Source organism: Tauraco erythrolophus, chromosome 9 (assembly GCF_009769465.1).
Source record: "Tauraco erythrolophus isolate bTauEry1 chromosome 9, bTauEry1.pri, whole genome shotgun sequence".
Lineage (NCBI taxonomy): Eukaryota > Metazoa > Chordata > Aves > Musophagiformes > Musophagidae > Tauraco > Tauraco erythrolophus.
This window is the reverse complement of record NC_141473.1, coordinates 38,168,806-38,673,757: the sequence shown is the minus strand read 5'-3', so window position 1 is coordinate 38,673,757 and position 504,952 is coordinate 38,168,806. Positions and strand designations below refer to the sequence as shown.

Below are 504,952 nucleotides of genomic sequence, written 5' to 3'. Positions count from 1 at the left end.
AAAATAAAAGCCACTGCCATTAGCAGTGAAAAACCCTCCACATCAAACTCTCCTCGTATATGGCTGTTGTAAATCTGACCACACAGATTTTTATCACCGTGTTTGCTGGAACCTGAGCTCATTTGTTTATGTCATCATGGAGGTGGGCAGGTGCAGAAGATGCTCATAATTACTATTAACCACATTCCTAGACCCAAACTTTGTGTCCCAGCTGGAAACACACGCCGCCACTGGACTGCAAAAGGGGAGGGCGGATAACGCGGGGCTGAAAGCGTGTTGTGCACAAAAATTTACGAAAAGAAGCTGAATTGCCCTTGGGGTGGAGCGTGGCCCAGCCCCTTTGTCCCTCTAATGCCATGATTTATGGCAGTAGCTGGTGTGGGATTTCATAGTGACACGGGAACCGCACGAGCTCCTGGCTTGAAACTCAAAAAAAACAGGCACAGCAGAGGGTCAGCTGCTAAGAGACCTTTTTCCCTGGGATGACAAATACTGCCATTTCCTGAAGCCAAGAGGTCAACCAGCCATTTATTCTGAATAGTTCTAGGGAAAGGAAGAAAGATCAGCCTGTCCTGCAGCACAGACACCAACAGCACAGTAGGGGACAGAGCACTTACGTGTAGGAAGGTCAGGTTGATGTCCTCCGTCATGAAGACTTCTGCAGTTTACACACTACAGCTGTTCTGTGCTTCACTCTTTCAAACAGTGGAGCTCGAACTTAATTTGTGGTCATCAGGACCCTGCAAAAGAGCACAGCAAGGGCTGGTTAGAAGCCTTGCTCCTCTTGCCTGTGGGACGGAGCTTTTTGGGGTGTCCGCGGGCTGCCTTCCAGCCGCTTGGCCTGGGGATGCCACATTTTTGCCCCAGGCTGGTAATGGCTGAAGCGGGGCTGCCCCTTTGCGAGCAGGTGTGAGCCAGGCCACCAAGCTGGTATTGCCAAGCTGGCAGCGCAGGGGCTTGGCACAGGGGCCTGCTGGGGCGAGATGCAGCTCCCAGCCTCCCTTTCTGAGACGAGAGGGGCTGCCCTGCGTTCCGTGTGGCCTGGGGCACCGGCGAAGGATCGGGAAGGCCTGGGTGGCCTTTGCCTCCTCCCATGGAGGAAGGGAAGGATTGTGGTTCAGCCCTGTGCTACCCCGACCAGTGCTTACGCACCGTGGCTTCCCCCACCGTCCTACCTGGGTATCTGGGGCTCTTCCCGCACCTGGAGCACAACCATGGGGGATCACGACCATGGGAGGAACCCGGCTGGATAAGAACCACAGCGGTTGCAGCTAAACATGGCAGGGTTTAGGGGTCAGGGACAGGGAAAAAAGAGATGTGAATTGCTGCAGAGCAGGACAAGCTGAAGAGACAGGAAAGGGTCTATCCACACCTACGGATGGGGGAAGGCAGCGCAAGGCTGAAGTGATCTATCCAGGGACTCCTGGAGAGACCGGGCCAGACCACGAACTTGAGTGCAGCCCCCTCTAAGGGAAAGGGTCATTAACCACCCACCCATCCTCCTCCAGCTGCCGGACTCCGACCTGACTCCGTGAGGGACATTTCATCATGGAGCTGTGTATCTCGTTCCGATAATCAGTGACTCTCACCTGGCTCCCAAACCAACCACAGGCTGCTGACTGACCTTAACCATAAAGCTGCTTCCTTCCTCTGCTTAGGCCGTGCTTAAACATCGAGCAGCAACTCCTTGAGCCAGCCAAAACCAATACAAAAAGAGCTTAGTCCCTCAATCCTCTGTCCTCCCCCACGTCCCCAGCAGAACACCAAGGGAAGGACCCTGGCAAAGCACGCGACCGCGCGTCTCTGCCCGTGACAGCGTGCTCTGAAACAGAAAGGCTTCCCTCCCAGGAGCCGAGCCCAGGACGCAATCAGTTTGCTTCGGCGCGGCTGATAACGCGAAGCCAAGAAGGTTTCCGGCTTCATCTGGGCCAGGGTTTACGGCCGGCAGCGTGTGGGGACGCGGGCACACGCGCCGCGCCGCCGCGGGACGGGTGTCTGCCCCACGCCTGTAGCCAGCTGCTTCCCGTTCCACAGGAGCTGCCAACAGTCTGACGGTGCCGTTAGGAGTGAGTGACTCATCACAGCCCGAGGGCTGCTCTATATTTGAGCATTACGGAGTCAAACATGAATGCGTGGAGTCAGGAGCTGCTCATCCTGAGGTCAAGATGAGGGTTCAGAAACCAGTTGTCAAAGAGTTGGCCATCGTGGCAAACACCACCTGCGTCTCCCAGATCTTTAGAGAGAGAAAAACTGGCACGGGCGGGGGGTATTTGCAACCGCAGTGCGGCAGAGCAAGGTCAGACGACCTGCAGGTACCTTCTGCGCACGTCCGCTCCGGGAAGCCCTCGCTTGTGCCGCTGCTGAGCCCGAGCAGCGACCGTCCGAGACGACTCTGCCTGTGCGGGAGGCGGTGCGCAGTGCCCATTAGGTTTACTCAATCCCACATTTTTCCTGGTCTGCAGATCTTGAAGTTTGGGCCCGACCAAGCTATTTGCAGCTGGACTGAAGACGCCTCGGGAGACTGGTGTGGGGAGGGGTGGAAGGAAGCAGGAGGAAGGAAAGAGGGTGGCTCATCCCCTGGGGAAGGGAGAAGGGGCTGCCACGTTTCGGGAAAGCAGTTAGACTGCTTTTTGATTCACAAACTTTTGCTTCGGGACAACAAGTAACGAACTAGCAGGAAAGTTTCCGACTTCTCTTTTCCCAGGCTCTGCACTTTGCCAGCTGCTCCCCCCTGCCCTGCCCAGCTTTCCTGACTAATTCTGATTGATTTTGCAAAGAGCCAGGGCTCCGCGCTCTGCCCAGGCTGCGTGTCCTGTGTGGCGCGGACGGCTCACGGAACAGTCACTGCGTTCTGTATCCCCTGCAGCCCTGCCGGCGTTTCTTCCCTCTGCCCAGTGTTCAGCAGCACATGGATCAGCCACCAGGGACTAAGGGATGACAAAGAAAGCTGCGTTCTGGAATTGCCTCCAGAGCAGCCCTAAAAGGCTCCGCATAAAAGCACGGCACCAAGCACAGCCACCCAGGGGCTCTACGCAGTCTTTCCAAGCTATTCCTGAATTGCCATTTCGCTCTTTTTTATGTGAAGTTCTCCCAGGGTGGGGAGCACTGGGACTGCAACCAGTGTGTCCGGCAGGGCAATGATTCAGCCACCAGAGACACGAACGGCTCTGCTCCGTGCAAAACACAGCGTGGGACTGTTGAACCTGGTTTTCCCTTTACTAGCGCTTCTTGGAAATTGACAACAAGTTCCAGGGACAGTGGCCCATTTCCACCTGTGACTGACAGATCAGTCCCCAGCACAGTCTGAACAGCAGGACAGGCCCAAGCCCTCCAGTCCTGCCCTGCGGCGTTCCCATAGGGGAGTCCTCACTTCACGAGCATCCCCACTGTTTTGTGCCAGTGATGACACTGTTCAAAACAGGCTCATCAGAGACAGGGACTTGCTGGTTCCCAGATTCCAGGGAACAGACCATCTAGTAGCAATCTGGCACCTCTAGCTCAACCCAAAACATCACCCTAATTTCTCACCAGGCATTGCAGTACTGCCCCTCCTCGTCTGCAGGTTGGACACTCCCTTCCCAATGCTCTGCCTCTCTCTTTGGGCTCATCTCCCAAAAGACAACAATGGTTTGAGGTTCCTGTGGGACCTTCTGCACACCTTGTAGGTTCCCTTGCCCAACAGGTCGGCCTAGCTTCCTCCCACGGGCTGGCACAGTGGGGCAGCTTGGGCTACGTAACAGCGTTCAGGGAGGCACCACACAAGCACCAGCTGTGGCTGTACAACCGAATCACCTCCGCTGCTGACTCCAGGAAACCTCACGCCTCCTTCTGAGGAGCACTGAGCACGAATGCAGCCAGCGGTGGGCACCGAGATGCAACAAGAAGGCAGCAGCTGGCTCCAGCTCCACATCGTTTCACAGGAAAGAGACTAACTACCTCGGTTTGCTCTTCGTACCCGCTTTTTCTCTGACTTACCTGTCTGAGAAGTCAAGACTTGGCTGTGGTCCCTCCTCCTTATCCCACGTCTGGATGCAGAAACATGCAGGCAAACAGGTGCTGCAGGGCTCCGGCACTTCAGAAGTAGCAATGCAGTGGGGCCGAGTTTCCTGCAAAACAATAAAATGTCAGAATTTGCACTTAGTTTGCCGTATATTTGAAAGACCCACTGCCCGCCTCCCCCTTGTCCTCTGGAGAGTCCCCGCTCCAGCCCGGCCACTCCGACAGGAATGACTGCTGATGTTGGCCGCTGGAGCCCAGAGAGATCAGCCGATCTGCCCATCCGCTGCAGAGCGGCTGTTTCTGAGAGGCAGTGCTGTGCTGGCACACATCCGAAAAGCTTTTCGAGCGCAGTCGGAGCCTTCAGGATCTTCAGGAGATCTTACAGAGATCTTCTGTACGTACGATCTGTACGATCTTCAGGAGACCCATCAAAGGCAAACATTCATCTACGTCATCGATCCTGTAACTGGAGGGGACATGCCAAGGGATTGCCCTGAATGCAGCGTTTCTAAACCCAAACTACCTGCTGGATCAAATCCTTCGAGGCCCAACAGCACCCTCTAGCCATAGCAGAGCAGGACACGGCGCGCTCTGCCACCCTGTTGTCCTGGGCAGCCCATTCTGGGCGTGCAGGCATGGAAAGCCCCTTCACACGACAAGCGTGTCAGCCCTGTGGTCGCACAGCTTTTGCCAGGAGCAATCCCCCAGAGCAGCCAGGCTGGGTGGATGCCTCGTCCCACCCTGTTTCGTGCCCAGGAGGCCTACAAAAAGGTGAGGGGGTGCTCCTTGGTCTGCTGCTGATCTATTACTCTCAGTGCCTGAGCAGCTGAAGTTTTGGACAAAGAGATACTCTGCATCTCCCCACAGGTTGGGGAGAGAGTGGGGCAGCCCACGCAGTGCCTCGGTGGGGCAGGCAGAGGGTCTCCTGTGTGCCACACAACCTGGGCAGACAGACTCCGCTCAGCACCCCGGGGAGCAGTCCCTTTTGGGGAAGCTGAAGCCCTGGTGCCGCGGGGGCTGAGCCTGTTCCAGTGGCATTGTGCAAACTCAACCCCTGGCGTTTCTCTGCGAGACGAACTCGGTCCAAATCTCCGTGGTGCACTTTGCTCTCTGATTGCGGTGACCTCATGCCGGCTCCCTCAGCAGCGTTTAAAGTCCAGGGGAGAGGGGTGCTTACCTGCCTCCCACACGCAACAGCTCGCTCCCACTCTTCCCTGCCTGCACATCTGCCTGGACGAGGGCTCCGGGGCCTGGATCTGGAGCAGCATGCGGCTGCTTTTTGAGGCAGCGGTTCTGTGCCTGACCCTGGCCTTAGGGAAATCCACCGAGGAAACAACGCAGGAGAACACTGTCCACCAAGCTTCCCAAGCAGAGTCATCCAGTTCAGACTGGGGCATCGGGGCCATCCGGGACAGCTTCGAAACGGTTAACGGCTACTTCGACTCCTTCTTGGAACTGCTTGGGGGAAAAAACGGTGTTTGTCAGTACAGATGTCGATATGGTAAGCGAACTTCACTCCTGCTGGCTTCCTTTCTCCTTGTCCTTTCCCCTCTTACCCTCTCGTGTGGAAATTCACAGCACTCTTTCCCTGAGACCACCACAGCTCCTATCCATGACCTGACCCCTGCTGCGCTCGGCACAGAAAAGTCACTGCAGAGAGTCACAACTTCTCTACCAGCGTCAGCACAGGGACGCTGGACCCTCATCTTTCCCTCTCACTGAGAACAGCCTGATCTTGTAGCCACTGTGCTGTGTGCAAGGGAACAAGAGGAGAGGACGCAGGTTTTACAGGAAGGGCATATAGGTTAACCAGGCTTCCCAGCTGCCTGGACCCCTGGAGAGAAGGACCAGGGTAGGCAGCAAGGCCCCGGAGGGGAGGACGAGCAGCCCGTGCAGACCTGACTCAGAAGGGGTTGTTGGCATTGCCAGCGGTGCAATCTCAGCAACCTTCGGAGTGTTGCAGTTGCAGTTTCGAGTTGGCTAACACTGCAGGCTGGAGGAGGGGAGATAACAGGAAGGTAAACGAGACCTGCTGTCACCATGGAGGAACCTTTAGTACTCAAGGCGGAATGAGGCAGCTGCTGCTTGCCTTGGACTTTAGAGTGATCTACCAAAAAGGAAGAATTTGGTTTGTCCTGGGGACAGGACAGAGGGGGTGACACCCCAGGGAGAGCCAGGCAGGAGGAGCACAGGCAGGGGGTGGAGACAGGGCACACAGATGCGCAGTGGGGCAGGTCCCTGTGGTGTAGGTCTGTGGGGCGCTGGGCTGGTGGAGGCACAGGCAGCACCAGCCATCAGCAAGGTACCTGCTGAAACAACCTGTTTGGGATCAGCAAGGAGGCTTCCCACAGTCTGTGCCCCTCCCCACCCTCCTACAACTGTTCCCTCTGCAATAACTATCCTCTGCCACCTCAGCCCGCCCATCCACAACTGCCCACCAGCCCTTTTCCCCTCAACTTCATCCCACATCCCTAGTGGCCACCTGGGCAAGATGCTTGCGAGCACAGAGGCGACTTCAACCCCCCTCCTTCCCCGAGCGTTGTTTCTCACAGACACAGGCTCCACGCTTTGCAGAGATCCCACTGACTCAGTTTCAGTCTGCATGCATCCTGTTTCTTCCAGAACGCAGGCTGCTTGCTGCACCTCTCCAGCCTGTGGGGGGTTGCCTGTAACGCTCCCTCACAGATGCAGCCAGAGGGAAGTGCCCCCTGCTCCTCCCAGGCCAGCGGCAAGGGTGCCGGGGAAACAGATGCTGCAGGGCTGGGACCTGAGCTCCTTGTCAGGGTGAGAGGGCAGATGGGCCACACTTGGCCAAAGTGGGGGCATATGGAGAGTCTAAAAACAGCCTTAAAGCTGTTGGCATTTTTTTTGTTTTGTTTTTAAATAATGTGTGTATACTTGTCCTCCCAATCCTGCCAGCTCTGCTCCCCAGGCCTCCTGCTCACAGCAAACCGGGAGCAGCAAATCGGGTACCTCAGCCCCACAGATGCGCAGGAAGCCAGATATCTCAGCCCATCACCTCAGCCCCACCGTGGCTCTGGTCCCTCAGCCCTGCAGCTTCAGTGCCTCAGCCCGGGGCCCCGTGGCAGTCCCCAGCCAGGGCTGCTGCTCTGCAGCAGCTCCGAAGGGCCACAGCTGCTCTGCGGGGCCCACTGGTGCTGCCATCGGTGGAGACGTGCACCCCAGGGGCACAGTGTCTGGAGGAGAAGACCTCCATGCATACTGTAGCATTGCCCCAGCACGCAGGATGAGGCTGTTTGCCCATCAGGCAGCACGACCCCAAGCCCACGGTGCGGCAGCCCCATGCCGTGTGTGACAACCTCACTTTAGGTCCACGTGGTGCTCCAAATCGAGAGCAGAAAGGGACCTGCCCTTAACGTAGGGACTGACAACCCTGCTAGCAGCCATAACGTGGCTGGTACTGCAGCGTGCCTGAGGCAAGGTTTGGGAGGGCTGATATTCAGACCTTGTTTCAGGGCGACTCGGGACTCACCAAGTCTTGGAGAAGTCGTCGCTCTTTGGCACATCCCGAGGCTCGGGCTCTCCCTGGCCCTGTGCTCTGGGCAAGGGGAATAACGTCTCCAACAGAGCAGGCAAATGCTCCCCGCGAGCGTCCTGCGTCTTACTGGAGAAATGCTTTACCTAGAAAGGGAAACAAACAGGCACATCTTCAGCTCTGTTCTTGCCCTCTGCTGAACAGCTCATTAATCACTGGCTGAAGGCAGAAACTATTGAAACGCTGCCCACGCGCCTCCAAGGGTCTTGCTGGACCCTTCCAAGACCATTTGTCCATGCTGCTCTCTAGCACAGACATCGCGAACTGCAGGAGGAGGGGATGCAGAGACAGTCCTCAACCAGTGAGACCTGGCCTGTGCCTAGAAGAATGAACACAAACCATCTTTACCATCTTGCTGCTGAATCAGGGCCTGATTGCTTTTTCCCCAGGCAAGAAGCAAAAATTATGCCTTCTACTTTCTTTCATTTCAGCCAAGAAACGCTGATAATAGCTTATTTTGCCACGATAAAGGTCAGGACTCACCTGTGATTGCCTCATCCATCTTCGGCTGAGCACGAAGGACTTGGCTGTTCTGGCTGTAAGACTCCCAATTTTTCAGCAGCTAGTGAGGTCTGAAAACGTGATGGATTACACCCTTAAATCAGGACATTAGGGTTATGCTAGCATTTACTGGCAAATATCTCCTCCTTACAAAATCTCTCTGGGCATCTCAGTGGGGGGAAACAGCCTGAATTGGGAGTAAATCCCTGGATTTATTGGGAGTGAATCCCTTCAGCTGTCTGGCCAGGCAGGACTTCAATATTTTGCCCAACATTTGGTCCTAAGGGGTTTAAGATGAGAAGGCACATCCAGGCTGTGGGGATAGAGCCTTCAAAGTCGGGCTTTCCAAAAAGCACTAAAAGGCCGTGGTAAGTATGGGACACATCTGCCCAAAGCCTGCTTGCCTGGGGCAGAGGAATAACAATGGACAACTCAAAACAGCAAAAACCCTCAAGACCATCTTTCACACAGAAATATACTCACTTCCCCCTGCCAAGGTACCAGTACTGCAGTGTCTGAGACCTCCTGCATCACCAGAAGCTGTTCTAGCCAGCTGGCTGTTTTCCAATCTCTAGGCATAGCCACAACAGCCTGGAGACATCGAAATGCATCAGGGAAACTCATTTCCCATTAGAAACTCAACTTCAGTCCTCCTCTAAGGCCATGCCAACAAGGCAGCACCCTGAAATATATCTTCTTCCAAAGAACAGGCTTCCTCCGCACTGCTGTGCTTCTACACATCAGCGTTGCTCTTCAGCTGGGCAGGTCCTGCTGTGCCTGCAGCTGTCTGCTGGTATCCCTGCCCAGCTGCCCTGCAGCAAGCAGGCAGACCACAGCAGGTCCCGGGTGAAACAGAGTTTGCAAAACAGCCTGTGTGATCCACCAACTCCCTTCCCCACCACGGACATGCCGACAAGGATGGGAGAGCAATAAACGATAACGAGAGCACTGAGTCGATGCTCACGTAGAGTCGGGAACGCCTGTTAATTCTGCCTTGCTTTTGTTTTCCTGTTAGCGAGAAATGTGGGAGAGAGGTTAACTGTGGTGTCTTGGACTTTATCTCGCTGAGAAAAAGGGCACTTTACAAATGATTAAGCTTTGTTTTTCGGAGAGGAGGGAGGCAGGTTTCCTACAAGGGCTCATCTTGAAGGCAGTTCAATGTTTTTTTGATCACCACAATTCTCATGCGAGATTTTTTTTTTTTCCTCAGGACAACTTTCTAAGACATTGTAATAGCTGTAACTTCAGCTTAATGGAAGGTTTTCCTTGGAAATTCAGTTATCTCCATATCCCCAGACAGTCTCGCTCCTACCCTGACTTGCCACCTTATCCCACTAATCAACAAAGTGCTGCAGGAACATAACTTATCCTCAATATTACAAGCAAGTCATTAAAATTTGACTCCATCCTGCGAAATCCACCTTGGATTTCGAACTTCCCTCTGCCTCCTACCTCAGTTCAGAAACATTTGAATTCTGAGTCCCAATTCTCACCCTCTTCTAAAAGAGCAGCCAAGCTGTGCATCACACCGAGTCCTGCGTGCAGCCCTCCTCTCGTTCTATTGCTTGGGAGCCTTGGGTTACAGATCCAGCCCATGTACGGACGTAATTCCTTCTTTCTTCCTTTGGTGGCATAACCACCAAAAGAGGGTAACGTGCACCGTGTCATCAACTCAGAAATCACCTGGCATACCTCAGCGGACTTACGTTTGGGTGCGGAGATAATCCTGTAAGGATGGTGTTCTGCCACCAGCTGATTTGTGCTCTTTGTCTGCTGTAACTTGGCTCTGCCAGCTCAAAATAACAACGCCTTCCGCACCGGAAAATTACATCTGCAGCATGAAGCAGATCTGACCTATTCGAAAGGGGCCAAAAAGGTAGAAACACAGTAAAAACAGCTGTACTGAGAAATACCTTCCCACACAAATGCCATCACCTGGTGGCAGTGTCAACTAGAGTGCTTTTTATTGGCTTGCAGACAGCTGAATCCTTGGCGTGTGCTACGTGTCGGCAGGGTTGGAGAAAACTGGCTACTGGCGTCTTGCAGCTGGACAGGATTTCAGTTTGTTGTTTGTTTGTTGCAAATCTGTTGTTTAAACAAAACCGCTCTGGAAATTTTTAATTTAGAAGGTGCTGGGAACATTCCTACATCAGAGCTTTTGAGGCATTTGGCTGCGAGGTCTTCTTAAGAGCACGGTACATTTATGGCTCTATTAACCACTGGTACCTGAGGTACCTTGACAGATGAGAATTGGGTCTGTGAGGCAAGGTTTCGGTAGCAAGGGAGCTACGGGGTGGCTTCTGTAAGAAGCTGCTAGAAGCTTCCCCCATGTCTGACAGAGCCAATGCCAGCTGGCTCCCGGATGGACCCGTCACTGGCCGAGGCTGAGCCCATCAGCCATGGTGGTAGCACCTCCGGGATAAAATATTTAAGAAGTGGAAAAACACCTGTGCAACAGCAATTGCAGCCAGAGAGAGGAGTGAGAACATGTGAGAGAAACATCTCTGCAGACACACAGGGGTCAGTGAAGAAGGAGGGGGAGAAGGTGCTCCAGGTGCTGGAGTACTGATTGCCTTGCAGCCTGTGGTGAAGACCATGGTGAGGCAGGCTGTCCCGCTGTCCCTCTGCATCCCATGGAGGTCCACAGTGGAGCAGAGATCCACCTGCAGCCCATGGAGAACCCCACGCCAGAGCAGGTGGATGCCAGAAGGAGGCTGTGACCCCATGGGAAGCCCGTGCTGGAGCAGGCTCCAGGTAGGACTTGTGGCCCTGTGGAGAAAGGAGCCCACACTGGAGCAGGTTTGCTGCTAGGACTTGTGATCCCATGGGGGACACTGAAACAGTAAAACCTAAAGGACTGCACCCCATGGGATGGACCCACGCTGGAGCAGTTCATGAAGAGCTGCAGCGCATGGGAAGGACTCATGTTGGAGAAGTTCATGGAGGACTGTGTCCCATGGGAGGGACCCCAGGCTGAAGCAGGGGAAGGGTGTGAGGAGTCCTCCCCCTGAGGAGGAAGGAGCAGCAGAGACAACGTGTGATGAACTGACCACAACCCCCATTCCCCATCCCCCTGCACCGCTGGTGGGGAAGAGGCAGAGAATTCAGGAATGAGGTTTAGCCTGGGAAGAAGGGTGGGGTGGGGGAAGGTGTTTTTAAGATTTGGTTTTATTTCTCATTATCCTCCTCCGATTTGATCAGTAATAAATTAAACGAATTTCCCCAAGTCAAGTCTGTTTTGCCATGACAGTAATTGGTGAGTGGTCCCTCCCTGTCTTTATCTCGACCCACCAGCCTTGCGTTATATTTTCTTTCCTCTGTCCAGCTGAGGAGGGGAGCGATAGAGCAGCTTTGGTGGGCACCTGGTGCCCAGCCAGGGTCAACCCACCACAACAGAAAAAAGTGGAAAAGTGTCTTAAGTGATTATCGGTGCTGACAAGAAGAAAGCAGTAGAAATCGAGTTTAAAAGAACCCAACCCTGCCTGAAGGGCTAAATTAGATCTATTTTACGTCTATATAAATTCTCTAGTTGTGCTCAGGGAAGCAGAAACTTAACCCTAGAGCTGACAGACTCACAGAGGGCTCAACTCACACTTTTTTTTTGAGCAGCCACACAGGTTATAAAGTTTTCCCAGAGCAGTGTTCAAATGTCTTGTTTTAACACCTCACTCCGCATTTGAGACCCCCCCCTTTTATAAACCCAGCTGGGACTGAAACAGAAATGGAGGGACAGTACAGAGAAAGCCAACTCCATGAGAGGTGGTCTCCACAACTTCTCCAGAGGACAATCCTCTCCCACCTTTAAACAAGCTCCTTGCACGGTGGGGTTAAGGCACACAAGCAACCTGGCAACTCGTCCTCCCCAAACAGGTGCCCACCTCTCACACCCAGAGCGTTCTGTCAGCCCCAGGACGGGCTGGCAGGCAGAGAGGAGGGTTTGCACACCTTCAAAGCAGAGTAAAACAGATTAAATTGCTGTTGAAGCTACTGTTAGTTGATTGTCTGCTGGACTCTTTCTACATTGTGCAAATAATTATTCACAGAGGAAGTTCTTGCTCCTCTATGCATATTAAGAAGCATAGTAGCAGAGGGCAGAGACAAAGGGATAGAATCTCTTTGTAAAACGTGGCAGTGCATCACCACACACAGAAAACAGGCCGAGATGACCTCCTGCTCCGAGCAAGACCAGACACAAAAGGTCTAGCAGAATTTTGCCAAGATCCATAGCTCACCAACACTCTTAGAGTGAACTGAGGATGGAAAGACATCCCCTTGCTAGGCTAGTAGTTTCTTGGTGGAGTTGAAAACACAGCTGAGAGATCCCAGCTGTGCCAAGCTCTCAGGAAGCACCTAGGAGATTTGAGAGGTCGGAGGCACTAGCTCTAGCATGGAAGGCTGCTCAACTGCAAAAGCCCATGCTGCAAAGAGGGACTTGCCCATTTGTAAGAGCTGGGAAGAGTCCCAGACCTAAGGACTGGACTCAGACCAGCTTAAAACATTTGAGAGGCACTGGGGACCCGGTTCACACCCAACATAATCCTCCAGTAGCCGTGCTAGAGGAGGTACAAGCCAAGCCAGGCTGTAGAGCCTCGACAGGACTGAGCTGAGAGCAGGGCCAGTGTCTTAGCCAGCTCTAGCACTTACCTTTCTCTCTCTGGGTCTCCCGGAGGAGAACGAAGTGTTTGGGAATGCAGACTGAAGGGGAGCTGCCTGTCACGCCTTGCTTTTTGGTGCTACTCTTGGGAAGATTGGCTTTCCTAACATTTTTCCTTTCTTTCTCAGGGAAGGCTCCAATGCCACGACCTCACTACAAACCCCAAGAACCCAACGGCTGCAGCTCCTATTTTCTGGGGCTCAAGGTACCTGAAAGTGTATGTACTGCCACACCCACAATCCCCAAAAGACGCGATTCCCTAATCACAGCAACCGGCTAATAACATCGGGGAGGGGGGAGGCTTAGCCGCGCTACGCGCCGACTGTGTGGTGGCTTCTCCTGGCAGCTGAAGCCAGAGCTCTGGAAAAGGGAGGAAATATCACTCACGTTGCGTTAGGGGACAAGCTATCCGCCTGGGACGGCCGAAAGCCGGAACTGCCTGCCGATGGCAAGGCGAACGCGTCAGTCTGAGCGCTGCCGAGCTTGCTGTCAGTCAGGGAGGCATTAAGATCTCCACTGCTGGTGGCAGCGAAACAGGAATCGTGTAGACAGGAGTTACATTCATGAGGGACTGGCCTGTTGCTCTGGTTGTCTCGTCAGGTACCAAAAGAGAAAGTTTCCTGAGCAGGTTAGCACCAGAAGAAGAAGAGGTATCTGACCAAGCTGAGCACCAGTGGAGAAATATATTTTTATCACGGCCCTGATCGATCCTGTGCCCTTGAGATAGGACAGGGAACACGTTAACACCGGGCAGCTCAGTGACACAGCATAACGTGCAAACAGCAACACTTGAATGCATTCTCCACACCAGGCCCCTCATCCCCTCTCATGCTTTCTGCCTCTGGCAAGCACTGAAATAAACTTGTGGGCTTTAATACTGCACCCACTTGTTATTTTAAAGGCAATTAATGAAATCTTATTGGAATCACCAGGAAAAGCACTCCCAGGAGGCTCTCAGAGCAGGAATTGCTCTTTAGCTCATGCATTACTGCTGCCCGTGAAGTCTCCAGCAATTAAGGCAGATTCCTGCTCTGAAAAACCCTCCCTTTACAGCCCATTTTTCATTTTAGATTAGTTCCTTAAACTACATTTCATTGCAAACCTTGTTGGCGTTTCTGCGGTACCTCCTCCTTATGCAAGCAGTCACGAACGCTGAGCGTGATGGAGAAAAAACTCATCTCCTAAATATTACATGAGGAAGGCCAAAAAGAGGAAGAATTTATAACAGGCTAATGAGTCCAGTCTCTCCAGGAGACAGGCCTTCTGGCCACATCACCCTCACGGTTATCAGCTAAGCGTGCTGTTTACCTCCAAGCGAGGAGAACTCCCCTGACCAAGCTGTACTTGTCCTTGGCCTTGCAAGTACATCCGTGAGAAATAAGGCATTAATAACACTTCTGGCAGATCTATTAGGCCAAGAAGCAGGACTTGTCAGGTTGTGGGAAAACGAGGAAAGAGAAAAGGGGTCTTTGCCACTGCTAGCAAGGACCGGAAGCTTGCCAGTGAGCTCTGACAGATAAGAACTAGCAAAGGGTGATGGAGAGGCTGTTGCCCACCTCTCTACCAGAAGTTAATTCCCCGTGACAGACGAGAGAAGGGAATGTGGTCTATCCTGCATTGAACCTGTGTTTACTGTCACCACTTTCTTTCCACCGTGAGGGAGAAGGATGTTTTCCCTCTTGCTGCCCCAGTTATCCAAGGTAGCTTCTGGAAAAGAAGCTAGCTGGGCTCTGCAAAACCTCACTCAGTTGCAACTGCTTGAGTCTGAGGCCAGGAGGCACCCAAGGGACACTTCTTTTCTCTCTCTCTCTCCCCAGCTAGATCTGGGCATCCCTGCCATGACCAAGTGCTGTAACCAGCTGGACGTTTGTTACGACACCTGTGGGGCCAACAAATATCGCTGCGACGCCAAGTTCCGCTGGTGCCTTCACTCCATCTGCTCCGACCTCAAGCGCAGCCTCGGGTTCGTCTCCAAGGTGGAAGGTAGGCTTCCCGGCTCTCATCCCCTGCAGAGGGAACAAGAGATGGCAGGGAGGGGAGAATGTGGGCAGGGAGCCCTTTCCTTGCCAAAAGAAACAAAAATCTGCAGTAGGGAGCAGCAGCACATCTCTCCTGTGCTTTGTCACAGAGGGGTCAGAGCTGAGTGAGAACACGTGGTTCTGAGATCTGCACAGACACACTTCTGTCCCAAGGCTGGACACCTAAAATTATTTACGTTTGGAAAACATTACAAAACACATGTTGAAAGAATTAAACCAACAAAAAAAACCTGGAAGCAATTCTTTCAACTCTTGGATGCCCTCCCTGAGAGTTCAAACACCTTCATGGGAGATCAAAAACCCTTCCAGAGCCATTAAGCCACACACTGAAACCTGTATGTGGCCAAGGGCCAACAAACTGGGAGAGCCAAGGACAGGAACTCTCCGGGACCTGGCTTACAGATAAGAGATGGCGATGACACCAGGGACACACCACAGCGTGGGTGGTGGCTGAGCCCTTGTGGGGAGATTTAGATTGCTCAGACCCTAACAAAGTTCTAGTGATGTGCCAGCAACTCAAGAGCCACCCTGGTTTTGTCTAATTTTAAAAGCCTCAGTCTGTAAGTTGGAAAAGAACTCTTTGGTAAAGGCTGCGTTTGGTAACCTCTGCGAAGGTTACGCACGTGATAGCCCAAGCCTGCCTCTTGATCCTCTGTGCCAACATCAAGCACCTCTGCGCTGAGTGAGGAGGGGAAACATCCATCCTGCCACTACCAGAGGTCAGTCATGGCAGGAAAGCCTCCCCCAGGCTGCTCCTGCTGGGGCCATTCCAGAGCATCCTCATCCTCTGCAAGGCAGGTACCCACCTCTTGCAGAGGGGCTGTGCAGAGAGAAGGACAGGACAGGCAGAGAGAAGACCCACCAATGGCAGGTGATGCAGGAACATGTAAAGGTATTTACAGGAGCTCTGGTCTGAAAACCTGGCAGAGCCTGTGAGACCAGCCCATTCCCGAAGCCAAATAAAACTGGCAGTGCTGCTGAGCTTCTCTCAGCTGACAGCAGCGAGGCACTCTGCGTTCACGCCCGCTGCCCATGCCCTGGTGTAAGGTACAGTTAGACAGGCATTTGTTTTCCAAATGCGCAGCCTGATTAGGACACACGGGCGAGTCTGCGTGACACCAGTACTAGTGCAGATGGCTTTCTACCTCGTCACAGATAAATGTTCAGAAAGAGTGTCCAAGCCAGCAAGAAAAAACAAAAATGTGGACTGAGATATAAGTGCTACACCCTTATCTACAGGTCCTCGTGTCATCAACCTCTTCCTATCTCTTCAGATTTTCCCCTGCCAATTTTTTAGATGCCTTATTTTTCCCTTCTGCCTGCAGCAGTGAAGCCAACAGACAGGCCCGAAGGAGTGAAGGTGGAGCAGCACCCACGGTCCTTGGCTGAGCCAAGCCACCTCTGCCTGTAGTCAACTAGGACTAGATTCCTCCAACATCTCTGACTTGGTTGCCGCAGAAGGCACAAGCGTTGACAACACAAACGAACCTCTGAGCCATCCTTTCCTCCCCTTGCTGTGCCTCCTCTTGCCTTGTGCTCTATACCTGCTGCTCCCTATCCTCAGAGCTGCTCTAGGGACCTTCTGTCCCATAGTCCTCCTTCACTACCACCATCTCAGCTCTTATCTGGGATCCTTTCCACTGAATCGCAGGGAATTCAGAGAAAGCAGGCAGGAAAAGAGCAGCTGCAACTCCCTTCATGTGGGCACAAACAACCCAGCTACAGCAGTGCCACTTAACCAAAGCCTTGGTCTTCCCACTGACTCACTACAGCCTCTCCAACCCAGCAGAATCCTACAGCAGCAGGAGCAGAGCAAGGTAGCCAGAGAGGATGAGGTAGGAGGAAACAGTCCCAAAAGTAGGGCCTTCCCAAACCTATTATGCACGTAGCAATCAATGTTAGTGCCTGTGAATAAACCCTAAAAGACCTGGTATTAGCCTATTTATTCCTTGACAAGCCGTTTTGGGATTGTTTTCCGGAAAGAGAAGGGGCTGGCAGTCAGGCAGACCGTATCTACAGCTCTGCTGCTGCAACCACAGTAGGATTTTTCAAGCAGGCTGGCAGTTGGCATTGTAACTCCCAAAAAGCAGAAAAGGTTGGTTAGCAGCGTGCTGTGGTTTAACCCCAGCCAGCAATTAAGCCCTGCGCAGCCGCTTGCTCACTCCCCCTCAGTCAGATGGGGGCAGAGAATCGGAAGAGTAAGAAAACCTGTGGGTTGAGATAAAGACACTTAAACAGGTAAAGCAAAAGCCCCATGCACAAGCAAAACAAAACAAGGAATTCCTTCACAACTACCCATCGGCAGGCAGGCATCCAGCCATCTCCAGGAAAGCAGGGCTCCATCGCTCCTAACGGTTACTTGGGAAGACAAACACCATCACTCTGAATGTCCCTCCTTTCTTCTTCTCCCCCAGCTTTATGTGCTGAGCATGATGTCTTAAGGTACGGAATATCCTTTTGGCCAGTTGGGGTCAGCTGTCCCAGCTGTGTCCCCTCCCAACTTCTTCTGCATCCCTAGCCTACTCACTGGTGGGGTGGGGTGAGAAGCAGAAAAGGCCTTTGTGTGATCACTGCTCAGCAGTTACGAAACTATCCCTGTGTTATCAACACTATTTCCAGCATAAATCCAAAACAGAGCCCCACACCAGCTACTATGAAGAAAATGAACTCTATCCCAGCCAAAACCAGCACATAGTGGCTATAGGCAACTGCAGGGAGAGGGAGCTGGGAAAGACAGTGCTGAGGAGATCTTCTGGGAAATTTGCTTGGTAAACAGTGCTCCACATGATCCATCAACTCAAAAAGCCTGAGGGAGGCAAGAAAAGAAGCTGGCTCTAGGGAGGAGAGAAGTTAGTGCAAGATTGGTGCCACCCTAGGGAGAAGAGCCTCTAGTTCAGCAGAAGGGAGCTACTGGATTTATAAAAACGCAATACCCAGAGAGAAAGACAGCCCATGCTTCCAACTGCAAATACCACACAAGTCAGTGCGGGGCTCAGGCTGGAGCGCTTCCATCCAGCCCTCAGACACCCCAGAGTGCCTGTTACTTACCTGCCTGATCTTTCCCTTCTCCACAGCTTGTGAATCCGTCGCAGACGCAGTGTTCAACACCGTCTGGACCCTGGGCTGCCGGCCCTTCATGAACAGCCAAAGGAGCGCCTGCATTTGCAACGAGGAAGAACGAGACGAATTGTGAAGAGCAGCAGATGCCCTGGCCTCCATCAGCCTGCTGCCAAGCCTCCCCTCTCAGATACGACACTTCAGCACTGGGATTTCTGTCAGCCCTCCGGGCCTGGCACGGGACAGGGAGGACCCAGGCCAAGCAACGCTCGTCAACTACAGCCTTTGGGCAGAGGGCTGCGAAAGGGGAGACAGCCTGTGAATACAGGGCAGCGATGCCTGCTGTCCACCACCGATGCACAGTTCGACAGCCCTACCCCCTTTCCAAGTCCATCAGCCTGGATGATCCGATGCCAATTTTCTCTACAGACTGATCTGTGGGATGCAGTGCTGGCTATAAACAAGGGGCTCTACTTGTTTGTTTGCTTTAGACACACGTGTACTAGTTCCCCCCACCCCTTAACCCTCTAATTTGCAGTGCAAGGCATTAGGTTTCTGCACCCCCTGAAAATCCCAGTCCACGGACACACTATTTACATTTTTCCACCACTGGTGACAGACTGAAGAGGGGCAATCTGCTTTCAGTACGTTGCTCGTACCCATCCCTGACATTTTTCATCCCATCATTACACACCCTGACAACCCTGCTCATTTAAATACTTGGTGGATCCACAAACAATTTAAAACATCCAGGGATTTGGTAAGCATGAGAAAAACTTCAAGCGTTTGTGATACAGGCACAATTCATATTCGGGCAGACGGGGACCAAAGCCCATCGTGTCCGAGATGTGAAATCGCAGCATTCTCCCAGAGTCTCAGGAGAGGAAGCTGCTTTTCTTTTGTAACGTCATCCAGATCTATTGAATTATTTTCCTCCTACATCACTTAACAAAGCTTTTCCCTTAGGATCCCTTTTTTTACACCAAATGGCTGGGTATCCACCTCTGCCTTTTGCACGAGGGACACAGGAGGCTCACAGTGGCCTTGGACGAGATATTCAAAATCCTGGAGGCTTTATGTGTCGGGTGGCAGGGCTTACACGCTCCCTCTGCGGGGCAGAGACGCTGCCAGCTGAGGAGCGATCAGCAGCCTGACGGCATTCTTTCCGAAACGTGGTTAATACTTCCATCTGCTATCGGGAGCCTTTATTGCATGCAAAATTAGGATTTAGAAGCGGGATATGGAATTTTAACTACATACAACGTTTGCAGACAGCTTTCATCTGTGTTTCTTGTTGAAAGGAAGTTGCCACTGGGTGCGCGTCCCATGCCACGTAAATACTTCAGCGTCTTCTACAGACTTATTTATGGTTATGTTCTTCCATCTGCTTCAGAAAAGCTAAGGCTACAGAAGGGTGTTCTAACAAGAATGGGAAGAGTCTGTCTTAGTTACTTTTCTTCTAGTTTGTGTTTAAATGCATGCATGGAGCTATAAATGTATTCCTGTTCTTGCCAGTCGTCTTTGCTTTACGGTGAACAGCAATGAGACGTTCATCTGGCCCCAAACAGACTGAAACAACAAGACCCCACCAGTATTAAGCCCAGCAAAACAGAATTGACTGCATGAGGCGCACTGGGATGTTTTCCATTAAGGAGGACCTTGGTTTACGCTGATCAGATGCAATGACATCCTTTCCTAGCTGTGCTAACACCACAGGAGAGCAAATACCGCATTGCCGAGATCCATTGCAGTGTGTGCCTGTCAGAGCACGAGGCTGGACAGACAATCTGATCATCCATCTAAGAAACACCTATTTTGGCAAGGGATGGGAAGGAAGCGTTCCTCATTCCAGACATTTCCCAAACTTTGTATTGCGTTGGTGACATGGTGCCTGTTGCCAGTTTTATATGTGGACACACTCTTATGATTAAATGACAAAATTTAAAGGAAGAAAATAAAGAAATCTATCGTGTCTACGCTCAATAGCCGACTGGCTGGCAAATGACTTGAAGCGTTTTACAGTTCAAGGACTATCGGATTAAGGCCAGGCCGAGCGACTGATGACAGATGATGATACACACTGAAGAAATTGAAGGGTTCTGAAGAAAATCTCTATGTCCACATACTGACACTTTGGAGACACTACTAATATAAATCATAATTTCTTCATTCTTCAGGCCACCATTCATCCCAAAACACTACAAACGGCTGCACGCAGGGCAGCTTCTGAGTAAGTGCATTCGTCACTCCAAAATTAAGCTGTGGTAATCTGAAAAACCCCAATGAGCAGCTCTACAAGGAAACTTTTGAACCTTCAAGTGGTGACAGTGTCTCAAGAAAACCACCAGATAATCCTGCATAGGAGAAAACGAGCACAAGAACTACAGTAAAACTTCTGCATCCAAACTAAAAAATCGCTTCCCCTCCGCACCACTCCTGCTGCTCAGTGGTGTACAGCCATCGAAGCAGCTGATCATGCGACTCTCCAGGCCAGTGCACAAACCTTGGCTCGTCTTTGCTTCCACCCTGCTCTGAACAGAAAGAGGACACTGTACTCACTGATGGCTTCCTCTTGACTTTGTGTATCCGCAGGATTATTTGCAACTCTTGCTGACGTTCAGCCCATTTGGCTCAGATGCCTTCTCCTATAATGGCTCCTCAAACAGCAATCCCCGTTTCTGCCGGGGACATAAGAGCAGGGACTAGGACAGCAGGTAATAGGTGTCTGCTCCCGGACAGACAATGTTCAAACATTCACTTTACATCCTAAGAGAGAACGAGGCGGCACCAACCAGAACACCAACCCCACGCGTCGGGCAGCACTGATCCAGCTCGGACTCCGAACGGCGGCTGGCAGTGCCGGTCGGACCCGTGGGAGCACTGGTGGGGTACGGCGCCTTCTCGCACACGCAGTGCCTGCTTGTGCAGCGCGTTTGGCTCCCACTCTGTGCCACGACAGGTTAAATTAAACAGACCAACAGATCCCCTTGGCTCTCAGAGGAGTTTGGCCTTTGATTTCATGTCCAGGCTGTAATGCCAACAAAGAAAACAGATGGGAAAAAAAAGAGGTAAACTGGAGAGAGGTAAAAGACTTTGAAAAATGGTTTTGTTTTGTGCCTGGGAGGCATCTCCTCCACACCAGAGGAGAAATGGCCACAGGGCAGTGGCAGACAGTAGATCTACTATCCCGCTTGCAGGGTGAACCAAACACCTTCTCAGACTGCTCTATTCACAGGGCCGCACAGACCAGTGTTTCCTCCTCTTTACTCTTACAGATTATTTAACTAAAAAGCTGCAGAGCGGAAAGGCTGCTTCATAGGAATTGTCAGGAAGAACCCAATAATGTGCACAATAACTGAAATAAGCCACGGAATCAACCTCTCCCTCCTCTGCTCCCCCACATCCCTTTCGCACTAACGAAAAACACCAGTTGTGCCTCTCCAGAAGGCACCACCTAATTAATTTCATTTCCCAGCTCTTGTTTCATCAAAACAAGTATATTTACCAGGGGCTGCCTGAACAAAGAACTGACAGCGAGCAATTGCCCGTGTGGTCCTAATGCAGACATGAATCAGCAGAAGCAGGAGACTCACAGCGATGCAAGAAGGAGGCTTTTTCACTTCTTTTTCTTTCACGTATGGTTAGATAAGGCATGAAAAGTGTCTTCCACTAATACCTACTTATCATCATAGAAACATTTTCATTTATTTTAACACATACACGCGCACACGCATATTCCCAAATTGGAAAAGCAGCCATGAAGCCGTTTAGAAAAATCATGAGACTCTCAGCCCATGAAATGCCCATTCCTCACTGGAATCTCAGTCACCAGACAAAGTAAATCTATGAAATGGAATATTGCTGAGGTGATTTGTGACTCCCTTCTAAACGGTCCCTTCAAGCGGACTCCCCATCCATTTGAGAGCAGCAACAAATTTTGACCTTGGCAGCGATTTGGCTGCTTGCATCCAAAGTAGAAAATGAGTAACGCAGGCTATGGGGGGGCTTCCAGTGCACCTCCAAACACACAGGACAGAGCTGCACACTGGGAAGCTTCTTGCAGAAAACCTCATGAACGTACTGCGGTGCCATAGCCAACGGCAGAGACCGATCTTTCCTCTCTCACCCTCCAGCCCCGCCGCTCCTACTTTGCCCTTCACTGCTCCTTGTGCCTCCTTCCTTTCACCCTACATTCCCAATCCTTCACCACACAGCGCTGCTGCTCTTGAATGAAGCCCAGAGGAGCTCGAGCTGATTATCTGTTACCTTTTCTTTGGAAGGAACTTGACGGCCCAAAAGGGATTCCTGACAAGCGTGATGCTGCCACCAGCACCAGTTAATTGTGCCCCCAGCCAGCGGAGACTGCCAACACGCACAGTCACTCCAACAATGCTGACGTGTCTCCTGTCACCAGGCTCACTGGGGACAATCCTGTCTCGACAACGACACACATGACAAACAGTTGCTATAAACACTTAATGTGGGCTCCTCTAATCCCTCTGTCAGAGCCAGGGCCTCTCTAGACCAGGGTAACACGTTAGAACTTTCAAACAAAGACTTGGTAGCGGCACACTTGGGAGGGGGGGTGTTTACAGATGTTTAATGGTCTTTTTCTTACAATCAAGGTGCTAGAGCACTTAAGAAAGGCACCACAATTTTGGTGGGGGGAGAAGAGGGAGAAAAAATGACAATACACTAAATACAAGAGGAGATACTGTTAAACTGCATGCAATTATCAAAAGATACTAAAAGCCCCAAGTTTTATTAAATATCTTTTACTATGTAAAAATAACATCTAAATGTGCCTGTTATAGACTTGAGCTTTAGCTGCCTGTAATGACTACTGTTATACAGCTGCAAGGAATCTTGCACATTAGGAGATATATATATATTTTTTATACATGTTTTTATTAACGGTCATCCAAAACCTCAGCACATCCGAAAGCTTCAGCATCACTCGCAGAACTGCATAACAAACACGTTCAGCTACGATACTATTTGTGTTGTCTGATGACAGAAGGGCTCGAATAACATTTGTTTAGTCAAGGACAAACAGTCCTGTGGAACCCGCAGGCAGATGTAGGGAAAGACAAAGTAACACTTCGGGCCTGCAAAGCAACAGGGTCCCTTCAACTGAAGGTAAAAAGCCGACCAAAAACCGTTCTGCAGCCCGGGTTGCACTCAGAGGGCTGCCTCGTGTGCCCAACATACTTCACAAATCATCATCACGCAGTTAGGGAAACGAGTCCCGAGGCTCACGTGGGGCTTCGCCAAACACCTCTCGTTCCTCAAACGACCACGACAGAAAGCATTGGTAAGGAAGGTCGGTCTCAGGCGGAGATGCTCTTCCAGTGGGTGGGTGTTAGTCGTCAAAGTCGATTCTGATGGGGCCACCTGTCAGGATGTGGTTTGCCACGTGAACAGATTCCTCCTCTTCCTCGGTCTCAGCCGACCTGCGCACCCGTCTCCGGCAGCCCTGGGCGCAGCGCGAGCTCTCGTCCAGCGCCCCGCACACGAGGATGCGGCAATGCAAGAACACTTCCTGGAGGGTGGCGAGACAGTAGGCCAAGTCAACGCGCAGCTCTGGGGACCGGCTCTCGGAGAGCACGAGCGACACGATTCCCACATCACAGCCATTTCTGTCCCCGTGTCAACAAGGTCTTTATCCACCATTGCCATCCACAGCCAAACTGGCTGCTCCATCTGTTTTCTTATGTGCCCAGGAGATGGCACGTTTTCCAGAGTGCCCGGCTGAGATCTCAGAGCATGGTGTCTGTCTGGTAGCCAAGGGCTAGACAGGGAAGATGAAGGCGTGAAATGATCCTCCAGAGGAAGGGATGAAAATGCCAGGAATAAGCTTGGAAGAGCTCACATGGGCTGGTAGGAGCTGCATGGTAGGAAGCAGGCCAAGAACACATGAAGCCTCACAGGGAGATGGACTGAAGCTAATGTGCAAGAGAATTTGAGATGAGCTAAGAAAACATAAAGCCACGAGACTGAGGGGCAAAGAAGGAAAACGCAGGTTGATGAGGGGCTAAGACTGGTAGTTGAGGGCGGAAGGAAAACGCAAAGGGCAGGAAGACAGCTGCCTTTTCTCTCTGCACAGTAAAGGCAGACAGTGACAGGATTGCTCCTCCCTGCCCTCTAAACGACAAGGAGAGCAAGCAAGATCCCTGCGAGCAGCAATTAGAGAAGCAAACATTTGTGAATGTTTGGTCAATGGCGAGGTTTGAAGCAAAATCCATTGCACAAGCCAGCAGGAAGCAGGTTGGAGGCAGCAGTGGCAATCAGACAGCCAAGTGAAATGTCTGAATTTTGAAAGATCTCATCCGTTTTAACCCTATCGAGGGCCTCCAGGAGCCAGAGAGGCAGCTTTATGCCTTTTGGAGCAAGAAGCATTGGCTGAGTGTAACAACAGTGACTGAAAGACCTGACTTTCTTCTAGCTCAGAAAAGGAAAGCTATTTGCATTAGGAAAATGGCATTATCCTTCAACTGTCCTCCCACTACAAAGCTTCTGCCCTAGCGTGCCAGAGCCTGGACGGCTTGGTTTCACATTGAATTAAACAGCATGGTGGCCTTGTATCTGGAAACCTGGTATCTGTACTCACAAGAGCTAGAGAAGACATAATGTTGAAGGGATTCAAAACTATAGGCTGTCTTGTTTTAAGGACAGGACGCTGCATGTGCCTAACTCCCCAGGTTTCTGTTTGGTGACCAAGGCTTCCGAAAGATACGACCATCGGAATAGGCACAGTAGTATCTGCCTTGGGCCAACCGTTCCTCCCCTTTGCGCTCTAATACAGCCAACTCTGTGGCTGAGGCCCTTCAGTCAGACCAGGGCTGATGCAATATCTAAGAGGTGGGTTTTGAGCTTACCTTGTTGTCTTTGCCCACAAACTTGAACACAGGAACCTGGAAATGCTTGGCAAGGTGGTCCTTTGACGTGTACTGTTTCACCGAATCATCAGAAACGCAGCTGAGGGAAGCAGAGGGATAAAGTTTAATGGGTTTCCCAGGAATGGAAAAAGAAAGAGAAAAAACATCCCAGCCTATTTAACCAGAGAAAGGAAAGGAGGGCTTGGCTGTCTCAAGCCATCCATGTTACTTCCTCTTTGGCCACAGGAGAAAATTCGGGAATGATGGGGAAAAACACTAGCGATGATAATAGCATCTCCAGACAACGAGCAGCTCAGCAGCAGAGAGCTGGCAGGACGTGCTCCAGTCCCATCAGCAGAGGGACTGCCAGAGAGCTGCAGGCAAGTTTGTCCTCGTTTCACCTCCCTGTGCAACAGCCTGCAGCGATCAACGGAACTGCGATACGGAATATAAGGTATTATGTGCTTTCTGTACACACATATATATGCACATAAATCACTCTTAAAATGAAGAAGCTGCTGCTCACGTTACTAAAATATCACAGATGACATTTTTTTTAAAAAAATCAAGATCTATTTTGCTTTATGTCATTTACATTTTTCTTCCAGCTGGCCTTGATCGGACATCTCAAATTCACTATAGCTAAAATTCATAATTTCAATTTCTCCATCTCTAGGACTATATAGTCAAGCAAGAGGTAACAGAACTGCAAGAAAATAAAGTATTTTTTATAAAAAGTTACATTTCAAGTGCAACCTATTTATAAACTATTACAGCCTATTTAGATCTTGACAGAGAAACAGCAGGACAAAAAGTTAGGATGACTGGATATTTACTGCTGCCTATTGCAAAGCCTTAGGCGTTCTGAGAGGACCGGATGCTGCTTTTATATTGCAGCTTGTCCCTTCCAGCAAGTTAATTCCAGAAATGTAGACTTTGCGAGACATTAAAAAATAAATTAAAATGGTGGTGGAAGAGACAAGAGGTAACTGTGACAGCGGAAAGTCCTACTCTTACAGGACTGCAGCCGTTCGGCTGACTCGGCTCCGTGGGCGGCAGCCTACCGCAATCCCTCCCGGAATCGCCCTTCTGCTCCGTGCAGCAGAGCAGCGTACGTTCACGGGAGCACTAAGCATGGGTCTGATCCTCCCATTATTTTCACCACCGTGTTTTATTATTTCTGCAGCATTTCTCAGCCAGTGGAGGTCACGGTCTGAAGGGATATCCCTGTCTGCAGCGCTTGCCTAGCGAACTTGCCTGGGAGGCAAACACAAAAAGTCAGCCGAGGGGAGCTAATAAATTAACGCTGCGCATCTAGAAAAACCGACATGGATTCTTCCCCCCTTGAGGCCAAACGCTAGACGTTACTAAGTTGTTTAGGATGAAATTGGTTTTAAAAGTAGCATTCCTGAAGGCATCTGATTGTAAAGAATGACAGTTAAAGACTTTTCATAAGTGATTGGTCAAGCTTCGGGGCCATAAAGTCAACTCATAGGCACGTTCTCGTTTGTGAGCATATAAACTGTGATGCTTTTTGGACTCGGGCTCAAACTGACTCCTAAATCTCAGGTTCTCCAAAGGTTCTCCACACTGGTGGCAAGAAACCTATTGGTTTGGGGCTAGAGAGAGGGAAAATGGAAGAACAGCAAGGAGGAACCAGGGATACATGGAGCCCCTACCATGCCACTAAGTATGCCTGATGGAGAATTGCAACAAATGCGTTGCGGCAAGACAAAAAGAGCTCAGAAAGCTCCTGAGTCACAGGGTCAAGTCCTTTTACACTGTGTGTGGGGCCATACCAAAACCCTGCTTCCCACCTTGGAGAGGTGAGAAGGTGCAGGGAGCACAGGTAGGAAGGGAAAACGAGTCATCCTGGTCAGGATATGGGGAAAACAACCCTTTCCTGTGCATAACGTGCGCAGGTGAGGGGACCAGCAAGTGGCTGTGCCATGAGAGCTGTGCTCTGACCCTCTTACTGGCGGCTTGCAAGGCAGAAAGGAGGTCTTGGAGAATAAAATAACCACCTCAGTCTACAACCGAGGGGCAGCCTGAGGTCTAACAAGATGAGCTTTGCAATGGAACTACCTTAACCGTGTTCATGCTCAGATAAACCACAGCTCCGGACCACATCAGATTACAACGGGTTTCCCTCAGTGACGTGACCTTGCTCCAGACGCCCCAGAGAGCTGCAGTGTTTATCGCCCGTGCAATTGGTCAATGTCTTTTATTTATTTTTGTTCTGACAAAGAGGAAGAACAAGATCAGAAGTGGGAGAGCTGCTTTGGGGCTGGCTGGCTGGGCTGGCAACAGTATAGGGTATTACAGAGACTGTGGGGAGGGATCTGGGAAAATCCTGATTTACAGCATGGTCACACCAGCATAGGGTTGAGGTGTCCCGCAGAAGAATGGTCCCACTGGAGATGACAGGGAATTATCAGGGAGGAAGGCAGGAGTGCGAATTTTCCCATCTCTCAGCATGAGGTATATCCCCTCAAATTTAAACAACACTTCCCTCTGGAAGCTGCGGTTAACTCCTGCAGGTCTGATCCTACAATCAAACTGATTTACAAATCCCATCTTTATTGCCTTGGGCTTTTGGGGCCGAGTTGATGGAAGGAAACTGGGTTATTAGAGAACTGTTTGGAGCAGGGGCAAATCAGCAGTGTATTTGGCTAATTTTACTTTTTAATTGCTGCGAGCACACAGAGAGACAAAGAACTCCAGTTAGCTCAATAGCACCTCATTAGCCTTTGGGCTAATAAGCGGTCCAATTTAAATACAGCACAGCTCACAGAAGCTGGCATGCCTGGGGACACTGGGGCCTGCAGTGAGGGCTGGAGAGCAGAGTGGAGCAGGCAGGAGGAGGCTCCAGCCAGCCGGCTTCAGCCCACTTTTCTCTTCGGTGAAGTTTTAATGCCCTCTGCAGGATAGCAGTACCAAAGGGGCCACTGGTGCCATAAATCCTTCTACTAGTGCTGTGCTGAATTCAAGAGATGACATTTTTTGCCTTCTCCCTTCTCTGTTGGGCTCAGGTTTCGGCTGCTGCTTTGAATCTCATCATTTTCACTCGTGAAAGGAATGTTTGGAGCCTTGACTCTGTGTAAAGGGTTCACAGGAACAGCCGAGCCAGGGAGTCGATAAATCAATCCTTCCACTACAAATCTGCTTATAAACCCCACAAATGTCAGGCACAGAAGAACTGCAGCCTAGGATGGAGGAAGAGCAAGCTAGTGCTGAAATCTTCACCAGAAAGAAATGAAAACACTATCTGTGTGTGCTGTACTCTGCAGGACCCTTTTGCTACAAGACAATCCCATAGGACCTGCCATCACCAGCTGTAACAGTGGATGATTTAGCCTGGCAGCTAAGGAGATAATTGTTGTCCTCATGAGATGGTTTGGCAGACAGAACACAGGACGTGTATGAGCACAGTCCCTTGACTGCTGGGCTATGACGCTTGGGTATGTGTTAGATATTACTGTGTTTGGGCTTTCCTCCTTAGAGGATAGCAGAGTGGTTCCCAATTGTGACATTTCCACAGCATTGTCTGGATAAGCTGCCAGGCACTGCTGGATGCAAACGCTCCACAGCAATGTTGCACTGTGGCACTGTCACATTAAAACCCAAGCAAGTGTCTGAAAACAGGTCACCTCAAGAGCCACAGCAGAGCCCACAGCAATGCTCCCCAAACCTCAGACACAAAACCCATCACAAGGAGGCCTGACAGCGAACCCACAGATCCACCCTGATCCAGCATATCTGGGAAAGATCACTAACCCCAAAAAGCCCCAGAAAATTACAGCCAAACCGAGGGATCCTAAAGCCTGCTGCACTGCCAAGCATCAGAGAGAGAGCAAAGCAAGGGGAGCTCCTGGAGCCCCAAACAGGACCAGCCATGGAGTCTTCTGGCTCATGCTATAAGGCCGTTATGGGAAAATTAGGAAACCTGCTCCAGTCGCTGTGGCGGCTGGATGGCAGTGGCACACAGCCAGCCAGGGGCTGTGCCGATTGGTTTGGCACTCTGCAGGCTGGCAGAGAGGATATCAGGAAGGATATCTTTTCTACTGGAGCCAACTCAATTATCCACAAGGCTAGTTACGGGGAAATGAGTCCTGTAAAGGCTGCACTTGGATTAACCTCTTTCATTGCCTCCTGCTGTTTCTCCCAATCACTTTTGATGGGACAGGTGGTTTCAGCTTGATGGTCTGGCTGCTGGTGATTGCCAGGAACACAGCAGACAGGCTGCTGGGGAGAAGCAATAGTGTTTCCTGCGTCACACAGGCAATGCAACTTAGCCCCACTAATAGCCAGCAAGGGAGGGGACAGTGAACTCACCCATCTTGGATCAGGTAGTACTTCAGGATCTCGTCGATTTTTGAAGTGGGAGTGGCAAAGCAGCTCTCTACCAGTGTCTCTAGTCCATTGACATGTACCAATGGTTCGATCCCAAAGTACAGAGAGTCCCGAAGCTTGAGGGTGGGAAGAGCACCCCTGTAGGGTTCGTCAAAGTCTTTGTCTTTGAAGATCTCAAGAGTGAAGGGAAAGACGCCCTGGTTGCGGCTCATGATTTCCAAGGGTGAGTTCTTGAGGTTGGGCACATAACCTTCGGAGATGGTGTACCGGCGTGGGAACTCACAGGTCACAGGGATCAGCAGCTTGCTGGTGCGGACGATGATGTCCCCGTTGCTTCCTGGAGTCTGCTTTGGCAAGCCAGTCACCACATTGGTGGCAATGATTTTATCGTTTATTACCTGCAGCAAAGAAGGAGTTTAATGGAAAGGAGACATCCTTGAGAAAGACCTCTCTGAGTTCAGGCTAACAGCTGAGTTTACCTTCCTCAGGAAACCCAGACATAAACTAGTCAATAAAAGTGCAGCTTGTGAATTTACATGCTGCAGCCAGAACGGTGTTGATCCCTACCTACAACCTGAGGGCCTCTATCAGTTTGCTGCCAACTTCAATGCACTGTACGTACTCCAGCACGAAGCAGAGGAATTTGCTTCTAATTGCTACTCATCTGCTAAGACGAGCTCTCTGATTCCTGACCAGTTGCCAGTATAACCTTCAAAAGATTATTGGGAGAACCAAGTTCTGTCTCAACAGGAGGGTGAAGAGTGAGACTATTTGCACTTTCTGCACCAGAACTATGGTGAAGCTGCCTCTGTGAAGCGCTGAGTGAGCAGAAAGCAGTTCCCATGATGACAGACTCACAGGCACTGGAGAGGAGTTGGAACAAGCTCTCCTACTTTGGGATTTCCACCCCAGGTCTAGTCTGAGGCCAGCTGCACAGCAACACAGGAAGCTGCTCTGATGGTACAGCTAAATCAAATTTATTCCCCCAGTAAACCATAGCCAAGTCCCCAAATCCGAGAGATCCCACGAGACAGGACAGCAATGCGTATACATACATCTACAACGGTGCCGCAGGACTTCAAGGAGAAATGGATGTTGACGTGAGTGCCATTGGATACTCCTTTGCAGGAAGTGTTGATGAGGGAAAGGTCCAGGCCTCCGACCAGGTCCTTTGGGATGCTCACCTCGATAGAGCTGGACTTGCACAGCACTGGAACTACAAGACAAGTCCCCAGAATTAACAGTTTGCACTAAAAAAACATCAGGGAGTATCAGTATCAGGGCCGTGGGGAAGGGCTATACTAATTACTACTGGAGGAAAGAAAGGGCAATCACACGCTACATTTATGATACTATCCAACCACAGCCATCTCATTATCTATCTTACATTCCCACCCATGCAACACAAACCTCCCGAGCTGCCACTGCCCCAGCTGTCTCCTGGCATAGCGACACCACGGAAGACGATGAAGATGACCACTATACTTGCAGCAGAAACTTAGCTATGCAGTGTTTCCGGCTTACCTAATACCCGGCACACGTTTCATAGATGTCTCTTGCAATGCTATGTCCTGGGAAGAGCCTTTCCCAGATATGGATATCCAATTCACAACACCCCAGGCAAAGTCATTTTATAAGACCCTTTATCAGGCTTTACATCAAACCCAGAACATGTCAAAACAAGGCAGAGTAATTCCATATAGATGCCAAGCTAAAATGGCAGCACCTCAAAATGCCATAATAATATTTTTATAAGCAATAAGCCCAGCTCTGACAAACAAACCTAATTAGCTCACTCATTCCACCTCTCTCCAACCTTTGAATTTTAATACAGAGCTCCATGTGGATTTTTTAAAATTAAAATTCTACTACATAAGAAGTGGAGAAAACATAGAGATTGGACAAAATGAAACAGGAAAGGAGAGGGAATAATCTTCAATAAAAAGTAATTGTTATATATTCCTTGGGTGTACACATATCTATTCAGTTTGATACAGGACAAGTGTACTGGTGCATATATTCTGGTCTCTTCTCAGCCAGAAAAACAAATCCCCTCCAAATTTTCTTTTTATCATATTTTAAAATCACATGACGAAACTTTTTTCAAATATACTAGTTCACCAAGCTTTTTCCTAAAATTGATTACAGTCCCAATCCTTGACATTGATATGATCTGCCTCCCTTTAATTTTGATCAAGTTAATTATATAATCCAGGATTCTGGATCTTGGGTACAAGGCACACTGCTAAAAAATGCCTTTTATCCCTCTTAAAAAAAATCTTCATGGCTCAGCTAAGGTATTTGTGAAAGCTATTGTGTACCTGCAGGGAGTATTTTTTATTAAAAGTTGATCTTTTCAAGGTGATATGCTAAAACATATGCAGTGTGCCCAAATCAACATGCTCCCAGAATGACATTGCTGGCTCTGAACAGAAAATTAAAGAATTAAGAATTACCTTAAGTTTTCCTCCGTCCGCGGTAGAAGATAAGCACGAATGACTGAACATGTCAAATGGCAAAGCTCACGAGGAGACAAAGGGACTTTGAGAACACAGTGCAATGCAGAGATGGATATCCTTTGGAGAACTGATTGGATTTGGGATTTAAAGCTCCACTGTTCTAGTGACGTCTTGATGAATATGAAACTGTAATGCTTTTAGAAAGGTGTAATTCAGGGCAAGAGAGTTTGGATCCCAAATGCAATTCTTCAAACCTCAGGACCAATTTGGTTCAGGCTGTCTCTGTTTCTAAACGTCTTTGATTGGCACAAAGAGGAAGAAAGAGGAGACGCCTATTTAACCTCTGCTCTGGCATTGCAAGAGTTGTCCGTGTGCACTCCACCACCCGGGCACAGAAATAAGTGAAGGAAGCCTGTGAGCAGATCCACTTTTGATTCAAGCCAATTCATCACTATTTAGGAAAAAAAACTCTGGGGAGCTCCTTATACTAACCATCTCAGAGTAACTGGTAATGTAATTCAGACCACCCTAGACATTTGTACACAGAAGAGTAACCAATACTGAAAAAAGTGTTTTGGTTCTACCGATTTAACAGGGTGCTGCAAGCAGAGAGAGTGTGTGCCGCAGCGCAATTCCGCTCTGAGCAGGCCTGACACCCCCCAGACAGATGGCCAGCAGCACCGTTGTAGGGGGAGCTGAAAAGGATCTGGCAATGCAGCCGTGACTACATGCAGACATGTTGTTCCAGGGCAAGTGATGAGGTCCCGACTGCCAGGACTGAGATGCCCAGCAGAAACAGGTCATCCTGGGTGCCAATGAATCCTCTTTTATTCACAACGTCTTGCATCCGTTCAGAGAGCTGCACTCTCCTGGCTTGCTCTCATCATCCATCTCTTGCACCCCTGCCCTGGGCTCAGCTCAGCCTGCGAGGTTCCTGAGAGTCTTTGGTGGTCAAATGCTTCAGTTCTGCTCCCTCACACACTGCAGAGCACCTGGAAGTACTGGGAAAGCTTCTTCATTACCATTTTAAACTCTGCGTTGCACCAATGCCTGCAAGTATCCTCACCATTGGTAGGAAGCTTCTAAGGCAAGTCCAACACTCATTTTGCTGCCTGCTGTTGTTGGCACCGTGTTCCTTGTTCAGCCTGTGGTTCCTTCCTTGGCCTTCCAAAGTACAGCTGCTTGGAGCAGGGGTTATCTTTCTGCACAGACTGCCCAGTCGAACAGGCTCTCTGGTGCTGGGGAGCCCTGAACCCGTGCTACAAACACGAATGAACTACACTGCTGTACCCTGCTTAGCTGCACGCAAGGCTTGAGCACGGGAGAGGGGGGAAAAGCACTTCACCATCACACTTCAGAAAGCGGTGAGGTGCTAGGGTGGTCTGCAAAACTCCAAGCATTTTGTTGGCTGGTATCTTTGTGGGAAAATTGTAGCCGAGGCTGATTTCTGGGGAAGATTATTAACGTTTATTCCGAACGTAGAGACAGTGCAGGGGAGGGTTGACAGGCTGCAGATCCAATTGCTTCAGGCAACTGTGCCTGCCCTGCACTGTTAATTGTACCACTACAAACCTGATTAGATGCCATAAAAAAAAAAAATCATGTGGTACAGTACCAGATATATTCTGTCATATCTGCTCAAAATTGCAGACCACTGCGTGGGGATATGAATTTATGAAATGCAAAGGAACAAGCAGTTTCGCTTTATGAGATGCTGTATCCCGAGCCCCAGCTTGGCACCCGGCAGTGCTCCTGCTCTCATTAGCAGCCTCAGAAGGAGGAGAAACACTGGCTGGGAAATGCATGGCCTTCTAACCCTGCTGGGCCTGCCTCAGGGAGCCAGGCTTGAAGAACATTGCTCTTTTCTGGCCTGTATCCATCAGTCAGACCTTCAATCAAGTATAATTACAGCTCTTGGAAATCCCTGTCTCCTCCTCCCCACCTGGCTCTGCTGGAGCAGTAAGCACCAGTGAACCCTAAGTATGCAGTGCTCACCCCTGAAAACAGTGCCCTGCATTTCTAAAAAGCAGAAATTTCACCAAGTAGAACCATTCCAACTTCCTCTCTGAGGCATACCTGCCCTGTTGGCCACCATGAAGTCTGCATCTGTTTCTCTAAGTGATGTCTGGGCACTTTGTAACACATCAGACTACGGGAGATTCTAAGCACACCAGGTAACACCAGCTCATCGGTATTCTCAAGTGAACTAGCCCGTGACAGGCTCCCTTTTATTGCATTTTAGATCCTGCCCTGGCTATGGCCTGAGTCCAGTCCATTAGCAAATTCCCATGGAAATGTCTGAAAGCAACCACACAAGTTCTTCACAAGCCCACCAAGGCAGAAGAGCACAAGCAGAGAGCTACGAGATCTGTCTCTGCCAGGGCAGTAGTGTCTTCTCCAGCTTTGTGCTGAGCCTGATAGGTCTGAGAAGTGGCCAGGCAAGTCAGATGAGGCCCACCAGAGAGCACTACCTCTGTCTGCCTCTCACATGCCAACACAGCTCTCCTCAACACCCAGTTTTGACTGAGTGTCCCTTCTGCAGAGGATCACAGTAGATACCTTCTCTAGAAGACACACAGGCTCCTCGATGCCTCAGGGGCTCAAGCTAGCTGTGGGACTATGAGACCCAGAAGAATCCTGAGTGCAAGTCCTGGATTGTAAGAAGTTACTGCATGAGGAGCTACAGACCCTCCGCTTAACTCTCACTGCCCTCAGGAACTTCTCCCTGATCCTCTGCTCCCTGCACTCACTGCAGAGAGCTACGTTGACCCCGGGAAGCCTGGATGTATTTGCAAAGGAAATCTTGCTCAGCTCTCACAAACCAAACCAGGGAACATGATTATTCCACGTGCATTCTATAGGTGCAAGCGAGTTGGCACGAAGGACTCCCTGCATCCAGGAAGGGAGTAAAGTTCAGATGGAAGGTCTTCCAAAGATAACACTTCGCTAGCATCTAATGCAGCAGAAGCAACAGTCAATATTCAGATGCTAGCTTGGGCACTTCTCCAAAGGACAGCAGAAACATCTAGTATCAGAACTAGTGACCTGCTTCAAGACATAAGGATGCTGACCGGAATGGCTATCACGGTACTTGGGCAAAAAAAGGCCTTTCTCTTGAACCTCATTCTTGGAAGGGACTGAACCACTTTGGCTGAAATTTTAAAAGCCGGGTTTGGAGCATGGAAAATTTCAGCTCTAATAGCATAAATTTGTCAAAGGCACACACAGCTGAAGCAGAGCAATACAATGGGCGATGTTAAGCAATCTTCTTAATTGTAAGCAAACAGTGCCAAAACCGCCTGCGATGCAAGATGCACCCAGCTGGGCCCCATGTCTCTGTTCTCCTGCCTGGCAAAAAGAGCAATGTCTCCAGACTCAGTTTTGGATGATCTGTCATTAACGACAAACCTCCATTAACCACACTGGAAAGGACTGATTAAGAGAACACAACAAAAACAAGAAGAGTTCCTTCAGACATACTTCTGACTTCCAAGAGACAGAGGCTGCCAGGGAGATTTTGTTGACCTACCTTGGCAAGTGTGGTTATCTTCTGACAGAACAAGTCCTCTCGGACATTCACATTGGTATGTGTCTTCCACTTCAATACAGGTATGGCTGCAGCCTCCGTTGTTATTGTGACAGCCTTCAATTTCTGCAAAAGAAAGGAAAATCAGCACACCCTGCTCCTTGGGCAGCTGTGTGGCAGCTACGCAGGCCCCAACGTATACTCCTGGCTGATGAACGACCAGTATGACCAACACAGAGCTCGAAGGCAACAGCACGGTGAGAGCTTGCTTCCAAGAAAATGAGGTGGAAACCTGTTTTTAATTGCATGACTTCCTGTGTTTGTCATTTCACTGGGAAGTTAACAAGGAATTCTGTGAAAAAGCTTACCAAATTAAATCACATGCTATAACCAGCATACGTAACAAGGCTGAATAGGCAATCTTCAGCTTGGCCCTTTCTGAGACATTCTCCTAAACTACATTTTTATGTTGTTTCTTGCTTCAAAAAGGTGGGGGAACCTCTTAAAACTTCCACCACGTGGAACCATAATCATTTTCTTAGTCACCACCAGAATCAAAGCCCTGAGACTTCCAGGGAAGGCGTCTCGGGGAGAACAGACTAGCAGGTAGCCAGCTCCTATTCCCATCAGGGAACTCCAAAGAGAAGATGATGCGCTCTTTGCCTGTGGGTTTCCCAGCTGTGATGGAGGTGGGTGTACTGGATTCCTGCATCCCCTTTGTAGGCTGAGGATGAAACTCTGCTCGTAGGAGTTTGTTTAGCAATAAATTTTGCTAGTTTGTGAGTTTGGCTACCCTGAGGTGCGTTAGCACAGGGACAGAACGACACAGATTTGTGGTGTAAGGTCAATTCCCCTTCTAATTTTCCCCTTTTCTTAAGCACAGAGGAGACAGGGCAGCACAGCTAACTGGGGGATTTGTCATGTTTTCTCTTACATCTTTTCTGTTCAGGTGAGGCAATTCTCTGAGGAGCTGAATCTTCATGTAAAACATATTCCTAGCCACTACAGCTGCAGGAAGGAGCCTGAAAGGTCATCCAAATACGTTCTAAAGGTTTGAAAACCTAAGGCAAATAAGGCTATTTCTTGTTGCTGTTTTGTATTATAAAGAAAAATACATTTTATTTTCTTTATAATATAAAGAAGAATAAAGAAAAGGCTTTCTATTATAAAGAAAATAACAGAGTATCATGACTTTTTTAAAAAAATAACCTTCACTGCTTGATTTTTTTAGCCCTTTGGGATGAATACGGCTAGATGTTCTCAGTAAAACAAGAGCACATACAATATAAAAAATCATAAATACAAAATCCTTCTCCCTAAGCCTGCCATGAGAAATAACTATGTGGTTTTCTCTGAAATGTAAAGAAAAGAAATCCCATACTCAACCCTACACTTTGCATGGAAAGCACCAGCCTGAACATTCCACATGAGTCACAGTAATGGGTAAAGCATTATAAGGGAAATTTCAAGATACTTTTAACCCTACTCAGCCTCACCAGCTCATGTAATCAAGCTAAATCTCTTGCATTTGTTCTTTTTAGCAACAGCTGTGAGGTGGCTTGCAAGTAAATCACACACTCTAATGGCTCACAAAGCTGAGGGCACATCTTTAGAAATAAAACTCACTAACAAGATTGTAAAAATCCTCAGCAGCAGCGTAAAAACTCGTGAAAAGCACCATCCCTCTTGCAGAAGGTGAAATTAAATGATATATCAAAGGCCCTAGAATACAACTTTGGGAACAGCAGAAACAAACGAGTTTCCAAGCACAGACTGTTTCATCCCTGTCAGAAGAGTGCAGCGCCCAGGAATAAAAACTGCCATGTAGCACAGCTGGTATACGTGACACCCGCCAGCTGGGTCCTGGACGTGGAAGGGACAAAGCCCACAGATCACTTTCAGCCCCACATGACTTAACAAGTCCTTAAGGGACACTCTGCACAGCAGCTTTCCACAAGGAAACACTGTCTTCTGGATGACTGGTGTTTCATTAACAGACCTCAGAGAGGAGATTTTCACAGGAGTAAGATGAAACGTGATTTGGTATCATAGAGGGGGGAAAACAGGGACAAAAACCGCAGCTTGGAGCCATCTGCCAGCAAACCATAAAGAAGGGTGGAGTGCAACCCAAAAATACAACGGCAATTCCCCTCCCTGCACCATGGATGTCTGCCACACAGCAGCTAATGCACGGTTGCATGCAGGCTGCAGACGTATTCAGTTGTGGCAATCCGGTAACTCAAAAGTGAGGTGCATCTGTAGCTGGAATTCTTGTTTGAGGCCCCACAGTATCTGGGAACATACAACTCAGCAGCTTCGTCTGCCAGGGGGCACAGCACTCTTCACAGCTGACCTCAGAAAACATCAGGCAAAAGTCAGATTTTGATGGGTTTTCATATTTCTGCTGTTTGTACATTGTTAGTGACAACGGATCGAACCTACAATTTGGTCTTCAAGCCTCTGCTAAACTTCCAGTCTCAACTCATCAAGGATTTTCAGCCTGGCTGTGCCACCACTGGGAAGTAAGTGTAGCAGCTGCACACAGCAGAGCCCACAACTAACTACTTACAAAAAGCAAACAGTCAAAACGCAGCCCTAATCTCAAATCTGGCTTCTGTTTACAGACTGTCACTCCCTCTCCTCAGTTTCTATCCTGGGAGGCTAAGCAATCCTCATACTCTAGTCTGACGTCGTGACGTTAGCCCATACCTAACGCTAGCTGTCAAAAACCAGCAGCACTAAATCTGCCCCCGCACAACTATCATACAAATCTCCAGAGCTGAATCCCAGCGTCTCCAGCAATAACTAGGTTCTGTCTGGTCTACCACTCTTCCAGATCCACTTCTGCCTCTCCCTCCATGGAGATAAATACAAGCCCATCCTAGCAGAAATGAGCAAGGCAGGGAGAACAACAAGGAGAGTCCTCTCTGCTTGATTAGAAGGATATTTCATTAACGGCACTACTGGCAAGCACAGAAGTGATATGAGTGACATTTAATCCCAGCTGCAAGGAGCCAAAAGAGAACTGGTGCTGCAAGGGAAGCGGAATGATTTATATCATTTCCAGCAGACTGTGATAGCTGAAACCTCACCTTCACAGGTCTTCCCATCACTTCCCAGCGTGCGCCCGATCCCGCACTCACAGCGGTAGGAGTTCTTCAGGTTAACACAAAACTCGCTGCAGCCTCCGTTGTTCTGCTCACATTCATTTTCATCTGCAAAAAAAAAAAAAAAAAGGCACTGTCAGAATGTGCTCCCGGGTAAACACACGGCTGGCAAAAAAGAGCTGCTACACAGAGGCGCTGGCCAGACCATGGACTGGCCTTCCTGGCATCATGACTTGGATCAGAGCAACAGGGATGACTAATCCCACAAAACGATAAAGACCACTATCCACTAGACAGCATGCACACGGCAGCCATTTCAGAGTGAAGATGGACACAGTCCCGCTGGGAAACTTCCAAACTGGTTCCACACACTGAGGGAGTTCATGTTTTCATTTACCTTCTCATCCTAAAGTATTCTCCACTCACGAAGACATTAAAATGGAGTTAACATGACTTAGTAAAACGAGATGAATTCCAGAATCTGTCAAAAATAAACTCTATCTGCTTTTATATCACACCTGCTACTGCGACACGTGGCCAACTATCCTACAGCAATTTTAAAGGATTCAACCTTTATTTCAAAATAAAGACACAGGAACAAAAACCAGCTGTAAACATATAAACAAAGCTGAAATCAAAGCAAAACATTTTAATGAACCCCATGAAAAGTCCTGTCATGAGAAATTTCACCGTTTTGGCTTCTTGCCCCAGCTCGGGCTGCTCCCTGCCCTGGAAAGCTCAGGTGTTCTTGCAGAACAGAAATGTCAGCTTACCATGGTGAGACCTAACCCGGGTGCTGGTGCCACACAGGCCACCACAACCATTAGCTGCTCAAACACGCTGTACCACAGGTGAGACAAAGTGCTCAGTTCTGAGCTACTCTCTCAGAGGACTCAGCTCCTCATGATGGCCCTTCCCTGCTCTGCTCCTCTGCAGCCCTCTGCAGAGCTATGGAACCTACCTTTCCAGCTCAGCAGAAAGAGGAGTGCCTGAACTGGCATCCCCCACTTTCTGAAGCGGACTCTGGATCAAGGTTGCAGAATAATCTTGCAATAGGCCTGGACTGTGGTTTTTATAACCTAAAACAATTCACCCATGAATAGTACCTATGTCACATTCCTGTGCTGGCTGCATTCAGCTCTAGGTTAGAGCCCTCCAGGGTGCTGAGGGTATTTACTGAGGAAAAAGCACAGCAGATGCTTTTGAATCTCTCAGTAAAGCTCTGAAAACTACTCCTAATTTTCTCTATTTTAAAGGCTAAAAGTTCCTCTATATCTATCTGTCTTTTTGGGTTTTTTTTTTGAAAGGTACTTTGTTCTCTGAGATTCTCATTCTTCAACCTGATTTAATCTCTATGTGCAAAAAGTGAATCAAACAGAGAGGAAGGGACAGTCATTGCTATTGCTGAGCCACAAAATTAACGATTTCTCTTAGGCAGGCCAGAATGCTGAGGTTATCAATCAAGGTTCACACAGGGTTCTACCAAAACAGCTTGAAAGTTACCATTCGCTAGATGTCAGAAGCTTAAAAACAAGAAAAAAGAAAAATACTGTTTTAAGGGACAAGTCAGAGACGAGCTCTCTTAGGTATAAGTGGTCCCACACATACACAGTACCTGCAGCTGGTGGTGTCTCCTTCCATAAGTGAGGTGAATTGAATATTTTTAGCCAAAGAATCGGCTGGTACTCTTCTTTGGGAGGCAGGAAGCACATCCAGGAGACACACACACACTTTCCCTTCTAACAATAAAACTAAAGCTGCTTAAAAACAGAGGGTAAAGATGGAAAGGGCTGTTGGCAAAGGCATAGAGATGCTGTTAGGTGGTCTTGGAGCTTGGCTCGGTCAAGGGCTGTACCCAGAAGCTCACCTTGCCAGTCCTCCAAGCTCTGCAACACACAGCAGACCTGTCCCTGCTCTTCTGCACCAGTGAAACCAGCACTTCTGGGACACAGGCTGGTTTTCTGGAGACTGGGTTAGGAGGGGGGCTGAACTGATTTTAATCGTGGCTTAGTCTGACACGGACCCAGGTATTCAAGACTTTAAAGGTAACGCACCGAGTTGGTGGATCCATGACAAAGCCTAAGACCTAATCTAACCCCTAAGTAATTTTGCAAATGAAAACGTAAGTTAAGATCAGCAGTTCTACTCTGGGATTCGAAGCATATGACGTGCTGAGAGAAGTCAGCCTAGCACAGGGAGGCTGACAGAGCTGCTTAGCACAACTGCAGCATCTTCAGCTCCCTTCTTAGGGTGAGCTGGGAAAGGAAGAATATTCCCCATACAGGAAAAGCTCATATAGATTTGTTTGGTTTCTCTCGAAGGCCGGCACAGTTGCTCTCAGATACATTGTTGTGCAATTACTCAGCACAATGGAAAGTCATTAGAAAGATGAGTGAGCCATACAACAAGAGAGGCTGCAGGGAGGTCAACCAGCGTGATTATTGCAGCTGAGGTGTTGTGCCATCTGGTTATCATGAAGAGAAGCAGCAGTGCACAATTCCTGCCTGGCCTAGCCGTGGTGGGATGAAGGCAGCTGCAGCCCATGCAGACAGACTCAGGACTCCTGCCTGCCTCTCTGCTGCAGGAAATCCTCTCCTGCGAGCCTGCCACACATTTATTGAGTGCTGGTGCTTGGCAAGGGCACTTCTGTGACTGAAAGTTTTGCAGAGAAGCAGCCAACAGATGCTTTTAATTAGACGAGAGAGCTAAGTCAGCCACTCAGCCGCAGAGATGTGGAGTAGCTTAAGCAAAGCCCTTCTGTAGAACTGATGTGAGCAAGCGTAAATCTGCAGCAAGGCCAGGCTGCTCTCTCCACAGACTGTAACGACTCTGGCCCTTACCCCAATGTCCACAGGCAGGAGGACTGTGAAGAAAGAAGCCACCCATGCCTGCTTTGTCAGCTATAGTCCGTACGGAAGAAACTCATCTGCCACAGAGCCTGCCGGACTAACTGCTCTCAACTTCTCTATCAAATCAAGCCTCGAAGACAAAGAGGAGACTCCCCACTTCTCCCAAACACTAGTACTAAGGCCTTCCTCCCTCCACATCAACTCTTCCTATCCATCAGTGTGGCTCTGCAGCTTCCCAACGGCCACGCACCTTCCCAGCCCCTTGCATTGCCCCACAGATGATCGTCTTCACAAGGCCTCACAGACCAGGCGGTCATCTCCCAGAGCCACACACACAAGCACAACCATCCTCCTCAGAAGTTCATGGGGATTACCTCACAAATCCCTGAAGCCCACTTCCCCGCTCTGCTCTCACTTGCAGCCCTCTGCCTCCCTACTCGTCATGCTGGTCTCTGCCAGTGCAGCCACCAAGTGCCAGCCCCCCGAACACCACCTTGTCACGCTGCCTAGAACCACTGAGGCCGCACTGTGACCCACAAACCTTTGGCTCTCATCAAACCCCAGGCCCTGGACAACACCCCACAAGGGCAGAAAGTATGGTGAAGCTTAATGCATAGCCCTAGGCCAGCTAGTGAAACTTTTCTTGGAGGAAAGAAGCATTCAACAGTGTGAGAGCAAATCTCTAATGACAGACTTGCACAGCCGCTCCTGAATACCAATGAGGCTGTACTGCGATCCTACAAAGAGACTCTGCTACTGACAGCAAAGCTGCTGCCCTCAGCAGCTGGACCATGCAAGAAAGCAAATGTAGCCTCTGTACACACGTAGCTCCAGGGGCACCAGAATGTATTCAGTCATGGGGCGTCGTATCTCACCCTCTGGGGAGAGATTGGGAACCATTTACAGAATCAAAGACCTGCTCTCTAGGCAGCACGGGAGAAAAACTCCTCTCAGGATACTTCTCCTTAAGCCAATGGATTGAGACATGAGCAATAAAACAAGGGGGAAAGAAAGCATCAGCAACTGACACAGGTTATTTCCACCCTTACCAAGACATGTCTGTCCATCAGGTCCTAGCGTCGTCCCCAGGGAACACGTGCAGTCACTGGTGTCCAGGCAGGAGCCCTGGCAATCCGCCACATCACAGATGTCGTAAAAATCTAGGGCATGACAAGAACGCTGTCAACACAAACCGCTGAGCACGCACCAAAAATACTGTATTTGTACCGTCAGCTTCTCACCCTGTGCCTAGTCCGTCAGTTACAGTCCACTGAAGGTGGTGAGAAACAATCTAGTTTAATTACTGTAAGTCAGAGATGCAAATTTTGGCTTTGGTAGCATGCCAAGACAAACCACAGGGCCCGCAGAGAGCGTTAAATCACCGCGGCCGGGTCAGCTACGGAAGATTTCCGCTAGCTGAACAAAGACTAGAATTCACGTAGGTGAAACCGTCTAATCGATCTCTTACAGATACCATCTGCGCTGCATCACCTGGCACGCTTCTGGGTGAGAAAGCCAGAGACCAGTCACCACCTCTCTCAAGAGTACGGATGCTTGCTGCCTCTTCTGCACCACAGGGATCAAGGGGGGGGTTCAGAACAGTGATCTCAGCAGTTACTTACGCCCACAGTACGCATGGAAGCAAACGCTGGGCTTGGTCAAGCGATACACGTAGTACCCGCCCGGGCACGCCTTGACGTCAATCGTGGTATTCCAAAGGCAGCAGTTCCCATTGAAGCTGGCACAGGCTTGGCGCGGAACGATGCCATCTGACTCTCGCGGGTGGCTGCCGTTCATCCAAATGGGAGCGTGGGTGCCACAGTGGTTCTCTGGGATGCAGAAGGTAGGCATGGCATCGCCAGCCATGCCAGTAAAGCGATACCACTCCCCGTCGATCTGACTGTCGCACGTTGGCTGCCCGTGGGAACCATTTATCCGATGTTCTGTGTTCCTCCAGGGCTCGTTCAGGCTGATGTAGGCAGAGCAGGGGTCCAGGGCTGAGACATGCAAGCGAGAAACAAGAGAGAACATCTGGCAGATATAAAAACAAGTTGTTGACTGATAATTGCAAAGAATAGAAAATTATTTCTTTTTCTAGTCCTGACTTAACAGAATCATTGTGATAGGTAGAGATCCTCAGGGAGAAACAGCGATACCAGCTAATTAATTGCCTTATGGAAAATTCTGACAGCTCGGCTTAAATGTCTTAGAAAAAAAAAAATTAACAGAGCTCTTACAACGTTATGCAACAGTCTGACTTGCTGCTTAGCTGCTGTCAGAGTACAACGGGGGGGGGGGAAAAGCAAACACAAAACCCCCCCAAAATCACCTGAGCTCCAGGGAGTGATTTTGCCATAGGAAATATGTCCTGGGAGCACTGGATCCAGCCTCGGACATCCACCCTTTGGTCAAGTGCTAACTGAGCATCTGCAAGCCCCTCCTGGAGTCACTGGTAATCCTCCCACATGCCTTGGAGAAGAGCACCAGACTTCAAACAGGTTATGCAGCCTCTCTAAAAGTCCATCTGTAGCCCCCATCAGCCCTCGCAGTTGAGTTACCATAACCCTAAGCCAGAGACGACCTTGCAAAGCACCAGGTGTAGCACGAACACCAAGATATGCAACAGGCACACAGAAAGACAAAATTCCATTTCAATTATTAGACCTCCGTATAACCGTAAGCGATCGTTAAGCATAACTTATCAGTTCCTACTCACTTCAAGGTACAATTTTAAACAGCTACGTATAAGAACTGGTATCCCAGGTCACAATGAAGTTGGTCTATAGCCCATCAGGCTGTCTCCAACAAAGATGTATGCTTAGAGAGGTGAGGCAGGAGAAAGAAATCCTGCTGCTTTTACCTGGGGTTTTGTTCTCTGCTCTCTTTCCTACAGCTACATACATTTACGCCAAGGTGAGCTGAAAGAGCAGTAAATTAAATCCTTTCACTCTCTGAAATTCTGCAGCAGGGAAGAGAGAGAGGTGGCAGCCCCCTGTATTTACAAATCTCCTTAGACGTGCCCTGGTCTCCTTCCAAGACACTGTCCCCCACTTCCCTCTCTGCCCAATGCTAACTGCCTCTACGGTTCACAAGTATCTGTTGTGGTTTTGTGCGACATTGCCACCTCCCTGCATCTTAAACAGCTTCCTGAAACATTCTTATTTATTATGTTAAAACCTAGAGAGCATGAAGGTCTGAATCAGGACCTTCTACGGGGAAAAACACTCAACCCTTTACACAGTCATATTCCTTGCAAGCCCACAAACTCTTCTGATCTCTGCAAGAGATCAGATGTTGGTGAGCAAAGTGAGCGTTTGTGAGGGCAAGATGTAAACACGTGGACCTCCTGCTATGTGCATGTTGGTTCATGCAGGGCTCAAGGAGGGTGTCCGTTTTCAGAGGCCTTTCTGAACCTTCTACAAACAATTAAAACCAAAGAATACCATAAGGAGAAAACAAAAAAAACGAAGAACTGAAGTGTTCATTACATTTTCAGTCTTCTCCTAATTAACCCTAATTTGGCAGCTTTCTCACTAGAAGTCCTGATTAAGCACCACTTACCTGTGACTAGCTATATTCCCTATTAAGCAAAATGAATGCTAATACTGCCTTGAGTAAGGAAAATTGATTACCGTTTGCTAGAATTAGGCTAACACAACCAATCATTCTGATTAAATGCATCTCAGACGGGAATACTCTGTACTTTCCACATCACGTTTCTTTTTAAGTTCTAAAATCGCCCTGTTTGTTTTGTTTAAACAACAAGGTGATGCAATTCGGGTGGGGGGAGATGGCAGGAACAGCTGCTGCAAGCAGAGCTGCAAGCTGGCACAGGGAGCACAAGCCTGGGTTATGAAGGGAATCTCTAATTCATGAAACACGCAGATTCACTCCCACCACAACCAGCCCTTAGTTCTGAGCAGCAGAGGGAGAACCACAGGAGGAATCTCTGATGAGATTCACCAGGCAAGCCCTCACGAGGTCTCCATTTCACCTGCCTCTCCTTACCCCCGGACAGCAGCAGGACTGTAAAATCCCATCCTTCAAAAGCTCGCTTAACTTCTTGCGATGAGGAAAGACCGGTCCTGCCTTTGCTTTGTATACAGCTGAAAAAAGCTTCCTCTGGGCTTCCCTCAGCTTAACTCGCTTGGTTTCCACAAAAGGACTCAGCAGGGCCTTAGGGTGAGTCACTGACTAAGATTAAAAGGTTTTTATGTTGTTAAAAGCCAAGCGAGGCGAAGCGAGGAATGCCCTGTCAGCTTCCCAGCTGTGCGGCACCAAAAATACACACGTTCTCATTAGCTTTCATAGAGTATAATTAACTTTATAAAATATCCTTTGTAGACAGACTCTGCAAACACTCATCTAGGGAGATCACATGGTCTCCTAAACATTCTGAAGATAATTTAAAGCCAAAATTTACTGAGATGAACACGGAGCAGCTCAGAGGGAGTTAGCAGAAGGCATTTCAGGGGAATGGGGTAGCACACCCTTCCATCTCTCACTTCTCTGAGAGCTTCAGGCAGGAGCGAAGGGGAGGCAGACAAGCAGAAAAAGCAGACAGCGCTCCTTCAAACGCTGCAGACCCCCACAACCACCCTCGGACTGCCAGGGCTGCCCCAAGCCAACCCCCCTGCAGTCTTTGGCAGCACAGTTTAGGCAAAACTAATCTGAGTTTTAAAGAAAAAACTCCACAAAAATATAGAAGCAACCAATCAGCCTCTCATCTCTTCTCCCCAAACAACAAAAGCATGGGGGTTTTTCCACAAGACATATAACTGTCTCCAGCTCCCTCTGTTTTTCATTTTTCTTGGCTCAATTTTTTTCCCTCCCCAGCACTTCTTGCACAGCCTGAGCGATTCAGCCTGACAAGCATTAGCTATAAAGTAAAGCTTTTCAATTTGTATTCTTGATGATATCGTTAGTTCTCTAGCTGACAAGCTAGCATATCTATCGGATGACAAATCAGGCTCTAGCAAGCATTCCTAAGTCCACCATTCCGCAGAGAGATTAATCCTGTGTGCATTGTGTAACCAGAGGTCTCTGCTCTGGCACAACTAAGCGACGAAACGAGCAGCACTGCATTATGACACTAAATTCAGTCAAGATTTGTCAAAGAAGGGAATGAAAAAGTAGCCTAATATCTATTCATGGAGTCTCTCTTCCAAACAGAGGAAAATCCCACAGTGCCTTGGCAGTAGAGATTCTCCCAATATGTGAGGCTTCATGCTCAGTGACAGAAAGACCTTTCCAACTGGAATTTCACACCACCTTCAAAGAAAAAGGATATATTTCTCACACCTTCCAGTCTTTCACCTAAGAACACTAAAGCTCAGCATGAACCTTAAAGACGGCAAACAGAAATGAGCTTGAAAGCAATGCCTCGTTACTCACCCATCAAAGACACTGGCTGCAACTGGATGACGAAGCACACACAGAAAAACACGTACTGGAACATCCCACTCAGCCAAGGAACAGTTACCACTCAAGCAGCAGAGGCTTGAAAGCCCTTGCACACGCTGGGGCTCTTCCAGCCGTCCTCTCAGTAGAGCTTCTGATGAGCGAGTGTGATAGCTCTCCTGGAAGTTTACCAGAGGAAGAAGCTGAAGGGATGTGGGGTACGGCTCCAGCCTTGACCTCTGCAGAGCAGCTCTGCCCCTTATTGACAACAGAGATGGACTCACTGATCAATCTTCTTTTTTGAACTCGACCCGCTATTGTTTTCTGGCCTGACTGCCCCACAGTGACACCTCTACTATCTTATCCGGAGAAGAATTCTAAGCAGGGGACACCCGGACATCCCGAAGGGATGGAAAAGAAGAACAGATGGGTACTTGTTGTTATCTCTGCTCCTTCCACAAGTCATACGACTTCACGGCTCCCCATAGGCAGAAAACATCAGCTAGAGAGCCTTAGCTGCAGGAAATGGTGGCCAAAGGAGGAGAACTGACCCTTCTGAGCAGAGATTACGGATGAGTGCTTGGAGCAGAGCTACAATGGGAACATCAGTCAAAGTGAAGGACTGGTGTCCCACAGGGAAACAAGCTGTTCCTAGGCTACACAAAGATCCTTTCCACTCTTGGTCACACAACCTGACCATTGCAGTGAGGTTATCAAACAAGGCAAAGACATTTTTCTGCAGTAATCTTATAATTTCTGTCTTTAAAAAAACAAACCAAAACCAGGCCAACAATCAAGAAACTCAACAGTACTGAATTAATTTTCATGCAAAACCGTGTAATTGAGAACCTCTGCCTTTCCAGTTCAAACCAAACCAGGTTGAGTTTAATGCTATGGCTACAGGTAAGATGATTGCACTAGTCCTCAGACTACCAAAATCTGTTCTCTACTAAAGCAAACGAAGCACCACGATTGACAGCTGGAGATACCAAGGACAACATGAATAAGCAGAAAGGAATCTTTCTTCTTATCCCACTAGCTGTAGCTCTTATTATAGAGAAGAGATTCAGAGCGCTGGTTTTTACACATACATACATATATACATCCACAGGTCCCTCCCTGCTTATTAACGATGGTCATACAGTTCTCCAGGAAATCACTTGCCAGCAGAAAGCTCTCCAATAGCAAAGAGTAAGCAGTACACGCACAATCAAGCAAGTGTAGGCATTTCCCATTGTCTTTGCACCCCACATTTCTGCAGCAGCTGGCATAAAGAATAACGTCAAGGCTGACGTGCTCGCTTCAAATCCCAGTAGGAAAACAGGGCTCCGTTATTTTCATACTGGGTTTGCAAGAGACAAGGAGTTGGGTATTTGCCTGCTTTGTATAGGTTGTATGTTACAGAAAGTTCTCAATGGCCTCTCTCTGTCTGAGTGTTTCCCTGGTAGTGAAGTACAACACGCTGCTCTGCCCCCCCCAGCAGAGGAGTCTTTCACTAGTGAATGACTTTAGAAACTCTGTAAATGACAGTCATGGCTCCCACTACCAAAAAAAAAATTAAAAAATTGTGGTTACATTGCGCTGACAGCTGTGCAGTACCAGAAAAGTTTTTTTTAACAACAGGAAAGGAGAAGAAATTCACTATGCAAAGCTAGCATGGCAGATAACCCTTGAAAGGTGATTATATGAATTCCCAGAAGAGAAACTAAAATTGAACAGAGAATAATACAGCATGCCACAGGAAGCTGTATCTTGCCATTTTCATTGAGAGCTTGATTCCCACTTAAGATCTTGGGTAAATAAAACTGACAAGCTTGAATTGAATTGTCTGTTTATGTTAGGAGCGTGTATGTTTCTCTGAACCATTTCATTACCAGCTGCTTTGATTTTTGTAGGTGGTACATTAGGTGTGACACTAGTAATGTTTTGACAGTTAAATGTAAGTGACTGACAACTGACAATTAATGTAAGGAAACAAACTGCATCATAGCAGTTTTGATGCTCAAAGGTCCCAAACCAGTCCCTTTCAAATTCTCCAGAAAGGATTAAAGCAGCAGATGCCCCAGCATTCTCAGAGATGACACTATTCCAAATTACCATAACGCCTAGTTCAAGGAAACAGTCTAAAGCTGAGGAAGATTCAGCGTGCTGCCTCTAAACATTTTTCATAGTGTGGTTTGGGTTGGAAGGGACCTTAAAGTTCATCTAGATTTTTGGGATCCCCAAGAAAAACAAAGACCATCTCAGTCTTCCAGAAGAAGCATCAGCAGAAGCAACTCTTCTATCGCTACTTTGTCTTTGCTTTGCAAATTATTTCAGGTGATGTACATGGCTCCAGTTCCCCAACAAACAATTGCAGCCTGTATTAGAGTAGACCACTGCAAATGGATGCCTCAGGGAGATGAAGCAATTATTCCTGAAAGGAGGAAAAAAAAAACACACCACCACAACAAACAAAAACCCCTCTTGTGAACAGAACCTCTGGGAGAAAGGAGACAATTCCAAGGGTGCTGTAGGGCCTGCACTCTCCAGGCACATCTGGTAAATCTGTTGTGCCTGACCTCCACTTCCCCATGACAAAGATGACTGAGCCTGATCCCCCAAGTAGCAAGAAGAATCAGGATCAAACTCGTATTTCTTAAAAATAGTCATGGGTAATGGGTTAAAAAGGTATCAAGAGGGAAGGCGATATTAAAGTAGAGGGTTGGGATTTTATTTTGGTACCGGAGAGACAGGATCTTCTAAACTGGCTGCTGTCTAGGCCCGGGCATGTCTGTTCTTAGCACAAGAAAGGATGCTAATTTTGCAAGTGGCATCCACGCTTCTCAGTCCTCCCAGAGCTTTGGAGGGCTTTACCATCCTTTAGTAAGGAACTTAAATTCTTCAAAGCATTAGCTTGATTGGAGAGCCTCATAGCATTTGTAACAGACTAAAGAACAAAGATGCTTTGGTGTTGGCTGCAGCTGGCCTTGTCTTTGTCAGAGCCACCTCTCAAGACCCACCAATGTTTGACAAAAGTGAGGTGTGTGAAGAACAGTTCTCCATGTCAGAATAACTCCTGGACCCAGCCTAGAGGGAAGAGGCAGAAGGGCTAATCAGCACTTCCTGCCACTGAGAGAAAGGAGGACCTGACACACACGACAGCACCCCTGTCCACGATTGATTTGAGGATGTACGTTCACAATAAGCTCTGACAGGCTGCTGAGATGGATTGCACGAATGTCAAGGACGTCAGATAGGCCTTGTTTCTGTAAACAACTTGTCCCAGGACACGGTGCCAATGGGAAGGGCTGTTGAGATCAGGGAGGGAACATGAGTTTGGTGAAGTACAAGCAAACTCAACAGAAGAATGAGTAAAACACGGAGACACCACTAAAAATCAGACAAGCACATAACTCCCAGTGAAGAGCAGTGGGTTTTTTCCTTCCCCGGCATGGAACCCTGTGATGCAGAACTGGGTGTTTTAAGAGTGTTTTTCCACAGGTCCTGAAGAACTCAGTGTGTTTTCCATGATCCTCAATTTCTAGATGGAGGAATAAGGGCACAGACACTATATCCACAATGACAAAACTAGTCAAGGGCAGAAACAGGAGTAGGGCCCATCTTTTACAAGTTCACAGAGCCACAACGACACAGCATAACACCAGCTTCTCCCCTCCTTCAGGACTTGGATACACTGCAAGTTTAATCTCCATTCCTGTATATTACTTTTCACCCCTTTAATTTCAGCATGAAACTAAAACTGATTTTTTTTTCAAAAGGGAATAATTGGAATCTCTTGGGAGAGGTAGTGAAATATTCAAGATATAAAAATCTCCTTCCTGCGTGATGATAAAGTCATACAGGAGTTTGCATTCCCAACACACAAAAACCACTGAGGAGGTTCAAAGAAATTGCTCCACTGGCTCAAACACAGGGCAACTTGGCCAGCTTCGCTTGCCTAACATAGTGCCAAGGTCTGACAGTGAAAGGCAGCTTCAGAGCATCTTGCAAACCCTCTTAGAGCCAACATGGAAGTGTAAGAACTTGCACCAAGGTCATCATCATCATGACTGCTTTCCAGGTTGGAAGGGTTACAGGGGAAAAGAAAAAGGGTTGTTTCTTTATTCTTCAGGAAAAAGGAGCCACGAACACCTCCCCTGGAGAGACTTGCAAGGTAGAGCCTCACAGGCATCACAAAAAGGGAACTTCTCCACACAATTTTGAACGTGACGTGTTTATCTGAAAGCTTCCTCACAGAAAGAGAGGGAAGCCCAACAAATAACTAATTGGTAGAAAAAGCAGCATCTGAACACTGCAATGCACACTGCTGCTCATCTTCATCAGGTCGCAAGAATGCAGTGTTACATTAAGATTCAGTTAGCACTGCCTGCTCTCGGAGTGCTGTCAGTGGGACAGGATCCCACCACCTGCCTGGTTTCTAGGCATGAAATAGCTGCTGCAAGAGAGTTTGTCCATGTTGATATACAAGAACATGTATCAGCAGGAGAGCAAACCATGTTCAATGTTAGCATTCATGGGCAAAAAAAGCAGAAGCACTGAGGTTTGAGGTTTGTGGCATGTCACCCACCCCTGGCAGAGACCACGTGTGTGCTGGTGGTGCAAGAGAGGAGCGAGGCTGCAGTCTTCCAGGGATACAGGCTAACAAGATCCACTGGACAGCCCATATTTCAGGGTACAACTGTAGACTCTTCTTTTACTCCTTTTCCCACATTAACAGCATTAAAGCATGTTCAGGAACGATTGTTACAGCATTTTCTTGCTTTCAAAATAGGGATTGCGGTGCTGGATGTCAAAGTCTTCAGTTCTTCTGGTTGCCAAAATGGATGAGCTCTTACGCAGCCGTTCCAAGCTATTTGTCTAGGGAGGGCAGCAGCTCATCAGCACACAGCAGCAGACTAAGGGCTGCTTGGAGGAAGGGGGTTTGTCAGCATTGCTGAACTTAATTTAAAGAGGGATTAAAGGTAAGTCAGCACAGCCAACAGCTTCCAGCCCCTCCTCTCTGACTTTAAAAAAAACCCAAACCTACAAGTGAGGTGGCTGTTTTAAAAACTGGTCAACTATGTATTTTTTTTTTTTTTTAACAGTCAATGGACATGCCAAAAATCTTCTGGCACCAAAAATCTCATCCTAACACCCCATAATGTTAGGACAAAGTACTGCCTGCCGATTCCCAAACTTGATGAACAAACAATATGTCATCATGACAAATCAAACCACAGTCACTCGTAGGCCCAGAAATAAAGTAACAGAAGCTTAAAGCTTCAGTCTTCCTCTGAAACAGTACCTGAACACAATGTAGAAACACACTGACATCACTTGGCACATTTTAGGTTGCTGGGTGTTACATGCCCATGTATATTCTTATCCTGCAACCTGCCACATGTCTCCAGATTTTGGCAACATCCACATGGAGTGACTATGATGGTCAAACAAAGGCTGATCTTTGTCAGACCAAACATCTCTACCTCTACCTCACCACCTCAACTGCTGCTGAGATCCCTGTGTTACGCAGCTAGGCATGGCAGCAAGACCTCCATCCGAGCTTCTTCAGGAAAGCTATTATCTGCATCATCACGGTCTCAGTGATGTAAGGTCAAGGAGAAACAACCTAAACAAAAAGAAACGGAGTAAACTCAGGAGACAGCTGCCACACATACAATATTCTCTTCTCAGCTGGGGAAAATAATGTTATTCAAGAGCCCCAATTCAAAAATTGAATAGTTATTTATTGTTCCAGAAGTACATTGCTCTTTTATACATATTTCATAAATGATACAGGATTTTACATGTGTTCGGTTTTGTTTGTTTTTTGTTTTTTGTTTTTTTTTTTTTTTTAAAGAAGGACTTTTCTCCATGCTCCCTCCCTCATCCCAAACACACATCAAAGATTCAGCTACAGGATTGTGTTCATTTTTTTCCCTTTAAAACGCACCACACAAACAGGATAAAACAGATAAAAATAATCACACAATGTAATTAAATTGAAAGACAGAGGAAAAAGGGAAAGGGGAAAAAAACAACCTAGAAACATGCACCCATTCAGTCCAACATGCCATTGAGTGAGAAGAGGCAGCAATCCCAGCTGTGTTTCCACATCTGCAAGGCACCTGGCATCTAGTTAACACTGATTTGTTTTTTTCTTTCCCATTTTTTTTTTCTTAAAACATGGTTCTCAAAAAAAAAAAAAACAACCCCAGAAGCCTTATTCTATGACACAGTGAGGAGTAGTATTGAGACATCAAAAAAGCAGCCAGTTTTTCTGTGTATAAAGCTTAGTGCCCTTCTCCCACCTTCATCCTGTCTCCACAGTATGTATTTATCAGCAGGATGCCAAAACAGACTGACTTGCTTCGAATGAAGAGATGTTTTATCTGCTTGGAAATCAGTCAGCCCTGGCTAGAAGAGAGGGCAACAGGTTGACTTTCCTTCCTCTATTTTTTGTTAGCTAAGAACAAGAGATGTCATTAGCCACTCGTAAAAAATCCTGACCTGTGGGCACAAAGTTCATTTAAAGCTACTTAAGTATGGGAAAGTGCTAGAGAACTGAAGTAGTTCTGTGTCTTGCACTCTGAGTCCCGGGCTTTCAAAGAGCCCCCGGGCACAGAAAATGCTTTGACCATGTATGAGACCTTTTATCCCATTACAGAAGCAGTCAAATATCAAGTTTAATTATTTCATGTTCCAAAACTGTTCACTTCAGCAGGAGTCATGATTCTGCGACAGTTTCATAAATCCTTTAAACCTTCATAATTTCATAGTCCAGGTGGCTATCAGATTTGGGGTAGGAAGAGGGGAATCTCCCTCCCTTAAGACTGAATATTAAAAAACATCTCATGCAATGCTGCCATTGATTTCTAGAAGGAGCTCAAGGGCATTGGGACACAAAGTTGATATAGTTATTATGGAATAATCCAAAATATCAATTATAAAATGTCCAGAAGAAAACTCAGTTCCTTCTCTTACTTGGCTACAACCAATCTGTGCTACAAATAAGCAAAGGAGAAAGTCAGTGGAGCACATGGGGTGGGCTGGGAAGGGGAAGCTCACGGTTTTCCAGTAGAAAGCAGTCTTGTAGTAACTTTATAAAAGAGACCAGGTCTGATCAGAAGTGTGCGTGTTAATGGCGGTGGAGTGCAAGTTCTGATCACCAGCCATAGGTCCAGGTGGCTTGGATTCTTTGTTCTTTTTTTTTTTTTTCCCCTTTTTTTTTTTTGAGAGAAAGAGAGATCTGAATCAGGTAAAGGAAAATTTAAAAAGCTAAGCAGGCTGCTGGTGTCTTATCAAGAGGCAGACCCTGCAAAGCTGGAAGAAGACACCCCTACACCCCAGCATTATACGCTTTTCATGAACCCCCCCAATCCTGTATCTGTACACAATTGCCATTCAGACAGTTTTTAAATGTGACTATTTGCCAAGCCCTTTTCAGAACTAACATTCCACAGTGTCCCATCTTCGATTTAAGAGATTCCCCCCTTACAGTCCTTTGCCTTGATTAAAGGTAAAAACCCTCCGCCCCCACACCACCTCCCAGCTTCCACCTGCAATGCTTCAATTAAAAAGGCAAGAGCTATGAACAGGTTTTTTGCCGGGGTTCAGAGCCTCTTTGCTGATCAGTCCTTTTCATCAATTTGCTGGATGGGCAGGTGAACCTGCAGTGGGTCTCGAAGCCTCTTAAGGTCCAATTCTGCCTAAAAGGAAAACACACTTTATAAAGAACAAGCTCCCAAATACACCTTCCCCAATACCATTTCCCCTTTGCAGTATGGAAAGCTTTTCTGTATTTTCTTGTTTTTCCTTTCCAGAAACAAAGTGTTCAAAAAGTAAAGCAAAGTCACAGGCTCACATCTGGAAAAACCATTCTCGGCACTTACCCGAAGACACTTGCTCTGTATTTCTCCAAACTTGTCTACATGCAGCCACTTCAAAGAAATATGATAGGGAAGATTTGATCCCTATCAAACTCACAGAAATTTTTTTTTAAAGAAAAAAACAAAACACCAAACAAAACCAACCAAACTAGATTAATGGCAATGGTTGATTCTAGAAAAAAAGCTCCATGAAAATACAGTCACCCAAGGGAATCTGTATCCAATGCAGCATGAGGAAAACCCAGAGGTCTTTCTGGGTTTTTCTCAGGAAACCAAGAGAGCCTAGCCCTGCCCTCCCTCTACTGCTTACGCAGCTCCTTCTCCAAGGCAGGAGGAGAACACATCTTGCCCTGGATATTCTACGCTGCCATTTCCAGAGCCTAGGAATCAACAAAGAATGATACTGGGCAGTGAAAAAGAACATGGCAGCTCTGCTTTTTTTGCTCATGCCATCCTTCTGCAGAAAAGCTCTCAGAAACATGAGAAAAGATCTCTACCCGACTCCTTTATTGAGCAGATCACACAATGTGGGCAGTCTGCCATGAGGGCCTTGTCTCCAGAATATGAGTAATCAGCCCCTATTGCTTCTAACAAAACAGCTAAATTTCTTGAACATTATTTTCCAGGACTGTAACCCAGTGTACTGAAGTGCTATGTCAGGAAGACATGAACTGAATGGGTGCAAGTCTTCATTCCTCACTAAATCCATCTGGTGTGTAGGAGCTGAGAAGAAAGGAAACCTTGAATTAGGCTCCTCTGAGGCATGAAGTGCCTGAAGGAACTCAAGATTTGCCAGCAGTTTCTAAGAGGCCCTTACAGATAGATACAGGCAACTGTTTCATGTTGATTTTCACATCCAGCAGTTCTATTCCTGGGCACATCAAAGCCAATTCAGTGACTGCACTGGGGCTGTGACAAGAAAATGGGCTGAAAACTTAAGATACATCCATTCTTGTTTGAGGTGCATCTATTAATAGCAGCTAAGAACTAGCAAGCAATAATTTCTTTGTCTTATTTCTGGAAAAATTCTTGTTACCTGAGCAATTGCATCCTTGAGTTGATTGTATTTCTCTAGATCAAATCGTGTCTTTTTGGCTCCTTTATGGAAAAATAATAAGTACTGTCTGTCTCTGGCGTCTGGATAAACATATTCCTAAAAAGAAAAAAAGAGAGAAGACAGGAATAAAGCATCAACAGGATGCAACACAGGATACCATTAGCACAGTATGTATTGGGTGTGTTTGGGAAGATGACTAGTTTCTGTTAGGGAAGGCACGAGACCAGACAGCATTGTCTATGCTCACCCAAGTGTGGTGGGGTGACCCCAGCCAGCAGCTGAGCCCCCACCCAGTCACTCACTCAGTCCCCCACAGCTGGATAGGGGAAGAGAATCAAAAGCGCTAAAACCAAGAAACACTTATGAGTCGAGATAAAGACAGTTTAATAAAAGAATTTTAAAAAAAAAAACCAAACATGATTGCAAAAGCAATCAGTCAACATCTCCCACCAACGGACCAATGCCCAGCCAGTCTCCAAGCAAAAGCTACTTTGGAGAAACATCCCCCCAGTTGATGGCTGAACACGACTTTATATGGTATGGAATATCCCTTTGGTCAGTTCACGTCAGCTGTCCCAGCTGCGTCTCCTCTCACACCCTGCCCATCCCCAGCGTATTCCTGGGGGTGAAGTGGAGAGTTGGGGGAAGCAAAGAGAAACAGAGAAGGCCTTGATGCTGTGCAAGCACTGTTCAGCAATAGCAAAAACATTGGTGTGTTATGAAGACTCTTTTGGTCATAAGTGCAAAATGCAGCACTGTACCAGCTGCTATGAAGAACATGAACTCCATCCCAGCCAGACCCAGTACAGTCAGGCATCTGCTTCTCTACTGGTATGTCACACTCCAGCAGTGAGTTACCATGACCTCCCTCCTGTCCTGAATGCACATATCCTTCCATGCGGAGAGAACAAAAACTAACACGTTTCAGGGTTCCAACACTGAAAGTTCGTAGGGAGAAAAGGGAGGAGAGGAAAAAAAAAGCTATAAATACGAGAAGAAAGTTGTTGTAAGATGGCCCTTGCTCTCTTTTTCTTAAGGTCATAAGCATCCAATGGCTAATTAAAGCAACAATAGTTGCTCATGAGTTCATCTCTCAACCAAGCTACGCAGGCGAGAACAAGAATCCAGGGCCACAGCTTTTGCCAGGGATACTCTACTGCAACAAGTCACAGCTTTTTAGAGTGCAGATAACTCGGAGCAGCAGAGCTCTTCACACCAAATCCTACACAGCATCCACAACGCACAGGCCTGCCTGCTGAAGTTAACTCTCCCTTGCACTGGAACATCACACAGCCTCTGTCTGGTACACACCCAACGATCAGGGCTGTCAGGTGGAGGAAAGCTGCATTCAGAGTCAAGCCATCCCTGAAACACTGAGACTTCAAGTCTGGCAGAAGAAGTACTAGTTTATACAGGTGACTTGATTAAAACATCAAATCTGAGTTCAAACACAGCTGAAACTGCAACCACACTTGGCAGAAACTGTAGCAGGAGCCCTGATGGGCATGCGTCCTCAGTCTCTGAAACAACGCAGCTGACAGACTGCTGGGACACCGTGGTGGAACACCCACAGCATCTGTTTTGGTGGTCTTGTGACAGCAGAGACTTTCTGAGCCCTCTCTTCCTCATTATTTAGGTGAGATGTTGAAGTTTGAACAGGCGTGCCGAGACAAACCATGTACTAGAAACCCATACAGAGTTTGTCACAACTACAAGGACGTACAGGAGCACAGCTCTGCTTTGTGCAAAGATTTTCCAACGCTGGAGCAGGCCTGGTTTTTAAAAGGCTGAGCCTGAGAGCCAACAGATCTGGAATTGCACCAAGGGATAAGCATTCAAATAGATCTCCTTCCTCTGGATGAGAGTCCAGATCCACAAAATACCTAAAGCAAAAGCATTTTGAGCACGATCACTAAAGTTTTGTCTCTTCAAAAAGGTCAAGATGTCATGTCAGAGGTGTGCTTCTCTGCAGCTCAGTCAGTACCTCATGCACCCACAGTTTATTGGGGCTGATAAATCACAGCACTTGGAGGCCTCTGGTGCAAGTCAATGTGTGTGAGGCTGCGTGTGTGTGCAGAAGCCATTACCTGTCCGTAGATGCACCTGTACAGCTAAAGCAGTCAATCACAGATCATACATAAGCATTTATGGTTAGACAACCAGGAAACCAGCAACAGCCACCACCAGAAAACCCCACAACCATACACCCACCATCCTGGACCGCAAAAATTAAATCAAGTGGCACCTAGGTTCTGACAGGATAAGGAAGGGGCAAAACAACTTCTAATAGGCACAATTTTGCTTTTTTTTTTTTTTTTCCTAAGGAGTAGAGCTCAAAGTAATTCTTCTATTGAAGTGTCAAAGTCAGCATAACAGGTCCTACCTGGCGAGTCATTACGAAATAAGCATACATTGCCATGGCACTACCATAGGTGATGAAATAGGTGACTGGTTCCATAATGTCCCAAGAATACTCCCACCAGGTTAGGCGGGCCAGAATCCCAAACTGAGTGGCCATGTAGGCCAGGCCTCCCCACAACACCAAGGTTGTCCTCTTCTCTGCTTTCCTGCTGAGCTCCATCCTTACCTGCAGGAGACAGAAGAACATGCCTTGTATTCTCAAAAATAATTACATTACTATAATTAAGAAAGAAAGTAAAAATAGCATTTAACATAAATACAAGGTGTTAAGTGGTTTGAGATCTACAATTTGAGTCTAGGTTTTGCAGACAAATCCAGACTTATTTTCCATCTGTAGCTTACCATCGTCCACATTTTACTCTTACCACACTCTGGATAGCTCACAAAGCTGCTTATTTCTCTATGTTCAGAGATGTTCCGTTGCATTAGCCCCAGTCTTTATTTACTACCAAGCTCATTTCCAATTATATAAAGCAAGGAAATAAAATACTTTCACAGAAACCAGAAACAGACATGGTTGGGTATTCACTTACTGCATCTTCTGCTTCAGTCATCTTAAAACTACTTGGAGCATGCCAGGGACCTAATTAAAACTGTGAAATTAGTTAAAGCTGCATTTGGAGGATAAGTAAAACACAATGAGAAACTTCTCACTTTTTCTAGTGGTGCTAGTTGCTCCTTCAGTTCCTCTAGTCTCCCTATCAGCTCCTTCTCTTTGTTCAGCTGGTGCTCCTCAATGCACAAGGCTGTATACAACTGCTGAACCAACGTCTTGACATCATTCAGTGTCGTTGCATTTTCATGGCTTAAGAGCTCTGGGAAAAAAAAAAAAGAGACTACTTTATATACATTTATCCACATAACTTCTTATATACTTTGCATAAACTGCTATTAAACCTGCACAGAAAATGCATGAAACTATCTTCTCAACAAAGCCGCCTTTGAAAGAGCTCCAGCACTCTAAGACAATGAAATTTCTTCAAAAGGAAAACAGGCTTTACAATTGGATATTCCTCAAATTTGATAAGAACAAGGAAAAGAAATACATACTATTAGCTTGCCAGATATCAACATCTACTCCTGACCCATATTTAAACACAAGACTTAACGAAGACAAACGAACAACTAAACTAGTACGATCCCTCACACCAGCTGTCAAGAAACAGCCAGAATTCAGACTACAGACCATTAGCGACCATAGTTATTGATGATGGCAACTGAAGATCTTGGGTTAGTGGCCCCAGAACATGCAGTCTTATGATAATTATTTTAAGTGCCAATGCCAGGAATGGTTTTCCCAGCACTCTGGGGGCAACCCCCTTCTGTGCTGCCTACAGGGCAATGAAATTCCTCCTCACAGTATTTAGAGACAGTAACAGGGCCACTAACTGAAACTGCCTTTATCCCTGCATTTCAACACAAAAAGGACTCCTAAAGGAAATCATTTGTGAAAGAGCTATGACTAGTGGTATTGTATTACACACTCCATATGGAAAGAAACAAGTTTCAGTTTAAAGAAAAAGAACCTGACATTAGCCAAATAAAGAAATAAATTAAAAAAAATTTTGTAGCATCCTTAGGCTTGTACCTTAGGTTATTTTCTCAAAATATGATTTTACCAACGCATAAAAAGCTATGGACAGCTTAAGTTTTAGCATTAGCAGCTCAAGGGAAAGAAAAGAGTTGTCTGCACCAGGGCACACAGAAAGCACACTATGTCCCTCTTGCAGCTAAAGGGCTCCTGTTTCCCTATGAAGACAAAAAAGTGTTCCTATTCAAGGGACTATCAAAAAGTACTTAGTATTTAAGATTACAGTGTTCTGGCATTTCCGTTTCGAAACACACAAGGTGATTTTGTAAAAATGGAAAAGCAGTAGCTGAGAAGTTGGAACAGAACTCATTTTCCTACAAGCTAACTATAGAAATCTCTTTGGCAAATGAATCGGAGGCAGCAATTCCACGTAACCTAGGTGATCCCAGAGCTCACCTCCCAGCACGCAACGGGTCTATCACACAAAACCACGCTGCCTCACTGACACAGGCTTTGCTCTCTCAAACACTAGGTAAGTGAACGCACAAATTACCTTACCTTGGGACAGCAATTTCTCCAGTGCAGAAACAGACAGCGTGTTTGCATTCTCGTTTAGCTGTATTAAAAGTTACAGACTAGACCAGCTAGGCTTCATACCATCACCTGCTCCCAGGGGCTACCAGTTGGAAGAGATACCTTGTTAAAATCCTCACTCCACCTCTCTAGCTTTTCATGTCTTTTAAGTGTGAAAAATACCTGAGTTAGGACAGAGAGCAGTAGAGTGAAAGAGCAGAGAGTAACTTTTCTCTGTGTGCATGTGATATCCAGTGATTTAGATATCCAGTCTTAATAGGAAGTTTTCTGTTAAGGTGCTTTTAAGGGGATTGGAAAAAAATAATCTCTAGTGGTCAGTCTCACCCACAGACAGGGGAGAAACAGCATCTTACCAACAGTGCACTCCCAAATTCCACAGCCTCCCACATACTAAGGACAAGTAGCTGTACGAAGTTCTCCGAGTCAGACATTTCTTTTTCACTTGCTATTTTAATATAGTGAACAATAAAATGGTAGATCACATTTTTAGTATTTTCCTTGCAAAAAGGTCCTTGGAAGCTAACTACACCTACAGAGGAAGATGGCATGTTCCAGCAGACCTTCCCAGAAGTCAGCTGCCCAGAGTCTCAGACCCAAAAGATACGGTCAGTCTCCTCATTTTTGATAGATCAACTTCCTTTAGCATGTTGTCCTACTCGGGCTGCTCAAGAGGGTAAAAGGAACATTAGCAGTTCCCTCATAGCTTTTGCCTTGTGAATGATTCTGTTCATTATCTTCTGCTTGAAGAGAGCCATAAGAGAGGAAGGCTCAAACACCAGGGAAAACATCCAGATAAGCAGGGGAAGGCGTTTCCACCATCTAACCTCAACTGGACACAAAAGTCAAGTTAAAAAATCTTTCCTAATTTGTTTTCCTGTCGACGGGGCTAAAAATTCCTTTGAGAAAAATACTGCTTGCAAACTTGACATTATTGCCTGCAACAATAACAGAACAAAAAGGCAGACAAAAAAATCCCTCACTATCTGTGAGCCGAGCGAAAATCAGAGCAATATTTCCAAAACCGGTCCTTTTGTTTAAGCCCTCAGAGGTGAGCACAGGCATGTGAGAACCTGCTGCTTTATGAAGCCTGTAAAGTCACCCAGGAGAATGAAAACTCTCATCCCAGTGGATGCAAACACGAAGTTCCTGCCCCTGCCAGTAATTCTGCAGTGCCTCAAAAGCTTCTCGCAACTTTCCACATCCAAAGCCCATTACTTAAAAGGATCTTCTTATTGATTCAAAATAGGTTGGTTTGCCTTCTCAGTTGATTCTTAGTAACGTAACCCTGTAAGAGCACAGTCTCATTTATTTCACTGTTCGTTAGCTAACAAGGTTTCGAGGTTTATTTGCAATATTCAAAGTACCACATTTAAAAGGAAACAACATTAACTGTCAGGTGAGGGAACCATTTATCCTTCCAAATCAGACAATGTAAGTTTCAATCTAATGCCCGTTCTGTATTGCACTACTTCAGAATGAGTTCAATTAAATTACTTTTCAGCAATTATAAGAAAATTCAGAAAAATTTAGAAATCAAAAGAAATTACATTTCTTCATTTATTCCTCTTATGGGGGGTACTGGCTTTGAGCAGAATGAATACCTGCTTTTCATCAATGACTACTCTGATTACTTGGGTATCACTAAATTAGACCACAAGGGCAGGATTAGAAGCTGCAAGGTTTCCTTCATGTTCTTGAACAAGTTAATAAAGCACGCTGCAATTAAACAGGGAACCAAATACTGAAAGTTATTTCTGATGTTCACCGGAACCACGCTGGTTTACCTCTCTTTGGTGGTCTAACATGGTATGTGACATCATTAATGATCAGTTTGAAGTCATCCAGCAGAAGCAAATCTATGCCCGTGGAGGAGGCGACACGTGTGCCATCTACAAGGCAAACACAGATGATTCATTAAACAGTAGAACCAAAGCATCTGAACATGCTGTGGCTGAGCAAGTTGTAATGCCATCCCAAATCCAGCTGTTGGACTTCTCCATTTTCACAAGACAACAGTCCTTATCTAGAGGAACATATATACTGGAAGACCTTACACAGCAAATACCAGCTGAGTTACGTATACAGCTGCTTTTCTAAATTTGTGATACTTGGGGTCATTTTATAAAAAGCAGTTCCCTTCATCCTGCACCCTTGGAATATTTTACTATGTTTTGCAACACAATTCACTTAGAGGAGCTTCACCTCTCCCTGCTGGCATTAGGAATTATTTCTGTCTCTGGAACAACTAACCTAGCAAACCCCTCCCTCTCAGGCCAAGACTTTTAAGGAAATATCCGCTTTGATGGCACTTTCATAAGACATCTAACAACGTCTCAGAGCTTTGCTGGGTAGGAGACACATAGTGATTGGGCAAAACAATCAAGTAAGACAAAGTGAAAAATGGCTGAGTTTTCATAGCTAAGCGAGATACTGTTTCCCTTGTACCACCTTTTATACCCAATTCCTTACAAATTGATTAGAATCTCTACATAGGATGCATAGCTTGCATCTTTCCTACTAAATAGTAGGAAACTCACCAAAACCACCTCTGTTAGAAGTAACGACTATAAGCTAAGCATTAGGAATGTTTTCCTCCTCCTTCACTCTGCAGCCAAATTTCCTTGGCAGAGCCGACTACGCCGAGAGAGCTAACCATATTCTTACTCTAGGAACGGCATTCCTACCTTCTGCTTTTTCAGGAACATGGAAGAATTCGCACCATAACAAACTTTCACTTAAAAAGCAAAAGGCTGGATGAAAAATAGCTGGCAAGCAAGTAAAACAATTAGTTTGTAAACAACAGTACCTGTTGAGTAGATTGCAACCCGATCGATTCCTCGGTCCTCTGCTTGCAGCTGTTGTAAGAACACACCGACAGAGTCTGAGATAGGTTTAAGCGTGAACTGGCACCGCTCACGCCGCGATGGAAGATTCACAGAAATCACTGGTAACCCGTTTTGGTAAACCACCGTCACTTCTACAAAGAAGACAAAAAAAAAGTTTAGCATTAAAAAAAAAATATCATCGGATCATCTTGTAATAGTTCTGTATTTGTCCCATGGAGAAAAAAGGCAAACATGGTTATGAGCTGAACACGAAAGACTTAATAAAAGGTGAACCAAAAATTTAATTAAGGGATACGTCCATCAAAGAAAACCAGAGGGACGTCAGAGGTTTTCACTCCCATTAACTTGGTAGTATCTGCTAAACTTTCTGTGCTTTGTGGAAAAGATATTTACTTTAAGCACAACCCTGTTTATACCAGAGGCAACGTATTTAAAAGCCACAACATGACAGCATAGTATGTTCTGATTATACTTTTTGAGAACCAAAGTATTATGGACTGTGGAAAACAAAACACTGGGCAATTTATCAGGATTTATAGCCCAGAAGACAAAGGCAGACTGTGTATCAGGAAACACAAGGAAGGACCTACTTCAAAAACCTTTTTATTCTCATTTAGTTCTGGTTTCCTCCTCTTTGTCCTAAGGCAACAAATATTTAAGAGAGCAGCCAGGAGTATGAGGTTGTAGGAACAGCTCTCTGAGTTTAAGCTTCAAGGTCAGTTCATCTAAAATTCATGGGATCAATACGCTTTGTACTTCAGAAGATAGACATTGCTGCTTAGGTGTAGATAAAACAACATTTTCCGTTTCTTTAGTGCTGTCGGGAGCTTTTTCAAGCGCATTCTTAAGGATTTCAGTGCACCTTTCTAAAATTTATGGTAGTGACCTGTATGAACTATAAGCTAGTTATTACTTTACTGCCAGAAAGACAGCGCACTCCGTGTGCTTCAGGATAGCCATACATAAAAAAAGAAGTTAAGAGCTCGTATTCCCTAAGCCCTCTACCGAGTCACAAAGTTGAAATTTTCCTCCAGTGCAGTAGTTGCTAAGATATAGCAGCACACCTAAAAATGATTCACTTCACATTGCTACATATATTTTTTACGTAAAAACGTAAGGTCTTTTTTATTGCACAGAGCATTCCCACCCACACTGCACCTGGCTTAGTATTCCCACCTATTGCGGCTTTGGCCAACTACATGAACCACACCATCTTCTTCAACCCATCTAACTCATGCCAAGTCCATTTAAGCAGCTAACATCAAAACCAGCTGGTCAAAGAAGCAGGCAACGCGAGCAGAAAGAGAAGCAAATAAAGGAATTTTAACTACTGAAGGGAACTATTTCTCAGCACACCACTGCTCCGAAAGTTTTGCCACCAACGGCCTTTATACCTCTCCTTTCAGTCGTCTGCTGCCAGATGATGAACTTGTTTATGACAGGATCCTTGGCATATTAGGATAAGCCTTGGGACAATATGCCTTTCTGAACAGGGAGGCTCATGGATTTTGGGAAAGGATGCGCCAAATACACTTTTACGAAGCCAGAAGAGTTCTTCACCTGCCTTCAGGAATTGAATGAAGCATAAAAAGGCTTGTTCCCCTCATCCAGAGGATCACTATCCAGTGCTGACAAAGAAGTCATCTTTAAAGACTAAGTGGAAGCAACCAAGTATGGCCATCTAAAATGACTAAAGCACCCCAAAAGGCCCCAATATTTGGAAGCCTCTAAAAGCCTATTCTCAAGACTCAGACACCTGATGGGATTTTAGTAGCTTTAGTGTTTTGAAGCTTAAAACTCAGGGACACCAGTCGGATATTCACTGTCTAAAATAAAGCAAACTGCCAATTTATTGGGACAGTTAGGATTTCAAGCTCCTTCTCAGCAGCTGTTTTGACACCACCTCTCAGATTTTTGCGTTCTTTCTCTTGAGTATTTGAGCAAGAGAGTGGTAAGAAATAGATTAGCATTAGCTACGCTTGCGATAGCAGGCTCGGATGGAATCATGAACATGTTTAGAAGCTTAAAATAGCCACTTAAGTACTGAATTCATGGGTTCTGTGAGCAGCATATACAATGTTAACTTACGTACTGCTTACATAACCACGAGACAGGAAAAACATTCTTTATTTAAAATGCTACCTTGATTATACAGGCAGCGAGCCAGCTTATCGTAGAGCAGAACAGATAACAGTGTTTGCACCAACACTTTTCCATCTATCCCCATCGGTACAACACATCCACCGCAGCTCCGTGACTGCCAGCTCCGAGGGAAGTGCCTACCAGTACCAGCCCTGCCCCATTTTAGCCCTCGAACTGGTGACCACAGCAATAAACACAACAGGTCGGACTGCACCGAGAGTCATCAGCATTGATAGCACATACGAAACGCTTCTCAAGGATTTCTAAAAGAGCAAATTATTTCCCTTCAGAGGACTGCCTCAGTAAGTCTGCAACTACAGTTGGTTTATGTTTTCCTTGCAAAAAGCTTGTAAAAGTAATTTTCTATAGCCTAGTTCACTGGTGGCGAAAGTCCATAATTCCAATTTGATCCTCTCATCACCTCCCACACAAGTAATGTCTAGTCAGATTTTTACTGCATTGTAGAGGGAAGAGCTCAGAGACAAATAAAAAAAGAAAAAATCCAAAGGACGTGTCGATAACACAAATCTAACTGACAGAAACAGACCGCTCTGGTAAAAGTTGTTAACAAGACGCTGTGATATCATAGAATCATAGTTTGGGTTGGAAGGGACCTTTAAAGGTCATCCAGTCCATCCCCCTGCAGTAACAGGGACATCTTCCACTAGACCAGGTTGCGGAAAGCCCCATCCAACCTGACCTTGAACATTTCAGGGATGGGGCATCTACCACCTCTCTGGGCAACCTGTTCCAGTGTTTCACCACCCTCATTGTAAAAAATTTCTTCCTTAGATCTAATCTAAATCTACCCTCTTTTGGTTTACAAGCATTACCCCTTGTCCTCACGCAACAGGCCCTGCTAAAAAGTTTGTCCCCATCCTTCTTTAGGCCTCCTTTAAGTACTGAGAGGCCACAATAAGGTCTCCCTGGAACCTTCTCTTCTCCAGGCTGAACAATTCCAGCTCTCTCAGCCTTTCACTCATAGGAGAGGTGCTCCAGCCCTCAGATCATTTTTGTGGCCCTTGTCTGGACCTGCTATATGTCCATATGTCTCCTGTGCTAGGACCCCAGAGCTGAACACAGCACTGCAGGTGGGGTCTCACAAGAGCAGAGCAGAGGGGCAGAATCACCTCCCTCAACCTGCTGGCCACACTGCTTTGGATGCAGCCCTATATACAGTTGGTGTTCTGGGCTGCAAGTGCCCACTGCCAGGTCACGTCCAGCTTTTCCTCCACCAGCACTCCCAAGACCTTCTCAGTAGGGCTGCTCTCAATCCCTTCATCCTGCAGCCTGTGTTGATGCTGGGAATTATGCTGACCCATGTGCAGGACCTTGCACTTGGCCTTGTTGAACCTCATGAGGTTCGCACAGGCCCACTTTGGGAGCTTGTCCAGGTCCCTCTGGATGGCACCCTGCCCCTCAGGCGTGTCAACTGCACCACTCATCTTGATGTTGTCTGCAAGCTTGCTGAGGGTGTGCTCAATCCCACTATGTCACTGATAAAGATATTAAACAGTACTGGTCCCAATATAGACCTCTGAAGGACACCACTTGTCACCAATCTCCATCCGGACATTGAGCCATTGACCACTACCCTCTGGATGCGACCGTCCAACCAATTTCTCATCCACTGAACAGTCTACCCATCAAATCCATATCTTCAATTTAGAGACAAGGATGATGTGGGGGACCATATCAAAGGCCTTATGGAAGTCCAGATAGACAACATCTGTAGCTCTTCCCTTGTCCACTCAAGTAGTCACTCCGTTATAGAAGGCCACTAGGTTGGTCAGGCAGGACCTTGGTGATGCATCTCATCAGGTCCCATAGACATATATATTCAGGTTCATCAGGTGGTCACAAACCTGATCTTCTCTTACAGTGGGAGGGACTTCGCTCCTCTAGTCCCTGCCTTGTGGTCTATCCACTCGAGAGGTGTGGGAAGAGAGGTTGCCAGTGAAGACTGAAGCAAAAGGGTTGTTGAGTACCTCAGCCATCTCCTCATCCGTTGTCACCAGTTTGCTAGCCTTGCTCATCAAGGAGGATGCACTTTCTTTGACATTCCTTTTCTGGCTAACACAGCTGTAGAAGTCCTTCTTATTAATCTTCGCATCCCTTGCCCAATTCAGCTCCAGCTGTGCCTTGGCCTTCCTGGCCCCATTCCTACACAGTCAGGCAGCATCCCTACACTCTTCCCAGGATACCTGTCCCTGCTTCCACTGCCTGTGCATTTCCTTGCCCTTTAGCTCGACCGGTAGGTCTCAAGTCAGCCATGTCAATCTCTTGCCTGCCTTGCCCAATTTCTTTACACATGGGGATCAAGAGCTCTTGTGCTCAATGGAAAGCATCCTTAGAGATTTGCCAGCTCTGTTCTGCTCCCTTGTCCCTGAAGGGAAGCTTCCCAGGGGGTCTTATTGATCAATTCCTTGAACAGCTGGAAGTTTGCTTTCCTAAAATTCAGGATCCTGACTTGACTCTTTTGCCTGATCCACATCCCTCAGGACTGCAAACTTCACCAGTGTGCCATCACTGCAGCCCAGGCTGCCTCCTATCTTGATGATACCGATTAGCCCACTTGCATTGGTGACCATCAGGGTCCAGTATCGCATCCCCTCTGGCAGGGCTGTCTTATGTAGCTTAAAAAGCAATCCTCAATGCACTCCAGGAGTCTCCTGGGTTGCCTGCAGCTCACTGTGCTGCTTTTCCATCAGAAGTCCCCCAGCAGGACAAGAGCCTGGCAGTGCAATGCTGCTGCTGGAGTAAGAAGCCTTTGTCAATAGGCTCCCGTTGATCAGGTGGCCTGTAGTGGACACCAACTACAAGGTTTCCTCCATTGCCTCAGTCTCTAATTCTTACCCATAAGCTTTCGACCTGCTTGTGGCTATTCTTCAGAGACAGCTCTTCACACTCTATCCATTTCTTGATGTAGACGGCAACCACTCCGCCCCTCCTCTCTCACTTGTCCCTTCTGAACAGCCTGTAGCCATCAATAGCCAGTCTCCAGTCATGGAATTCGTGCCACCAAGTTTCAGTAATGGCAACTAGGTAGTGGCTTTCTAGCAGCCCAGTGGCTTCCAACCCGTCCTGCCTGTTGCCCATGCTGCGTGCATTGGTGTAGTGGCACTTCAGCTGGGCTGTTGCCCATGTCACCTTCTTAGAAGAACACTCCTTAATTCTTTTTAGGTATTTCATTGGTCTTTCCCTGGTGGCTCTTGCTACCTCAGGAGACTCTGGTTCATCTCTAACACTTCAACTGTGCTGCAGTGTAGCCAGCACCTCTCAGACCAACAGGCTGAGGGCCCTCACTAGCATCCTGTCCCTCTAACCTCAGCACGTCATCCCACAGCTTGTCACGGGCAAGTCTGTTATCCCCCTCTCCCTTCAAGTCTAGTTTAAAGCTCTATCAATGAGCCTCGCTAACTCGTGAGCAAAGACCCTCTTTCTTCCCCCTTTGAGAAAGGTGAATCCCATCTGACACTAGCAAGTCATGTAGTGACTGGTTCCATGTAGGCCATCCCATTATTGAAAAAAACAAAACCATGGCGGTGACACCAGCCACAAAGCCATATTCATAGACTGAATGCCTCTGTTTATTCCAATGTCACTGCCCACAACTGGAAGGAGAGAGGAAAACGTACAGCTATCTGCCTTGCTCTCCTCTGCTCTGACAGCCCTGTGGGTTCCTCGCATGAAGGCAAGGAACACAAGTTACTAAGTGGACAAAGCATTTTGACATTTCACTAATTATAAAGCCAACATCTTGGCTAATCTTCACTGATTAAATCTTAAGCCACTATTTAAGTACATGGGACAAGTAAAAGAAAGTATATGTGTACAAGTGTGTTTCATTTACATTTACAGACACCTACAACCTGGCCAGGGACGCTGCTAAATAAAGCCATGGAGGATTTTAAAAGCTTTACATGCTATATTAAGCATGAGCTTGCTTTGAGGTAGGAATTCCATTTGAGCACCACAAAGTTTTGACTCAACCATATGTGCACCAGTAACAGGTCATTAGTATTTTTTTAAAGGTTTTTGTTCTTGCATAAGAACAACTTAAGCAATATATCAAGGCAAAACAAGGTACAGTTAAAAAAAAAAAAGGTGCGGCCAAAGCAGTCAGTGTTGAACATTTACTACTGGTAAAGGTGAAGTTACTGGAAGAAATAACAAGGGAAATATTCAAGCACGACATGAGGAGAGGTAAAATCAAATCAAGCAAGTAGCTACACACTTAACGCTATCTTCTCAACCTTCCATTTGTCCTCTACGCTTCTACCTAATTAAGCCTTCAGGTTTTCGAGCTCTCCACAGCAGTCACATTCCCCTTGTGTTTGCACAGAGTCACTCTCCCGGCAGGGGAAGCAATCGTGCCGGAGCCCTTTCCTTTATTAGCTTTCAGGTTTTATTAACAAGCCTTAACGGGGAGCGGATCCACTAACTGCTTGTGTCAGTCAGCACAAGTGCTCCAGCCTTCACACACAGCACACAGATGTTAAGCACTCTGGCACGCTGAGATTTATAAAGTACCACCAGTGCGTTCTTCTGCTTCGTGTTATGACAACCTTATCAGAAAAGCTTAATGTCTGAGCCATCCCAGAATTTAAATAAAGGAACGAAATTGCCTTGGCTTCACAACTCATCATTGCAGCAAACAGTGCCTTCAAGCGTTTAAGTACCTGGTATGAACTGTACTTTCGTTACATAAATAAAGTTAAGAGGGCACACAGTACCCTGTGGTAGGCATCACTCACACCTCACAGCTGCATCAGGAAAAAGCCTGGCCAAAAGAATTTGGACAGTTGCACGCAATTACATCTTTCTTTACAAAGCCTGTCTGCTTTTGTTAGGACAGTTGCTAGAAATGTTGACCGTTTCCTTAATTCTTCTTGACTGACTTTGTTCTCTGTCACTTTGTTAGTTCAGGAGCGGATTACCTCCTAGCCAAAAAAGCCTCAACCAGAAAAGGGGGTCACAGGGACCATGATTTAAGTTGGCGAAGTCCGAAGTGAGCCAGGAGTTTCCTCCATGTCAGTACTCACCATCAGAGGGCACTACTGTACTGCAATAGACCACTCTCACGCTCTGCCAAGGAGAAAGCCTCTGATGCACCTAGAAAACACCAAGCACAGCAAAAAGGACAAGTGTTCAGTGCCGCTCGTCTGGCAGAATCACAGCCCAGTGCCCCCTCCCGCCATCACCTGCCCCCATGCCCGCGCCAGGCATTTCCTCCCACCCGCCGCAGAGGTGGCCGCAAGCCGGGAGCGCCTGGCAAGAGCAGCCTCTTCTCTTACCATCTGTCACCCCGTAGGGTTTCCAACCTCGGCCACGTTCACCTCTACACACCTCACTCGACACACATGGTTTGAAGTGAGAACGTGTAGCAGAACAGCTGTGATGATTTTTTTTTTTCTTCCTTAACGTAAAACGTATTTTTAAAGCCACGCCGAGCTAATCACTTTCAACAAATCAGCTTAGATTACTACCTAGACACGGAGAGTAGAAATCACACAGCACCATCACTCTTTAAATGTTAAAAAAAAAAAACACAAAATAATGCTGTTTTAGCATAACAGTGGGGGAGAGTTACAGAGTTGTGGATTAAGAGGTTCATTCTCTCAAGTTGTTTCCTGTGCTGACAGGTTTTGGGTTTTTTCTTGTCCTTGCAGAGAGAGAGAAGCCAAACTATGATACAAGTAGTAAACATACCTGTTTATAGAAGAACGAATAGTTCAAGATAAAAAACAAGAATTGTGATAGCAAGCTAAAAAAAAAAAAAGAAAAAAAGAGTCCAATAAGGAGAAAGCACATAAATGCTTTGTATGTTCTGCAACCTTAGCACGGGACTAATTTTTTCATGAAAACCTACAATCAGACTAATTTTTAAAGTCTGTCTTCCAGGATACATTATGCTAGTTCCATACTAACCCTCTCCCAACACTGAATTTACATTTCTAGCACAAAAGAGTCGAATTGTAAAAAAGAGTAAGGCACAATACCAGCTCTCGTCTGTCTACAGTGGTACATATTTCAGCGACTGGCACTCAGATTTTTCAACAGCTGCAGTCCAATATGGGCATTTCTATAGTCTGGTGTTTTGGGGTTTTTGTCATTATTTTCTTTAATGATTTCTAACACACAGCTGCCAAATCTGCATTTCTATAAAGGTATCTCCTAGGAAGCACTTATTTTTAAAGTAAATTTCTAATGGAAGTTTGCAAACACCACCCAGGCTGTTGATTACTTCTCTGCCAAATTGTCCAGACCTCCATATTTTGCGAGGTTGTTTTCAATAATCTTAAACTTAAAATAACTTTATCTGCCACTTCACTTTTCTTCTGAAGCCTGCTATGCAAAATTGAGGATTTCAACTATAGTAGTCTTGCTTCCAGGCGGTCAGTGCATCGATAGCTCTCCAAATTCACTCTCATTTGAGCTGTATTTACACTCCATTTTTCTCACTCTTGACAAGGAAAATCAGTCAAGTAATTTTCCAGTTTTCCTGCTTACAATTGCATTTTCAGGTTCCCATAGTTGAGTCACACAAGCAGCTAACAGGAAAAGAGAACCAGGCATTAAACAGTCGTAACTGAACTCAAGTGGGAAGTTGCATGTTTTAGCAAAAGCAATGTTGAAAAAAAAAACACCACTATGTGTTGGGAACCAAAAGGTGAATTTGCCTTTTTACATTTGAAAGTCTTCTGGACTGATGAATACCCATGTGCTACTGCTGATTAAACTAGGAACACCCTTCTACCAAGAAAAAGAACAGTTTTAAAACTCAAAAACACCCAAGCAACACATCAATACAGCCTCACATCCTGGACAAATCAAGCTCTTCTGTCTCGGTGTCACTATTATATTATGAAAAATGTCAGGAACTTCAATGATCAGAAGCCATACTACATATGTAAGCCAGTTTTCAGAACCAAATTTTACCTAAGGAGCAGAAACTTCTACAGGAAGTTTTTTTTTTTAAAAAAAAACCCAAACAAACAAACAAAAAAAAAACACAAACAAAAACAACGAAACCTTTTCCTATTTGAAATCAGCAACTTCAACTTTAATCCTTCTAAAAATAGTATCAGACCAGATACAACAGTAAGTTGGCAGAATTTGTAGAGCGAGACACAAAACTCCCTGTCAGAGAGCACTACCACAAAGCACTGTTTACATACTTACTACACCCGATCCCATGGCAGAGCTGGCACTTCTAGGTATGTGCTTTTCACCACTTCACTCTTCCCTTGTACATGGCATTAATCACTTCATTTTTAAAACCCTGCATATCGAGAGCCTGCCTTTCCAACAGGTTTGCACAGCATACCAAAAATTTAGTAGCAGTTTGCAGAAAATCCTAAAACTCTATAAACCCAGCATTATCCCGTTGCAAAATAGCCCTATACCTGAAAGATACCAATCAGCTACCATCTGCAAAGACTTCACACCTTTAGGCCATGAGCATTTGACAGGTATAAGCTAGCTCCAGCAGCCTCCTGCCCTCATGTATGATCACAGGCAAGAACAGGGGAAAAGACGAAGCAGGTTGAAAGCCAGGGCATGTTAGACGACCCATCAAAAAGCTGAGGTGTCCCCAAATTGAGCCTCTTTGACAATTCTTTCACCCTGGTTCAGGTCTGAACCAACTCTGTTTCATCCACCCCACCGCAGCACGCTGCCATTACGTTTCACAGGAAAAGACACTGGTTAAACTACATGTATCTGTCCCTCCTGCAGTTGGGAGCTGCACCTTGGCGACACACGCTGCTGTTAGAAATTTCTTATCTAAGAAAACGGTCTTTACTGGTTAGGAAAAGAAAAAAAAGGAACAAATCAACTCAGTCAGCAGAGACCTAAACGCCATCTCCTGCCATCCGAGGTTAGCGAGAGCTTAAGGACTCATCAATCATTTTTATTCTTGAAGGGTGGCTTTTGTTTTAAAATTGAAATGGAGAGAAATGTCGGAACCCTTTATCAAACGTCTGAAATTCAACAGCTTTATGCAGAAATGTGCCAGAAGGCTGAAGCACAGGACTGAAGCAGTTGTGGGGCGGAGGAGAGGAACTTGTTTCAAGCTTTGCTGGCCAGATCTCACTATCATTTGTCAGCAAACAGTCAGCAGCTCACTGTTTCAGCAAAGCAGCGTGGAATAACTACATCCAGGTTTCAGCTGAGACAGGCTTGTCCACCACTTACAAAATAAGTGATATTTGGAGTGTGAAAAGCACCAAAGTCAGACCACTGAAATGAGAAGCTTTAAGAGCCAAAATAACCATCCGGGTCTCAAGAGAAGAGATGCAGGAATTCACTTGTCATTTTCAAATGAAGGATCCATTCGATCCTCCATTTCCTGTCTTATCCGCAGCAAGATGCATGTTAAGAGGGTCGGAGTTACGCAGTAGCTTCATTCCCAGAATAATTAAGGGAGCAAGAGTAAAAAACCCAGTCTTTTGTCCAAAACTAAGACTTCCACCCGTTTTATCAAGGTCAATATAGACAATGCAAAGGTAAAATAGCAGCATTTCAATACTTCTAGTTCAATTCTACATGGATGACAAAGTTAATCAAAACCCTTCTGGAAAAAAAAAACACAACAGCCTTTTAGCTACCAGCAAGGGCTCTCTGACAGGAAAAGAGGGACCAACATGGCAGAGTTCCTGTTCTGCATTTTATGTAATTACCAACAACAGAATGGTAACAACTTTGGGGCACCGAGTCTCCAAACGCTAATTAAAATTAGAAAAGAAATTGTCCAGAAAAAAAAAATAATCACCCCAAGCATGAAAAAGGTGGATATCTTAACCTAGAACACAAGTAAAACGCTGCTAACTCATTATCTGGAGTACCAGTGACAGTCATGCTGCGGAGCTTTCGCAAAAGACACAGGATTCTTCGTCTAAAAATTTCTTATCATAGAGTGAAATCTTTAAGATATACATCTGCACATGCCCATTGCAACGTCTATTTTACAATTTACTAAGGGGATCCTTGAAATGAGGCTGCCTCCAGCCAGACGTGAAGCAGCTCACCTTTTCCAACAAGCAACAGCTATCTTCCTCTCTATCCCACACTTCCACAGTGTGAAAAACTGGATGTCTGGCTCTAACAGTGGTTATCCCAAAACCTCCAGGCTAGCATCTCAGTGACAAAACTTGCCACAAGCTTCCCTAAGCATTCACAGTAGCCCAAGCCACCCACCTCCAGAGTGAAGAGCGGCATTTATTGATCTTTCCCTCACTTCAGTGCTCCAACTACTTCTACTCCTGTGCTCAAGCCGGTTACATTTTGACCTTTCCAAAACAGTACGTCCATTTTAAGTCATCGGGTCTCTTTTTGTCCTCCCATTTTGCTTCCCCCTCGCACTAGCTGTGGAGATGCAGAGGGAAGATGTGTTCTGACCAGAAATCTGCTGTTCCAAGATCCATGATAAATAACTTATTAAAACCACTACTATTTTTACACCGGGACGTAAACTCCTACTAGATTTAAATAGGTGGGTTGACCGTGCCCAGCTGCCCACCAGCCGTTCTCTCAGCCCTCTCCTGAGGAAGAGGAGAGGAGACGGAGAAATATCATGGAAAAGCTCATGGGTCAGGGTAAAGGCAGGGAGATCATTCACCAACTGTTGTCACAGGCATAAACAGATCCCATTTGGAGAAAGTTCATTTATTGCCAATTAAAGCAGAAAACGGCAAGAAACAGACGGAAATTAACATGCCACCTCACACCTTTTTCCACAAGCCACCTCAGCCCTTCATTCCAACTTCTTCCTCCTCTCCAGAGGCACGGGGAGAAATGGGGTTTCTTCTGGAAACACCCCCACCGCAGCCCATGGAAAGCCCCACGCCGGAGCAGCATGGATGCTCCCTCAGAGGCAGGAGGAGAGCCTCTGCCCCAGCGCCCGCACTTCCTCCTCCTCACGCCTCAGCGCTCCCGACGCTGTTCCTCACCCTTTTTCCCTTCAGTCCTCTCCTTTTTCCAGCGTTTTTCCCCTTCCTTACCTCAGTTTCCCCCAGGGCGCCTCCGAGCAGGGCTGAGGGAACAGGCTGTGCCTCACGCGGGGCTGCCGGAACCGGCTGGAATCAGCGCGGGGCGGAACCCGCCTCTCCTCAGAGACCCCTCAGCCCCGCAGCCACCCCTGGGCGCCCAGTACAGCAGCTCTTAAAGCAAAGCCTGCAAATAAAGTCCTTCTCCTACGAACAACGCAGGGATCTGAGCTCGGACAGGGTGTTTTCAGTCCTCGGACGAGGAAGACTCCCACAGCAGTCCCTCCTGTCGATGGCCGCCCTGGCGCGTGTGGTACCAACAAAAGGGACCTCACTGTGCCAGAGCTCATTTCAGATGCCACCTTCGACATCTTCCCTGGCTTCCTCAGAAACCTCCAAAGAGAGAAAAATGGTGCCAGCCTGGCCCAGAGATCTCTGCCTGCATCTCTCACCCCCTTCTGTGCCACCACCATTCTTTGGAGACATCCAGACACCTTAGCCCACCTTCCAGGATCTCCCTTTGAAAAAAGCATTTTAAAAAAAAAAAAAAAAAAAAAAAAAATCACAATCTTCCTCTGAAATGGAACCCAGAGGCTTATTCAACAAATCCCTAACCCTGTATGAAAGGCCATCTCTGTTTTTTTGCTTTTGAGGAGAGCGTGGCGGGGAAAGCCCTTGTCCCCGGGAGCCACGTTCCTGCAGCGTGGCTGCAAAGGAGCCCTGCGCCCCTCAGCACCATTTTCTCCCCGGTGCACAACAAGTTTCCAACAAGTCCAAGCTGATGCCTTTTTAAACCGTACGCCTTGTCTCCAGGACACCAGCACTTGCCTGATTAAATCCCACTGGCTTGAGTTCATTTCTTGTTCTCTCTGCCAGTACTCACATCCCACTCGAGAGGGCAAGATTTTGCCCCAAAAAGAACATTTTGCACCCGCTGCCTTCACAAGGCAAGGCTTTTGTGGATGAGGGTCAAGAAAACGAGAACCCGTCTGAACCGCAGTGCTGTTCCTCTTTAGTTTTGTTCGTTTTCTTTTTGTGTTTTAAAATCAGGCTGAGGAGATGGACATAAAAAAGGCAATGCCAGTAAGATGTGGGAAGTGTTAATCTTTGCATTTGGAAGCACTTTGTACGACCTACACATTAGCAAATGGTCTTCATTTGTCACCCTTCTCATTCCTGCCTGAATTTTCTCTTCTTCCAGCATTAGTGCAGAGCTCCATCACATCTGCTAGGAGAGGAACATAAACAGGAGGTGAGCTATAAATATTTCCTTTCTCATCCTGCTTCCTTTGCCCATCTGCCTAAAAAGAAACAGGTAATCCACAGTGTCCAGGAAGAGGTGGGGGTAGGAGGAAGGAGACTCATTCTTTGCAGAAAAGGGGAAAAAAAAAAAGAGAGATGAAGCAACTGCTCCTCCTTCTTCATTGCGCCTTTCTCCCAGGCGTTACTGCTGCTGTGGAGATGCTGCAACCATGAGTTTTTTTTAACAGGAACATCACTGCCTTTGATGGCTTTGATAGAGCCTCTTGGAGGCAAGAGAGGGAAAAGGAGGTGATGAAAGGGAAAAAGTTTAACAGACATGTCAAGCACATCGGTCAAGCAGTCTCTACTGCTTTTAACAGGTGCTTCCTTTGCCGCCATCCATGCCAATTTTCTCCCAACGAAACAAAACCCAAACCTTTTCTCAGGCTATATTCTAAATTTTAATCTCAAATGTCAACAAATTAGGGAATTACACTATTCCTACTTTACTTGAAACAGATGACAGTCACCATCCTCTCTCTTTCATCTAAACTTTGCACAGTCCCTTCCTACCTGTAGCAGGCAACCCAAACCAGGCTGGAACGTTTCCCTTGCAGTTTGTGATGCCAGATCACGGTTTCACTATTAAAATACTTTTGTTTTACTGGAGTAGGATGGTTTGAATTCCATTTCTTTAATACAGCCCTCAAGGTTCGTGGAAAAAAGCTAAGAATTTTAATTCCTTTCCATTTTGAAGGTTTGAAAAACTGGAAACCAAACAGAATACCATGATACATTTAAGCCTTTGTCATCTTTGAAGTCTGAGCACAAACACAAGGCAGAGCTGAATTCCTTTCCCTAGTTTCCAGATTCATTACTCAAATCTTCCTGTACTGAGAAGGATGGTAACACTCTTAAATGAAAGAGGCTTCCAACCTGGGTTTAAAAAGCAGCTTGAAGAATTTAGTGAGTTTTGATTCCGTTGATTTCAGGGTGCATGATTTTTGTCTCCCTCAGCCACTCTCAGCAGCTCCTCTGGGCAGCTGATTATTGTTTGGGTTTTTTTTTGTTTTTCTGCCTCTAGCACTTATCAACCCCATTAGGTAATTCTTTTTGTCTTTATTTTAGCCAGTTTAAAAGAAGAGCTCTTACTCCTCTTCTCCCACCTTGCTGCCATACTGCATAAAGAGCTTCCCAGCAAAGAAAAAGCAGCTTATTGACACATCCCTGGCACTTACAACATCAAGAATGAAACAATAAGCAGAGTTATGAAGTGAGATTTCCACAACTGCAGGGAAATTCCTTCTGCCTCGGTGCGTGCTGGGGAGCAGCCAACTTGCATCGGTTTTCCAGGGAAATAAACTCAGAAACAAGGGAACTTTGCTTTCAGCTCTTGAAAAGAACCAGCAGGCTCTTGCAGACTTGGGAGTCAGCGCCAGCATAAGTACAGCTTCAGAGAAGCTGCACGCTCTGAAATACAGAAGTATGACACCTGCAAGCCACAGCAGCCCAGTACATCCCAGTACTGGGGGAGTCCTACACCATCAATTCCCTGCTCATTTTCCTGCAGGAAAGAACACCACCAAAAAAAAAAAATCTCATCTCTTCATCTCTCTATCTAACCTTACCTGGGTTTGGTCCAAAATGGGAACTAGTGGAGCAGAAACATAAGTAGTTATTGCAGAGGAACGCCTCAGTCCGCGAGAGGCGGTTCCTTTGTACCCAAAGTCACATCACTTCAGCCCAAGCCTTGAAGACAAAAAGTAGTTCCTTCTCCCAGATAACAAGCCTTACAGGGAAGAGTGAAAATGTAATTAGATTTAGGATTGAACCTTTATAAAGGCACTTAGTTGGGAAGTTAAGAAGTATTTTAATACCCAGAAGTGCCAGACAAATTTTACAGATATTCTCACATTCACTTCAGGTCTGAAGACCAAAACACAGGTTTGATAAACAGCTACAAACACCCATGGCCAATTAACTTTGGTCAAGTTTCTTCCGTAAGAAATACCAAAGCTTTGGACATTCGGCTTGGTGTGCTGCTTTGCTGTCTACATTCAGTTTGCATCAGTGCTCTACCAGGTGTGATTAGTACACTTAAAAAAAAAAAAAAAAAAAATCAGTCTCATACACGTCTTGTCATAAAGCCCTGGAAAAATCTTCCATTTAATTAAAAGCAGATGCCTCATATTTTTCCCCTCGATATACTAAGTCCCATAAAATTTGTTACTGTGCAACTCTGACTTCTGAATCACTTACGTTCTCTGGAAAGTTGTTGTCATGAGAGCAACAGAAGAAAATGATAAATCAACTAACAAAAACACATGAATATTTTGAAGCCATTAAGGACCACTGTTTGGTTTTGCTATCAGATCATAGATCAAGGAAACTTCTATGCGAACTTAGCATCCCTACATGTTAATGTTTAATATCCTTCAGTTACCAACGTACCTTGTACGTGACTATTTCACAGGACAGGCTCCCACCTCCACCCTGAGAAAGGAAACGGCACAACGCTCACCTACAGCGTGCCACAGGTACATGTTTAGAGAAGGCAACTCAACACAAGTGAAAAGCAGCACTCTGCAGAGGCAGATCTTTATTGACATACTAATGAAGTGCAGTAAAAATATAAACATGCTTATTTTGAACCTGACATCTAAAGAGCACACTAAATTCAATTTTCAAGGTTTCCCAACTAGAAGTTCCTCAGCTCATCTCACCTGGCCTCTCTGCGAGGAGATAGCAAACCGGGGTTGACCTCTTCTGTACAGCACAAGGAATGGCCAAATGGTACACGACAGCATGTTATGTAGTTTCAGAAATGCAAACTTAGCAGGACTTCCCAGGCTCCTCAACACTGTCGTGTTACAGATCCAGCCTGGCTAGAGAGCACAGAGAAGAGCCACTGTGGTCCTGCTCCTCTGAAGATGGCAAATGTTTACCCCTGTGGGACTGCTCCCCGAACCCATCTATTCCCAGCCTTGGCAGCAAATGGGTCTGACCGGAACTTCAGTGCCTGCACTGACCGCTTCATCATCACTGAAGATAAGGAGGAGACCCAGAGATCAAAAGGTTTCTATTTAATTGACCACTGATAAAGGAAGTTACTGTAACAGCATCTCCCAGTAGCACTCACTAGCTCAAAGCGATTCATTCCAGCATCTCCTGCACAGAATTCCTGTGCTACCAAACTGAACAACCTAATTACACTTCAATGCCTGAAAGCACGACAGAGGCACTAACAGCTAGGCAAACTTTCAGGAAAGCTCAAACTGAAGTCAACCATCTCCTCTGACAGCCAGCGCTGTCCTCAGAGCAAGCTCAGCCATGTCCTTCAAAGCTGAGTGCCCAAATGAAGGGCTGCATCTCCCCATCAGGTGCCACTGCACAGCCTGGGGCCGGGCCCTCGTCAGCACCAATTAATTCTGCCACTTCCTGGACCTCCCTCCTCTATCTTAAGGAAACCATTTGGAACTGGGTTTACGGACACATGCACTGTGCACAAACACGCCTTTAGTTTGTATAATGACTAAGTCGATGAAACTAAGTCAAATCACTAGTTAAAGAACCTTAAAAGAAAAACACACCAAAACTTTCCTATACGTTTTCAAACGTTATTAAGTTATCCACTACCAGTATACATGATGAGCCAGGATTACAGAGGACCATTATGAAAGGATTTATCAAACACTTGGTTCCGTTTTGTCTTCTGAATTTAAAAATACTGTTTTCTATTATTTCTGTATCATCCAGACCACGAGGATTGTTTTAGTAGGATTTTAACAGCAATTTTTCAGATTTTTTTTCATCTCAAGTATTTTTCTTTCGTTTTAAAAATCCAGAACATAACACCTACCACGTTTATACCTCTAACCATCTAAAAAATTTTTCCCACAGAAACTGCTGCAGCTTCATCCAAAGAATAAGACCCAAGGAAGATCCAACACAAATCAGTTTTCAACAGCCAGTCCTGAAAAGCCCATTTGAAGTGCTTACCAAATTATAAACTGTAAACCACATCAGATACATTCATGCTACAGAGGGTTTGCAGTTCACACTTCTTTCCAGTATGAACAGAGGCTCAATTCATATGAAGAGACTAACAAGCCTTGGAAACAACACACTATAAAAATGATAATTTTTCTAGTCATTAAGACCATTTAAGAATCAACAGCCCTGGGAAAAGATGATATCCTGGGAGAAAGGGATTTGGAACGGAAAGCAATGGGAGGATCTTTGGCTTGGTCATTTCCTCAAAGCTTTTCCAAATCAATTAAACTGGGTTTAATATATTGTGATAGGTGTTCAGTGGCCTAGAATGCGGCAATTTACAATTTGGCTGTGAATTATAGAAGCTGTCAGATACACCTTTACAGTTTGCATTTTCATTGACAGTCTCAGCTAGTTAATGAAAATTGAATCATTCTTCTCAGGAAAATTAAACATACACATGAAATAGAGCAAGAAAAGCCTTCACAGAAAAAAAACACCACCACACACAAAAAAAAACACGCAAAGGGAGAGGCATCAAGATAAAGACTTCCAAACATACACTTTCAATCCAAGAAAGGAGGCTGGCTCGGCTGGTACAGAACAGGATACTCTCCACAATTCTCTTTCCAAGAACCTTTTTAATGCTTTTTCACTACAGTAAGTAGAGCTGGGAACCAGTAATAAATGCTAATTATTACTTAAAGTTCTTTCAACCTTGAATCCCAGGTTTCTTCTCTACAGGTATAGTCTTAAGAGGCCAGAGAGACCTCATCTGCCACCACACAACTGTACCACCCTCACCCACGGGTCTGCAAGCCTGTGCTAATGCAAGCTGGGTAAAAGCCCCCTCGATTTCCCAGATACACACACCTCCTTCCAGTCATTTCGCCCCCTGCCTTGGTGTCGGATGGGGAGCAAAGAGCCAAAAAATCTTCTCCCTGCAACCACTCAGGACTTGCGAGCAAGCTGCTACAGAACCACCACAGCACACTGGAGACAAGTTACACCTTGACTCCGTCATGCTGTCTGCAGTACAGGGACTTCACATGTGCAAGTGAGAACAGGCTAAATGCCCCACAAGATTTATCAAGACCTTCACTAAGACCAGTCAGTCAGTTTGAGTCATTCATTAATGAGAAAATCTGAAGTTCCCACACAGAAAGGCCATTTCCCACTTTGAGGTATCATCTTAAAGCGGGCCAGAGTTTCCATCTGAGACTTGCTATAGTTTTATTTTGACTGTACTGAGTGAACAAATGATGGAGAGAGCAAGTTTCCACTGCTGACATACTGGTAGGACTCTGCTTTGTGCTCAAAGCACCCCTGTGCTTGTCAAGTCCGCTGGGTTCACAGTTCTGCAAGTCTTGTACTTGCACTGGGCCACAGCTCGCAATCACCTCCAAAACACCTAGCAACAAACTTAGCGGATCCAGACACTAAGGGAGAATGAACCACATTTAGGACTCTCTTAGAATTGGTTTCTTCCATCCCTGCCTGCTTATGCTACTTCACTGATGGGTGAACTGGATCAAAACAACTTGTAAGTGAAACACAATTAACTGCCGCAGCTGCTACTCATGATTATTTCTGACTATCTACTAAAAGCTTGCATGCCCAGAAATACTCCTGTGAGACACTGAACACAGATTCCTCTTGTGAGAGTAATTTTATTTTATTTTCTTTAAATATAGACAAAGCTTATTACTAAAACAAGACAGAAAGCAGCAAGGCACTACTAGTTAAGCGTTCAGGTACGAGGCACAGACACTTCCAACCAAATAGTTTGCATTGGCAGAGACCTGGTCCCCTGATAGCACTCTCGAACTGATTCACAGAGCACACAAAACTTTTAGCTTTCTCAGCACAGCAGCGAAAACCCATTAGCCATTGAGAAAGCATTAAGAGAAGCACTAAAATAGCTGGCTGTAAGCAGCAGAAGTGGCTGTCCAGCTGAAAACTAGGCAATTCCATAAAAGAACTCTAGATTAAAAAAAAAAAAAATCAGTGGGAAAGCAGACCGCTGGTTTAGACACACAAACCAGTAATACTGACATCAAGTTCAGATTAAATATCAAAGGATTGCTAGTTTCTGAGGGGAAAAAAATCATGATGGAAACCGAAAACATGTACAAAACATGTCTTGAAAAGCAGTAGCTGGCAAAACAAGGAACACAGGACATGGCATTGCTACAATGCTGCACGGCAGAGCGGGACACTGCACCAACTGCAAACAGTATTATTTCAGAAATACTAAACCACAGCAAATCCACTCGGCCCGAGTACATCTCACATGGGTGACAAGAGGAGGTAGCACCATTTCTGGGGTGGCATTTGGAACAGCCTTGTACTATTACCAATAAGGAGAGCAAACAAAAACCCTTTTCCCTTGCCCTCTCCCGTAGCAGCTAGTGTTTTTTTCCATTCAAAATGGCAAGAGAGTCATCTCTACATTGTGCTCCTATAATTCAATAAGATAACAATTATCATGGGAAAAAAAAATGCATGGGAAAGAATTAAGACCACATTACAACTGCAAGAGTTTGAATACGGTCTGTGAAATCACACACGGGTGGGTGGTGCCTGGCAGACCCTTCTCCTCTTAGAACAAGTTTCTTTGCCCCATTAGAAACCACGGAAGATTCATTTCAATACATCTACAGACAAGAGGAACAGAATTAAAGTTCACCCGATCTTTTGGTGGCACTGAGAGATTCTCACCTTTTTTTTTTACCTAAGAAGGTATTTATGGAGTTAAGCTGCATTGGCAAGACCAGGAAACCCAGGCCTGTTCCAGCCCTTCTGTATGAGACCACCACCAATTATGAGTTGTCACAAGCCCCGACTTACACCAGGGGGCTGCTGCCATCAGGAACTTGACAAAACCACAGTATTTCAGCTTTTTAATTAATAGCCATGCCAAAGAGTTACAGTAACAGTTCTACGGCTAGAATATGGTCTGTTAGCAGTCACTGGTTCGGAAACATTGGTAAACAAAACCTGTTCTATTTCTTAGTTTAGGTGCAATTTGTTATTAATGTTCATATAGTATATTTAATAAAACAGAAGTTTGACAGACCACCATTACACAGTAATAAGGCTGATCAGTCATAACTGCTGTTCTCTCCTTCTTCCTTGTCTATTGTAGAAAGGAAAGATGGATTTAAATTTAGAGCATTAAATTTAATGAGTTTGACACCATGACTCTTGGGATTACCAAAGGCTTGCCAAAACCTTCACTCCCCAAGACTACTGAAAGTCAGAAGAGCATCGTTTCCAAGACCACCAAACAACCACCACCTTTTTCGTTTTGGGGGTCAGTGGAAAAACTCATTGACAAGTTCATAGGAAAGCATGGGGCAGTCGAGGGGACAACTTCTGGGAGAGGGATTTTTCCCACACGCAGTTATTACTCTAAACTCAGCTAATTTGAAACTCCTGTTTTGGAATCTTGCATCTTCCTTCCAGACAGAAAGTCTTGCCTAAGGAATAAAAGAAGATTAAATACCTGGTTTCAGCAAAGGAGCAAGATGTCTAGGAAAGCATCCTGTCCAAATAATTCCTCTCACCAAAGCGCCAGACCTGTATGCAGTTTCCCTGGACAAAGGCTGCTTCTATGATACTTAAACCCCCTGAATCTCCCAGAAAACACGGCAGGAAATTAGAGCAGCTCCTCATCTCTGCTGGCTGAAAGCCACGAGCATGCAAAGCCAACTGAACTTCACGCCGTGGTGCTGTTACCTCACCCATCCGCATGACGGATGTCATCAGCATCCCCGTCCCTTGCTGTGCACCAGGAAGCTGGCATCAGGAGCCCACGGGGACATTTCTTCCACAGCCACCTCCACGCTACCGAGTCACAAACAAACCCCTGCAGTTCTGGAGGGGTTTACCTTGTGCCCTTTTGGGTACAGGGAGATTTACAGAAAGGTGCTGTGCAACTGCCCCACTGCTCTCCATCTAAAATAATCCAACAGGAGCACCAATGCCTCTGACACTTGCTAGTTTAGGCTGTAACTTACTTCTGGGTAAGAAAAACAAGTGCTCATGGAATTTGTACAAAAGGAAGTTAGAAAGATAAACAGAAATAAAGCCTGTGTAGCCTGAAACAGATTTCCATAAGCTTTCCCACACCATTTTCAGCCCAGCAAGAGGCTTAAAATGCTCATTCTGATCTGGCTAGAGGTAACTCACGCAAGCATCAGGCTCACCTTAATGGGGGGTGGCATGAACTTCCTTTTATGCCCCAAACCTTCCTAGAGTTGCATTTCAATGCAATCCCTTTCCCTGCTTCCCTCCTCCCGCCGTGAGCCAGGATTTTTTTGATTCTCAATGTAATTAGGAGATAATTTTAACTCTGTCACTAGATTGATTGCACTGGTGCTTAACTGCGCTATTAAGCAAATCATTAGCTGACATGTGGTATCTTTTCCATCCGACAGAGCAATGCTCAATTTTAGTGGGAAGGCGGGTGGGGGGGATCCCAGAGAAACAGCCACCACTGATCCTTAGATCCCATAAGCATATGGACAGCTACAGCTGTTAAAGCACTGCTTGGGGAACCATATACACTTGATCCCAAACAACAGAGGCAAGACAAGAGGTCATAACTTTAGTCCAACCTGCTCGGCGTCGTGCATCCAAGGTGACCTGTGAAGGACAACACAGCAGCTAGATGTCAACACCACCAGCAGCACTACTATACTGTCGCGACAAGACATGACATCATGTCGATAGAGGAGAGAAAGGGGGGCTCCCTCGAGCCCTTTGCAATTTGACCAGCCTGTCAGGCTTACACTGACAGTGACACTGAGACAAAATCCCTTATATCCCCTGTACCAATTCTTGAAGTTTCCGGAAACTTCTGGTTTTAGATAGGCAAATTTTATGGCATACATTCTTGACAGGATACAGGTTCGAGGATAGCTGGTGATAAGACTCTGACAGTGAAAATGGGTTTGGAACAATATATATGTATTCCCTGCCCATGGCAGGGGGGGTGGAACTAGATGATCTTTGAGGTCCCTTCCAACCCTAACCGTTCTGTGATTCTAGTCTATGATTCTATAAACAGAACTGGTCAGTGATAGCTGTAAATAGCTAGCAAAATGGTAGTAACTAAGCGCACATAACACTGAGCTCTTACCCAACAGGCGTCCCTATGGGGAAAGAAGAGAGGTCCAGTCCATCAGCTGGTCCCAAATGTTCCAATGAAGGTCCTCCCCCAACATCCTGCTTCTCTTAAGCCATTTTTATACTGTTTTTTTTTACTTTCAGGTGGAGCTTGAGTGACCTTAGGCATACATACCTTTGTTAGGATTGGTGTAAGTTTTCCTCGCTTTGTTTCTGAAGGTATAGACTAGAAGAATTTCAGAACGCACGCTCAGCAAGGGGTGGTCGCAGCCCGGAGGCAGGTAGCTTTTGAGATGGAGGTATGTTTTGGTATTATAACGACATTATAATGAGCAAAGTTCAGCTACAGGACACGATTTCACCATCATTGCTGAGGCAGCAGTTGCGATCCATCTTCCTTGATAGCAGCTATGCTGTTATCTTTTCCAGTCACTCTCTGTTCCTGATAACAGGGATGAGCCCTGGTACCTTTGTACCACTCTACTCTCCGTTTCAAGCATATTGTACATTCTGCTCGGCCAGAGCAGGCCTTTGGGGAAAGTGTTCTTTCATTCCCACCACTTTCTGTTATTTTTCCACATATACATATGAGATGCAACAGCTGAGCAGAAGACCACAAGTTTTCTGTACTTGAGCACTGACAGTGCAAAAACTCTTCCTTCTTCATTTTTACACCGCTGAAGTCTGAGATGTCCTGTGACATGTTCTAGCAAAGGGTATTAGAGCCCATCAGCTTCAGCTTTGAAATGCTGCTTTTACGTGTTTATCACACCACGAGAAAACATAGTGTGTTCGGTCCTTCACCGCTACCCGAGAAAGGCTCTGTGCCTCACACCTATTTGGAAGCAGAATACAAGTCAGTGCAGTGTCTAACAAGAAGCTTATTTCAAAAGCCACAACAGCTGGCTAAGTTCTCTGAAGGGAACCTTTTTCCACCTATTCCACCCGGTGATTCCTTCAAGGATCCTAAATTAAGTAGTTAAGCAAACAGTAAGAAATCATTTAACAAGTCATTGTGCCCAAATTGATTGTCAGAGCATCAGGAAGCCATAAACAGGTGAGTTAAGAACAGCTGTTTTCTCCTAGGTAAAACCTTCTGTCCAAATACAAATTTGCAGCGAGGAACCACCTTGCAAGCGTGTGACACCAAGGCCTTCTGCTGCAGCAGCCACAGCTACTGACTTTGCCAACTACCTGCTTCGGTGACTCATTCCCTCCACACCTTGACTTTGAACCATGAAGTCTTTCTTCCTCGTTGGTGCGAGAACCAAAGGCAGTTACAAAGTCCAGATTCTGCAGCAGTGGATTTTTAACCGCAACAGCCATTAAACATCCTGACCGGGCTGCACCTGGAAATGAGTTATTTCTGAGCTCTGAGTATATTCCCAGTCAGATCCTGTTCGCTCAGCTGAGCTTCCTCAAAACGCGTGTCTACTTTGCTTTGTATCAGATCTCACCTAGTTACTCAGGGTTTGAGCCTCACTGGGCGCGTTGCAGCATAAGCCTAAGGCTACAAAGAAAGAGCGGACATCACAGGCCCACCTTTCTTCAAAACGAGGGCTTGCACCTTCTCGGCCAACGGTGGAAACCCAAGTGAAGCAAACATGTCCACCGGAACACACATACCCGCACAGCGCTCGCACAGCAGCGGGGCTAACCAGCTCTCTGGCTTTACGAACCACTAGACTGACGTCAAGTTTCTCTTTAACCATAGACCACGTGAAGAGCTGGAAACATCAGTTCACTCAAGCAGACAAGTGTCCCTGATTAGCTGCCTTCTGTGCAGTAACTGGCTTTGTCCAGACTCCGGGAACAGTAATAAAAAGCAAAGAGCTTGCTTGTACAGTGAGAGTTGAGATAATAACTGAGGCTTTAAACTCGCGTCCGTGTCTGCTCTTCACAGAAGGTACATTTCACAACAGCCATTTGGGTGACTGGCACCTTTTTCTCTTCTTCTCCTATGTGCTACAGCACCTGGGAACAAAAGGAGTCGGGTACAGAGACCGAGCAAAGATATTTCAGAATCCTTAAAAGGAACCTCACACGACAGGAACCACTGAAGTATTAACGCAATGAATGTTTCTCATACTATTTTACCACATGGCAAGAAAAAACCTCCAGGGTCTCTTGCAAGCCAATCCTGGGAATGCAATTTTTCCCCCCTTTTTGTCACAATAGCAGAGTTTACAGTCCCAGGTCACGGAGAAGCAGCTAACCTGGTGCAGCTGGAAAATCAAATGAAATTCCAGACAGGCTTTTAAACATCTCCTTTACTGACTCAACCTTAAAATACACCACAGACCATCAGTGCTTTGCTGATCATCGCAGCAGCTATCTCACTTAACATGTCAGCCAAGCAGAGGTGCTGGCACTTCACAGGGCAGGGGGTTAGAGCATCTCTGTAGAAGTCACTGTGGCCATCTTAGAAGTGACCACTACAGCCATGAAACAAACTGCATGAACAGAAGAAAGCACGCAAAGCCAACTGGCTTATTTTAAAACCATTGCTGACAGCACATATGCTTTGTGTAGTTACAACAACATTTTGCAAGAGAGGGATAGCATTTCAAGCTTCTGCCACCATCATTTCTGCGGCCATCATCTGGTAGCAGCTTTAATGGCTACCAACAAGAACAAGGTGAGTAGAAAATTCATGAGCTATCAAAGACGGTACTTTTAGGGCAGCTCATGGATGTTCATGCCACTGTAGTAAGTGAACAATTTTGTGGAACCCTACACAAGCTGGAAGAGCAGAGAATTTTGTTGTTGTTTACAAAGAAAAATTAGGGACTTTGAGAAACTCCAAAGCACTATAAACATTCATACATCAAAACAACAAAAAAATCCAAGGATGAGCAAGAGGATTATTTTACTACGAATTCATATTTTGTACTAGCTCTTGTACTCCTCATTTTCTTTTCCTTTAAGGAGGACACCGTTCAGTTTACTGCATGTAGCAAGCAACTGATACAAGACAAGAACTTATGCAGGACAAGGGAGATTTTATTCAATTGATTCATACATAATTAGGACTATAATTTTTCCAGGTTTTTTGTTTTGTTTTGGTGTTTGGCTTTTTTTTTTTTTAAACACAGCTTGCAAACAAGCAGCAAGGGCTTCAGTACAAATAAAAAATCTTCACAGCCTGTGTGGCATACACATCTGCGACAAAGGCGGCTAAAGCTGTAGTGATACTGCAGTTGTGAACAACAGGCCCACTAGTGACCAACATAAAGCAGAGGGTAATTAGGCTTTCGGATCAGTAACCCATTTCTGTGCAAAATAAAACACACTGACAAACACCCTTCAAAGCACCCACACGTGTCTGTTGGCTACAGGCAGTGGAAGGGGGTCAGGTTCCTACGAGCACTGGCTCTGTTGTCACCTTGAACATTTCCATAAGCTCTCCTCAGCCAAAGCTAGCTGAGAAGCAAAGATATTCACGGAGAATTTCCACTGCATCACAAACCCCTAACTAACTGAGTCCTCAAACCCAAAGACATAACCTGCTTTGAACGGCAGTGAGCAAGCATGTCTTGAACTTGACTAGTACAGCACAGTCATCTGGATTTATTCATAATATCTTTTCAGAGCAAATCTAAAATACAAGAAGTGATACATGGTTGGACTATGTCACATATTAGGCAACCTCACACACTACATTTGCAGCTGTTTCATCAGCTGTCACCACTCATCTAGCACTTCTCATGTACAAGAGAAGCTGTCCTTGCCCTGTTTACCAGCTTCTCCCACCCACACTTCTGACCTCAGCATCTACAAAACACAGTTCATGTACTACACGTACCCTGCTAACATGAGCACTTGAGGTACTCCTCCGTACCGACAGGGAGGAATAAAAAAGCTAAAGCTTTCCCTTTGTAACTGCATGGCTCATTAAGAGTTACAGGGTTAGCGTCAAAGTGAAAATACATGCAGTTTTGTCAAAGACTACCAGTTTGGGCATAAAATTTGAGTGGAACGTGCCTCTGCTGGTCAACAGTTTACAGAATAACATATTTAAGAGCTCAGATCACATTGCATAGGGAAAACAAACCCTGCGTTCCTGGAAGAGAAGGCAGGCAGAAGAGGAAAGGGGATTACTTACATGGGGAAATACTAAGTTGCTTTGAAGCAAAAGGCTCAGGTACTTCATTCTGGGGGTTTGTGTTTTTTTTGTTCCCAAATTGTTGAGAGCGTAGAACAGCAGAAAAGAATTTTCCATACAGCTAAATCAGAAATGGTGGCTCAGCTGCAGTTCTCCAGGAGCAAATCCGTGGTGGTGATGTGTACAGCAGGAAGCAGATCCACATCCTCTGTCTCAGCAGCATGAAGCGAGTGTGAGAGACAAGAGTCAAACGCAACTCGAAGCACAATCAGTCACTGAATGCCAGGTACAAACTTGAAGCCTGTTTCTATAGGGCACCGAAAACATTCGTTTGGTCCTCAGCACACACCATTTCAGGGCTTCTCAACAGGTCACACAAAGGTGTGCAAACATCACCCTCACCCTCCTGCACTGAGCACACTGCGTGAACGCCTGAGCGCGCAGCAACTGAACCTGGAACCCATCCTTTGGGAGCAGACCACAGATCACAAATAAGCAGCTTCAGCTTTTCCACTAGCACATTTGCACGTGCTCAGCAAGCCAAAACTTCCCTTTCCAGCAGCCTACCTCCTGACAGCCTTGCCAGTTAATTTATTCGTGTAAATCTTTTCCCCTTCCCAGACATCAGCCATAAAGCATTTTAACATTGTTGAACCATAAGTCAAATTTATCAGAAGAAGGAAACCAATACCTACTTCTACTGTCCAGCTTCCAGTCACCTGGACTTTACTGTGTTATCAGCCCAGTACATCCCACAGCGAATCACCAAACCCCAGTATCGTGCACACTGTGATGTTCTTGACTGGCTTTTGTAACATTCACCCTCCTCAGGTGTCCTTGCCTCTTGTCATTCTACCGCTCATCGCTCTTTATTACAATCCAAGGAAAGTTCCACAACCGTTTCCTTACGGCAGCGAGGCAGAGAAAAATATTTTACTGAACTGTGCAATCTTCATTAGCTTCTTGGCTCACGGACACGAAAGTTATCACTGGCTCAAAGATATCCAAGGATATTTAATTGAGTTAAGATATTTCTGGTGTAGAAACAGGGAAAAAAAAATATTGAAGTGTTTCAATGCTTGGCTAAATTTGCTACAATAGTTGAAAAAGTACTTTCTAAGCAAGTTGATCCATGAGATCACTGCTTTGTCATGTACATTACTTTGATTAATCACAAAACTATTTTCAAGGACTTGCCAAAAAATGGAGAAATAATAAAACAGACACTGCAGAACAGTTCCTCAACACATGCATACATGTATGAACGGCTGCATAAGGAGCCGTTCACGAATCATCTCTGGATTGAAAACATTTTTTTTTTTTTTCCTATTTGAAGTAAATAACGAGTGTAAACTAGCTGTATCACTTCCCAAGGGGCCACTGCCTTACTCTCTGCAACCCTCTGTTGGCACAGCACTTAAACTACTCATTAGGTTCTTCCCAACAAAAGATTTCATGTAGGAAAGAACTAAAGAGGTAAATCAGGTAAAGAGCAAGTGATTTATCCATATACCTGCACATAAGAAGCGTTCTCCTTCCAGTCAATAAGTTTTATTCCTCCTTTGGAACGATCTGACATAGACATCAAGCACAAATAGACTGTCCAACTCAAAGCGAGAAGTACACAGGTCAAAATAAGCTATCCAGTGAAAACCACTGTTTTTATTTTTGTCTTGCTCCCTGTAAAATAAATATCCATTTTATACTAAGGGCGAATTCTCAGAGCTACTCGCCCTTGCTTTATTCCCTGAAATCCCCCACTGACCCTTAGCCATCCTACTACCTGCTGTATGAGGGTAGGCTGCCAGGACATCACTCTTACTTAAATCAAACCCTCCAATATTTATGTATTCTGGTTTATATGACTTAGGTTTAACTTCTGTATATGACACTCCTCGGAGCACAGCTCCTCTGGCCGTTGCACAGGAGGCAACCAATTGCTGTACTAAGCAGGATAAACTGCAGGAACAAACTTCTTAAAACAGTTCTATTGCCAAAAAGCATAGTATATGACTTCTGGTATTAGATAGCCTTCTAGTATCAGGGAATAGATGAGTCATCAGGATAAGATTAAAAGAAACTGTTTTTCTAATATTGCCAGCAAAAAAAAAAAAAAGAAATAGTTTGTGGAAGAGAATTTATAATCCTCAAATGTAAGTTCTTCTCGGTTTGCTTTTCTCTCAAATAGATGCTGTCATTTTGATGCATCAGTTGGTGCTAGATCAATGCAATTCTACACTGCGCGTCTTCGAGAAGTTATTTTCCAAATCTGTCTGGGAATTGTTTAAATATTACGCAGGCTGAAGAAAGAATAAATCAAACCTAACTAAGGAAAACAGAGGTCATTTATCTCGCAAGATGAGAGCAGAGACAATAGGCTATGAATAATGCAAAAGAGGTAAGATACAAAATATTCAGTTCAGTCTATTACCTGCAGCGGGTATAAAATAGTTGATTAAATTGGAGAGCAAAAGCTGTTCGACCCAATTACTGAATAAATATTTTAAAGCAATTTTTCTGTTAAACACTTGGAATTCATCTGCTAGCCTGTGTTTCACCCAAGGGCACTCGAGGAGGGCAGCAGGCTACAAGCCTGTGCTTGCATTAGAGAAAGGCTACAGCCAACAGGATGTTTGGAGCAAAGACTTCCAGAAAAACATGTGCCCTTTCAAAGGCAGCAGTCTGAGAGGGCACACGAGGCAAGGGACAAGCATTCATACGATATTCTGGCAGGCTGCTGGTCATGCTTCTAACAGGTGCTGCCAGGATACAGGTTTAAGGAAAAGCAAAATCACCCAATCCCAAAACAAAAAGCAAAAGCTCTGTTTTTTCCACAGTCACGATTCCACCACCACTCTGTGCCGTACCCTGCACGTTGGCACTGCTGAAAACAAGGCTCACACCAGGATGCGTTCCAGCGCAACGTGCTCACAGCCCTCTTCCCGTAACCAGAGCTGTCAGGGACACGTGCCGAGAACCAGGGGAATTCTCTACTCGCTTCTCCTGGTGAGTTTGCTCTTTGCTGAGGCCATAACCCTCCGCAGCAGTCACCACCCTGTTGCCCAGCCTTCAACTGCAGAGTCGTTTCACCTTGTGGTGTCCACCCATACTGGTTACAAACACCTTGTTAAAATTGGTAGGCCACTTGGCGAGTTGGCCTCAGACACCAGTTGGAGAGAAAGCCTAAAGTGAATAATTGTGCTTGTGAAGGTATGATTTCAGGCCTGCTTTGGGAAAGCATCCTCCTCCTCCACCCTGCCCCAGTTTAGCGGCTGAATAAAATTCGAGCCCGGAGAACAGATATCACAGATCATTTAACCTGCATTTGCCCACCTCATTTAACCTCATCACTGCACTATCCAGCCATTACACGGAGCATAACGAGCACCACAACAGAACTGCCACCCGGCGACACCCAGGTAAATCACTTGAACCAGTTATGATCCATCTTACTTCCACGCAATTTATTTCAGAGAGGGATTGGGCACATAGTTAGCTGAGCGACCTGGAATTCTGGAAAAATATTCTTAATTGTCATTCGAACTGAGAGCGGAGTATTTCTCAGCACCTACAGCACAAAAGAGCAGGACTTGTGCCAAGACAGAGCCCAGCCCGGATCTGCAGGTGACCCCTGCCAGGGCCTCTATGCACTGCCCAGGATGCAATTATGGTTCTACCAAGACTTTAGGTAATTTCCCTGAAAGACCTATACCTGTGAGGAGCTTGACAGTAACTCTCAGTCTGCATTTGGAAAGGGGAGGGAAATAAATATGTTCACTAAAGCTAATCTTTGCTCTAACGAAAAAAGTAAGTTTCAAATTATGACTTCTTAGCTCCATCTTTCCCCCCAGAAACCAGTGCTAAGGAGCAGCAAAAATATATCCAGAAAATGAAAAAACTCCAATCTACATGAATTCAGCTACCTTCAAAGGCAAGATCATGACAATAAAAAGAAAAACATATTTAAGTGTGAAAAAGCACAGAAGGGGAAAGGGATAAAGCTTCAGAGTGGGAGTTTGGGAGCAGCAATTGATGCTTGGGTCAAAGTTTTAGCTGGAGTTCTTAAACACTCAAAAGCAGAACAGTTGGTTATATCCACTTTTAACAAAAGAAAAAGTAAACATTACTGGATTTAATCAAGCCTGGCAAAACCTGCTTACCTATTCTTTGTGGTTGGTTTAGCAACACTGCAACACAAAAATTAGTTTTAAGATATACGACTTCAAATCCAAGAAAATTCAAGAATCTCTAGCTTCAATAAGTCAAGTCATTAAGTAGGAAAACTCATTTAAAATAGACAACCCTAAACATATTCACCATTTCTACTTTGTTTTCCTGAAATGCCACTCACATCCAGTCACATGAGGTTCACCTACACTCGGATGCATCTATCGGACTGTGTAATCATTGCTCCCAGTTCAGCACCACGCTCATTATCTCAGGAAACGCACAGTGTGTAAATAGCTGTGTAGCCCATATACTTTTGGGGATATTCAAACCAAGGAGATCTATTAGGTAAGACATTTTTAGGTAAGACATTTTTATGACTCATTCAAACTGAAGTTGAAATATAAATATCCAAGTCAAACACAGCTACCTTAAGGGTACTTGATAGATCAATACTCCGAGTAGACATCATTCATAGCATTTAGCTTAAGAAACGTGAGGCTACTGCTAACTGTAATAATAAAATACACATAAAAATTTAGCATATGTGGCTTAAGAAAACCCACAACCAGATACTTTTGCAACTTCCAGAAGAAACAGGGGAGGTCTGATGTCTGACTCCCACAGAAATGGAAAAGGAGCAAAAATGAACATAGGTAAACCTATTTGTCTTTTTTAGATATCAAAAAACTAGGCCAATGTGCCTCCTGATTTTTACAGGGAGTTTAACCTGTTTCTTATTAAGTTTTATTTTCATACGGTGGCAAAAACAAATGGAGCTAGAGAAACAGGAAAAACTTTCCTGCACAAGAGAAATGAAAAGCACATGCACCTGGGAAAAAAACAACTTTGGACTATCTGCGTTTCCTGCTGCAGGTACAGAAAATATATTTAACACAGTATATGCAACTCTTGACTTTTATGGCCTGGAAAGTGATCTCAATGAGGAGATATAATCCCTTCTCCCAGTCCGTACTTTAAAAGCAGCTCCCCTTTTAAACATTAACACGTCAAGGTTTACGAGAATACAGTAATTAAAATAGACTTTGGCATACTTCAGATCGTTTATGCTTATTTTACATCAAGAAATAAGTCTGATAAAGTTAACACACGCAAAGATAGATTTGTAGATATTCTTACCACAAAATATTGAAAGCTTAAGACCTGACTTCTGACTTTGATAGTCAATATCTTGCTTTTGGCTTTACCTGCCTTGTGACCAAAAACCAGAGCTGTAACCGCCCAAGACTAAAGGAAGACAAAGATGCTTCGCTCACTCTGGCAGAGAGAGTCTCTTGCAAGTGAGGAAAAAACAGTCATCGCGCATTTAATTGCGCAGAAATCAGCTCCTTCTATTTGGTACCCTCCCGAATTTCAATAAACAAGCTGGCACTTTTCAGTAGACCCATTATCCCATCTATCCCACACTTCAGACAGTGACTCTAAATTTCATCTGTCTGCAAAATCTGCCAGCGATTACGCTACAAGGACGATTCAGGGGGTGTTATCATCATGCTATCTGCACCAGCGTTCAGCATGATCTCAAAGCCAGCCGCTCCATTCATGCTTTGCTCAGAGCAAGCTTCGTGTCACTCCGTGCGTCCAGCGCTTTCTCACTGCTTTCAGCAGTGCTGGAGACCTATAAATAAATAAAGAGCAGGGAATCCCAGTAACCCTTCGGGCTCCATGACTGCCATCTCTGCCAGTGAGGCCGATAACCGAAACGAACGTTTTCGACCCAAGGCTACCTCCTCCCTGCTACCAGCACATGAAGGACGGCAGGAGAAGCCCAAAAGGGAGATGCTTGGTTTCTGCATTAGGATTTTGAGCGAGGTCTTTCTCGGGGGAACGACTCACCGCTCAGATTTCATTCACACCCAATGCCCATCATCGGTTTTATGTCAGTGAGGGCAAGCGGTGCTCGTACAAAGCAGAGGGTTCCCCCATCCCATGCTGTGCCTGGGGGAGATCTTGTCCGAAATGCTCCCAGAGAGCTTATGCCTGTGCTAGGAGCATGGAGGGAAGCACGAGGAGCCTGTGTGCTGCCAGCAGCCCTGCTCACCCAGGCAGCACTGACCCATAGGGGTTCAGGCTTACTCAAATAACCTGTTTTCCTCCCAACTTGGCACTGAACTGACAAATCCATTAAAGTAGTTTTGGATCCTGCCAAGAGACGCCGCTTCAAAAGCTTTACTGTAGTTACAGTGGTCAGTGGGTATAAAGATCCTGGTGAGCGGGCTGAGAAACACAAGCTTTTGAACAAGCCAGGCTTAGGGGTTGTTTTAAACATTAGTTGTCTAATAGCGATTCTAGAGATTGGATCTCACCTTAGAACAGCCTGAGCCACACAAAAAATTCTGAACAGGCTAGCTTCACAAATGACAGAGGTGCTGCTCCCCAAAAAAATGACCAGTCCTTACAGAAGAATGGAAAGGACCCCAGTAACAAGAACAGGCATGTTCCTGCCCAGTGCAATGAGCATCCCATTTACAGTATAGGCGGCTCCAACAGCAGAGCCTAAATAAACCCTGTACCACGATAGTTCAGGCATCTGTTGAGAATCCGTGTATGAACAAGCTGGAATTCCTTAGGGTTTTGTTCCTTTTGGTTTTTAACACAAGTATCTTGCATTCTGGAAAATTAATCCAACTGCTACACTACAGAAAAGTCAGAAGTACAGGGCTGCCTCAGTGTCTCCAAAAGGCTCAGAGCACCGTACGCAAACTGCTGCAGCGAAGCATTCCTTGCGAGTATTTCCTGAGCCAAGCCCGTCAGCAGGTTGGCAAGTTGTTTTTTTTTTTTAATACAAACATAGTTTGCCAAAGAAAACATAGCCAAAGGGCATGAGGATCCAAACAGACTGCCACACCTCAAGATGCCTCCATCCCAAATCCTGGTTTTCTTTCCCCATACTGCTCCCGGATTAAGCAGCGCAGCATCGATGGCTCCGCCGTTAGGAGAAATCACAAAGCTTTCCCCGTGCTGCTGGTGGGTGGCAGTTGTGCCAGCAGCACTCGTCTCGTGCAGCGAGGTCTTCTGCACCTTCCAAACATTAGAGCCCATAACCTCAGGTTGTGCAGCACCACCTAACTCCGCTTTTGGGAAACGCTCGTTTGGTACCGTCATTATTAGATCTGATCCATGATCTTTACTTGCTTAAATTTGCTGCAACCCACAGTTCTTGACATGAATTTCCAAGCTGCGTTTCGTGCGATAAGCGGGTTTGACCCAGACTCGTGCCCGACAGTGCAGCCAATAGGAAATCCAGGGAATCGACACTTGGTCTCCCTCTTGGGGCTGCGTTTTAAACAAGACTAAGCTTTGGCATTGACATATCTCCCGCGTTCCTCTGCGAGTCTCCGCCGCCTGCTTGCCAACGCATTCCCCACCGGCCGTCAGCGCGTGCCATCCATCTCGCACCGCTCTTCAGTGTCTGCAGAGCATCTTGCCTTCAGCGAAGCTTTAGGGAGGAAGTTTCCCTGGGCCAGTCAATGCTAACGTAAACCCAGATTACGTGAACCCTGAGTGTTGTTCGTATAAAAACGCACCTCGATTTACCATCCAGGTGAAGCCTCGTGACTACCGGGGTGCCATCTGTTACGTTACTTCAATTAATGAGAAGCTCAATTAACCCCAGCTCCTGCCCACCATGATGCTCTGATGTCCTCTTGCACGCTCAAGCTCAATCACTTTTCTCTGCAGGGATAGTTGCTAGCTGGACAAGACAATCAATACAACCGGATGCCCCGCCACGCGACCACTGTTTTTCCTGCTTGTGGCATTTCCAACTAGAAGATAAGAAATAGCCCATCATCTCTGCTCACATCTGGGGCTGATGTTTGCCTTCTAAGCAGAAATTAAGGCTAGCATTAGTGGAAGCTTAACCTTATTAAGCGCTGTACCGCTTGTTGGTAGATCTTTATTTGCATCCATCCTTGTTTCCCGATGAAAACCACAGGAGCGTCGCCAAAAGCGGCACCTGAAGCTTTAATGGCTTCAATTGAATAAAGCTAAGAAAAATTAAGACCTCCAATATTGCGTTAACTGTTCAGAAGCATTCTGTTCTCCATGAAGGAAGGACATGAATTCCTTAGATTAGTTTTCTAACTTAACTTCCATAAAAGCACAGTGGTAACTTCTGACCTACGTGGCTGGGTCAGACCTTTGTCTTCCTCATCACTTAAAGACAACCACTGTACTAATTAAGTATAAACATTGATTTCAATAAAAGCTCCACTATTAATTTAGGGGGTTTAAACTCCTCCTGGAGTCCAGGCAATACATCAGCCCTCTATTTAAAGAAAAGCCTATTTGTTCCCATCAACCTCAGCATCACTTTTGTAATAAACCAAAGTTTGCAGCTAAAAATTCATCTTTCTTCAGAAACCTGCATTATTTTCTGCAAGCATTTAAACTTAAAGTTTCCCTTAGGCAGGAGAAGGCTTGACAATGCTGCAATCACCTAATCAAAATTAAATCCATGTTAACCAGCAGAGAAGCAGCCCCTTGAACTTGGTTACAGTTACCCAAAATTAACCCTGCAGCCTTCTCCTCTTCCCCAGTTCAATTTCCCACTGTTCTGTGGGCAGGAGATGCAAGGCATCTATCTTTGAGGAATCAAAGTATGGTTATCTGAAACAGCTACTGAATTTCTATTGAAGTGATCAGTCCTGCCACGTTTCAGCAGTCTCCCAAGGCTCATCTCACCCTCCACATTGCACTCCTGTGCTTTATAACAGCTAGAAAAGGCAGATCTTTGTGTCCAGATGCTGAGACTCGGCGCTTCAGGAAAAAAATAAAATAGGATTTGAAAGACTGCTAAATCTGCTGGCAGCTGAGTAATGCAACTCCTCACTCCTTTCTGTCTGCAGGTGTGTACTAAGGCACCAGCTTGCCATAAGCCTCCGAGAAAAACACAGTTAATGGCGACCCAGCACCGACACACAGAGTCAAGTCATCTCACTGGGCCTCTCCTCCTCACGTCAGCTAGAAGACTGAGATTTTCCAGGAAGATACACACCTCAAGTAATTCCGGCCTCAGAGCCCTTCTTTGACAGTCAGTGCAGAGGTCTGCTCCTGAATGAGAACACAGCTGAAGCTGTTTGTACAACCACCAGATATCCATCAAAGTACCATCAGTTGGCATACATATTACCCTGTCCCAATACAGTCAACCCATGTCCATTGCTTACAGCTGTTTCACACTGACAGCTGCAAGATTTACCCAAGACAAGTTCTCCCGTTTCATCGCAAACTTTCATCTCTAAAGCACACACTTTCTTGAAGCCCTCTGCTACAGAGAGGGGAGAGCGAGGACCATGGTACACATTTCACACCTCCCCAGCCTTCTCAGCTTACAGAGAAGTAATCATGTCCATGCCACTCCAGCTTTAAACCCCAAGCTGCAATGCCATGCCCGTCCTTCTGCCCGCGTAGGGCTGCTCCTGCCAGCACGCCCATCACCTAGCAAACCCTTTGTGTGGTTCAACATACACAAGGTGTTCTACTTTGGGGAAAAGAGCATGCCAGCATGCCAGGTGCGCCCAGGTAACTAGCTTGGGCTTGTGCTTTCAGAAGCCAGATGCCTAGAGGAATCATGTTTTATGGTCTCGAACTCTCACTGTACTTAACAAATTATGAATGCTTTCAGTGTGCCTCCAAGTGACTTGCTTGTAGGATGAGCCAAGGGCATGTTTCTTCTACCTCATCTCCTCTTTCAGGTCACAAGCTGAGAAACACAATTAAAGTCAAACAAGTTAAGAAGTTTTAACAAACTTCAATCTGAAACACCAACACAAAAACAAACCTGTGGGTACCAGCCTTCGCTTCAGCGCAAGACTCACCTAAACCATTCAGCAAAGCTTTTTGTTAAGTAATCCTTTTGATAACAGACTCCAGCAATTATTACACTGTGCGCTGGCAGCATGCACAATGCCAGGCTGGGTGTAAGGCAACAGCCTGGCTTTGGGTTCCTGAGGCCAAGAGCAGACCTTCTTTTATTTGCCATGATTTGGTACCTTGGACAGATATTTGCCCAGTAAAATCCAAGGAGAGATGTAGGACACCCAACCTCCATTTCCTCCCGGCAAGTGGACCACGCAGAATGCATAACACGAACCTCACTCAGCCATTTAAGAGAGAAGGAAGGAAAAAGTCTGTTTTTATAAAAAGAGGTTATCTATTGCTTTCAAAAGGAACCTGTTGAAGACAAATAATGTTTCTTCTGGTAAGGAAAATGTAAAGTGCAGCTTGTATGTAGGCCATACAATAAATCATCCAACCCACATGCCTGCTAGCCAATCACCCAGGTTGGGTACCACACACATTCTTGTCATCTACTGGAGGCAGGAAGCAAAATACTGCAGCTTTTAGCAAAATATAAGAGTATCAGTTCAGTCAGCATGGACTGAAGCACACCACCTTTCATATGTAGCATAGATGAAAGTAAAGTTAAAATAAAGTCACAGTCCTAAGGGCAAAATAGCAGGAAATTGTTCTCCTTCCCTGCTTGTCTGATCCCATCCCAGCAGCCGTAGGCACCATAGATTTTTGAAATGTATTTTTGGCAGCATTTATTTAGAAAAATAATGCCGTGTCTGGAAAACAAGGCTCATTGAAGTTCTTAACAGGATCTTTCTCAGATTCCTAGCTGCAGAGAGCTGACGTTCAACCTGCCGATGGGTTTCTTACTCCTGTCCATAACCAACAGAGAACCAACGCCACACCACCTCACTCCTCCTTGGGAAAGGGAATGAACAACCCTCCTGTCCCAGGGCATCGTTCCTTTGCAGTTTGTGCCCTGGGAAGATGCTCAGGAGACGATCCATGCCATAGTCACCTTGCTTGGTATCTCACAGCTGAGGGAACTAGTTCCAACTTCAGGTACAGAGCAGCCTGCATATAGCCTCGTGTTTGAGGAAAAAAAGCAGGAAGGACTTGGAAAAAGATGCGAGTCGAAATATTCTCACTAACAGGGATTTTACTGGTAAACTCGCACCTCACATCCAAGAACATTTGGCCATCACGTGTAGAAATATGTAGCACCTTTCAGAGAAGCCAATATCCTCAAGGGTACAGCAGTTAAATTCATATTGCAAACCCCTATACACACGCCTAAACTTTCAACGTAACCTTTTTACACATGGTCTATCTGAAAACACAACTGGAAGCTTCCCTACACAAGCCAAACATTTTTTTCTTTAAAAATCAATTTTCCTAGTTTTATTTAAAGGACTGAGTGGATACATAACTTCCAGTGTTCTCATACCGAACTCACTCTAGACTAGGTCAAAACTGAATTGTTTTTTTTTTTGTGCACCCACGCCTTCACCAAAGGCAGTGCGAAACCACATGGGTACTGATGGTTTACGTGAGAACCACCAGGAGTCGTGCGAATGCAGCAGGGTTTGGCAGAGTCACCGAGACCCAGACTGATACTCAGAACACCTGAAAATTCACAGGCAGAGAAACTCAACCGGAACCTCAATATATTCCATACAAGGTTAGTTTGAAAACAGTCTCCCACCAATTCTGACATTTCTAGGGACATCTTTCGATGCAGAGACTATAATTCAGTGTCTGTGTAAGTGATACTGGTTCATTCCTACAAACTCTGTTTGACACTTAGACTACCCGAAACACAAATCTGACATCATATACAATCACGTTCTGTCTGCAGAGAACAGAATTGAAGCCTAGCAAAGCAGAGGGCTACAGAAACATTATCTAATCTCTGCTACACACCACCAGTAACGCACAGGAGAACAGCTGGGAGTGCTGTTAACATGCAGATGGGCAATAATCTAATTAGCAGTGACCTTTTTTTCTGTTGCATTGCCTACAGGTCGAAATATTTGAGCAGCTGTGAAAAGCAAGGTGATGATAACAACGGCTGTCCTGGGAAATCCCTACGTATACTAATTGCTTTAACCAGCCGAGTCACGCAGCAAGGTTCGCGTCTCGAAAATGAAGAATACTCGAATGGTGCAATGAATACAAAGGGATTTCCATTTCATGCGTGCTGCATGGGAAACAAGTTCTCATTATTAAAATGCCTCCCTTGTCCCCCCTGCTCCACAGACCCCCAGAATAATTAACTCTCTGGGACAAGAGCACTCAAGTTGTATTGTTTCTAAATTCACCGATCCAGCCCAACACACTGTTTCAGCCTCCTTATCACATCTGTATTTCCCTCTTTCCAGAGAGGAAAGCTACTCGTTAGCAGCAGGCTGCCTAGTACAAATCTTGCTACTCCAGCAGCAACGTTTTCAACAGCATGCTCTAAAAGCCAACCATAATCCCTTCTTTTTATGTGATTTTTTTTTTTTTTAAAAAAAAGGGGGGAGGGGGGCTCGCTTTAGAGACAAAGGGCACCCCAGAGAACCCGACATGGGAAACGAAGTTAGGGCTTTCCAGCCGACAGAGCGACAACCTTGCCGCAGGAGCATGAAGGTTATTTATTAGCAGAGCGTCAGCAGCAGGGGCTGCCCGCGTCCACCGCCGAGCACGAGACGTGGGCGGGAGACGGGAGATACCCTCGCTGGGTGATGCGGCTCTCCCTGCACGCTACGTGGGAAGGTGGGGGAAGAGCAGCGCGGTACGAGGAATCCCAGCTCTCCTGGCAAACGAGACGCCTTTGCCCAACGGATTTCTGTAAGGCAGAAAGCTTTCTTCTTCCAAAAGCAGCTTTGAAATTGAGTTGAACCAAAGCTCCATCTCCTCTCTTCCCCCCTCTAACCGCTGCCGGTGACCGCTGCGTTGGGGAACTCCCTTTGCTGCAGGGAACTCCCCCGTTCAGCATCAGGAGAGGAAGGCAGTTCCGCAGTCTCGTTTTCGACGCGCTGCTCCCTGCGTGCGCGTCGGGGGTTCCCCTGATGCTCTGGAATTAGAGCCTTATCTCCGCGTCGCGTTTACAGCCACAAGCAACCGCAGGGAGACACGGATGTACGAGAACAGATCAGAATATTTTTGTCATCAACAACCCCCAGTTCTTAGCGTACTACAGCCTGTAATACCAATAGATACATTAATACATCTTTACACTCCTACCTCATCAATTTTCTGTTTGGAAACTGTTTGCTCCCAGAAGTAATTTCATTGCCTGAAGAGGAAAAGCCAGAAAATCCATAGAATACCAGAAAATTGGTGTGTAGAAGAGATAGCGTTGAAAAAGCAGTGGAGTGATTTGAGACTGCAACCAATTACCCACCCGAAACGATGCAGAAATTCTTCACGCAGAAGTAGTTTGCATATTTATATAGCATAGATGGACTTTGAAAAATGAGCCTAAAAACATTAACCCTTCAAGATCCTTCGCATTCACCCGTCTTGCTAAACAAAGAATAATTTTTCTCTGTGAAAGATACATATTTGCCTAAGTCCAAGCATAATCCAGAGTTATATTAATACTGGGTTATTCCTGCAGAAATCATTCTGCCCTTCTACTGCAGCTATTGCTGCAGAATGAAATCTTTTTAATATGCTGCAGTATTTGCTGAAGGTAAGATTTAATTCTTTTTATACTCTGGTGCACCTGTGAAGGTAAAATCTTCTATCTGCATGTAACACTAAGCAGCGGAAGTAATTATGGAGACTACATGAAAGAATTGACACTATTTTGGTTTGTTGGGGTTTTTTTTTTCCACCATTCCAACAGATGTCCTTTCCTTCAAAAAATTTAAATAATCAAGCTTGAGAAATGGGAGTGTTTTTAACTACATTCAGAAATTGGGATTAGTGGGCAGAGTGCTTTAATTGAGACATCAACAGGGTTTTTGGGTGTATAAGCCTAGCATTTAGTTAATCTTTACACTAAATAGAAAGTTCCTGGAGATTTTACTTTCTCTTGAACATTCACACTCCCTCACAAGCCCGTTTCTCCAACAGCAGAACTGAACCAGCGTTACTTTTCTCACAGCTGTTGTCTCACCAGCCACCGGGCTGCCCGAGACCTACATCAAAACCCCCTGGCCAGGGAAAGAGCGATGCCCCAGGCAGCGCGCTCAGCTCCAAGCAGAATGAGTCCTCGGGATTGCATCAGTGGCCATTTTCTATGTAGTAACATACCGTGCTCTGCAATTAATTCATTCTGTACTATTACTTTTAATAATATTTATTTGAGATAGGTATCTGTTTCACCCAAGTGGAGATGCTAAATGTACACAATAAGTAAGGGCTTAAGTTTACGGTATAACTTAAGATTTTCAGCAAATGCAAACCCCTGCACACCACCTGCTTTTTTAGTTTTTTTGAAGCAGATGAATATTCTTAATATCAGGAGCTCGGTTCCACTTGTCAAGCTCAGAGGAACTTCACGTCCTGCCCAAGGTAGCAGCTACACCACACCTGGTACCTGAACTTGCCCACTCAGTTTTGTAGGGTGAAGCAATTTGTTGCGGACGTACCCGGGGTGTTCACGCTCAACCACGCAGCTCGGCATCTCTCTCGGTAAGCTCTGTGCAAGAAGCAGTTGTGATAGGGAACCTGAGTGGTTAAAGGGAAGGGAAGTGAGAATGCAACTTCTCATCCATATTCCAACCACGGCAGAGGGCTACAGGAAGGGCAGGAGTGAAATCAGACCTTACAGGAAGACGCAACATCAACTGTTTGGACTGCGCATTATTTCAATAAACCTATCTGGAAAAAATCAGCCTTCGGTGCTTCAAACGGCTCACCAAACCAAGCAATGCAGTCAAGAAGGTCGTTGCATTTAGAAAGAGTGTTTTTCCTCTGCAATTCCCCTCCAGGCCAGAATCTCCAACTTCAAGGAAGACAGACCTCTATCTTTATCACTTACTGCATTTAAGACAGAAAAGGCTCAAGGAGGAACAAACTCAAAGACCCACACAGAGTCTGTGTGCAGCAAATACAATTCGCACGACTCCTACCCACCCCCAAAAGCTACGTACATAAACCTGTAGGAACTGTCTACATCTAGCACTCACTCTCACCCAAAGTCCACAACTCATTTAAATAAAGTCCAACTTCTCGGACAACAAGCAGCAGTGTCAAGAATGAAACAATTAAGCACAGTTAATGCCTCTCCCTATGCAAAACAAGGAAAACGTAGGCGGTAAAACACCGGGTGTTATGACACACAAAAGTTTCTACCTGTCAAGTACTAAGCAGTATCTCCCTACAGGGATGCTCAGCACCTCGGAGACATGCAGAACACAAAAGGAAAAGCTGCAGACAAAACATAAAACTACATTTTACAACTTAAAATTGGTTGTTTATTAGATACAGGCATATTCTGCTCGTTGTATTTATCCAATATACTGTTATATACTCAGTTTTATGAACACCCAGGGAGAACGGCAGCATGACACTGATAAACGGGTAAAAGTCAGCCACGTTTTGGATACCGCACATGGAAAAAAACCTGGGAGGCAGAAAAGCAGCAGAATACTTCTAATCATTCTTCACAAAAATCAACATGTATCTTTAGTCAGCTGTGGTACCACTATGGTGGTGGAAAATTCATATTCATAGTACCAATGGGTTTAAGAAAAATGCATATGCTGCACGATGACATTATTTCTGTTTACAATAAGTAATTTTACGAGTCAGGAAAAAGCCAACACACTCTTGCCCCAACTCTTTCTCCCAGGCTTTGCTATATGATTTCCCTAAAGACAGCAGCTTGCAGGCTATTACATACCTGGGGGAGCACGTTTGCAATAAAACAGTTCCTCTATGTCAGAGTGATATTCATGCCATGCAAGCACAGGGAAAAACCTCAAATATTTTCCGCTGCTAGCCTCGAGTTCACCATTACACTCCCGTTTTGATAGCAGTGAGCCATGTTTTTAGTTTTTGGAGGTGGCAGAGCTTGTAAGTGCAGACAAAAATAAGCTCGTGTTCACAAGCTCATAGCAAACAGCGAGGCAAAAGTTTTATTGAAGCTGCTCTCAAAACATTCAGTCCTACGCAGCCTGTGAATGAAAACACAGCCCCTCTCTTCCCTCTTAAAGAATGGTGTGGCAAGAAACCTGAGACTCCCGAGCCTCAGGACACGACATTTCAGTTGGCAGATGTGTGAAAATGGGAAACACAGCTACAGACTCTCGCGACATCTAATAAAATATTTTCTTCCTCATTTCTCCAAGACAGTTTATGAAGCAGAAATGGATTTAGAGAATCACTTGCTTCTTCAACTACTAATTTTGATATGCATTTAGAAAATCTACACCAGTAGCGAACAACCTCAACCACCACCATCCTTTTGCTTAGCAAACAGACAGCCACAGGACCTACCATCACGATGCTGTTTATTAGCTTAACAGAGCCAACTCTTCCATGCTTCTCTTCCACTCCCAGAGGTGTTTCCACAGTCCACCAGGCAGAAAACACTGGATTTTTCCATCTGATCTCATGGAGAGGAGAAACCACATTCATTACTCCAGGTCTACACCACTCTCGCTGTAATTGCCTCTGAAGTTGACAATTACATGCCACTGTTTCAAACTGCCGTTTATCCTAAAGTTACAGATTTTTGGGAACAATGTCCAGACAGAAGTATAATGGAGAAAGAGACAAAAAGACCCCGACACCACCTCTACCTGAGCAGGGGGACTCTCGCATACAGGATAACATGCCTCAAGGCTATGCTGCTCCTTCTCCCACTGGCAAATTGAGAGGAAATGAGTGTACTCCACCAGCATGAGAAGGAAAGCATTTTCCCATACAGAGTAGAGCTGAACAGATAGTGTCACTGGAGAAAGATTTCAAACACCCTGAAAGGGCTAAAAAAACCCCAGCTAACACATTTATTAGCGATCTTGCAGGTTTTTGTGAGTTCTTCAGATTGGTTTTTTTTTTTTTTTTGCTCAACTCCAAATTCTGATGAGCAAACAGAAAGACATCTCTTTGTTCCCATCTCCTATGACTATTTTTACATCACACGACTTCCTAGCTTCGCTGTACCAGAAACTCGCAGTGTTTTATTATCCCATCAGGGCATCTGTATTTCAGACAAGCAGCAGTCTCTGAATTGATCTCGCTCCCTGTTGCGAGGCTTAACTAACCTCAGTTCCTTAATGTCAGGGAGAAGACGTATGAAAGCATCACTTCTAATATTAAAGCTATTTTTTTCTATAAAGAAATGAGGGAGTAGACACGTTTTCCATTTGAAGTGATACTTTCCACAGCAATAGGCACCTATTTTGAAAATGAAGGCTGTGAGGAGGAAGTCCCAACGAATTCTCACCAATTCATTTCCATGATGTTCGAGACCCTAGGCATCTTACATCCCTACTGCTAAATAAAGAAAGCCCTACTACCAAGGCTAATTAGTTAGCCAGGGCTAATTGCCAGTGAAAGCTGCTAAGGTTTCAGGTATTAGAGCAACAAAAGTTTCTCAAGTTATTTCACTCATCAAAAGTTGTTTTATCTTCTCCAAGAAAGCATCTGAAATGCAACACGAACATCTTCATGAGAAGGGGCAGGGGAAATGCAGGCATTTATTTCCAGAATACTCAACAGAGCCATCTTCAGGGCTTCATTTACCTGATAAAGTATATTTAAATCCCACCTGCTCATCCTGTAGTGTTTATATACCTCTTCTGCTCTTTAAGGAGATTGTCATTTCCCAACAGACACTCCTATTTCAAGTCAGCAGCCTTTTAAGGCAAAACTACAGGGTGCAAAGGGAAACGGGGATCAGGACTCCACGTGCACAAACAGAGTAGCAGTTTCACCACCTTCCTGTGCAAGCACAGCCATCTCAACTACCATATGTTTTTTGAGCTCCATAGCAGCAAAATTCAGAAGTCAAGTCGCTAAAAAAACCCAAACATCACAGTCAAGAATTTTTCCATCTTTAAAAATAACCCCAAAAGAGCCATTTGGTCAAAGGTCAGGTAATCAAGATAATAGGAACAAGATGACTACGGGATATAAATCGCTCGGATTTTCATAGCTCCTTAGATAGCAACTAACTGTTGCCTGGAGCTGCCACTATTCTTTCAATCAAAACCAAGTCAGCTATAGCTCTGATGTGAAATTTTCTTGGGTAGGCAGTTCAGAAAAAAAACACCCCACACATACACAGAACAAGCTGCTTTTTTTTTTTTTTTAAGTGTTATTTCTGGCATCTTTTTACTATGGCTTTAAATGGAATACCAAAGATACCAAAATATTTCAATCGATAGCTGTGAAAAGGAACACAGCATTCTGCGATACAGCTAAAAGGGAAGAACAAAAGCATGAATTTCTTTGGAAGTATTTACGAGAGAAATCTGTCCAAATTCCACATGAGTAAGTATTCCAGGCGATTAAACCTTCTTGTTAACAAAATTGTAAGTTAACTTGGACAACACTGCTACAAAGCTTGGTTGAACAAATTTTTTTTTTTTTTTTTTTTTTACATCCATCATTACAGAGAGCCTATCTGTATCTAAGTGTCTTTTCCAGGATACTCTTTGGTTTGACTTCCCAACCAGCACACAAGGCAAACCAGAGGCACTTCACAGGAATTAATGGCAGCTGCTGTCAGCTCTTACACAGACATTGTAAGTGAAACCATTTTCAGTGCCTCACAAACCACCTTACAGGCATTTCCAGCCCTCTACAGAAAGGGCTACTTTAATAGTGGTGACTCGCATTAAGAAAGTAAACATCTCCCTACGAGATTTTGGGTTCACTTACAGATGGTCTAAGATATGCAGCCAAAAGATGATCATATACTCAAGAAAAAAATAAAAAGACTGCTCTATAGCCGTAGTCTGTCATATCAGCCAAATCTGAAGGATCAGCTCCAGAGAAAAAAAGAAAAGAAAAATGAAAAGAAGGTTTTCAGCAGCTTTCCTCTTGCATACATCCACAGTTGTCCATACCATACTGCCTGCCTCCTTCTAGGAAGAGACACACCATCTACTCTGCGTGCTCTGACTTGCACATGCACCAGAAGTGGTTTCCATTAGATCTGCCCTGAAAGCACGTTCAACATCTGCTCCGTGCAAGCTGCGTCAGCGTCACTGCAGGCTGTGCCAAGACACTTCCCACCACTGCTCCAACCACCTCTCGGAGCACCCCAGCATCTTCGGATCCAACCCACACGGTTTGGGACAGGCACACACAACACAAGGCAGTGCCCAAACAGTAGCTTTCGAGATATTTATAAAACAAACTACGTAGAACGGGAAACATAAGAACATACTCTGAATTATTTTGGTGTGGGTTTGTAGGCAATTTTTAGCAGCATACTTAACTAGCGTTGTACGTTCACATCAAAACCATCTCAACTTAATTCCCCATCTTGTGATACCCAAGGGATGACTTCCAGAAAATAAAATTCTCTTTTCATGCATTCATGTAGGGCAACTTCACAACATATGACATGATCCCATTACACTGGCTACGGTGTAGGCAACATCTTCAGTTCTTCTACAAAAGCCCAGATTTTAAGGCAATTTTTTCCAGCTCGTGCAGGAATGTTAGTGTTCAGACCAAATGGTAAAGTAACAGTTTTCAGTTCTTGTACTAGCACAAAGAAAACATGCAAGTAAGCCAATGACTCCTGTGCCATCTTACTTGTTCGTCATTACCACCGTTCCCACAAACTGGGCAGTTACACCCTGAGCCATCAGCAGATTCCCAGTGCCCCATGGCTACTGTTTCTCTCCTCCCTTGTAAGCAAAAGCCATTCCTTTTTATGAGGTTGTCCAGCCAAGAAGAAAACTGTTCAGTGCCAAGTGACCTCCGGAAAGCTTGAGAAGATGGTCTTCACTTTGATGGACATGCACTGCCACCCTAGCAAACAGTGAGTCTTCTCAAAGCTTATTAAAATACATGGAAAATAAGAACGCCCACACATTGCGTGACTGTGCCCTAAAGCCAAGGGATTTCAGATTGCTCATCTTACTTGGATATTATTTTGCGGGGGGAGATAGTGTCTATTTGTGCAGTTAAACCTGCCAAGCATCTAGCAACTATCTTATTTCCACCACTTACGTACAAAAATCTCTGGAAGGACAGCAAAAATTCATTTATGGCAGTAAGTTGTTATCATAAACACTGGGGATGCGAAATCTTAGACCAGGAATGCTTTGTTAAGCAGAGCTGAAGTCACAGTCTCCTCCAAAGGGTTTTGTTCCCTGCTTGCACGGCTCACCCAGGGTGACCAGCCTCGCTCTTCCCCATTTCAGCAGCTGAAGAACTGTCTCAATGTTGGAAAAAGAGATGGTGATGTCAGTTTTTGAGTCGATGAATTTGAAGAGTGCTCGACTGCATCATCAACAGCTCCAAGTGTTTTGTGCCTTCGGTCTCAATGTAAGGAGGACACAAGCAGGTTAAAAATAACCTTTTGTGAACTTGTTTCCCTGTTTTTATAACACCTGTGATAGCCAGGAGAGCAGCAGCAGGCTATTCCCACAGGTCAAGCAACCGTTATTCCCTTCTTTTGCTGTACTCTCTCCTTCACACCAGCCATGGAACATGAGGATCAATACCTTTGCACACACAGCAATGTGTACATCTATACATTACAGACCATAAACTGCAGAACACGTTGTATACCACGGTTTGCTCCTAGGCAAAATCTGTCATTACATGAGCAATAGCTCCTTCTCCAGCCTGCTTTCTTTGACTGTTTGATCACTAATAGTCTCACATGATGAGGCAGTGTCAGCAAAACTGCAATTTTAGTTTTCTTTTCATTAAAGCTTAGAAAGCCATCCAAGTCCTTTCCGCACGATATTCTTGGGCTCCCTGTGGCTCAGCTGAACACTGAAAGCCAAGCCGAAAACCATCTAGTACCATTTTGAAAAGTTCCCATCAGAAGGCATTCCCAATTTCCAAAATGACTCACCCATGGCTCTCCAAGCACACTGCTAGCACCGAAAAGCCAGCCATGGTCCAAGACAAACTCCTATAGGGTCAAAGATACTAGAAGCCAAATTTCTATGCTGGGCAGCTGCCTATCCAGTCAAATGACGACTTTTCTTTCAACAGACTTGATTGTATCTCCTATTACAGTCACCTTCTCCCTCTGCAAGGGTTCATATGAAGCTATCTGTCTCAGCTAGTCACCTCCTCCTGAGTATGAAGACATTTCTCCAGAGACAGCGTTCCAAAGAGAATTTTTTTAATTCTATATGATAAGTGCCAACAGCAAATAACACTCCGGAGTAGCAGCATATGGCAAAACATAAAGAAGGCAATTAGCCCACCAGCTTTGTCTTTTACCTATAAGCAGCTTATAAAGAAGTCAGTCTTTACGTCTCCTCTCATAGCAACCAGGACAGGTTATCAGATCCATTGTACTCTGGGCAGTACAGGATAAAAAGCCCTGTCCTGAAGAGCCCACGGTTTAAAGCGATAGTCGATTCCAATATAGCTTCCAAAATACCTACCATGGTTATTTATTCTAAATATACTTGACAGAGCTCGCTTCAGGTAAGCTGTTCCTGTCAACTCTGTTAATTAAGGAATCTACAAACCAGACGACAAGCAGCATTAGTGCCAACCTCACTTGGTATGTCTTTAAGGAGGAGAGTTGTGTCATGCTTTAAGCATTCTCACTGCAGCCACTGAAGAAGGCAACTAATGTTTTAAGAGACAAAAATATTTCCAGATGCGATTCGTGAACCCTGGGGTTTAGAGAAATAATCTGCATGTAACGAAACTCAGAAAAAAAACAGTTTTGGAAACACTACTAGCACTTCATTTTGCATTTAGAGCTCTGAACGGTTACCCTTACTGTGGCAGTGGTGTTTCTTTAAGACAGAAATAGAAAAAAAGGCCTGATTACGCATTTTCTTCAACAAATAACAGAAAATACCTACACAATTCTGTGGAGATTCAAACCCAGGTCACCTAGGTAAGCATCCCACCTACTACAGACACATCACAGAAACAGCTCCTCCAACTAACAGCCATACCTACTTTGCAGAACCGTGCCCCAATAAACCTTAATTTTACTTTACCATCATTACTATCAGCGTTTACGATTAATGACATGCAAAAAGAACTTACTATGCAAGTCATTATGGGGAAAAAAAAATGACAGCGTACGCTTTGGAAAGCAGAGCACATCAGTTCCACTGCTAGCAGAACTGATTGCCTCTAGGTAACCTCATAGGTTTTTACTATGTCCAGTTTTATGTACCTATGCCTAAAATAAATCTTTGCTCACTAATAAAGCTACAGAGAATTATAAGTGTTGGCTGTAAGAAAAGAAAGCAAAAGATTTTTTTTTTCCAGGGGAAGGAGGACAATATACCACTGAAGAATTCATGAGCCAGTTACACATGAAGTTACAGCTGCTGCTCTTCTGTCCTTGCTACTCCACATCCTCAGGGGAGGCAGAGGATTACTGCAGGATGCTTTCCAGAGCTAAATATTACTCAGCATAAGTATTTAACAGCTCGAACATACGCAATCGATAGCTCGACCTCTCTTCTAAGCCTCACTAGCCTTGCACGCTGCCAGGGACACAAGCTGAAACCCCCACATGTCCACAGAGCCCCTTACATCCGTTCAACAGCACCCCATTGCATTGCTTCCCTCTTCCCAGCAACCACTGAAGGCTACATGCACACCCTTCTCCGCTAAAATGGCTGGAAAAGCACTGAGATAAGAAAATTGTTAGACCAGTACAGTGAGGCATCTATTTTTACTGTCAATCTCTTCTTTATTACCTATACATTAAGCACCAGGCATTTTCCTACTCGGCCATCGAGGAGAAACAGCCGAAACAGAGAGTAGGCAGACTTCCAGCAGCACCATTTCAGAGACCAAAGGCTTCTTGTTAGGTATCCTCAAGCCACACGGAGCCAAGAATATAATGCACGAAGCCCATCTTAGCAGCCTTTATGGCAGACAGCTAAAACACTCCCTCCACCATGCTGCGTGCAGTAGTTCTGGAAGAGGGAAACAAGGCTGCAGATTTTTTTCCTCAAGTTACTGACACCATAGGAAGGACATGGCAGGAAAGCAATTTTCTGTTTGGTTAACCAGCATCTAATACCGTTAAAATTTAAAACTTCAGTGATGTCTTTTTCAAACAAGACTCAAGCTTTTTTAGAAGTAATGCTCAGGTTACTTGTTTCCTCCTAATTTCATGGTAGAACGCCCAGGTCCTCACTTTTTAAGTGATTCTTTATAGCCTAAGCTGTTCTGGGTAGCAGCATATAGTCCAAAACGTTAAAGAATAATGACACCATGCCAAAAATGAAATTTGCTAAACCCCAAAATTTTTAGGATGACACCATGAAAAACAAGTCATCTCCCTTTTTCCTCCCAGATTCCAGCAGTGTCAGATCTCCATTTCAGGCAGTCTTCGTACCTCAACTGACCTGCATTTCAAGTGGCAACAAATTCATTCCAAAACAATTCAAGTATCCAAGATCCCAGCTAATTAGATTTTTTTTTTTTCTTCCCCTACGTAGAAAAAAGGCTTTCTTCTTGTCTCTCCGGAAGAACAGATCACATCTAGATTTGACCCCAGGAGTATTCTTCCAGCATATGCTTGTTTCAAAGCAGTAGAGATGAAATAACAAGACGCATTACAGAAAAATCAAACGATATCGCAAGCGGACATTACACCAACAAGGAGACTCTCCTGCATTTCTCACATGGCACATCACAGCTCAGGAGCCCAAGGCAATCAAAGCCCCAGCCTGGAGGTAATGCAAACAGCTGCTAACCCAGATTTGACGTCTTGGATGCAGTATTTGAAGCTGGAAGGCTTTTATAGCTCTTCCACTCCAGTATGCCAACTGGTTTCCTAACAACAAACTCTGAAAGGAGGAGACAAAATAACTGATGCACTAAAGGCATTTCTACAGTCTGTCCATTTTCTCGTAGCATGCAGAGCCCTGTAAAGGAACTACGTATGTTAAGGTCTCAATTTGCTGCACAGCTACATGTCCCAACAGACCTTAAAACAGAATATTAACTCACAGTGTACTAGTATTTGTTCCTCAGCATTCTATATCGCTACTCATGGCTTTCAGAGCACAATTTGTTACTACAGTCACTCAAGGTGTGAAAGCCTCATGGTATTTGCAAACCTATACCATCTTTTTTTTAAAAAAAAAAAAAACACACAATTGAGTTTGGAGACAATCTGTTGACCCCAGTGAAACATTCTGGTATTTTGCCTCACTTTTTATATAGTCATTTTTGTTTTGAACAGCTGCAGACATTTTTCACAGGATTAGAGTGTTACATGCTTCATTTTCGAAAGCATTACACTAAATTAGCCACTGCACATTCAGCAATGCCACTATATCTTAATTTTTGTTCACAGCTGCTGATGCAGCAACAGGTGTGGGGCAGTTCCCAGGCAATACTATCTACTACCACTTGCACAATCCATGAGCTCCCAGAGCCATGATGAGTCTCAAACTAAAACTCCTGCCAGCCCAGCGCATTATTCATCAGAAGACAGATCTTTTTATAGACACATTTTCTGAACAACCAAAATCTCTTGCTCTCAACTCTTCTCCCTGGATCTTTTGCTTGATGATTTTAAGCCAAGATTTACAAAATCATGAAGCTTGACTAAAAATACTTATTACGTGCAGGATTGCATAAGACCTCAAAAGCCACAAGAACGTGCAGTATTCACAAAAATCAGTAGACCATCAAGACAGCAGTTTGTGATGAAACGGGAACCTTCTCTAGACACGCACCCAAGGACACACAGGTGAAGAAGTTCCCCAGTGCTATTCCAATAAGTTCTGCAAACTCACTTATTTAAATGTGTAGAGGCTTACTGATTCAACTCCTCCGCAGAATCTCCAACTTTCCATTGATAACCCAGTAATAAACAAGACCTTGGCAATATTGTCTCTCCTCCCCACCCTTTCCCTGCAGGAAGAAGGCAAGCTTCCAAAGAATAGCATGTCTCCTGTGTCAGTGAGAAGCAGAGCCTAAAGACTAAAGAATCAGCCATCATCTTTGACGCACAGTTCATCCTAAATCATTTGAACAAAAAAACTTCACAGCAGAAGGATTGGGTGAAGCTCACAGGGTGCAAAAAGCCTTTCCCACCCTTTTAATCTGTGCATGGAAGGCCTAAATGACTTCAGAATCCTGTTCTATTACAAAACTGAAAAATAAAGATGTTTCTCCAAGCATGGATTATATACACTCAGTTTAGAAAAAGTTGTGTTATGAGCTGAACAAAATTCATTTCTCTGTTCAGGATAAGAGAATTAAGTTACTCACGTCTGCTCACAAAACAGGAATAACAATCTTCTCCACTTTTTGGGAAATCCTGCCTGACTCTTCATCACTCGATGCTCCAAGCTTTGAAATTATTTAAGTCTGCACGGGAGAATACTACCATAGGAGGAGGGAGGAATAAAAAACAAAAGCAAGGGAGAACAGCCCTTGAAAAAGCTGCCACCTCTCACCAACACAAGACATGCCAACAATTACACAGAAAGGAAGGAAACAGAAGTGTTATCTCTCACAGAGATAAACACTTTCTCCAAAAAGCAACGTACCCTTGCTCTCTAATCAAGAGAGTAGTCATACAGGGAAACAGAAGGATGGAAGCCACGTTTACAGTCCGAACAAGAACTGACAGTCTAGCACAATAGGTATAACATCCAAGGGCCAAGTAAAACTATCTCTAGATTAAGGTACTTGCCAAGCACCAGCATAAATAAAAATCTTGAGAGTCTATAGAGTTACATCTGAGAAAAAGGGTAGGGGGTCAGGGCTACTCTCAAGTCACACAGGTTTCTTCAACACTAACGGGCCAAACCTGCACTCATGCCGTGACGCTGAGCCCAAACAACGTTGCTTCGACAAAGCCAGCGGGGCACACCGAAGGCTGCCCCGCAAACCTCCTGGGTAGGAACCCATGTGAGGCTGCTGACATGCTTCGGACCCGGTGCGCCTTATCATGCCCCTCAAGGTTCAAATCTGCCAAGGAAAAAATAAAGAAAAGTAATCAGACAGTCATTTTGACATGTTCCTAGAAATATCCCGACCTAGTGTGCTATACCAATGCTTTCAAGGCAGCCAGTGGAAGACGCAGTTCCAGGGGAGTTCAAAAAGTCTCAGTCTCCTCCTTTGAAGACCAGAGATATTTACTGTTGATACCCGAGCAGCATTAAGGTGCCACCTCTTGTCTCCAGCAACACTCAAGGATCCTTCCTCACTTCAAACTAGTTAGTGCTGTACAATTGACTCCAGCTTTTAAGATGCCAAAATTCATGAGGACTCTATAATACAGAGTTCTACTAGCAATATCAACCTTGTTTCTCTCCTTAAGACCTTTCTTCAGCAGAACCATTTATTTAAATTCACAACTGGCATTAAACAAGAAGCATCTTCAATGTTGACCATACAAGGGCTCGTTACATGACATAACGGCACACTGTCAAACGACCTGGCAGTCATCAGGCTGTATGGATGTTACCATCGCATTCAGAATGGTGGAAGCAGAGCAACATTAAGATTTTTCAACTAGATTAGACTAGGTTGCAGCACCAACAAAAGCTAGAAGACATCACATCAGAGAAGCAGTGATGACCTGGAAGGAGAGAGGCAGAAAGATGTCACTATTATCACACCCAACACAAAGGCCATAGGAGCAGAGGTCAAGGAAAACAAGTGGGAAAATCATCACTGAGAGACAAGGACATCCACAGAGGGATAGGGTCACCCACAGCAGCCTCTTCCCAGAACTGCAACACGTAAAGGATGGACAGTTCCTCAGAGGAACTCATCACAGCATCTGGCTAGCAAGTTTCTCACCCTCATCCTACTTATTCACCTGCTGAAAGCGCTCCTCCTCGGCAAGTTGTTGATTATGAAGAGACCATACAAGAGCTAAACAAACCTCTCTTTATCTTGCAGATGACTAATCCCCATTTTCAATATAGCAAAAGACAACTCTTGTTGCAGTACAGAGACCAAAGAGACCCAGATTTACTTCAACACAGTAGTCATTATTTGGCACGGCTATAGAGGAACGATAAAGATTGCTGCTAAAACTAAGGCACATTAGCACAGCTCAAACAATTGAGAGGTTTCAGTTGCTGCTGTTTCAGTGAAGTAAACAGATTAAAAATTCTGAGAGTTATTGAAATAAGCATATTGAAGATAACTAACTGTATGTTTTACTGCATGTAGCTACTAACCTGAGCGTTTCACACTTGCCAAACTAGTCCCATGTAAACAGCACCACAGGATTTTCCTAATCACCGTTACTATGAGATGAAACTGGCTTTGGCTCCAATCCTACCTGAGCACATGCATGTACCACTAATTTCTATATTGATTTACACAGAACAAAACACTTCAAAGAACTTAAACACCCCAGCTGAATTTCCTTGTGAAGAAATGAAGTGGAAGTCATTATTAAGACACCCCTAACCCAAGAAACACAGAAAGTGAGAACAAAAAGGAAAGCAAACAGCAGAGCGATATCATGGCTAAATATTATTTGCCTATCACCCTGCAGGCACCTTGCCCCAGCACGCTGCTTCTCAACAGCCATCGATTGCACTGGTGCCACTGCTCTGTGTGGCCACAATCTGTTTGTCCATCCAGGACAGGAAGAGACAGGCTCAGCAACAGTTTGCTGCTTCATTAAGAGCCTAAGCAACAACAGAAAAGAGTCGATCAAGTTAGACTTTGAACTAGACGTTCCACTTCCATGAGCCTCAGTAGCTACACATCTCCCCTGCTCTCACACTAACATGCAAAGGGATAAAGGACTCAAACCGAGGAAGATCTAACTTGCATAAAAGCAGGAGGAAGGTGGCTAGCTAAGATGTGACCTACCAAGTAGTAAAACGTTCTGGAGTACCACCTAAAACAAGAAAATCATTTCAGGCTATTCCTAATAACTGGCAAGAGCCTCCCCACAGCAAGAAATTTATACGCAAATGTCTTTTTGATTCAAAGCTCGGCCATCGATTACATTTCTAACAGACAACACAGGGTCTCTATAAAAACCTCAATATCCAAGACTGCCGAGTAAGTCAGCATTTAGCTCCTCAACCCCAGGACAAGTATATTCCAGTTAGTAAAACCCCTGACAAGTCAGATTAGGATGATATCAGGTTATTAAAAAAAATAATTAACCAAGGGTTTTCTACATGAGGACACAAGCAAAAAAACCAAACCAAGTTACGGTAATTTTGGTTTAGAGCACCTTAACTGAAGAATCACATCAGGCTTAGTATCACTGAAAATTCCAGAGGCCAAAATTCCTCTTCTGATACCACAGTTTAATCCTCACTCGAAATTAATTCAAAGTTACCTTTCACCAAGCAGCCCATTAGAGACAAGTACTTAGATGACCAGCTGAAGCGAGACATGAAAAACTCTTTGCTACACACAACAGGAACTGGACGCTGCGGAACTGAACTGAATCTCGTCTTCAAGAGGTCTTTCCTGCAGGAAACAGAAGCTCAAGTTGCAACATTAGTCATGCCTACAGAAGCACAGGGACAGTTACAGACACACTACTGAAAGGGAAAGCCCAAGCTACGCAGGGACAGTGCTCCAGGCTCTCCGGGAGAGGAAAAAGCCTTCAGGTTCAGCAAACAGGAGAAAATAGGATTTTTTTAAACCTTTTTGATATATCTGAACCATTAATAATGTTATTTCCTCTTATCAGATACCATTTAATCAGCAGGTTTCTCCTGTTTTTTTGGGGTAGACATTCATGTTTTCCAAGAACCACCCCAAATCCCAGGCAAATTACCATTCAGAATGCCGTGTTTGTGTCTACGCACACTTGCTATTTTGAAATCAAGGCTATAAACCTGCAAGCACCTTTTTGTCACTATGGTTATCGGCTCAGAAAAAAGAAACCCCTTCACTGGGAGTTTACGTTAAGGTGAATTTGTCCCAAGAGAAAGCAAGAGTAAGTGTTGGTAGGTCTTCTAATGTTTGTTTTCTTAATCATCTGAGTGTTTCTGAGGCTTCGTGGAAGACGCACCGCATTCTTTTCCAAGTGTTGCAGCCCTCTGGCTACAACGGGAAGAAAGAGCACCCAACACCTTGAAAAACCACTTCAAGCTCAAACACCTAAAGACAACACTGAAGACATCTACACTGCTATTTTGTCAAGCCTCAGGTCTCCCACTGCCTGTCTTCTCTTCAGCTTCACTCGCTTACCTCAAAGGAAAGGTTGCTGAATTAATCCCAAGTAAGGAAGGTTGGATATGTCAGAGCTCCTAATGATGTTCAGATACCTTTAGTGCCAACATCCTCCCAGACACGTTGTCTCACAGCCAAGGGTAGGGGGAGTAATATGCCTAATGAAGATCAGATGAAGGTACTTGTTTTCTTCTTTAGGTAGGCGCGGTTCACCTCCCAACTACCTAAGGCATTACGCCTAGAGGTGCCCAAAGCACTAATGCTTGCCATCTCTCTAGATCTCCTTCTGCAGCGTGTTCATTTTGGCAGTTCCATCCTTTTACCCCAGTGGTCTTATATTTACGGTTTTGGGATAAGCACTGTGTTTTTTTCTGAGCGCAGAGGATCACAAGAGACTTATCAAGGCCCTCACATTCCCATTTTAAGGCTAATTCTGCTGGGGTGGGGTTAGGGCTTGCCGTTGGCAACGCCGTGAAGATCCTTCCCTACAGGAGGCCGAGTTCACATTGGTTTAAAATTAGTGGGGCATTGCAATCAGTAATTGCCTGCAATACCAGCCTCCCTTCAATAAGGGCTGCCTTTGCCAGGAATTTAAATGCAGTCTTTAAACAAACAAGCACTTCGATCTCTGTTCCAGATACGCCATCACACACGCGCTGAAGTGGAGAGACCAGTAGCAACTACTCCAGCTAGCAACATTTCTATCCTGCAGCCCAAGCTGCAAGGTTGAACTTGGCAAAACATTTGCCAAGCACTGAAGAGAGGGGAGAAAAGAAAAAAGAGAGGGAAAAGTATATACATAAATTTGTTACTTTTAAACTTAACTTCCTTGCATGTGGGACATCATTATGTCTTGTAGTGTGACATGCATGGAGGGGGGCTGCTGGGCTCACACCAAAGGATGGGGGCTAAGACCTCAGATCTAGCAAGGGAACAGGAGACTCATGGACAGCAGAAATCCTGGACACAAGAGACCCACACAAGTCCCTTGTTGCCAAATTTGGCCTGGTGAGCTCCAGGACTGCAAAGTACCACTGTGACTTGGCCAGAAAATTCTCAAGTTGCTCACAAAGCAGAAGAGCTCATCGCTGGCTTTGACTTTAACCTTTCAACAGTTCAAAAAACTCCCAAACAGGCTATTCAAGTAGGGCCAAGCAGACAATCACAGGAAATTAATTTTATATTCTGCTAGAGGGAATGAAGTAACTTCTTTCCTGCTGAGAGTATATAATTATTTGGCACCAACTGGCTACATCTCAGAAGCTACGACAGCAGCTGAATAGTCTCTTTTAGTAGGGTAAGCTTAGTTTCCCTTTGTCTCAACTCTATTGGTTTTCCAATCCTACCAACTGCCTGGAAAAATATAAGCTGCTGGGAGGATTTGGGGCCATGATGACCAACGCGACATTCTCTTCCATACAAACAATTTTGTGATGCCTTGACTAGAGTCAGGCTAGGAGAGCCACCAAGGACAGAGCAGGGCAAGAACCATAGCACAGCCCAGGCTGGAAGGGACCTCAGAGACCCTTGAAGCTATTTTCCTGTTAACACTGAGCATAACGGCTCAAAATACATCTAGCAGACTCTGAAAGGAAGAGTATTTGTCCTTATCTAAGGACACAAAACACGGATGGTGACCACAGCTTTTATCTCCTAAAAGCAGTAGGACTAAGTTCTGTGCAGTGAAGCTCAATTGAATCTACACTCAACTGCTTTTATGAAAATTTGTTACACTATAGTAGAAAGGACTTCCATTTTTTTTAAGAAATCTCTTCTAAACACCTCGATGCATTTATTAACAAGGACTACCCAAACTACCACAGTTGACTCAACTGCTAGACCCACCATGGGCAACATCTCACTAGTCCACATATTTTGTTTCTGGGGCAAGTTTCAAGCAAAATTCTGAAACGAAACATTTTCCTTTTCAAGATGCGGACTCAAATAAGGTTTCCTGTCCAATACATTTAGAGATGTCATTGTTTTTCCAAGTTGTCTCTAATGAGTCATTTGAGAGGGAATTTGTTTTGTTTTGTTTTTAGAATCAGAACTGGTTATGGCCTCCCTATAAAGGGGAAAGAGGAATTCAGAGCAAGCAGCTCTGGTGCCAATATGTCAAAAATAACCAACTTGCATAATCTCAAAAACATTCTTATGGAAGCTCTCCTTGAGAAAAAGGCCTTCAATGATCACTGCAGTTTTGACAGCAAGATCCTTATATGGATTCAAACCACACGAAATATTTTATACAGAGTGGTAATTGTAACGCCGATCACTAAGAACGTGTTGAATGAACAGAGGACAGAACCGAAAGATCCACAGAGGCCTTGGGATCACTAACTTTCGAGCTTCATACCAGAGATACCAGGGGATTTTGGCAGAGCTTTTGTTTTTATTTAGACACACACGGTTTTTGTAAGAACGAGCTCCGTGCCAAAAGGGCTCCCAGCCAGGGATGTACCCAGCGCCCGGGAGATCAGCAAGGAGTGACCAAGATGAGAGGTCTCCATTGTTCTTCAGAAGCAGAACACCAACCTCCAGACACATAGGCTGCAGCACACGTGTTTCCTGAGTATTTATAATGGAAGCGAGATAAAGGGGTGTCATTTTTAAGAAGTGACATTAGTGTGAACAGAGTGCTACATCAACGGGAACGCTTATCGCAAAGTTCACCAGGCTGCAGGGTTCCTCGACAGTTTGACAGGGAGCTTGAACTCTTCACCTATTAAAGCCGCTCAGCACATACATCTGCACCTAATCCTTCCTTTCCCTAAAGCCTCACACGCACGACAGGCAAGATGGGTCCTCCCCATGCCTTTACGAGGCTAAGAACCAGCATACGGACACTACACAGAGTGTTGAGGGGAAAGATGCTTCTGGCAACGAACTCTAGAGAGCATCCCTGGTGTTTCCATTTCTCTGCAGCTTTAGGAGGAAGAACACGAACTGAAGACTGGGTGCATTTATTGTATACCAGTTTCCCAGACCTCTAAGGAGGAAGCTGTCTGGAGAACAGAAGAGCACAGAAGGCACTATGAAAACACCCGATGTTGCCCGTACAGTTATGCACAGTAGTCCCTTGTGCACCCCAGGCAGTCCTCACAATGGGAAATAAAACAGCGTTCCTCTCGTTCCAAAGGGCCCAGAGCTCCCATGCCAGACACTGTGTAACCCAACTACCCAGCAAAGGGTTCCTGCAAGGAACACTGAGGCAAAATGAAACCTCAATATATGTTTTGACAGGCTCTTAACACAAGCTAGCAGGAATGTGTTAGAGGAATGTTACTCGTTCAGTGGAGCACTTGTGATCCCGGCGGAAGTGAAAAGCGGTCCACTGCAGTAATACAGACAACCACCCCCACCACTTCCCTGTGAAGCAGTAGCATCCCAGTAGTTACAGCTGGAGCCCATCAGAAGTGTTTAAATACTCCTGGAGTGACATTTTATCAAGGAAAATAGTTTGCTTGAGCAATGCAGTTGAGATGGTTCAAGGCCAACTTAGACGTATTGGTAAGAAACAAGACTATCCACACATCTCACCTCCTCCTTTCCTCAAAAAAAGAGATTACCTAGTCCTTCAATTTCAACAGAAGGCTAAGGGAAGACGACATTCAAGCAGCAAAGACAAATCAAACCTTCATGAAAGCAAGCAGCATCGCATGCAGACACAGTCAGCACAGCTTGCTCAGAGGACAAACCAGTGTCCAAAAACCACAGCAGTCTCCTACCAAACACAGGGCTGAAAACAGCGAGGACGAGTAGAAGCAGCAAGCCAAATATTTGGACAGACTTCTCAAAAGCCTGCAGCTTTCATTTTAAACCAAGAATAGACTTTCATTATGATTTTAAACATTTAATGGGAAAAGGATGCAACTCATTAAATGGTCAAAAATTAGATAATAAAAACAAGTATTCAGACAGACAATCTTTTGCTGGAGTTCTAGATTTCCATCACATTTTTGCACAACACTACGTTAAGCTCTACCAAATCCCAGAGCAAGGCACGTAACGATTCATTTTACTTGCCGACAGTTACATTTGGACATATCCTATCTTCCTAAAACGAGAAATGTAGTAATTTGCATTTCCTTTGTCACCTGTTATTTCAGAGACGAAGCATTAAGCAGGATTAAATTATGTCATTTTTGTCAAAAGTAACATCATGATTATAGCCACAGGGATTCAGAGGAAATCCATTCTTCACAGGATTTGTCTGTGAAAATGATGCTAAGCATTTAAAAATTACCTGCAATATGTAGGTATTTTGCATAAACTTCTGTGCTTAGGTACCAAATTTGCACTGAAGAGCTCCAATAGCACTCGGTAGTCAAATCTGAAAAAGTCTCTCTGCTTGTCTTCTAGGAAAATATTTTTATGTATGGCAACCTAATGCTGCAAAAGAATTCATGCTGTCTCTCAAGAATCTGTCCAAGAATAACACTTGCTCTTTTGCTCCCCTCAAACCTGAAGACCACATCAGTTTAGGAGCCTTTAGGAGCAGTGGAGGAGGAGGAGGGAGAGAGAGGAGCTGATCCACAAGGTTCATGTTAACAGGGATCCTCAAGACTGCAAGCATCTGCAATGTTCTTAGATGTGCCAGGCCTTTTATTTACAGCTGCTGCAGGAAGTCTGGAGAGGGGTAACAGAAATTCTGAAATTTTTAGCTCAGAAACCCAAATAGCAGCTGATCTACAGCAAAAGGCAAAAATTTGTCAGGAGCCTATTCCATCAATAATCAAGGAACAAAACTGAGGGAGCGTAAGCAGCTGTGGTTCAAGTACTATATAGTACTATCATGTCAGTACAACTTTTCTGTCTCTTAGATGAATTCATTACTCAGAAGAGGAGTCTGGATCCATCTGTTCCCATTGGAGTGGAAAATGACTTGGTGAGACCCCTCTACAGCCGTTTATTGCAATGCACATCTGTTCTTCCTCTATTCAGCCTTCCCATCACCCCAGCACAGTAACACCCTCCCCCCACCCCCCCCCCCCCCCGCAACACTAGCAATAAAATATATGCATCAAAAGAAGAGAAAAACACTTTCCAGCTGGCAACTATAGCCTTACCATTTAGTCCACATGAAGTTCTAGGAAAACACATCAAGCACAAGTGTTTGAAATAGCTTTCCTATTTCAAAGGTACTGAAAAAAAAAAAATAAAAATCCCCTCTCCCACGCAAGTCTTCTGGCTACTGCAAAAATCCTGCTGAACCTGAATTAAACTGCAATTTGCAGACAGTCATAGAGCACTGACAAGTCCTGCACTGCTCTCAGGCTGCTGCATCAGCTCTCAAAAAGGGTTCTCCAGCAAGCAGGTCTGTCTTAGCTTCTTGAAGACACCTCTCAGAGCATCCCTCAGCTCCTCTGCCCAACTGCTTGGTTACTTCCAGTATTTATTGCCCATCGCAACATCCTCAGACATGCCACCTTGCCACTAACCACTTCCAAAGAACTGGAGACATCCGAGGAGGGAGGAAAAACAGAAAGATCTGGGAAAGGACAGGTCTCATTGGTAGAGGGGACAAACAAGCAGGCAAATAACCCACCCAGAAGCATCAGTTTCAGAGGTCAAAAATCTGTTACAGTCAGGGCATCCATATCACTGCTCACTCTCTGATTCTCCATGATTTTTTTTAAGCTCTAAAAAAAAAAAACCCACTCAGTCCCTAGATAAAACCATGAAGCTGCAGAATTCGTATTCCATGTACAACCCTGTGTCCAACATCATCTGGCGTTACATTCATGAGAGACAGACTTGTTTGAACAGAGCGAGATTCATATGCTTCATTTGTCACAGTCTGCAAACTAAGCTTAGCACCAAGTTCAAGACAGCTCTGGCTAAGTAGTGACCCTCACCCTAGTCGGGCATCTCTACATGTAGATTTTATCCATAAGATCATATTAATGGTAGGGGAGAAAAAAGAACAGCAGCACTGAAAAACAGGAGACATGGTCATGCATTACTAAAATTGCACCAAAACTCTTACCCAGCCCATGAAGAAGGTATATTTTTGATCTTGTGTTTCAGAAACCCCTCTACTATAGTTTTTATAGACCTTGCTAGAACCACCAACCAAAGCCAAAGACAAAATCCTATGGAAAAGCTTCTCTCAACTCCCATCATCACTACCTACAACCCCACCATCTGCTCATAGTACACAAGGGGAAGTGCCATGAGCTAACACTAACATGAAAAAACAAAAAACAAACCAAACTCAAACCCACATGGGTCTAAACAGCCTCACACTATTCACATACACACAAATCTCTTTATCTGTTGATAAAGGTCTCTGCTTGCTTTTGGTAAATTTGCAAAAGAATAGGGCTACAGAGGGATGAGGCAGGATACATCTCGCCTGCTCACCCTATCCCAGCCAGTAGCCCTAAGGAGATGCCCGGGCACATCTGTGATCACTGCTAGTGTTATAGATGTCTAATCTTGATCCTCATTAAAAATCTACTACAAAATCCATTTCCATTACATTTATTTTTATGTATGTTTTCAGGGGCAGAAAAATAATAATAAAAAAAAAAACCAGACAATGCCTTCCAGGAACTCACATCCTGACCAAGATTAGCAAGATGTACACATACTACCAGTTCTCTCATCCCAAAAGAATAATTTACTCTGGGGTAGTCATAACAAGTGCACAACCACAAGTGTTTACCATTGTTTTCCTCCCTATGTTTATCTGAAGACAGGTTTGGCATTGAAATAAAAGTATGGAGCAAGTGAGAGCAGTTCAATCAGCCATACTAGAGGTATTTAGAATCTGTTTTCCAGAGCACAGCTGCCAAGTTCAGTATGCATTTAGCATTAAAATCTCACAGCAATGCCAAACCCGTCCTTGGCGTATGAAGTTACAGATGAGGTTCTTGCAAGTTGAGCCTTGAAGGAAATGAACTCGACGGAGCCTACAGGAGCTAAGTGAACTTACTTAAAAACCACTCCACCTGCTTCCTGTTCAAAACTTTTCTCTCTCAAGCCATCAGTATGTGAACTATGTTTATCGCCTGGGAAAAAAAAAAATCATAAGTTTTGCTCCAATTTTGAACAGGTCTGGTAAAGCAGAGGGAGAAAAAAAAAAAAACAAGCTGAAACATTCAGCACAGACTAAGTGTCTGTCAAACTGAGCACAGTGCTCACTTTGACCTGAATAAAGCAAAACAGAGTCACAGCTGAAAAAGTGAAAATTTCTTTCCTTTCCTGTACTTATCTCATTGTCCCCTCCAACCCCATCAACTGCATTGGGCACTGTGGTCTGAAACACCTCAGTAAGGAAAGATAACAAGGAAGAAAGAAATAAACTTCCTATGTTTGCAAGTTATACATTATCCATTTCAAATGCAAGTGTTGTGTTACCTGTGCTAAAACCAGACAAACTGAAGAGAAAACCATCGCACATCTAACATCAAAACCCAGTCCAACGTTAGGACAGCACCCTGCAGTCCGGTATCAAGAGCATTTATTTTAATTCAACTCATACTTTCATCTTCCCATCTACTGCCAAAATCTGCCAGAGAAGCAAGGTAGAGAACAGATGATTGTCTAAAGCATGTTTATTTTGGTTTATGGTGGGGTTTTTTTTCGAAAAATCATTCGAAACAAGTTCACTGAATAGAAGTTGTCCCAGGTACTTGACCTGCTACAGAGTATCAGCCAAGTTACTTATTAATCAAGGCAGTCCACTAATCTTCAAGAAATAAATCTACCTTACATGAGACAAAAGCATTAAGTCCAGATATTTGAGAATATTTCTTGCAATTTAAGATAGGAACAGACACAAGGCATAAGGGACAGACTAGTTGTCACCTGGAAGGCTTGTTCTTGAATTCCATCACTAACGTTTGAACTGCTTAGGGAGAAAAGATAGGTCACGGGTTCATAATAAAGATTTTGTGTATTTTTACAGACTGCAATGGTTGCATGAATGGCTTTGCATGTTTCTGCTCAGCCATATATCATAGAGCATAGCAAGAAACTCATAATTATTCAAAACATAAAACTGATATATAAATACAGGCCCAATCTATGATTCCAGGCTACCAACAAAATGTCAGCACGCTCCCTGTGCTTTAACCATTCATGATAAGCAATTAACGGATGTCACAACAGCAAAGGCTGCTGTAAGGCAGTACTGGAGGATGTATGTGGGACACACCGAGTTAATCCTCATAGTATTCAAAGGTTCTACAAATTTGCCAGATAAATACACATCAAATAACACCAAGAATATAAATTCATCCTCCAGCACCGGTCCTCCTGCTCTTGCCGTTTATAGACTCCAGCAGAAGTGATGAAGCTATAAAAGAACTCCCTCATTACCATCTGCTCAGCCTTCGGTACACTGCATATCTTCAAAAGAGGAAAAAAAAAAAGCCACCCCAAGAACGTATATATTGCCAAACTGGCTCTCACTGCCATGCATGACATTCTTCTAACAAAACAGTCCTAACCACATAGTATGCAACTGTGCCCAGACTAAAGCCATAGGAAGGAAGCGAGAGTCAGGCACAGTCACAGCTCAACTAGAAAAGCCAGTTTTAGCTGTCGTTTCATTATTTTTCACCAGAAAAACGTGGACACTCACTTGAAGGCATCCATCAGGTCAAACATTAGGAAGGTGAATAACCTGATTTTCAAGACCCACCGTGCTGTAACCCAAACAGTTTTTCTGCCCAGCAAACACTCCCAGCTCAGAAAACCCTCCATGACTTTCCTCCACTCTGTTGCCCATATTGGAAAAAAAACCTGGGGGTTTGACCGTTCTCAAGAGGAACAGACTAGCACAACCTTTCAGAATTCTGAAGCTTAACAGCCGTCTAAGGCAGTAGGACAACCTGGAGAAAGACAATTATATAGTGGTAACAATTGCCAAAAAGTCTAAATACCTGCAAAAATATGACAAGAACTAAGAGCAAAGACTTCAAATAAAAGCTTGTGCTTAGCTGAAGACCCAGCTGGTTCCCCAGCAAGACAGGAAAGCACACGCTCAAGACGTGGCGAGTGGTTTCCACACGAATGCAGTTATCCAGCAGTAAGCTTGTTTCTGCAACGACAGGGAGGCAATACAGTAACCACTCAGTACTACAGCTCTGACCACTGACCCACCGAGTCACGAGTGTTCACCATCTCATCCTCAGCTTTAAGCTGGCAGGAACTTCTACATGTGGCTACCTTCATGGGAAAATGAGATTAAAAGATTCAGACACTGAACAAATAACAGAGTTGACTGAGTAGTTGTGCTGACCATCCTGTTGACTTCAGTGGGTCTCAAAATACTGCACCACACTGAACAGGGACTTTCTCATTCTACACCGTTCACTGACTCGACCACCCAGCAACAGCACGCTCAGAGCTCTAAAACACAATTCCATGATAAATACGCTTCATTAGACTTAGAAGTTTTCATATACAATTAAACTCTCACCAGAAATATCAGAGGCATGTGATAAAATGAACAGCCTAGTCTCCATACCAACCTCATTCAGAAATGCTACAGCAATTTCCCTCATCAGTAGATAATGAAAACCTATGAAATCACATCATCATAATAATTTATAACCCATTCTATATTACTACTCAAAAATTCATCACTCATCACTAACCTTAAGCAAATACAGATTAATGCCACTTTTCGAACAAATCCCATCTAGTTCCTCCCAAATTGTTTTTGTCAGTCTTCCTAATAAACAGGAGGATACATCCAACGTAATCAAAACCCTACTGGGCTTCCAAATACATGGTGCAATCTTCCAAGTTATTCTCAAAGCACATTAACAGTTCACACCTTTGATGAAACTTTAAGACCAGCATACAGAGAACAGATTTTCTTTTTGCCTTTTACATGTTACATAAAAAGCCTCAGAAGTTCATTGCCATTGAAACACTGAAACTTGAAGCAGTGATGATATTCAACACCTTTCAACATACCTCTAAGCACTGAAACCTTTACTACCCAAGCCTTTCAGGTTTTTACTTTCATGCTGGTAGACAAAAGCATGAAGATCAAAATGGTAAAACACTGAAGAGATTAACAAAGAGATACCAGCAGAGAACAAGTAACATGGCAGTGGTGGAAAGCAAGTGGTGAAGAACCTCATTAGTCAAGCAAGTGTTTAATTAAAGCGTAGAAAGAACAGTACTGCCAAATTCCAAAATGAAATTATTTTTGAACTAGAAGTACACAGCCCCAGAACATAAGCAGTTTAAGACAACTGAAGATTTAGTGCACTGGCATTAAAATAAGAGACAGAAAAGTAAAAGGGAAGCTGTACATTGGGATTCCTTTGAAGTTGTGAGTCCATGTATAAGCTAGATAATATTGGGGCAATGTTACCATCTTCCTCAGTGACCTGCGTGAAGGCAGAGAATTCACTCTCAGCATATTTAAAGATCACATCAAATAAGAGGAACAGCTGATACGCTAAAGGGCAAGGCTATCACCTTGTGCATCTCAGTAGGCCAGATGAACGGGCAAACGAGCAGCTCAGGAGGTTCAAATCCAAACACGGTTACAACCACACGTTGTGCTGCAAGACAAAAGCAAAACTGCTTCCCTCTGCCTGGGGGTTATCAGCCTCACAAGGTCACATCTGGAATAGCACCGTTCAGTTGCACACATCCAAGGCACAACGGAAAAGACTGAAACTGGAAAAAGCCTAGAAGAAGGTCCACCAGCTGGTCATGGGTCTAGAGCATTGGATGAGAGGCTACAGTAGAGGGACATACAAAGAGATGCCAGAAGCTGTTCAGCTTGAAGAGACTGCTACATGATCCAATCCATCTCCTACTACCTAAAGAGGAACGGCAGGCAAGATGGAGCCAGGCTCTTCTGAGGGTTGCATAGCAAAATCTCAAGACACAAATTGTTTTAACAGAATTCTCATTGGAACAAGAGGTGGAAAAATTACCATGAGAGCTGTGCAGCACCAGAAAAAGGAAGCCCAAAGAGGCAGTCAAGTTTCCATCTTCGCAGATTTTTCAGAGCACACCTGGACAAGGCCTTAAGCAACCTGATATAGGATTCAATCTAGCCATGCTTCCAGCAGGTTAAGTCTGCCAACCTGCAGAGGTCCCTTCCAACCAAAACTACCCATTCGTTTTCAACAGCTGTTGAGGTTTACTGCTAACATCTATAGGAAAAAACTTGCAAAATTTGACCTTCTTCCAACTTAAAAACTGACAGAGCCGTGATAAGTATCATTTAAAACTATCTTAACATCCTTCAAGATGACCAAATTCTCTGTTCTAAAGTTCCTAATGCAAAAAACCCCAACAAGTTTGTACTCAGACACTTACACATGGCAAGCAAAAACTCACCATCCATCTACGAAAGCTGCTTTTTACCTAAAAGGTGTGATTAGTTAATAATTTGCTTGCCTATCAGAAGATTAGCCCCACCTGAAGGTCCTAACTGGATGCAATTTCAGCTAAGAATCAGTTGCTTATGGAAACTTTTAAAAACCACAATACAGCCCCCTGATATTTGGATTTATCCTAGTCCTTTTAAACTTCTAATAATCTGCCTGCACATTTTACTTCCGTTTTTATGCTCTCTGACACCCAAATAGCCACACTGCTACTGAAACTTCTTAACATCATTCAAATGCTGTGCCCTCTGCTCAACAGCCACAGCTTCCACGCTCTGCTTGGCAGAAAAAGAAAGAAAAATCCAATTTCATAAGCCCATTTTGAAGAAGGAATATCTACATTCCTAAGTTAAATCACCTGAGAAGTAGAAGTATGTACACCTGCAGTAAGCCATTAACACCACCTCTTGCTAACTCAATCCCAGCGGGTCAACTCATGCAGTTCTTACACCTTGGACTTTTATTGGAATCACTTGGTCAGAAAGTTGCAATAAATCTCACAAGTATCTACTTTAGAGATCTTAATTTTACCAAGCAGCACTAAAACAGAGAGCAGTCCTCATCAGTTCTTGTTATGATGATTAAATCTGTATGTAAATTCATTCACTCTTTCTATCCAAAATTCATGTTCAGCATAAGGCAAGCTGGAGGAACTAGATTTTAGCTTTCTCCTAATACCTACTCCTGCAGAAAAGCAGGAGTAGGTCTTCCTTTGTACTCCTTTTATGCCTGGACAGTATATACTTTCTTAAGGCCCCATACAGACTGGCATGATCTTGTTCCCTTTGGAAAAAAAAAAAACACAGATATATACAACTTCAGATTATTTAGTTGACTTCAATTTTGTCCTGAGAGAATAACTTTAAATTTTTATTAGACTTAACCAAAACATTTGCTAGCAACATTTGTTTAGACTTCCATCTCTAGGAAAATTCAGATAATCATGCCTACACAATTTTATTGAAGAAGTGACTGCAGAATATTTCATCTTGACCTATTTGTTAGCTTAAAAACCAATAATAAAACTGACTTTGTAAACAAGTGGGAGGAATTTATAATTTTAGATCAGATACTGAGGCTTTTGGAACACGAAATACTAAATGTGTTTATCCTGTTTATCAATGGAGGGACTTTGTATTTCTGCAAGAGCTGCAGATGATATTTCTCACTAAACATTCAGGAAACTTCAATCAATCGTGAGGAAGAAAGAAGAGAACGAGGCAAAGTTTTTCTTCCCACAATCCTTCCACACACACAGGCTCACTTGAAAAAGATTTTTTAGCCAAAGTTACTAGATACACGCCAGAAAAAGCCATTATGGATGAGCAACAGAAGCAGGGCATTCACCCAGCTGGTAAACAAGAATGAAAAGGTGACCAGTATGTTCGTAAGCTCCAGTCCAACTGCCTCAGTGGGAACAGACACACGGCTTCAGCCACGGCAAGCCCCAGCAGAAGGAAAAACACAGCTTTCTTAGCCATGGGGATAGTACACCTGTATTTATTTAAACTCCTTGTCTTTTCACTAGGAAGTATAAATCCTAAAGTAAGTCACAAAGAGAGAGCACCAGCTTTTTCTCAAAAATTCACCCAGAACCAGCCCCTCCCTGGCAGCTGCCCCATCCGGAGGGCACGGCTAGGGATTCGCAGCATGCCCTCAGAGAGCTGCCTGTCTTCTCACACTCAGCATGGTCTTAACAGCCAGCTTTCCTTTATTACAAGTTGAGTATAATCCTCTGTACTTACCCTAGCAGATAGGATGCGCATCCAGGTTTTGGCAATTTTTATTTTTTTTTTTAACACCATACTCAGCACACTATCACACAACCCAACTGGCAGATAGAAACTTGTGTTTATTAGTTTTATGTACTTTATCCAACCACTTGCATGCTTGAAAAAGCTGTTCTTTGTCTGGCTAATATAGAAGGCTTACTTAAATCTGGGTACACACGCAACCACCAAGACAACATGTGGGTTGTAAAGCTTCCAAATGTTTTCTCCTGAATTACAGATTTTTCATGAAGTTATTACTACAGTATAAAAAAGGATAAGAGGCTCTGAAAACATTCATGCCGCAGTTTTGAAGTCTGTTATGTACTCCCTTTGAGGTCTGGGGAAAGGCTGGAAGAGAAAACAAGGCTTACAAGGCAAAAACCACTATTTCTCCCCAGACCAGCATCCTGGTGGTAACTGGTACCTTCTTTCTCTACGAAGAATTTATTTCCCCCAACCACTGAGCATTCATAGCACCCCCAGCACCGGTCCAACATGTAAAGATTAGAGGACTTAAAATACCAGATAATTACAACACAACACATTAAGGAACTCGGAGGGCTAATTCAAGCAGAAGCCCAGAACCCTCTAGGCAAAAATAACACACATTACTCACCGCACACTCCATACTGAGGAAGGGAAAGCCGACGTAATGCCAAGCAAGGTGACGGTTTTCTTACAGCCTTTTTGCTCTGCTGCCATCACCCAGACCCACCAGGGGAGCCAGAGCCCCCTCCACAGCTGCTCCTTGTAAGGCTGCTGCAGACACAGCTGTTCCTCATGGACCTCACGGGCACTAAGTCCCTCCAACCACCAATGTGAAGCCCTCGGGACAAGGTGAGACTCATCTCTCTAAAAGCACCAAGGTCAGTCTGCCCTTCTCCACCCAGCTGGTTTTGCTCTGAGCACTCAGAAAAGCTGCTGGAGGAACACAAAAGTCCCCCCCCTTTGGAGAGAAAGGCAAGGCACAACAGGAGGGATCACATTGTGTTCCCTATTTGTACTTGTCTTTTGAAAACAATTCCCTCAATACATTAGCCAAGTTTTTCATGGGTTTAATCTCTATCCTAAGAGGTTGCAGACTTTTGCCATAAAAAATTGAAGCTTCTTAAGAAAAGGTTTACTAGACATGGCATGGAGAAAACATCCAGTTAAACACTACAATGGTAGGAGAGACATACGATTTTGGAAGCGATATAAACTCCCTTCCTTGTAGGTGCCGGAAAAGAGGAATAGCTTCCCAAGCTAGTAGGCAGTTAAGTCCTTCAAGCCTCCTGCGCTCTTCCGAAGCGCACAGATATTGCTGCAGCAGCCACCCTGGCGTAACTACGCTGTGTATGAATCCAGCTCTAACCCCTGCGCTGCCGCAGCCACGTGTACGGATTCAACACCACGAAGGGAATTCGTAAAGCAAAACAATACTAACAGGATATTTGAAGAGGCGAGCGGGTTTTATTGCCACACTGCCGAAGTAGACGTGTCTTAAATTACAAGGACTTGTAAACAACGTGTTCTTGTAGTTTAAGGAAAATGAAGTGCTGATATCACCCCCGAAAACTGCAGTTCTATATCATGTACTATGTATCTATATCTTCATGGTGTATAACTTATAGCATATATATAACACTATTTATAGATGTTAGAGTTTTATTTTTATATATAATGTGTGTATATATATATACATACACACACTATATAAATATATAAACCACTATAACACATCTATAACTTAATGGTAATTACATTCATCTCATTCAGTGGTATTAAATAACGATCCATTTCTGCTTTTCCCTGGCGAGCCACGGGAGATGCATGAAACCCCGTACCAAAGCAGCCTGGTGTCAGGCCGTTTGCCTGCTCCCCTAGTCAGGGATGCTCACCAACACCAGTCTGATGGCTGAAAAACTTGCCTCTTTCCAGCTCACACTTGCAACATGAACTACTCCACAATCCCAAAGGCAGTTCCACAATCAGAACAAACGAACAGTGTAACATCATAGGTCAAACATCCTTCAAGGGGTCCAAGAAGCATGCCGCTTATTTCGGTAATGACTCAAAGGTCACCATTCAAAGGGCAGAGATTCTTAGAAACTAAATATTTACTCACAGAAAACCTGAGAGAATCCCCAACAGCGGCCTCGGGCTTCTCTGAAAAGACCTTTTGCATCCAGACAAGGAAGGATTCATAAAGGTAAATCATCTGACTGCACAGGAACTGCAGAAATTGGTTCCTTCGAGGCCTCTCTGCCGACAGCAACTACCGAGCCAGGGTGGAAATAAGTTACACCAGCCTCTCGCAGGCAGGGTCACCCCGAAGCTCCCGCCTGTTATCTCACACTTAGTTGTCCTGAAAACCTGGAGAAGAGCCAGCTGGTCATTCCACACACTTTTACTGACGGCGGAATACGCCAATCCCGGTTTCTGCTAATGAAAAGCAGGTATGAATGCCTTCACACATCTAAAAGGGAGATCAGAGTCATCCTCCAACCCAAGCATTAACTTTTCCTACAGTAAACAGATACAAATTGGAGCGTACCATAACTGTAACCACAAAACTGGTGAGGTTATGTACTTCCCCAGAAGTTTTAGTCCAACAGTTCCAGCTTCATGAGGGATGCCTTGTGAAACAGTTCTTTGCCAAAACATGCTTTCAAAGAAACCAAGAGAAGGCAAAAAAAATAATCACGATGGCCCTAAAAACTAAAAAAATACAAGTCATTTTCCACTTGCTTGACTGTGGAATCAGCAAAATGTAGAGAAACTTGCACCTAGACTTCCTGCTCTACAAATAGACATGGGGCATTTGCTCTCATCTGAATTTGTAAAACAACAAGAAAGCCAGAAATATTTGATGCTGACCCCCTGCTCGCTGCAAGTGATTTGTTAGCAATACTGATGGCACATCCATTTAGATCGGGATCACAGCAGTCTGCCAGACGCTGTTTTACTGACAGTAATTCCATGCTATTTTTCTAAACTAGGGTAATCTTAACGTGAGTATAGTAAGGTGAGATGTTTCAAAGTCATATTTTAAACTTTGTATTCCAAAAATCAGTTTCAACAAATTCTGAGTGAAAATCGTCCCCAGAAGTTTTAGGCTCCCCAAAAACCTGCCAGTAGCACTGTAAGAATTAGAGTGAAAGTAACAATTCTTTCCTAAAATTACCATCAGGTCTGAACAAGATGCATCAACTAACAATGGTCTAAACCATAGCTGTCTTGGGTTTGGGATTTTATTTTTTTTGCTCTTTCACACGCATTCCTTTCATTAATTTTTAGAAATGTAAGACTGGTAGAAACCAGCATGCAAAGCCAGATTATAGCTTGCAATGGATTAAGTGGGCATTTTATACCACCGTGTACTCTGCTTGGGTTTGTCTGCTTTTTTTAGAAACTATACTTGGTAGAAGACAGAAGAAAAAGGAGAGGAACAAGACAGACACATTTACCATTGGAGCCCATGAAGTTTCAAGTCAGCACATCGTATAAAATAATCTTGCCAGCTACCGATACTCAGCTTTTTCAGCAAGGAAGGCATCAGTCGCAGTCAGTAGCTCTACAGAGAGGCACAGCATCTGAGAAACACCAGAACAAGTGCTGGAAAGAAAGAAGGACTGATGTGCAAGGTGAGACCGTACCTTGTTAGAAGATATGACAGAGGGGACACCCGAAACAGCAGCAGCAAGGGTACCTCCAGTATCACAGGGGCTGGAGGAGCTCTTGGCAATCAAAAGAAATGGTGCTCAGTCAACTAAATAAGTCACAAGGGGCATTGAGGGGCCTGTTTCAGAGATGCAAAAACAATTTTCACTTAAGTAACAGCTTAAGAGAAAAAAAAAAAAAAACAAATGCAATAGTTAATTTTGTTCTATGGGATCCAGGGAGATTCCTTGTCTCCCAACAGATGAAGCAAGGACTGCTGCTCCAAAGGGAGGAGGTCCTGTACTCCAAAGAAAGCAAGGCACTGTAAATTGTAACTACAAAGAGTAATGCTAACATTCATATGGTCCACACCACAATGTACAGGTGATAAAACCTCTTGCCCTACTAGCAGTATCTATAGCTGAGGAACTTGGGATGTTTCCTATGCAATTAATAAGAAAAAATAAACAAGCAGCTTTTAGTAGTAAAGGGAAGCTTCACATTGCTTTGAGACGTGTTTTATTCAACTTTATTATTCTAAAATCTAGAGTATTACCTAAAAGCTGCACTATAAAGCAAATGTTTTAATGAACACCAGCTAAAGCTGACCAAAAAAGCAGATCATTTGCTCTGTCACTCTAGTCACAGGAAGGCATCACAAAGGTGTACCTTCCCGTCTCCTCTCTGCAGGACACAAGGGTCAATATACTACGTTCGACCTTTGAGTTTCATAGCTCAATCCCAATTACCGTGCAGAAGGAGAGACAATTAATGGATGATCAGAGCTGTGGGTAGAAAAGAAGTGTCCAGTCAGAGACTGGTTGTTTTCCTCCTATCAGATTATTTACCTGCAAAAGCCACATCACAATTAAGCCTGCAAACAGCAATTATGACTGTTAAAAGTTAAGATATTTTATCTTGAGTCATGTGTAGGGTTGTGCTCCTTCAGGACTTATTTAAAAAGTGCAACTGATAGCCCCACAATAACTCGGTAGTTTTATTCACACAGCAAGAATGAGGAAAAAAACCCTATTGTGAGACAAAAGCCTTAGCACAGGAAGAAAAACAGAAGTTTATCAGTCTAAGTACACTATTAAGCAAGGGCAAAAAAGTAACACTGCAGCAACAGCACCAGAAAGACCAAGTAGTGGTTAAGAACAGCATCTTTGCACCAAAGTTACCAGAATATAAATCAGGAATACAAAAGAAGTCACTGAAGTGCTTTGATGTGCCATCAAATCCCTCTACTCATAACAATAATAATGATAGATGGCGAAGTGGAATATGAACAGATGACAATAACTCAGCTGCATCCTATTCTTCATCTCCTTTTTTTTCCACCCATCATTTTTTGATTTTCTGCCTGGAACTCTCCTTCTCCTCTAGCTTGGAAAACAACGAGCTTCCCAGTGAGTCAGTGAGATTTATTTATACGGATCAGCAAGTTATCAAGTTGACTTTTAATATTGCTGAACTTGAACTTCGTTAACTGATTTCAAGAAGATGAAGTTATTATACTCACAATGTCCTTTCAATGTGTAATATTTTTCAGTTCTGCAATGCATTACACAGGTATTTTTCACGGTGAGAGCTGGAAGGATTTTACATTCAGGTAATACACAATAAATGGAAATTTGTCTACCAAGGAGTCGCGCAGATTTCCAGTGCTCATCTCATGTTTATGTACCAGCTCTTCACGCATCTCAAACAACCTGCAGCAGAAGTTGGGAGACATGGCAAAGCACCATTGCAGCAGGAGAGAAGATAGCGTAACAACAACAAAAATTACATCGTTCCTTCTATTTTGGCTAGTTCTATTTCTTCAGACAACAGGCAAGCTAGAGGTAGATCTCTTCATTCCTACAACCTCCAGGCTGCAGAGCCTGCTAATGAGGATGGGAAACACCTCGTAACTCAGTGATTACCTTGACTGACAATTAATATTAAGGTGCAAGCTTCATCCCAGCGCGGAGATAAAGTCAGCTGGAGAGCTGACGCTGTAAGCACAGCTCATAAAAAGCAAATTCCAATTGCTTTAGATTAAATACGTTTCAGGCATACTATTTCCAGTGGTGGCAAACCAAGCTGGTCACTAGCAGGTAGGTGTAATTGTCTTCAAATTAAGTGTTTCAGAGAGCTTTTTCCAAGCCAAACTGTGGCCAAAGTAACTCATGCAAAAGTGTTTTAAACTACTTCATGCTTTCAAATGGAGAAAAAAGGGAAACGCTTTAGAGAACTAAATTAACCTAACCTAAAACCAAGATTCATGGGATGCTAGTTAGTACTATGAAAATTGAAAGCATCCTGAACTTGGAAAGTAGAATAACAAAAGATTAAAAGCTTTATTTTATCTTATTTTTTGCTCTGTTTTCTTTAGAAAAGCTTGAAGGAGGCAGAATAGCAGAGCTGGAGTGCATTAAAAAAATTACCAGGCAACAACCAGAGGGTTTTTTTGTGTGTGTGCTCAGTGGAAAGGAGGTAAGGGCTTACTCTACTTTTTAGCCAAGGCAATTCAGTGATGGTAAGACTTGAGTAACCATATGTATCCTTAGTGAGGCACGTTTCCACAGTCAGCTTTCTCAGACACCCATATAGTAGGGTCTCCACGTACTCTCGGGTGTCTCAGAGCGGTACGAAAGCAATTCAGCTTTCTTCATGTCCCTGCAAGCCATGTACTTCCACGTTCCCAAGATAAGAAAACTTGTAAGCGTACATGAGTCAGAATCCAGCTTGAAGCATCGTCAGCTCTAACTTGTGGCTAGAAAAAAAAAAAAATTGCATTCTGAAGGAGGCAAACAGAGCTCTGTGCTGCCGTTAGACTTGCAAACTAACTAGTTGGGGTACACAGCGAACATGAGGATACACCCATTGTTTGCTTGTCACGTGGCAATGCAGATTCCATCTAGTGTGTAAATCCAGCACAAATTATGTAAATACTGCCTTGAAAAGTACTGCGGTGCTTCAACATTGTAATTCCAAGAACAAACAGCCCTCTGGTGCACTCTATTATATAATAATGTCAGGCTAATCATAGCAATTTGGCTTTACGAGTGTTACCAAATCTCCTAAATGAAAGTAAAAACGTGGACCAAAGTGAGTCAATCACACACCTACCTCTCTTCCAAGGACAGACTAAGAAATTAATTACATCTGCCTGATCACAACAACCAACTCCTTAGGAGAAAAGAGTGTTTTAAATCCTGAAAGCAACACTGTTCTAGGCTTAGGTGCTCTTGTTTATTCCTCTCCTCTTCAGTGATACCTGAACAGTTCAGGAGACATCCAGTTCTTAACCTTGAAGGGTAAGACAGTATCAAACTGCAGTCTGATTATTTTTCAGCCTAAGACCAGGAAAAAAAAAACCACAACACCTGAATCTCTCATATGAGCCACCAAGAGCCGTTTTTACTTCCATGCTTGCCCAAGAAGTAGGTTATGAAAACAGCATCTCTGCCAAAGCCGGTGCCCTAGATCCAAAGACCTTGGTGCTCTGCTCAAACTGGAGCTCTGTGTTACCAGCGTGCTTGGGACAGGAGAGAATAGGATGTCCTGCAACAGATATAATGTGTGTATCATTGACCACAAAAGGAAAAAAAGCATAATGCTATAATTATACACCGACATTCAGCACAGGAAAAGGAGCTGCTATGTAGGGAAAAACTGAATGGCGTACAGGAACAGTCAACAGAAACAACCCACTCTTGGAGAAAGATAAAAAACAACATCTGTTCAAAATGCTATTTACAAAACAATTCCTTTCACAAGTGCCTGTGTGGTATTAATGCTTTTCTGCAAGTCCTGTCTTACAGCATCCTCGCCAACTCAGAAGACCGTATCTGCATAGTCTCATCTCCTGCCCTACTCAATCTGGCTAAAAAACGAAGAGGAGTACTTTGTGAAACTGTTTGTTTAAAATTACTCTCTTGAGCACTAAATGCCAAAAGGAAATATGGAAACGGTCACTCCTACACACAAGAGTGACTAGCCGATTCAAAATTGTGATTTATTTTTAATGAGCACATGTGCAAATTTGAGTCATGTTCTTTACCTTCGGATAAAATTGTTCTTAAGATAAAATTAATCATGAGCACCATCGCTCTATTCAGCTTTGTGGTCAGAGAAATCTGTGGCTTTTTGGCTTCAGACCAAAGCTCTGTTTTGGACCGTCAGCTTCTTGTTACTTACCAATTGGACTCGCATCACCCTGCGGAGGAATGGACATTTCGACACATGTAACTTTCTCCCTTCAACACCACTTTTCCAGGTGTCAAAAAAAAACCAAAAACAACAAAATCAACAAAACATCACCACAAAAAACGAACAGGTCCACAGTGAGACTGATTGGAAACGTATCAAAATCTCTCCCCTTTCAGAGCCTCACCTCATCTGTCTGGCTAGTAAATTCTGCGAATAACACAGCATTGTAACGCGCTTTTGAAGAGCACAAGAAGTTCTAGCAACAACCCTTCTAAGAGATGCAAAAAAGCTCTGTTAATGAAGCAGCTTTCCAGGAAAAAAATCACTGCCTCAAAGCAGCAAAGTTACCGCCCATTAACCAGCCTGGTATTTCGCAGCGGGCAGGCTGCAGGTAAACCAGTACGTTCCATCTCACGTGATGCTGCAGCCGCAGTGGAATCTGGAAATCCACGTAAGGCTTACTCCTACCGCCTTCACTTGCCTGGAAACAGTCTCAAGCAACATGCCCTCTGCACCTCAGTCCTTCTGCATGATGCATGGTGCTGACCCCAGCCTAAACGAAAGCCCAACAGCACTCCGTCGAAAGTTCTCCAGGCACTTCACAAAGTACCAAAGCAGCTTATCTGGAAATTGCAACAGGAAGGGAAAATTCTTTCATATATCCCTTTAATTCAGAAGGGAGTGTTTGGAGCTTGTTTCATTACTAGCAACACACATTGCTTGTAATACAACCCTTCCTTCTTAAGATAGGAGACTAGATTTGGTGCTCTTGAATCCCTTACACCCAAGTCCAAGTGAAGAATCCTACTCTCCTCTTAAACACAATATCCCCAAACTCAGAGAAAACCATACAGCACTGTACTAGTGTAATTATCAAATCTACTCAATATTTAGGCAGCGGAATTTCTGTTATCACTGCCTCAGAAACAAGTCCCTTGATAACTGGAATAGCCTTGCAGCAAGCAGCAGTCTCCCTTGGGAGCTCTTCATGCAGCAGATGCTGTTATGCATCACAGACATGCCATCCTCTATCATCCGACAAAACCTTCAACTCCCTCTTCCCCCTCTACAGGAAGCCAAGAGGATTTCCCAAATCACATGATAAATTACAGCATTTTCATTCCAAAAAAGGCACTGCATTTTTTCCCCCCCCGGGAAAGCTCTGTACTTTTTCAGTTCGCTGTTATTTCAGGGAGAAATTACTTTCTTTGCCAACCCTCCCTCTCATCTATCCCCCACGCAAGAACCTCTGCGATGTTTCGGACAGGTTCCAAATTAATTTAAATGACTTTAAAAAGGTTACTGCTGCATTGCATATTGACTGTGTCTGAGTTTTGTCTAGAACCAGCAAAGATGAATGGGACATGGTATATCAATTTGTTTTCAGCTGGAAGCATTAGGTGCATAATGAAAACATAGTAATAATACAGAAAAAGGTCTCTAAAAAAACCATCATCCAGCCCTGCTATTGCTTTCTAACACACAACTTGCCTCACTTGTGCTATCTTGGGTAGCTTATTTTCTCTTAAAAATCTTCATTTGTCAGAGTAGTAATTAAAACTGTTACTTGGCCAGGCAGAAAACTCACTGTCACTTAAGTCCAAACACCCAAAAAAACCCGACCTACGTAAATTACAAAGATGTATTTTTAAAAAATAGTTTAAGTGGAGAGAGTAACTCTACTTCCTTTCACAATAATCCGTCCCAGCTAATTTCTTTAATTTCGAGACATACCTTAGAGTCCACTGCCCTGATTAAACACCACAACCTGCGTTCTGGCAGATGAACATCTGTTTGCTCTTCATTCCACAGATTCCAGCCGCAAACCAAAAAGAAGGCAGCATCATTACAAGTCATTTTTGGCAAAAGAAAAAGAGGCCTTCAAGCAATTATCACCGTGCCTTAACGAGGGGGTCTACAGTACGTAAGTCAAACGACGGGTAGGGGCACAGACCGTAGGAGAGCAGAGCAGCTGACAAGGAATAAACACCATGGTTGAGCAGATACCGCCAATTCACGTTCCAGCTGACAGTGAGCAAGCCCATATGTCAAGGGAGTACCTCCTGCTCATCGGAAGCTATACCTTTTGCAAATCATTGACAAAGCCATGAATTTACAAGGACCATATGTTGGATTTTAACTGAACGGCTCTTAGAGTTGCTCTTCCAGCCGTTTCCAAAACATACAAGTCTCAAACGTAGACACGAGCTATCTCCATTGCTACATCCAAATAAAACTCACTATGCAGCTTAAGGAAACATAGAATCATAGAATGGTTAGGGCTGGAAGGGACCTTCAAAGGTCGATGTTCTTCACAACAAAATAAAACAAGGGAAGCTTTGCCTAGCTCAGTGCTTTTAGACTCTTTTCCAGCAACTGACCTAGAAAATTGGAGGATGAGCTGGAAACTCCCCTCACAATCTGGAAGGCAAGGATGCTGTCTGCCGGCCGCCGACCCTACGGTCACTTCACTCATGAGCTGCTCAGTGAGCTTCCCCTCCTGAAAGGGCATGCGCGTTGATCCAAGAGATCCAGTTATTTTGCATTCCTCCTTCCAACCCATGTATGTCAACTAACTACAGTCCAATACACTAGGAAAGGTGTCCTCACCTGACTCCATACTCCGATGCTCTGCAGCAAGAAGCTCTCTGCAGCACCCATCTGATGGAGCGCTCAGGCACCCTCAGCTCCCGCACACATACGGAGGAACAGATCCTGCTCCGAGGGACATCGCAAAGCCAAGGCTTACCGCTTTTGCCTGGCAACCCTTCTCCCTCACCCCATTTCTACAGCCTCACACCACTTTGAGTCTACGCCAGCTTCGGATAACAGAAGGAGCAGCAAGCTACATAGACATCTCGAGACCTGCGTGATGTAAACAAGCAAAATTGTTACCATAGCATTATTCCAAACTCCTCTCAAAACAGCAATACGTTCCACAAAGGCTTCCTTAAACCCCATAAAACTTCCTAGGCTACGACCTCAGAGTGAATGATTTCATTCCCAGCAGGCAGCAGGACAGAACACAAGACTGACAATCACCCAGAGGGTATTTTACGGTCGTCGCCCTCCCTACTAGACCCTTCCTAAGTTAACCACCCAAGTGAAATTTGAGTTTTAATTATTCCAATAAACAGTCTCAGATACGACAGTTTCCTCGTCGCACAGCTGTCCCTTCGTCTTGGGGAAGCCAACAAAAGCGAATCGCTGAATCAAGCTTCTTCACCGCGTTTTTTTCCTGTCCTGCTTATGCAAGTTGTTCTACATTTCGTAATTCCTCAAGAGTTGCCAAGAATGCAGAAAAAGATAGCGGACACGCTTCGTATTTTACATGAGCTACAAGGCAGGGCATAGGCTTGCCCTGCTGGAAAATAATTCCACGTCCCATTCAAGTGCTGCATATTTCATCTTCATTAAAACGACGTCTCATTTTGATGACCAATCGAGACCTTAATAACAGAAGAAAACCCTTGGCCAAAACTTTAATAGAAAAGGGACAAGTAATTTTCTTTTCATCATTAAATACCCAAGGACAAAACAGTCCTTAAAGCCAGATCACTCTAATCCGCCCTCAAAAAGCAAGTACTGGAGTGTGATCAACAGCACATCAGCAGGATCACAGGTGGTCTCTCACCCAGAGAGCACTTCAGGAATCAGAAGTATTCCTCCTTGGCCAGCAGAGAGCACACAGTTCCATTCAGCAAAATGGTCAAGGACAGCTCCTCATCCCACACAGGGCTACCAGAAGCCACGGAAGCAGAAAGCAGCAGTTGGGATCTCAGGAAGAGTGACCGCCAGCTCACGTTAAAACAAATAAGGAAATAAAAACCAAAAAGTAAACCCACCCAAAATCTAAAGCCACTTCTGCATTTCCATGGATCTATAAACGTGAGAAGGATTTAAATCACAGTTGTAAGTTACAATTCCAATTTGCCTGGTCTGTATACTATTTTACAGAACAGCAAACAAGCGAGTCCTAGCGCAAATCTGAAGTGAAATCATAAAAGTTACGTTTCACTCTCAAGAGTGGGTGGGACTTCATCGCACAGGAAGTTTCATCTTTAAGATTAGTCTAAAAACAGCTTTAGAAAATGAACAGCAACAAAACACGTTAATTATTATTTTCTTTCTTTTTCAGGCTTGACTCTGGTCAGGAGAGCTAGGCTCACCCTGTGTGAGAGCAGCTGAGAAACGCTCCCCACAAGAAAAGAGATCTATCCTGAAATTTTTGTATTATTAACTGGATCAATTTTACCATGACTGTAACTTCCTTTCCCGTCACAGGCCCTTCACACAAAGTCTTGACTATTCCCACGGGCTGAGTTACCAATTAAAAAAAAAAAAAAGTAGTATCATCAAATAATTGTCAAAAAAAACCCCAATATCCACTCCTTTTTGCATTCTCTTTCACATAAAAATAGCCCTGGAAGAGTGTTTTCTGGACAGTACCAAGTAAAGCTTTTTCCTTTTCACTGAAAGAATATCAAAGGCATATCAAAAGTATAATTTTTTTTTTTTTTAAATTCAGCCTCCCTTCAAAACCTATTTTGCTCTGCACGAATGAATATGATCAAGAGAACGTTTCAGCTACAAAACAATACTTGCTGGTCATCCCCCTCTAAGTTTTCCTTCATGTACAAAAAAATCCCAACACAATCTAACCAAAAAAAAAGGTCAAAAGCACAAAATTTTCAACTTAGTACTGGTGTTCCATTGGTCTATAATTAGCTAAGGGCAGATTTCCTCCTCTCATTTGAAGTAAAAATGTTGAAAAAGTTTCCTTTCCTTCTGAATCTTCCAAAATAGCATTGAGCTGCAGCCTTCCCTGGGGCAGAAAATCCGGCGTGAGGCAGCAGACCTCGCTTCGCCTTGCATTTTAATCAATTTAGGCAGCACCAGAATGCACAAGCACTAACAACAGCTACATGAAATCATCATATTTTCACCACCCTTTGCCAGCGTAAGGCGAACAAGGAGTCAGCGGAACACAAGTTGGGAAGGACGCGAGGGAAGAAGCGGGAGAAAACGGAGGTTTGGTGGAGGGACTCGTCTTCACGGTCAAATCAACTCTTCCCAGGGCTTTCTTGACATTGTAAATGTTCTGCTGGGTTGGTATTTATTCATATTGCAGTTCAAGCCACATCTCGACTTCCAAAGTGACACCAGATGGGTCTCTTCCCAGTTTGCGGCATGCATGTCACTGCTCCCATGGATGTCCCAGCTCCTATGGATGTCCCAGCACCGGAAATGTTTGAGGTCAGGGTAGGCAAAAAGTGCAGCCAAAGATCCAGTGAGAATAATTGGTTTATGCTCCTTCAAACCACCGGACAGCCACCAGTCCTTTGTGGTTTTTTTTTTAATCATTCATTCGAAAATTACAATCAGCAGTATGCAAGGTGAGGAAAACAGAAGTTCAGTTAATTAAAGCAGTCTGCCAGTTTCCATCCTCAGCAAAAACACAGACACCACACCAAAACATTCTTCCAAGTCTCACCATCCTTGCAGCCAGTTTTGTGAGCCCCAGGCTCCACCTGTTAAATAAAATTGTTTCAAGAGATGGGCAACAGTAGGGCAATCAACTGTGGCTTGTGACAGCAAGAGTGAGGTGGTTACGGAGACCCACCACTGAAATTATTCTTGCATCACTGAGCAAGAGTTTCTCTGGAAGTTGATGCTGCAACAGTGTCAGCCATAGCATGGGGGGAGAAAAAAAAAGGAAAAAATATCCCCCAATACACGTTGTATCTATGCGGAGTAAAGGAGAGCTTCAGCATCATGTCCATTGCATCTTCCTCCCAAGGCTTCTCGCATCCCAGGACACCTTTCCTTGGAATAGAGTCCTCTCATCTTTGTGGGATACACTCTCTACAGCATCCTTAACACAGAGCTACCTGCACCAAAATCCCACCCTGCTTGGAGGGCTGATCAACACGCGCAATCCCGGCCTTCATCCGGAGCAGAGATAACCCGCAGGTTGCCCAAAACCTACTCGAAATTTGGCTGCGGTTCAATCAGGTTCAGTTTTCCCTTTTTAGGCTTAAAAGTTATCACCAGGAGTCGTTATCCCTGATCCGCTCAGAATTGCCGGGATTAACTACCATAGGAACACCACACACAGCCCAGCCCTCGGTTTTCTACACGTGTTTTTTTCCGGATCTAAACCAGCTGATTACACACCGAGCCAGCACAACCCAACCGCTGGCCACACGCGGTAAGACACGCAGTAACGAGAGACTCTAATCTTTGTAGGAAGAAAACCACGAAGATTAGGCATTCAACGCGCAAAAGCAGAGCGTTTCAAGTCCTTTGTCTACCACCACATGTGTGAAAAATGTTCGTAGCTTACTCCTTTGTGAACCTTTTTCACCAAGGACAACTTCCCAGCGGCGGGGAGCTCTCGCCACTGGCAGCTTACCCTCAACACCCACCGCAGCCAGAACAAGGAGCCAAAGAAAGGGATTTTCTCTCTCCATAAGCAAGTCTCCTCCGAAGAACATCCACTTTAATTCTCTCTCCACACTCCTCCAAGGGCAAGCTGTCCAACAGGCAAACAGCAGCAATTTCTGTATTAAGCATCAGAAATTACTGCAGGACAAGGGCCTTAATTAGTAGGAGGTATCGTGATTTATGGCTGCTGTGCTTCCCACCAGTTTATAACCTAGCAAACACCACCAAACTGAGAAATGCCACCTTATCGCCCACCAAGCACTTGGCTTCATCCTGGTCCCGCTCCCGTTGCTTGAAAAGTCCGTGCGTGGGACTGTGTGTTCGTACCCCACGGCACGCTTCCCAACAGCCCAGCCAGGCTCCTCTCCATCGCTCTACCGGCTTCTCCACCCTTTGCCACTTCTTGAATGTAGGGGCCATGTAGGAAAAGAAACCACACACACACTTTTATTCCACCTCATCTTGCCTGCCGATACCAACTTTTGCATTTCTGGTCTTATCACCAGCAGAAGTTACCTTGGACTGACTAAACCACTGCCTCTTCTCACCTCCCGCCGTCCCACGCGAGATCCCAGCAACGCATCAGATCTCCGTAGCTCCCTCCTAACGAGGAAGCAATTACAGCACCAATTTAAAGCAAACACCAATACTATTGATGTTTTGCTCTATCAACCATACGGCTGTACTCATCTCCAAAGCTGTAGCCATCCACCCACTCCCCCTGACGTTACAACCCCCCCAGCCTACTTCTGCAGCTTCTCCTCTGCGAAGGTGCTTGCTGACTCCCTCCTCTACAAGGCTTCTTTCGCTCTCACGTATGTTCAAGCAAGACTGGGAGAGCGGAAAGAGATGCAGCCTCAGATATTTCTGCTAGAAGTCTATTTATTTAGCTCTGCCATATTCTTCCAACACCACGGATGCTCCAGCCTCCCTTTCTACATGGTTATGCCAACTGACTCTCCTTGCCCTTCACAGTCATCCTGAGAGGCACAACATCATCTCTTTCAGAGAGGGTATTCCCAAGTATCAGCAAACGCTTCCCCCTGCCTGCTTCTTCCCATTCTGAGATCAATAAATGAATTTCTCATTCAAATTTTCTGCATCCTTCTCCTAAGATCTCTCACACTCTGTGAGACTCTTCAGCTAGGACAGAACATGAGGACTCGCTGGGTCCTCCGTAAACCCACATCATTGTGCTGAGATCTTTCCTGACTCTCTCAGCTTTCAAAACTCCTAAGAAAGCTGTGAGAGCATCACTCGAGACCTGCATCTCCCAAAACTACTGTATTCCCATCTCAACCTTCATAAACCCAGGCCAGTTTGGGCCTCCTTACCTTTTCTACTGTTTGATGTTATCACAACCTCGTTCTTTACCCTTTACCCACCTGCAGAGGTTGGTTTGTTTGTTTTGAAGCACTGTCCTCTCAGTAGTCTGGTCAATCGGTCCAGGCTCTTCCAGCATATTTTATATCCCTTTTGAAAGAGCTCATCCGTAAGACCATTTAGCATTTCCGCCCTGTTTCAAGAAAGTCCATTTAATTTATCACCTCTGCTAGGAACCAGCCATCCTGAGAAGTAAGGAAGTGGAATTTATTGTACTAAAATCAACACTGCACAGATACACCTAATATAATCACTCTATTAATTACACTTATATTACACAAACTCTTCCTACCTATTTTCTCCTATCATCTATCAACTCAGGCAGCTTAAACGGTCCAGTCTTGACACAGAGCAGGATCAACTCTTCATCAGCCATAACTGATTGATGCGAGTCCAACCTGTCCTAACCAGCTCCAACAATGAGGATTGACCAGCTTTCCCAGCAAATAATTCAGCACTTTACTGCTCTTACTGTCAGTAAAAAGATTCCCGGTGCCTAACCAAATCCCACTTCTTGAACTGTAAAGCTCATTACTTCTTCTCCTACCCAACACAGATTTTCTGTTTCCTCTTTGCAGCAACCTCCTTTTGATTTTCTCTTTATTACGAAGAGCTCCAGTTCCTATAATTTCTCCTTGGAGATCATTTATTCTAGGATTCGGCAGCTCTCAGGTCTCTACTCTCTCCCACCGGTCCGCATAGTTTCTCGAGTGCAGCGTGATGGAAAATATAACTCATCTTTTCTGTGAGGAGATAAACAGGCATGTTACGGATTCTGTTAAACGGAACGGATAGGATAGTGGGTACCGACCTGCCCTGAGCGAGCTTTCACTCGGCCGCTACGTTCACAGGGACACCTCACCATTCAATGTGGACTGAAACGGCTTGTGTACAACCTCCCTAGAGAAAAGGGGAAAACCCCCAAAACTAATCACTGCAGCACCACGAATGCCCAACAGCCAAGCTGCCAAAAACCCAACAGTATAACCCAGCTGGTACTAAGGCAGAAGAACTTTCTAATCCCATGGGATACGAGCAAAATCCTTTCCCGAGCGCCTGAAGGAGACGGGTTAGACAGTACAATTACTGCTATGCTCAGCCTGGTTAGCCGAATCAAGCGTGAATCTGAGGCTCTGTTAAACCCACCGCAAAGGACAACTTAAATTTTGATAAATAATTTATTCCTTTCTGGGCCAGAGACTGCCAAAAGCGACAACTTAAATGATAACTACAAAAGATGAAAAGGCTCTTCCACACCTGACCAGAATCCAGGCTACCGGTGCCCTCGTTTGCCAGGTTGGCATTTAGAAAGCCTCAAGTCAACGCTGCAGAAGCCACACTTTGCACACGCCAACGACCGCACTGCAAAACATGGGACTGCTGCAACTGAGACACTTGGTACCAACAGAACCTCTGGCATCCCATCGCTGCCAAAACACACCAACACCCTTAGAGAAACCACCAGCACAAACCCTCAGCGGCTCTTTCAGCAGGACTCTGGGGACCCGGCATTGTACCTGCTGTTCCAAAGGAGCTCAGTGCTGCTCCATCACCCAATTAACACCCGATTTCGGGAGTTTCGCAATTAGTCGCTTCAGCAAAACAACAAGTGAGCGACAGGTGCACACCTCCAACGGCACCGGTTTTGCTTTTTGGTGGGTTTTTTTTTTTTTCATAGGCAGCGATAAAACAGATTGTGGCAAAAGCTAGAAGAGTATCCCACGGTTACATGCTGTTCCCTTAGTTTAATACGAAAAAACCTCCCGTATTTTTAGCAAATCTCTCGAGCTCCAAGACACAACCTGCCGCTTTATAGTTGTTCTTTTTTTTTTTTTTTTTCCGCCTTAAGACACGTAGTAAGCAACGCATGTGCTGCCGGTCTTCTCTTTCCTGGCAAAGCCATCGAGCGCGTTGCTTCTGCAGGGGAAGCGAACAAAAACTGCCTTTTTTTTTTCCCAAACCTGTCCTCCCGTCCCCAAGCCGCACCAACCTGGCTAACACCACCTCGAGCGGATTTGGGGAGCCCCCCTAGCCCCGAGTGCCTCTCCCCTGGCTGACCTTGAGGGGGGGTCGACGACAAAAAAAAAAAAAAAAGAGAGAAAAACGATTTAAAACAAAAAGAAAAAGCGAAGATCCGCTGGGCACTTGCGCTCGGCCCTCTCCCGTTCGCGCCCCGGTGCGCCCCCGACACCGAGCCCCGCCGGGGGCCGCCCCCCCCCCCCACCACCACCGAGCCCCGGCTCTCGGCGGCCCCCGCGCGCCACCTGGCGGCCGCGCCCCGCCGCGACTCGACCCCCGCCCCGGGAGCCCGTCCCCGGTTCCGCGGGCAGCGCCGGGGCCGCTCCCGCGCCCTCCGGAAAGAAGCGGGCAGAAAAACCGGCACGGTGCGGGAAGGGGACCGGCTGTTCCCGGGGCAGAGCGGGCCGCGGGAGAGCCGGGGAGCTGCACGCTGCCGGCGCGGGGCCGGGGGGCTCGGCTGCCGCCGCCCGCCCCGCCTCAAGTTTCGCCCCGTGACGGCGCTAAGAAGAACGCGCAGCTGGCGGGGGCCGGGCCGGGGGACACCGCCTCCCGGGGAACGGCGGGGAGCGGGAGCGGGGGCTCCTTCCTTCCCCCCCCCCTCGCGGCTCGCCGGCACCGCGCCCGCCCGCCCCAGCCGGCCGCCGCCTGAAGGGCACGGCTCGCGCCTCACTCACCGTCCGATGTCGCTGCTGCTGCTGCTGCTGTTGGCGGCGCGCCGCCCCAGCGCCGGGAAGCAACCGGCCGCCGTCAAGGCGGCGGGGGCGGCGGCAGAGGAGGAGCGGCAGCGATCTGCCCGCCGGAGCCGCCATCGCGCCGCTGGAGCCGCCTCACGCTGCGGCGGGCGGCGGCGGCGGTGCTGGCGGCTGCTGCTGCCGCCCCGGGCGGGGAGGGGAGGAGGGATGGAGGGAGGGGAGGAGGGAGGGAGAGGGAGCGGCGGGGCGGGGCCGGCGGCGGCGGCGGCCAATCGAAGCGTCGCCTGCGCCGGCCCGGGACGCGTCAAGCCGAGCCGGGGCCGCCAATCGGAACCGCGTGGTCGCCCGCCCGGAGACGCGATTGGCCGCTGCCTTCCCCCCGCTGGGCGGGGCCGCGCTGTGCGGAGGGCAGGGGAACTCCTCAGGCGGGGCGGGGGGGCGGGCTGGGAGGGGCGGGGCCACCGCGGGGGCGGGGCCCGGCCTGGGAGCGCGCGGGGCGGCGAGCGTGGACACGGGTGCGGCGGGGAGATGGGGTGTATGGGGAGGGGGTTGTGGGAGATGGGGAGCAGCGGGGAGAGGGCGAACCAGGGGAAGGGGTGCACCAGGGGAGGTTACACTAGGGTGGAGGGTAATGTGCAGGGAGATGTATGCCAGGGAGAGGGTGCAGGAAGACGGGGTGTACAGGGGGAGGGGGGGCAGGGAGTTGGGGTGTACCAGGGAGAGGATGCAGGGTGACGGGGTGCAGCAACGAAGGCCACAAAGGCACCACCATGGCCCTGAGGATGCACCGTGGGGGAGGCACAGGGATTTGGGGTGCCAGGCCAAACTGGCATCCCACCTCCATGGCAGTTTCAATGAATAGTATAAAAAGTGGGGTGATTTTATATATATGTATATACATATACACACTATATATATGTTACAGAGAGAAAGATGTACACACACGTGGTGGGCCAGGCCAGTGTAGACCTTGCAGCATCGAGGCTAAACAAGCCATATGTGCTCAGCTGTTTCTTTAAAGGCTATTTGCTTGGGTTATTTTTCTTACAAAAGACTTTTCCCTTTGGCCTGGGAGTTGTTACAATACAGCCGGCAGCTCCTTTTTAATTCCTGGGAAGAAAGGAAATGAACCTATCGCTTGTAATACTGGAAGTGGCCCCAGAATTGCTCGTTAGAAAATGGAGCTTTTAAAAAACGTTAATGCACGAGCAGTTCCCGTGTGCAGTGATGCCATCACGGCTGGGACTGAAATGAAATGCCTTGGCTTAAAGGCAGCTGAGATCCTGGATTATTATTATTTTTGAAGTCCAGGAGCCCGGGTCCTCGCTGTGTGGAGCGATCAGGACTTAGCTCCTGGGAGCTAAGGAGGGGGAGGATGCTCGGGGAAAGAAGAGGCACTGGAAATTAATAGGGAGAAAACTATGACGAGGCTGGAGGTTGCTGACATCATCAGGAACATGCGGGCTGAGAGACTCCAGCTATTATTACCGCCCCTGATTCCCACCAAGACCTTCTAAAAATACAGAGGGAAGCACGACCGGATGATGGGGTGTACACAGACTGCTTCAGCTGTCACCCACACCATGGCAACACGCTGGTGCCCTCCTCCTTCCATCCCCACCTCCCTCCAGAGCTGCCTTCCTCAAGTCTTGCCTTCACATCCACGTCAGACACTGGGGGCTTGTTCCCAGCTTTTTCCTCAAGCAACGTCATTTTGGAGCCACACGCTTATCCCTGATCAATCTTCCACCTCAATCCTTGTTTCTGGCTGGGTTTTCCTGCAAGGATGAGTTTCCTTTCTTCTCTTTGTCATTTGGGAAAACGTAATTGAAGCCATCAAGTCCTTGACTATGTCCTGCTGGAAAGATTTATCCGCAGTCTTTCCAGTGTAACGCCTTTAGCACTTCAATAATTATTTGCTTTTTCTTGCAAGATCAGGGATAATTATTGCAGCGGCTGCTCTGAGCTACGCTGCGGGAGGCAAGTAGCAAAACCCATCTCTGAGGGCTTCCCAGGTCAAAAAAAATCAAATGCTGCAGGACAGTGGCTTACTTTCAAGGCACTGATGCTCCCGAGAGGAACGGGACACAGCCTGTCCCGAGGGCAACGCAGTCCAAACATGTGCAAAGACAAACTCAGATCAAACCCTTGATTTGTATTTCTCTCTCCTTTTGCCTTGAAAATTGATGGCAGAAGGAAAAAAACGCTTAAAATAAGGATTTTATTGTGCAGCACGGCTCTCTGCAATGGCACCGGGAGCATCGACACTGGAAGATGCTCCCACGGACGTCTCAGCCGTAGGGCCATTTCGTGGACCGAGCTGGGATGTCCCTCTCTGGGGACACCAGCCTTGCCCTGGTACGGTTTGCAGCATCCCCATGCAATGGGATTAAAAGCCCAAATGGCAAACTGGGGTTAACACAGCCTGGAGGAGCTGGAAAAGGGAGATTAGAAAGGCAGGAAAGGGGCAAGAAGGAGTGCCCAGCATGGGAAGGTCCCAGGGAGGGCAGAGGATGCAGCCAGAGCAGTATTTTGGGGCAGAGCCATCTCTTCGTGCCATAACTTCCCAAGCCAAGGCTTTTTTTTTGGCTGGGTGAGCAGAGGCGTGTTTAGGACGAGCCCATGCTGCCTCCCGTAGGGTTTCCTACGGGGAATCAGCAGCTCCAGGGAAGAGCAGGGACAGGCACATCCAGCAGACCCTGGGTGGCCAGACCTGCCCCAACCACTGTCCCCTGTCCCCTACTTCTCCAGCCGTTCAGATTATACATTTAGATATTTATTTCTATTTAAAGAGGAGCTGGAAGCATTCACCTGAAGTCGTATTTTAGGCAGAATTTAAACATTTCCAGGGAATAATTTGACAGAGTTGGGGGAAGACGGGCTGCGAGCAAAGGCCAAACGCAGCGGAAAGGGCAATAATTCATTAGCAAACCTGTGCTGAGCACGTGGTGCTCATTATGGGTCATAGAAATGGGAATTAAACACGAACCCTGAGATCGATACCCCATGCAGTTAAACGAGCCGGCAGGGAACGGCTTCTCGAGAGTGCAGGGGGCGAAAGGAGGGAGGATATCGGCACCAAAATGAAACCCCGTCTTTTTAGGTCAAATAGCTCTTGGTACCCTGCTAGAAGCAACTTCCCCTCTTGGAAAAGCTAAATAAAATAATGTATTTAACGAGGCTTTCTCCTGATGGTTATCATTACAGCTGGCTGAATATTGGAAAGCTGCTCCTGAGAAGAATTGATGGGGAAAAGCACGGCGGCGTTCACAATTAATATTCTCGCCGTGGGAAAGACTGAAGCGGAAAGGTAAAGCCCCAAACGCCCATCAAACACCCTGACACTGCTGACAGAGGCACAAATGCTGTCCCCCTGCAAATAAATACTCATTTAGGAGAAAGCGAGTGTGTGATGTGTCGGCAAACCCAACGCTTGGGCTCAGACCTGAGCAAGCCCCGAATTAAGCCGGATTAAATAAGCCATCTAGGAAGAAAAAAAAAACCCACAAATGGTCTCTTAGTCCACGGGCTCATCAACTTCCTTTGTGTTATTTAAATTTAGGATTTACCCTATTTTGTTCTATAGGTGTCTGGGGCTGTGATACTTGAAAAATCCTGCGCCCAGAGGTCAACATGTGGATAAACGTGCAGGCGTGTCAGGCGTGGGTGGACGAGGAAATTCGGGAGGATACCGGGTCCAAGTGCATCTTATCTCCTTTTATTTAGAAGCGAGGTTGGTGCTTTCAGACGAACGCAGATAACGCAGGGCAGCCGTGAGATCGGGGGCAGAGTCTACCTGCCGATAAAGGAACGGCACCGGCCGTTTTCCGTAGGCTGAGCTCTGCCACGGCTGCTCGTGGAGCAATAAGGTACGATGGGGAAACACCCCTGGGCTGGGCATGATGGTCCCCGTCCCATCACAGGACCTCGGCCATAAACCCCGAATTGCCCAAACACGCCAGCATTTGCTCGCCATGGCATGTTCTCTTCCCGTCTTCTTTCGGGATCCGGCAGTCTCCCCATGTTCCTGAAGAGCAATCGCCGTCTCTTTATGCCTCTGGAATATAACTTTTTAATGGGGGTTCATTAAAGCCTGAAGAGAGCCAACCTAAGAGGCATCTGGAAGCCACTAAAATTAAAATACCTAAAATTAGCCTCCCCAGCAGCGAATCCTCCCTCTGATCTAGATGCCAAGGCGCACATGACCCAGGCGTGCCTGTCTCATTTTCCCTTCTTGCTGCCATCCCGTTCCCGAGCTGCCGGGCACAGCCCCAGCAGCCGACGCACCCCCCCACTCCCGGAAAAATAACATCCCTCCGCCGGGTTTCCTGGGTGTCTCCCTCAATTCAAAAATCAGCCTCCAAGTTTACGTTTTGGGACTGCCCCATCTGAACAAGGGCTGAAAATATGATGTTCCCCCCATTGCCATGGAACCGTTTGGGATGGGAAATCCTGGCATCGCTGTCCTGGGGAGCAACACTGACTCCCCCAAATCCCAGCCACTGATGACACCCAGCTGCTTTTATTTTTGAGGTGTCTCGTTTCCTTCCCGGCTCCCTTGCCATCCAAAAAAAGTGCGAGGCGCTCAGGCACGCTCTTTCCTGATGTTTAAATCTTATTAGTAGATGAGATTAACTGAAATCACAGCGCTGCTGGGCTGGCACGATGCCCGTGGTGCTGCTTTCCTCTTGGATAAATCCTGCAGAGAAAGGTTTTGCATCTCTGGGCAGCACCCATCGCCGTCGAAAGGCGGGTGCTGTGGGGGATGCACCCCTGATGGACCCCCGTGTTGTCGCAGCGTCTCCCCAAGCCCAGACCAGCCCCGGGGCTTGCGGAGGCTTTTGGTCCCCAGGGAGGTCCATGTCCCATGCATGTGGGGCAAAGCACCTGGAAGGATGAATAAAGCCATGGCTGGCTGCCTGCCTTCCTTCCTTCCCTCCCTCATTCCTTCTTCCTTCCCTCCCTCCTTTCTTCCTTCCCTCCCTCCTTTCTTCCTTCCCCCTCTTCCTCATTCCTCTTCCTTCTTCCCTTCCTTCCCTTCCCTTCCCTTCCCTTCTTCCCTTCCCTTCCTTCCCTTCCCTTCCCTTCCCCTTCCCTTCCCTTCCCTTCCCTTCCCTTCCCTTCCCTTCCCTCCTTCCCTTCCCTTCCCTTCCCTTCCTTCCCTTCCCTTCCCTTCCCTTCCCTTCCCTTCCCTTCCCTTCCTCCCTTCCCTTCCCTTCCCTTCCCTTCCTTCCCTTCCCTTCCTTCCCTTCCCTTCCCTTCCCTTCCCTTCCCTTCCCTTCCCTTCCCTTCCCTTCCCTTCCCTTCCCTTCCCTTCCCTTCCCTTCCCTTCCTCTTCCCTTCCCTTCCCTTCCCTTCCCTTCCCTTCCCTTCCCCTTCCCTTCCCTTCCCTTCCCTTCCCTTCCCTTCCCTTCCTTCCCTTCCCTTCCCTTCCCTTCCCATTCCTCTTCCCTTCCCTTCCCTTTTCTTTTATTTTCTCTTCTTTCCTTTTATCTTTTCCTTCTTTCCCTCTCATTCGGGAAGCAGCGCTGCGGGCAGGATGAAGGATGTGCCGTCACGGCGGCAGCACCGGGGCACAGATACCTCTTCTGTCATGATAAAGGAGGTTTCTTGTGCGTGGGCATCGTCCTGAGCACTTCCCGGCATCCCCAGTACGGGAGAAGTTGTTGCGGTGGAGGTGTTGAGCTGGCAGCTCACTGGAAATATTTCCCCTGGTGTTTTGTCAGTATTACGGTCCTTGGGAAAAATAAACCCTCCCATGAAGATTTGTTTGTAAATTCAATAGCCTGGGGAGGAAACTCAGGCGGGAACAGGATGACATGGTTCATATTGCCCGGCCAGGCCCGCGGGCACAGCTCGGAGCGTGAGGGATTGTTGTAACATGCCATGATTTCTATTTAATGGCTCCTCCAGGCCGTGCCAGCGCGGGCTCTCCTCGCCGTGGGCCTGTAGCCCTGCAGAACGACCCCCCGAGGTATGTTTCTGACAAGACAATCCCGTTGGTTTTTAAGTGAATTATCATCGGAAACACGTGGAAATGCTCATTCAGATATTCCAGGGGAAAAAAAAAACAACAGCAAGAGAAAGCAGCTCAGTTCATACGCTGCTACAGAACTTGCAGTTTAGGCGATCAGCACCCAAAAAATCAAGTTTTCTGCGTTTCTGCAGTGATGGAAGAGCTCTCTTTCTCTTCTCATGCTGGGTTGTAGATCTCTCAGAACATTTGTCAGCGTGGAGGGCACGTCCGTCAGCTGTCTGCTCCAGGCATGGACACAGGCGAGCGGGAAGCCCCTCCAGCATATGGAATGTTTGCCTGAAGGGAGAGAATTACCTATTGCAGAAATAAAACTGGGGAGATTTAATAGGGTATGGCAGAAATGGCCAAGGGCTTGCAACCCCCTCGGACCCTATAGACAGCCTTAGCCCATGGACGTTTTTACGCTGGTGCCTTAAACCTACACATTGGTACCTAAGGTTCTGCATATAGACCCCTCAAAGCCAGTGTATGGATCCTTTCAGGCTCTGTTTTTATAGGCTGCTCAGACCCTCTGTATATACATCCCTGAGAGCTCTTTAGGACCTATATATAGCCCCTAAAGCCCTCTACGTAAGACACTCAGGCCCTTTGGGACCTACAGATATGCTCCTCATACCCTATGCACAAGCCTTATATATGTACATATATGTAGATAAAGATATAAGCCCCTGAGACCCTATGTACAGACCTTTCAGAACTCAGGTATAAGCCCCTGAGATCCCACATATGGGCCTTCAGGCCCTATATACAAGCCCCTCAGACCCTATACGCAGGACCTATAAAATGCTCCTCGTAGGGCATATACGAGCGCTCCAGGACCTGTACGTGCAAGCCGCTGAGACCTGACACACACACACGGCTTTCAGGACCTGTAGATGACCCTGAGACCTTACACACGGGCCTTCCAGGATATCCATAGACTGCTCTGACCCCACACGCCGGCCCAGCCGCCAAAGCCCCGCCCCTCCCGCACAGGCCACGCCCCCTCCCGCTCAGGCCACGCCCCCTCCCGGCGCGCCGCCGCCCGCGGAAGCGCGGCCGTGGTGGGCGGCGCCTGGGTGCGCTCCGGCGGGGCCGAGGTGAGCGCGGGCGGGGCGGCCGGCGCCATCCTGATCCCGTCCGTTCCCCTGCAGCCGCCGGCGGGGCCCGGCACGGTACCTCCGGTCAGCTGGCCCTTTCCCTTCCCTGCGTCCCGGCGGGAGCGGGCGCGGAGGCACGTGCTCACCGGGAAGCGGGCTCGGGGCGGGGGGGGCAGGCCTGAGCGCTGAGCGGAGCCTCCGTTACAGCGTTCAGCTTTTCCTGCCGGGAAGGCCGCAGGAGAAGGAGGGATGCCCCGCGGAGGGGCCTGCGAGGGGCGTTTTGGGGAGCTCCCCCGCGGTGCGGGTCCCCGGTTTCGGTTCGTTGTAGCTGGTGTTTATCTCGCTGAAAAATTCCCGTGCCATTTTTCTTAATAACGGTTTGTTTAAACAGCTTTCACGCCGCCGAACGGCCGGACCGTGTTTGATGGGCACGTTTTGGGGAAAACGTTTCGGGTGAGTTGGGGTTAATAAACTGCCGAGAGTACGGAAAGGCCCGAGCTTTGTCGTGCCGTGGTTTATGTGTGTCTTATTAGCCTTTAGTTTAATTAGCTGCTTGGGAGAGGCGGTAAATCCGAGTCTGTTTGGTGGGTCTGCTCACCGCGGGGTGGGCAGGTCAAACAAAGCAGGGCTTTTTTGCGGGAGCTTTCTCTTCTGCAACTTGAATGCCAGGTCTAACTTGAGTTAAAGTAAAAGTTTGGCTCACTTTTTTTTTTTAATCAGCTGCCTGACCATTTTTTCCCCTCCTGGCTTTATTTGGCGGGCAGTCTGAGCTGCGAGTACCGAGGTTGGTACGTGAGCAAATACGCAGAGCATGACTGCCAGGAGGGAGGCTGTGTGCAGCACGTTGCTGGCAGCAAAGGGTTATCATCTTTATTAAGTTTCTTTCTTGTTTTTAGAACACAGCTCTGCAACTGCTGAGAAGTAATTCCCAACGTTCTTTGTGTGCCTGACCCACAAGCTGGGAGCAAATACGCGTGCGCTACAGGTAAGGATGGTATTGCTGCCTGCTGGAGTGTGCCGTGGCCCTGCTCTCGGGTACTTTTAACTCTGCTGAACTAATTAGCTGGCTGATATTTACCTTTAAGTCAGTCCTATTCGGAATTGTTCTGAAGTCTTCAGCTAGGATTTTTCCTAAACCTGCAGAAAAACAGGTTGCCTTTTTGCGGTGTGAAAAGTTGTGCTGACTTTTCTGTTGGAAGGCTTGAGCAGCACGGTGTGGTTTGGAAGGAGGGGTGAAGCAGGCATGGGAGCGAGCTGTGAAGAAGTCTGCTGCCTGGAGCTGCTTGTCAACCCGATCTCAGTTGTGCTATTTTCATAAAATATGAAAAAACCAAACAACCAAAGCCCAAATGCAACTCACTATTTCTATGCACTCAGTAAAAATGTATTTGAACGTATGGAGGTAACTTAAAACCAAAAAAACCAACCCAAACTAACTAAAGGTGCTTAAACTGTGTGTGCTTGTCCATCTGGAAGAGCAAAGCATTCCTTGGCCAGCCCGAGGGTGGAAGGGGAACGTGTTCTAGCGTCATCACTGCCTGCTGCTCTGGTGGAGGTTGTGGTGGTCACCAGTTTCAGGCAGCAGCTTCTTAAATTTTCTGGTATTCAGTGGTATGTTAGGAAGAGTATAATGTGCGTGTGCAGCAGTGTATCTTAAGCTCATGTAACCCCTGTTTGTTTACTTGTGGAAACAGCTTGTCCTCCAAATGACCCATTTTCTGCAGAAACTTTTGCAACATTTATTATGCTTCCTGAAGTAAAGAAGTTGAAACTTCATGCTCTGGAAGAAAAAGTGTGGTGTGCCTTGCTTACATCATTAATGTCTGCCTACTGGGGGCTCTCTGGAGCTCCCTGTGCCTCATTAGACCTTGTGTAACTTCTCTGTGTAGGTTCCTGTTGTGCCTCTTGGGCTGAGAAGTCAGGTTCCCCGGTAAGCTTGTGGCAGTGTTTTTAGAGGAGAGATTGTGCCATTGTCCTCGGGCAGTTTAACAGGACAAACTGCAAGACTCACCAATCATTTGAAGTCTCAGAAGGCCTTTGAAGCTGTGCTCCGTAAGCCTTAACGTTTTTCAGGTGATGTCTGAGGGAGCCATCAGCTGTGTTTAGATCTAGAATGTGGAAACAACTATTTTTGTGTTTCTTGAGCAAAATAAGTTCTGTAGCAATCACGTTAGATTTATTACGAAAACAAGTTGCTGCGTGCTCTTCCTGCAGTAATGTTCCTTGAAATGCACTGAGCTGGGATATAGGAATACTTGTTTTATTCTTCCAAAACTTCCAGTGGCCTTGCTGGTGCACAGTATTTTAACCCAGTTCAGTGCAGTAGGGCTGAGGATGCTTGTGTACCACGGTAAAAAACTTATTGTTAATTTACCAGATGCTGTGTATTCCTACTGGGAGGTTGCAGGGGTGTTAGTGAAAAAGTGTTGTGGTGTAGGTGTGGCTTTGGGTGGGATGATGCTGTTTGGGATAATTCAGTAGGAAACAGTTACCCAGGGCCTTTGAGAAGAGTATTTTTACTTTTTTTTTTTTTAATCCAGAATGGTTTTAAGAAAGACATGTTGCAGATGGCATGGCTACCTCTTAACGAGAAGGATGGCTATTTTTATCTTTAGGGTGATGTGTTTGACACTTCTAGTAAGAAATACAAGGACTCATAGCAAAATCTGAGTCAAAGTCCACTTTCTCTGCCTAAGCACATACCATCCAAAAGTCTTTGCTAGGCTTGCCTCTTAGTGAAAGATTTAAGATACTATGAAATTTAAAAAAAAAAAGACTGTTCAGATCATTCATTGTTTTACTATGGCTTCTGTAGCATATCTGAAAAATCCTTGGCTAGTAAATTCTGGCTTATCTTTGCTTGCTCCCTTGTCTGTGAGTGCAGTGGCTATTTTTTTTCCCCAAAGAAACCTGCCATGGAGTTTCCTTTTGCGCATTCTGGGTTTATCTCTGTCGAGAGCAGGTTTTAATTGCAGTCCTACCATTGCTTCCAGCTGGCAGTACCACTAAGTGAAGAGATCCGCTTGTCTGGGGTGGCACTACTGTGGATGTGGAGCAGGAGAATAGAGTGGACCAAGGGCACTGATTCTTGTAACTAGGAATTTTGAATAGCCAGGTGTGTGGGATTACACAGCTGAGGGCAGGCCAGCTGCTCCTGCTGTGTAATAGCAGTGAGTGCTTGGCCTTAAATCCTTTGCATAAACAGCCTTTGATTCACTACACAGTTTGCTCTTTGCCCCTGCAGCCTGTGGCAGCTTGTCCCCTTCTTCTACCTGCTGCAAAACGATGCGGTGACTCAAAGTAATGGTTTTCTGGTTGTGTTTTTTAAATAGAAAATACGTTGGCTTCTCTGGTGTTTGTGGTTTTCTGTTAAGTCTCCAGGATCTCTGAATCTCAGATTCTTGAGTTTTTCTGTTAAGAGTTTATAGCTCTTGGAAATGCAACCCAAGATCCTCATGCAGGCAGCAAGAAAGAAGATCATGGTTTGAGGTGAGCAGTGCTGCAGCTGGCGTGTGCTTGAAACAGGAGACCTGTGAATCCACGTAGCTCCAGAGTTTGTAGTGTGTCAGTCTGTGTAGGGTTTGCCTCCCCTCTGTTAATTTTAACCCTAACTGGTGCGCAGAGGTGTTTCTTTACACCTCTTCTTGCAGTCTATAACCATGGGTCACTATTTCCATTAATATAACCACTTTTTTTTTCCTCCTATTGGCTGGAGTTTTAGTGGACTGCAAAGTAACATTCCACCATCCACCGATGGATATTTTGCTTTTTGGTTTTTTGGCTGCAGGGAGGGATGTGGTGGGTGGTAGCGGTCAGGCACCTTGACTCATCTGGTCCTCTGCTTGGAGGGGTGTTTGATCCGGATCAGCACGCGAGCACAGGCGTGCTATCTGCCTGGCCACCTTGGATGGAGCCAAGTGTTTGTTGCCAGCTTGTTCGCGCTGAAAGCGAGCTCCTCGGGTCATGTTCTAAAAACACAAGGTGCTAGCCACGATTATCCGTATTCTTTTTTCTCTCTGAAGTTCAAGCTAATCCAATAATGTGTGCTGGAAAAGCAACTGCAGCGGTTCAGACTTGCTTTTCCTTTCTTGGAGGGAGCCAGCACTCTTCTCTTGAATTCCCAAGAAATTGGCAGCTGGTAGATGAAACACAGATGCTTTAACTTTTTTGTTTATTTCGGTAAGATTTTTATTTAAAATTTCTTTGGATATGTGCCTTCAAAGTGTGGCTCTTTGGGCAGGAGAGGCATTTTCTAAAGAAGCAAGTGGCCGTGGCTGGGTACGTGATGTTTCTGTTGAGAAGACAGAATGAAAAACGGGCAAATTCCTGTACGGTGATATTCAAATTCAAGTTCTCAGTGGGTTCACAGATGTTTTTCTTCCTTGTTGGAGAGGAAAAGTAGTGCAGACTTAACCATGTCACATTCTGAGATGATCCTCTGCCTGTCTACCTCCAAAAATAAATTTTATCTTTTTCTGGAGCTGGATGTCTATCTGCAGATATCTCGAGCCTGTTGAGCTGTCACTTTCACAGCTTAGTGAGGCTTTTGCTTTCTCCTCACACTACTTAGATTTTTCTCTTCCAGCATTATTTTCTTGCGAAACACATGTTTATTCATTAAGAATTAACACCAGTTTTCTTGGAGCCAAGCAAGCCATAAACACCTCTTAAATCTACTTTAACTGCTCCAGGGTTTTTTTTTTTAGTTTGTTATTGTAAGGTACATGCAGGTAGGTGGCCGTGGGCTGGAGAAAGGGCAGAAGCTTCGAGGAGGGTCTTTCCATTCGGTGTGGAAGTTAAGAATTCTCAGGAAAATCACATCCCATCAACAGAGATTGTGCAAGGCAAGTCGAATCGCTCAGGTCATTAAGCAGCCGTATTCCTACAGAATACGTATTTCTACAGAAAAAGGCAGAAGCGTTATGTTTTCTACCCCTCTGCCAACAGTTCTGCGACAAACCTTTGCTCCTCGAATCTGTGTCACTTTATTTCCTCCTGTGAAAATGTAGAGTGCCTGCTCCTGTGGCTGGTGTGCAAAGACAGCCTGATTATTTGGGAATAGTGATTGGAAGACAGAAAATTTCACGATTGGACTGATTGAGGTAGAAGTAGCTCCTGAAACAAGGTCATTATCCTTAATAAGAGGTGAGATAAGTTATTTTTGTGTTGTCTGTTTTTTTTGTTTTTACAGCTCTACTAGTTACCTCTGGCTTCTATGGAGATGCTACTCTAGGGAGTTTTTCAGTGCTGGGAGTTTACTGCAATGTTTTATAGGTAGAAAAGTCCACAGAACAGGCTGCATTTTGGGGAAAAGAGAGGGAAAGGAAAACTTTAACCATGAAAAAGCAGCATTTAGCATTGATTTCTGTGGAGGATTATAGCTGCCCCTTAAAAACCTACTGTGCATTGCTGAAGTGTGTCTGAAGTAGCAGGTGTTTTGTCCTTGCTGAAGGTGCTATTTCCAGTGCCACTGCAACAGATGTTACCAGTATGTTGTGTTTGGGTACACTCGTTTTTCATTTGTTTCTCAAAAGCTGCAGTTGGTGGTGTCTGCATTTGCTCATGAGTCCTCTAGTGACTCAGCTGGCTGGTTAGGTTTGAGGTTTCTGTTGAGCTTGCCAAGAGGTGCTGCTTCTGCCATTTTAGTTGGCACCAAAGTCTTTATCCTAAATACACTTCAAAGGCACGTGGGGAAAGATCTTTCCTCCTGTCTCCCTTACAAAGGGAACATCAAGACCAAGCTGGATAGTGACCTACACCCTTATAGATAATCCAGCTGTGGTTAGTAATAATGCTTTTTTTAAAGCTAAATCAAGAGTCTTGTGTGCATCTTCACAATGCATTGTCTTCTCTACTTAGCATTAAGATCAGTAAAATTATTTTCAGTCTTGTCTGTTGTAACCCAGGCTCTGTGCGGCTGTGTTTGGGGTTCGTGACTCTTCTCTGGCCAGTTTGCTCAAGTCTAAGGCTTTTTCTGTGGAAAAATCTGCATGAGCAGCTTGTACAGCCCAAGGAGAGGTGGTTATTTCGGCCATATAGTACTTGCTGTCTTGGGATCATCTGCAGTTCCTAGCAGACTACTTGTTTTCAAGTGGTGAGAGCCCAGGTGGAGGTATGTGGAGCTTAAAAATGGGGTGGGGAGGAACTAGAGCAACTGATAGTAATGAAACCCCCTAATTTTTCCTTAAATATAGCTAATAGTAGGGATGTATGTATTAAATTGAGGGGAAGGACACCTGTGCATTTAAGTGGTAATGTAAGAAGTTGGATTCCAGCTGGTCATGGTTTTCTGTTTGATTTTTGCTTTTTGTCTTGTGATGCTAAAGGATCAATTTGGGGAAGAAAAAAAAAAAGCAGCTCATGAGATGAGGATGGCATAAATAATGGAACCTTAATGGATATCATCCCAGTAAATCGTTATACTAAATAAGCCACGTTAACGGCGAGGCGATTGCAGACTGCTGAAACATGTTGGTAGTGCAATGTTGGACTGGATTTTTGAACATGTTATGACATGCAATAGCATGGCTTTAATAGGGACTGCATTCCCAGCAGGATGAAGGTTAATACTGAATCCTGACTATTTGAGGGATGGCACTGATCCTCCCCAAAGGGAGGATGAACGATGTTACAGAGGTGCAGAGTTGGGAAGCGTGTGTTTTCAGGGCTGAGGATTTTAGCAAGAGGTGAACCCTCACTGCAGTGGCAGTTAAAAAGAAATTGCCAGGCTGTGGCTTAGCTTTCTGCTAAAGACCTCGCAGTGTGTTGTGGATTGATGCTTTGTAGACTCTCAATCGATTTGAATCGTGCTCCGAAACAAATGTGGTTCCCCTCTCTGGCGAAATTAATGCGATCAAATATTGCCCCAATCTCATACCTGAGAAGAATTACTTTCGCTGCTAGGTTTCATTTTCATTCTCAAAACTGATTTATGTGTCTTAGTAAGCTAATAACTTCAGTAATGTGGGTAATCCTTTATCTGAAAATTGTGCTAGGTAAGGTGAAAATTTGGAGTTATAGGAGAGGGGAAAAAAGCAGGAGCAGTTAGGTCTCTCCTGGGGGTGAGGAAGGAGTGGATCCAGATGCCTCGGTAGCTAGAAGCCACCTCTGGGCACCCTTTGTAAGAATGACCCTTGTATAAATCTCTCTCACTGGTACCAGTTTGTAAATGGGAAGTATGGAGAACTGGAAGGAGAAGTCAAATTAATAACTTAATTTTGCTGGAGGCAAGTTTGATGCTAAGAGGTTTTTTTCCCTGGTTTTCGTATCTCACATTCTTTTAAGTATCTCTATATTAGTGTATGGTGAAACTTCTATCCCAATTGCTTTGCCCTTTCCCTTGTGTCTCAACTCTTCCTTCCCATTGGATTTATTTGTCGTACTTTCTCCCCCCTTGCAATTTTTCCTTCCCCTCTTCCCAATAATCCTCTTGAGAAGACGGAGACAGGAGAGCTGGGAGCTGAGACCTGCGCTGCTCTGCTGCTGGTTTACTGCTTCCAGGCACTCCGCACCTTCTCGAACCGATGTCGCTGGCTTCAGTGAGCAGGAGCGAGGTATAACTGACAGTCAGGGGCTGAGATGGAAATAGGTGAGGAATTTTCCTACAGCTGTGTCGGGATGTCTCGGTGTGCTCTGGCAATGTTCAACGCTGCTTTTTAATAAACATACGGCTCCAGAAAGCTCTTTCAGTTCTTAACGACTCCATTTCAGCCAGTCCCTGCAGAGGTCTTTATGCCTAAGCAATGCCTTGTAAATGCCAATCTTTTTTTTTTTAAGATGTTACTACATAACAATGTTTTTCCTTTAAGTTTACAATTGGCAGTCTGCAGTAATGCGCAAGCTCACCGTGTCCTAGTAAAATTGTTTAAATAAAAAGTGCCTGTGAACCCTTCTCAAATTAAAAATTAAACACCCATCAGGTTATTCAGTTACTGTTCTCCCTCGTGTACTTGTGCCACCGAGACCAGCTTCGGCATCGAAAAGCTGCTTTAAGTGTGTTTCATCTGAAAAACTGGGGCTGCTCCGGATTGCCGAAAAAGAATTGCAGGAAGGTCGGAGCTGGGGGGTACCTGAGTGCGAAGAGATCCCTTTTCCCTGGGCTGGGCTGCTTAGTGCTTTCAGTCTTGAAACCATCAGCTAATTGGGGTGCTGGAAAACCAGGAGCAAGTCTTTTTGTTCTTTTTCTTTCAGTATCTGAAAAAAGATACGAGAAGGATGGCATCTGCCAGTTTTTACGTGCCCTGAAAAATCCAGGGCTGGACTGCTGATGCTCTGGATGTAGCGGGGGAGAAGCAGAGAGCCTGTCTGAATTTCCTTGCAAAAAAGGTTACTAGAAAGAGGATTGTTTTTTGGGAAAAAAAATAGCCACGTCAAGCAAGAATGTGTACAGCTGTTGAAATAGTTTTCCATTTCTTCTTTTAAAGCAGCCTGGATGTTCTCCGTTTGAATGATGCCTGTTGTGTCTCGGATCGGAAGCGGTCCTTGTCTAATGGGTTTGTGGGTTTCCTGAATGTCAAAGATGCTGACACGTTTAGTTTTAAATTACAAACACACGAGGCTTTTGGCTGTTCCATCTTGCTGGCAGCATGTACCTGTAGAGCAGGGCCCTGAGTGCTTACGTGATGGCCATGAGAGCTGCTGCAGCAGCTGGGGCAGAAACACTGATTAAACTGTGGAGCTGGGGCACAAACACCTGGTGCTGATGTGGACAGAGAGAGCCAGGTACCAGGATGGGCTGTCAGATCTCTATTGGCTAAGGCTTGGGGTGAGATGGATTTTTTTGGGTTTTTTTTTGAATGTTTGGGCTCTGAGGAATGGGTTTTGTTGGAGCAGCTTATATGTAATGGCAGAGCAGCCAGTCGACAAAACTTAAAGTTTTCAAGTCTGGTTGTCTCTTCTGCTTAAAAAAAATAATACCCATATCTTGTGGCAGAAATGAAAGCAGGTATGTCATTATTTTCTGAAAAAAAAAAAAAAAATCTTTCATCTGAGGATATTAATTCCACCTCTGAAAGGAACTGTGGAGCTGTTCTGAGCAAGGACTTAAGATAAGACTAGCTTACCTCTTAAAAACAAAAATACAGGCTACAGATTTCTTGTAGCAACATTGCTAGAACATCATAATAACTTTTATGTTTGATCCTTATTTTCAGTATTTTGAGGTTAAGTGTTTTTTTTGTTTTGTTTTTGATTTTATTTTTCCTCTGAGCTGCTTTGTTGTATCTTGGAAAAAAAATCACTCACTGCATTAAATCATGGAAGAATTGAGGTTGTTTCTTATTGTAAGCTATAATCACATCAGTTCTTGGGAGTTTTATTCTTTATCTCAGTTTTATTCCTTATCCTAGTGCAGATCGTGGTGTTAAGCTTTTCATTGCTGCAGTTAGGGCAAGATGCTTATTTTTAATCTTTTTGAAAGTGAGCACCAGCTTTCTTGAGTCATCTTGACTTAAATGCCTGGAGCTTTTAGCAAAGCGTTCCAGATACCATTGTGCTTTTGATTAAAAAAAAAAAAAAATATGAGATTGTAAAACTGCAGATGGAAAGCATGGAAAATTCAGCTTCCAAAGTCCTTTTTTGTTTTCTTTTTCTTTTTTTTTTTTGTGTTCTGAGACAAAGATACTCTTTATTTTAGGGTTATTATGGGAACTACCTGCATTCAGCTCTCTAGGGCAATTGCTACCAAGTGAGCACTGTCTGAGTGAATGTCCTGGCACCATAAAGGATGGGGATTACTTGGACAAAGTGGATAATTTAGTGTTTCTTAGGGCTCAGACAGAGCAAACATTTATGCAATACTAAAGCCAACAATCCAAAATGTTGTAAAAATCTCTTCAAGCTCAAAAGTAAGCACTGTGGGGCTCGATTTTCATTTTGACTGATTGAATGATACTGGCAACACTTCCCTTATCCATTACATTTTATGCTTATAAAGCTGTAATTAGGATGGGGAACCCGAGTAAGGGCAACAATAGCTTCTTGGTGGAAATAACACTTGCAGATTTTTCTCTGCATATGTAACAGAAATTCATCCCTGGAGATGAAATGGGAACATCGGGGTTTGTGTAGGATGGAAGTAATTTAAAATTTGAAATAAGAGCTGTTTTTCATAACAAAATCTTCTATTGTTCAGAGCTGGAGAAGATTGGAGGATAAACGCTGTCGGCTGGCTGTGTTCCATTAAAACTTTAATTTTAAGCCTATTTATTTTTAAAGGAATAAACAAAATGGTAATGCCGACTGCGAACTTTGTTTTTAATGTGCACAAGTGAATATAAAACGGAATGCTTCTCGGATATGCTGGCTGTGAGCAGCAGAGTTTGTGTTATTTGCCCAAAAACCAGGGTGGCGAGGGATAGATGCCCTGTGCCTTTGCACAGAGCAGCGTTGCCACCTCTGTCCAGCCTGCCGTCACCTGCTGGTGCTTCATCCCGTCTCGCTTGCCCTAGGACCATGAAAAAGCCTTAGATCTGACACAGAAAAAAAAATTCAGCTTTAAGGGATGTGCTAATGATTTTTCATTATCTCTGCTTTCCTTTGCCTCGCCACAGAACTTGTTCATTGGGCTGCGAAGTCTTCAGACGCGTCTCCACCACCGCTTGCCTTTAAAGATCTTGAGCTCCGGCACTTGGAAGGATCTGCTGAATATTTTATGTGCATCTTCCCTCCCTCTTCCTCTCTTCCCCTCCCTTCATTCGCATCGCCGGTTCACGTTACGAAATTCTGAGCTGCGCGTTGCTTTAATCGCAGGAACAGGGCAGTAATAATATTTGGCTCTTTATAGCTGAACTGGGATAACACACAGCACACGTAAGATGTGTTTGCGCAAAACGGTCCCAGGATTCTCATTGTTGGAAGTTAATGGTTTAGGAAAATGTCTTGTGTTGCAAAAGCAAATAGAAACTAATAGATGTGACTTCGTTTTGGTATTCTGTGGTTGTTTGCTGGCTGGGAGTGTTTGAGTAGAGCAGCAAGAGTGGGGAGCTAAAGCAAAAATTCAGGCCCCTGCTCGCCCCTTCCAATGTTTTTGCCAGCCTCAGGACTTCTCTCTTTTACCGTTCTGCTTCCAACTTCTTTTTTTTTAAGGCTGACCTTGTGATGGGAAAACTGAATTTTGCATCTGTTAGAAATAAAACCTTTTTTTCACTAAAAGATGCAGCACCATTTCTTTTCAAAGGGGGCATTTACCCTTCGCCTTCAGTCTTGTGAGCTAACAAAAATTACTCTGTTCCCTGTGGCTGGTGTGTGTGACACGAGGTGACTTTTTTGCGGTTCAGATTTCTCTGTTGTAATGATGTTGAGATTGTAGCTGTGGTTTCCCTTTGTCTCTGTACTGTTGTTGTGTACAGCGTAGGGATTGTATTTTATGAGTTTTGACACTTTGAAACTTGCCTTATCCTTAAGGTTGAATATGAATGGGTTTGCTCCAGGCTAGCTAAAAAAGTGATTTAAGAGCAGTGGCACGTTCTTAAGGAAATTTAAGGTGAGTGCGTTGGGGTTTTGTTTGCTTGCTGTTTGGTTTAATTTGCCTTTTAAAATCCAACTGTGTCTTTCCCTCTAGCTAAATGGCTCTTATTTGCTGTAGTGCTCTACTAAGATCTACCTGCATCTTCCATGCCTTGAGCAGGAGTGTGCAAATATTTCCTCTTATGAAGCGTGCTGGGGAAAGGCTGAAGAGGAATTTGAAAAATGATGTGAGAGCAGCTGGGTATGTGGTTGGGACATGTGACGCAAGGTGTGTCAGCCAGGTGTATGCCAACACGCAACACTCGTAATTTGCTATTTATTAGACAGGCTACACACCTGTTTCAGAACAGCTGATAAACATCTGTGACAGTTATTTTCTGTAACTCTTCCTATTTTAGAAAAAAATGCGAGCAAATCTCCGGTTGAGGGTCATCACGGGAGTCCACAACTGGAAACTGTTGTTGCTTTACTAACGTGTTCTTCTTATTCAACAGGATGTTTCGCCTTCGATTTCTTCCCGTTGCAGCAGGGCTGTCTGCTGTTTCACGGCGTTACCATGGGACGGCACATCACCCCAGGACCAGGCGTAGGCTCATGGTGGCAACTTTCATAGGGACAGCTGCAGCAACAGCAAGTGCTAGATTCCTTTGGCAGAGGTAATTTTATTTTTTTTTATTATTTACTTCTTGCCTGAGGCCTCATGCTGCTTTAGTCCTGTGGTAAGTACCTGCAGATGGGTTAAGATCTGTGGGAGGCTTTGTAAAGTGTTATTGCCTGTCCTGCTTCTGCTGCATGGGAGGAATGGCTGTTGGTGACTCCCCATGGAGCTTCTTTGCTGCTCTGAGTACCAGAGAGATGTGAAAAAAGCTCAGGGCTGAAGGTTTTTTCCGCTGTAGCCATGGTCACACAGGCTTGTTTGCCCTTGGCGGAGTTTGCTGCGCGTGGTGCTGCGTGGTCTGTTGTGTTGTGCAAAGAGAAATCGGTTCGAGCTGGGTGAAAACGTTGTGTTTTCAGCATCTGGGAGGGCTGCGAGGGACAGCACGCTGGGCCACAGGATTCTGCTCTGATTTTCTTTGTGTTCTGCTGGCCGCTTCGTATATAAAACATAGCAGAGGAGCAAAGGGGACGGTCCATCTTCGGTGGTAAGGTAGCTGCATGCAGGGACTTAGGTGGCTTTTTTTTAAGGTCCAGAGTCTGAGCACACCTGCTGGTGGGCCGTGGGGCTCAAAGCTTGTTTCCATAATGGAGGAGAGAGGCGATATTGTGCTTGCCTGAGGAGACCTACGCTGAACCCTGGCCCCCATGCCACGTTTGAAATCAATCAAGGACTCCCTTCTCTTCCCTCAAAACGTGGGAGCAGCGTGGCACCAGCAGTGTCACTCAAGCTAGTGGCTGCATGCTTTCAGTTAGACTCTGGAAATAAAGCCTTCCTTGAAAAACCCGTCTTATTTTCATTCCAGTATTTAGGTGGCTTATTGCTGACCGTCTGCTCACTTGTGTTGTGGCTGGAAGGCTCTAGTTTAACGCGACAGGAGGACGATGACGGCAATTGTTCTGGCTGTTCCTGTCAACCTTGATCATCTGCTGAAAGGAGTTGCTCAGGCTGAGGAAGAACACCGTGATCCAGCACGGTGTCGTCTTATGCTGCGTTTTGCTAATAACCTGCACTTAGGTAGTGCCTCTTTGTCCGCAGGACCTGCGCAGCGCCGCAGGGATGGCCGGGATAACACCCTTTCTCGGGCAGGCAGGCGAGCAGGGGCTTTTGCCATTTCCTCGGCGTGATGGTCAGTAGGCAGGACATCATGTCCTGCATAAAGCTGTCCCAAAGACACCAGTTCACCTCTCCCCGCTGCAGCAGATTGACTCCTGCTTTTAAAAGCAGCCAAATTGTCAGTTGTTAGCGTTGCCTGTTATCAGGGGGAAGGTGCTTCCTGCAGCAAAGAGCTGCTAACGGTATGCGGAGTGCTAGGCCAGGGTCATTGCAGGGAGCGAGTTTTGGCTTCTGGAGTACTTGGCTGTTCCTTGGAGACCCCTGAGCACTGTGGCCAGGCTTGACCTTGCTCAGCTGAGGGCGAAGATAGAAGTCAGCTAAAGGAGAGGGCAGCCTCTTTGGAATAGCACGGTCTGTGATCTCCCTAGTCCTCATCAATCTGGAGGGATTGACTTGCTGTGATTATTTTTTCATTTTTTTATTCCTTGCTCTGTCTCCTTTATCTTTATATATTTGTGAGCACTAAATAGAATCGTACGGACTTGGAAGTATTCTTTCCTATACGAGCCATGAAATAAATTCACAATGTTGGTAACTGTAAAATAGAAGTACATCCAGGTTTACAATATTAATTTGATTAATTACTTGGCATAAAGCTATTAAATAAGAGAAGGAACAAAACTGGTATATTTGGTGTAGAAAATACTGCATACTGACACCTGTAGAAGTTTTAAACAGACTTTCAAATAGGCATTTTAACATCTTGTTTAAATAAATGAGGGGCAAGGAACTGCAAATTTCATTTGTCTTTGTCACCCAATATATAAATTGGGTGATTAGTAGCATTTAAGAATAAGTGTAGGCGGATACAAAACGTCTATAATGACATCCTGGGTTCTTCAGGTAGTTACATCCTGGGTTATTACAGTAAGTAGCAGTAAGTATAATGAATTAATTATAAAAGGTGAGTATGTAATACATGTAAGGCATAGGGCTTGAATAAGCCAAGTGTCACTGAAAATGTAATGTAGAGATTACAGACAGATATGTCTGCGTGTGTCTGAGTGTTTACACCTTAGTAGTAAACAATTTGTTGATTTATTAAATGTTGCAGCAGTATTTAAATAGGAAGTAGGTTAGGGAGGTCCTTTGTGCAACCAGTTCTGTTGGTGCAGTTAGTCTGTTGTAGGGATGACTTATGGTGCTTATTTGCCTTCGGTGAGTGAAGCAGCCGTGCTTTTGTTGTGGTGTGAAACTCTCCTGTGCTGCACAGTTAGTCTTTGGGGGAATCCAACAGGTCCTACGGTGACTCTTGCGGCATTCCAAAGATTCATAGATTTCTAGGTTGGAAAAGACCTTAGAGATCATCCAGTCCAACTGTCCCTTTGATGACAGATGACTCTAACGAGGAATATGTGCCTGCTAATATTCTGATTAACCTTGGACGGTCTTTCATGAAGCCAAGATGCTCCATTGCCCTTTGAGTAAGGGACTACAGTAAGGGATGCTCTCCTGCGGGCTGTCAGTGAAGTTTTCTTCTAAGATGAGAATGTCTCCTGCTTTTGTTTTCTTACCTTTTTCTTCACAGTTGAGGCATTAAAGATGTAATAGGCTGAATCAAGAAGTAATTGAAAAATTCTTACGCTTCTTGGGCTAGGTAAGTAAGAGTTGATGCAGTGTTTAGAGAAAGAGCGATAATACAAGGAAAAGAGTACTTGACTTGTATTTCTTTTTGTTATCTGCACAGCAGCCTTGTGTAAATGCCCCAACTCTTCTCAACTGATGTGAGAAGCAGTACTGCATCTCTTACCAGTATTCAAAAAAAACCCCACGCCTTTTTGTTTCAAAACAGATGATGATGATCAACTTGACAAAAAGAGGGTTAATATGATGGTGCCTGTATGTGAATTTAACTTTAGCATGAAGACAGGACTTCTCAGGTGGTTTCTCACTGTCACGTACAGCCTGAAACCAGCATATTTCAGATCGATTCTGTAGGGTGTGCTTGGAGCAGCAACAGAAGCCAGTGCTGGGGTAAGGAAGCCTACACAAAGCCAGAGAAGTCAAGGATTGAAAAGATGCATATAAAAAAACCCCAGGCTTATTTTGTGTCGCCTTAAGACTGGAGGTGGGTTTGATGTCATCTTCGTTTGATCTGCATCTGCGTGTAGCCTTCTGAATGGCTGTCCGTTGCAGGTGAGCATAGGTCTTGTTGCCTTCTCTGTCCTCCAGAAGCTCCTGCTGCCTGCTTTTGGTGGAATACATCTCGTCTAAATAATTATACAACAGGAGTAGCTAACGCTGCTCCGTTCTGCCATGGTGAAGAATACTTCAGCGGTGCAAATAACTGAGCTTAGAAGACTAAGGCGGTTTACCCTTGCTAAGCAATAACTTAAACTCTGAGGATTTGCAGCTGGCAAAAGAAGCAATTAAGTATCTGGGCATTGGTATAATGAACTGAAATTAATTGAAATGAATCTTGGCGCAGTCATTGGCTAATCTAAACGAGGCATTAATATATGAGAAGTACTGAAACCTCACCGTTTGCAGCAAGCGTAATGGTTTATAAAAAATGTTCTGCTGCTGATACTCACGTAGAACTTGTGTTCTCTATTGTAGTTCCACATACTGATTTAGTGTGTATTCAGTGGCCACCGATACCATCTTTATGTCACAGACCTTCCTGGCTGAATCCGCGGGTGGTGAGCTTGTGAAAAAGCGCTTAAATTGGTGTTTGAGTGCTGAAGCTTGCCACTTCTGCAGATTTCATTCCATCTCTACCATTTCTTCCCCTCTTCATCCACCCTTTTCTCCTTTGGCTGTCCTGTAATCAAGTGCCCGATTGCTTTACTGGAAGATCCTCTGTAGGAAGGACCCTCCGACTTCCTTACTTTGCTGGCCTTCACTGCTTTTTCTGTTTTGGCTTTTCTCCATTGGCGCTTCTGAAATTAATTTTGAAGCCTAGCTGAGCCGTTAGCTACCTCTATTTAAAGAATGCGTTGCTTTTTTGCATCTGTGTCTTAGGTGCTTTAGAGTAGTTTGCTTAAAATACATTTTTAATGGCAGAATTGCTGGAAATATCTTATGCCAGCTGAAACTGAGACTTTAAAAAATCTGTGTTCTAGCAAAGCAAAGGAAACCACGTAAGTCATAGTCAAGAGGGGAGAAACCTTTTTTATAGCTATAGATGTGTCAGGTACTACTTAACCTGATGTAGGAGAGAAAGATGAAAAAATGGAGGCATTATCCATGTTAGGTTATTTTATTTTGAGAGCTGTGCTTTTTTTCTTTGAGGGGTAACAGCTTAAGAGACTATCCTTGAGATTACTGTGCTGATGGTTTTCTCCTAAAGCTTGAAGATGCTTTGATCTATGAGTGGTGTCTTGAAAAGAGCTCTGTGTCCTTTCAGGTGGCATTTGGCTTCATTTTTTTTTTCTTTTTTTTAACCAAGAGCATCAGGGGAAGGAAAGAATCTGATGCTGGGAATGAGCCAAAGTCAAAACTGGAATCAATTAGGAAAACATCTGAACTGCCCTGGGGGGGAGTGACCTCAGCTGACCCGCAGAGCTTAAAGCACAGGTATTGCCCTGGGCCTGCTGAGCCCTGGAGTTTGATCAGTGCATGTTCATAATATCGTGTTTAAATGTTGCATCGCAAATCGGAGCTGGGATTGTACAGAGAAGCAGGGTGGAAATGGAAGAAACCACTTCCCTAATCATCTTGGTTTGCCTGTGACTTTATGGGGACTACACTTGGAATTCTCTCTCTCTTAACAGGATAAGCGTTTTGAACCAGTGGTGTTTAATGTCACTGGAAATGGCACATTTCAATTTTTTTTTTTCTTAAAAATAGGGGTGCCCTCTGGTGGCCAAGTTCATGCCTGCTGCCTCCTCTTTGCACCCAGTAACTAAAAATGCCTGCTCACCTGGCCCTCATCCCCAAGAAGTGTGTTGGCTGACCTCCAGTAGCTCTCTGGAAAGCAACATCTCTCCAAGAAGTCACATCATTTGGGATTGGAGTAGGGAATAATTTCCTGGCTCAATAGAGGAAGCAATGAAATTGTAAAAATCACTTGGTTTTGATTAGTTCCTGATCTGGAAGTAAAGTGCCAATGCAGTTGTTGGGTGTCACCCCTTTAGGGTCTAGGACTTGTCATAGCTGTCACCTTTCCTATGACGTTCAGCGTCCACCACCAGCCGATGGCCCAGCTGCCTTCTGGGCTGTGCTGGCCAAAGGTTGGATCTGCAGGGAGGAAACAAGGGACAAACTAGGGATGGGCATAATGTTCATTTTGTTTAATTAAGGCTTTAAAGTTGAAGTTAGCCTAACCTTGGGTGTGTTTTTTATTGCTTTTTACTTTGGCGGACTTCTACAGCTTCAGCTGTCTCCTGCAGTTGGCTGTCGCTGAGGCTTGCTGGTGGAAGCTATACGTTCTTTTTTTTGGTGTCTAGACCACATATGGGATGGTGTGTTATTGCTGCTCGTGGGGCCAGCTGAAGAGAACAAAAGGCTTGTGAGGTCGATGAGCTTTGTTTGGTGTGACACAGCCCATCTGTTTCCAGTCTGCCAAAACGGCGCAGGGATTGCGTGAGGTACCGGCTGGGAAGGGAAATACTGCTATTAAGTACCCTAGAGTTTATGTTAGAGCAGAACAGTTTTTAATTGATATTAATATAGACATAACGGGGAATTACTGCCTCCTTGGCTTACAGCTGAATTCATTATGGCTTTTTTCTGAAGAGCATGAGGCCAAATTCTCAGAAATATGCACCTGTGTGAACACATCCCAGGCTGGAGAGCAAAAGTGGTGCCAGGAATGACCACCTCTGGCCTTCCAGGTGTGAGTAGCAGTATTGCTTGCAAGCTGTGATGTGTGAGCTCTGTCTCTGACAGACCTCCTGTGATCTGCCCCTGCTGTCTGCTTGTAGCTAAAGACCAGGTTTCGTGGGTATTAAGATATCTGAAGGGATCTCGTTTCCCCCGCAAGGGATCTGGTAGCCCTTATACCTTTTCCCATAAGTCAGTTAAAGGTTTCACACTCCTTTAGGTACCCAAAGCAATAAGATGGTCCCCGCATTTAAATAACTCCATCTTGCACGTTCCAGCTGTGGAAGTCGGTGGTCAGATCCTTGGAGCACTCTTCCTTTCTTCTTCCCCACTGAGCTGCTCAAGTTCCTCTCTATTTCTAGAGCATTATTTTAAATAACTGTAGTCCTCAGCCAACACCACTTATCTTAGCTCTACATTTGCTCTCTTGCGTTCTCGTGCCCTCCTCCATGGAAATGAAGATGGATCGAGCAGCACAGTGAGCTAGACAAACAACGTGCGTTGGGAGGCTATAAAACGCTGCGGTGTGGAAACACCTGCTTTGCTCTGTGCACGCCAACAGGCTCACCCATTTCTTACTGCCTTGCAGGACTGAGCCTGTAGTTTGCACAACAAAACCAGATGCTGCAGTGATTAATGTTGTAGCACATCCTCGCGTAACGGCTTGTTGCGTTGTTGCGGATGGTCTGGGAGAGGGAGCGGATGCTGATGAGAATTCATGTTCCTTCCCTGCTAGATAACTGGGTGCTGGGGCTGGTCTCTCTTACAAGTTCTTCACAGTGCTTAATTTTAAATACAGGCTGGTTAAACTGGATGGAAATAGTTTGTTTCGGATTAATGAACTCGAGTTCACGTTTTATATTAGTATAGGGACCTGATTTGTCTGTCCTTACAGGGAAACTAAATATTTTCAAGGAACTTGGAGAAAATAAATACTGAAAGCCACAGTTCACATCAGTTTTCTGAAGTTAATATTTCATGTATATAACATCACACGTATGCACTTGGTGTGTGTAACGTGCCTGGTAGCTGAGTAGCGCTTCGGTGCAAGCGAACTCCTAGATTGCTGCAGTTGCAAGTGGATGTAATACAGACAACTTCCCAGAATTACTGCTTGCCTTGGCTAAGCTCTGCTCCAGCTAGAGCTTATCTCCCCTCGCTTCAGCAGGAGAAGTCCACTCAATCTTGATTTTTTTTTTCTTGTAGAAACCGTTGGGGGAAGAGAATCCATACATCAAGGAAATTGCTAATTATCTGCACTGTGAACGAGGCTCTGTTGTTCTTGGCCTCAGTGTATGCTAGTGCCTACTTTCAGCCATTTCTTGGTTTTGTTACTGGGTTACAGAGCTTTCCAGCTTGTTGTTCTACCAGGAATGCAGGCTATGATCAGCTTACTTGTTAGTCTCAGCCTGGGAGGAATGAGCTCTCTGACTCTGAAAACTTACCCGACTAAATATTTTAATTTGTGGCTTTTGATTGAGTAGAATTTAGAGGAAAAAAAAAAAGATGCTAAAAAAGCTGAAGAGCCTGAGCACAGTAGCCTAGGAGGGCTGCATTGGTGCCAAACAGGAACATTATTTAATACTAGGGCTTGATTTGAGATTCCTGTACTTGTACATGCAAGGTTTGCATTTGTCCTCAAGACTGCGGTGATTCACCAGGAGTTACGATCAACTGACGATCCGCTAAAGCACAAAGTGGCTTTCACAGACGTTAACGTCTAGTGTGGAGGAAACTAGTCACATAAAAATGCCTGTGTTCCCCTCGCTCTTAGTACAAGAGGTGGCATAGGGCCAGGAATTTACCCTTGTCAAGGCTTGGGAGAAGCCCAGCCACTCCTTGGTGATCAAACGCTCATATTCTGAAGCATGTTATTTACCAGTTTTTAATCTATTGAATGTTTCATATTGATTTTTGTGTTGCTCCGGCTTATTAATCATAATATCATTTAGTGACAAGTGGAATAATACAGTGTGAGAACTTGCATTTGTTAGGTGAATGCTACTGCCATTATTAACACCACTGGTAATCTCATCGAGAAGTGACATCTATTCAGCGTTAAGACTTACTTTCCGTAAGCCCTTGTTGACTGTCAAAAAATTCTTCTTTACCCTCCTTTGATTAGAAAGCCTAGATCATCTTGTCTCCTCCGTCCAACATCAGTCTTTGTCTAAATAACAGGTCTGTGCTAACACCCGTTGCCCTCTTTCACCTTTTTAATTATCAGTAGCAATGGGTTAAGGCTTACTAAATATTGACAGCAGTTAGGCAGAAAGTCTCAGCCAACTCTAATTAAAACTAAACCTCAGACTTGTGCAGAAAGCTTTATAAAGTCCTGAGTAGAAAATACCCATCTGTAGTGTTGCTGTGTTATATAGACCTTTGCTACCATTCAAGTGGAGAGGATCTTTCTGTGTTCTCCCTGGAGGAGATCAGGATATATAGAGTATAAAGCATTATAAACAGAGTAAGTGTTCACTTGGAAATATATAGTTCTATCACTTCCAGTAATGCAGTGAACAATAATCTCAATTTATTATACGCTCCTGTTGTTTTCGATAACTTGAACAATAAAAATATCATGTTCTCTTGGTCATTGCTTCCTCCTTGGGTCCTTCTTGTGTCCCTTATCAATTTTCTACAGTATCTAGCTTTAAATTTATATGGAGTACACTTAACTTTCTCTTCCTGTCTTTTCTGTTTCCTTATTTCTACAGGGCTTGCTTTCCTCTGAACTCAAGTTATGAATTTTTTCACTTGTGTTTTTCAGCAGTTACGGCATCCTTCTCGCCCTGGGTAGAAGCTTTGAATACCCAATAGAACAATCTGCAGCAGTTGGTAGTTGCCATTCTAAGTCAGACTTACTCGTATTTGTTGATCTGGCTCATAATTTCAAACTGATAAAGCCAGGCTCATACAAACCCTCCAGTATTATGAAAAAAAAAAAGAGGGGGGGGGAAAGACTTTCTGTGTTATTGAGGGCACCTTAAAGATTGTAGCATCAGAGGCTTTGCTTTGCCTCCCTTACTCTCCCAACCTAAGATATTTTTATCTTGAAAACAAACACCAGTGAGTGACAGGGGCGAAGGGTGATGAGCTTGCTGGCTTTTTGTGGAGAACAAGGGATGGAGAATAGGATGCCAGTTGTGATCTTACTGGGTTCATGTGGTCATCTTACCTCGTGCTTCTTGCTGTCTCTGCCAACCTCACTCTTTTATTCAGTTACCTTCTCATGCTGTACCATCTGCATGCCCAGGAGCAAATACAAAGAGTTGCAGCAGTGACTGAGAGCAACTGATGTTTTCTTGAGAGAGGGGAAAAAAAAAGTTGTAGAGCCTGTCAGCCTTCAAAGAATGGTTTGGATCAAGAGGGAGGTGAGGATTGCAGGCTTATGGCTCCATGCTCAGTTCTCTCTGTGCGTGGCAGATGTGACCGAGTCGCAGCTGCGTGCATCCGTCAGAGCCACAGCTCGGGGCTGCCATCCCGTACCCCACTTGGGGTGAGCTCTGTTTGCAGATGTGAGTGGCATCTCCTGGATTGAGAAATAACAGATTTATAGTTTACCAGGATATTAGGATAACACCGGTAGGGTGCCTACAGCGTGAGTCATTAGGGTTGTCATCCTTCACGAAGGAATTGTTTTCCTCTGCAGGCTATCGGGGAGTCATCTCTAAGGAGCAACGTGTTATCCTGCGTGAGCCAAGTTAGCTGGTGAGACTGACCTAAAACCATTCAGGTTCGTCTTCTTCAGAGCAGTCCCTTTCATGGGGCTTGAAGCAGAGGTCCTCACGCTCTGTCCTGTCCTTCTGTGCCCACGTGCTGGTGCCGATGCCTAAATTGGGCTGCAGTAGAGGAGAGTGGGAGGGAGCGTGAGAAATCAGCTAGTGTGCTGCCAAGGCAGGGCTGGGTCCCTCCAAGCTAGTCCTGACAGGCAGCTGTCTCACCTGTTTTTAGCAATTTGCTGGTGATAGAGGGAGCAGTGATGGAATAAATCCTCTCCAGCAGCTGATTCCAGTGTTTCCCCTGTCCTTAACGTTAAATGCTTTCCGTGCATGTATACGTATGTATGCACAGGCTTCTCCTTCTTTCCCCAGTGTGTCTTTTTTCCCTTATAATGTCCCTAAGCATGTCCTGCATCTTATCCTGTCCTCACTGGATCAAGAGAACAGACCTGCAGCAGCTGTTTTATACGTTTTACAGTTGTCTCATCTTCCTCTTTTCCGTCTGTCTTACAGCAATCTGACTTATTTAGGTCAGTTTTTCCCCACAGTGTGTTTTGGACCCTAACCATTCCTGCTGTTCCCTGTCGGATCTTCTCCAGTTGATCCAGCTCCTCCTTGGAGTGCACCGTCAGGAGCTGAAGGTGCTTTCTGTGGGGATGTTCCTTTTGCTGGCTGGGGTGGAAGGAAGGACATGCACATCTCACGGACTACGCTGCTGTCTCCTTATGTTCTTGGAACTATTTTAGGCTATGGCTGGTATCCAGAGCTGTCTCCTCAATCTAATTGTTCATGTTCTTCTCTGGAGTCTGTCGTAATTTTGGTGTGTTCGTTGCAGTGTTTGCCACAAATTCATTGTGCTAATTTACCTCAGTGTCAAGTGCCAAGAAAGATGAAGGAGGCAAAGCAGTAAGAAGTCCTGTGAGTGAGGTGTCGTCCTGAAAATTGGGCTGTGGATCTCCATCATTTCTACTTAATTTCTTATTAAAGTTTCAGCTGACTAATTTAGTTGCTGAATGTGGTTGAGCTGAGGATGAGACAGAACTCGTCACTGGAAGTACTCCTGATCCTTGGAGGTTGCCTATTTTTATGGATGCTGTATCCAAGCTTGCTTTAGCATTTCGATGTGAAAGCCTAAGTTTTAAGTGGCTTTTAAACCTCTCTTGGATGTCTCCAGATGTTTACATACAGGGACAGTGACAACTACAGTCAACTGAAGAACACACCTGGCAGGCAGGATTCCTCTCTCCTGCTTCTTGTTTGGTGGCAATGTCTTTGCTGACTCCTGAGTGCCCAACTTCTTGTTAGATCTCCTGTGTTTCCTTCTGAAGCTAAATAGTATCCGATAGCTAAGTACTTTTCTACTACCTTCAGGATTAGAATAGCTGAGCGCTGTTACCTCTGGCACAAAGCTTTGTTATTTTAGCACACTGTTCTGCTTCTCTCACTCGAAGAAGAAAATACTTTTAAGTGGAGGATTGTGACTTCTGTAATTGGAAGACCTGCAACTATGGAGTGTTGTGCCAATGCTCGCTGTGAGTCTCAGGATCCTTCATGGATGTGTATCCTATGTTTGACTTTCTCAAAGAATGATTTGCCAAGTGACAATTGAGCATTGAGTAGTCCTCTGTGGTAAGTAGGTGGTTTTCTTTGGGGATGATAACCTAATCTTATGCTTGATTGTTGCCTTTCTCGAAGGATTAAAGGAAGATATGACTAAGTAGGTGGGAAATACAGTCTTTGCCTCAAATTCAATTCACTGAAAAATACCTGAAGGGACCCAGGAGGGTTGAAGCATGGCAGCTAGGATCTGGGGCAGGCATGGTCTGTGGAGAGAGACTGGCAGCTAGTCTTGGCACACAGTGAAGGGAGTCTTTGTATTTTCATTTCCCTTTTGTGCAGAAGCAGTAACAACAGGCATGCCATTGGAAAGACAGTCTCATCAGAAGAGGAGTTGGAGAGTCTTCGCTTGCTGATGGCAGTTCAGCAGGGTGGATTTTTCTGGAGCTAAGGGATTTTTCCAGCTGTACTCCGATATCTGCATTGAAAGACTCCTTTATGTGAGCGCAGCGTGGAAGTTGCAGTTGTTGGAACCGTCCACAGAGGATGGTTGTGCAGGATGTAAGACACAGAGTAGTAGGTGTATGTAGAGAGCAGATTCTTCAGTGGTTAATTCAATCAGTAGTTTGGACTGTGGCCTGGAGGTGAGGAATAAGAGGTACTGTTTAAACCTTGCTTAACAAGTAGACTACAAACCCTGCTTTTATTCTCATAGCTCACTTTGCTTCTCCGCTGGGGTGCTGATCTAACTGTAGAGCAGTTAATTACCTGCACAAACTGGAGGGGAGGGTGGGAAGCCGTCTGTATTCAAACAGCCTGCGTCTGTATCGCTGTAGCCAACTGGCTTGACAGCATGATGGATTGAAGGAATGCGTAGGATTTGCTGAAAATGTTTAATTTTGAATTTCATCTGTCCCGTCCCTGGTTTGCTAGCTGTCAGTCAGGTGTTAACAGGAGCAAATCTTTACTGATACAGCTATTCTCTGGCATGTTTCATATGGAATAGCTTCGTTGTGTAGAGAAGCGATCAATTTTCTACGGCTTTTCTGTCCTCAGGACCTTTTCCCAAGAGATTATCTCAGAGCTACTTAACGCTGGTGTCCTGCCTACACAAGGGCTTTCCTTGTCAGTGCTGCTGGTGTAGCCCCAGCTGGCAACAGCTTATTCTTGCAAACTGCCTATTAGCCAAAACCACAACTCTGCAAGGATGTTCCAGTGCAGATTAAACTTTCAGGAAAAGGCTTCGGGAGAGGTGCCAGCGTGTGGACTTCATGCTCCAGGAGACAGATCAGCTGCCTGACTCTTCTGGGGAAATAGTTCCTCTATCTTAAGATGCTTGTGGAGGACACAGGTTTGGATCCTGTCTCTGAAAGCTTGTTTCAGTGGAGGTCTTAAAGATGGTGTTTTGGTATAAGACTTGTGAAAATATGTTGGCAAATAAACACTCAGGACCTTTTCAGAAAGGAACGGCTGGCGTGTTAGACTCCGTTTTGTGTGAAAAGGCATGATTAGTACTGCTCTTCACCAAGCAGTTGTGTATTTTAATAAATCAAACCTTTGCCATGGGGTTGTATTCTGTCTCAACGTGGACTAGAAACCTCTGAACTGCCTTAACCCAGCTGTAGTGCCGTGGGTGATTGCATTTCAAAGCCATACTGGGATTTTGGTGGCTGTTCCAGTGCTTTCAGTGCCTTTGCGGAAGTGGTCGTCACCATATGAACAAAAGTTAATTTGCTTTCTTCATGATTCACTTTATTCTTACTATGCTCTTGGGGAGTTTATTCTAGAATAATGAAGTTTCTGCTTCCCACCAGTACTGTGGAAGGATTTGAGCTCTTTAGCCTTCCCCATCTGTCCTGTGCTGTGACTGTTAGTGAATTAATCGGGTACTGGTAAGGAATGAGTTGTCTTTTATTTTGGCAGCATTTAAATTAATTGAAGAAGCACCTACCCTCGTTTCTTCTTGGAAGATGATGCACTGAGATTGCTGTGAAGCTGTGTATTGCTGGGCAGACAGGCACAGACTCTTCTCTGTTAATTTTACATACCACATCTGTGTTTTCCAGGAAACTGGTGGGATGAAACACGCGTATCCTTTTGCTTAAAGCTTGGAAGGCTTCACAAATCTTACTTTGTTTTTCTCCCGAGGCAGCCTTTTTTGAATAAACTCACACAGCTGTAAATGACCACGTTCATAGTTACAGGGGGTACCGAAGTACCAGCCTTCATCTGAAGGCTGCTGGCTAACGAGTGGCACCTAACCGTGTGCGAGCCCCGTACCCTGCGATTAGTCTAAAAGAAATCACCAGGAATGCCAAGTCAAGGCGGCTTCGCTTCCGTTGCAGGCAGGCTGGGATGTTTGCCTGAGCTGTTTGAGTCCTTCAGAAAGAGAAATAATTTTGTCAAACAGTTCGCTTTGTTGCTTGTGACGTGTCGACGTATCCTTAGAGATTATAGTTCCGCTGATGTTCGCGTGGTCGGAGCTCTGTCTGGTTATAAACCGCTTTACAAGTAAAGCGCAGGGAAGCCATAGCGTTGCTTGGCGTATGGATTTATCCTGCTTTTTATTTAACCACCTGCTTGCCAGTCGCAACTCTGCGAGTTGCTCAAGGCTTAGACTGAGTGATTTTGAATATTGAGTCTTGGTCTACAAACAGGGTTGCTGAAAATCTTTGTATTTGAACAGCAAGGGAAAAGGAGTCCTTTGCCCTGCCAGAGTTGTATTTCCAGCTTGAGGATAAACAGCTCCAGTTTTTGTTGTCACAAATCCTGTAGCACTGGAGTTTAGAAGAGTCATTGGTGGAAGAGGGAAATAAAACAGCCTGTCAGCTGCTGGAGATAGAAAATAAATCAGTTGAGCTGAAACAAGGAGACTGTTCTTGATGAATCCTGCTGTGCTGATGGTACAACACATTTCTATCACTTTTGTATAAATCTTTTTTGGAGGAGCGGGGCTGCAATTTGGCACTAGCGGAGGTATTTGGGTATGGTATGCCCTTCCCAATCTATATTGCATGTGTAGTTTTTGGGAGAGGGTACGATAATTCGCTGAGTGGTTTGCTGTGGCGTTCTCGGACTGGGAAAACATACTGTGATTATTAGTTTGAGTTTGGGGTGACAGGGTGGAAATTTGAGTGAAAAAAGGGAAAAGCACACAAATCATTCTATGATTCTGTATCCCAAGGTGACTGATCACTGCTTTTGCTTTGCAATCCTCCACGCTGTACTGTAACACAGTGTTTCATTCGGGGACAGCCATGCAGGGCCATCTTCGTAGCCTTAGCACCCCTCTCAATAATTTCCTAAACCTGTCTTTTCTTTTTCCTTGTACAGGGCCTACGCTGAAGACTCATCCTCCGTAAAACACGATCCGAGGACGGAGCCGAGCGAGAAGGTGAAGCACGAGGAGGAGGAGGAGAGCAGCGACGGTGAGGGTAGAAAGGCCGTTGCATCGGGCGGCGAGGAGGCGCAGCCGGAAGGGAAGAAGAAGAAGCGTTCCGGGTTCAGGGACCGTAAGGTACCAAACTTGGATGTGCTGCACCTGCAGCTGTTGCACTGCAGCAAGAAAGCAGAACACTCGCGGAACATTTTGTTCAGTTTGTGGTGCAGCGCATGCGTAGAGTCTGGCTTTTGCTCTGTATTTGTCTTGGTTTTCTGAAAGACCTTCCTCTTTTGGGAACCTACTTTCTTGGCGTGCCACCGTGAATTTTTCAGTTGAAACTTGTCTGTTTGGAAAGCACAGTGCACTGATGCTCTGAAATGGGCACCTCTTTTCACATCTCCGCTTGGATGTCGGAGAAGTGGCTCACTGAGAAATCAAGGCTCCTGCCTTGATGATGATGAGGGTGGTGCGTGCAAAGTTAAAGAATCAGTGCAAAAACTTTAAACCATCTAGGGCATCCATTATGTGTGTCTCTGAGTCCATCCATTTGCCCATGAACGTACACAGTGTGTGTAGGAAGAAGTAGAGGTTTATAGGAAAGGCATACTTTAATTTTCCTTTTAATTATTCCATGTAAATATAGTTATTGACATACAGCCTCACTTCCTATTCGTCGTCATGTCTCCCTCTTAGTGCTTATGCCTATTTCATTTTCATACTGGACACGTTTTCAAGAGGAGCAAGGCTTGAGTAATGAAGTATACTGTCAACTTGTGACCTGCCTTGGCTGGTGGGCCCTCCTGAGAGCTTTGGGCTCATCAGAGCTGTCTGACGACTAGTTTGGTACTATCTGTAACCACTGGTGTTACAAGATGTACGATTTGGTCTGATGGAGAGTCCTGTAACTGAGAGCTGGCAGACAGCAGTATTTTATTTTGTAAAGCTGTCTAGATGCTGGTTTTATTGGGCTGTGTTTGATGATTTAATATCTTTGCAGTGCCAAAGAGGAGAACAGGAGTATATGCTCTTCACAATTCCTTTCTGTATGATTTGCTTCTGATAATTATATTTTAAGTCTGTATCCTGGAGGCTGCATCTCATTAGCTGTTAAATTGTGGATGGTCGTATATAGTGGCTTAACAGCTTTTCATAAAAAATTAAGAGATGTTTCTTTTGAAGTTGCTGAATCATATTCTGTTCTTCGTTAGAGTAGATTACACAACTTGAAATTGCAAGTGCCTTGTGGTGTTTGGGGCTCCCGACTCTCTTGTTGTGACATGCTGGTGGCAGCTCAGTGAAGTTACGTTGTAAGATACTACGCTGAGATATTCAGAATTGTCCTGGAACGTGGATTCTTGGCATCTGCTTATTTGCTTGGCAACTGGGTGTCAGGTACTGACTGCTTCAGCAGAACTTTGACTTTTGCCAGTACCACTCCAGAAAAGGGGGTTATTTCTTCCAGTATCAGCAGATAGAGGCAGGTTGCAAAGAGCAGAGAAACGATCCACCTTCATCCACACTCTTAATTTTACAAAAAGAACATTTGTTGATGCAGCGAATGCAATGATTGATTTTTTATTTTTTTTTTTGTCTTACGTGGCTGGTTGCTTCTGGCTAGGGAAGCCAGAGATCATTTGTTTGGAAGTGGGGACTTTTATCCCAGTTGTTAGGAGATGTGCCTACATTGACCAGCTCTTTCCTTCCCATACTAGGCAGGGAGGAACGTGGCCATACTTTCCAAATAAGATGTGAGCCAGGCGTGGAGGGGTGCCCAAGAGATCCGGTGGGAACAACGTGCAGCCTGGATCCCTTCTCAATCCACAGCCTGCCTTCCTTCTACAGCGCTCAACTCGGGAGCAGCGATTTCAGCAGGGAGAGCACTGTTTAAAACAGACCTCGCAACCTTTTTGCTGACATAAGCCCTTTTCTCTCCAGCCTTGAGACAGAATGTACCTTCTGTGACCTGAATGCTGGCGTTGCTTTTGCTTCATTTAATGCAGGATGTAGCCGGCAGTCTCCTAGGTGCCGGGTTCCGTGTTTATGTTTGAGCAGCTCCGTTGTGGGCTCGGTGTTTGATCAGCAGTTGACCTAGTGAGTCATCTCAGAAGGTATGTTTGAATGTTTCCAGCTCAGATGACAGAGGAAGGTGTGCCCCAGCTCCCGACTCAAAATCAGGGCTGCTCCCAGGATGTCCTGCTCCCCTAATCAGTTGTGTAGCGCCGAGGGAATTCCTGTCTCTCCTATATGTTTTAAATTAAAACAACAAAACCCACGGCAAAAACCCTTTCCAGCTCTTCCTATAATGAATTGAAAATAGTGTGGCGTTTTCCTTGAGAGAAAAAAAATTAAACTTAATTGAAAGTGTTTAACACTTGTTTGTTACCCTGATGTTGCTTTTAATGAAGTTGGTGATTAGTGGTGAAATAATAAATTAGACATGACAGTGCTATTTTGGGTAGTGATTCAGTGAAGAGGAAGTTGAAACATAAATCACTTGGCATCTGCCAGGCCTGGGATCGTGTGTGGCTGGTTCCAGGGCACGCGTTGTCTTGCAGCCTATGCAATCTATAGGTCCTGACTGCATAAGGGAGGAAAGGAGAAGATTGTTTGAGTGCTTTTACAGTTTGAAGGCTAATGAGCGATAATACATGATGTGGGTGGGCTGATGTGTTAATTAATTTGCTAAAAGAGTTTGCATGCAGCATTAGGACTGCTCTATCGAGATCCACTTGCAGTGTGTGCTGCATCCTGCAGGTGTGCTGCCTTAGGAGCATTAGTCGTGCTGAGACTTCATTTTAATGCGTGTTCAGTAGGAAACCCAAAGAAAATGAATCTTAATTAATTTACCCTGCTAAGATGTGTGCGGTGGAGCTGGGCTGCCAGAGTTCCTGTTCAGCCACACGATCAGGGAGGCCCCAGTGATGCTCTGGAATTGAATTGAAATGTTAATTTAGAGCTTTGTTTTCATGTCTGCACAGGATTTAATTTTTTTTCCTTTTAACCTGAGACTTAGCATAAACATTGACTGTCTCAACAGCAGCTTCGCTCTTGTAGAGCAACAGGGATTACTTGCTCATCTTTCTCCTCCAGTACCTCCTCTATTAATAAATCCCAAAAAGGGACTCTTCCCTTTTGGTCACATAATGTCTTTCTGGAGGCCCCTGATTACATGAGGCAGCAGTTCTGGGGACAGAATGAGAGTTTTTGGCTGGTGTCCACTGCATCAAGGACTGGTGCATGCTGGGGGAAGGCAGCTGCCTGGGTGCATGCTTTGCCAGGAAAGTATTTTGGAGTATTTCATAGGCAAGAGGTCGTGGGAGGGAGGGAGTTGTCTGGGATGATTTTATGTCCAGATTGTTTAGAAGTAGTGTAAAAAAAAAAAAAAAACAAACCCCCCAAAAAAAACCCAAAAACACTGACAAGGGGTGGTGTGTACACCTGAATACACACACACACACTCTTTTAATCTCCACATTTGTATATTGAGATCAGGGCACCTATGTTATCACTCACTTTGTGTATAGCACCCAGTCTTAAATAAGTGTTTACAGGGTCTTGGCTGTTCCTTTCTTGACCTGGCTTCGTGTTCAATCCAGCCTGGAAGTCAGAGGGATGGGTTGTAGCATATTTGTTAGTTTTTGCCAGCTGATTAGATCATGTTAGCAAAAATGAGGTAATTGTGAGTTCAGCTGCGGGCGAAAGGGAAGGAGTGTTGCTGGGTTTGCTCACTTCTCCTAGGGAGGTTTGAGGAAGAAGTGTGATTTCGGTTGTGATAATAACAGCTTGTGAGATACTAAACAGGCATTTTTAGATTCTACTTCTTTGGTCTAGATTGAGAGTTATTCAAGACTGTTGCTCCTCATAATGTTTTAGTAATATGTTTGTCCTGAAAATTGTGGGTTTGTGTATGTCACAGTGAATTGCTGGAACTCAAAAGGATGCAAATAATAAAAATTTTTAAAAATTGGAGAGGGACTTTTTACAACGGCATATAGTGACAAGACAAGGGGCAATGGCTTTAAAGTGAAAGAGGGGAGATTTTGATGAGATCTAAGGAAGAAATTTTGTACATTAAGAGTGGTGAGGCACTGGAACAGGTTGCCCAGAGAAGCTGTGGCTGCCCCATCCCAGGAAGTGTTCAAGGCCAGGTTGGATGAGGCTTTAGGCAACCTGGTGTAGTGCAGGGTGTCCCTGCCCATGACAGGGGGGTTGGAACTAGATGATCTTTGAGGTTCCTTCCAACCCAAACCATTCTATGAATTAAAACTAACAGTAGCTTCCCGTGAAACTTTGAGCAACTGCACATAATCACGTTCCCTTCTAGATCTGAAACTCAAATTGCTTAACAGGTAACATCCGTTTTTCATACTGCAGTGGGCTTAGAGGGGCTGCTTTGAGCTTGCATGGAGATGCTAGGTCAGCTCAGCTCTCTTTGACCAAATGTAGCAAACTTTGCATTGGAAGATGATGGTCATTAAGAATCCTTAATTTCCTTTTTTGCTGTCTGATGCTGCCCTGGGACCTAATCCAAAATGGGATGGTCACTTCCCCACCTGCTGCACGCTTAGGTCCTATTTTTTAAGGGCATTCAGCTGCTTTTGTTGGAGGAGAGGAAGCCCCAAACCACTCTGATATTTCTCATGAAACCATAGACTGCATAGGGACAAACCTCGGGGTTTGCAGACCTGCCTGGGGTGGTTGTGCTGCATGCTGAGACACGAGACCTTTTTTAGCCTGTGTCATTAGTAGGCTTTTAGGAGCCACGCCACATCATTTTGGGAGCCACACGTGGCTTTTGAGCAAGAGACTGACCCACCCTGCTTCACAGCTGCATGTTCAAAATTGCATCCTTACGAGTGACTGGCAGTCATCCATGGAAGTTTTTCATTTGCGGTACGTGTGGATGGAAGATGGGATGGCAAATGATCTAGGAAAGGGCCACGTGGTCAATGGACACTTCGCTTCTGTTGCAAGTGATGATTGTGGTGGACTTGAAGGTGCGACATGGATCTGAGTGGGATTTTGGAGAATCACTGTGCCCAAAGCTGAAGCAGAAGGTAGGCTTCTTAAATCAATAAAGCAGGGGCCTTGAGGATCACCCCGAGCTTGGGAGAAGAAAAAATTGGCAGTCAAGTTGCTGGACTGGTAAGGAGGAGTCTTGGCAAAGATGTCAGGTGATGAACAACGGCAATACCTACTTCCAAAAGTGAGAAGAAAAGTATCTGACAGCAACAGGCCTGTCAGTAGCACCTTAGTAAAGATCTTAGACACAGAGGAAAGATCCAGAACAGATGCAAAGTCAAATGGGCTGCAACATGTTTTTTCTGGCAGAAATGTCAAGACTGATGTCTCTGGTGCAGCAGTGGAGTTGTTGAGTAGAAGAGGTGCAGCTTAACTAGCTGGGTTGAAGCAAAGCACTTGATAGTGCCTTGCAAGAAATTATTCCACCGTCTTGGAAAATCAGGTGTAAGTGAAGTCTCAGGCAGACAAGTGTTTTAGCTGGAAAGCAGGCTGTGTCGAAAGGGTGTCATGGCTGGAGGGAACTGTTGGTTCCTCCAACCAAGACTCCTGGTTGGAGAGGAGACTCGTGCAGCTTTGCAGCTGGAAAGAGCTAGGAAAAAGCCCATGTTGTCGTTTACTGTTGCTGTTCAGCTGGTAGGTGTTGACTTGTAACTTTGCAATAAAACGATTGCTCTTGATCCAATGCCCTTATCTTTGGAGGACCTTGTCGACCGAAGCAGTAAAAATGGGATGAAGTTTGATTCTAGGAGCAAAGGCTAGTAACAAAAGGGAGCAGTGACAAAAATTTTCTCCCTATTTCTTCTTCCTACGGGGTTGTTTTGGTTGATGCAAGGACATTTGTGCGTTCCTGGTGGGCTTGATTATAAAAAAAGCTATGGTGATGCAAAGAAGAGTAGGGAGAATGCTTTAGATAGTGTCAAAGCCATATCAGCAGGACATTCTGCTGCGTGTTGCTTGTTCCCTGGTTGCATTTTCTGGAGAGCTGAGCTGGAACAAGTGCACATGAGAGAGGCTCTGCTTTCCTCAGCTACTCTACCCAAGCTTGCACTGAGGGATTAAAAGCCTTTGGCGTGTTTTATCCTATAAATATGAAAAATTAAGGTGTTTTCTTTCTGATAAACATCGGGGTGGAGAACTTGTTCGAGGACAACAGTTGTAAAGGACAAGGCTGAAACAGGACCAGAGCCATAAATGATCTACAGATGCCTTGGCAGTACCCTTGATCTTGCATGTTCTCTTCGAGCAGACCATTGGTTGTGAGTTTTTTTTCCTCCTGTGGCCCTTGGCCAAAAATACTGAAGGTTTCAAGTACATTATGGACTGTTAAACATGGTGTATAATGCCGGAATAAAAAGCTGAACTCAGAAGGAAAGTTTTCTGCTCCAATGCATAATGAAGTGTAGGTCTCTGTGCCTTTTTCCTCCCTTGTGGACTTATGTTGTGATTTTGTTTATAAAAGATTTCTGTTTTCTTTGATTAATTCCTGGTGTGTGTTGGGGAAGAAACAGTTCCAGGTACAAATTAATGGCCACTGGCGGAGTTAGCTTGTGACAGATTGGTGGGGAGAAGAGGACTGAGTGAAGGAAGTTTCTGCAGAATTTTGCCAATGTGATAAAAGAGAGGAAAAAATGACGTTGGGTGACTGAGCAGCCAGCTGTGCCTCCAAGTAGTTTTTTCCAAGACTCAGCTTGAAAGTAAAGGTCTCTCCCAACTGTCCAAGGCTTTTCTTTTACTTCATTTATTAATCATAAATCAACACTGTGGTTAAAATGCTGAGCTGCTTTAGATCCACAAATGTGACACTAGTGCTTTTTCATGTTTGTGTTTAAGAGCACCTTCAGGGGTTTTCTTAATTTGTTTTTTCACTGCCAATCATGAAGAGTCAAAACTTATCAATAGTAAAGACTCTTTGTGTTTGTTCTTAATCCTGAGACATCAGGAGCTGATACTTCCAATTTCCCTAGTAGTTCAAAGGCTGAGGATAGGAGGGATTTTGACCCTTTCAGCGTTATTTTTTTCAAGTGTTGTGTTGCTGCACACAACTTTGTTGCAATGTGGCAAAACCTTCACAGGAATAAGGGTAGACGTTGGGGGCGGAACCTTATGCATCTAATGCTGGTTAAATTTCATTTCCAGGTGATGGAATATGAGAACAGGATCAGAGCCTACTCCACGCCGGACAAAATCTTCAGATACTTCGCCACTTTGAAAGTTATAAACGAGCACGGTGAATCGGAGGTTTTCATGACACCACAGGATTTTGTGAGATCGATAACCCCTAATGAAAAGCAACCGGAAAGTAAGTGATGTGTGTGTTGTAATTGGAGGGACTAATCCAGCAAATGGGAATAAACTCTCCGATCTCTGCTTGCCTGATCTTTATATTTCCCATCAAACAATTGCCTTGTTGGGTGTTGTCTGTCTCGTTACGTTGGGAGGTACAGCACGAAGGGAGAGTTGCTGCCACAGTGGAAAGAAAAAAAAAATAAGTGATGTTCTCAACCCGTGTGTTATGGCAATGCGACGATGTGCAGAAGGATAACGGGGGTATGAGGAATGCAGGAGCGAGGCAGAAAGCTCCCAGCGCAGCCGTGCAGAAGCCACGCTCGTCTCTCCAGCAGATCCCGCAGCGTGTCCGTGCCGGCTGGCACCCGGCTGACTGGCAGCAGCGCTGCCAAATAACGGTGATAGTTCAGGTTCAGAAGCGTTGTGGTATGCTGCTTGAGAGCTTGGAACCTGCGATTGGTAGGGCTAGGAAGTGCCTCCTGAAGCTTTGTTCCATCTCCATGCTCCAACCCCAAAATTAGCCTGATCCCTTCTGTGTTGCCTGAAGTGCTATTGTAGCATAGTAGGTCTTGTTGGTGTGAGCCCTCAAGGAGCAGATGAGGTGACTTTCTTGCATATTTAATAGTGAAAGATAACCTTCAACTGAAACTTTTTAAGAGCTATTCAAAAACCTACAAAAGGAGGTTGCTTTGGCAAGGAAAACCTTAGAAATAAAGGAGTCCAGGCAGCCCCACGTGCCTGGCTGAGCTGTGATGCTGCTGGCCAGGATGGGACTCATCTCTTCTGGCTTCAGATTCTCTGCAGATTGCAAGGAAGCACATCAGCTGTGGTACCTGTCAGGGTTTGGCAGGCAACAGGTGGGAGAGCAGACGCCGTGTTTTCTGGAAAGCTGTGTCCTGAGCATTTGGTAAGAGGTTGGGTTTTGTGGGATGGCAGGAGATTTTGCCTGTGTCTGTTTTGGAGGAGATTGGTGTTTTGGGTGAGAAGTGGGAAATCAGGTTTCTTGATCTCCTGCTGTGCATCTCAAGGAATGAAAGAGGCTTTTGTCAAAACTCCTCTTCTCTCTGCAGGCATTAATAAAGAACCTCAGCCTGCAAATGTTAACTTTTTGAGAGCGAGGTTTCTGTATGAACTATGAAACAGTTTTGATGTCTTAAGTGACAGCCGCTAAATAAATACCGTGTACACTTGTGTTTAGAAAACAACAATGTGAAGCGAGTGCAGGAGGGAATTAAAAATAATCCTGGCATTAGTGTTAAAAGCATGTTGGTGAATTGATATTTGGGTTTTGATCAAGTTCTGAAAATGGCCGTAGTTTTCATATGAATTACGTGGTTCCATAGTCAGTGAAGAAATAGTTTGAGCAATAAACAGAAGATAATGTTCATAGATGCTGAAATTGTGTGTTACCATCTCACCTATCTAAAGCTCCTTGAATTGGTAATTTGGAAAGCAGTAGGACCTGGTTGAGTGTGAGTCTTTAAATCAACCAGATTAAAAAATAGAAAACATCTTATGTTTAATTTCAGCACATCTGATTCTCACTTCTTCCATGCAATGCATGTGCCTGGTGTGTTTTAAACTGTGCGCAGAAAATAGGTGGAAGAGCGCTCAGAAAACCCCTACTTTGGAGACAAGTGAAGGTGACTAATGGGAAATAATTTGTCAGTCTTAGCCACTAACTTTCCACTGTAACTATTATTATCCTGGCTAGGTGAGCAGTTTAAATGGCCCTGTGAAGCCTGTCATGCCTTTAAGTGCCTGCAAATGCTGCCAGTCAGTGACACAAAGCAGCCTATAAGGGAAGAAAATTACCTTAGTGATAACGTACAGGTGCTCTGGGAAAGTGGAATGGGATGGAAATTGAGTTTTGGCTGCCCGTCAGCAGGCAAAGCAGGAGCATGGGCATCTGATAGCTTGTTGGTTTGAAAAATCTATCTTGAGGAACGTTACTGTCATGGACTTGCTTCTAGACAAAGCTGCTGCTGGGATGGTTGTTCCGTACAAGTGCTGTACATCCCGACAATCCCTGTAAATGCTTTTTTAATACATAATGAACAGTAGAACAGTAAAACATTTAATGCTACAGTAAAGTCAAACCAGCCATAACTTTGTTCCCAAACGTTTTAAAAGCTGCTAGTAAAAAAGAAAGAAAAAAAAAAAAGATAGATAGGTCTGATTTTAAAATCAGAAGTTGAAGTCAAAGACTGCTACCTGCTGGTTTGTTTCTGTACTTTACATCCATTTGGTACTTCTGACTCATAGGATAATCTAGATTATACATTAGTAGGGAAATGCCAGGGATTCTTTCTCCCTTAGTCACGACACGGGTGTGCCCTCCACCAGAGCTGGAACATCCTGCCTTCGTCCCACGGAGCTTCTTTGGGTTGTGACATAGCCCCGAGTGCTCCTTGGAAATCTTCTTCAGGTAGTGATGTAGCCCACTGTAATCATACATGTTTAAACTGAATTGAAAGTTATTTTCTACAGTCCCACTGACCCCGAGGTTTTCCATGAGTGGCGTTTTTGTGGCAAAGTAATCACCTTCTAGTCCTGTGAATTAATATGGTCCTGTGTAAGCGGTCCAAGATATGAGCAAGGCAGGGGATGCTCTGAATGCTCAAGATGCTGGTCGTAATTTCAGTGAGTAACTTGTTGATGTGTCTGCCATTTTATGGAGAGAAAATAGTGTGGAATATAAGTGATACGGAGTAATGAGGATCTAAGTCCCCGTTGTGTTTATTTTTAAACCACTAATCTACTGCGAGATATCATATACTTGATTCATTTTTATGGGTGACATAAGGGAAAGTTTGATTTATTGTCAATAAAGCGTCAGCTGAATTCTAGACTGCGTTTTGCTAGCTTGGGGAAAATGAATGCCAATTCATTAGCTCCAGAATATTGCTTTCTCTTAATAGTTCAGTAAAACTTTCTGCTGTAGCTTTCTCAAGCAGGCAAACTGTGCTTAAGTTGTGACACGCTCTTGCTGAGCTTGGAAATGTGTGTCAGAATAAGCCAAAGAATGGCATTAAACTTGGAAGCTGCTTTAAAAATAAAATTAAATACGTTTCTTTATATGCTATCTGGAAAGTCCAAGTGCCAAGAGAAGCGTGGGCAGTGATATCTGCTCCCTGCAGTCCTGTGGTGTGTTTTCCTCCCACCTCCTCTGGTACCCAAGAGGTAGCTCGTCTCCAAGGCTGGATGAGCAGGGATGGTTGCTTTATACCTGGTGCTCGCTTAGTACCCTAGCCCAAAACCAGCTGAAAATACTGCCTCTCAGTCACTGGTGGGAAGGGTAAGGATTTGCAAAAACCCCGTTTTTAGATGTTGCAGCAATTTGAGGCAGCATGGACTTTTGCTGAAAGAGGTGTATGTAGCCACGACACTTCACAGGAGCTGTAACCATGCCTGGTACTCACAGGTCGCTGATGCTGCGTTCTCTGTAGCCCTACGTAGCTGTTGGCCTACCTGGATGTTTCCAAGTGCTTGGACCTGCCAAGTCATCCTCCATTTCCCCAAGTTTCTCTGTTTCTTTTCTGCACTCGTTGTTTTCCTGGGGGAAACAAGTACTTTGGGGCATCCTGGACTAAAAAAGAGCTGTGGCATATTAAGCCAGCACCAGGGTTTTTTGGAGCCGTTATAGTGAGGATAAAAAGAAGTAACAAAAAAAAAAGGCTTCATATCTCATTGCAGCACACTGTAACGAAGACCGATTATACCCAAAAACCGATCTTGCTCTTCAATCCCCGTGTTAACCTCCCTGGTTAACCCAAACTCCTGCCACATAAAAGATGCCTTTCAAGATCCACCATGCTCTGCAGCAGCCCAAATAGCTGAAGTCTTGGAAATGCACTGGAAGTTTTTTTTTTTAATTTTTGTCTGCAAGAAACAGTGAACGTGGTGTCGAAGCTCAGCCAAAAGCAGCAGCTGTGCCCTTGCAGCCCCTGCTCGCAGGACAGTGTCGGAGAGGAGCTGTGAAAGACGGAGCCGATGTCTGGTGACTTGATCAGACCATATAGCTTGATTCCTGGTTTTTAAAGGTTGGAGGTTTTTATATCTGGACTTTATGAGCAGCTGGGTTCTGGATTGTTGCAATGCTTGAGTGATTATTTGTTATTTTGAGCTAAGTTTACAAAATGTGGATCTGATCTTCTGTAGAACCAGCAATCATGAGCTGTGACAAATGGGAGCGGAGTAGTTAGTTGGGCAAAGTAGTTCTGGACTTTAACACAAACCTGAGAGTGTTATCCCTTGAGAAATCTCGGGCAGCTCACTGTTTGCCTGCAGATTACATTTTGAATTCAGGGGAAAATACTCACACGGAAATCAGAAGCTGGGTTACAGCTCTAGAGGGGAAAACTTGGTCCAGCGTTTTCTCCTCCTGTGATGTAGCTTGTTGCATGCGTGGTTAGCAGGCTCTTCAGTCTTGGTAATTAGCCCTTTTTGCTCATCTACTTGAAAGAAAGAGTCCTTGTTTTATATCAAGGAATGGGAAAGGAAAAGCAGGTGGTGAGTAAATGTCACCCAAATAATGTGAAAAATCTGACAAGGATAAAAAGACTAGAAGGAGTTGAAAAGGTTTTTCCATCAGCTGAAAACTGCTGACACCCCAGAAGAAATCATGATGGTTTCTAATTGATCTCAGCTGTGGTGTTGGCATAGTATAATTGTTCTTCTGGAAGTCGGTTTGTTAAATATTTTTTTTAAACTGCCATTTTTCATCTGCTGCCCATGGCTTTTTTTTTCCACAGGGTAACATGAAGAGCTTAGTAATTGTTTAGCTATTTATCAAGTGTGGTAATTAGCTAGTTTTGAGTGAATCTGTGGCATGTATGTTTTTCTTAATAGAAATATGATAAGTGTTTGACTTTAAATTTGATTAGAGCTGAACAAGAGTAACAGCAGGTTATTCTGTGTTTTTTTTCCCTTTACGTAAATTATCCCTTCTCCATTAGAACATCCTCCCCAGCCCAAAAAGAAAAACACAGAGAATATTTTTCTCCTGTTGAACACCCTTTTTCCCTGTTGTGGCAGACACTGAATGTAAGTCACTTTGAAATATTTTTAATTTTAGAGTGCTGTGAAAGTACCATCACATGGGTAAGAGTGGGGGCCTTTATTCTCATCTGAAATAACACTTACAGTGATGCCACTTGCTTAGCTACTCCACAGCCGTGCTGCTGTTTCTTTGGATCCTCTGATGGTATCAGAATTTGTAGGAGTAATACATAGTGGTACTTGAAGATGAGAAGCAAGCTGGCTACGGCAAGCACATTTGGAAATGGTTGCAGGTCGCCATCGGTGCTGCTAAAAGTGAGTGGCTGGTGCAGAACCCTTGGCTGGGGGAGCAAGAGAGGCTTTGATAATTCAGGTGTGTAGTGAAAGGTGAGATGTACAGTGTTTCATGTAGATAAAAGGCATATTCTGGGGCTGGTCGTGGCAAAAGCTCTGGATTTGTTTGTGCAGAAACAAGCACCGAAGCCCAGCTGCTCTGGGTGGTCGCTGGGCAATCTGGAGTCGTGCCGCCTTTGGTCCCAGGGAAGCTTTGTAAAGCAGCCAGGTATCCTCCTGGAACAATTTCTGGATTTCATCGCTGTCTCTCTTGGAGGAAATCCTTTACTCCGTGTCTGGGAGAACAGTATTTCAGCCCCTGCTTTTCAGTGAAAGGTGGAAAAGATTTATTTTTTTTTTTACTGCTAAACGTGCCTATTAGCTTGTGTTCCTGCAGCTCGTCGGCAATAGCCCAGCCAGGGAATATTTGTTTTATGAGTGTATCACTTACAGACGATCCTGCCGTAGCTTGAAGTTCACACAGTGCTTTTTGAATAAGAGATGTAATAACTGACATTGTTTCCTTTCCCTGTTCAGATGTGATTGTCCTTATTCATACAGTGTTTCCATTAGCTCTCCAGCCTACAGGAACGCTGAATTCCTATTGTAATGTCTTGGAGGAAAAGCCTTTTGAGTTTTTTATGTAATATAAAGAAAGAAGAACACAGGCATCAGGCAATGGTTCCTCTTGGCTTCCTTTTGTCAACTTCTAAGATTAAAGACTTGCCCAGTCTTTATGGACTAGCTAAGTCCATAAAAAGAAGTATGTTGGAAAAACGAAGATGTATCAAGTAAAACTGTATGCCTCGAACATATAAATGCCCTTTTTCAGGTTTTGAATTAGATTATTCTGTCTGGAGGTATTGTAAGGGGAATTTTACAAAGGGACTTAAGCATACAGCTTCGTTAATGCAGCAGAGGAGATACCGTGGTGCACGGCTGGCAGAAAGGGTGAGCATAACACACTGATGTGAACCAATATGCTTGTGCTTGCGATAGGTAGCGCTGCCTTCCGGGGCATTGACCAGATACAATGACCTTAAAAAAGGCGGCAGCACAAGTGACACATTTTTGTGCTGCACTTTCATCTAAATGTCTCACTGTGATCTCAGAGACAGGCACGAACCACGGTTGTATATGTGCCTCGTGTCAGATGGGGTGTGTCAGAGGAGGCTGACATGATCTAGGTGATGATAACTAAATTTCTGTAACTGCTCTGGTGTTATAAGCGTTTTCTTGGCAAATAATGAAATGCTCAAAGCTCTTAAGCTCGAGGACAGACCTGGCAGCTCCTACACCTGGCATGAGGGTTTGGATGCAGTTACAGAAAAGCCATATGTAAGTCAAGGTCCATCGCTCTGTCCTTCGCAGGAATGGTCTCGAGTTACCCAAATGCTTTGTTTTTCTGTGTCTTTTCCTTGAATGCCACAGCAATTGAGGAAACACATGGAAACAAACATCTCTGTGCTTAGGTGAATGAGGCTGGACCAACCCCAGTCTGGAGGCAAACTATTCTGTATTCAAAATTCCTGATTACACCAGCGTGTTTTGCTTTTGCTGACTCCATCATTATTGTAATTTATTGCTATTAAACTCTTGAGGTGCTTTTTTATTCCCTCCAGTCATACTCCCCCGTCGCCTTCCCTTTTGCCCACCTCATGTGACATCTGTGGCGAGCACAGAGTTCATAATACGAGCCTTTTCCTTTAGCATAAGTAGTTGTATTCTGCCTTTTTAGGTGTCATTTGGCTGTTTTTAATAACTTTTTAATGTACATACAGTCCTGTATATTTATTATTATTTATTATGCATTATAAAAATATTTTAGTATTATATGTTATATAAATATTTAGAACTATCTATGATACTTATTTTATATAGGTATAAAACAAACCGGTTGTTAGTTCATCTTTTCCTCCTGTTCATCTACACGAGCATCTGTTCGTTTTGGGTCTCTTTTGAAACCTGTTTGCTTTCCCAGCAGTAGTGTCCAGTTGTGGGGGGGGGGGGGGCATGGGGTGGTGTGTGTGCTATTAAGACATACTTTCACTTCCTATTTTTAACCTGTGTCCTTTTTTAGCTTTCTGTGAGTGTATGTGTAACGTCGGGCTGTCAGGGATATGTCTTACAACACTATTTCCTGGCATGGGAATAGGAGGTGTGCTTGAGAAATGACTTTATTATGGCACTGGTCATAATTATGCTTTATTATGCTCTGGTCAAATGAGCATGTGTATTAATGAATCCTGCCTCCAAATGTACTGCGTTGATATCCACAACTTTTGAGGAAAGAATTCTTCAGGAGAAGATGAAAGTCTGAAAATGCATATGAACATGCGGTTTTCACTCTGTTGGGCTCACAAATATTGAGAAGGTGCTTTCTGACCTGGCTGTTCACAAATTCAGAAAGCCCTCTGCCAATTGCCTTGACCTTGGAAATTGGTGATGGAGGAGTTCTAGCTGCTTTGGTTCAGAAAGGTCAAGGAGGTTACCCTGGCGCAATTAAAAACTCCATTTTCTGTAACCACTGGACCTTTCCAGTAGATGGGAAGGCTTTTATTATCCTCCTTCGTGAGCAGGTGATGCAGCAGGCGTGAGAGAGGTTTTATTTTATTCTTTCCATCTTTCTGTAATTTAATTTGAAATGAGGATGTGATAATTATCATGAACAATGGCAGAAAACACATGGGATGTGGCTCTTCTGAGGGGTTTTATTCTTCAGAGAACCAAAAATCGTCCCATGGTCTCCTAAATCACTGGAAGTGCTCAGTTTGAGTTCTGCTTAGTCTCCTCTCAGAGTGCATCTTTCTGGCTTTGGATTGCAAAGCTCAAATAATTAATCTTCCTGAATATTTTTGTCATCTTGCTTATACGTGCATTTATCAGTGTACGTATAGCCTGCCAGGCGTTGTGGATTAGATGGAGAGCTGTGTGTCTTAACTCTGCAAATGCAGGGATTTTTTTTTTTTCTCTCCAAGATAGAAAAACCATTTTGTGATGGTATGAAAGATTGAATTTACTAGTGTAACTAATTCCTCTCCTTGCCTTTCTCCAAAATGCGGTTTTTGCTAAAGTGCTCACCGCCTTCTATGAATGCAGCTACAACTTATCTCCTTTTAAAATGTACTTATGAGCAATTTTATGCTAAAATATGAACAAGTTTGGGATTTATTTGAGGATATCCCAATCAATTATGGGAACAGTTCTTTTGTTTTCCCTTTTGTGAGCCATTCAGAAGGTGTTATTAAAAACAGTAAGAGCTTTAAGAGCATGCATTTACATGGAGCGTCATGGGTGAAATGTTTGCCTAGTAATAGTGCAGAAATCTTCCACTTCGGGGTGAGGATTTTAGGTTCTCAAGAGACACTGAAAGCTGTGCTCCTATTGCCTCTGCAAGAAGGAGGTTTTCTTCTCTGATGCTGTGAGTTTGTTGTCTTTCATGATCAAAATACAAAGTATAAAATGTATGAAGCCAAAAAAAAAATTCCTTCTTTGTCCTTATGCTTTCCCCTGATGTCATTCAGACAGTACATTCAATTTTCTAATCCCCACTTGAAGAGAAGACCCAAGAAATGCTTACTTTTACACTCTAAGAGCATTTTTTTTACAGTATCTTTTTTTTTTTCTTTCTTTCAGACCTGGGCCTGGATCAGTTTATAGTGAAACGCTATGATGGGAAGGTGAGCACATGAGACTATTAAGTGTGTATTATTCAATGGTTTTTTTAGCCTGGAGTCCTTTATTTATTATCTGCATGTGGGTGTAAGTTAAATGAAGTGTTTGAAGTATTCTCTTCTGAGCTTTTCATTGTTAAGTAGCATTGCAGTGCTTTTTATGTAATGACAATGAGAAAAAATTTGATTATTAATTTTTTTAGAGGGGTCTTATTTTAATGTATACAGACAGAGTGCTATCTCTTATGTACTGGTAGGCCAGGAAATTATAGGTTATAATTGCATTGCCTTGATGCTTCTTTATGACTGTATGAGAGCCCCACAAGTTAACGCTATTTCAGGGAGAACTCGTTCGACCTTTCCCTTCCAGACTCATCTCTGGATTCCTGAAGGAAGGAGACACTCCTGTGTTTTTATCTGCATCCCAAGCATGTATTTCCCCCCCTCTATCAAACACCCTTCCTCTGTTCCCCTTTTGAAGCCTAGGTCCTTCCTAGAGCGGTACCCGACTGTTGCGGATGTTTGCGCTGTCGCGATACGTGTTGGTAAAATGTTGAGCAAACTCTGATCTAGTTTTGTCTGCCTGTGTAAGTGGAGCCGTGCAGCTTCCTACCTGTTATTATGCAAATCCGAGACCCAGTTAACCACACTGTAAATCCCCCTGGTATGGAGGAGCACAGTAAAGGCAGCTCTGGCCCTAGGATGAGCAGCTCACGCTGACTTCATGCAGATAATTGCAGGTTAGTTAATTTTCCATCATATCACCATGGACACATAACAGTACTCCAGCTTTTAGCTATGTTTTCATTTCACTTGCATCATCTGGAAGTCAAGGTTCTGTTTTTTCCAAAGGGAAGTCAGAATCTGATCGCTTCACTGCTGAGTGATGCGCCTGACACGGTGAACAGCATTTCCAGAAAGCCTTGACACCGAAAAAAATGTATTTAAGGCTTTATATAAACACAGCGTGGGCTGAACACGTGCAGTTCCCTGTCTTGTTTTGTGTTTAGTAGGGAAAGGTAAAGAAAGAAGGTGCTCAGATACCTGAGGTCCCTGTCATCAGCCCTGTACAAGTGCTCTGGTTACCCAGGCAGCAGAGCGAGATTTTGCTTGAAAACAGACAATTGGAAGGTAGTATTTTGGCAGTAGGTTTTGACACATGAAACGACGAAGCGTGTTGTGAACTTGTTTTCTTCTCCCCCTGCCACAAACCCAGTGTCTGCTTTTCATGGTTAAAAAAAAAAAAACAAAAAACAAAAAACAACAAAACCACAACAACAAACAAAAGTACATATATTCTTTGCAGAATATCAGATGATTATCCCTGTTGTTCATGACAGTCTATTTTACATCCTCTCACTTTCATCGTTTTGTCTTGTCAAGCTATCACGCTCATCCCTTAGGCTTTACGTAAAAAAAGATTTGTTTGTGGAGAAGAAATGCTGAATCCCACGCAATTTTTGCTAATCGTTCCTCTCTTCCTGAGCACTCTGCGGTCGGTTTCTATCGCATTGGATAAAAGATCCAAAGGCAATCCCTTTGCTGAGCTCAACTCTGTTCCTCTGCCCCTCAGCACCGAGGGCCTGAATTGCAGCGTGTTTGGCGTTGAAAACCCTCAGTCGGTGTTTGAGGGACCATGCTCAACTGTGCGTTGTCATCCATGCTCTTAGGATCTTGCCATTCAGCATGGTGAACATCTGTGCTGGCTGAAGGATGGAGAACAGATAGCTTTTTGACATTGCCTCACGCCCTTAACTGCCTTTCCTCTGACCTGTAGCAGAGTGAAATTGCTTTTTATATAACTTATAGATGTTGGTGCTGCACTTGGATCTCCACATGCTGTGGCTTAGATAGTCTGAACATGAGACAACAGATTTAGGGTACTGCAATGGACTTTATCGTTATTTCTCCTGAGACCTATTTTTTCCGCAGTCTAATAACACCCTAGAAGCAGTTTGCTCTGAAAATGGAGAAATAGAGCTTCTTGTTTGCCTGGCTGTCTGCTTAAAGACACTTGGGGACTGACTAAATCTGGCTGTGGCTATTAGGGTAGTGGTAATGTCCAGGTGAGAGGATAATTTGAGGAGAGTATAAAATAAGTTGGCCTTGGCTCTCCCCTGGTAATGAGAGAAGCTGGCGGTAGATTGATCAGTCTGATAGCATCTTGTTCTATTTTATTGCTTGCACTGGGTTTCAGTTTAAAAAACAACACTGTCTTTAGTCGGTCAAGCACCAGCTGAGGTGCTGCAGAGCTGACGTTACTCATTTGAGTTTCACTTGCATAGTAGCACCTGAGGGATAAAACAACCCTTTTATATCTTTTCCTTCTTGCCTGTTTCCAACTACGTGTTCCTCTTGGGTTATCAAAGCATCCTCTACCTGGAGATGACTTTCTGGCACTTCCCCTTTGTGCGTTGGCGGAGCTGATGAGCTCAAGCAGAAGGGTAAGAGGTCCATCGTTCCCCTAAGCATCCTTGCCAGTGTCACGCGGAGGTAATGGGATTTGTGGTACAGGCGTGAGCTCGAAAAGTAATAGGCCTGTTTGCTGGAAGTTTCCTCTTCGTTTTTAAGGTGAAAGGAGTTTGTGAGCAGTGAGGCACAAGCAAGCTGTGGTTCTGAAAAGTACTGATGATCTGCAGGCTAGATGCTGGCTGAAGAGTAGAAAAGTGAATTAATTTTAGTTCCAAGCAAAGATGTATACCCAGGCTTGCATGCAAGCCATAATTTAGAAGGAGATTCCGCTATAAGAATAGAACCAGCTGTGCAGTCACTTGCATTTTAATAACATACTACAGGACAATGTTTTAAGTATCAGTGTGAATTTTGAGCGTGTATGTTTGAGATTTAAAGGCTACACGATTAGTAGGCAGATGTGTATGAGCTGCTCTTGTCACAGAACCCATTTCATTTACATAAAGCTGCCATCAAACCAGCTAACTGGCTATCGTGCAGTGGTCAGGACTGGTCTTGCCGAAGGATTTTGTGGAGTGATGTGCCTCTGTATTGTCATCGTGTCGAGTTTCTGAAACATCTTGCCATGCATGTGACTCAGTGCTATGGTGAGAAGACAATACCTGCTTTTTTGTGTCTTCCTGCCCCTCCTCCTTCCTAGTGATAAATTATAGAGTTGATGGAAAGGGAGGTAAATGTTACTGCCTTATTAATGGGAACAACGCTCTCGTAATTTGAGCCTAAATGCTTTTTCTTCACTCACTCCGAGACCAAAAACCCTGGAGATATTCATCCAGCAAAAATGGATCCCTTGGTCAGATCTGATTGCCAACGTGAATGCATACTTGTCTTTCACCTGCGGCTGGGCTGAGTGTGTAGGGAGGCAACTCTGGCCCTGGCTCCATTTTTGTTTGTATGGTGGTTTCTCCCCAAGGGAAGCAAGCTCTGGAAAGTAGAGAGGAAACATTGATTACTATTTGTTCAGAGTGGAAAAAAAAAATTAATCAGTGTGCAAACGTTTCGAAGTGTTCATGTTGAGCCTGAACAAAAGACTGATGTGAGAATAGACACCATCTAATGCGTAGCTCAGGGTGCTGTGGCATGAAGGTGTCCAGACCATAATTAATCTGCTCCATTTCCCTTGTGTCTCTTTCCTCCTCTTGCATTTTGGCTGTGAGAAAGCAAATGCTTTTTTAACCCATCTGCAGCAGAAATATCTCGTGTTGTCCCTTTTCCTGTCTCACCATGCTGAAAATCATGCCCCTGCTCAGGAGGAGTGAAGTCCTGTTTAAGACATGTTGTTGCTCTGCTGCGTAATGTTCATTAGGGCTTAAGAAAGCACTTTTGAGGGCAATGTGGAGATGTTCTTCCCATGTCAGGCTTTCAAACTGAGGCATTGTACCATTTCATCGGTCTTTGCTTGCTTCTTAGCAAGATGATGGTGATGAATAAGCTCACTAAATAGAAGTGTATCTCTTAGCATAAAAAAAAGTGGCATAAGCTTCGTTAATGTTACTCAAGTTCAAAATTTTTTTCATACCCTTTCTGTTTACTCGATATTTTTTTTTAGGTTCTGCATTAATGATTGGCAAGCTTCATTTCTCCAAGACAAAAAAGGAGGAATGCTGTTAGCTGTGTTCCTCTGAAGTGTGAGCTGTGTATCCACCCTGTTGAGAGCCCTGTCACCTGGGTCCTTGAGTGCAGTCCTGTCCTGGTGAGCTAGTGCAGGAGAGTTTCCGGGCCTCCCACAGCTGGGCTTTTAGCTGTGGAGCCTGGTGTAAAGGTGGGAGCAGAGGCAGAAGATGCATGTGATAGGTGCACAGCATAGGTCTGTCTCTGTGCAGTTGGGTGCTCACACCAAAGGTAAGCTCTAGTGCTTTTAAGAGACCTCTAACCTATTTAGGAAAAAATAACCACCCTAGATGGCTTATTAGTTTGATACAGAATACTCTTGACTTGCTCTTTTGATTCTCCTGTGGGGAAAACTTCTGGCTTTTGCATAATACGAACAAAAGCCTTTGAGCTACCAGCAACAGCTTACCATCCTGCTACCATTGTTGCAGTAAGTAATTATAGAGGCTTTCAATGCCCTCTAATTAATTTCATGAATTAAGTATTTCCTGCCAGCATTTATGTTTACATCTCTAGATGGTTTGGGATGTCGTAGAGTAATGCAGAGCAATAGCAAAAGGAAGGAAAAGGAAAATACTTTGGATGGTTTCTGTGCCTTTTCCTTGCAGGGCATTTTCCCTGTCTGGTTAGCAAGAAGCCAGTCCCTACCAGAGGCAGTAGGGTTGCCTGTAGCCAGGAGGGTCTGCGGGCGTTCAGTCCCAGTCCTCATCACTTCACAAAAGGCAAGGTGGTTTTTATTTAAGCCACGTGTTTTGGCTACTAGGTTTTGTGTTACGAGTTTTTCTGTTTTATTCTGGCAATTTGTTCAAAAGGTTGTGCACTTTTGTGTTGGTTTCTTTCACATCCTCTGTTAAACTTGAAGTGTAGGAAGGGAAGAATGGAGTAAGGGCCAGGAAAACATCTGAAACTCACTTCTGCTGTATAATGGAGACTTGCGTGATGGACCAGTACAATGATTAGGTTAAACTACACTTATGTGCCAAGGCCCTGCAGCTGGAGGTGTGTGTCCATTATAGAAGAGTTGCTGGGAGTCAGCTCAGGAGGAAGATTCCCTTGCCAGATGATTTAAATAACATCTCAGGAGGAGGAAAGTCTGAAAAAATGTACTCAGGAAGGATCCTCATGGAAAGGACTGGAGGCAGAGATGGACCATCTTTTTCTGGTGGATTGAAGGATAAATTTAGATTAGATATAAGGAAATTCTTCACTATGTGGGTGATGAGGCACTGGAACAGGTTGCCAAGTGATGTTGTGGATGCCCCATCCCTGGAAGTATTTAAGGTCAGGTCAAATGCGGCTTTGAGCAACCTGATCTAGGGTAGGGGAAGGTGTCCCTGCCTGTGGCATGGGGGTTGGAACTAGGTGATCTTGAAGGTCCCTTCCAACCCAAACCATTCTATGATCTTGTTGCCAGGTTTGAAGGAGGCAGGGAAAAAGGAGCCTTTATTTATTAACTTGAGTTTCAGGGGTCCTTTGCTTTGTGTATAGGTGTGAGACTTCCACCAGAGTGACCTCAGCTGCCTTAGACCCAAGCTTGCAGCAAGTGAGACAAGCTCAAAGTCCTGCTGTCATTCAGGAGCCAAGCATTGAATCAGCTCCTGTGATGTTTAAGTGCCAGTGAAACCTTCATTCACAAGGATGCAACTCTAAATGATACCTTAACAAAATCAAGCTCTTGCAATTCAGTAAATAGCAGTGTAAAGTGCTGTGTGCAGTTGATTTACTGAGCCCATTAACCAAGAAGGATACTGAGTACTTTCTCTAGCTTAGATGCAATGAAAACAGGTGAGAAGTCCTCCAAATCCAACTGTATGAGGTCTTGCCAATGTCTGTTGTAAGAATGTGTGAAATAAATGAGTCCCTGGTGTCTCAGCAGTTTGAGCTGTTGAGTCTAGGTTATGACTTGCTTGGAGATACCTTGAAGCATTCAGCTATCCCAGTCCATAATCCATGTCCCATTTCAGATTTCCTACTTTTAAATTCCTTCACCTTCTGGTCTCAGGACAGGTAGTATTTACAATAATAACCAGGGAAGCATCATCTTACACAGATAATAAGTTTATGCTCGTCTATATGAAAGTTCCTCTGCTGTCCCCAAAGGCATCATAACAAACTAATGGGAAGTAATTCTTGCCCATGACCCTCTGTGGAAGCAAGCAGAGATGCAGTTTATTGCAGGCAATCAGCAAATCTAAGCTGAGCTGACATGGTTTGTCTTTTCTGGACTATCTTTGCTGACACCACAGTCCATGTTTGTGGGTTTCTTTGCTTGCTAGCTTTCTCCTCCCAGCCGAACTTGGCCCTCCCATCTGTTTGGGTTACCAGTTTTGGGTTACTTTGCTGTTCCTCACTGCTTTTCCCTGTCTGCTGGGACCTGTGTGGACACTGAACAGCTAATTCTTCTCTTGGCTTATTTTTAATAAAAACAAATTTCATCAAAGAAAATACCTAATTGCTTGTAACAGGTGAATGCATGGTGCAGAGACAATCCTCTGGACACCTGGGTTGCTTTATGTCCATGTACAGCATACACTTCATCCTTTCTTACCTCCTGTACCAAAAATGTTTGTGGTGTATTTCAGTTTTAACAGAGCTCTACTTACTGTTATCTTTTTGTACCGCTAATTCTGTTGCTCGTTTTCACAGGGCTCGTTTGGCAGACACTACTAAAATGCTCTGGTTCCTGTATGTCCTTCTTTTATTCTGGTTTCTAGGTACCTGGCAGGTGTTTCTTCCAGCTACTAATATCTCTGATACTTGTCTTCTAATTATGGTTTGTTTTTTTGGTGTAACCAAGCATTCCCTCATTTTCTTCCCTTTTCTAACCCTCTCCCCTTCCACCAGGATTTCTGGCAGGTACAAAGCAGACAGCATGTGCTTTGATTAGTTTGTGCCTCAAACCTCATAATATGCACTTTTCATGTAAAAGGGACAGTGTACGCTCACCCCTTCTCCCCGCTCCTTTAGTAAATAATCCTGAATCCTCCCCTTGATCCTCAGCCTAAAGGATTTATTTCAGAATACTTGAATTTGGCTTGTTAAGGCTACACTCCTCAGGGTAACAGTGAATACATGGCAAAGCTGAGATGTGTATCTCCCTGTCCTCTGATTTTTCACGGTGTCTTTTGAGGCTTCTGACTTGTTTTGATGAGACTGTGATAGAGCTGACTCTCTTGGAAGATGACATTTTCCACTCGAGGCCACAAAGTTGAGAGTTGTAGAACACTCGAACAGGTTGCCCAGAGAGGTGGTGGATGCTCCATCCCTGGAGACGTTCAAGGCCAGGTTGGACGAGGCCCTGAGCAACCTGATCTAGTTGGAGATATCCCTGTTCCTTGCAGGGGGGTTGGACTAGATGACCTTTGAAGGTCCCTTCCAGCCCTAACCATTCTATGATTCTATAAGTTAGTTGGTTTTTTTTGTGTGAGAAAGGACAAGCATCTCTCTGGCCAAATGCTGTGGGGAAATATCATGTATTTGAACATGGTGCGTAAGTTTGGGGAAGGTTATTTTTGCAAACTTCAAGCTTTTCAAGTCATGGAACTATATTAAAAAGTATTTCAGGAAGAAGATATTTAGACGCTATAGTTCATAAGATGTTTTCTAGGAAAAGGAACTAGAAAGCAGAACGAAGTTCCTTCAGTATTGGTGAGTAAAGAGGGGAATGTACTCAACGCTCTCAGTTTGCCTTGTAGCTTTATGACCTTAATGAAATCCACAGGGGAAGTTAGCGAAAAATAAGCAACTTGGTGTCAAAGTGCCCTTAGTGGGTGCATGCAGTCTTTTAGTCGAAAAGTGGTATATAGGATCATATTTGTCTTTAATTTCTTTGATAGTTTTGCTGGCATTAGATTAGTGCTTAATACTTAAGGGATACAAGACTAAGCTCTGACAACTCCCTCCTCGAGTAACGTGGAATTAGCAAGGAGAAGGGGAGAGGGAAGGAGAATGGATTGAGCAGGGTGGGAGAGAGTGTTTTAGGAGATGCTTGACCTCACTGACTACAGAAGGAGGAGAGATCTGGTATGGAGATGCAGGTGGAGAAGAAAACGGGAGTAAGAGAGCGGAAGGGAATGGCAAGATTATCAGTCATATGTTAATTCAGTTCCTTACACTGTTTGTGATTGTGATGACAATCTCTAATGATGTGATTACAGGTGTTTTTTCCCCAAACCCTTTCTCATTTGGTAGGTGATGAGTATGGGTGTATGACCCCAAGTTCATTGTCTGAGCCCACGTTTAAAACTTGCTTTCTATACAGAATTATTTTCCTTGTGTACTTTCACACTGGAATTTTTATCAGAGAAAAGGAGAAGCGTGCATTATCAACATAATGAGTTCATCTTGGTAATGTGGGCTGAGATGAGGGAAAGCAGTATCCCAATTTTCATCTGGAGACCTAAACAGCTATTTAAATTCAAAGGTGTCAAAAGTCAACTCATTTTAGAAGCATGATTTGGGACATCAAGGACCTAATTTTAATTCTCCCCCATCAAATTTCCATGGCAAATGCCACTGTGGTCCTACAGACTGTGATGCCATTACCCTGCAGAGGACTGAGACAGCGTGGCAGAGGGAAGCAGAAGCGTAAACTGTCCCTTTTCCAAGGCATTTCCTATTTGCTTTTCCAGCAGGGGTTTCTCCCTTGCATGAGTGGGTCTGCTGCCTGTGAAGGGTCGGGAAAGTCTGTGTCATTTTTTTTCTTGGTCGTACAGAATGCTGGCCTTGTGTTTCAGGTGCCGTTTGTTTTAAAGGTGATGAATATTTACAGCCTTGCTGGAAGGAGGGAATGCAGGTTTCTCTTTCCAGTCTCAGGAGACCACCCATAGTAATAATTGCTGCCTAATTTTTGGTTCTCTGTACGTATCCAAAGTCAAACTCAGAGGGAGAGAGTAGGCAGAACAACTTCATCCATGTCCAGCTCTGTATTTTTGTCCCCCTGTGTAAATATATAGATAAAATAACCCCCAAATCAAAGGTTTTAAAAAAAAACTCTATTAAAATATACTCTTGAAAGGTCATAAGCTGCAATATTTATCTGCCAACAGTAAACTTTAAGTGTTTTCCCATGCTAACACTCTCCTGCCACGATTTGCCATGCAGAATCCGTTTGTGTTTGCCTGTGTTACTCTGTAGACTTCGTAGTAAATTATCTAGAGCTGCTGGTAGGAATCATACTGTGGACTCTTCTACTGCAGAAAGAGGTTTGAGTTTCACAAAGCCCTTGTGCCGTTTCCATCACAACCTTAAACCCTTTTTTCTTATTTAATGATATATAAAAAAGTGATATAAAAAATCCCAGGCGGTGCATCCTTATTATAAAGCTAGCTTTAAAAAAAACCTTAAGTTCCTCTGCTCTCCCCCAAGTCCTTTTTTTTTTTGTCCTTGTTTCACAGTGCAGAGGGACCACCTCTGGCTCTTTTTCCCTAAAAGACTTTTGAACATCTGGGCTGAAAGGCTTCATTTTTTTAATCTGATTCTGAAAGCCTTTTTATGTCTTTATTTCAGTTTTCTTAACGTAGGCGGTGAGGTGCTGACGTGAGTTGTATTGTGAAAGCTCTAAATACACGGCTTCGATTCTTTAAAGTTTGTATCTTCAAAAAAAAAAAAAGAGCAAAAATTAAAAATCTCCCTCATTTCAGAGCCTCCAGTTCAGCATTTTGATGGCAGACAGAGTTCAAAGCATTAATATTTTTAGTTCCCATAGCAGGCTGCTTTGCCCACAGTGTTCCCTGGCATTTCTTACGGGTTTTCCCTTATCTGTCTGGTGTGATAGATTAATACAGAGCATCTGCTGCAAACCCATTACTCAGCGAGTGTCTCTGTATATATTTCCCCGGATTTTAAACAGTCCTGCTTGGGAAGGAGCTGTGCTAGTCCGTGCCAGCACGATGCTGTTGTGCAGGCTCTGCTGGACCAGACAAATAGGAGCCACATCTCTGCACATGGAGACGTTGTGTAGCGCTAATAAGATGGCAGATGCGGGCTAATATTTTTAATCATGTCAAACGATATGCGTGGTATGTGCTAAAGAGGGTTTAAAATACATTAATTAAATGGATTATCCGATAAATTTTGCTGAAATATTTGGTTTTCCATCCTTAGAAGGATTCCTAATAGCTTTTTAGCTATAGGAGTGCTGCCTACTCATTCAAGCCCGAGGTATCAAGCCATGTGCAAGCAGGACTAACAGCTCACCATATCGATGTGTGCTGCTCAGGGCTGTGTGCACAAGTACTACTGGTTGGTTTTTTTTTGTCATCTTAGAGAGATTTCATTTGTGAAGAGACACATATCCCAAAATTGCGATAATATGGAAGGTCATCTTTACCTTATAAAGCCAGAAAACCCAGAAAGAGTGGAAGAAATTGTCTATGTTAGGCTAACTTGTAACACAGACTTTTTTGGAAACACCTACTGTGGAAAAGAGGATATTTCTTTTTACCACCGAAAATACAACATTTTAACTTCTTTTCCTATCTGTCTACAGCGAACCATGAAAGAAATACGTTCATAGATGCCTTTTTAAATGGTTTGCATAACTGCAGGTGGTCAGTTGGGACTGAAAGAGAATTGCTTTGCAGCAAGGTGACTTCACCGTTTGAAGCATTCACGGTTTTGTATTTGCTTACACGCTGTCGGTAACCTTAAAGTATTTCTTTTAAAAAGGAGCAAACTGAGTATGGTGACATTTGTCAATAAAAGGTAGTTACGGTTCATCTAAAACTCCTGGCTGATTTACCAAATTACTTTCTGGTTCTGGAGAAATACTCGTTATCTTGCATGCACTTTGATATTTATTTTGTTGTTGTTTTGGAAGGCATAAATCACTGTCGAGTGGTCACATAAGGCTGATAAATTCCTGAAGCTTTGGTGTGTATAAGTACAAAGGCGATTTTGAAACATAAGCAAGTTATGGGAATAAATGTGCTGAAAGTGTGCTTTCCTCCTCCAGATTGAAACACAAACTGTCGACTCTTAAGTGACTTACCAAGAATTGTGTTCTTCCCAAAGTGGCAAATTAAATGCTGCTCATTAAGTAGTTTCTGAAATGCAAAATGAAGTGGAGCTGCAAGGATTTGGCTGATAAAGCTTTTCTAAACGCGCGTTAGGAATGCAGAGCGGGCAGCAGCACCGCAAGGTGCACCTTGCATCCATCTCTGCCTTTGCAGAGAGACATCCCTTAATTTGCAAAAAACACCTCTCTTTTTTCAGCTTTGCGTAATTAAGTATTGTGTTTCACTCCTCACTCAACCCTGGGAACCCAATTTTTAACATCCCAAATAAAGGTAATACTTGGCAAGGAACAGAAGGAATCAGTGGGATTTTTTTTTTTTCACCCTAAAAAGTCCTTTATTACCTGGGGTCTGTACCATGTACTTGGCTCGAGAGAGGCTCCAGCAGTAGAAGGTTTTTGGGATAGAACGTGCAAAGTTTGTGATAGATCTTTGGGTGCTTTGCTTGCCCACAGCCAGTTGGGGAGTTGCCTGCTTATGGTATGCAACTTGATTTTCTGCAGCACATGGGTTTGGGGGAGGTTGGTGGCTGTTATTGATGTGTTCAACCCATGTTCTGGTGCTGTCTGCCAGGCTCGGAGCCTGAGTTGGAAAGGGCAAACCAAGCTTTGTGTTTTGAAACGCAATTACGTTATTTATTCATTGATTTATATTTTTTTTACCTGTTGTCAATGTTTGGTATTGTGAGATAATCTGCCTGAATGCCTGTAAAAAGATTTATGCCACTGAAACTGAACTTAGACAGCCATGCTTGTGCTGAAAGCAACGGTACATTTGGATTTCTTTTTCTTTTTACACGCTGATTTGGATGTTTGCTCGTTTTTGTGCTTGTTTAATATGAATCTACTGCTCGATTAAACAAAATACATCATACTTGTAAACTGTTTTCCGTGGCTTGCTCACTTGTGAATGCTCAGTTTCGGATGTTTTTCGGGTGTGCTGAACGATCTCCATCAATTACTGTGGTTTTGGGAATGGATTTAACATAGAAAAAAATTCTTAAATGGAAAATGTTTGTCTGTTTTAACCGAGCACTTGGAGAATTAGCTTATGTTTAGATACAAAAGGGTGTGAAATGTGAAAGCTGTCCTGAAATTCTGTGTGCAACTAATTTGTGAAGATTAAATATCTCTAAAAAGAGGATGGAGGCTTGGAAAGGGGTTGTTCCCCTACATTTTCTGATCCCATGCATTAGCTTTCTGGCTAGAAGGATCGTATAGTGTGCTGGAAGGAAAGTGGGATGTGGAAAAGAAGCTTGATGTCTACAGATGGTGGTTTTAGGTGTTAGTGAGGACTGACTTTGGGTTTCTCCACCTTGACCTTTGAGGGATGGCAACAGTCCACCTTGTGCTTTAAGTAGGTAGATAGATTTCTTTTTGTTATGCTACATTTTTGCTGGAAATTATAGTATAATTCTGTAGAATACAACATTTGATGGTGAGGAGCAACCCCTGAGAAGGATGCTTTTAGTCTTTCTCGTCGTGGGGCAAGCTTCCCACAAACTTTGCAGAAAGCCATCAGACATGTGGCTCTCCAGTGAGCCGGAAGAAAATAAATGGGAGAGTTGTGAATTCTTTCAGGCTTCTGTCCTCCTAGTACTGAAAGCCTGAAAAATCTTACTGATCGGATCAGTTGTTATTGTAGCGATTGAGCTGCATTTTTTTTTTTTTCCCCTATGAAGAGGGGAGAAATTCTCCCCTATCAGTGGGAGAAGTTCCCTTTCCTGTTAGCTGCAGGCAGGCTGGGTACCGTAGTGACAGCGTACGTTCCCCTTCCCCAGCTTTCTGACGAGGAGATGCTTTTTTAAAATAAATAAATCAAGATTTTTACTCTGCTCGCTCAAAGTAAGATGCAAACGAGTCAACGCTTCTCGCTTCTCTCTGTCTAAACCTTTGTATTTCAATAATTTAATACTGGTTTTTATTGTTAGTCCATGGATGTGGTTTTCAGCTTACGAGGAACGTTTTGAGCCGTTTGATGCCGGCTATGAATTTTAAGTGCAGGAAAAGGAACCCATAAAAATTAATAAACCGATCTCCGGAACTTTTTTCGTGGGATCCTTGGAGCGGGTGAAGCAGGCTGCTAACAGCTAGTTGATGATAAAAGCTGCTAAAGACAGGCAGTGGGAGGAAGGGGCAATAAATCACACGAGCAGGTGAGATGCTGCCGGCAACACCGCCGGCAGCAATCACAGCAAACTGCTTTCTCCGCGGATCTTGCCTTCAGTTTAAGGGAAAACCAGACGTTCTTTATTTGTCCTTAACATAAGCATCAGTGCAGTTTTGTTTCGGATCCATCTGGATGGGAAGGGAAGCAAAAGCTTTTTTTTTTCCCAGTAAATGATACTTCAACCTGGTTACCCCGTAAGCATAAATAGCAATTATCTTGCATGCAATGAATGCCATTAGCGTGTTGTCTGCTGTTAGTGAGTCACCTCTTATGAAATTCCTGATGCTCTCCAGATGGTAAAGAATGAGCTACTGGGAAGAGTTTTATGTCATCAGTAGAGCTGAACTTTTTTTTCCTGAAAACTGTTGGGTTTTTTGTTTTTGTTTTTTTTTTTTTTTTGAGTGGTCTATATGATTATTTTTCTCTTTTCTTGTGGTTTCCGAGCCAGATACGGGTTAAATTTTCATCTAAATTATTAGCTGAGCTCATCCCCACTCTGCAGTCACATACAATGGTGAGTTCTCTCTCAAAAAAAACCCAAAAAAAACAAAAAACCTACCCCTGAGGTGGACGAGAGACATCAGCTGCAGACAGTGGGTCTGACCTGGAGAGGCTACGTGCTAACTCTTGCTGGGACATCTACTTGGGCTTCTTAGCAGCGCCCAGTCAAAGCAACGATGTCGTTGCTTCCAAACTTTCTTGCCCTTCGCAAGTCTAACCGTTCAACTTGATGTTATGTTTCGCCTGCTGATTTTATTGTCGGTTAACCGGTTTTCTTTCCTTTGTCTTGTATATGATGGGACCTCCGCTAGACAGAGGTAACGGTGGGGGACAGTTGTGTTAGCTGGACCCTCGTGTGGTGGTGTTTGTCGGTGGTTTTTCCTAAAACCGTTGCTAACGTCAGCCTTGCTTTCCTCATGCTTCTGTGCTTGCATGACCTGGTTTCTGTGGAATAACCTCATCCACGCCTGCTCTCCTTTATATTAATTTCATTTTCCTGGGCGTACGTGTGTGTGTCTGTGTGTGTGCCTCCTCTTGCCGTGTTCTCCAAACGGGTCACCAGTGTGGATTTCCTAACAGTTTTACGGATCCTTTTCAGTCTTTGAAGCTTCAGCCGATCAAAGGGACTCGGATTTTTAGCTTAGTGAGGGAGATTAGCTGATAAAACACATGGTGTTTTCTATCAGAACAAGATGTTGAAAAAGAACTGGAGCAACTGTGAGAGAGATTGAGATCGGTATCGGTCCTGGTCCTCCTAATGAGCTTGTAGAACACACTGCTGAATCGTGTGCTGCTGATAACTACATGTTTTTAATAACTTTGATCATACTTTATATCCATGGGAAATAGTTCTTTCTCAGCTACTGCTACAACAGATTATGCCTAGAATGCTATTAGTGAAATATAATAATTTCCTTTTGAATCCCATATTAAAAAAATCTGGTTTTCGTAACACTAATATCTCAAAGATTGAGACAATTTTAAGCAAAATGGACATAGTTTTATATAGCTGTGTTTCATCTAGGCTAAACCAACTCATTTGTATTGTGCAGTTCCCTATCCCTCATTTGAGATGGGGAAGCGCTGATCTTTGCAGGGTATTTCTGGCAGATTTGAAGGCTGGAAAAGGTCCACTGAATGTGAATGGAGATAGCAGAGGTGTGTGTACGTGAAATGGCTTGGTGGTGATAAGGATACAAATAAAGCCTTCTGTTTCTCTCTTTAATCTATTGCTTTATTTTCTCTTTTCGGGGTGTGGGTCGGATGAATAAATAGAAATTATCCCAGGAGCGAGAGAAGTTTGCCGATGAGGACAGCATATTTTACGCGCTTGGAGAATGCGGACTCATTTCTTTTTCCGACTACATCTTCCTCACAACAGTCCTTTCCAGTAAGTACAGTGGTGTTGGTTTTTTCCCTCTGCAATCACTGCTTTTTTTAAGTTTTGAAGGTTTACAAGCAATGCGTTTGCTATTGTTGTATGCATACGTTTCCCTAAAAGGAATTCCTGGTTGAGCTTGAAGCTCAACGATTAAGAGATTGACTTCTGAAGATTTATTTCTCATTTTAGAACGTGGCAATTTTTTTTTTTAATGAGTCATTTGACCTGCTGTTCAAAACGGTAAATGGAGATGCATTCTGGAATTGTGTTCATATGATTGATATTCTTGTGTTTGGATGAATACTGCTTTCCAGCTCTTTACTGGTTACAAGGCTGTTCTAACACTCTCTTCTCCAGCTATATTTTCACTTGGATAGGCTCAGGCTTGTGTGTGATGTCATCCAAGGAGGAGAGAAGTTGAGCTGTTTACATTTCAACAAGTATCGTTAGATACCTTCTGTCTTTTCACCCTGCTGCACTCGACTTGCATTTGGGATATTTCTGTGATCTGCTAATCTGTGCCAGCCAAGTCTTCCGCGCTTGAAGTGCTGGCACTTAAAAGTTTGCTTTGTTGGCAAGAAATGGTGAAACTGAAGCCTTTGGTAATGTCAAGCGGCGTTTCTAGACTTTCTTCCTGGGGAAAGCAAGCTCAAAACCTCATTTGCAGAACTTCAGTAGCTGCTTGGAAGGTGCTGCATCACAAATAGGAAAGTCAACAGAAATTCCAGTTATTTTTCATCCCCATTAGAAAATACGGGGTAATAGGGATTTATGCCACACTCCAGGTGAACTTGAGACATTTTATTTTCAGGCTTTAAAAAAAAAAAAAGAGAGAAAACTTGGCCATCTAATCTTGTAAGTACCTGTTTCATGATGACCTGATTACAGGAATTAAAAAGCTGGACTCTTCCTCATTTACTCTTCACCCCGTTGCTCCCTGCTCTGTGCTGTTCAGGGGGCCAACTGGGTAATTCACTGATGTTTTGTAAAATGAACAGATGTTTTATTATTTCCCCCGTGTTCTTGTATGCTGGAACATGGACAACTGAAAGAGGCAACTCTTCATTTACTGAGGATCTGTTACCAGGGAGAAGCAGTGTTCAAGGTCTTGTTTGTTGTCAGGTGGGGGAAGACGTTTGTGAGCCCTTCATGTCGTGAAAACAAACACTGAGAGATAAAGCTAAGAGATAAAGTTCAAGGCAGGGAATTCATTTTATGATTTTAATCTGCTTTTTTGTTTGACTGACTCTCAGAACTGACTCTCAAGGCTTTTGCCTTTCCTTTCTGGGGTTAGTCTAGCCTGTGCCAAAATTATCTAAGGTGTTTCCACTTGTGTAATGAGGGCTTTTCCTCTAAGACTCTGCAGATGACAATGAATGCTCAAACCTATAATGTCAGATTGCTGAATGTGATTTAGAAACCGCTTGTGCCCTTGGCTTTACGGCTGTGCCGGTGGTGAACAACCTCCCAATCAAGCACGCAGGGCGCAAAATTAATTTCATGTGCTTCCACAGGCAGAATTAAGAGACAGAACGGAGTTGTTCTTGCTTTGTTTTAATTTCTTTGTTGTGAGAATAAAAGAAAACGGACCACCTTGTGTCAGAGTAGCTGCCAGCCTTGTTCTGGAGAGCTGCACGGGAGGGACAGGTTTTTTCCCATCTTGTTCTTGGGCTTTTAAATGTGTTTACAGTTACTGGGGAATCCGACTAACAAGGGGAGACAGAATTGGGCAGTGTGTGCTTTGAGGAACAGTGTAAAGGGTGGGCAAGGCAGAAGCTTTCCAAAAGGAAAGAATTTAAAAAAAAAAAAAGAGGGGGGGGGGAAAGTGTTCCAGGACTTTTAAACTGACTTTTAAGTATTTTGGGAGTTTTCTGAATGGACATGGAAGGTGGAGGGATGTCTCTGGAGCTACTGTCAAACAGTGATTCTCCAGAGGAAGAGTTTTGGGGTTTATTTTCAAAGCATTTGCTTTATAAGTTTTATAGTATTTTTAATATACTATTTTACAATATATTTATAAATAAAACTCCCAAACAAACTTTGCCTTGTGGGTAGATAGAAAATTGACTGTTATGCCACGCTGGTTTATTCTCCTACTAGTGAACATTACTTTGCAGGAATCCGGTAGTTCCTGATTATTTTTTTTTTCCCTAGGAAATAAATGAAACAAAATGAGGAAAGTAGATCTTAAACCTGACAGTTCAATATTGGTTTTCTCACTGTATTGTTTAAATAACCCAAACATTAAGCATGTATCTGGATGAAAGAGCTGTAGATTACATCAGATAGCTAAGAGCCACTAAATTCTTAGAGAAGAAGGTGACATATTGAGTGCTGAAGCAGCATGATCAGAAGGGGAGTGTGAGATTGGGTCTGGGGGTGGGAGGCAGGAGAGAGAGGCACTCTTCTGCTGTGCTCAGAAGTGATGGGAAGAGATCAATCGTAGTCTCATCTGGCTTATTGAACTCAAAACTGCTCAATGATAACGTCTGAAAACAAGAAACCCAATGGGCTTTGCATTATTGTGCTCCTCAGGAGGGTTGTGCCCAGCAAGTCTGCTGAGATGGCTCCTGCCCATCTCCCTGACTGTACCGAAAGCACCGCCAGGCTTGGAGAGCAATTTCACAAAGCATTTAATTCCATTTGTCTTTGCAGCTTCTCAGAAACATGGACCGCGTGGCAGGTGCTGGGGAGGGAGAGGAGGAGAGAGGGCTGAAGGCTTCATCTGTATGTTGCTCGCAGGGAGCTGTTTGCATATTGCACAGAAAATGAAGTCTGTCACCATATTTTAGTTACAAGTGATTTCTCACTCTAGCACTGTCTGTTCTCGTGTTGCCGTGTTTATGTGAAAATTTATTTTTAAAAGCGCTAATAAAATAGCATTTAACTGCTTCAGAAAGTCAACCCTCTATTAAAGGCAATGAGAGCTGAGTGGCCTTGAGGACACCCCATGGTTTCGGTAGCTTCAGCTGCTCCCTGTGTTTTGAGGTAGAGGTAGGAAGATGAACAAAATACAGGCTAAGCAAAATGCCAGTGGGATTTCTCCTGAGTCCTTCAAATGCCATAGGAAAGCAAGGATATTGTTTCCCTAACCAAAGAGGTTTTTGCTTTTGGACTTGCAGAACAGGTGGAGGAAGGAGAAAAAGAGCTTTTCCATCATCAGCAACTGCAATTTCAGAGCAAACGTGCTCCGTTGTCCAGGCATGCTAATGCCTTCTTGATTAACTGGTACTGAAGGGAGCTGGGCATTAAAAAAGTAAGTGAGTGTTGTTTCTGTAATTGAACTATCGCTGGGTCTGGATTTACTCCTCCTGGAAGGAGGGATAAATAGCATTGCTCAAGCCAAAGTGATTACTCTTTTGCCAGGGTTGTCGTAGCAGACCTGCAGCTCCTTCTCCCATCTCCTGGTGGGCTGTTTCTAGAGCACGACGTGCTGCCATCCCTTGTTGCTGGCCCATGAGAGGCCTCTTGCCTAGGATAGATTCACCTTTTGTTCTGTTTCGTTTTTCTTTCTCGTCGTATAGGAAATAAATCCCAAACCATCTAGCTCTGGAAATTAATTTCTGGCCGGATTTTGAGCGCTGTGCGGGTCCCTGCGATGGAGGCGACATGGTGTGCTCTCCCACAGTGCTGCACGCAGGCGATGGGATGGCCAGGGTCTGTTTGCACTGTGGCTGTTGTGAATATGTATTGCTGGCTGGCATGAACGTCCTCAGCCTCCTTCCCTGCTACAGGTGAGGTCTGCTACCTTACCTGTGGTGTTTCAGTCTTGCAAAGCAGCACGAAGTGCCATAGGGCTGGTTTCTACAAGAAAAGAAGATGTAAGGTTGCTTTGAGTTTAGCAGTATTTTTGTTTGTCTTCCTGTTCGTCTTAATTTCATCTTTATTCTAAACTTTCAAGACTCTCCGTTGACCTGCGTGCAGAGACACGGGTCCATCTCCTCCACACTATATGGTGCGGGGATTTCTTCAATACCTTTCTGCCAGCCCACTTACTGCTGTGTGGGATTTCCAAGATGTATCTGAGCAGACCAGAGATCCTCTCCCAAGGGATGCCCCAACTTCCAAATGTAAGCCTGGTCACTTCGAGTCAGACTGAGGGCTCTCTTGCTCAGCATCCCACTTTTGCCATGGGCTAGTAGCCATACTGAGAGACAGGAGGACAGAAATGGGACTTTTTTTTTTTGCAGTTGGGAGTTTAGTATCTTCCCAAGCAGAGCTTGACCTCTCCAGTTTGAAAATCGACATAGGGGCATGGGATGCTCTACCAGCCTCTCTGCCTGCAGTCTTTGTTTGATCTTTCTCTGTTCATCTTTTCATCCCTGGCATTTGCATGGTGTGATGGGTTGATGGATCTCCCCCAACCTCCTGTATCACAGAGAACAGTAAAATTGCAGTGGGGAAGGATTACTCTGCGTGCAGCGCTTGTTAGCCTGACTCAGAAATTCCAGAAACATTTAGTTTGATTTGCATGGTTAGTTCTATAGAATTAGGAAATAGAATAATTTTGTGTCAGTCATAGCAGTATCCCAGAACCTGCAGATATTTGGAGTGTCCTCTTTCTTCAAGGCTTCCCTGGAGAGCACAGCTTTTAATGGCCTTCGTTTGGAGCTCCCGTTTCCACAGCTTGTTCCCAGGTCCTTATTTCAGAGAGGCATTTAAGGGGGAATCTTGATTTCCAGCAATGCTCTGTGAGTCATGCGGTAACTGATGAGAAGTTGTTGAAAGGTGAGTCTTGTACTCCGGCCGAGGTGCTGTCACATTCTCTCAAATCTCTGAAACCGAGGCGTACGCTTGTCGTTGACATTAAAACCAAAATGCAGAACTTGGTGTCGAAATTACACTGTCTCTTTGGTTCACAAGCCAACCAGCAAAACGGAAAAGTGAAACAGCAATAACATTTTTTTTCTTAAACTTTTTTAATTGATTAAATGAGAGGAAGATTAAAAATGGCATTATCTGGGACATCACTCCAAGGAAAAATGTACTGCATGCTTGGTCTGAATTTCTGTATCTGGAGACAGCGCACTGGCATGATACAGCGTTCCAAAGGGTGGATCGGAATGTCCGTTCACATGCCAGACCCTTTAGCTGTCCCCTGTGCGTGTGTCTGATCCATACGTTTCTGTAGAAGAAGCTGGTTTATCTGGGGTTTTACCCGTCTGCTGTACTAGTTAACCCCTTCCTTGCTTTTTGTTGGGCACCTCTCGCTGTCTCTGGTGGCAACATGGGCATGTGCAGCTCCATAACCTTGGAGCTTGGTACTCGAGTAGGGCTTGAATCCACGTGCTTGAGTTTCAGGCACGTTGAACCTCCAGCATGGATTCAGAGTGAGGAGCTAACTAAAACTTCATTTCTCTTGGTCTGGATTGTTTAGGGCTTTCCTTACTATTAGTAGTGGTGGTGTTTTTACTTGGCATGACAGCAGGTTCCTTACCAGCCACTTCCTACCCCTTTCCTCACGTGTGGAGCTGAGGGTGGTGGTCCAGCCAACGTGATCCGGCTCGTGCTGTTGTAACACCTACCCCAAACATGAGCCAGTAATAGAAATAGGATATACTTCTACCAGGTATGGAAGACCTGTTTTCCACTCATGAAAGCAGCATTATATTTTAGATTTTAACTGGAGTTTGAAAATCAAATGAAAACTTGATTTTCTGGGTGCTGGACTGCTTTAAAGCTCAAGTCTGTATTTTAGTGGGACTTGTGTACTTAGGTTTTAAAATTATGCATTTGTATCATTTCAGAGGTATGATTCTTCCTTGTGATAAGAAGTAACCCTTAGCTATTTAAAGATATTTTACCTTTAGAACTGATAATGCTGTGACTCAGCCTCCATACTGCAGACTTGGTTATTTTAGCTTCTTATTTACGTTTCTGGGTTGATTAACATTTAAAAAAAATAATTTGGTGGGATTTGGATTCGTTTTCAGAAATAGTGGAATAATTTGAAAGGAAATAATCTGCAATATTAGGACAGTTTACTGTTTTTCCCTCATGTTTATTGCAGCTGGGGCTCAGCCATCTGTATTCTATGGATGGTTGCTTCCCTATAAGGCTGTAATTCCATTCTGAAAAAAATATTACGGCATTTGGAGATGCATTATGTGAAAATGCATCGTCTAGCTCTTCCCTATTACTGGTGCATTGGCTTATGATGAACTAGATGCCAGTGCTGGGCTGCTAGCTATGGTCTTGTAAGGGTGAGCTCGTCTCTGACCCCAATTCTTTCCTTCAGCCAGAAATGTTCCAATTCAAACACGTACAGAAAAGTTTCTCGACTAAAATCCTGCTGTGCGCGGTCAGACAGAATAATGACCGTGCTGATTCATGTAACTTCAGGGGGGAAAAAAATAATAATCTTGATTAATCTTTGGCTGGAGGAGTAAGGTAAGCTTTTTTAATATTGTGGCCTGAAAAAGGAAAAGAAAAGGAAAAAAAAAAACCACCTGCAAGGCTTGAAGAGCTGTCTCTCTAGATGAAAATCTGTCTCTACTTTAGGAGGACTGTGATAATTTTTGATGGATTATAAGGACTATTTTTTTTCAGCTTCAGGGTACTATGGCCTTGGTTACATATGTTTTTCTTAATTTTGAGGTACATGGGGTAGAAGCAATCATAGGATGTTTAACTCCTACTGACTAATTTTTCTTAAACTAACTCCCCAGCTGAATTATGGATCTTTCATCACACACTGGAGTTGTTCGGGGAGTTCCTAGGCTTCAGGATGGATATTCAAGTCCCGAGCTGCTTTGTGTTTAAATTCAGACAAAGAAATTTTCAGCAACATCTGAAGGAAGCAATGTTTATTTTCCAAAAAGCGTGTTCAAAATTTTTTTTTGAAATGTTTTCCTAAAATGCAGTACCTCCGCTTGAGTTGGATGCTCTACAGGCAATTTTTGTGCCTGTAGCCATGTACTGCATGAGTTGCAACAGAAGTCAGAGGGAAGGACTTGTTGAGAGGTATCTTCAAGTGTGGAGCATAGAGTTTAGGGGGAAAGAGAAGATCAAATAAGCGCAAAAATAGTGAAATGTGGCCTTTTCTCATCAGTAAGAATTTACTGTCTTTCAGAATGCATTGCTTCTGGTGAGAGTAAATGGCAATAAAGAGCAATTGAGTGCTGCAAATTGGTCCATTGAATAATTCAAAATAGTTTAAAATGACATAATTGACTTAAAGATGCCTAATCAACCCGTCTAATGCCTCAGAGGTTCCCTGGGGCTTTATACTGATGGATCGGGTGGGTTGTTCAATGTGGTCAGTGCTGCTGCTCCTCATCTGTTTGTCTGGTGGAGTTTGCTCATCTTTGTAACGCTACTGCGTGTGGCTTTTGGTTTTCTTACTGCCTTTCCGTTCCCAAACATTTCATTTGAATAAATTGAGAAAAATGGGAATTGCCCTTTGCACCAACTCCCAGATTAGTTGAAGAAGCGACTCGGTGCGTGGAGCTGGTGGAGCTACTGATCTATGGAATGATTTCAGCCGGATCCTTCTAGATATATTTGGATATATCTCAAAGCAGGGAATAGGTAACTCATGAATTGGTATCGGTGTGGGCTCCAGTACCACGTTTTCATTTGTGTTGATGATTCAGAGGAATCCTTAGGAAGTTGTTGTATCCTCCTGAACACCTAAAGACTAGAAATAAAGCTAGAAAAGAAACGGTGGCTGCTCTGACCAGTTCCTATCTCGTTGCCCAAGGGAAATTAGTTGCAATGAAAAAATCTTGGTTCTGAATAATGTCAAAAAGGCTGGCGAGGAGATAGCTCGCAAACCGGAGTGAGCTGGAAGTGCAGCTCAGCACTTGGGGGAAATCCAGAAGTGGTTTTCCCTTGTAAAGACAGGCATCGTGCCGTGTTAAAAGCAAAAAACCTTTAAACGGTTTTGATAACCGTTGCAGGAGGAATACTGCTTTCGTTTTGAGGCATCTTAATTAAGGAGGCAGTGGGGAAATGTAGAGAAGCTGCAGTTGAGAATGGTGAAATTGGGAGCAGTATAAAAGGGAGTTGGGGGGAAAGGCTGAGTTTAGCTAGGCAAACCGGTGTCTGCTGCTTTTACGGTCTGCAAGTTTCTGAACGATGAAAGTGCAAGAGGAAGAAGAGAAACAGAGGTTGTACAGGCTGATGTAACCACGAGTAATGGGGCAGGGTGGGCAAGGGGGGGGGTCAGCTGCTGTTGGGATGACTCTTCCCCCATAAATCCTGATCAGAAACATCATGGCCAAGAGGAGAAGCTGAAATCGTCTCGCTCGGGACCGATAAATTGAGGCTGCCCGGAGATCAGGGACATGCATCTTAATGAACGTTTCTTCCTGAGCAGGATGAGCTAATTGTCTTCGGTGCCCTCTGGTTTCCCTGGCTCGGATTCACATTTGTTGGATTTAAGTGTCGTTACAAGTAATTGGAGTTAGATGTGCAGATCAGAGGAAGAAACAGGCTGTGTCGCTTATTAGCTGAAGGAATGAAGTAATTAAATTTGTCGATTCGAAGACACTTTCCTTCCCTGTCCTTAGAAAACACTGACCCTGCAGATTTTTGATGCTGAACTGTTCGTTTTAATTTTGTGAGTTGATGTTCTCTGGAGCTTTGATGAACTGCTCTTGAAAAATGTGTGTTTAGAGAAGGAGAAGGAAGGAAACGGCCTTTCAAGGGGTAAGGTGAGCACCTGATTTCTCTGTTCACCCTGTGTCTGCACGAATGGGACATGGTGGTGTATTTTTCATTAAAGAAAAGGAAAAAGAAAAACCCCAAACACCAACTTTTAACAACAAGTAACAAGTTTTCCAATCTCAGAATATACATTGTTGTACCCTGGCAGAGAAAATGGGGGGAAGAAGGATGAGATGTCTAAATTGCTCTTTTTCTAGCATCTTGTCACTAGGTTAGAGTTCTGCATATTCCTCCTTCTTCTCATAGAAGAAACAACTCTTTCCATGCAGTGCTAGACTTTGGGGCTAATCAGAAGAAATTGCACCCAGTTTCATGCAGTGCTTTCAATTAAAGTAAATAAAATTGGATGTGTTATTTAAACATCAATTAAGAGGGTAGCTGGAAGATACTTAATGTTGTCGCTCTTCAAGGAAATGGGGAATTAATCACTGGAAACAATGGATGGATGCAGAGGAGGCTTTTGTATAAATCTCTTCAATTAGATTTCATCGTTGGGGGGATCATGAAGTTGATGCTGGGGACGACCGGTCCTCCTGATTACAGCTCAGCTAACGCTGAATTAAGGAGGGATGGCCAGCCAAGGTCTCCCCATCCCAACAGGCAGGACAGAGATGCTGGATGGAGGCATGGCTTTTGCTGCTATGTACGGAAGGGAAGATGACCCACCACGTGCTGCTGGCGATTGCTGTGGTTATAGGAGACGTCGCTTACACACGTGGAGGTTTGGAATTTAAAGCCCGAGTAATTGGCACGAGGAAATTGGAAATCCAGAGATGATAACGGCAGGACTGTGTGTGCTGCGACAGGCTGTTCCTGCCATCAAGTTTAATGTTGTTCTACGTCTGTTTAAGGCACAAAGTGATTGGGAAAAGTGATCTCATTAATACGTTTGCTGAATCTTCTAGTCATCAAGTGCTACGGTTTGTTACAGCAAGGGGAAAGCACGATAGAAACATCTCCTTGCCCTAAATTGGAGCTGTAACTAATGTACAAAATCCAGCTCAGTTAATTCCATATTAATTTCTTTTTGTCTGAGTAATTCCTCTTTGCGCTCCCCGTCCCACTTGCATTTAGGAGATGCCTGAACGCAGAATGCTGGTTCCAGGAACTCATTACTTTTTGAGCATCTGCAAAGAAATATTAGAAGTTCACTGCAACAAACGGGGTTTAAGGGACAATGAGCCTCACCAGCGACCCACATCCTGCTGCCAGGTTTGGGTAGGGAAGAGCCATCTTCAGAACAAGTAAAGGGGCTAAGTTTTAATTGAAAATGACAACCTAAGTGCTAGATATAGGCTAGAGGTTTCCCTAGAAATCCCAGCCAACACCAAAATTCTTGTAGGTGGTGTATATTTGAAAGTAGCAGAGAATTCTCATGTATTGGCTTAATTTGGAAAAAAAAAATATGACACTACATTGTAGCTTTACATAGTGATGGATTACAGAGCCCAAAATAAGAAACGTACTGAAATTCTTTGGTGGGATGCAGGGGAAGGAGCGTGGTTTTGCTGTGATGGGTGGCTGTGAAGTGATGCTTTTGCAGAGTTCTAGCTAAATAAACCACGACAGCATAGACTAAATGCAATGAAAAATAAGGTACCACGCCGTCTCGGGCGCGTCTCAGCTGGTGAGCTCCAGCTCGTGTGTTATCTCAAAGTCATAACTGGACCGAGACAGAGTTGGTAATGATTTGTTTAAATTTTCACAGCGAGACAAGAGCTGAGTCGAAGAGAATTACCCAAAGTCCAGGTCTGCTCCTCACCCACCAGCTGCTTCACAAAGCACAGTGTGTTCTGCAGCGCCAGAGGAATGTCCTCTGGCCAAATTGGTGTTAAACTGTGTGGAGCAGGATGGAGCTCTTGCTCCAGTGTTGTTTTCTGTTGATTGTCATTAGACATATCAGCTGGTGTCTTGCTTTTGTGCTTTTTCTGTCTGTAAATCGAATAAATTTTGTTCAAGAAGCATCTCCTCCTCCCAACCTCCTTGTCTAGACCTTTGGTGAAAGGAGCACCATGAAGGTCATAGTTAGAGGTTCAAGACCTGCGTTTTCTTTTTAAAATTGTGAGAATTATGGAAAGTTGCTTTTGAATAGAGTCATTCTGAACTTGTGCCTTTTTTTATTAAGGTTTTCTGTCTTTGTTAACTGGTCTTTGTTTTATGTCATGTTTGGTTTTTTTATGTAGCTCCCCAGAGGAATTTCGAAATTGCCTTTAAGATGTTTGATCTGAATGGTGATGGTGAAGTGGACATGGAGGAGTTTGAGCAGGCAAGTTCAACAGCAGGTTGACTTCTTAATGCTGTGGCATGTTAGTCGTAAGTGCAGCACTCCTCTACAGCGTTACTGTGATTTATATTTGTGGTTCCTACTGGTTTACATCTTTTCCTTGCATGCTCTGCTGTGTTGCCTCAGTGTCTGCTTTTTTTTTTAAAACTGGATATTGTAGGCATAATTTTTCATTCAGCCAGGACAACTGTAGGTATAAACTCTGTTTTCTTGTGACATTGTCACTGAGGTATGTTTACAAGATGTCACCCCCAAAGTAGATCAAGAATTTTTTTCACTGTACTGGTGTCATAGGATTTTTATTGTACTTTCTTCCACAGCTTTTATTGCATTCCTTAATTGTGTTTGTCTTCAGAGAATAACCAAGGGTAGTCTGCTTCCAAGAAGAATGTAGGCATTTATTTCAATGCAATCTAAAACTGTGTTTATTGAGAGTGTATTTTCATTAGTTTCTTCCCCTGTTTCTTACAAGGTTTCGTCAGCAGGGAGTTTGGTACAGGCTTTTTAATGATCTTAGCCTGCATGTCTGATACTGGTGAGGTCCTCCTAGAAGCTAGGATTTGTGATTGTGTTAGAGTGAGAATAGATTGAAGGCTCGAGCTGTCAGTGGGGAAAAGATCTGACCTCCCCAGGCAGAAGTGTGTGGTTTTCTTGCCTGTGTAGAAAACAGCCTTAAGGCTTTGGAAACTCATAAGCCTCCTGAAGTGGCTGTATATTAGCAAAGCTCCATGCGTGTGCCACGCACGAAAGGAAAAGTAAATGTGTTTGCAAAGAAGGGAACTGGCCAGCTGGATGGGGAGTCACCACCTCTGTTATCAAAGAACAAGGTAGAGGAGATACACCACCAATCTACCTGATATTCATGTGGCCCCTGGCACCACTTCTGTGACCCCACGTCCCTGGGAGCTGTAGGTTTAATGGGCAAGTGGAAGCTGCTGCTTCCTGGTGAAGGAAACGAGGCTCCGTGGTCAAAAAAATAACCTGCCCTTGCAGGGTGTTTTTTTTTATGCTGGAGGACATGTGTATTTGGAGAAGGTGAAAAGCTGCGTACTGATATCTGAGAACAAACCAGCCCTGAATAATCTAGTTACAAATTCTTTCTCATCAGTTGATTGAATGACCAGTTGACTGCGGAAGAGTCTGTAAGAGGTCATACTTGGGAAGAACTTAAATAGGAAGAACTAGTGGCAAAGCGAGTCTGTTAAATTTATTCCCCCTCTTCTGATCATTTGCTGTCATCCTCCTTAAATTATTACCTGAGGGTGTGATGTCATTTTTATGAGTTAGCTCCAGAGCTGTGTATAAAGTATCTGGTTAACTGTATGTTTTTAGATGCCAACTCTGGACTGTGAGGAGAATGGGAGTGTGTTTATCTCCAATACGATATCCCTTCACGTGATAGCTTGTAATGTAAAGCCAGGAGTTTTTCATTTTACCTCGAGTGCAAATTTGAATACACAGCTATGGCCAAGTTATCGTGCTGTTTGGCACTGCCTCCCTACAAACTGCTGATTTAGCTATGAAAAATTCCTGGTTTCCTATTTTCCCGAGTGAAAAATATTGCTGTTCCTTCTATTTGCCTAGTGCATGAATATAACACTCCACTGCAGCCATCTGATAATATTTAACAATTCAAAAGGTGTTTTACAGTAGTTATTAGTGTTTCAGAGTGAAATCAATTACGGGGATAAATGAATTTAAGAGAAGTGGAGAACAGTTAACCACCTACTAAAAATGCAGTGACACCAAGGTACGAACGCAGGTGTCGTGTTTGGCTTTTTTATTAGACATGAAGCAAGAAAGGATGTTTCTTCTGGATGAACGTTTCAGAAGCTGTATGAAGATGAAAGTGCAAAATTGAATTAAATTATTTCAAATCATCCAGTAGGCCAAGAGAAGTTATATGTGCATTAAGTCGTATAAAAATCCTTAGGAAGAGGGACATTTTTTTGTTAAGCTCGTTACATGCATCACTGCCTCCGTATAAAGGAATAAAATTCCCAGTTAGTGGCAGAATATTTTGGTGAAGACTGATCTTCCGAAGCTTTCGAGTCAGAGGATAAAGGAGCTGTTTTGGAAAGCAAGAAGCAGCTTATGATGTCTTCGCAGGTGTCACTAGAACTGATGTGCTGCGTTTTGCAAACAGAGTTTAAGCAAACACAGAGCTTCAGCGGGAAGCACATCTGTAAGATTAGACACATATATAAGACAAGACGTACAATAATTTATATTAAAAATTCCCTTTTTCACTCCTTATGGGAATGCTTCAGTAAGAGCATGAAGGATATGGCAGGGTTTGCAGGTCTGTCCCATCAACAGATGTACCTGGCAGGGGCAGCTGGAACTGACCCTTCCAGGGGATTAAGCTGTTAGAGGTGGCATCGTTTTAAAAGAGCAACATCGTTTGGGTTAGAATGAGTAGAAAAGGAAAGAGTCAACGCAGAAGCATCATCTCTCCCCACTGACTGGGAGCATGTGGGAATGAATTTCCTACTCCTCTTTCACAGGTCGTCTTTGGAGACAGCCAACAGCAGGTCCCTTTGCTCATTAATGTCTGAGAAACCTTAAGAGTATTCATCAAGAAAGAAAATCACTTGCAGTAATTTAGCTAATATGCAAGTAAGTCGGAGGCTTTAACTACCTAACAAGAAAATATTGAATTTTTTCAGACCTCACTGAGGAGCCTCAGATCTTTTTTTCCCAGTTGATGCATATGGCTAATGCATAGTGCTGAATAGTTTGGTGCCTGCATCATTATCCTTTTCATCCTTCAGCATGTAAATTGTTAGTTTACTCTTTTTAATTAAAAAGTTGGATGACAAGTAGTAAACTCACAGGCAGTGTTACTCATGATTTCTCTTCAAGCCATTAACTATTTTCATTGATTTTTTTTTTCTTTTTTTTCCCCACTTGTCTGATGCAAAAGATGAAACAGATCACAAACACTTAGGCTGAAATACCCACAAAAGACAGTGAAGCATCTCTGTGCTTCATATCCTCGTATGATATCAGGAAGATACAAGATATCCTTAGATATGAGGGTGGTGGAATATTGGAACAGGTTGCCCAGAGGAGTTGTGGATGCCCCATCCCTGGAGGTATTCAAGGCCAGATTGGATGAGGCTTTGAACAACCTGGTCTAGTGGAAGATGTCCCTGTCTGTGGTAGGGGAATTGGAATGAGATGATCTTGAAGGTCCCTTCCAACCCAAATAATTCTATGATTCTATAACGGATGAGCTGTGGGGGAGGACAGCACCGGTTGAGCTGGAGGACAACTTCTTGCAGTGGTTGCCTGCGTTTCTGGGTGTTAGGACTACCCAAAATAGAGACCAGCCAAATAGTTTTGGCTCCAGTGCCCACAGATGGATTTTCAAACTGTCCGACGCTTGATATAGATGAGGAGAGAAGCAGCGGGGTGTAGGATGCCGTATAAATAACAGCCGGGAAAAGATGCTGTATCGAACAGTCTGCAGTGTGGTAAACACTCGCTTCTGCAGAGACAGGGGGCAATTTTCCAAGCTGGTCATAAACCACATTGCCTCAGACAGTTTATAAATATTTGTCTCCAAAATGTTCATGCAGAGCTTGCAGTTAAAGTGGAGCGCAAAGCAAAAGGAGGAGTTGCTATTTACAGTGCAAAAATCCTTCCTCACATCACAGTGCATCTTTAGAAGAACAAAAAAGCCCCAAAACCTTTTTTTCTTTTTTTTTTTTCTCTGACTTGACTTGGTTTTCCTTGTGGAAGAATAGCCAGTACTCTGTGGTTCAGAGGCAGCATTTCAAGTGAGGTGAGCCCGGCACGGAGACCCGACGTTCTCCTCTAGAACATCCCCATTGGGGTTGTTCCAGCGCTCGCTTTCTTGTTAGGAAAAAAATTGAACACCCCGTATACCCTGATAATGAGGTTCTAGCATCCTTTTGACAGCTGGAGCTCTTGGCAGCTGTTTTCCTTCCTCTCTTCCAACTTTTGTGGGCCGGAGGAAGAGGCTGAAGACAAAGCAATGGTGCTTGCTGGGGCTTCGGGAATCTTGTGCCATCGAGGCTACACTGAGTGATGGATGGGTTTTTTTTTCCCTCCTCCTTTCTGACACTCATTGTCCTTAATATGAATCCTTCTGCTGCCTTGTTGGAAGAGAAATTATGTATTATGCAGAGAAGAAGCTTGGCTTCTCATATCCCAGCAGTAATCATTCAGGTGGGCAGGTGCTGGGAAGGGGTAGTGGGATACTTGGGGATGGAGAGAGGAAGCAAGTGTGTGTTTGACTTGGCTGCCCCCTTAAATTAGCACAGGACCCTTAAAATAACAAACTGATGGATCTTTCAGGTTCTTGCATCTTTCAGTTCCACCTTTTGCCATGTTGTAGTTGGTAGAGAAGCTGTTGAGCGTGTCCTTGCCCTGTCCCATAATGTCCGCTCGAGTTGAGCAGTGCCTTCAAGAAGGTACAGGGCACTGCTGAGAGCTCAGGGGAGGAGGAGGAGGCTGTTTGCCTGCGTGGTTTGTTAAAAACATTGAGATACTGCTGTTATTTTCTGTGTATTTTCACACTTGGCTGTCTGTGCAAATAGTCTGCTGGTAACTCAGATACTTCTGCATTATTTGTTATTCTGCTGGCACTGCTGCTGGGGTGGGTTTTGGGCTGATGCAGCTTGAAGGACTTTTAGAGATCCTTTTGCTCTGGTTTGGTCAACCTCTGCCTACAGCTCAGCTTTCTGCTGAGCCCCGGGGACAGAGCAGCTTCCAGCCACAGCAGAGGGCAGCAGGCAACAAGGACGGGGATGCCCTTGGGTGGAAAAACCCGGGGTTTGTGCACGAGGGGGAAGGAAATGCAATGTGAGCTACCTGGGGTTGGTGTGAACTAACAAGGATGGGCAGTAAAGTAGGAGTAGAAGCTCAAAAATGCATGCAGGCTTTTTTCTTCCCCACAGTTGCCTCTGTTTGCTCTCCTCCTGCAACTTCACTGGGAAGAAGCTGCTCTCTGTTGACCAGGCATAGGATCAGCGCTAAAATGCTCATCTGCAAACTGGGTCAATTGTTTCTTAAAACACGTTTTAAGCATTTTTATACTCTTCTTCCTTTAGAGAGGACTGAAAAAAAAAAAACAAAGCGTTAAGTTCAGCCAAACTTTTGGATTGTCACATCTCTTGAGAAGTATTTCAGGCAGAATTAGAAAAACAAGGGATGACATGGCCGAGCCTGGAGCTCTTCATACTGATACTTGGTTAGCCTAAGTCCCAGTGGTGATTTTGGTGCTAACGTCCTCCTCCTTGTTTTTAGGTCCAGAGCATCATTCGCTCCCAAACCAGCATGGGCATGCGCCACAGAGACAGGTCTACGACAGGGAACACCCTGAAAACTGGCTTCAACTCTGCGCTGACAACATACTTCTTTGGGGCAGATCTGAAGGGGAAGCTGACCATCTCCCACTTCCTCGACTTCCAACGCAAACTGCAGCATGATATTCTGAAGCTCGAGGTTTGGATTATTTTTAACGTATGGTGGAGAGGGCAGTGCAGTGTGGACAGGGCTGCATGACGTTTTCTGGAGGAAGAGCGAAAGCATGGGAAGGGTTTGGAGGGAATTACTAGAGCTGCAGCTCATAGCACTCACAGATCAAACCTGATGTTGAATTTCTGATGAGCATTTTGGTGCCTGTGGCACTCCCCAGGAACATCTCCAGCTTTTGTTGGTAGCTGCTCTTGTGGAGTTGCAGCAGCAGCTGGTGGGTCCCAGGTGTGTGTCAGTCCGTGTGGTGCTTGCCTTGCCAGCACCTTGGCACTGCTGATGGAGAGGGTTATGAGATGCTTTAGAAGAAGACAAAAGAGCTTGTGAGCAGTCTGTTGCTACCTTCTCAAGGACAGTTTATCTCATTCCTAGTGAGCAAGCTGTGCCCTGAATGATCAGGGTTCATAACCATTCCAAAACTCTTCATCTCTGCTTTTGCCCCCACCTTCTTCTTTGCTTCTCTGTTCTGAATATTTTGGCTGTGTAAGCGTCCAAGCCATATGTGAATCCTGCTAAATAGGTGGTCTCTGTTAAGCGACCGCCGTTATTCACTCCTGGGTTAACGTGCATTATAAGAAACGTCCATATATTCTGAGACTCCTGCCCTTCAGTTGAACTGAAGGTCTCCTTTTTTCCTTTCCATCACCAGGAGCTAGCAGCAGCTCCCAATCTCTGTCCTCCTAGTCACATAGCCGGAATTTAAGCATCAAGCCTCAAAGTTGGGTTCTTTCGACTAAAGCGAGTACAAGCATAGCATGTTGGCGCGCTCAGGTCGCGTGATCCCGCTAACAGGCAGCGTTTTATTAAGTTCCCATTAAGTCAGTCGTTGCAAACTTAACCTGACGTTATTCCTTTTTTTATTTGGAGTTTTACGAATCCGAGTAAGAAACTGACCCAAGGAATAATTTTTTTTTTACGAAGGTAATTGTCCAGTTCACTGACTTCATTTAGCTGGTCGCTGAAGTGGGTGGTGTGGGTGAAACACAAATTCAACGGGAAGAGAAACAGAAATCACTTTATCCTCGTTTGCCATCCTGCTCTGGTTTCCCACTGCCGCGTTTGCTCCAGGGATGAGCAACAAGGAGAGCATTGAAGTGTTGTTCCTGACCCTGTGCTGGAGTCCTGTGCTTCCTCCATGGGTCCCCACTTATGTTGTTAAAAAGATGCTTTTTTTTTTCATCTTCATGATACTTGTTCTTCTTTTCCTTCTGCAACAGTTTATTAATTTAGTTTTTAGTGATTTCAGTCAACTGTATGTATTTCTGGTGAACGTTAGTCGCCTTTCTAACAAGTTATTAATTGGGGACAGGACAAGATACTTGTGTCTCGGTAAGTTAATGAGTATCATAAACACATCGTTACTGAGTTCCTGACAGCACCCTTGAGCACAGCACCATGCTGTGCTTAGCATTTTTGATACTTGTTTTAACTGAAAAATCGACCTGTGCAAAGGTAACAGTTCTGTTCTGCCAAACTTCTTTTTTTTTTCCCAAATTCATGATACTGTTCATAGTTCTCACCCATTTGGGCAATACAGGCCTTTTTCTGTCCTCGGCATTATGCAACGTGGCGCCTTTCCTCTTCTGCTTTTCTCTCTCTTGACATGATCTCCCACCTTCTGTCCTTGCTCCATGTTTGATTGTGTTCACAGTTAAGTGGCTTTTCACACAAGTGTCTAGTGGGTTTGCATTGCTCCTTTTCCAGGGAGTGCTCTGATGAGCTCAGCCACTTAAAAACGTGGTAATTCACAGCAGAGACATCCCTCAAGTAAGTACCTTGACCCATGCAGGCCAGAACAACTGGAGAAGTGGTGCTGGAAAACACCATACCACAGAGCATCAGGTAACTCACGTAGCTGATTTTTAACAGCTTCCCTTGTTTTACGTGTCTGTCTGGCTAACAAGCCCATGAGCACAGTGGTTCTTCATCAGCCTGGTGCTCAGCAGCCCATGAAGACCATCTCTGGATCCTTCTCTCAGCATGGCTAGTGTTAAGGGGGGAGAAAGAAGGAAGAGAAAAGAATTGGTGGCAGGTCTGCCAGGGGCTCAGCTGAACTCTTGTACCCTCATCTACTCATCCTTTGCTGGTTTAGCAAACTTAGTACATGGTCTGAAGCTGGGATGAAAATTTGAAAACTGTTTTTTTTTTTTTCCATGTTCGGTGTCTGAACTCCAGAAAAGGCTTTGGGGAAGTGCATGTGAGCAGGTGTGAAGAATATCTCCTGGGGCTGGTGCAGCCCCTGAGTAACACAGTGCCTCTGTTCTCAAACTGGGATGCTTGATTTCTCTCTTCCAACAGAAATCTACTTTAACACCCTTTTTAAAGCTGTTTTTGGCTCAGGATCCAAGCATATCCGCAGTTAATACACTTGACAGCCGATTTCTTCTGCTGAGTGTGGAGGTGGAACAATAGTTTCTGACCATCCAAACCCACTTTCCTCTTACTGATTGCAGTTTATTTTTTTCTTACCAAAATATTCGGGCATATTGCTTGTTATGATCGAGCAGGAGTTTTCTCAGAGGCATTAGATCAGACAAAGTCCTGAATGTTTCAATGTTCCTTATGGCTGAAGTGCTGACAGCATGTTTAAGTAACCATGGCCGGGTGTTTTTTTATTCCCTTCAGCTTATTTTTTTTTTGATGAAAGCACAGTTTTCATCACTTTATGGAAACTCAGCAATCAGTTGTGGGAAAGGAAGGATGAGAGAGGTAACCACAGCCAGAGGGAGAGGAGAAGCTTTTAATGGCTTATTACAACTTTTGGTGGTTTGGCTACTTCGAGAAAGCTGTGGCCTCCTTGTTGCGTTGTGAGGTGGCCCAGTTTAGCTAAAGCTGAGCCACAGGAACCAGCCCACCGAATGGGGCAGGCTCCCAGCAAAGTCGTCAGCGTTTTCTTGCCGTGTTCGTGCTGCTTTGCATTAGCACCTATGGAAAGACTTCCGTTCTCCTTGTCACTTAATGTGACAAACGCTGACAATTTAGTCTGAACAGGCTTTGTGGCTGTAATGTGTCCTATTAGGACAGGCAGTATTTAGCTTGAATGGTGCTTTTTTTTTTAAAATGAAAGTACTCTGCAAGTTAAGAAGATGGATAGGACTTGACATCATCATTTATGCTATTTCTGCTTGTTAGTGCCTGTCCTTGATATTCCCGTGTCCTTGGTGGACCAAGAGGAGTCCCAGCCAGCCCATGGGGCTCTTCCAGCCCTAATTTTTCTGTGATTCCGTTAAGTGCATGTAGAAAAGGTGTGTTAGCCCTTTGCTCTCCACATCTGTCACCTCTGAAAGGCAACCCAAAACCTGTGAATAACAGTGATTTTTATCTCCATCCTTAGTCTTGTTTAATTTCTCTAGGCTTCTTTCTGCCAGCAGGTGGGATATGTGCCCGTGGTGTAAGACCTTAGTGAAGAATTTTTTTTTCCAAATTGGCTGCAGTGAGATTTCTATAGCACATTGTTTCCCTGGCAGTTACTCACAGAGGACATTTGTTCTCAGCTGAATTGGTGAAGCAGATACTAATCCACCTGGTAGGTGAGGGGCTGTCTCCCTGGCAGGAGATGCCACAGCTGGAGAGGCAAGGTTGTGCTGCACGGCTTTGAGCAGCTCTGCTTCTCAGTCTGGTGTGAACTGAGGTCTACGTTTTGAGGTGGTGGGATGCAGCTTCCCATGGAAGAGCTTGCCAGATAGGTCAAGGAGTCAGGTCCTCACGCAGATGTGTATCCTTAAACATAGGGATCTTTGTTTACCCAAGGATGCCCTAGTGTGGTCCCTCTCAAGCAAAAGGTCTTTTCAAGCACGGGGGCAAAGAGAAGTAGAATGGGATTGTGTGAGAATATGGCAAAGGTATCACATGTCATTGCTGCTATCCAGAAAAATCACTTATTTTATGCGTCTGTTCTGTAACAGGTAATGGGAGAGTAACTTCTTTACCCTGGAAACTCTTGTTTTCATGGCCAATGCTGATGTGATTGTTGCTTGGTTTGGTTTGTATGAAGAAAGGGTGATGGACGCTCTCCCATCTGCACATAACTCGTTAGAAAGTCCTAGATCTTTTTGGATCTCAACCCTATCTTAACAAATACTCTGCTTTCAGAGGTATTTCTAATGCTTCACAGTCTGGTTTTAGAATAACTTGCATCTATGAGTGCCTTTCTGTTTTGAATCCCAGTGCTAGAGTAGTTTATATCAGAGCAATCCTGTACCAAGTATTAAAAACTGTGTTGTTACCAGCTTACTCAAGATTTTTTTTGAGTTCTGCCATGCTTCTATATGGTCTTGCAGGCTACTACAGAATTTTGGTGATTTGTTAACATAGACAACAAAGTTTGCAGTAGTGAGTCACATATTTTTGTATCTGCTGCAGTGATTTAGATGAAAGAAAAGAGTAACTTAAATAAGTTGTTATGACTGGCCTGAAAAATGAAGTCTGGCGGTGTCAGATTGGCTAAGCTTTGTAAGGAAGGGCCCAAAACTTGGACTTTTTGGAGGTCAATTTGCTATCCAACTTCCACGAGACGTTTTTATTTTAAGTCACCCTTTTGGCAGTCTGTTGTGGTTAGCTGTGTCCTTTACCTGCTGATCTGCTCACCTGTCAGCTTCCCTGCTGGCCTGGCCACCATGGGAACAGTGATGGTGGATGTAACGTTTTCCCTTTTTTCTTATGAATTCCTCCTCCTCCGTGTTCTGTAATGGATTTTATATACGTACATAGGTTTGTCAGTTCTTTATCTATATCCTCTGTATCTCCTTTAGTCCGTTGCTTGCTTTCTCTTCCTTCACATAGTCCTTACATTTGAAAAGCCAAACCAGCACTCGAAGTTCAAAAAACTTCACAAAATACAAAAATTGCGGATACAAAAATTGCTTGGCTTCTTTGTTAGTGATTTCCTGACCTGGTTACGACGCTCACCTGGAGTGCCTGTCACTGTGGCATCTCTGATGTGCAAACGTTTTGAGGAGTGGTTTGGATCTCCTGGGATGTTCCAGTGAGGCTGCGGTACAAGGTATTAAAAGACACACTTTGAAACTATTCAGTATGCCATGGGGAAGGAGGGGAGGATGGGCTGATCGTTAAATACAGACAGCCTAAAATGAGCCTCCAGGTCAGTGGATGGGATGTCTTAGAGAACATATCTGTCCCCATCTGAGTCTGAGAGCCCACGCTCTGAGGCTGTGTGGCTTTTGTCATCCCCTGACTCTAGGCTCAAGGTATGTTGATGGCAAAAAAACTTAAAACAGCTCTGGGAGGAAAGAGGAGTTTAACATGGAGGCTTTTTACCCTCAGAAGTCCTTACTGGAGTCAGGGATGGACAAAGCCACGGTGGGTTTAGTGCCAAGGAGAGTTATCAGGCTTCTTCCTGCAAGTCTATATACTCCTTCTTCTGTATTTAATGTGTTAGAAGTTTTAGGGAATAGAATTAAGGCTGATAACCGCGATTTTGTGATGGATAGCCATGAAGGTGTTGTGGATAACAGTTTTGTGACATCTCCAGTTAAAAATGGGATTGAGCAACCATCATGATTAGGTTCGTATCACAAAACTCTGTAGTTAAGGAGTCGCAGCCCAGCGTATACATGTGTAAGCTGGGAATTTCTAAGCAGGCAGTTGAGATGATCTGGCCAGCTCATCACGTTTTTGATGGCATTCAGAGCTTCTGGCAGTGTGCTTTTTGTCTTGGCGTGTGAATAGAAAGGGTCACGTGAAGCTTTCAGCTTGGCCGTGGTGTCACGGTTAGTGTTTGGGGAAGAGCTGGCATTCGTTTTTTGTCCAATGTTGGCCAAAGACTTGGTAAGAATTCAGAATGGGATGTTAGTATGGAAAAAAAAAATATGGAAAATAGGAATAAGTTACGAGGCCATGTCATGTGCGGCTTAAAGGAGAGACAGAAGGGAGATATAAATGTCTCAGTAAATATGAGGAGTCACTATAAAGAAGACTGAAGCAAGTAATTTTCATCAATCAGTAATGGCAGAGCAGGTAATGAAAGGCTTAAATGTGCACCAGGGAAAGTTCAGTTTAAATACCAGGCAGGTTGAATTTCAAGCCCTTCTTTCATTAAGAAGGGAGAGTGCCACTGGGTGGGTGAGTGGTTCACCATCAGAGGTGAGGTGCTGTGCTTCATGCCTTTACCCAAAGATGCTGTAAACACTCTTCCTGACTAATTCCTCCCCAGTACAGGCTGCAAAAGCAAGTGAGGAAATAATCTGTGCCAGAGCAAACAAGCCCTTCCAGTGCCTCTCTCTGACAGCTGGAGGAAGAGTTGCGTATCAGCTGTGGGGTGGTTCGGGGGGGCTCAGGATCAGAAGATCCCATCCAACATCTGCGTGTCAGCTGTGAAATGCTCGGTGAGACATCCTGGAGGTGCTAACCGGTGTGCTTGAAGGAGTGATGGGCACGCAGGCCGTTGGGCTCTGCTTGAATCAACTCTTTGCTCAGCCTACACGAGCATGGGAAGACTGTCTGGCTGTGCCGTCATCTCCAACGTACCTGTTGGATTGAAATCAAGTAAAAGCACTCGGACAGCCCCTTCTTAAATTGTATCTTAGCTGTAACTTGGGTCTGCTCCATCAGCAGCAGCAAGTGAGCAGTTGCAGCACTGCGACTGGCTCTGATGTGCTGAGGTTAAGGGCAGTGACACCGAGCAGGTACCCATCATCAAGCTGAGAACGTCCTGTGGTCAGTAGACCCGAATAGTCAGTGGTCCAGAAGCGTGCCAGTGAAGCTGGCTCAGTTGTGACTACACATGTGTGTTGAGGTGCTGCAGGTGCTTGTGAGCGTTGCTGGGGCATCGCTGGAACGCACAGGAGGAGCTTTGCCATCCCCTCGTTTGGGATGGGTGCTGCACGGACTGATGAAAGCGACCGTCGCGGTGCCCGGTGAGAGGACGTCCGCTGTGGGATGTGCTGCTGTTTCGCTTGTGTTTGAACTGGGTGACTTCAGTGTGGTTGATGCAGCGGCTCTGCAGGCGAAGCCGTTTGAGGATTTTATTGGAACTTCTCTTTATTGCATCGTTAGTACCAGTAGAGGCTTTTGCTCTGTAACAACGGGATCCTTTCTTGCTTTATGAAATCTGTGTAAATCCACTCCTGAGCTCCCGCAGTGCGGTGTGCTGAGCCCCGCGCTCCTGCAGGCAGCAGAGCCTTTTGTAGGATCCCTGCAAATACAATCCCAAGAGGGGTGTTTTGATTAATTAAGTCACGCACAATTCAGTTAACCAAGAGCCAAGTGGTCCCAAAAGTTGATGGACAGGAGGCTGGGGACGCCCGGGAGGACGTGTCGGGACTACAGCTGTACAGCCGCATTCGATGGGTGATGTACCTGGGTCCATAAGCCCCATATGGATGAAGGCTTTGGACCAACAGTATCTCGTGCCTGGCAAGCTCAGCATATGCACAGGGTCTTGTGCTGGTGCTGGGTTTCGTGCTTTTAGCGAGGTGGGAAGGGCAGGAACTGTCTTGGAAGCTTCTGCAGCTTTGTTTTGTTATTGCGGAGCTGTTGCTGAGGTGTTTGCCATGTCCCGGTTTGCTGACAAAAACCAAAGCAGATGTTTAGGGCTGCGTGTTTTCCATCCTCTTGTGGACCCTCAAGTATGGTGACTACAGGAGCATGGGCAATGTGTTTTATTAATCACAGAAAAAACCCAAAATGTTTATTCCCCAGCGGGCTTGCTGCGCTTCCGTGGGTGAGAATGTCAGCCAGCTTCTGAAGCACAACCCAAAACAAATACAAATCAAGTCCTGTGTGATAACAGCATGCTAAAATCGCTGGTTGGGAAGCTTCTGATGAGCAATTCTTGTAGCAGGTATCTGACTTCTGCCTTGTTCTTCTGCTGTAAGATCCAATGCTTTAGTCCTCTTGCTCTTTTTCCTCTTTCAAGCTCCGAAGACAAAGCTGTTCTGCACCTCCACGCGTTGCTGTCTGTGCTTCAGCTCTTGACTTTGCTTCTGTTGGTGCGTTGAGGACGAGGGAGCAGGATGCAGGCATTCCCTTTTTCCCTGCTAGGCTGAATCAAACTGCTGCAAACTTATTTTTCTTGGCAAATTGAGCGCCAAGGTCAAGCACAAACAGCATAAACTCTTACCAGGGAGTGAGAGCGCTATATTTCTTAATAAAATTGTGTATATCAGTTCCATAGAGATTTTTATTTGTGTTTTTCAGAGTAACAGCTTGGCTCTGGTACTTGTGGCTCTGCTGTGCTGTGGGTATCCCTGTGGGGGGACTGGGAACTCGGACTGCTTCTGAACTTTGCTCTGTCCTCATTCAGCGAGCACATAGGATGGAAAAGCTGCTCCGTTCCTCACGCCGAGGTACCAGGAGCATTGCTAAGGGCAGGAATGGAGCCAGGTCTGGAGAGCAGCAGTGGGAGGTGGCTGCTCATCTCTTCCCTCTCTCTATCTTGGCAGTCAGGCAAGTGCTTCCCTTTAATTCATCAGACACGTCCTTTCCCCTTAGTATTACTGATTCCTCTCCTTTACATTTCCTTCCTTTCGTTCCTCCACCGCATGAAATTTCAAATTGCAGATCTTTACGGAGCTGGCAAGGAGTTATTTTGATTCATGAGGATGGATTTCAGGTGCAGCCATCTTTACATAACCTTTTTAATTGCTCATTAAAGCATAACAAGTTGCTGGTGATTGGAATTAATTTTTTCCCCTTGCAGGCAGCAGTGGCATGCCAAGGTCAATGAAACCTCAAAAGCATCCATCAAACACCTGGTCTGCTGGGATTGCACTGCTGCTGACAGATGTACATTTTTAGTACATTTTTAACCTGGCTGCTACATATTCACTTAAGCTACTCTGAGAGCAGAGGGAAAGTGCAAAAAGGGAAAGCATTTGGAAGATAGGATTTTTCTCGTGTCAAAACAGCTCCCTTTTCTTTCTTTTATTTTTTTTTTTAAAGATCAAGAGAAGCAAGCTGCTGCTGGTAGCATTGAGAGCATTTTTCCTGACCTGATCCAGCTGTACAACCTGTGCTTGAGTCCGGGGAATCAGGCAGGGGAGGGAGTTAACGGGCAATCAAATAACTTGGATGCTCTGGCTAGTTTTACGAGGCTCAGGAGTGGTTTCCAAACCCAAGGACTTTGCGGTGCTGTCTGCCCATCCCTGGTGGAGCGGGGACTGCCATTGGCAGGAGGCAGCGTGCCAGCTCGGCGCAGCCGGTGTTGCAGGACGCCGGGCAGGAGCCGCTGCGGGCAGGGAGCCTCCCAGCCCACTCCGGCCATCAGAGGTGGGTCGTGGTGGTTGTGGTTTGCTTCTCTGTATTGGGTTATCCAGCTCCGGACCAACTTTCTTGGGCAGACTTTTGACTTTTCCAGCTAAAAAGCCTTTACAAACTTTTGCCTTCGTTTCTTTTTTGGAAGTAATTTGGTGCCTGTGCAAACATTACAGCTTACTCTCAAATATATTCATTTTTTGGGGATGAAGGAGGTTGCTGGGATTTAGGAAGATGTACAGTGTTTTACCCCCTTTTTTTTTTCCTCCTTCCTCTGTCATAGTTGTACATGTCACTTGACAAGAGATCCTGGCAGCTTGCTTCTCCAGAACAGTAAACAGAGCCAGTGCTGCAGTAGTTTGCAGATAAATAATGTATTACAGCCTGTCAAATAAAGCTTTGAGCAAATACCACCTTAAAGGGTCGTATATTGAGAATCTGAATATTACCCTACAAATCTTTGTTTCCCAGACCCTTTGATTCTTTATTACACACACCGTGGCTCTCGGAACAGGTCACCTTTTTCAACTACCCCTAAACCTGACAGAATTAGTATTAGCAATATTTCTCCTATTGATGTTTGTTTAACCAGCATAAATAAGCTTAAAAATCATCTCTCAACACTTTTCTCTCTGTCCAAAAGTCCTTGTAGATTAGAGTTTTTTGCTGTCTTCATTGGAAATGTGCCACATATGTTTGATTTTTAGATACATCTTTCAAGATTGTAGGGAATACATGGTTTGTTTGCTTGATTTTTAGGAGAAGCCTTCCTGCAAATTGAAGAGCCTGCTAAAATAGAGATATTATGCTAATATGAGCCTTTAAAGAGGATAGAAATTATATTGCCGGGATACCTGGTTGCAGCTAGATTGAAGTTCAAGAATATCTACTTGAAATTTGCAACAGATGGGTTTAGGAGTATTTCTGAAAAATAGAAACCTAGTAAGTTGAAGATGCTGATTCTTGGAGAGCAGGAGTATTATGCTTGGTGGTATTTGTGTTTAATATCCCTCTTAAAAGTGATGTGGCCATGTTTTATTCTCTTTTCTGGTATTTATAGACTAGTGCAGTACCTCTCAGACGAGCACATGCACCGATAGGTACGGGCATAATCGCAAAAAAAGCAGCACAGAGTTATCTCTTCATCCATGTGACTCAGCAGTTGGTATTCCCGTCGCGGGATAAGTCCAGGGAATATCGATTCAGGTCCCGAAGCGCGGACCGAGCTGACTTCCCCATCCTGGGGCTGCTGGAAGGGTTGCACCGTAGAGGTAATCAGCAAAACAGCCCAGAAGGTGCCTCTGCTTTTTCTTTTGGCTTCGCTTTAGGAAAAGTTTTGGGTGTAGTTCGGTCTGGTGGCAGCTGGGACAAAACACTGCTCCCTGTTTTTTGAAGGAGTTTTTTATACTTGTGGTCTCTGATTAGTTAGGGTTTCAGCACTGGGGTTTTAGGTAAAAGTTTCCCATATTAATGCTTTTGGTGATGACGAATTTAATGAGGAGGAAGGAGAGGCAGGTGGAGTGAGAAGTCTTCCCATGAGGAGTGTCTCGAACCTGAGCTTGACCTTTTTTCTGAAGGACATATGTCCTGGGAGCAAGTTAAAATTTCATATCATGTTTTCTTTCCGAAACACTGCCGTGTCTCAGCTGAAGCCACGTGTCTCACTGCACCAAGCCTGAACTGGAAGGGGAAATTCAGCCCTTACTGCGCAACGTACAGTGCGCCGGGCCCACAGGTCTGTGATCGTAGAGACACGATGCTGCTTGTACCCTAAACCTTCAGTTTAAATGACATTTCCTGGTTTCCCTGATGTTTCTCAGGTTGGAAAAATCTACGTCAGGGCAGTAGCTGATGTGAGCCCGTGGCAGCATTTGCGATGCCCCGTCTCCACGGTTGGGGAGGACGCAGAGGAGGTCCTCCTGCCTGTGCCAGATGACCCCTTAGCCATCAGAGCTGCTTCGTTTCACGGCAATGAGCCTTGCAGCTGGTGGCAGCAGAAGACAACAGGAAAGGAGTAACCTCTGTGTTTAAGAAGTTCCAGTGGGGTTTTTTTGCATAAATGTGTTTCTCATGGTGGTGTTTCTGAATAGGTTCAGGCTGGATACTTCTTAGGAGCTGGCATTTGATTTCCTGCAGGAGAAGGTGGATTGGGTTAGTGGAGAGAGGGGGAAATAACCAAGTCTGGAAGCAGAAGGATTATGGGCCTGTCACTTTATGGTGGATCCTTGTATTGCCTTTCTATAAAAAGTTATGCAATTAAGGGGATGTGGAAGCAGAGAAAACTGTCTGTTTATTTGCCTTCTGCTCTCCTCATGTGATGAAGCCTATCCTCCAAGCCTGGAAGAAAAGAGAGGTAGGGTTATTTCTTCAGACAGAAAGCAAAGCTAGAGGGAAGTTTACCCATGTTTCAGCTTATAGAGGAACCTGAAGGTGCTCATCCTGGCTGATGGGGCTTTTGGGGAGGTGGGAGGTATTTAACACATCTTTAAGATTATGAGTAATCTTGTAAATGATTGTAGAAAGAATTCTAATGTGTTGTATGGACTGGGTATGGGGACTGGGTCGGGTTGGCGGTAGGAGACTGAAGCACTGTCCCTTACACCTCACCTTGGCTTTTAATGAATTTCAAAATACTGCCTATTATATTTTAGACTAATTTCCTCAGCATCTTGGGCGTCCTGGCTTGCGGGAACAACACTGGAGACCATTATATTTCGTTATTTACTGTATCCTCTCCAGCGTGCGGATGCAGAATCTGCTGCTGGCACCAAGTGGCTGCGAGTGGAAGCTGCTCCGGAGGTGTTGGACTCACCGACCATCTGTGGTGTGTGCGTAGATTTTTAGGACTGTGATTTGGAGGGAGGTAGGACCCCCTCCGTTCCCTCCCCAGTTTCCCCATGGATGATGTGGACAGGAGCTGCTCTGTCCCACACCACCCAGTGCCCTGCGATGCCGGCTGAGCGATTGCCTTGGTCGTGCTTTTCCTTTCTGTACGATATACGAGAGGGAAAAAGGCTGTCAGAGGACTTGTTTGCTTATAATAAATCTCAGCGTGCTCTGCCCTGCATCCCATCCTTGTGGGGTTTAGGTTTATTTTCCTCCCACTGAGTGACTAGAAAAATAACCTGTGCTGTAACGTCACATGCATGAAGGCAAAGGATCATGATTAGCTGAGGAAGGACACTGGTTTTCCTGCCTTTTCAAAAACCTGAGGGATTTTAACACTTAATACTCTTCATAGGCTGTGTATGGAGTACTGAAAGAGAAACTACTGTAGGCTTTGCACTTTCCTTCGTTTTCAAGTAGAGACACTGGGTGAGCTGTGTTCAGTTGGCCAGAAGCCATTCCAGAAGGCAGGAGAGCACAGATGTGGCACCTCTGCTCCCAGACAGGGAGGTGGGAGAGGGAGTGTTGGGGATTGATGGTGGTTTTTTTTTTTTTCAGAAGCTGAAATCAAGGTTTTTCTGCTCACAACTCATTTGAAGCCAAGTTTCTTTATGACTATGATTTTGTTGCTTTTTCTCAGTTCTGTGGTGATTATATTTGAATTTGGGAACCGGTTGTTGACCAGCTCCCTCTTGCCAGCCCCTTTCTAGGCTGGCCTCTGCAACGAACGCTGCTGGGTGCCTGTCTATGGGAGAGCATAAGGTCTGGCTGCCAGGAATCGACTTGGGAAGTCTGAGTGTTTCAGTTTAATGTTAGAGATGTTTATTTTAAAGAGAGAGAAACCCAGAATACGAAGAATTAATTCCACGGTTTACAGGCTTTTTTTTTTATTTCTTGTGAATAATATTTGTATGGTTTTCTGACTCATCCCTGCACCTGACGACCACCTGCAGAAATTAAAAGTCGGAACCACTTTTGGATCCCACAGTGAGGGGGAATGAGTTTCTTCACAGGGTCTCAGGACGATGTTGTGCTTTAGAGAGACTTGCATAAATAAGTTATTTTAGTTCCTTCATCTTAGATTCGCTTTATCTATATTTTGTCCTTTAACACAATCTCCCAACTGTGCGATAAATCGAAAGACTAAAGCTGCTTCGCCTCGGGCCGTGGGTCTGCTGCAGGTGAGGCTCTTGCTGCTGCTGTGATCAAGGCTCGGGCTATCACAGTAGGGTGGGATTTTGAATAAATTTTGCAAGACGCCAAAAATACCACAAGCATCAGCGTGGTGATTGTGCTCCACATCTTGATAGCGCTGCTCGGGGCTGGTGAGATCCTCGTGCTTGAATATTGGAGTTATTTTTAACAGACCTTTTAGAAAGGTTTGCCTCCACAAGGGCTTTCCCTGCCAGCCTTGGCTCGTGTCTTTAACAGCTGATGCAGTAGCACTTGTTGAGTTTTATTTTCCCTGTAGTACAAGATGAATCCCCAGTGCCCAGTCTAGACCAGATTGGTCAAACCCAGAGTTTGTGTGTTTTACTTCACCTCTGTCCATCCTTTCCTTGCACAAGTGATTGTTGAAAACGTGCCAGTAGTACCTGCCGGGAAACTTATGAGCCAGTAGCCTTGGTTTTCCTAACATAAAAGGATCAGCGGGGGTATCAAGTGGCATCAGGCAACCTCTCTGGGGAAAAATTTGTGATGTGGCTGTTTAAACATATTGGTCCAGCTGCGGCTTCCCACCAAGGAAATCCCTAAAACCCTGAGGACCAGAAGCTGAGAGGGCGAGTCAGAGGAGGAATAAGTGTTTCTCTCCACTGCTTTTTCTCTAGCTACAAACATTTAGTAATAAATACCACTAAAAAAGATGAGTTAATCAGCTTTCTGTGGTGACATCAGAGATGCCAAAGTTAGTTTGCACTGAATTTTACAAGTAATCCTGCTTACAGCATGCTTGTCTGCCTTTCTCCCAGCTGTGCATGGCTGCGAACATGGATTGGAAATCGCAGCGTTATTCTTAATGTACCAACTTTGTCCAGGCAATCCTTAAACCAGAGGTGTATTTCTTCATCTTTTATTTGGGAAAGCCTGAGCAAGGGGAGCGAGGAGCTTGTTGAGACCCTCTGCAGCAGCAGTGGGCAAATTGCTTTGAACATCTCAGGGTCATGGCTAAAAATGGGAATGGAAGAGGGAAGCTGGGCTGAAACAAGGTGTTTCATCATCGTGCTCCTGTTAAGACTTCTTTAGCGTGGCGTTTGGAGAGTAATCCTGCTTTCTTTCCTTGAACTTGGCACCAAAAGGCTTTGTGTGAGACTCATCAGGAGAAAAATGAAAAGTGTTTTTTTATTTTTCTTGTCTCTTTTTTTTTTTTGTATCTGACCTCTATGCCAATACCCAGTTACAAAAAAAACAAACCAACCTGTGAGGAGTTAACCCTTTTTTATTTCCCCATCTGCAAGAGTGCAGGGAGCTATACTGCTTGCGTTACGCCATGGAGCTGTGCAATGCCCACTCCTTTAATGCACGGATGAGGGAGAGGACCAGTGGGCTTTTAGACGCTGACTCAAGACTTTTCTAAACATATTCACCCCTTAGGACGTTGATTAGAGACATTCAGACCTGTTTCTTACCCTATAATAAAGATGCTGTCTCATGCTCTGCTAAAACTTGGGATATTTGAAGGTGGTTGGTAGGAAAATACTGGTTTGTGTCTTTTGGGCTGAAATGAGGAATAGTACAGTAGAAGACAGCATTGGTGCTGCTTTTGAAACAGAACTGACTGCAAATTTTTGTGTCCCTTGGGTATTGTAACACTTCTTCACATTCTTCAAACATGGCAGAAAAGGCTACCTCCTCTGCTTTTTAAAGAACAACACCTACTTTTCCTCCAAATGAGTTTTCCCTTCTCCTTTCCCCAGCATGTCAGAAGGGGAGAGGCCGATGTTTTGTGCCGTGAGTAACCCCCAAAGTCTGTATGAGATGACAGTGAAAAACTTCATCTTTTTCCCAAATACTGCGTGGGCCACTAAAGAAGAAAGCACAAGGTGCGAAGAAGCAGAATTTGCCTGGTTGGGAGCTGCCTCCTGCCAGCACAGTCCATCCAAACCCCTCCAGCCCTGGCACTTCATGCATTTCAAATGCACTAGGAATCACTTGGTGCCCTACTGGGAGAAGCCACAAAAGTCTGGCAGATATGCTAATAACTAAAAAAAAATATTTACCCCCAACTTGATGTTATCATGGAAATAGTAATAGCTCGTTTGCAAGCAGCCTAGTTGCTGTATAGCATAGCTGAAGAGTACTGTATATTAAAAGCACATATAGCTTGCTGTGTCTGGAGCTCTGCCCACACATGGGTTGAAAGCAAGGCTGGTGGATCTGCTGGCTTTCATCTCCCCACCTCGATCTCAGTTGGGTGCCTAGCTGGCTCCTGTGTAAGAGGTGTAATTAAGTGCAGAAGAAGGGTTGAGGGCAGAAATGGTTAACTCACCGAGCAATATAATGTCAAGTCAGTGGCACCGGGTTGTTCTGTAGGAGTTTAAAAATTAATTTTGTGTTAAATGTCATCTTCTGGCTTGTGATCAGCTATAGTGTAGGTCACGTGTTTTCTGATAAATTGGAAGGAAATCAAATAAGGGATCCTGAATGCCGAGATCTGTGAAACCAAAATCGGTTGAAGTCTAATGTTGATGTTTCTAGAGACACAAAGCAGGGTGGGGTGGTGGTGGGGTGGGGAAGACAAAATCTATGTTATTCACCTAGCAGAGGCCTGGTGCTCCAACCCAGCACCTTCTCAAGTTGGGAGAATTGCTCTTCCCTTCTTCCTTGCAGCAAGAGGCAGGAGAACATAAACTAGTGCTGGAGAGATGGATGAATAGAGATGACCTCTCTCTGCTGAAAGGCTTGTGGGAAGTTCTGCGAGGGTCTCACAGCAGCGTTCGTAAGGGTCTTGAAGGGGCGTAGGACAAGGAGAACTTTCTGGGCCTGGGGAAGGTGAGGTCTGGAGACTTCCATGAACCTTCCCTTGCTGAATCCAGCTCTACAGGGCTTGGAGCAGAGAAGTACTACAGTGAGACTTAGTTTTTGCAAGACTTTTCTTTCCTGGTTTATTAACCACCAGCCCCCTCTATAGCAATAAAGGAACTGCTCCTACATATGCTTCTTCTGAAGCACACAATTGCACGTCAGCTCAGTCTGGCAAAGATTTTTGATCAATCAGAAAATGTCGCTGCAGCAGCCAAATTCTTTGCATGCTTATTCAGATGTCCCAGCTGGAAGTGCCTGTGAAGAACACTTCAGTATTTGTTCTTGCTTTTCACCCCTTTGGAGACCTGTGGACGCTATCTTGGTTTCAAGTGAACGTAATCATCCTGCCTTTTCAAGTCCAGCTCTACAAACACTGTGCTCCTGCAAGATAAAACTAGGAGGGTGAGATACTAAGACTTCTTCCAGAGGTTGTCCAAGGAACAGCACGTAGGGAAAATGTTGACTTATTGATGGAGATGGTCTTGGGGGAAGTGAATATTCTATACATTCAATATAGCGTTTCTCTTTCAGCAGTGTTTCCTGGATTGTTAATTTTTTGTAACAGTCTCTTTTACATCCCTCCCCTGGATGGAGTTTTTTGCTGCACAGCCTTGTTTTCATCTCCCTTTTTTATTTTTCGGCCCTTCCAGTTTGAGCGGCACGACCCGGTGGAGGGGCGGATCACGGAGCGGCAGTTCGGCAGCATGCTGCTGGCCTACAGCGGGGTGCAGTCCAAGAAGCTCACCGTCATGCTGAAGCAGCTCAAGAAGCACTTCCAAGACGGAGAGGTCAGTGGCGTTCACGGCAAATTCGGGAAGTTGCGGTGGGAGCAGTGGTCCCACACCGTGCTGGGAAATGAGTCATCAACCTCCATCTTCCCGAGAAAAGCACCCGCACCTTGTTAAGCAGAGTGGGGAGTTATGCTGACTTTGCAGATGACACTTTGCCAGCAGCAAGGAGGATGGAAGAGGTGGGAATGCCGTGGTCAGTGTCCAGTTCAGGGTGTGGGCTTGTCCTTACTGAAATGGGTGCTGCAGTTTTCAAAATTTAGATTCACTGAGCGGCAACTGGGTCTGGAGCCAGAATAAACATTGAAGGCACATTCCTAGTTACTGGATCGACCTTGGATTAATTAGCTGCTGAGACTAGGCAGTTTATTATTTGGTTATTAACTTATGTGAAAAAGTACTGGAATTACTCTTCATTTAGGGAGGAATAAGGTTGCAGATCCTACACTCGTTAATTTAGCGAGAGACCTTGGAATAAGACATCTGTACCAAAAGGACGTACTTTATCAGGTAAGGCGAGTATGGGCTGCTAAATTTCTTCACTATTAGAATTTCACGTCTGCTTCTATAAAGATGGATTGTTCTTTTATTAGCTGGGTTATAAAGAAGCGATTCGCCCAAATGAGAATGGATGGAAAGTCCTCGGCTGCTTATTGGGTTGGTCTGTCTGTTTCAGAGCCACTTTCCCCTAACATCAGAACTGGCATTTGTTTCTTAACTTGTTCAGATGCCAAGTGTGTTATAAAGCACAAATGTTGGCTAGGGTCTGGTTTTGGTACCTTAGCTGGACTCCTGTGATGTGCAGGAATCCTCAGTTCATGTGAAGCCTCTCCAGTGACTTTATTCCCACGTTTTCTCCCTCTTTCACTGATGCCAGAGGAGAATTTGGGTGTACTGAAGCAATGGGACAACAGGTCTCTATTAACTGCAAATAATGCCAAAAAGTTAAAAACTGGAGGAAACTGTTAAGCAAGCCAAAAGGCAACGCTCAGAGTTATGTTCCTGCCAGAGGAGCCGTGGTACTTGCAGCTTCTCGTGGCCTTGGCTTGTCAGAAATAGCTGCTTTTTTGCAGATTCCCTCATGTTTTGTAGGAAAAGAGCCTCATTGTTTCATAGGCAGTTATCAATAGGTGGTGTCAACGTGTCATCAGCGCTGAGACGCGTTGCGTGTTGATATTTGGAAGTCTCTTTTCTCAAGCTCTTTGTCACTGGCTTGAACAAGACCATTGATGTATCCAGAGTTGCAGTTTTGTGTCCGTTTATTTGGTCCTTGAGCCAGATGCTGCAGATTTGGCTTGTCCAATACCTCTGCTCCCCTTGAGTTTTGACAGGAATCATTTGATTTCTCACCGAAAAATACTTCACTGTGAGGTGTGTCTAACAGAAAACATCAGCCCTGTTGATTCTTTTGCTGTGATTTGCAGAGGTTTTCATATATATATGTATATATATTACTGAATAGTAGCTGGCTGTATGAGAAATTAGGCAGAGGGAGTTATTTCAGAAGGTTTCTTACAGCAGATGTTTCTTTCCTTCTGTGTTTAAGCCAAGACCCAGACATCTGTGGTAGAGGAAGAACTTTTTGGCTTTTGCCGTATTCCTCATGCCCAAATCAGCCAGACTGTGTTTCTATTTGCAGATAACTGGATTCAGAGCAAGTCTTTTTCTTTCTCTATTCCAAGGACTTTCAAGGCAAGAAGTTGGGGAGCAGCACAAAAATGACATTTGACAAGAAACAGAATTGGTAGAAAACAAATGATTCCTTAGACTAGGGAAAATGAAACACCCAAAATCCTAAAAGAAGACAGCCTCTCTTTAGCAAGTACAAGGTATTTAATGGTTTAAGGAGATGTAAGTGCTTTGCACTGGAGGCAGGTAAGCCTTTTTAGCAGTCAGGGCAGCTCAAAGTCCCTGCTTACGCAGAGCTGGAGAAATCAGGCACCAAAACCCTCCGCTTCAGCAGGTTTTAGCTCTTGGAGGATCCAGCCTGGTGCCTAACTTTGCATTGTCTTTTATACAAGAGAACCTTTTTGTGAAAGTTTGTGGGTTGGGATGTTTTTTTTCCCTCTGGGGGTATTTTAGAAGACCATATCCTTTGCAGATTTGCATGCAGCGCTTTGTATCTGTATACATTTATGTACTTTTATTGGATCACCCTGGTGCAGCTGTCACTGTTTTTACGTAGCTTCACTTTCCCATCTCTTTAGCAATCGGACTGCCGTGACCGGAATTGCGTTAACCGCCTTTCGAGCTTTCTGGATAACTTATTCAGGGATGTGCTTGCAAAGTTTTCTATGTAAATGAATGGAGTATTAAACCAGAGAGCATTCTTCACTTGAAACTGCAGAGGCTCAACACTGGCATTGCTTCTTCCTCTGTGTTTGTCACCCAGACACCTGCAGAGCAAGCAGCTGCTTCAGTCGGGCTCTGCTTTACTCTCATCTTATCAAAAGGGAGCGGAGCCAGCGCTGTCCACTGCTCTCCCTTCAGCTCCCAGACCTCACAGTGATATTAAAGCCACCCAGCTGCTTCATTTTTCATAGAATCACAGAATGGTTTGGGTTGGAAAGAACCTTCAAGATCACCTAGTTCCAACCCCCTGCCATGGGCAGGGACACCTTCCCCTAGATCAGGTTGCTCACAGCCCCATCCAACCTGGCCTTGAACACTTCCAGGGATGGGGCAGCCACAACTTCTCTGGGCAACCTGGTCCAGTGCCTCACCGCCCTCAGAGGGAAGAATTTCTAAATCTCCCCTCTTTCAGTTTAAATCCGTTGCCCTTTGTCCTATGTGATACTTTCCAGTCACTGGACACCTTGTTGGTCAGAGCGGTGTATGATGCAAACGTGTTTTGTGGGAAGAGTTTTTCTCCAAATCCCTTCTTTTCACGCTTCACTAGCCTGCTTTTATAGCAGCGTAGTGTCGTTATCTGCACAGTTTACTAACCTGCCGTAACTCCCCTCCGCGCCAAAAGCAGTAGGGGCTTTGCCTTGCTATTGCTTTCCAAAGAAAGCAGGAGTGAAATCATTTTAATAGTATGATGCTGGGGGCGGGGGGGTGGCAGTAATTTTATCAAACCTAGCCAGCAAGCTTTACCTTGGAAATACAATTTACCTTGGGAGTGCTTTTCTTATGAGATCTGCCAGGCATCATCTTCATTGTCTGATGCAAGTACCTTTTCTGCACAAAGCAATGCTGGCAGCCTCCAGAATGTTAAAGCTCTGGTTTTAATCTAACTTTTAGCCTTTTTCCAAGACTTATTCTATGTTCCTGCTTTCGGGCATAGCATGTTTTCTTGTATTAATTGATAATCTGCTCTCACTTTTATTTTTCTTAAGGAAAAATCCCATCTTACCCTGGGTACATGAACTCCTCTGCATATTCAGCAGAACTGCCACATTCTACTCTGTTTAAAATTGCTTACGATCCTCCCTCTCGAGTTTTGCTTATGCAGCTGCTTTTCTCCTAGTAAAACTGAGTCAACAGTAGTATTGACAAGCAAAGTATTCGGTTTATGTCTCCCCAACAGCTAGAAAACCAAGCTGACTCTTCGTAAACCTGTGATTCAGGTGTGCTTCTACATGTTTTTCTGGGGCTGCCTAGTGTTTTTCCGTTGAGGTGGCAGAAGGTGGGAGCAAGATGTAATTCCCTTCGGCTGAATCCTGGGTTCCCAGGTGAAAAGCCCTAACTTTTGCTGAAGGTGTCTGAGCTGTCAGGTGCATGTTGCCAGCAGATAATGCCTTTCTGGAGCCTGCTTATGTATTGCTAGTATTACCTAAATGGTGAAAGGATTCAGGCTTACGAAGCAAGAGCTAGATCTACAAATGCCTGGAAAGAAGTGATCATCCAGATCCCATAAGTGCTCCCCTAGTGCTCTCCAGATATGCAATTTCTTGTCATTCCAAATTAACACAAGCCTCTGTTATATAGTGGAAACATCTATGGGTCTTTCAATGGAGACGTGAATAACTGATGAAGAGCCTAGCAGCACTGACAAACACATCAACAGGGAATAGATAAATTCCCATATCCAAGCTTCTGACTGATGAAGGCAATCATTCATCTGTTGGCTTGTCAGTGCTGAGGCTGTCCCAGTCTCTGATTTTATTTTATTTTGGTAGCTGGAAATGAATCAATGGTGATGCCAGTCTCAATTCATCAATAAAATATTACATTTCATCATACTGATGGCATTTTTGCTGCAGAAATTCAGTGTCTCTGACCCCTTGAAAGCCCAGGTTTGTAGGATACCCCTGTATGTCATCACTTTTGCTTTTCCAGCTGATGGAAGGACCATAAGTTTATGTATGTAGGCATGTAAACCTTCCCTGTTACCCGCTGAAACAATAGCAACTGCAACGTTGGTACTAAACAAAGGGCTGTTTTGCACAGACAGCAATGCTGTTTGGCCTTGACATCTGCCATTTCCTGATGAAAGAATCCAGGAAAATTCAAAGTTTAGGGCTCTTTGCTTAGAATAGCAGCTGGGATGCCTTGCAGCCACTACTAGAAACCTCAGATGTCTCAAACGGAGCAGGTAAACCACAACCACAGTGTCTTCTGCTGGCCTCAAAGTGGCTGCACACCTCCTGGTTCCTGCAGGCTTTCCACGTTTTTAGTGCTCTGCTCCCAGGCAGGAGCAAGTCAATCAGGAAGTGCGTAGCAGGGAGGTGTCCGGATGGGCATCTGAATTGCAAAGATATTTTCTCTCTCTGTTGTACAAAACAGAGGAATCTTTGCAGTACTTCCTGCAGAAGCATCTGATTTATTTGTTTGGGTTTTTTCTTTTTTACTAGGACAGTATTTTATTTAATTCTGCCATGCATCTATTAGCACACTGCCTGGGAAGCAGAGCAGGTATACATTTAAAGAAAGTTCCCTATACAGTAACCGGGGATTTTTTTTCAGATCCATTGTCCATGTGTGCATTTTGCTGTCTCATCCTTTTTGGTCTGGATCCATGAATCCAGGGCTGATAAAGCCTACTGTTCCATTTGTCGGTGTGCACGCTGTGCAACGTACATCAGCGGCGCGTTGCCACGTACTCAGTTACAGCAAAGACAGGAACAGGCTGCAAATATTCTGTAATTCTTCCGCTTACGATTCTAGAGGCACCATCTCTGTATGAGAAGATTGTAAAAAATGTGCTTTTTCTTTTCCAAAAAAGACAGGTGGCTTCTTCCCTGATTAGAATTTGTTGGGAAGAGTTGGAGCAGGGTTACAATGGATCGTATACATTTATATTTGACAGTACCTGCTGAACGTGTGCTCTTCTATCCAGACCATAAAACCGTGCCGTGTTACGCGGTTGGGATTTTTAGTGTTTTGCTGTATCAGTCTCTTGTGCCAGACCAGGATAGGAGGAGCCTGAACCTGAAATCCTCTTGGCAAGCTGATTTGTCTCTTCCAGAGAGGAAGGCTGAGTGGTTATTACTGTGGTGATGACTTACCTCCTCCATTGGCTCCATCCTGTGGCCGTGGCGGGGGAGTTTGGGTCCCAGCACTGATGCTGGCACTAAACAGACCGATAAAAATCAGGTGTTGTGTGGTGTAACTGGGTGGGGGTCCCGGAGCTGCGCCCGTCAGCGGCCGTTCTCCCAGCAGACTCCTTGCCGGACAGATCGGTGCAGAGAGGAGCATGTCACTTATCCCCTGCCTGCCCGTGGGCTGTGCTGGGATGCAGCAGTGCCAGTGCTGGGGGATCTCAGGATGCATTTCCGTGACAATCCCAGTGCATGGCTGTAGGTGCTGACCAGGCACACAGTCACACGTCCCAGGATGAGCCAAGCTCTAGGTGTTGGTGGCAGTAAGTAGAGCAGACAGCGATCCAGCCCCATGGCCATCCTGCCACCAGCAGCAAAGCTAACTGGGGCACGTCTATACATGCCGTGATTTGCAGCGTCACCTTCTGTGACGCTCAGTAAGATGTGGATCACCCCAGGGATCCCTGATTCTCTTGGGAGAGACCGTGCAGCGCTCGAACTATTTGATGAATGTCATTGCAAGTGCGCAGGCTTGGAAAAATAGATAAATGAACCTGCTTGCAGTGGTCTCCTGCATCCCAACCACAGGCTTACGGTGTTTCTGCATGCCTGGGCGAGAGCTGGCTGCGGAGCAAGGGCCAGAGAAGTACTTTTTGGTCTCTGCCACTGCTGACCATGTATGGGGAAGTCCCTTCTCGTTGCACAACTGGTGGGGCTGGGAGGGGTGCAGAGGTGGTTAACAAAAGTACGAGTCGCAACCCACATCTGCAGGCGCCAAGGCAGGAGTGTTTGGAGTGTGCAGATGAATTCCCATCTGGCTACAGCTTTGGGCTGATGAGCCACTTTGTTGGTAATCCAGGTGGCACCACCATTGCCTTTTCCTATCACCGTAAGACCATCTTTTCTCTGTAAGACCATCTTTTCTCTGTAAGACCATCTTTTCTCTGTAAGACCATCTTTTCTCTGTAAGACCATCTTTTTCTCTGTCCTAGGGGCTGACGTTTGAGGAGGTGGAGAGCTTCTTCACTTTTCTGAAGAACATAAACGATGTGGACACAGCTTTGAGCTTCTACCACATGGCTGGAGCTTCGCTTGATAAAGGTATTAATACTTGGGGGACGGACAGGCGCTGAAAGCTTGAGGGAGTGCGACTCGTGACGTGTCACTGAAGTTGGGAAGATGTCGAACGAGCCCAGGCTGACAGGTTAAAACCGTACCGGAATCGCAGTTCCTCCCTGTAAGGAGAGGTTTAACTTGCTGTGTCCGTGGACAAAGAAGGATTTCAAGTTTTAGATTTCCCCTGGTTTAGATATAGAGGGGGAAAAAGGCTGAAATATATAGCCTGCATAGATTGGGAGGTGGTGATTTCATGGCGACTGACGAGACGCTTTGCTTAGAAATAAGAGCTGTGTGGCCAGATGCTGTGGTTCTGATCTAAAATCCAAGTAATGGGAAGCACCTTTGGAGTTCCCAAGATCACTGGAGGGAAAGAGGGAGAGCACTGGAACCCCACTGAGGTCCCAGACTGAGCATTAAAGTCCGTCCAGAGGCTTTCTTCAGATAACGCACAGTCCAGAGGCTGCGTGTGGCCGGAGGAGCTGGCTGAATAAACTTCAGAGCTGGTGTTTCCTGGGGAGCTTGGTAATAGTGTGGTTTATTGATCAGACCAATCCATATCCTTCTTCATCTCATTGTGTTTTTCTTTTTCTGAACTAATCCATATCAGATACGTTCTCAGATCTGACACACTGATTTAAAAATAAAAAATTCGTAAAAATACTGTACCTTTTTTTTTAAAAAAGTCCAACTCTCTGCTGCCAGAGCCACAAGTGTGTGCTTTTCTTTTCTAGATCTTTTTTTAAGAGTTGTTTTTTTTAATACACTCAGACTGGTAATATAAAAAAACCTATGGCAAACTCATGAAAAGTTTTTTAGGCTGAGTGGAAACTCTGATCTACTAGAAAGTTAAAGCTGATGTATTTAGGCAGCTGCAAAATTAAATGTTTTGGAAGTAAGCTATTCTTCCAGCCGCTGCTGTTGTGGAAATATTAAGACGTTAATAGGTTTTTCTTGTGGAATTACAAAGGGAGTCAAGTGTGTTACATCTCTTCTTGTATGTGTCAACAGCCCTCCTCGTCTTTGATTTTTTGGGAAAAATCATCTGTACTCTTTGTTTTAGATCACTGTTATCTTAAGGCTGAAAGCTAAAGGAACCTGATAGGTTTTTCTTTGATTTTAAAGTAAAAAGGAGCAGGAAATACCGTATATGAAATACGGATGTGCTGCTGCGCAGAGCCCTTTGTGCAGCGTCCCACGAGGAGGTAATAACCCAGCAAATCCCATTTACTTGGTGTCTACCATAAATCAGCAATTGCCCGGTCGTGCAATATGTATTTGTGGAGTATTTAGGTCCGCGCGCAGTTGGTGAATCGGTGTGATTACTGCTTAATTATGTGCGGTTAATGAGCTTGTGCTGGAGCCGCAGCCATCGAGCTGGGAGTATTTGGCTGGAGTCAGAAACCTCTGGGAAGGGCTGGTGGTGTGCAGGGCACAGCTTCACACCACTCGCAGGCTTGGCTGTCCCCAAACCCCCATCCCTGCCTGCAGGGTACCGGCTGTCAGGAGGGATTTCCTCAGGCTCAGGAAGAGGAGGAGGGTTATCCTGCAAATTCCCTCTTCGCCTGTGTCCGGTGGCTGCTACAAATCGCTCCTTGCATCCTTCTATGCTGCTCAACCCAGAGATGCTCCGACGTATCCGGCAGGAGGCACGAAGAGTGTGTTTTGCTGTGGTCCCAGCAAATCATAGAATCATAGAATGGTTTGGGTTGGAAGGGACCTCAAAGATCATCTAGTTCCAACCCCCCTGCCATGGGCAGGGACATCCTCCACTACACCAGGTTGCCCAAAGCCTCATCCAACCTGGCCTTGAACACTTCCAGGGATGGGGCAGCCACAATTTCTCTGGGCAACCTGTTCCAGTGCCTCACCACCCTCAATGTAAAGAATTTCTTTCTTATATCTAACCTAAATCTGCCCTCTTTCAGTTTAAATCCGTTGCCCCTTGTCCTATCACTACACACCCTTGTCAAAAGTCCCTCTCCAGCTTTCCTGTAGGCCCCCTTTAGGTACTGGAAAGCTGCTATAAGATCACCCTGGAGCCTTCTCTTCTCCAGGCTGAACAGCCCCAACTCTCTCAGCCTGTCTTCATAGCAGAGGTGCTCCAGCCCTCTGATCATCTTCGTGGCCCTGCTCTGGACTTGTTCCAGTAGCTCCATGTCCTTCTTGTGTTGGAGACTCCAGAGCTGAACACAGTATTCCAGGTGGGGTCTCACGAGAGCAGAGCAGAGGGGCAGAATCACCTCCCTCGACCTGCTGGCCACACTCCTTTTGATACAGCCCAGGATACAGTTGGCTTTCTGGGCTGCCAGCGCACATTGCCGGCTCATGTTGAGCTTCTCATCCACCAAAGGTGCAAAGCAAGCTGCTGCGATGTACCTGGGTTTTGCACGGAGATCTGTGTGCTTCCCATGGCTAAATTGTCCTTGCACCGCCTGTTTCCACGTGCGTGCACTGCAAGTCTGGATATTGCACCCACAAATCGAATAAGCAATAAATGGGGTGTACTTGTCCAAAAGTCAAGCTTTCACAAGGTTGCTTATTAAAAACCAACAAATGTAAAAATTACTCATCATATAGGGGGGAAGGAAGAGGATAGTTTGTGTAGCAAATAAATTGCTGCTGACCTAATGCAGCCAATGTTGTTATAATTTTAGAAGAGCTGTTTAAAATTTAAGAGGAAAAAAAAAAGCGCATGGCACCAAACAGCCATAGCTTGACAGCCTGCTTTCTGTATTGAATTAAAGTAGCCTGCTCTTCTAAAAAGCATCATAAACCTGTATTTTAATGACTCATAGAATAACACAAAGATTATTTGTTAGTCCATCTTTCATTTTCCCAGAACCATAATAGCTGTCATTCTCTTAAATCACAAGCATTACTTAGAAAACTTTCCCACCCTGGGCTCACAGCTGGCAGAGGGACCGGAGCCGAATTTGTCGCTTACTCCCCTTTCCAGGCAAGGGTGTGAATTGCAAATCCCTTTTTTTTTTTTTTGTTTTGGCACCGTCTGCAGCCAGCCTTTCCAAGCAGCCGTTGTGCTGGCACCGGCAGAGAGCCACGGTGTCGCTCCATTGTGTTTTAGGGCAAGGCACAGATGTGCTTCCCTAAAGAAGGGCCAAAGCGAGGGGAGGCGGCTGAGCCCGCTGCTCCTTCCTGTGGCTCGACCGGCTCGGAGCGGGGCTGGAGCCCAAGAAGATCGTTTTATTTGAAGTAAGCAGCTTAAAACAGCTGCAGACTTGACAGGGAATTTGGAAGGAGGTGGAGGTGAGTTTTGAGTACCGCGTGTATTTGTCATCAGATCACTGCTTCCTTTAATCCGCCTTCGGAGCTGGATGAAAGAAGTCAATGCCCCATGGAGGCACGGCTCAGATCACTCCTCTGGAGTGATGGCATGTAGTCAACGCCGGAAGTTGGGTGAGGAGGACTTGTGTAGGGTAGGTGAGGTTGACAGGGATCTCTGGAAACCCTCCAGTCCAACAGGGTCACCTACAGCAGCTCACCCAGGGCCACCTACAGTCACGTTTTGGATATCTCCAAGGATGGAGATGCCACCGGCTCTCTGGGCGTGTAAGAAAGCCCAGATGAGTATTGCCGATAATTAGCAAGAAGGAGAAGAGTGAAACAATGAAAATCTGGTGTCCTGCAGAGGCAAGTCAAGGTCATGGACTGTCACCTTTTCTGCCCTCACACCACTGGGTTGACACGTGGGTACGTGTGTGTCCCGCTGGAGAGGGACCATGGAAGCACTTGGCACCGTGTCCTCAAGCAGAAGGGGTCTGGAGCTCACCTGCCCTTTGGTTTTAACATGCACACAATTACGGCGCGGAGTTTGCTGAGCACTGATGCAACGAGTTGTTGGGCAAAGCTCTGTCAAAGCTGAAGATGCCTGTCCATGAGATGACCATGAGGACAAGCTCTCCATAGATCAGCAGCCCCTGGAAGATGCTGAATACCTCCTTCTGTCTTGGAATCTCCTTTCTTTGCTTATTTATAACTGTGAATATTACATAAACAGTGGATCGGCTCTGCCTTTGGTCCAGTAGCTCCGCTTTTTTCCCAGAAGCATGATCTCCACGGCTTTACATCATGCTCCCTTTGATGTCAAAACAGTTTTTACTCGGCTGCAGCCTCACGTGTTGAGAAGAAAAAGAAAAACGTGCTGTGCCACAGGATTGTGTAGAGTTTGTACATCTCTTCTGGATGGATGCTCTGGTATGTACACATACAAAAGATTTGAAAATGGTTAAACAGATTTGTCGCTAGCTATATTGTCAATGGTGGCATACAACATTTCCAACTGGGATGCTTAAAATGAAATGTGCCTGTCATCATGTGACCCTACATAGCCTGATTTCTGGAAGCCCAAAATACACATGTCCTGCCTCTGCAGCCTGGGAGTGCCCAGGGCAGGGAGCCCGGCTCCCCACACTCAGGGTGACGTTCGGGAAATGAAAGCAGCAGCCCAGCTGCCTATTATTTTGGCCAAATGTGTGATTAATCTCAAGATAGAGGGGGAAAAAGTGACGTTTGCCATCTGGCGAGGCGCTCGCCCATGGAAAAGCCCTGTCTGCAAGCGCTCGGTGAGGCATTACTCACGGTGCGGTTCTGGGAATTGGAGTGAAAAAGATAACAACTGTGTCAGACACTAAACTTGCATAAAATACTCAGCTGGCTCGTTAAAGGAACCAGTGGGAGACACTAACAATTGAAATTTTAAAAGCCACATAGCTTTTCAAGATAGAAAAGTGAAACTCGTTTTTCGGTGGTATAAAATCCAGGAGACTTTCCCGTGTAGAGATGGATGCAGCCATCCCAAACCTAGAAGCAGCTTTGTTTTATGAGATGTTTCCCCAGACAGCACTCGTATCATTTTGTGAAATAGTAAAGAAATTACGCTGGGAGGTTTATTTCGGTTTTATTTACCTCACCAAGGTACCTTGCAGTCTGGAGCACGTGCGTCAAACAGGAAAGCAGAGATACTTTCCCCTCCGTTACGACTCCTTAAAAACCAACTAACAAAACCATCACCCAGCGCAGTTACTCTGCCCTTGTGATGTAACATTTTTGCAGAATTTTTGTGTCAGGCAAGAGCAGCGTGATGGAGGTGACAATTGTGCAGTTGGATTAATAAGAGTGAGCAGTAACCGGGGTCCGTAAGTACAAGTTACAGCTGGTAAAACTGTGGCCGTGAAAACCAAAAAAGCACAGGTCAAAGACGAAGGAGGGATCAGGCGACGCTCCGTAGAGATTGAAGGAGGGGAGTGAAAACTCAGCAGAAAAATATGAATTATAATTAAATCAGTCTGTCTTTTTTATTTTTTCTTATAAGGCTATAGGAAATAACTTCTTTAGTAGGAGGGTGCTTAGGGCATCAGCAGGAGAGGATGGTATGGAAGCTTGGCTGAGCACCTTTCAAGAAGAGGATCATGAGGAACAAAGCCAGCTGATTTGTGCGTATTTAGATTGGATCTAAGGAAGAAATTTTTCACTCAGAGGGTGGTGAGGCACTGGAGCAGGTTGCCCAGAGAAGGCGTGGCTGCCCCATCCCTGGAAGTGTTCAAGGCCAGGTTGGATGAGGCTTTGGGCAACCTGGTGTAGTGGAGGGTTTCCCTGTCCATGGCAGGGGGGTTGGAACTGGATGATCTTTGAGGTCCCTTCCAACCCAAACCGTTCCATGATTCTGTGATTCAAAATAAGAGAGCTGAAAGGAAAGGGATGCATGGATGTGGTGGCTGTTCCTGCACTTAAAACGTGAATTTCTCCGTTTCCTTTGTTATCTAGGGTTTCTTGAGAGCCGTGCCATGTGTGTGGCACCAAATATTCTTGCAGCCTGGTTGGCATGGGTGGGCTGGGAGACACGCACGGTCTCCCAATGGCTCGGTTGGCAATGTTTGGGTATAAGGCTGGGGAACAGAATTAATTCAAGGTTTTCTTTAATGGTTACATGGTCTCTGGCTGCTAGTGGGACACGCACAGAAGCAGCGGCCGTATCCTGACTTACGGTGACAGAAGTGAAATACAGAGTAATAACTGCAGACCACAGCTATGTCTCTCATGTAGGAAAGGATTTCAACTTAAAAAGAATAATTACGGGGAAACAGCGTGTGCCTACTTGAGGTTATGTATATTTTAACCCACCTTCTGTTTAATTTCAGTTTTCTCCTGCATTATTTAGTAGAAGGAGGGATTTTATAGGGGGAAAGGACCTGATGGTAGCTGTGGATTCCTTCCCCAAAACCCCAGAGGGTTCAGACCTCGCTCAAAGGAACAGACATGAGGTGGAAGGAACCAATAATCTGAGCATTCATGGAAAAAAAAAAAACAAATCCCATTAGAAACACTTTATGCAGTTTCTAATTAATCCGGTTATGGTATAGATTGGGTGCTTATTTTTTCCTTTCTGACACAATAACTCTTCACAATTTCTGAAAGGCCAATAGCCCTGCAAAGGCACCAGAACCCCAAAAGATGCTGTGGATGAAAGCAGAGGCTTTTTTTTTTTTTCTTTTGATCTGATTTTGTGTCACGCCGCTTCTCTCTTTTGCCTGGCTGAAGGGGAGCTCGGCAGCTGAACCTTCATCCCGGTCGCTCTGGGCTCGCTGCCGCAGCGCAAAGTCTCTCTGGACGGGGTTTCCTCGGGTCAGACTTTGTAGGGCAGCGATTTCACTTAAAACACGCTCAACGTTCATGCAAAGCCCTTCTGTTTTATCGAGTATCCCGATGGGAGCCGGGTGTTTCAGCCCTGACAAACAATGACAACTGAGCTGCTCTTACCCCCCCCCATCCTCCCCTCAACTAGCAACCATCAAAGAGAGATCCGGGGGCAGGCAGACATACGTGAATACATGTAGGGAAACAGCTAAACCAGCCCAGTGAGGGTGGTTTTTTTTCCCCTTTATGCAGCAAAATCTACTGCATAACCCTGCCAGATTGATAGCTCCGCGGATTGCTCTTTTCTAGAGGCGTGAATAAAACTACCGCTCGCTTCTTTGCTGATGAGCTCAGCTGCTGGCCTTGAGGAGGGGGGAGTGAAATAATTCGTTACAACTCTCAAAATTATAACTCGTTTTATTGCCAGGTTAACCTTGTCTGCTCACTGCAGGGCCTGTCACAGGAGGAGGGTGGATGGGTTCGTTCTGCAGTTACTGGCCCTGTGTTGCTTAATAGGAAAACTGTTTTTTTAATTATTGCCAGCCTGTTGGAATAGTTGTTTCATGGAGTATCATCTTTGCAACGCCATCAGAAGGAGCCGCTGTGTTGATCAGGCCCGTCAGGAGAGGTTTCCCACCTGGTGTTCGCTGTAGAGCTGACACTTTTTCTAATTTTGTAACCAAAGAGTGGGGGGGAAAAACATCTCAGTGTTTTTAATATTTATCTTGAGCACACGTGTATCAGCACATCGGTGCTCCCCAGCAGCCTCTCCGCGCACCGTGCGGTGTTGCAGTAGGAAGGCGAAGGCTTTGAAGAGCTTGGTTTTGGGGACAGAGCTTATTTCAGACCTCTCTGTACATGGCATGTTTTTGTAAAGGCACTTTTCCATGGAGGAACGAGAGTCTTCCGCTCCTCTGCACGCGATGGCTGCGGTCAGCGCATCACGATGTGACACTAACCTCGTGCCCTCCCTCTGTTGCAGTGACGATGCAGCAGGTGGCCAGGACGGTGGCCAAGGTGGAGCTCTCCGACCACGTGTGCGACGTGGTGTTCGCGCTCTTTGACTGCGATGGTGAGTGAACCCAACCTCGCCCCGTTCCTCTCGGCCAGGATGGGCAAGAGTCAATCTTGGGGATGGGGGGGAAGAAATTCAGGGAAAGAAAAGCCAGCCATGAAAGCTTGCCATGGTCTTGGCTCTTCTTGCCGTGCTACCGTCTGCTCTTTGGCCATGGGTCTGTACTGATGCTGCTGCTCTTCTAGGAGGGGTATCTGACGGTACCCAGCTCCTGAGATGTTGATCTCAAAGCACTACGCGTTGCAAAAAGCACTGGATGCAAGTGTTTGGCATGCACGGCGTGCTACGCAGCTTCCCAACACACCCCCTTCCAAAAAACTCTTTTATTTTGTTTAACAAAATGAGCAGGGTTAGAAATGAGCCTATCTGGTACTTTGTAATCTCCAAAGTCCTGGCCAAATATCAGCTTAATTAATTAATGGCAGCTCTGTGCTCTGCTGGGAAGCTGGGTGCTTTGCTGGCCCACAGAGGATGCGAGCGCTTTGGGGTAGCTTGTTGCTACACTGAAGCAGTCTCGGGTTGATTTAATGAGCATTAGTGGAATCTTTGCCACCAGGGAACGGTGGCAGCAATTCAGACTTGGAAAGTAGCAAAATCCTGCGTTTGCCCAAAACTGTCAAGCCAAAACCAGAGAGACCTTGCTGGCACCCTGCTTCTCCAGCACAGTCACTGGGATCTGGCAGCTCTGAGCGGCAGCGGTATTGCATAAACAGTTGTTTGCTTTCTGATATAAATGCGAACATTTAAAACATCTCTTTAATTATTTTATTCCTGTGTCCCTCTTGGCTTCAGGCCCACCTGTTTTTTTGCACCTGTCTAAGGTTGCATCTCTTGTTTTATTTTATTCTGTGCTTCAGTGCCACTTTCTAATACCATCCTCAAGCCAGATGGTCAGGCCAGAGATCAGAGTGAACCAAAGTGTAGCCAAATATTCTCCGTTTCCATCCTCTCATAGGAGAATCTGCTAAATATTTTTGATAGCAAACTTTTTTGGAGAAAGACCGTGGTTGCCAGAGGAGTCTCCGGGCGACGGGATAGGTGCAGATTCATGGCAGAAGGCGTCAGCCCCTCGGCAGACGGGCGCCAGGCTGTCGGGTCACGCCGTGTCTTGCTGCTGTCCCCTCCAATCAACCAGCGCCCTAAATAAAAATCCCAGAGTTTTTAATTTATGGGTTGTTAAGCAATTTGGGAATAAAATTTGCCCCAATTTACTGTAGTCTTATTTTTAACGTAAATTGACATAATTCTCAATAACCTTCCTAGATTACTTTAATAATTTTCCCGTCTTCTCCATTAAGAAAAATCTGTGCTCCGTTACCCTGCGCTCTTGTAATTTCCTAAATCACTTCAAACAGTGAATTTGCTTTGCATTTTTTTTTCCCTCTCTTCAAGCCCCAGCACTTCAGGCCCTGCAAGACTAAGCAGGGGCAGCATCCGTAGGGTTGGGATTTAAATGCCGTGGCTCAACGACCCCTTGCTCGGCAGGATATTTTTGGGAGCTCAAAGCCAAACGTGATTTCAGTCTCTGCAAGAAATGAAGCTTGTGGCTGCTGCCCTCTAAAGTCAGCGCGGGTGGGGAGCTGGTCGTCGGTGGGTTTTAGTATTTCTAACGCATTTTCTGCTTCTCGCAGGGAACGGCGAGCTGAGCAACAAGGAGTTTGTTGCCATAATGAAGCAGCGCCTGATGAGAGGCTTGGAGAAGCCCAAGGACATGGGCTTCACGCGACTCATGCGGGCGATGTGGAAATGCGCCCAGGAGACGGCGTGGGACTTCACCATGCCCAAGCAGTAGCGTGGGGTCGGGGAGGAGCGCCCGGCTTCCCCGTCGCAGCCCTGCCACTGCCATCTGCGGGCAAGCACCGCTGCCGCGGAGACCTGTGAGGTGGCACCAGGCTCTGGTGAGCCCAGACTGTTCCTAAGAGGAGATTTTTTGTAAATCCGAGTTAGAAATCGGCGCCTGTTGTATTTGCAGCTTCCGCTTGCCGCTGGCCCCTTAAGATTCTTCTCTCTCAGGAAAAAGAAAAGGACTTTTCTTACTGCTGCCACCTCTGCTTCGTGATGCACCCTGCCTGCAGAGCTGGGCGTCGAGCAAGCTGGTGGGGCTGCCCCCAAATCACCTTCATTTAAAGTTATTACCAAATGTTACGGGGTTTATTTTAATTTTTAGATTGCTCCTAAGAAAGAAGCTGTGAGATTCCTGGATAAATCCTGCCAGTGGGACCTAGGAGAAAAGGCCGGCATCGGTGAGAGCAGTCCAGGATTACGGTCAGCCAAATGCTCCGTGCTTCTGCAGATTGTCAGGGGTTGGAGAGGGGATGAGTGTGCCCACAGAGGGGCTGCTTGAGCCGAGCTGCTGCCTCTGGTGTAAGAGCAGTTAAAAGTAGCAGAGCAACTCACTCTCCCACCTGTCCTGCCTTGCATAAGCAACCTGCTGCAGGAGGTCTCTAATTATTTTTTTTAATGGGGAGCCCTCTCCGTAGGGAATTGCTGTTCTGTAACGGGAACGGGCTGAAAGATGTTATTAGCTGAGTGATGTCCTCTCTGTAAAGTGTCCTGTAAAGATGTTGCTCGCAACAACATGGCTCGTGGTTCATCTCTTTCGATTTTTTGCCAGTCAGCTTTTCGCTGGGTCTTCACCCAAGTTTGGTGGCGAGTCACCAGAGACGGGGGCGTTTTGGAAGGGGGAGAAGAAAAAAAAAACCACGATGACTTTTCCAGAGCTGGAATGACAAAGTGCAGAAGTCAGCGTGGGAAAGGCCGGAGCTGCCGTGTTCGCTGTCCTGCGTTGCCAGCCAGCCCCAGGCAAGCACTCCAGTTTGGGTTGGCCCCATAAGTGGATCCGCCACAGCTGGAGAGGAGCACTCTCTGTGGGTGTTTAAAGGACACCCACACGCTCTGGGCTGTCCTTAAGGGGATAAAAAACACTTCTAGAATACTTTCATACTGAGATATCGATCCTGCTATTGGGGATCATTCCATCTACATGTCATCTCCTTCCTCTCCTGTAGTTTGCCCCCTGGTAGCTCGCTCGGTTCAGGTGTTGGTCCCTGTGCCAGGTGAAGCAGGGAGGATGCTGGGGTGAAGGTTTTGCCCATCCTGCCCCCAGGGATGATTGTTCTTGCTGCCTCTCCTGCCTGCTCCCCGTGGGTACCTGTGGAGCCTCTGTGGAACCATCGCCCCTCTTGAAATTCTCTCTTTTGGAACAAAACGAAGCCTATTGGCTTTGTTGGTAGGACTGAATCTATCAAAGAGCCTCTGCTGTGGAAGCTGAGGTCCATGCATGGCAAGTCTTAATTGCAGAGCACCACCCCCCCCTTATCCCTCGTTAGTGCTGCTCTCCTGTGAGTATCCACTCCCTTCAGCCCCGTCCCTGGTGCAAGGAGCTGTTTAAAAGGCAGGAAACTTTCTTAAAATAAGTTTTATCTGACGAAAGTCCTGGAAAGGGGGTTTAGCCTTCCCCTTCCCAACTGGGATGCGCTGGGCATTGCCCTTTTGCCACCCTTCCCCGGACACTCCTGAATTCGGGGGTTTGTGGCACCGAGGCAGCGCTGGGAGGGGAAGGAAACCCTCCCAGGCTCCGGAGGGGGCGTACCGCCCTCCGTTTGCCGGGACGGGCACCCCTGTCTCCCGCCACCGGCTCCGGGGGCGGGGGGGTGGGTTTCTCTTCCAGCAGCAGCTCGCTGCTTTTCCAGGACCGGGATGTGCCGGGAGGGCTTTTCCCCGCACTCAGCGGGGGAGAACGGAGCCACCCGCTTCCCCTGCGCGGTGGCACCGGGACGGGGGGGGGGGGGGGGGGGGCGCGCCCGTGGCCCCGCCCCGCCGCGCGCGAGGGCGGGGCGCGCGTGACGCCATCAGGGCGCGCGCGGCCCCGCCCCCTTCCCCCCCCCCGCCCGCCTGCCCGGTCGCCGCCGCCGCCATGGAGTCGAACAGGGACGAGGCGGAGCGGTGCATCGGCATCGCGCTGGCAGCCGAGAAGGCCAACCAGCCCGACAAGGCGCGCCGCTTCCTGGAGAAGGCGCAGCGCCTCTACCCCTCGGCGCGGGTCCGCGGTGAGCGGCGGGGCGGGGCGCGGCGGCGGGGGGGGAAGGGGGGGGGAGGCGGGGGGGTGTTACCGGGGGAGCGGGGCCTGCGCCGCCGCCGCCGCGCCTGACCTCTCACCCGCACCGCGCCTGCGCAGTGCGCCCGGCGGGGGGGGGGGTGTGTGTGGGGGCGCGGCGCGGGGCATGCCGGGAACGCGAGTTCGGTCTCTCTGACGGGCGGGCGGCCGGCAGGGTCCCGGCGGGGACGGTGTCCCCCCCCCGGGGCTGCTGTTTGCTGGCTGTGAGCTGTTACCGGCGGCGTGCGCCTCCCCGCCCGGTTGGCGGCCCGCGGGTGTCTCCTCAGGGAGGAGGGCGGGAATGGGGGCGCCGGGAGAGGAGCCAGCGGGCTGCGAGGCCTCGGTCCCGGCAGCACCTCAGCCCCCGGGAGCGGCGGGCAGCGGCTTCACGCGGTGGAACAGACCTCGTTGGAGCTCGCTTGTTTTCCCTGGGCATTCCACTCGGGAAGGGTCGCTTCCCGTTTTGTGCGCCCCCGTTGGTTAGCACAGTAGAGCCGGCACGGTTCCTCTCGGCACGCTTGGAAAACGATCTTCCTTCTCGGAGGCTTTTCTGCCGGTTTTATGGGTTTTGAAAAACGATCCTCAAACCATCCTTCCTTTCCTGGGAGCTTTATGGTGTACATAACTGATGTGCCAGAAAAGCAACCGGGAAGTGGTTTCTTTCTCCATGTGTTCTTACGTTGCAGAAATTTATGCAAAGCATTGGTTTTGTTTTGTTTTGTTTTGTTTTTTCCATTTTTTTTTACTTTGACAGACCTTATCTGAGTTTTGATTCTTCAGCTGTGTTTTGCAGCTTGACTGTCCTGCAGAGCACCCAAGGCTTCATGTAATCATCTCTTTGGTTGCATGAAGCCTCTTCCCCTTCCCTCAAACACAGCATATCAGCCTGTTGTACATGTGGTGTGGTCTTCCTTCCCATTCAGAGTTTACACTTTTGTGAAATTACTGGGGAGGAAAAGTGACGTTTAGAGGAAAAAGCGTGGCATAGCACACAGAAAGGCCCGCTCTGACAGGGATCGCTCTTCCTGATGGGCTCTGCTAGGGCGTGCACCAGAGAAACAGATGTGGATGACAGCAAGCACCAGTTTGCAACGTAAAGCAGTCATGTTTTGCCCTAATCCCGTGGCCTGGAATGCCCAGAATAAAAGATGGGATACGTACTGGTAGAGAACCGGAGCACAGGAGAGGAAAGGGGGTCAGTGGGGCAGGTTAATGTCGAATACAGTGTGCTGATTTGTGGCCAGACCCAGCGATGCTGCTGGTACAAGTTCCAAGTCTGAGCTGCTGTCCGAGGACACTTTGCTTGATGTGCTGCTGGTTGCGCACTCATGCACTTTGGGTCTGTAGTTGGGAAACGTTGCCAAAGATCCCACAATTACACCACAGTCATTGCATCTTTACGTAGTTCTTGTTTCTCCCCGGGAAATCTCCTTTCTTTCTCATGAGTTACATTGGGTTTAGCAACAATCAGCGACGTGGACCTTGCACAGCCGGCGCTTCAGACTCTGACCCTGCTGGGTCCTACAGGTGTCGTCACAGGATCAGCAAAGGGTTTTGCAAGGAGATTTCAGCAAAAGTCTTCTCCTGCCTAAATGCAGCCGGGTACGCTGGTATAGACAAAGCCCTACTGGTCGCCTTTAAGTGGAAGTTTTGGAAAAATTCACAGAAGTTGAGCAAATGTTGGCTAATAAGCCAGGAAAACTGATCCATAGCACGTGCTTGGTGGGGAGCTGAGTTGGCAGAACTGAAAACTAATCCAGCAGTCTCTGCTTCAGTAGCTTGTGAATTTGTCCGGTGCTGTGACTGCAGAGAGGACCAGCGTGGCTCTGGGATGCAGAAACAATAGAACTGGGGCTGCAGAGCAAAACAGGACTGAGCTGCGGCCATACGTGGGCTTCTGTGGTTGGTTTTGGGAACTACGCTACCAAAAATGTCTTGGCAAGCTGTAGGGAACCGAGCTGGAAACAGCAAGAGTGGGGTGGGTGGAGGGACGGCCTCGCGAGAGGAGGTTTAAAAGCGCCTGGCGCATTACCCCAGGTTTGGAAGGAACAAAAGCAAAGACTGTAATTTTCTGAACGCTCTTGTGGCGTAAATATGAGTGAGGGAAGGATTTATTTTTCTGAAAGCTGAAATCTGTGAAAGCCGCAAGCTCAGAAGCTCATCCAGTGAGTTACTGCTCGTTCGCCCGCTGTCGTCTTCATCCTTTGTCCCGTAACAGTTGCCTGTATTGGCTGTTGGATTACCGAGCGGTTTTTTCTTGCCCCTACGAGCTCCGCGGGGCAGATAGGATATCTCGGCTCTGCTCTTGGCCTGCAAGCGTTGTTTGCGCTTGCATAAAGAATGTGATACCCCCATAGTGCAAGGTCTGTAACGTGCAATCTGCAGGAGGAGATGAAACGTTCTTCTGGGTTCTAGGCTCTGGATAAAAGACTGCAGGCTCGTCAAGTTTCTGATGCCTTTGTAAATAACGTCGTCTGGATCTAATCGTGTTATGTGCGCCTGTTCTTTGGAACAGGGATGCAATATATAAACTTCAGAAGCTACAGGCATAGAATCATAGAATGGTTTGGGTTGGAAGGGACCTCAAAGATCATCTAGTTCCAACCCCCCTGCCATGGACAGGGACATCCTCCACTACACCAGGTTGCCCAAAGCCTCATCCAACCTGGCCTTGAACACTTCCAGGGATGAGGCAGCCACAACTTCTCTGGGCAACCTGTTCCAGTGCCTCACCACCCTCTGAGTGAAAAATTTCTTCCTTATATCCAATCTCCCTTCTTCTGATATTTGGTTAAAAAAAGACAAAAATGGTTTAAAAATGTGGTGCTCTCCAGCTGCCAGAGAAATGCGTGCTGTGGAAAGATACTTCTGTGCTCGGGGGGGGTCTCATTTGGTTTCACAGTGTTGTCACCTGTGCGGTTAGGTCAGGCCTGAATGTTTGTCCCCTCCTGGCTGAAAAGGATGGAGGATGGTGCCTGAGCCTTGCCGAGGAGGAGGCGATAGTCTGCGGCAGTTTACCCAATACGTTGTGCACCCCAGTTAAGAAAAGGGAAGCTGAATTAACGCGATTCGTGTTTGATAACTGAGCGAAGGTGGGCTTCACAGCCTCTTCTGCGCGCGCCGAATGCGTAGGTAAGACAGCGCAAGAGGACAGGGCACCCTTCTGATTCGTGCGTTACGGGTCCCGTCGTGCTGCCAGCCGTCGGTGCCGCAGTCCCCGGAAGGGGAGTGTCCCTGTTTCACTGGCATCCCATGGCATTATTGTCTAAGCATTCTAAAGATAGAGCCTTGTCACATAATTCACCCAGCACAGTAGACTCTCAGAGGCAGGAGACGAAGAAGAATAACAAGCTTCATAATATGCTAGGGAGCAAACATGGAAACGCGTCGCTGTTAAGGAGAGATGCCGGGGGGGTGGGGGTGGAAAAGAGAAGACATGGATGCACCGCTTTGGTGATCCACTGTGGCTCCCAGGCTGTCCGGCTGCGTGGGCCTGGGGTTTTGGTGGAGGTTGTGTGCGATGGGAGAAGCAAGCGATATCTTCAGCAGTAGCCTTCGCATCTGGGCAAGAAGCAGCAGGAGCTCAAGGGTTCTTCAGGTGAAAAGGCAAGGGTCTTTCTGACGAAGGGTGGGGGGTCTTAGAGCAGTGCCAGAGATGAGGAGGGGTCTCTTTGTGGGAGAGCTGGAAGGGCAGATTCAGCTTGGCAGTCTCTTAACTTCGTGGGTTTTTTTCTTTTTGTTTTTTTTCCTCTCATTTCAGATCTACTTGAATCACTCAACAAGAACAAGCAATCGGCCAATGGCCAGTCCCAATCCAGAGAGTCCACAAACCCCCAGTTCAAGAAAATGAGCGGAGACTTCCCATCGGCCAACGGAGAGGCTGGTGGGGAGGCTCCCAAGGGCTACACTCAGGACCAGGTGGATGCAGTGAAGAGGTGCGTGCACAGCTCCCTGTGGCTGCAGCTCACAGTTTGAGTTTGTCATGCCATACCAGTCTGTTTTCCACAGTGTTTTGAAAGATTCTAGCTTTATTGAGTGGTTTCTGACTGGCTGGGTGTGAAAAGCATACCTAGGAGGATTTATAGCTACAGCAGCCCCGGGGGGCGGCGGGGTTGGCTCTACGAGGGATGAGATTTTTCCCCCAAAGGCATGCAGAGGCGCTGGAACTGTAGGCACGTGAACATCTTCCTGGCTGAGGTCCAAAGAGACGTTTTGAGTACGTTCGTCTCACGCGCTTGACATTAATGTTTGCTTTAGTGTTATTCAGTAATGCTGTGAAAAATCCCGTGTGCTCCCAAGGTCCCGTAGGTGGAATTCATGGCTCGTAGCTTGTGGTGGGCAGCCCTTCCTGCTCTGAGCTTGGGTTTAGTAGCAAGAGATGGGGCATATCCTTCTTCCTCTCTCCTGGTGATGTTCTGCTCATGGTCTCTCTTAGAGCTTGATAAAGTAGAAATCCACCGCAGGACTCTCTGCTCTGTTAGCACGACACTTCTAAAGCTCCTGCTGGAAAGTCCCAGGACATGTTTGTCCAGTTACCTGTTTTCCAAACCCTGTTTCAAGCTCTTTATTCCTTTCTACCATTTCCAAATACTGGAAGTTGAAGGACTGAACTGCAGGCACAGTCACTCGGTAAACTTTGTTTAAGGTTATGAGCGTGGTCTGAATTGCGCAAGAACTGCTCTGGCTAATGGACTTAGGGAGATGCTTGTTACATCATCCAGTTCTCCAAAAACTCAGCCTGCTTTATGCTGTTTCATCAAAGTCATGTGAGAAGGAGAAACCATTGCTGGGCTGTGAGTGTACCCATGTCCTGGTTAAACCACAACAGCCCAGAATGAACTGGGTTTCGCACGCAGGCCTGGGCAGCTCTCTCTCTCTCTCTCTCTCTCTTCCTCTAGAGTTCAGCTGATGTTATTTTTAGGTTTGTGAATTAACTGACTCTGAGGAGAGGGGGGGGGAAAAAGCCAATAGCCCAGCTATCCTTCAGATCCTGGCCTGCCATTGTAGGCCCTCCCAAGCAGCCTCCAAAACGTGAGCATGACGAGTCTGAAGCTTACGTGCCCATCACGTTCCTTTGCGGGCGATATCATTGCCCGAGGAGAGGCCCTTCTACCTCTACTGGCTTGACTTGTTCTGTGGGAGTGTTTGTGTGCTAGCAATGCAGGCGCAGCGGGAATGAGTCGGTGAAAAAAATTGGGTCACCCTCTGAGGAATTGGAGCTGAGTAAACCAGAGTTCACTGAACACCATCGACCGAAACCACGATGTGCGAGATGTTGCGGAGCTGACGTAGTCAATGCAAAGTGGTTTTCACAGATGAAACTAACTGTGCGTGTTTTCCCCCCTCTCTACTGGCAGGGTAAAGCAATGCAAAGATTACTATGAAATTCTGGGAGTAAACAGAGAAGCTTCTGATGAGGACCTGAAGAAGGCTTACCGGAAACTTGCACTGAAGTTTCACCCAGATAAGAACCACGCACCAGGGGCTACGGAGGCATTTAAAGGTAAAGAACATCTCCAGCTTTGTGATTTGCCCTTGACTATCAGGCAGTGGTGCTGAGTTGGGCTACAAGCACTCTTAAAAACAACCTCACCGGTCAGGGAGGGTGAAATAAAGCTCTTCTTTGTAAAGTTGTCTCTCTTCTGAGCGGGTTGTATGATGAACAAAGTGTAAGCTTAAAATAATAAACATAGGTTGGCACAGGTAGGATTCACCTCTGCTAGTCGGACAAGGAGAAGCCGCCTTTCTCTTTCTCCTAGCAGCCCTTCCTGTGTGTTGCTCCAGCCTCCTGCCACGCTGCTCAGGAGGAAAATCTCTCAGGATGTTAACTGTCCTCTTTTTTGGAGAGATGCAGGAGCGTTCACCTAGCAGGGAGAAGTTCCAAATCCTGCAGCCATCCAGCACGAGACAGGTGCTGGGGGGCACCTCGTCTACTGACAGATCCAGTAGAGACCCAGTAACTTGTGCAGCACCAGAAGCAGCCGTTGGGTTCACGAACCCCTCGAGAGAAACATTGCTGGGCAGGCCCAATGGCAGAAACCTCAACTTCTTCAGAGCTAGTATTTAGACACTCCCACTCATTGAGCATTTCAGACAGCCAGGAAGCCTCTGGGCTTCTAAGCAAGCACTCAGCACCTGACCCATCCCTGCAGATGGAATTGGTGGATAGAAACCCCAGGTGGAAATTTCTAGGGTGAATTCACACCAGCTGTACAACTGAGCCCAGCCAGAACTCAAAAAAGGTCATCGGGAGCTTCAGTTCTGCTGCAAAGAGCCCAATTCTCAGGGCCTCTCTACAAATGTTTGCTGAATAATAAGATGCCTTAAAACCAGAGTCATTTTCCAAGAGAAATGCTATTGCTTGGAACATATAACCCCATTTTTGCCTTGTAAGGTGTGGAAGTTTGATTATTATCATTGAGCTGAACGCAGAACTTCTCAAAGCCAGTTGTACAGCACTGGTTGTGCAGTGTTAATCCACTTGAACAGCGTGGTCTGATACTGGCCATGTTGGGAGTGAAATGCATGAGACTTCTGCTGGAGCAGGGAGCAAGGCTGGCCTGGTGTGAGTGTGTTGATAGAGTGTTGGGGTAAGCTCCGAGCAGACATGAATTCAGCAGTAAAAGTCTTATGTAAGGTTTGTTCAAGTCTTTCAAGACTTAAATCCGTAACCGATAAGTGTGTTGCTGTTAGCAAATAACGAGCTGACCCCCAGCGACTTGGGAGAGCCTGGTTTGGTCCGGGGGCCAGATTAGAGTGAGCATCTGCAGACATCTGCCTACGCCGCATGTGCAGTAGGCCGCCGTGCGATAGTGTATCCTTCGGTCCTTGCCAAGTGGCGAAAGGCAGGTTTCTTCACCTGTAATCTTAAATAATGATGTTTGCCGAAGGCTTTGACGAGAGTTACGTGCCAGAAGTCGCGCGTTAGGCAAGGTGCCCTTTATCCTCCACTGCGGGGCTATCTACTCTCACGTTATCTCTCCTCCAAGCGTTGCCTCGTCGGCTCCTCCGTCCTTCAGCCCCCGAGCTGAGCTCCTAGTTTGCAGGGCTCGCTGAAGTCCAGCTGTTTGGTTCCAGAGGGTGAAGGGGGAAACGTGCACTGCTATGAGGACTTTAGTTAATTTTTTCCTACACTGATGTATTAGCTGAAGTCTTGGCATTCGTCTTCCCGGTGACAGCTGATAAAGTGCTGTGTCTTGTCCTGAGACCTTGTTTCAGTCCATAGTTGCAGTAGGCTGCCTGTCTGTCTTCTGGCAGATTTGCATCACTGCCTTTGGCTGACGTTGGAGAAGGAGTTGAACCGGGCTACTCGGAGCTAAAATCCTGATTTGGAACGAGGCGTTTCTTGGGCTTTGTCAGCAGAAAGTCAGACGACGAACAAAACCCTGAACCGCTCGCTTTTTGTGGCTTAACTGCACAGTTTGAAAGAACAAGCTAATATGCCGAGAGTCAGTCCTTGTCGTCCGGCTTCCTTGCCTGGTTGTAGAAATGTTTGCCCGGCGTGCACTAATTATAACTGAGAAGGAGAACGAGTGTATTGACATTACATCCTCCACGCTCCAAATCTCTAGTCCAAGAAGAAACCGTACACCTTGACCTGACTACTGGGAAAACGTTGAATCTTGGAGTTAAATCTCCTCCAAAGGGCATGTATCTCCCTTTTCTACCACTTCTGCCTCTGCCTTTTATACACCAGGCAACTTCTGCCGTGAACATTTTTGCCTCCTTGTGACACAGGGAGGAGAGAGAATAGGCTCTGCGCTCACGTGGGGAGGCTCTAGGGTAGGTTGGTTCAGAGGGGAAGTGGTAAGATCCAGTGTGTCAAGAGAGAAGTACAGAAACAGGAGGGTGGCAGGTGGACACTCCGGTAGAAAGGCTCAAACGTGCTGAGGCTGGAAGGAGAGTGACCTGGGGAACTGATGGGGGTTTAGCTCCAGCACATATCCACCATCACAAGCACCATTAACAGTCCTTGTAATTACGCTCCTCACTTCTGGCATGTGGAAATTTTGAAATTCATAGCCGACAGACCCAACTTGTAGCCAACGTTTCCCTACTGGCTTTTATCAGAGATTTTAAAGTCTCTTGCAGTGATCTAGCCAGTATTTAAATTTTTCACAGTGCTGGTTTTAGGCTAGGGCATTGAATTCCCTTAATGCCACTTTCAAATAAAATTTGTCAAGAAAAAATTGTATTTTCCTGTACAGTTGCTTACGGCTGAAGGATTTGGGCATTAGTTGTTCAAAAGAAATAACCAGTTTAACTAAGTGAAACGTGTAGCTGCTCTACTACCAGCATTTCCTTTGCAATTCATAGTTTCATCCGTTTCTCTAGGGACATGCACCGAGTTCATACCAGTCATGTCATAACTTCTTCATTTGTATTAATTAAGCCCTTTTTCATTGAGTCTTTTGGTGTGGCAGAGGAACGTGCCAGGTACTAGTGCTGCGCCGCTGAAGTAGCCTGTTGAAAAGATGTGGGTAGTTGAGAATCTCGTTTGTGTAATGAGAAAGGCAAGTTCTGGCGGTTTGCGGGGCTACATGTATTGTCTGTAGAAGAAAGCAGCTAATTGCTTCCTCCTCGTCAATATTTCAGCCATCGGTAACGCGTACGCGGTGTTGAGCAACCCGGAGAAGAGGAAGCAATACGACCAGTTTGGAGACGAGAAACTCAACCCTGCTCGGCACGGACACAGTCACTCGGACTTCCACCGCGGGTTTGAGGCAGACATCTCCCCCGAGGACCTCTTCAACATGTTTTTTGGTGGTGGTTTTCCTTCTAGTAAGCACGTTAAACCTTAATCTCTCGAATGGGACCCGATCCTTTTGACAAAGCAACAGTGCAGTAGTGATTTGTTTGGCCACGCAAGGATCGCTGGGTTTGGTGAGAGAGAGTTCTCCTTCTCACGTGACCCAAACACCTAGAGTTTTCTAAATTGTTCAGGTGGGTGCTTGGAGAGCTCAGCGTCCAGCAGGTAATACCATCAGAGCTGGACTTCTTCCCAACTTCAGGTGTTTGTGTGCATGCTGGCAACATTAACGGTTACGAGGTGGGGCTGAACGTTAGAACGAAAAATGACTTTTTTTAAGGTTAGTTGTAAAAATAATCCTGTTTTGAAGAAGGCGTCCACTTCCTTCTTTCCACAGCGTCCCATGAAAAAGAGGAAAGTGTTATTTCTAGAGCATAATTTAAACCTCTTGAATTGAAAATGAAATCCGTGTCCTGTCCATCCACAGTGCTGATTGTGGTTTGGGTAGCAGGAAAGAACCGACTGCCTGTTCCTTTACTTGGTCAGTCCCGATCAAAAAGACACGGCTTTGATATAAGGATAAGGTTATTTTAGAAGATACTTGCCCTGGTCATATTTGACTGGCAGTGGAGGCAGCGCTTATTTGACCTCTGCAGACCAACTTGGAAAAAGAAATATTTTTGTTTCAATTGAGAAGATCTACTCTGGTAGCTCTTTCCTATCTGGCGTGTAAGAATTAACACACTAACGTCAGGCACTTGCAAAGTCATCTCAAAGCCTTTTGGAGCAGTCGTGTGCTGCCTGCCAGAGAGGTAAAACTACTCCAGTAAAACCAGCAGGTTGCTATTTTAGCTCAGTCTTTTTTTTTTTTCCTTTCCTCACTGTCCCGAGAGAATTCAGGACTCCTCTCTCAGCCAGTCTCCCTTTTCAGCTGTAGTTTTGACATTTAAAACAAGACATAGAAGAGCTCTGTCTTTAGGGTGGAAAAACTACCAAAATTCTTTCTTTTTGTAATTGGTTTTGACCTAAAGCAAATTCAGTTAGAAGTGAGGAGGCCTGGACAAGATACTCTCTCTACATACCTGACCCTGTGTTGAGCAGGAGGTTGGGCCTCCTGAGGTCACTTCTAACCTGGATTTTCATATAATCCTACAAAATCCTTTAGATGGATCTCTGTGCCCACCACCAGTTCACCTTCAGACATATCTGCTCAGTCCACATTAGGAATACTCATTTTTTGGCTGTGGCTTGTGTAGCTCGTTTTGTAAATGTTGGCTTCAGGTGATGAATAGAATTTTTTGGATATGAATTCTTCTGTCAATCCCCTGTGGAGTCCCATATCCGCTTCATCCTAAAGCTACAGCCATCTCTGTCAAGACTGTGATGGAGCGGCTTGAGTCAGGGGCTTCGGCTGTGGGGCCTGCTGACCAAAACCATGGACACCTTGCGCACTGGGACATCTGCAGGCATCTCAGGAATAGCCCACGTCTGTCAAACCACCATTTCGCTGAGACATCCCAGCTCCAGCCGGGCAGGTGTGGTGTCCTTCTTCCAGCTCGGAACGGGCTGGCATGCTGCTGGCTACGTGACATAGGCTGGACCGAGAGCTGTGAAAACAGCAGACCAGATCTAAGTGTCAGCACAGCATGGGTTCCTTTACAATCTCTATGTCCTTATATCTTTGCTGAGCGTGGCCCAAACCAAAGAAGCAGATCAAGCCCATTCTGACAATGTTCACAGTTAAAATTCCTGTATTTGCTGTTGTCAGCACCCAGCCTACTTTTTCCTACTGTGTTTTTATCGGTGAGGCTGACACGGAACATGGCCACCTTTTGTGGTTCGTTCCTGGCCAGCCAGCACCGTCTCACGTACTCTGACGTTTGTGTAACAGTTTTCTTTTGCCTGTAGGTAACGTTCACGTGTACAGCAACGGCAGGATGCGATACACCTACCATCAGAGGCAGGACAGACGAGAACATCAGGGTGATGTAAGTGGAGGACAGGCCGGGGGGTGGGAGTCGGAAGGTTTTTCCGATACGTGAAGCGCGAGCTAGTTGGTGTGGCTCTCTTGTGAAACAGTCCTGCTTGTTTCCTACCCCCCTGAACAGAAAGCTGGAGTCGTGGGAAGTGAGCTGACTTCAGAGCTCACACCAAGTTGCTGTTTAATTTACTGGTGGTTGTTCTCCCGGGGCTCTCATAGCTGTCATCCAGTGGGAGGAACGCTGGTGTGTCTGGAAACAGTGTCACTTTGAAATAAGTTTGCACCAGTAAAATGTGTCTGTCTTTACCACAGAATAAACATTTCCTTTCTGATTTAATTCTGTAGAATTTCAAAAGATAAATCCACTTTTCAGGTAACATGGAACTTGTGGCTCCTCCCAACATGAACTCATTCTCCCTTTTATTCCAGTATTGAAGATGGGGTGTTTGTAATCTGTGATGCTTAAGTAACCAAGGAAGACACTTTACAGCATGAGCTGTTTTTACGTTTTCCCATCACAGAAAATCAAAGTATGTCTCCAGCGCTCCAAGCCCTTTGGTCTAGAGAAGTGAGAATGAGAGGCTTGCTATTTAAGAGACCAGGGTTATGTATTGAAGGTTGCCATTTTCTGGGAATAGCCAACTGTGTATATTTAAAAAACAAACAAACAAACAAGAATTTCCTGAATATTTTTTCTCAGACTTGAAGGGGAAAGTGTGCTCTGCTAGAACTGGAGGGAGCTCAGGAGGTGAGGTAGAGGGGGAATTACTTTCATCTGACACCGAAGAGAGGAGAAGGCTTTCCATAAGACCAGTTCTGCTCACTAGCACAAGCAGGACAGAAACCACGTACGCTCTAGAAAAACAAAATACAGGCATGAGGCTTTTGAAATTCACTCGCAAGGCTCCCCCTGCCAGTCCCCTCTGCCCTTTGTCACATCCATAGAATGAGCAGCGGGTTTGGACCTTTGGAGTCACGCTGCTCTTTATGGAGGTGAACTGTGGGCTGCTGGGTTCCCCCCAGTTGTTTTGGGGTGCCTCCTAAGCCAAATGCCAGTGAAAAGCAGGAGAATTGAGGCTGTGTTAGGACTGGGAGGGAGGGAGAGGGATACTATAAGGTCCTTGCGTACAAGTGTATAGGTGGAACTCTACTGTGTGTTTCTGTTCCTTCAGGGTGGCCTTGGGTTGTTCGTCCAGCTGATGCCTATCCTCATCCTCATCATTGTGTCTGCTCTCAGCCAGATGATGGTCTCCAGCCCACCCTACAGTTTGAGCCAGAGACCGTTAGTACCTGTTACTCTAAAACGTACTCAGCTGGGGAGGGGGGTGAGTTCTGGTGGGCAGGGTGGCCTGGCGGGATAGGGATCTAGGCTCTGTTTTCCCTTAGGTTTTTTTTGGTTGGGGGTTTTGGGTTTTGGGGTTATTTTTGCCTTATCTCATCATACCGTTGCTCTTGCTGCCAGATGTCTCCCACATCAGTGAAGGCCTCCCGGTTCTCAGACAGGTCCTGAGATGGACGGTGTGGGGAAGGTTGGAGGGTGCTCACTTGCTAAGGGAGGATGTTCTTTCCCAGGGACGTTCTGCAGCCCGTACCCACAGCTGGGTGTGTCTGTCCTAGGAAGGGACAGACAAAATGACTTTGAGAGACTGTAGCCCAGCACCGAGATCCCATATGCAGAATGAATTGAGATGTAGAGTTAAACTGGGGTGTGAAGAACAAAAGCTCAATCTCTTTTTCAGGAAAGCCTCAGTTTAGGCCTATTACAAAGCAAGAGAGGAAGAGAAGAAGGAATAAAAGACGCTCCTAGAGAAATCCCGTTTTTGAACTCTAATCTTGCCGTGAAATAGCTACGGCCAGACATTTACTATGCGAAAGCGAAGCCGTTTCATTCTAGATCCTGTGGAAATTCCCCGACCTGCTCACTTGGCTGACAAATGAAATGAGTCTTTATTCTTACCCACTTGGCATTGCCAACAAAGAATGGGAAACCAGGCTTCGTTTCTGGCTGCTTGCATCATTCTTGACAAAAGCTTAATGTATTTTCAGTGGAAGTTCCTTATGTGTATTTAAAGAGAGTAGACTTGACTATAGCCGAGTTTAGCTCCACAGGTGGCAACGTTTGCCATTGATGATGTTAAATACTGTAAAACCCAGCTTAGCTTCCGAGTCCAAGGTAAAGGCTGGAATGTTAGTGCTTGGAACTGGCAGATAGAGCGGTTTGGAAGAGGGCACAGTTAAGGGTGATTCTGAGAGGCGAAAGGGTATTGAGATGTGATTCCTACAGTTGATATTGGGACTAGAAAATTAAGCATCAGATGTGTATACCAGTTTGGTTTATCCTGGTGGTTTATGGGGTGAGATGATGTTCAGTGGAGAGCAGCTTTTCAGCAGGCAGGGATTTGCTTCCAGCCTTGTCCGCTGTCAGAGGAAAGCCATCCCCTCGCCCCAGGTGTTTCTCTGCTGCTCGCTTCCCCATTCCCTGTGCTGTCCTTGTCTCCGTGTGCTTGGGTAGCAGTGAGCAAACCGATTTCCGAGTTCACATTTGGACAAGAGCGGCAAACGATCCAGTCCTCCATCATCCTTCCTGAATGACAGAGGCACTTCAAATGGAATTAGCTCGGGATTGGAAGGCGCACAGTGCCGGCAGGCGGTGCTGCTCGCTTGCGGAGGCAGCCCAGCCCCTTTTGCTGCCTGGTGTAAAGGGAAATGCTGTGCTTGGCTGCCCTTTGGCAGGAAGCTGGAGTTGGCTGCGCCGAATTCGGTGAGCAAGCTGGCGAGAAGCTTTTGAACCTGGTGAGGTTTTGATGCCATGTCTCCATAGCGAAGCTGTCACTGAGAAAGGCAGAGTCCTAAAGAACCATTTGTCACTCCATAAATCTCTTTCAAAAATCAGCTTTCTGCCAAAAGACCTGTCTAGTTGTGGGCCTGTCTGTGCCACCCTGCTCTTCTGTAACACCTCACCGAATTTGCCTGACGTGATTGCATGTCTGACTGCAGGTGGCAGGTTTCTCTCTCCAGGTCCTGCCCTTATTTTCATGTTTTACGCTCGAGCGTGCTGCTGAAGCTCCACGAGGTTAAATATTCCTCCTTTGAGCGTGCGCTTCGTAGCCTCGGTAGTTCATCTTTGTACGGAAGAGAATGTGAACTTTGGGAGAGCTTAGGGCTCTGTCTCGACAGGTAAAATAGTGAGCTGAGCTTCCAGGCTGCATCTCTGCCAGCAGGCACTGCCAGAGACGTGTTAGCCTTTGCCTCGAAAAACACCAAGAGAGCTTTTCGGTCATGTTCAGTCTATCCGGTTACCCACCACTCGGCCCTGAGTGCTGGACCTCGATGGGACGTGCAGGAGTCTTTGAATCACTCCTGTAAACCCTGATAACAGACTGAAGGGCGAGCCGGATGAGTTAATGTTTATACCTGGCTTAAGAATCAGGCTGGCTTTTAATGCAGCAGGCAGCTGGTATTTATTATGGGAAACTTTGGGCACGTCTCCAGATGGATCTGTTCCTGATGAATCCAGCATTTGGGCACAGGCCCTGTGTTACAGCTTGCAAACACGCCCTAGTGAGTATCTCCAGGTTTGCTGGAGCGTTGGGGAAAATAAGTACAGGGCTCTGTCTGAGGTGCAAATCCACGGGGGCAGGGTAGGAAGGGATTTCCTTCTGGAAAGTGCTTTGTGTGCTAGTCGGTGCAGGCTGGAGCACAGAGCGGGTCTGATTCTGTTCGTTGCAGCGTGCGATGCCGTAGAGGAAGCGGACACTCTTGGGGTCAGCGGACATCTTAGCAGAGGGGACTGGGTTCGACCGATGGGCAGCCTTGCTGAGCGGAGCCAGGGCAGGAGGGCGTTGCTGGGGAGCTGTGACAGCTCTGCCCTCATCTCGGCGCTGCCCTGCTCCTCTGCGCAGGCACCGTCCTGCCTCGCTGGGCTGCTCTTGCCCTGCACCACGCAAGCGTCAGCCTCCGAGCTCCGTAACCATCCTTGGGGCTCGCCGGCAAAAACAGACGGTGGTGTCGTCAGCAAGGAAGTTGCAGAGAGGTTTAATTAGCGCTGAAAATTCTAATGAACGCTTTATTTTAAGTGGGTTTAGGCCTTGGGCAATCTGCCTCAGAGTTATGTCTGTGTTCAGAGCTCTGCCCACCTAGCTAGAGGCCTGGCAGGTTTTCTCTCCCTGTGTTGGCGTTTTGTTTCCACCAGAAATGCTTCTCCTTTCCAAACCTTCAAGTCTGTGGATGCATAGGAGTGATGTAGGTTTTTCAGCGGTTTGGTATCGTGGCAAGCTGTGCGTTAAAAAGAGCTGGGAGCTTTTTGCTCTGCCCTTGAAGCGTGTCCTACACTCTTCTGACTCTTCTCCCTGAACTAGGTCTGTGGGTCACACACACAGGAGAATGACAGAGCACTTGAAAGTCGTCTACTATGTATCCGAGAACTTTGCAGATGAATACACGGGCACGAACCTGAAAAACGTGGAAAGGAGCGTGGAGGACGACTATATAGCAAACCTTCGAAATAACTGCTGGAAAGAGAAGCAGCAGAGTAAGTAGCGTGGGGTCAGAAGCGGAGGGTCTTGGCTGCTGCACGAGGTCAGCTTCGGAAAGGTCTTTTACTGGGGACTGAGTTATGCTAAATTTGTGCTTTAACACGGTGCGAGTGTGTTTCCTATATTGTTGGCTTTTTTTCCTATCTATGACTTCGTGACAAGTCCAGTGTATGGGGCTTTTTTTTTTCGTTTTTTAATGCTGCTGTAGAACTGGTCAGACAGGAGTTGTGCCCCAGAAGTTCTCTGCCGTGTCAATAGGATATCTCTGATTTCCACTGGAAGGGGAAGCTTGCAGCCATCTCATTTTCAGGAGGCCCCCCCATAGCTCTGTGTAATATTTTAGTTGTTCGAGGACTGTGTCTGAAAGTCTGCTGCCCGTGGTGTCCTCTGTCCCACATCCCATCCCTGCTTAGAAGGCTGCCTCTGTGTTTCTTCTTCCCCATGCTGCTAGGGTAACTTTGTGTAAGCTGCCTCATGTGCCTCCTGGGACTGAAGGCAGGTCCCGTCAGGTTCCTAAGGTTTTCCCTGGGATGGATGAGCTGTCAGCAGACGTTACGCCCATCCTGTCCTAAAGGGCACGGGGCATTTCCTCAGCTTCATCCTGTGCTTCGTCTCACCTCGGAGAACTTGAGGTGCCTCCTGTTCCCAGCAGAGTCCCTTGGTGGGACGTGGCCTGGTGGGTGGGTCCGCTTCCGCGTCGCCTTCCTAATGCTGAGCTTTTCCCTTCGCAGAGGAAGGCTTGTTGTACCGGGCACGCTACTTTGGAGACTCAGATCTGTACCAGCGAGCACAGAAGATGGGCACCCCCAGCTGTAGCAGACTGTCAGACGTTCAAGCCTCTCTGCACGGATAGTCACCACCTGCCCGCTCAGCAGGAGTCTAAGTACGAGCCGGCGACACTTCCCCCGGCAGCGGAGCAGGGCACGATGGCGCTTTTCCTACTTTTCCTACACAGATCTCTCTTGGAGACACAGATCTTCACGAGTCTCCTCTGGATGCACACACGTTACGGGGGGGAAGCACCCCCCCCTCCGTCAAGCGTGCGCTCGTTCGTTGGGAAATGGGTTTTGTTTAGTTTGCATGTTGGCACCCTCGGCTCTCTCCACGCTCCCTGTTTTCTCTGGCGCTGTCCCCGTTGGGTCTCTGGGAACAGAGCAAAAGCCCCGGGCACGCTGGCAACGCAGCTGAGATCTCGTTTTCCAGCGGCCATGGCAGCCAGCCGCCGCGTTTTAGTGAAGCTTTTTTTTGGTTGCTTTATTGTCTCTTTTGCTGAAAAAGCTGTTGTCCCCTGGCACTTGAAGAAATACGATGACAGGGAACAGACTCCTACCAAACAGATGTTCCTTGCCCTCCCCCCTTTTGCTTTCCCATGGCACTCCAGGAGAACAAAGCGAATGGCCAGAGTTCACAGCAGGTTGTAGAAGTAACTTACTGCGTTAAACTGGGAATCAAAGTGAAAACAGCCGAGGGGGAGTCCGGAAGACCGGTGGGTTGGAGAGCTTGAATTAAGGCGAGCCCAGATAGCACACGCGTGAGACCAGGTGTGCTGGGTTGTGGGAGAACTACACAAAAATAATGGAAAAAAAAAAAAAAGGCACAGAGTTTGAAGTCCTTTTTCTGCTTAATTATCTGGGCTGGTTTCATCTGCCAGATACTGCTGGGATGGCTGTAAAACGTACAGGTCCCTCCTACCACAGAATTATTTGAAAACAGGGTTTCTATAGAAAATAAATGGAAGGTGAAGCTTGCACCAAATGTTGGTGTACGGACACCATTTAGGCTTTGCAAAGACTTCTTGGGGACGTTGGGACATCTGGCTGCTTGATTTGTAGACACGAGTAAGGAGGTTTAGCAGGGGAGTTTTTCTTTGGCTTTTATTTTCCTTGGCAAAGGGAGTGCGTCTGAAAGTTTGGCCCTTAAAGCAAATCCTCTGGGTCACGTTTGGCCTTTTTTTTTTTTTTTTTTGGGGGGTGTATCCTGTTTTTGGAGCCATTCTTATCTTCATCTGCCCGCTCTCTTGTTTTAGTAGCTGCGCCTCTTCTTGCACAACAGACCGGCATTAATTACCTGCTTTTCTTTAATTGCCTCTCCGTACCCGTGGTCTGAAAAGAGCCGCTCTTAGACAGAGGGCCGGCTGCGGATTGGGATAGCGTGAATGAAAAAGCTGCTACCTGTAACCTGACGGGGAGGGGGGAAAGAAAGGAAGGGAGAGGGGGGGTGGGTACAGTGACGTGCCATTGTCCGGAGACTGACACCGCTACCGCTTTTGTTCCCAGACTCTTGAAATGCCTGAAGACTTTTGGTGAAGTGCACTGAGCCCAGGTGACAGACTTGATATTTAAAAAGAATCAAACCTTATCTTAAAAATGGAATCAGAGAATTAGCGACGCACAACTGCCCTCTTTCTTCTCTCTGCCCGTCTCTGCCGTTCGACCTGCGTCTCAGGCAGCGATCAGGACAGGAAATCAAGCTGCCCGTCTTCCTCCTTCCCTTCCGACACTGCTAGCGTGCCACAGTCTCGTTGCTTCTGGGATCCCACAACCCCGAGAACAGACACGTAGAGCGTAGCGTAACACTAACTGCAAAAGCCACAAAGCAGGAGGAGACCCTTCGCAACCACGCTGGTCACTGCCGACGGAGAGAGAGAAATCGGGACGGTTTGGTGACGAAAGAAAACTCTTAAAAAGAAAAAAAAAAAAAGAAAATATAATCTATTTAGAATTAATTTATAGCTGTATATACGTTGTACTTTTAAACTATGCAGGGGTTGGATGATTAAATTATTTTGTTTTCTGCCCGGTTTGGTGAACAGGGAAGCGGGAAGCCTCTGCCCGGGGTGTCTCGCTGCACAGCGCTTTCCTGCCTGATGCACTAGAACAAGAATCACTTTGCAGGTTGCTGTATTTTGCTTTCTGGAGGACAGCGGTGCTCTGTGGCTTGGGATGTCGATACCTGCCTCTCGGGTTTTAATAGCAGAAATTCCAAATCTGTCGGGGGTGACAAAGGAATCGGGGAAACTGCCCGGATTTGTGGTGTGGTTTTGCAGCGTTGGCAGAAGCTGCAGCGGGTCAGCTGAGCCCCGGCGTCGCCCTCGGTGATGGGAAGGATTGTCCTGGATGGTTTTTTTGCTCATCAGTCGTCGGGTTGATTTGTGCACGTAACTTCTGTTTTTTGCAGCGTCTGCTTTAATTTTGCCTCGTAATCAGCGAGCGGCGTTCGTTCTGTAAAGAGGGCTTTCCACAAGCCGTCTCCCTTTGTTGGGGCTTTTTTTGTGCGCGTGTCCTACACTGGGGGTTCCTCACCCACCCGCAGCCCCCGTTCGTGACGTGGCCGTGGCCTTGGCACCCTCTCCCTAACGTTTCCTAGAGGAGACCTGTAAAATACTGCTAATTCATAAGAAACGGAGCTTTCCATTGCTTCTGTTGAAAGAAGTTGTGCCGGGGGAGATGGGAGCGTGCGCTCCGTCGCTCCTCGGACCCGGCCTGAGCTCTGCAGCGCGTCTCTCGCTCGCTGGCCGTCGGGCAGGACCAGTGGGAGGGTACTCGAGGTTGGGAGCCATCCCTTCCAGCACAGCCGGCACGAGCGGAGCTACCTTCTATGGAATAAACTGGATTTGATTTTATTTTAGATTTTTTTTTTGGTACTCTGCAGTTCAGTTTTTGTCTAAAGATGTTGCCAGTGATGAACCGTCCCCCGACGCGCTCGGGGGGAATGAATCAAAAGCGCGGCGGCTCCCGGGTTGGGTGGCAGGGGCTGGAAGAGTTGAGAGTTAAGGTGGTTTTATTTCTTTGTCGTTAGGAATCCACGTGCTCCGTCTTCAGCTGTTTATTTATTTTGCAAAATATCAGCCCTCCTGTAAAAACTGCAAGCCTTATTATCCCACAGCCACCATGACTTGGACCTGATTTTAAGGTGGTTTTTTTCCTCTCTCTTTTTTTTTTTTTAAAGTGATTCTTCCACCTTTGGAAGGAATTGGGTGCAAGTACGGCGTTCGGAAATAGCTCTTAGAGGCACAGGCTAACCGGCATGGAGAGATCGTGGGGAGGGGGTTAAACGAAAATCACGTTCCGCAGGAGGTGCTGAACGTCTTGCACAACGGCATTCCTTGCCCAGAGCCTGCCCGCCAAAACCTCCTGATTATTCTTTTTTTTTCCCCAAGTAGATACCCATGGATAATAACGAGCGAGAAGGCGCAGATCCTAACGGACGCTCCCAGAGGCTGTATCTCTCGATTTAGACTTAATGATACAATTGTACATCTATAAATAAATGTTTATAACGTGAAAGGCTCCAGCTGTGTTGGCATCCCGCAGATCCTTGCCCCAGACAGCTCCGGTTTTACAGCTCCTTCGTGCTGCCTCCCTCGCATCCGCACAGGCGCTCGGTAAGTGAAATTTGGCGTCTTTGCCATCCCGGCAAGCCCCCGGGGGGGACTGAGCATTCCAGTGCTGCTGGGACCTTCCTGGCATGGGAGGGGGGACTATGCCTCCCTTCCCATAGGAGCAATGCCGTGAGCCACATTCCCCGCATCCTCCAGCTGAACTCTTTTGGGAAATGCCTTATTCTCGTCCCAGAACACCGCCATCCCAGCACCACCATCCCAGCGTTTTAAGGCACCCTTTGGATGGGTCCCCATCCAAGTGGGCAGGAAGGCTTGGGCTGCCTTTGTCCTGGGCAGAAATGCCAGCTTGGATGCGCTTCCCCATGGCAGGAGCTTGGAATGTGCCGGCTGCTGGCCCAAAATGGTTGGGATTTGGGGGTCTGTGCTCCCAAATGGGGCTCTTTTTCTCACATCCCCTCTCCCCGGGGCAGCAAAAGTCTTTTCCCACAGCACCCGAAACAGGCATGACCCCGCCGGCGCTCCCCTCCTCCTCCCCAGCCCCACACACTGAAGAGCTGGAGGCTTTGGAGTGGGTTTTTTTCCCCCTTTTCCCTTTTTTTTTTTTCCCTCTCTCAGAGGCGAGGCGTCACATCACTTCCATTTCCCCCCCAGTGCCAAATTCCCAGCAGTGAGGGTGAGTCAGCCCCGCTGGCCTCGCAACACCCACTCCAGTATGAACCAACGCTGGGCAAAACCCTCCGGTGCCACCGGCACAGACCCCATTCCATTACTTTTTTTTTTTTTTTTTTTAATTCTGCAATCAGGTACACCCACACCCCAGTTTTTGGAGAGGTTTTGCTGCGTTTTGGGTCATTCCCAGCCCGGAGCAATGGGAGATGCTCTGCGTTTCCGTGTGCTGGTCCCTGCTCACCAAAGGCGCGGGTGATTTGGAGCATAGTCCAGCAGGTAGGGAGCAAAGAAGACCCCCAGCTTCTCCCCACCATCAGTTTTAGCAGCAAAATGCAAGGGTTTATCGTTACCCTGGGGATTAAGTCCTCGTTTGCCTGATTGCTGCTGGCAACCTAAAAAATCTCCCTGCCACCGCCATGGCACCCAGGAGCGCAGGGCCAATGCTGGTGCCACAAATAGCCCCATCGCCACCCCCCGAGTCCCAAAAAATCTCCCTCTGCCTGTCCCCCCGCCCTGGGAAAGGCTAAATCCAGCCTGGCTGGAAGCTCCTGGCACCTTCCAGGGAGCTGCCAAAGCCCTGGGACTTGGACATCCCCCCACATTTGTCACAAAAAGGCCATTTTGCTATAAATAGAAGCCGTCGTTCACGGCTGGGGCTGTGACCATGGGGCGTTTGGGGGGCGGGGGGGCAGGTGGACCCGCACGGGGGGTGTTTTGCTGGGCGTCCCCCAGCAAAGAGGCTGTCCTGTGGCTCTGCGTTTGCTTTTGGGCGTTTTCGTGGCGTTTTTTGTTTGTTTTCTCGGTGTATTCTGCAAAGCCTTGATTATTCGTTGTAATAGTGATTTTTTTTTTAAAAAGTGGCACAGGATCCCTCGCCCGCCCTCGCAAGGGCTGGTGGGGGCGAGCAGGGGCCACGCTGCTGCTGGCAGCACGGCGAGACACGGGGTCATCCCCCCCGCCGCGTGCTTAGGAGCTCGATATATAAAAATACAGGTATTTATGGAGCTATATATATATATATAGCTTCGAGACCCGGTCTGCCTCAGCGGAGATGACAGCACAGCCCGAGCCGAGCCGCCGCTGTTGCTGCCGTCACCGCGCTGTAAATCTCTCACCGCAGCTGTTTCCGTCCCGTGCCAGCGGTGCCAAAACCTGCTCCTCTCGTGATTTTGCCAAGTGTTAGGTTTGGATTTTCCTTTCCAGCCCCCTCAGCGGCTCCTGGGATGGTTTGATGGTAGGTTTTGCCACCGGATGGTCCGGCAGGGCACCGTGCCATCTGGCACAGGGATGCCCCTCACGTGGTAGGGGGATGCTCTGGCACGTGACTCTTAGACACCCTGATCCCCAAAATTTTAGAGGGGGGAAAAACAACCCTTTGCACAACATGGGTTTGTAAAGGTGTGTTTCCAGCTGTACCTTCCCAGTGCTGCTTGTTGCTCCGATTGCTCCCAGGTGGTATTTACATGGGTGAGCAACCTCAGCTTGAAATACTCTGGTTGTGGGTTGGCCTTTTCAGAAACAACTTTTTTGGTGAGTATTTTCATCAAAAAGTCACTGTCTGTCCACAGGGGGAAAAAAAACCTAAACAAAACACACAAACCAACACCAGAAGCCCGAGCCAGAACAAACTCATGTTGAATGGAAGTGTTTGTGGGTTGGTTTTTTTTTTCAGGCTGGTTTTTATCCCCCACACCTTCCACTGGGCTCTTCGTTTGCCAAGCAGCTTAATTACACTCTAGTGAAAGCCTTTTCTCCGAGTGGCTCTAATTGCAGGCTTGGGAAATTGGTCTCATTTTTTGCAGAGCCTGGTCAGAGCTGGGAAGTGCTTCCCCTGCCAGGTGTGACCCTCTCCATTTCCCTCCCTTGCAATTTTAGCCAATTCTCCTGCTTTTCTGCCCAAACCCACCCCCCGTAGCTCCCACAGGAGGAGCAGCAGCCCCTTGCTGGAGTGCCAGGGTGCTGTTTTCCCCAGGGGACAGGCAGGCATCTGGCTGGCTCAGAACCTGACTCAGCTGCCCCTGAGTCACAACCCCATGGCCTGCAATTAGGGGCAGGCACAGTGGAATTCCCCCCTCCATTCCCAAAACCTACAGCTCCCACCACAGGGGCTGCGCACTGCCAGGGAAAAGCTTCCTGAGGAAGCCAGCGGGGATTTCGGACAGGTTGCATCATCCCTCTCCAGCCCAAGTGACAACAGGGAGACAGCAGGTTATCAATTAAGACAAGCTTTTATTAGAAAAGTAAAAAAAAAATCCATCCCGACACGATTGCATAGGAAGTCTTGCACTTGAACATCAAGTGTATGAGTGTAAACTGTAACCAATGAAGCACCCACGGCACAGCACAGCGAGGGGTCCTGCCCTCCATCCCCGCATCCCTCGCACACCCCTCTCCCACCACTCTTCCCTCTCATGATCAAAGACGCAACGCAATTTCAGACACGCATCCCCCCCTCTCCCACCCCCCCCCACCCCCCTCCTGCCTTACTGGGAGCCCACGCAGGGCCGCCCAGGTGCCAGCAGTGGGGTTTTGTCTTTGATCCAGATCCACAGCCCAGCTGTCACTCACTCCCACACACACCCTCCCCCAGAAACCCCATTGATTACAATCCTCGTTACAAAAAAAACATGATTAATCAGCCAACAGGAGACCGTCTGCCCCCCCAGCAGCCCTGCTGCCGCATCCGGGAGCGCAGTCGCCGCAATCATCCCACGATCATCAACAGTGTGAAGCGATCTCCGTGTCTGCGTCCCCATCCACTCCGCATCAGGGACGCCCCGGCACAGGCAGGCGCTGCACGGGGACCTCCGCCTGCCCGAACTACTTCCACCTACAGCCCTACTCCAGCCTAAGCTAAACTACAGCGGCTGCCGGGAGCCGCCACGCTCTCACCGGCTCTTCCAAAGCACTTGGGTAAGTCACTTCTCCGGCACAGCCCATCAGCACTCCTCTATGAGCAGCTGCTCGGAGCTGTACAGCTTCTTCTTGATGACCCTGAAGCCCGTGCTCAGCTTCAGCGGCGTGAAAGCCGGCCCGGAGGTGAAGAGTCCCTGGATCTTGGGCCAGAGGCGGGAGTCCAGCCGGAGCACCAGGGTGAGCTGGAAGGTGGGTACCACAGCGGGGTCCACGGCGATGTGCCCCACGTCGTGGCAGGCCTTGCCGTGCTCCACGCAGAGGTCCAGCAGGGCCCCGCGCAGCCCACAGGGCTCGCTGCAGGCCAGGCGCAGCAGCTCCGTCCTCACCTGCGCCAGGAGCTGGGCCGGCATGAGGAGCCGGGAGCAGCGCTTGGCACCCAGCGGGGCTCTGCCCAGCGTGGCCTGGACCAGCTCCATCAGGTTGGCGCACAGCAGCTCGTCCTCGGGGTCGTGCAGCAGGTCCAGGTCCGGCAGGGAGGCCTCCTCGGCGTACTCGGCATCTGCGGAGGGGACAGCAGGCAGGTCAGGATCGGGCCCACAGGGAGGGGTGGGCTGGGGTCTCACGGTGATGGAAGGGGGGAGACATCAAGCCCAGGGGTTTGGGGGGGTATAGTGGGGCACAGGGGCTTGGCTCCACACCCTCACCCCCCTTGGGCTGGGCACCTCCCAGCCCTCAAGGACCCCTCCTTCTCCCTCAGGGGCATCCCAAATCCCTCAGGAACCACTCCCCCCCACTCACCTCCCTCCGAGCCGGAGGCGCTGCCCAGCGACTCGCAGTCGGAGGTCTCCAGGCGGCCCCTCTCGCCGCCCGCCAGCCGCTCCCACAGCCCGGGCATGGCTCCGCCGCCGCCGCCCCCCGCTCTGCTCCCGGAGCCCCCGGCCGGCCCGCCTTATATAGGGGCGGGACGGGAGGCCCCGCCCCGCTGCCCCGCGCCCGCCAATGGAAGCGCGGGGCACGTCCGCGGCGTCTCTCCTGCCCGGTGACAGCGGGAGGCCCCGCCCCCTCCCCGCGCCCGGCCCGGCCCGGGACTCGCAAACGGCGGCGGGGGTTGCGTCAGGCCGGCCGGGCCGGGCCGGGCCGGGGACGGGGCAGCCCGCCTGCCGCTCTCGGTAGGTGCCCACCCGCGGGCACCTTCTGGTGGGGACGGCAGCGGGAAGCGGGACGCGGGCGGTGGCCGGTGGCCGGTGCGTGCCCCGCGCCCGCCGTTCCCCGACCCCTCTCCGGGTTGCGAAACGGGCCCCGGGCGGCACGGGACAGGGCCGCGAGAGGGTCTTCGTGCGCGGCGTTTGTAACGTGCCCGCGGATCACTCCCGTCTTCCAGGGCCTGGTCCCGCTGCCAGCGGCAGAGGCAGCCCGGGCATGGGCCGTGGCGGAGGCGCCTCCGCTGCCACCCTGCTCCGGGTGACAAACCCAGCGCCCCGGGCACTGGGTGCCGGTGTCCCATGAGCCGGCGATGTCCAAGATTCTTAACATGAGGGCTGTTGGAGCGACACGCGTTAAAAAGTCAGAGGGTGCGGAGTGGGTGAGAGCAGGTCAGGGCCAGGTTGGCACGGGGGTTTGTTCAGTGCCAGACTGGGGGTGACCCCCATCTGCCTCCCCCAGCCGTCCCCTAAAACGAGGGCAAGACGCCATCCCGCTCCGAGCCCTCTGCTCTGGAAGAGTGTCCCCACCCCGCAGGTGGGTGCGTGCCTGCCCCTGCGTACGTGACCTTTCCCAAGGCAGACCCCGAGGAGCGCGGGGAGCCGAAGGCCTATTAATTGGCGATAAAGAGCTTTGTTTGTCCTCCCGCCGTGCTGCCTGCAGCTTTATCGGAGGAGCTGGGCACACTGAAGTCACTCCAGGAGCTATCTTGGGTACTGTCCTTCCTGAGCAGAGATTGATAACGGCCTGGCGGTAAACATGGCAGAGAGCAAATGCCAGCCGGGAGAGAGGGGGACAGGCCCCCAACGCCGGTATCGCACCCGCCACCAGTCACCTCCGAGGACAAAATCTCCCAGCTGAGATCTGTGAGGTGGTGGGTGTGGAGGGTCCAGGCACCCCACCAGCAGCCGTGGCAGTGGGGAAATGGCTTTTCAGGAGTTAAAGGAGGAGTGAGGCTCAAATCCATCACCGTTTCGGAAGCAGGGGTCCAAGCCAGGGGAGCAGGGAGCATCCTGGGGAGCAGCCCTGCCAAGGGGATGTGCGGGGATCTGGGAACAAGCCCTGGCTTGCACCCGTGGCTTGCAGGACTATCGCTCTTCTTTTCAGGACAAAAACTGAACAAATCCTGGCTGTTAAAAATATACAAGGATATTTGTGCACTCGCCATGCGATACAGCAAAATATGTGCTTGGAAACAGTTGGATGGTGCTTGGGATCCTGTTTTTAACAAAATGTAGCTCGTGGTTTTTTCTCCCCACAACCACTGGTACGAGTGTTGGCTGGGGGAGGCTGAAAATAGATGAGGAACTGCTGGCTTTGGGGTCAAAACGGGGAAAACAGCAAATAAAAAGAGGGAAAGGACCACAGGGAAAGGCGCCTTGCTAAAAAAAACCCCTGGAATTCTGAAGCCAAGCATAAATATTTTTCTTTCTTTGCCATAACATCTCCTGGTAGGCAGGAGAGCGAGCAGCCTCTTCTGGTGTGATGGCAAGTTTGAAAGGAAATCGTCATTTTTTATCTCTGAAATAAAATAATCCTAATGTGATGCCACACAAGGGGAGACGTTGTGGGGCTTGTAGCTCGTTTTCCTTCCCCAAAGAGACCCCGACGCCAGCTGCTTTTCCGCAGCAGAGCCTCCAGAAATGGTTTGGGGCTAGAAAGCAAAGTTTTAACTACAGCATTAGTAATCCCAGTGCTTCCCTTCCCTGGGTACAGTTGCTGGCATAAACCCAGAGCGGTTTTTGTGGCCGAGCAGCGTCTTTCCCCCTGACCCACCAGCCTTTCTAGGGGGAGCAGGGAGGGGGGGTCAGGATGACGGATAAAACTTTCTGGACAGCATGTTCCCGGCTGGCTGAGCCCTCTGGGATGGCTCCCCCCCCCCCCGCCCCTTCCCATGATGAGATTTGCTCGATCGCTTTGATTTCCAGCCCAGCCGGCTTTGCAAAGGGTTAAGGGGGAGCTGACGGGGCGGGGGGGGCGGCGGGCGTTGGGGAGGGTCCTGGCTGGGCCCCTGCCTGTGCTGTGCTGAGCTCAGCAGTTTTGCTGAGCCGCAGGGAGAGGGGGCTGGGGAGGAGGAGGAGGAGAAGGAGGAGGAGGAGGAAGGGAGGAGATGCAGGGGGGGGCTCAGAGAGTGCTTCAGCGCACGTAGGGTGCAAACCGTGCCCCGCGTATGCTGGGGGGGGCAAATTCCTCTCCCCGTGGGGTGGCTGCCGCTGCCAGCGGCACAGTCCCCGTCCTCGCGTCAGTTCCCAGCGTCTCCGTGGCCCAAAAAGCTACTTTTAGGTAGATTTACGTGTTGTTTTTGGCATGCGATCGCCAGCCGGGCTTGGCACAGAGGCTGGTGTGATCCTCTGCGGCCAAACATCAGCGTGGGGAACATAGCGATGGGGCTGAGCCGAGGGGAGGCCGCGGGTTTGGGGTGTCCCTGAAGCGCCTGCAGTGTGGGTGTCCTTCGCACCCTCTCCCACCCCGTCCTCACTCACCAGCTGCCCAGTCGTGGCAGGGGGCGATGGGCATGCCAGGGGTGACCCCGCGCATCCTCCACCACCGCCCCGAGCCCGTGGCCGGCTCCCGCAGGTGAGCCGAAGGCTGCGGGCTGGGTGGGATGCCGCGGCAGGTCCCGGCGTGCTGCCGGCCAGGCAGGTCTCCACCGCAGCCAAACCTTTCGGGCCCGTCTCTCGCCCCCCCGGGACAAGCAGCTGCAGGCAGGCTGCCTGCCCGCGACGTGCGGGACTCGGGTGGAGAAACAAGGAATGTGCATCCAAGGAGGACGGATGGTGGATGGGTTTTGGCAGCTGAGATGCCGAGTGCCGGGCCAGCACCGTTCACAGGGTGGGGATGTGAAATTCATCTCCCCTTTTGCCCCGTCCCAGGCAAAAACAGGGAGCTGGTGGTTTTGGGGGTGCTGCCCCCCACTCCCGCAGCCGCGGCGTGGGGAGAGGCCCTTCCCGGGCGGGTGTTTCGGCAGGGTGGCACGGCGAGCGCGTGCCTTGGCGCCCATCCCCGGCGCTGGGGCCACGGCCAGCAGCGCGGAGAGCCGGGGAGGGGAGGCACGAGCGGGGCCTGCGCGCCGGTACATAACGTTCTGCTGCGAGCACCCACAGGAAAACCAACCACCAGCTCTGAACGGGACTCTTTGTTCAGCTGCTTTTTTTTTTTTTATTATGATTTTTTTTGTATTTTTCCTCCCCTCCTTGCAACTTTTGCTGGCAGCTGACGGGCTCCCTTCCCCCCCGCTGCACTGCTCCCAGCTGCAGCCTCCCAACAGCCCCCCAACAGCCCCCCAAGCTGCTCGCCAAGCCCCGGGTGATGCTGTAAGAGGGGCTGGTGGAGGGATTGGTGCTTTGAAACCCCCCCGAGGAGGAATAGTTACCGCCGGCTCTGCCCCACGGATCTGCAAAGCCGAAATAGGGCAGCTGGGAAGTTTCCAGCTGCCAGGGAAAACCTGCGTTGGGAGGAGGGGGAGCGCAGGGTTGGTTGGTTGGTTTTTTGTGTGTGTGTGTGTGTTTTACTGTGCAGCAATCCCGCCGGTTTTCGCCGCCTTTTACATAAAGTGTTTACTGAGCAGGAGGAGGGAACGGCCAACAACATGTTTTTGCATTTGTAGTACTGTACAGGGTGAACTTTTCACTTCCTCTCAATGGCTCGCGCACACGCGTCTATTTTGGTGCCGGGCACACATACAAACAAGCCATGTACGGCACGGAGCCGGCTCTTCCCCGCTCCTGGTGCCACCGAGAAACAGCTGGAAGGAACGAGAGGAGGGTGGAGGGGGGGCTGCCCCGAGGGAAATCTAAACCCCGCCGCGTTTGGGACCCTTCGGCATGCGCCAGGCTTGTGGGGAGATCTCCGGCAACGCTCGGGCCCTGCATCCCGTCAGCAGAGCCGGAGGCACCGACCCCCCGGCGTCCCCGGAGGGCTGGCGGAGTGGAAAAGTTTCACGCCAAGCAGTAAAAAGGAAAAGCTCTTTCTGCGCCCGATGACGGCGGCTGCAGCACGTAGTAGGGTTGACGAGTGGGTGGGAGCGGGAGCGAGCGGGGAGGGCTCGGGGCGCTGCTGCAGGGCTCCGTTCCCAAACCCCACAGTGTTGTCTCGATATGGAGGGGTATTTTTGGCAAGTTTGGCCAAGGTAAGTTTAGGTGGCTGCAGTAAGCAGGATTAAAAATAGGTGATTTAAACCAAACAAACAAGCTGAGGATTGACACGCTCCCTCCTTTTCCAAACAACCCCATCTGGGATGGAGCCCGAAGACCGAACACCCTCACGTTTGAAGCGATACTGGCCCAGGACCCGCTTACTGTGCAGGAGGCCCCTGCGGAGCAGGGGCTGGCAGCCCTCCAGGAGCGGGGAGGAGGTTTTCCGGGCCGTGCGGGGCGGGGGGGAGGAGGCGTGGGACGCGTCTCAGCTGAGCCGGAGCCTCACACGAGAACGCCCGGACACAGCTTCAGAAACCGTACAGTGAATTTCCACGGGTGGTGGGGAGCTGGAACCGGGGCTTCGCCTGCGGATTTGGGCTGGTTTTCGGGCAGTGCGTGGCTCTGGGTCACGAAAAGCTGACTCTGATCCTAGAACTAAGTTAGAAACAAATGCAGAACGTGTCTGCATCCTTTTCCCCCTTAGTCCTAGCTAACACAAATTGCTGGTGATCCAAGACAGGGATGGATTCAAATCCATCTGTTTCGATCCAGATGCGGCTGGGCTGAAATAGTGAGTAAAAATAAAATCATCTCATAAATAAAATGTTGAAAATGGAAGAATTAGGCATCTGGAGCAGTAAGTCATACGATTGCTTAAATACGGTGCTGAGCCTATGCCCTGCTGGCTAGCAAAAAACGCGGTGTGGAGCAGAAAATCCATGGAAAACTAACATGTTGAAATGGTTATGGCAGCAAATGGAAATGCAGCTCCCCTCAAGAACTGAAGCGCAGTACCAACGAAAAACAAGACGATTAAAATGGACAGATTTAAATAAGGGTTTTTTGCTGGCAGAGTTAAACCAGGATTAAAATCTGATTTACATCAAGCCACTGTTAAGCGTAAAGCAAGTGTGGTTTGGTTCCTCTCCGAGGGTTTTTTTTTTTAAACTGAACTGAAGTTGACCATCGTAGCAGCCGAGCCACCTCTGAGCTTCATGAAATCTGTTACCTCCTGAACAGCTGATTGTTTCTTTCATCAGACCCTCCTGGCACCCAGCTTTGAAAAGATAAACGGTTTCAAAGACAGAATTATTTTATTATCACAGAGCAATCCGATACACAATAACGAGAAAAAAGAGTTTCAGGGTATTAAAGATAGAGCTTCCAGCATTAGAGAGCAGCATCCTACGGGCACTCGCTGTGCAGACACAAGAGGAAAGAGCGATGGAGAGAAAAGAGCTTTGGCAATACACCGGGTACCTCTGGGGAAAGCATCACCGCTCGCCCCCTCCCAGCGAACCCGGGGCGGCTCTTGCCCAGTTCACCCCCCAAAACCAGTGGCTAGCACTGAAGAGCGCTCCTGGCAGGGCGTCGTGCCTCTGCTCTGCAGAGGCCCAGCTCGAGCGGCGAAGGTGCAGGCTTCCCAGCCCGCGGATCCCCCGACCCTTCGTCGGCCACAAGGCCAGACTGAGTTACTGGGTTGCCTCCCCCACCACCACACCAAGTCTTCCCTCCTCTGTAAACAATAAGGTGATTCTCCAAGTTCTGTAAAACTGATCCTACCATCTAAGTTACAGAAACCTGCAGCGCGGCAGGTGACTTAAAGAATCCTGTCGTTTCCATTTACTGGCAGCTTTATGAGGGATCCCTGCTCTCAATTTAAAAAAAAAAAACAAAACCCAAAAGCCCAGTCCTGCCGATGCAGCTGTCAGCGTCCTGATAAACGGGGGTGTGTTTTGAAGCCAGGCCAGAGAATGTTTTTCTTCTTCTCCCTGACAGCAGCAATCCAGACACGTTCAGCCCGAGGAGGGAGTGAATCCCAGGAGCTGCTCTATTGGCTTGTACCTCCACTCATCTGCCTCCAGCTCTTCCACCAGACCGGCTAGTTTTTCCATCCGTGCGACTTGTTGATCTGCGAGAAGTTCAAAGGTAACTGCGGTTTGCAATGACAGCGCAATTAAACCTTTCAATTAGATGCAAATTCCCAGCTGTCAGTGGGGAACAGCGTGGAATAAAACCCACCCAGCCGATCCGAACGCGAACCCACTCTACGCGACGCCCTGTGCGGACGGCGAGACCTCGCCAGATCACAGGAGAAGGCAGGGACAGGCTTTCCTGCCTCCTGTTTATACCCATCCCTGCCCGTGCCGTGTAAATTCAAGTCCTAACAGGGAAACACAAGGCCAATTAGCGTACGGGGGTGAAAACGGGATGAAGGTCGTTTCTTTAGCGTAAATATTTATCGCGCAGAAGAACAGGGAAGTTCAGAGGGAGCTTGTTCAGCCCACGGTGGAGCCAGGCACAGTGCAAAGAACTCCTCATTCTAATGAAGGTCCTTGGAGGAGGACCTGGGCGACCGCAGCAGAAAGGCTCTGCGATCAGAGCGTGCTGACGACACCCAGGTCCGCCAACAGAGACGAGCTGCCCGCCTGGGGATCCCCAGGACAGCTCGTTCCTCTCAGCTTTATTTAAAATCAGTCGTGCACGGGGCACGCAGGCTCCGTTTTCAAGAGAGATGGGAACAGCCCTCCTTCTCTTGGCTCTGCTCAAAGTTTAACAGCGCAGAGGCCTCTTGGAAAAGCGGCCCGGCACGAACCGACTTAGGTAGCGAGAGGCGTAACACAAAACGCGCGCCATTTATGCTGGCTGCAGCAGTGGGTGCTTTTAAGAGGGACTGTTGTCACTCCACCTCCTGCAACCCAGTGCTTTTGGGAGCTGTCGAACAAACTAGCAAAAAAATGATGACCTCAATCTTTTTTTTAAGCCTTTCCCTTTTCTTACAGAGAGGCAACCGGTGCTCCACAAACCAGTTTCAAAGGCTGGTGCTGATCAGGGTGCCAGTCTGCGCAGCAGCCCCTGGGAGCTACAGCCTCAGCAGCAGGGAGCTGTACAAGCGATGGCTCTGAAGTTCAGCTTGGCTTTTCGGCTCAGGAATACAGGATCACAGCCCTGCAAGCTGCTGCACGCCCCCAGACCTCCTCCTGGCAACCCTCGCCGGCGGAGGACAGGAAACCTCCACGGTCTGAGACAACACGTGGAAGTACCCGTTCTAGCTGACGAGAGGTGGGGACCAGAAAGGATGTAACCCTTGAGCGGCAGACACGGTCTGCTGCTGAGCTCTGCCCAACGTCTTGGGAACGCAAGCCGCCGCGCAGTCAAGCCCATCGTTCAGTTCCAGGCACCTGGGCGGCAGGTGAAGGCCCCAGGAGGGAAGCCGAAGTTCAAACAAGACTTGTTTCTTGGGGAGGTACGGAGCGGAGTCAGCCCCATCACACCACATCAGGCACCTGCACGTCCGTTCCCCGAGCACCTCTGGAAACCTCGCTTGACCCTGCCGGTGTCACCAGGGCTCAGCAGAGAAATGAAGGTGGAATCCAGTGCCTCTTTGCCCGAGGCCGAAGAGACAGTCAGCGCTGGGCCAAGATCAGAGCGTGGGCGTTTCCTGCCCATAACCTCCTCTTCTGGCCTCACCTCTCGCGAAGGCAGCGCGGCACACAGCGATGGAAAAACAAGCTTCGGAAGGCACGGCCTGTTCCCACCCAGGCTGTGTGGGTTCCCTTCGCTTTGCATCGGGCTTGCAAAAGCACTCGACGATGGTCTGACTTAGCATTAATTCGCCAACTTGAAAGGCTATCCTGCTTTTTTGTGGTCGGCACCCGAGAACATGTCAGCCTTTTCTCCGCGCTCCCCTGCCAGCCTTCCCGACCAGCACGCAGCTAAAAGAGACGGCGCTTCGGTGCTTACCGTGTTTCACTTGCTTTAACGTCGACGCAACCTGGTAGCTGAAGACAGACTCGCAGAGGAATCTTTCGGAGCCATCTGCAAACAGAAACAGAGAGGTGGTTTCATCTCAGAGTTTTAAGACTGAGCAGCCTTAACCGAGCGCCTTCTATTTTACGTTCAAGGTATGGGTTTCCCCACTTGCCTCATTCCGACACTTTCACCCGTGCCGAGCGCGCAGCACTCCAGTTTCTTTGACCGGCCCTACGGTCAAATCCTGTGCGGGCCTTGGCTGGCTCCCAGTGCCACCGGGGAACGGCTGTTCCACCTGGGAGATGTCCCAGCTGGTATTCTGTTACGTCCCCTCTGTCAAGCAGTTCTAGTCCATTTTAAATAGAAGGTAAGCTAAGGAGACGCCAGCTAGTATTACAGCAGTCTCCGATTCCCTCGGAGCTCAGATGCTTGTGTCCTTAGGATGCTTTGTGACTTCCCACCGGCTTAGACCATAACCCTGCATTAAAGGACGTCAAATAACGTGGATCTTGCCATCTAAGTCAGTAATTGATCACACAATTGTCTTAGAAATAAAGCAATCTGGAATACAGAGCTCACTGTATGCCAAGTACCGACACATTTCACTACTTCCTTCTAAAAAAGGCCCCCAAAACCTAAGTGTTTGTTTAAAAACAAGCGAGGGAGTTAAAGCAACAATAAAAATCAGTCAGTTAGTGGGGATTTTGGAAGGGGAAACTGCTACCCCACTACTACCTGCCTGACGAAAGAACGGGTGTATCACCTTTTCTCTCAGAAATTAAGAAGTTAACTTAAAGCTTCCTGCAACAGGGTGAGTGTTCAGTTGTTGCTGCCACCCAGAGCAGACGAACTGCCGGGTTACTGGTAAACAGGTCAGCCCAAAGGAAAATGAAGTACAAGCTCTGTGCCGTAAAAACGAGGAAGAGAAGCAATTCCAAAGACTAAGGGTAGTAACAGGGCCCTGGAAAATCTAATCTGAAGCTGAGCCCCAGGTGAGAGGGAAGAGTCGGAGTTTTGCCATGCTCAGAGCATCCTCTGGCAAGCTCCTGAAATGCTGTGGTGGTGCTGCACCATGCTATTCCAAACATGCCCTTCCCTCTCCTCCGACTCCCCAGCCCGGCCATCCTGCCCGAGTGGCTGTTGGAAAGACCAGCTGCCTGTCTATTTGGTAACATGAAGTGCTTCATTATTTTAATTTGTTTTGAGGGCTCGTTAAGCTCTATGAGCAAGCCTTTAGTCATAATTACTTCAATAGACTGGCATATGGGCTCTAATGTGTAATAAAAACAGTCCTTAAACGATGCAGCCATCAGTTCCCAGCTGCCCTGCGCTGCCGTGTTCGTCCCCACCGGAACGCGGTCGCTTGTGAGCCGCAGGGCCACCCCACGGAACTTCAGGCTCACGCAGTCAAGTGGGTGGCGTGGTGACACGGGAAGTTCAAGAGGAGCAGACAGACAGACTGACCTTGGCTTAACCCTGTCATCCGGAGGACCTGCCCTTCCTCCCTCACCCAGAGGAGGGGCAGGGACGTGCAGCTGCAGTGTGCCTGGGTCCTCCTTCAGGCACCCCTGACGAAGCGGGCAGCAGGGCTCGGGCACCCAAAAGCAAGATGCCGTGCTGGATCAGAGCCCTGACGTTTTCCAGGTGGCCCTGGACAAAAGTGAGCCCATAAGGGGAACGTGCTCAGCCTCAAAGTGTTAAAGGAGAGGTCTAGTCCTTGTTTATCCTCTCGCAGACCTCTGCAGCGAGGTTTTAACTTGGGTCGAGGGCAAAACCAAGCCTTATGTTTCCTGGCTAGCAGGGATCCAAGCTGCCTCATGGACTAGCACAGTCAAATCCAACCCCAGAATGTGTTTTGCCAAGAAAAATACTCCTGCCTCAGCTATCTTTACAATTATTCCTGCCTGACATCAAAGGATTAGCTAACAATGAGCAATTAACACTGTCATGTTCCCTTTCAGGTAGATCGCTTCCTGGTCTGAAGTGTTGTCATGAAGCTAAAAAACAGGTGACTGCCAGAAAAATCACTTCCTCATGAACAACTGGTGGGAGAGCCGGGGCTGCTCGGGACCTACCCGGGCCCTGGTGCTTCCTTCCTCCCTCCAGCTTTGCCAGTTAAGTCCAAAAGGCAGCGGGGTGCCAAGCTCGGCAACTCCCTTGCAGGGCTGCCTGCAAGAAGGAGCAGGGAAGGAGAAGGGTAGGAGCAATCACCTTCCAGCATCTCCCCGGCTCCTTTGGGGTAAGTGAAGAGGGCTTTTCGGGGTGGTGCCAGGTCCGAAACGCTGAACCCTGATCCTGTTACAGAGCTGCCGCTGACTCCACCAGCTGAAGAGGATGAGGAAGAGGCTGCCATTTCACCCCGTCCCAGCCTGAAAGAACAAAAAGGGAGCAAAGCGAGGTTAGGAAGGGCGTCTCGGAGTTTCCCGGGGCACCAAGCCAGCGACCGCACGCGTATCTGACAGCGGATGAAGGCGGCAAGGTCCAGGAAGAGCCAGTGAGCACAGCTTTGGGCTGCTGCCCCCGCACTGGGGCTCCGCAGCCTCCAACAGCTGGTGGTTCACGGATGCCCTGCACCCACTGCCCGTGCCCGCTGCAGGGACAGCTGCAATTAGCTGTCGCGCCACGTGGTGGCACCCAGAAACTGAAGGTAACCCACGCCCTGACCCCCGAAAAAGGGGAAATGGGAATTCAGCGGGATGAGTGGAGCGTGCGTAAAAATAACCTGGCACAGGTCGCTGGCCTGAATTCACTGGCCTTCAGCTGCCTGGCGCTCTTCCTGCTCCCCAGGGTCATAAAAAGACTGTTGGGTGGGATTTTTTTCCTCCTTTTTTTGCCTTGTTTCCAGGAGCACAAACACAGAAAAAAGTCCTGCTGCCTCATAAGACCTGGAAGCCCGCAGGACTGCCAGTTCCAGCGCCGCATCCTGCACGAAGCCACGCCACGCCGAACGCGCAGCAGCTGCTCTCTGCGTCGCTCCAGGCGCGCTTTTGCTTTTAAAACGCTGCTTTTGACCTAAAGCAGCGAGGGCTGAGCATCCGCCTGCCTGAGCAGCACGCCGCCGCTCGCCTCCTTTCCTCAGCCTTGTTTTTTAAGAGGTATCGGCTGTGCATTTGTCATGATGGAGCCCTTGAAACCTGTCCGATAGTAAAAAAGCTGTCACTTCCTTTGCTACTCCTCCAAACCACTCCTAAGCATTTCCCAATTATCCTTTATTATCAAATAATTTCCCAATTATTTGAGCAACCTGGTGTAGCGGAAGGTGTCCCTGCCCATGGCAGGGGGGTTGGAACTAGATGATCTTTGAGGTCCCTTCCAACCCAAACCATTCTGTGATGATTCTGTGATGATTCCGTGATCCTGCCCATTTAGGACATTTGTTTTATCCTATTTGCTACGTTCCGCAGACTCTTTAGGCGCCTTCGGAAAGCACTCATGGCTTTCTGAAAGGCTGTCACAACCGGGAATTGCGTGTTCGCTCACAGATAAGCTCCAGGCTGTTTCATTCACTGCGTGTGACACAACACAGCGCAGCAGCTCCAGCAGGCTGGGGGCTTACGGGCTGCAAAGGAGAACGCCTGGATAAACGAAACCTTGAAAACGGCTACGATACATCCAGCAACGCCTTCCTCAGGGAACCGGGGCAAGCCCGGCTCCCTGAGGGAGCTGGAACAACCGTCCGCGCTGAAAGGAGGCTGAGGGGAACGCAAAGGAGGGGGACAGCAGCCCAGGACGCCGCCCGCACCGCCATCACCTCAGCTCGGCGGCGCCCGCCATCTTGTGAGGAGGGGGCAGCAGGGGCCGGCGCCTCCTGCACTGCGCATGCGCGGCGGCGCCTCCTGCGCACGCTCCCGCTGAAGGGCGCAGTAGCCTCGGCAGCGCCACCGCGCATGCGCCTCTCAGCTCACGCCCCCTCCCCGCCTTCCCGCGCCACGGCCCCGCCCCGGCTGCCGTAGCGAGCCGCTTCCCGGTGAGTGAAGCCCCCGGCGCCACTCCTCTCCTCTCTTTCCCGTTCCGCCGAGCGCCGCTCTCCTCCCGGACCTCCCGCCTCCCGCTCCCGGGGCGCGGCGGCCCCTCCGAGCCTCACCCGGGCGCCCGGACGGCTTGGCGCAGGCGGCGCGCGTGGTCGCGCTCGCGGTGCATGCTGGGGCGGGCGGGCGGGCGGCCTCTGCCCGCTTCCGGCGGGGCGGGGGAGGCGGGAAGCGCCGTCTGCGGCGGGGGCGGCGTTTCCCGCTGCGCCTGAGGGGAAGGGCGCTACCCTTCCCAGCCTGCTGTCGCTCCGTGCGACACGTCCCGTCCGGGGTCAATTAATCCTCGGAGGCGAGCTCTGCCTTTTCTCCTGTCAAGTTCTGTCGCGGACAGGGAAAATGTTTCGGTGGAGGCTTTGTTTTCCAAGTGACAGAAATTCCTTTTTTCCAAGTGACAGAAATTCCTGTTTTCCAAACAAGGCAAACCGAGACCTCCACCGTGAGCAGTTTCAGCCAACATAGACATTTAAGTACTGAAGATAGAAAGTCCCTGACAGACGAGCGCCAGTTCTTTGGATCGCCTTGTTGCTTTTATGCCATTAAATGTAGTTAACTTTTAACACCATCCATTTTTTTTACACCGTAAAGAGTTTAACTCGACTCCCAGTGTTTCTGACATCGTTTGGAATAGCACAGGGCAGCGTAAGGACCGCGGCGCTCTGAGGTGGAGGGCAGGAGGTGTAACCGCTTACGCTGGCCAGTGCCAACCCCTCGGAGCGCTTTGTTTCCCTTCTCCAGTTGCCTCCCAAGCAGGTCCAGGGAACTGGGTTTGCTTTTGGAAGCCTCCTGAGGCCTTTGAGAAACTCAGTGAGGATGGCAGATATTTTGAGAGGGGCCAGTGTTGTAGGGGATTCCTTCAGGACACGAGGGTCTCTCTGTTCTGCAGCTATGGAAAATAAAGAGGTGAAACTGCTTGGAATGCTGAACGATGCCAAGATGGCACATTGAGGCTGCAGCGAGTTTTAGCTAAAACCTTTGAGTTTTAGGGAAAGTGGTGATCAGTTGCTGACCTCCGTGCAGGGGCAAAAAACCCGGTGCTTAGTTATGTATCTTGCAGTGCTTAAATTTCCTGTTTTTTTCTTGATGGCTTTACGAGCTGACAAAGAGCCTACTTGTAACTTCTTGTCAAATTAGTCTTTGATCAGCGACGTAAGGTTTGAGAAGGCACTGCTTTTCTGAAGTCTCTTGTACGTATGCATAGAAGGAGTTATTGCGCTTCTGGAGGTACAGACCTCGCTCTTTACTGCTGAGCCCCTGGGAGCTCCCCTGATGCCTCTTACAAATTGTCCACGAGGAAACCTCGGAATTGACCTTTCCTTGTCATCAGATAGCAAAGCTGTCTTTGTTTTTGCTTTAGGAGGAGGAGCAGGATGGATGTTCTGCGGCCCACCCTGATAAGGATTGGAGGGCGAGTATACAGGAAGAATCTCATTCAAGAGCAGGCCTGCCAGCACGAGGAGGAGGAGGATTTCTGTGCAGGTAAAGAGTGCTGTGTGAGGGGTGACCATGTCGCTGTCACGTCATGCTGGAGGTGAAACCATCAACACTGGGGACATAGGGAACTCTTGGTGTTTCTTGTGATGTTCTTATACGCTCAAGGACCTGCCCATGTGGTGGAGTGATGTGTTCAAGAGGGAGAAAAATGCTTTGCATTGATCCCTGATGATCCTGCTGACCAAAGAGTGGACGTAATCCTGATTATCCAATGTGGGTTTGGGTGACTGTGCTGTGGACTGTCAGTTTGCGTGCTGGCCGTGAAAGATCTCCAGGAAAAGGGGAAAACAAACGAGCTCCATAGATCAATTTTCCTCAGGCTCCTGAAGTGCTTTTCTTTTCCGTAGTGTGATTATTTGCAGACATGGCAGGAGTGGAAGCTGCTCGCTAAAGATCCTCTGTCCTTGCAATGTTTGTGCCTTAAAAAAATGGCCTATTACAACATGGCTTTTGTAAGGTGTTACCGATTTTGGGGCAAAATTCTTCCTGTTCTTGTGTATTTTACTTTATCTTTCTGCGTGCATGTTTGTTCTAGTTCTGTGTGAGTTGTGGGCACAGAAAAGCCCAGCTGTTATTTCTCAAATGGAAAGGGTTGTAGCCGTTGTGTCCTGTTTTTCCCTCCATCCTGCCTTCCAGTGGATTGAACAAAGCTTTAATAAGCTGGTTGCCACCCAGATTCTTCCCTGTATGTGTTGGAGAGGAGATAGAAACCGTGGTCTCCTCCTGAAAATCACTTTCAGGCCTAACAGGCACGACTCAACGGTCGACAAATAAAAGGGACATCTTTTTTTGTTAATATCCATCTTTTCAGATTGGATATTAGGAAAAAATTTTTTACCATGAGAGTTGTAGAACACTGGAACAGGTTGCCCAGAGAGGTAGTGGATGCTCCATCCCTGGAGATGTTCAAGGCCAGGTTGGACGAGGCCCTGAGCAACCTGATCTAGTTGGAGATATCCCTGTTCCTTGCAGGGGGCTTGGACTAGATGACCTTTGAAGGTCCCTTCCAGCCCTAACCATTCTATGATTCTATGATCTATTCCTCTGTGCCAAGGGAGTGAGAATTTCTCAGTTTTCCAAAACATTGTACCTGAACCCTTGAACCAAACCTGTCCTCGCCTTTTATTTGTGTTCTTCTGCGACTTTAAATTCCTGCTCGGGTCTCTGGTGGCTTTCACTCTGCCGGGAGAAGAGGCCATTCCCACTGGATACTTGCACAACTTCCAGCTGAGAGAAAACCTGGGCTATAACTACTGCTTTCCTACACCTCCCAACTCAGCAGATTTAGAAGCAGTCATTATCTTTTCTGGAGCTGCTAGTAAGGTGAAATAAACAGCAGTTAGCTGCAACAGAGAGGAGTCCGTTTCTTCCTTTATTTAACCTTGGGAGAAGGCGGCTGGGAGACTCCTGTCCTACATAAAGCTCTGCCTGACTTCACAGAGGTTGTGCAAGGTCTGTTGTTTTGTGGTTTTGTTTTTTTTTCTGGTAGGCCCCGGTGACTGCGCAGACGAACCCTGTGATGCCTTTGTGGTGGAAGAGACTGAGAAAGGCTTCCAGTGCAGAGTGGAGGTTCCCAGCCCGTTATACAAGTAAGCTTAGATGTTTCTGGTTTATTTAAGATGCAGCTGGGAAGAGATTGAGCACAGTTTGTTGTTTTTTGGTTTTTTTTTTGAGGTCAGAGCAAGCGCCGGCTCTCCGAAATGTATTCCGTTTTGTGGATGTGGGTTTTAGCATTTGGGAAATTGGCAATGCCTTTCTAGTGCAGTTGTGCCACGCTTGACTCCTAGCCTTCCCTGTGACAGAGACAGCAGGTGGTGCTTTCTTGCTGGCAGGAGAGTTTTTGAGCGTCTCTTCCCTTGAACATAAAAGGGAAAGGGAGGGTGGGAGAAGGGGAGGAAGAACTGGGGCGAGCAGCCTGGCAGGAGGAGTTTGTGAAAGCTTTGAGAGAAAGCGCACACGGCTGGAATTGACTGTTGACTCCAGTCTGGTATTTACTGGGAAGCCTGTAGTGTTCAAAGCTCTATCTAGTTATTTTTGACAGTTCTATTGGTTGAATAGTTTTACTGAAGCGTAGAGAAGGGGAAGGGTTCTGTTGTATATTTGGATGCCGGCAGATGACTAGGGTGAGCAAAGCAAAAAGCAGAAAAAGACCCCTTAGCTTTTTGTTGGAATGGGAAAAAGGGGTAACCCAGCTGATGAGTAAGCTGTGGCAGGATGTGCTGGGCAGAGCTGTCATGGATGACTGACTTATTTTAACTTAAGCCAGTCGTGAGCCACGGCTCAACATCATCCCGTGCTCCTGGGCTGGTTACACGCGGAGTCCGGGAGTAGCCTCTGTGCCTGGACCGGGTGCTGCCCATGGAGCTGAGCACATGCATCCCTCCAGCACAGAGATGCCCAGTCTGGGGAGATACCCAGTCTGACATGACCCAGCTGCCTGTGGCATGGTTGGTCTGCCGGCGGGACACACTGGATGGAGAGTGGCCCAGCGATGCTGCGTGAGTGACTCTCTTGCACTTTTGTGCCTCCAGGTACATCATTGGGAAGAAAGGGGAAACCAAGAAGAGGCTAGAAACAGAGACTCGAACCTCCATCAGCATTCCCAAGCCTGGAGTGGACGGAGAAATTGGTGAATTGCAGCCTTCCAGTACCTAAAGGGGGCCTACAGGAAAGCTGGAGAGGGACTTTTTGCAAGGGCATGTAGTGATAGGACAAGGGGCAATGGCTTTAAACTGAAAGAGGGGAGATTTCGATTAGATCTAAGGAAGAAATTTTTCACTCTGAGGATGGTGAGGCACTGGAACAGGTTGCCCAGAGAAGTTGTGGCTGCCCCATCCCTGGAAGTGTTCAAGGCCAGGTTGGATGAGGCTTTGAGCAACCTGGTGTAGTGGAGGGTGTCCCTGCCCATGGCAGGGGTGTTGGAACTAGATGATCTCTGAGGTCCCTTCCAACCCAAACCATTCTATGATTCTATGAGTTTAACGTGCACAAAATGGATGTTCTTTCATCGGCTCTTGCACAGACACGGTTTGAGGCAGGAGGGGTATAGGAGGTGTTTTTCCTTTAATTCCTGCTTCTGACATGGCACTGACTCACTTTATGGCCCTGGGAAAATCACTTCACTTTTCTCCTGAGTTCAGTTTTTCTGTCTATAAAACCTTGTAAAGCAGTGTAAGGGTTTTTTTCTGGGGGAAAAAAGTCTATTTTAAGCCTGTGAATAGTCTCACTGAAGTCACTTCTGGGCCTTGAATGACTGGCTTGAGAACTTTGGTCCTGAATGTGTTGGATTTGTTGTGTTTTGTTTTTAAAACAATACCATTTCCATTAAGAAGAAACTGTAATATAGATCAAGAAAAAGTTTCTGTGTTGTATATCCATGCATGAAAGAATCTTCAGCGTCTACTTTAATATAAGAAGTGGTTTGATGACGTTGCAGCTTTTCTGGTGGTGTCACTTGATCCTGATAGTGAGAGCTGACTTTCCTGTACCGTGTGTTCCTTCTCCTCACTTCCAGTGACTTAAAAAGAACGGAGGTGTTGCTTGTAAGGGCTAGCCTGTGCGAGTTTCTGCCTAAGTGGATGTCTGGAGGGTCCTTTCCGGACTCTCCGGTGGTAATCGGCGCGGTGTACAGTTAACGTTCATGGCAGAGCCGTGAGGAGTAAGCGACAGTGGGATCCAGCTGTTGTGCTGCACAGGAACGTGGCAGTACTTCTCAAGAAGTGGGTCTTGACTTCTTCCTGAGAACCGTGAAGGACTGTTAGGAAGGTTGAGAGATGTTGAAAACATATAATAATAGGAAGCCAAGAAAATCTTGCTCCTTGCTGTTCTTTCCTTTCAGGCTCAAGCGTTCTCTGTTTAGTGCCTTGAAGTGCGTGCACAAATGGTACAGGCCATCTTGATCTTCGATAGATTTTTCTTCTCTTTTTCACTTTGACTGTCTTTACGAAAACTTGAAATAATGCTCTAGAAATCTGAAGAGCTACTGAAGTGATAGACTTATTGTTTTTTAGACACTCGGAGCTGACTTTCTTGCAAGCTCAAGAGGAATACTTCTGATGGCATCATCTTGTTTTTATAGAGGAGAGCACAGCCGTGTGAGGCATTTCAAGTCAAGCTGGGAGTCTGGCGAGATTTCTCTGTGCGTGGTTGGGGGTTTTAATTCCTGTCGCTTCTTCAGTGAGCCCGGGGCTGACAGTGGAGAGGTGCTGTTGTGCAGGTTTTTCTAATTCCCTCCTGACATGTCCTGAATGACATATTCTTACCTTCACAGTATTCTTGGATATTGATATTTTCAAGTGTATGGATAAATATAATGTAAATTTAGGTCAGATATCAGGAAAAATTTCTTCACAGAGAGGGTTGTGAAGTATTGGAACAGGCTGCCCAGGGAGGTGGCGGAGTCCCCATCCCTGAAGGTGTTTAAAAACCATGTGGATTTGCTGTTGAGGAACATGGTTTAGGGACCCTGACAGTGCAGGTGAATGGTTGGACTCGAAGATCTTGAGGGTCTCTTCCAACCAGATGATGATTCTATGATTCTGTGATGCAAGAGCACGATCCATTCAATTGCTCTTTATTTCGTGTGGGCGTCAGTAGCCTCGCTGTAGCTTCTCGGAAGCCAGGCAGATGTTACTGCTTTGTTTCCTTGCAGTGATCACAGGGCAGCATCGCAGCGGTGTCATTTCTGCCCGAACGCGGATCGATGTTCTCCTGGACAGCTTCCGTAAGAAGCAGCCCTTCACACACTTCCTGTCCTTCGCTCTCAACCAGCCTGCCATCCAGGAAAGGTTCCTACAGTTCAAGGAGGAAGTGCTGGAGAAATGCTCAAAGGTAAGGATCCCACGTGAGAATTGAAGTCAAGTGGAAGCCCTTCAGTGGAGTGCCATTTCATTTATTGGGATGGCTTTTTGGTGTTTACCTGGAAGGCCTCATTCTATTCTATTTCTTAGGAATGTCTTTTTAACAGGCCTTTTACTTAAGTTGGCGGATCCGCTGTGAATTTGTTGAGTACTGTTGTGAAATCTTCTGGAATGCGGAATGGCTTAATTAGTAAATTGTTAGTAAATGTTTTATACTCCGTAGAGATTTTCCTAGGTGGGAGGATATCTAAAATTCAAAAGAGAGTTGTGGGTTTTTTTGTTTTGTTTTTAATAGGAAAGCCACTAAATAATGTAGTGGACCTTCCTACATTTTATATGATTTCTACATAACCGTGAAACCAGGTAGGCTTTCACAAATTTGCGGGTGCTTCTATTTCACTTTTCTTTTGGTTACTGACAGTGAAGGAAGATGGGTGTCATGACGGGAGCTGAGCGAGAAATGACTTGGTAGCACATGCCATCCTGCAAATCTAATCACTTCCCTTCTTCCCCATGAGACTTTGTGCTGACAATCCCTCCCACTGGCCTTCAGATCTTACACTGAGAGCAGCAGGAAATAGTTAGGCATAGGGAAATGAGGAACAGAATGAAGTGAAAGCTGGGTGCTCCCTGGTTTATTTTAGCATGCTTCTAGTTTAGCAGAAGTGGTGTGTCAAGTGCACAGGGCCAAGCCGAGGAGAGGGAATGGTATTATTAGATTGCCATGTCCTCTGAGTGCTGGGAGGACATCTCCAGGCAAGAGAGAAGAGTTCCTCTTTATGGCTGCTGCAGGTTAAAATTGCATACACGCAGCAGGGTTTTGTGGGCTGATATTATTACCTCCGCGTCCGTCACTTCTGCTTGTGCCTTTCAAAGGGGAAAATATAATCCTGCAGATAGCACAGCTGAAGAAATTTAGTTTCCTATGTCTTCATGCTGTGGGCGGGAATTTTATCTGGTATCTGGGGAGAGAGGAGTTCTTGCTCAAGTTTTTGTGGTCACTTGCATTTCAATTGTCTCGTCTCCAAGAGCAGAACTGAGCTGGCTTTGCAGTCTTGTCTTTCATGGCAATTCTGATTTAAGTCCTTCTTTTCCACCCAGCTGCCTATTTCCATGACATCTTAGGCATTGTCTGTCACTCGGGTTTCCACCTGGTGTTAAATACAACTGAAATCAGCCAACGGATCCAAGGATTAGCAACCAGTGCAATGCCAAGAGCACCCTTTCCTCAGGCTGGGAAGATATCACTGGCTCAATCGTCTGTCCTCATTAGCCAGCTACTTTTATTAAAGCTTACCTTTATTAAAGGAAGCCCTGAAGACAGGGGGATGGAAATATTAGCCTGAGGAAATGTTGGCTGGACAGAGAGTGCTGGACCTTGGGCTGCTGTCAGCGGTGGCCTGGCTCCCTCTGTTGGTCTGTAGTTCCAGGCCTTTTGTGGATCCACACCAAAGTTACTGGGAGAGAGGAAGCTCTTCGGGAGGCTGGGAGCTTGAGCACGGGGCTCTGGTAGGACTAGGTCTTCTCCTTGCAGGGCACTCATTTGTCCTGCCTGCTGGTTTGGTTGCACCTCTACAGCTGTTCAAGCTGTTTGCCCTGGACTGAGACCACTGCTTTCAGTCTGGTGTTTCTCTTGCCCTTTATCCCCTTCTGACTGGGCTTACGGCTGTTACAGTCGTTTCTCTTGACCTCCCTCAGTCTGACAGTCCTTTCAGACATGGCTGACTCTGCTCTGCTTGAAGTCTTGGCATCCTGGCCTCCGTTTATCTGCTCCTCCTCCTCCCTCCGGCTGTGTGCCAACAGGTCCTGTGGAACTCTCTTGTCCCTCCCCATGGACAGCAAACCCAGACCTGCCTGCGCAGGGCAGTGACCTCAGCGTCATCCCGTATGCCTTGCTGGGTTCTGGCTTCCAGGATTCCCCAGTGACAGGAGAATGCTTTCGGTGTCACAACTCTAAGATGTGGCCTCTTTTATTCGTCTTTGCAGCTAATGCTGTCGTTGGTGCTCTCATCCTGTGTCTTTATTCCTGCTGCACACTGGCCTCACACAGGACTAACTCTCCTCTTTGCAGAGCACTCGTTTTTCTTGCCTCCTGGTTTGGTTTCGTCTCTGCAGCCCTCCACTAGCCCAGCCTTGGCTGGTGATCTTACTTGCCCCCTGATCTGTTTCTGTCACATTGTTTGTCTCTTGCTCACTCTCAAGTACCAGTTTACATCCCTGGGTGGGCAGGAGGTCTGCTGTCCACTTAGAAACACGTTCAGGAATTTATCTTGGTGCTGTCCCCAGTGCTGTCAGTCGCATTCAGAAGGAGCTGCCTGGGAACATCTGCAAACCTTTATATGCTCCTTGTCCTAGAAAGCTGCAGAGACCCAAGCGTGGTCAGAGGAGTGCCGAGACCACTGCTGACCAGGCTAGTCACATTAATTTTTCCTGCTTTTGCCTGACCTTCTTTCTCTCCTGTCATCTTTTTGTTCTGTCTGGACAACACCAGTCTTGTAAAGCTCTGCTTCACAGTTAGGGATCCTGCAGCGTGGGCGTGCACGTGGGAGCACATTTCAGCCTAATAGCTGCTTCTGGCTTTCAGTAACCTCGGACTTGAACTGTACTCAGAACCAGCACTCAAACATGAATCCTCCCAGTGCCAGTAACAGCAGTATCTCCGAGAAAGCACGGCACTCAAGACACAGCGTGCCTTTTGCTGCTGCCGAGCCATCCAGGTGCTTTCGGGAATCTCCCAGCGCGGTGGCAGCTGAAGCTGCCCTACAGCAGGACAGGTCTATATGGGTGGAGGCAGAAGGTCTGGGGCTGCAGTTCCTCCTCTCCATGCTGCGTGGGCACAAGGTTCCCTGACCTGGAAGCTGTGGTGTCATGTTAGCCCTGCTCCATGCCCTGTGCCTCTCAGAAGGGCCTGAAATGGCCCTGGTACTGCTTACATCACTCTAGAGTTTGCATTTTTAGTTTGAAATGTAGAATTCGGTCAGTAGCAGGTATTTGAGGGTTTGCATGTGTGCAGCCTAGGAGTATACGGTGCTTTCTTTTTCTGCCCTTCCTCCTCCTGCTCTTAGCAAAAGGGCTTCTAGATATATTGCTGCCTCTTAGTTCAAGGAGTATATTGCAGCCCTGTACGTCTCTCAATCGCTCCGCCAGCCGGTAACGCCGCTCTAATGCCACTTTATCTCACAGCAGGGACTGCTAGAAAGCGCGTCAGTAATGAAAAACAGTAATTCAAAACCGTGCCTCACAGAGCAATAAGAGGGCTTATAGATTTGTCCAAAGCAATGGGATTTCTCAGGATGCTTGGAGAAATCTGTAAAGGGTTCAGTGACGGAAGCGACGCGCTTCTCTTCGTGTTGCTGGCGCGAAACGTTGGCGGATTCGGTAAACTCCAGGCTTTGAACGAAGCTCGGTCCTAACGGTAAGAAAGGGGAAGGACCAGGTGTGTGCGTGTGTGAGGATTTCTTCTGGCCATTGAGCATTTGTGGGGGGCTGTTTCTCTCTGAAGCAGTTACCATGGCAACCATTCATTTATATTTTATGGCATCGGGTTCTGTTGGTGGGTATATGCTCTCTAACTTTTATTTTGGTCTCTCTGAGACCTTTTTTAAGATGAACCTTGCGTTGAAATACGGAACACTTCAGGTGTCATTCACACTACTGTGCGGTCAGGGCTGCCAGGCAATGAAGCAGGGCCGAGGGGAGGCTCTTTTGAGGCTAATGTAATATAAATAAGGGGAGGTGGCTCACCTGGACAGGGTCATTACTGATGTGGTGCAGTGGGAGCTCCGGATGACAGGATGACCTTGGAAGTCTGCTCTCATGGTCGTGTAGGTGGCAGAGTGAGGAGGACTGAAATGTCTGTCTGAGCCTGCAGGTGGAAAAGGGAAAAGACTTTGCAGTAATATTGCCGTGAAAAATTACAGTTGGGTCTTTCAGAGCTGTGCGAACGCAGCGTTTGCAGTCTCAACAGGCTGCAGATGTAGCACGGAAAAGAAATATGATTGCTGTAATAGATGGCAACCTGTAAATATCCAACACTGCTAATGAGATATTATATCTCGGAGTGGAAGGGACAGAAAATGGGAGGGATTTTTCAGCCTGCAGCTCGCCAGTCAGTTCTGAGGAGATGGTGTTTTTTCTGGCTCGCTCCTTTGTTTGTGGATCAGGCTGGGAGGGGGCATATAGCTGGCATGCAGTATCCTGCTATTAAGGAAAAAAAATCATAAAGCTGTCTGCAAATATTGGAAGCTCTTTAGACAGTAGAGAGGACGCAGCCAGGGAGGAAGAGCTAAGGAGTCTGATCCTTTGCCTTGTCATGTAGAAGGCCTGAAGTGTGTTGTGGTCTATGATTTCCCTACTACAGGGTCTTAGACCTGGAGGAACAATGTGCTTGGGCTTTGCAAAGAGAGGTGAAGACTCCAGAAAAAACCTTCTCTGTGTTCCTTCCAAAGAAGGAGAGCAAAGGTAGAAGTCAAAGTAGCAGGAGGGAGGAAAAAAATGAATTTTTAAGGCTGAGTGGAAATGAGTTGTCAGGTTTTTTTGACCATGACAGGGCAGTGTCAGGGAGAGGCATCAGCTAAAACGGACGGTCATCACGTACGAATGGTGCGTAAAGGGGATGTTCTTCCTGCCTCTCAGTACGTCCTTAGAGAACCCAAATTTGAACAGTAAACTCTTAGAGGGACGATAGTGTCTGTTTTTTTTGTTTGTATCTGCCAAATATGCTGCTTTCAGATTCCCCTGTAGAATATGGGGATCCCCTGCTGTGACACTCGCCAGCCCTAATCTAGAGCTCTGCTCTCCCACCGCTGCTCCTCACTGCGGCTTGTGCCGTGAGGAGCGCCCACCTTCCGCTGCACGGAGGAGGAAACTGGTGCAAGAGGAGCTTGTCACTGAGAAGCCCTCAGAGACCATGACACGGGTTCCTCTGCCCATCTTCAACGCTGAATCTCGCTCCTGCTTTTATGGTTGTAGCTTAGCTTGAGAGAGTTCCTTAGGTATTTGGAAGACATCTGTAAAGCCCCAAAATCGCAACGTTGACAGGATCACGTCTTTTGGACTCTTTCTCCCTGGAGGAGGCCGTGACTTTTCCTCAGCGGTAGTTATGAACACATATTTCTGGGCTCTGCGTTGCTGCCGTCAGGTTGCAGAGGGCTCAGACCACTGGACGGTGCAGCTCCCTGTGAGGCGACACAGGGGTTTCTGGTACCATATCATAATCTGGGATTAGAATAAGTGGGTTCAAGCTTTTTTGCATCTCGGTGAGCAGCATCCAGCCACGAAGGGCTGCTAAGATGCCTGCAGAAACACTGCCTGTTCCAGGGAGAGCTACCTCTGACGCAGCATCGATTTTCTGTGTGGGAGAAGTGGGATCTGCTGTCCTGTGAAAGAGTAGGGGTGTCAGCAGGGTTTTTAGGAGCTGTCTGAAATACTAGAGAGTAAACTGGGAAGATTATCTAGGTCTTGGCCTGCTCCCTGTGCACTGCTCTTCCCTGCTGATTCCCCCAGCGTGGCTTTCGGAGGTGACGCGCCATCATTCCGTGAGCTATCAGCCCACACTCAGGGGTTGGAAAGCTCAGGGGAAAAGGCTGCTTTTGGGGCAGGTTGGTGTTTACAGCACAAATGGTGCTGGGGCAGAAAATGAGGGTAGGGCTTTTGCTTTCTGACCTGCAAACTTCTTTCTTGTTACTCTACGTCGTCTGTGCACGCTGCGGAAGCGACATCGGCTGGTTTGGTTGTCCGTGGCAAGGAAAAATAGAACCTTCTCTCGGTTTCTTTTACCTGAGCTATTGTTTTGTGCCGGGCCAAATATTCCCTGGCCACGGATACCGTTGGAGAGAAAAAAGACTGACGGGGAGAAATCATGTTCTGTCATGCATGTCAACAGCAGAATGAATTGAAGGAAGCCGCAAGGCTTTTACTGCAGAGAGGGAAAGGTGGGGAGAAGCGAGATGGAGCCGTCCCTCTTTCCTCTGCTCCCGATGTGCCTGATGTAGTTAGTCTGTGCTTGTTTCAGGCTGCTGCACAGTGCTGAGGTTTGCAACATGCTTTGCTGCTACTGGCATGGTATGATTTGGGGTTTCAGTCAGCAATAAAGCAATTAGCAGCAGTGGAAGGTATGTACATGCTCTCTTCTGGGAACCACCACGCTCTGGTGGCAAGCCCCCAGCCTCCGTGTTTCAGGCTGGCTCGTGCCGAGTGCAGCCCGTAAGCACCGCCGTAAAGAAGAGGATGGATGTTGTCATGAGACATGAAGAATGCCGAGGGAGGTGTGGGGCATTAAACCCTGACGGGCTGAGATACTGCAGTGTTTAAACATCTGAAAGGTTTTATTTCAAACTCTGGAGAACAGCTAGAGACTTTGAAGCTGTCATTCTCGGTCAGTGGACTTTTTGTCAGAGAGAGAAAGGCTTTGGTGGCCTGGCAAGTGGTGTTGGCTTCTTCTGGAGTTAAACGTGGAGGTTATTTAATGTACTGATGGGAAATGGCCACTAAGTGGAAATAATTGGTTTAATATGGGTGTGTTAACCATCCTCCAGGTACTTTTATAAATATGCTAGAACAAAAGAGCGTGTTTTTAAAAGCTGAATGTAACCACTGCTTCACCTGGGAACAGTTCTTCCCCAGCAACACCACGTAACTCTTCTTATAAAGGGAATTTGAACTTAATTCGTCTTGGCAAACTATAGGGCACATAGGAACAAGAAAAACGTAATTATTAGAGCTGGTATTAGCTGTGCTTGTGTTGTGAGGTGCAACCTGTGTTTAGACAGGATTTAGAGACCATTTAGGGCTTGTCACTACAGCTGGTTCCAGCTTTATTGCACAAAAAATAGACTTAACTCAAGTTTTATATCTGTGCTGACTTGTGTTTGAGTTCGTTGCTGATGGCAGCTGCCGCTTGGACAGCTGTGGAAGGCTCCACTTGGAACCCCGTACAAGTGAGTGCTGCTGTTCCTGGGTCCTGAGTTAGAACCTGTCCTAACGAGCTTCCAGGCTGCCATTCAGCAGCTCTGCTGAAAAGGCAGGAAGGGACCGTGCACGTGGTGGGGAGCTGCGCCTCACCTGCAGGGCTGAGCTCCCTCGCTCGCAAAGCCTGTGAGATTTAGATTCTCCTTTCAGCTTTGAGTCACTACCAGCCCGACCAGTGATGCAGAGATAAAAGGTTTGATGCTAGCGGCTTGGTACCTGTTCTCTGTAGTATTTATCCCTCTGATGGAGGGAGGGGAGTGTGTGTGGATGAGATAAGACACCTATATATGATTGATTGATTGATTTGTAGGATCACGGGGTCAGCAGCAGCTTGTTCCAGAACCCTGCAAAGCTTCACCTGACTCTTGGGACGCTGGTACTTCTGAACGAGCAAGAGATCCGGAAAGCATGTGACCTCCTACAGCGATGCAAAGAGGACTTTGTGGAGTAAGTGATAAAAAAGGAGTGTCATCACCAAGGGCATGAGTGGGGGGGAAAAGCAGCAAGCTGTCTTTGACAAGGCACAGCGAAGAGAAAAGCAACTGAATAGCCTTAACTCTAGAAATTTAGAAAAAGGGTGCAAAGTTTCAAATGGGAGCAGTACAAATCACCAAGCAGTCCCAAAGAGTCTAACAACATCTCGCAGCTGAGCTCAGACCCTCCACTCTCCCCGAGAACCTGCTCTCCTCGTTTCTTTTTCTCACGTGCGTCCCCGTTATTTTTGTGTGAGAGGTTTTCGCTGTTGTCCCCTGCCTGCTGCAGAGGGAGGGACGAGCCCCGCTACCAGCAGCGGGCTCTGGCACGCCGCTTCCCTCCTGCCTCGGAGCAGATGCTGAGGTGTCCTTGACGTGCATTTCTCCATGCCAGGAGCTGTGTGCGGGGAAGCCAGCGTGAGCCGTGTGAGTAATCAGTCTGAAACAGTTCAGCCCTGCTCCAGGACCGGGGTTGCTGCCTGTTAACACCGGGCTGCAGATGTTAGGGCTTTAACTGCAAATGTGGTTGAACGCCGCCGCCGTGCCGTAATTAGCTTATCTCCGTTGAGCTTAGAAATTGGAGATGGCCTGAGGGATCGGTGTATTTATTTATTTCTGCAAAGCCTTCACACACAGAGCACCAATCCCTGGTTATTTATTTATTTATTTATTTATTGCCTCGGTACACCCACATTTATCCACACTCTGCCAGGTCGTATCTGTGGGAATTAATGAATCATAGAATCATAGAATGGTTTGGGTTGGAAGGGACCTTAAAGATCATCTAGTTCCAACCCCCCTGCCATAGGCAGAGAAATCCTCCACTACACCAGGTTGCCCCAAGCCTCATCCAACCTGGCCTTGAACACTTCCAGGGATGGTGCTTCCACAACTTCTCTGGGCAGCCTGCTCCAGTGCCTCACCACCCTCAATGTAAAAAATTTCTTCCTTAGATCTAATCGAAATCTCCCCTCTTTCAGTTTAAATCCATTGCCACTTGTCCTATCACTACACACCCTTGTAAAAAGTCCCTCTCCAGCTTTCCTGTAGGCCCCCTTTAGGTACTGGAAAGCTGCTATAAGATCACCCCGGAGCCTTCTCTTCTCCAGGCTGAACAGCCCCAACTCTCTCAGCCTGTCTTCATAGCAGAGGTGTTCCAGCCCTCGGATCATCTTCGTGGCCCTCCTCTGGACTTGCACCAGTAGCTCCATGTCCTTCTTGTGTTGGGGACTCCAGAGCTGAACACAGTATTCTAGGTGGGGTCTCACGAGAGCAGAGCAGAGGGGCAGAATCACCTCCCTTGACCTGCTGGGCACACTCCTTTTGATGCAGCCCAGGATACGATTTGCTTTCTGGGCTGCCAGCGCGCATTGCCGGCTCATGTTGAGCTTCTCATCCACCAGCACTCCCAAGTCCTTTTCCTCAGGGCTGCTCTCAATCCATTCTCCGCCCAGCCTGTACTTGTGCTTGGGATTGCCCTGACCCACATGCAGGACCTTGCACTTGACCTTGTTGAACTTCACGAGGTTCTCACAAGCCCACCTCTCCAGCCTGTCAGGGTCCCTCTGGATGGCATCCCTTCCCTCCAGCGTGTCCACAACACCACACAACTTGGTGTCATCTGCAAACTTGCCTGCCAAAACTCATACTTCTGCCTTTAAAATGGCAGCTCCAGTTGTTCAGCCGTTGGACAGAAATACAAGCGCGTTTCCAGTGGAAGGCTCTGCCCGCAGTGTTTGGAAAGTGCCAGCTTCCTCATAAGTGGGCTGAGGCAGGGAAGGTCTTTACCCTCCATTTCCTTTAGCGGAGGGGGAATCAACAGTTGAATATAACCTTTAGGTTATTTCCCCTGCCATACCCAAATAAATATACTCTGAAAATTAATTTAGGCTCCCTTCTACCCACGTAAACCTTCATTAGCGTTCGTTTACTCTTCTAGATGTGGGCAGTACCACATGAAGGTAGATGTGCCCTTTTTGACCTTTTTTAGAATACATGGCCTGAAATGCTCTCGGTGTGAAGTACACAACAGTGCCCTTGTGCTGTTTTCCTCCCAGTAAACACACCGGAAGGGGAACCCAACGCTCTCCACCTGGGAAGCTTCGCCGAGAACCTCGAAGGCGGTCTCTAGGGCAGGCTGAACAGAAGTGAGCAAGGTTAGAGCAAAGTCACGCTCACGTCGTTAACTCGTGTTTATTACTTCTGCCTGCCCAGACACTCCCTGTACTTTCCACGAGGCCTCGGCACTCACGCACAGCGAGCTTTTGCTGCGGCGCCCTTGCCTCCCCGTGATGTTCTGGTGGTGAAGGCAAGGAGGCGGCGTGTTTGGAAGCAGGATAGGCTTCACAGCGTGTCTGCAGGTGTGGGAGTGCAGATTTTATCCTACACGCGTTTTCGGTTGCGCCTTCCTTCCAGCAAGAGTAGCTGGAGCTGATTTTAAAACAGCTCTGTTTACTTCCAGCGTTTGTAAGTGGATGCTGAAATGTACTTAAAACTGCGTTCTCTGTCGAGTGCTTTTCCCAGAGAAAATCGACGAGCCGGAGGCTTTGTGTCACGATCGCTCTCTTCGCAGGGAAGGCAAGAGCTTCTCTGGAATGAGAACTTGCACCGTTTTACTGCTGATGGGTTTTCTGAAATGTAAACGGAGATCTCCACGTTGAGATGGCCTGTGAACACTGACAAGTTGACTTAATGTGTGTCCAAAACACTGAATGTATGAATTTAAATGTTCCTACGTTATTTCTTGAGGTGATGAGACAATAGCAGCTGTAGCCTTTCGAGGGTTAGAAATTAGGGAGCCTTTTTTGTGTTTGGGTTTTTTCAGTGCAAGCAACCTTGAAAGATATGGGAAAGAGAAGAACTCGATGGAGTTCACTGCCCCATATGATATATGTAACATTGAAGTCCCACTTAACCCCAAATTTGTGTTTACCTATAGTAAGAAAACACATTTTGTGTCATGCCCTTAGTAAAACCAAATATTTAGTGCATGCACGAGGAATACTCTGCCTTGTATTTCAAAAGCAGGTGTGATGTTTTGCTTTTTAACCTAAGGGATTTCTTGCATTTTAGCCGAATTGCTGGTGGCAAGCCCCTGACCGTGGAGGTGGCAGGAGTGGAGTACATGAACGACGACCCTGCCATGACAGACGTCCTTTATGCCAAAGTCCACATGAAGGATGGCTCGGACAGGTGAGCTCCCCACGCTCCTTTCCTTCATTCCTCCTCCATGTGCCACGGCGGCAGTAGTGGTGTGCCAGAGAAACCCTCTGCTGTCTGAAGCTGGTGGGTACCGCTGGCAGTCCTTGGGCCAGCAGTCAGGAAAATGAAGTCATTCTTGTTTCCTAAACTGGTTTAAGGCAGTGATGTGTTTGCTCTTTAAATCATTCACTGGTGGTGTGGCTGAAAGGTGTCATTTGTTTCTGTAGCAGTCTGTCAGATTGAATAATGATGCCATGGCTGACACGGTGATAAGGTGGCCAAGGAGATACCCCTGAGATGACTTAGAAGGTAGGACAACTTGGCCTCTGCTGTCTAGTTCCCAGCCTGCAATCCGGATTAATCTGGACAGCCTGACATATTTTGCAGCACTTAATTATTCTTAAATCCCAGTTACACCAGAAGCTCCTCAGAAAAGCGTGACTTGATTACAGAGTTGGTTTTTGTCTCTGTGGGCAGCCTGGAACAGGTGCTGGGTGCGAAATGCTTGTCTTCTGAGCTGCTGGTCTGAAATCTCCAAGTCTGGTTGGTGTCAGTGCATGTGTCTGTGCTGTTTGCCACTGTGACTGATGGCTTTAGCTCTACGAACGGTGCTGCCCGGGATGTGGCGGTGTCTGGACAACCTCCCTCCATCTTGTTCTTGCCAAGTACATCACCAGTGGCAGCACTGTCTTTCCTTTTAGTGCTTTCTGGAAGACTGGGGAAATGTAAGAGCTGTTGTACTCCGTGCTGCCGGTTGTGAGATGGCTGTGGAAGTGGGTAAGGGAGTAGCCTAAAGAGCTTTAGCCTTCTCTCCCTGAGCCTTAGCCTTCTCTTTTTCTGGCAGCACTGCCCTTTTGTGTCTGTTCCCCTCACTAGAGGACAGCAGGAGCTAGCAGGGGAGCACGGAGCAGTGCAGCTGGATGAGAGAGTCTGCAAAGAGACTGGCTTAGGGAAGAAAGGACATGTTCTGGCATCTCCTTTCCCTGAGGGCTGAGGAGACAAGGAGGGCCCCCTGCTTAAAACTGCACTTTGGAGGCTGTGTTGAAGTAAGAGATCGGAAGTGAGATAAGGAAATGGGTGGGAAAATGAAAATGCAAGAATTGCTGGGAGGCAGTAGGAATTGAAGTCTTTTCCTCTTGTCGGCTCTTCCACTTTGAAGTTTGTTCTACCCTTGAAGAGGTGAGATAAAACAAATGGGTCAGGTGGAGAACCAGGACAAGCCAGAGATCAGCCAGGAGAGAGAAGAGAAGTGCAGGGAGAAACAAGGCAGAAGCACGGAGGCACACACTGGATGACCCAAATGCCCTTTGGTGGCTTCGTGTAAGAAAGCATTCCAAGTGTCAGCTCCTAGAGCTGAGGTATGGGCCTCTTTTCTTCTGAGTCACTGAGTTCTGGATCATCTCTGAGGTGCCATGCTTGTGAGTCTTCTCGCATCTGAAAATCTGCGACCTGAGGAGCTGGTAGAGAAGTGCTGTAGAGCATAAGTAGGGTCTAAAGCGAGGCAGTGATGTCTGCCTGCATCTGGAGACAGCCAAATTGTTGGTGCTAGCACTGTGGTCTGCTTCAGATGCCAGCTGTATCCGTTTTGCTTAGCTGTAACACTGTCAGAAAATGCTGATGTGTGTTAGAGGTGGCAGAGCTGATTTTGCCAGGGGAGAGAAATCAGGTCTTCAAGTCCACCTTGCCTTGAAAACCCCCACCTACCCCCCTGAGAAAGGACTGATGTCTCCTCTGTCCTTCACAGAGAACAATTATCTGAGGTTTTGACCAAACCCAGATCTTGTGCTTTGCATGGCACCTGGAGGCTGCCAGACTGCTCTTCCTCAACACCTTTGTAGTTTTTTGCATAGCAGTGTGCTCAGAGAGGGCTGAGTAATTTTAAGTTTTTATCCTTGGCCCAGGCTGGTCCTGCCCTCACCTGCAAATTAATTCGTCAGATACTTCTTCCCTAGTATACTTCCTTAACTGTTAGCAAGCGTCCAGAAAACATTTAGCTTTGCAGAGGGGAAAAAAGATATTTTTGTGTTGATGGAGAGTGGTGAAAGCTTCCTTTGCTTTCTTTGAGATTCCAGCAGACAGAGTGTTGGACAAACCGTGATTATGAAGAGGGAACAAATGATTGTCCCCCCAGAAAACGCTGCTTCATTTTCTATTCTGCTAGACGGATCGTTGCTGAGAAGCTCCATGCACTTCTCGCCTGCTAAAACCTGTGGTGCTGTGCTCAGGGAAATGGGGAAAGCACGTAGGAAGCAGAGTTTCTCCGCTGCGAGGCCAATACTGGAGGACAGCAGCAGCCACGTGGTTTGCTGTGCTGGATCAGACTGCTGCAGCCTGTGTATGAGAGGTGTGTGCCTTCCTGTCTCATGCAAGACGTCTTCCTAGCTCTGTGTAGTTCCTGGTATGGCTGAGGGGTGGAGTTCCTTCCTGATCTTTGGATGATCTTGATCAGCTTAAGCTATAAAGCAGATTTGATTTACCCTGACTTAGCTTGCGTAACTGCAGACGGAATTAGGGGTTGGCAAGCCCTTCTGCACATATAATGGCTCAGACTGAGAGAGGGATCATGCTCTGATGCCTCCCACGTGGCAAATAATTTCCATTATAATTCATTCTAATTTGTTTTATTTCCTTGATTAACTTCATAACGTAATAAAGCACCATTTTCACTTGAGCTATTCTCTGTTAATTTGTTTTAGTATTGTCTGTAATGATACTCGTTTAATCTTTGTCATTGCTAATTTTAAAAATCACTGATGTAAAGCCAGAAAGTGGTAGAAAACCATGACAATTGGTAGTTTGAGAGTCTGGAAGTTGTCACATGGGGGCTGGCAGCTCGTGAGGGACAGTACAAAACTGGCGGTGGGGTAGGAGCTGGCGTCTGGAGTGTTGCAGCCCTGGGCTCTGGGAGCCAGCCTAAGAGAGGCCACGCTTTGCCTCTCCCGCTGCAGCTGAGATCCAGCTGAGTGGTGGGACCCAGTGGAGCAGAAAGCTGTTGGATGCCTTGGACGCAGTGAGAGAAGCCCAAATTCTTCTGCATAGAGAAAAACCCTCTTGGCTTGTTTTCGACAACGTGAAGCTCTTGTTCTAGCGCATCCTTGCTGCTTTTGGTAAGGCTCGGGCACTGCAGAAATTTTGTGGGGAGAAGCAGCTGGAAGTTCCTTCAGCTCTTGAGACAGAGGATACGCGAGCTCTGATCACCTGCCTGTTCCTGCTGCCTATCCTAGGACAGATCTCGCAGATCCCGGCAGCCACAGCCGCTTTCATCCCCGACTGAGGCCAGATGAGAAGGTGATGATAACTCCTTTGATTCTCCTTGCTCAGTAGCTCCAAAGCTGGATCATTCACCAGGACTTGCTGTCTGGGTTTGTGCCCTCTATCACCACGCTCTGGGCTCTCCCAGAGATTAAACCCACTGACTCGGGTTGCTTATTTGGGACAGAGAGGGTGTGAGCTCCAGCCTGGTGCACCATACAGGTCGAAGTCCCTGAGCAGAGGCAGGTCCTCTGGGAGTCAAGATGCATGCCTGACCCCCACCCTGGGGGCCTGCAGATTTTAGCATTTGTAAGGAGAGTCACATTGTGTTTCCTGGCAGTAGAAGGATACATCCTTCAAGTCCCAGTAACATCTGTCACTGCAAACAAGCTCTCTGCTATGCTAAATCCGCCCTTCTTCGTGGAGTATTTGCAGCAGAAGTGATCACCGAGGAAGCTTTGCAAAACAGCCAGGAGTTTTTGCGTTAGACCTTAGTCCTGATGGCTGCGTTCGCTTTCCATCAGAGACTAATTCCCTTTCCCTGAGACTTCATTTCACACATGCTGCCCTCCCTGGCTGAAAAGCGAGAAGCTGATGACGCAGAGGTTTCTCCTTGGTTTACACTGCTCTGTTCTTTCTCTTTTTGCCTTGCCAGATTGCAGGTGATCGCTGATCAACTGGTGGAAAGGTTCGTGGCCTCCGGCCTGATGCTTAAAGAATGGGATAGGGTGAAACTGCATGCTACAGTCATGAACACTCTCTTCAGGAACGATCCAAGTGGTGCGTATCCCTCGTCCTTACTGATAACTGCATTTAAAGTAGTACCTCTGAACGGGAAGTGCTTTTGCTGTCTTTTGTGTTTCTTTGTTTTAATTTTGTGATTTTTCTTAATCTCAAAAATAGAAAGTTGTGGGGAGATGCCATTAAACAAAACCCAGAAGGAAATGAAAAAGCAGTCAGCAGAGCTGGAGAAGTCAGGCATGCTTTGAGCATTTTCTGGATCTTTTCTAAGATTCTGTGTCATAGCTTCAGAAACGCTGTTGCCCAGTAGCACTCGTAGGATCTGGGCCAGAGAGAAATGCACTCAAGTCCTCTGTGAAGTCTTGGGCTCTCTGTGCCCCAGCGTTAAACCAAAATTCGGTAACAGCTCGATGTGCTGTGCTGACCTTTCAACAAGATGAAAACATGATCCTCCTTGGTCAAGTTAAAGATTGCCCGTTGCTTTAGGAACACGATTCTAGTGTCTTTCTCATTAAATCGGATTCAGGCGGCTGCGAGACTGAATGTGAGCTGTTACCGAGCATGTAGTGTCTGCTGTCCCTGCCAAAAGATTGTCTGCTCCAGCAGTCTGTGCCATCGTTCTTATCGCGTTACTTTATAAAGCAGCCTCAGATGCGTCGGGTTTAGGGAGGGGCAGTGGATCACAGCCTTGTTCTCCCTGTGCAGACATGCATATGCTGGTGTGTAGTTTGCAAGCCTTGACAGCATTAGAATCATAGAATCGTCTGGTTGGAAGAGACCCTCAAGATCATTGAGCCCAACCATTCACCCTGCACTGTCAGAGTCCCTAAACCGTGTTCCTCAACGCCAAATCCACATGGTTTTTAGACACCGCCAGGGATGGGGACTCCACCACCACCCTGGGCAGCCTGTTCCAATACTTCACAACCCTCTCTGTGAAGAAATTTTTCCTGATATCCAACCTAAATTTCCCCTGGCGTAACTTGAGGCCGTTCCCTCTCGTCCTGTCTTTCACAATGTGGGAGAAGAGACCGACCCCCATCTCCCTACAACTTCCTTTCAGGTAATTGTAGAGAGCGATAAGGTCCCCCCCGAGCCTCCCCTTCTCCAGACCAAACAGTCCCAGCTCCCTCAGCCGCTCGAAAAAAACTAAAGCTTTTCATAGTGGCCTCCATGCAATGCCAATAGGTTATGTCGAATATTCTCCCGTGACTGCCTCTGTGAGCCTCTGTGCGAGCAGTGATAACAGCAGCTGGTTCGTGTTACACTTTCCTGGGTGCCCAGTGGCAGATTTTGGGGATCTACTATAGTCAGCTAAGCATACTCGGGCCGTGGAAACCCTGAAAAGACAGGGCTCTCAAATTGAGCCTTGGAAATGGGTGAAAATGTGAGCCCAAAGCGCTGATGTGGCTCTCTGCTCTGGGAGGCACGTGGGCAGCTGCGTCTGGCGTTAGGAATCTAGATTCTGAGCAACCCCAGGAGGCGCGCGAGGCGTTCGGACACAGTGGCGGGAGCGTTACACGGATCGCCGTGGAAGTCACTTTGTATTCAATGCAGGATTTGAATAGCATGCTAGATGTGAGTGGGACTTCATAGCTAATGCTGGAGATGAAAAAGAAATATTGAATATATTGACTAAACGAGGCAGAGGTCCTGTGGAAAGAACGGATCATGTACTTAGGGATTATATAAAAATCCAGACATGCTCTGGGGAAATGGATTTAAGACGTAGGCATTTGGCAGTTGCTGTAGGCCTAGGTTGCTATTCTTAACGTCTGTGTGTGTGGCTGCGTGCCCACCCTGCAGAAGCATGGACACCACACGTATGTGCTTCCCGGAGCCGGCGGCAGAGGTTTGTATAGGTGCTGTCCGGATCATGCCTGGCATTGTGCTCGGTCTGGTATTTGGTGCTGTTCCAGGCGGTGCAAGCGCTCACAGTGCTGACTCTCACCCCCTGGCAGGATGTGGGATTAAAATCAGCCAGAGAGACACAGATGTGTGGCACTGAGCCATCAGCCCTACGTAATCACCCTAACAGTAGCTATGAGTTAGGGTCTTTCCTCCAGGTGAGGTAGGGGATCCTGATAGAGGCACCAGTTCCCTCTGCATATTCAGCCTCGTTCCATTTAAAATCAAAGTGGAAGTGTTTTTTGCACTAAGAACTGGGCAAAGATGGTTTATTAGCTGGCAGCTGACTTCAGGGAGGGAGAGAGTGGGGGGTGAAGTACAGCACACGCAGTTCTCCCATCTGAAGCTCATTCTGGTGGTGGCTTTTCTCTTTACAGCTGAAGAGCGAAACAATACAATGACTGGTAAATCATCTTTCAAGGAACGGGAGTCGTTTAATAGCCGAAATATCCTCAAGGTCAGTATGAAACAATTAGGGAAATCGAGCCAGCTGTGGAGATTGTATAGCCAAAAGAGGTGAAACACCTCTTCAGGACTGCTTTTGTCTTGCGCTTGTGGGATCTTCCGGTGGGGAGGGGGGAGATCTGTTTAGAAAATAAACAACCCAGATCCCTCGTAATTGGGAGCATTACAGTATTTAACCAAAGCGTTCTTAAAGCTGGTGAGGCTCAGATCAGGAGCATGGAGCACGAATACCAAGTGGGTGTTCGTGTTGTCGTTTGCTTCGCTTGTGTTTTACCCTGGAGACTCAGGCTCTTGTTGCTCCTCAGCCCACCAGAAAGGAGTACTTTGTTGCTCTTGTTCTACTCACTCATATATTTATGAAACTAAAACCGACTGCCATTTCACTTACTCTTTGCTTCTTTTTCTTTATCTCTCCTATTGATTTGCATGGTTTTGCTCCAGAAAAATAGCAGATAGCGGTAGGGAGTCCCACCAGCCAGGATCTGAGCGCTTTGGCAGTGATCAGAGGGTAGAAAGCCAGATCCCCCAGCCCCTGGAGGTGGGTAAGGCTCGAAGGGGAGCATCCTGCAGCCTCCCAGCCTTTGCGCACTGGGATTGAGACTGCAGGCAGCCTCTGCTGCTCATCCAGATGGCTGTTGTCAGGCTGATGCAGTGGTGCTTGGCCCCTGCAAGTGTCCAGAGAGAAAAGCATGGAGAAATGGAAAACACTGGGTTGTAAGCGAATTTGCAGTCCTCGTTGTGTGAAGGGATTTGTCGCAGGCAGCTATGATGAGAGAGACAGGACAATGCATGGATACGTTTGGGAACTGATAGAAGATACTCTGGCAACAAAGAGACGTAAGAGAGGATGCAGGCTGGGTGCGAGCTGGACAGCCCAGAAGGACTTTAGGGCAGCAGGGGAGGGAAAGGGTGCACTTTATTTGTGTTTACAGTTTTGCTGTATAATGCGTTAGGCACTGGATGCGTGGGGATGTGGAGGCAGAGTGGAACTGATTGATCTCCTCTGTGCAGAGGACAAACAAAGGGACAAAATTAGGTTAAGCTCTCATTGTCCTCAAACGGTCTGTGCCAGCGCAGCGTCATGACTCAGCATCACCACATGTTGAGCGTTCGGTGTGAGACTGCAGTATTGCAAACTGAAGCAGAAAAGCCACAGACGTGGTATCTTTCTTAATGTGATCGGTGAGTTTTGGTTAGCTCCCGGTGTTCTGGCTCTGGAAAGGGAAGGTGTAGTTCCAGAGGCCTAAGTGCCTGCAGGGACTCGGCTTTCAAGGCATACGCCCACGTTTCACTTTGCCCTTCTCTCCTTTCTCTTGCCATCACTTAAACTTGTCCTCAGACTTCAGAGAGATATAAAACCAAACTGTCAGCTCTTCCTCAATTCTCCTCATCCGAAAACAATTTACTGTTTGGAAGGCATTAACCATGCTCCCTCTACTGGTCACACCATTTGTGGACCGCACTGCGGGGTCTGGGGATGTGTGGGTCTGGGGACCTGTGGGTCTGGTGGTGCGCGGCGCTACGAAACGCGACGGCCCTGCCTCACATGGCTACTTCTTCTTCTCGCTGCTCGCTGAAACACGGGCTGATGCATTTTTAAAGCTCCTAATTGATTTTGTACTGATGGAGCCAAAAGAGCTGCTGGCTGTTTGGACTGTTGATAATTACTTCAAAGCATGTCTTGCCGCAAGAAATGTCATCCTTCTCCCCCACCTCCACTACGTTTCCTAACCTGCTCTCTTCGTATTTCCCTTTGGTCTCCCACGTGCCTGCAGCAGAACGCCCGTTGGCATTAATTAATTACATGAGTCATAAATAGCTCCAGGCTCCTTACCAGAGGAGCCCAGCCTCAGCCAGCCACTGATGCATTCTAGCATGACCTTGCAAGGATGTGCCAGTTCCCTCCCAGCCCCCTTTTATATACATTATTTATCTTCTGCTCCTGGAGGCTGCCCTCTCGCCAAGTGGCTTCATTAACTTTTGCAATAGGATCTAAACGATGGGCTGTTAATGAATATGGCTGCAGTTAGGCAGGCTGGCTTGCGGGTGCTGTCCCCTTGTAGGTAGAGTGATGCATTTCCAGGCGGTGGGACTCTACTATAGCTGTGTTGGGTGGCAGTGTTCCCGCTTGGAAAGCTGACAAAGTGTGGCTACTGGTAGGAGGACATCCAGTTGGTTTCATCGCTCTCATTCCGGTTGTGCGGCTACGCCCTGCACTGTCGGGCCAAAGGTTTTGCCTAGCGGCGAGCAGGACTGAGCTATCAGAGCACAGAGACCACGATGGGGACGCCTTGGGTCTGCTTTTCCAGTCTGAGGCTCCTCCGTGGTCGGAGCTGGGGCGTGTGTGTGTGCAGATGCACTGGCAGCACATGTTTGCTGATAGCGTTTCTGCGTTACCCCAGGCTCCAGCTGGTATTTTGCTTTCAGCAGAACTAATCGGAATTTTATTTAATAATCCTTTGTTCTACCCGTTAAACATACACTCTTATTTGTGCTAATAAATGGTTGTGCAGGCCCGTACCTTCCCACACTGCTCAGAAAATAGATCCTGTAGGATGAGTTGCGTTCGGGAGTTTAAATTACTTCTGTCTTCAAGAATATCCGTGGAAAAGGCTCCGTGGCCTAGCTGGTGCTGAAAGCTCAAGGGAGTGTGTGCCCCAACAACTGAGTGGTTTGAGTCTCCCACCAAAGCACTAGCTGCTTTAGCATCCTGCTTGTCTAGCCTAGTCCCAAGAAGCTGGAGATGCTTTATGAACCACTTCCTATGGAGCAATGTGTATTTCTTCTCGGGTGGCTAGTGGCTAGCTGATCGACTCCTTCGAACATCGGAGTCACGTAGCGAACTCTTGCTCCGGTCGGGAACGGAGCGGATTGTCTCTGGGAGAGCCGAGGAAGGGGACAGCAATTCACAGCTGAAAGGCGGCGGCAGCTTCTTCCCTGTAAGAGAAATGAAAAAATAGAAATAAAATAGGATGGTTTGGGTTGGAAGGGACCTCAAAGATCATCTAGTTCCAACCCCCCTGCCATGGGCAGGGACCGGGCGGGCATCTGGGCCCTGGGGAGATGCGGGTTTGGCAGCCCCTCCGCTGTGCCTCCTCCCGTGTCCCGGGTGGTGGCTGCGTGCCCTGCGTCGCAGCTGGCCGAGCGGCACAGCCCTGGCACAGAGGCAGCTGGGGCAGCTGCCTGCGCCTCCGGAGACGAGGCTTGGCTGCCTCCGGCCTTTTATTTATTTCGCGTAGTGAAAAAACTACGGCCGCAGTGAATAAATGAATTTAAACGCAAAGAGATGTGAAGGTACAAATTTTCTGTTACGCTTTTGAAGGAAAGGAAGGCTTATAGTAGGAAGAAACCCGCCTGGACTCTCACTGGGTTAAAATGGAATGATTTTTGACTTGAGGTCGGAGGAGTGGCCTTTGCCACACTCAAACAAGGGGGAATCAAATTTTGAGTATGGAAAAGGATGAACCCCGCCGCTTAGCACAGCTCTGTGCATTAACAGCTTACGAGATTAAATACTGAGGTACAGCAGCGGAAGGCTGCACGTCTTGGGTCTTAGGGCATTAGGGGAGACTTTAAGCAGGGATACAAGACGGGGAACTGGATGAGTTAGGGCAGTGACACAGGCCACCCTGCCCTGGTCCGGCAGTGGGAGCAGAGTGGCCAGGCTGCAGAACTGCTCTGGGAGGGCTTCTAGATCAGTTAAGGTGTGATTTGATGAGGCTCCTTCTCTTTCGAAGCCTGCATAGAGGGTATTACATGATGGGACAGTATCTGCTTTCAGCTGGAGCAGGGGGAAAGTGCATTTACTGACTGATGCACCAGGGCTACTGGGGAGCTGATCATAGCAAACAAATCTGGCAGTGTTCTCTGTTACCGTTTTTATCTTGCTGGGTGAGAATAGTGCAGTGGCTGTGGTGTGCAGTAGCTCAGTTTAAGACATTTGATGCAGTGCTGTATAGAGAGATACAGGGAAAAAGAAAAATCTTGTCTTGGATAAACCCTCTAATCCTTCAAAATACCCCAGACAGACCAAGTGCCAAACAAACTAGTATCTGCCCCTGCGTCGAGCCACCGTTACCAACTCCGCTTGCAGATGACGAGTGCTTCTGGTGTTCTCTATGCCATTCTATGATTCTGCAGCCACTGGCACCCAGGCCTTTTCTGTGTAACTTTTGATAGTGAATTTAAGGAGACAGAGTCTTTTGCTGGTGTGTTTTTAAGCAGAGGTGAAATCAAAGGGACAAAGAACTGGCCGTAGGTGAGGATCAAGACTGCCTGGTGTCTGGAAAGGGTAAAAACATCTTGTTATCCTCAGTGAGGTGATAAAAGTGTATATATGTCCCAAGTAGGACCAGTAGTTGTAACGAGTACCTAACGGGAGGTGGCTGCTCGGGAAGTTTAGAGTTAAAAATACCAAACAAAAATCCACTGGGGTGAGAACAGACTGAATAAGAGATCGTGGTGCAACATCACCGTATCAGAAATAAGCCAGCGCTTTCCTCGCCTCGGTTTTACGGGAGAATCAAAAGCAGAAATGAAAGGCTGTAATGCAGCTTCGCAGAGCAGAGGATTTTTGCCTTCAGTTCTGATCCTGCCATTATCGAGGGATACTGAAACGATGGAGGGGGCCCAGCAGCGCGCAATTAGAGCAACAGTGGGATGGGAGGATGTGACAGTTGAGCAGATGAGAGTGGAGATGAACGCTTGTATGATCTTGGGAAAAAAGGAGATTAAATTGGGGTTGCCATGAAAATGCTTTCCTACGAATTATATTCTTCAGGAAAAAAAAAAGGTTTATTCACATTATTTGCATTGGATGAAACGGGAATCTGAAGTGAAAAATCAGACTAGACAATAGAAGGAAAATGTCTTTGTTGGAGTGTTTGGGCCTTGGAGCAGAGCGATGAGGTGGCGGCGTTGGAGGTATTGAGAGAAGGCTGAGCCAGCGCACTGAGGAGAACGCAGTGCAGGAAGTGCAGAAGGTTTGTGCCAACTTGCCCGTGTGTGGCAGAGTTCTGTTTGGTGACCTTTCCCTAAGAGATGCCTGTTTGTTTTTTTTTTTTTTCCTCCCAGAGTTGCTCTGCATCTCTCTGACTTAGTTTTAGCAGGAACTGTGAGTGCTGCAAGATTTGCTGAGAGGGTTGTAAAGTTTCTGAATCCTATTGCCCCTTCTGGGCAGGGCTGCCTGCGGTGTGCTGCTCTGTGCCCCCTGGCACTGCCGCAGTCCCCTCCAGCCTCCGTTTTGGAGGTGCTGTGGGTGCCTTTGCCTCCCACCCAGTGGGCATTCCGCCTCCTCGTTTCCCCAAGACCGCTGTTCTGCCACCAGCCAGCCGAGACAGCATCACCTCTTTGATCTTAAGAGGACAGTTTTTCTCGGTGGAGCTGGCAGGGGTTGAATTACAGCAATGCCTTAATAGAAGACAGGGACCCAGCACATTAAGTGCAAAAAAAAAAAAAAAAAAAAAAAGAACACTTTGAGTAGCAAAAGTAGGCAGATCATCCCAAAGGTGCCGTGATCCTTCTGCCAGATAATTTCCCAGGTCTGTCCGAATTAATTTACTGGCTCCATAGCTGGGCTCCTCCTCTTAGTGTTTTGGTGAGCGTAACGAGTAGGTCACATTGGTGGGAGCTCCTTGTCCTAGTATTCCCAGAGGCATCTCGAGCCTCCTGGCATCTCTGCAGCAAAGCCTAAGCCCAGCTCTTAAAAACTGTTGCTGCCTTTGCTATAACAGGCAGTGCTAGGAGCCACAGGGGTGAGGCTGCTTTGGAGAAGCACAGTGCTTGATTATTAATTTCCTTAAACAAGTTGTACTGTAAATCCCTCATGTTTGAGGTGTAGCAGGGTCTGGGAAGTTAGCAGAGCCTTTCATGTGCTGGAGGTTTGTTTTTTATTCTTGTCTGAAAGATGTGCAAAAATCCGGTAACCTCCAAACGTCCCACTTGTATTTGTTTCTTAGTTTGCAGAATGCCTTTCACCATAGCAACTGGGGTTTGGTTTCCTCACGCGCATGAATTTTCATGGATTTGTGGTGAGGAGGGGAACGGACCCAAAACCCTGAGCTAAAGGGAAGGTTTTGCGGTATGGCAGCGGCAGGAGCATCTCTAGATTTGGCTTGTGAAGGAGGGGAGACCCTGGAGGGAGAGGATCTCAGGTAAATAATGGCCTGTGTCTGGCCCCAAATAGTTTTATTTGCAAGAAATCAGGCCTGACAGATTAATTCAGGCTATTGCTGAATGCCACCCTCCCCACTGCTACGTCACCCTCTGGCAGCTGAGGTGGCTTTGCTCCAGTTTTATGAAAAGCTGAGGTTTCACATGGCAGCAGCGAGAAGAAAAGGATCGACCGCTTCCATGTTCGCAGGGCTTGACTGGAAACCTCGTGCCCTTCCCACCCATGGAGGTCAGGAGAGTGTTATGGACGATATGAGACATACCCCTCTTGGGTCTGCAGATGAAACCCAGCTGGGGAGAGGCAGGAACGTTCCATACGTTAGTAGGAGGGAACAGAGCTCCAAATGATCTTGAGAAATCGAGCAGAAACAAATGGGCTGCTGTGAACGAGGGCAGGTCCAGGAGGGAGCGGTGGCATGGGTGCAGGATGGAGAACTCCCTCAATATCAGCCCCGCGGACCGGGATTTGGGTTATGTGGGACTGCTCCAGAGCACGAGCCAACTGAGTGGGTCTGTGGAAACAAAAGAAAGAGCCAAATGTCTGTAAAGTAAATCTCTGACTACGCTTAGCGCTCAGCCCCCCGCTGAAGTACTTGTCCAGGTTTGGGTGCCATGGATGGGCGCAGAAGGCAGCAGTAAGATATTCGGAGGGCTAGAAAATGTCTGCGAGCTGAGACTGAAAGACTGAGGGTTGTTTTGAGGATAATAAAGGTGAGGAGGAGGACAACACGTGGTGTTCAAGGCCAGCTTGGATGAGGCTTTGAGAAACCTGGTGTAGTGGAGGGTGTCCCTGCCCATGGCAGGGGGATTGGAACTGGAGGATCTTTGAGGTCCCTTCCAACCCAAACCATTCTGTGATCTATGAAAAACTCTTTAAGCATGTGAAAGCCTTTGCCAGTAGTGGATACTCTGTCCTCCGTGCTCTGATGGTAGGGTGAGAAATAACGGGCTTAAATTGCAGCAAAAGGTTCGAAGCAGCTGTTGGGAAGATGTTTGTACTGGGAAGGATAATGAAGTGCTGCCCTAGAGGAGCAGGAGAAATGGAAATCTCAGTTCTTTGGAGGAAGCAGAGACGTTAGTTCAGGATCTCCTCCTGCCGTGGGGAAGGAGAGGCCGGTGGAGCCGATGACCTCGTTTGGTCCTTTCTTCAGCCTGCCGCTCTATGATTATTGTGTGAAATGTATGCAGAACACCCGTGAGGTGGCATTTGTGACCGTACCAAAAGCTGCTTGGCATCTACTTTGGCTCAGTAAAATAAAAATACAAAATAGAAACCTCCCGTCGTGTACGCCGAGGATCTTTCTCCCCAGATTCCTTACGCGCTTCTTACTCTTACATCGGTGGTGCTTTTCCAGGTAGAGATGGTTGTATTGTTACTGCTTGCTGCAGGATGGCACCAGTGATTTAATTGGAAGGACTTTTCCTGCGTCAGGAGGAGATCGTCCTGACTTGCATCCCATGTTGGGCTCGTGCCAACCCAAGATGCTCCCTTGTTTGTCATTTCAAGTCTTGGTGGTTCATGGCAAAGCTGGTGGGTATAAATGACTCGAGGAGTAGCAAGCTGAAAGTCAACGATAAAGGACTTAGTGCTTTGCTTGTGATACACATCAGCTGCGCTCCCAAAAAAAAGGCCACTGGGACTTTTATGGCCAGATTTTCTTCCTCCTGAAGTCTACATGCTTTATTCTTCCTAAGGGAAACGAAGCGAAAGGGCCTCTGCTGCCACCCTTTAAAACCTGCCAAAGGTTGAAGGAAAACGAGAGGGGCAGGGCTGTCCCTGGCGTTATCTGGGTGGAGGGGCTCGATGCTGTCCTGGTGATGGAGAGACATTCCAGAACCAGCTCACGCTTGGAGGACAAACTGGTGTACACTCGCCGAGCTTTGTGGCTGACTCCTGGAGGCCTTGGTGCAGGCAGCGTGCTGGTGGTGACGGCCCAGATGACGACCACCTTCCCTCTCTGCCCTTCCCAGCCCTCGCTTTCCTTGCGACTCCGCACGGTGTCTCAATCCTGTAACACCTGTGCAGTAATGGAAGGTGTTGGATGCCCGGCCAGCGGTCCTTTGAAAAGCCATGGAAGGGAAGCAGTCGCTAATTTGGAGAGGAGGTGGGGAGCGCCGCGGAGAGCTGCCTCTCTGGATGAGTGCCGGTCTACCTGCTTCTCCTGTGCTTCTTGTGCATTATTGCTGGCAAGCTGCCAAACACAATTAAACCTCTGACAGATAATCATTGGCGGAGAGGTGTCCAGAGTGAATAATCAGGAATTGGATATTTCTTTTTTGGCACCAGACTGTTTCAGAAAATGTATTTTGAAAGTGGAAAATAGAAGGGAAGAAAAAAAATCTATTAATTGAACAAACTCCCTAGATCTTGACACGTTGCCCGGTTGCGTCTCGTCTTCTGGGAGCCACCAGAGGATTTGGTTTAGGGTTTGTCTGCCGTAGTTTGGGGAAGTTTAGGTTGCAAGTGGAGAGGGTTTTGGTCTGTTTCTCAGGACGAGGAAGAAGTAGCTCTGCCAGCACGTACTGCAGCCTGAGAACTGGGGTAGCTTCTTCCCCGTTGTGCTGTGGGGGTAACAGCCTTCTGTAGACCATTGGGGTGGTCAACAGGGAGATGCTGGTAGCACAAATCCACAAAGCTGAAACGAGGCACAGGCAGACTGGCCCTTGAGGTCCCTCTTTCACCAACAGCTTTCCATTGCTGAAATGTGTTCACGAGTCAGCGTGCCAAGGAGCGACAGAGGTGCTGCTCAGACCTGAGAGGCCCTGGCAGGTCTGCCTGGGCGACACAGGAGTGAGGTGCGTTAAGCAGGTAGGTGGGATCCCAAAACCAGGATTGGAGGCTGTGGTTCAACTGGCAAAGGAGGTTAATCAGAAAAGCTCCAATGGATAGTGTTTGCTGGAGTTCAGTGGACTCTTCTCAGAGTCCATCGGTGTTTCTGAGTGTTACCTTCACATTTCTAGATTTATTTTTTTTTAATTTTCAATCCATCCATGTTTTTTGCCATCAGTAACTTTTCCTCTATCAATCCTTTCTGCTTAATGCTGGTACCAGCCCTGTAACATGGCAGTTTGCTGACGAGTCAGTGCCTTCCCTGCTGTAGCTGGCATGGGTACCACAGTTGTGCTTTAGCCAGATGATTGGGAATTTTGGATTTTGGATTGTTCTCTGCTCTTCTGCCGTGTTTTCCGTCCCTAGCTGTGGACGCGCTATACAAGCGTTAATTCAAATGTTTTGTCCCTTATGAGACGGAAAAATTGCCTGGTGTTTATCTGGGCAAGTCGCAGCCCGTGGTCTGATCCTGTCTGGTTCCCTCCCCTCCCTTGTAGTGTAAGATGGTGCAGGAAGGGTTTGGGGTGTTGGGGTTGTGCTCCGTTGCGAGTACCACTGGGAATATCCAGGGGAGGGTGCAGAGAGTCTGGAAACAAACAGGTTTCATCGCTCTGTGTTAAGGCACCTATTCAGAAACGCCGCCTAATTTTTCTCCATGCTTGTCAGCGAGTGCCTGGGATTTTGTTTGCTTTTTCCCTTCCCCGACGGGGATAACAGCACCGTAACATGCCGATTTCCCACGGAGAGCAACCTCCTGTCCCTCACGGCTTTCCGAGTTCGTTCCTTCATTCACCGCTGCTCCCGATCAGGACACGCCGGGGGTAGCAGCTGCCGCTGGGCGAGCTGGTGACTGTTGTCACTGCGTGCAGAGCAGATGAAGCTGTAAAGCCCGCGGCTCCTCTGGAGCTTGAGTTTAATCTCCTGGTCTGAGCTCTCTCCGTGCTGCTGTCTGTTGCTAGACCCTGATTCCCGGAGCGATCTTGCATGGCCACGGTGCTGGGTTGCCTGTCAAAAGCGATTCTCCTGCATTATTCTCTCATCCTGTGTGCGTGCCTTCCTGGAAGAGATCTTTTGGTGGATAAACACCTTCGACCTGGCAAAACAGAAGAGAAGAGATTGATGGTGTCCCTTCCTCAGTGTGGCCCGCGCAGCAGGAATGACAGTGAGCTCATCCGCAGCCGTAGGTTCCCGGAGCTGCGACCCGCTTCCTTCCTGCATCTCAGAAGTTGCTAATTTCCGTGCTTGTTCCAGATCCGGGAAACGGGATCCCGCCTCAGTTCCCTACCGAGGGCAGCGGGTTTCTTAGGCTGACTGGTGACAGGCTGATGACTTTACATGCCCCCAGCACGGATTCATTGGGGACAGTTTGGTTCCATTAATCTGTAATACCCCTACCCTAAGGCACTGGTTATTGCGGCTGGAGTCCACAACAAAGCGAGCTCCCCGAAGGCTGGCGGGACACGTGTGTCTGTGAGTGCATTTTATCCTGTGATAATGCTGCTCTTTGGTGGTGGTTTTTAATTGCAAAGCGTTGCAGTTGAATCGTTGTTCCCTCGGCGTTTCCGAGCACCGAGGCTCTCGGCAGAGCCGCTTGGAGTTATTATTGGAGTTCAGGATGGGTCCTTTTCGGCTGACTACCGTAAGGCTTTAGAAACCGATCAATAATCCAGCAAAATCCAGGCCAGGCGGCGTGAGTGCAAGCTAGAGATTACGTGAAGGAAGTTTTAAATACCTCTTACTCCCTTCCCTCATCTGGACTTACTTTGTCCTCCCGCTGCCCAGTGCCTCTCCAGGCGAATCCATTAATATTTCTCATGCTCGTTGAGCCCGTGACAGGTGATTTAAAAGCACCAGTTTGTGTCGGCGTCGCCGCTCTTCATAACCGGAGCTGCAAAGCATCGCTGCTGTCCTTAGCGTGGATTAGCGCCGTGATTTATTACTGTTGTTCCCAGGTTTGAACACAAAGGTGCTGTCTCATTCCGGGAGGGTTGTCTGCGGGAAGCGAGCCCCCGAGGACGGCCGCTTGACAAATACCCGCGCTCGGCGACGCAACATCATTTAGGCACGCGTTCGAACTGCTTCATCGAGGAATCGTCCTCCTTTGCGTTTGCTTCTACGGCGCTCCGGTAAAACCTCCTTTACCAGCAAAAAGGGGGAAAGAAATGCGGAAAAGAGGCATCATCCCGGTTTCGATCTGCCTTTGATAAGGAAGTTGTTGTGGTTTGGGGGCTGAGGTTTGTACTAGCGTTTTTGGCTCATGTTTGCAAGGAGTGAGCGGCTTGATGTGTGATTCTTCCTCTCCCAAAACAAGTCTTCAGCCTCTGTCTTCCTTCAGAAAATGACTGGCGCACCCCAAGGGAGCCCTGCTGTGTAATTTGGGGGTAATAGAGGGGAACAGACCTCGGAGGAAGAAAGGTTTCCAACATCTGAACAGAATTGTCTTAAATGAGAGAAATTGGGGTGTTAGAAAAAACAGGCACGCTGCCAGCTTTTTCTGACTCAGAATAAGCGACTTCTGGGGAGAAATGGAGAAAAACTTGCTTTCGGGGAGCTACTGCAGGTCTGCCTGCCTTTCATTGCCACCTGGGTGACTGTGTCCTGGGACCTGGCCTCCCAGAAGGGAGAGGGAGACGGGGAGCGCTTGCACACGTGGGCCTACGGCAGTTTGCAGGCTGACAGGTGAAATATGGGTTATCCACGGACCAGTACACTCCCTCCCTCGGGGGCTCATGGCTTTCGGGGAAGGCAGTGCAGCTGCGTTCCCTGCCATCCCCTGCACGTCCTGGGATGCTGTTCCCGGGATGATGCTGTGCTGCGCTCTAGGCACCTGATTTCTCCCAGGGGAGTTGCCATGTCCTTCTAGGCATCTTCGCTGGGCAGTTTCTGAGCCTTTGGCTGGGGTTTGAGAGGCATGGCACATCTCTGGCACGTTTGCTTAGAGGTGCTGGGGCTGGGGTTAAAAGTTAACGATGCGCTTTCCTTATTTGGTTCTAATTTAATTTGGGAAGGCAGCAGGGAGACAGAGGGCACTTAGTCTGGTAAGTGCTGTTCCCTTGATGGGAGTTAGTAGCTTGCACGGCGTGCATGGCGTCGAATTCGTAAACTGACCTTTGCCTCCATCAGGTTCATTTTCATTTATAATATTTAAAAAAATAAAAATAAATCCCAACCCCCAACCTCTTATTTATTCTTTGGGCAGCGAGGTCATAAATCCTTCAGTGTGTTTGGATTTATAGTATTACTGTGCTTTTGCTGAGCCCCACGTCCCACTCCAATCAAATGACAAGGCTTTCCGTACCTGTGCGGGTGATCGCGTTTTCCCTCCCCCCTCCTCCCTCCTAGCTGCTCCTGATCCGCATCTCCTCGGGCTCCCTGCGGCCTTTTTGGGGAAAGGTGGGCCCTTGGCACCCAGAGGAAGGGACAGGAGGGAGATTAGGCATCTTTTAGGGTTATCAGCGTTTGCGTGTGAAGCATTAACAACTTCCAGGTATCTTCTTTCCTGGCCCAGAATAAAAAAATGCTAAAACACTTTTGTAGGATGCGTTTCATCAGCCGTGCTACAGGCCTCCTCCAAAACCGGAGCGTTTCCGTGGTGGCTGGAGAGAAGGGGGAGATATAAATATCTTTTTCAGCTCTGCTTGGCTTCTCCCCAAGAGAAATAGAAGCGAAAGTCGAAAGTAGAGGCTCGGCCTTCTGAAATCTCTTCCAGAGCCCCCAGGGACCCGAACGCAGGATGCCTTCATGATGGGAAGCCAACCCCCGGTGTTTCGGAGGTCTCAGAGGATGATGTTTGAGGGGTCTCCCTCCCCACTGCCCGAGGCAGATCTCGGCCGTACGGAGCTTCAGCTGTGATCCCTGCGCCTGGTGGCCGCTGTTGCGGGAGGCCTCAGGGAGCAAAGGAGCATCGGTGAGAAGCTGGCTTGAAACGAGAGCAGAAAAAAATGTCTGTGGTTGTCCTCTAAATCTTGTAGCATGTTTACTCTCAGAAAGTACAGCTACATTACCAAAAATCAATAGTTCTGGCAGCGTTCTCCCTGGGAAGCACACACACACTCGGACACACGAGAGGTGGTAGGTCTTAAAAAAGCCAAGGGAATACAAAGTGCTTTAGTACAAGGGTTTTGTTTCACTTTCAGCAGTGTTCAAATGGAGGGCCCTTCACCTGGGCAGTGTCTTCTGGGACTTTCTGATTGTCCTTCTGGTCCGATGTGCCCGAGGCTGTGCAAGGCAGGAGGGGCTGGGGGGAGGGTTTGTCTCATTACCTAATTTTTGCTCTGAAGTACACGTGTTTTGTAAGAAAAACAGGTTGTGGTGTACAGACATAATACAAAGAAGTGTTTGAAAGACTCTTCCTTTGACGGTTTCGTGTAAAGGTATGACTGCCAGGGCTGCTGATGGGACTGGCACATCCCAGCATTTCGTTTTTCTTCATGCTTGTGAAGACTTCATTCTACAGAAATAAATGTGTCTCGTCCCCTTTCTCTTTTAAAAAAAATCCTTTTCAAATCCTAGTATCTCCTTGCTTACCAGCGCGCCTACTGCTGCCTCCGTTAGGAATGGAGAGAAATTATTGACGTTTTTCCTGGGTGGAGAGTGCTCTGCGAGGGAAAGGAGTGACCATTTTGACAGAGGTGGCTGTTAAGGTTTGGGGTGAGTGGGCACAGTGGTGGGGCAAGTGCTGCAGGACGCCCCGGAGACCTGGAAATCGTCCTTACTCCTCAGATTGGCCAAAGCAAAAAGAGAAAGGAGTCCAACCCCTTTTTACTAACATCTCTTATTAATGAGACATTTTATCCTAAGTCCTCTAACATGAACTGTGCAGGCTTTTGAGAACATAATTAATCTTTAATTGTATAAATCTTTAATTGTATAAAATGGAGTTTGTATGGCTGTAGTCGTTTCTCTTCTCTCTTTCCCTCCTCTCCCTGTTTGAGATGCTCCCTTAGCACAACTTTTTTTCAACAGGGTGCCCAGCTTTAGGGCAGTGGCCATGCAGAGCCGGACACACAGTATCGCTTGAAGCCAGGCTGCTGCGGAGGGGCCTCTTGCTGTTATGGGGACCTGCATGACCCCCGTGGCGGGGCACCTGCCTCCTGCCAAGTACCCTCTCGGAAGGACTGGCAGCAAGTTGCGGCTTAATATGAGTCTGAGTGATTAGTGGCGAATTACCTCGGGCCCTGTGCAAAGTTAAGCCCTTGTGCCAGGGTCTTAAGGGACAAGCGTCACCCCAAAGGCAGGATGAGGTGCAGGTGAGCCAGAGGAGCAGCACGGGCTGCCCACTGCCTCTCCTAGGCACGCACGCTGTGACTAAATGGTCCGGCGCAGAGAAACTCAGTTCTTCGCGGCGTTTGTGCTAACCTAGATGTTTTTTTGCGGAAGCAGCTTGGGGGCCAGCTGCCCGTGCTGCCACGCAGGCGGGCCTGGGGAGGAGGAGGTGGTCCCTGGCAGGTGGGCTGCTGGCAGCCAGCGCTCTGCAAGCATGTCTGCCTGCAGCTGCAGCCCTTTCAGACCGAAGCAGGGGTTTAGCAATCACCGAGAGCCGGCTTGGCGCGCATAAATACTCCTTCTCTTCAGAGATGCCGTTCTGACTGTCGTGTGTCAATGAGGAATTGCTGGCTTCAGCCAAATCCTGAGAAGAGAGTTGTCCGGACGAGCTGGCAGCCTGGAGCAGGGTCTGGATTCATCATGGTGCCAGGCATCTGATCTGCGACCCGCGTACCTCGGTGGTGCTCCCTGGCTGGAAGTCCTGCTTGCTCTGCCCTAAAGATGGAATTGCTTTTCCTCGGGCACTTTTCCTTTGTGGAGATGTGACAGCGAAACCGGGAATTGTCCTAAAAGAAACCTAGCTGGTCCCCTTATGGAAAAAGGGATATTTGCAAAGTAGAACACTCTTGGGAGAACCAACAAAAGAGCAGTCATGCCCAAATCAGTGCCAGGCAGAGCCAAATGCCTTTTTGGAGGAGGAGAAGCGCAGCCTTTCAGATGCTAAGTTAGGTATTTGGAGGGGTTTCGATCATTCCATTAGTTGTATGGAGGAATTGGTGCACCATTGGCTCTAGGAGGATGTGGTGTAATTAATGCATCGGCTTTTGCTGGCCATTGGCATCAGTGCCTTCTGTCATGGCAGGAAGGGGTACACCACTGTCTTGATCCGAGGCCTGCAGGGACAGATAGAAAATTCAACAGGAGGCAGATGGAATGGGCATTGCCGAGATCTCGGACAGGGAGATGTCACCACTTAGGCCCTCAGTGACTCACAGCGCTCCCGTTAAGCCGGAGTTTTGAAATTAGCATCTCCACTGAAAAGCTTTTCCTAAGGCACGACTGATGTTTCCAGGTAGAGCAATTTCCTGCATCTTAATGGAACGAGAGGAGCACTTTACGCTTGGACACGATATGCCTTTCCAGCAATATCGCTGAACTGCCCCGTAAGAAATTCTGATGTCATTTTTTTGTGGTCCGCTTCATAGATGGGATTAATCAGCGGAGACACGCCCTCCGGGTCCCAGCGTTGGCTTGCTTTCATTAATTTGCACTCAAGTCTCTGCGGAACAAAGAAGGATTTGTTGAACAAAGCGGGGTCAGTGCTGGGATGAAGAGCCTTGCGCCTCTAGCCTGCTCGTTTGAATTAGGACTGAGCCGTAACTGTAAGTTGTACGTCCTGTGGCTTGGATTGGGAAAAGCGTCCTGGCCTCAATCCTTGCTCCTGCGGAGCCTGCGACCTCAGGAGCCACCCCGAGGTGGTGGCCTTCGGGGTGGGCCTCCCGAAGCTCCCTAAATGAGACAAAGTTGGAAAGCAAGGTAGGGAAGGTTTGAGCAACCGCTGCCGTAGATAGAGAGGTGTTCGTTTCATATCCTGTTTGCTTTAAATGCTGTGTCTAAGGGGGGAAACAGCTTTAAGAATGACTTTTTTTTTCTTTTAAAGGCAAAACAAGTCTATGAGCGGAGGCTTTGTGCAGAGCTGGTGCTCGCCAATCATCCGTGGACCAGCTGCAGGCTGCGTTTCTCCAGGTGCCCCTCAAATGTTTTTTCTCCTCTCTTTCAGCTCTTTGAGAACTTCTACTTCGGAGAGGTGCAGCTGGACTCGGTGCGTCTTTCCCAGAGGTTCTCCTCGGATGCCTCCGGCTACTACGCGACGTCTGGGCAGCTGACCTTCTCCTGAAGCGGCAACGCAGCTGCCGCAGCGGATCCGCTCATCGGTGAAATCGGTTTTTATGGGACACGAATTTTGAACAGGAACCCGGGAACTCTTGGCGGGGATGTCTCGGGACTCCTCAAAAGCACATTGCAGCCGGGAACCGTGGTGTTTCCCGCAGCTTCTCCTACACGTATTGCCTGCCCTCCCTTCGGGGGGAGTCAGAGTCCTTCCGCCTCCTTGCCCCGTTGGTAACCAAAACGTCACAAACCTGCTTGTTTTATGTCTGTTGCCTGTTTGGTTTCCAAGAAAACAACTAGAAAAACTGGTGTAGGTGACTTTTGGGGCATCGCCGGTGTTTAAGCGTGGCTTTATTTCAGAAGAGATAACTTTGTTCTTAAAAAAAAAAAAGTATTTAAAATCCAAGAGAGCTCCCCGGAGCACGAATTTAACGATATTGAGGTCAGGCATTGCTTGGATCTCCAGCAGCGTGCCTGTGTGATGTAGATCTCCAAATAAATTAATTCCCTTCAAAAGCAAAGTGTTTATCTCCTGTTGCACTGATAGTTGTGCGCTGGAAGTTTAATTACAGAAACTATGTTAATAAGAAAGCGTTTATGGTAAGAGCTCTTTCCGGTGACCGTTGCGGAGCGTGTCAAAAAACGTGTGCCTTGCGGGTGGCTTCTCCGGTAAAAGAAGAGCAAAACTCTTTGATACCATTGTGAGTCCTTCAGGTATCTGAAGACGACTGTTTTTTCTTGTAAATCTCCCCGTTTGGTAAGAACAGCGGCACAGGCTTTCAACTCACCTACGGATGAAGGCTTTGGAAAATGGAAGATGCTGGTGTTTAGGTGTTTCGCAACAACGTGGCGGCGGTGGAGGCTGACACTGCCCATTCCTAGTTGCTGCCATGAATGTGGAATCGCGCTGCTGTCGAGGCAGAGAGCGTGTTTGCTGGGAATGGGGCTGCTCCAGCAGCACCTGCTTGTACTAATCATTGTTTTTAAGAGGTTTTCATCCTGTTTCCTTCCTCCCGAAGTGAGCTGGCTGCGTGGCTGTGCTCCGACTGCACGCGCAAACGGCGGTGCGAGGCGGTTGGGATTCGGGGTGGCTTTCCTTTTTTCCCCAAACGCGTTGCCGCTTGTATTTCTGAGACCAAATTGCCCGTCTCTGCCGGAAAATCAAATCATCTGTAGTTTTGCCGATCGCCCTTTACCCCGGAGTCTACCCTTGTACCCAGTTACAACCGTTGGGTTTTTTGTCTCCCTTTCTCCTCGCAGCCGAACGCCTTTGTGCTCTCCAAGCGGAGGAGGAAGGGCCGCCTTCGGAACGGTTCGCTTGGCGAGCTTGGCGCCTGATGCAGGGAGGTGCTGAGAGCACTTAACACCGGTTGCTGTCGTCTTTCTGCCAGCCTGAAGAGGTACTTGGCAAATCTCATCAGCTGCCCGAAGAACCAGACCTGGGAGCTGCTCACGTGGCCGCCAGCCGTGCCGCCTGCCACAGGGAGGGGAGATCCACCTCGGAAAGCTACCCGCTGGGTTTTTAACAACTCCCACCAAGAAGCTGAGCGCTACGGGACGTGAGGTGCTGTTTGCACTCTAGTTTTCCTCAGCAGGTGGCATTTCTGTCACACCATTGTCCACCATTTTCTATCACTCCATTGTCACCTAATACTGGCAATTCTGATTTCTTCTTCATTGAGGTGGACTTTGAGTCTTCCTGCATGGAATAGCTTTGACCTTGCAAACAGCATCTTGGCATGGAGGCAAACATGTTTTTTCTACAAAGAAGGGCCAATCTGAAGATCCCACTAACGTAGACGTGTTTTAATGGCAGTTATTTCTGTGACCCTTTGGAAGGCAGTTGAATTTCGATGGTTAAGCGGCTTATCCCGCTGCTCTAGCCTGGCACGGCTAAATCCAGGGGGTCGGGGCCAGAAGAAAACGGACCACGATGGATTTAGGTCCAACCTAATACTAAAATTTGTCAAAACTGAAATCTTTGGCTCTGCTTCTTTCCCCCATCTAGGCTGCATTGGAGGTTGGCCATCCCGCTTGCGGATCCCTGCATCCTTACGGCGAAGAGGAAGAAGAAAATTTGGTTTATGCTGTCGTTTTGCCTCGCTGGAGCTCCGGGTCGGGAGCGCGGCTCATCGTTAACCGTAAAGTTGAATGACAACAATGCTGGTTTTTTTTTTTTTTTCCTGAAATGTGGTGCCTGGAAGCTGCATTTCCAATTGCAGCAGCCTCTCTTAGGGTCAGCTGTGTTTCCTCTTCCATCCCGAGCGTCCTCGGTGGGAGAATAAAAGCCGTGTGTGTGTGCTGGGAGCTCCCCGGCTGCAGCTGCGAAGGAGCAGCGGGGGCGCGGGGATCCGCGCCCCCGCTGCCCCTTCGCAGCTGCAGCCGGGGTGAGTTGTCACCATCCCTCCTCCTCCTCCTCGCCAAACCTAAGAGGACGAAGATGTCCCCGCGAGTGACTCTGTGCCCGCCCTGCCTGCCTGCTTCCCCTCAAGAGGAGGGGAAAACCCCAAAACTGTGGTGCGAAACGCACTTCCCTCACTCTGTTCCCTCGGGGAAGGGGTGGGTTTCTTCTCTGGAACGCCAAAATGCTGTGTTGGGGTGGCCGAGGGATGGGGACAGCAGGGTGGGCATCGCAGGGACGGGGGTTGGAGGGTGGGGACATGGCAGGGACAGAGGATTAAAGGATGGGGACAGGGGTTGGAAGATGAAGGAGTTGGTGGAGATGGTGAGGGCTGGAGGGTGGGGACATGGCAGGGACAGAGGATTAAAGGATGAGGACGGGTTGGAAGATGAAGGAGTTGGTGGAGAGGGTGAGGGCTGGAGGGTGGGGACATGGCAGGGACAGAGGATTAAAGGATGAGGACGGGTTGGAAGATGAAGGAGTTGGTGGAGAGGGTGAGGGCTGCAGGGTAAGGACACGGCAGGGACAGGGAGTGTGGGACAGAGCTCAGCAAGGGCAAGAGATGCAGAAGCAGGGGACAGGATGGGGAATGCAGGATGGAGACGGGGCAAGGACCAAGGGATGCGGGATGGAGACAGGGCAAGGACCAGGGGATGCAGGATGGGGCAAGTGGGATGGGGATGTGACAGGGATGGGGGGATGCAGGATGGGGACATGGTAGAGACCAGGGATGCGGATGAGGGGTGCAGGATGGGGATGTGACAGGGACAGGGGATGCGGGATGGGGGTGCGGCAGGGACAGAGGATGCAGGATGAGGGGAGGGGGACATGGCAGGGACCAGGGACGAGGGGTGCAGGACGGGGACAGGGAAGGGACCGGGGCTGGGGCAGTGCCGTGCCGGCGGCTCCCCCACCCCGGTGCCGGCGCGCAGGTGCGGCGGGCGCGGCGGAGGCCCCGCCCCGGCCCTCCCGCCGGTGCCGCCCGGTGCCGCCCCGCGGCCGCACTCGCCGCCGGCGCCTCCCCGTGCGCACCGCACCGCACCGCTCCGCGCCCGCCGCGCCGCCCGCTCCCCCCGGCGCTGCGGCAGCATGCGGGGCTGCGGCGGGCACCGCGCCCTGCTGGCCCTGCTGGCCCTGCTCCTGCCCGCCGCCGCCGCCGGCCCCGGGCCCGCCGCCGGCCCCGCCACCGGCTCCGGCCCCGCCGCGGCGGGGGAGAGCCCCGGCAATTTCATGGAGGACGAGCAATGGCTCTCTTCCATCTCCCAGTACGGCGGCAGGATCAAGCACTGGAACCGCTTCCGAGACGTGAGTCCGCGCAGGCGGCGGAGCCGGGGATGGGGGGAGTTGGGGGGGGGGGGGCGACGGGACTCGCCGCAGGGCACCGGGAGCCCCCACCCCACCCTCTCCTCCCCGCCCCGACGCTGCGGCTGCCGCAGCACGAGCCTCCCCTGGCACCGGCAGCGGCTCCCGGCTCCATCGCAGGCGGCCGAGGATGCTCGGTGCTTCCTGGTACTACCCGCATCCCGCCGCGGCCGTGGGCGGCTGCCGGTCCCGGTACCCGGGGGATGCTCCGCGGCTTCGGCAGCGCCAAGGCCACCGTGCCCGACACCAAAGCCGGGGTGGCCGATGCCAAGACCACCGTGGCCAGTGCTTGACGCCCAAGCTGGCGTGGCCGGGGACCTGGGGGTGCCGTCCCCTGCCCCTCTGCCCGCTCCCCGCAACAGGGCCCGGGCCAGGCTACCGTGGGCTCTGCCCTTGGGTGACAGCTCAGTGCAGATCGGGGTGCGGGCACCCTCCCGACCCCCCGCTCCCCCGGGCCCTGGCTCCGCGGGGTGCTGGTCCCTGGGAACGGGGATGGGGGGGACGCACGAGGCAGGGAGGATGAGGATGGCAGGTGACCTGGCACATTGGGCTTGGGATCCCCTAACCCCCCGCTTTTATGCAGCCCTCGGTAACGGCCTCAATGGCAATTAGTTCCAGCCCTTAATTTTCTGGGGCAGTCGGGGATCTTTCCTGGGCTTCTTTTACACCCCTGCCCTCACGTTGCCCCCCACCTCGTGTCTTCCAGGGCGGGGGCACGGTGCTGCATCTCCATCCAAGGGGGAGAAGGGGGGGTCCAGATGACCTGCGGGAGCTAAGTGGGGAGTGGGGACACGACAAGCTGCCCCCCCACACCCCGAGCCAGCGCCTCCGGTCTTTGTCCAGATGCGCACTCGGGTTCACCTTGGCAGCAAGGATGCGCTGCTGGGAAATACTCCCCACCATGGGGCAGGGCAGGGGACACCCCCCCACCCGAATAAACCACTTAGGGGGACAGAGCATGGGCAAAGGTGCCAGGGACGGGGTAAACGCCACCCCGGAGACCCCTGCCAGCAACGTACCCCTCTGGCCAACACCAGCGCTGGGCACCTGGGACATTCTGGCTGCGGGTGCCCAAGGGGGACCACATGCAGATGTGGCCCCACCACGCTTGGCATCCCCGGGGAAGGGATTTGTGGCCAAGAGACGCCCATCCCCAGGTGCTGGCAGCACGCGCAGGGCCCACCCGGCTGTGCCAGTGCTGCCAGGCTGGGGGGGGCTGTGGTCCTGCTGGCGGTTAGGGCGGATTAATAAGCAAATCCCATGGATTTGTGGGGTTTTTCAGCCGAGTGGTGCTGGTGGGGGGAGCGTGACCGGCCGTGTGGCAGGGAGGAGGCCGGTGGGCCCTGCTGAAAGCCGCACCGCAGGGAGCTGCCGGGCGCCGCAGTGTTACTAATCACGGCACAGGAACGCAGGCGATCGATTGCGGTGCAAAAAACGCTGCCGCGCCGGAGCGAGAGACATCCCGTCCGGAGCTGCCTCCCGTGCCTCCACTTTGAGCTGCCATCCAAAGCCCTGCCCGCCCTCTCCGGGGTGGCAGGGATGCTCCAGCCTTATTATCATGAAACCCACTCCGGAGCGTCCCGTGGGGCCAGCGATGCCGCCTGCTGGGAGATTTTGAGTTCCTGCTGCTCCCCCTCACCCCCAGGATGCTTTTGGGACTCTGGGGGACCCTCTGCCTCCACAGGCAGTGACATCCATCTTACCCTGCTCCCTGTGGGCTCCGGATTGAAAAACTGGGGTGGCAGCAGGAGGACTGTCCCCAACAGGGATCTTGGCCATGCGTGGGACCTTGCTGAGTTCTCAGGGGCCTCCTTCCCCTCATCCCTCCTCCCTCCTGGCCAGCCAAGGGGTGATGGGGGAAGGTTTCACCCTACGTAAAGGCTCGCCAGGGCCACGGGTGGGGAGCATCTTGGTGGTGAGTGCCAGTGGTATCAGGGGCTGGTGACGGGAGCTTTGGGCGCCTCAGAAGGTCGGGGTGCCCAACTGGCACAAGGTGCCTGTCACCATGGGCTGGGGTGGGGAGTGGGGGTCTTTGGGCTGCCCCGGGGCTGACGGCACTGCCCTCTCTCTCTTTCTCTCTCTTTCTCGGTGTCGGCCGGGCCATCTTGCCACCGCGCTGCCAGGAGGTGGAGGTGAGCATCGAGGGGCTGCTGGTGTCGCCCCACTTTCGGGGGCCAGGTTGCTCCCCACTCCTGCTTGCTCCCCTCCTGGCGTGGGGGGTCCTGGGGGGTCCCGGGGGGTGGGTGGGTGTGTGATGCACGTGTGTGGGCCAGCGGCCCCAAACGGGATGGTGGCACGGCCGTGTGTCACCTCTCCCACCACCCGTGCCCATCTGGGCTCTCCCACTTTTGCAGGACGACTACATCAAGAGCTGGGAGGACAACCAGCCCGGGGATGAAGGTACCGCTGGATGGATTTGGGATGGGGGCGCAAGGGGCTCGGTGACAGCTGGCACGGAGCAGGGGATGCTATCTGCCCACACCCCCCTGGGCTTTTCCCTTCCGGCTGGGAGTGGTGGTGGGGTGGGTGCGTGCCGGGAAGTGGCAGCTGGTGCCGAGGCAGCCGCCCAGCTGCGGCCTGAATGGCGCTTTGTGCTGGTGGCCGGCATTGCCGGAGCTTCCCCGGGGAGTTCCTGTCTGTCCCCCTGCCTACCCTGGCCCCTCTCTGCCCCCCCCCAGCGCTGGACACCACCAAGGACCCCTGCCAGAAGGTGAAGTGCAGCCGGCACAAGGTGTGCGTGGCACAGGGCTACCAGCGCGCCATGTGCATCAGCCGCAAGAAGCTGGAGCACAGGTAAGGGGGCGGTGGGGCCAGGGCCGAGCTGGAGGTGGGGCGAGGGGCCAAACGGGGGGCTCAGCACCGTCCCCCCGCACCTCTTGCCCCACGCAGGATCAAGCCGCTGGGCGCCAAGGGGCACGGGGGCTGCAAGCCCTGCCACGCTGCCCCGCTTGCCGCTGTCTGCGGCTCCGACGGACACACCTACAGCTCGGCGGTAAGGACGCTGGCACCTTGCCACGGGGAGGGGGACACTCTGCCGTGTCCCCCCCGCCCCACCAATGTCCCGCTGCCACCCCGCAGTGCAAGCTGGAGCAGCAGGCGTGCCTGGCCAGCAAGCAGCTGACGGTGCGGTGTGAGGGGCAGTGCCCCTGCCCGACCCCGCACGGCCCCGCCGGTGACGGCAAGCAAGGTGAGCGGGATGAGGGGCACCAGGGAGGCATCCCCCAGCCCTGCCCGGCCTGACGTCACCCCTCTGGACCCCCTCCCCAGAGCCATGCACCGGGCAGGACCTGGCCGACCTGGGCGACCGCCTGCGTGACTGGTTCCAGCTCCTGCGGGAGAACGCCAAGCAGAACGGCTCCAGCGGCCTCCCTGCCAGCCCCGCCACCGGTAGGTGCCCCCCGCCATGCGGGGAGCGCAGGGTGCTGTCCCCCATGGGGACCGGGCAGCCACGGGCCGCATCCTGCCCTGCAGCGCTGGAGAGGAGCGTGGCAGCCAGCTGCAAGGAAGCGGTGGGGTGGATGTTTGCCCGGCTGGACACGAGCGGGGATCTCTTCCTGGAGGCGGCCGAGCTGGCCGCCATCAACCTGGACAAGTACGAGGTGTGCATCCGCGCCTTCTTCAACTCCTGCGACACCTCCAGGGATGGACGCGTCTCCGCTGCGGAGTGGTGCTTCTGCTTCTGGCGGGAAAGTGCGTCGCAGCGGTGCATGCCGTGGGTGGGGAGGGTGTGCACTTTGGGATCCAGGGGGATGCACGCCATAGGGTTGGGGGGATGCACGCCATAGGGTTTGAGGGATGCATGCCCTGGGGGGATGCGTGGTGGTGGGGGATACATTCCATGAAGTTGGGGAGCCCATGCTGTGGGGTTGGAGGTGGGAGGGGGGGATGCATGCCATGGGATGCACACCACGGGGTCACGGGGAGTCCATGTTGTAGGGTTGAGGTATGGGGGAGATGCTTGCCATGGGGTCTAGGGGGGATGATGCATGCCATGGGGTGCACGCTGGGGAGGGGGATGCATGCCATGGGATTTGGGGGGCTGCACACTGTTGGGGTCATGGGGAATGCACTCTGTGGGCTCTAACGGGGCTGCACACTGGGGGGGCAGGGGGTGTGCACGCTGTGGAGTCATGGGGGAGCACACCATGGGGCTGGGGGGGGGCTGTATGCCATGGAGATGGCTGGAGGGGGGTCAGGGGGCTGCACATCACAGGGCTGGGGGCTGCAGGCCATGGGGTCAGGGGTTGCCCACCATGGGGGGCTGCACACCCACCCTAAGAGCGGCATGTGGGGGTGCTGCAGAGCCGCCCTGTCTCAGGGAGCTGGAGAAGATTCAGATCCAAGAAGCAACCAAAAAAAAGCCGGGTGAGTTGGGGAGGGGTCCCAGGGCCCCTGTCCCCCCACAGGGCCCTGCCCAGCTGAGGCTGGGGAGCTCTGCAGGGGGCTCTCGCACTGCACGTTTTTGGGGTGGGGTGGGGGGGGTGATGACTTCCCTGCAGGCACCTTCATCCCCAGCTGCGACGAGGACGGGTACTACCGACGGGCGCAGTGTGAGCCGGGCGGCGGCGAGTGCTGGTGCGTGGACCAGCACGGCGCCGAGCTGATGGGCACCCGCGGCCACGGCAGCCCCGACTGCGGTGAGCACCGGGGGAAACCCCCCCCAAACCTGGGGAGGGGGCTGCAGCCCCAGGAACTGGCTGTGAGCCTCTGCCCTTCGCCCCCGCAGACGAGGCGACGGGGTTTTCCGGCGACTTCGGGAGCAGCGTGGGCTGGGAGGACGAGGAGGAGAAGGAGCCGGAGGAGGCGGGTGAGGAAGGCGAGGAAGAGGAGGGCGAAGCGGGCGAGGGCGACGACGGCGGCTACATCTGGTAGAGGAGCGGGACAGCCCGGCGGGTGGCACAGCCGGGCGGCAGCCCCCGAGCTGGGGGTCCCCGTGAAACCCCCCCCGCCCCGCCACCACTGTGGCATGGGGTGGGTGCACCCACCCTCGGCCCCGTGTGGGACGGGGTGTCATGGTGCCTGCCCGGGGAGGGGGCGAGCAGGGTGGAGTGGGGGGGGCCACGCTTGTGCAAATTTGAGCTTTTTTTTTGGGGGGGGGGGGGGGGGAGGTAGAGCCTTGCAGGCCTTGTGTGCTGCTGCGTGGTCTTCAACTGGGCAAACGGCACAAATAAAAGTGGGGAAAAAAAGGAAAAATAAATATATAGATAAGCTGCCCCCCCCCGCCATGTTCCCCCCGCCCCCGGTGCTGTGCTTGCGTGGCCGCCCCGGCCCCCGGCGTTGTGTAGCGGCTGTGAAATAAATACCCCGTGCTGTGTCAAACGCTCGCCCGCCCGTTCCTGCCCGCCCCGACACCCCCGTGCCCCTCTGGCACCCACTGGGCCCTGCGGGGAGTGCCTGGGGTGTTCCCCCCCTGTGGGAGGGGGGCACAGGGCTGGTGGTGGTGCCCAGCTGCTGCCCCTCAGGTGGGGGGGCTGTGGGTAGGGGTACCCCCTGTGCCAGTGCCCATAGGTTTGGTCTCCACGTTCGGCTGGCATGGGGTCAACATGAACTTCCCCCCGCAGGGTCCCAGCCCCAAATATGCCCCCTCCAGCCCAGCCCCTGACCCTCTCCAGGACCACAGCCCCAGACTAAGCCCCTCTCTGCCCACCTCCAGGACCCAGAACTGCCATTCCTCCCCATCCCTTCCTCCCAACCAAGACCCCAACCCAGCTCTATCCCTGGCCCAGCACCTCCCTTACAAGACCCACCCCCTCCCAGTCCAATCCACACCCCAGCCAGGACCACCACTGCCCACCACCCACGCCCCCCCGCCCCCTGCCACCTCCCCAGCCGCTCGGCACCACGGGACACCACGGCCTTGACTCACAGCGTTTATGGCTCCAGGGAGAAAAGAAAATAAACCGAAACGAACCCCAAACCTCCCTAATTTGGGGCTGCCAGCAGCAAGCAAAGGCACCGTGCCACGTCCCCCACCCCAGGATGCCCACCTGCCGCTGGCCCCGTGGGGTCTGGGCACTTGGTCCCGCCACCACCGGTGCCAAAGAGGGGACGTGGCAGCTCCCCCCCTGCCACAAGCACCCCAGGAGGGGGGTCAGAGCTTGCTGAGGGGTCCCGGCTGCCGCTGAATCCGCCAGGCCGCCCGCACCCCCTCGCCCGCCCGGTTGAGTGCGGCAAAGGCACTGGGGTCACCAGTGCGGTGGTAGCGCGCGGTGGGTGGCTGCAGGACGGTGATGGGGATGCAGAAGTTGAGGTGGGGGTAGGTGGCCCCCACACCAGTGTCCCGGGTGTTGCTGATCACGATCCCTGGTGCGGAGAGGAGCGATGCCCACGTCACCAAGTCCGGCTGGGGGACACCCATGGGACCCCCCACCCATCACCCACGGGACACCCTGGCTTACCCAGGAGGCGTCCGCTGCGGGAGGCGACGAGGGGGCCGCCGCTGGAGCCCCCGTGAACGGCGCAGGTGGTCTGCAGCATGACGGGGTGCCCGGCCACCGCCACCACAGCCGAGAGGACCCCCGCCGTCACCGAGGGGCCGCACGCTCGCCCCAGCGCCCCGAAGCCCACCACACTCACCTCCTCTCCTAGAGTGAGAGGGAGGGAGGTGGGTGCAAGGAGGTGATTCCCACCCCAGCACCCCACATGTGCCCCCCCCGGAACGCTTACCTGGAAGGAAGGTGTCCGCCAGGCACGGGGGGACGAAGCCCGGCACGCTCTCCTCCAGCTCCACCACTGCCACGTCGAAGGGGGACGACTCCTCGGTGGCGAACACCACGCGCCCCCCGAGAACAGCAGCATCACTAAAGACATGGAACAGAAGACATCAAGGCGAGGAAAACGCAGGGCAGTGGGATAAGGTGAGGGACATGCAACCACACTCACCGGCCGGGGCCCGGTGCCGGCGTGATGCGGAGTGGGTCTCCCGCCTCCACCACGTGTCGGCAGGTGAGGAGCAACCGCGGTGCCAGCAGCACCCCGGACCCCCATGCCGTCCCGCACTCCACCAGCACCGCCCAGGCCAGGGGGTCCTGCCTGCTTCCCGCCTGCACCGCAGTCACCCGTCCCGGCGGCAACGGCGGCACCACCACCCCGGCTTCATCCAGGACGCCGGCGCTGCTGCGCAAGATGGCGGCGAGGGAGCAGAGCAGGGTGAGCCCGACCCACTCGGCGCCCTTCCAGCAGAAGGAGGCGGCGATGACGGCCACCAAGCACGGTCCGGTGGGTGACGGCAAGAAGGCACCGCCGCCCTCGGTGCCGGGCAGGCAACGCGCGTCAGTCAGCACGAGGGCGTTCTCCTCGCCGGCCACGTTGCTCACCACCCCCTTGCTCAGGGTGTTGAGGAAGAGGTCGGGGCAGAGCGCGCCGAAGGGGGACCCGCAGGCCAGCAGCCCCTCGCCCTTGCGCAGGCAGCCGGCGCTCGCCCGCGCCGTCCAGCCGCCATCGGAGCAGTCGAGGCCGGGCACCCGCAGCCAGGCGAACCAGTGCAACGCCCGCGGGTCGTCGCCCGCCGCCTCCGAGCCGAAGTGCCACTGCTCCGCCTGGCCGAAGGCCTGTGCCAGCGCCTGCCGGAAGGCTCCGCAGGGCACCAGGGCCAGGAGCCGGGCTTCGTGCTGCTGCAAGCCACCGGCCGGGGCGTCGAGGCGTCGGGGCGGGGGCTGCAGGACGAGGACGCGCAGGTGGGGCCGGAGGACGTCGGGCAGGAGGGCGCGGGGCTGGGCCCAGGCGGCGGGGCCGCGCAGCAGGAAGGGGGCGAAGACGGCGCCGTGGCACAGCACCAGCCCGGGGCCGCGGCTCAGCACCACCCCGCTGCAGCTCCAGGGGCCGCGGGCCGGCTCCGGGGAGTCGGGCGGGCCGGAGACGCTGACAACGCAGCAGGTCTGCTCCTCCGCCATGGCGGCGGCCGCGGGGCCGGCTGCATGCGGGGCACCGGTGCGGTGCAAAGCAAAAAGCAAAAAGCAAAAAGCAAAAAGCAAAAAGCAAAAAGCAAAGCCGCGCTCTGCACCGCCCGCACCGCCGCGCGCGCCCCCCCGGGACCTCCCCCGCCTTCATGCCGGCCCCGCCTCTCCCCCCCCCCGTCCCCTTCACTCATTGGCTGCGGCGGGGCCTTGCGCCCTCCTGATTGGTGGCGGCGGGGAGGAGGGCCGCGCGACGTGGCGGCCGGCGCGCGCCGCCCCCTCAGCAGCGGCGGCGGCCGCCCGGGCGGGAAGGGCCGCCCGCCCCCTCAGCGGCGGCGGCCGCCCGAGCCCCGGCCCCAGGCCGGCGGGGCGCATCCCCGCTTTTTCCCCGAGGAGCCGGAAGCGAAAACCGGGCCCTGCGCCCCTCCGGCGCTCGAGTTTCGGGATGAGGAAGCGGCCATTCTGTGGCCGCGCTCGTCCGCGGCACGGAGGAGGGCCCAAAACTGCGTCTTCTCTAAGAAAAGGGGCTCCAGGACCTGCAGAACCCCTTACAGGGAGTTAAAACTCCCCAAAACGCTGGGAGCAAGCAGAAGCCAGAATTTAAGCTGCCCCCGCAGCCCCTTCCTCGCCGCAGGCCGCGGCACGGGGCTGTTACACCAGGAGCAAAGCCCCCCTGAGCCACCAGCACCAGGCAAGCGAGTCCTCCGCCCTGCCTCAGTTTCCCTCAGCAGCAAAAGGGTCACCTCACCTGCCGCAGCGTCGCTGTGAGCACTTGACTGCTTCTCTAGGGGGAGGTTAAACGTGGTTTCAAGCCTGGGCCAAGCGTATAAATCCATGTCGAGTGCCCGTCGCTACCAGCAGACTGCCTGAGGAAGACTCGGAGACAGGGAGTTGGCTCTTTCCGCTTGCATTTTGGTTCTTTCACCCCAGGGACGGCCACGGCACAGGGGCTCGACAGCCCAACGGCAGCGCGGCCAACGCCAGGTCGGATGGAGGATCGCTACCCCTTCGGAGGAGAAAGACATGTCTTTATTTAACTGAAAACGAGCGCTAGACAGTAATGAAACTTCAGACAAAAAGTCCATCGAGTATAAAAGAAACTGGTTTAGTCTACATTAATAACCTCGTGATATGCAAATGGCAAAACGCTTCCATGCTACAACCACCAAAACAGCTTCGCGGTTCTTGCTGTGACGGCGCAGCGAGAGGATTCGACGCCCTCGACCGACGGCCCCTGCACGGAGCTCAGCCCGGCTGCGGGGGAAACCGGGCGGCGTGCTCGGGCAGCCCGTCCCACCGGGAGCGCGCGCCGGTCACCACATCCAAACACCTAAAGCGGGTGCGCTCGCGGGTGCTCCTCTCCAACAACAACAACGACAACAACAAAATCCCCGTGAACTAAAGAAGCTCGGATTGCACACGTCAGTCCCGACGGCACCCTCTTCGTCGTCAGGTCAGCGTGACACAGCACAGCCACCCTACAGCTCAGTTAAGCCCAAACGCTATGTTTATTGAGGACTTCTAATACCATGATACCTCGGTTCAGTAATTTGTGAAATATCTAAATATCGTTAAATATATTTTTAAAAAAACCCTAACCAGGCTCTGGACCAAACAAGATGAACGTTAAACTAAAAAGTCAGAAGGGACGCTGTTTACATTAACGCTTTTCTTTAAAAAATATAATTGCTTTTTTCTTTTTTTTTTAAGTCAATTAACCACAGTGGTGAGACGTGCTCTCTTTTTCAGCTGTTAACAGTGCAGCGTGCAGAGTTTTACTTCCCAGATCACACCGGCCCCGCTGTAACCGAACTGAAAGGGAACAACTCGCACCCGCGTGCGGAACGGTGCCGTCTCCCCGTCACGTGGAAAAGAGTTGTGTCACCACTGTGCGATAGGGCAGCCGAAAAAACAGGAGTCTCTTGGTCAATGCCAGCAGGCAGTTGGAAAGCCTTCCGTGTTCTAATAGAAAAGTCCATAGGAAGCTGTGAACAGGATCAGTCCAGAGGAGTTAACACTCTCGTGTCCGTCCCAGTTATCAGTCAATGTACTGCGATAGCCAACGGAAGCCCTCGCCGTAGCCTTGCCTCTTCAGCACGCTGCACATGAACACCTCCATGGGGCGTGCGTTCAGGTCCTTCAGCGGCACGTTCCCCTGGGGAAATCCAAAGAGAAATCAGAACCGCATCCCTGCCGCCCTCACGGAACCACAGTGGTGACCGAGTCTAGGAAAACCCCTCTCTCGGGAAACCCCTCTCTCAGCCCAGGAATTTCCCCTCTTCGCTGCCGCACGCCGCCAGCCCCTTCGCGAGAGGGACCTGCCCACGGGACTGGCAGAGCCAGGAGTGTGGGAGAATGGGCGTTAGGAACACCAAAGCAAACCGCTTTCCAGGCACGGCCTGATGTGCCTGCTCCTGTGAGGAGCGGCTGAGGGAGCTGGGACTGTTTGGTCTGGAGAAGAGGAGGCTCAGGGGGGACCTTATTGCTCTCTACAATTCCCTGAAAGGAAGTTGTAGGGAGATGGGGGTCGGTCTCTTCTCCCATGTTATGAATGACAGGACGAGAGGGAATGGCCTCAAGTTACGCCAGGGGAAATTTAGGTTGGATATCAGGAAAAATTTCTTCACAGAGAGGGTTGTGAAGTATTGGAACAGGCTGCCCAGGGAGGTGGTGGAGTCCCCATCCCTGGCGGTGTTTAAAAACCGCGTGGATTTGGTATTGACGAACACGGTTTAGGGACCCTGACGGTGCAGGATGAATGGTTGGGCTCGATGATCTTGAGGGTCTCTTCCAACCAGATGATGATTCTGTGATCCAAGAGGCAACTGTCGCCGCGTGGATCAGCAAGCGCCAGGAGCAGCCTTGCAGCGTTCTACTACCCTCACCCGGCGTTTCCACGTTCAATTCTCCCCAACCACACTGTTTTTACACACTGAAAAAATGGTTTTTACCGTGTTTTGCACAATTCTGGCAGTTTCAAAACTTGCCCAAGGGCGTTGTTAGTATTATGATGATGATGAAAAGTTCAGCTTGGTCAATATTGTGGACAAATTCACAGTAACACCTCCGTTAGTTTCTGTACGGAGGCCTCGTTCTGCAACGCAACGCGCAAGCGGATCGTCCCTCCGTCCCTTGCGGACGATCCAGGCTTTGGACGCCTCCCTACCTTTCCCGTGGTCTGTCCGTAGAGTCCAAAGATCTCCCGCAGTTTCTCCTCGCTGATGGCCTCCGGTCTGTCGATTTTGTTACCCAGGATAAGGATTGGCACGTTGGATATTGTTTCATCTGTCATTAGCGCCTGCGTGCAAGACGGAGGGGTTAAGCAGAGACAGAGGAAAAACAATGATAATTCAAATAAAAACCTTTTGTTTCAGCTCTGTGACCAACGAGGGCTGTTTTTTTGGTGCCACAGTACTCCCACGGAAGAGGAGGCTCTCCGGAAAGGTTTCTCACAAGAAGCTCCTATCTAAACCCATGGGCTGCTTCAAAACCTCTTCGAAGGCTGCTCCAGAAGAGCCTACGGTTGACCCACAGTAAGGGCATCCAGGCTTCTCCAGCTCTGGGAGAGCACACCCATAAATCCACACTGATCGCTCCCTGCGTAAAAGAACGTGGAAATTCCTCTAAGAACACGCTTTGGACCGTTAAAAGCTGCACTGGGAATGCAAGTCCAAATGCACTCTCAAAACACGCCTACGCACACGTTCCAGCCCCAAAAAGGAGAGCATTATTTACAATTTAGCAACTCAGAGGTGTTGGGAAAGGGAAAAAACAATAAAAAAAAAAAGTCTATTTACATTCAGCTCGACTTTGGATTCCATGAGACGCGAGTGATCCGCACAGTCCACCAGGAAGACGATCCCGTTGATGGCAGGCAGGTAGTTCTTCCAGACCCGGCGAGCTGGAACACACAACCCACAAATACCGCCCCGTGAAAACGCTGCCTGAAACGACCGGGAAAACTACCCCCAGCAGCGGGAGCCGCCCTCTCCGTTAAGATTCCCTCAAGGCAGCAGACAAAATTCCGGCAGAGGGACCAGCTGAGGCCGCACGCCAGGCAGTTCGGAGAGCCAGTTACGCGCTCTCTGCTTTCCCAAGTAAGCCTCAGCAACCAAGGCTGACTTTTTAGCCAGTATTTTTATGTGTTAAAAAATACTAATAATTAAAAAAAAAGGCAGAAAACCTTTTCTTAGAACTTCTGGAAAGTCTAAAAATAAAAATTCAGCAATTATTCAAAAGCATAACCCTGTGACGTCCGAGCCTTCCATGGCTAAGGATATTTCAGGCAGCAGAGCATGAACTGGCAGCGATTTTTTCCAAACTGCCAGAATTAAGCGGAAGCATTGAACCACCGAAACAACTGGTATCCAAGAGCCAGGAGGTTTTTTTCCACATACTGCTCCATAAATAATTTCAGGCAACAAATAATTAAGTAGTGCTAATTGCTATCGCTTTTCGGTACCACTTTTTTGGTAATTTTCCTTCAAGTGGCCGGAGAACGTCGTGGAAATGGGAAATCTGACCTTATTTGGTGTTTCCCACTCAGCCCTTTTACCTTGTTCGTGTCCACCCAGATCAAAAGTCGTAAAGGTCATTCCAGCGATCGTCAGCTCCTCTGATGCTGGAAAGGAAAAATACAGGCTGTGTTCCAGGAAAATAAAGAAGCCGTCCCGGCCAGGACTTGTTGGGGACTCGCGTTAACATAACACACTCTCCTTATATAAGATATCCTGTAGAATTCAGGAATTCCCTCTAGTCGCTGAAATGGAGTCGTTTCACAAAAACCACGAGCGGGAGAAAATAATTTCTCCTACCTCCCCAATTAAGCACATGCTTATTAATCTGCAATCGCTCCCTGCCCCGCCTCCTGTTAACCGAACCACGCCGGATCTCGGGCTGTCCCTTTTGCATTTGGGAGAAAAACGCAAATCCGTGCCGGCTCGGGCGACCGACGCGCCACTGCAGCCACCTCGGATACGTTTTGCGACTGCTGCCACACAGGGCTATTGCCGAGGCGTGTTTCCATGCCACGACTCCAAAATTAAAGAGGAAAAACAACGGCACGAGGCCGGACTGGCAGACTTACTGGGATGTAGCGTTGGGACGTGCTGACCCAGCCTGTCGTCTTTGAGCATGTGCAGCAGAGTGGTTTTGCCTGCGTTATCCAAGCCCAGGAACACAAGTTTTCCAGACTTCTTGTACAAACCTGGAAGGAAAACAAACAAGCAAGAGAAAACTCCAGCGGGTTGATCTCGGCAGGGATCAGGGATGTCGGCCGCAACGCTTGCCGCCGTTTCTACACGAACGCCTCTCCCAGAGCCACCTGAGCATTTACATACTTCCAGCACGGACACAGAACAGCAGGGAAAAACCAGTACAGCTCGAACTGGTTTCTACCGAGGCAATGCAAAGTAAGGTCTACAACAAGAGGCATTTTCTAAGCTCATGTTTCCATGAGTGACATATTCTCTTCTCACAGACATCCCAGCAGAAGAGCGTGCGGCAAAGCGTGACTGATGGGAAGGGCGTTACGGATCGATCCGTTGCCCCACAGGGGTATTTCAACATGAAAACTGAACAAACTCATAAAATATGGCAGCAGCCAAGCTGTTAAAGCACGAAACAACACATCATCTTCTTCGGATAAACTGATTTTTTTTCCCCACTTCCAGGTACGCATCTTCCGCAGGAACCTTCCCTTAGGTTTCCAACAGGATTTTTCTCATTCCTCCCTACCCTTCACGAGGTGCTGCGGACACACAGCGCCCCATCCTCTGGCAAGGACCTCTGCCGGAATCCACACCTGCGGCAGGAGGAGCTTCACCATCGCCCCCGCACCACGCCAGACTGGGCAGTTTTGGCCACCGCAACAAGCCTCCAACCCGGAACGCGCCAGCGGCTCCCCCAGGCACGCTGGGGCGGGCGGCTCGGTGTAGGAAGGGAGAAGCCCAGCCAGCCAGCCGTGGCGGCGAGAAAGAAGGGTGGGCTCTGGCTAAGCTGGTGAGCTCGGACACCAGGAGGAGGAGGAGGAGGAAGGGTTAGGGAGCTCCTCTGCCTGGGGCAGGGCGCTGGGCTGCACGGGCCCTGGGCTTCTAAACTGGCACCCAAACAGCTTCAAACGACTCCCAGATTTTTTCCTCCCGGTGTCCAAAACCCTCTGTGGATGTGCAGCCTCCGTACAAGCGGGACCCCCCCCCAGCGCGCTCTGCTCTCGTCGGTGACTCCTAAGCCATTTTGGCCACAGGCCGCGGCGACCGACGGGCGCTGCGCAGGGGCGGCGGCGAGCGCGGCATTACCGAGGAACTGCAGCACGCTGCTGAAGCCGTTGTAGATCCATTCGAAAATGAAGGACATGGCGGAAGATTAATCGCCTGCGGGGGACACAACCACACCGGGAGTTAACGCGGCCGGCCGCGCGCCCCCGCGGGACGCTGCCACGCAGGAGCCGCTCCCGGTTCCCCTCCCGGCCGGCCGGAGAACCGAGCGCAGGACGAGAGGCGTTTCGCCGGTAGGTGACTAATGGCCCCCCCCCCGCGCCTCACCGTCAACCCCGGGCTCCGGCGGGGGAAACTGGGTGGGAGGCGGCTCCGGCGGCGGCCTCAAGGGCGGGCGGCGCGGCCTGGCCCCCGCCCCGCCCCCGCCCTGCCTGCGTGTCACCCCGCGCCGCCGCCCCCCGCCCGGTCCGGCTCCCGACGCCCCGTTCGCTGCCCCCCCCGCCCCGAGGCCCGGCCGGCCGCCGCCGCCGCCGCTCACCCCCGGCTGCCCCCGGGCCGCCGCGCCACCGACTCCCCTCCTCGGCAGCCGCCAGCTCCCCGCCGGAAATACGCCGCCCCGCGCGCCCCGCCTACATCCGGCACGGCGGCTTCGCCGCGCTGGCTGTCCACGTCAGCCGTGCGCGTCTGACGCCACGGCGCCGCCGCGAGGTCGAGGCCGCCCCCCGGCGGCACCGCCCCCGCCCCGGGAGGTCCCGGGTTCGAGACCGGCCGCTCCGCTCCGGCCTCCTCGTGTAACCCGGGTTCGAGGCCGCCCCCGTCTCTTCTCCCAGCGACACCATCCCGCATTACCCGAGGAACCCTCCCCTCGTGCCGCCCAGACTCGCCAAAGCGCCGCTGTTCACCCCTCGGCTCCGTTAGAGGGAAGAGAAGGAGAGGGAGTCCCGCAGCGTCCGGTTTCAGTAGTTTTTATTTCTAGCATCCATACACGTACCAGGCGAGCGATCTGCTGTCGCGATTTACGAAGTACACTGTACGACCACGCACAAGCAGGGTGTTCTGATTTTATAAATTATGTCCTCTAGCCTCCGCAAGACCTCGATGCAGCAGACACGTCACTGCTAGACACGGAATTCTAACGGGAAAAAGTCGCAGGTAAGGTCTTCTTGTTGACGCCGAAGCTATGTTTCTGGTCTATTCCTGCATGTGGTGACTCCTCGGGGGGAAGGACACAGCTGTCTCACCACTCATCCTCAGGCCTTAGTTCTTCTGGTAGTAGAACCACTTGTCAACTGCGTGGGGCAGAAAAAGAACAACAAGAGGGAGTCAGTCCTTTGTTAGCCACCCACTTATTAAGTAGTCACAGAGCACTGCGCTCATCACCTCCAGCACAGGGGCTTGCCCTGGCTCCTGTCAACACCACCACACACCCAGCAGGTTCTTGTGCAGCCCCATTTACATGTGTTTGCTTTCCTGAAGAAGTCTCCCTCGCTCAGGCTACCATTAGAAGCATCCCTGCATGACTCGGTTCAGGTGGGGACACCAAACCAGAGCCAGCTCAGCTTCCCTCTGGCTCAAGTGACTCAGGGAGGAAAAGTCATTTTACCTCCAACTCATGCCCACGTAGAAGACATCGGTTTCTTCACAGATTTATTACCCATGAAGGAGTTTGAAGTGACAGCCTAGCTCCTCTTTCTGCCACACAGCTGTGGGTTTCTCAACACTGTCCTTAGCTCCTGCTCCCTCTCGAGTCCTGTCCCTGCTACAGCAATGTCCAAACTTTGCGTGTAAAGTATCCAAACAAGGAAGTATGGCAACAACAGATGTTATTAAGGAATTAAACTCCATTACTGACACAAGTTAGGTCCAACAAGGCCCTTCATTTCTCCTAGTGCTAAAGCCATACCCAGCCATCCATTAAGACCCTCATTTTCCTACGGAGAATTCCTTTCAGGAAGTCTCCGCTCAGTGTTGGAATGTAAACGTGGGTTTTGAGACCTACCTTCGGGTGGGATGGGGTTGGCAGCTTTACACGGTGGCGCCTGAAATGAAAAGCATTATTAGCAGACAGCAGCTGTTGACAGAGGTTGACCTTACACCTGAAGCTCATTAGTCATCATTTAGAGCTGCACAAGTCTTGACTGAGCACAGTTTCACATCTAAGCAGCGTGAGTCGGTCTGTGGCAGCCAGCACTGGTCAGCTGTGAGGGAATAAACGAGCTCACGTGCAGCGCTGAGTCCTGTCATCCCACAGCCTCCTCGTTCCGTAGATGTCCTACATGCCCAAGGTGCCCTGCTCTAAGCACAGGCTGCAGTGCCACCTGCTTCTGACCACAAGCATTTACTGCTTCGGCATCCACACAGTCGCAGGCAGCCCGCTTTTTTTAAACCTACCATGTGGTGGTGGAACAGAAGTACAGAGGACTCTCAGAGAGCTGCTCTGAAGAGCTTTCACCTGATATTTAACAACCAAAGACAGACAAGGGTCCCTGGCTGGTGACATACCCTCCGAGAAGGCTGCACTTTCAAAAACTCACAAAGTAATTCCGACTCCACCAGAGGACACCAGCAATTTTAAGACCAAGACAATGGGTTTAGAAGTCTCTCCAAGGCTGTGGAGAGACTCTGGTTTCTAGTCACGTTTCCATACACTGAGGCAATATTTGCATTTTGATTTTTCTGTCCTGTTCCTCTAACTCCTTTCAAGTTGCCACCAGCAGTGCTTCACAAAGCCTAGGGAGAGGCAGTTAAGTCCTGAAACTGGATAGAAGTCCTGCACTGGGAACTTGAAGCTTTTCATTGCAAAGGATGCAAGGTCCCTGGCTGCAATGCCCTCGGGAATTAGACTTTCCTTTCTCAAAGGGTGACCTGTACTGTGAAGCTCCTGAAAGGCCAAGTATTTAAACACTCTCTGAACAGCTGACAGCCAAGCTACGGTTCAGAAGTTTAGCCCTTCACGCAAACTCTTGTTTTGGATTCCATCTCCCAGACGACTAAGGGCAAGGAGAAACCTCTGGAGGAACGTCTGGCTTGCTCCACATCCATCCTGTTTAACCAGAAACAGGTGCTGTGTTCAGTCATCCCAAAAAACTCTAGGCGTACAATGCGCTATTCACACGGAGAGAAGAGTTTACAATACCACACAAGTCGTATCGTTTTGCCCCGTATCGCAACGCTGGGGTGAGGGGACTCAAAATTTGTACTTACTGCATCCACAGTAGCTTTTGCACACTCTTGACTACAGCAGAAAGGGCTGCCGGACACCGTCACATTTGTGCTAGAAGAGACAGGTCGCTTGTGAGAACGTGAGAGCTCAGTCTGTCCCCCGAGAGCATTAAATAACAGAATATTAAGAATCATGGTTGTAGTTGCCAAGCTGAAGGGGAAGGCCCACGGAGACAGCGAGCAGCTGACAAAGCATGGCACCGCTCAGGAAGGGAAGTTTCAGGGTTACTTGTTTAGGAGAAAGGAACACGCGCAGCATGGTGAGCATTAACCTACCAGCTGATCTCGCCTCCGTCAGTTTTCTTTGCTATTAAAGCTTTCCAGTGCTCATGAGTGCTCTTGATGACGTTCACAGCAAAATCCTAAAGTTGAAGACGAGAACAAACATCGCGTTACGTGGAAGCACTAGATCATCTTCTCCAGACTATCAGTTTCATGAACCAGAGGCCAGTCTTTATAGACTGATTTTAGCTGCTTTCTGACTCTGGAAGAGGCCTCCTCCACTACTGCCCCTTTCGGGAACCACAGCAACCTCCCAGCGCACAACAGCTGAAACAACAGGGATTTTACAACACGAATTGTTTTACTTTCAAGATGAGAGGATACACCAAGGTCACCTAGCGAGCTTGAGGCCGAAAGAAAGTGAACACAGATATTCCAGTCTTAGGCCAGTGCTGTATTATAAAAGCACCTCCATCCCACTGTCCCTCCCACTCGGTTTTGTCTCCAGGGGTCGGGTTTGATCCCGAACTATCTGTGAGCTTTCTTCCACTCCAGGCAAATCATGCAGTTGCTGCACAGATCAGCAGGAAGAGACCCACACCTCATCTAGCTTTGCAACTATTTAAAAATGAATCTGCTTCCAAGCATATCACAGGTTTTTTCCTTAAAAAAACAAAAGGGAGTATATGCTCAAGCATCGACCTGTCAGCTGGAGAAGGAAGCACACACAATTCTTTGTTAGCGTGAACACTAGCGATAAATATCCTGGTTTGATACCACACAGAGCCAAATAAAACACCGCAGGAACACGCGCGAGGTTCTTTGTCCCTGTTTTCCGCCTTGGCCTTGGTTCCGGTTTCACCCATCCTGAGGGGCACTGAAATGTCCCAGCCCACCCAACCCGGTGCCGTGCTACAGCCAAAGGGACAAGCCCGCTCCCACGTGAATTCCATTTTAGCCCCCCTTACCCTTTCCTTCCCACACCAGGCTTTGCTGGCCCTCCCCCTCTCTGCACCAACTCTGGAGCTCTGGGAGTTGAGTCACCCCACTAACCCGCTGGCGGCACACTGGGACTGGCAGGAGGAAGGGTGCAGAAGCAGGATTTCACCCGTTCAGGAGCAGTAAGTTTTCTGACCCAACCCAGAGAAGAGGCAGAGGAATAACGCTGCCAAGGCAGAACCTCACTCAAAGGGCGGGAGCGAACACTTTATGCCTGGAGGAAGAAGCATTTTAACTCCCGAGTTAACTTCAACTTGCACCAGGCTGCAGTGGAACAAAGCCAGCGAGCTAGGGATGATGTCAAGCACCCTTTGCTCCAGAGCAGGAGAAAAGAAACCTGGTGTTTTCTGTCTGGTTCTGCCGTGGAGGCTGCCAGCCCTGAAGTGATCCCACAAGGCTGTCATCTGGAACAAAGACTGGTAATTTCCAACAGCAGCCAGGTGTGATGACCCTATGTTTTTTCTCCTAGTGTTCCTGCAAGCACTGAGCTAGAAACAAGCAGAATGGTAGGCTGGAGAAACAGCAGGAAGAACGAAGTCAGCTGTCAGCAGCCCTGTAGAAATCCATTCTCTCAGTGACTACTCATTCGCGTCCCCACGCACCTTAAGCTCAGTTTTTGGACAGTGTGGTAACGAAGAAAGGGAATCCTACCTTGTCTTTAAATTCACCATTAAAAGCAAACTGGTTTTCTGGCTTTCCATCGGGTACTTTGTACCTTCTGAACCAGTCCACTGTAGCTTCTAAGTATCCAGGTTTCAGCCTTCTGACGTCATTGATATCTAGTCGGGGAGAAAAGGTTTGTTAGCCAGATCTAGTAATGGAAGTTACGTCACTACCACCCTGCTCTTCTGAGCTGTCCCTCCTTCCAGCCCCTCCTCAAGCAGCCTGAGCAACATTTCAGACACAAAGTGGATATCCGCACAGGAAAGTCAGTGCTTCATCTTCACAGCATATCCTGATTGCTCCCAGGAGCACGGGCACATTCAACAGCTTAGAGACTTACTGGACAACTCCTTTCCTTCCACTCAGAGGACAGGCTGTACAGCCACCCTCTTCTTCAAGAGGCCAGGCTGTGCAGAAGACTGAATTTGGGATAAACAGCAGTAAAACTTTTTGCTATAGGATTGATAACATCCTATTCTGCTGTCCTGCCAGTATCACGTCTGATGAATACTGTGGCTTAGACGGAGCAAGACAATGTCCTGACTCGAAAGCTTCCTGCAGGCTCTCAAGGAAAAAAGGGAAGCACTGAGCCTTCCCCTCCCTCCCATTACCATTATAGTTGGCTGCTTCAGGGTCTTCAGCATTGATAGCAATTATCTTCCAGTCTGTCTCTCCCTCATCAATCAGCGCCAGCGTGCCCAGCACCTTCACTCTGATGACTTCTCCCCGAGAGCAGACCTGCAAGGACAAAGACCTTGCTGTCGGTACTGACGCATCCCAGGAATGCGCAGCAGGAGACCGCGCGAGCTGTGAGAGTTCAGCAAGCAGCTGGGTACCACAAAATCAGCTCACAGTTCCCAAGCCTCTCACTCTGTAAGGTCTCATCAACCATCTCCAGAGGCAGCAGAGGGAAACATCACGTTCTTAAGGTAGAGGAGGTAGGAACTGAATAATGTCTCTGGATAATTGACCCAAGAGACATTAATTACAAGTTTCAAAAGACAGTTACCCCTTGGAGCACATTACCTTGCTTCCAATTTCGCACACATCAATTGGATCGTTATCTCCACAGCAGCCAGTGTTTTCGTCTTTGTGACCTGGGTCTTCCCAAGTCTGCAAAAACAACCAAACCGCCCACACATATAAGAACTTTCAGGTTTCAAGAGGAAGCAAAAAGCAGGTTTATTTCAGGCATGCAATTGCCCCGAAGATACAGATGATGGCCCACTTCCCACTCACTTTCAGGTCTCATGGTTGAGCTACTATTTACCAGCTGGAATGCAGTCAGAATCCAAGTTAAAAGGTCTTATCTTGCCAAGAGTAAGCAGCTCCCTCCCACTGACAAACCTTTTTTCAACAACTTTCCAGACTTCCTCCTCCGTTCCACAGCTGCGTAAAGGTGAAGTTCACATCTATAAAGAACACTCATTGATTTGGCCGCCTGCCTGTTCCTCTCCCTATTCATTTCTTAACAGAAGTTTCCTGAACTCCAGATAGCAGTGCGACAGGGATGGAAGGCAGACAGGGTGTATTGTTTCCTTTTAATTAAAACAATTAAAGACACGCTGTTACACTAGAGCCGTGACAAGAACGTGGAGTCTCACACCCTGTGCTACCCAGTGTCCTAGCACGTAAGTTGAAAGGCAGGACTCCAGAAGGCATCTGTGCTCTGCCTCCAAAAATAATAGCTGCTTAAAACACGCTTCTGGTCAGGAACTAAAGGACGCTGTGCCCACTTGCATCATAAGCAGCATCTACCTCTAAGGTTGTTGAGATATAAAAAGAAGGAACACTCTTCCCAAATCTCTGCATGCCGGGACATGACTAGTCCAGACCTCAGGATGCATTCAGGAAGATGTACTGAAACCCGGGTGGTGCTGAAGGACTCTCCACAATCCCTATCGTACTTCTCTGCAAGGAAGTAGGAAGGTCAGTCCCTTGCTCTTGACGCAGAAACATCTTAACACATGACTGAGCGGAGGCTTCAAAAGCTGTAATTCTGTACAAGGAAACTGGCTCCAGAATCCATCCCAGCACAAAACAGCAGGTACCCCACTAAAAGCAGCTGCTCATCCTCAAATTTTCCAATAGCTTGTTTACAGCGTTAGCTGCAAGCCCACCTCTTGAGATCCCTACTTAGAAGTATCCCTGCTTTCTTGACAGGTTCTCTCCATTAGCCAGATGGCACAGGCAGCTGCAAACGCTGCGTTCAGACCTTCGGCTGACCTCACTCATTAATCTGATGGTTGTCAGACACACACACGGGCATCCTCCACCCTCCCTCCTCCCTACCAGAAAGGATGAGCCACTGAGAGGAGCTGCAGTACCTGTGGGATAGCACCGTAATTCCAGATATAACCTTTATAGGGAAACACGTTCGCTACATAGCGCAATTTTCCTTTCTTCACATCTTGCTTAATTGGGTTTAAGGGATCCTTTGTTGCAATCTGAAAGAAAAGTTACATGAATCTTTCTACTTTGCTCTCTAAGAAAACCCAGCGATTCTTCTTTGAAGCTGGCTGCTGACGGACAAGCCAAGAGACCAGGAGCTGACCCTGAAGCCAACAGTAGCTACTGGACAACTCCATCTCCTGTTGCATTGCCATCTCCTGGCGACTCAAACATGTAAGGAGCATACGGGGCCAAGAGACAAAAGACGCCGCTTTTATCAGAAGCCACAGAAGGACACAAGTTATTGCAGCTTCTACCAGTCTCAGCTTTAAGGCCTTTACTATTAAGCAAGTGCAAGCAAGATCAATACGACTAGTCAGCTCAAGCACTTCGGGTAGGAACTGTAACACAGTTACCTCCATTTTAGCATTTGTCCATCGAGGTACTTCCACAACCATGTTGAACACATTCTGCAAAAAGCAAAATATCAGTGAACAAGAAGGAATCTCAAGATCTCACTTTAAACCAGGGAACACACAAGTAAGCACAAAAGCCGGCCAGTTCGCATGAAAACCATAACTTTTTTCCTGTTTTTTCCAGTGCTGGTTTTGATACAGCTGAGAAAAGTCCTGTAATCCTGTCAGTCATCACTCAAAATTTAATCGCATGAAAGGCACCAGCAGAAGCCTAGACTGAGGTTACCCACATGTTCTCCAGCAGTTGCCACCCACAAACATCTCCGTCATGTTCCTAGGTTACAGAACAGCAGGTTGAAGTGAATCGAAGACAGCTGCACACAAACCGTCCTGCACATAACAAAATGAGGGTTTAGGCATATTTATGAGATACAAAGTGCTTAATGCCACAGCAAGAACCACCTGGCAGCTTAGAAGAGACAAGGCTTACAGGAGTAAGCCATCTATTTAATAACATGGGTACCTATGTACCATCCTGAACGACCGAGAACATCACTCCCAAATATTCTAATCTGTCTTGAAGCAGGGACAGATGCCTGAGCTTCCCACTCCAAGCTGACAGACCTTGTCAGGGCCATGGTGCAAGGATAAAGATGCGGGGGAGAAACGCAGAACTACGTCTTGCAGTACCTAGTTTACAAGTGACACTTGCAAACATCTCCCGTTGACTCCAGCTGGGCTGAGAGGACTCTCGAGAGTTAGAATCATAGAATCGTTAGGGCTGGAAGGGACCTTCAAAGGCCATCTAGTCCAACCCCCCTGCAAGGAACAGGGATATCTCCAACTAGATCAGGTTGCTCAGGGCCTCGTCCAACCTGGCCTTGAATGTCTCCAGGGATGGAGCATCCACCACCTCTCTGGGCAACCTGTTCCAGTGTTCTACCACTCTCATGGTAAAAAATTTTTTCCTAATATCCAATCTGAATCCATGTCAGAGTCTCCTCTTCAAGAAAACAAGCTTTTCCATGCTTGAACCTTAACAGTTGCTGTTTGAAGAGATTACGGCTTTTAACAAGAAGTCAAAGCTTGCTCCCTAGCACAGGCAAGATTTTTAATCCCCACCTTAAGCAGTGTTAGCGTTGCAAAATCCCTCGCACCTGTATTGCGCCATAATTAGATTGCTATTGTGCAACGAGTGCTCTTACATCATTGACTTTGCCCGCACCCTTCCCTAACAGAAGTTTATGCCTTTTATCCCTTTAATTGCAAGGGGCCACTGCTCATTTGCAATTTAAAAAGTAAGAAGTACTTTTATTTATAAGTAACTTGAGGAAGGGAACGAGACAATCAGAGTGGGCAGGCAGGTGCTTATGGCTTTGCAGGTAAAGATGACTTGGGGGTGCATCTTTGCTAGGCTCACAGTTCCCCCTGACAGATCCGCCTCCGTCTAAGATACCCAGTGAGCAGCCCAGGGTCATTCCTTCGCAACGCCAAGGCAGACAGGTACAGATAAGGTCAGCACATCCCAGTCCTAGACTGAAAAAAACACCCGGCAATCCTCTCAGTGTCTTAAAAGTCTAAGGATAAAGATCAGGGAGCCCAGACACAGTAAGACAACCTTTTGCTCCAAGCTGGTCCTCCTACTGTAGCTAGTAATGAACCTGCTAAGTAATGAGTAAAACCTCTGCGGAGAGGCACTCCAGCAACAGAAAGAGGTCTAACATGACCAGCACTATTGTGTAACTTCAGGGACTGCAACCTTCAGCGATACTTGCTTCTCTTAATGACTTGGCAGGGATTAGCTGCACAGGGACTCTGGCAGGCAGCACTGAGCGCCTGAAGGCGCACCAGTAGTCCAGCTTCCCCTGTTAATCATTACCAGTCCGCAGAAACCCTCCTCATGCCTATACTCACAGCCCTGCTCTTTCCTCCCCTGTTCTGTGAGCGTCTGCAAGATGTAGTATTATCTGGATTTTCCGTGTCTGACTTATCATTTGGACACCTGCTTTTGAAAACTGTTTTCCCAGTCAGCCACAGAAACCGCTCTGCCACTGTCTTTGATGATTATAATCCGTCTTTTCCCTTCTGAGCAGGCAAAAGCCACCTCAGACTTCCCAGCACGTATTCTGACAACACCCACACCCCAAAACGAAATCAGCTACCTTCTGGAGGGTCTGCTTTCAATTCTGCGTGCTCTTTTCCTTTCCCATAACCACCCTCCACCTCCAAATTACACCCCTCTCTATCACGCCTGTTGGAACAGTTCACCCACCACATTTCTCAAGCTGCACAAGATCTTTAGTAGGTGTTAAAAGAAGAAACGAGCTACAAAGGTTAGGAACACAGTCAGAGAGCCTGAGTTACCACTGAAAAAGCATTCAGTGAAAATGGAAGCACAGGTGTTTTGCCTTCCTAGAGCTGGGGCATTCCAGACAGGGATTCAGAACAGCCTCATTTGACTCTTTGCTGGCTGCCAGAAGGATGCAGAAGCCCTGCAGCACTACGGGCAGCATGTTCCCCACGTGCACCTCTTGCAAGGCAAATGGTTCCCTGGAGCTGCTACAGCAAGGATTTAACACTCTCACCTTCTGTTCTGAGGCTGATTATGCTGCAGGCACCAAGTGGCCTCACTGCAGTCAAAACCCAAGCCTGAAACGTCACGCAGTACAAGCATATACCTCCGTAGGAGCGCGTGTAGACATTTAGCTAAACAAAACCTACTTCTTTTAACCCAAAATTCTTCCATGTGCCCCAATCGGCAAGTTTGAGACAACCACTCGTATCTCAGCCATGAATATGAGAATGAGATCATCTGTTCTCTTCTCCTACGCCACTTTACTCGAGGCCAACGCTGTGAGAAAAGGGCACCCATTCTTTGCGGGATCTAGCGATGCTTCCGTTAGGTGCTTCCGCGGAGAAGCGGCGTTAAGGAGCTGAGAGCCCCCCTCGAGTATTTCAGGCTCGCGGGACCCCATTCCCTGGGGAGCACTGACAAAACACTCACACACACACACCCCCCCCCAAGGACTAAGCCCCACAACGAGGCCACACCAGCCACCCGCCTTGGTGGCCACTCTCCCCTCTTACCTCGCCGCCATCCGCGTAGATGGGGATATCGTGGAAGGGGGAGATATAGCGTCCGGCGGCATCCTCTGCAAGGCAAGGGGGGGGGCGGGGGAGCGAGTCAGGCCCTGCCTGAGGGGACGCCCTGAGGGGACGCCTCAGGTGAGGGACGCGCCTCAGGCCGCGGGGGCTCCCCCAGCGCCTCCAGAGGAGCTCAGCCCCTCAACCCCCCAGCTGGGAGGATGAGGGTAAAGGAGGAGGAGGAGGATGAGGATGAAGGGGGCGGGCACTCACTGAAGAAAAGCCGGTACTCCAGGCTGTGAGGCGCCGCGCGTTCCTCCACGCCGTAGCCGGCCATCGTGCCGCCCGCAGCCCGCCGGCAGCCGCACTGCGCAGGCGCGACGCGCCACGCCCCCCCCGGCTGAGGGAGTGAGCACTGCGCAGGCGCCGAACTCGCGCCTCCTGCCCCGCCCCGCGCCACGCGGCGGCCCCGCCCCTCCCGCCACGCCCCGCCCCGCGTGGCGTGGCGGGAGGGGCGGGGCCGCCGCGTGGCGCGGGGCGGGGCCAGCGGCGCAGCGTTTAGTAGCCGGGGGCGGTGTGGCGTGGTCCGGCGCAGCGTGGGGTGGTCCGGCATGGCCACAGCGGTACGGCATGGTCTGGTCCAGCACAGCATAGGGTGGTCCAATATGGCCACAGCAGCACGGCGTGGCTTGGTCCAGCACAGCATGGGGTGGTCCAATATGGCCACAGCGGCACGGCGTGGCTTGGTCCAGCACAGCATGGGGTGGTCCGGCATGGCCACAGCAGTACGGCGTGCCGTGGTCCAGCACAGCATGGCGTGGTCCAGCATGGCCACAGCAGCATGATGTTGCATGGTCCAGTATGGCATGGCTTGGTCCAGCACATCATGGTGTGGTCCAGCACAGCATGGGGTGGTCCGGCATGGCCACAGCAGCATGGCGTGGTGTGGTCCAGCATGGCCACAGCAGCATGATGTTGCGTGGTCCAGCATGGCATGGCTTGGTCCAGCACATCATGGTGTGGTCCAGCATAGCCACAGCAGCATGGTGTTGCATGGTTCGGCATGGCATGGCTTGGTCCAGCACAGCATGGTGTGGCCCAGCATGGCCACAGCGGCACGGCGTGGCTTGGTTCAGAACAGCATGGGGTGATCACAGCAACATGACATTGCATGGTCTAGCTTGGCATGGTTTAGTCCAGCACATCATGGTGTGGTCCAGGATGGCCACAGCAGCATGGTATGGCATGGACCAGCATGGCCACAGCAGCGTGGCATTGCATGGTCCGGCATGGCATGGCTTGGTACAGCACGTCATGGTGTGGTCTGGCATGGCCACAGCAGCATGGCGTGGCTTGGTCCAGCACAGTGATGTGATCCAACAAAGGACCACATGGTTCTCCATGGTGTGGCCAAGCATGGCATGGGACAGCCCGTTCACACAGGTTCTCCCACACCACTCCCCATGCTCCCCAGCCACATGCCCTGGCTGGGGCTGGGTAAATGGGGTGCTGGCAGGGTACAGGGACCCGTGGTGCTGGGGGCTCAGCTGGTGGCCTCCCTCTGCCCCTTATCCAGGATGGCACTGCTGAGGGAAGTGGAGGAGCTGAAGCAGGGACATGGCATCAGCAGGACGCACCTTTATTTTGGTGACTCACGGCCCACGATGTGGCGAACCCCCACTCCCCACCCTGCAAGCCCTTGGTCCAGAGGTGCCCGGTGGCCATGGCTGCTCAGCCATCCCACGCAGGGACGCTGGTACGGCGAGGTGCCAGCGGCCCTGATTCGGAAGCAGGTGGCGAGTCGCTGGCCTGCGCCTGTGCGAAGACGCGGTTGCGGGTGCCGAAGAGGATCCCACAGCTGTGACTCCTGGGGACGTAGGGCCTGCGGTGGCGATGGCGGTGGGGCGAGCAGAAGGGGGCCCTGAAGGCCTCCTGGAAGCCCCGTCGGAAGTTCTCGTTGAAGTAGCCGTAGATGATGGGGTTGGCGCTGCTGTTGAAGAAGGCCAACCAGTGGGCAAAGGGGAAGACGTAGACAGTGACCAGGCGGAGCTGGCCCTCGCTCAGCTGCCCGTAGTCCATCAGCAGCATCAGTGTCCAGAGGGGCAGCCAGGAGAGGGTGAAGAAGAGGGCAACAATGATGAGCATGTTGATGACCTTGGCCTTCCTCCGGGACACCCTCCTCCCCTCTGGCTCCCCTTGGCCACGGTCAGGTGCCGCTGACTTGAAGAGCTTGAAGGCAATGCGGGTGTACATGACAACGATGAGGGCGAGGGGGGCCACGTAAATGTGGGAGAAGAGGACGGTGGTGTAGATCCTCCTCATCCCTGTCTCAGGCCAGGCCTCCCAACAGGAGTAAAGGGGATAGGAGTTATTGTAGGCATCCACCATGAAGTGGTGCTCCTCCCTAGTAACGGTCAGGGTGATGGCAGCGGGGCACATGATGAGCAGGGCCAGCACCCAGATGATGGCGATGGTCACCAGGGCTTTCCTCAGCGTCAGCTTCTGCCGGAAGGGGTGGACGATGCAGCGAAACCTGCGGGAGGGGCAGCCAGTGGTGGCTTTGGGCACCTGGTGGTGCCTGAGGAAGGAGAGTGGCCAGGACTCACGGGTGGGAAGAGAAGGTAAGGTGGGTTGCTCTTTACATATGGCTTTTGGTGGCAGAGATAGGTTGGGATCTCTCCAGCTTTGGTGTTTTCAGCCAAAGGTGGGGAAGGACACCTTGCTGGGATGCCCCGTGGACAGCTTTGTGGTCCTCCTAGAGAGATGGGTTACGCTCGTGATGCCTGCAGGGGGTTTCCCATGATGGAAAACTGCATGGGACATCTGAACACACTGAGGGGAAGCTCCACCCCCGTGCCCCCCAACACCGACATACCTCTCCACGGCGATGGCCACCAGTGTGAAAACAGAGGCGGAGACGGACATGCCCTGCACCAAGCCGCTCATTTTGCATGTGGCGTTGTCAAAGGGCCAACCTGCGAGGGGACACCGTGGAGGCTATAGGTGCCTTTGACTCAGCCAGGTCCATAGGCAGCTCTGTCTAGATGTCCCCATCCACCTTGTCGGTGGGGGGATGCTAAATCCTGCTCCTAAGGGGAGGGCCTGCATTTTTGGCTCATCCAGAGATGGCCTTTAGCAGTACAGATGCTTGGAGAAAACCCCTGGAATTGGTGAAAAAGATGCATATTACACTTCTTAGAAACTCAAGGAGCACCGTGGTTGTCATTTCTCCTACCCTTAAGTAGGGCTTGAGGTGTTATCACGGGGACCGACCTTGGGATCCTCAACCAGAAAGGCTTTCGTCTTGTTTCTTGACCCCAGTGCTACGGTGTTGGCCATAAATAAATTGCCTCCCATAATAAATAAATAAATAGAGACTCTGCCCCACGCCGCAGCTACACTCTGCCAGCAGTGCCAACGTCACCTTTTATCTTTGGAAAGGTCAACAGGCAGACCTGAGCCAGCATGGGAGAAGATCAATGCGAGAAGAGGGTTTTTTCGGTGTTACTTGGTGGAGAATGGCTGAACTTTAAATAAATATGTAAATGCAGTGTTAAGGTCATACTTATTTTTCCAAAAATGTTCAAAACCTCCAAAAAAAAAAAGGACTTTTCCCCCTAAAATAGTAGCTTTAAGTGAAATGATACCTTTCATCAGATGTGGTTGACTGGCCACCACCTGCCCTCCTCATCCTCAACCAAAAAATCACCCATGGGGTGGCCTCGTGTGGGGGGCAGAAGGTAGGTGATGTTCCCCACCGGTTTCTCTCCCCTCCGCTGCCCTGCTCACCCGTGATGAGGTTGTCCACCAAGGTAGTGGGCATGCAGAAGATGCCCACCAGCAGGTCACTGATGGCCAAGTTGAGGATGAACATGTTGGTGACCGTCCGCATCTGGCGGTTCTTCATCACGATGAAGCACACCAGGATGTTGCCGATCATGCACATGAGGAAGATGAAGGTGTAGGCCAGGATGAACATGGCAGCCACGGGGGAGGAGTGCTGGTAGTACGCCGAGAAGGTGTAGTTCTCCCTCAGGAGGTGGCTCTCGCTTGCGGTGGAGTTGGGCCAGCTGCCGTTGGAAGGGCCTAGGGAAGGGAAAGCAGGAAAATGAGGCTGGAAGAGGATAAAGCCGTTATTCCCTTCGGTTCTCAATGCCCTCGGAGGTGGGTTTTTGTATTTATACCAGTGCCCAGCCTGGCCAGGATGTGTCCTGCTGGGATCACCTTGGTATACCCCAACAAGTCTCCTCCTTGTTGGGTTACCCAGCCCAGCTGCATTGGGCTATGCAGCACCTGAATTATTATTTTATCTCATAATTATCATTTTATATCATCATTATTTTATGTCATCATTATTATTTTATATAATCCTTATTATTTATGCCATTATTATTCTGTGTCATTCTTATTTTATATAATTCTTATTTTGTGTCATTACTATTTTATAGAATTATTATTTTATGTCATTCTTATTCTACACCATCCTTATTTTATGTCGTTATTCTGACGAGGAACTAAAGCAGCCCAGAAGACCTCCTGTTCTTCCGAGATTTTTTTAGAGCTGATGCAAGGAAGAGAAATCCATACCCGGACACCGGCTGCGTGGGAGCCGTGTCCGTGCGGTCCCCGGCACGGCACCCTGAGATCATCCCTGCTCCCAGGTACCTGCTCCTGCTTCTCCTTGTGCTTGAGGTTTGCAATTTGAGATCTCCTAAAATCTTCTCCCCGGCAAAGCCGCGGTACCCGAGGGAGATGGGTTGGGGCAGAGGAGACCCTGCCCTCCGCTTACATATTAATTGATAATTATACATAATTATGATTATTATCTGGGACCCTGAGAGCTTCTGACGGAGCAGGGGAGGATGGCATTTTGTCGCTGCCAAGGGGGAGCGGGGCTGTGCAGCACCCACTCTGGGGTGCCCCCAGCTCTACGCAGTCAGGGACGTGGGAGCTGCCTGCAGCGATGACGGGACTTACTCCAGCTAAACCCAGGCTGGAATTTTAAGATGAGAAAAGGCATATTTTGGCTTTAAGGTCAGCCCCACTCTGCGAAAGCACTGCAAAGCTGCTGCATGGTGGGCGGCCGTTTCGTCCCCCCATCCCTGTGCCATGCTCAGCTTGCCAGCCAAGATGCTTTTCCCAGCTGCCGGGACCACCGGCTTCCCCAAAGGGAAGGCCCTGGTCAGTCTCTATACCCTTGTTCTGGGCACAGAATTTGGCCAAACACGTTTCCAGCGGGGTTTCGGAAAGCCGCTGGGGAGGTCCACAGGCACGGCAGACGGAGCTCGTGCGAGAGGCGAGGAAGCTGGCAGGGCTGGTGGGGCCGGCACCAGCCAGCATCGTTAGCAGGTACCACAGCGAAGACTGTAACGAGATTGCCCGAAACCTGCAATATTAAGCCCGAAACTTTGCCTGACTTTATCTTTTTGGGCTGCCATGCCTCGCGGCATTAGCGGGCGGTGGGTGTCCTAGGGATGAGGGATGGCAGACGGTTCCAAAAGCGAGGAAAGGAGATATGAGGGGCTGCTGAGCACCCGGGTCGGTGCCGGATGGATGGAGGCATCTTCCGTTCGGCGCTGACATCTCGGACGTGGTGACAAGGGGATGGGGGACGAGGACAATGGACCACCCGCCTGGCTGTGGGAAAGCGCGGTAGGGAAAGGCTGGGCTGGTGGAATAGAGGTCTGGGGAGGATGGGAGGGGCTGGACACCTTTTTTTGGGAGAAAATCAAAGAAATCAGGGCTCAGTACTCACCTCCGCCGGCCCGGCCCGGCTCCGGGGGCTGCATCAGCGGCATGCAAGCAGGGGGAGGTCTGCACCGGGGGAGGTGGGAGGGGGGGACTTTGTCCCTGTCTCCCCCGGTCTCCCCTGCCCGGAGCTGAGCCCCGGTGCTGTACCGCGGTGCCGGTGCTGCCGCGCTGGTTGCGGCTGCTCGCAGGCTGCAGCGGGGAGGGGGGGGCGGCGGGGGGTAGGGGGACAGGGACAACCTCCCATCACCATGGATACCAGGGTACCCGCACGCATCACCCCCTCCCCACGCCTGAGACAGGGGTGGGGGGCAGCCCACGGGAGGCAAGGAGAGAGCCGGAGTGGGTCTGGTCCGTGGGGAGGGTCAGGGTCTGTGTCCCCATTGCCACCTCCAAGCTGGTGGCCGGTGTCCCCAGCGGTGCTCCTGCCTGTCCTGGAGTGGGGGGGAAAGCACGCTGGGGACCCCAACACGAGTAGGGAGGACCCCCGTCCTCCACCCCGTGTAAATTACCCACGCGTGGGGGAAAAGTGGGATGGTCCTTAGGGATGCTCGTCCTGGCCCGAAGCTGCTCCGCTTGACTCCAGCTCCTCCATCAGCACCAACGGCAACAACCCCCCTTCTCTTACCACGGTCTTTTACCAAAGTTCGGCTTTGGCAAGTCGAGAAGTCCAATATTTCCAGGATTAACCATTCCTGGCTGCCCCCGGCCAGCCCACACCATTGGGAGGCGTTTGTCCCTTAACAACACGAAGGAGCAAACATGGGAGACATTTAAACACGGCATTTTGAGACAAATACCTGCCATTTCTCCCCAGAGTGTCTTTGCAGCTCCTAAGGGACACGAGCGTGGCTGGCAGTGGCCTCCCTGCCACCAAGGAGCTGCTCTCCCTGGGCCGTATCCTGAGCCCCGCAGCCCATTTCTTCCTCGGAGAGAAAGCAGCGCATCTTGAAGACCCCCAGCACCCAGGAGGTGGGTGCACGCTTCTGGGGACACCCATAGGGTGAGCAGCACGCGGGGACGCACTGACACTGGGTTGCTTTGAGTTCCGCAGTGAAAAACCGTGGGGTAAAAAAAAAAAATCTCCTTGGGAAAAAAAAAATAATTTCTCTGGGAAAATCCAGAGAAATACTGCTCAGGTTTGGGGAGAATCCAGCTGGAGGTGTCAGCGTGAGCTGCAGCAAGCATCCATGGGGATCTGCAAAGGGGCTTCTTTAGGAGAAGACAACCCATAACTCACAAATTTAGCAAATACAAAAAAACCCACAACCACATGTAACAGGAAAACATTTAATCAGGCATTTGGCACGTGGCCATGTCAGCAATTCAAGGGAGAGCCCTTACAGCCACAGGGATGTCCCTCACCCTCCCAGCCCTGGACCAGGGCAGCAGGTGTTACCTATCACCGGGCAGGCAGGATGGATGCAGCCGAGCATCCAACTCCCCCAGTTTTACCCAAACCTCACACATCCCAGCTCCACTTCCTCCCCAAGCGCTTGGCAAAACACAAAGCAGGAGATTCCCCAGCTCAGGAGCTGGCAGAGTCATCCCTTTGCGGAGGAGCCCGGCTGCTTGCTTTTTATTAATGGAGAAAATTAAAAAAAAAGAAAAAGGACTGGCTGCCTCACTGCGGGTTTGGGATAGAAACAGCGGCGTAGCAGGGACCGACCTCAGCCAAACTGCTCTCGCAAGCGGTCAGCCCTCGGGAGAGCTCGCCCGGCTCCGCACGGGCACCCCGAGACCCCCTCATGGTTGGGGGACGGGCTCCTCCGGTGACAGCAGCAGGTCGAAGGGGACGAGGGGCCGGACGAGCAGCCGAGCCTCGGGGCCGACGGGGTTCTCCCGCAGGTTGAGGCTCCGCAGCGATGCCATGGAGGCCAGTTTCTCCACCGGCACCTCTGCAAAAGAGAGCACCGAGGTGAGCATCCGTCCCGTGCCAGGGAATTTGGAGCAGAAGGGGCAGAAAACCACCGGTCTCCAGGCTTTTATCGAACCAGAAACGTAATAAAATATTAAATTCTGTCATTACTCAAGCAAATGACTTGGCCAGGTGCAAACACCAGGATTTTAAATGTAGATATTGCCCTCCAGTTCTCCCAGTCCTACAAAAACACAACCCTGCTGGGGTGTTAAACTGGTTTTCAAAGACTTATTCCCTTATTTTATTACCAGTGTTGCAATGCCCAAGAACATTATTCCAGGGTAACAGGAGAGCTCGTGCTCTTTGCCCTTGCTGGACAGGCTGCAAAATGGCTCTCAGCCATTCCCGAGCACTCTCCAATTTTGCAATTTCCGTGAATTCAGGTGTTTTCCTTTCTAAAAAGTTTCTAAAGGAAACGCTTTTTACATTCAAAAAAGGTGCAGGTCTCATGGATGGTCCCAACGTGAATCCACTGAGAGCAGAGGAACAAGACCAGTACAAAAACCGAACCGTTAAGATCACTAAAAGATGAGAGATTTAGCTTTTTTGTTACAAATCACCGTATTTTGGGCTCGAAAAGCCCACCTGCCTGAGTTTACCAACAACAGTTTCTTCTTAACTTGGCCACCGAAATGACGAGAGCCTTTTATATCCACAGCTCTGATTTCTTCTGCCAGTGCTCGGAGGAGAATCGTGGTGTTGCAATTAGAGCTGGGCAAGTGATTACACAATTTTTAAACCATGAAACTTCTTTTATGCTGGAAAAAGACTCAAACACCTCAATGGCTTTTTTCTTTCCCCTCCAGAGAACGGTGCTGTTCTCTGTAATACACATTTCTTAGCAGCACGTCTCATCAGGCTGAGCTCCACATGGATTTTTTTTTTGTGTACCTCTTCGTTATGGTGGATTTGTTCACCACCACTCCTCCTCTATCATTTTGCTTTTTTATTTTTCCCCTTGCTGCATAAAAATCAATATTTTTTTTGATAGATTTTCCTGGTTAATGATCTTCTAAGGCTATGCAGAGTGATAAACCCCCACTTTGCTTAAATTTAGTGAATCAAGAAAAGTCTTTTTAGGAAGCAAACCTTGCCCAGGGTGGGAACAGCCCAGCTCTGCAGCTTAATTCCAGGTAAGGAGCAGTGACTCACCCTCAGCATGAAACAACAGGCAGGGCACGTGGTGCAGCCTATAGATATATGGCCGTGCCACCAACTCCTCTATAAGCAACCCAAAGCATCACTTGCCAGCTCCCCAGTAGATAAGACACTGGTGTTTGAGCCTGAATTATTCATGCTGGCTTCAGCAGTTAAGAAAAAAAAGAGGAAAAAAGGCTCTTTTGTAATTAAAGCAAACAGTAATTTTCTCCGATCAGAATAGGATAATAAGGGAGTAAAAAACCCAGCTCCTTCAGATGAAAGGGTTTGCTGAGGCACTGGGTAATGAACATTAACAGCCCCGAAGGTCTCGCAGCCACGTACGGCTGCAGATTGAAAGGGGGGAAGGACCCCACTCAGCTCAGGGGAGCTGCTTCTCAGTCACGTTTCGGCATTACCCGCATCCTTCGGTGGCCACCAGCTCCTGCCAGCCTCCTCCAAGCCTACTCACCAGCTCCTCTGCAGCTGTTGAGGAAGATGCATTTTCCATGCCATTATCCCAAATTAAGAGCAGGTCTCTGATGCTCAGGAGGAGAAAATGAGCACCAGTTGCCCCCAGCAGCGACCTGCCCAGCCTTGGTCACAGTCTCCAGCATCCCCCCCTTGCTGTCTCAATGATTAAACTGTTAATCAAGGAATAAGGGAACAAGAAACTGAAGCTTCAGGCACCAGAAACCCCTACAGACTTGGGAGCTGAAAATGCTAATTTGATATCACTCTAATTAGCAGGGAAGGAGTTAAAAGCAGTGACATTAATACATACCTAATTACACTCTAGGGTTAAGAGCTCCTTGAGATAAAAAGGGCAGTTCAATGTCTCCTTTCGGAGCCCACAGACTCCAGGCAGGCATTAATTAATCTCCTTTCATTCCTCTCTCCCTTTCACTGGAAAACATTACCTACCATCTCCAGTTCAATGTGCCTTGATAGGTGACTCAGCCTTCTTTCAGCAGGTGCTTTTAATCTGGTTCTCAGCCCTGCTATCAGCTCCTTCAGCATCACCAAGAGAGCAGAGGAGGACAGGCAGGACCAGGAACAGTACATGGCTGCAGCAGCAGCACCAAACCCAAACTATTGAGTGGTCAAGGCCAGGCTGGACAAGGCTTTGAGCAACCTGGTGTAGTGGAAGGTGTCCTTGTCCATAGCAAGGGGTTGGAACTAGATGATCTTGAAGGCCCCTTCCAACTCAAACCATTCTATGGAACTAGATGGTCTTGAAGGCCCCTTCCAACTCAAACCATTCTATGGAACTAGATGGTCTTGAAGGCCCCTTCCAACCCAAACCATTCTATAGAACTAGATGATCCTGAAGGCCCCTTCCAACCCAAACCATTTCTATGATTTGTAACCTACTTGCTAACAGAGAAAGCCACAGCCTTTCCCCAAGCTCCATATTCCATCTATGGTCTGTAGAGCAGCCTCCCCTTGCCTTTTATCTGGAGCAGGGTCCTCAACTCGTTACTGGGCTAACTGGGGCAACCTGGGTCCCAAATTATAAAAGGCAGCAAAACACACCCCCTTCCCCATGTTGAGCTAGCTGAAGGTGTGCAGGTACTGCTGCTAGAGAGCAGCACCAGGGTGAATTTTCAGGTGCCTTAACAGCTTCTCCAAGGATATGCCAGTTACTCCTCATGAGACCCTGCTGCTAAAATATGGTCTTCAGCCAGTTTTGGTGGGTGAGTTGTCTCACTACTTTTGAGGTAGTGAGGAAAAGAGAAGATGCTATCTCCTACAGCCTGGCCCAAGATCTCCTGGGGTGAAACAAGTGGCCTGCTGCCATGTTCCTGTGTGCTAAAGGGCTCAAATCCTACTTGGCTGTTGAGGAAAATTAAAATTAGTGCTGGTTAAATTCAAGCTGATGGGTTCTCCTTAATTCTTCTTCTCCTGTTGTGCCAGGCTAGTGTGGGAGGAAAAAATGCATATAAATACAAACTCATAAATAATATATAAAACTGTATTAGCATGTAAAAATGTGTGTGTATATATATATAAAAAATGCAAATGCATGTGCATGTAATTGGCGCCAAGGCTCATCCCACAGCCTGGCTGCAAGCTCCTGGGGAGCTCCCAGAAGGTGAAACTGAGGATGAGATGCTTTTCCAAGGATTTGAACTGCTCTAGCTCTGGGGATGCTCTGGTCCCTGGGAGGCTATTGCACATGGGAGCCCAGGAGGTGTTGGGGAAGGTGCCTGGGAATGATGCTATTGCCCAAACTTTTGTTTCCTTGTAAAAATGAGCTGTGACACCCCTGGCTTCCTAATTTCTACCTCTTCTCTTTCCAGAAAATGTGTGAACTGGGCTGATCTTACCCATTTCTGCAGCCAGAAAGCATCATGCTCGTAACTAAGGTATGTCACTGAAACATTTTAGCTTAGAATTGCTAATTTCTAACATCCTATTATTTTTTCTGAGTCTGATAACAGTAGCTGAGGGGAGCCTGGCAGGAGGTGACCAAGCCTGGCAGCCGCGTTTTCTAGTTGCCCTCTCCCCTGGGATGAAGCCAGCTGGGTTCAACCCTTGATGTATCCTATCATCCCTGCATTTAAGCTGGGGAAAAATGTGACAAAAAGCTGTCTTCCCTTCCTGCTGCAGCCTGCTTGCACAAAATAAGTGGGAAATAGAAAGTTTGGAGACCTTGGCTCCTGCACTGAGTCTGATTGAAGTTGGCCAATTAAGCTTAAATAGCGATTGAGGGAATTAGGAGTGAGACAGCTCTCTCCAGGAGGCTGGAGAGAGAAAAAAGAGATGAGGAAAAACCCATGTCTTTCCCTGGCTCTCACGGAAGCGATGTTCAATAGCTTGTGTTTCTACGTGCCTGGCCAGGGAGCAGCTGATGCTGCTACTAAAATTCATGTTGCAGGGAGCAGCTTTCCTAGCAGCAGCTGAAGCCATCCCAGATAAAACAGGAAAAGCGAGCGGACTGGATACTTGCCTCCCCGGGGATCCGTGCGGGCTGTGGGGTGCTCCCGCCTGGGCTCTTTGAAAACTCCATCTTAAATAAATCCCCTTTTATCTACGTGCAACAGCTGCCTCTTTTGCCTGGCTTGCAGGGACTCCAAAGACTTCAGCTTTGTGCATCAAAGATTTTCTTCCAACTGCGGGGTCGGGGGGCCGAGTGGCTCTTACCGCCCCTTTAATGTCATTTTTTTAGGTAATTTTGTAGTGTTACAGCTCCTCTTTGAAACATCCAGGTGAGCTTGTGCCCTTACTTTGCCTGGCAGCAAATATCCCAACCCAGCATCCTTGGGGTCAGCCAAGAGTAGAGCAGCCAGCTCCTGCAGGTGTGTCTATATTTTTTTATTAAATCTGGTGATTTTGGAGTCACAGCTGGTGCTCTGTGGGAGCCATATTCCAGTGTGGTGAATGGGGCAGCTTGAATGGGGCTTGATTCCTCCTCCGCACTCATGTGCCTTTCCCCCTGCCAAATCCATGCTGCTTTTACTGGATCACTAAGCCATCCCTTGGCCCACCTGCGCCTGCAGCGGATGGTGGACCACGAGCAGAGCTTGGAGCCAGCATCCCTCCACGCCCAGGGATGCGGATCGGCATCACAATGCTCATCCTCACCTCTGGTGAGGGGGAAAAAGGTCCGTCTCACCTGTGATCTCATTCTCTTCCAAGTCAATGGTCTCCAGGGTGGTGACGGCAGCAAGGGGTTCGGGGAAGCGCCGAAACCTGTTGCGGGAGAGGTTGATGGCCCGGAGGTGCAGGAGGGAGGTGACCTCCTCGGGCAGGCGGTGCAGGTAGTTGCCTGCCAGGTTGAGTTCTGCGTTTCAGAGAAGAGAGAAGTGGGGGAAAAAGATGGGAAAGCTAATTAATGCATAGCTTAATTTGCAGCCTCTCTTCTCTGTGGGCTGCTGGGTCCGGAAATGAGCTTCCTCCTCTGAAAATGGGATTTTTGTTTTGCTTATCTCCATGGTTTGCCATTGTACTTTTGCCTGCTGTGAATACTGCTTGTAGGAGGGATGTTTCTTGGCTTCCTTGGGCTCTCCTAATGAAAAATGGGCTTTTCCTAATGAAACCCATGCAGCGTTTTGCAAGCCCTGGCTGTAGAAATAAGCAAAACTTCTTCGTGAAGTCAGAGTGATGGACATTTGTCATGGCTTAATACTAGTTTTTTACCTTTTTGTGCCTGAACCCCTTTGAGGTATAAACGGTGGTGTAAGAAATGTATTTATATGCCAAAAAAAATTATCTATTATACCAAGTTCAAGTCTGTGATGCTTTTTCCCCCCTAAGAAATTAGCTCCTGTGGGGTGGGGAGCCAGACTCTTTTATGAAAGTCCATTAGTTATGGGGACAGACACCCCGAATCCCGCTGTGCCGGTGCCCTTCTCCAGTGACACAGGGCTTTCTGCTCTATAAATACTCATGCAAGCCGCCCTGCCCTTGCTAATACCTGGTATTTATAGGTCCTGCCTTATTCAGGCTGGTGCAATGCTGTCTCCAACCCTGGGGCATCTCTCCCCTGCAACAGCCCTGCTGAGGCCCGGCACATTCATCACTGGAGTGATTTGTTCACTAGTGGATTGAAACCCTTGCTGAGAAACGAGACCATTTTTGGTTTTCCTCCCCCTCAGGGCTTGCCGTGCTGTCTAGGAAATGAAAATTGATTTCCTTTGCTCAACATGCCTTCTGCAGCCTGAATACCCCATCTCTGCCATGCACCATTCTGTCCAGGCTGCCTTTCCCGTCCTCCTTCATCCCCAGTCCCATCCTTGGAAGGGAGCTGGAGGATGACGAGTGACCCTTCAGCAGTGGCCATGCTGCTGCAAGTGCCTGGGGGTGGCAGGGCATGAGTTTGGGAGGGTGGGTGAGAGCAAAACCAGTGCTCCCTTCCTGCAAGGGCTGGAAAGGTAAATAAAAATGGATTTTTGGGGTCTGAACTAGTGGAAAAAGTAAATAAAAATGGACTTTTGTGGGTCTGAACTAGTGCTTGGAATGAGGTGTGAGTGCAGAGGAGCAAAAACTGTGGTGGGGAACCTCTCTGGTGCTGACCACCCATCTGCAGCAGCCCTGGGGGGGGGGGGGGGGGGGGGGGGGGGTGTCTTTGCTGGGTCCTGGGGGTTTGGAAGTGGCTCTTGTGAAGCCGTGGGGCTGTCCCTTACCTCTCAGCTGGCTGAAGGTGGTGACGAACCGGCTGGTGATGGACTTCAGCTCGTTGTTTGCCAGGGAGATGCAGTGGATCCCCTCAGTGACGCTTCTCATGGCTTTGTAGATGCCAACGGGGAAGGCGATCAGCTTGCAGTTGGCCAGATCTGCCCCCGGGAGAGACCCAGGCACCTTACAACGCACCCAAACTGGGATGGAGCAATGCTTTCCATCTTGTTTTCCACCCCTTCATGCTCGATTTGCCCATCTGGGTGCTGCTGCCCATGTCCCCTGCCTGGCTCCTCTCTGTTGCAGGGACCTTTGCCATCACCTACGCAAGCACCAATAGTTCGTTCCCATCAGCGATGCTGAGGCTGTTCTGCATTGGGGTGCATGGAGAACCCTGAGCGGGATGGGAATGGGGCAAGGCTTTTCCTGGCTGGGTTTCTCATGGTGATGGGCAACAAGGAAGGGAAAAAGATAGCTTTTTGTTGCCTGTCAGTGGATTTGGCTGCTATTCTCACCTATTGGCATTTCTGGTTTGCTCCAAGTCATTCCTGTGTTTCCCATCGCGGGAGATGCCAGGGGGTGGGAAAGCCTGTATCCTGATCTCGTGATGCCCACCTCCAAGCCATAAGAGGGGCTGTGCAAGCTCGGTCCTCCCCAACTTATTGTCTGGCACGGGAGGACATGGAGAGGCTGAGCAATGAAGCTCCGGCTCTCAGTGTATTCCAGTTTATACCCCGGGACTGGGAATCCAGCACGAATAAAAATGAGCTGCTTTCATCTCTCTCTTTTGATGAACCATGCGTGGGCCTCAGATATTAACTAGAAACAGGGAAATCGGGGAAAAACACAAATCTGACAAGATGACAAGGGGAAGGGTCTGGCTCCTGCCATCCCTTGCGATGAGAGATTTTTATCCCTAGGGTATCTCATGGGATTTACGTGCCATTGCTGAGAACCCACTCCAACTTTGGGGCAGCTGGGAGGCCTTTGGGGGAGTCTTTCCCTTCCCAGGGGTGTGGGAGCCTTGGGTGCAGCACCCAGAGAGGGGAGCTGACAGCTTTTTTTTTTTTAAATCGTGGCAGCAAAAAATAGAGCCCTGCTACCAGACACCTGATCCTTCTCCGGGCCCCGAGCAGGAGCCGAGCCGGAGCGCCGGGCTTACCCAGGGAATCCGTTTTGTTTTCCACCGTGTCGTTGACCTTCCTGGCCACCCGGGCCACCGCCTCCCCCATCCTCTTCTGCATGCGGGCGCCCGGTCCCGCTGGGGACGCGCTTCGGCCAGGGGGATCCACGGTGGGAGGGAGAAACCAACCGCTCCGGCTTCTTGGGAGAGAGGTGCTAAAAATAACCGGCGGGATCAGTGTTCCCAGGGGAGGGAGGGAGGGAGGCTGTGCTGAGGCTGGCATGGCCCTTGGGGTCTGAGATTCCCAACTTTCCAGGATGGGATATGGAAATACATTGCCTTTCCTGGTATGAAATATGGGGATACATCCACTTTTCAGCATGGTATGTGGAGATCCATCCATTTTCCAGGATGGGATATAGGGATACATCCCCTTTCCTGGTATGAGATATGGGGTTACATCCCCTTTCCAGGATGGGATATGGGGCTACAGCCCCTTTCCTGGTATGAGACATGGGGTTATATCCCCTTTCTAGGATGGGATATGGGGTTACAGCCCCTTTCTGGTATGAGATATGGGGATACATCCCCTTTCCCAGATGAGATGTGGGGATATGTGCCCTTTCCAGGATGGCATATGGAGATACACCCACTTTCCAGGATGGGATGTAGGGATACATCCCTTTTCCTGGTATGGAATATGGGGATACATCCACTTTCCATGATGGGATATGGGGACGCATCCTCTTTCCCAGTGATCAGGGCACAGGATTCTCAACTTTCCTGGATGGTACTTTGAGATGCGGGGGTGCATCCCCTTTCCGGGTGATGCGGGGGCAGCGTAGCCCTTGGGAATGCGGGATTCCCAACTTTTTGGCTATGGGGAACGCACCCCCTTTCCTGGTGACCTCGATCAGCTCGTCTTAGCCAAAACATTTCGACAGAACGAGCCTCGGACACGCCGGGACGGGCAGCAGAAGACGGTGACCCCCCCAAAAAAAAAAAAAACAAAGCCAAACCAACCCCGTTCTTCCCACGCCGGGAGTCGAACCCGGGCCGCCTGGGTGAAAGCCAGGAATCCTCACCGCTAGACCACGTGGGAGGGCGCGGGCAGCGCCGCCCGCCCCCGCGCCTGCCCCCTGCCGGCGGCGGGCGGAGCGCCGTGAGGCGGCGGGAAGGGGCGGGCGGGCGGGCGGGGCGGGGGGAGGCGGCGCCCGCTCCGCGCCCGCCTCCGCGGGGGACAATAGCGCGGGGCCATGTCGTCCGCCGGCGGCCGCCAGCCCAGCGAGAGCCGGGCCATCCCCACCCGCACCGTGGCCCTCAGCGACGCGGCTCAGCTCCCCCCGGACTACTGCACCACCCCCGGCGGCACCCTCTTCTCCACCACCCCGGGAGGTAAAGCGCCGCGGCGGACCGGGGCCTGCGGGGCGGCGGGGGAGCGCTCCCGCCGCCCGCCCGCCTCGCCAAACGCCGCCTATCGCGCCCATGTCGCGCACGTAGAGCGCCTGCCGCGGGCGCTTTGAGCGGGGTGTTAGTATTTTTCCGCCCCCGCCACGGCGGGGGAGGGGGGGGTGGGGTGGCAACCGGCCCCGGTGGGACGTGGGCACTGGGGGCTCGCCGCCTCGCGGGGTGTCGGCAGCGAGGGGACGCCCCGCTTGGACACCCCGGGGCCGGAGCATCCCCCCCCCTCCTCGATCCCCAGGGGAGACGTTTCGGGGTGCTGGGTCCGTTCGGCATCCCCGGGATGCGTTCGCCACCCCTGCCATGAGTTTGCGAGCGCCCGAGGACAGCTGGTACCCAGGTGCCGTCGGGGGTGTTTATCCAGCTCCGAATTATCGCCCGCCGTGCCCAGATAAGAGCGGGCAGAGCCGTGGCGGCGGCAGCACGAACCCCCCCTGCCCTCCCCGCCTATCCTTGGGCTGTTGTGGAGGTCCTTGGCCACCGCACCCGTCCTGCCGGGAGACTCCTTCCGCAAACAAGCGCTACCGAGCCGGATCCCACCCCAAATCCTCCTCTTCTCCCCCTCCGCCAGGCACCCGGATCATCTACGACCGCAAGTTCCTGCTGGACCGTCGCAACTCCCCCATGGCCCAGACCCCGCCTTGTCACCTCCCCAATATTCCCGGCGTCACCAGCCCCGGCTCGGCCGGCGAGGAGCCCAAAGCAGATGCCAACAGCCTGAACCACCAGGAGGGGAAGCCATCCATGGGTAAGGGACCCCCTCCACGGGATGGGATGGGGGGATTTGGAGTGGGGGGTGACTCCCCCCCCCTTCCCTAATGCTTCTCCTCGCCTCTCCCCAGGAGACGACGCTCAGTTCGAGATGGATATCTGAGCGGGAACCACGGAGAGGCAGCAACTCCCCAGCCCTGTGCACACCCCATTCGGCTTAGCAGGATCCGTCCCGGCGAGGCGGAGGCAGCAGCCGGTCCCTGCCGGCATCTCCCTCCCCGCTCGCCTCCCCCTTTCTTCCTGGGGAGCGCGGCTCTGGCTTCTCCCCCTTCACAGGTGACCGGTCCTAGCGTGTGCCGGACGGAGCGTCCCTTCTGGATCCGGCCCTATTCCTCCTCCTCTGCCCGCCTGATCTCCACCGGGCTTCTTTTTAAAACATCCCTTTGCCTCTTCTACTGCCTCATACTCCGCTCTCCCAAAAAAAAAACAACCCTCCCATTACGCCAGACCTCCCGTTGCTGGCAGCTTGGTGGTCCGGAGCTGCGTCACCCCCTTTACCCCTTCTCCCACAAAATTTGGGCAGCCTCTCGGGAGGAGGTGGAAAGCATCGCTCCTGAACCCGAGTGCCTGCTTGCACCCCGGGGAGGGGGTTTTTTTTGGCTCCCCTTGGGACCTGCTGGCGTTTGGGGGAGGATAGCGTTGGCAGCCCGTTCCCTTCGGTGCTCCAGGGTCCCGCATCCCTCTCCTACCCGGATATCTTCCGTCTCAGCCCTTCAACCGGGGGCTGCGTCCCCCACCCACCAGCCAGGACTCAGAGCCACGTAGCCATATGTTACAAAAAAAAAACCACCCTCGCTTTTATTTTTTTGGTACTAAAAAAGGGGCACTTTACCGGCAACGCTTCTTTTTTTGGGCTGAGGACGAGTGCTTCCGGAAAAGTGCTTTCTAGTGCTTTTTTGTTGTTGTTTTTTAAATCCCCCCCCCTCCTTTAAAATGTGAATAATACAGGAGCGAAATCCCTCGGTGCTGTTGGATGTCTCAGGAATAGCTGGGTGCCCGGAGAGGGTGGGGAACGCGGGCTGAGACGCTGCAGGGATGCGATGCTGCGGCCGGAAGCGTGGCAGCTGCACCCCGGGCACTCCGGTTGCAGGATGCTGGTGCCGGTGTCACCCTCCACTTGCTTTTCGTGCCGACATTTCCCCCGCATAAAGGGTTTCCATGTTAAACTCCATGCCAGCCTGGCACAGCGTGGCCATCCTGCCTGTGCCTGGCATCTTGGAATCCCTCCGGAGACGGGATTTATTTTATTTTTCCCTCTCTGGGTGTGCCTCTCGCCTTGAAGAGCCATGTTTGGTGAGGGCGTGCGTGACGGGGGACCCCCTAATTATTTTATTTTATTTTTTACTGCCTGTCGGGAGGCACCGACAGCCTCGCAACCTTCTCAAGTGCCATTTTATCAGCACCCCCCACCTGAGTGCCTGCTCCATCCATCCTCCCTCCCTCACCGGGGGTCCCCCCCTACCCCGGTACCCAGCCCTGGGGACCTGTCGCCTGCCGGGGCAGCGGCTCCATGTGCTGGGGACGGATAACGTCCCACGCCGGTGTTCCCGCCGCGGGCTTTGTGCACTTTCCGTCCGGTAATTTATTTCTCTAGGTATGTTTGGCGCCGGTCGGCGCGGCGGCTGGTCGCGAGGTCCCATCTTCCACCCCCTTTTCTTACGGCGTGGGAGGTGCTGCCGCTTGTTTTTGGGGGGGGGGGAAAGCAAAAAAAAAAAAAAGCAAGGGATTGGGACATCTCTTCCGTCTTTTCCCTTGCCTGGGTAGCGCTTGGTGGGACGTTGCCAGCCGCCGTGGGCGCACGAGTGAGTGAGTGCAAGTAGAAATATGTATATGCGTGTGGGTGGGTGGTGATAAGACACACACAAATATATATATTATATATAAATAAATATATTTTCCTTAAAGCGAAGATCCTAGGAGGTCTTTTAGGCCCTCGGATCGAGGGAGTGGCAGGGGCAGGGGGTGAGGACATCCTTTGCCACCGCGGACGCAGGGACCCGGCGCCTTCGGCGCAGCCGCTCGGTTCGGGAAACCTGCTCTCCAAGCCGAAAACAAAAATAGAGAATAGAAAATATCCAAGGACGACTCAACTTACGGACAGGAGCCGGAGGGAAACCACTTCTTTTTTTTTTTTTTTTTTCTTTTTTTTGTCCCTTAATGCCCCCTTTCCCGACCTCCTTTTGTCTCCGTTCCCCATCCCAGCGATTTTTCTCCCGGTTCTCTTTTTATAAAAAAGCGGGCTCGGGGCTGAAGAGCAGGGAGGGAATGCCTGGCCTCGCCGGGGCAGCTCCTCTGCTAGTCAGGGTAGAGATTTGAGGGTTTTTTTTTGACTTTTTTACCGTCTCTTCAAGCAGGTGTTTGGGAGGAGAAAAGCTCTCGCCAGTGGTTGCTGTTACAATGAGATCAATAAAGATCTTGGTTCTATTAAATCGAGGTGCTGGAGGTTTCTTCTGACCGTGATTCGAGGTGGGGGGGGGGTGGATTTCCCCTTCCCTTTGGAGCAAGTTTTGCTTATTTTTTGTTTTATTTCCCAAATTCTTTAGGTGAGTTGCTTTGCAAGTTTCCAGTTTGGGAAAAAAGGGGAATCCAGGCCAAGGAGAGTAAATGGGGAGCGAGGCCCCGCTTTGTAATGGTGTCAAACCCAGAACTGAGGGCCGAGGGTTAAGGGGGGACTCGGATGCGAAATTTCATTTACTGAAAAAAATCAGATTTTACCATGGAAAGGTCTCTTTATTTTAGAATCATAGGACCATAGGATGGATTGGGTTGGAAGGGACCTTCAAGATCATCTAGTTCCAATCCCCCTGCAGGGACACCTTCCACTACAGCAGGTTGCTCAAAGCCTCATCCAACCTGGCCTTGAACACTTCCAGGAATGGGGCAGCCACAACTTCTCCGGGCAACCTGTTCCAGTGCCTCACCACCCTCAGAGGGAAGAATTTCTTCCTTAGATCTAATCGAAATCTGCCCTCTTTCAGTTTAAATCTATCGCCCCTTGTCCTATCACTACATGCCCTTGTCAAAAGCCCCTCTCCAGCTTTCTTGTAGTCCTTTTAGGTACCGGAAGGTGCTGGAAGGTCTCCCCGGAGCCTTCTCTTCTCCAGTCTGAACAGCCCCAACTCTCTCAGCCTGTCTCCATAGCAGAGGTGCTCCAGCCCTCGTATCATCTTCGTGGCCTCCTCTGGAACCGCTCCAGCAGCTCCATGTCCTTCTTGCGTTGGGGACCCCAGAGCTGAACGCAGCACTGCAGGGGGGTCTCACAAGAGCAGAGCGGAGGGGCAGAATCCCCTCCCTGGACCTGCTGGCCACGCTGCTTTGGATGCAGCCCAGGATACAGTTGGCTTTCTGGGTTGCCAGCGCATGGTGCCGGCTCATGGTGAGCTTCTCATCCACCAGCACCCCCAAGTCTTTCTCCTCAGGGCTGCTCTCGATTCATTCTTCACCCAGCCTGTGCTTGTGCTTGGGATGTATTTTATATATATATATTAAATATTATATATATTTATTATTATATATATTAATTTTATATATATTAATTATATGTTCTATAGGTTACGTGTTACGAGCTCCGGGGAAGGGCTGTTGCAATGCCTCCTTACCTGTCTTATTATTAAACTATGACTATTAAATATTTTTTTTACTATATTCTTGCTGCTTCCGCTCCTCTCCAGCCCGATCCTGAGTGAAAAAAAAAAAAGGGATGTAGGAGGAAGGATGGAGGAAGCAGCGAGGAAACCCCTTCCTATGGAGCGGGCGGCGCTGCCTTCAGCTGCGACTCCCCAAATTCTGGCTCTGCGGATGAAAGGGGTGTCTAAAGCCTGGCAGGGCAACACGAAAAAATAAATCCAGGGGAAGGCAGTGTGGCTTGGAAACAGGCAGTGAGGGTTTTTAAAAAAGGAAAGGAAAAGGAAAAGAAGAAAAGGGGAAGGGGGAAGGGGAAGGGGAAGAGGAAGGGGAAGGGAAAAGGGAAGGGACAGGACATTTTCCCTTCCATTGCCAAGGCAGAGTGGTTGATGGTGGGGTGCTCTTTTTTTTAAGCCTACAATGTTTGTGAATTTTGAAGGGGGTACAGAAGAGAGGGGCAAGATGGAAAAATACCCTCTGACAAGGCATTTGGGAGCTCCCCTATTCTGGGTCCAGCTTTGCCTGTGCGATGCCAAGCTCGGGGGAGTGACAAATGTTTTCCTCCTGAATTTTGGGGGGCTTTTAATTATTTAAAAAAAAAAATAAATCCTGTTTTCCAAAGCCCCCTGCAGCGAGGCACGTGTGCGTGGGGAGCCCTGGCTTTTAGGGTGCTCCTTAGGGCAGGGGGAATTTCTGGAAGCCCATTTGGGAGCTAACAATGAATGAAAAAAAAACCAAATTGTATGATTTCAGTCTAGAACTGAAGCTCTTAGTCGACAGCGACCTGTCAACGAACTAAACCAGGGTAATTCCGCATGTGGCGGAGTCGACGAGACCTCGGTGGGATTTCTAGCTCTCGAGTTGAGTTTTTAAGCTGGAGGAGCTGCTGTCCGGGCGCATGGCTCTGCCCCGTGGCGTTCCACTGTCAAACTGGGCAGAAGGGAGGGAGTTTTGGCCGAGCCGAAGGCTGGGAGCCTGGCTAGTATCTCTGATCCCCATTAACAAACTTTCCAGCCCAGCTTTCCAGCCGTTACCATTTTCGGACTGCCTCCAGGCTCCGTTTACATTCCTGACCCTCCTTCCCAGCGCCGGTGAACGTGTTAACACTGTTTTTTCTCTTTTTTTTCTTTCAGCTTCTTGGTGTTCCTATAAACATTTCTTTGGCAGTGCCTCCCGGAGCGGCGCAGCAGCTGTGGACGGTGCGGGGTGCGAGGCTGGGGTGTTTTGGGGGGGGGGTCGGAGTCCTCTGAGGTGGGACCCTCTGAAGGCTCAGAGATGGACCCAAATGAAATGGGGGAAGGCAGTCAGGAGCTGGAGGATTTGGGTTTTTATGGATTAGCTAAAATAATGTCTTTCCGTGGCGGCAGAATAAGCGCAAGGCCTGTTGGAAACAAGGGGAGCCTAAAGATGTCTCATGGTGATGGAAAGTGGCAGAAGATGAGCAGACCTTGATGTTGGCCCTGCTGGTACTGGCAGAGCTGTCGCAGGAACAGACGACAATGCCTGTACATGATGGGGAGCAGCTGGGTGGGCAGCAGCCTTATTTCCCCAGGTGTTTCCCCAGCAGCCTTCCAGGACTTAAAGAGGAACTTCAAGAAAGCTGGAGAGGGACTTTTGACAAGGTTGTGTAGCAATAGGACAAGGGGCAGTGGCTTTAAACTGAAAGAGGGGAGGTTTAGATTAGATCTAAGGAAGGAATTTTTTACAATGTGGGTGGTGAGGCACAGGAACAGGTTGCCCAGAGAGGTAGTAGATGCCCCATCCCTGGAAGCGTTCAAGGCCAGGCTGGATGAGGCTTTGAGTAACCTGGTTTAGTGGAAGGTGTTCCCCCATGGCAGGGGGATTGGAACTAGCTGATCTTTGAGGTCCCTTCCAACTCAAACCATTCCATGATTCAATGATGTTACGTCTGAGTGGCCCAAGCAAGGAGGAATCGCTCTGAGACTTGAGGGCCTGGAACCAGCCTGATGTTTCAGAGGATGCCTCCAGGTCTACACTCTCTCCCCCATCCCCTGAAAGCCTCCTGCAAGGTGGGAAGATCAAGTGTGGAGACTCTGGAGATGACTTGCTTTGGGTCTGTCAAAGGGACGCTACATATCCAACCCCGCTTAGGGCAGCCACTTCCCACCTGAAATGGGGTTGAGAGCCACAGGGATGCTGTGTGCCGGGGGGGTCCCCACGGGGATGGGTGCCGGGGGGGGGGATTCTGCATGCCGGGTGGTCACCAAGGGAATGAGTGCTGTGGTGGCTGGGTGCAGGGTGCTTTGGGGGCCGCGAGGGGATAGGTGCTTGGTGGGGGGTTGCAGGGTGCTGTGGGGTCCCCGAGGAGGTGGGTGCTGCAGCTGGGACAGGGGGATGCTGTGTGCTGCGGGTCCCCGAGGGGATAGGTGCTTGGTGGGGGGGTGCAGGGTGCTGTGGGGTCGCCGAGGAGGTGGGTGCTGCAGCTGGGGCATGGGGATGCTGTGTGCTGGGGGTCCCGCGAGGGGATGAGTGCTGTGTTGGTGGGGGATACCGCGTGCCGGGAGGTCCCCGGCGGCGCTGCTGGGTGCAACGTGCCACGGGAACCCCCGAGAACCCCGGCGTTGCGTGCCGCGGGTGCGACGTGCCGGGACACCGGGCGGGGCGGGCCCGGGGCGGGCCGGGGGCGGGGGGGCGGTGGCGGGCGGTGCTCGGCAGCCGGCGGGCGCGGCGTGGGGCCGAACGGCAGCTCTGCCCCTCCTCCTCCTCCGCCTCTTCCCCCCGCCGAAGCTGCGGCGGTCGGGGCGGTCGTGGGGCTCTGCTCCCGCCACCCCGCTCCCGCCGCCCCCATGGGGCGACCGACGGCGCGGACAGCCCGGCGCGGGAGCTGAGACCGGAGCCGCCGACAGGTACCGCATCCCCCCCGCAACCCCCGGGACCGGGCATCCCCCCCCCTCCTCCCCAGGAACGGGCATCCCGCCCACCCCCGAACTGGGCATCCCCATCCCGAACCGAGCACCACCCCCCCCTTCTCCCCCCCTCCCCGGGGCCGCCCGCCCCGCTTATCCCCTCCCCGGCGGCTGCGTGGGGAAGGGGTTAGGGGAGGGGGAGGAAGCTTTATTTTGCCCCAGGAGCTCAAACCCCGCAGCGTGGCCATGAGGTGCCCGAGTCCCGGCCGGGAGGGTTTATCCGCAGCGCTTGGAGCCTCCAAAAACCAGCCGGGTAACCGGTTTGGAGGCCCAGCATCCGCCCCGCGACGTCCTCCTGCCTCGTGTGCCTCTGCGGTCCCGTTTCCTATTTAAAAGCGGCTTTTTCTCTCCCCTCTTGCCGTGCCCGCTGCGGCCGGAGCGTCCCGAAGTGAGTTTTGGGGTTCGCATCTCTAATCTGCTTCCTTTACATCCTCGAAAACTGCCTGGGGGGCAGGTTCTGGAGCAGGGAGCTGCGGGATGGCTCCCTGCTGGAGGATGAAGATGGAGGAGGAAGAGGAGCAGATGTAACCGTAGTCCCTTCCCTGCTTGGCCAAGCATCCCACTCGGGGCTTTGATTCCGGTGCCAGGATCCCGTTTGGGGAGCGCAGAAGGAGTGGGAAACCTGGGATGGCTCAGCCACGGGTTTCCCGCTGGCGTGTACGTGCAGGGGACGTTGCGGTGCCCGGTGGGCTCCAGCCCCCGTGTTGGACGGGGTCACCCTTGCCGTGTCACCGGGCAGAGCCGGGACACAGACCGTGTCCGAAGAGGACAGGCTGCTGCTCTGGCTGAGCTCCTGCTCACCATCCCTCACTGTCGGGGCTGAAAACTTCCAGAAACCGTGTCCAGGCTGCGTTTCCGATGGCTGCCGGACTTTTCCGGACCATTTCCTCTACCCATTTGCTCCTCTTGGCACCAGGGCAGGATGAGCACCACCTCTTCTCCCCAAACTGTGGCACTCGTGACATCTCAAGCTGCGTGCTGGTCGTTCACCCCCCCTCCCCTGGATGGGATGAGGTGGGGGCCGTGGGTTTTAGGGTGGCTGGGGAGGGAGCAGGCAGGCAGGCAGCGGTGGTGGGACATTTCCTTCCTGGAAGGCAGGAAGTGATTATGCCTTTGCACGAATGACACGGAGCCTAAAAATAACCGGCAGGTCTCTGTTGTGGAGCAAACACCCCCTGGGATTTGCTTGATTTCACTTAATTTAAGAGAACGGGGTCAGGGAGAGCGAGCTCCGCGGATGAGGTGCCGCTTGTCCTGGAAAAGGTGCGTTCGGTGGTGAGCCCGGCTTCGAAAAGCAGCCCCGGTTGTAAACGGAGCCGTTCCCCTTCCTCCACCAGCCGTCTCCCGTCGGGAAGGGAGCTGGTGGTTAGCTCGGAATAGCACAAAATCATAGCCCTTGCCTTCCCGAAACGTCCTAGCCGGGCGTCTCGTGGCACTGAGCCCTCCTGGGTTTGGGAGCGAGGTTAGTGCGCCGTGGGTGCCACCCTGGGCTCCCCACCCTCGGGGACACCCCCTGACCGCGCGCGGGGTCACATCGCGGAACGTCCTGCGGGGAGGAGGTGGAAATAGTGTGGGGTGAAAAAATTCGGCGGAGCGGGTTTGGATGTGGGGCCGTGGCGCTTCCTGGTGAGTCGGTGTTGGAGCAAAGCTCCTCCACAGGACGGTGGTCTCTTTGGAGACGCTCCTGGCCTTTATCTCCATCCTTGATGGCTTTTTTTTTTTAAGATTTTTTCCCTTTTCTTTGCGCTATTGAAAGGAAACTCTTCATCAAGCTCCTGGGACATCCCACCGGGTACCAGCATCCTCCCCATCGGCGGCCGCCTCCATTTCTGGGGTGACATGTCTGGATGTGGGTTCTCCCCACCCCACTCCCCATCTCCAACAGTTTTCCCTGACTTCAGGATAAAGACTTTTAAACCCAGTAGCTAAAGGCGGGTCGGTCACGCGGAGGACGGCGATGCGGCACTCGGGTTTTCCGCCAAAAAGCAGGAGCGTGTCGGGGAGGAGGTGCGAAACGCCGTGTCCTTGTTATTCCGGAGCTCCCGCTGGATTTAGGGGGGGAAGGTGTCCCACTGATGCTTTTCCTTGCTCCTCAGCGGAGCGTGGTGGATCGGCAGCCCTGATCTCGGCCTGATTGAGAAATACCTCTGGACTTTCTAGGAAATGCTGCTTATTTAATTATATTTTTGGCCGTCGGCGCTGGCTTTCCGAGGAGCCCGCGAGAATGGAAGGCCGCTGCTTTTGCGTGTTTAAAAATAATAATAAAGCCATCGAGGCTCGTAAAATCAGAGCTGCCCGCTGCAAAGTTGGCTTTCCAGAGCCTTTTCCTCCCCATTCCAAAGCGCTTTTGGGTTGGTTTACTGCCTTTTGGGTCGCATTGCTTCCTTGCAGCACGGCGGGTGAACGATGCGTTTGAAATAAACCGCGGCTTCATGCGTTACATCTCACCTCTCCTTTTTCTTTTATTATTATTATTATTTTAATTAAGCCAAGCTGCTTCCTTCCGGCATCACCTGGAACAACAGGAGCCCGGTTCCCACGCAGCCCCTGCTCCGACGTATCTCCGGACGCGCACGGGCTCTGCCGGCGAAGGGCTCGCTGTTTGCGTCTTATTTTATTTTCACTGCTTTTTTTGGTTTTTTTGTGTGGGTTTTTTTTTGTTTGTTTGTTTTTTTAATTGAAAAAGAGGGTTAAAGAGCACTCTGGGACGGGGGGCTCGGCTCCAGCGTTTCCTCTGGGATTTGGTGATGCCCCTCCGGCAGTGCCGGAGCTTCCTGCCGCCCGCCGCCGTGTTTCCTGCCTCTTTGCTGGGGTCAGCGGTGCCAGGTGCCCTCCTGGATGCTCACGGATACATCCGTGCTGGCTCGGTGCCGAAAAACTGCTAGAGGGATGGCTGCATTCGGAGGATGTTGCGATTGCTGCTGCTTTGCAAAAGACTTTGCCTTTTATTTAAAAAAAAAAAAACACATAAAATAACCTGGGGATGCATGGAGGGAGATTTATTTGATTTATTTCCTGCTGACAATGAGGCGGCCGGGCAAGTGCATGCTTCCTCTTCATCGCGGCGACCGGGGCAGATGCATCCTGCAGCTGCGGTCCGGCCGCCCTCCTACCTCCCCGCTATGTTTAGCCCATTGTTTGCTCCAGTTTGGAGCACCGGGCACGGGAATAACCCCGGGAGAGGAGCGGCGAGGGGAGGTGGGGTGCTGAGCACCGTACATCGTCGTGACTTACGCGGGAGAAGCCGCTGAGCCCACGCGCCGTCTCTTGGGATGCCAGAGTGGCATCCCGGCACCGTCGGCGGCAACTCCGGTGTTGCCATGCCAGGTTCGGCGAGGCCAGGAGAGGGTCCACAGGGGAAGGGAAGCATCCATACATCACGCACTCGTTGGCTCCACTTCCTCATTAGGCAGTGGGAGTAATTAACCGGTGGCTGCCGGAGCTTGGAATTTAGGCGAAACCACCTGGAGAAGAACAGTGCCGGGTTGTTGGGGTGGGATGCGCCTTTGGAGGGTGTTGGGTGTTTTTTTTTTTTGCGGCCAAGGAGAAAACAGGCTCTTTGTTAACAAGCCGTGGGCACGACGTCTCTGGGGTTTTTAGGTCCCTGAAACTAGGGTCTGCTTAGTGTTTGCTAACTGTGTTCGACTATCGAGGGGGGGAAAATCCCAAAAATCCGGATTGTTTTTAGAGCCCTTCCCGTGGTTGGCCAGAGCACCCGTTTTGGGGTGGCTTCGGGACTTTTCTAGAAGATGCTTACTTTTGCCTGCCCAACCGAGATGGGGGGGGATGAGAGAAGCAGCCGAAATGTGATTTCCTCTCTCCATTCATTTTGTGGTTTGGAAGGAGCCTTTCCAAATCTGCCCGGCGTCTTTTATGTCTGTTATTCTCCGATGTGGTTTGTCGGGCAAAGAAAAGAGAAAAAAATATCCCTTGTGGGGGGATTTCCGGCGGGGTGGGATGGGGGGAGCAAAAGTACAAAGGAAATGGAGAAGATGACTGCATCTGCCTGCGAGTTGGGGGAGATGAGTCTCTGTCCCCTGGCATGGGGATACTGGAGTGAACCTGGAGGGATGGGTACAGCTGCGCTGGCTGATTTGGAAACGATGCACCGATTCCGAGCAAAATAAGGGGAAAAAAAGGGATCCTGGCTGCACGCCTCTCCCCCCAGTTTGCTGGCTGAGCTCTCCGGAGTCGCCAGCGCCTGCTCCGAAACACTCAAAACCTCCCTAAATATATATTAAAAATATATATATTTATTTTTTTTTCTGTATTTTTGCCCCAACAGTTTTTATGTGAAGGAAAAGCATTAAGGGGAGTTGGAGAATCGGCACTGGCCTGGAACAGCTGTTGTATTTTCCCCCCCTCCTCCCCTCTCGCACGTGTAAAAGAAACCAGGCTGCCTAATCGCGCAGAAAATTCACGGTAGAGCAACAAGTATTCTGCGGGGCAGGGAAGGAAAACGAGGAGGAGGAGGAGGAGGGGAAAAATCCCTGCCGAGGCACAGCCGTCTCGAAATAGCGCATTTTCCGGAGGCTTTTCCCTTCCTCGCAGCGCTATGCAGCTGCTGGGGGCACGGCGTTCACTGGGATCGCGGTGAAGGGACTGATCCCGAGCGAAGCAGCCGGGAGCAGCTGCGGAAGCATTTGTAGGGCTGGGATAAAGCCACCCCTGATTTCCCTGGTGCTGCGTGTTGCCGCCGAGCAGGTACCGTCCCCCTTTGGATGCTGCTGCGGTTATTCCCCACGCAGCATCGGTGCTGAGGAGATTTGGGTTTTTTTGAAGCTGCCTGGGTAGGAATGGGCAGAATTGGTTTTTTGTTTGTTTGTTTTTTGTTTTTTTTTTTTTTCCAGGCTACCCCCTTGCCATCTCTCACTTCGTTTGGTTGCCAGGATCCGGCCCTGGCTGGCGCAGACAGTCGCCGCATTGTCCTGGACTGGTCGAGTGTGGCGGGATGCTCCTGGATGCCGCCAGCTCCCCGGGGCTGGTGCTTTTGTTTTCATCCATGTTTAGGGATGAGCTCCCTAGGGAAAGGGGCGGGGGGGTGTATATATCTGCTTTCGGGGTCCCCCACCTACCCTGGGGGAGAGGGTGCTCCTCCAGCATGGGAGTCACTGGCTGCTTTGAGATCTGCTCATTAATAGCCAGAGGAAATCCCTCGTCCCGATACCTCCGGTGCGATCAAGGGAAGGGGGATATTTTTCTTCTGAGGCTGCAAAATCACGTGTGGGCACTTCACAACCCACCCCCCCCTCCGTCCCCCGGCTCCTCCTCTGCGTGCACGTGCATCGACACGCGTGTGCGCACCCACACGCGTGCGCAGCCCAGACGCGGGACACTGGGCAGCTCCGAAATCACTAAATTACTAAATATTTAGTAATATTTACTTTGGTGTTTTCTGCCTGGGGAGGGACCCTGGTGTGGTTTATGGGCAGCGGGGAAGTGGAGGATGGGGCCGCTGCGTCCGTCTGCAGTGCCATCTGCTGACTCAGCAGATTTTTTCCTGGGTGGGGGGGCCAGATCCAGCGTTTTGCCTTTTTTTTTTTTTCCCCCCCACTTTCAGCTGTTCTGGCTCCAAATCCTCCCGGATGGAGGGAGGAAGAGAGGGAGGAAGAAAACCCTTTGTGGGAGCGGGAGGGAAGGGCTGGGTTAGCGTTTCTTCCCAAACGGACCTCTTCTTGCCGGCTTTCGGTGGAGCAGGGGGTGCCCTGTGCCCGCCCAGGATTTTCCCTTCCTAAAACGGGAGCATCTGAAAAAAAAACAACAAAACAACCCCTCAAAAAAACCCAACCCAAAATAACTTTCCTTCTCCCCCAACTTCCCTCTCTCCTTGTTTTCTCTGTGATCGCGGCGCAGCCGCCCACGGATTATGGGTACGACCGCCAGCGCGGCGCAGCAGGCGGTCGCGGCATCCCCCCTGGAGAGCGGGGCGCCGGGCGACGGCAGCATGGAGGACCAGCGCTCCCTCAGCATCCACTCCTTCCAGACCTTGGGGCTCCACAACAGCAAAGCCAAGTCCATCATCACCAACAAAGTGGCGCCCGTGGTCATCACGTAAGTCCTCGTGATGCCACTCGCCGCCATCTCCGGAGCTCTGTTCTTCTGCGCCGTCTTCTCTAAATATTCCTTTTTGTTCTTTTCCCCCCTAATCTTCCTTTTTTTTTTTTTTTTTTTTTTTCCCATTTACGCACGTGGCTTTGGCAGGTACAACTGCAGGGAGGAGTTTCAGATCCACGATGACCTGCTGAAGGCCAACTACACGGTGGGACGCATTTCCGAGGCCGCGCTGGAACACTACCTCGTGCAGGTGAGCGTTGCCGCCGCCGCCGCTGGGTTTTTTTGGGAGGCTAATTTTGAAGATCGCTAAGAAAAAGCCACTTTTCTTCCCGGCTGCCTTCAAGTCTACTTGCTCGAATCCACGTATTCCTCGTCTTCTCTCTTCTCGTCGTGTTTTGCAGGGGAAATATTTCATGGTCAGGGATGTTTATGGCAAATTAGATGTCTTGAACACTACCAGCAGCTGCGGCGCTCCCAATTTCCGCCAAGCCAAAGGAGGTTACGCCGTGTTCGGCATGGGGCAGCCCAGCCTCAATGGCTTCAAGCTCGTCCTGCAGAAGCTGCAGAGAGAAGGCCACAAGGTTGGTGGGAAGGTGGAAATCGGGGTGGGAAAAAGACGGGAGAGCTTTCGGACAGCTTCTCCCCGCTTCCTTCGCAGGAGTGCGTCTTCTTCTGCGTCCGTGAGGAGCCCGTGGTCTTCCTGAGGTTGGAAGGGGACTTTGTGTCTTACACCCCTCGGGGCAAGGAGAACCTTCATGAGAACCTCCAGTGCCTGCAACGGGGGCCGTGGACGGAGAACTTGGAGCTGGCCATCCGCAAAGAGGTGAGGTGGGACCGGAGAGGTGTGGGGAGGTCTGTCATCCCCCCGCCTCTGGGATGAGCAGAGGGGTTGTGGGAGGCGGCAGGTTTCCGATGGTGGTCCCCATCTCCGCTAGATCCATGACTTCGCGCAGCTGAGCGAGGGCGTCTACTACGTCTACGATGACCTTGAGCGCTTGCGGGACGAGCCCCACGCCGTGCAGGTGCGGAGCGAGGAGGACATCCAGGTGACGGAGGAGGTCTACCGCAGACCCATCTTCCTCCTGCCCTCCTACAGGTGCTGCCCTTCCTCCTCCTCCTCCTCCTCTTCCTCCTCCTCCTCCTCCGCACATGTGGTCGGTGGCTTTGCTTTCGCGAGCTGGGCTGCTCTTCCTCTTGATACCCTCTAAAACCACGTGTCCTCTACCGTGGTGGGGACGGAAGCCCCGTCCCCTAACGAGGGCCATCCCTGTGCCTGGCAGGTACCACCGGCTGCCCCTGCCCGCTGAAGGAGCCCCTTTGGAGGAGCAGTTTGACGCTTTCATCCGCTTCCTCAGGGTGAGCCGAGCAAAAGCACCAGGTCCACAAGGCCACATTGGGTTGGGATTTTCTCCTGAGCAAGGCTGCCATGCCGGGGAGCGTGACTTCCCCGAGAGAGTCTTCTCCTGCTTTTGGCTTGAGGATGCCTGTGGCTGCATCCCGTTCCCCTTCCTATAGACCCTGCTGCAGAGGTCTGCGTTGTCCAGCTGCTCGTCCCTACCCCTGGCTGGAGGGGACCATCTTGGGCCACCTCCCAGCACCTCTGTGCAGGCGGCTCTATCCCTAAACGGGTTTGGGAGAAACGAGCTGGATTTGGGGTGAAGGCTTTCGGCAGCAGCGCTTCTCTTTTTTTTTTTCGTTAGCCTGGGAGTTTTTGTCTTGGTGGCTTGGGCTGGTGGTGGGAATGTCTTCTGTGGGGCGAACAGGCTGGGATCTGACAGCAGCTGGGAAGGACATGGGGACTTCACAGTGGGTGAAAAGCTGGAGAGGGGCTTTTGACAAGGGCATGTAGTGACAGGACAAGGGGCAATGGCTTTAAACTGAAAGAGGGGAGATTTAGATGAGATCTAAGGAAGAAATTCTTCCTTCTGAGGGTGGTGAGCCACTGGAACAAGTTGCCCAGAGAAGTTGTAGCTGCCCCATCCCTGGAAGTGTTCAAGGCCAGGCTGGATGAGGCTTTGAGCAACCTGGTGTAGTGGCAGGTGTCCCTGTGCATGGCAGAGGGGTTGGAACTAGATGATCTTTGAGGTCTCTTCCAACCTAAATCATTCCATGATTCTATGACCACCTGTTGTACCATCCCTCTCCTAGGAGAGCCCCAGCCTGCTGCTGTGGGACCCCGGCAGACCCCCGCCGGCACTGCTCTTCAGCTGCCAGACTGGCGTGGGCAGGACCAACCTGGCCATGGCCATGGCCACACTCATCTTCCACCACCACCACCACCACCGAGGATCTGCCCAGAAGCCTGAGTAAGTGGGGCAGCCCTTGGGGCTGGGTGGGGTGGGTGGATGATGCCCTTGCCCCCGGGGCTGGTTTGATCTCCCTCTTCTCCTCCACCAGCCTCCCCCACCCACCTAAAACATCAGCCAGGGACAGGCTTCGGGTCATCCAGACCTTCATCGAGATGGTCCCCAAAGGCCAGCAGATAGTCGAGGAGGTAAGGGGGTGCCGGCGAAAGCCCCAGCGGGGTGGGTGGGAGGGGATGAGGTCGAATTGATCCCCCCCCTCCATCTGGGGCTTGCTGAGCGGCTTTCCTCCTCGCAAGGTGGACGGTGCCATCGCCTCCTGCTCGGAGATGCACGACATGAAGGAAGCCATCTACGAGTACAAGAAGAAGCTGGAAGGGATTGGGGAGGACTATCAGATCCAGGTACCCCGTTAATTAGAGCGTCGCTCGGCCGCAAGCCGCCTGCGCGGGGTCATTTATTGAGCTGTTTTCACACAAGGACGTGAAGAATGTAAATTCTGGAAATCCAAAGCTTCCTGTGAGTTGGAAATTTCCCAGGGACATGAGATCTGGAAGGTTGTGGAGCTTCTCTTTTTATTTTTTTTTCCCCCCTACAATTGTTTAAGAGCCATAAAATGGAGCAGGCTGGAATTTGGGGGAAAACTGCCTGTTTTGGTCTTCGCCGCTACTTCTGGTAGGTGACCTCGGCGGCAAATAACATCCCGTGCTCTGGTTCCATCAGCTCTAAAATCGGAAAATCCATACCCGCCTGGCTGGTAAATGGCCTCGGGAGCTGGGAGGGATCGTTTGCTTAGAGGTTTTCCTGCAAATATAATCACTCAAGGTCAAACTTTCCTATCTGTAGATTTATTTTTATTTATTTATTTATTTATTTTTAAATCTCCTTTGTTTTGAAAAGGCATCAGGGTGGTTTTCCACGTGAAGAAGCCGTGGTCTCCCCTGTCTGAGTGGGGGGCTGGTCACTAGGCGATGGATGGATGGATGGATGGAGGATGCTTAGATGGAGACGCTGCCCCAATCCCGCCCTCTTTGGAGATCAATTTTCCGATTTAAACACTGAACAGCCTCAAAGCCTTCCCCGGACTCACCCTCACCCGAGGAAGGCTGCTCTGTGTCATCCTCGACGCCAGGGAAACGAAACGGCTCTGAGGGTGGGAGGGGGGGCACGGGACACTGCCGTAAATCAGTGACCAGGAGTGTTTATTCGAAGTCTGCGTGGAGCGAGAGCAGGTTTAAACAATGGCGAGGGGCCAGGAAAATGTGCTGGGGAGGATGAGGATGAGGAGGGAAGGGAGAGAGGCCATCGAAAAAAAAAAAAAAACAGCCTGGCTTCGGTAGGGCTGGAGGGGGATGCAGGTGGTACTGAGGTGGAAGGGGGGGGCTTTGCCAGGTGAGCCGGTGGAGCCCCACTTTGTTTTGGGGAGAGAAAGGGCTTTTCTTGGTCCGGGGGACCCATCTCCTGCTGGACTGTGGGTTTCTGCCCTGTGTTCGGAGGTGGCCGGCGTGGGAGTAGGACCTTGCGTTAACCAACCCCCTGCCTTTCGGGTCCGAGTCTCCGTTAGCATCCAGACAGTGGGTCCGGTTGGAAACGTCGGAGCTAAAATGCAGATTTCCCTCTTTAAGGATCATCGAATATGGGAAACTTGAAATGTTTCATTTAAAGAAAAAAAACACAACAAACCACCATAAAAAATTATTCCAGATTGGGTTTTGTACTTCTCCCCCCTCCCTCCCCTTCTCGTTCAGAAGCGGTTTATTTCTGAAGTTTGTGTGAACACCCAAAAAAACCTTCTGAGTGGCTTAAATGGTATTTCTGCCCCTCTTCCCCCACAAAAAAACCCAAACCTGATGGATAAAACCCCACCCCTCAGGCCTGTTTGCTACGTGCCGCTCCGCCTTCCAAGGCAGCCCCAAAACCAGCGTGTTTGGGGCTTTTTTCCCCTCCTGGGGGCTGTGGGAGCTGTCTGCGTTGGGTGTCCCAAATCCCACCTGCCTTTGCTTTCAGGGGAGCAGCACCAAAGAGTATTTCCTCCAGAGGACTTTGCAGAGCCTCCAGCGCTATTTCTACTTGATTGCTTTCAACTACTACCTTCATGAGCAGGTAAAAAAAACCCAAAACAACTCTCCCAATCCCAAAAAACCCTCCTTTGCTCTATTTTTCCTCTTTTTTTTTTTTTTTTTTTTCCCCATATAGTGGAGGGAGCTGGGGGGGTTTCCACTTCTTGATTTTCCCAAGGAAACGCAGCGTGTTTTTCAGTGGGGTGGTGGGTTGTGTCTGCGAGCCCATGGTGATGGCGTGTGTCCCCCCCCACCGGCAGTACCCCCTGGGCTTTGCCCTCAGCTTCAGCAGGTGGATGTGTCGGCACCCCGAGCTCTACCGGCTGCAGGCGGAGATGAACTCCTCAGAGCTCACCGTCACCGGGGATATTGTCACCAAGGGGACACGAGTGCTGGTGAGTACCTATCCTGGGTGGTGGGATGGGGCTGGTACCTCCTTGTTGTCCCTTGGGAGCGGGACCTTGCTGGGATGCTCGCTCCCTCAAAGAGGTTCAGTGGGGTGGGAGAAGCGAGGGGTTTCCTTGTTCTAGGGGTCTCCAGGTCCATGCTGGGGTCTCTAGGTCCATGTTGGGATCTCCAGGTCTGCATTGAGGTCTCTAGGTCCATGCTGGGATCTCCAGGTCCGTGTTGAGGTCTCTAGATCCATGTTGGGGCTCCAGGTCTGCGTTGAGGTCTCTAGATCCAAGTTGGGGGTCTCTGGTCCGTATCCTGCCTGCATCCTCAGCAAGGATGGGCGTGTGGCCAGAGACCCCCTTGTGCAGGCAGATGCATCCGGCCCCCCAGACCCAGGGTAATGGGATGCTGGAGCACTCCAGGACATGAGCCTAAGCCGCTGGCCTGGTTGCAGCTTCACTTTCTTGGTGCTCCTTGGCTGGGGTGGGTGAAGGTGGAGGCCAGGGCTGTTGGTGGTTTGCTGCTGCCTTGGCACAATCTTGCTGCCTGAAGAGCATCTCCCGCCTCTGAAATGCTTTGAGTCCCGACTTGCTGGTGTCAGAAGGGTTTTGGGACTTCTCCTGAGCGGGGACCGTGGGTGGTGGGAGGTTGTATTGTGCTGGGAACCCCACCTGCAAACCCGTGGTAGGGGGGAAGCTGCAACTCCGGGCTGGGGGGGACACCAAAATCCCAGGCTTTGCTCCGTGGCAGGTGGCGGACGAGCGCTTCTGCCCGGATGTGCTGAGCACCGCCAAGGAGATGAGTGTGGCCAACTTCCGCCGGGTGCCCAAGATGCCCGTCTACGGGACGGCTCAGCCCAGCTCCAAGGTGAGCTTGCGGCCGGGCTCGCCCGGGATGTGCCCCCACCCACCCCAACCCTCCCATCACCCTTGCCCACCCTTTCCCCTAGACCCTGGGGAATGTCCTGCGGTACCTGATGGACACCAAGAGGAAACACTCCCGCGTCGTTTGGATCAACCTCCGGGAAGAAGCGGTCTTGGAGGCGAACGAGCAGATCTATACGGTGCGGGAGCCCGGGCACCTGGAGGAGCTCATCCCCGTGCCCACCGCCTCGCCCCACGAGCTGGAGGTGAGCTCCTGCCTGCTGAGGAGATGCCCAGGGTGATGGTGGGTTCTGCCTAGCCAGTGAGGCTTCATCCCAACCTCCCAGGAGCCGTCGTGGGCGATGTCCACAGGCTTCGATAGTCCCTCACCCCCTGACCCTGCTGCTTTTGGGGTGGGTTTTCTAAATTTTGGCAATGATGGGCAGTGGTTGTATTGAGTGCTGTGCTTGGTTCGTGCCCTCCATGTTGTCTGGGGAAAGGAGAGTGGATGTTCCCAGCTGGGTTTCCAGAGGAGATGGGCAGCGGCTGCGTGGAAGAGCTGCCTGGAGCAGTGGGAGATGATGCTCCCATTGAGCGCGGCCGGGACCGTGGTTCTGGGCGAAAGCGATGGCCGGGACCTGGTGTGGGGTTTTGCGTTGGGTGTGGGCTGTTTGAGAGGGAGGGATCAGCCTGCATCTAAAAAAAAACCCAAAATAATGAAAACCCTGAAAAAAGTCAAGAGGAGCCAGTCTGAGGGTGAGGGTTTCTCCGTCCTCTGCAGAAACTGGAGGCCACCCTGAAGGGTGACCTGCTGAAGTGTCAGAAGTGGCTGGAGGTGTACCTGGAGGCGGAGAAGCAGATGAAGATGTTCAAGAGCTGCCTGACTACCCAGGAGATCTTCGGCCAGCAGAAGAACGCCTGCCAGGGCCTGACCTACCGCCGCATCCCCATCCCCGACTTCTGCGCTCCCAAGGAGCAGGTACCCTGCGGACCCCACCTCCTTCCCGAGCCGTCCCTACTGCCACGGGGTGAACGTCGCTCGAGTCCTCGGTGCCACCCAGCCCCAGGGCTACGGGTGGGGTGCCCAGGGCTCGGTGCAGGGTGCTTGCTGGGGTCCTCTGGGAGATGCTGCCTGGAGACCTTGGGTGCCTTCACCCTCCTGGGGCTGAATCCGGCTCGTGCCGCGAGAAGCCGGGGATTTTAGCCTGAAGGCTGATGGGTAAGGGGAGATCTCATGGCTGCACCCATAAACAAACCCACCCCTGCCACTGGCTTTGCTCCCGGCAGGACTTTGACCGGCTGCTGGAGGCGATGAAGAGCGCCCTGGCCGAGGACTCGCGGGCAGCCTTTGTGTTCAACTGTGCCAGCGGCCGGGGCAGGACCACCACGGCCATGGTCATCGCTGTCCTCACCCTCTGGCACTTTAATGTGGGTACCGGGGAGGGGTCTGGCACAGTGGGAGGGTTTGAACGAACATCTGGGAGGACTGGGGTGGGCTGTGGGGGAGCGGACGCCCGTTTGTTGGCCTCCATCAAGCTCTAGGAGGAGTGTGTGTGCATCCTTGGTGAGCCATCACCCCCTTCCTGAGAGCTCCCATCCCAGGATGAAGGGTTAAGGGTGGAAGAGACATGGCTCCCCGCCTTGCAGAGTGGATGGCGGTGGGTAGAAGGGAGGTGGAGGATGCCTGGGAGGGTTGAGTTGGGTTGGACTGGGTTGGGGATCTGCACTTCTGCTGAGCTGTCAGGCAGTGGGATGGGACCACGCAGCCCCAAACATTCTGGCCCTCTCCAACTGCCCCAGGGCTTCCCTGAGATGGGTGAGGAGGAAATCGTGAGCGTGCCTGATGCCAAGTACACCAAAGGGGAGTTCGAGGTGAGACCCTGAGCCTGGCTCTGCGTCAGGACCCCCATCCCAAACCCCCTCCTTGCTACCTTAGCCACGGCTGCTGGTTCAGGGGGGCTGGGTCGAGGTGAGGAGGCACCCGGTGAAGCCCCTGCTGCTTCTGCCCACTCTGTAGGTGGTGATGAAGGTGGTCCAGCTCCTTCCCGACGGTCACCGGATGAAGAAGGAGGTGGATATGGCCCTGGACACCGTCAGTGAGACCATGACGCCCATGCACTACCACCTCCGAGAAATCATCATCTGCACCTACCGGCAGGTGAGCGGCGTGGGGCCACCTGGCTCTGCTGTACCTGATCCTGGAGGCTGGAGGGTTTTTTTTGGGGTGAAGCTTCCTGGCACAGCACCGGAGAGGTGCCAGGGCGCTTTTGGTCATGGTCAACCAGTGCTTTCCTGTGTCCTAGCCAGCATCCCGGCCACTGTCCTATCCGTCTGGTGCTGTCTTGCATCCCACCCACCATGCCACCTAGCGTCCTGCCCATCCCACACCATCCCGTATCCCAGCCAGCATCCCAACTGTCTGGTGCTGAGTCACATCCCACCTGTCCAGCACTGTCCTTCATCCCATCCTGCATCCCGCACCATCCCGTATCCCGCCCATCCGGCATCGTCCTTCATCCCAGCCAACATCCTGCATCATCCCGTATCCCACCCAGCATCCCGCGCATCTGGCACCGTCCTGCATCCCGCACCATCCCGTATCCCACCCAGCATCCCGCCCATCCGGCATCGTCCTTCATCCCAGCCAACATCCCGCACCATCCCATATCCCACCCAGCATCATGCCGATCTGGCACCGTCCTTCATCCCATCCCGCATCCTGCACCATCCCGTATCCCAGCCAGCATCCCGGCTGTCCAGCACCGTCCTGCATCCCGACTGTCCAGCGCCATCCCACATCCCAGCCATCCAGTGCTGCATAGCCAGCAGAGGGCAGGGCCGATCTGTCCCGCTCTGCTCCCAGCCCTGAAGGCTTCTCCTGCTCCTCCAAGCTCAGGATGGGATCCATCCTTGGGAGGGATGCATGTACCCATGCAGGAGTCATCCCACCACCATCCGATGTCACAGGAGCTTCTGTGCAGCTGATGAAGGGGAAAAAGGATATTTTTATTTTATTTTTTTTAGATTTGGGGTTGGTTTGGGTTTTTTTTTATGCTGTGCAGCCATTTCACAGGACCTCGGAAGGGCTGAGCTCGGGGGCTCAGCCCCGTCGCCCCCCCGGCTGCCATTGATCCCCATTTTCAATTAACGGCTGCCAACGATTGACCAAAGCAATTAATCACCCGGCAACATCCGCCGTTTGCCTCCTGGTTTATGGGGCCCTCTGCATTTTGCTGGAACTGGGAGAGAAAACCTGAGCTCCGCGGGATGAGCCGCTGGGGACTGAGCGTTTGCAGCAAGAGCTACTGTGAAATTATTAGGGATCAATAATTTTATTTTATTTTTCTGTTGAGCCAGAGGGACGCATGTGCAAACGCTTTAATTTTTATTTATATATGTATTTTTTTCCCCCAGTGATGGGCAACTTGAGAATTACGGGAATTATGTAGTCTGGGCATTGCCCTAATGGATTTTTAATTAAGCTGTGGGTAGTGTTTAGAGAAATGTGGGATTTGGGTGAAAAGAGGGAAGGAAAAGATGCTGCAGTACTTGTTTTGGTTTGTTCCTATCCCTTCCCGCCCCTAACTGGAAGGAAAAGATGGGGGAGTATAAGAAAATAGTAAATAATGGGATAAAAGATAAATAGCAGGATAAGAAAATGGTAAATAATAGGGCAATGAAATAAAAGCTAAATAGAATAATATAATAAAATGATAGGTAATAGGACAATGAAATAGAAGTTAGGATAATATAATACCATGGTAAATAACAGGACAATGAGATAAAAGTTAAATAGAATAATACAATAACATGATAGATAATAGCAAAATAAAAATTAAATAGGATGATATAATAAAATGATAGTTAATAGGACAATGAAATAAAAGTTAAATAGAATAATAACATAAATAATAGGACAGTGTAATAAAAATTAAATAGAATAATGTAATAACATGATAAATAATAGGACAGGGAAATAAAAAATAAATTGAATAATGTAATAAAATGATAAACAATAGGAGAATGAAATAAAAATTAAATAAAATGATGTAATAAAATGATAACTAATAGGACAACGAAAAAAATAAATAGTTTATAAAAAAATTTATAAAAATTATAAAAAAATTATAAACCCATGATAAATAATAGGACAATATAATAAAAAATAAGTAAGATAATAAAATAACTTGATAAATAATAGGATCTACTCCTCAAATACCAGCACAGAGGCAGGGAGGAGGCACCTTTTCCATGGGCAGAGCGGCTTTCCTGGTGCCACCACGAGTCGGGGTGCAAACGGGTTGAACGAGCCCCGATTTTCCAAAGCCCTTGGCGGGCCGTGGCAACGAGCAGCCGGGCAAGGACCTAGGAAAAGCGGAGCGGGCTTGTCCCTGAGAGCAGGTCGGTGGTGACACCGGAGCGAGGGATTCTCCTGCTCTTTGGGGTGGTCTGTGGGGTTGGGGCTCTCGCGCCAGCTGGATCTTTATTCCTTATTTATTAATTCTGGAAGGGGCATCGCTGCAGGGCTCATCTGCTCTTACAATAACAGCTATAATAATAATAATAATATATAGAAAATAATACATATAATAATACAGTAGCAGTGGGTGCGATGGCCGTCGCCCTCGGAGCAGGGCGCTGGGTGGCTGCTGTGGTCTCTCCTCTTCCAGCGGTGGAGGTTGAACCCAACCAGGGGATGCTGGAAAGGGACATTTTTTTTTTTTTTTTTTTTTTTTCCCATCCCCTGGAGAAATGCTTTGCAGTCCGGGAGCTCATGGTTTCAGATCCGATTTGCACCTGGGCATCTATTCCCGGCTCCTGGATGCACCCACCCATGCATTCAGTAACTCCTCGTCTTTTTTTGGTGGTCTGGATGGTGAAGGAGAAGTTTTTACATGCTGGAAACCACAGGGTAATGAGAGCCCGGGCTGCCAAGCCGCAGCGGGAGCGGGATGGAAGGATGCGCTTATTTTTGTCCCCAAAGGGGTCCTCCCTCCTCGGCTGGAGGTCAGGCAGGAGATCCTCATGGGTCCTTCACCCCCCAGACTTCTCACGTGGGATGGAGAGCAGGACCACGGATGAGGATTTGGGCACAGGGGCTGCCCCTCGGATGCTCTTCTGAAGCGGGTACCACCTCAGCTGGTTTCTCGCTTCTTCCAGGGGAAGTCGGGCAAGGATGAGAAGGAGACGGGGACGCTGCAGCTGCGGAGCCTGCAGTACCTGGAGCGCTACGTCTACTTGATCCTCTTCAACGCCTACCTGCACCTGGAGAAGAAGGACTCCTGGCAGCGACCCTTCAGCCTCTGGATGCGCGAGGTGAGGCTTCACCCACTCAAGCTGCCAGCAAAACCTCGCTCCACCTCGTCATAGAATCATGAAATGGTTTGGGTTGGAAGGGACCTTAAAGACTGTCTAGTTCCAACCCCTTCCAGTAGACCAGATTGCTCAAAGCCTCATCCAGCCTGGCCTTGAACGCTTCCAGGGATGGGGCAGCCACAACTTCTCTAGACAACCTGTTCCAGTATTTATAGGGCACTGGGAAGCAGACCCCCATCTTTGTTTGTTGTGGTTTTTTTTTTTATATATATGATTTTCGTATGGTGGTTGGGGACATTGTGTCTGGTCCCTTTGCATTGGGCGAGCTCCCATCTCTCCTGGCTGGTGGCTTTCAGGGAAATCCAGGCAGGTCACTGGAGACAGGTGGCATCCCACCACATGGACGAGGTGCTCCTCCCACCCCAAACCTGCCCTTTTCTCCTCTTTTGAATTTCCCAGGGTTTTATTTTGATCTTCCGGTTGCGATCGCAGCATCTGGGGATGGGAAGCCACCATCCAACCCCCTCCCCATCCCAGGGTCCTCCGCTTGGCGTGGTTAGCTTGGCTGGCTCTCCTTGCATCCAAACCCACCTCTGGTCTCTTTGCAGCGTATAAAAATATATAATATCCTGGCCAAATGGATCGGGGGAGCGAAAGGAAAGAATAATTACACGCGTCTGAGAAAATTGGGATCCAGCTGAAAAAATGGAAGGGAGTTGGTGAAAGACCCCAAATCTTGCATATTTCCTGCTTTTTTTTTTTTTTTTTTTTATGCAGAGATGAGTTTTTTTTTCTCTCCCCAGGCAGCGCCTGCCTTGGTGGGGGGGAAAACAACCTCGTCCCTTCGCTCGCCTCCGCCAGCGCCGCTAATTCATATTGACGTGTTTGATCTGCCGGGCGGGAGATGAAAGCGGCGGCTGCCAGCTCCGCTCACCGTCCGCCTCCCGCCCCTCCTCGCTGGAAGGGGCCGTGGCGAGGCCGGGGAGGAGGGGGGGGGTGGCTGGTGCCCACCCTGGCGCGGCATCCCGGTTATGCCGGTGTTTGCATTGCCCGGCAGTGCGGGCAGAGGCGACGGCTGGGGCTGGGCTGTCCTTCGGTGGAGATGTGTGGTGGTTGCTGTTGGCTGGGTGCTGGGTGCGGGGGTTTAAATGCATCTTCAACGCGGCGTCTTTGTTCAGCGCAGCATCTTCGGTGCTGCTGCAGCTTTCTTCAGTGCAGCAGCATCTTCAGTGCAGCAGCAGCATCTTTCCTCAAGGCTGCATCTTCAGTGCAGCATCTTTTCTTCAGTGCTGTGTCTTCAGTGCTGCTGCATCTTTCTTCTTCAGTGCTGCTGCATCTTTCTTCTTCAGTGCTGCTGCAGCTGCATCTTTCCCCTTCTTTTCCCTTTATCAGAAGCAGTGTGGCCAGCAGGAGCAGGGAAGTGATTGTCCCCCCCATACTCAGCACTGGTGAGGCCACACCTTGAGTACTGTGTCCAGTTTTGGGCCCCTCACTTCAGGAGGGACATTGAGGTGCTGGAGCGGGTTCAGAGGAGAGCAACAAAACTGGTGAAGGGTTTAGAGAACTTGTCCTATGAGGAGTGGCTGAGGGAGCTGGGACTGTTTGGTCTGGAGAAGAGGAGGCTCAGAGGGGACCTTATCGCTCTCTACAATTCCCTGAAAGGAAGTTGTAGGGAGATGGGGGTCGGTCTCTTCTCCCATGTTATGAATGACAGGACGAGAGGGAATGGCCTTAAATTACGCCAGGGGAAATTTAGGTTGGATATCAGGAAAAATGTCTTCACAGAGAGGGTTGTGAGGTATTGGAACAGGCTGCCCAGGGAGGTGGTGGAGTCCCCATCCCTGGCGGTGTTTAAAAACCGTGTGGATTTGGTGTTGAGCAACATGGTTTAGGGACCCTGACAGTGCAGGGTGAATGGTTGGGCTCGATGATCTTGAGGGTCCCTTCCAACCAGATGATTCTATGATTCAGTGCTGCTGCTGCTGCATCTTTCCCCTTCAGTGCTGCGGCATTTTCAGTGCATCTTTCTCCAGTGCCGCAGCATCTTTCCTCAACGCTGCATCTTTCCCCAGTGCCGCATCTTCAACGCGTGGGTTTACATCTGCCCCCACCCCGTTTGCTGGAGGCGGGAGGGGAAATAACACCTAACCTGCGGATAAAAGGAGTCTTTGACCCTAAAAGCGCCCCTTCCCGCCGCATAACCTCTGCGGTTTTAGCAAAAACAAGGCGCCGTTGTAGCTTTTTTTTGGCAGAAGGGTGCCAAAGCCAACAAACCCTGCGACGGCTGACCCCAGCAGCGAGAAAGCAACTTAGGAAACCTATAAACCGTGGCTGGAGGAAAACTGGGGGTACCTGGATGCAGGGAGATGCTGGGGGAACCTTCCCCATCTCTCATCACCTGGGAGGTGACAAAAGCATCCTGAGGATGCTGGGGGGCAGTTAAATCTCTTTTTTTTTTTTTTTTTTTTTTTTTTCCTTCTGTTTTCAGGTGGCGGCAGTGGCCGGAGTCTATGAGGTCCTGAACCAGCTGGGCTTCCCGGAGCTGGAGAACCTGGAGGACAAGTCCCTGGGCACGCTGCGGGGCCGCTGGCAGGCGCAGGGGGGCACCTCCCGCCCTTTCCGCGGGGAATTCTTGTAGGGTCGGGGTGCGCTGCTTTCTCCTTGGGTGGGGAGAGAGGAAAAAGACTGTTTTCCCAAAAACCCGGGGGTGCGGGGAGGGAGGGGCGAGCCCTGGAACTGCCTTAGAGCGCGGGAACTTCTGGGGTTTTTTTTGGATGCAATAAAAATGTTGTTAAATTAAAAACCGATCCGTTTCAGCGGGTGCTTCACCACAGGCAGGGTGTGATTTGGAAGAGCAGCTCTGAAGCCCTGGATTTCGACCGGTGCATGGAGCCGTGCTGGATTTTTCCAGCCTGTCCTAGCTTTCTCCCTAAACCAGTGCAGCCTACGTACACAAATACTTATGTATTTATATACACATATGTGTGTGTGTATGCAGAGAAACACAAATATACATACACAAGTATCTATACATATATATATACACATAAATATTTATGTAGACACACAGAAATGGCTGTGTGATATAAATATAGATATATGTATAGATTTATATATAGATATATGTGTAGGTTTATGGCTCCTGTGTGCATATATATATAGCTGGAGCCTGGATGAGGACTTGCAGAGATGCCAGTCACCGCACACCTGAATATTTTAAAATTTTGGGCATCCTTCTTGTTTCTTCTCAAGTTTTTTAGATGGGGACGCGGCTGGAGGAAAGGCAGCCATGGAGCCAGGTTTGGGGGATCCCTGCTGCTGCCCCCCACTCCCCAGATCTGCCTTTTCAGTGTCGAGGTGATGTTGGGGTGGGAGGGGGTGTTTAGCTGCTCAGCAAAGAGGAGATTTAAAAGCTTAATGTGGAGGGTGGAAAGAAAAATGTCATTTTTAAATAGCAAGGGAGGCTTTTTCTTCAACGTTGAGACGTTGAGAGCCCTGATTCCCAAGGGATCCCTCCTTCTTTTTGACTTAACCACGCGTTTTTGAGTTTATTTATTTATTTATTTATTAAATGCAGAAATACCTGCCTGAATATTTTGTCCCTCCCCGAGTATGTCAGCGCTTGGATAATTTGCCGCTGATGTAGTAGGCCAGTTGACTTGGCGGTCTGCAAGAGGCTGTTGATGCTGTTCTTCCCTCTTTTTTCGCGGAGCTGTGGTGCATCTCTGTTTATTCCACTTTATTAAAGAAATTACCTGTGGGCTCCTTGTTTTCAGCCCGGCTGCAGACCCCAGCCCCTTCTCCTGCCCCCCACCAGCAACCCTTGGAAGCCCTGCCTATAATTAGGCAGAGTTTTTAATTGGGAAATCCCAGCCCCTTTCATCTCAGTAACGAAGGCCGGAGCTTTGCATCACTTGGACCGGGGGAGCTCAAAAGCTTCTTTCCGCTTTCGTGCCATCCTAACAAAGAAAAAAAAAAGCCTTGGAGCTGGGAATGTGCTTGAATGTGAAAAATCAACAGTGCTGTGGATTTATTTCTTCTTTTCTCCAGGCTGGGGAGGCAGAAACTTCCCTCCCTCTCCCAGATGATGTTGGACCTGGTGCTGGATGGGTTTTGGAGGGGTTTGTTCCGAGTGCAAGGCAAGGGGGGGGGGTCCCAAGGTGGGGGGAATGGCTGGGCGATGGGACACAGCATCCCCGAGGCGCTGGGTGCCCTGGTCCCCATCGATTCTCCCGCCCTGATTGCTGCAGTAAATTGATTTTTCTGCAAATTGAGCTTATGGTTTTGCTTCTTCTTGTTATTCCGACCGGCGGTGGTTGCACCGTCGAGCTCTGCCGGGATGTTGGGCCGTGTGTCTCCATCCTGACCTGCAGGAGTTTCCCACCCCTCTGAGCTGGTGGGGTGAGTGGGGGTGCCGGTGCCATGTATGCCCCAGCTCTGCTGCTCAGCCCTGCCTGCTAAAACCGAGGAAGACAATGGCATTCTTTTTTTTTCTTTTTTTTTTTGTCTCTCACTTTTACCATTTCTTGCCAGAAACCAGTCCATTGTGAGCAAACGGAGGGATATACATCATATATTATATAGAGAGAATGCAGAATAATTAGAGAATTGATATTATGTAGCAGAATATATACTGTATATACTATATTTTATATAGTATACTTTGTATATTCTAGATTACGCATATATTGTGTATATTCTGTAGATTTTATATATAATATAGGACATAATAATTACACAATGATACAAAGTACACATTCTGTAATTATTCTATATAATGCAATGTATAGTATACTCTATTTAATAACACATTCTATATTCTATTATATTCTCTATAATATATAGAATATATTCTCTATAATTCTATATACAGTATATAGATATATATATCTATTATAATATAATTATATATAAAAACATTATATAAATTCTATATATATTCTATATAGTATATAGAATATGTAACATATAGCGTATGTAACAGAATATATAACAATATGTAACTTATAGAATACCTAATATTGAATATATAACATTGAATATGTAACGTTGAATACGTAACATATAGAATACGTAACGTATAGAATACCTAACGTATAGAACATGTAATATGTAGACTATAAATATAAAGGCACGTTTAAGCAGCAGCTATTAGCAAGCTGGGGTTAATGAGCTGACCCCCCAGCCCCGTTGGGGCATATTCCCTGCCAGGAGCAGTGTTTCAGGCCAGGGAGGCATCAGCAAGGGGGTCTGTGGACAAAAATACTTACAAAAAGAGAAACTCAAATCGTGTTTTTATATTGAAAAAAAAAAAAGAGAAATGTGCTTTTCCATTGGTTGAGGCTGTAGCTGACCTCTCTGCTGGCAATCGCTTAGCGTGAGCTTCTGGGAGCGAAACAAGCCTCTATTTGTTTCACCTTTTTATTACTCCCAACTCCTATTTACCTTGTTTTTTTCAGAGCCAGCTTTGCTCCGCCGAGGAAAGCCCATGGAAAGAGGAGCGCTCAGTGATTGATTTCATTGATTCTCACGAAAACTGCTTTTCTGACCCTCCATTCACTCCTGTCTCTCCGCCCCCCTCATCATCTTCTTCAGGCCTTTGAGCACAGGAAGCAGCTGGGGCGACCCGCAGTTATTTGAGGGCAGATAAGTAAATATTTAAATCCCAGCCAGGAGTCCTAAGGGGTTGATTTCAGAGCGGGAAACGCGGATCTCTGGCTGGTTTTCTGCTATACCGGCCCAATGGTGTATATATAATATATAATACATAACACATAATACATAGTATAATATATAACATATACCACACAACATACCATATATAATAGAATATAGTATAATGTAATATATGGGATACATAGTATACGATATATTATATATACCATATACTATGTAATGCAATATATAATATATATAATATATAGAGAATAATAGTAATTAAAAATTATATATACACCCACCCCTTATTCCAGCGATGGAAGAAGTTATTCGTGGCATGTAATACCTTATACCTTATACATCTCCCCAGGAGCTGGAACCCAAAGCTGGGGGGGCACCAGCATCCCCCCCCCTCCCCAATTTCTGCTGGCGGACCAGCAGTGTTTGCCTTTCTCCCCGTGCCACTTGGGAAGCCTTGAGGGACGCTTGCTCCCACGTGCCAAAAATACTCTGGATCATCATCAAAGAGGGTTTTTTTTTTTGCCAATTTGCGAGTCCAGCTCCGTTGTCGTCAAAGCAGTGAGTGATTTTATTACTTTTAAATTTTTTTTCCCCTTTTTTCTGGCTGTAGCTGTTGGGAATGGGGGGGGGTAGCGTGGCAACGGCAGCTTCCGTAGCTGCGCTCGGCTACTGGCTAACGAGATTATTTTTTAAATGGATAAGCTTGTAGTTATTAATGCTTCTAGTTGCCTTCCCGTCCCCGAGGGTTTGGTACGCGCTGACATACCATTTCCAGGTTTTTTTCTGCAGTAGATGTGGGCTCTGTTCTTGTAGGAGAGGTCACAGATAAAAGTATAATTTAAAACCCCACTTATATACAATGAGATGTGATGAACTTGTAACCCTGGGCAGTGCTAAATAGCATTCACTGTCCATACAGGGAGAAAAGCTGTCTTTTAAATCCCTGTTCAAACATATTTTAATATAAAACATTTATTTAAAAAGAAAAAAAGAGAGGAAAACCTTTCCCCCCCTTTTCTTCTGGGTGAGTAGAAATCCTTGGAAGCTTAAAATCATGTGTCTTTATGTTTTTTCATGCATCGAAAGGGGAAAATATGCCGAGGAGCCAATATTCCACTGGCACGTGGGACTGCAAGGGGAACTCTGCCACAGCGCCGGCTAAATCACCGCGGCGATCGGGGGCTTCAGGGCTACGTTTTGTTAAAAAGAAAACCCTTTTTTTCCTTATTTTCTCCACCCAGCTGCAGCAGCTCTGCTGCACGTGAAACGTCAGAGGCACCCAGGTCCCGCCGACATCAGCTATCCGAATACCAACTGGGGAGCGTTCCTGAACCATTGGTGAAAATTAGGTGTATTTTGGGGCTGGGGGATGATGTAATTTCTATTTACTGAAGAAGGGACTAGGGGGGATGCATGGGAAGAGGCAAAAGTGATGCTGGGGAGGCATGGGCTGGCATGGGGCCACTGTGAATAGCTCTGACATACAATAATAATAACATCATCAGCAACAACAACAACAATAATAAATAATAATAATAATTATTATTATTTCTGTGTTTTTCTTTCTATGATGTACCCCTCCAGCAGAACCCCCCGATGAAACTGTTGGCCCTCTGCGAAGAGACTGCATCTGTGTTTCATTTTACAGCTGAAGAATAGTAATTAAGATGCTTTCGCAGAGCCAGGGCTCGGAAAACTAAAAATAAAAGCCATATAGGCACAATACCAGACCTCCAAGCACCATAAACTTTCCTTCCCCACCCCGTTCTTGCCCTCCCAGCCCCATCAGACCCTTGAGCACAGCTTGTTTTGGGGTCCAGCCCTTGCTCTCCATCTTGGGGAACGGAGCGGCAGGTATGGAGTGGGCTGGGGAGGCAGGAATAATTCACAAGCTGGAAGAGGCTGGTACGGAGAAGAGGGATTTTTGGCTAAATCCAGAGGAGTGATACAAGCGCCATCCCTGCGGGCATCGCACGGAGGTTTTCCGAAGCCTCAAAAATTGGGGACGTGGTACAAAACTTCTTGCAGCACCTCGGGGTGCTCCTGGCCCCACTCGAATGAAAAATTAAATTTCCCCAGCTAAAAGAGGAGACGAGGCTCAATGAGACTCACTTGAAAGCGATCGCCGGCTGGCAGGAGTTGTGCCAGAATGATAACCATCAGCCAAGGGGATGAGTGAGGCCCCAGGGGACTGGGAAAAGCTCAGTAGCTAGCTTGAAGAGGGAAAAAAAAAAAAAAAAAAGAAAAAAAAAAAGATTTGGGGTTTACACACCAGTAAGCTTAATTTTAGCAGGAGGATGATGAAAAATTAATAAGATGATCGATGCATAGAGAGGGAATGGTGCAGCTGGAGGGATGCTGGGCATGGCTAACCTCGTTTTCTCGGGCCTTGATGGGAAAAATAGTGCCGTAAATAAAGGGAAAGGCTGGGGATGGGCGTCTCCCACCAGCCAGCCCCGCGGCGCGGGTGCGTGTTTCAGCAGGGGCAGCACATCTCCCCAGATGCTGGTGGGATGCAGGCGATGCCAGGGTCAGCATCCTGCCCCACCCTGGGTGGTCTGAGCCACGGCCGCTCGCCATCCCGAGAATATGGTGCATGTATTTCTCTTGGATGCTTTAAGCAGCGCAATGCATTTAGGTGGATGAGCAGGAGATGTTTCCCATGGGATTGGGCTGGGCGCAGGGCTCCGATCCCAGCAAAACGCTGCCTGGCTGCCAGGGGGAGAACGCATATCCCGGTAGGGTTCATGCTGCCATCCCATCTTGCCACAGGGTATGCATCTATATGGGAATCCGTCGCTCTCTGGAGGGTTCTTGCTGTCGTCCTTGGTGCATTACCCTCATCTTCCTGCCGTAAGGGCAAGGGAGCCAAGGGGTGGGCTATCTTCGCATAGGGAAAGGGCTGTAGGAAAGGTGAGAAAATCCAAATAACCAGTACAAAAACTTCCGGACATAAGCAGCTGCGAGAAAATGTTCAGCTAGAACAGGAGGAAAAACTTTCCGAGATAAGAAAAACATGACGCGGCCAAAAAAAAAAATATATATATATATATACATATATAATGGATGTCCTGGGGGCTCGTGGAGGCTCTCTCCATCTTTGGAGGTCTTAAAGCGCGGATTAGGGAGGGATCTGCCAGGAATGAGCGTGCCTCGGGCCAGCCGGAGACCAGATGATGTGCCTGTCAGCTCTGCGTCTCTGAAAGCAGGGCTGGCGCGTCTCCTCCTCTTCTCCTGGCTGAGCACAGCACCTTCGTGACTCTCCTTGGTGGTCTTCTACCAGCACACCTAAAAAAATCCCCCCCACCCCAACCCCGGCAAGAGCTGAGATTCCGGAAAAGGGATGTCTTTCCCTGCTTTGGCCGGGGGTGCTGGAGGGAGTCGGGGGAAGATGCTTGGGGGGGCTTTTGTCTTGGTTCCCCTTCCACCACCGAGTGCTGCTGCAGGTCTTCGCCCTTCTCTGGGCCATGGATGTGTCTTGAAGCCGGGATGGGTGGAGGGAGCAGGTAAAAACCCCGGCTGCCCCCCCTGCCCACCTTACCCGTGCCTGGCATGCTGGTCCAGCTCTTCTGAGATGCTAATCCATCTCTCCCAGGGCTCCTGCTTCCTTCTTGCAGCTGCTTTTAAAAACACAAACCGAACCAACTGGCTGGAAAAATGCTTTTTTGTCCTCCTTTTTTCTTTTTTTTTTCTTTTTTTTTTTGTCTCTCACTTTTACCATTTCTTGCCAGAAACCAGTCCATTGTGAGCCTTTAAATCTCTGGGAAGAAGAAACGTGGTGAGTGATGGCTGGAAATACGGCTCTCGCGTCTTGCTCCGGTAGATCCCAAGCTCCTGGCTCCTAAACTCATGATATTATGGGTAGAAAAGCCGGTTTAGATAATTGATGGAGATTGCTATGATTTTATTAGACCTTAATGCCCTCTCCTCCAGGAGCCTCGCACAGCTGAGCAGAACAACAAGTGCCCATACAGGCACAAAAAATAGACCCAATTAACTATTTTTTTTTAAAATAAATCCTTCCAGCTTGGTGTGAAGGTTTTCCCAGCGCTCAAATTCAGGATTAATTGCACTTGGGGGCCAATAGCCGCATCTACTGCCAGTGGAGAGGGACCACCCTGTGCGGAGGTTTGGGGCACGTTGCCTGGGCTCTGGCTCCGAGCGGTACCCAACTGGGATAAGCAGAGCTTGGTTGCATCACGTCTCTCCAGGATGGGCAGATCTTGGTAAGGCCAGATATCCTTGTCTGTAAATTGGAGAGACATGGATTTGATGGATGGACCACTCGGTGGATAAGGAATTGGCTGGATGGTTGCAGTCAAAGAGTTGTGGTCAACAGCTCCATGTCCAAGTGGAAGCCAGTGATGAGTGGTGTTCCTCAGGGGTCAGTACTGGGGCTGGTGCTGTTTAACATTTTGTTGGAGACATGGACAGTGGGATCGAGTGCACCCTCAGCGACTTTGCTGATGACGCCAAGCTGTGCGGTGTTGTGGACACGCTGGAGGGAAGGGATGCCATCCAGAGGGACCTTGACAGGCTGGAGAGGTGGGCCTGTGAGAACCTCATGAGGTTCAACAAGGTCAAGTGCAAGGTCCTGCACGTGGGTCGGGGAAATCCCAAGCACAAGCACAGGCTGGGCGGAGAATGGATTGAGAGCAGCCCTGAGGAGATGCACTTGGGGGTGCTGGTTGGTGAAAAGCTCAACATGAGCCTGCGATAGGCGCTTACAGCCCAGAAAGCCAGCTGTATACCCTGGGCTGCATCCAAAGCAGCATGGCCAGCAGGTCGAGGGAGGGGATTCTGCCCCTCTGCTCTGCTCTCGTGAGACCCCACCTGCAGTGCTGCGTTCAGCTCTGGGGTCCCCAACACAACAAGGACATGGAGCTGCTGGAGTAAGTCCAGAGGAGGCCATGAAGATGATCCGAGGGCTGGAGCACCTCTGCTATGGAGACAGGCTGAGAGAGTTGGGGCTGTTCAGCCTGGAGAAGAGAAGGTTCCGGGGAGACCTTCGAGCAGCCTTCCAGTACCTAAAGGGGCTACAAGAAAGCTGGAGAAGGGCTTTTGACAAGGGCGTGTAGTGACAGGACAAGGGACAATGGCTTTAAACTGAAAGAGGGGAGATTTGGACTAGATCTGAGGAAGAAACTCTTCCCTCTGAGGGTGGTGAGGCACTGGAACAGATTGCCCAAAGAAGCTGTGGCTGCCCCATCCCTGGAAGTGTTCAAGGCCAGGTTGGATGAGGCTTTGAGCAACCTGGTGTAGTGGCAGGTGTCCCTGCCCGTGGCAGGGGGCTTGGAACTAGATGATCTTTGAGGTCTCTTCCAACCCAAACCATCCCATGATTTATAATAAATGCTGGAGTCTCCTAGAGGAAAAACAGTCAGTTTGGTGTTTTAAAAGCAGCAGCTGTTGGCAGCTTTTTTCTTTGGAAGCTGGAAAGAAAAACTGCTCCTCCCTGGACCTAGAGGTCACCTAATAAATGAGAAAGTCCCTGAAAAGATGTCACTGGGAAATCTCAGGGCTGGAGAGAGGAACACCCACTGAATTGGAACGCGGAATCACAAAGCTTATTATCGCTGGCGGAAACGGGGGCTCGAGATAAAACAGCATTTGAGGAGGGGAAAACAGGAAAAGGCTCCATTTGAACACCCCCCAAAAAAAAGGAAAGGAAAAGGTTAAGCCTAAAGTCAAGGAGAAGGGTCGGGGCAGAGTCAGAGGCCGAGAGGGGAAAGGCAAAGCCGGGAGACAAAGAGGAGAATAGAGAGGCCAAAGCAACGGGGAAGGACGGAAGGATGGACACGGGAGGGAAAGGACATGTGGGGAAGGAAAGGAAAGGGCAGAACAGAGGGCAGAGGGGCCAGGGGTCACTGCAGGGGTTGTTCCTTCTCAGCTGCAGCTGAAACGAGGCGTTGCGGGGCTTTTAGGGGGCAAGAGTGAACGCGTTGGTGGGGAAAAGAAGCTGGGATGTCCGGGAAACCACCTCGGCCGAGTCCCTTCTGGGGTATGTGAGATGCCTGGGATCCCCTCCTGCCCCGCTTGGACCATGCTATGAAGCAGTCGTCATCTCTCCTCCCCGTTATTAATTCATTATCAAGCAATTAAATCGTTGCAGATCTCCGTTTAGCTTTCCCAGCAAGAAACATCTCATCTTCGCCTGGCTTCACTCTTCCCATCCTCTCTTTCTGCTGGGGATAGGGAGGAAAAAGGCTGGAAATAAAGAATCACTTTTTTTTTTTTTTTTTTATTTTTAAAAATGATGGTATATTGGCAGAGATAACGGAAAAATCCACTTGCAGTGGTTGTTCATTTTAATAATTCCAGGCGGTGAGACCAAGGGGTAGGGCTGATGTCCCTGCTAGGGTGACGAATTAACACCTCGGCCTCTGGGAGCTCATGAGATCCGCTTCAGGGTCTCGTTCCCACCACGCGTAGCGGGTTACAGGATGGATACCCCAAACCCAGTATTTATTTATTTATTTATTATATAAATAATTTCTTTATTCCCTTTAGAAAGCCCACGCGTGGGAGGAATTGCACGGCCGTCGCTCCGCGGCCGTCGCCATTCCGCCAGATTTACGCTGCCCAAGCCAACGGTTTGGTAACGTCGGGGAAGCGTTAACGGCCTAGAGGGACCGGATGAGTTCATGGGTCTTGCGGAGGAAGAAATAGTTTCTGCCTCTACAAAAAAGTAATGAAACGATGTTTTGCAGAGCTGTTCTTCACCAAAGTACGCTCTTTAGTACGTGCTTCGTCATAACTCCGTTTGGTTGTAAGAAGGGCTTGTTCCAGCTGTAGTGCTCTTAATGCTGCCGAAATCACCGAAAACGCTTGAAGCGCAAACTCTTCCTCTCTCTTTCATGGAAGGAATCTCTCACATACCACTTCTTGTGTTTAATTATATATTGCACCAGGCACCAGGACTTAAATCGGGTAACGAAATCTGGTTTTCCAGCTTGAGATTCTCTAGTTGAAACAAGCTTATCCATTTATTTTTCTGGAGATACCTGTGGCTTTACCTGTTGGGTTTTTTTTTTTGGGATTTTGGCTCTCCCTCATCTGCAGCTCCAGAGCGATGCTTTGGCACCATCTGTTCTGCATGACGTGGCTCAAGAGCCCTCAGGCGCCGCTTCCCTCAGCCCTTTGCCAGAAATGACCACAGTGGGACCATCTCCAAGGTGTTCCCCATCCCCACGTGTGGATCCTTCCTCCGGCACCTTCCAGCTGCCACCGCCATCCACCCACATCCACAGGTGGAGGGAAGCAGAGCTTTTCAAAGGTGGCTTTTTTCAAACGGTGGTCTTCTCCTGCCACTCACTGCACTGCTGGGCTGGGAGCAGACCTCCAACTGAGGTCGTCCTACCAAGGAGATCCGAAATAATGACATCCTGTGAAGTTTGCAACCTTTCCCGTTGCACTCTGGCTGCTGCGTCGGCTTAGACAACAAGGTCTTCAAGGTGGAGGATTACCTCTTCGGACAAGCTTTGCATGGCCGAGCGTAACCCCAACCGCCCCTGAGGCCCCACGTCAGTATAATCCATGCACAACCAGCACGACTGGTATTACCAGCACCGCAGCACAGCCCCCTCCCTGGAGCTGGCCTTGGAGTCCTGTCCAGGACGACATTTAGAAGCTCAAAAAAATGATCGCTGGACCCAGCAAGCGCAAACGGTATGGGGAGACGTGTTCCTCTGTGTCGATGGAAGGGAGGTTTGGGCAAGAGATGCTGAGAAGCCCTGCTCTGGTGGCCACCCGTCCTCTGCCTGGTGCTTCGGGCGTTCACGTGGTGGGCGTCTTCTGTGGTGAAAACGAGCAATGAGAGAAGCCCCGTTACCCAGGTGTTGGATTTGTTGCAATTATCTTTATTTTTTAGGGGACCAGCCTGAGTCATTTGCCCCCTCATAAGGGCAGTAGCCAGGAGCCTGATGAAGCACAGCACATGCCCAACTGGAAAACCCACGCAGTGGTCAACCTAGGAGAGCCGGCGTTCAGAATTGATGTGCCACTCTCGTGCCAACTTCTCCCATCACATCCCTTCCCAAAAAAACAGAGGGGAGCAGTGGGGGAAAAGAAAAAAAAAAGGAAAATCCCCATCCCAGCTGTTTCTAAACAGGATGTTTACCTCCACTTCAGGAGGCGGCAGTGCTTTTTAAGCACCGGGAAACGTTTTGGTTCTCCCTAAGGAGCAGCTCGGTGCGGGGGCCCCGCTCCGGCGTGGGGCCAGGGGTGAGTTTTGGGGGAGAAGCGCAGGGTAGAGAGGGAAAGGGCAGGACCAGGGAGGGGGGAAATCGCTCCGGCTGCCCCTGCGGCTCCCGGCGCGCCTCGCCTTTGTTCGGGCCGGGATGGAGCCGGGCGGCCGCGGGGCGGGGGAGGGAGGGAGGGAGGGAAGGAGGCGGGGAGGGGGGGGGAGAGGCGGGGGAGGGGGGGGGTGGGGAGACCGGAGCCGGTTGCCCGAAAAGGCTTTTTTTTTTTTTTTTAACCCTTCAAGAAAAGAACCGCAACCCGCGAACTTTTTTTTTTTTTTTTTAAAATATGAAGAAAAAGTAAAGAAAAAAAAAATTTCGAAAAATCATTGGGGGAAAAAAAAAACCAAACCAAAACCACACAAACCACCCGTAACTCCCACCCCCTTCCCCCAGACCCTGCCCCCGGCCCGCCCCACGCCGCTCACGGAGGTGGTGGCGGCGGCGGGAGCGGCCGCAGCCCCGGCCCCGGCAGCGGCGGCGGCGGCGGCGGCGGCGGCGGCGGCGGGGGGAGGCGGGCACCGGGCGCCGCCCGCCCCGCAGCCCGCCCGCCCCGCAGCCCGCCGCGCCGCTCCGCCGGCCCCAAATGGATTATCTGCGGCTGGTGCTCTCCTGCCTCGTCCCCCTGCACGGCTGCCTGGCCGCCGGCAGCGCCCCAGGTACGGCCCCTGCCCCCGGGGAGGGGGGTCCCGGGGATGGGATGGGGGGGGGTTGGGGGGGTTGGCAGGTGATTCGTACCCTGGAGGATGGGGAGAAAGGGAGGGGAGGTTTGGTTTCGGTGGGAAGTGGGGAGGAGATGGAGGGTGGGGGAGAAGTAGTTGGCGAGCGAGGGGGCGCGTCAGCCCGAGTTTATTCTGCTACGGTTGACGCGCCCCGGTTAAAACTACAAAGCGGAGCTTCGTCGAGAAGGGGGGAAAAAAGCAACTGGTTGGGTTTCTGGAGCTCCGGCTGGGTGAAGGTTCCCCCAAGTTGGGTTGGCCGGCGGGATGCTGCGTGCCCGTCGTCGAGCCCTTCTCCCTCCGGCTTGTTTCCGCAGAGCTCCTCTTGTCCGGCAAACTCAGCGAGTATGGTGTGATCGTCCCCTTCAGCGCCGATTGCCGGGGTCGCTTCCTCTCGCACGTGGTGTCCGGCGACGCGGCGGGGATCGGCGAAGCCAACTGTCCCCCGGTCCCTCGCCCGACCCGCCGCCGTGCCCCCCGCAGCCCCCCAGATGGGGCCGAGTCCTCCCGGCGCCGCGAAGCCGTCGGCCGCTTGGTCTACTTCAATGTCACGGTTTTTGGGAAGGAGCTGCACCTCCGGCTGAGGCCCAACCGGCGGCTGGTGCCGCTGGGCGCTGTGGCTGAATGGCAGGAGGATTTCGAGGTCCTTTTCCGGGAACCCCTCCAACACCGGTGCCTCTTCACCGGCGACATCTCCGGCATGCCGGGCGCCGCCGTGGCCATCAGCAACTGCGACGGACTGGTAAGCTCGAGGCTGGCGGGGAGGCTTGCGCGCTCTTGCTTGCGTTTCGGGGCGGTTTTCTCTTAAGAGGTGAATTGTGGCATCTCGAAACCGTTTTTTTTTTTTGGTGACGCGGTAGTTGTCCGCGCCGTCCATCTCCCCTTTTCCCCACGAGGCTCGTGGCGTAAGCGGTGCAGGGCGCCGCACGTGCGAGCGCTCCGACCCTCCGCTATACCTTGGGACCGCTAAAGGAACTTTTTCTTCTGCCTTTCCCACCTCCTAAACGAGGCCGAGTGAGCTCGAGCATCTCCCGGAATCTCTGTTGCCCTGCGGTCTCACTCCCACTGAGCAGCTTTTTGGGGGAGAACCTCTTTTTTTTAATTGATTTTATTTTCCTAATAGCCGACGTGCTCAGTGTCTTTTGGCTTTCCGAGCGCAGTTGGGCACCGGTAACTCGCTGCCGGGCACTTTAATTGCTTTCAGTGGCTCTGCTCCCTCATTTGCGCCGGCGTCTGGTCTGCCCTTGGCTTTCCAACCCTTGATACGCTCGAGGAATCGCTTCTCATTTTTTATTTTTATACTTTGGCCCGTTGCCCTTCACATTTCCTTTTGAGCCAATTTAATCCTTGTTTTAAGTGCCAGCGTTTGCCCTTTCCTCCTGGTACCGCTTACGTTACTCCTGGGTTGGAGTAAACTTCTTATTTTGCGTTTTTTTTTTTTAAAAAATATTTCTGTTTTGGGTGTTTTATTCTAGGAGTTCCTCAGCCAATTTTAGCTGCTAGCACAAACAATTTGGCATTCCTTTCTTTTTATGCAGCGCCTGGTGTTACTATACGAGCCGAAATGATAGAGCAGCACAGCTAGAAATACGTATTTCGCCTACGTATAGTAGTTTGGTTTATTTTTTTTTTTCCCGACCATTTTAACACATCGTCCGCAACTTTTGAAGCATATATTTTTTAAATTTTTTTTTTTGGTCTCAGATGAAGCTGTGATTTTTGCGGATGAAGCTGAAATTTCTCTGTGATGTGGATCATGCCGGGGCTGGTGAATTTGGGCAGGCTTGAAAGCTGTAAAGATCTTGCCTATAACTCCAGCAAGCAACTAGTAGTGCTGCCTCTGGGGTGAAAAACCATTTTTTAAGGGTGCAGGCTGACGTTGCGGATATAATTCCCGCTGGCATCGCGAGTGGACGGACGCTGGAAGCCGTCGGCAGCTGAGTCCATATCCTGCCGTGGTGGGAAGCAGTGGGGACGGTGTTTGGGGGTTTCTTGTCCTCAGAGCCTGCTCTACTGTCAGGGTCTGTCTCTTGTAGGCTTTATTTTAACTTTTCCAAGACTTTCGGTTTGTTTCTTCGTGTGGGGCTCCAGCAGTGCTAGGGAAGAGGAGAAAAAAAAAAAAAAATCTTTCTTTTTTTCTTTCTCTTCCTGCTGTGTATTTATTGCTCCGTGGCCAACGAATAAACACCCTGGCCTCAAGCATTAATTTCCCATCATCTGGCGAAGTACATGTGGCCATCACAGGCTGGGGGAAGAGGTCAGGAGGACCGAGCCCGAGCAGGGGCTCTGCTCCTCCCCTGGTAAAGAGGATTTTGTGATGATTTGGGATAACGGCTTTAGACTGAGAGCATCAATTCAGATTAGATCTAAGGAAGAAATTTTTCACTCTGAGGGTGGTGAGGCACTGGAACAGGTTGCCCAGAGAAGCTGTGGATGCCCCATTCCTGGAAGTGTTCAAGGCCAGGTTGGATGAGGCTTTGAGCAACCTGGTGTAGTGGAAGGTGTCCCTGCCCGTGGCAGGGGGTTGGAACTAGGTGGTCTTGAAGGTCCCTTCCAACCCAAACCGTCCTGTGATTCTATGATAATGGCCAACCTAGCAGTTGGCTTCTCTCTTTTGTGGGTTTTTCTGGCTGGTGTAGATTGCTATATGGTCCTCTGGCATAAATTAGTCTGACATTTTGTATCTGCTTGGGGTCTGTCCCCTTTGAGGGAGTAGTGAGACCAAGAGGACCGCCAAGAAAAGCAGCCAAAAGAGCGTGATTTAGCAAACGGAGCAAAAAACAGAACCGGGACGCAGCAATAGGCATGGATGAGATGGAACTGATGACCACGCCGTACCTCCAGCGTGACCCAGCAGAGGAGCAGCAGAACCCCCGGGAGGGACGTACGCGGTCGGGACCGTCGTTAACGTCGTGCTAGGTAGGGACTAACTTATCCGGGGGAACAGCGGCTGTAGGTAGCCTCGTTGCTCTTCGATGCGCGCGTCCCTCGGAATCGCCGTGGGCTTTTTCTGGAAGTTATCCACCAGCTTCCAAAGGGGATTATGACATTCGCATCCTGGTATAGAGTGCGTGGGAGGCGCAGGGCTGTGCTTGGCCGCTCGTTTCTGGGCAGAGGAGACGTTTCTGGGATGCCGCGGACGGAGGCTGTGTACACAAAGAGATTATGCTGTGTATAAACAGAGACTGAGATTATAAATAACGAGGGAGAGAAAAAAAAAAAAAACCAACCCAGCTCTTGAAGAAGAAAGTAGGAGCTAAATCTTTCCCAAATCCATATTTAGCCATGGAAGTGAGCCGATTTCTTTTTGCGGATGCCAAACCCACCGCTGTTATTTGCTGCAGGCACCCGTGCGTGAAAATCCGTGGTGTCTCGTACCAGGGTGGGAAGATGCCGTCGTCCGTGACATAATTCCCAAGCTGATCTGAGCCACCAAATTCCTAACGGATAAAGTAGTGTTAGTCAGCAATCTGCCCCGGCAGACGCGTCTCGCTGCAGCAAAGGCATCGTCCCGTCTTTCCGCGCGTGGTTGACCTCACTTTCCTTCGTGCTTCACTGGTTGCAGAGATGGGGGGTGAAGAATTATCATCCGGAGGCACCGCATTCACTTTCGGTGGCGGATTTTTCCCCGCTCCTCCCTGGGGTTATTTGCACCGGACAAACCCGACGTGTCGCAAAAGCGTAGAGCCGGTGTTTTCCGTCCCCGTCGCCCTGACCTGCTACGAGTGGGTGGCAGTGGATAAGTGGAGCACGGAGGTGCTCAGGAGCTGTAATTGATAGGGAACAAAAGGAGAAAGAGTTGCTGTAATGATGCCCCTGTGCCAAAAAAATACGGCTTTGTCTTCTGGGATTTTCCCTGCAGCTCCTGAACTTAATTTCAGGAAGAAAAAAGGTGCTGCTGGTTTAAATGCCCGGCAGGTGAGAGGTCTCAAGGCGTTGCTCTCGATGGAAACGGAGCAAACCATGTCTGAAGGTGTAATATTTATTTTAGCCCCCAAACTTTGCTGATGGGAAGCTCTCCCTGCGTCTCGCTTAGCGTCTTGCCCGGGTTTGCCACGCTGGACCGCCTGCTCGGTGAAACGGTGCAGGGTGGGAGTCTGAGCGGTTCATTCCCTCGCTCCATTCCGCCAATTCCACCTTCCCTTTTAATGCCAATGAGCTTGCGGATGGAGAAGTACCAAAACAGCGACCGAGCACCTCTGGGCCGTGCCCTGGTGCCATGCACGCCATGCTGCTGCCACATGTGGTCCAGGTCCGTGACGGGCAGACGCCCCTCTCTACAGATTCCCCCACCCCACCCTGATGCCTTCTCCGGGCAATCTCTGGCTGAAAGGCCAGCAGCGGCTTTCTGGGACTTTTATCCAAATTAAGTGTGAATTCATGTAGGAAAAATACATAACTGTGCACATGCAGCTGGATTTCGCCCCCCTCCTCGGTGCTGTTTGCTTCTCTGGCGGAGTGGAGCGGCTTGATTCATTTTTCCATGTTTCGGCTGCCTTGAAGTATCGGAATTTCCTGAATTCCTGGGGGAGTTGGAAGTTTTTACCCAGCGATGTTGGAGGAGTCACTTATCCGGGGTGTTGGGAGAGGAGGGATCCTCCTTGGCGAGGCTGGCTCCGGGCTGGTTCATCTCTCCCGTAGCTTGGGGAGACACAAGAAAGCTGGAAAAGAGGCTTCACCCTCTGTGAGCTGGCAGAAGTGTGTGTGATGTTCTCCTTAAACTAGTAAGAAAAGTATATTTCCCTCTTTCCAGTGGAATTGTCTTCAAAGGGCTGTTTTGTAGTTGGGGGGTTACCTTCACTGGGAGCTGCAGAGAGCACCTCGTGTTAGAAATATCACCAACGATAGTCCCGCCTTGCCGGGTTTCGTTTGATTTGGTGTTACTATTAAACCAAATAAAACCGGGGGTGGGAAGCACGTGGCGAATCCATCGTGGAGGACGGGATCAACCTCCTGGCCAGAGCCCAGGGAAGGATCATCGGGGTCTTTTAGGTGACATCTGGCCCCTCTTGCTGCCTCCCTATGGTTATAGCCTTCCCGAAATGTTGAAGTACAACCCAAGCTGCTCCTTTCAAAGACCGAGCAGGTTGGTGCATGCCTCTTGCAATGACTTTTTTTTTTCCTATTTTTGTATCTCCCGCGGTTTCCGTTTTGTTTATGAGGCTGCTCCGTCACGGTTGGAGGCAGTAGCGTGTTGCATCCCGCCTTTGGGAGAACGCCCAGGCGAGAAAGTCAGATTTTAATCCGGCCTTGCGGCGACGCGGCTTTCCTCCGGCTGCCTGACTCAGCAAGTCCCGGCTTTTGCCGTAAATCCATCAACCAGCTTTGGAGTGCCTCATGGCCGGGTGAAACGCCCCAGGGCAGGGCTGCGAGGGGGTGGCAGTGCCCCAGCAGACCTTCTCCTGGGGCAGGGGTCAGTGCTTCTGCCAGTGGGATGAACTAGGACGCTGGCAGGGGTAGGCGTGCCGGGGAATTTGGAGTAGCCCGAATTTGGAGCGATGTCCAAGATGGAAGGACGGCAGTCAGTGGGAAATTGTCGGCGTTAATCAGGGGTGTAAGATCTGAGCGTGTTTGCGATTCCTGTGTCAGATGTCCAAGCGCTCTGCCCTCCTGGCTACTCAATTTTGCACTCAGCGATGGATGCCCACCTTCTCATCGTTATAACGAAGAGCAACTTCTTAGACCTGCCCCATTGTCATGGTCTTGCCCAGCCATCGCTGGACCTGACCTGGGAGCTGACCCTTTGGCTTGATCTCTGCCTTATCGCTACCACCTTGCCTCGTGCTCCAGGCTCTTGGTTGAACCTGGCTGTGGTCTTCGTCAGCCTGGTTGAGGGCTGGTGGGACAAGCCCTGGCTGCTGAGGTCCTGTCTTGGTGACCTGAACGTCTCCTGCAGGAAGGACCTGAGATACGTGTGTCAGGCAAGTTGATCCTAGCACAACCGCCCGTACTTCAGATTCCTGAGGAAGGAGGTAAAACAAAACCAGCCAAAAACTTGCTTTCCAGGGGAGTTAAGCAGCTAATAAAACCCGAGTGGAGCAGGAAATTTGATGAAGTCTAACGGAGCCAGGTTGGCTGGTGCCACGGTGAACGCGACGGTATGTGAATGCGAAGGGGATCCAATGACCCAGGCGGGCTTGGAAGAGCCCCAGCTTTGCCTGGCTGTTTACGGAGCCCAGCTCACATCTTCGTACCGGTCTCTGCCAAAAAAACTAAATATATATATATTTTTTTTTTTTTTAAATATTTTGTTTTATTGGGTGAGAACAGTTCCAATACCCCGGCGCTGATGAGGACTCCAGTAGGTACATGCGATGGCGGGAGCTGTGAAAAACGCTGGGCTCAGTGGGGCTGGCCATGGGGTGGAAGCCAAATCCTGGCCATCCTTCTGCTTGCTTGAGGTTCGACCTGGCTGGCGCCACGGGGCATGAGCGCTTGGGCCCACGTCAAGGGGGATTTGTCGGGAGCTTGGTGTTAATTAGGAGCCAGCCGGTAGCTGGGATGACATTTCCAACCACGTTTGCCCTCTTGTTCTTCTTCCTCGCCTTTGGGAGGTGGAGTCAATGAGAAGGAATGGAGTTTCCTAGCCATGTAAGGACATAACTTGAGTCGTGGCCAGTTTTTCCTGGTTGTTCTTTCCCCCCTTTTTTGTTTTTTATTATTTTTCCCTCTCCAGGAGAAATTAAGGGTCATCGTACATGAACGTGTTAATGGATCCATCCCAATATCATGGAGTAGCATCAGTACACCCAATTTATTTGGGATGCTTTTTCTCCCTTGCATTCATGCGTGCTCTGCATCAATTTTTTCCCCTCCTCCCCCCTCCTTTTCTTTATTTCTTTGTGGAGTCCAGGCTGGCCTGATTCGAACAGACAGCAATGAGTTCTTCATCGAGCCCTTGGAGAGGGGGCAGCAGGAGACGGAGGAGCACGGGAGGGCCCACGTGGTGTACCGCCGGTCGGCCATCCGGCGGGACGGTGCCGAGCCGCGCTACGACCTCCACCCCCAAGGTAAGGGCTGCTGCAATCTAGTCTTTTCCAACAATTAGTGATGATTTCTGGGATTACATAATATAATATAATATTATATTATTAAATAGCAATAACTGTTTCTCCTTATGCATGCCCTCTGGCTCATCCATCTTGCCCTATGGCTTTAACAGCCTGTTAAAGGGTTGTCAGTGAGAAGAAAGGAAGGAAAATGCTGAGGTTTTGCTGGGAACTTTGAAATTCTTCCAAATTTAGTTGGAATTGGATGAGTTATGCATGAGTTATTCTTCCTCAAAGAGGAAGAATCTCATAGATGGGTGCAATCAGGTCCATGGATGATCACATCATCCTTGGGATGGGAAGGAGTCAGGAGGAGCCAGGCTTGGTGCCACCCAGCCTTTGGCTGCGACTTGGAGACATACGTGCCGCAGGCTTAACGTCACCTATATGTTGTGAAACGAGGCATTGAGTTGACGTTTTAACAGGTGATAGAAGCCTTTTCTTTTCCCAGCATTCATAATTAATTTTGCTTTCCTAGTGCCTTCTCCTTTTATTTTTTTTTTTCTCCTTCTTTGCCTTGAAGGAGAAAACGTGGCTTTTTTTTTTTTTTCTTTTTAATGCATCACTTAACCGTGCGTTGCGCTCTTCGCCCATAAATCGCCCACCGACTTCCCCTCCCACCCGCACAAAGCTGGGTGCACCCAGAAGTGTTTACAAGCCTGGGGTCAACGTTGTGCAAAAACCCTCTATAAACCTATTTATGTTTACACCGAGGCGTTAACCTTCCCCGGGTGTTCATTCACCTCGTGTGGCACTGTAATCAACTCCCTGTTTTCTTTTTTTTTAAAGTTTTAATAGTTTCCCAGGGCCTGCTCGTTGCTTTTGTAGCATCGCTAACAGGATTGCGATTGAGAGCTTCGAAGGTGCTGCTGGGTGATGGGGTAAAGGACGAGATGAAGGATGGAGGATGCTCTGGCTGCAGTGATCTGCTTTCGAGGAGCAACCCCCAGCTTCGCATGTGTCCTCCCCAGGTGTCCCACCACCTCCCCGGGTTTCCCACCACCACCCAATGGACCATTGTAGGACCATCATCCCATAGATATGTCCTTTGGTGCTGGTGCTCCCAATTCAGTGCCATTCCCCCACGTAGAGCGTGGTGGATCGGCGACCTGGTTGGAGTTAAATATCCGATTTATTTTTCCTGCTTAATTTGTATTGGTTTTTTGGAGCATCATCATGGTGTCGGGTCACCTCAATGGCTGTTTCTTTTTCTGTTGGCAGTGCCCGACGTGCGGGTGGGCGATCTCCCCAACTCCTTGGAGCTGATGGCGGAGCGGCTGGGGGACACGGAGCGCAAGAGACGTCACGCCAGGAAAGATGACTACAACATTGAGGTCTTGCTGGCCGTGGACGACTCGGTCGTACGCTTCCATGGGAAGGAGCACGTCCAGAACTATGTCCTCACCCTCATGAACATAGTAAGGTTTGGTTTTGGGGCTCCGTTGGCTTCCACCCCTCCCTTGGTTTACTGCTCTTCTGATGCTACAAATCTGTTACCCTGGAAAAAAAAAGCAAAACAGGTTTGAGGGTGGGGAAAAAATGCTGCAGGAAGGGCTGGTCCTTCCCTGGAATTTAATAGCTGTGGCAATCGGAGTGATGGAAGGCAAAGCCCTTTTGTGTCCGTCTCCGTCATGTTCCCTTAGCCAACGGGGCAGGGTCCGGCATGTTGGTCGCTGCCGCTGTCTGACACCCGAGTCCAGGAGCATCTTCTGTTTCTCGTGGCCAACACCATCTTCTCATGGTGGGAATCTCAGCAAACACTAGGAAGGAGAATGGTTGTCGATTATTTAGTTTGAAATGACGATATTATTTCTTTCGCAATTAATGATGTTTATTATTTATTTTGAATACTATTTATTGGGAAGATTTTTATAGATTTTTTTCAGAAGTTTTTTCACGTTCCTTGGAAATCCTTGAGGATCAGTCAAGTGTGTTGGAAAAGGGGGTTATAGGAGCCTCACAGGTGGCGCGGGGCAGCCCGTGCTCATTCCCTACACCGCTTTTCTTCCTTCTTTAAAGATAAAAACCTGCATATTCCCCAAGTCCTGAGGGATGCGGACAGGTCGATATTTATTCAGCTATCCGTCTTGCGCGAGGTTTGCTCCGCTGGCACTGAATATCTGGAGATAGGGTCAGTGTGCAAAGATCTTTCGTGCACACTTCCATTTTTTTCAAGTTTTCCCTGCTTTATCATTGCCTCTTATTTATTATTTTTAAAAAGCAAACGTCTTCGTCGCAACGTGTTTTGTTCTCCGGGGCGTTATCCCGATGCCCGTGGTAGGACACTCCCAGCATTGCTTAAATTCGCTCTCAAAGTTCCTTCCTTTTGCTTATTAAATCCTTCTGCAAAGGGGAAGCTGCAGGATTCCCTGCTCCGACCTGGGAATCCAAAAAGTGGGTTTTCAGGTGCGTTTCGTGGTTTATACCCCGCAGGCAGGAGTTTGCAGGGAGCGAACGCACGGGATGCCAGGCTGGGAGCAGGGCGGACTGCGGTCTGTTCAAATAAAAGCGGTGCTGGAGGCTTTCATGAATTAAATAAAGGGGGAAAAAAAAGCAGCATCAATAAAAAAGGAGGGGGGGAAACGCACGCAACAATTACTTCTCCCTGTGTATTATTTCCTTCTATCCGTTCTTCCCCCACCCCCTTCTCCTTGTGTCTTTCCGTTTTTTAGCGCGTTTTCTTTCCAGCTTTGCCGTGACCTCCGTCCGCCTCCTCTTCCCTTGGCGCCTCCTCGTTTCCTTACTGGCTCTGATTGCCTTAAAATACCCGATTCAGCAGGAAAAAGAAAAAAAAAAAAGCTTTCTGGCCTGGATGGCAGAGGAGGGGGAGAGAGAGAGGGAGAGGAGGGTGCTGGGACCACACAGCTGAACACTAATCCCATTAGTTGGAGGCGAGGGGAAGGAGGAGAGGCTTGGCCAGCCCTCTAACAAGGAAAGGGCTTAACGAGCCGGGGGGAGATGCTGCATGGGAGCCAGCTGGGAAAGCCTCCAGGAGTTTTCCTGTCGAGGTATATCTCAAGGAAAGGGAGCAGCAAGCTTGGAAGTTTATCAAAAGCTTTCCTGGTCTTTTCTAGGGTCCCTGTTGGGAGCCGAGGGGTGGTGGGACATGTCCCCCTTCCTTGGGGCTGCGCAGGCTTGGCTTAACCCAACTCTGCTGTAGGTGGGGTCCTGGGGCTCTCCCCGAGACACAAACCCTTTTATTCGGGACTCTGCATCGGCCGAAGCTCAGTGATAAACGATTCGTAACGGAGAACTTTTTTTTGGGAAAAAAAAAAAAATAACCCCCCTTATTTGGTTGCCAGAAATTCCGATGCCAGGCTTTTCATGAAAGGGCGCTGCATCCGTGGTTGAGTTCACTGAAATGCCATCGCTGGATGGTGCGCCTAAGCGTATCCCAACTCTTGAGCCCAGCATCGCCGCGTCCAACCTGACAAAAACCAGTCCCTGAAGGCTGAGAGGGAGATCTGGGAGCCAGGAGGGGATCCAACGCCCCGTGAGAGGGAGAGATGTTTTATGTCTTGCTTTGCTTTTCAGCCCCTCGTCGTTGAGTTGGGCTCCTTGGTTTTCTCCTCCGGGCTTCCCGCCACTCATCCCTGATGCTCTCAAGGCTGGGGCTGCTTGGAGGAGCTGAGCTACGGGCACGGTTAAGCCTGGCCCTGGTGTCAACTGGTTTTCTAGGGTTTTTGTAGGATATTGCCCATGAGTTGGCCAAGGATGCCGAGGTACTCGGTGTTTTCCCATTGTTTCGGGTTACTAGGGAAAGAAAGGCCATAAGTCAGAGCCCGCTCCAGGCTGGGACTCGCTTGGCTCCCCTCCGGCACATCAGTCCGGTTATTGCTCCCGGGGGACACAGAGTGCTGCTGAGACCCCACGAAGGAGTGGGTTAGGGGGAAAAAAACAAACCCAAAAAATCAAACTTCTGGCATTATTTTTAACCTGGAAGGAAAAAAAAGATAAATAATCAAACTTTCAGCTTTATTTTCAACCTGGGATTATCCGAAAAGCCAAGGCAGAGCGCGAATTGCTCGAGAGGCTGATTTGTGGAGCTCGGTGCCGTTACGGGAGGGAGGCCAGTCTGAAATAACGGGCAAATTATAGTCCTTCTGGCATATGGTTTTGGCTTTTTTTTTGTGGTTCCTGAGCCATCCCCTCGCTGCCTGATAACAAAAAATACCTTTGATGTCTCTCTTTTTCCCACCTCCCTCTACAGGGTTTCACCTCCATTCCTACCCCCTCAGCTCCGGCAAACGGGCTCGGGGTGAATCTGCCGGCACGAAAACCCAGCAAGGGAATAAAAAAAAAGAGCTTAAAGATGACTTGGCTGTTCCCAGCGAGCGCCCCGGGGTTTTTGAAACGTCGGCTGTTCCACTGGGCTGGCAAATTCTTCTCCGTGCATCCATCTCTCTCTTTGTTTTCCCTTCCCCGAAGGATGGCGAGGTCCAGACGTTGCCGGTGCGCGGTTTGCCGTCGGCATCTCACGGCCGGGAGCTGGCCGGGATTTCGGTCGGCAGCCTCGCTCGCTCCCAACGCCGGCGGCGAGCTTGGCAGGGGTGCTCGGCAAGTTCCTGGAGCGTTTGGGAAAGAACGTGCAGAGTTTTAACGTTCCGTTCGTTACTCGCTGAGCTTAGGGGCTGGGGGCTTTGGAGTTGCCGGCGGAGGGTCCTGTGGGGTGGTCGTTCTTGCTGGTTTGCCCTTGACGTGCAGGTAGGCTTAGGGGTTTTTTGGGTTTTTTTAGGTGAAAAAATTCTTCTTTTAGATGAAATAGGAGAGCATTTCTTGCCAGGCTGGGTGTCTAGCCACGTGGTGAGAGGGGTAAGAAGATCTTTATCCCATCTGTCTTCAGGGAGGTGGGTCCCTATATGGGAGCCTTCTGCTGAGCAGGTGTTTTCTAGGGAGGATTTTCTTGGAAGACATTGTCTCTGTTGATGGCATCCACAGAGGGCAGGGGAGGTTGTGGCAAAGCTGCAAACTGCTCTCCGGGTCTGTTTCCATCCCCTGTGCCAGCTTCAACTGGCTCCGGAGCGGGCTGATGGGCAGCAACCACTGAGCCCTTTTGATATTTTATTTTTATGTTTTAGTCTTAGGTTTTATTTTTATTTTTAAATTATTTTTATTCTTATTTTTTATTTTTATATAGTCTTGGGTTTTATTTTTTTTTTTTTAATTTTATTCTCAATTTTATTTTTTCTTGCTGGATCTATTATTTATATCTGGCTATTAAGGCAGGTCCGTAGCCTTGGGCAATCTGGTTCCACATCTGTTTCCTGAATTAACCGTCAAGGTCGCTGCTGAGCTGGTATCTGTTAAGATCCAGATCCTCTCCTAAATGCCGCCCCCCTCCCTAAAAGAAACAGGGGCTGGGGTTCGGGGTTAACCCTTTCATTCGGAGGCTGGAAGGGGTACCTTGTCGCCGCTAGCTGGGGGAGAATGGGATTTAGCACTGCTTTAAAAGACAGATTTAGAGGATTAAGTCCCATCTTGGGAGTAATAAGTCTTCTTGTGTCTTAGTCCCTTAATGAGGTGTTTCCAAGCGACTTGTGGTCCCGCTGCTGTCCCTGGTCACTTCTCTACCAAGGCTGAGGAAGGACGCACGGACACTGGGCCGGCATTGACAAGTTGAGTTGTCGACATCTCTGAAAAGTTTCACTGTTCCCCAATTTTCTTTCACTTGGGATAGCTAATGTTGGCTGGGGGCATGCGAAGGTTCAGGACAGGGGGCTTGTCTCAGATCTGGGGATTGCCTGGTGGAGAGGTCCCGAAGGGAAGGACACGGGAGGTTCATCCTGATGGATTTGAGGGGTCCTTGGGAGCTGGGAGCAAGCAGGAGAGCGCTGATGGATGATCGTAGAGCCATAGGATGGTTTGGGTTGGAAGGAACCTCAAAGATCAGCTAGTTCGAACCCTCCTCTACACCAGGCTGCTCAAAGCCCCATCCAACCTGGCCTTGAACACTTCCAGGGATGGGGCAGCCACAACTTCTCTGAGCAACCTGTTCCAGTGCCTCACCACCCTCAGAGGGAAGAATTTCTTCCTTAGATCTAATTCAAATCTCCCCTCTTTCAGTTTAAAGCCATTGCCCCTTGTCCTATCACTACATGCCCTTGTCCAAAGCCCCTCTCCAGGTTTCTTGTAGCCCCTTTAGGTACTGGAAGGTCTCCCCGGAGCCTTCGCTTCTCCAGGCTGAACAACTCCAACTCTCTCAGACTGTTTCCATAGCAGAGGTGCTCTAGCCCTTGGATCATCTTTGTGGCCGCTTCTGGACTCACTCCAACAGCTCCATGTCCTTCTTGTGTTGGGGACCCCAGAGCTGAATGCAGCACTGCAGGTGGGGTCTCACTAGAGCAGAGCAGAGGGGCAGAATCCCCTCCCTCGACCTGCTGCCCACACTTCTTTGGATGCAACCCAGGGTACGGTTTGTTTTCTGGGCTGTAAGCGCATGGTGCCAGCTCATGTTGAGCTTCTCATCAACCAGCACTCCCAAGTCCTTCTTCTCAGGGCTGCTCTCAATCTGTTCTCTACCCAGGCCTGTACTTGTGCTTGAGATTGCCCTGACCCATGTGCAGGACCTTGCACTTGGCCTTGTTGAACTTCCTGAGGTTCTCACGGGCCCCAGCTCTCCAGCCTGTCAAGGTCCCTCTGGATGGCATCCTTTCCCTCCAGTGTCTTTCCCACACCACACAGCTCGGTGTCATCAGCAAACTTGCTGAGGGTGCACTCGATCCCACTGTCCATGTCACCGACAAAGATGTTAAGCAGCAAAGAAAGTCCCGTTCTCTAAAAATCTGTTGTTTTCTGTTTTTTTTCTGAACTGTGTTTTCACCCATGGGTGAGGTGCAGGTAGAGGAGGCTGGCCCAGGGTCTCCTGTCATTGCGTGGGCTGTGGGCTGCCCACTCAGTGCCTCCTCGGTGGCCAGCTGTTGCCGTGCTCAGCTCGCAGGGACCTTTCCCATCTGGATGTCTTCTCTTGGTAGTACTTAGGAGTGGAGTTTGTTTATCCATCCTGGAAATGCAGAAGGAAAAGATTATAGCTCGTCATTTCCTTTGCAGTCATCTTCAATAGCCGATGTTGATAGACATCTTATTGACTCACAAGCCCTCCCTGTTCTGTTCATTGTGTTGTGTTCTCCTGGGGTTTCTGAAGTGGTAGGTCAACTTTGACTCACCAGTATAACTGAGTAATGCCCTTGCTTTGATACAATCGCTCGCCTCTCCTGCAAAAAACCCACTTTTTTTCTTCCCACCAAAGGCAAGGACGCTGGAGTCCAACGCATTTCCTTCCATCTGAGGAATTCATACTCCGGAGGGGCAGCGGCTCATTGTGAGATGCTCGGTGATGGAGGCAGCTCCCGTGGGAAACGTGTCCCTCCTCCTCTCTCTTGATGGGATGGGTGGTGTCCTTGACCCTCTGAGCCACCCATCCGGGGGAAATTTGGCTTATTCCAGCTTGGCTTTTTGACTTTATGCTTTTTACACAGGGAAAGATGAAAAAAAAAACCCACCAAAGAGCTGGGGGTGGGAGGGATGGAGATGAGATCTTCGCACCTGGTCTTGTGTGGTCTTGGGAAGCGGGGGTAGGATGCTGACCGTGGAGAACAGGAGGGGCTTGAGAGCTGGGATGATCTTAACTTCTTCTCTGTTTTATTTTCTTTCCCTTCTTCAGGTGGACGAAATTTATCACGACGAGTCGCTGGGTGTCCACATCAACATCGTGCTGGTCAGGATGATCATGGTGGGATACCGCCAGGTAAATACGGCGCTCGAACCTGGCGAGGAGGAGATGCTCCTCAGGCTGGCCCTTGCTTTTCGGCTGCTTTCCTGGTGCGAGTCCTGCCCCGCGAGGGAAGGAGGGTCACTGAAATACAATATAGCCACAGCAGACAGCTGCCGCTTCTCCCACGGCTGGCAAGTGTGTGGTGACACCGTGACTTAGTGTCTCATCACCCTAATATTTAGCACTTAGGTGAGCCTTGGCTTGGGAGAACGTGTCCGTTCAGGTCAGCCATCGAAGGTCAAGTGACAACTGTGCAGAGCAGGGATGAACTTGAGCCCTCATCCAGCTGGTTTCTGGAGCCTGGAGGTCCCAGCAAGCCCTATAGCTGTCCAGCCCCAGGGCAAAGAGGGATCCCTAAGGAGATGGTGGATGGCTGCGATCAGCCTTCATCTGCTTGCTCTGGGGTGGGGGAAAAACCATGAGAGGCTTCCTCGGAAGCTTTAGGGTGGCAGTAGACAATGGAACAAAGATGGCTTCCCAATATGGTAGGAGCTGGGTATCGGTGAGGAGAAGCTGAGGCCAGGTTCTCAGGAGCAGGGACAAGGATGGAGGCTGGCTCGGTTTTGGAGGCTTCTAGGAGATCAAGAACATCATCTCCTCCCAGGAAAGGCAGCAACATGTCTGGCTTCCTCCCAGCAGTGTTTGTGGGCTGGGCTGGGGGATGATATACGGAGGGGAAGGGCCTCAGAGCTGTGGTGTTGTGGCCAGTAACCAAAGGGATGAGAGCCAAAGGGCTCTGGTGAGCATGATTTATCCTCCCAAAAGCCCACGCCAAAGGCAGCTGCTTTGTCCGGCTACGTCGCTGCTCAGGTTCAGGGAATGATGCGGGAAGCAACGAGCAGATACTTGAATCCAGGAGAGGTCTCAGCTCACCACTGTTGAGGTCTGATGCTTCCTCAGCCAGTCCTCCTGTGGCTTCTTGTCTCCCACCTTGCACTTTGTAAGATAAAACCTCCGTGGCTTCCACTTACAGGCTAGAGGAAGGGTAATATTTCTTACCTTTCTTCCCATCGCTGTGACTCAGCTGGTACCTGCCTGAGAGCATCCTGTGGTTTCTAGAGCATCCTGTGGTTTCTAGAGCATCCTGTGGTTTCTAGAGCATCCCTTAGTTTCTAGAGCATCCCTTAGTTTCTAGAGCATAATTTTGCACAATGCTAATCTTGAACCACAAAAAAAAAAAAAAAGATGAAGGACAAGGTGACTGCTATATAATGGTCCTGGCCACCTCCACCGAGTTTCTACTGGGGTCTTGGTCTTCTGTTTCTTCACCGTTCTTAAATAAAAAAAGGTGCAAGATGCTTTGCAGATGCCAAGCGAACTGTTGTTGCTTCTCACGATGGAGAAGCACTACTCAGGAGTCTTTCCAACCCCAGAACTCTTGGTAGGTTCCTTCTCCCTCACTAACTTACCCATCTTTTTTATTTCTTTTTTTTTTTATTTATTTTTCCATTCTTCACCCAGTCAGTCAGCCTGATAGAGCGAGGGAACCCGTCTCGGAGCTTGGAGCAGGTCTGCCGCTGGGCTCACTCGCAGCAGCGCTCCAACCCGGAACACGCCGAGTACCACGACCACGCCGTGTTCCTCACCAGGCAAGATTTTGGTCCCGCAGGTATGCAAGGTACTGTATTTATCTCGATCAGGTATGTGCAGTTTCCTGGGGGAAAGGCAGCGAGGGGAAAGGATTCCTTGCAAACATGGTCTCTTTCTTGGCCAGCAAGGTCCAGAAAAAGGTTATAAATTTGGTATTTTATTTTTTTATGTGAAGTAGAAGAAAAACAATTAAGCCAGGGCAGCAACCTGAACGGTCTTTATTCATTCTGCCCTTTGGTTTCATGCACCAGTCCTCCCCTTGTCCCAATGTGCCTTAAAAAGTTGAAAAATAACATAAAAGAGATGGAATACTGCAGGGAGCTTCCAGTCAATCCTTTCTGTCCTCCAGAGGACCTTTAAAACCTGGTTTTACGTGGGTTGGTTTCTTGACCCTCTTTAAAACCTGGTTTTACGTGGGTTGGTTTCTTGACCCTCTTAAGACTTGGGATAGGGGAGCGTTGAGTCAACCCTGGACCGAAGAGGAGGTCTTACTGTGATCTGCACGAGCAATGCCGAAAGTCCTCTTGGTGCAGAGGCTGTGCTGATGTGGTCTGAGAAGTTAAGAGACCTAGGCAAAAAAAAACTTAAAAAAATTGCAGGAAGAGCTGCTGTGGCTCCATTGGAAATGTGGATGCTCTGGTGGCATGATGAGAAGTGACTTCTCCCAGTTCTCCTGAGCCTGCTGTCTCCAAATTACCAACTCTTCCTTCCCACGTTGCTGGCCAGGTCTGAATTTCCCATCAGGATGCTGCCTTTGATGCCATGAATGTACTGATGGCACTGGTTTCTTGCACGAGTCCCTCTGGTGCGCGTGGGAGGAACAAGAGATGGAGGAGTCCTGCCCTCGCCTCGATCACCCCCCTGAAAAGGGTCACCCCACAGCAGGGAATGAACCATAGGAGATACCCAGCTGGAAGCCCTCTCGAACGTGTTGTTGGCCATCAAAGAGGAGAGCTTGGGTTGTGCCAGCAGCCTCCCCACCGAGCCCTTGACCTACCTTCGGCTCCTTCGAGCCGCGTGGCCGCGTGGGTAAAACACCAGGTTTTGTTCATTTTTCTAGACCCTTCCTGGCAAAGTGACTGTGCCCAAAGGCATTGGCGGGAGGACCCTTTTTGGCGTGTCGGGAAAGGGGGGAGACTTGCTGGACTCCCCCTTGGTAAGGAGTTGTGAGATTGATGGCGCAGCCCTGCTCCAGTGTTGCTCGTTCCAGCTTCTTCCCCTTTACCCTGCGGATCTGGCTCCTTGCTTTTCATGCATCTCCAGGATGGACATTTGCTTTCCGCAGAAGGTCCCTGTGGCTGCCATGGCCTTGCGTGGTGGCTGCGTGGCATGGCACGAGGTGTTCCTCACCCACTGGAATCTGCCCTCTTATTGGGCTGCTGGAATAGTGATGCTTTGCTTTCTCTTGCCCCTTTTCCTCAAAATGGTGTCCTTTTCACTCCATACCACCTCTTTTCTGCTCAGGACTGTGTGCAACGAAGGACCAGACCGTGGCACCTCCAATACTCACTCACAGCGTATGGTTACTGATGGTATCTAAGCAGCTTGCTGAGGTGATGGCAAATACCTGCTGGCTTCTTTAACCACTGCTGTAGAGTGTCCACGCTGGTTGGGAAGCATCTATTCAGCTCACGCGTGCCCTGAAGCTGAGCTGAAGGCGGAGGTGGTCCTGTCCCAAAGACCCTACAGCCTAGAGCAACAAGCCAGGAGAAAGGAAGCCTTAGGAGGATGAAGTCCTCCAAGTCACAGGGGCCTGGGAACGGTGCCTAAATGTCAAGCCCATGCTTCGCTTGATGCCTCATCGCTCCTTAGAGTTCTGTGCCCAAATAGCAACAGAGACGGGGCTGGAATCTGACTCCTTAACCTGCGTGATCCTCTTAGCCCAGGCTATTTCCATGCCAGCAAGCCAACCACGCTCCGTCACCGCATCCCCACCAGGTGTTGCTTGTACCAACCTTTGCGTACCGTCACCTCCTCTTGACCGGTAGCCCAGACCAACCTGGTCTAGTGCAGCACCGGTTAAGCTGGACACAAGCCCTTGGGAAGCGTCGCCGTTTCTCGGCGTAGCTCTTCTCTGCTGCAAGTCCAAGCCGAGGTTTACCAAAACTCGGTGCCAGCAACAGCTCCACTCGCAGCACCTCCTGATAGGGATGGGAGCGGTCGCGGCCAACGCCGAGTAGTTTTGGAAAGATGATGGCCATTGTTGCTTTGGGAATCCAGGGGAGCTGGAAGGTGTGATGGGGAAGTGCTGGGAGGGACGGCTGAGGTCCACCGTCCTCGCATGTGGGGGCTGCCAATAAGCCTTCAAAGAGAAATGCCTCTTGGCGGTGGACAGATGGGTTGTGAATTATTAATTAGTCTAAAGCAGAAGAGAGGGCCGTGTCCTTCGGCAGTGTGTGGGCACAGCGGGGTTTATGGCCCAGGCTGAAGGATGCTTTTGCTTCGATTTAGTTCGTTGACCCATTAATCACCCACAGTTGGCCTTTGAGCAGAATGGTGGTCTGCGTAAAAGGTCAGAGAGGCTAGGAGTGAGTAGGGAATGTCCATAAAGAAGTTTGGAGGAAGCCAGAGACCAGCTGGTGTCTTGCTGGTACGGTGAGGACATGCCACTTCTATGTGCATGTTTGGTGGGTGTTTGCCGGCTCATCTAGTCTTTAACAATGAAATACTTTCCAATACTTCTCACCATCGTTCTCCTTGGAGAACCCTTTATGCTTCTTCTAGTTCTCGCTGGGGTCTTAATGAACGAGAGAGCAGAGCCTGCCTTCCTGAGCGTCCACCTCTTCATGTTCCTTTGTCCCCTCTCCTGTCCAGCCATCCAGAGCCTCTTTGGTAGGGAATTCGTCCTGTTTTCATCCCATTGTCAAAATATATTTGCTCTCCCCTCGTACGGAAGACTTTCTTGTGGCAAGTTTCTTGGGGGGAAAAAATAAATAAATATTTTAAAAGGATTTGACTCATTACCATATGATTAAACCCAATTATCTGATTCTCCTTCAAGCTCTTAGTTTGACCTATTGCCTTTTGCTTTCCTCCTGACTTCAGTGCCTGTTGAGCACGTCAACGTTTGGGTTTATTCATTTGTCAGAGTAAGTTGGGCTTGTTTGAAAAAATTGAATTTTTACGATGAGAGGAGTTTCCTTTAGAAGTTCCAACGAGGGTGGACACCACTCAGGTGATAAATAGAAATATTGAGGGAAGTGCTTGCCCCAAACCCTTGTGGTTTTGCCTTCTGCCCGGGCGGATGGTACCTTCTGGGTGTCCAGCGGTGCTGCAGCGACCCGTGCCTCGTCCCATCGGGCACCCCATCCGCTCGCTGCCCCCACGAAGTCAGTTCCTGTTGACTTTAAGGCAGAGCTGGGGGAAACTTTTAGTTTTTCACTTGCGTCTCTTGCTCCTCTCCACCCTTTCCCAGCGCGATGAGTCACGGAGTCGTTCTCTGGGCACGTCGCCTGCGGGGGACAGTGGCATGTGGATGCGGTGGACCCCGTTTTTGGGTTTGTTTTTTTTTTGGTCAGGGCAGGCATAGGGGTGTGCAGCCACCCTCAGCTTGTCAGCACCCCTCTTCTGCTGCAGCTCTTGGCTCCCTGAACTTTCCTCCTCGAGCATCCCTTATTCCCAGGGTAGCATCACCCAGCATGGTCCTGCCCTGCTGATGCCTCTCGGACCTGTAAGTCCTTCCTTCACTAACTTCCTTCTGCCGAAAAAGGGTCAGTCTTTGACAAAAAAAAATAAAACCAAAAAAGAAATTGGAAAGTGAATTCTGGAAGGTGCCAAGGAATTCATTGAGTCGGGCAGAAATAACGTGAGAAAAGAAGGAAAGTAAAGTCGGAATGAAGATGAGGCATTGCTGGATGGGTGGGGGGTGCCCCACTGCACTGCACTTGATCGAGGGGCTGGGGAGGTGCATGGTCCTCCCTGGCTCTGTCTGGTGGGGGGGTTAGGGGAGTGCACCCCGTGCTGGGGTGGGTGCATGTGCGGGTGCATGGCGGGGCTCTCCCGTAGCCTGCGGGGAGCGAGGCTGTGGTTTTGGGGGAGGCTCTGGGAGGAACACCTCACACCTTTTGTTCTCTCCCCTCCTTTCTTCTTTATCTTTTTGGTTCTTTTAATAAGGAATAACGCGGGGGATGCTGTTTCGGGGCTGGGAGGTGGTGGACAAAGCGCCTCTGGCTCCTTGTTGCTGCCCTCTCACCAGCCCAGGTGTGTTGGCATGAGGGCAGAGAGGTGCTGGCAAGCCTCGCCGTAACCCCAGCCCAATTTGGCACCGGCCACTGGGATGGTCGTACCAGCGAGCAAGTCCTCGGGCTGCCGTCCAGGTGTCCTCGGCAGCGCCTTCCTCTCCATTTTCTCCTCCCGTTGCAGTGAAGTCAGGCTGCGGGGTTGGGTTTTTTTTTTTCGTTCTTTTTTTTTGTTTGTTTTGTTCTTTTTTTTTTTTTTTTTTTTAATTTTTCATTTTTCCCCCCTTTTTTCAAAGGTTCTCTCCTTTCTTCCTCTCTCTCTCCTTTCGCTCTTGCCCCAGGCTACGCGCCGGTGACGGGGATGTGCCACCCGCTGCGCAGCTGCACCCTCAACCACGAAGACGGCTTCTCCTCGGCGTTCGTCGTCGCCCACGAGACTGGCCACGTGTAAGTGATGGCGTCCCCTTCGTCAGGAGGGACGAGTGTGGTGGTACCCCTGGCTTTTGTGGGTGTGCTCGCTGCGAATGAGCCGGCGTGGATCCCCCTGAGAACCCGGAGTGATGCACTGGCTTTTCCCACCAGGTTGGGCATGGAGCACGACGGCCAAGGCAACCGCTGCGCCGACGAGACCAGCATGGGCAGCATCATGGCGCCGCTGGTCCAGGCCGCCTTCCACCGCTACCACTGGTCCCGCTGCAGCAAGCAGGAGCTCAACCGCTACATTCAGTGAGTCCATTTTAACCAGTAAGGGGACGTTCTCCCTTCGGACGGCGTTTCCTACCCGGCAGCTCCTGAGACGTCCAGAGAAGCGATAGTTTGCAGAAGCTCTGCACTGGTGGAGCCTGGATCCGGCTCTCAAAATATTTTTGTTGCTGTTTGCTGTGGGCAGCCTGCGTGGTTTCCCCTTTAGGCTGTAAAACATTTTGTGCTGCCTAATGCAAAGGTGTAGAGACAGGCCGGGAGCTTTGTTTGCGGCGGGGCTGAGGAGGGGAGGGGGAGGGCAGGTGGCCGTGGTGGTACCCGCTGGTGCCAAGGTGCTCTGTGCCCCAGGGAGTTGCAGGCAGCAGGGGATGCTTCATCGAATCATAGGATGGCTTGGGTTGGAAGGGACCTTCAAGATCATCTAGTTTCAACCCCCCTGCCATGGGCAGGGACACCTGCCACTACACCAGGTTGCTCAAAGCCTCATCCAACCTGGCCTTGAACACTTCCAGGGATGGGGCAGCCACAGCTTCTCTGGGCAACCTGTTCCAGCACCTCACCACCCTCAGAGGGAAGAATTTCTTCCTTATATCTAGATTTATCTCCCCTCTTTCAGTTTAAAGCCATTGCCCCTTGTCCTGTCACTACATGCCCTTGTCCAAAGCCCCTCTCCAGCTTTCTTTAGCCCCTCTTCCAGCCCCTTTAGGTACTGGAAGGCTGCTGGAAGGTCTCCCCGGAGCCTTCTCTTCTCCAGGCTGAACGGCCCCAACTCTCTCAGCCTGTCTCCATAGCAGAGGTGCTCCAGCCCTCGCATCATCTTCGTGGCCTCCTCTGAACTCACTCCAACAACTCCATGTCCTTCTTGCTTGTCTTTGGTGGACTTGGTGTGCTTGCTCTTTGCTGGAGACGTGTTTTCCAGCACTGGGTAGTCAGTGCCGAGATAACTCGGACATCTCGATGTCTGTATTTGGAGTTAGGGCTGGAGGTGAGGGAAGAGGGGGAAGAAAGGAAATCCTCTGGTGCCTGACTCTGCCCTGGGTCTCCGCAGCTCCTACGACTGCCTCCTGGATGACCCCTTTGAGCACCGGTGGCCCACGCTCCCTGAGCTGCCGGGCATTAACTACTCCATGGACGAGCAGTGCCGCTTCGACTTCGGCGTGGGCTACAAAACCTGCACGGCGGTGAGTACGGGTTGCACGGCCGCATCGCCATCACCCCCTCTCCCTCTCCCCGTGACCTCCAGTCAGGGCGGTACGGGGACGAGGAGGGATGCCAGTAAGCCAGCCAGGACTCTCCGCTGCTGTCCCAGCCCGGTTCCTCTGTGCTCCCCAGTTCCGTACCTTCGACCCCTGCAAGCAGCTGTGGTGCAGCCACCCGGACAACCCTTACTTCTGCAAGACCAAGAAGGGGCCACCCTTGGATGGGACTGAGTGCTCTCCGGGCAAGGTAAGGGCTGGTCCTGCTTCTCCCTGCTCCTCCTTGGGGACCAGGACACCCTCGAGGGCAGCAGTTGGTGGGTGCCTGGTGTTTAGCTAGCGCATGACTCCTTATTTTCCCCGATCCATGCTCGGATGAGGACTTTGTTTTTCTTCTCACCTGGCCAAAGAGTGATGACATCGTTGCACGTCCAACCTCTCATGTCATCAGGCTTTTACTTTAGGCTCCCTCAGTGGGCCCGTTAGCGCATCATGAAAGCATGGATGTGCTGGAAAAGCTGCTGGTCCGTGCAGTTTTTGGGTGGTTCTTTGCTGGACAATGGGTGGGCATAGAGCATCCTGACAACTCTTGATGAAATTCCATAGAAATCCCAACCGTCTCACTGGAAATGCAGCCTCCTTGAGTGCTCCAACCATGGTTTGCTGAAAACTTCCAAAACGTGGCTTTTTGAAACATGTCCAGATGTGTCACACGTAGCGCTGGCACGTAGGTCCAGATGTTTCGCAACGTCTAGACTGGGAAGTCCTTCCCCCAGGGGGCACGGGCTGGGCAGCCTTTTGCCCCACCGAGGACCTTCCCTGTGTCTTCCATGGTGGCCACCGAAGGCACCGTTGGGTTTTCCCTGGGGCTGGAGTCAAATGCTGGGTCCGGGTGCCCACGGGGTGACACCGCAGCTCCGCGCCACACCTGGGAAGGAGCGTGGAGCTCTGGATTTCATTTACTGAAACGCCGGGCAGCTTCCACTGCGAGAGGGCTCTCCTTGGTGGTGCCGAGGGCTTTGGGAGAGGCAGGCGTGGAGCAATCCCTTCTTTCTCCTCCCTCTCAGTGGTGCTTCAAGGGTCACTGCATCTGGAAGACATCGGAGCAACCTTATAGCCAGGATGGCAGCTGGAGCTCCTGGTCCAAGTTCAGCTCGTGCTCCAGGACCTGCGGAGGAGGGGTTCGCTCTCGCAGCCGGAGCTGCAACGACCCGCCGTACGTCTGGCCTCCATCTCCCTCCTTTTTGCTGGGAAGGGTGGAAAAACTGGAAGCTGGCAATAGCCAGAGGTTCCTCGCCCTTCCCCTGGCGCGCTTGGTCGGTGGGGATGAAGGCAGCTGCTCCCACCAGAGCTGTGCCATGCATTTGGCCACCTCCACCACCGACACTCTTTTTTTAATGCACCCGCTTTGTTTTCCAGCCCGGCGTACGGCGGGCGCCACTGCCCGGGAGCGACCTACGAGTACCAAGTGTGCAACTCCGAGGAGTGCCCGGGGCCCTACCAGGATTTCCGTGCCCAGCAGTGCTCCAAGCGTGACTCCTACTACACCCATCAGAACAGCAAGCACACTTGGCTTCCCTACGAGCACCACGACGGTGAGCGGCGGCGGGTACTAGCCAGGGAGCGGTCCGGTCCCGTTGCCTTCTCTTAATTTCCTGAGCATGCTGGAAGGAGGCGTGGGCTCTGGAGCAGCAAAGAGGCGCCATAAAATAAGGCACGGGAATAACCTGGGCTTTGGAAACGTGGCCGAGATGGGTTTCTGTCTTCAACCCCCCAAACGTGTTTCCACAATCCCTTTTTTTTCCTCCTTTCCCTTTTTTCTTTCGCCGCAGATGCTCAGAAGTGTGAGCTGATCTGCCGCTCCGAGGGAACGGGGGACGTGGTCTTCATGAACCAGGTTGTTCACGACGGTACCCGCTGCAGCTACCGAGACCCCTACAGCGTCTGCGTCCGGGGCGAGTGCGTGGTGAGGAGCTGACGGCCACCGTGCCACCGGTCCCGTCCTCTGCCCAGACCCGTCCCCTTGACCCGCTGCCCCATGAGGACACGTGTTTTACCCTGGGGGACCGACCCCACGTGTGGCAAAGGGCTGCGGGGAGGGCAGGAACAATGGGTTGGACTGCAGGGACGTAACCCCATGCTTGTCTTCTCTTCCCTGCCGGTGACAGCATGTTGGCTGTGACAAGGAGGTCGGCTCCCTGAAGCAGGATGACAAGTGCGGGGTCTGCGGGGGGGACAACTCCCACTGCCGGACGGTGAAGGGTACACTGGCCAAGACCCCCAAGCAGGCGGGTGAGGCGGGTCGGGTGGGTTTGGGAACAGATTTGGTTTGGGTCAGCTGGATTCACGCGCAGGTGCGTGTCCAGGTGGAGCAAACCTGCTCCTTCTCTTCCCTCCATCCTTCCTCCTTCCTTTCTAGCAGGTATTTTGAAGATGTTTGAGATCCCAGCTGGAGCCAGGCACCTTCAGATAGAAGAGATGGAGCCAGCATCCCACAGCATCGGTGAGTACACCACACTCTCCCTTCACCCCACTACCTCTGTCTCTGCCCTGGCCTGACCATGCCCACCTAAAGGGTCTTATTTGGGTCGTTCCAGTCCTTCTTTCTGGAAGACCAGAGGAAATGACCTTGAAATACCCGTTGAAATGCCTCCTTTCTCCTCCAGCTGTTAAGAATCAAGCCACGGGGAACTTCATCCTTAACGCCAAGGGCAAAGAAGCCAAAAGCCAAGTGTTCGTTGAGATGGGCTTGGAGTGGGAATACACCGTTGAACGTGGCAAGGAGAGCCTGAAAACCAGCGGTCCTCTGCACGAGGCTATCAGCGTTTTGGTAAGCTGGGCTGACACGTCCTCTGGGGGCATCGGGGGTGACTGTCACCCAGAGGCAGAGGGACTGAGGTGGTCTGAGGTGGGACATAGGAGGCGATGGAAGGATTTTGGCAGAGGAAAGGCGTAGGGTGTGGCGTTAAACCCAGGGAAATGAGCCAGCCAAATGGAAGGGGCAGTGGGCTGCGTGCGAGAGTAGCCTAAAGACACATGGCTGGAGCATTTGCCTTTGAATCCAACTGTATTTTGCTCTGTGACACAATTGGTTGTGACTCTACGTCTCGTTTTAGTTGTGCTGATGTTTGAGGGAGATAGGGATTGGGTTCCCTGGGCACCCAGGGAAGGGTAGGTCTGCGCCACTGTCCATCCCCATGGCCAGCGTTGGCTTTGGGTGTAAACTGTGGTCCTGCAGGTCATCATTTACTTCTTTTTTTCCTTTGATGACCTCCTCTTGCCTTCGCCGTCCCATGGCTTTGCTCCTTCCTCTCCTTCCCCCTCTCCGATTGTCCTCTGTCTGCCCGCAGGTCGTCCCTCAGGAGGAGGAGGAGGCGAGGAGCAGCCTGATGTACAGGTACATCATCCACGAAGACCTGCTGCCCATGATTGGCAACAACAACGTCCTGCTTGAGGAGATGGATTCCTACGAGTGGGCCCTCAAGAGCTGGTCTCAGTGCTCCAAGGCGTGCGGAGGAGGTAGCTTTCCCTTGGCAGCAGCCGCTGGCGCGTGCTCGGGAGGGTGCTTGGGTAGATCGGGCAGGATGGGAGCCTTCTGCAGCACCTCTGCCTTGGAAACAACATGGGTGCTGTTTTCAGGTGTTTCTCGCCAAGATCGCATGGGTCAAGGCTTTAGACCTAGACCTGGGACTGCTTGGAGGCCTTGGTTTTCTTCTCCACACCTCATACCGGTGTTCTTGGCATCTCTGTGATTTGGGGGATCTACGATGTGGGAACATGAATGTTAAAAACTGATACTGCAGAGCAGTTTAGGAGAGCGTTTTAGCCAGATTTCTTATGAAAACAGGCTTCCGCAATCGTGTACGCGTACCTCGGTCTGCCTGTCCGTGTGTCTGCTCTGAGTTTTGAATTCCTTGGCTGGTTTTTAGCCAAATTTGAGCCAAGGAGTGGCATTCTTGCAGATGACTGCTCCTGAAGCTTGCATGGAAATAAGTGTGGAAGCACTGAGAGGTGCCGTGATGGAGGGCAGGTATGGACCTGTTGGAGCAGGTCCAGAGGAGGCCACGAAGATGATCCGAGGGCTGGAGCACCTCTGCTATGGAGACAGGCTGAGAGAGTTGGGGCTGTTTAGCCTGGAGAAGAGAAGGCTCCGGGGAGACCTTCCAGCAGCCTTCCAGTACCTAAAGGGGCTACAGGAAAGCTGGAGAGGGACTTTTTCTGAGGGTTTGTAGTGATAGGACAAGGAGCAATGGCTTTAAACTGAAAGAGGGGAGATTTGGATTAGATCTGAGGAAGAAATTCGTCCCTCTGAGGGTGGTGAGGCACTGGAACAGGTTGCTCAGAGAAGCTGTGTCTGCCCCATCCCTGGAGGTGTTCAAGGCCAGGCTGGAAGAGGCTTTGGTCAACCTGGTGTAGTGGCAGGTGTCCCTGCCCATGGCAGGGGGGTTGGAACTAGATGATCTTTGAGGTCCCTTCCAACCCAAACCATCCTATGATTCTATGGTGACATCTCGAAGCACGCGTCCCCACAGGGGTGCAGGAGAAGGGACGAGGCGTGAGGCCGGTGGGACCCCCGCACCCGTTGCCTCACTGCCCCTGCCCTGCCTTTCCCCCCCCCACCCTAGGCATCCAGTACACCAAGTACGGCTGCCGGCGGAAAAGCGACAACCGGATGGTGCATCGCAACTTCTGCGACAATGGCAAGAAGCCGAAGCCAATCCGGCGGCGCTGCAACCTCCAGGAATGCTCCCAGCCGGCGTAAGTCCTCCCTGGCCGGCCCGAGACGCTCCCGTCCCCCAGTGCGGGGGAATTTGGGGCCGCTTCCCATCCCAGGCATCTCCTCTAACACCTTCACCGTGTCCCTCTTCTTCCCTCCCCAAAACCCTGGCAGCTGGGTGGCTGAGGAGTGGGGTGCCTGCAGCAGGTCCTGCGGCAAGCTGGGGGTGCAGGCGCGGGCGGTGCAGTGCGTGCAGCGCCTGCAGGACGGCACCAACCGCACGCTGCACACCAAGTACTGCACCGGCCAGCGACCCGAGGCGCGACGGCCCTGCGCCCGCCTGCCCTGCCCGGCGCAGTGGAGGACGGGCGCCTGGTCGGAGGTGAGATGGAGAGGGATTGGGGGGGGGTGAGGAACCCCCTCCGAGGCTGCACGGAGGGGTACGGGGGCGGGTGGGAAGGCTTGGGTGCCTATGGAGCGGGCTGGTGGTGGAGGGATGGAGATGAGGGTGTGAGGGTTGGGTGGTGGTGAACCCCCTCCACTGCCACCGCGGCGATGCTGACCGTCTGCCGTGGGCGCAGTGCTCGGCGAGCTGCGGGGATGGCGTCCGGCAGCGGCAGGTGGTTTGCAAAGGCGGTGAGAGCGGCGGGCGCTGCGAGGGAGACAAGCCGGAGGCCGTCCAGGGCTGCCGCATGGCCCTCTGCCCGGGTGAGAGGAAGAGGAGGCGTTTGGGGTGGGGGGGGGGCACACGCCGGTGGGGTCCCACCTTCTTGCATATCTCCAGCCCGTCTTGGCTCCGGGGGGATGGCGGCGAAGCGGTTGGTGGTGAACGTCCCCCCGGTGCTGGCAGAGAAAGGGTTAAACGCTGGCCAAAATACTGTGGTTTTTCTGTTCTTGGCCCCCATGTTTGCTGTGGGTGGTTTGGGGTTTTCTGGATGGTTTGGGGATGGGATGAGCTGAGGGTACGATGGAGGTGGGCGTCCGGGGGGGTTTTTGGGTGGGTCAAGCACCGGGGCCAGCTGGGTGCCCCTCAAGGGCCCTCGTTTTTAAGGAAATCTCTTAAAACAACCCAAAAAACCAATCCCCACCTCCCCAAAACACCCTGCTAAGGCATTTCCAGTGCCCCCAACTTCCAGTGCATCATGGCGCTCTCTCCGCAGAGAAGGTCTCCGGCGTCACCGTCGGCGCCGACGCCGGCGACCACGTCACCCCCAAAGGGCAGTGGGTCCCCCAGGACGGACCCAAAAACCCCGTCAGCAAGATCTCCTCCAGTAAGTGTCCCTGCGTGGGCTGGGGCGATGCTCCGAGACCTCCCAGGGTGGGCTGGATAACTCTCTCCGGCCTCGTTTTCCACCTCCCTTGGGGAGCAGGAGCGAGGAGGAGCACCCCACGTCCTTTGGGATACTTGGAAAGGTACAGGGGTGGGTTCCTAACGCTCCCTCCATCCCCAGGAGAGCCTTGCCTTGGGGACAAATCCATCTTCTGCCAGATGGAGGTCCTGGCCCGCTACTGCTCCATCCCCGGCTACAACAAGCTCTGCTGTGAATCCTGCAGCAAAAAAGCCGCCTCCGCCACCGGCTCGCCCCCCACCACCCACCCCAGCTCTGCCCCCGGCACCACAGCTCCCAGTCCCGCTCCGTCGCTCTCCCCCAGCCCCACCAACGCTGCCCAGGCAGGACCCGCTGGGGACCCCACACCGACACCCCACACTGGACCAGCAAACGGCAACGGTGCTTTTTCTGGGGGGCTGCCGGCCCCGAGTGAGCTGGGCAGGGACCGGGCAGCCAGGTAACCCACTGGGCAGCCGCGGGGCAGGGGAAGCCTTCCTCCTCCCTCTCCTCCTCCTCCTCTTTTTCCACTTCCAGAGGTGGTTTTCACGGGTGGCACTGCCAGGTTTGGAAATGACCTGGCTCACCTAGAAATTCTCGGGAAACCACCCCCTCCCCTTTTTTTCTTTTTTTTATCCCCATCCTCTGCCCTCCCAGCCGCGGCACCGTGTTTTTTGGCAGTGCCACGGGAAAAAGGCGAAGGTGGCAGCTTGGCTGCGGGTAACCGGCGATGGGCTGCGTCCTTCCAAGGTGCTAAAAAGATTTTTTTTTTTTTTTTTGGGGGGGTGGGGGTGGCTTTAATGTTGCTTTTTCCTTCCCCCTGCCCCAAGCAGCAACACAAGATGTACTGGAGAGGGGGATCCTGGCTTGGTGCTTGGAGCTTGATGGTAGCGATGGGAGGATGCTGGGAATCTCGGGGCGGGGGGGGACACACAAAGATGGGGTGGGGAGGAATGTCAAAAAAACTCAAACTGCTGCCCTGGGCTTGTCCCTGTTGGGGTCGAGGGTCTGGGAAGCATATCCGGAGGGGGAGACGGAGTGTGAAAACCATAGAGCGGCTTCTGTCTTGCATTGGGAGGGTAGGCAGGAGATGGTCCAGGCGACCCTGACGTGAGCGAGAAGACCAAAAACGCATGTAAAAAAATCACCTGTCACCTGCAGGTGACTTCTTAGCCTATGCTACCCTTGGCCATCCTTGAGCTGCAGGTGATGGCCAGCCCCTCTGGGACCACCAGCCTCCCCTGGCACCACCAGTCCGAGCCCTGCACCCGTGTAGCCGGTTCTTGTGGGGCATCTACACCTTTTGGAGGGAAATGGGGAGGACTGGGAAGCTGGTGTTGCGTGGGCTTCACGAAAGGCAGCAGTGTCTGTGCAAAGCGAGCGGACGGACGGACGCCTGCAGATGAGGCGTGCAGGTAGCGGTACCCGGAGGATGGCCGAGATGTTGAGGGTGGGATGTACCGCTGTACCCCTTGCCAAACCGTGCCGGGCAGCGCCGGTATTTATTTATTGTGCCAAAGATAACGTTTCGTTGACTCTTCGAGGAGCATCTCTCCCCAGCAGCTTCTTTTGCCATTCCCTGCCCGAAATAACCCAAAAACCTCCCCCAAAACGGGCAGTATGTGCATGCACGGGCGTGCACCCTCACTCCTTCCTCCCAAATTCTCCGTTGCATCCCTCCCTCGGGTGCTGTCCCAGCCATCGGTGCGTTACGGCAGTGTTGGGAATATTTGCAGTGGTTCCTTGCCGTGCGTTGGAGCGGAGCTGCGTCTTGGGACTGGCCGACCCCCTTTGCACCCTGGGGGGTCCTTGGGAGTGGGGGGCAAGATTATTTAACGCAGGGTGCGATTAAACATGTCCCCCCGGTCCCCTTCCCCACTGCTTGGGGTTGGAGGTGCCCCGGGGCTGGGTATTTATCCCAACTCGGACAGGCTGAGGCCGGGCGGATGCACCGAGTCGTTCCTGTGATGTAACCGTGTCCAGTGTTACGATGATGTATAAAGTTTTGTACATACGAGATTCAGAGCTTTTTAACTTTTAATATTTATTAATTTTGTTGGGTTCTCTTTTTCTTTTTTTTTTTCCTTTTTTTTTTTTTTTTTTGGAACTCTAACATAATGTAAAAATAATTAAAATAAAAAATCCACATCAAGAATCTCTTTCTGTTGATTCATTTGGGGGATGGGGTGTGTGAGGGGGGAGGAAATATCAGTGTGACCCGTGTGTGGGTGTTGAAATGAATTTCACGCCGCTCCTCTTTACCAGCCAGAGTTTCTCATAGCTTTTCCACCTGATTTTATTTTTTTCCACCCTCTTAAATAAGGCAAAACCCCACGGAGGTATGACCTGCAAGCACCTTGCAATGGCCATAAGGACATTTTGTGACACCCGCCTGCTCGCCTCCGCTCTTGTTTCCGGCCGCGCTTTGCTGTGGCACGACATGACTCTTCCCAGGCTGCGGGATAACACTGGGATCGCCGGGCAAAGCTGTCCCGGCTGCTGCCAAGGGTATGGGATGGCTGCTCATCTCCTGGGGATTTTAGGCAACCCCTAACCTCGCCTAAACTTTGACCCTGGCCGCTGCCTGGGTTGCCCCATCTTGCAGAAGTGCCGCTCCGTCCCCGCAGGAGAAGGTGCCGGTGGCCACGGCGGCACCGAGCAGGGCCGGGAGCGAGTCTCCGCAGCGCGTCGCGTCCCTTGTCCTGGGATGGAGCCCATCTTTCCACCAGCTCAGGGGCACGCGGTGGTGGAGAGGTGCTGGCGGAGATGCTCGATGAAGTCTGCTTGGCACTGCGGCAGGACGCGGTCGATGATGGCCACGGGGAGCCAGCCCTTCGGGAGAGAAAACACCCCGGATTTGGTCCCGCTGGGTCAAATGGGAGTTGGGATATGCCCATGGTGGGGAGGAGGGTGGGTGTGTTTGCATGCCGGAGATGCATCCCCCTCGCTGTCTCACCCTTGGGTGACATGGTGGCACTTGCCTTCAGGTCCATGCTGAGGAGCCAGGTGAAGTGGGTCCGGCCAGGGTCTCCCGCCAGCGGCTGCAGGACTATGCAGCTCAGCCGGGACTCGGCCCTGCGGTGGGCAGGGGGCAGGGAGTCAGGGTCTGCCCCGGGGAGGAGAGGGGAAACCCAAGGGTAAGGAGGTCCCAGAGCAACCATGACGTGGAGGTAGCTCTTGGCGTGCCACCCTCTCCGTGCCCAGTGCTGACGTCCATGGTGGTCCCCTTCTGCAGGGACGTGATACCCAGTGATGGTCAATTTTTTTGGGGGGAGGGGGGGGTGGGGGGCTGTACCTGATGCACCCCTCTTGCGAGGGCAGGGGCTCGACGTGAGTGGCGGTGCCCACCAAGTAGATGGCCGTCTCCCTCCTGCTGCGGTGCCGCACGCTGACAAAGTCCCGCTGGCCCACCAGGTTGCCCGGACTGGGAGCGGTGACTTCGTGCGTCACCAGCGTGTCCGTCCCCACACGCTGCAGCACCTGCCGGAGCAAGGAGCACCCCGGGGGATTAGGCGCCTTGTGGCTGCGATGGAAGTGTCCGAGGCCAGGTTGGATGAGGCTTTGAGCAACCTGGTCTAGGGGAAGGTGTCCCTGCCCGTGGCAGGGGGGTTGGAACTGGATGGTCTTGAAGGTCCCTCCCAACCCAAACCATTCTCCAGTTGCTCACCGCCTGTGGTGGGTCCCTCCCCGCCTCACCTTCACCCGGCTGAGGGTCGGGTTCCACTGCGGCATTTGCTCCATCTTCTCGAACAGCTCCTGGTGCAGCCGTCCCACCGGTACGGCCAAGACCACCTCGGCCCGAAACACCTTGCCCAGCCCAGGGAGCGCAGCGCTGGACACGACAACTCCGGCGTCCTGGGAGAGCAGAGAGCCTGCGTCGACCCCGAAACAACCCGGCTACGCGCTGAAACGCCTTGCTAGAGAAATTGTCCCAGTCCTTATTTTTAATCACCGTTTGCTTTACCGTCGGAAGCTACTTTATCTAAATCATGCCATTATTATATCTAAACCATGTCATTATGACATCTAAATCAAATCATGCAGTTATTACATCTAAATCATGCCACTATTATGTCTAAATCATGTCACTATTATATCTAAATCGTGCTTTTTTTTTTATTTTAAATTATTTTAAGCTCCTTTCTATCTAAATTAATCCAACGGCTTGATGAACAAACACCGTAAATAACAACAAAGTCACAATTTGTTGGGTTTTTTTTGGCAGAAGCGCTCCCAGCTTTCCAGGAGAACACGATTATCCGAGTCTCCCCTTCCAAGCTTTTTCCTGCTCTTTATTTACTTTACGGATTCGCTTGTGAACACGCTTAAGGAAGGCTCGCTTGGAAGTTCCCTCCTCGCCGCATGCACTTTCGCGTGGCACTTCTCCCGTGCCCACCCTTTCCCTTCAAGTAGGAGGAAGAAGGGAAGCAAATCTCCCCTCCCCAGACTCGTTCCTCCTCCCAAGAGCTTTTCCGGCACGAAGCAGCAAAAAAGCGAGAGGCAGCAGGGGCTTTACAACCATCATTTCTGCTTGCCAGCCGGTGTGCTGCTGCAGGATGCCCAGTGCTTGCCGCAGGGCTGTCTCTCCCTGGGTGACGTAGGAGAGGTCCGTGCTGGAGAAGCAGCTGGGGTTGACGTCTCCGTCCGGATCTGGGCATATGGCTGCAGGTGCAAGGCAGAGGGATGTGAAAAGCCTCCCCCCTTATCATAGAATCATAGAAGGGTTTGGATTGGAAGGAACCTCAAAGATCATCTAGTTCCAAACCCCCTGCCATGGGCAGGGACACCTTCCACTAAATGAGGTTGCTCAAAGCCTCATCCAACCTGGCCTTGAACCCTTCCTGGCCACCCAAGCCTTTAGGTAAGTGGTGGAACTAGAGACAGGCGAGCAACAAAACACTGATGGAACCTCTGCTAAAAGCTGTGGCTGCCTGTACGGTGAGCCAACACACCTTACCTTCTCAAAATCTCAGGGTCTCCCCACTAACCTGATTAACCCTGTCCCCCAAAATATGAGTCAGATCCTACGGAGAGGGGCACGTTTTAATACTCATCCCTCCATCACATGTCGCAAGGGGGTTGCGAGCAGGGCTGGGAAACGTGGTAGCCAAGCACCCGGGGCTGAGCTTACCTGTCTCCTTCCCCGTCAGCTTCTGAATATAACGAGGAATTTCAGAAGGCAGGTGATGGGGTCCTCTTGCTGCCAGCCCTCTCGTGTCCTTCTGTATTGCAGCCATGGCTGATATCTTCAAGCCTACGGGAGAGACACGCGGGCGCTGGGTGAGCACGGAGTGCGTGAGGAAGACGCCATGGTGCCCTGCATCTCTGCCAGGAGCTTGTTTGCACCTAAGATCAAGACTACCCTACGCATGACAACGACGCGGGAGGGAAACAAGTGCATAGATGTGACTTTTCCAAGGGGGATGACGCCCATCAGGCGCAGAATTAGCATCTCCTTTCAGACCCTCTTTTCTGCGTGTTTTTTTTTCTTCTCCCGCGAGCAGAGCGGTGCTTACCGGGCAGGCGACGGAGGTGGTCGTGGGCGATCCCGCAGCACAGCTTGATGGTGGCCCGCAGCATGGTGCGGGAGCAGGGCTGGCCTCGGGGAGCACGCTGCATCCCAGCCAGCCTTTATAGCCAGCCCGAAGGACGGCACCTGATGATAGGAGCACGCTGCTGGATAGCGGCTGGGAATAAGGAGTACTCAAGGACCAGGCAAGCGAGAGGAGGAGCCGGCGGGAAACGCTGCAGCTTCCCTCTGAATGAGCAATCCCTGTCTTTCCTCCTGCCCTTCACAGGCAGCTGTGGATGAACGTGTCTCTGGGGACATGGCTGAGATGGGAATGGGACGCGCTAGTGGTCCCCGGCGCCACTCGGTCGGCAGCTGCGGTGGCAAAGCCAAGCTGGAGAAGGTTACCAGTGGGATCGCTCCATCTTTCAGCGCCCAGTTCCTCTGTCCTGCCCCTCGTGTTTTTAATGGCCCCTCTTGAAAAACACAAAACCCACTTGGTCGCTCCCTAAAATGCAGCCACGCTGTGTTCCTCTGGCCCTTTGCAACCCCTGCTCTTTCAAGGGCTTTGAAAACCCCGCTGGATTTTCACCATGGAAAGGCTCTTCCACCTGTACGGATCTAGGGGGCTGGACGCTTTTGTTTCACTCCGCGTCACTATGGCTACCTTCACCTTCAGTCTCCGAGGCCACTGTGGCCAAAATACTTGGGCAAGGAGACCAGGAGGGCTTTTTGCCTTTAAAAGGGATAGGAGAGACTTCAAGGCTTTGTGATCTGGTGCGGTCGTGGCCGGCAAGTGCCTTGCTGGGATGGGAAGAGTCCTTGCGCCGCTGCCGAGCGAGTGCCACGGGCAGCTGCCTGCGGACCCCCCTGTTCCCCAGCAGCTCTGGGGCTGCCGTGGTGGTGATGGGGACAGTCTGGTGAATCCCTGCAGTATTTAATATGCTTTGATAAGTGTGTTATTAGGAGTGGAGCGGCAAGAGAGGTGCCTGCATCCGGCGTTCGGGCACGGCGGAATGACCGTGGCGGAGGGCAATTGAGCGAGTAGGAAAAGCAGCGGTAGGAAATGACTTGTTTTCACCCAAAGCTGATGGAGTTAAGTGTGGTTATTTGCTCCTTCTCTCACAGAGATGGAGCTGGGGGGAACAGTTTCATTGGAAAACTTCAGCTTTTTTTTTTTTTTTTTTTTGGCCCTGCTGTGCCAGCAGGTTTTATCCCAGCTCTGGGGACTCATTGGCTCAAATCAGTCAGTTCCCAGGCTCCGAGCCTGAGTCACTGGCCCTGAGCTTTTTTTTCCTGCAGGGATAACCTCCCACAGCTGTGTCCTATTGAAGCATCACAGCTTTCTCCCTCCATCCCTGATGGCTGGGCAGGTTATAACAGCAACCCCCTGCCAGCTGCTGCTCCTCCTGGGATGCTCTGCTCCTCCAGGGTGACCTGTAGCCCATCCGCAGCTCTTTGGGAGCTTTGCGGTTGCCTGAGCTCTCCGTCCAGTGCCGGGATTTACACCGGTGAGTTATGAATGGCTTTTTCTGGATTTTTTTGTGAGCTGCCTAGGAAGGAGAGAGCGGTGGTCGATAGGTCCTCATCAGTGCTTTCGATGCTCTCTCCTTTCACACACATTCTCCTTGCTTTTGTGCACCCTTTCTGGCGGTAGTTTTGTCTCTGTGGAAAGCTGTAATAGACAGGCAGATAACATTTTATCGCCCTGTTTGGTGAGGGGTGTCCGTACGCTCTCCTGAGGGCTGTACGAGATGTCCTGGGAACGGGGTGGCTTGCAGGGGAAAAGGAAAACAGCACAAAGCTGCCCATGATGTTAAGCGTGGGGGGCAGGAGAGGACGGTGTTGCTGCATGAGATCCCAGCTTGGAGTGGTGAGGGGCTGCCGTGGGTCAGCCCTGGTTCATTGCATGTTGAGGTGAAGGTCCCACGACCTTGGGTGCTGGTTATGGGACACCTTTGGGTGCAGGGTGCTGTGCACCCAGCCCCTACGTGGCTACGGCGAAGAGATTTCTGGCCTGGCATCTCCACTAGGTTTGGCTGCAGCCACTGGAGGTCACTGCTGATCTGCAGCTCCAGGAAAACCACTTTTGGAGAGGTGGGTAGGAGCCCTGCTCCTAGGTGCTGGCTCTGGACTGCTCTACCTCTAACCCCCTGCAAAATCCCTGGGAGCTGGGTGCTTGCTGGCACATAGGACCTCCACTAGAAATCGGATCTGGCACCCTCAACCCACCCTAATTGTCCCTGTCTCCTGCTCCTGGATGCATGGACCCACTGGGGACTCATCATAGCTCAGTGTAGGACCTCCTGGGAGGGGTGTTGGCCCAGGGAATGTCCTACAGCTCTCGTTGCCCAATGCAAACCGTGAAGCCTGTAACCGGTGCTTTGGGAGGCAATGACAAAATTTTAGCTGCTAATTCTTCCCTTGTCATTCTTGTCAAATAGTCTAATTAAGTTAGCTGGTAGGAATAAAGTCCGTCTGAAGGAGGATGCTCTTGTTTGTTTCTCCTCTTCTTGGCCTTGCCATGCCCCTTTTTGTCCCCAGTGTCCCACGTGGTGCTGCTCTCCAGCTCTGTGGGTGCCATACAGTCAGTGCAGGGGGTTTGGGGCTGAAAGGTCCCTTCTAGGAGGGTTTGGAGCCATTGCCAAAGAAATGGGTGAATTTACAGAAACGCCCGTGTCCCTTTGCTGCTTTTTGCTGCTTTCAGCATCCAACCAGAGCTGGGTGGGGGGGGAACCTCCAGAAGGGACCTGGGAAACTTTAGGGTTGGCTGGCTCAGCAGGAGATGAAAACCTCCAGCAGCAATGCAAATGGTTAAAATCCCCATTGAAACGTCCTCAACATTTCCCAAGGGGGCTGGATGCACGTTTCCAGCTCCAGTCCCAGCTATAGCACCTGGCCCCTCTGCTTGAGCTTCTGGTCCTAAAGGCAGATGCTTGTCCTACCAACTCAGAGTAACGTTCTTGCTCAGAATTTCATGTAAAATCTGGAGTAAATTCTTCTGGGGTTTCCATACCCCCTGAACACTGATTTCTCCTCGTCTGCAGGTAGCGAGCAAACCTCGCTTGTTTGTTTGGGGCAAAACCAATCTGCTCTCCACCATAAGAGCTCACCCATCAACCATACTATCCTCCCCCCACCTCAAAAGTTAGGGGTGGCATTTTCCAACTTAACACGATGCCTTAAGTCCGACTTTGTGCAATGCAAACCTCAGCTGAATGACAAATCCGCCTCTGCAAATCTCCTTCAGAGAAGGAGAAGGGGGAAAGAGAGCAATGGAAAAAGTCCTAAATGGCAGATGGGTGCCTCTTGGCTTTGGCTGAGGCTGAGAAGTGTTTGGGGAGGACTATCTGGACCCTAAATCTCTGGTTTTGAATGGGGACTCATGCTCGTGCGGGTCTGTAAGTGTTCCCGGGGGTGGTGTGTGCCAGCGGAGGTTATAGCAACTCATTGACGTGCAAAACGGTCTGAGTCAGCCCAAATCCTGACTGTGAGACAGGAGTGGGAAATAATGGGATGCTCCCAGGGAAAGGGTGAAGACAGGGAGGTAGCGGGACTGGGAGCTGCTATCAGCAGCTTGGCAGAAAGCTGAGCAACTCAACAAGGGCGATACAGGCTCCCTCCTCCCACGGTCACGCAGGGATCCTCCTGTTCAGAGCCGAGGGCAAGTCCCAGGACGATTACTCTCTGCGTCCTTGGGGTGAGACCGCTCTGTAATCTTTAAACAAAGCCTTGGATGGCCTCCAATACCTTCGCAGAAGTTGGCAGGAGAGGATGAGGCAGCACCTTTGGCCCGACTGGGAGCCCTCTCTTAGGGCTGCCGTCATCCCTAAGGGTGCTCCGGGGGTTTCTAGGAGCAGGGATAGCCCTCGTGTCCCCGTCTTGCAGGCCTGATGGGGCATTTAGCGTCTCTGGAGCATCCTAAATACGGACCTAGAAAGCAGGTCCCTGAGGAGCTTTGGTCATTCTGCTCTTGCTGGAAGTGCCTGTGCTGTGGGAGCTGCTCTGCACCTCCCTTCTCTTCCCAATGGCATGTCCAGAAAAGTTAAGAGTCAAACAGAGAAAATATGAAAATCCATGGCATTTATTTCCGTACATAACCACAGTGCTTGTAATTAATATCTCCAGACGGAAAAGCAGACAAGTTTCCTTCTCCCAAACCAGGGGACTCAGTGCTACGTTGTCAGGCTCATTATTTAAAAAAATGGTTGCTGTCCCTCTTTTTGCTAAAAAGCACATTTTATAATACAAAAAGCAAAAAATTCAAATATTTCAAAGGCACATTCTTATCAGGAAGGAATGAAGAAACACTGCTTTTTCCTTGCGGGCCTCCCTCCAGCCCTGGAGAGGTGTTCCGTGGTGGTGGCTGATAATAATCCTACTCCAGAGGAGAATACAAAATAGAAGAACAATATTTACTTGAAGCTAATTGTAACTTTCACAAATGATCACCGAAAGAGCCCAAGTATCAGCAGAAAAGGGAAACTGGTGTATCTCTTTGTTGCTGGAACGCTGCCTTCCTGCATGTAGGGTTGAGGCAATCTTATCTCCATCTGCTGCCTCGATTAAAGGAGAAGGGGAACTGCTGTTCAGGCGATAGAGAGGCCGGAGGCTTCTCCATTAATATGTAAACTTTGGATCAAAATGGAGGACGAGAGGCTCCAGGCAGAAGCCACCTCTCAATAGATGGGTTTTGAATCTGCATGCACCAGCAAAAGGCACATCTAGTATGTGCTGGCATCTATAAAGAGGAGGGATGGATGGGATGGAGGTGCAACCCCATTACTTAACTTTTCCAGTTTGGGTTGAATAATGTCCTCACTGATGGATGATTACCTGAAGCAACAGCTTTGTCATGTTTGTCCAAGCTCTCTGTGATAGATTCTCAAATCTGGAAAGGACCACATCAGTCAAACACCGTCTCCTGTCCTCCATGGCAACCAGCATCTGCATTTGCCCCATAAGAGGGACTGAACCACCAATAACTCATTAAAAAAAAAAATACCCAAAGAATGGAGATTCTTCCAAACACCTTGGCAGGCTGTGCCCACAGTTTGAAATCATCTGGTTCCCCAGCAGAACGTTGCTGACTTCAGATCCAGCTCTGCATGCCACCCTTGTTAGAGTAGTAATTTCTCTACTTCCAGTGTTTTTGCCCCATGCTGGGAGTCCTGATAATCTCAAAACACCTTTTTAATCCATTCTTTGCAAACAGTAAATTGCTTGTGCTCTTGTAGCTTTTAATTACAGGGTGGGTTTTTTTGACCTCAGATGATTCTTGCAGCCCTACCTGTCTTGGAGGGAAAAACATGTGGAAAAAGTCAAGTGTAGACACTAGGATCAGCATCTTGAGGGGGATATGGAGAGCTGCGTTGAGATGCTTTAATGCCTTGGAGACACCAAGGTCTCTTCCCTTTTTCCTTCAGCCAGTCCCTACTGGAGTCCTCTCACATCTTCTTCCAGCCTCCCCTAGCAGCTGGTGGGTCTCCAGCATTTTTTTCCTTATATTTTTCAGCTCCATCCTCAATACCTGGAGGAAGAAGATGGCACCAAGCTGTGAGGGAGCTGAGTTGCCTCCATATGCAAATAAATGCAAACAGCTTCAATTAATCCGGAAAGAACATACAATAATTGGCAACAGGTTATGCACTGTTTGGTCTTGCTTCTCTGCCTTTCTCCCCAAGGGTTATTCTGGGGTGAATGTCTCTGTGGTTGCGTTAAAAAAATATATATGTATTTAAAAACCCCACACCTCCTCCTCCAGAAATAAATTTTTCCTTGTTTCTGGGCAATTTGGCAGCCACAAAACTGTGCGTTAAAGGAGGGTCATTCACTCCCTCTGTGGGGAACCTCCTCCCTGCAGATGTGCTCCCTTGTGACTGCTTTGATAAATGGGGAGAAAACAGCGGTTTTGGGTATCGGCTTGCAGAAGGGTTTGTTAGGCTACAAGAAACTCATTCATTTGCAAAAGAAAGCTGTTTTTCATAAAGACCTGTTTGGTTTCCAGCAAGCCCTTCCCCATGAAGGGGAAGAGTTCAGGTGGAGGAGGTCTCAGCCTTTAGGGTGGAAAGGGCAGGCTTGGCTCCTCCAGCCCCAAGCAAGGGGTGCCTCTGGCTGTCCTGCAGCAGTTCCTCTTGCAGTCTCTTCTGATGCCCTTATTGCAGCGTTTTTCTTTTTAAAAGATGGTTGTGGAGGAGTTGGGCAGGGCCCCTGGCAGCTCACATCAGGTTCATGGAGAACTGGGGTGTGTGGTGAGCAGTTGTCCAGTCCCGAAGTGCTCCAACTTCCCTATTCTTCCGCCGTCAGCAGGAGGCTGCAGACCTTGGAGTTGGCCTGGTGCAAAGCAAACTCCTGCCCGGGCATGGTGCCCTGCCTGCCTTTTCGAGCAGTGCTGCTCTGGCTCCCAGTAGACTTGGAAACTGTGAAGGTTTCTCTGTAGGACAAGGCAACAGCAAGCTGGTGAGGAGGCTGCGGTGGTGGTGGACCTCATCCTCCTCCCAGAACAGCATATTCACCTGCAGGGCTTCTCCTGATGGTCTAGCCATGGCACTTCCATCCCCATCACCAAGAACTTGTTGGTGTCCTTCACCCCCTCCCTACTGGTTTTGACCTACTGTGCTTAATAAGTGTACAACCATTATTTCCCTCCTCTCTCCAAGAAGTCCTCCTTTATCTCAAGCATGTCGTGATGTTTCTACAGTATCTGGCTGTATCCAGAGTTTACCTGTAAGGCACCTGCTCCTCTCTCAGCTGCAGGCACATGAGCACTGGGCTGCCAGAAAACCTCAGCATGGTGTTGAAGTGGATTGAGGTCTCCATCTCCGTCTGGTGTCTCACAGTGGCTTCGAGGAAAGGGGTGTCTAATTCAGCCTTGAAATCAATGGCAAGGCTTCCCCTGCGAGATGGAAGCACATGGGTCCGGTCACCGAGCAATGGTCCTGTGCTGGGCACCATGCACTGGCACCAAACAACTCCATAAGCATCTTAATTTTAGGTTTGGCCATGGAAAAGGAGTGTGTAACCAACATCCACCAGACCTCTACCCAGCATGTCCACCAGTCAGGGCTGGATCCATTGGAGAAGAGCAGGGGCTGTGGAAAGCCAGCCTAAGGTAGAGCATCCCTCACTGAGTGCTGAGCCCACTGAGTACCCTGCATCCCCAGAGTCAAACAGTTTCCCGCCCGCTCACCTCGCATTGATACTGGTTTTCAGTTCCTGTTCCCAGATGCTCACATCCATGTCGGCTGAAATGTCAAGCCCAAGCCCGCCCTGGAGTTTGATGACCACTTGTAGGCCAGACTGCAGGTGAACGACCTGGAAGATAGAGAAGGCAGAACTTGCTGTGACTGGACTCTGCTCTTGACTGAGCAGCTGATACCAGCAGCGATGCATGGCTGCTGGCACCACCTATCCCAATCCAGCAGCTGGGCTTGCATGAGAGGAACTCAACCCACGTGTGTCCCACAGCAGAGCTGAGCCAACCCCGAGAGACATCTGGCAGTGCCACTTCGCCCTTGGATGTGTATCCACAGTGAATAACGTACCTAAAAGCCACTGGCTCATGTATGGGATTTACTAGGATTTGGCAAGGAGGTAGGTCAGCCACCCCCCATTCAGTACCTGGTGATGATCCATAAGCAGGAGGTTCCCTTTGACCACGCTTGTGGGTTCTCCACTGCTTAAAAAGACCTTGGCCATTAAGTCTGTATATCCCTGGAAGAAGATGATTGGCCGCAACTGAACATCGAAGAAGATGGCAGACATCCCAGCCGTGAGATCTGGCTCCTCTTCTCCTTCTGAGACGTTTTCTTCCAGCATTGACTCCATCCCTTGTGCTTCAATAGTGACCTAAAACACAGAAGTGGAGACGTGCAACCTGTGTGAAGCAAAGCTGGAGAGTCTGTTTCATGCCCCGCGACACTATTTGAGTTGCTATACTTGCCCCACCCTTGGATAGGCACCCTTTTGAAGCAGGAGGACCGCGATGGAGTGGGTTGGATAGGGCATCCAAGCTATCCCTGAGCACCATGCAGCAGTGATGTTGTGTCCTCTGTTTTTTGGGGGAGCAGGGGGCTCCTTTCCTCAGAGCATCAGTGATGGAGGGGGTTGAATTAAGTACTTAGGTGCTTTTGATAATAGGGCAGATTAAGAGGGGATACAGATGGGGCAGTGGCACCACTGGGTGGGTTCTGCCACCCTCTCCATGTATGTACCCCCCTAGATGTTCTCCCAGCATCGCACCTGAGCAGCGTGAAGCCGCTGGCCACGGCTGAGCAGTGAGAAGTCAGAGACGCTCTTCCTCAGGAATCCACTCTCCAAAAAGAGCAGGTCCAGCCCGAAGGTGGAAAGCAGGTCCCGGGTGACTGAAAGGCAGAGAAGATGCCCGTAAGCATCCCTGGGCACATGTCTTTTTTGCAAATGAATCACTGATGGTGGTGAACCATAAATGCCCTGAGAGCAGCAGCAAGGGATGAAGGCTGATGAGAAAATACAGAGCCTGTAGGTGGGATGTGCAAGGCTGGGATCCCGCCAAGCACGTCCCCTGTGCCTGGTGCCACCGAGTCAGCGCTCAACGGGACAGGGTGATTTCTTAAGAGCTTGTCCAGGTTGATTGCGGGAGTCGGGAGGTCATTGGGTATGTCTAAAAGCAGGATTCTGAGAGCTTCTAGTTAGCGACCCTCCTCAACAGATTGTATGGCTGCTCCTGTAGAGCTGTCCCATCTGTGGTCAGCGTGGCTGAACTGCACGGATCTCGTGTGTTAGCCATTAAATATCTGATAAAGCTCATTTATTCAAAGGGGAAAGCTTCTCTGCACCATCTCCTTCCATTCTCACAATAATCAAAGGATTTAGTGCTGCACCATTCTTCTTCGAGGTGTTGGCCCTTCTGCCTCCACCTGCCCCCTACAAGGCTAGACGAGCTAATTTGGAGAGGGACAGAAATGAGAGGTGAAGATTTAAGCAGATACTTAGCGAGTGCCAGTGTTGCAGTCTCTCTGAAGTTTGATGGTTTTTATCTCAGCACAAGGATTCTCCTCCTTGAAGAGCTTATTAAAAATACGGAACTGAGGAACGGTGCTAAGTATCTTGACTTATCAGGAGAAGCATAGAAACTCTCACCTACAATCTACCGTGGGTTTCATCTCCAGCTGAAGTTCCCCTTTCAAATTAGCAGGATTTGGGATAAGTATGTGGCACTGCCCCAACCCTCCTGGTGTCAGAGAAAGGTATATATCTCTGAGGTGATGGCAACCAGCCAAACATGCTCAGGAACCTCACACAGAGGTTTTGGGGCACTTCTGTCAAGCTGAGACCTCTTCTGAAAGCTGTCTTTCTTGAACAGCCCCTCCTTTAGCCATTCGAGGGGACCATGGGATCAGTGTCCTCCGTGGTGTCACCTGTCAGAGGTCCTGAGAAAGAAGAGGAGATGCCAGCTTTCGAGAAGAAGTTGTAATTGTTGATCCGTGGGTCTCTCATGATGTCTTTCATTATCTCCCTGGAAGCAAAAGGGAAAGGGTACGTCAGCACTGGGAGGGCAGAATGTCAGTGGTCGTTACAGAAGGTTGTACAAAGAAATATAAATATATGTGTGTGTGAGAATATATATAACCACACACAAATATAAATTTCCAAAGTATTTCTCTTGGTTGCTGGGCTACCCTGGAATCTCCCTCTCCTCTGTTTTATTAAGAAAACCAGCCAGATATTGTTGAGCAGCTTTTGCTTAGCTCTGAAGAACATCAGTGCTGGGTCCGTTAAGACCGTTAAGTGCTGTAGAGCTAAGGGAGGGAGGGGAAAAAACCACAGCCTTCTCCTCCAGACCCACCTTGCCGGGTGGTGGTGGGCATGCAGGCTGTTCTGGACCTTCAGCAGCAGAAATGTTGCCATCTCCGTCTCCAGCTCGTTGGTGGCCAGCAGGATGTTGATGACATCCATGGGTGAGGGCTCGTTATCTAGGAGGATTTCCGCAGCGGCCAGGCGACATGTTTTTTCGTAGCTCTTCCTCTTCTCGTGGAAAATCCTCCTCATCGCTCGTTTCACCTGGTGCAGGAGGATGATCGAGACGGTGCTGTTAGGGCGGCGACACGCAAACGGCGGCTCCGTTGGTGCCCTGATGGCTCGGCTTCGAATGGGAAAGGAAGCTCCGAGCCTCAGAAGCTTCATTCCATACCTCGCCGGAGATGTGCCGAGTGGGGAACCGTCGCAGGGCAGAAACGGCGGCGGTGGTGACGGCGGCGGGACCTTCCTCGGCGTGGTCCAGGAGGATGGGGATGGTTTCGGGGAGCACCGCGTTCCCCAGGGCCAGCAGGTAAATGACCATCTTGGCCTCCTCCTTGGCACCTCTTAGACCCCCAAGGATGGTTTCCACCCCACGTTCCACCTCCTGCTCAGGGTTTGCAGGAATGTGGAAGTAAAGGAAGATGAGAGGAGGCACAGGAGATGTTTTGGGCAGCCCCAAAAGAAGGAGGGGGGGTATCCAAAAAGCCCAACATGGGGGTTTGCAGAGGACCCACCTGCAGCCCACACAGCTGCTGCTGGCACAGCTTGCCGACCAGAGAGCCCACAGCAACCATCCCTGTCTCCCAGACCTCAGGGGCCAGCTGCTTCCCATCCAGCTTGTCCTGGGCACCGGGAAAGGGGTATTAGGAAACAGAAAAAAATAAAAGGGAAAAAGAGAGATGGAGAGTATGTTTTACTAATTATCTCAAAGCGTTTAACAAAAAAAACAAGGAAAACCAAGTTCTTACCTGCTTTGAAGGAGGCAAGGCATGGTTTAAGTGGCTAAAATGCTGATTTTTCAGAGTGGCTTTTAATTAAACTTTTATTATCTGTAATGCAGCGATATAAAGCACTTTCTGCTGAATGCTTTTCCTCTGAGGAGCATCTGCTCCCATCGCCAGCGTCCCATTAAAAGCACATAAAATAATCACATAAGCAGGGAGATATATTTCTACAGAAACATATTTTCCTTTTTCAGGAAAATACGCTTGATCTTCCCTCCTGGCTGAAATGGGCTGAGTATCCATCCCGGACTCGGGACCCCCAGGGAGGGAGAGAAACGTCTGTACTTACTAACACCAGGCGCAGAAGATCTCCTGAAGGCCGGGGAGAGAAAGCTGCTGCGTAGAGAAACTTTTCCAGCAGGGATTTGGGCTCCTTGCCCAAATCCAGGAAGTCAGAGAGAGCCCCTAAGGATGCCACCGACTGCGCTGCCACTGCTGCCTCCACGACGAAGGGGCTGCAGAGGAGAGAGGTCATCAGTGGCACGACCTGCTGGTAGACCTGGAGAAGAAACAAGATACCCTGCGCAGCTCCTTGTCCCCCCTTTCTCTTCTCCCTGCTTTCCTCTGGCCTTAAAACTCGTGGGAGTTTGTTGGTTCATGGGTTAAAAAAAAAAAAAAAAAAGCAGAAAGCTTTGCTGGAGCACTCACTCTGCTCCAAAACCAGCAAAAAAAACCCCAAAACAAATCCATGCAGTGTTTGTACAGAAGAGTATGTTTGCACTAGTCAGGACAGCTTCCTGGACCAGGTACGATGCATGGACCAGCACCAAACAACCCTTATTGCCAGGGCCAGGAATGACCCTACGTGCCAGGGCTCCACGCGCACAGAAAGCCGATTATTGGCAAGAGAGCTCTAGGGAATCTCACAGCATCTCCTCGGGCGCTCTCCTCAGCAGCTGCAGAACATCTCTCTTCTTGGCGCTGCGCAGCATCTGGATGAACCTCTGGAACTGCCACGCAGTCGCCGCCTTGGAAGTGTCCGTTTTGACTCTCTGGCTGTCAAAAGCCTTCAGGTAGGCTCTCAGCTGCAATGATGAGGTTCGTTAGGTGGAATTTAGCCTCTTTTACCCCTGATCCTGAATCATGGGATAATGTTTATATTCGGGGAAATATTTAGGAGCGGGAGGGGCCCATGGGGGTCGTACAATTGCCTGCAGGCATCAGCTGCAGACTCCCACTCCCACCTCTGAGGACTTGTGCTGAAGCCCAAATGCCCCAGGAGAAACTGTGAGCATCACCGGTGCCTGAAATTCATTGCAATTCCAGATTTCTGAGGTCAAAAGCCTGGAGGACTTGAGGAGGCAGAAATAACCCCTCTCTTGTCCTTGCTAGTCTGACCTGTGGTGGAAACGCTTCCTGACCTCAGACCTGTGGTGAGTTTAACCCAACTGTATGTGCCAGTGGTGCACCAAGTTACTTCCCCCATCGCAGACATGCTGCTATGTCTTGGGGGACAGAGGGGTCCTTCCACTGCAGGTAGCAACATCAGACGCTCTTTAGGAGAGGTAACAGGTTAGGCTGCTGCTCCACGGCTCTCCCGGGGCCGTATCCTGCCTCAACAGCAGTAACCAGCCCCTCCAAATGCACCACTGTGGTTTAACCCCAAATCTTGCAGCCTTCTCCTGCCTGCCCAGGTGCCCAGCTTGCGGGGCAGAGCTTGCAGTGAGTTTTGGGGTTGGGTAGTGTCACTGACCGATGGGCAGCGGGTGCAGACCCTTCTGAAGGGCAGGCTGGCCATGTCCAGGGGCTGGTGCTGTCCCTTCATGCCAGCCAGCACATCCTCAAGGCTTTGTCCGGCCACCTCTGCCGGGCCGGGCATCGGAGGAGACACTAGCTGGAGTTGCTGCCTGTGGAGGGAGAAGAAGACATTGGGAAGTGCTTCATTGTTTATGCTCTCCCTGGTTGAGGCTGGTTGGGTTCATGTGGGTTTGGAAAGGCAAGAGATGCAGGGGGGAGGCTGTCAAAACCCTGTCCTCCTTGCTGCCTGCACCAGGATGTGCAGAAGAGCAGCCAAGACTTCAACTCCAGCAGATGTGTGTTCATCCCATGCCAGGCTGCCCAGTTCGGGCAGTGGTACGGGGTCATCGCTCACCTTGAACTGATTTTGACACTGGTGGTGGACCTCAGGGCTGGAGACACCACGTGGCTTTCTTCCACCAGCACCCACTGGAGGAGGTTGTCTTTCACCATGTACTGGCTTCTGCTGGTGGGCTGCCACTGGACTCCAAACATCTTGAAAAAGGAAAAGCAAGGAGAAATGATGCAACGTTTTCTCTCCCCCTCTCTCCTCTTCTCTATTAGCAGCAAAAGAGCTTGCCAGTCCACAAAGTCACCAGCTTTGCTTGCAAAATGTAGGAAAGGAAAATCCAGAAGAGCCCAACCTCTTCCCAGATGTGGGAGAAGGCAGCACCAGGTGAGGACCATGGCATGGTGATGCTCTCACCCGTGGCTGATGTGGGGAGATGGACTTGGTGACACCATGTGGACTTTCTCTTTCATTACAAGATGGTGTCACCCTGACTCAGCCGCAGCAGGAGGAGGAGGAGATGCTCCTGCCTGGTGTGGGTGATGCTCGGAGACTGCAAACTGGACATAGATGCCTCCCAAATCATCGCCCTTCCCTCAAGCCCATTTGACAGCGCTGGCTCCGTAGATGCCCCAATGGAGCTGCACGGTGTGGGAAGAGGTATGGCCCTCAATGCCAAAACCCACCTCATCCTGACAAGCATCAGCAAGGACATTCTCTAAGCGAAAGAGAAAGCTAAGCAACAGCAACTTCCACCGAGCTCATGCCAAAAAACGCTCAGCTTCCTTGCTGTGCTGCGTGGTGGCCTTGGGGAAGCTCTCTGGATTTTTTTTTACCTTCCAAAAGAGATGACGCACTTGCTGGACTTCACCTCACCGGTCACACTGGGAGATGTTATTGGAGCAGCTGGGCTTGCACATGGCAGGTCTTGGGAAAGGGGAAGAGCTGAACTATGTGCAAGTGGTGTTTTTTGACAGCAAACCTCATTAGCAATAATAATATCACTATTTTAACAGAGTTTTTTATCTGTAGGCTTTGTCTTTCACAGAGCTGGGCAGCATCGTCGTTTTGCTGTCACAGCTATGGATACAGGCAAGGTCCAGAGAGCTGCCTCGATCCAGACAGCAGGCTTGTGGGGAAACCCTATTGCCAAAACCATGTGCTGTGCAGGTTTTGTTAATTTTTGGGGTAAGTTTGCCACGATTCATACCCCGGAAAGCTTTTATTATATGGACACGCAGAGTTTCACTGCTAGGTGTCAAGGTCCTTGCCAAAGCCTGTGGGCTCTCTGTGCAGCGATGTCTGCTTTAAACTTGAATTTGGTAAAATATATAGAATCATAGAATGGTTAGAGTTGGAAGGGACCTCAAAGATCATCTAGTTCCAACCCCCCTGCCATGGGCAGGGAAACCCTTCACTACACCAGGTTGCCCAAAGCCTCATCCAACCTGGCCTTGAACACTTCCAGGGATGGGGCAGCCACAACTTCTCCGGGCAACCTGTTCCAGTGCCTCACCACCCTCTGAGTGAAAAATTTCTGCCTTATATCTAATCTATATATTGTAGTATATATTTTATATATATTATAGTATCAATTTTAATCATGGCAGGTATAACTGCATTAAGACAGAGAGAGTTTCATCTATTTATGTCAGGGCTGAACAGAAACTACTGCTTTAAATGAAACAAGCAGCAGTCTTTGGTCCTGTCTCCTGTCAACCTAATCCCCAATCCGATGAGTCTGAGGTCTAGAAAACATTTCTGTATCTCCACCTTTCCAAGCAGGATTAGCTGACAGGTCAGAAGTGATAACAAAGATGGGGATGGGATGACCCAGGACACCTTTTCTGCCCCTACCCACCTCGAAACCATATGCTCCTCCTGAGGTGTGTTGGTGCACCTCACTTTGGGTGTGGGTCTAAGAGCTGGAGCCCCATCCCAGGCTGGTGCAGAAAGCTGAAGCCAGCTGGGAGTGGGACTTGCAGCCCATCTGTAGGAAGATTTTGGGAACAACCCTGATGTACTGGATGCAAGTTGAGCCCACCACCGCGAGAGCAATGGACTTGCTTTGTTTACGGAGGTGAATCCAGCCTTCGGCTTCGTGCAGCTGAGGAGATCTTTCGTCTTTGTGACAGAATGGTTGGACATGTTGTATGTGACTTGGCAGCTCCCGGAGACATCCTCCTGAAACACAGACGTAAGTGACCATGGTTAAGGGCGATTGGCTTCGATTGAGCTGGAACGAAACGATCTGTGTAGAGGATGGACACAAAGGACAAACTAATAAATAGAAAAATAATCAAAAAGCTAGAAACTGGGCTGTATTTTGGGGGTGTTGGATAGCTCCATCTGGGCAGGAAATTTGCTTTTGCAAATTTAGGCTAACACCAGCAGCGGCACCTTTGTGCCTGTGTTTTGGGGTTTGAGGTTATTTCGTGTTGTTCTCAGGTCACTACGGCGTCAGCTGAGCTCTCCTGCTGCACCATGGTCCCTGGCTCTCAGGCAGGATCTGGCCCCAGCTCTGCACCTACCTCCACTGCGGTGCCGGCGTGGGGCTGGAGCTGGAGCAGACTGACGATGCCTCGCTTCAGGTTGGAGATCAGGATGCTTTCTGCTTCGTCCCCGTAGAAGGCTTTGACCTGCAAGAGCAAGAGGTGGTGTCTGGCTGCAGGGACGGCTCTGGGGGCATCTCCCCTGCAACCTAAGCAACTCCTTGCAGATACCCAAAGATTTTTTTCACAGGGAGGACCAAATCCCTCAACAACATGGGCTTTGTTGATGCATGCCCACAGATTTTCCCTTCCTGTCCCCCCCTGCCCCACCAATGGTTTTCCTAAGCCTTAGAGGAGAAGGTTAGAAAGCTAGCTCACATCCCACACTTAGGACCGAGGCCCTTCTCACATGGGATGCTGCAGCTCCAGCCAAGCCTTCAGCCCCTTTGGGGGACGGGGCTGCATCTAGGGTCACATTGGTCCTGCATTTGCCACCCCGTCCGGTACCTTGTGCTCTGATATGAAATCAGAGGCAGAGTAGGAATTTGTAGGGCTTTGCAGATGGGAAAATTTGGGATACAGGCAGGAGTGTTCTGCGGAGGGCATAAGCAAGCCCAGGAGGTGTCCAGCTGACCTTCCCGCTGCTCCAGGAGATGAACACCGGCTGCTGGAGCTCTGCCCGTGCCTCCTGGCTCAGTGCAATCTCTGCGGACGGACCTCCAGTGCCATCCTGGCTCCTCTCCTCTCCTGGCTCATGTTGGGCTTTCAAGTTGCGGATCTATGACAGCAGGAGATGGCAGAAAGCCGTGACCAAGCACATCTGCTCTAAGGCTGCTGCGCGTTTTACCTGCAGGTGATGGCCTCTCAGTCACAGAGGTCATTTTTCAGGTGGCTTGGGCTAGAAAGGGAAGGGGGTAAGGAAAGACAGTGTCGCTGCTCCCAGGAGGAGTACCTGGCTGCGATGGATTTACCACCTCATGTACCTGCACTTGGAGCAACTCTTCCCCGCCTCGGTCCTTCCAGAGCTGGTGCAGCTGGACCAACGCCTCAGCCTGCAGCCAGGCTCCCCGCAGGGACGGTGTGGACCCGTGGTCCAGCTGGACATCCAGGGTATAGCGGTACTGATACAGGGTCCCAGGCTGGAAAGAAAGCGGCTGCAAGTCCCCTAAGGAAAGGTGCAAATGTTGAAGGTACGTGGTTGCAGACCTCCATCCCTCCACTTGCTGCAGCCAGCATCCTCCATCCTAGAGGGGACCTGGACTCACAGGGATGTTTGTGACCTGCATTGCTTTGCCTCCTGGAAGTGTCATTTTTACATCAAGCAGTGGGTATAGCTGATGTGGCTTCCCCATCCCTGGAAGTGTTCAAGGCCAGGTTGGATGGGGCTTTGAGCAACCTGGTGTAGTGGAACTAGATGATTTTTAAGGTGCCTTCCAACCAAACCATTCTACGATGATGACACATTTGAAGGAGAGCATGGGAAGGTTTTCATGGGAAATGATTGTTGTCCGCGGTTGGGATATCTGGGTGTTGTCAGGGTGACAGCTGATTCCTGCTTGTGTTTCCAGTCCTGCCTTAGAAACGATGGCCGGAGTGGGATTCCTCCTTGAGGACTTCAGGACTTTTTGAAACTGCCAGAGAAACATGCTTTAATCCTGAAGCAAAGTTTCCTGAGCTCGCTCACAGACAGGAGGGGTGTCTCGAGGTGTCTTTTCAGCATTGTGCATTAACTGGGGCAGCGCTTGTGTTTTTATTTAGGGGAGAAGAGGGGTCATACTCTTCATACGATGTGTTTCCCATCAAAACTGCCAATTCTTAATTAAATCACTGACACTGTGATGGGGCAAAATGAAATTGATGGGGCAGCTTTAGCTCCCCACTCCTTGCTTTAATCTTACTTATAGAATTCCTTGGAGTCCCTTCTCTTGTTCATATGTGAATATGATCGTAGAGGAGAGGGTTGCCTGTGTCACGACATAATCAGTCTAATCTATTTTCTAAAGTTATTTGAAATTCTCCTGCAAATATGATGCACTTGCTGAGCTTCTGAAATGTTTTCTAGCTTAGCTACTTCTGTTATAACAACAAATGAAAGAAATCAAGGGAAACCCAGCTCCCTCCCTGAGGCTTTCCTCTGTGAGTCAGACCAAAGAGTTTCTACATTTCTGCACAGTTTAAAAAGCTCCAGCTCTCTGGTTTTCCTCACCCCACCCCAGGGAGGACTTTTGCAGTCCCAAAAAATTTCCCCACCTCAGGAGATGCTCAGATTGTTTGCAATTGTTGTGCCAATAATTTTTCCCACCCCGCTGGAGACCAGGGAGACGCTACATTTATGGTGAACCCCAGGAGGCTCTTTGTGCGCTGGGATGAGCATCCCACCTCTCGGGGCATCTGGACCCCATCGTGTCCCTGGACCCAAAGCTGCCCAAATTCTCTTACCTTTTGTTGCGCTCATGAAGGAAAAGCAAAGCAGGCAAACGAATCTTGAAACTGCCTGCGGATTCATGGTGGGCTCCGGGAGCTGAGCGGGAGACGGGGAAGGAAGGGGGGTGGGAGAGGGACTATACAACAAAAGTGGGCAAGATTTGCAGCGTCAGGCGATGGGGCCCGACCTTCTCCCTATCCCCGCCTTCCACACCCAAGGAAAAGCAAATAATTAAACCTTTGCACCAACCCCCAGCAGCCACGGAGGGTTTGGAAACGCGCTGAGGTTTGCCAAAGACTGATGGGAGGGGTGGAAAGTTGGGGAAAAAAAAAAAAAAATGCTGCCCGAAGCATTGCGGGGTGGAGAAATTGCCAATTTGCCTCAATATGGGAGGGGGATGCTCTGAAAGCTGCTCTGTCCCTTGGTGAACCATCTTTCCTCACCAGGAGGGAAAGGGGAAGAAAAGGTCACTTTCTAAAGAAAATACCTAGAAGGGGGAAGAGGGAAAACTGCTTTTCCATCTTTTTAGTTAGAGACCAGGATTTGCAGCCCGGAGGCTCAAGTTACTTAAAGGGCCAGGCTGGAGCAGGATAGGGAGAGCCTGTTGTGATGGGGCGGACGGTGAACATGGTAACCCTCCAAAAAGAGAGTGGGAAGGGGTTCAGGAGATGGGTGCTTTGCTGGTTGTGCTCCGCGCAGCCTGCGAACCCCCCGGCCCACCAACCATGCGTAGTTTTGGGGTTTTTTTTCCATGCATGAGCTTTCTGATTGCTGAGTTTAACTGGTTCCTAAAGATACTGCAGGCTGCCAAGGGCCAAAGTCCCTACGAGGTGGTGATGGAGTGGCTTAGGGTCTGGGAAGTCTTTTTGCCAAAAAGAGTGGGCAAGCGAGAGAGAGAGAGGCATATCCCACCCTTCTTGTACAGGGATCTGAGAGGCAGTAACGTCGTTATGAAAGGGATCTGCATATTGCAATGGGACCAAAACCCAAAGGTTTTGGTGTTATGGAGTTTTCAAGGGTGCAGCTTCCAGCTCTGCATCACCACTGGGCTTTTGGGCCGTTACTGTGACATGAAAAGCAGGGCAGATCCAGCTGTGAGCTACCTGGAGAAAATCCTGCTATAGGTTTCCTATAGGTGGTGTCTCCACTTGGTCCTCAGATGGTCTTTATGGACAAATATCCCATATTTTTATTAATATCTCGTATTAACTCTGTTATTGTCTTTCTTGCAGGCGTCAGTATTTCATTCAACAGTTTCAAGTGACAATCACCAGGGCTATCCTTGAGTTGGCTGCTCAAGATGTACCTCATAGTGTGTGACACCATTAACTGGGGAGAGTCTTCCGGCATCGGCTTCTCCTCCTGGGATGCACGGGCCTGAGGGACTTCTGCTCTGCCAACGTGCACTGAGAGATGGAAGCTCTGCTGAACACAGAAAGCTTTGGCCCTTTAGCCAGGGTGGGGGAAAATGAAATGTTTCAAAGAGCAAAGTGGCCATTGAAGGGTTTAAGTCCCAAAAATAAGGTCCTAGAGCATTTGCTGGTTGCAGCTGAACACACTACCTGGAGAGGAAAGGCAAACAGAAACAGCTCGTGAAAAAGACCCTGCTGATAGAGAGGCCTTAAACTGGGACTGAACTTTGGCAGGTTTGCTTATTTAGACTCGGCTGCTGAGTCCTTCCAGGACCGGGGTGGGGGAAGCTGACAAGCTCCAACCTGCTTTCCCATAGGCAGCTCTGGACTGCCCATTTCTACCCATCGGGAAGTTTGAGAGGCAAAATCCATGTGATAGTCACTCGGCAGAGTTTTCTCAACAGTCCCAAGGAAGGGAGCATATCCACTGCCCAGCTCCCAAATCCCTTTGGGAGGAAACCTCCCTCCCCAGCCTGCGCTACCAGGGATGAGATGCTGACCTCCCACTTGAAATCTGCATGGGAGGTGTCTGGCTGTCATTTGTTCATCTCCTCTGTTATGATCTCGTCCCCATGACAAAAGAGCAGTGAGCAGGGAAAGGTACCAGGGATGGGATTTATCTCTGGGTTCCTAAATCACGTCTCTAGACTAAACCAACCATCCCGGATCCTTCTAAAGGCAGCGGGAAGAGAGAGGTGTCTTTGGAGGATGCTACATGCTGCTTATCTTAGGCACTGCCTTGCAGCGACATTAATCTCCCTCTGATGGCGTTTATTTAACTCCATCAACTATGTGGGGAGTTTAATACCTCGCTCAGGCTTTGATGTGTAACTTGGAGGCGAATCCTGTTTTCTGATGTGTGGCTTTGCCAGTCACTGTGACAACTCCTCTGCCTGGAGAGAAAAACTCCCCCGGGTTTGTTAGAGCAGGAGAAAAAGCCGGGATGCACAGTGAATTTCAGCGCCTGTTTTCAGCCGGTTTCTGCTTCTGTCTCCGGGAGAATCTGTGAAACAGTAAAGCAGAAGAAATCAGATGTTTTATATTCTTGGTGCTGGTCATGAAAATTTCCTCAAGGGAAACGTGATCTCCCATTTCCATCTGGGCACAACCTGCCAGTGCAAATCCTCTTCTAATAAATTTAGTTAACGTGGTGTGGTTGAGAACATCTCTTCATCATTCCACTTTTTTCTTTGGACATTGGGCTGCTAATTCCCTTGGAAATGACCTGGTACCAAGCTTTATGGACAGAATCGGGATGCCGAGTCCCCCACTCTGGTCCCCAGCTGTTATGCTCCAGGTGGTCCTCACTCCACTGCCGAATGGCCATGCGGGAGTCTGGGCACAGGACCTGACGCAGCAGCTCTGAAACTTGTTGGCAGGAGAGCAGAGCAGAGAGGGTCAGCGTCACCAGGTCACCATGTCCCAGGGTCAGAGAGGCACACAGGGACCTCGCCACCCAGGTACGACGTCACTGCGGACTTTGGCAAAGGGTGGTCAACCTGCCCAGAGGTTGAACTCATGAAGATGGAAGCAGGATGGAGGCAACGGGGGCTGTTGTATTGAAGCCTGTTGACTGCAAGCCTGAACATGTAGGGTGTTTTCAGGTGCAGATTCTCATCAAATATGTCTAGTGGAAATAACGAGACCCCAATGCTCCTTACCTGGGGGAACACCAGTACCAGTGGCCAGTCTCTAAGCTTGGAGGCTACTGGACTGGGGAGGTGGCTGTGCCGCCTTAGGGATTTCCCAGCACAGATCTTGGCTGGATGAGGAGTTTCCAGCTCTTTCCGGTGTCTGATCACCTTGGGGCAGACAGGAGAGTGGAAGGGAAGATTCCCTAAGCGCTCTGGTCCTTTTCCATTTCTTGCACGTGATCTTTAGTTATGCATCTGCTCCAGACTCTTATTATTTGGGAATTTTTAGGAAAGACTTGGAAGCAAGTAGAAAAAATGTCACTGCTAAAATATGCAGATATCCTGGAGGGAGGGGGAAGTAGTAGATAATGAAGAGTACATAATGGGCCCTGGGGGTAAATCTTTGGAGGGTGACTCAGTGGAAAAGAGCAAAGGATGCAGGCTGCACCTTCAGAGCAGAGGAAGAGTCATTCTCCGGAGTCTCGACCCAGACTAAGTGGCCTCTGCTGCCAGCAGAAGGTAACGGACCTTTGCCTGTCACCAGATGCTTTTCCTAAGATGCTCGCCTCGCCATGCAGCCGGAGACAAGTGACAGCTCTGAAATCTGACAATGTCCTTCTGTGGTTCAGAGCCATTTCAGCTCAAACAGGCAGGAAAAGTTACCAGGTGGAGAAAGGGACCTGGTAGGCCTTTCTACCAAAATCAGGATTTTGCCTTTACAGCCACATGTTTCAAATGTAAAGTCCGTGCTTTCCCACAGGGTGAACATTGATGGGTTATGTGCTTATGCAGCAGCTGAGCTGCTGTCCTGCAAAGGTCACCAACAACTCTCTAAAGACCAGTGGTCAAATATCTAGGGGAGAAGCTGAACTGTCCATTCCTCATCTAACCTATTGCCCCTTTAAGCTGAACCATGCATTGTGTCTCTCTCTTAGAGGTGATTTCTATTTGGAGGAGACATGGAGATTTCCACAGAAATAATGGAGAAACATTGAAAGATGGTCTTCTACAGCCTCTTGGAGCTCCCTGGGAGTTGACAATGATGCTCTCCTCCAAAAGTATGCAGCACTCTAATAGAGCAATCATAGGTAAATACGGCCCTGCAACAGAGAGTTTCAAAACACCCATTTGGGTATGCCTGATGGGTGCTTCCTTAGTTCTTTTCTAATTCTTGTGTTTATAAACTTGTGCAGACTCTCTTCCTGCTAAAAGCTGTGCTTTAACACAGAGGGACCCCTCCCTGCAGTGTCTGTTAGATGGGAAGGCACAGGTATGGTCCATTTACTCTGGGGTCATACGGTACATACTGGCCAGAAGGACTCATAGGGCCAAGTGTGTCCAGTGTAAAGCTGAGGGTACTAATGAGCCTTAATGGCCCTAAGGAGCCTCACCTGGGGCCTCCACCCACACCCATGGGCCCAGGACCATATTTAAGCTCAGCCTCCAACTTGAAGAAGCTTTTCAACCTGTGCTGTAGCCTTGGTACCTGCTCTGTCTCTCTTGTAGCTGTTGTTCCTGGATGGATTTAAAGCTGCTTGGTGCCCTTGCTATGTTGGAGTGTGCTGATGGAGCCTTTTTTGAGGACCAGGTCTCAGGTGCTTCCAGACAGACCTTGCTGGTGAGGGCATTGCCTGTACTGGGTCATTTTAGCTGATTCCCTTCTGTAATATGCAGCTATGGATCCTCCAAGGAGCTGTTATCGTTCCCAAAATGTCTACCTCTTCCTCCTGCTCGCACAGGTCTCTGAGGTAGGTGGGATGTATCTTGTGACTCTATGCTGTGAAATAATTTTTTGTTGGGCCAGATATATTGAGCACCTGAGGTCTGACTCTGCCACCAGAGTACTTCATGTAGCTGCAATGAGATACCAGCAGCAAGACTGTGCAGTTCTATTTTTTTCCCTAAAGACAAACAGCTTAGGAGATGATATATATTCCTGCAAAGCAGCCCATTGCCTGCCCTGTGAGCAAGGGCAGGAAAGTGTCTGCCTGGTGCTGATGTTACCTGTTTAAAAAGCAAACAACAGTCAAAGAGAGGTGAAAAAACCTAAGCTCGCTCAGGCAGCAACAGTAAATATTTGGCTTTGAGAGGTTTGGAACTATTTTACTTGTGGCTCAGCCCTTTCTAAGATAGTTTGTGGAAGCTAGGTCTGGCAGCCAGAAGTGCCCTTCTCCTAGCCTGTTTTTTTTAGGTAATTCCCAGGAAAAAATCCTGGATTATGTTACCTGGGTGGTGGAAAGCAATCAATATCAGTGATGAGTTTGTTGTGAGATGTATAAAAAGAGCTGCTCATCACCAACCCTGCGGAGAGGCTTGCACATTCCTGTCCCCCCCCTCCCTTTTGCAGGGCCACTGTCTGAGCACTTTGGGCTTTATTGTGTGGAGGTTGCTAGGCTGTGTTTCTCAGGACAGCAGCAAAGCCTGCCTCCTTTTTGTCTCCCTTGTTTCTCCATCCCGCTGCCTGAAAAGAGCTGGGAAACATCCCCCCAGCTTGGCTCCTTATGAGTTGCTGGTTGCTCACTATAGCTACGTCTGGGGAGGGGCTGATAGATGGGGTCCTTGGGCAGGGGCAGAGCCTAGGCACAGCAAAGTGGTGGGAGCTGGGTTTACATCTCAATCTGAGGTCTGATAAGCTGAAGAAAAGACTTTGCTGTGTTAATGCACAATGATATTTTGTGCAATTGTGGGAAAACAGGCTGGGATCGACTTCAAGAGGTTGCCTGGCCTGTCTCCCTGTGGCCAGCTTTGCCATGATGGATGAACGTCCTCTGTCTTTGTAAAGACTCTCTGCTAATGGAGATTTCTCAGTTTCTATAGTGAATTTATCCCAGAGCTTTAATGCTATAAAGATGTCTCATCTTGCTGCAACTTTACCTTATTACTACAAACTCTAGCTCCAGCTGACATGGGAAGTTGTTTCTTTTCTTCTTTGCAAGAGGAATTTGAAGGTATTTTGGCTGTAACCCTATTTCCTTCTTTTCTCGTCTCAGAGGTCCGTTTTCCAGCTCCCTGCTCTTTCCCTATAAACCTTTGGTAACCAGTTGAACTGGGTCAGGTTCTCCTGTTAAGGCTCTGGTGTAGGCTTTTCTACCTTCTGGGAGCTGTGGATGAAGGTCTGGCTTTGAGGAGCCCATCCTTCTCCCTTTGCTCAAGCAACCAACCTTGCGATTATCTTAATCTCCCTCTGCTGCTTTTGTTTTGGATTTTGGCACTGCTGAGGGCTTCCTCAGACTAGTGCAAAGCGCTCGCTGGAATGAAAAATATCCAGGAAACTTTTCCTTTTTTTAAGTTTATAACGCTTTCTCCAAGTCCTTGAGACGTGACCACGTTTCTTAAAAACCAGCAGTGCAAATGCACCCCTGCTCCCGCGCCCCATCTTCTCTCTGCATGGTTCATTAGTTTGTAATCTCAACAATTGCCAGGGAAACCTTTCTAATCTTGTCAATTGGCAACGCGACTGCTTTTTAATTTAGTTTGAAAATAGGTTTTCAAGTCAGGCTATGCCTATGCTATTGATTTGAATTCTTGATTTAGTAAGCTGCTGCTTAGCAAGATCTTTGCTACGCTTTTTTAATGCCTCTCTCCAAGGGTCAAAGAATAACATTTACAGGGAGAGGAGAAGTGTTGCCCAGTGGTTGTTTATAAAGGTAGTGTATTAAGCCAGGTTTCTTTAAAAGCCAATTTGTGTAACTTGCATTCAGTGAAATTAAGGCACTTGGATTACTATGGAAAATGGTCCATTTAGGATAGATCCACACTGTAAAGCATCGATGGCCTATGTGTTCTTTGATCAATGTAGGGCCAGTCCCCTCATGAAAGCCCATCTGGTCTGAGTTAAGCCCAGCAACACAGAGGAAAAGGCACAGGTTGAGCTTGGCATTACACGTGAAATCCCACTGATGTGCCTGAAGCACGGTCCTCTCCAGCAGCTTTTCTGGTAGATAAATTAAAAAAGAGCTGATAGCTAATACTCAGCACTTCAGGCTCTAGCCACGTAACTGCAGAAGGGACGAGCTCCCTTATTGCAGCTTGGTTGGTGGAGTATTACCAGCCTGCAGCCAGATCACCTCTGGTTCTGGTTAAATTCAATGTGAACAAAAAGATTTTTAGAGATGTTCCAAGTGGAAAGAATTTAAGAGAACAGAAATAGATTGCTGTATCACTGGCACAGGACTTGATATTTTACTGTTCCTCTTTCTTTTTTTTGAACTTAAATATATACACATTAACTTTTTACCGTAGTGTTTTGGGAGAAACACTACAGAAAGCCCTCACAATCCTGCTGCTGCTTCCTCTGTTCGATTTTTGGTGGCTAGTTTTCTTCATTCACAGGCTTTATTCTGGTAATCAGATGGCTTCCTGAGCTGAGGTCCCTTAAAGCGAACAAGCTTTCAGAAAGCCAAGAGCCTTGTTCTGCCTGAGAGAAATTGCGCTCTTTTTTTTTTTTGATGACACAGTGATATGTTTTAGAAAATCTTTAGAATGTTCTGCACCATTCCAGCTCTGGTGCTCACTTCTCACTCTGATTAATGCCAGGGGAACGGATTGCTCTTGAGTGAGAGCTGCCAGGAGCCCCTCTGCTTGATAGATGCCTTCCTGCAAATGGTGGGAGTCATTTCATAGCATCTCATCCCTGAGACCTAACAAGGAGATGCTGACACCGGGCTTGCAGAAATTGGGAGTATCCAGAGGACATGAAAAGCCTCATGTCAGTGCACACTCAAGTCCTACTTGGCCGTTAATTTTAAAGGTACGTGGTACCATCAGCAATGTCTTTGTTTACATGCTGGGTCGTAACTACTAGATTACTTTGCTGAGCATCCCGATGTCGAAAGCAAAATATTCTATTTATTGGTGTAATACAAGAGCAGGCTCTGTTAACAAACACCAAAGCGTCCAGAGATGCCAACTCTGGGATCATATTCCAGTCGCTTTTAATCTCTGCTGCAACCAAAAGCATCACTGTTTTGCGTAGTGAGGACAGTGACTAAAGCCATGGGTGGTCCCAGGGGGTCTCCCTCTTTAGCTGATATTCCTCAGACATAAGGAAAGCATGGAGCCTTTCCTGCCTCAGACATGTGTGTCTTGTTACTCATCAAACCGCTGCTGTGCTCTGGTGTCGGATGTGGCTCTGAGAAAGCCAGAACTTGCTTAGAATTAAAATGATGCTTGACAGGCCTCAAGTGCAGCCGAAGAATCTCCGGTTTCTCTTGTTGGAAGAGATATGTGAGGCATTAGGCCAACACTCGCTGCATTTTATTTACATTTTTACAATTAAACGAGGGGTTGATAAGATTGACAAGGAAGATAGGACTTAGGAGCTTGTTAGACAGCAGCCTCTAAACTCTCTGGGTGATTTAAAGAACAGTAGGGTATGAAGACTGTTTTCCAGTGTGAGATTAGAGGAATCAATAACATGCTCACTGACATAAAAATCACTTCTTAAAAGCAATTTATCGTTCATTTAAATTCAGGAGCTATAGTGTTTGACAAAGCTCCCATGGAATGATGGAGAATATTCCTGTCTGATTTCTCTTTCTCTTGTTGTGTGAGCAAGAGCAATCAATCATGTTTAAGGAAGTGTTTTTTTCCTCTGTGATCCCCTGTAGTTTAGGGGGGGAAACAGTATCCAGAGGCATTAATTATTTAATCCACGTTGCCTTCTTCCTCTACGTGTGAGGTCTGGGTGTTGTGCTGGAGAGTGAGGCTGATAGAATTTCTGGGCTGTATATTGGGACTTGGAGCTTCAGAGCTTGATTATTGTTATTATTTATTTTTTTTTAAAAAGAGGTTAACACTGGCGACTCAGCTCCCTCTATAGTCAAAAAAGGGAGAGACACTTTCCTTCAGGGGCCTTTCAATCCAGATTATGCTCCTAATACATATGATATGCTCCCTACACCTACTATGGTGGGACAAGAGGTGCAAAAGCATTTGCAAATGAATAATCAGAATGAAAACACTGCTCTGTGTTAAAAGACAACAGGCCTTGAAATGCTTTTGTATCACGCTGGAAATCTGGCAAAAAAACGGAGGTGTTTACCGTGTTAGGCACTCTTGCCTAGAGGCTGCTGGAGGTGGGATGAAGTTACTGCAGAGGAACTGCAGTAGGTGATTTTTCAATCAGGAGCCTGTGTGGATTTGTTGCAGTCATGAGGTTGTGGTTTACCAGGTGAGAGGAACTCCTTAAAGGATTGCAGAGGGATGTGGAGATGGCATTTTAGGTTTGCATCCCCAGCTGCTGAGCACACATGGGTTTAGAGTCTCCAGATGCCTCTTAGAAGAGCTGTAATGCCATGACGTGGGCAGCAGTTCCTCCTCTGTTGCTTTGGGGGCTTAATTAAAATGTTCTGGTTGAGTTGGGTCACCTCTGAGCTGCTCCATTGTGAGCAGGAGAGGAAGGGACACCTCTGAAGGCAACACAGCCCATTCGTGGTCAGGAAGATCCTGCTGCTGAATCTTCTCCATCAGCTGCAGATAATGCTGCTCCTATCCCAGGTGCTTCAGTGAAGTGGGATAAATCCAGGCTGTGTTTTCTGCCACGCAGATAGCGAGGAGCAATTGTACAATCTTCTCAAGCTAATTCCCTCCGTGGGGCTGTTGAGAGTAGTTTGCTGTCATTAGACTTTGGAAGGGGACCACGAGTGCTATTACATGTCCACGCACCAAATATAGTGGTTGCAGCTGTGGCTGTGTTATAGGAACAGGTCCCTCATGGTGCTGGGAGATAATAAACTGACATGCAAGAGCACGTGCAGATGATGACAGAATATGGTTGTCCAAGATGGGACTTACTGTTACGAACACACGGGGCTGTTAGCTGCTTCCCAGGTACCCGTCTTGCCATCAGCCTTCTGGGGGTTTCACCGTGCTGAGCTGTGTGATGTGGGATAGTCAGTGTTTTATTTCCCTGCTACCAAATACGTTTGGTGCCAGCGTGTGAGAGCAAAGGAAAAAATATGGGAATTCTTTGGCACATACATGACATTTGAGAGAATTTTGGCCCTGTTTGGTAAAAAAAGCGTGGCTTTTAATTTCTGCTCGTTTGCCTTGCAAAATGGTGGAGCTTCTGTGTTGAAGGGAGAGGTTATCGCTTTCTTCTCCCTTGCCTTCCGAGCGAAGCTAGAAAGTCTTTTGCTGGCAAGAACCTCTGAAGAAATCAGTGGGAATCCAATTGCAACACTGAAAGAGCAAGTTGAAATTGCAAACATTACTACAGCCACTCTGAAGCTGGGACCACGAGAAGCTTGTTGCAGTGATCCAACTCCAGTTGGAAAGGTGCCTCTGGCAGGGAGCAGTGCCTCTACCTAATCCTTGGCAAGCAGGATTTTCTCTTAATTCGGACAGCTGGGAAGCTGTTAGAGACTGCCTCAATTGTCTGGTAACAGCCTGCATTGCTTTCCAGCCAGGACAGAGCTTATTCTGCCAGTGGAGCAGTAAGAAGTTTGTATCCAAGTATTTTAATATTCATGGAATTGCTCCAAACTGGGCAGGGTCCTGGTGCTCGGGGTGGTGAAACACTGTCAAAGTGCTTGTGCAAGCACCAACGGTTAAAAGACAGCTGAAAGTGTGAGGATGTCATCCAAACCTTGTCTGATGCGCCTTCGCATGTAGCCTGTGCTATGCAATTAAACCAGAGTGTGATATGGTGATTCCCTAAGCTGTTTTAAGGGCATAGAACTGGAAAGCACCTCGCAGACGACTTAATCCAGACCTTTGAACTCTTGCAGCTGTAGAATAAAGTCCAGAATCAAACCCTGAGGTCTGCCAGCTGCTGGGTGCCCATAACCAGCTCCACACCACTTCCAGCAGTGAGCCATGGGAGGAGAACAGGAGATTTGTTAGGTGAAGTTCCCAGGTGACTTTTTGGTTCTGTGGATGTTTCAGGCCCCGTTGCTGCCTTGGAAGGATGACGCTAATAAAGTAGATATGCAAGCAACCTCCCTGCTTTTGGTGAGGACTTGTTCGGCTTCCTGCACCCAGAGCATCCTCAATAGAGAGGGCAGCAATGTGGTACCGAAAGGCATCTGGGAATGCCTTCTAGCAGTGATATGATCTTTATATTTTGTTTTGGTACCTCTCGGTGCATGTCTAGAGGCTTTCTTGGGGCAGTAGAGATGGGACTTGATGTAAAATCACATGCACAAGGAAGACAGTGCTTACACTGATGCTGTTTGGTTCATCTTGTCCTTTTATGTCCTTTATGGTCTTTAATAAATCCAGTGCCTTTGGAAAGAAACGTGTGTCTTGAGCAGGGCAGTTGTCAGACGGATAGAGATCAGAGGGATGCGAATGCAGATGTGGAACCAGGACAGGAATAAGGGCAGAGTCCCAGAGCAATAGTGGTAACAGCCTGTGGAGGATCAGAGGGTGGCCCTAGGACGTGTCTGGAGTGCTGCCATGAGGTGTCACCTCCCAGTCGACCCCTAAACACCTCCTCTGAGTGCTAACTGGGACAGGAGGGTGCTCAGTGTCCTTGGAGCAGAACAGTCCCCTGGAAAGGAAAGCCTAAAGTGTTCTTGCCAGAAATGTTGTCAGAAACCTCTGGTTTGGGACCGCTAGAGTCAGCACTTGCAAGAAACCCTCAGGCTGGCCAAATGTAGATGTTGCAATCTGCTACTCAGCATTTTGGATTATTCAAGGAGCTGAATGTTTCCTGTTTTCAGCTTGTGGTAGATGGTGTCTAATACTAACCGCTTTGTACTTAAATGCTATCGCATTTTATCTTTTTTTTTTGAAAGGCAACAAAAATTTCTTTTGTGAAACTACATGTAGGGCCGTGAAGCTGGAAGGAAAGGGGGGAAAAAAATAATCTGCTGTAACTGTTTTTCTTCTAGAGAACTGCTCTTTGACTGATTTGTCATTTCCCAATCTTGCACTGCAGTCATTAAGCTAAGTAATTTCCTAAGTTTCTAGGGGGAGAATGTTGAAAATTTATTACACTGCGGTCTTTAACTTCTGTAGACTTTATATAAAACCAGAGTTTTGAATTTCTTAATATTAACTCAAAATGTATAACATAAATATATATTTCCAAGTCTTCATATTTCAGCACTTTGAGTAGTTTCTTTCTGAACAACTTAGAAACAAGAAAAGAAATGGAATTCTTTTTCATTCCACCAATTCCAGGGTAATTTTCTATAAAAAGAAAACTTATGCTGTCTGCCAAATAGGAATACCGTACAGTTGTTTCAGGAACTGAGCCCATATGTGCACAATATAAAATTGCATCAATGAAGATTAAAGGAGAGAACTTTGCTAGAGTAGAAAATAGCTACCGTTCTTGATCTGTTTAGTTATAAATCAAACAAATCAACTGGAAAATTCTAGGTTTACCAGATATAATGTGGGTTTTTTATGTAAACCCATATTAGGCTTTCATGTGAGGACCCTTTGAGCTCATTTATTTTTATATTGCTTTTTAAAATTCTGTTTGTCCGATTGATATGAGTTATCTTCTAGTCCTCATCCCTCAAAGGTGTATGCATGTGTTTAATTTTATGCATTGTAAATTTTGATTAAGTTTGGGCTGTACTTTGAGTTGAAGCTCAAAGCATCGGCTCAAGACCAGTCTTGCCTCTGTGGATCTTCAGGGTAAGCTGGGGGAAGAAGGCTCCTGTTGACGAAGGTCTAAGTGACCATGTTTTCATGGAGTGGTCAGGCAGGATGTACTGTACCTGGCTCAGCCTCTGCAACACATCGCACCCATGTGTGCAAACCCAAACCTTACAAGGGCACTCAGGCAGCTTTCCCTGAGGTGATCTGGGATTGTAAACAGCCTAAATCTGGGCTGTCCTCATATCAACACCTTGTAGCTGAGTTACAAGTGTCCTCAGAGCACACCATGCTGAAATACACCACACAGTCTTTGCAAAATCAGGATTATGCTTGTTTGTAAAAGCTGATCAACAGGCGAATGAACTGGGATCCACTTGGCCGATCTCTATGGGCTCGCACATGCTGTGGCCATCTGCCCGATGTGAGCCATGGAGCGGTGGAAGGGAAAGGGAGGGGAGGAAAATGTTCCTCTTTACCATCAAATCTCTCTGGTCCTCTGCTCCCCCAAGACTTGTACAGACCCACACTAACAAAACAGACTAAATGACAAGAGAAGTGTGATTTGGGCTGGCTGTGTTAACATCATGGATGTTTGGATGGAAATATGGGTCTTCATCCTCACAAACCACTTGTGGGGAACACTAAATTTTCCTTAGTTTTGCTGTGTCTGTTTTCTGTTCCTGAGTAGCAGCCAGATTCTTTTCTTGAAATAATTCAATATTTTGTATCACCAGGTTCTTGACATTACCTGCTTAGCTGATGAATTACTTAGACTGCATCTGCTCTGTGCTAGTTGTGGACACTTTTGTGGCTGTTCAGTGTGATATTGCCCCTATTCTTTGATTAGGGAGGGGAAAGGACAGGGAAGCCAGTAAGGATATCTCCTCTTTGGGCCTTTTGCATCCTCCAAATAAGCAAGTGAAACCTGCCAGTGGCCTGTTTCTGTCCCAGCTGAAGCCTCAGCTAAAAGGACATTAGCAGGCAACACATGTGACTTTAATTTAATTGACCCTGCTTTTATACTTCAGAAGCACATTGCCTTGAAATCAAACAAAGCAGCAGCTCCACAGCAGCTGCGAACTTCAGATCCTCACACAAACTTCTTTATGACCCCTTCTGGCAGGACTGGGTCCCGGAGCTGTGTGGGCTCCTCAGTTGCATGCTCTGGATTCCTGGCTGTGCAGCACAGAGGGCTTAGCCAGTGGAGTGGAGGAACTCTTGGAGGTCCAGATCTGCTGACTTGACAGCTACTTGGTGCTACCAGCTCCCCAGCACTGCATATTGCAGTCTTCAATCAATCAGCAGGGAATGCATGGAAAAGGATGTGAGTCTGGGGTGAGACACAACGTGTTTGTTGTGATCTATTCTAGGAAGCCCATGTGTTTCTCGTTTCCATCTCCTACAAGCCATGGCTGGCTGGAGCAGAGATGGTAATTCCTGCCTGTTGCTGAAGTGGGGAGCAGTGTTTCTTGTAGGAGCACAGGCTTTTTGCACCTTCCTTTATGTCTGTGCCTTGCGGCTGGAGGTTTGCTAATGGCTTTACCTATCGATTCGTTTCTTAATGTGGTGTTGGTGATACGCTTAGGTAGGCGGCATCAAACGGTTTGAGATGGCAAATATGAGTGATTGTAAATCCTATGGAATTACAGAAAGTAATTCAGTCTCTAAAAGAAGCCACCTGATCGGATGTAGATCAAGAACTGTAAAGCTACACCAAATCCCGTTACTTCTCCTGTCTTTTAAAGGTTAGCCCATACCTTCTCTTCAGGACTGCCAGACCTAAGCAAAATGAGGTCGAACAGGTGGAGCTGTTATTACCTTGAACTACATCCAGAATGCAACATCCCTTTAAAATCATCACCAAAACTATTTAAATCTGCACTGTCCTCTCTGCCTTCTGTGGGTGTCTCCCAACACATGTTGAAGCCAGGGTGCTGCTGACACCCGAACTGAGAGGTTCTTGCTTGCGCTGCTCCATTGCAGCTTCTTTTGCTCCTCCCGGCCAACTGATTGCTGCTCGCTTGCAGGAGTGAGCCAGCAGAGCCGAGGCTGAGGGAAGAAAGAGGGATTTGTTCCATTCAGAAAGTTGTTATAATCCCCTCTTCTCATTACTTTGTGGAAAGAGGAAAAAGCACTCTTTTTTTTTTTTTTTTTAATACTTGACTGCTTTCAGACTTGACTTTTGCATCAGCCCTTCAACCGATTAGTCCTGCTGGAATGGTCTCAATGACATTTCCCCCCCCCCCCCAAATATGTAACCTGTAATACACACAGCGTAACGCTAACAGCCCCGCTGGCAGAGAGGGTCTTGGAGCATTGTAAAACCAGGACTCATTTAGGTTTTTTTTCCTCTCTCCGGCCCCTTTTCCAAGCCAGCCTTTAAAGGAGGAGCGTGCGAGAGCTCTGTTTTAGCATGGGCAATGCTGGCAGGTGTCTTGGTTGGCAGAGTGGAGGTGTCCAGATCGCAGCTCTGTGGGAGAGGTCCTCTTGGTGTTCCTAGGAGACTGCAAGTGCTAAGAGTGGTCATCTTCCAGCAAAGCTATCCTCTCGGCCTTATTCTGCACCGGACTCTAGGTCAGCTCAGGCCACGCAAGCAGCCTGGCTGTCCTGTTCCTCAGCCCCAGGCTCCCCTTCCCAGCCCTTCTTGGGGCCAGCAGCAGCAGAGATGGATGGAGGGCAGGGCCAGGAGCTCAGGCGATGGCCAACTGCTCCTGGGAAAGGCAACTCCCTTCTCTGTAAGAGAGCAGCCACTTTGGCAAAGCCACACCATTAGTTCTGCCACCTGCAAGGAGAAGCCAAGATACTTTCATTATTTTTTTTCATCTTATTAGGGGCAAAAGCCATTTCTGCCTGGACTGTGGAGGAGTTGAGGTGTGTGACGGACCAGAGAAAAATGGAAACCCTGGTTTAAATGAATATGGAAAACTTAATCTCCTGGGAGAAAATCTCTTGGTTTCAAGATAGAATCTTTAACTCAGATGTGAAGCTGTGAAGAAGCTGTGGTCTCTTGTTACAACGTCCTTTGGAGAAGGCTGTTGCAGAACCTCAGTGCTCTTATGGCTACAAACCCTCTTTGCAGTTCTCAGCCTAAACAGGTTCAGGGCCAACCTGCATCTGTTCTCATGCCACCGTTGTCCTCTCACTCAAATAGTTCCTGGTGTCTCTTCCTCCTCCACCCACATGTTTATAATGAGATACAGTATTCCCTTCTACTTGTGTTTTTAACCATATTAAAAAAAACCAAGCTCTGTTTCCTGGCATTATATGGTGTGTGTAAAGGCTAGCAAGGCTTGCAATGATGTATCCCAAGAGGCTTTTTCTTTTTCCAGGGTTGAAGGAACAAATAAGATTACCTCTCACCCTCTTGAGAGCAAGATGTTACTTAGACATAAATGTTTTTTTAAGGATATTTTCCAAATAGCAATGTTTTTTTGGAAGTCTGGGGGCTTCATTGCTTGTTGCAGAGGTCGTTTCAATCAGAAAACACAGCTCTTTGGGGGTTGTCTCAAATAGATGCTTTCTTGGCTGGCAAGCACATGGGAAGACGACCTACTTTGTGAGACTGATAGTGGGTTAGTAACAGATCTGTTTGTTCCCTTTTCTGCTAAAAAAGAACATCTGATATCTGGGAACGCTTCTAAAAACAATCCCACGAGGGCAGTTTTCTTGAGATAAAAGTACTGTCTGGTGACTTATGTAAGATGCCATCTTCTGTGAGGAGACAGCTTGGATGGCATGGTGACAGCTGACGAAAACAGTTACCACTTGTAACACAGCGCAGAGTTAAATATTTGTGCTGACTACAAATGCCAAGAGCTGATACTTGCACACCCATTCCAAAACATTGTTTTAAAAAAAAAAAAAGCAATGGGAGGTTAAGTGCAAACATTTGAAAAGCCACACCTGAATCTGAGCAAGAGAATGTCCAGATTTATACATTTTTAAAACCGAGATATGTTCTGGAGTGACTCACTAGAAATTTTCAGATTTAGTTTTAATGAACCTGATGCCTTAATGGGTTTAGGAGCTTGCAACTAAAGGTGCATCTCAAACACTCTACTGCGGATACAAGGGGCATCAAATAACCACTGGCTTCAGTTCAACTCTGGCAAAGACACCAATGATTATTTAATAACTGGTTTGAGTGTGGGCTTCAGACTTTGCTCTCTGAGAGCTCCTCCGTAGGCCCAGGTGAAGATGGACACTTGCTCCTGCTGCCATCTCCAAGGAGAGGTGATGCACCAGGCCTGTGGCAGAGGCAGCACCCTGTGACGCATTGAATTGCATTTGTTCCATGGATTAATTTTTGGGCTGGAAACAAGCCAAACGCTACTGTGGTATTTGTCCAGTTCATACGACTTACTGGCAACCAGAGCATCCACTTGTGTGTTTGCCCTCAAAACACAACCCTACCTGTATGGATATGCATCCAGCTGCTATGAATTTGTAATTATGTAATTAATTAAGGTTTAGGCCCTTCCTACAAAAGGTGGGCCATTTCCTCCTGGCTGTGGGAGATGCAACAACCTGCTGTGGTGCCACAGCCTATGTTGGTGAGCAACATACCTGAAGCTAGGCTGCTCTGCTGTCACTGCACAAGCAACTGCTTAATTGAAACATTTCCCTTTCTTTTTGCCGTTGCCCATCTTTCCCTCTTTCCAGGTTGCTTTTGGTTTCCCAGAGGCAACCTTCCACCTCCGTGCTGCCGCCTCACCCTTGGGATACGGTTCTGTGGAGCTGTGAAACATCGCGTGGCTGCCTCCCTTTTTTGCAAACTGGGTGCTGCTTAACTGGAAGCATCCTCTGAGGAGCGACTAAGGGCTCTGCGTTTGTCTAGTTTGGAGAAAAGGAGGTTGAGGGGTGACCTCAGCAGCTTCCCGAGGAGGGGAAGTGGAGAAGGGAGGTGCTGAGCTCTTCTCCCTGGGATCTGGTGGTAGGACATGATCATAGATCATCCTCGTGATGCGTGGGAATGGCTCAAGGATGCATCAGGGGATGTTCAGCCTTGACATCAGGGAATATTTCCTACACTGAGAGGGTGGTCAAATCCCGGGACAGGCTGACTAGGGAGATGGTTGATGGCCCATGCCTGTCAGTGTTTAAGGGACATTTGGACAACATTCTTTGCACAGAACAAAAAAAAAAAAAAACTTCTGGAAAAAAAAAAAAAAACGCAGGAACGCCGCGCACCGAAAAAAAAAAAAAAACAAAACAGGGATACGAGCGTAAAAACGAGGATGACGAGCCGCTGGATGCGGCGGGAACGCCAGGGGACGCTGTGGTGAGGGGGCGGCGACGGGGCGGCGCCGCGCCGGGACCTTGTGAAGAAGAAGAGGAGGAGGAGGAGGAGGAAGCAGCAGCGGCGATGGTGAGTGTGGGGTGGTGGGGTCGCTGACTCGGGGGGGTGTATGGAGGGCGGGGGGGTGGGGTGAAGATAAGGGTGTCCCGGCGCGGCCTGCGCTGTCCCGGCCCTGAGGCGGTAAGGCCGGGGCCTTGTCCGGTGAGGGGGGATTTTGGGCCGGGGGCTCTCGGTCGCCTCGTAGGGGCTTCTTGGCCGAGCTCGGCCGCCGGCGAGGGTCGGGGGAGGAGGGGGGGGTCCGGCGGGAGGGGGCCTGGCCCCCTCCCGCCGGACCCCCCCCTCCTCCCCCGACCCTCGCCGGCGGCCGGGCGAGGCCCATGCTGTTCCCCTAAACGCCACTTTTCCAGGCCTGCTATCCATGCAACACCTTCCTTGCCTCCCATAAATGTCCATTTTCAGGGCCAGGAGGGTTAAACCCGGTATTTTCTACTGGGTCCGTGAGTTTATTTCAGCGAGGCGCCGGTCGAAGTTGTGTTTTCCGCTCGCTCTGCGTTTCGGCAAAGGGTGCCGGAGCTTTGCTAGCGGAGACCCTGTTGACTAATTTTTTTGTTGTTGTTTGGTTTTGGTTAGAAGTAGGAGAGAAGCAGGCTCTTCGGTTGTAACCAGGATTGCTTCAAATGTAGTCAGCTCCGGCGATCAATGGTATGGCATACGTTTTCCCAAGTCCTCAAGCCTGGAAGGGATGCCATCTTTTTTTTTTTATTCCTGCCAGGAAGGTACCTGAAATCATAGCTACTACCAGAATTAATGAAAGAGCATCATCTCTGGCCGGCTGCCTTTTCCCACTCGGTCACGGGGAGCGGCTGTCAGTGCCCAAAACACTCAAGTGCCGCTTCCTCTTCCCACTGGCACGGAGCTGTGCCCGGCCAGTGTGTCACCACTCCGTGCAGGGCACAAAGGCAGGGCCCATGGCATGCCTGGTGTCAGCATGCATGGCCTTGGACGACATCGAGAGCTCGCACGGCTCGTGTTTCGGTTGCTTTCGGCTGCCAAAAGTTAGGTCTTTTGGAACTGGGTAAATACTGCGCACCTTGTGCGCGGTGTGGTCTAGACTGGCCTGGGGTTGCTGGAAGCGTGCTGTGTGGCCAGGCTGTTCTCGCCTTAGTCTCTCTGTGCCAAGGCTTTGCGGGGAAAACGACTGCTTGCTGTGTCTGGAAAACCTGTGCGGGTTTGCTGTTTTATTCGTTAGACTAAACAGTGGCTATTGCACAGGGCTCCTGGGTTCTGGAGAGCTGATGAAGTTGGCTGTATACTCAGGGGCTGAAGCTTTCTCTGGAGAAATGGAGACGCGCGGCATTTTTCCTAAATTGTGATTTTCATCTGTGATCTTTCCCACGACCTTAGCAGAAGAGATTGAGAGGCACTGGAAATTTTCTTTCCTAGATGAAGAAAAATCTTGCTTCTCCCACGTACTTCGCGCTTCCAGCCTACTAAGAGTTTTCCACCCTCTTACTCCCCTTAAAAGTCATAGATGAATTGCTAACTTGAGCAGGGGAGGGTCTGCTGAGAATGACGCCTTGCTCTGTGCCTTTGATTTCTCCAGCACGTTTCCACTGATTTGTGGTGTTAAGATAAACCGAATCACTGCATTTATTGCGTGCGCGTGGTTTGACTGGTGTGGCGGTGATCAAAACCTTGCTGTGACTGTCTTGGCAAAAGGGATTCGGTAGAGCACCTTTCTGTGAGTAAGGATTTTGAGGTGCTTCTCGTCTCTTCTGCCAAACACGCAGTTCTGGCAGTAAAAAAGCGTAGGTTCAATGTGATCTCCTCTTGCACCAGCTGTCTCCCTCCGCAGACCCCAGTGTGCAGTGAGGGTTGTCTCAAAAGGCCAGATCTGTTCGCAGTCTTTGGGTTTTGGAAACGGCATGCTTAGTTTTCGACCTAGAACTATTGCTCTCATTCCCTGCATCCCAGACGGTCGAAGACATCCCCTTTCAAGTACCAGCAGGCCTTCCTTCTGGAGTATTTAGCACTGAAATCTCTTTGTGTACTGGCTAAACGGCTACGGCCCTTTACTGCTTTGTGTAGTGATAAAACACACTTTGAAGGGTGTTTTAGTACTGTCCTTAGAGCGGGATGTGTAACTGAGATTTGGGTTCTGTCGGTGGATGTTGTAGTAGCAGGTGTGTTGGTCTCTTTGCAGCAGGCTGTGATAACTGCGATACGATTTCTTAATTTTTTTTTTTTTTTTCCAGGAAAGATCTGTGTTTCCTAGAAATTTGCAGGTTAAAGTCACTTGGAAGCCCTTGTGTTGTGAACGTTTTGGTTTCCTTTGCCCCTCGTAGCTGATGGAGATCCATCTGTGCCACGTATTGGGAAGGGCCTGTGACTCAGTGTCACAGGGGCCGAAAGACTTTGCTCGTTGGTGTTGATAAGACAGTCTTTGAGGATCCTGTGCTGTGGTCAAAGTTGCCCAAGAACAAGGCCCTTAACGTATAATAGCAGCATTCAGTTTGTGCTGATACTAAGGGTTTTGCCAGGCTTGCATAACCCTGGTAGGAAGCCGTGCCAGGTCTTGGTGCTGCCTTTGTTCGCGGATGCCCGTTCCCAGAACAATTGCCATGCTATCGACCGCTCTCAGACAGTTCCCACCAAGACTGTCTCTTAGTGCCGCGTGTACCTCTGCCTGGCACTGAGCTACTGGCAAAATGTTTAAAATAAATACCTGTTTTGTTCTCCAGAAGGCATGCAGCAAGGACTGCGTGATCTGCATCTGAGAGGATGCCGAGTGGAGGAACGAGCGAATGTGTCCAGATGAGTCCCAACACACAGGGAACAGAGAGCTTCTTTTATCCTAATTATTGAGGATGCTGAGAGGGGATGTCTCCTTGCAGAAACTGCACCTTCTTGGAGCTGGTGACCCACAAGGAGATCCGTAATGGGTTCACGTAGGGCATCTATTGAGTGTATCCTGTCTTACGAGATTTGAGATCTGTGCTACCTGGAGCATGCTTAGATGTTGGCAGAAACTTTGTTTTTCTAAATTGGTTGGTTTGTAGTGAGCAAAGGGAACAACAGGTAACAACATCTTGTGTGTGCTTTAGGTTAAATGAAATTTGAAATCGCACCCAATTCTGGAGTCCTTTGGGCTTTTGTAAAACTATGTTTTTTCAGCCTCAAATCAGCCTTTTTCCATCTTGTTTTGATAGTTTTATGTTCCTTCTCTGCAGTGGAAGCTGCGAGGCTGCTGGTCTTACTCCAAGTTGTTGTCTTTGCTTTTTTGCTGAAGCTATAATTAGCTAGTGTCTAGTCACTCCCCGTGAACTCTCAGGGCTGATGGGGTAGTGTATATACATTGATTTCACATACACTGTGTATGGCAAAAAAAATAATTTGCTGTCCCTCTGGGGAAAAAAAAAAAAAGGTTTCAGTCCAGCGGTGGTGGAAATAAACACAATGCAGAAGGAGCTGGTGGTACCAAGGAGCTGTGGTAAGATAAGCATTACCTGAACGTGTTTTTCTTTCACGTAGTTCAGCTCTTACATCCAAAGGTTCGTGATTCCTGACTTCTGAGAGATCCTGTGCATGGTATCGCTCTGTGTGTCCACGTCCTTTGGTGAGGGTGGACAGCACGCAGTCCAAACCTCGAGCTATAATTAGGAGCTGACTAACAAATATTCTCTGCCCGCCGCTTATGTAAAGATATTTGTCACGCTGGGGGTGGCAGGGAGGGACAGAGGAGCAGATTCATTACTGGGGTGCGAATCAAAACACTGCAGGCACATGCAGCAACTAGCACCTTCCTCCGAGGCTGAGCTGGCATTGCTCAATCCCTTTCCCTGGCTCTCCAGCAGGAAGCTGGCTGGCTGGAGGCTGCAAGTCCGGTAGTTAACCTGCGGCCGGGCCAGTTACGCTGCGTAGTTGCACTGGTCAGACGCAGCAACGAGTTCTTAACTATGGCATGACTAATTGAAGTCTTCCTTTTTACGAAGCTGCCGGGTCGTTGCTGGGTTGGTGTGGTTTGTTTTCCGTCAGGAAGCCTTCTCCTGGGAAAAGCTTGTCGCGTAGGAGCGCAATCCATAATTACAGCGGCGATACCTGTTGTGCCGCGCGTTGCCCTGATCAGAGCTGACCTGACTCGTGCAGTGGCTGCCAGCAATCTCCCTCTGCCTTCATTTACTACGTGCCAAGTTGTGTGATGTGTCGAAGCGAGGAAGGACAAGTGGCAGATGCTAAGGTTCCGGCACAGGGAGGTGGTCAGAGTCCCTGGTTTGGGAAAACGTGTGGATTCGGGTGAAAGCTGAGGATGTGGTTTGATGTTAGCAGTTCCCGCTCGAACAGTGAGCCGGAGACTCATGCTATTGCTTAAAATAAACTTGCCTTTAAAAGCTACTTTTATTCTCTGGCCCACTTTAAATGCTCTCCTGGGGGAAGGAAGATTCTACTGATAAAACCTTTTTTTCTACTCTTCCCACAGGTAAACTTTAATGGTGCTTCCACTTTACAGTGTCAGAAACAGGAGGCACTTGTAACAGAAGTGTGAGATCCTCCAGTTTATTGCTTTTCTGTTTCTCTCTTTCTCTCTTCTTTTTTTTTTTTCTGAGAATTATTTGAGTCCTAAAACTCTCAGCCGAGGAAATGCTGCTCTGGCAAAACTGCAAAATCTGCTCTCGTTAGCTTTGGCATTTTTCCCCCTCTTTCTTTTCTATCATCTGGGACAGAAGAGCATTACTGCAGTTAATTTGTCCTCTTTTGTAGTGGCATAAGTGCTATCCCTGGAACCAGCTCAGCTAGCTAATGACTTTTAGAAATAAAGTACTAAGGATGTATCCCTAATCTGTGGAGCTAAAAATTCAATATGTAAACTGCTTGGGTTGCTGAGTGCATTAATATCGGTACAAATGAACACTGCAAGTCCTAATGATAGCAATTAGTATTTTATCTGATACCTGAGTCTGTCTTAATGCCCTGAGAATTAAAACCAAATCCTCCAGTGGAGATTTTTCCCCCATGCTTTTCAGCGTGCTCATAAATCAGGCTTTTCAACTGCTTCGAAAATAATCTTGTGTCTTGCGAAGCTTTTGGTGGGGGAAGGTTCTCTGAAGGAAATAAAAACCAGTTTATCTACTCTCCTATAATGGGAAGGGAAAACCTTTATTTTTTTGATCCCTTCACAAATAAGCAGGTTATTGTCTTAGATGAAATTCTGTCCTGCAGATAGGCTTTAGAATCAGGCCAGCTTGTTGTCTTTAGCCCAGCTGGGGAAGCGGTAATAGCAGGGGCGAATGGATGCTATAATCCTGCAAAGCTGGAAGTCCATCCCTTCTTATTGCATGTGACAAACATTTCTTTTGGCTGAGGTTGATTGGAAAAAAAAAAAACAAAAACCAACACCCCACAACCCACACCTTGTTTTTCACTCTGTTATGAGCAGCTCCTTCAGGGCTGCAGGGGAAGGCTTGAATGTAGGCAATATATTTATTACTTTTGCCTCCTCCTTGTAAAGTAAGGAAGTGGAGGGGGGCCACAGCAGCAATCACACGTTGGGTGTAATAAAAACAGAGTATGTTTGAATGCGACCTTCTGAACGCCCTCTGGTTTCTCTGGGATTAAGTTAGTAATTCGGAAAGCAGAAATCTCTCATATCTTGCTGGATACTTTGGGGCAAAGAGGTGCTTTAAAACACTTGAGTGCTTAGTTAGTCAGGGAGCTGAGAAGTTGTATTTCATTGCTAACTCACTTTCCTGGTTTTTTTTTAATCCCTCTTTTTAGTATTCTCCCAAATTGATCAATCTTCTCTTTCAAACTCATTGTAAGTATGAAATAAGCGAAGAAGAGAAAATAAGAAATACAGAGAAAACTTTACCCTGTCAAAAAGTATTCTTTATAGAGTGATCTCAGGTTGTTTTTTTTAAAGCATGAAAGGGAAAGAAATTCTTTGATTTAGAATTAACATCATGAAAATCTTCTTTGTTCCAAACTTGGACATACCATTGAGTTACCATATATCAGTGCTGGTGTGCATGCTTGTAGCTTTGGGGTAAATTTAAAGTAGAATATTTTGCCTTGCATCTCAGTAATGGAAAAGCGAGCCCAGGCAGAGGAACGAAGCCTTCATCTGTGATGTCTTCGTTGTCTGCCTGAGCCTTGTTTGCTGATAAGTGGCTGAGAAAATACCTTTGTGGAGCAGCACACTGGGGTTACTGCGGTGTCGCACACCCCAGACGTCCCGTCTGCACTTTGCTTGGGATCACCCCAAGTTCAGAGTCCAGCCGTCTGAATTTGCAGACCAGAGCACCGGTTTGATGGCCTCTTGAAAAAGCATGGACAGAAGAACTTTTCTGAGGGTTTGCTCATCCCTGTGATAGGATGCAAGATTTGCCACTGGGATTCGTTGGGTCTAGAAAAAGTGGCTTATTTTTTCCTCTTGTCTCAGTGTAGAGCTGGTGTGCTGCAGAACGTGGTGGTCTTACTGGAAAGTGATTTGACACCAAAATGGGTAGTCGGTTAGGGTCTTCTGTCCAGAGCTTTCTCCAAGAATGAGATCAATCCCTTGCCAGTTACATGAGTTGTGTGTGGTTTTTTTTTTTAATTTTTAGCTTGGCCGTTGACTTGAGTGAATTCTGTCTAGAAAGTCTCGTTCTGTTTTGATTTTGGGCTTACAGTTTGCAGTATCTTCCGTCTTCAGGAAAAAAAGCACAAACCACTTTATCTTTGATGCTGCAGCGTTATCTTGCCATCAGTTGAGAACAGCTATCGAGACACCAGCACATTAGTGACTCCATTTCCATCCTTGGAGTCCAGTTCCAAAACTGGATGATATCCCAGCCTTAGCTCCTAGGCAGTGAACCAAAGTTGTCATCGTTGGTTAAATGCTCCTTTCCAGGGATTTTTCAGAGAAGGTTGTGCAAACTCAATGAAACTTAAGTACCACCTCTGGTTGGTTAAATGAGGCAGCTCTTCCCTGAAATCCTAAGGTTAAAGCAGGTTTGTGGTGACTGGATTGGAGGACCGGGCATTAGCTGTGACATTGCCTAATGCCTTGTTTTCAAGGCTGCAGTAACTGGTGTGTTTTTAAATTGCCCTTTGCTGAGCGGATGGGTGCTAATTTGACTTTTCCTAGCTGAGTGCTGCTCCTTAGGAGAAGACCTGGTTTTGCCTAGTTTGGTCTGTGTCCCATCAACCTGTGCTGGGACATGGATGATGTTAATCTTTTACGATGGGTTGATGCTGTTGTTTTGCTGGAATATTTTAGCTTCATGTTTGGGTTGCTTCAATATTTTTAAACTCTCTCACATTATGTGTGTTTTACTGCTTTTCCGAAGTGGTGAATATTCGTTAGTGTTTTTTTGGTAAGGAATCCTGTCTTCCTCCATTGATTATTTGAAAGAACTTTGGGGTTTTTTAGGCTATTTGTAGCCCCTCCAGTTGTGTTAGAATGACATGTTATCCCTAAAGATGACCTAAAAAAGAAATTAAATGCTGCTTGTGTTGTTGGCTTGACCCAGAAGTGAGATCTGTAAAGGGTGCTGGGAAGGGAAGTTTTAGCAGCTTTTAACTTAGTGATTTATTTATATCCATCTTTGCAAGCCACTCTAAACCCACCAAAAGCATGGCAGCATGGGTATTGGGGATGTATTCCTTCCAAGGTTTATTGACAAATCTTTTGGAAAGGCCCCGTGTACTTTCCTTTGTTGTTTGGAGGGTAAAACTTTGTAGTGCCGGAGATCCTCCACAGAGAGTTCTCCAGGAAAACTAGGCTTGACGGTAGGTTAAAAAGGGAGAAGGATTGGGAAGAGTGCTCTGGGGGTTGGCTGAAGAAATTTAAAAAAAAGTGAAGTAAGATGCACAAGCTTTTGTCTATAATATGCAACAACCTCCTGAATACTTATTTTTGGTCATAGCTCCAAACAAGGTGTGGTCACCTGGATTATTCTCATCTCTAGAAACCCTTTTCCAGAGAATTGTACTGAAGACCCCTATTTTGGGAGAAATGGCCTTTTTCCCTCGTGTACATCCATTTTTCCTCACTCTGTTCTTCTGAGACTCTTGAAGGGAGTGTGCTTCGAAGCTATTGA

General features: G+C 48.7%; 19 protein-coding genes and 1 non-coding gene across 29 annotated transcripts; 8 read left to right on the top strand and 12 right to left on the bottom strand.

Moving 5' to 3' along the window:
- The first annotated feature begins 5,265 nt into the window (after positions 1-5,265).
- On the top strand, positions 5,266-17,942 carry PLA2G12B (phospholipase A2 group XIIB). The gene is made up of 4 exons (XM_009992596.1): positions 5,266-5,500; positions 12,839-12,927; positions 14,528-14,693; positions 17,824-17,942. Exons 1-4 carry the CDS (start codon positions 5,266-5,268, stop codon positions 17,940-17,942), a joined length of 609 nt encoding a protein of 202 aa, XP_009990898.1.
- A 4,765-nt stretch (positions 17,943-22,707) lies between these two features.
- Positions 22,708-51,871, bottom strand: OIT3 (oncoprotein induced transcript 3). 2 transcript variants are annotated; one of them, XM_009992597.2, is made up of 10 exons: positions 51,853-51,871; positions 46,373-46,557; positions 42,601-42,975; positions 42,028-42,138; positions 38,115-38,237; positions 35,026-35,148; positions 30,093-30,253; positions 29,020-29,435; positions 24,685-24,784; positions 22,708-23,348 (listed from the first exon to the last, which is right to left on the bottom strand). In XM_009992597.2, the coding sequence occupies exons 2-10, from the start codon at positions 46,434-46,436 to the stop codon at positions 23,169-23,171; spliced, it is 1,653 nt and encodes a 550-aa protein (XP_009990899.1). In that variant the 5' UTR covers positions 46,437-46,557; positions 51,853-51,871; the 3' UTR covers positions 22,708-23,168. The 2 variants fall into 2 exon arrangements, with proteins under 2 accessions (XP_009990899.1, XP_086473088.1); XM_086616962.1 differs by lacking the exon at positions 51,853-51,871 and having other exon boundaries at positions 23,307-23,597; positions 46,373-48,073.
- MCU (mitochondrial calcium uniporter) lies at positions 51,452-150,187 on the bottom strand. The gene is given in 10 exon segments (XM_086616963.1): positions 51,452-54,065; positions 55,286-55,402; positions 57,690-57,893; positions 58,382-58,542; positions 61,637-61,741; positions 62,659-62,829; positions 69,886-69,955; positions 150,053-150,088; positions 150,091-150,139; positions 150,141-150,187. Coding segments are annotated over 10 exon segments (1,077 nt in total). The 3' UTR covers positions 51,452-53,948.
- Positions 150,188-158,082: 7,895 nt separating this feature from the next.
- On the top strand, positions 158,083-265,579 carry MICU1 (mitochondrial calcium uptake 1). 3 transcript variants are annotated; one of them, XM_086616501.1, is made up of 15 exons: positions 158,083-158,171; positions 159,076-159,238; positions 169,147-169,308; positions 183,803-183,986; positions 191,010-191,172; positions 200,130-200,173; positions 207,095-207,106; positions 214,248-214,253; positions 215,212-215,326; positions 226,171-226,253; positions 231,549-231,746; positions 248,549-248,686; positions 255,162-255,270; positions 262,922-263,011; positions 264,646-265,579. In XM_086616501.1, exons 3-15 carry the CDS (start codon positions 169,148-169,150, stop codon positions 264,804-264,806), a joined length of 1,464 nt encoding a protein of 487 aa, XP_086472627.1. In that variant the 5' UTR covers positions 158,083-158,171; positions 159,076-159,238; position 169,147; the 3' UTR covers positions 264,807-265,579. The 3 variants fall into 3 exon arrangements, with proteins under 3 accessions (XP_086472627.1, XP_086472626.1, XP_086472628.1); XM_086616500.1 differs by lacking the exons at positions 207,095-207,106; positions 214,248-214,253; XM_086616502.1 differs by lacking the exons at positions 207,095-207,106; positions 214,248-214,253; positions 215,212-215,326; positions 226,171-226,253.
- Positions 265,580-266,927: 1,348 nt separating this feature from the next.
- Positions 266,928-286,655, top strand: DNAJB12 (DnaJ heat shock protein family (Hsp40) member B12). The gene is made up of 9 exons (XM_086616509.1): positions 266,928-267,063; positions 270,871-271,045; positions 272,468-272,613; positions 275,706-275,891; positions 277,768-277,847; positions 279,013-279,122; positions 282,199-282,371; positions 283,107-283,258; positions 284,652-286,655. Exons 1-8 carry the CDS (start codon positions 266,931-266,933, stop codon positions 283,226-283,228), a joined length of 1,125 nt encoding a protein of 374 aa, XP_086472635.1. The 5' UTR covers positions 266,928-266,930; the 3' UTR covers positions 283,229-283,258; positions 284,652-286,655.
- Positions 286,656-289,863: 3,208 nt separating this feature from the next.
- Positions 289,864-291,137, bottom strand: DDIT4 (DNA damage inducible transcript 4). The gene is made up of 2 exons (XM_086616706.1): positions 291,041-291,137; positions 289,864-290,801 (listed from the first exon to the last, which is right to left on the bottom strand). The coding sequence occupies exons 1-2, from the start codon at positions 291,135-291,137 to the stop codon at positions 290,326-290,328; spliced, it is 573 nt and encodes a 190-aa protein (XP_086472832.1). The 3' UTR covers positions 289,864-290,325.
- Positions 291,138-297,164: 6,027 nt separating this feature from the next.
- Positions 297,165-303,471, bottom strand: ANAPC16 (anaphase promoting complex subunit 16). Its single transcript, XM_086616493.1, has 4 exons — positions 303,416-303,471; positions 301,543-301,700; positions 299,323-299,397; positions 297,165-297,490 (listed from the first exon to the last, which is right to left on the bottom strand). The coding sequence occupies exons 1-4, from the start codon at positions 303,469-303,471 to the stop codon at positions 297,375-297,377; spliced, it is 405 nt and encodes a 134-aa protein (XP_086472619.1). The 3' UTR covers positions 297,165-297,374.
- Positions 303,266-343,900, top strand: ASCC1 (activating signal cointegrator 1 complex subunit 1). 2 transcript variants are annotated; one of them, XM_086616491.1, is made up of 10 exons: positions 303,266-303,298; positions 304,714-304,835; positions 306,340-306,439; positions 307,382-307,479; positions 309,502-309,680; positions 316,989-317,125; positions 320,224-320,343; positions 324,260-324,384; positions 326,631-326,710; positions 342,765-343,900. In XM_086616491.1, the coding sequence occupies exons 2-10, from the start codon at positions 304,727-304,729 to the stop codon at positions 342,879-342,881; spliced, it is 1,065 nt and encodes a 354-aa protein (XP_086472617.1). In that variant the 5' UTR covers positions 303,266-303,298; positions 304,714-304,726; the 3' UTR covers positions 342,882-343,900. The 2 variants fall into 2 exon arrangements, with proteins under 2 accessions (XP_086472617.1, XP_086472618.1); XM_086616492.1 differs by lacking the exon at positions 303,266-303,298 and having other exon boundaries at positions 304,720-304,835; positions 324,260-324,381.
- A 2,464-nt stretch (positions 343,901-346,364) lies between these two features.
- Positions 346,365-351,509, top strand: SPOCK2 (SPARC (osteonectin), cwcv and kazal like domains proteoglycan 2). Its single transcript, XM_086616551.1, has 10 exons — positions 346,365-346,580; positions 348,992-349,037; positions 349,316-349,430; positions 349,527-349,629; positions 349,716-349,824; positions 349,905-350,024; positions 350,109-350,327; positions 350,940-351,002; positions 351,137-351,274; positions 351,364-351,509. The coding sequence occupies exons 1-10, from the start codon at positions 346,365-346,367 to the stop codon at positions 351,507-351,509; spliced, it is 1,275 nt and encodes a 424-aa protein (XP_086472677.1).
- A 1,219-nt stretch (positions 351,510-352,728) lies between these two features.
- Positions 352,729-354,529, bottom strand: TYSND1 (trypsin like peroxisomal matrix peptidase 1). The gene is made up of 4 exons (XM_086616730.1): positions 353,520-354,529; positions 353,304-353,437; positions 353,036-353,221; positions 352,729-352,940 (listed from the first exon to the last, which is right to left on the bottom strand). The coding sequence occupies exons 1-4, from the start codon at positions 354,527-354,529 to the stop codon at positions 352,729-352,731; spliced, it is 1,542 nt and encodes a 513-aa protein (XP_086472856.1).
- A 1,492-nt stretch (positions 354,530-356,021) lies between these two features.
- SAR1A (secretion associated Ras related GTPase 1A) lies at positions 356,022-361,334 on the bottom strand. 2 transcript variants are annotated; one of them, XM_086616319.1, is made up of 7 exons: positions 361,286-361,334; positions 360,829-360,903; positions 359,619-359,738; positions 359,088-359,153; positions 358,330-358,433; positions 357,699-357,830; positions 356,022-356,687 (listed from the first exon to the last, which is right to left on the bottom strand). In XM_086616319.1, the coding sequence occupies exons 2-7, from the start codon at positions 360,884-360,886 to the stop codon at positions 356,571-356,573; spliced, it is 597 nt and encodes a 198-aa protein (XP_086472445.1). In that variant the 5' UTR covers positions 360,887-360,903; positions 361,286-361,334; the 3' UTR covers positions 356,022-356,570. The 2 variants fall into 2 exon arrangements, with proteins under 2 accessions (XP_086472445.1, XP_086472446.1); XM_086616320.1 differs by lacking the exon at positions 361,286-361,334 and adding an exon at positions 361,075-361,096.
- A 368-nt stretch (positions 361,335-361,702) lies between these two features.
- On the bottom strand, positions 361,703-372,087 carry PPA1 (inorganic pyrophosphatase 1). 5 transcript variants are annotated; one of them, XM_086616664.1, is made up of 12 exons: positions 372,018-372,087; positions 371,748-371,812; positions 368,661-368,714; positions 368,181-368,300; positions 366,880-366,966; positions 366,465-366,591; positions 365,842-365,969; positions 364,246-364,331; positions 363,952-364,021; positions 362,962-362,964; positions 362,747-362,786; positions 361,703-362,036 (listed from the first exon to the last, which is right to left on the bottom strand). In XM_086616664.1, the coding sequence occupies exons 1-12, from the start codon at positions 372,079-372,081 to the stop codon at positions 362,005-362,007; spliced, it is 876 nt and encodes a 291-aa protein (XP_086472790.1). In that variant the 5' UTR covers positions 372,082-372,087; the 3' UTR covers positions 361,703-362,004. The 5 variants fall into 5 exon arrangements, with proteins under 5 accessions (XP_086472790.1, XP_086472788.1, XP_086472792.1 ...); XM_086616662.1 differs by lacking the exon at positions 362,962-362,964; XM_086616666.1 differs by lacking the exons at positions 362,962-362,964; positions 372,018-372,087 and adding an exon at positions 368,951-369,050 and having other exon boundaries at positions 371,748-371,772.
- Positions 372,088-373,475: 1,388 nt separating this feature from the next.
- NPFFR1 (neuropeptide FF receptor 1) lies at positions 373,476-377,551 on the bottom strand. Its single transcript, XM_086616734.1, has 4 exons — positions 377,500-377,551; positions 375,534-375,830; positions 374,620-374,719; positions 373,476-374,277 (listed from the first exon to the last, which is right to left on the bottom strand). The coding sequence occupies exons 1-4, from the start codon at positions 377,540-377,542 to the stop codon at positions 373,476-373,478; spliced, it is 1,242 nt and encodes a 413-aa protein (XP_086472860.1). The 5' UTR covers positions 377,543-377,551.
- A 1,687-nt stretch (positions 377,552-379,238) lies between these two features.
- LRRC20 (leucine rich repeat containing 20) lies at positions 379,239-386,984 on the bottom strand. Its single transcript, XM_086616200.1, has 5 exons — positions 386,834-386,984; positions 385,680-385,829; positions 384,170-384,337; positions 382,308-382,322; positions 379,239-379,390 (listed from the first exon to the last, which is right to left on the bottom strand). The coding sequence occupies exons 1-5, from the start codon at positions 386,913-386,915 to the stop codon at positions 379,239-379,241; spliced, it is 567 nt and encodes a 188-aa protein (XP_086472326.1). The 5' UTR covers positions 386,916-386,984.
- Positions 386,985-387,824: 840 nt separating this feature from the next.
- Positions 387,825-387,896, bottom strand: TRNAE-UUC (transfer RNA glutamic acid (anticodon UUC)). Its single transcript has one exon. It is a non-coding gene; the product is annotated as a tRNA-Glu (tRNA).
- Positions 387,897-388,050: 154 nt separating this feature from the next.
- EIF4EBP2 (eukaryotic translation initiation factor 4E binding protein 2) lies at positions 388,051-389,184 on the top strand. Its single transcript, XM_086616762.1, has 3 exons — positions 388,051-388,189; positions 388,827-389,003; positions 389,098-389,184. The coding sequence occupies exons 1-3, from the start codon at positions 388,051-388,053 to the stop codon at positions 389,127-389,129; spliced, it is 348 nt and encodes a 115-aa protein (XP_086472888.1). The 3' UTR covers positions 389,130-389,184.
- A 12,259-nt stretch (positions 389,185-401,443) lies between these two features.
- PALD1 (phosphatase domain containing paladin 1) lies at positions 401,444-415,204 on the top strand. Its single transcript, XM_086616702.1, has 19 exons — positions 401,444-401,628; positions 401,779-401,881; positions 402,033-402,212; positions 402,290-402,454; positions 402,567-402,727; positions 402,912-402,987; positions 403,780-403,937; positions 404,029-404,125; positions 404,234-404,338; positions 405,942-406,037; positions 406,255-406,389; positions 407,138-407,254; positions 407,337-407,516; positions 408,032-408,229; positions 408,538-408,678; positions 409,051-409,122; positions 409,268-409,408; positions 412,411-412,566; positions 415,055-415,204. The coding sequence occupies exons 1-19, from the start codon at positions 401,444-401,446 to the stop codon at positions 415,202-415,204; spliced, it is 2,616 nt and encodes an 871-aa protein (XP_086472828.1).
- An 11,867-nt stretch (positions 415,205-427,071) lies between these two features.
- Positions 427,072-456,199, top strand: ADAMTS14 (ADAM metallopeptidase with thrombospondin type 1 motif 14). Its single transcript, XM_086616199.1, has 22 exons — positions 427,072-427,144; positions 427,522-427,946; positions 434,058-434,214; positions 435,475-435,671; positions 441,914-441,997; positions 443,486-443,642; positions 448,134-448,239; positions 448,375-448,518; positions 449,543-449,675; positions 449,827-449,940; positions 450,758-450,906; positions 451,110-451,285; positions 451,523-451,656; positions 451,859-451,982; positions 452,113-452,193; positions 452,357-452,520; positions 453,041-453,209; positions 454,316-454,448; positions 454,582-454,789; positions 454,989-455,115; positions 455,568-455,678; positions 455,859-456,199. Exons 1-22 carry the CDS (start codon positions 427,072-427,074, stop codon positions 456,197-456,199), a joined length of 3,507 nt encoding a protein of 1,168 aa, XP_086472325.1.
- A 2,266-nt stretch (positions 456,200-458,465) lies between these two features.
- LOC104374900 (steroidogenic acute regulatory protein, mitochondrial-like) lies at positions 458,466-461,315 on the bottom strand. The gene is made up of 7 exons (XM_086616198.1): positions 461,252-461,315; positions 460,867-460,989; positions 460,252-460,397; positions 459,432-459,590; positions 459,031-459,215; positions 458,717-458,810; positions 458,466-458,567 (listed from the first exon to the last, which is right to left on the bottom strand). Exons 1-7 carry the CDS (start codon positions 461,313-461,315, stop codon positions 458,466-458,468), a joined length of 873 nt encoding a protein of 290 aa, XP_086472324.1.
- Positions 461,316-467,532: 6,217 nt separating this feature from the next.
- LOC104374901 (microsomal triglyceride transfer protein-like) lies at positions 467,533-479,052 on the bottom strand. Its single transcript, XM_086616197.1, has 18 exons — positions 478,986-479,052; positions 477,530-477,711; positions 477,181-477,324; positions 476,586-476,693; positions 476,122-476,238; positions 474,121-474,260; positions 473,722-473,875; positions 472,896-473,053; positions 472,318-472,483; positions 471,759-471,866; positions 471,416-471,628; positions 471,071-471,285; positions 470,643-470,740; positions 469,486-469,607; positions 468,865-469,092; positions 468,434-468,558; positions 467,969-468,139; positions 467,533-467,677 (listed from the first exon to the last, which is right to left on the bottom strand). Exons 1-18 carry the CDS (start codon positions 479,050-479,052, stop codon positions 467,533-467,535), a joined length of 2,661 nt encoding a protein of 886 aa, XP_086472323.1.
- Positions 479,053-504,952: the final 25,900 nt, after the last annotated feature.

Bases quoted from the DNA above. Each gene is read 5' to 3' on its own strand.
- EIF4EBP2 (XM_086616762.1), top strand. From the start codon at position 388,051: ATGTCGTCCGCCGGCGGCCGCCAGCCCAGCGAGAGCCGGGCCATCCCC. The intron at 388,190-388,826 runs GTAAAGCGCCGC...CCCCTCCGCCAG, and splicing joins CTTCTCCACCACCCCGGGAG to GCACCCGGATCATCTACGAC. The intron at 389,004-389,097 runs GTAAGGGACCCC...GCCTCTCCCCAG, and splicing joins GGAGGGGAAGCCATCCATGG to GAGACGACGCTCAGTTCGAG.
- TYSND1 (XM_086616730.1), bottom strand. From the start codon at position 354,529: ATGGCGGAGGAGCAGACCTGCTGCGTTGTCAGCGTCTCCGGCCCGCCC. The intron at 353,222-353,303 runs GTAAGCGTTCCG...CTCTCACTCTAG, and splicing joins GGCGGACACCTTCCTTCCAG to GAGAGGAGGTGAGTGTGGTG. The intron at 352,941-353,035 runs GTAAGCCAGGGT...TCTCCGCACCAG, and splicing joins CCGCAGCGGACGCCTCCTGG to GGATCGTGATCAGCAACACC.
- PPA1 (XM_086616664.1), bottom strand. From the start codon at position 372,081: ATGGCCGGCTACGGCGTGGAGGAACGCGCGGCGCCTCACAGCCTGGAG. The intron at 371,813-372,017 runs GTGAGTGCCCGC...CTTGCCTTGCAG, and splicing joins GGAGTACCGGCTTTTCTTCA to AGGATGCCGCCGGACGCTAT. The intron at 368,301-368,660 runs GTAACTGTGTTA...CTTTTCTTTCAG, and splicing joins GGACAAATGCTAAAATGGAG to ATTGCAACAAAGGATCCCTT.
- DNAJB12 (XM_086616509.1), top strand. From the start codon at position 266,931: ATGGAGTCGAACAGGGACGAGGCGGAGCGGTGCATCGGCATCGCGCTG. The intron at 267,064-270,870 runs GTGAGCGGCGGG...CTCTCATTTCAG, and splicing joins CCCCTCGGCGCGGGTCCGCG to ATCTACTTGAATCACTCAAC. The intron at 272,614-275,705 runs GTAAAGAACATC...TCAATATTTCAG, and splicing joins GGCTACGGAGGCATTTAAAG to CCATCGGTAACGCGTACGCG.
- SAR1A (XM_086616319.1), bottom strand. From the start codon at position 360,886: ATGTCCTTCATTTTCGAATGGATCTACAACGGCTTCAGCAGCGTGCTG. The intron at 359,154-359,618 runs GTAAGTCTGCCA...TTTCCTTTCCAG, and splicing joins CGTCCCAACGCTACATCCCA to CATCAGAGGAGCTGACGATC. The intron at 357,831-358,329 runs GTAAATAGACTT...TCTTGCACGCAG, and splicing joins AATCCAAAGTCGAGCTGAAT to GCGCTAATGACAGATGAAAC.
- NPFFR1 (XM_086616734.1), bottom strand. From the start codon at position 377,542: ATGCCGCTGATGCAGCCCCCGGAGCCGGGCCGGGCCGGCGGAG. The intron at 374,720-375,533 runs GTGAGCAGGGCA...GTCCCCTCGCAG, and splicing joins GGTGGACAACCTCATCACGG to GTTGGCCCTTTGACAACGCC. The intron at 374,278-374,619 runs GTATGTCGGTGT...CCCCTCCCGCAG, and splicing joins GTGGCCATCGCCGTGGAGAG to GTTTCGCTGCATCGTCCACC.
- LOC104374901 (XM_086616197.1), bottom strand. From the start codon at position 479,052: ATGAATCCGCAGGCAGTTTCAAGATTCGTTTGCCTGCTTTGCTTTTCC. The intron at 471,629-471,758 runs GTGGGTCCTCTG...AACCCTGAGCAG, and splicing joins AGCAGCTGTGTGGGCTGCAG to GAGGTGGAACGTGGGGTGGA. The intron at 468,140-468,433 runs GTGAGCGGGCGG...TCCATCTCGCAG, and splicing joins AAAACCAGTATCAATGCGAG to GGGAAGCCTTGCCATTGATT.
- SPOCK2 (XM_086616551.1), top strand. From the start codon at position 346,365: ATGCGGGGCTGCGGCGGGCACCGCGCCCTGCTGGCCCTGCTGGCCCTG. The intron at 349,825-349,904 runs GTGAGCGGGATG...CCCCCTCCCCAG, and splicing joins CGCCGGTGACGGCAAGCAAG to AGCCATGCACCGGGCAGGAC. The intron at 351,003-351,136 runs GTGAGTTGGGGA...ACTTCCCTGCAG, and splicing joins AGCAACCAAAAAAAAGCCGG to GCACCTTCATCCCCAGCTGC.
- PLA2G12B (XM_009992596.1), top strand. From the start codon at position 5,266: ATGCGGCTGCTTTTTGAGGCAGCGGTTCTGTGCCTGACCCTGGCCTTA. The intron at 5,501-12,838 runs GTAAGCGAACTT...TTTCTTTCTCAG, and splicing joins TCAGTACAGATGTCGATATG to GGAAGGCTCCAATGCCACGA. The intron at 14,694-17,823 runs GTAGGCTTCCCG...CCTTCTCCACAG, and splicing joins GTTCGTCTCCAAGGTGGAAG to CTTGTGAATCCGTCGCAGAC.
- ANAPC16 (XM_086616493.1), bottom strand. From the start codon at position 303,471: ATGCACCGCGAGCGCGACCACGCGCGCCGCCTGCGCCAAGCCGTCCGG. The intron at 301,701-303,415 runs GTGAGGCTCGGA...TTGTTCTTTCAG, and splicing joins CAAGCCGTCCGGGCGCCCGG to GCTGGGACGGGGTGAAATGG. The intron at 297,491-299,322 runs GTAAGCACCGAA...AACTTCTCGCAG, and splicing joins GTTAAAGCAAGTGAAACACG to ATCAACAAGTCGCACGGATG.
- ASCC1 (XM_086616491.1), top strand. From the start codon at position 304,727: ATGGATGTTCTGCGGCCCACCCTGATAAGGATTGGAGGGCGAGTATAC. The intron at 320,344-324,259 runs GTGAGCTCCCCA...TTGCCTTGCCAG, and splicing joins ATGAAGGATGGCTCGGACAG to ATTGCAGGTGATCGCTGATC. The intron at 324,385-326,630 runs GTGCGTATCCCT...TTCTCTTTACAG, and splicing joins CTTCAGGAACGATCCAAGTG to CTGAAGAGCGAAACAATACA.
- LRRC20 (XM_086616200.1), bottom strand. From the start codon at position 386,915: ATGCAGAAGAGGATGGGGGAGGCGGTGGCCCGGGTGGCCAGGAAGGTC. The intron at 385,830-386,833 runs GTAAGCCCGGCG...TCCCGGGGGCAG, and splicing joins AAACAAAACGGATTCCCTGG to ATCTGGCCAACTGCAAGCTG. The intron at 384,338-385,679 runs GTAAGGGACAGC...TCTGAAACGCAG, and splicing joins CACCTTCAGCCAGCTGAGAG to AACTCAACCTGGCAGGCAAC.
- MICU1 (XM_086616501.1), top strand. From the start codon at position 169,148: ATGTTTCGCCTTCGATTTCTTCCCGTTGCAGCAGGGCTGTCTGCTGTT. The intron at 169,309-183,802 runs GTAATTTTATTT...TTCCTTGTACAG, and splicing joins GCTAGATTCCTTTGGCAGAG to GGCCTACGCTGAAGACTCAT. The intron at 255,271-262,921 runs GTATTAATACTT...CCTCTGTTGCAG, and splicing joins TGGAGCTTCGCTTGATAAAG to TGACGATGCAGCAGGTGGCC.
- LOC104374900 (XM_086616198.1), bottom strand. From the start codon at position 461,315: ATGCTGCGGGCCACCATCAAGCTGTGCTGCGGGATCGCCCACGACCAC. The intron at 460,990-461,251 runs GTAAGCACCGCT...TCTCTCCCGTAG, and splicing joins CCACCTCCGTCGCCTGCCCG to GCTTGAAGATATCAGCCATG. The intron at 458,568-458,716 runs GCAAGTGCCACC...TCTCTCCCGAAG, and splicing joins TCCTCAGCATGGACCTGAAG to GGCTGGCTCCCCGTGGCCAT.
- PALD1 (XM_086616702.1), top strand. From the start codon at position 401,444: ATGGGTACGACCGCCAGCGCGGCGCAGCAGGCGGTCGCGGCATCCCCC. The intron at 404,339-405,941 runs GTACCCCGTTAA...CTTTGCTTTCAG, and splicing joins GGGAGGACTATCAGATCCAG to GGGAGCAGCACCAAAGAGTA. The intron at 408,230-408,537 runs GTACCCTGCGGA...TGCTCCCGGCAG, and splicing joins TCTGCGCTCCCAAGGAGCAG to GACTTTGACCGGCTGCTGGA.
- DDIT4 (XM_086616706.1), bottom strand. From the start codon at position 291,137: ATGCCCGGGCTGTGGGAGCGGCTGGCGGGCGGCGAGAGGGGCCGCCTG. The intron at 290,802-291,040 runs GTGAGTGGGGGG...TCCCCTCCGCAG, and splicing joins CGCCTCCGGCTCGGAGGGAG to ATGCCGAGTACGCCGAGGAG.
- ADAMTS14 (XM_086616199.1), top strand. From the start codon at position 427,072: ATGGATTATCTGCGGCTGGTGCTCTCCTGCCTCGTCCCCCTGCACGGC. The intron at 449,941-450,757 runs GTAAGGGCTGGT...CCTCCCTCTCAG, and splicing joins CTGAGTGCTCTCCGGGCAAG to TGGTGCTTCAAGGGTCACTG. The intron at 452,521-453,040 runs GTAAGCTGGGCT...GTCTGCCCGCAG, and splicing joins ACGAGGCTATCAGCGTTTTG to GTCGTCCCTCAGGAGGAGGA.
- OIT3 (XM_009992597.2), bottom strand. From the start codon at position 46,436: ATGTTCCAGTACGTGTTTTTCTGTGTGTGCTTCGTCATCCAGTTGCAG. The intron at 42,139-42,600 runs GTAAGTAACTGC...GTCATGCCCTAG, and splicing joins CTTCCATGCGTACTGTGGGC to ATTTTTACGACATCTGTGAT. The intron at 29,436-30,092 runs GTATGTATACGC...TCTTTGCTGCAG, and splicing joins CCTGCGGCACCGTTGTAGAT to GTAATAAACGATAAAATCAT.